The 576,716-nt window shown below is 44.2% G+C and overlaps 1 protein-coding gene and 1 long non-coding RNA gene across 2 annotated transcripts; one reads left to right on the top strand and one right to left on the bottom strand.

Annotated features, from left to right (window-relative positions):
• The first annotated feature begins 292,223 nt into the window (after nt 1-292,223).
• LOC141139239 (uncharacterized) lies at nt 292,224-552,258 on the top strand. Its single transcript, XR_012243738.1, has 3 exons — nt 292,224-293,159; nt 547,742-547,888; nt 548,645-552,258. It is a non-coding gene; the product is annotated as an uncharacterized lncRNA (long non-coding RNA).
• LOC141139238 (cysteine-rich secretory protein-like) lies at nt 449,457-497,782 on the bottom strand. The gene is made up of 5 exons (XM_073625175.1): nt 497,715-497,782; nt 489,295-489,440; nt 472,763-472,857; nt 464,709-464,794; nt 449,457-456,099 (listed from the first exon to the last, which is right to left on the bottom strand). Exons 1-5 carry the CDS (start codon nt 497,716-497,718, stop codon nt 455,978-455,980), a joined length of 453 nt encoding a protein of 150 aa, XP_073481276.1. The 5' UTR covers nt 497,719-497,782; the 3' UTR covers nt 449,457-455,977.
• Nucleotides 552,259-576,716: the final 24,458 nt, after the last annotated feature.

Here is a 576,716-nt window from a genome sequence, read left to right as displayed (position 1 = left end):
ACTTGGCTGTGACACACCTAATTCTACACCTTCATTCCTCTCAGTGCAGGTCTCAGAGAGGACTGAAGGTATAGTGGGGTTGGAAATCTCAGCTGATGAGGAGCAAGGAGAGGTCCTCTTTGTTCTTTGGTGTGGGTCTTTTAGATACGCTTGCCAACGAACTGCATGGCAGGTCAACATATGTCTGGTCAAGCATGTGGTACCCAAGCGGGAGATGTTTTGGCCACGCGAGATACGCTTGAGATATATGTTGCAAATAGCAACGGTGCGATCTGATGCACTCGTCTCAAAAAAGGCCCACACCAAAGAACTTTTTGAATAACGCGCAGAGACTGCAGCGCCCTGCACATGTGGAGCTTTGGGGTGTGATGCAGTCAATGTGCTGCCCTTAGGCTGGCCCCTGGAGGGCATCCTGCCTTGTTGGTGATGTGCCGCCTCCTCCTCCTCCTCCTCTCTCCTATCAGGCACCCACGTTGAGTCAGTGACCTCATCATCCCCTCCCTCCTCATCACTGGAGCAAACCTGGCAGTATGCTGCAGCAGGGGGAGCATGACTGCCAGATTGCTGTCCTTCTTGGGCACCCCCTCTGTCCGTGCTCATGTTACTGCCTTCATCGAGCTCAGTATCATCATCAGAGCCTTCCAAACGCTGGGCATCCTCCTGGAGCATGTACCCAACACTGTGGTCAAACAGTTCGAGGGACTCCTCAGGAGGACATGGTGGGGCTAGGGAAGGAGTCACTGATGACATTGAGCTGAGGGAAGAGGCCGCTGCTTTGCCAGACAAAGTACCCTGGGCATGGGTGAGGGAGGATGAGGAGGATGAGGACGGCTTGGTCATCCACTCGACCAAGTCTTCCGCATGTTGCGGCTCAACACGGCCAGCTGCCGAAAAAAAGGCCAAGCATGTCCCACGGCCACGTGCTGATGAGGATGCACCGTCTCCACGACCAGCACTAGACACAGAGCCTGCTTGCCCTCTCTTATTGGCTTGTGACTGTCTGCCTCTCCTTCTTGGCCTTCCAGACATACTAATGGCCTGTAGCTGTACTAAGCTGGGATATATATATGTACTGATACTGCAGCTAGCAAAATCAACTGCCTGCCTGTAGTATGAGAACACCACCAACCTTCTACAGGTAGCTTTAGCTGAACACTGTGAGGTGGACGCACCCCACTAACTTGTAGGTTTAGCTGAACACTGTGAACAGGACGCACCCCACTAACTTGTAGGTTTAGCTGAACACTGTGAACAGGACGCACCCCACTAACTTGTAGGTTTAGCTGAACACTGTGAGCAGGACGCACTGCACTAACTGTAAATAGTCTAGCTGCCTGACTGTGGTACTAATAGGATCAAAAGAACACCAGTAATTTTCTTCAGGTAGCTGTATATACTGTAACAAGACAAGCCTGCCTGTCAGTAAGAAGATAACAGGAACGGATCTAGCTGAACACTGTGAGCAGGACGCACTGCACTAACTTGTAGGTTTAGCTGAACACTGTGAGGTGGGCGCACCCGACTAACTTGTAGGTTTAGCTGAACACTGTGAACAGGACGCACCCCACTAACTTGTAGGTTTAGCTGAACACTGTGAGCAGGACGCACCCCACTAACTTGTAGATTTAGCTGAACACTGTGAGCAGGATGCACTGCACTAACTGTAAATAGTCTAGCTGCCTGACTGTGGTACTAATAGGATCAAAAGAACACCAGTAATTTTCTTCAGGTAGCCGTATATACTATAACAAGACAAGCCTGCCTGTCAGTAAGAAGATAACGGGAACGGATATAGCTGAACACTGTGAGCAGGACGCACTGCACTAAACTTGTAGGTTTAGCTGAACACTGTGAGCAGGATGCACCCCACTAACTTGTAGGTTTAGCTGAACACTGTGAGCAGGACGCACTGCACTAACTGTAAATAGTCTAGCTGCCTGACTGTGGTACTAATAGGATCAAAAGAACACCAGCAATTTTCTTCAGGTAGCTGTCTATACCGTAACAAGACAAGCCTGCCTGTCAGTAAGAAGATAACAGGAATGGATCTAGCTGAACACTGTGAGCAGGACACACTGCACTAACTGTAAATAGTCTAGCTGCCTGACTGGGGTACTAATAGGATCAAAAGAACACAAGCAATTTTCTTCAGGTAGCTGTATATACTGTAACAAGACAAGCCTGCCTGTCAGTAAGAAGATAGCAGGAACGGATCTAGCTGAACACTGTGAGCAGGACGCACTGCACTAACTGTAAATAGTCTAGCTGCCTGACTGTGGTACTAATAGGATCAAAAGAACACCAGTAATTTTCTTCAGGTAGCTGTAAATACTGTAACAAGACAAGCCTGCCTGTCAGTAGGAAGATAACAAGAACGGATCTAGCTAAACTGAATACAGTGTATATAAATATATATATATGCAACACCTGGGATGCATATATATATACACAATACACTGTAAGTGCAGCTACTGTAACTGACTGACTGTTCTGCCTAATCTAACTCAAATCAAATGTCACTGTCTGTCTCTCTCTCTCTCAATGAACGCCGGAACACACCCTACACAGGGCCGCTGTGCAGGCGGCCTTATATAGTGTGGGGCGTGTACTAAATCCCCTGAGCCATAATTGGCCAAAGCCTCCTTGGCTTTGGCCAATTACGGCTCTCTGTTCAGGCGGCGCTGTGATTGGCCAAGCATGCGGGTCATAGTGCATGCTTGGCCAATCATCAGCCAGCAATGCACTGCGATGCCGCAGTGAATTATGAGCCGTGACGCGCCACACGAATTTGGCACGAACGGCCCATATCGTTCGCAATTCGCCAAACGACCGAACAGCCGATGTTCGAGTCGAACATGGGTTTGACTCGAACACGAAGCTCATCCCTAATGACCACATGCATTTGGGGGGTCTCAGCATCTTGTGTTTACAACCACTGTTTCCTAGCAACGCTCATGTCCTGTTTATGCTTCACAAATACTGCTCAATACACAATACACAGGACCATGATAGCTGTAGTAACTGTGCAGTAATTCAAATGGCCGTATTTAAAAAACTATAAATCCTACAGGGAAGATCTTTATATTGTGAAAATCACAAGACCCAGACCTAGATTTTGACATAGTATGTCTCTGAAATAATAAAATTGAAGGCACGGTCGCAGTTTAGAAATTGCCCTTAAAATTTGAAGGGGCTAGAGTGTAGTTATAATGAGTTGCAAACAAATGGTCATATTGTGAAAACTATCAGGACTATGGCTTAGCCATGGACATGTTTAGTGGCAGCAGGGATAGCTGAACGTTTTGATATAAGATTTGTGTAGGTGGGCTTGAAAATGAGGGAGTGGCGGCAGTTTAGAAATCATGTTCTGAGTTTTTAGCTTTTGTGACCTCCCACTCTAGTTTCCCCATTCATTCCTATGGGACCAATTTTGCCGCAAAAATGACAATATTTCGTGAACCATTTGGCAAAACGTTCCACAAAGTAATAGCACACCATTCGGGAACAATCCGCACGTTTCGGTATATTACTTGTCTATGTAGTGTAAAAATTGTGGGAGGAGTTAGGGTGTGTAAATTTGGCTATAATAATAATAATATATATGTGAAATAACAGTAAGTGGTCTTGCTATGCAAGAACACTTAATAATATATATGTGAGATAACAGTAAATGGTCTTGCTATGCAAGAACACTTAATAATAATATATATGTGAGATAACAGTAAGTGGTCTTGCTATGCAAGAACACTTAAAAAGAGAAAGATAGAGATTGCGTACATTTCAGCCACACTCTTCTTTATCTTTATTACGGATGTTGAATTTAGGTGACGCATTTATGCATTAAGCAGTTTTTTTTTCTCACAGGTTGATTTATGTCTGTTTCCCAGAGATTGCATTTTAAAAAATGAATTACACCAAAGTGTTCTCAGCCAAGTGTGACCAAGTGTGTTACTCCTCAGGTGATCAGCTGAATCAGCCCTGCAATCCATTCCACAGAACTAAATATTAGCAATTGAACGTTACTTGTTTACATGTACATATTGTGCTTCTCTAAGGTCTCCAGTCTTCTATTCACAATTGCTGTTTTTTGTCAGTAAGTGAAATTTCTGGTAGGCATTTACTTAACATCCACCTTATGGTTAAGACAAAAGGGAAGAAGGGTGGGGATTTTTGAGGGTGCAAAAAATATCGTCACGTGTATTCAATAAAAAATATTATTTTATTTTTGTTTTAAAAGGTAAAACAAAAATTGTACATAAAACCAAAAGACACAGGCATGTACAGTGCAAATGACAAAGTGTTTAAGCAAGACAACCAAAATACACCCGACATGTTTTGCCCATAGTTCGGGCTTCTTCAGGGGAGGGCTTTCTTTACGGAGGTAAAAGCCTTCTGAAAAGGACAACACACAGACAACACAAAAAAGAAGGAAATAGATAAGTGTAAAACCAACAACTGGAAAAATGTATACATGTTGAGGACTTTTGATAGATAAGCCCTAAAGCAACCATATTCAAATAATTACAATACAAAGCGTGTAAATAAATATATGCACCTGTGTCTCCAGTCCCAGGGCAGTGCTATTATCCCAGTTTAACCAAGGCAATGGGGGCAGCAATCCCGTCACAGTCTTACCCACAGCTGACTGTGTAAGTCAAGACCTCAGGCGAAAGGGGGTCACAGAGGAGACAAAAGGACCAGCTAAAAACAATATATAAAGGGTCAAATAAGCCATAGCAAAATATTATATATCTACTAAATAGAGAGTTAAAGAAGTTTTTAGGTATAATACAATATAGAACAGTCTTAAATCCAAATAAATGAAAAAGGAAGGAGGCAAACTTACACTCTAGACCCTGGAAGAACTCAAAACCGAGGGACTTATTAGGACCACCTCACAGAACCAAAGGCAATAAATGGTCTAATACACAAAAAAAGGGGAAAGAGAAGGAGGGGATGGGAAGAAATTTTTTGGCGATAAGTAAATGATGATCCAGAAGAGGAAAACCGATACTTTAAGCAATGATGATGTATCAAAAGGAATCTTAAGAGGCCTGGGTAGTCTAAAACAGGACAACCCAGCATCGAAATAAAAGTATAAAGTAAATCTCAAACAACCAGAGATTCTCAGAGGGGTGGAAGAGAATACCTTTAGGTAGACAGTGGCACTTCTTGTCCCTGGGGGCTCCAGCAGCGTAGGAACGCCGGAGCAGCAGCGTTTTATCCCCTCCATCCAGTCCCGAAAGGCTGGAAGCGGATGTGATGCTGTGTCGCACCTGCGCAGTGCATCGTCACACAGCTCCGTCCGTCGCTGCCGGGTCCTAGGACTCGGAGATCAGGCAGAGCGGGACAGCTCCCTCCTGTGGTGGTCAAAGGAGGAGAGAGAATTCATCCCTGTGAATCAGAGCACATAGAGTGGCACAGAAAGGCGGGCGTACTGCTGTGAAACAGGAACGCCCCCGGGCATCCATGTGACCTCCAAAAGAGATGCCCAAAGGGTCAGACCGCAGTACAGCTGGGGGGCATGGACAAGAGCCATCACTCATTCCAAGGAAAACGGGGGGGACTGGAACAGATAAATATATGTGTGTGATTGGAGATATTCGTTTAAAATAAAGAACATATCTAAGGGGGGTATGTAAATCATAACATGGTATTACAAAATTTGTTTAAAAATAAAAAGTGGACAAAAGGGGCTAAGATCCTTGTCTAGGTATTCAGATATGTCCCTAGTTAGTAATGAATGGAATAATACTCAACTTATTAATGGTATCAAATAGCAATTATGGGGATAACGACCGAAGGTTAAGGGGGAGAAAAAGGGGGGGGAGGAGAGGAAAGGAAACGGGAGGGATGGAAGAAGGAAAGTAAAAAGAACGAATAGGGGAAGAAAAGGAAAAACGGAAGAGAAAAGGGTTTTTTTTGGGGGGGAGAGGGGAAGGAAAAGAGGAAAGAAGAGGGAGGGAAGGGAGGGGGAGAAGGAGGGAACGGAGAAAGAAAGGGGAGGGGGAAAGGGGGGGGGGGGGATAGGAAGGAGAAGGAAAGGAGAAAGGAAAGATCATATAGAGGGTAGTGAGGGAACTTTACAGGAAGGGCTTGAACTCAGCATCTCGTTTAAACCAGGGTGAACCGTGGATTTCAATAAATGAATCCAGCGGGATTTAAGTTGTAATAGTCTCTGATCATTACTACCTCCTCTGATGTCTAACGGAATATGTTCCAGTGCCATAAACTTAATGGTGTCCATTCTGAAGCCATGGTACAGTCCCACATGGTGACTGATTGGAGTTTCCATTTTCCGTTTTTTAATAAGTGATATGTGGTCATAAATTCTTTTGGAGAAGGGACGTTTTGTCTTCCCAACATAGAAACACTTGCAATTACATTGCATCAAATAGACAACACCAGGAGTTTGGCACGTGACTCTATATTTAATCCTATGAATTCAACCATTGGGCAGATGAATTTCTTGATGGTTTAACATAAAACGGCATTTGTCACATTTTTTACAAGGGAATGAACCCGGGGTAGGTGTGGATGTAATGATCCTCACTCATAACCCCCTACACTAAACAACACAGACAGGTGAGGAAAATTATAAATAAATACTGGCCTTTATTGCTGGCAGACCCAATAGCATGCAAATATGTTGGGAACCAACCCCAAATTACATACAAACGTGCCAGGTCTCTGCGAGACCGTCTTACTCATAGTTACTACCAAATGTCCTCTCTATCCACACCTACTCCGGGTTCATCCCCTTGTAAAAAATGTGACAAATGCCGTTTTATGTTAAACCATCAAGAAATTCATCTGCCCAATGGTCGAATTCATAGGATTAAATATAGAGTCACGTGCCAAACTCCTGGTGTTGTCTATTTGATGCAATGTAATTGTAAGTGTTTCTATGTTGGGAAGACAAAATGTCCCCTCCAAAAGAATTAATGACCATATATCACTTATTAGAAAACGGAAAATGGAAACTCCAATCAGTCGCCATGTGGGACTGTACCATGGCTTCAGATTGGACACCATTAAGTTTATGGAGCTGGAACATATTCCGTTAGACATCAGAGGAGGTAGTAATGACCAAAGACTATTACAACTTGAATCCTGCTGGATTCATTTATTGAAAGCCATGGTTCACCCTGGTTTAAACGAGATGCTGAGTTTCAAGCCCTTCCTGTAAAGTTCCCTCACTACCCTCTATATGATCTTTCCTTTCTCCTTTCCTTCTCCTTAATATGCCCCTTTCTCTCCCCCCCCTCCCCCCCCCCCCCTTCTTTCTCCATTCCCTCCTTCTTCCCCCCCTTCCCTCCTTCTTTCCTCTTTTCCTTCCCCTCTCCCCCCAAAAAAACCCCCTTTTCTCTTCCGTTTTTCCTTTTCTTCCCCTATTCGTTCTTTTTACTTTCCTTCTTCCATCCCTCCAGTTTCCTTTCCTCTCCCCCCCCCCCTTCCCCCCCCTTCCCCCCCCTTAGCCTTTGGCAGTTATCCTCGTAATTGCTATTTGATACCATTAATAAGTTGAGTATTATTCCATTCATTACTAACTAGGGACATATCTGAATACCTAGACAATGATCTTAGCCCCTTTTGCCCACTTTTTATTTTTAAAAAAATTTTGTAATACCATGTTATGATCTACATACCCCCCTTAGATACGTTCTTTATTTTAAACGAATATCTCCAATCACACACATATATTTATCTGTATAGTATAATGCTTTAAACATACTGCACATTGGTGTTCATTGATCATGTTAAAGCTTTATTGTTACTTGCATTACTATGTTTTTGTAAATGCACTTGTGTCTCTTTAAGCCCATGACATTGTTCCAGTCCCCCCGTTTTCCTTGGAATGAGTGAGGGCTCTTGTCCATGCCCCCCAGCTGTACTGTGGTCTGACCCTTTGGGCATCTCTTTTGGAGGTTACATGGACGCCTGGGGGCGTTCCTGTTTCACAGTAGGACGTCCACCTTTCCGTGCCACTCTATGTGCTCTGCATCGTATCTCCCTGATTCACATGAATGAATTCTCTCTCCTCCTTTGACCACCACAGGAGGGAGCTGTCCCGCTCTGCCTGATCTCCGAGTCCTAGGACCCGGCAGCGACGGACGGAGCTGTGTGACGATGCACTGCGCAGGTGCGACACAGCTTCACATCCGCTTCCGGCCCTTCGGGACCGGATTGAGGGGATAAAACACCGCTGCTCCGGCGTTCACGCGCTGCTGTAGCCCCCAGGGACAAGAAGTGCCACTGTCTACCTAAAGGTATTTTCTTCCACCCCTCTGAGAATCTCTGGTTGTTTGAGATTTACTTTATACTTATATTTCGATGCCGAGTTGTCCTGTTTTAGACTACCCAGGCCTCTAAAGATTCCTTTTGATACATCATCATTGCTTAAAGTATCGTTTTTCCTCTTCTGGATCATCATTTACTTATTGCCAAAAATTTTCTTCCCATCCCCTCCTTCTCTTTCCCCCTTTTTTTGTGTATTAGACCATTTATTGCCTTTGGTTCTGTGAGGTGGTCCTAATAAGTCCCTTGGTTTTGAGTTCTTCCAGGGTCTAGAGTGAAAGTTTACCTCCCTCCTTTTTCATTTATTTGGATATAAGACTGTTCTATATTGTATTATACATAAAAACTTCTTTAACTCTCTATTTAGTAGATATATAATATTTGCTATGGCTTATTTGACCCTTTATATATTGTTTTTAGCTGGTCCTTTTGTCCCCTCTGTGACCCCCTTTCGTCTGTGGTCTTGACCTACACAGTCGGCTCTGGGTGAGACTGACGGGATAGCTGCCCCCATTGCCTTGGTTAAACTGGGATAATAGCACTGCCCTGGGACTGGAGACACAGGTGCATATATTTATTTACACACTTTGTATTGTAATTATTTGAATATGGTTTTAGGGCTTATCTATCAAAAGTCCTCAACATGTATACATTTTTCCAGTTGGTTTGACACTTATCTATTTCCTTTTTTTGTGTTGTCTGTGTGTTGTCCTTTTCAGAAGGCTTGTACCTCCGTAAAGACAGCCCCCCCCCAGAAGAAGCCCGAACTATGGGCGAAACATGTCTGGTGTATTTTGGTTGTCTTGCTTAAACACTTTGTCATTTGCACTGTACATGCCTGTGTCTTTTGGTTTTATGTAGAATTTTTGTTTTACCTTTTAAAACAAAAATAAAATAATATTTTTAATTGAATACATATGATGATATTTTTTGCACCCTCAAAAATCCCCACACTTCTTCCCTTTTGTCTTTACGCTTAATTGGGGATTGGTGCTAAGTGCTGGCTGTGTCTTCCACGATCAACTATTCATCCACCTTATGGTTGTCATCTTGAGGTAAATGACTGAAATTGGGGCAGGCAATATTTAGTATAGTGGACAGACAGGATAATTCCGATGATAGGGTAGGGTGGAAGGAAAAAATGACATAGGACATTGAAAAAAAAATTGAACCTTCATATATGGAAAGGTTTCTTCACATTAAGAGCTGTGAAAATCTGAAATAGGTTTCTTTAAGAACTAGGTCTGGCCAGCTATATGGAATGTTGTAAAAAAAATAAAAACAGGATGCACTACTAAATGCACAAAATATAAGTGGATATTAACATTAATAGGTAATATCACCAGAGATTGTTGATCCAGGAATATTTGAATGCCTCCTGGAGAGGAAAATTTGACCATGTTACTGTTTTTTTGCCCTCCTGTGGATCACCTGTGGGTATAGGATTGTGTATGGAGTTTTTCTATTTCTTTATTGTTTTTTATTGACTAAACAAGATGGACTTGTGTCTTTTTTTTAAACCTAACTACTGTATGTAATTATGTCATTTGTAGATGCATTTCAAGCATCAAACCTCTATGAAGGACCTTCAGAAATAATTTTGGTCAGACGTGTTAGTCAGATTCTTCTTGTACCGGCATACCTAGTGTGGAAGTCCTTATTTCAGATGCTCTAGGACAAGAGCTATGTAGTGTTAATATTTCTTGTGGAATCTCAAGCCCGCAAGTATAATCAGCTGTTCCTGCCTGCTTAGGCAGCTGTTCCCGCCTGTTGGATTAGATATTTCAGAGCTCATAAGACCCCCATGATAGGGGTCCATCACATCTGGTAAGCGCCCCCCCCCCCCTTCTTTTTCCGCTGTTGGGAATGTGCAAACACCAGGGGAGTTGGAATGTTACTAGATGAAGCAAGGACCTACACGGATATACAGCGTCTGATTGTTTATAATTGGACATTACTTTGTATTTACTTTTCAGGACGCTATTTTGTCTCTTTTCACATTCACCCACCAGGATGTTAGCATGTTACATTATGATGTTTAGGTTGAAGATGTTTTTTTAAACACTCCTTCAAAACACTTTTTTTCTGACATTGGTAGCGCACCTTAAATTATTATTTTTATTTTCAGGGGATTAAGTACACGCCCCACACTATATAAGGCCACCTGCACATTGGCCGTGTGTAGTGTGTTCCAGTGTTCAGACAGAGAGAGTGTCATTTAATTTCATTTAGATAGATTGAGCAGACAGTTGATTCAGTTAGCTCCAGTATATATATATATATATATATATATATATATATATATTTATATTTATATTCCAGGCTGTGTATATTATATATATATATATATATATATATATATATATATATATATATATATATATATATACACATACATACACACACATACATACATACATACACATATATTGTATCCAGTTTAGCTAGATCTCACTGCAGACCGTTCCTGTTGTTCTGTTCCTAATATACTACAGGCAGGCAGTTCATTCAGTTAGCTGCAGTATATTCAGTACGGTATCCTGTGCAGCTAAATCTCGCTGCAGGCCGTTCCTGTTGTTCGCTTCCTAATATACTACAGGCAGGCAGTTCATTCAGTTAGCTGCAGTATATTCAGTACTGTATCCTGTGGAGCTAGATCTCACTGCAGACCGTTCCTGTTTTTTTGTTCCTAATATACTACAGGCAGGCAGTTCATTCAGTTAGCTGCAGTATATTCAGTACTATATCCTGTGCAGCTAGATCTCGTTGCAGACCATTCCTGTTGTTCTGTTCCTAATATACTACAGGCAGGCAGTTTGTTCAGTTAGCTGCAGTATATTCAGTACTGTATTCTGTGCAGCCAGATCTCGCTGTAGACTGCTTCTGTTGTTCTCTTCTTAATATATTACAGGCAGGCAGTTCATTCAGTTAGGTGCAGTATGTTCAGTACTGTATCCTGTGCAGCTAGATCTTGCTGCAGACCGTTCCTGTTGTTCTCTTCCTAATATAATACAGGCAGGCAGTTCATTCAGTTAGCTGCAGTATATTCAGTACTGTATTCTGTGCAGCTAGATCTCGCTGCAGACCGTTCCTGTTTTTTTGTTCCTAATATACTACAGGCAGGCAGTTCATTCAGTTAGCTGCAGTATATTCAGTACTATATCCTGTGCAGCTAGATCTCATTGCAGACCGTTCCTGTTGTTCTGTTCCTAATATACTACAGGCAGGCAGTTTGTTCATTTAGCTGCAGTATATTCAGTACTGTATCCTGTGTAGCTAGATGTCGCTCCAGACCGTTCCTGTTCTCTTCCTAATATACTACAGGCAGGCAGTTCATTCAGTTAGCTGCAATATATTCAGTACTGTATCCTGTGCAGCTAGATGTCGTTGCAGACCATTCCTTTTGTGCTCTTCCTAATATACTACAGGCAGGTAGTTCATTCAGTTAGCTGCAGTATATTCAGAATATATATATACATCCCAGCTTTGTGCAGCTACATCTCACTGCAGGCCATTCCTGGTGTACCTATTCAAATACATCAAATACAGTATGTCTGGAAAGCCAACAAGGAGAGGCAGATGCTCACAGGCTACTAAAAGGGCAAGCAGGCTCTGTGTCTACAGCCAACATTGCTGGTCGTGGACACGGTGCATCCTCAGCATGTGGCCGTGGGGCACGCTTGTCCTTTTTTTTCGGCAGCTGGCCGTGTTGAGCCACAACATGCAGAAGAGTTGGTAGAGTGGATGACCAAGCCATCCTCATCCTCCTCATCCTCTGTCACCCAGGCTTAGAGTAATTTGGCTGCCAATGCAGCTGCCAAAGCGGCCTCTTCCATCGGCTCAATGTCATCAATCACTCCTTCCCTAGCCCCACCATTATGCCCTGAGGAGTCCCCCAAACTGTTCGACCACAGTGTAGGGTACATGTTGCAGGAGGATGCGCAGCGTTTTGAAGGCTCTGATGATGGTACCCAGATTGAGGAAGGCAGTAACTTGAGCCCAGAGAGAGGGGGTGCCCAAGAAGGACAGCAAACTGGCAGTCATGTTCCCCCAGCTGCAGTTTACTGCCAGGTTTGCTCCAGTAATGAGGAGGGAGGGGATGATAAGGTCACTGACTCTACGTGGGTGCCTGATAGGAGAGAGGAGGAGGTGGAGGCACATCTCCAATGAGGCAGGATGCCCTCCAGGGGCCAGCTTAAGGGCAGCAAACCGACTACATCACACCGCAGAGCTCCGTATGTGCATGGCGCTGCTGAATCTGCGCATTTTTCCACAAGTTCTTTGCTGTGGGCCTTTTTTGAGACGTGTGCAGCAGATTGCACTGCTGCTGTTTGCAACATATGTCTGAAGCGTATCAAGCATGGCTAAAACAGCAGCCGCTTGGGCACCACATGCTTGACCAGACATATGTCGAACTCCCATTCAGCCCATTGGCAAGCGTACTTAAAAGACCCACACCAAAGAACAAGGCGGACCTCTCCTTGCTCCTCATCAGCTGGGATCTCCAACCCCACTATACCTTCAGTTCTCTCAGAAACCTGCACTGAGAGGAACGAAGGTGTAGAATTAGGTGTGCCAAGTACTTGCGGGCAATCTGCTATCGCTACACCAACATCCGATTGTAGCAGGCAAATTTCCCTACCCCAGTTGCTAAACCAGCGAAAGAAATTCGGTCCCAGCCATCCACATGCCCAGCAGCTGAATTCTAGCTTGGCTAAACTGCTAGCACTCCAACTGCTGCCTTTTCAGCTGGTAGACTCTGCCCCCTTTTGTGAATTTGTGGAATGTGCAGTACCTCAGTGGCAGGTTTCCAAACGCCACTTTTTTCCATAGACGGCCATTCTGGCTCTCTACCGGCATGTGGAAGGCAATGTCTTGGCCTCGCTGGACAGGGCGGTCAGCGGTAAGGTGCATATTACCGCTGACTCATGGTCCAGCAGGCATGGGCAAGGATGTTACCTATCTTTCACAGCGCACAGGTTGACCATGCTGGCAGCTGGGAAGGATGCAGGACAGGGTGCAGTATTGTTGGAGCTTGTTTCACCACCACGCCTCCAAAATGCTACTAGTGGTGATTCTGACACACCTCTCTCCTCCACCCCTTTTCTTCTTCTTCCTCCATGGCCTCTTCCTCTATAGATTTGTCCTCGGAACCAACAGTGCTCCGTAGGCATTCAAGGGGCTACGCAAGCACTCAGGCAAAAAGATGCCATGCGGTGCTTGAGCTGGTGTGCTTAGGGGACAGGAGCCACACTGGGGCAGAGATTCTGTCAGCTCTGAAGGGGCAGGCTCAGAGGTGGTTGATGCCACGCCAGCTTCAGGCAGGAATGGTGGTTTGCGACAATGAAACCAACCTCCTCTCCGCCCTCCGACAGGGACACTTGACCCATGTTCCCTGTTTGGCTCACGTCTTTAATTTGGTGGTGCAGCGGTTCTTGTGTAGGTACCTGGGCTTACAGGATCTCCTGAGGCAGGCTAGGAAAGTCTGTGTGCATTTCCGCCGGTCATATAATGCCAGTGCTCAGCTGGCTGACCTCCAAAAGGAATACAACCTGCCCAAGAACTGCCTAATCTGTGACATGCCCACCAGATGGAACTCAACTTTGGCCATGCTGCAGCGGCTGCACACGCAGCAGAGGGCCATCAATGAGTACCTGTGCGACTATGGCACCAGGACAGGGTCAGGGTAGCCTGGCTTTTTTGTTGCCACGCCAGTGGCTCATGATCAAGGATGCATGCACTATCCTGTCACCATTTGAGGAGGCCACAAGGATGGTGAGCAGTGACAGTGCATGTCCCTCTTGTTAACGTGTTGGAGCACACGCTGCATGGAATAATGGACAGGGCACTTGAGGCAGAACAGAGGGAGGAAGAGGAGGTCTTCCTTACCTCTCATTGCCCCCTTTATCCAGACAGTGTTCCTGCGGGCCCACTGAACACACAGGAAGAGGAGGAGGAGGATTGTGTCAGCATGGAGGTGGAGCCTAGCACTCAGCATCAGCAGCAGTCTTCAAGGGATTATTTACAGTTCCCATAAACCCATGGACTTATACGTGGCTGGGAGGAGGTGGCTGCGGATCAGGTCATCCTTAGTGACCCAGAGGACTCCGGACCAAATGCCTCAGCAAACCTACGCTGCATGGCCTCCCTAGTCCCGCAAAGCCTGCGAAAGGACCCTCGGATTCATGGTATCAAGGAGAGGGATCAGTATTGACTGGCAACCCTCCTTGATCCACGTTACAAGGGCAAGGTTGCGGAACTTATCCAGCCGTCGCAGAGGGAGCAGAGGATGAAACATCTTCGGGAGGCCTTGCAGAAAGGTTTGTGAAATGCGTTTCCAGAGCCTGGGAGGTTACAAATTCCTGGTCCTCCTGGACAACGTGTTGCTGAGGCTTCAGTCAGTCACAGAAGGAGCGGTGGAGAAGGTGGCCGTCTGACAGATGCATTCAGACAATTTTTTAGTTCGCAGCCCCAAGGTCTGATCGGTTCCAGCAACCATCGCCAGCATCTGATTTACATGGTGCAGGAATACCTAGGGGCAAGATCAGACTTGTAGACCTTTCCAACCGAAAATCCTCTGGGTTATTGGGTCTTGAGGATGGATCACTGGCCAGAGCTTGCACAGTATGCAATTGAGCTACTGGCCTGTCCTGCATCCAGCGTTCTTTCGGAACGCACATTCAGTGCTGCCGGAGGCTTTGTAACCAATCACAGTGTGCACCTGTCCACCGACTCGGTTGATCGGCTCACCTTCATAAAAATGAATCAGTCTTGGATCACCAGCTACCAAGCACCTGATGCTGAATGTGAGATTCCTTGAAGACTGCCTATGCTGATGCTGAGTGACTATCCTGTTATGCTTAGTGACTATCCTATTCCTCCTCAATGTTCATGTTGATATCTTGTAAGAACATTTTTGGTTCTGGACACCACCACCAGTGGCTAAGGCCCAATTTTTCCTCCCCTGTTTAACAGGGGTGTGTAATTAAATTTTTTGCTGTAATATTTTGCAGCAGGGCTTGTTCCTGTGCTAAACTAGAGTATCTGTGAGGGGTTGCAGTGTCATGGCACCAGCACCAGTGCCTAAAGCCCAATTTTTCTGCCCCTGTCCAACAGGGGCATGTAATTACAATTGTTGCTGTAATATTTTGCATCAGGGCTTGTTCCTGAGCTCAACTAGAGTATCTCTGAGGGGTTGCAGGGTTGTGGCACCACCACCAGTGCCTAAGGCGCAATTTTTCTGCCCCTGGGGGCATGTAATTACAATTCTTGATATAATATTTCACAGAAGGGCCTGTTCCAGCGCCCACCAAGAGTAACTGTGAGGGCTTACGGTGTTCTGGTACCACCAACACCTAAGGCCCACATTTCTGCAGAGTATATAGGACAGGCCCCTACTTTCAAACATCTGACTTACAAACGACTCCTACTTACAAACGGAGGGAGACATCAAAAAGTGAGAGGAAATCTACCCCTAGGACGGGAAATTCTCTCCTGTAAGAGTTAATATGGGAAATAGGTGTCCCCTCCACTGATGCTTTATCACCAATCCTTGTTTCCCTAAAAACCCCAAGTTTTCAAAATCCAATTGTCATTGGGACAGAAAGTGAGGTGAAATCTTCTGAATAGGGGCACAGACAGCAAAACAAATGTTACAGGGGTGATAAACCCTCCCTTTGTTTTCCAAAAAGCTTAAAAATAGATTTTTTGGCTGGAGCTACACTTACAAAATATACCTGTTCCAAATTACAAACAGATCCAACTTAAGAACAAACCTACAGTCCCTGTCTTTCTTGGGACCGCCTGTATATTGGTTTTTATAGGCCCCACACCTTTTCTTTTTTTAATTTGGGTGTGGGGTTCCCCTTAATATCCATACAAGACCCAAAGGGCCTGGTAATGGGCTGGGGGGTTACCCATGCCGTTTTTCAAAATAATTTTCATCCATATTGCCAGGACCCGACATTACATTACAGCCGCAAGCAGTTTTAAATGACTTTTATTCCCTTACAAATGTAATTTTGTGCAGGGACTGTTCTAAACATGGTAAACACACTCCACTTTACAAGCATACTATAGACACCCCCCAGGTACAATATTTAAAGGAATATTTCACTTTTATTTTTTCACTTTAAGCATCATTAAAATCACTGCTCCTGAAAAAACGGCCGTTTTTAAAACTGTTTTTTGCATTGATACATGTCCCCTGGGGCAGGACCCGGGTCCCCAAACCCATTTTAGGACAATAACTTGCATATTAGCCTTTAAAATTTGCACTTTTGATTTCTCATGTTCGAGTCCCATTGACCTTAGCAGTGTTCGAAAGTTTGCGCAAACTTTCGGTCCTTTTGCGTGTTCTGGATGTGAACCGAACCAGGGGGTGTTCGGCTCATCCCTACTTCCAAGGACAGCATCATTTTAGGTCAGGCATAATTTAGGGTCAACATCTACTTCCTGGATGCTAGCCCTAGTGCCTGTATAGAAGTCTATATGTTCTTGGCTGTGTGTTTAAATGTTACTCCTCATCTTGACAGCTGCCATAATGTTACAATGTGCAATCTGAGTAATCAATGGGGAACTTCTACCCTTTAATATGGAACTCCAGCCTAAATATGGCCATAGATGGATCTAAATGTGGCCAGTTCAGAAGGGACCAACCAAATTTTCATCCACCTATGGGCAGGTTGGTTGTACAGAAGTCAATCTTTTGATCAACTTAGGTACAACCAGCCTGTCAGGATTTTATTTTTTATTGTTTTGCTTGGCAACACTGACTATTCAATTCTGACAGTGAGGAACTCACCCCACTGTTAGAATACAATAGCTCAATGGGATGGATTCCCTCATCCAAACACAGAGTGTGTAGGTTGGGGAATCAAATCATTTTTTTGTTCAACGCACTGGTTACATCCTCTATGACCTGCCTAACATTAACCTTGCTTAAAAGTGTTTTCTTGTCTCCTCTGTGCCCGGTTCACACCACTGTTGTGGTGATATGCTGGCAGTGTGCCCTGAAAAAGGTATGGCAAGCCTTACTTCTTTTTAGAGCAGGTCAGTGTGAAGCAATCCACCGCTGCACACCACATGACAGCAAATAGAACTTTATGAAATATAACTCTCTGACATTTCAATACGATTTTTTTTTTTTAAGGTTGGTGGTTGGGGAGGTGATAAATGGGCAGGATCCCTGAGCAGACTGTTCTTTTCTCATCAGGAAGGGTTCTGGCACTCTTGGCACTAGGAGAAGGATCACTTAGACAAGGAACCACCATTTGGGCCTCAGTATTTGCTATGCTAAATGTCTGCAGAAGTCAGCTAAGAAAGGGATACTGCAAAAGGACATGGTTTCAGAGTCCAGGTCTGAAGGAGGACTTTGTCATTTCCTTCATTAAGGATCTACTGGTGGAGGTCAGGTGGCAGACACTTTCGGGGCTATTGTGAGCAAAGATCTTACTGGGGTCTGATAGTTGCACAGCGGTGAAACGAGAATCATTTTCTAATGATTGCCCTGTGATCTACAGCTGTGGGGCCTTAGATATACCAATACCCCTAGCTACCTCCAGAGAAGCTTCTATTGTGAGATTAGAGAGAAGCTTGTTCTTTTGCTGCTGTTTCTGATCCTTTTTGTAATAACTCATGACCCTAAATTATATCCTCCTGTTAAAATTCTTCAGCAATAAATCCTAAAAAGGCAACCCCTAGACTGAGTACTACTAGGGAGAACATGTCTGTTTCCAGTGGCCCCTTCAGGGTTGAGTGCTTCTTGTGGGGGCTCATCCTTGGAATATCCCTGTGGTGCCTGCTGCTGTTGCCAATAGAAACCGACAGAAGACTGGGCATTGGGGTGTTTCCATAGACTGTCTGCTGTGCATGCAACAGGAGAGGGTCATTGGGGTTTTTTTAATTGCTGTGAAGAACAAAGTTTGGCTGAGAAGATAACTCTCTGTATAGGGAAAACTTACCAAGCATGGGGAGAATAGAAAGATGGAGCTTTAATGCTGCACATTGTGGGAGCAAAGGTCAGTGCGGCAGTGAGACAGAGCTTCCATGTGGAGTACTGTGCTATAGTTGCGCTCTTTCAGTTCTTTGGATGATGGCACCAGTTAGTGTCATGCCCCCAGGGCAATTGGCCTGCCTAGCTGAGACCCAAGAGTGTTTGACTACAGTGTGTGGTTGGTGCACAGAGGCTGTTTTGCACTGGTGGGTGCAAAACAGCAATGAAGTACAATGAAGGGATCTATGCCTTGTATACACTGCCAAAAGTCAACAACAGCAGTAAAAGCCTGGATCCATTGTGGACATTGCAGAGAGCTGCTCCTAACGTTGACACCCAGCCATTTGCCACCCACCACCTACACACTAAACTGGAGTACGGGCTACTGAGCAGAGGTACTAGGATCCCCTTGACCGACAAGGCTATGGTATGACATTTTAGGCTTCTCAACCACTGTTAAGCAGGAAGGAGCCAGATCATCATCGCGGCCAGGACTGAAGAGGAGAGGCTGAGCTTGCAGTCATGGACAGAGACCTATTCTGAGAACATCGGAGCTACCTACGTCGGCCAGTGAGGCCAAGGCTGCAGTAGAGACAGAGATGCCGGATGCTGCTGTGATCCTTGCATCCTGCATTACAGAAGAGCCAGAGGTAACCACAGAAAAAGGTGAGCCAGTTAGGGAGGCGGATGAGAGACTGACCCAAAGTCACCCAAGTTTGATCCACAGCAGAGTGAGGAAAACATAGCAGAGTGGGTCAATGTTCATTTATAAGAAAGCCCCGACGCTAAGAGATAAACTAGTGAAAAATGTCAGAAACCCCCCAGATAGAAAAGGTTTTATCATTTTTTATTGGTAAAGGCTTTTATGCGTGTGGAAGATGCCATCGTTGCAGCAGAATAGTTGGAAATATGAGGCGTAGGGGTTCATTCATAAATGACCATACAGGAAAGGAATATACCATTAGGGATTTTATCTCATGTGACACCTAAGGGGTGGTGTATGCAATTAAATGTCCATGCAATTAAGAACGAAAAGGGCACTGAAAGATAGAATGAAAGAACACATATACAACATACATAAGGGCTATGTAAAACACCACCTTTCTAATCATTTCTGTAAGGTTCATAAGTAAGTAGGAAGGACAGGCACTTTTGTGGCATAGAAACACATAAAAGTCATTAGAGCGGTGGCAATAAAATTAGGGATCTGTGCTTCCTGGTGCCAAAAGGCCTCAACAAAGAATTTGATCTGACATGCTTTCTGAGTGATGTATAAATATACAGGTAGAGAGAATTATTCTTTGCTATCCACCTAATTATTAACAGAGAATATTCCCTAAAATGTAATCTCACCTATGGGGGAGTTATGTATTTAATTTTATATTAGATGCCTTTATTAATGTTGTAGAGGATTAGAGATTAGAACAAGGGGGGGGGGGGGGGGATTTTGTTTATATCAAGTAAATATACAGTATCTCACAAAAGTGAGTACACCCCTCACATTTTTGTAAATATTTTATTATATCTTTTCATGTGACAGCACTGAAGAAATTACACTTTGATACAATGTAAAGTAGTGAGTGTACAGCTTGTATACCAGTGTAAATTTGCTGTCCCCTCAAAATAACTCAACACACAGCCATTAATGTCTAAACTGCTGGCAACAAAAGTGAGTACACCCCTAAGTGAAAATGTCCAAATTGGGCCCAAAGTGTCAATATTTTGTGTGGCCACCATTATTTTCCAGCACTGCCTTAACCCTCCTGGGCATGGAGTTCACCAGAGCTTCAAGGTTGCCACTGGAGTCCTCCTCCACTCCTCCATGATGACATCACGGAGCTGGTGGATGTTAGAGACCTTGTGCTCCTCTACCTTCCATTTGAGGATGCCCCACAGATGCTCAAAAGGGTTTAGATCTGGAGACATGCTTGGTCAGTCTATAACATTTACCCTCAGCTTATTTAGCAAAGCTGTGGTCATCTTGGAGGTTTTTCTTTGGGGTTGTTATCATGTTGGAATACTGCCCTGCGGCCCAGTCTCCGAAAGGAGGGGATTATGCTCTGCTTCAGTATGTCATAGTACATGTGGGCATTCAATGTTCCCTCAATGAACTGTAGCTCTCCAGTGCCAGCAGCACTCATGCAGCCCCAGACCATGAAACTCCCACCACCATGCTTTACTGTAGGCAAGACACACTTGTCTTTGTACTCCTGACCTGGTTGCCGCCACACACGCTTGACACCATCTGAACCAAATACATTTATATTGGTCTCATCAGACCACAGGACATGGTTCCAGTAATCCATGTCCTTAGTCTGCTTGTGTTCAGTAAACTGTTTGTGGGCTTTCCTGTGCATCCACTTTAGAAGAGGCTTCCTTCTGGGATGAGAGCCATGCAGACCAATTTGATGCAGTGTGCGGTGTATGGTCTGAGCACTGGCAGACTGACCCCCCCACCGCTTCTACCTCTGCAGCAATGCTGGCAGCACTCATATGTCTATTTCCAAAGACAACCTCTGGATATGACGCTGAGCATGTGCACTCAACTTCTGAGTGGAACCTGTCCTGTTAAACCACTGTATGATCTTGACCACCATGCTGCAGCTCTGTTTTAGGGTCTTGGCAATCTTCTTATAGCCTATATAGTAACAAATACTAGTGCGCAAACCAAAAAGCACGGCACAAAATATAAACAAGGAAACTAAAAAAAACTAATGGGTGTAGCTGCCAACATAAGGGTGTTCACTCACCAATCAGAGAGAAGTAAGGAGTGATAAAATATGTGGCACTTACTAAAAGGTATAATAAATTAAACTGATAAACTCAACTGAAATTGTAAAGTAACCAAGTATATTCATAACGGAAAATCCAAATAATAATTGTGTCTTAATATTAATCTTCCATTACATTGTGTAACTAAAGGTTATGAACCATTGTTACATCAAAAAAATGAATACAAATTACCCCACTCCCAGACTGGCCACTAATGGAGCCTCGCAAAGAGTGATAAATAATATCCCAGAGAGGAAAGATAATCTTCCAATAATAAGTGAAAATAAATAATATTTTCTAAAATAAATAAGCTCAAACAGAGCACAGTAATAAAGTGCACACTAATAAATACATGAAATCAGTGTGCGAGTAAATCGGTGCAGCATCAATAAAAACAAATAACGATGGAGATTATTGACATACTAAAAATTTAATATAGGTATATAAAAAGTGCAAATATGCAATCTGTGCAGCATTTATATAATTTAATATGTAAAGAGCATTTAATAACATGCAAAGCTCTACAAAAGTGTAATGAAGGATGCATTAAGGTGAAAAAACACAAGGGTTTACAACCCCTTTAGACCCCTTTCACACTGGGGCGGTTTGCAGGCGGTATTGCGCTAAAAATACCGCCTGCAAACCACCCCTAGATGCAGACAAGCAAAGAAAGAGTTTCCACCGCTCAGGCTGACACTGACCCAGGTGTAAGTGGAAGTTTCAGAGCAGAAGAGCTCCAGGTGCTGGCTGAATGCTAGGCAAAGCAGGCTTGAATGGAGGAGAAGATTTGGATGCCGCACACTGGATGTAGTCAAAAAACTTCACTTTATTGAAAAAATGGGATCATCAAAACAACAAGACTGTCATGCAGAAAGTACAGGTAAGCTGACGCGTTTCGCACTCAGGACTGAGTGCTTACTCATAGCTAACAAATATTAAAAAGACAAACTCTTATATAGCTCAATGGGGTATCACATGATTGACCAATTAGATGGTCATTGAGTCTCAGCTGGAAGCCAATTTAATGAGGTCTCGGCATCTGCTGGCTATTTGGTGTGTTAACCACTTGCCGACCGCCTAACGTAGATATACGTCGGCAGAATGGCACGGGCAGGCAGAATCACGTATATATACGTGATCTGCCTCCCGCGGGCGGGGGGTCCGATCGGACCCCCCCCCGGTGCCATCGGCGGTCGGCATCTGACTGGGAGCGTCGGGAGGCGAGGGGGAGACCATCCGATCGTGGCCCCCCCCTCGCGATCGCTCCCAGCCAATAGGAATCCTCCCCTGCCTGTGTGTAGTTTCACACAGGCAGAGGATGTGATGTCATCTCTCCTCGGCTCGGCAGTTTCCGTCCAGCGCCGAGGAGAGAAGACATGTAAGTGCACACAACACACACACACACACAGTAGAACATGCCAGGCATACCTTACACCCCCGATCCCCCCCCAATCACCCCCCCCCCCCCTGTCACAAACTGACATTAGCAGTATTTTTTTTTTTTTTTTTTTTTCTGATTACTGCATAGTGTCAGTTTGTGACAGTTACAGTGTTAGGGCAGGTAGTATTACCCCCCTTTAGGTCTAGGATACCCCCCTAACCCCCCCTAATAAAGTTTTAACCCCTTGATCACCCCCTGTCACCAGTGTCACTAAGCGATCATTTTTCTGATCGCTGTATTAGTGTCGCTGGTGACGCTAGTTAGGAACGTAAATATTTAGGTTCGCCGTCAGCGTTTTATAGCGACAGGGACCCCCATATACTACCTAATAAATGTTTTAACCCCTTGATTGCCCCCTAGTTAACCCTTTCACCACTGATCACCGTATAACTGTTACGGTGACGCTGGTTAGTTTGTTTATTTTTTATAGTGTCAGGGCACCCGCCGTTTATTACCGAATAAAGGTTTAGCCCCCCCGGTCGCCCGGCGGTGATATGCGTCGCCCCAGGCAGCGTCAGATTAGCGCCAGTACCGCTAACACCCACGCACGCAGCATACGCCTCCCTTAGTGGTATAGTATCTGTACGGATCAATATCTGATCCAATCAGATCTATACTAGCGTCCCCAGCAGTTTAGGGTTCCCGAAAACGCAGTGTTAGCGGGATCAGCCCAGATACCCGCTAGCACCTGCGTTTTGCCCCTCTGCCCGGCCCACCCAAGTGCAGTATCGATCGATCACTGTCACTTACAAAACACTAAACGCATAACTGCAGCGTTCGCATAGTCAGGCCTGATCCCTGCGATCGCTAACAGTTTTTTTGGTAGCGTTTTGGTGAACTGGCAAGCACCAGCCCCAGGCAGCGTCAGATTAGCGCCAGTACCGCTAACACCCACGCACGCAGCATACGCCTCCCTTAGTGGTATAGTATCTGATCGGATCAATATCTGATCTGATCAGATCTATACTAGCGTCCCCAGCAGTTTAGGGTTCCCACAAACGCAGTGTTAGCGGGATCAGCCCAGATACCTGCTAGCACCTGCGTTTTGCCCCTCCACCCGGCCCAGCCCAGCCCACCCAAGTGCAGTATCGATCGATCACTGACACTTACAAAACACTAAACGCATAACTGCAGCGTTCGCAGAGTCAGGCCTGATCCTTGCGATCGCTAACAGTTTTTTTGGTAGCGTTTTGGTGAACTGGCAAGCCCCAGCGGCCTAGTACACCCCGGTTGTAGTCAAACCAGCACTGCAGTAACACTTGGTGACGTGGCGAGTCCCATAAGTGCAGTTCAAGCTGGTGAGGTGACAAGCACAAGTAGTGTCCCGCTGCCACCAAGAAGACAAACACAGGCCCGTCGTGCCCATAATGCCCTTCCTGCTGCATTCGCCAATCCTAATTGGGAACCCACCACTTCTGCAGCGCCCGTACTTCCCCCATTCACATCCCCAACCAAATGCAGTCGGCTGCATGAGAGGCATTTTCTTTATGTCCTCCCGAGTACCCCTACCCAACGAACCCCCCCAAAAAAGATGTTGTGTCTGCAGCAAGCGCAGATATAGGCGTGACACCCGCTATTATTGTCCCTCCTGTCCTGACAATCCTGGTCTTTGCATTGGTGAATGTTTTGAACACTACCATTCACTAGTTGAGTATTAGCGTAGGGTACAGCACTGCACAGACTAGACACACTTTCACAGGGTCTCCCAAGATGCCATCGCATTTTGAGAGACCCGAACCTGGAACCGGTTACAGTTATAAAAGTTAGTTACAAAAAAAAGTGTAAAAAAAAAAAAAAAAACACATACAAAAATATAAAATAAAAAAAAAAATAGTTGTCGTTTTATTGTTCTTTCTCTCTCTCTATTGTTCTGTTCTTTTTTACTGTATTCTATTCTGCAATGTTTTATTGTTGTTATGTTTTATCATGTTTGCTTTTCAGGTATGCAATTTTTTATACCTTACCGTTTACTGTGCTTTATTGTTAACCATTTTTTTGTCTTCAGGTACGCCATTCACGACTTTGAGTGGTTATACCAGAATGATGCCTGCAGGTTTAGGTATCATCTTGGTATCATTCTTTTCAGCCAGCGGTCGGCTTTCATGTAAAAGCAATCCTAGCGGCTAATTAGCCTCTAGACTGCTTTTACAAGCAGTGGGAGGGAATGCCCCTCCCCCCCCAACGTCTTCCGTGTTTTTCTCTGGCTCTCCTGTCTCAACAGGGAACCTGAAAATGCAGCCGGTGATTCAGCCAGCTGACCATAGAGCTGATCAGAGACCAGAGTGGCTCCAAACATCTCTATGGCCTAAGAAACCGGAAGCTACGAGCATTTTATGACTTAGATTTCGCCGGATGTAAACAGCGCCATTGGGAAATTGGGAAAGCATTTTATCACACCGATCTTGGTGTGGTCAGATGCTTTGAGGGCAGAGGAGAAATCTAGGGTCTAATAGACCCCAATTTTTGCAAAAAAGAGTACCTGTCACTACCTATTGCTATGATAGGGGATATTTACATTCCCTGAGATAACAATAAAAATGATTAAAAAAAAAAAAATGAAAGGAACAGTTTAAAAATAAGATAAAAAAATAATAATAATAAAGGAAAAAAAAAAAAAAAAAAAAAAAGCACCCCTGTCCCCCCTGCTCTCGCGCTAAGGCGAACGCAAGCGTCGGTCTGGCGTCAAATGTAAACAGCAATTGCACCATGCATGTGAGGTATCGCCGCGAAGGTCAGATCGAGGGCAGTATTTTTAGCAGTAGACCTCCTCTGTAAATCTAAAGTGGTAACCTGTAAAGGCTTTTAAAGGCTTTTAAAAATGTATTTAGTTTGTCGCCACTGCACGTTTGTGCGCAATTTTAAAGCATGTCATGTTTGGTATCCATGTACTCGGCCTAAGATCATCTTTTTTATTCCATCAAACATTTGGGCAATATAGTGTGTTTTAGTGCATTAAAATGTAAAAAAGTGTGTTTTTTCCCCAAAAAATGCGTTTGAAAAATCGCTGCGCAAATACTGTGTGAAAAAAAAAAATGAAACACCCACCATTTTAATCTGTAGGGCATTTGCTTTAAAAAAAATATATAATGTTTGGGGGTTCAAAGTAATTTTCTTGCAAAAAAAAATTATTTTTTTATGTAAACAATAAGTGTCAGAAAGGGCTTTGTCTTCAAGTGGTTAGAAGTGTGGGTGATGTGTGACATAAGCTTCTAGATGTTGTGCATAAAATGCCAGGACAGTTCAAAACCCCCCCAAATGACCCCATTTTGGAAAGTAGACACCCCAAGCTATTTGCTGAGAGTCATGTTGAGTCCATGGAATAATTTATATTGTGACACAAGTTGCGGGAAAGAGACAATTTTTTATTTTTTTAATTTTTTTTTGCGCAAAGTTGTCACTAAATGATATATTGCTCAAACATGCCATGGGAATATGTGAAATTACACCCCAAAATACATTCTGCTGCTTCTCCTGAGTACGGGGATACCACATGTGTGAGACTTTTTGGGAGCCTAGCCGCGTACGGGACCCCGAAAACCAATCACTGCCTTCAGGCTTTCTAAGGCCGTAAATTTTTGATTTCACTCTTCACTGCCTATCACAGTTTCGGAGGCCATGGAATGCCCAGGTGGCAAAAAAAACCCCCAAATGACCCCATTTTGGAAAGTAGACACCCCAAGCTATTTGATGAGAGGTATAGTGAGTATTTTGCAGACCTCACTTTTTGTCACAAAGTTTTGAAAATTGAAAAAAGAAAAAAAAAAAATGTTTTTTCTCGTCTTTCTTTATTTTCAAAAACAAATGAGAGCTGTAAAATACTCACCATGCCTCTCAGCAAATAGCTTGGGGTGTCTACTTTCCAAAATGGGGTCATTTGGGGGGGGTTTGTGCCACCTGGGCATTCCATGGCCTCCGAAACTGTGATAGGCAGTGAGGAGTAAAATTAAAAATGTACGCCCTTAGAAATCCTGAAGGCGGTGATTGGTTTTCGGGGCCCCGTACGCGGCTAGGCTCCCAAAAAGTCCCACACATGTGGTATCCCCGTACTCAGGAGAAGCAGCTAAATGTATTTTGGGGTGCAATTCCACATATGCCCATGGCCTGTGTGAGCAATATATCATTTAGTGACAACTTTGTGCAAAAAAAAAAAAAAAAAAAAAAAATTTGTCACTTTCCCGCAACTTGTGTCAAAATATAAAATATTCCATGGACTCAACATGCCTCAAAGCAAATAGCTTGGGGTGTCTACTTTCCAAAATGGGGTCATTTGGGGGGGTTTTATGTCATCTGGGCATTTTATGGCCTTCAAAACTGTGATAGGTAGTGAGGAGTAAAATCAAAAATGTACGCCCTTAGAAATCCTGAAGGCAGTGATTGGTTTTCGGGGCCCCGTACGCGGCTAGGCTCCCAAAAAGTCCCACACATGTGGTATCCCCATACTCAGGAGAAGCAGCTAAATGTATTTTGGGGTGCAATTCCACATATGCCCATGGCCTGTGTGAGCAATATATCATTTAGTGACAACTTTTTGTAATTTTTTTTTTTTTTTTTTTTTTTTGTCATTGTTCAATCACTTGGGACAAAAAAAATGAATATTCAATGGGCTCAACATGCCTCTCAGCAAATTCCTTGGGGTGTCTACTTTCCAAAATGGGGTCATTTGTGGGGGTTTTGTACTGCCCTGCCATTTTAGCACCTCAAGAAACGACATAGGCAGTCATAAATTAAAGGCTGTGTAAATTCCAGAAAATGTACCCTAGTTTGTAGACGCTATAACTTTTGCGCAAACCAATAAATATACACTTATTGACATTTTTTTTACCAAAGACATGTGGCCGAATACATTTTGGCCTAAATGTATGACTAAAATTGAGTTTATTGGATTTTTTTTAGAACAAAAAGTAGAAAATATCATTTTTTTTCAAAATTTTCGGTCTTTTTCCGTGTATAGCGCAAAAAATAAAAACGGCAGAGGTGATCAAATACTATCAAAAGAAAGCTCTATTTGTGGGAAGAAAAGGACGCAAATTTCGTTTGGGTACAGCATTGCATGACCGCGCAATTAGCAGTTAAAGCGACGCAGTGCCGAATTGTAAAAAGTGCTCTGGTCAGGAAGGGGGTAAATCCTTCCGGGGCTGAAGTGGTTAACTGATTGAGAAATGTTTTCAAAACCGTGACATGTAAATAGATGACAAAGAATGTGAAAAAAGATGTGTATATGTACATGTGTAGGCAAAAAAAAAAAAAAAAAAAAAATATATATTTATATATATATATATATATATATATATATATATATATATATATATATATATATATATATATATATATATATTAGTGAATCCTATCAATAAACGTGTATATAATAATGAATGTACTTCTATAACGTGTATATATGAAAGGTGATAAGTATAAAAAAAAAAGGGGTTACTATTAAGTGAAAGGAAAAAATGTGTAAAAAATATTTCTCATTAAAAAAAGAGAAAATATATTGATAAAAATATTCAGACAACGTGCAAAGTAAATGTGAAGAGTGAATGTAATGAAACCTTATGTGAACAAAATATATAAATATGATGAGACTCTCTATAATATGCCAGTGAAGTGGATGAAGCTCTCTATAATAAGCCGGAATAATACAGGTGAAATATAGAGCAATGTGACCTGAAATAATGCGTGATATGCCCGCGGTTGATAACAAGGTACATATAGGGCCCTATAATAATAAAAATAAACTGTGGGATTCAAAGACATAAAATCACGCTGATAAAGGTTGCCCTGATCTGGTCAAATGGCAGTGATATATGCAGGGTCCCAGTAGACTGACTTGTAACGTAATGATTCTAAATGATGAGCCTGGCCGAGAGCAGGGTGTGTGTAGAATTTCAAGAATGAAGCAGCGGTGTTCAAAGTAATAGAACGCCGCTAGTCTGTGTCACACTAAATGTCTAGATGGAATTATGGTGATGGTAATAAAGTTGGTAGAGGTCTCGGCCAGTCACCCAAGTTTAAGGGATCACAAAAAGGGACAAATGAAAAACAAGTAAGATACTATAGACTGGGATACGAAGACATAAAATCACGCTGATCAGGGTAGCCCTGATCTGGTCAAATGGCAGTGATATATGCAGGGTCCCAGTAGACTGACTTGTAGCGTAGTGATTCTAAATGTTAAAATATGTTAGTTTGTGATCCGTCTCGGGTGACTCATATAAAAGCATGTCTCAGTATATGTGTGTCAGCAAATGCCAAGACCTCCAAACAAAACATATTGGAATAATACATCTTATGAATCCACTAATACAATACTCATATATTAACACCGGCAAGTGAAACAGATGAAAACAGGCATATAATGATCGACGTGAATCCAATCTATGAAGACGATGAGAAGAAATGTTATAATGCTGCATTCTAAAGAGAAACAACTACATATTCATATTGCAACATTACACTCACAAAATAAGCACTAAACACAAACGATACAATGTATGTCAGTTTATGTACATATAAATAAGCTTAATATATCTGAATTATGATCCCAAGGTGTCCAAAAAAATATGTATATGGACAACAGGGTGTATCTCAATACCACCTCGACACCCATGGCAGAAACTTTGTACAGTAGAACTCTAAAGGCACCATCTGATAATCCATTGAGACAAACGTCACTGACACAAACACCTGGTGTGTCAGCTGACGATGGAGTACAGTTAATACGTCATTTCAGAAAACTGGAACATATTATGGCGAGAGAAATTAGAGCTTTTTGGGACATCAATTTTTTGAAGGACTATCTGTCCATAGCACACATACCACGGGGTTTACGGATAAAAAAATTTCCTACCTCAGAGCTGTCCAATGATGACCTCAAAAAAGAATGGACTGACACCTTAGACACCTGTTCATTCAAACTAATAAATATTCTCATTGCCTCTAAAACCAAAGAAATAGAGGTACTACAATCTGACATGTCCTTTATCCAGTATGAACTTGCCTCTTCACAAAACCTGGCAGCTTTTACAGACCTGGACAGCCGCTTGAGCAACAAATTAGACAAAATGGAAAAATCAGTGATCGCCAGTAAGAGAGGCAAAATGGCCCGGGATAAAAATGATTATGAGAACAATAAAGTTTACATTCGGAAAAGACCGGTGTTTTCCTACAATTGGTCACAGAGAATCTGCGGCAAACAGGTCAGCTTCTCTGACCAAGAGAGCGACCTAGCCGACAATTCCCTGGCACGCACTATGTCAGACTCTTCTCTAGACAGGTCTATAGGTTCTGTGGAAACAAACAGAAGCAACAACCACACCAACGCTGGAAACCCTTGCAGGTCGGGTTACACCAAGAGGAAAAAATCGTCCATAAAAAAACAAGAAGGGGCGGCAGGAGACACAAGAACTCCAAACAACTCACATTACAGCTTGAGAGGCAAAATGAAGAAATGAGTTTCACCGTATTTAATATCTCAAAGAGACTTTTAAATGAAGAGGAGATCAACCTTCAATCAAAAGGCCTTAATTTTAGCCCTAATAGACATTTTGATTTATCTCACACTATTTTGGACGTTAACAGGTTTTCTCGCTTATTAACACTTAAGAAACACTTTGGTGGTTCTAGAGAAGAGGACGTTCCAGGGAACCTTGGCGAATCAGGTGAGTCTCCCCCTTCACCTATCTCTTTTAATGAAGTGTGTGCACTGCTAGATTTAATAACACTGGCAGATGATTCGGATCCACCCCCCATGGATCCCACTGATTTACAGTAAAAACTAATAATCAGATTTAAATCTGATTTTTACCCAGTGGCATCCAGGGGCAAAGATCTTGATGTATTTCAGAGGTTGGTGGAGGGGGAATTAACTCGCTTGGCTCTTTCCTATACTGTTTGAACATGGTCATAACACCTACACTATCATGAGTCCTTATAAAGAACATTTCATGTTCATTTTTTACATTTCCACGTTTTGTCAGCCATTTTCTATTTCTTCTTGTTTTGTGTTCCGGTCAGATGGTGCCAAAATAGGAGTTTTTTCCATCTATTGACCATTGGGGCCTATGTACAAACATATCCAATCTTATACATGAATATATAATATTTACCACCTTGATTGGTATATATGCCCGACAAGTTCCCCTACTCTGCATACTCAGTATAGTAACTATGGCAGAGCAGGAATTCCCAGGGAACCATGGCCAACAATAGATGTATGCAAAAGGTCATATTAATAATAGCAATATACAATATCTTTTATTGTTTCGCGATATCCATCATGTTCGGGTGTTTTATATACCTGACCAAAGTACAAGTTAATTTTACTTGAGGATGCATATCGCGACAATATTGAGATAAATAGTTTTATTCTATTTCGTTTTCTACACATTTCTGTGTTATTATATCTACCTTTTTTATCGTTTTCTTTTGATAATTATTCATGATTTGTATCATGAGGTTCACAATTTTATTTCATTATTATTACTTTTATTCCAGCTCATTTTTCATTACATAGATATATATGGAAATCTTCATTGTCCTATACATCTTTCTAGTTGTGTAGGAAACACCTGATATATATATTAGGTTTTTACGCAATATGTTTTCACACTTTTTTACCTTATTTTATTCATTTATTTATTTTTATTTGTTCACATTTTGTACACCCTGTTGTCCATATACATATTTTTTTGGACACCTTGGGATCATAATTCAGATATATTAAGCTTATTTATATGTACATAAACTGACATACATTGTATCGTTTGTGTTTAGTGCTTATTTTGTGAGTGTAATGTTGCAATATGAATATGTAGTTGTTTCTCTTTAGAATGCAGCATTATAACATTTCTTCTCATCGTCTTCATAGATTGGATTCACGTCGATCATTATATGCCTGTTTTCATCTGTTTCACTTGCCGGTGTTAATATATGAGTATTGTATTAGTGGATTCATAAGATGTATTATTCCAATATGTTTTGTTTGGAGGTCTTGGCATTTGCTGACACACATATACTGAGACATGCTTTTATATGAGTCACCCGAGACGGATCACAAACTAACATATTTTAACATTTAGAATCACTACGCTACAAGTCAGTCTACTGGGACCCTGCATATATCACTGCCATTTGACCAGATCAGGGCTACCCTGATCAGCGTGATTTTATGTCTTCGTATCCCAGTCTATAGTATCTTACTTGTTTTTCATTTGTCCCTTTTTGTGATCCCTTAAACTTGGGTGACTGGCCGAGACCTCTACCATCTTTATTACCATCACCATAATTCCATCTAGACATTTAGTGTGACACAGACTAGCGGCGTTCTATTACTTTGAACACCGCTGCTTCATTCTTGAAATTCTACACACACCCTGCTCTCGGCCAGGCTCATCATTTAGAATCATTACGTTACAAGTCAGTCTACTGGGACCCTGCATATATCACTGCCATTTGACCAGATCAGGGCAACCTTTATCAGCATGATTTTATGTCTTTGAATCCCACAGTTTATTTTTATTATTATAGGGCCCTATATGTACCTTGTTATCAACCGTGGGCATATCACGCATTATTTCAGGTTACATTGCTCTATATTTCACCTGTATTATTCCGGCTTATTATAGAGAGCTTCATCCACTTCACTGGCATATTATAGAGAGTCTCATCATATTTATATATTTTGTTCACATATAGTTTCATTACATTCACTCTTCACATTTACTTTGCACGTTGTCTGAATATTTTTATCAATATATTTTCTCTTTTTTTAATGAGAAATATTTTTTACACATTTTTTCCTTTCACTTAATAGTAACCCCTTTTTTTGATACTTATCACCTTTCATATATACACGTTATAGAAGTACATTCATTATTATATACACGTTTATTGATAGGATTCACTATATATATATATATATATATATATATATATATATATATATACACACATATATATTTTTTGCCTACACATGTACATATACACATCTTTTTTCACATTCTTTGTCATCTATTTACATGTCACGGTTTTGAAAACATTTCTCAATCAGTTAACACACCAAATAGCCAGCAGATGCCGAGACCTCATTAAATTGGCTTCCAGCTGAGACTCAATGACCATCTAATTGGTCAATCATGTGATACCCCATTGAGCTATATAAGAGTTTGTCTTTTTAATATTTGTTAGCTATGAGTAAGCACTCAGTCCTGAGTGCGAAACGCGTCAGCTTACCTGTACTTTTTGCATGACAGTCTTGTTGTTTTGATGATCCCATTTTTTCAATAAAGTGAAGTTTTTTGACTACATCCAGTGTGCGGCATCCAAATCTTCTCCTCCATTCAAGCCTGCAAACCACCCCTAAACAGCCTCTGCTGTTTGTTCAGTGTGAAAGCCCGAGGGCTTTCACACTGAAGCGGTGCGCTGGCAGGACGGTGAAAAAAGTCCTGCAAACCGCTTCTTTGGAGCGGTGAAGGAGCGGTGTATTCACCGCTCCTAAACCGTTCCTGCCCATTGAAATCAATGGGACAGCGCTGCTATACCGCGGCAATACCTGCTATAGCCGCGCTGTACGAGTGATTTTAACCTTTTTTCGGCCGCCAGCGGGGGTTAAAACCGCACCGCTAGCGGCTGAATACAGCTGCAAGAACGACGGTACAGCAGCGCTAAAAATAGCGTTGTTGTACCGCCGACGCCCCCACCGCCCCAGTGTGAAAGGGGCCTTAAGGAAGCAGTTGTTTGGATATGTGAACAAACCTGTTTTTTTATGAACGATTAAGCATATGCAAGCAAATTCATACCAAAGGACACTTAATGGACTGATGCATTGTTTGTTTTGTTTTGTTTTGTTAATGTTACATACGGTTTAATATGATATGCTGATTTAGAAAATTGCTATGCAAGCAGATTTAAACACATTAACATTTGGGAGTGCGGCGCCATTTTTGAATATCATTTTGCCCATTGATACACGTTTAGAGAGTGTGGTGTATAGGTGTGAGCGATCCACTTAGTAAGTTTTATAGTCTTATAGCACTCAATAACAAAACATAGCAGAGTGCAAGCACACACATTTTTTATAGCGGAGTATAAATAGAGAATTATAGAGTGGGACACCCAGAAGGGTCGCAATCAGAGTGGTCGTTGGGAGACAGAGTGGAGTAGCATGAGGCAGCACATACTCCTGCACCAAAGTGGCAGAAAAGGAACATGCCAGCTAACCTTTGCAAATTGCCAAGCGGCTGCAACTAAGTGAGGCTTATCGAGAGCCCACAGCAGGTAGGTCCCCTTTTCGCACCTTTGCCGGAGCTAAAGCACAGGATAAAGCGCATAGGGAATGGATTAGGGGGCTGAGAATCCCTGTGTTCTTCCAGGAAGAGGGAATGTAGAGCACTTGCTCAGGTTCTCCAGACTATAAAAATAGTCTAGAGTCAGGTAGCATTGGAGAATGGGTATGAATACTGGTATTTTCCCTGCCAATTGATGGAAGAGATTGAGTAACATCATTAGGAATGATGTGACAAAGAGATCTGGGACTATCTCTGTGTCCCCAAGCCTTGCAGGAACCAGAACTCTCCTGCTTACTGATGGAAGTTTCTAAGTGTCAGAGGCAGCTGAAGCTTGGAGAGATTTATGTTCAAAGGAAAAGCTTGTTATTAAAAAAGCTGGCCACTGGGATCAGGAGTGGTCTGTCAATATTTGGGGCCCTGATGAGAGAATGGTGCAGGTCCCTGATACAGAACTTCATAGACAAAATGTTGCATACCCCAAAGGGCTTTGTTACAGTTTGCTGGCCGCCAGAAGGTTGGATTTAAGCATTGAAGTGTTGCCCAAGACAGGGGGTAACCTCCATCTGGACATGTGCTACTGGCCAAATTATTTTACTCATGTTGGATCCTGCAGAGGGATCTTCTGCCGTTCTTCCAGTTCTTTGAACTTGTCTACCAAAAGAGAAAAAAACAAAACCAACCCAATGGTTACAGGTTTTTTTGTTGTTTTTTTCATTGTTATGTTTTTATTAGGCCTACAGGACTTTTGCCTACTGAGTCATTATAAAGAAAAGAAGAAGGGGAGATACCTTTCTTTCTGTGCAATAAATTTGTGAACTATTATATTTATTTTCAAGGTAGCTATCTATTAGTTAGGAATGTTAGCTAGATAAGATGCATTTCTGTTTTCTTGTAGATCGGCAATGACTGTCCACAGATCAAGAGTTGTAGTGTTAAGCCTAATATGCTGCTTTATAAAAAACGTGTTGTTGTACTGCTTTTTTGGCCACTAGATGGCAATATGGTAGGGAAGCTAGCTTATGGACTCCAAACACTACACCTTAGGGTCATAGAGTTTTTCTTAAGCTATTGATTTGTTGGAGTATCATCTCTGTGGAGATGATGCTCTAACATTGGGTTGAGATGTCTATGTTGCGCTTTGATTCAGTTCTCTTGTAGGTGAGGAATAAGAGACAGTCTCATTGCCTAATGTGAATTAACTTTTCTGCCAAAGTGTAAAGTAGGATGGGCGAGCAGTTGGGGCTGAGTATAAGTTCAGCCCGAACATCGCCCGTTCAGGTATTTGCCGAACACCCAAATTTTCTGTGCGCTCGGTGGGATGTTCACCCACTGAGCACACAGTCAAAAAGTAGTTAAGGACCGAGAATCCGGTCGCCATGTCCTTAACAATGGATGATTAATCAGCTGTCAGTGGGCTTCCCAGCTGCAAGCTGCTGCAGGCAATAGCAAAAAAAAAAAAATTAAAAACAAAACGGCTGCCCCCCCATGCATACCAGGCCATTAGGTCTGGTATGGATTTTGAGGGGAACCTTCACACCAAAATTTAAAAAAATGGCATGGGGCCCCCAGACCCTTATCCGAGCATGCAACCTGGCAGGCCAGGAAAGGAGGTGAGCAAGTGCCCCCCTCCTAAACCATACCAGGCCACATGCCCTCAACATGGGGGGTACTTTGGGGTGGGGGGGCAGGGGCATGGGTGCTCCTGGGAATGTGAGCAGGCACTGTGGCCTAGACAGTGCCTGCTCACCATTGCTAGCTCCCTGTCAGCCTAGTGACTATCGGGGGTCACACTCATCATCACCGGTACAGTTACAGCAGAATCCCAGCTTTGCTAGTTACATGGCCAGACACCCTTCACTGGTTGCAGATTCTTCAAGAGCCTATTCTGGGACATCCTGTTCCCTATAACCTTGGTATCATCATGACTGGTTAGGGGATAGAAGCCCACCCTATGTACACCCTACAAAGACACTGCATGCAGACAACTTTATCCCATCTCTTTACATTAAAGCGTCAAAAAGGAAACACTTTGCACGTGCCATTTTCTATGGATGGTCGCTATTGTACAGCAATCCTTCTGGGCCCTTGTTGAGCTAGCTGAAGACACTGAACTTCTACATTACAAGGACTCCTCCACTCTCCTTTTCTCCGCCCACTTAAAGGACTCTGTGCAAAATATCTGCACACTTTAAAGGGGTACTCTATTCAGAGATTAAGTATTGCATTTCTTGTAACTTACTGTTTTATAACTGCCACAAAGTTTGTTGGGTCAGTGGCATTAGGATTTGAAGGGAGCAGTCTGAAATAAAAGGTCATTCTCTTCCCTTGTATACCTGGGGTCATTAGTTTTTCAAGACTAGGGATGAGCTTCGAGTTCGAGTCGAACTCATGTTCGACTCGAACATTGGCTGTTCGCAAGTTCGCCGAACAGCGAACAATTTGGGGTGTTCGCGGCAAATTCGAATGCCGCGGAACACCCTTTAAAAGTCTATGGGAGAAATCAAAAGTGCTAATTTTAAAGGCTAATATGCAAGTTATTGTCATAAAAAGTGTTTGGGGACCCGGGTCCTGCCCCAGGGGACATGGATCAATGCAAAAAAAAGTTTTAAAAACGGCCGTTTTTTCAGGAGCAGTGATTTTAATAATGCTTAAAGTCAAACAATAAAAGTGTAATATCCCTTTAAATTTCGTACCTGGGGGGTGTTTATAGTATGCCTGTAAAGGGGCGCATGTTTCCTGTGTTTAGAACAGTCTGACAGCAAAATGACATTTTGAAGGAAAAAACTCATTTAAAACTACCCGCGGCTATTGCATTGCCGACAATACACATAGAAGTTCATTGATAAAAACGGCATGGGAATTCCCCAAAGGGGAACCCCGAACCAAAATTAAAAAAAAAAAAAATGACGTGGGAGTCCCCCTAAATTCCATACCAGGCCCTTCAGGTCTGGTATGGATATTAAGGGGAACCCCGGCCAAAATTTAAAAAAAAAAAAAAATGATGTGGGGTTCCCCCTAAATTCCATACTAGACCCTTCAGGTCTGGTATGGATTTTAAGGGGAACCCCGCGCCAAAAAAAAAAAAAAAAACGGCGTGGGGTCCCCCCAAAAATCCATACCAGACCCTTTTCCGAGCACGCAACCTGGCAGGCCGCAGGAAAAGAGGGGGGGACGAGAGTGCGGCCCTCCTGAACCGTACCAGGCCACATGCCCTCAACATTGGGAGGGTGCTTTGGGGTAGCCCCCCAAAACACCTTGTCCCCATGTTGATGAGGACAAGGGCCTCATCCCCACAACCCTGGCCGGTGGTTGTGGGGGTCTGCGGGCGGGGGGCTTATCGGAATCTGGAAGCCCCCTTTAACAAGGGGACCCCCAGATCCCGGCCCCCCCCTGTGTGAAATGGTAAGGGGGTACAAAAGTACCCCTACCATTTCACTAAAAAACTGTCAAAAATGTTAAAAATGACAAGAGACAATTTTTGACAATTCCTTTATTTAAATACTTCTTCTTTCTTCTATCTTCCTTCATCTTCTGGTTCTTCTGGTTCTTCTGGCTCTTCCTCCGGCGTTCTCGTCCAGCATCTCCTCCGTGGCGTCTTCTATCTTCCTCTCCTCGGGCCGCTCCGCACCCATGGCATGGGGGGAGGCTCCCGCTCTTCTCTTCTTCTTCATCTTCTTCTCTTCTTCTCCGGGCCGCTCCTCACACATGCTAGCATGGCGGGAGGCTCCCGCTGTGTGACGGCGCTCCTCGTCTGACAGTTCTTAAATAACGGGGGGCGGGGCCACCCGGTGACCCCGCCCCCCTCTGACGCACGGTGACTTGACAGGACTTCCCTGTGACGTCACGGGGAATGCCACAGGGAAGTCCCGTCATGTCCCGTGCGTCAGAGGGGGCGGGGTCACCGGGTCGCCCCGCCCCCCGTTATTTAAGAACTGTCAGACGAGGAGCGCCGTCACACAGCGGGAGCCTCCCGCCATGCTAGCATGTGTGAGGAGCAGCCCGGAGAAGAAAATGAAGAAGAGAAGAAGAGAAGAAGATGAAGAAGAAGAGAAGAGCGGGAGCCTCCCCCCATGCCATGGGTGCGGAGCGGCCCGAGGAGAAGAAGATAGAAGACGCCGCGGAGGAGATGCTGGACGAGAACGCCGGAGGAAGAACCAGAAGAGCCAGAAGAACCAGAAGATGAAGGAAGAAGTATTTAAATAAAGGAATTGTCAAAAACTGTCTCTTGTCATTTTTAACAGTTTTTTAGTGAAATGGTAGGGGTACTTTTGTACCCCCTTACCATTTCACACAGGGGGGGGCCGGGATCTGGGGGTCCCCTTGTTAAAGGGGGCTTCCAGATTCCAATAAGCCCCCCGCCCGCAGACCCCCACAACCACCGGCCAGGGTTTGGGGGATGAGGCCCTTGTCCTCATCAACATGGGGACAAGGTGTTTTGGGGGGCTACCCCAAAGCACCCTCCCAATGTTGAGGGCATGTGGCCTGGTACGGTTCAGGAGGGGGGGGTGCACTCTCGTCCCCCCTCTTTTCCTGCGGCCTGCCAGGTTGCGTGCTCAGATAAGGGTCTGGTATGGATTTTTGGGGGGACCCCACGCCGTTTTTTTTTTTTTTTTTTTGGCGCGGGGTTCCCCTTTGGGGAATTCCCATGCCGTTTTTATCAATGAACTTCTATGTGTATTGTCGGCAATGCAATAGCCGCGGGTAGTTTTAAATGAGTTTTTTCCTTCAAAATGTAATTTTGCTGTCAGACTGTTCTAAACACAGGAAACATGCGCCCCTTTACAGGCATACTATAGACACCCCCCAGGTACGAAATTTAAAGGGATATTACACTTTTATTGTTTGACTTTAAGCATTATTAAAATCACTGCTCCTGAAAAAACGGCCGTTTTTAAAACTTTTTTTTGCATTGATCCATGTCCCCTGGGGCAGGACCCGGGTCCCCAAACACTTTTTATGACAATAACTTGCATATTAGCCTTTAAAATTAGCACTTTTGATTATTCATGTTCGTGTCCCATAGACTTTAACGGTGTTCGCGTGTTTGAACGAACTTTTTTCCTGTTCGCATGTTCTGGTGCGAACCGAACAGGGGGGTGTTCGGCTCATCCCTATTCAAGACCTACTGGTTACTACTGTTTGACTAGTGATTTTCTTTGCATTCCATACCCTTTGCATATTTATCAAGCATAAGAGTTTAAAAAGTGTCAAGTCATTCTTGTTCTTGTCTGCTTCAAAAACCTTAAGTACAATACGTGTTTACTTTTCTACAGTCTGGTGTTTGTGTAATTGCCTAGGCTCTGTTCCTGTTGGAGGTTTATTGAGCAATCTTCCACTTGCTTTTTGTATCTTGTTGCAGCAGCTGTCCAAAATATTTTTGTGGTATAAGTTTTTTTGTTTATGTAGCGCAGAAATCTGGATTTATCATATGTGTTATTGAAGGTTCTATCTGAGTGGGCTCTCTCTACATCTATCTATCTATCTATCTCTATATACATATATAGTGTGACATTGGGGGATGTCTAGCTCAGTGATAGATGTGTTTTAAGTGAGTTCACAGCCAATAGGAACTAAGGTTTAAGGGCGTGGTAGCCCACTTTTATTGAAAGTAACAAAAAGATGAAAGTTCACACACACGTTTGGTTTCCCACACAGGGGTTCTTCTCCCAAAAACAACTGAAAAATGCCAATCCACCTGGCTCTTAAGGCTTGCTCAGCCTTGGGCGCAGTTCCTTGCTGCACAGGCCTAATCTTGGCCTCTAGGAAGGGGCTCTCCTGACACTCCAGGCTTCCACACTCCTCCAAGACGCACGGTCCACTCTGGTCCCCAAGACTTTCTCTTCCAGTTGTCTCAGCTATGGTCTCCCCGACTCCCTCAGCTGGCCCATCTCTCTCAGTCCACTGACCTGGAACCTCTCCCACATGGAGTATCGTCTCAAGGATGTTGCCCGAGTTCTTAAACGGTAGCACACTTCCTTCCTGTCTCCACCCTATTAGATTGTAAGCTCTTCTGAGCAGGGCCCTCTTAATCCTATTGTATTGTATTGTATTGTATTATATTATAACTGTATTGTCTCCCTTTTATATTGTAAAGCGCTGCGTAAACTGTTGGCGCTATATAAATCCTGAATAATAATAATAATAATAATGTGGTGCAGTCCCTCCTTGTCCCCCCAGAGTAATGCCAGAGCGGTCCTGAACAACCTCCAGTTCCAACACAGGGTGATCCCTGGAGATTTCCACGGACAACCCTGCAGCTCTGCCTCTGGTGGTTATGGGAAACACCCTACTCCCATCCTTCTTAGTAAACACATTACCAACATTATTCTCAAATATAACATTTCCAGAAATAAATTTCTCAACCTTTAGAGGATCATCATGACACTTAGACATAGCTGTAGCTATTGTGGGTAGCCTCTTACTCACTTGAGCAGCTCCACAGCTGACCTGGGAAACCCTCTGCTCCAACGCTGTGGGCTCCTGGGAGGATTCCCTGGGCAACCCTGCAGCACCTGTCTCTGTCACTAGGGAACATGGTATACGGATTTCTTTGGTCACCCCTAGTACACCTCTTCCAGCACTCTGCTGGATTCCACCAGGGTGGACATACAGAGTCCCCATGTCCTTTTTAGCCTTTAGTCCTGCTGCCAGTTGGGCTTTACCCTGTGCCTCCCCTCTACTCCGGGTAGCACACTGCAGCAAGTCCACCTGTACTGCGGATTTCCCCACTGGACAGACTTCCACTTCATTGGGTTCTGTCCCACAAACTGCAACAGTCTTACCAATTCTTGTAGCCGGTGTCATAGCCTTCATTTGAGTGCGTTGTCTCTTATCTGTGGTGTCTACATAGGCTGACTCTTCCATGTGGTCATGGAGCAACACTGCAGCCTTTCCGGACCCACCGACACTCCCTGCATGTAACACAGGATCCCTGTTGCTAGGGGTAACAGCAGACCAGCATGCCAAAGTTGGTTGGCTATACCTCATGGAGGTTTAAGACTGTTGTGCCCTTCTTTCTGGGCTGACCACTTCACATAAGCGGCCATAACAGAAAACCTTGCGTTTCTCAGGATTTCCAAAACCTAGGTCTTCCGGGGACAGTTCTCCCATCCTGGAGCATTGCTGGCGGCCCATGATACGATGGAACTCTCCTCTAAGAGGGATTTCCTCTTTAAACTTACGGTAGTCATCCTGGTCCCCATCCATCAAATGGTAAACTGACCGGAACTCTATCCGTAATAAGGTTTGCAGCAATTTTGACCACCAGTCCCTAGGCCATTTTTTCTTTACAGCAACTTTTTCAAATCTTACAAGGAAGTCCCCAACCTCTTCTGTAGGCAGCATGGGTTGAATATAGTCAGAGGCCAAGATCTGAGCCCCTTGCACTGCGCCCCACTCTTTATTCTGGTTCCGCTTGAACCACTCATTCACGGTCTCATACACCACTGGCCCCTTTTGACTGGCCCTCCTAGGTGGAGACATCTTCTCAGGCCACGCTGAGCTCTCTTCCCCTTTAACTTTATTTAACATGAACTTCTTGTGTTTTGACTGCCTCATCATTGCAGTCACATGCACAGCAGCTTGTCACACAGTTCACAGCAGTAATAAAAAGAAAAAAAACTTCTCACAGGTGCACTACCTGCACACAATGCTCATTGCCTGGCTGCACTTCCATACACAGCCACTGACAGTTCCTTGACAAACTAACTGCTGGCGCAGAGACCCGGATTTCACCGTCTGTATGCCCGCATTCTCCACCACTTGTGACATTGGGGGATGTCTAGCTCAGTGATAGATGCGTTTTAAGTGAGTTCACAGCCAACAGGAACTAGGGTTTAAGAGTGTGGTAGCCCACTTTTATTGAAAGTAACAAAAAGATGAAAGTTCACACACACACACACACATTTGGTTTCCCACACAGGGGTTCTTCTCCCAAAAACAACTGAAAAATGCCAATCCACCTGGCTCTTAAGGCTCGCTCAGCCTTGGGCGAAGTTCCTTGCTGCACAGGTCCACTCCTGGCTTCTAGGAAGGGGCTCTCCTGACACTCCAGGCTTCCACACTCCTCCAGGACTCACGGTCCCCTATGGTCCCCAAGACTCTCTCTTCCAGTTGTCTCAGCTATGGTCTCCCCGACTCCCTCAGCTGGCCCAACTCTCTCAGCCTACTGACCTGGAACCTCTCCCACATGGAGTACTGTCTCAAGGATGTTGCCCGAGTTCTTAAACGGTAGCACACCTCCTTCCTGTCTGCAGCAACTGCTCCAACACCAACTCCTTTCCCACACACACTGAGTTATGCTCAGCTCTGCCTTATATCGGGTGTGTGCACCTGGACACACACACAACCTGCAGAGCTTCTGGAAAACCTGGACACATGACCACCAGTGCTCTTTGAAGTCTTCAAGTTTCCAGCCCCAATCCAGACTTACAAAATCCAGAGAAAACTTAAAGCATAGTTTTTTCTGCTAACCAATCTTTTGCTGGAACTTCTCAAATTGCTTCTTTGAGAGTCCTGTGTCCATTTTACATACATTTTCACTAAGACAGGGGCCCTCACTCTCACAATATATATATATATATATATATATATATATATATATATATATATATATATATAGTTTATTTGTAACAGTTTTAGTAATCTTACAATGCAGTAGAGTAAGGCATAAAAATATAGGGCATTACATATATGAGTGAGACATAACAAGAGCATGGTATAGTCAGATAATAAAGTTTTCCATCTTGGATCAACACATATTTACTATACCATACAAAATAATAAAGAAGTAAAACGACAAAAGTCTTAAAGACAACATAGCTAAAAGTTAGCACAAGAAGATCAGGAAACGCAAGTCTCACCAGTAGGGATGAGCTTCGAGTTCGAGTTGAACTCATGTTCGACTTGAACATCGGCTGTTTGCCAGTTCGCCAAACAGAGAACAATTTGGGGTGTTAGCGGCAAATTCGAATGCCGCGGAACACCCTTTAAAAGTCTATGGGAGAAATCAAAAGTGCTAAGTTTAAAGGCTTATATTCATGGTATTGTCATAAAAAGTTGGGGGACCTGGGTCCTGCCCCAGGGGACATGGATCAATGCAAAAAAAAGTTTTAAAAACGGCTGTTTTTTCGGGAGCAGTGATTTTAATAATGCTTAAAGTGAAACAATAAAAGTGTAATATCCCTTTAAATTTCGTACCTGGGGGGTGTCTATAGTATGCCTGTAAAGGGGCGCATGTTTCCCATGTTTAGAACAGTCTGACAGCAAAATGACATTTCAAAGGAAAAAAAGTCATTTAAACTACTCGCGGCTATTAATGAATTGCCGGTCCGACAATACACATAAAAGTTAATTGATAAAAACGGCATGGGAATTCCCCACAGGGGAACCCCGAACCAAAATTAAAAAAAAAAAAAAAAAATGACGTGGGGGGTCCCCTTAAATTCCATACCAGGCCCTTCAGGTCTGGTATGGATTTTAAGGGGAACCCCGGCCAAAAACGGCGTGGGGTCCCCCCAAAAATCCATACCAGACCCTTATATGAGCATGCAACCTGGCAGGCCGCAGGAAAAGAGGGGGGGATGAGAGAGTACCCCCCCCTCCTGAACCGTACCAGGCCACATGCCCTCAACATTGGGAGGGTGCTTTGGGGTAGGGGGCGGGCGGGGGGCTTATCGGAATCTAGAAGCCCCCTTTAACAAGGGGACCCCCAGGTCCCGACCCTCCCCCCTGTGTGAAATGTACCCCTACCATTTCACAAAAAAACTGTCAAAAATGTTAAAAATTACAAGAGACAGTTTTTGAGAATTCCTTTATTTAAATGCTTCTTCTTTCTTCTTTCTTCCTTCGGTTTCTTCCTCCATCTTCTTCTTCTGGTTCTTCTGGTTCTCCCTCCGGTGTTCTCATCCAGCATCTTCCCCCTGCGGCATCGGCGTCTTCTTCCCTTCTTTTCCTCGGCCGCTCCGCATCCATGATGGCATGGAGGGAGGCTCCCGCTGTGTGACGCTTCTCTCTTCATCTTCTTGTCTTCATCTTCTTTTCAGGCCGCTCCGCATCCATGATTGCATGGAGGGAGGCTCCCGCTGTATGACGCTTCTCCTCTTCTGACGGTTCTTAAATAACGGGGGACAGAGCCACCCGGTGATCCCGCCCCCCTCTGACGCACGGGAACTTGATGGGGACTTCCCTGTGGCATTCCCCGTGATGTCAGACGGGGGTGGGGTTATGTAACGGGTGACCCCGCCCCCCTCTGACATCACGGGGAATGGCACAGGGAAGTCCTGTCAAGTCCCCCATTATTTAAGAACCGTCAGAAGAGGAGAAGCGTCACACAGCAGGAGCCTCCCTCCATGCCATCATGGATGCGGAGCGGCCGAGGAAAAGAAGGGAAGAAGACGCCGACGCCGAGGAGGAAGATGACGGACGAGAACACTGGAGGAAGAACCAGAAGAAAATGGAGGAAGAAACCGAAGGAAGATAGAAGAAAGAAGAAGCATTTAAATAAAGGAATTGTCAAAAACTGTCTCTTGTCATTTTTAACAGTTTTTTTGTGAAATGGTAGGGGTACTTTTGTACCCCCTTACCATTTCACACAGGGGGGAGGGCCGGGATCTGGGGGTCCCCTTGTTAAAGGGGGCTTCCAGATTCCGATAAGCCCCCCGCCCGCAGACCCCCACAACCAACGGGCAAGGGTTGTAGGGATGAGGCCCTTGTCCTCATCAACATAGGGACAAGGTGTTTTGGGGGGCTACCCCAAAGCACCCTCCCAATGTTGAGGGCATGTGGCCTGGTACAGTTCAGGACAGGGGGGACGCTCTCTCGTCCCCCCCTCTTTTCCTGCAGCCTGCCAGGTTGCGTGCTCGGATAAGGGTCTGGTATGGATTTTTAGGGGGACCCCACGCCATTTTTTTATTTTTATTTTGGCGTGGGGTTCCCCTGTGGGGAATTCCCATGCTGATGATTTTATCAATGAACTTTTATGTGTATTTTCAGACTGGCAATTCATTTATAGCTGCTAATAGTTTTAAATGACTTTTTCCTTTGAAATGTCATTTTGCTGTCAGACTGTTCTAAACACGGGAAACATTTACCCCTTTACAGGCATACTATAGACACCCCCCAGGTACGAAATTTAAAAGGGATATTACACTTTTATTGTTTCACTTTAAGCATTATTAAAATCACTGCTCCCGAAAAAATGGCCGTTTTTAAAACTTTTTTTTGCATTGATCCATTTCCCCTGGGGCAGGACCCCGGTCCCCAAACACTTTTTATGACAATAACATATAAGCCTTTAAAATTAGCACTTTTGATTATTCATGTTCGTGTCCCATAGACTTTAACAGTGTTCGCGTATTCGAACAAATTTTTTGCCTGTTCGCAAGTTCTGTTCCCTACTCACCAGAAACATAACAGGTGGTGTAAGCGGGATAACGTATTCAAGATGCATTGTTTTCTAGGGAATACTCAGAATCATCCCAAATTTTCCATATCTTCTAAAAAGAGGGTAATGAGTCATCGATCATTGCAGTCAGATGTTCCATCCTATGGATATCAGCCATTATAGAAAGAAATTGATGGAATGTGGGGGGCGGAAGTGGACAACCAGTTTCTAGGTATAACTCGTTTTGCAGCTAGTAGAATGAAAGATGGTAGTGTTCTTGAGCCTTTAGAGATACCTGAAAAAGGGAGGCCTAATAGAAAGTATATGGGGTTTGGAGGTATGGAGGTGTTTAATAACTTCTGCAAGAGCTGTGGAATCTGAATCCAGAAAGGGCCAATAGAAGAACACTCCCAGAAGATGTAGAAGTGAGTGCCCATATCTCCAGCTTTGTCTAGGGGCCATTGGGTTGTGGGCGTGTAGTATGTCTAGAGTTCTATACCAGAAGAGCAAAATCTTAATTGCAGTTTCTCTCTGCACTACACAGTGTGAGATTTTGGACAAGGACTCACACATTTTTCCTCAATTAAAGATATAGGTCGCTGTAATATATGGGTCCATTTCTTCATATACTTATGAGTGGACTCCATTAAAGGGGGGGCTTAATGTAAGATTTTATATATGGATGAGATTAGTTTGTTTTCATATGGTCCATTGGCACATAAAAGTTAAAAGTTGGTGAGTTTCTCTAGAGATAATGAGTGGGATTTAGAGAGGAAAAAATGTTTAAATTGTATATATGAGTACAAAAGTGATGTAGGGAGCTGATGTTTCGCTTGGAGGTCTGCAAAAGACAGGAGTCTACGTGTCACTGGATGTACAATTTGTCACAATTGAAAGATTCCCGATTGAGTACATGGGAGCATCTGTACATAGGATAGACCATCAGGGATGTCCGGGTTAAAAAGTACATTCAAAAATGGAGGGCAGGAGGAGGAGAGGGAGAACCGCTCCGAGCATCTCTTCCAAATAGATAGGGTAAAGAGCATTGGAGCAACATCTTAGCACCAAGGATCTTGGTTGAGGCATGTGTTTGTTTAAGGAGGGCCATAACATGTAACATGGGTGTACCAGGACAGCAACCCCCATTTCAGTCTCAGCCCATCTATTTGGGGTCTTCCTAGATGTCTAGGAAGTCAATACTCGGAGATGAGATGCATAGTAATATTTAATGATGTCCGGAGCGGCCAACCCCCCCCCCCTATTTTTTAAGGCTACGATTACTGAGCTCGCGATCCTATTGGAGGCGTTATTCCATACAAAGTGGAGACATTTCCTTTGGAGATCCTTCAATTGCAACTTTGGAACTGAGACTGGGAAAGTCTCAAATAAGTATAGCAGTTTGGTAAGATTTGACATCTTCAGAATGTTAATTCTTCCAAGAAGAGATATAGGGAGAGGTCCATTTATGTAAAAGACAAGTTATTTCCGTGAACATAGGGGGAAAGTTGGCTAAAGTTGATATAGGGAGGAGTAAGAGGGTGTGATATGGATTTGGGTTCCACCCAAAAAAACAAAAATACATAAAAAATCCTAAAAAAAACCCCCAAAAAAAAATTTGGATATTTTTTTTTTTAAACTTACCTCTAAATGCCTGTTGCTAGGGGGTCCCTCGTAGTCTGCCCCTTCCAGTGCCTGGGCTGGTGACATCACTTCCCCTCGGCACAGGAAGGGCTCCGCTCTGCTCCCTCCTGTCAATCATCTGGGACCCATTACAGGTCCCAGGCGACTGAGCGGCCAATCAAGGCGCACGGCGCCGCTCGCGCATGCGCAGTGGGTGCCAGGCTGTGAAGCCACAGCCCGGCGCCCACAGTTGCAATGCCGACGCCGCTGAATGGAGGGGAAGACGAGCGGGGCTTCGATCCCCCGCATCGCTGGACCCTGGGACAGGTAAGTGTCCAATTAAAAGTCAGCAGCTGCAGTATTTAGTGTAGTGGAGCAGGTTGCGTCAGGGCCGGACTGGGGATAAAAACCAGCCCTGGAAATAATTTCATACCGGCCCCATAGCATTTTTATACCGGCCCAACCGCATAACGTCGTTATTTTCTTGTTCACAAAAGGGAAAACCATGCATTTTAAAGCACATTTGAAGAGTGTAAAATTATATAATATATATATATATATATATATATATATATATATATATATATATATATATATAAAATGAGACATGGAATTTACAAACAGCAGCAATTTTTTTCTGGCAAAAATCATGGCATTTACTGGCACATTTTTTATTTTTTATTGAAAGCACTAAAGTAAGGGGGTTTACTGATATAAGAGGTAAACCTTTATATCAGTGCCCCCTTACAATATTGTATTGACCCCCCCCTCTCAGACTGGCCTAGCGGTGCTGTAACTGACCTCCTCTCAGGTGCACCATGCAGGGCTCAGTCAGTCGGCTCCAGCTCGGTGGCTCTGGTTTTATCCCATAGTTTCCTCTCCACAGTCCATACATGTCTGACTTCTCCCATGACCCCCATCCCTGCAGCACTCCCACTCTTGACTCCACTCCAGACTGGAGATGTCATATAAGATAAGAGATAGTCAGAGGCTGCGGAGGGGACAGCAGGAGGGGTCAGAGGCTGCGGAGGGGACAGCAGGAGGGGACGACAGGAGGGGTCAGAGGCTGCAGGGGGGGGATGACAGGAGGGGTCAGAGGCTGCGGGGGAAATGACAGGAGGGGTCAGAGGCTGCGGGGGAAATGACAGGAGGGGTCAGAGGCTGCGGGGGAAATGACAGGAGGGGTCAGAGGCTGCGGGGGAAATGACAGGAGGGGTCAGAGGCTGCGGGGGAAATGACAGGAGGTCAGAGGCTGCGGGGGAAATGACAGGAGGTCAGAGGCTGCGGGGGAAATGACAGGAGGTCAGAGGCTGCGGGGGAAATGACAGGAGGTCAGAGGCTGCGGGGGAGATGACAGGAGGTCAGAGGCTGCGGGGAGATGACAGGAGGTCAGAGGCTGCGGGGGGGAACATAGGAAGAGGCCACCAGACGAGTACTCACTGCAGCGAGTGCTGTAACTGCTTTACTTTTAAAAATGGCGCCATATCACTGCGCATGCGCCCACATTTCCAAGAATTGCCGAGTGTGTACGGGCTTTCCCGAGCACGGCTATCTCGGGAAAGCCCGTACACACTTCCGAGAACAATCCGAGCCCGCATTTCCGAGAACAGTGCTGGTGCCTGCGCAGTTGCATGTCATCCCGGCGGCCCTGCAGCCATATTTCTTTCAGGCGCCGCTGCCTTCACAGCGGCCCCAGGGGCAGCCAGCCCACCGGGGGATTTCCCGGTATACTGGTAGGCCAGTACCGCCCTGGGTTGCGCCAGTGGATGCCGACGTTTCCTGGACCTTGAGCACACAAGAAGCTGGGATATTAGGTCACTTCCGGTTCGGACGGTGGACCAATAGGTGACGTGTTTACGGAGCATGCACTCCTTCAGGCCTAACGGGGGCCATATTGGATGAGGGCTTTTATGCTCTGATGCCAGAACTCCTGGGTCCTAGTGTACTATGGCTATGAAGCTAGCCCGTTGCGATCAGGCATCAAGTATGGGGGAGGGAGGCACATCAAACTTAACATTTAATACATTAAATATAAGGAGTAATAAGAAATGGCAATAAGAAATGGTAATAAAAGCTACCAACAAGGAACATAAAAACGCTCATATACAAATTGGCAAAAGACATTGGAGCAAAAGACAGGCATTGGTAGATATTGCTACAGGACTAGATTGTGACTCTCACATGTGTACACAGGTGAGTGTACTTTCTGGTTTATATTTAAACAGGGAAAACAGTGGCCAGTGGTGAGGATGAATTTTGCAATCGAGATGAAAAATGAGAAATTAAATAGAACGATGGTGATGACATGAAATGAAGATAAGAATAAAAATTAAAAATAATAGTGTGAGAATAAAAATAAAGATAATGGTGATAAGAGTAATAGTAGTGATGGGATGAAAAAGGATGATGCCGCGTACACACGAGCGGAATGTCCGACAGAAAAAGTCCGACAGAAGCTTTTCATCGTATATTCCAATCGTGTGTATACCTCATTGGACTTTTTTTTTTTCAAAATTCTGACGGGCCTAAAAATAGAACATGTTCTAAATATTTCCGACGGAACCAATTCCTATCGGGAAAAAACGCTCGTCTGTATGCTGTTCCGACAGACCAAAAACAATGCATGCTCTGAAGCAAGTACGAGACGGAAGCCATTGAACTTCCTTTTTCTAGTCCCGTTGTACGTGCTGTACGTCACCGCGTTCTTGACGATCGGACTTTGATGTGATCGTGTGTACGCAAGACAGTTTCAGCAGAACTCCGTCGGAAAAACCTTCAGAGTTTATTCCGTCAGGAAAACCGATCGTATGTACGCGGCAAAAGAAATTTCCCTGTTTGTACAGGACAGGTCGCAACAAGCTTTGTCGTTTGGATATAGAGGTAATGTTGCTATAGCTAATTATATCTAAGTAATTACTGTGGTTGCTGGAGACCTTAAGGGTCCGGGATAAGATATATGGACTGGAGGCTGGGGTGAGAAAGAGGGGGGACCTGAAAGGGAATAAATTGAAAAGAAATGAACAAAAAGTTAGAAAATTATTTGGAACAAGTATGGGGGAGGGAGGCACATATTCGGCGTATAACACGCACCCCAAGTTTAGGAGGGAAGTTTAAAGGAAAAAAAAAAAAAAACAACTTAAATTTTAAATGCCCATCAATGCAGCCTTGCACACTGTCCACCTGCAGCCTTCCCCAGTGTCCACCTGCAGCATATTTTTGTTTTAAATTTAGCACTGCCGCGACCTTCGGCTCCTCCTGCCGCCGACATAGACCAGGCCGAGCGTTCTTGGGTCCACTCGCAGTAACGCCCCCGTCCCGCCCCTTGGCACGGCTCCTATGATGGACACAACACCGGTCCAATGGCGGGGTGTAAAGGCTAGGAGGCGGGACTGGGCATGACTGTGAGCGAAGCCGAGTACACAGTACACTCGGCTCATTCAATGTTGGCGGCCCTCACAGACAGCGGAGATCGGCGCGTGTGTGTGTGTGTGTGTGTGTGTGTGTGTGTGTGTGTGTGTGTGTGTGTATGTGTATGTGTATGTGTATGTGTATGTGTATGTGTATGTGTATGTGTATGTGTATGTGTATATATATATATATATATATATATATATATATATATATATATATATATATATATATATATATATATATATATATATATATATATACACACACACACACACACACACAGCAATATCGGGGACCATTAGCTTTCGTGGTAGATTCGTTTGTCAGTGATTCAAGCCAGTCAGGGACTATATTTAAGGGTATGGTAGCCCATTTTTATTAAAAAGGCAAATAAAAGTCAGTAACATAAAGGGTTCCCACGCAGGGGTTCATCTCCAGCAAATAAACACAATAGAAAATGCTAGCCCACCTGGCTCTTTAGCAGTACCTCTGCTCTTTATCCTGGTCACACAGACCACAGGATTCCTCAATGTGGATAGCTTCACTTTAGCGCCCACAGCTCCGCTTTGGCCTCAGTCCTCAGGCCGTTCCACTGCCTCTTGCAGTCACACGTTCTGGCTGCCTCCTGCAGCCCCTCTGACTCCTGAAGACCTCCTGTCTCTCTGGGTGTGGAGCAACTGGGAGCCATGAGGTCTTCCCATACCCTCATAAGTGCTGTGCTCACCTGAGCACACACCCAGCTGGTAATCTACAAAGTCTGGACACAGGGTTGGAGATCCCGTCCCACCCAAGACACTATGGAATCTCCAAACTACAGAGCCCCATGACCGAATACCAAACCTGGAGAAAGCTGCAAAAGCAGTTTTGTCCAGTCCACATTTATGCTCTATAGCCTTGCACCAAGCAAATTTGCATACCCTGTGTCCCTCAAACTATCAATTTTACCTTGACAGTATCTCCTACTGTCACATATCCCCTCCCCTTGTTTCCAACCCGAAGGGGGCGGAACGCACCAGCCTGAATCCTTGATTGGGGCACCTCTGTGCCAGCTGTTCGCTGCGTAGGCCCAATCTTTTTTTCGGGTGCGTTTCCAGGCACGCCCTACCCTGGATCGCAATGGGGTCCTACAGTTCTGTACCCTCAGCCTACTCCCTCTGTCCTTGGGGTTCCTGAGCTCACATTTCTTTTCTGTTGGCCCCCTGCCTTTCCTGCTACTTCCTTCCAACTCAGTTTCCCGATTCTGTAGAGAACCTGCTCCAGACACTACGCCTGATGAGTAACCACCTTTTCCCTCACTGGTACCCGTTTGACCCATCACAATAGGTCTCTTGGGTTTACCAACTCTTTTGCCGTTACCAATATCTGTTTATCATGCTCATTTTCCAAGGAAAAATACATTTCCATATCCAAGCCACTATTTACATTAACATTCAGCAATAAGTCACCATTTCTCCAATTACCAATACCGTCAGTTCTTTCTTGCTCAGGGTTTGTTAGGGCCATCCCCTATGAGACCTTCACAAGGCTTCACTTCACCTGTTGTCCAAATCTCTGTGGGCAGTTGTCCTAACAACTGACATCGAACAACGCATGACCCATTTCTGGCAATACCAATCTTTGCCAGCTCACACTTTTCCACGTCACAATTTTTGTTCCTCTCCATACAATATTTGAGAGCGTCTCCGGGTACCCCGACTTGTACCTCTCTGCAGGTGACAGACAGAATCTCTGCTTTTGCCGTGTCCATATCTGGCCCTTCCTTCTTAGGAGGTCTAGCGGGTGAGGCAGTATCCGCGAAATTTACCAAACCCTGCTCAGCCGCACCTTGGACCGCTCTAGCAGAGATGTCCATCACCACAAAAGGCGGAGAGACCTCTGATGTCTCCAACAGCCCCCCAGAGCGCCTTCTGTACTGAACCGTATCCGGAAGCACCCTCACAGGGAACTGTGAGATCACTTGCCAGACTATTAATAAGCACCGTACCACCCAGTTCCACTGGTGATTAATGTTACCCAGCACAGCTTGCATTACCTGGCTCCACCCTTTGGTACCATGCAGCACTACCACATCTGACTGTAGTGGAGGCACCCAGGTATACAAGGAATGTGCTTTCACCAGTTCCACTAGCATATCTGTAATTTCTACACACTCCACATCAATATGCAAAACATTTCTGGGGACCTTTCCCTTATTAGAGACATGGAGGGGCTCATTCACTGCAGCTTGAGGGGCCACAACATTTAAGGGGGCCTCCACCTCACTGGAAGTACCCATCACAGCCTGACACTCCTCTGAACCACTGTCAGACGCATGTCTCCCACTCATGCCCTCTAACTCACCAATAAGCCTCTGCAAGTCAACATTCATTACATTGTCACCTTGACACTTGACATTCAGCTGCTGGGCTGTGAACACCACATCTGCCATGCATGCGCTCTGATCTGGTCCTTCAGACTGGAAGGAAACAACCCTTGCAGGGACCAACGCACCCTCAACCATCGGTCGCTCTGCAATCTCCCTGTCTGGCATAGCAGTTGTTGAACTCACACCCCTGTCACTCAACATAGCCTTGTCTAACATGGCTAGTAATTGTTTGGCCCAACTGTCCCAATCCATTGTGCTTCCATTATGAGGGCTCAGCAGTACCTCATAATGACGGGACTTCCCTGTGGCATTCCCCGTGACGTCACAGGGAAGTCCCGTCAAGTCACCCCCTTACCATTTCACACAGGGGGGGGCTGGGATCTGGGGGTCCCCTTGTTAAAGGGGGCTTCACACAGGGGGGGGGCCGGGATCTGGGGGTCACCTTGTTAAAGGGGGCTTCAGGATTCCGATAAGCCCCCCGCCCGCAGACCCCCACAACCACTGGCCAGGGTTGTGGGGATGAGGCCCTTGTCCTCATCAACATGGGGACAAGGTGTTTTGGGGGGCTACCCCAAAGCACCCTCCCAATGTTGAGGGCATGTGGCCTGGTACGGTTCAGGAGGGAGGGGGGGCCGCACTCTCGTCCCCCCCTCTTTTCCTGCGGCCTGCCAGGTTGCGTGCTCGGATAAGGGTCTGGTATGGATTTTTGGGGGGACCCCACGCCGTTTTTTTTTTTTTTTTTTTGGCGCGGGGTTCCCCTTAAAATCCATACCAGACCTGAAGGGTCTGGTATGGAATTTAGGGGGAACCCCACGTCATTTTTTTTTTAAAATTTTGGCCGGGGTTCCCCTTAATATCCATATCAGACCTGAAGGGCCTGGTATGGAATTTAGGGGGACTCCCACGTCATTTTTTTTTTTTTAATTTTGGTTCGGGGTTCCCCTTTGGGGAATTCCCATGCCGTTTTTATCAATGAACTTCTATGTGTATTGTCGGCAATGTAATAGCCGCAGGTAGTTTTAAATGAGTTTTTTCCTTCGAAATGTCATTTTGCTGTCAGATTGTTCTAAACACGGGAAACATGCGCCCCTTTACAGGCATACTATAGACACCCCCCAGGTACGAAATTTAAAGGGATATTACACTTTTATTGATTGACTTTAAGCATTATTAATATCACTGCTCCTGAAAAAACGGCCGTTTTTAAAACTTTTTTTTGCATTGATCCATGTCCCCTGGGGCAGGACCCAGGTCCCCAAACACTTTTTATGACAATAACTTGCATATTAGCCTTTAAAATTAGCACTTTTGATTTCTCCCATAGACTTTTAAAGGGTGTTCCGCGGCATTCGAATTTGCCGCGAACACCCCAAATTGTTCGCTGTTCGGCGAACTTGCGAACAGCCAATGTTCGAGTCGAACACGAGTTCGACTCGAACTCGAAGCTCATCCCTACCTGTCACTAGGGAGCCTGGCACACAAACTGTATTGGTCACCCCTAGGTTACCACTTCCAGCACTCTGGTGGATTACACCAGGCACATACAGAGTCCAGTCTTTTTGAGTTCTTAACCCTGCTGCAGGTTGAGCTTTAACCTGTGTGTCCCCACTACTCAGGGTAGCACACTGCAGCAAGTCCATTTTTACAACTTCTGCCGATCTCCCAGCTTGATATACTCCCACTTCACTGGAATCAGTCCCACAAACTGCAACAGTCTTACCATAATCTGTAGCAGGTAACTCTGGCTTCATTTGAGTACGTTGTCTATCCTTTATCGCACTTTTACTGGCCAACTCTCCCTGGAGGCCATGGGACCAAACTGCAGCAGCCACTTCTGACTCCTTAGCACCCCCTGCAGGCACAACAGACACTTCCTCACTGTTGCCAGAGGTGACTGAAAACATGTTTGCACAAAAATCTGGGCTTGCAGACAAAGACTAATGCCCAGTAACCATATCTCCAGGCATGTTCCATAACCTGGGACAAGAAAAAATTCCATGCCCCAGTTGACCACATTCCAGGCATGGTACATTTCTACACATGTCTTTAGTGGGATGCCGCTCCACATCTCCACTGTAGCTCCTCCTTCCGGTTAACACCCAATGTCTTGTTGCTAGGGGAGATGGCACTCTTCCACCTGTAGTTTGCTGACTCTCCCAAATGCAGCGACTTTGCGCTCCTTGAAGCATTGTTGCTTTCAACTTGCCACGATCCTCTGTTGGCAATAAGTTTTTCGCGTAGTCCGCAGACTTGACATCGCTGCCATTGCTACGGGCAACCACATACTTCTGATCAGCCTTTTGGACACTCCTGGGACTCAAATCAGGCTTCCCAAACATTGTTGCAGACCTTTGTCTGGCCATGTCACCTTGTATTGGAGACTGAGACAAAGGGCACTTGGAGACAACATGCCCCCACTCTCTGAACCGCAAACAGCGCTCTTGCTTCAGAGCCTTGACAGGGCTTCCCCAATTGCATCCTCTTGTAAGCTTGGGACTTTGCACATTAATAGCTGGCCTGCTTGCACCAGCGTTGCCAGGGGCAACAGCATGCACTTCCCCTTTAACTGGAGTTGGTGTAGTAAAAAACAGTCTGCAATATTCTCCGGCAGGCTCAAACTTTTGCTTCATCTTTGCAGTCACTCCACCACACTTTTGCGGCCTCCAGCAAAAAATGAAGCACTGTCACTTTAAAGCAAGTTGCTTTTCACTTCATGCAAGCTTTCATCACCTGCACAGTGCACACACAGATTGTGCTGTCTCATGCACACAAACACAGTTCATAGCAGAAAAAATAAGTTTGACTTTTCATTCACAGGTACACCACCTGCAACACGCAATGCCTTTTGCCTGGCTGCACTTCCACACACAGCCAATAGTTCCTGACTTGAACTCACTGTGGAGCAAGGACCCGGATTCCACCGTCTTGTGCCCGCATCCAACAACCACTTGTAATATCGGGGACCATTAGCTCTTGTGGCAGATGCGTTTGTCAGTGATTCAAGACAGTCAGGAACTATATTTAAGGGCACGGTAGCCCATTTTTAGTAAAAGGCAAATAAAAGTCCATAACATAAAGGGTTCCCACGCAGGGGTTTATCTCCAGCAAATAAACACAATAGAAAATGCTAGCCCACCTGGCTCTCTTTAGCAGTACCTCTGCTCTTTATCCTGGTCACACAGACCACAGGATTCCTCAATGTGGATGGTTTCACTTTAGCGCCCACAGCTCCGCTTTGGCCTTAGTCCTCAGGCCGTTCCACTGCCTCTTGCAGTCACACGTTCTGGCTGACTCCTGCAGCCCCTCTGACTCCTGAAGACCTCCTGTCTCTCTGGGTGTGGAGCAGTCTCCAACTGGGAGCCATGAGGTCTTCCCATACCCTCATTATAAGTGCTGTGCTCACCTGAGCACACACCCTGCTGGTAATCTACAAAGTTGGGGTTGGGGATCCCATCCCACCCAAGACACTATGGAATCTCCAAACTACAGAGCCCCATGACCGAATACCAAAACCTGGAGAAAGCTGCAAAAGCTGCAAAAGCAGTTTTCTCCAGTCTACATTTATGCTCTGTAGCCTTGCACCAAGCAAATGTGCATACCCTGTGTCCCTCAAACTATCAATTTTACCTTGACAGCATCTCCTACTGTCACAGTGTATATATATATATATATATATATAATAATATATAATATATATATGTGTGTGTAGCACTTACCCCCGAAGGAGCTGCTGGTTTTGATTGGGCTTACCGTTACCTCTTGTCCGTCACAGAGTTCGCAATGGTGAAGAAGAAAAAAGAGTATTAAATGATGTCTGCACCAAACACTTAGTTTCTTTCGTTGCAATTAATTTATTCTTTGAATCCAAAAGAACAAGGATGGAGGATTAAGGGACATTCAGGTACCTTAGATTGCAGGTCAGGGTATTTCTACTTATCCAGAGGACTAACGGTCTCTTCAACTGGCTATAGCAATCACTGGATAGGTCTCTCTCACTGACCTAGCAGCCAGGTGCAATGTTTGAACACAGTCTCTGCCACAGACTTAATGAAAAAAAAACAGAATATCATTACAGTCATACACTATCCTCTGCCACAGGATGGTGTAACCAAACTTTGATTAGATTTTAAGTTTAGTTGCACAGTACCAGATTCTTTCAGCCAACCCGGCGACACTGCGAGTTAGGTGATCCAGGTTGCATTCCCTGATTGGATTTCCAGGCTCCTCCTGAGATACCAGCATACTTGGCTCGGTCACCTCTAGAGAAGTCCTCCCTTGCTGTCCTCCAATTGATCGGCTTCTCCTGGCAGGTAAGACAGCACAGGACCAACCTCTGGATCAGTAGGCCCCAGAACTCCTGGGCCTACTTCTGTAGTAACAAAGCCTCGGGCCAGCCGGCCCCGAGACAGCAGAGCTGCCACGGCACACCCCGGGCCAGAAGGGCCTCCAGTTCGGGAATAATGAACCCCGGCCTATTGGCGCCTGTACCTTAAGTACCCTTACCCAGAATGCATGGCGAGTGAACCACTGCCACCGGGTTATTTCTGAGTAAAAGGGGTACCCAATACATCCAGCCTGTTGCATTTCCAACACTTGCCGGTGGCCACAGCGACACCCATGGCCAAGTGGAAATTGACATAACCCAGCTGAACTGATACAAATGGCAGGAAATTTACTATAATTAGTCTGAGCTAAACTACAGCGTCAGACAACTTAAATTTACATAGATAGCACCTGCCCATCAGGAGCAGGGCACTACATATATATAATATATATATTTTTTAAATCAGATCATTCTTTATTATTATTTTTTTTCATACAATATACAAAAACATCAGACAACATACACCTAACATACAACCCCGACACAAAATAAGATAGGGAGGAAAAACAAAACAAAACAAAACCCCTCATAAAAGCACTCCCCCCCTCCCTCCTGCCACATTATATATCCAAAATGTCCATTCATCTTCTCCATATCTTTTCAAAGTTCCCTGGGCAGCCTCTGTGTAAAAATATATACTTTTCCTTAACTAATGTTTCCCTTATTTGTATCTTCCATTCCGCTATTGTAGGTGGGCTTGATGATATCCACTTTTGCGCTATGAGCTTATGCGCCTGAAATAAGATCCTAGTTAATGAGATCCTGTATTCCCCCGGGATATCTTATTCGTCTAGGATACCCAAGAGGCAGCCTCCCGGTTCAGGAGACATCCTGGTCCCAAAAGCACTATTAATCATTAATCTCACTTCATGCCAATAGCAATGGAGCTTGGGGCATCTCCATAACATATGGATTAAGTTCGCCGGACTCCCTTTACATCTAGGGCATTGGGCTGTATCTCTACGTTTCATTTTAAATAATTTCTCTGGTGTATTATGAGCCCTGTGTAATATGAATATTTGTGCTAAATTCTGTGCTGGCGATAGAGATGACAGGAATGTTACGACAGTGCAGATGAGCATTGTTCATCTGAGATTGGCCCTATATCACATGACCACGCTGCTTTTGCTGGTATATCTACTGTTCCTTTAAATTTATCATATAGTATATTATAGATTTGTGAAATCAGACCCTTTTTTTTTTGTCTTTTCCAACAAGGCTATTACCTCTGAATTATTAAATTTCAATTCCGTCAGTCGGGCCTGTGCTTGTAATGCATGCCTAAACTGTAGGTATTGAAAAAATCTTTTGTTTGAGATGTTATATTAATTTCTTAGTTCAATAAAGGTTTTTATCACTTCGTCCTGGAAAACCTGTGTCAAATATCTTAGTCTCTTGAGCCTCCATATCTCAAACCCTTCCAGTTTCATCATTTCCGCATAGCTGCTATTATTCCATATAGGGGTATAAGCCATATAACCTTTTATTTCCGTGATTTTTTTTCATTTCCTGCCATACCTTGTCAAACAATTCTCCCGTAATAAAAGCCTTTGTTAAACCCTTGGTTTCTCGTCTCCAATAAAGAGATCAATGGGTAATCAGGATACACTGATAATAGCAGGCTCTGTATAGAATCAGAATTTGCCATTACTGTCCATCCAAAAAAGTGTTGTATTTGTGAAGCTAAAAAATAGCTTTTTGGTTGTGGAATTGCCAATCCACCTGCTCCTTTATTTAACATTAATGTTGTCAACTATATGCGTGGTGGTTTTTTCTTCCAAATAAGCTCTCTAAAGAGCGATTCTATTGTTGTAATCCATACGGGAGAATTATTAAACACCTAAAGCAATTGTGGGGACCAAATCATTTTAACAAGGTTTGCCCTGCCTATCACTGTGATTTATCCTTAAATTTTTCCAATAAAGGTTTAAGATTCAGTTTAATATAATCCTTTGCATTTCTTGAAAACTCACTATATGCTTAATTTGAATTTGAGATGCGTGACTAGTAAAGGGACTTTTAATTCGTCTAATAGTAATAGTTCAGACTTATCCCAATTAAGCTGGTACCACGAGATTCGCCCACATATGGAGATAAGGCTCATAAGTTCCGTTAATGAATGAATGAATGAATGGATGAATGATTTGTAAAGCGCTGAAAATGCGAACTGAATCTCAAGGCGCTGATGCGTTTGTGTTGTCAGCTTCATTGGAAGAGGTAAGTCTTGAGTTTATTACTGAAAATGTTAATGACTTTGAGGTATCCCCCAGGAAAATAAGAGCAGCATCTGCATAGAGAGCTACTTTGTCTTCTCTTCCTGCTCGTCGAAACCCAACTATTTTCACTGATTGTCTAATCGCAAGGGCAAGAGGTTCCAATGCTCTCGCAAACAATAGTGGGGACAGAGGGCATCCCTGCCTAGTCCCTCTAGACAGATTAAAGGGTCTGGATAATGTATTGTTAATTCTTACCCTTGCTTTTGGTTCCTTGTATAACATTTTGACCCATTTTAAAAATCCCGGGCCTATACCAAATGCCTCCAATACGGCCCAAAGGTATACCCATTCCACCATATCAAATGCTTTTTGGGCATCCAAGCACAATATTGCTCTGGATCCCGTATTTTCCATAGGGAGCTGCATGTTTAAAAAAAGTCTACGTATTTTAGTTGAAGTTGCTCTAGTTGGAATAAAACCTGTTTGGTCCTCATGAATCAAGGTGTTAATATAGCATGATAATCTGTTTGCAAGAACCCGGGCCAATATCTTAACATCTGAGGTGAGGAGGGCGAAAAGACTCATGCAGCATTGGGTCCTTACAATATAAAGGACAGTGTAGCGCTGGACTAGTAAGAAAAACGCATATATTAGAATATGCGATTAAACCAAAACCCACAAAATTATGAGTGAGTGATATAAAGCCGAAAATCCGTATGGCACTATTCCAGAGAAATCAGGTGCACATATATAGATGTGTAAATCATAATGACATTGATTAAAATAATCAAGTGTATGTATTTCAAAATGGTAAGTAATATAAAGCATTCAATAAAGAAAAAAAGGGGAATGCGAAACTGTGTGTATAGCTAAAGTAAATAGTGTAAACCAATATGTCAACACACAAATGAAAATAATAATTATATGTGATGGGGAACTATGTCAGCCAATATACCATTGATTAATCCTTAAACATAATCACCCTGTAAATATGAAAAAATTGTCCCAAAAATAATGATATGATGAAATAAAGTTCCAAAACGTGGTGGAATTCCAACAAAAATCCTGGTTCCGTTTTCCACCGCAAGTGTTGCCCACCACCAAAGGAATATAGCTGGAGGCTTACCGGACAGCCTGCGACCGCCCTTATTCAGGGGGGTCAAAACAGGCTCAGTAGAGATGTACAGTTCTTCTGGGTATCGACCAGGAAAGCTCTATAAAAATTCCACTGGTAGCGCAGAAGGATTTGCCTGTAGTTTCCAGATGTCCTCCGGGAACACACTTCTTATGGCAAGCCAGGGATGCTTACAAGCAAAGTGTAACAAAGATTGTCCATAGGTGCCCAAAAAGAAAAAAGGGGGACTCCAATAGTGCAGAACAATCTCACAAATTTATTTAAAACTTATACAAACAAATTAGACTTAAAAACGAAGCTTCTGACAGGGAGAAACAAAAAAATACTCCACCGCCGTTTAAAATGCAATCGCGCATGCGCGATACGTGCTCACGTTGTGACCCTACGGCCGTTTCGTCACAACTGACGTCATCAGGTCATCAGCATTGGGTCCTTACCTGGTTTTGGAATTACTATAATTATCGTTTCCTGCATTAACTCGGGGAGTCTGTTTCTAGAAGGCGTCATTTAGTACTTCTAATAGTTCTGGCAATAGAATCTTACCAAATTTTTTATAGACTTCCGTCGGTAGTCCGTCCATCCCGGGAGCTTTATTATTGTGTGTTTGCAAAACTGCTTTTAGTTCTTCCAGGAATATAGGGCTATCGAGAGAATCTTTCCTCTAATTTAAGTTCAGGAAAAGCCAATTTATCCATAAATTGTTTTACTTGATTCATTGACTTCTCCACCTTAGATTCATAAAGTAAGGTGTTGAAGTCAACGAATATATTCTGAATACTATCAGTATCATACCTCACTACTCCTTCTGCATCATTAACCGCTGCAACAGTTATCAGACCCTCTTGAGCCCCGAGCTATCGCAGCTAACATGCGCCCCACCTGTTCCCCCATCTCATAGTGTTTGTGATTTTGAAATAATCTACTATTTTCTGCTTTAGTTAGAAATAACGTTTTATGGATTTTGAGCTTCCTGCCAGGCTATGCATTTTTCTTCTATGGGATCAGTTATATAATCCTGCTCTGTTTGAATCACACTTTGCATTACCTCCTCCTCACGAATTCTAGATCTCTTAATTTTAGATATTTCTTTAATCATAACCGATGCATATATGCCTTCATAGTATCCCAAACTACTATTAAAGATGTTGAGTTTTTATTGTTTTTAAATAATTATATAATGTGTTGTTCTATCGTATCCTCCTCTGTCATTAATAGCAACCACTGTGGATTAACTTTCCAGGGTAGAGAGGCAACCTGTCCCTCTGTCTGTATAGTCAATATAAGTGGGGGATGATCAGAAAGCCCCATGGGGCCATATTGAATTGATTCTAGCCATGGGAGGAAATTATCATTCCCCAAAGCCAGATCTATTATTGACAGAGATCCATATGTACTTGAACAACACGAGTGTCCTCTCTTTGATGGATACCTAATTCTCCACACATCTACTAACCCCATTTCTTGTGTATGACCAGCAAATCTAGTTCTCCTCGTTTTTTTGTTTACTTTTTATGGTGCTATGTCTATCCTCATTCATTATGTTATTAAAGTCTCCCATGACTAAAGATGGCAAATTCGGCCACTTTACCATTTTCCTATACACGTTTGTAACACTTCATTATTGTATGGGGAAGGAACATAAATATTCACCAATAAAAAGTTTTTAATTTTTTTTTTTAATTGTTTATTTATTGAAAGTTTACAATGTTAGACAATGATATAGCAATATATATGCAAGTCAAATGAAATAACATAAGAGGGTCCATCTCATGGAATCCACATCATCCCACTCTATGAACAACATGGATAGAAATAAAGTAACAAGTGATTGACAGACAAAATATACACATCTTGGTGGAGGGGAGAAAATTTGGTTCAAAAAGAGATCAGCAAAAGTTTGTTCAAGGTATTGGTTAACTACGTGAGCATCATGTCTGTTTGGGTTTCTCCAAATTGTATTCAGAAGCATCCCAAGGTCCCCAAGTTTTATCAAAACTAGGAAGAGTTTCCTCAATAATAGCCGTAAGATGCTCCATCCTACGAATATCTGCTATGATATTTAGAAATTGTTCGAAAATAGGAGGGGCATTGGTCAACCAGCACTGAGGAATAGCCCGTTTAGCTGCTAGTAAAATGAAGGCCATCAATTTCCTGCGATGCTTGGACATTTTTTAGATTGGGAGGCCTAGCAGATGTATTGGTTGGAAAGGAATGGGAAGGTTTAAGATCTTCTCTAGTAATGTGTGAATCTGTGTCCAAAAGGGCAACAATATGGGGCAATCCCAAAATATATGATAATGAGTGCCTATGGACACACCACATCTCCAACATAAACTCGAAGTTGTCAATGTTTATGTTTCACCAAGAAATCTGGCGTCCTATACCAAAGCATACAGATTTTATAGGCAGTTTCTTTTTGGGTCACACATCTGGATACTTTAGAAGTAGCGTCCCAGATCTCTCTCCATTCTTGTAGAGCAATAGGCCGATTTAAGATGTGGGACCATTTACGCATGCATGGGTGGAGGTGTTCCTTGATAGGAGGGGTTTCTTGCAATATTTTATATATAGTGGAAATTAGACTGGGTTCATGAGGGTCTCTGAAGCACGTCAGTTCAAATTGTGTGGGTATGGATAGTGTCAGTTGTGGTCATTTTTGGAGAAAAAATGTTTAATTTGAAGAAATGAGTAAAAAAGATTCTTCGGGATTCCATGTTTAGATTGTAGTTCTGAGAAGGCATATAGTCTGTGTGTCACCAGTAGGGATGAGCCGAACACCCCCCGGTTCGGTTCGCACCAGAACCTGCGAACGGACCGAAAGTTCGCACGAACGTTAGAACCCCATTGACGTCTATGGGACTCGAACGTTCGAAATCAAAAGTGCTCATTTTAAAGGCTAATTTGCATGGTATTGTCCTAAAAAGGGTTTGGGGACCCGGGTCCTACCCCAGGGGACATGTATCAATGCAAAAAAAACTTTTAAAAACGGCCGTTTTTTCGGGAGCAGTGATTTTAATGATGCTTAAAGTAAAAAAAAAAAAGTGAAATATTCCTTTAAATATCGTACCTGAGGGGTGTCTATAGTATGCCTGTAAAGTGACGCGTGTTTCCCGTGTTTAGAACAGTCCCTGCACCAAATGTCATTTTTAAAGGAAAAAATCTCATTTAAAACTGCTTGCGGGTTTAATGTAATGTCGGGTCCTGGCAATATGGATGAAAATCAGTGAGACAAACGGCATGGGTACCCCCCAGTCCATTACCAGGCCCTTTGGGTCTTGTATGGATATTAAGGGGAACCCCGCACCCAAATTAAAATAAGGAAAGGTGTGGGGCCACCAGGCCCTATATACTCTGAACAGCAGTATACAGGCTGTAGGTTTGTTGTTAAGTAGAATCTCTTTGTAATTTTGAACGGGTACATTTTTAACGTGTTTAGCTCCAGCCAAAAAATCTTTTTTAAGCTTTTTGGAAAACATAGGAAAGGGTTATCACCCCTGTGACATTTGTTTTGCTGTCTTTCCTCCTCTTCAGAAGATTTCACCTCACTTTTTGTCCCAATGGATTGGAAAGCATCAGTGGAAAGGAGAAATGTTTTTCCCATATTAACTCTTACAGGAGAGAATTTCCCTTCCTAGGGGTAGATTTATTCTCACTTCCTGTTGTCTCCTTCCGTTTGCAAGTAGGAGTTGTTTGTAAGTTAGTTGTTTGAAAGTAGGGTCCTGCCCTATATACTCAGCAGAAATTTGGCCCTTAGGTGTTGCTGTGGCCACAACACTGTAAGCCCTCACAGGGCTCTGCTGTGAAATATTAGATCAAGAATTGTAATTACATGCCCCTGTTGAACAGGAGCTGAAAAATTAGGCCTTAGGCACTGGTGCTGGTGCCACAACAATGCAACCCCTCACAGACACTCTAGTTGGAATACAGGAACGAGACCTGCTGCAAAGTATTGCATCAAAAATTGTAATTACACGCCCCTGTTAAACAAGGGCTGAAAAATTGGGCCTTAGGCACTGGTGCTGGTGCCACAACACTGCAACCCCTCACAGACACTCTAGTTGGAATGCAGGAACGAGCCCTGCTGCAAAGTATTACATCAAAAATCGTAATTACACGCCCCTGTTAAACAGGGGCTGAAAAATTGTGCCTTAGGCACTGGTGGTGGCACCCAGAACCAAAAATGTTCTTACAAGCTATCAGCGTGATGATTGAGGAGGAAGAGGATAATTACTCAGGGATAGTCAAAAAACAAGTAAAAAGGCGCAAAGCAGGTATACCTCACATAACAGATCCTAAATAGTCCAATGGCAGGGTAGGTGACTGTAGGTGTATATAGACATATACACAAGAGGAAGTCTATCAGGGCTGCCACCAAAAAAAAGACCAGAAGCAGGGTCCAATAGGCTGAGGAAGATAAAAACAAGGAAGAGGGGCGCCTCTGAGTATAAATCAATAATCATTTATTACAACAAACAATATCCACTCACATGGAAAACTGTAGTATTGCGTTCAGGTGCATCTCTGAGTAGAGAAGAGGCTGGAGGACCACAAGTCTCAGCGAGTCCGTGCAGTGCTGGTCACACATCAAGTCCTGGCAGGGATGGATGGTGATGGCAGAACACGGTGGGAGTTCCCTCGGGTCTCCAGATAGCACTTCAGAGTGGGTAGTAGGTTAAATAACAAAGACCAACGGTCTGTGGGTTCCAGGGAGGGGATGGGGGGACGTCAACGCCGATCGCCGGGCGCGCTGCCGTCTAAGGCCCGTACGGCTCCGTGGAGAGAGATGGTGACGGCCGTACAGGGAGCCAGAACGAGGCCTGGAAAGCAAGCGCAGCGCGGCGCCGGGCCGTGACGTCGCAGCTCTGCGACGCGTTTCCGAGTCTGCGCGCTATAGATGACAGGAATAGCGGCACTCCTTTTTCAAGCATAGGGGGCAGATGTAATGGCAGTCCTTTTGTAGTCTTTGGGAGGGAGGGGGAAGGGGCGGGGCTGAGAATAATAAACAGTATCCGGATACAATGCAGCTGTTTGGCAATACTAGATATAATGCACATGGAAATGGGGCACAAGTTAATAAAATTTAAGCATGGAGTATCTGTACATACATATATAGGAGACATATGAGCATAGTTATACATAGAATTGGAAAATGAAAATTAAAAATTAAAATTGGAAATAAAAAATTATTTGATTAAAAACCAGTATACATACACCTGCAGAATAAAATCTGGTGCATATGCAACCAATATGGACCATATATAAGAACATGTAAGTGTATCAATTGAGAATTGGGATGGTACTAAAAATTAATAATAATAATATTAATGATCATGGACCAGTGCAAGATAAAAGATATAGATATATATAAAATAAGAAATTTATATATGTAAAATACACAAAAGATGGTGATTATATAAATATCAGTACACACTGTAAACATAATTAGCGATGTAACACAGTCCGCAAGGGAAAAACCAGGAGAAAGGAGCAAGGGGAGGAAAAAAAAAAAAAAAAGGGGGGAGGGAGGGGGGGGAAGGAAAAGCAAGAAAGGAAAGGAGGGGGGGGGGAGGGGGGGGGGGAAAGAAAGGAATGGAGAAAAAAGGGGGGGGGGGTAGGGGGGTAATGGGAAGGAACGAGGGCAGGGGAGGGGGCGGGGGATGGAATATACTTACTCGTGGACCCGCCACCCCCACAATAATAGATATGTTAGTGTGTATACAACCTGTGGTAAGGATGATAAAAATACAAGCAATGAATATACACATACCATATATAAGCAAATAAAAGCAATATATATCTATAATATAGTGGCAATCTCGATGCCCTCATTCAAGCCCCCAGGCAAGAGGACGTCGAGATTGTAAATCCAGAACGTTTCCCTTGCACAGAGCTTTTTGAAACGTTCGGCGGGAGTATATGACTTGGGGATTTGTTCAATTACCCATACAGTGAGGCCCGTGGTGGATTTTTGGTGAAAACTAGCAAAATGTCGTGGGACACTGTGCATGTCTTTGCCACCCTCTATCAGTCTCCGGTGTTGACCGAAACGCTGTCTGAGGGGGCAGATTGTTCTACCGACATAGATCAGTCCACAGGGGCACATGAGGCCGTAGACTACAAAATCGGAAGAACAATTGTAGAATTGGTCTATCTGGTACGTTTTACCTTTGGAAAGGAATGACTTTTGTCCATGTTTAACAAAGGCACAAGTTTTGCATAGGGTTTTTTTGCATCGATACATGCCAACCAAAGGTATAAGTGTGGTGGCATGGTCGTTGGTCACAGTGGTTTTGAATTTGCTTGGGGCAATTTTACTTTTCAAGTTAGGTGCTTTACGATAAGTGATTCGTGGTACTGTAGGGAGAAGAGTTTTGAGAAGGGGGTCCTGTAATAGAATCCCCCAATGTTTTTTCATGATGTTTTCCATTTTTTTATATTCGAAGTGAAAGGTCGTGATAAATCTGGTGGAGTGATCTGTTGGGCAAGTATTTGTTTTGGCTGGTTTACTCTTGGAATAGGATGCACAAGCTACATCAACCAATTCTTTAGGGTATTGTTTTTCAGCGAATTTGTTTTTTAATGGAATGCTGGAGGCTGCATAATCGCTATCGAGGGTACAGTTCTGTCTGAGACGGCAGAACTGTCCCTTTGGTATATTTTTCGTCCACTTCGGATAGTGGCAGCTGTGAAAATGTAAAAAGGAATTCCCAGCAGTTGGCTTGGTGTAATTTTTAGCAATGATTCTATCGTCCATGTGACCCAATTCCAAATCGAGATATGCTAAATGGGTGGTGTCGAAGGTGTGGGTGAAGGCAAGTCCATAGGGATTATGGTTACAGTGGTCCACAAATGATGTAATCTGATCTGGGGAGCCGTCCCAGATCACGATCAGATCATCTATATAGCGCCCAAAGAAAATGATGTTTGCTGAGTGTGGGTTATTTTGCCATATAAAGTTTTTCTCCCAGTAACCCATAGCCAGGTTGGCATAGGAGGGGGCGAAATTTGCTCCCATGGCGGTCCCCTGTGCTTGCAGGAAGAACTCACCATTAAAATCAAAGTAGTTATGGGTTAAAGAAAAATTGGTAGCCTCCATGATGAAAGCAGCTTGTCTGGGGTTTAAAAGAGGGTCCTGGGCAAGAAAGAATTCCAGAGCTAATAATCCAAATGAGTGGGGGATGGAGGTGTAGAGTGAAGTGACATCCAATGAAAGCCACAAGTAGGTGGATTCCCACTTGTACGGTGCTAGGAGTTCTAGGAGATGTGAACCATCTCTGATATATGACGGTAATTCCTTAACTAGTGGCTGTAAAAATTGATCAATATATTGGCTGAATCCCGTGGTGACACTGTCCATCGCCGCCACGATGGGTCTTCCCGGGGGAGTGGTTGTGTTCTTGTGGATTTTGGGCAAATAGTAGAAATAGGGAACCTGGTAGAAGCTTTTCAGAAAAAAGGAAGCTTCTGTTTTATTGATCACTCCATTGTTAAGGGCTGATTGGACCAAATTGCTCGCCTCCAGAGCAAATTCGCCAGTGGGGTCTTTTTTAAGTTTAATGTATGTGGTTTGGTCTGAGAGGAGTCTATGGGCCTCTTTGATGTAGTCTGCTCTGTCCAGTACCACTATACTTCCTCCTTTATCTGCTGTTTTGATGACTAGATTAGTGTTTTGAATGAGAGAATCTAATGCTCGAGTTTCGGCGACTGTAAGATTGTGTTTATGAATAGGGATGGTGGAGGATGATTGACAAAGCTTCACAAAGTCAGCGTATACCACTCTGTAGAAGCTTTCTAGGAAAGGGCCTTTAGATTGGGCAGGGAAAAAAACCGACTTCGGTTTAAAAGAGGAGTGAATGATGGGCGGGGAGGTGGCCATGTGTTGTGTGAAGAGATCAAGCAGGTCCTCTTCTTCCCTGATGGAATCTAGGATATCTATGACATCACCGTCATATTCGAAAACATTGGGGGGTGAAGTACATGTAGGTGGGTCTGGATCTTCTTTTACGGGTTTATTTTGTTTTGCATTAAAAAACCTTTTAAGGGTTAGATTACAGATATAGCGGTTGAGATCTTTAAACAAGAGGAAGGGGTTGGGCTTGTTGATGGGAGCGAAATTGAGTCCTCTGCATACCAGACTGGTGTCTGCAGTGGAGAGTTCTAAGGAAGACAGATTAAAAATCTTCATAGTTTGCGGAATTTGAGTAGGTTGCTTTTTGGACTTGGTTCGTCCTCCTCTACAACCTCTCCGGTGAATTTTCTTTTTCTCCGGTTGGTTGGAGGAGGACAATGAGCTAAAAAAGAAGGGTCAGTGGGTGAGAAGGGACCTGGGGCATGGGGTATGTGTGTAGATGGGATAGGGGAGGAAAGGGGAGGGATGTGGGAAAGGGGAAGTGTGGGGGAGAGCAAGTCTGTGGTGGAATGGCTGGGTGTGTCCCCAAGATTAGGTCTGGACACGTATGTAGTTATAGGAAGATCAGTGGTAATACCTAACTGTACTTCCATATGATCATCATTGGTAGTAGTGGGTACTTTGGAATGACGTGGGTCGGCAGCATTATTCGAGTGAGCTATCCCAGGTATAGCTCCTGGCTGATTGTCTGACGTCTGACGAGAAGTCGGTGTAGCAATTGTGGCAGCATTGGTGCTTTTTGTAGCACGTGATGGTCTGTTGTAAAAACTGTTGAGATCAGTTAATAGGTTACTGGTTTTATGTTTATTTTTAGTGGTAATGGGAGTTTTACGTACCGTACGATCATGGGTATTGGGCAACAGATGTACAGAGTTTTTGTAAGGGAAACGAATTCCCATTAGGGGAGGGGGGTGATTGGGAGGTTGGATAGGGGGTGGTGGATGTGGGTGAGAAACATGTGATGATATGTGGAGTGGGGGAGGGGAAGGGAAGCAGGGATGAGAAGGACACGACGATTTAATGTCGTGGGTGGACTGTGGCAATTTTTGTTTCCAATTGAAAATACGATCTAGATTAAAATCGTCAAGATCTCTCTTGAATTTACCTAGTTTGCCTTTTAACATAAAGTCCTCATCAGACTTGGTATTTTTCTTCAAAATCATGAACCAAGAGAGTGGGATAATGACTTTCTGGTCAATGATGGTCTTAGCTATGGCATTGGCTTCTAACCTGAGTTTTTCAAAAAGATGTAATCTATGTTCAACCAGGATTTCCATCCATTTTGAGGTACAAAATTCGGAAATATTTTCCCATTCTTTTTTACGAACAGTATCAAGAAAGGGGCAGTCCTTGGTGACTCTAAGACCTCTGGGCGAGATCTTAGTGGAGATATACCTTTCCAGAAAGAATTTATCCCACCATTGTAAGTTAATGTGTTTGATAATTCTTTCTAGATGTTTAAATTTGCCACACAGAGAATATCTAGTAGTGCCAGTTAGCTTGATGTCATTGGAGAACATATGGGAAGGTAGAATGGCATATAGTTCTTCCAATACCTTATACTTATGAGTTTCTATGTCATCTAGGAATTCCATGATAGATGACCAAAGCTAGGTTAAATGAGGGGGGGGGGGGGGGGGGGGGGGGGGGAAGGACAGACGGGGGGAGGAAGGGAGTGGAAAGCACTATGGAGGTTATTAGTATACGTATATGTCTATAGGGACACTACAAACAAATAACAGTGCAGATGCAATAGATTTAAATAAAAAATGATGTACAAGGAACCATTTGTAATGAATTCATAAGGCAAGTAATTACAGACATAGTGATGTTAAATATGAGTATACATGTGCATGCAGCACTAGGAGCTTCTATGTAGAACAAAAAACAAGTAAAAAGGCGCAAAGCAGGTATACCTCACATAACAGATCCTAAATAGTCCAATGGCAGGGTAGGTGACTGTAGGTGTATATAGACATATACACAAGAGGAAGTCTATCAGGGCTGCCACCAAAAAAAAGACCAGAAGCAGGGTCCAATAGGCTGAGGAAGATAAAAACAAGGAAGAGGGGCGCCCTGCTTCTGGTCTATTTAGGATCTGTTATGTGAGGTATACCTGCTTTGCGCCTTTTTACTTGTTTTTTGTTCTACATAGAAGCTCCTAGTGCTGCATGCACATGTATACTCATATTTAACATCACTATGTCTGTAATTACTTGCCTTATGAATTCATTACAAATGGTTCCTTGTACATCATTTTTTATTTAAATCTATTGCATCTGCACTGTTATTTGTTTGTAGTGTCCCTATAGACATATACGTATACTAATAACCTCCATAGTGCTTTCCACTCCCTTCCTCCCCCCGTCTGTCCTTTCCCCCCCCCCCCCCCTCATTTAACCTAGCTTTGGTCATCTATCATGGAATTCCTAGATGACATAGAAACTCATAAGTATAAGGTATTGGAAGAACTATATGCCATTCTACCTTCCCATATGTTCTCCAATGACATCAAGCTAACTGGCACTACTAGATATTCTCTGTGTGGCAAATTTAAACATCTAGAAAGAATTATCAAACACATTAACTTACAATGGTGGGATAAATTCTTTCTGGAAAGGTATATCTCCACTAAGATCTCGCCCAGAGGTCTTAGAGTCACCAAGGACTGCCCCTTTCTTGATACTGTTCGTAAAAAAGAATGGGAAAATATTTCCAAATTTTGTACCTCAAAATGGATGGAAATCCTGGTTGAACATAGATTACATCTTTTTGAAAAACTCAGGTTAGAAGCCAATGCCATAGCTAAGACCATCATTGACCAGAAAGTCATTATCCCACTCTCTTGGTTCATGAATTTGAAGAAAAATACCAAGTCCGATGAGGACTTTATGTTAAAAGGCAAACTAGGTAAATTCAAGAGAGATCTTGACGATTTTAATCTAGATCGTATTTTCAATTGGAAACAAAAATTGCCACAGTCCACCCACGACATTAAATCGTCGTGTCCTTCTCATCCCTGCTTCCCTTCCCCTCCCCCACTCCACATATCATCACATGTTTCTCACCCACATCCACCACCCCCTATCCAACCTCCCAATCACCCCCCTCCCCTAATGGGAATTCGTTTCCCTTACAAAAACTCTGTACATCTGTTGCCCAATACCCATGATCGTACGGTACGTAAAACTCCCATTACCACTAAAAATAAACATAAAACCAGTAACCTATTAACTGATCTCAACAGTTTTTACAACAGACCATCACGTGCTACAAAAAGCACCAATGCTGCCACAATTGCTACACCGACTTCTCGTCAGACGTCAGACAATCAGCCAGGAGCTATACCTGGGATAGCTCACTCGAATAATGCTGCCGACCCACGTCATTCCAAAGTACCCACTACTACCAATGATGATCATATGGAAGTACAGTTAGGTATTACCACTGATCTTCCTATAACTACATACGTGTCCAGACCTAATCTTGGGGACACACCCAGCCATTCCACCACAGACTTGCTCTCCCCCACACTTCCCCTTTCCCACATCCCTCCCCTTTCCTCCCCTATCCCATCTACACACATACCCCATGCCCCAGGTCCCTTCTCACCCACTGACCCTTCTTTTTTAGCTCATTGTCCTCCTCCAACCAACCGGAGAAAAAGAAAATTCACCGGAGAGGTTGTAGAGGAGGACGAACCAAGTCCAAAAAGCAACCTACTCAAATTCCGCAAACTATGAAGATTTTTAATCTGTCTTCCTTAGAACTCTCCACTGCAGACACCAGTCTGCTATGCAGAGGACTCAATTTCGCTCCCATCAACAAGCCCAACCCCTTCCTCTTGTCTAAAGATCTCAACCGCTATATCCGTAATCTAACCCTTAAAAGGTTTTTTAATGCAAAACAAAATAAACCCGTAAAAGAAGATCCAGACCCACCTACATGTACTTCACCCCCCAATGTTTTCGAATATGACGGTGATGTCATAGATATCCTAGATTCCATCAGGGAAGAAGAGGACCTGCTTGATCTCTTCACACAACACATGGCCACCTCCCCGCCCATCATTCACTCCTCTTTTAAACCGAAGTCGGTTTTTTTCCCTGCCCAATCTAAAGGCCCTTTCCTAGAAAGCTTCTACAGAGTGGTATACGCTGACTTTGTGAAGCTTTGTCAATCATCCTCCACCATCCCTATTCATAAACACAATCTTACAGTCGCCGAAACTCGAGCATTAGATTCTCTCATTCAAAACACTAATCTAGTCATCAAAACAGCAGATAAAGGAGGAAGTATAGTGGTACTGGACAGAGCAGACTACATCAAAGAGGCCCATAGACTCCTCTCAGACCAAACCACATACATTAAACTTAAAAAAGACCCCACTAGCGAATTTGCTCTGGAGGCGAGCAATTTGGTCCAATCAGCCCTTAACAATGGAGTGATCAATAAAACAGAAGCTTCCTTTTTTCTGAAAAGCTTCTACCAGGTTCCCTATTTCTACTATTTGCCCAAAATCCACAAGAACACAACCACTCCCCCGGGAAGACCCATCGTGGCGGCGATGGACAGTGTCACCACGGGATTCAGCCAATATATTGATCAATTTTTACAGCCACTAGTTAAGGAATTACCGTCATATATCAGAGATGGTTCACATCTCCTAGAACTCCTAGCACCGTACAAGTGGGAATCCACCTACTTGTGGCTTTCATTGGATGTCACTTCACTCTACACCTCCATCCCCCACTCATTTGGATTATTAGCTCTGGAATTCTTTCTTGCCCAGGACCCTCTTTTAAACCCCAGACAAGCTGCTTTCATCATGGAGGCTACCAATTTTTCTTTAACCCATAACTACTTTGATTTTAATGGTGAGTTCTTCCTGCAAGCACAGGGGACCGCCATGGGAGCAAATTTCGCCCCCTCCTATGCCAACCTGGCTATGGGTTACTGGGAGAAAAACTTTATATGGCAAAATAACCCACACTCAGCAAACATCATTTTCTTTGGGCGCTATATAGATGATCTGATCGTGATCTGGGACGGCTCCCCAGATCAGATTACATCATTTGTGGACCACTGTAACCATAATCCCTATGGACTTGCCTTCACCCACACCTTCGACACCACCCATTTAGCATATCTCGATTTGGAATTGGGTCACATGGACGATAGAATCATTGCTAAAAATTACACCAAGCCAACTGCTGGGAATTCCTTTTTACATTTTCACAGCTGCCACTATCCGAAGTGGACGAAAAATATACCAAAGGGACAGTTCTGCCGTCTCAGACAGAACTGTACCCTCGATAGCGATTATGCAGCCTCCAGCATTCCATTAAAAAACAAATTCGCTGAAAAACAATACCCTAAAGAATTGGTTGATGTAGCTTGTGCATCCTATTCCAAGGGTAAACCAGCCAAAACAAATACTTGCCCAACAGATCACTCCACCAGATTTATCACGACCTTTCACTTCGAATATAAAAAAATGGAAAACATCATGAAAAAACATTGGGGGATTCTATTACAGGACCCCCTTCTCAAAACTCTTCTCCCTACAGTACCACGAATCACTTATCGTAAAGCACCTAACTTGAAAAGTAAAATTGCCCCAAGCAAATTCAAAACCACTGTGACCAACGACCATGCCACCACACTTATACCTTTGGTTGGCATGTATCGATGCAAAAAAACCCTATGCAAAACTTGTGCCTTTGTTAAACATGGACAAAAGTCATTCCTTTCCAAAGGTAAAACGTACCAGATAGACCAATTCTACAATTGTTCTTCCGATTTTGTAGTCTACGGCCTCATGTGCCCCTGTGGACTGATCTATGTCGGTAGAACAATCTGCCCCCTCAGACAGCGTTTCGGTCAACACCGGAGACTGATAGAGGGTGGCAAAGACATGCACAGTGTCCCACGACATTTTGCTAGTTTTCACCAAAAATCCACCACGGGCCTCACTGTATGGGTAATTGAACAAATCCCCAAGTCATATACTCCCGCCGAACGTTTCAAAAAGCTCTGTGCAAGGGAAACGTTCTGGATTTACAATCTCGACGTCCTCTCGCCTGGGGGCTTGAATGAGGGCATCGAGATTGCCACTATATTATAGATATATATTGCTTTTATTTGCTTATATATGGTATGTGTATATTCATTGCTTGTATTTTTATCATCCTTACCACAGGTTGTATACACACTAACATATCTATTATTGTGGGGGTGGCGGGTCCACGAGTAAGTATATTCCATCCCCCGCCCCCTCCCCTGCCCTCGTTCCTTCCCATTACCCCCCTACCCCCCCCCTTTTTTCTCCATTCCTTTCTTCCCCCCCCCCCCTCCCCCCCCCCCCTCCTTTCCTTTCTTGCTTTTCCTTCCCCCCCCCCTCCCTCCCCCCTTTTTTTTTTTTTTTTTTTTTTTTTTTCCTCCCCTTGCTCCTTTCTCCTGGTTTTTCCCTTGCGGACTGTGTTACATCGCTAATTATGTTTACAGTGTGTACTGATATTTATATTTATATAATCACCATCTTTTGTGTATTTTACATATATAAATTTCTTATTTTATATATATCTATATCTTTTATCTTGCACTGGTCCATGATCATTAATATTATTATTATTAATTTTTAGTACCATCCCAATTCTCAATTGATACACTTACATGTTCTTATATATGGTCCATATTGGTTGCATATGCACCAGATTTTATTCTGCAGGTGTATGTATACTGTTTTTTAATCAAATAATTTTTTATTTCCAATTTTAATTTTTAATTTTCATTTTCCAATTCTATGTATAACTATGCTCATATGTCTCCTATATATGTATGTACAGATACTCCATGCTTAAATTTTATTAACTTGTGCCCCATTTCCATGTGCATTATATCTAGTATTGCCAAACAGCTGCATTGTATCCGGATACTGTTTATTATTCTCAGCCCCGCCCCTTCCCCCTCCCTCCCAAAGACTACAAAAGGACTGCCATTACATCTGCCCCCTATGCTTGAAAAAGGAGTGCCGCTATTCCTGTCATCTATAGCGCGCAGACTCGGAAACGCGTCGCAGAGCTGTGACGTCACGGCCCGGCGCCGCGCTGCGCTTGCTTTCCAGGCCTCGTTCTGGCTCCCTGTACGGCCGTCACCATCTCTCTCCACGGAGCCGTACGGGCCTTAGACGGCAGCGCGCCCGGCGATCGGCGTTGACGTCCCCCCATCCCCTCCCTGGAACCCACAGACCGTTGGTCTTTGTTATTTAACCTACTACCCACTCTGAAGTGCTATCTGGAGACCCGAGGGAACTCCCACCGTGTTCTGCCATCACCATCCATCCCTGCCAGGACTTGATGTGTGACCAGCACTGCACGGACTCGCTGAGACTTGTGGTCCTCCAGCCTCTTCTCTACTCAGAGATGCACCTGAACGCAATACTACAGTTTTCCATGTAAGTGGATATTGTTTGTTGTAATAAATGATTATTGATTTATACTCAGAGGCGCCCCTCTTCCTTGTTTTTATCTTACTCAGGGATAGTCACTCAGCATCAGCATAGGCAGTCTTTGAAGGGATCTGAGATTTCAAAAAAAATTATTCGGTTACATCAGCATCAGGTGCTTGGTAGCTGGTGGTAATCCAAGACTCATTCATTTTTATGAAGGTCAGTCGATCGACTGAGTCAGTGGACAGACGCACCCTGTGATCGGCTACCACGCCTCCAGCAGCACTGAATGTGCGTTCCGAAAGAACGCTGGATGCAGGACAGGCCAGTAGCTCAAATGCATACTGTGCAAGCTCTGGCCAGTGATCCATCCTCAAGACCCAGTAACCCAGAGGATTTTCGGTGGGAAAGGTGTCCAAGTCTGATCTTGCCCCTAGGTATTCCTGCACCATGTAAAACAGACGCTGGCGATGGTTGCTGGAACCGATCATACCTTGGGGCTGCGGACCAAAAAATTGTCTGAACGCATCGGTCAGACGGCCACCTTCTCCACCGCTCCTTCTTTGACTGACCGAAGCCTCAGCAACACGTTGTCCAGAAACAGGAGTTTGTAACCTCCCAGTCTCTGGGAACGCGTTGCACAGACCTTTCTGCAAGGCCTCCCGAAGATGTTTCATCCTCTGCTCCCTCTGCGATGGCAAGATAAGGTCCGCAACCTTACCCTTGTAACGTGGATCAAGGAGGGTTGCCAGCCAGTATTGGTCCTTCTCCTTGATACCACGAATACGAGGATCCTTACGCAGGCTTTGCAGGATCAGGGAGGCCATGCAGCGTAGGTTTGCTGAGGCATTCAGTCCGGAGTCCTCTGGGTCACTAAGGATGACATGGTCCGCAGCCACCTCCTCCCAGCCACGTACAAGTCCATGTGTTTCTTGGGACTGATCCCTTAAAGACTGCTGCTGATGCTGAGTGCCAGGCTCCACCTCCATACTGACACAATCTTCCTCCTCCTCCTCCTCCTCTTCCTCCTCGTCCTCTTCCTGTGTGATCGGCGGGCACGCAGGAACACTGTCTGGATAAAGGGGGCCTTGAGAGCTAAGGAAGTCCTCCTCTTCCTGCCTCTGTTCTGCCTCAAGTGCCCTGTCCATTATTCCACGCAGCGTGTGCTCCAACAGGTGGACAAGGGGGACAGTGTCACTGATGCATGCACTGTCACTGCTCACCATCCTCGTGGCCTCCTCAAATGGTGACAGGACAGTGCATGCATCCCTGATCATGGCCCACTGGCGTGGGGAAAAAAAACCAAGCTCCCCTGACCCTGTCCTGGTGCCATAGTCGCACAGGTACTCATTGATGGCCCTCTGCTGCGTGTGCAGCCGCTGCAGCATGGCCAACGTTGAGTTCCACCTGGTGGGCATGTCACAGATTAGGCGGTTCTTGGGCAGGTTAAACTCCTTTTGGAGGTCCGTCAGCCGAGCACTGGCATTATATGACCGGCGGAAATGCACACAGACTTTCCTGGCCTGCCTCAGGACATCCTGTAAGCCCGGGTACCTGCCCAAGAACCGCTGCACCACCAAGTTAAAGACGTGAGCCAAACAGGGCACATGGGTCATTTGTCCCTGTCGGAGGGCAGAGAGGAGGTTGGTGCCATTGTCGCAAACCACCATTCCTGCCTTAAGTTGGCGTGGCTTCAACCACCTCTGAACCTGCCCCTGCAGAGCTGACAGAACCTCTGCCCCAGTGTGGCTCCTGTCCCCCAAGCACACCAGCTCAAGCACCGCATGGCATCTTTTGGCCTGCGTACTTGCGTAGCCCCTTGAACGACTACGGAGTACCGCTGGTTCCGAGGAAGAGGCCATGGAGGAAGAAGAAGAGGAGGGGGTGGAGGAGAGAGGTGTGTAACAATCATTAGCATTTTGGAGGCGTGGTGGCGGAACAACCTCCAACACTACTGCACCTTGTCCTGCATCCTTCCCAGCTGCCAGCAGAGTCACCCAATGCGCCGTGAAACTTAGGTAACGTCCCTGTCCATGCCTGCTGGACCATGAGTCAGCGGTAATATGCACCTTACCGCTGACCGCCCTGTCCAGCGAGGCATGGACATTGCCTTCCACATGCTGGTAGAGAGCCGGAATCGCCTTCCGTGAGAAAAAGTGGCGTTTGGGTACCTGCCACTGAGGAACCGCACATTCCACAAACTCACGGAAGGGGGCAGAGTCTACCAACTGAAAAGGCAGCAGTTGAAGTGCTAGCAATTTTGCCAAGCTAGCATTCAACCGTTGGGCATGTGGATGGCTGGGAGCAAACTTCTTTCGGCGGTGCAGCAGCTGGGGCAGGGAAATTTGCCTGGTACAATCTGACGTCGGTGTACCAAAATCAGATTGCCCACAAGTACGTGGCTGTGACACACCTAATTCTACACCTTCATTCCTCTCAGTGCAGGTCTCAGAGAGGACTGAAGGTCTAGTGGGGTTGGAAATCTCAGCTGATGAGGAGCAAGCAGAGGTCCTCTTTGTTCTTTGGTGTGGGTCTTTTAGATACGCTTGCCAACGAACTGCATGGCAGGTCAACATATGTCTGGTCAAGCATGTGGTACCCAAGCGGGAGATGTTTTGGCCACGCGAGATACGCTTGAGACATATGTTGCAAATAGCAGCGGTGCGATCTGATGCACTCGTCTCAAAAAAGGCCCACACCAAAGAACTTTTTGAATAACGCGCAGAGACTGCAGCGCCCTGCACATGTGGAGCTTTGGGGTGTGATGCAGTCAATGTGCTGCCCTTAGGCTGGCCCCTGGAGGGCATTCTGCCTCGTTGGTGATGTGCCGCCTCCTCCTCCTCCTCCTCCTCTCTCCTATCAGGCACCCACGTTGAGTCAGTGACCTCATCATCCCCTCCCTCCTCATCACTGGAGCAAACCTGGCAGTATGCTGCAGCAGGGGGAGCATGACTGCCAGATTGCTGTCCTTCTTGGGCACCCCCTCTGTCCGTGCTCGTGTTACTGCCTTCATCGAGCTCAGTATCATCATCAGAGCCTTCCAAACGCTGGGCATCCTCCTGGAGCATGTACCCAACACTGTGGTCAAACAGTTCGAGGGACTCCTCAGGAGGACATGGTGGGGCTAGGGAAGGAGTCACTGATGACATTGAGCCGAGGGAAGAGGCCGCTGCTTTGCCAGACAAAGTACCCTGGGCATGGGTGAGAGAGGATGAGGAGGATGAGGACGGCTTGGTCATCCACTCGACCAAGTCTTCCGCATGTTGCGGCTCAACATGGCCAGCTGCCGAAAAAAAGGCCAAGCGTGTCCCATGGCCACGTGCTGATGAGGATGCACCGTCTCCACGACCAGCACTAGACACAGAGCCTGCTTGCCCTCTCTTATTGGCTTGTGACTGTCTGCCTCTCCTTCTTGGCCTTCCAGACATACTAATGGCCTGTAGCTGCACTAAGCTGGGATATATATATATATATATATATATATATATATATATATATATATATATATGTACTGATACTGCAGCTAGCAAAATCAACTGCCTGCCTGTAGTATGAGAACACCACCAACATCTACAGGTAGCTTTAGCTGAACACTGTGAGGTGGACGCACCCCACTAACTTGTAGGTTTAGCAGAACACTGTGAGCAGGACGCACTGCACTAACTGTAAATAGTCTAGCTGCCTGACTGTGGTACTAATAGGATCAAAAGAACACCAGCAATTTTCTTCAGGTAGCTGTATTTACTGTAACAAGACAAGCCTGCCTGTCAGTAAGAAGATAACAGGAACGGATCTAGCTGAACACTGTGAGCAGGACGCACCCCACTAGCTTGTAGGTTTAGCTGAACACTGTGAGGTGGACGCACCCCACTAACTTGTAGGTTTAGCTGAACACTGTGAGCAGGACGCACCCCACTAACTTGTAGGTTTAGCAGAACACTGTGAGCAGGATGCACTGCACTAACTGTAAATAGTCTAGCTGTCTGACTGTGGTACTAATAGGATCAAAAGAACATCAGTAATTTTCTTTAAAATACTGTAACAAGACAAGCCTGCCTGTCAGTAAGAAGATAACAGGAACGGATCTAGCTGAACACTGTGAGCAGGACGCACCCCACTAGCTTGTAGGTTTAGCTGAACACTGTGAGGTGGACGCACCCCACTAACTTGTAGGTTTAGCTGAACACTGTGAGCAGGACGCACCCCACTAACTTGTAGGTTTAGCAGAACACTGTGAGCAGGACGCACTGCACTAACTGTAAATAGTCTAGTTGTCTGACTGTGGTACTAATAGGATCAAAAGAACATCAGTAATTTTCTTTAAAATACTGTAACAAGACAAGCCTGCCTGTCAGTAAGAAGATAACAGGAACGGATCTAGCTGAACACTGTGAGCAGGACGCACCCCACTAGCTTGTAGGTTTAGCTGAACACTGTGAGGTGGACGCACCCCACTAACTTGTAGGTTTAGCTGAACACTGTGAGCAGGACGCACCCCACTAACTTGTAGGTTTAGCAGAACACTGTGAGCAGGACGCACTGCACTAACTGTAAATAGTCTAGCTGCCTGACTGTGGTACTAATAGGATCAAAAGAACACCAGCAATTTTCTTCAGGTAGCTGTATTTACTGTAACAAGACAAGCCTGCCTGTCAGTAAGAAGATAACAGGAACGGATCTAGCTGAACACTGTGAGCAGGACGCACCCCACTAGCTTGTAGGTTTAGCTGAACACTGTGAGGTGGACACACCCCACTAACTTGTAGGTTTAGCTGAACACTGTGAGCAGGACGCACCTCACTAACTTGTAGGTTTAGCAGAACACTGTGAGCAGGACGCACTGCACTAACTGTAAATAGTCTAGCTGCCTGACTGTGGTACTAATAGGATCAAAAGAACACCAGCAATTTTCTTCAGGTAGCTGTATTTACTGTAACAAGACAAGCCTGCCTGTCAGTAAGAAGATAACAGAAACGGATCTAGCTGAACACTGTGAGCAGGACGCACCCCACTAGCTTGTAGGTTTAGCTGAACACTGTGAGGTGGACGCACCCCACTAACTTGTAGGTTTAGCTGAACACTGTGAGCAGGACGCACCCCACTTACTTGTAGGTTTAGCAGAACACTGTGGGCAGGACGCACTGCACTAACTGTAAATAGTCTAGCTGCCTGACTGTGGTACTAATAGGATCAAAAGAACACCAGTAATTTTCTTTAAAATACTGTAACAAGACAAGCCTGCCTGTCAGTAAGAAGATAACAGATAGCTGAACACTGTGAGCAGGACGCACTGCACTAAATGTAAATAGTCTAGCTGCCTGACTGTGGTACTAATAGGATCAAAAGAACACCAGTAATTTTCTTCAAAATGCTGTAACAAGACAAGCCTGCCTGTCAGTAGGAATATAACAGGAACGGATCTAGCTGAACACTGTGAGCAGGACGCACTGCACTAAATGTAAATAGTCTAGAAGATAACAGGAATGGATCTAGCTAAACTGAATACAGTGTATATATATATATATATATATATATATATGCAACACCTGGGATGCATATATATACACAATACACTTTAAGTGCAGCTAACTGACTGTCCTGCCTAATCTAGCTAACTCAAATGAAATGACACTGTCTCTCTCTCTCTCTAAGCACACCGGAACACACTGCACAGGGCCGCCGTGCAGGCGGCCTTATATAGTGTGGGGCGTGTACTAAATCCCCTGAGCCATAATTGGCCAAAGCCTCCTTGGCTTTGGCCAATTATGGCTCTCTGTTAAGGCGGCGCTGTGTTCGCGCCAATCATCAGCAAGCAATGCACTGCGATGCCGCAGTGAATTATGGGCCGTGACGCGCCACACGAATTTGGCGCGAACGGCCCATATCGTTCGCAATTCGACGAACGATCGAACAGCCGATGAACACGAAGCTCATCCCTAGTCACCAGATGAACTATATGGCATAGCTGGAATATATCTGCTTTTGTCCAAGGTAACATGGCTTCAAAGGATAGACTATCAAGGATTTCTGGGTTAAAAGTGATATTTATTAAAGGAGAGCATGGGGATGTGAGTGAGAATTTACCCGAGCATTTTTTCCAAATTGAAAGTGTAAAGAGCATTGGATTTAGGCAGATCTTACGCAGTTGGGCAAAAGATTCATCAGTAGATGGCCATACCAAGCTACATGGATGAGCTGGGGTTGTAATGCTCATCTCAATTTCAGACCAGCAAATAGGGGCAAATCTAGACGTCCATGAGGCTATAGCCCTCAGGTGTGTAGCATAGTAGTATTTGATTATGTCCGGCGCTCCTAGGCCACCTCTAGCTGGGGTTGTAAGGAGAATTGATACTAGATTAGAAGTCCGCGCTTAGGAAAATATTTTAGAAGGGCCGCCGCCTCCCCTTAATTAATTCCTAATAGGAGTTAATTAGAAGTATTTAAAGGAGAGATCTGGGGAATTGGCGCTGCCCTGTTAACATTAGATGTTAATTAAAGATCACAAAAAAATATAAATAAATATATAAAAAGAAAAGAAAAGAAAAGGGCTATATGTGTATCCCTTAGGTGACTGTACCCCTACGCTTGTGCCAAAATTAATAAAATTAGTGAAAAAAATTGTTTTATATAATGTGCAATCCCTTAAAGTGAACATGCAATTCCTCTGTATTGCGTAAGTGAATATTACAATATATGGGTTTGGTTTAGACTTGTTCCACCTCCATTGCAAAACTTCACATTTACAACATATCAAATCATATCAAACCAAAACTTTTGAAAATTATTAAGTAGTCTCCTATAAAATTGTTGGGGTCCGTGACAAAACCCACCATTTGGGGGCTATCAGTATCCGTGTGAGGTTACCACATATCCCTAATATATATGGTGACTAAAGTGCACTGTGCATAAAGTGAAACCAAAGTGTGTTACACCTCTATGATACAGTCTCAAAATACATATATAATAAATTCATATATAAAAAATTCATAAAAATAGGAATCCAAACCATTAACACTCAAATAAAAAGTAACGAATATGGATACACAGCTATGAAAAAAGTCCCTGTGATGGACCCAGGCAGGGTTAGAATGTCTTAGTTTTTATAGACAAGAATATTAAGAACATCAGGATCGGTTAACATGCATTTAAAAATGCCCAAGGGGTGGTAAAAGGTGACTTCCGTGCATGTAGAAGCTGGTGACTCCAAGTGCTCCCCCCCCGTGCTCCCCCACTCACCAGAATCCGTCACCCCCTAGGGGGTATTGGGCAGAGGAGTGGGTGTCTCTGGATGACTGCCTGTGATGGATGTCCCTCTTAGGCTTTACTGCTCCGTGAGTTCCTTCTGTTACACTGGTGGTGAGGGTCCCCTTCTGCTGATCCAGGTCCGGGTACCTCCACTACTATCCACCTCCGTACTGCTAGATCATCCTCCCGCAAAGAAATAGACAGGGGGCTTGCAAGTACGTCCAGTTTATTCAGAGTTTAAAAGTTAAAAAGCATTACAACCACGGCTGGGTGCAAAGGATGGGATCGGGAAGCGAATCCGAGCGTGCGTCCCACCATGCGTTCCAGCCGGCTCTTCCGGGTATGACGTGTGAGCGTGACTCCGTCTTACGCGTTTCGTCATCAGACGTTGTCAAAGACGGTGTCGACGCTTCATGCTTCACACACAAATATAGTCCTCCCGGCTCCATCGAACCTCCCCTAATTATGTAAATAACGCTCGGGGGGTGTATGTAAATTAGCAGAGCCGCAGGTCTATATGGTCTATATACCAGCATACCACCTATTCATCATAGTTAATTACACATTACATACTTCTACAATAAACCAAATATCTGTCTGTGATATCTTTTGTTGTAATTGGGAGACAATAATGTCCAAACTTATTAGCTGTTTGTCTTTGTATTAAATAGTCATACACAATAGACTAAGATATTTGGTCGAATCATACAGAAAAGAAAAACGGAAATAAGCCAAATCGAAATAAGGATGTCAGAAGATATTGCTGTAATAAACCTTGGTACTATGAGCCTAGATGCAATAAACGTATAAAAAAATATATATAAAACAATATATATATATATAAAAATAATAATGCTCTTAGGTATCTAAAAAATACTTAATTAATTCTAGAACTTTAATCAGATAAAATATTAATTATAATTTTTTTTTTAATAATATATAAAAAATATAAAAAATATATATATATAAAAAATGTGTGAAAAAATTAATTAATTAGAACTGGGACTAGATCATCAATAATTGGTGTATATGATTTATAACACCTACGTTACATTATATGCAGAATGGAATAAGAACTAGAAATACCCAGAAAAAGATTATGCTGTAGAAAAAGGGGGGTAAAAAAGGGGGGTAAAAAAAGGGGGGTAAAAAAGCTCCCTAACACATGGGATACCCACTACTATGATATATATTTTTTATGTGCAGGCTCAGAGATTGGCCTTTCATTGGTCACAGATATATGAATTTAGCCATTGAGTTTATATATGGTGTTAGGAGGGTGCTTTGTACCCTCCTACCCCATGTATCAACCTGCCCCAAGGCCTGAGTCCCAACATAAATGGCATGCTATTCGGCCACAGGCTGAGCCACACTTACAATCAATTAGAGGTAGGCATGTCAGAATGGGGCCCTGAACCCAACCTTCTAAAAACAGAATGCAGTATATGCCATCTTCCATTAATTGTACAGATGGTACATTACAACGTGTAGATTCTATTGTATGCTACAGAAATCTGTATTCGAAAAGAAATTATTTAATAGAAGCTTAATCCCTTATCTCTGTATGTCAATGTTATAAAAGGATTTAGGGGTTGGCAATAAAGCAATTTAGGTCTATATCCAGGTTCAACCCTCTGGGGGCAAGAGATCCCAGCCGGTAAATCCAGCTGGTTTCATTTCTAGAGATTAAGATCTCTCTGTTGCCCCCCCGCCAATTTGCTTGCACTGTGTCAATTCCATAGAAAACAAGACCACTAGGATCTCTATGGTGGACCTCATCAAAGTGCCTAGACAGGCTATGGTTAGGGAACCCTTTTCTAATATTTTTGATGTGTTCTCTGATCCAAACAAAGAGGGGGCGGGTGGTTCTCCCCACATACTGGAGGTGGCAAGGGCATTCTATGATATATGTAACATGCGTGCTCCGACATGTAATTCGTTGATTAATGCGGTATTCCTTGTGATCGGTGCATGATCTAAACATAGTCTTCTTTCTGGGTTGCCACTTGGCCACTTTGCATGGTAGACACCTCTGACATCTGAAAAATCCTTTCAGGTCCGGGCATATTTTGATGGTTCGCAGGGGGTCTATGACATTTCTCACAAGATGGTTCCTTAGGTTGGGTGCTTTCCTGTATACGAACTTGGGTTTTGCAGGTAGGATTTTCGATAAAACAAGGTCCTCCTTAAGGATCGGCCAATACTTCCTTATTATTTTTTCTAGATCTCTGTATTGGCTGTTATATCCAGTGATGAAGGTGATATCAGCTCCCTTGTTGTCATTTTTGTTTTTATTACAGAAGAGGGAGGATCTGTCCATCTTCATAATGTCCATTTTCAGCTTAAGGAGTCTGTCTTTATCATAGCCTTTTTCTTGGAATCTTCTAATCAAGATATCTGCCTGGTTACTAAAATCCTCCAGTGTGTCACAATTGCGACGTATGCGCAATAATTGTCCTTTGGGGACATTAGATTTCCATCGTGGGTGATGGCAACTGGAGGTGGGGATATACCCATTCCGATCCATCGTTTTAAAAAATGTGCGGGTTGATAGCGAATCCCCTGTTTTAAAAATTTCCAGGTCCAGGTAATCGATTTGTTCGTTACTCCACTTTCCGGTAAAAGTGATACCATACTTATTGATATTTAGATTCTCAAGAAACTTAGTCAGGCTCTCTGGTGTTCCGTCCCATAAGATGATCAGGTCATCTATATACCGCCTATACATCTTGATCTGGAGTATGTTTTTACTATAAATATACTTGTCCTCCCACATATCCATGAACAGGTTAGCTACGCTAGGGGCGTAGCGAGCCCCCATTGCAACCCCCTTTGTCTGTACATAATATTTCTTATCATACCAGAAATAGTTACATTCCATGGCTAGCTTTAGGCCCTCTAGGATGTAACTAATCTGTTCTTGCTTCATGTTAGTGTTCTTGTGCATTGCTTTTTCTACTCCCCGCAATCCATCTTTTTGTTCAATGCTGGTGTAAAGCGAATTTACATCCACCGCCACCAATAGCCATTGTTCTGCTCCCTTCACATGTTGGAGTTCTTGTATCAATTGCATGCTGTCGCGTAAGTACGATCTACCTTCTTTTACCAGGGGTTTAAGAAATTTGTCTAGATATTCTCCTAATCTGGAGAATATAGAATTAATCCCGCTGACAATGGGCCTTCCTGGTGGTTTATCCAGTCTCTTGTGGATTTTGGGCGTGTAGTATATCACTGGTGTCTTTGTTGAATTTGATATCATATATTCAGCCTCTTTAGAATTCAAGATCCCCTTGGTTTTCCCTTTTTCCACATATGCTCTTAGCTTCTTCTCATATTTTCTCTTCGGGTTCCCTGTTAATTTTTTATAGGTGTTTTCTATATTCAGAAGATTGTTCATCTCCTCCTGGTAATCTTTTTTGTTTAGGATGACCAGGCCTCCCCCCTTATCTGCTGGCCTGATCACTACATCATGTTTGTTTCCTATGTCTTTGATGGTTTTCCAAATGTTCTTTGATCTCTTCTTACTATTTTTCATTGCCTTGATGTCTTCCTCTACCATTTTCCTAAACGCATTAATGCATTGGTTTCCTGGGGTTTTAGGATTAAATATGGAGTTATTTTTAAGTTCGGTGTGTGTATACTCCGAATGTTCTCTTGTTATTTCTCCTGGGTTCATGGCAAAATGTTATTTTATGTTTAGTTTCCTTAAGAACTTTTGAAGGTCAATATAGGCCTCAAACTTGTCCAAAGACTTATCGGGAGCATATTTGAGCCCCCATTCTAATACTTCTAGTTCTTCTTGTGTAAACTGTGTGTGACTGAGGTTAAAAATCCCTTGACCTAGTAATTTCTGGGTCTTTTTCTTCTTCCTGCCCCCTCGTCTTCCTCTTGTCTGCTTTCTCTTTCCATGTGCCTGTGTATGGGTCCCATTTCCTGTTGATGTTCCCTCCTGGTTCCATTTTGTGGGTTTGTTTCGTATCTCTGATACGTATTTAGACCCTCTGTTCTCCTCGGGCTCCAGTACCGGTCTCTTGGCCTTGGTCCTCCATAGGCATTTCGTCCCCTCCAACCGGGATTCCTGTAGGGAATACGGGGTCTCCATTTCCCAGGAGGTCTGTCCTGGTAGGTGACTTGGGGAAAATCCCTGCTGCCCTCGTATCCTCTTCTGTATCCTGGATGTTGGCCTCTGTAATCATCCCTTAATGGGGAATATCTATTACGTACGGGTATATTATATCTGTTGTTTGATGGAGTTCTATAGTTAGGGGGCCCTCTATGGTCATCTCTCCTGTTCTCTCTTCTTTCTGATATTATATTGGGAGTGATAAGTCTTGTTGGACTATAAGGTAAGTTATCCACTCTCCTAGGTGTACCTCCCATCATTCCCAAAGGTGGGAGTAGTATTGGTTCCTCTGATTCTTCCTCCATTGAGGGGTCATCTAGTTGTTCATCCTGACTATCTTCATGTATTTGCCATTTGTACACATTAGAATTTTTGTAGTCCATAACATCTCTTTTAATTTTTTTCAGTTTTTTAGCCTGTATGGTGGTGTCATATTTTTTGATGGATTCCTGTAGTTCTTTTTCTTTATCTTTATATTCTTTGAGATGGACAAAGGGTAATAGTAAGTTTTTTATTTCAGCTATACTTGTTTCAATCATTCTCATTTTGAACTGCCTCCTTTTGATGATATGCTGGAGTAATTCCCCTTCACATTTATTAAAAAGGGAATACCAGTCTTTCATGAGATCAGTGTTGTCAATCCCATCATTAGGGTGTACATCCCATCTTAACCTCCTGGGGTAATTTTCTCCGTGACATACATCTCCAGAGTGGAGATGTCCCACCATACCCTAAGTTGTTTTTCTAGGGTATGTTTTAATTGTTTAAGCAATCCATGCATATCTTTATTATTGGTAACTTGTTCCTGGCTAAAAATTGCCTCTATGTCTATATTCCTGGTATTAAGATACCCGAAGATATCCATAGCAGCAGACAAAAGACACCCAAGGGTGGTCTTGTAGAGATACTAGATTAGAAGTCCGCGCTTAGGAAAATATTTTAGAAGGGCCGCAGCCTCCCCTTAATTAATTCCTAATAGGAGTTAATTAGAAGTATTTAAAGGAGAGATCTGGGGAATTGGCGCTGCCCTGTTAACATTAGATGTTAATTAAAGATCACAAAAAAAATAAATAAATATATAAAAAGAAAAGAAAAGAAAAGGGCTATATGTGTATCCCTTAGGTGAATGTACCCCTACGCTTGTGCCAAAATTAATAAAATTAGTGAAAAAAATTGTTTTATATAATGTGCAATCCCTTAAAGTGAACATGCAATTCCTCTGTATTGCGTAAGTGAATATTACAATATATGGGTTTGGTTTAGACTTGTTCCACCTCCATTGCAAAACTTCACATTTACAACATATCAAATCATATCAAACCAAAACTTTTGAAAATTATTAAGTAGTCTCCTATAAAATTGTTGGGGTCCGTGACAAAACCCACTATTTGGGGGCTATCAGTATCCGTGTGAGGTTACCACATATCCCTAATATATATGGTGACTAAAGTGCACTGTGCATAAAGTGAAACCAAAGTGTGTTACACCTCTATGATACAGTCTCAAAATACATATATAATAAATTCATATATAAAAAATTCATAAAAATAGGAATCCAAACCATTAACACTCAAATAAAAAGTAACGAATATGGATACACATCTATGAAAAAAGTCCCTGTGATGGACCCAGGCAGGGTTAGAATGTCTTAGTTTTTATAGACAAGAATATTAAGAACGTCAGGATCGGTTAACATGCATTTAAAAATGCCCAAGGGGTGGTAAAAGGTGACTTCCGTTCATGTAGAAGCTGGTGACTCCAAGTGCTCCCCCCCGTGCTCCCCCACTCACCAGAATCCGTCACCCCCTAGGGGGCATTGGGCAGAGGAGTTGGGCATTTTTAAATGCATATTAACCGATCCTGACGTTCTTAATATTCTTGTCTATAAAAACTAAGACATTCTAACCCTGCCTGGGTCCATCACAGGGACTTTTTTCATAGATGTGTATCCATATTCGTTACTTTTTATTTGAGTGTTAATGGTTTGGATTCCTATTTTTATGAATTTTTTATATATGAATTTATTATATATGTATTTTGAGACTGTATCATAGAGGTGTAACACACTTTGGTTTCACTTTATGCACAGTGCACTTTAGTCACCACATATATTAGGGATATGTGGTAACCTCACACGGATACTGATAGCCCCCAAATAGTGGGTTTTGTCACGGACCCCAACAATTTTATAGGAGACTACTTAATAATTTTCAAAAGTTTTGGTTTGATATGATTTGATATGTTGTAAATGTGAAGTTTTGCAATGGAGGTGGAACAAGTCTAAACCAAACCCATATATTGTAATATTCACTTACGCAATACAGAGGAATTGCATGTTCACTTTAAGGGATTGCACATTATATAAAACAATTTTTTTCACTAATTTTATTAATTTTGGCACAAGCGTAGGGGTACATTCACCTAAGGGATACACATATAGCCCTTTTCTTTTCTTTTCTTTTTATATATTTATTTATATTTTTTTGTGATCTTTAATTAACATCTAATGTTAACAGGGCAGCGCCAATTCCCCAGATCTCTCCTTTAAATACTTCTAATTAACTCCTATTAGGAATTAATTAAGGGGAGGCTGCGGCCCTTCTAAAATATTTTCCTAAGCGCGGACTTCTAATCTAGTATCTCTACAAGACCACCCTTGGGTGTCTTTTGTCTGCTGCTATGGATATATTCGGGTATCTTAATACCAGGAATATAGACATAGAGGCAATTTTTAGCCAGGAACAAGTTACCAATAATAAAGATATGCATGGATTGCTTAAACAATTAAAACATACCCTAGAAAAACAACTCAGGGTATGGTGGGACATCTCCACTCTGGAGATGTATGTCACGGAGAAAATTACCCCCAGGAGGTTAAGATGGGATGTACACCCTAATGATGGGATTGACAACACTGATCTCATGAAAGACTGGTATTCCCTTTTTAATAAATGTGAAGGGGAATTACTCCAGCATATCATCAAAAGGAGGCAGTTCAAAATGAGAATGATTGAAACAAGTATAGCTGAAATAAAAAACTTACTATTACCCTTTGTCCATCTCAAAGAATATAAAGATAAAGAAAAAGAACTACAGGAATCCATCAAAAAATATGACACCACCATACAGGCTAAAAAACTGAAAAAATTTAAAAGAGATGTTATGGACTACAAAAATTCTAATGTGTACAAATGGCAAATACATGAAGATAGTCAGGATGAACAACTAGATAACCCCTCAATGGAGGAAGAATCAGAGGAACCAATACTACTCCCACCTTTGGGAATGATGGGAGGTACACCTAGGAGAGTGGATAACTTACCTTATAGTCCAACAAGACTTATCACTCCCAATATAATATCAGAAAGAAGAGAGAACAGGAGAGATGACCATAGAGGGCCCCCTAACTATAGAACTCCATCAAACAACAGATATAATATAACCGTAAGTAATAGATATTCCCCATTAAGGGATGATTACAGAGGCCAACATCCAGGATACAGAAGAGAATACGAGGGCAGCAGGGATTTTCCCCGAGTCACCTACCAGGACAGACCTCCTGGGAAATGGAGACCCCGTATTCCCTACAGGATAATTGAGTAAGGAGAATTGAGCTGGCTATTCTATGGGATTTATTATCCCATATAAAATTAAGAAAATTTCTCTGGAGGGTTTTGAGCTGAGACATCGGGACCATCACTGGCAAGGTTTCAAAGAGATATAAAAGTTTTGGAAGAATCAACATTTTTAGGACATTTACCCTACCTAGAAGGGAGAGAGGGAATTTCATTCAGGTTTTAAATAGATTGTTGATTTCAGTGAACATAGGAGAGAAGTTTGCTTGGAAAAGGGTAGAATACAAAGAAGTCAGATAGACTCCAAGGTATTTTAGTGACTGAGCACACCAGCGATAATTAAAATTGCCTTGTAGGATCAAAAGTGCATCTGCCGAAATATTAATAGGGAGTGCTTCTGTTTTGAATGAGTTAATTTTATAACCGGAAATATCTCCAAATAAGGCTAAGGTTGTGTGTAGCGAAGGAAGTGATATGTGTGGGTGAGTCAAAGTTAAGAGGATGTCGTCCGCGAAAAGTGATAATTTGTATTCCCGTTGTCTCAACTGAACTCCACTTATGTCTGGGTGGGATCTGATAGCCTCTGCCAGGGGTTCTAAGCTAAGGATAAAAAGTAGGGGAGAGAGGGGACAACCCTGGCGAGTACCATTAGTTAGAGTAAACGATGGGGTCATATGGGAAGCCATCTGCACTTGGGATGTGGGTGAGGAATAAAGTGCTTTCAACGCTTATACAAAGGGGCCAGAGAAGCCATATCTACATAAAATAGCAAACATAAATGACCAATTCAAGCGGTCAAACGCCTTCTGGGCGTCTAGGCTAAGAATCAAGGCAGGCTTCTAAGTTTTCGTCAGGAGATCAATAAGATCAACTGTTCTCCTAGTGTTGTCCCCTGCCTGTCTAGTGGGGACAAAAAAGTTTTTAAATTTAATGAGCACGGAAGTATGATATATCGACCTTCTAGGTCTTTAATATCCTCTCTGCATGAGAACCGTACCGAACGAGAGATCAGGATACTAACATCTCGAGAATAGGTAGAATATATCGCATGTGTTTGATAAGTAAGCCTGGTTTCACACATGTGCGGTGCGAATTGAAGCTCAGGTTTCATTGGGGAGATAACAATCTCCTGTTCAACGGATTCATTGCGTTTTTGCTCAGGATTAGAGAGCAGGGAGAGGGGGAGGGAGGGGGGGGGGAGAGGGGGAGGTGTAGTGAGGAGAAAGAGAAAATCCTTGTTCAGAACGCAATGCATCTGCGAATCAGATGCGTTCCCATAGGAGATAATAGGCTTGTAGTTCGCACCGCAATGCCCAAAAAACGCACACGTTTTTTGTGCAATGCGCAGTGCGAATGCAAAGCACATATGTGAACCAGATACATTCATATGAATGTATTTTAAAATGTCCTGCGAATTAGATGCGGTGTAAGCCGCATCTAATTCGCATAGGTGTGAACCCGGGCTAAATCTTGATTTTTCAAAAAGCATCGCATCCTCTTGCTCAAGATGGGTCTCCTGCAAGAATATTATTGCCGGTTTATAGAACTCTATTGCTTCATAGACTGCCTGTCTCTTTCCCCTCACAAGTCCCTCACATTCCATGACATCAACTTAATTTTTTCACTCATTATTTCATACACCAACTGGTAACCCACATAGTCCCCAGAATTAGATAATTCTCATTTATTTGAAATAACACATTGTTCACTATCAAAGATGGAACTGCCCAAAAAAAAGGGGAGAGAGCGCACAAAAAAACCCCACACCCCATCTTCATCTGGCCCCCTTCATGCTCAGGAAATCCCAAAATGCGTACATTATTGCGTCTTTGCCTATTTTCCAAATTATCCAATCTCTGTGCTTGTTCCATTGTTTGTACTTTCATTTGTTGGATATACTTTTTTATGGAAGGCAGGGCATCCTCTGATATACTAACCCTGCTCTCCAATTCGGTGGTGCATTCACAGATCTTTTGATTCTCTTATAACCGTGATATCCTTTTTTAGGTCATGCATTTGATTTGTTAAAGATAGTAAAGAACTATTACATGCTTGAATAGCAATAAAGACATCACTCAAAGTTGGTTCTTTTATTATGGTTTTAGTAGTATTGCTATCATGGTTTAAACCACCTGCAGTTTTATTCCCGCCTATACTCTGTTGATCCAGTTCCTCCGTATTCTGTTGGTCTCGATTTTGGATGTGTTCTTCATTAGGTTTAATACCCGGTATCATATCGGTTACGCATCTACCTTCCAGTCCCCAGGATACCAGCGGGATCCTCAAGATCTGTGATTTATTAAGATCTTCCTGTGTATTCTCCCTTGAGACCTGATCTTTTTCATTCCTAAATCCCTGCCAGGACATACTGCGTGTTTCAGGCATTAGTTTTGTCAGGTCTTCCACAGCACCTTTTTTAGGAATGTCCAACATCTGTATTTTAATATTTTTAGAATTATCTTGACTTTCTCCAACATATATATATATTTTTTTCTTCTTTCCTTTCCTCCCTCTTCCCTCTTTTAGTTGACATCTTTCCAGTTAATACCTCCCCCTCTCAACATCTCCCCTCCCTCCACCCCCCCCCCCCCTTTGCAGTTTCAAAAAACAAAAATCCCTGTTTATCTATTCTTTTCCTCCACGCTCTATATTATATTTAGCGTCCCAAAACTGGGACCATATGCAATAGTATATACTATAGTCTTTGGCCACACATACAGCTTGCATTATCAGCATATTTTTTCCTTTATAGATCTTCACTATGGGTTCACCTGGAATTTTTACCTGTATATATTTTCCATGAAGGTGTGGTTGGAAGTCTATCTCTTATGCTTAAATTACTTCTCCAAGAGTTTCCCTCTGACCTCCGGGTCTAAGATTCACCTCATCTCCCACACAAACGGGGGTACAAGGAGCCCCACTTTTGGCCCGAAAGCCAGGCTCCTCCCCCCTATCCAGCAAGCCTGCAGGTAGTCAAAGAGTATATAAGCAGATATGCACAAATTTGGGGTTTATAACAGGTATCTTGGGTGTCCCATTAGAGATATTACCACGCAAAGGACTGCTATGTTGAAATTTCTCTAAAGACTGTGTTCTAAGAGTGGCACTGGTTTATAGTTCAATCAGGATGCGTTAATTTGCGTTTGACACATATTTGACATTCTTTAACATACAAAGTTCAGTTTTGTTCCATACTCCTAAATAGCGCTATTTTAAAGCTCAGTCACACTTCTTCAGTGTGCTTAATATACTTTGTGCAGTGTGGTATGATACAAAGCGATATGTAATTTATCACACTCTGTATCAGTAACCTGCACTCCTTCAATCCAGTCCTCTGAGCTCCTGAAGTGCTGTTGGAGTCATTGCACAAACTGCAAGTTCACTAAAAAGTTCATGCTGACACATTGAGACACATTGACATGCTTTAACATACACAGTTCAGTTTTGTTCCATTTTCCTGAATAGCACTAATTTAAAATTCAGTCACACTGTTTCAGTGTGCTTATTGTATCTTAATATACCTTGTACAGTGTGATATGATATGATATAAAGCAATGTATCAGACTCTGTGTCACTGACCTGCACCCCTTCAATCCAATCCTCTGAGCTCTTCAGGCGCTGTTGGAGTCATTGCAAACACTGATGACATGTACACACAGTCAGAATTTCCGACAACAAATGTTCGATGTGAGCTTGTTGTCGGAAATTCTGACCGTGTGTATGCTCCATCGAACATTTGCTGTTGGAATTTCCGACAACAAATGTTTGAGAGCTGGTTCTCAAATTTTCCGACAATAAAACTTGTTGTTGGAAATTCCAAGCACGTGTACAAATTTCCGACGCACAAAAGTCCATGCATGCTCGGAATCAAGCAGAAGAGCCGCACTGGCTATTGAACTTAATTATTCTCGGCTCGTCGTACGTGTTGTACTTCACCACGTTCTTAGCGATCGGAATTTCTGATAACATTTGTGTGACCGTGTGTATGCAAGACAAGTTTGAGCCAACATCCTTCGCAAAAAAAATCCACGGTTTTGTTGTCGGAATGTCCGATCATCTGTACGCGGAATGAGAGTTCACTGAGAGTTCATACTGACACACTAACACGCTGATATTCACACTAGCCGTACTTCAGGAAGTCAGACTGGCAGTTTTGTCTCCTTCCTCTCCCCAGCCCCAGAGCCCAAGCTCTTTTCTTAGTCAAGGTCAAGGTACAAAACACACTGTGGGGGCATAGGGGGTCCGGAATACAGGAGGCATGAAAAGCACAGGAGAATAACAAATAGCCCAAGACACAAAGCGGCGGATCCAGCAGGAACGCAGCACATGGTAGATATCTCACTAGTACAATTTGTATATCACCAAGGTATATAGGGAGGTATCACTACAACCCCCCCTCCTCTGCTCTGGTCTCTCCATTTGTCTCTCTCCACACTGAGTGCTCCTGGAATACACCTCGCTCGTGTCCACTCCCATCCACAGCGCACCTGATCACTGATGTGCTTCAGCCCCTCCTGGTATAATACAGCTGCAGCTGGCCTGGCAATCAGTTAAGGCATGGAAGAAAAAATAAAGCTTGGAGCTAAACTAGCTTCATCCTCTCATGGCGGGAGATAACAGCACAGTGAGTGTGGACCTGCATAACATGTCCACTCACATTGTCTTCTGTCTCAGGCCACTTCCTCCAATATTTTTATTTTAACATTATTATTATTTTTTTTTATCTTCATTTCATGTCATCACCACCTTTCTATTTAATTTCTCATTTTTCATCTTGATTGCAATATTCATCCTCATCGTTGGCCTCTGTTTTCCCTGTTTAAATCTATACCAGGAAGTACACTCACCTGTGTACACATGTGATTGACAATCTAGTCCTGTAGCAATATCTACAAATACCTGTCTCCAATGTCTTTGCTAATTATCTGTATATGAGCGTGGGCAACATGGAGGAAGATAAATCGGCCCGACGCATTTTGACCAAAGGGTCTTCTACTGGGGCAACACCCCCTTTTTTATCTGCACTATGTGGAGGCATTTTTTCTTTCCACATACCATCTGAATGAGAGTGAGTGCTGACTCCAGTCTTATGAGGGATATTCTATCTTCTGGATCCACATTCTGGCCATCCACTGCGAGGACTTACCTGGTGACCCCCGGAGATCCACGCAGAGTCCAGCGATGGAGGGTTCAACTGCTGGGATATCCTACCTTACGCCCTGGGTGGCATACTGCTTTCTTGACTCCCGGTCGCTGACAAGGGAGTCCACAGGATCTGGTAAGAATTTATACATATCATTCTTCCCATGGTGTCCCTGTTTGGTTGATGTGTCTTTTCTTCACGGATCTACACAATCCTTTACCAACTCTTGGAATATCATCTTGCTTGTGGATTACATCCATATTTTTATGCAGTGGGACACTATATTTTTTACACTTATTCACATATTAATTTATTGACTTTATGATTATTTTTTCCATAAACGCGTCGCCTATTGGTCCACCGTCCCAACCGTAAGTAACGTCATCTCCTGCCTTACTGTGTGCTCGAGGTCAAGGAAACATTGGCATCCACCGGTGCAACCTGCTCCACTACACCAGCGTTTAGCCACTGATGGACTCCCTCCTGGACGGTTTCTCTCCCACAACTGACGTACTTGTTTTTCATCTACTTTGTGAGTACATATGCTATATTTGCTCATTAAACTTGATTAACATACCGCACTTAGAGTGGTGCCTCTGTGCTTCTTCCCTCTAGTCTCCAAGAGTTTGCTTTTCATTTCCACTGGGCTGCCTTCTAGTGCCATACCATAGACTATAATGGTCTTTCTACAGTCACTTATTTGTAATAATTTTTCCCAATAGTCCCCTTTACTTTTAGGTCAGGTGGATCATCACTGAGGCTGATGTAAGCACCAACTTTTTTCCCTATGTGTATCTGTGTGTTGTCAGAAGCCACAGTTGTGCTGCTGCATAGACATGTGCATTTCGTTTCGTTTCAAATCGAAATTCGGATGAATTTTTAATTATTCTGAAATTCGGATGCATGCGAATTTCCGAATTAGAAAAGTAAAGAATTTAAACGAATCCGAAAAAAAAATGAAAGAATTCGAAAACATATTTGAATCGAAATCGAAGACAAATTCGAATCAAATTGGAAAACATATTCGAATAGAATTCGAAGACAAATTCGAATCGAATTCGAAAACAAATTCGAATCGAATTAGAAAAAATAGAAAACATTTTTCTAAAAAAAACAATAAGATAGAATATAAAATAATAAAGCAATAGAATATATATATATATATATATTTCTTTTTTTTTATTATTCTCTTCTATTTTTTTTTTATGCTTTTCTTTTCTATTATTATTATAATAGTCTTTTCAATTCAAATTCATTCTATACGAAATTCTATATTCGAATTTCGGAACGTGGCTTCTGAAGTTTGAATTTCGTATAGAATGAATTTGAATTTGAATAGAAAAGATTAGAACAGAAAATAATAGAAAAGAATAGACTAGATAAACAATAGAACAGAATAGAATAAAATGTAATATATATATATATATTACGGTATATTTTCTTCTATTCTGTTCTATTGTTTTTCTAGTCTATTCTTTTCTATTATTTTCTATTCTATTCTAATCTTTTATATTCAAATTCGATTTCGGTCTATATGAAATTTGAATTTTGGAAGATGTTTTATATATATTTATATATATAAAACTTTTTCTATTCTGTTTTTATTGTTTTTCTATGCTATTCTTTTCTATTCTATGCTAAACTTTTCTATTCGAATTTGAATTCATTCTATACGAAATTCGAAATTCGAATTTCGGAAAATGGCTTCTGAAAGTGGAATTTCGTATAGAATAAATTCGTATTTGAATAGAAAAGATTAGAATAGAAAATAATAGACTAGACAAACAATAGAACAGAACAGAATAAAATATAATATATATATATTTTATTCTATTCTGTTCTATTGTTTTTCTAGTCTTTTCTCTTCTACTCTATTCTAATCTTTTCTATTCTAATTCAAATTCATTTTATAAGAAATTCAAATTTCGGAAGATGGTTTTATATATATATATATATATATATATATATATATATATATATATATATATATATATATATATATATATATATATATATATTTTTTTTTTTTTTATGCTGGTCTATTGTTCTTCTATTCTTTTCTATTTTATTCTAATCTTTTCTATTTGAATGCGAATTCATTCTATACGAAATTTGAATTTCTGAAAATGGTTATACAGAAACAGAATTAAATAGAATGAAATCGAATTCTAATAGAAAAGACTAGAACCGAAAAACAATAGAACAGAATACAAAAAAATATATATAAAAAATATATAAAACCATCTTCCGAAATTGGAATTTGGTACAGAATGAATTCAAATAGAAAAGATTAGAATAGAACAGAAAATAATATAAAAGAATAGCATAGAAAAACAATAGAACAGAATTGAAAAAAAAAAAATTCTATTCTAATCTTTTCCATTCAAATTCATTCTGTACCAAATTCCAATTTCAGAAGATGGTTCTATTTATATATATATATATATATATATATATATAATATTTCTCTCTATTCTGTTCTACTGTTCTGTTGTTTTTCTATTCTATTCTTTTCTATTAGAATTAGATTTCATTCTATTTCTATATAACCATTTTCTGAAATTCGAATTTCGTATAGGATGAATTTGAATTCCAATATAAAAGATTAGAATATAATAGAAAATAATAGAAAAACAGTAGAACAGAATAGAAAAAATATAATATGTATACGAATTTCGGAAGATGGCTTCTGAAAGTGGAATTTCGTATAGAATGAATTCGAATTTGAATAGAAAAGATTAGAATAGAAAATAATAGACTAGACAAACAATAAAACAGAAGAGAATAAAATATAATATATATATTTTATTCTCTTCTGTTTTATTGTTTTCTAGTCTTTTCTATTCTACTCTATTCTAATCTTTTCTATTCAAATTCGAATTCATTTTTTAAGAAATTCAAATTTCGGAAGATGTTTTATATATATATATATATATATATATATATATATATATATATATATATATATATATATATAATATTTCTATATAACCATTTTCCGAATTTCGAATTTCGTATAGAATGAATTTGAATTCAAATAGAAACGATTAGAATATAATAGAAAATAATAGAAAAACAATAGAACAGAATAGAATAAGATATAATAAATATATTATATTTTATTCTGTTCTGTTCTATTGTTTTTTCTAGTCTATTCTTTTCTATTATTTTCTATTCAAATTCGAATTCATTCTATACGAAATTCGAATTTCAGAAGCCATCTTCCGAAATTCGAATTTTGTATAGAATGAATTTAAATTCGAATAGAAAAGTTTAGAATAGAATAAAAAAGAATAGCCTAGAAAAACAATGAAACAGAATAGAAAAAAATATAATATATATATTATATTTTATTTTCTTCTGTTCTATTGTTTTTCTAGTCTATTCTATTTCTATTATTTTCTATTCTAATCTTTTCTATTCAAATTCGATTTCATTCTATACGAAAATCTAATTTTAGAAGCCATCTTCCGAAATTCGAATTTCGCATAGAATTAATTCAAATTCGAATAGAAAAGTTAAGAATAGAATAGAAAAGAATAGCATAGAAAAACAATGGAACAGAATAGAAAAAAAAATAATATATATATATAACCGGCATCTCGCAGAACCAGGCTTGAGTTTCCACTCATTCACCTCCCAGAGGCTCGCTGCTCTGGGTGTCTGACTCTTCACAGCATGGGATTTAAATCCCCCGGAGCAGCTTGCACCAGCGATCACACAATTTGATTTCGGTCCTTAATCATCTGAGAATCCTTCGAAGTGGTGGTTGCAGTGTATGGCTTGGCTGGTTTTGTTCTTGAAGGCTTAAATATTACCCAGTTTTGGTGAGTTTAACCCCCTGAGGAGAGTGTGTCATCACATGGTGGGATCTGTTTGACTGGTGGAAGGTGCACACTGAGAATCAGCAATACAAACACCTGGTTGACACTGTCTGAACTACACTCTGGATTTATCATCGCTTTTTAAAAAGGACTTCTTTGTCCATGTGTTGTTGGCCACATGCATGTCTATTTCTGTTCAACATTAGCGCTGTTTAGTGGGATATTATAGTCTGTATGTTTGATTATGCTATACCACTTTTAATATATATAACCATCTTCCGAAATTGGAATTTGGTACAGAATGAATTCGAATTCGAATAGAAAAGATTAGAATAGAATATATTATATTTTTTTCTATTCTGTTCTATTGTTTTTCTATGCTATTCTTTTATATTTTCTATTCTATCCTAATCTTTTCTATTGGAATTCGATTTAATTCTATACGAATTTAAAATTTCGCAAAATGATTATATATAGTTACTTTTTCAAATTCAGTTAATGTTTTTTTTGAATGCGGTAGAATTTTTTCGAATTTGATAGTTTTTTTCAAATGTGGTAGAATTTTTTCAAATTTGACAGTTTTTTTCGAATGTGGTGGAATTTTTTCGAATTTGATAGTTTTTTTTTAATGTGGTAGAATTTTTTCGAATTTGACAGTTTTTTTCGAATGTGGTAGAATTTTTTCGAATTTGATAGTTTTTTTCGAATGTGGTAGAATTTTTTCGAATTTGACAGTTTTTTTCGAATGTGGTAGAATTTTTTCGAATTTGATAGTTTTTTTCTAATGTGGTAGAATTTGTTCGAATTTGACAGTTTTTTTCAAATGTGGTAGAATTTTTTCGAATTTGATATTTTTTTTCGAATGTGGTAGAATTTTTTCGAATTTGACAGTTTTTTTCGAATGTGGTAGAATTTTTCGAATTTGATATTTTTTTTTTGAATGTGGTAGAATTTTTTCGAATTTGACAGTTTTTTTCGAATGTGGTAGAATTTTTTTGAATTTGACAGTTTTTTTCGAATGTGGTAGAATTTTTTTGAATTTGACAGTTTTTGTCGAATGTGGTAGAATTTTTTTGAATTTGATAGTTTTTTTCGAATGTGGTAGGATTTTTTCGAATTTGATAGTTTTTTTTCGAATGTGGTAGAATTTTTTCAAATTTGACAGTTTTTTTTCGAATGTGGTAGAATTTTTTCGAATTTGATAGTTTTTTTCGAATGCAGATGAATTTTTTCGAATGCGGTCCAATTTTTTCGAATTCGAATACGAAACGAATTCCGAAAACTAATGTAATGAATGCAACAAATTTAACTAAACGAATTTAGTTAAATAACTAATCGAAACTAAACTAATCTAAACTAATTTTTTCATCCTGCACATGTCTACGCTGCATCATTAATTGTCTGATCCTCACTGTTTTTACTTCCCTTTGGTCTTACTTTGTGATACAAGATTTTAAGGCTTTTTACATAACCCATATTGCTCCAACTATGTTTTAATACTGTTTTATTTTTCCTGACATTTATGGAGTTTTTACTTCCAGGCTTTGCTTGTACCATATTGCTATCCCATTGCATGTCCTGTGTGCATGGTTGCTCTATGCGCATGGTATCACACATTTTTCTTTTTTCCCCCCCTCCATTGTTTGATGGCATAACCTTTTCCCCTGCAGAACCCTACCTATTGGAAGTCCTTTCCCCATTTTTTGTTTCACATCAGAATGTCCTGAGCACTCTAACATTGCCCAATGTAAGCAAGATCCCAACGCACATGCACTTATAGATCATGGAGTGGCTACAGCAGTTAGAATTGGCCAAATATGCGACTTTGGATGAATTATATACACTATTTCCCACAGATTTATTTAAAGACCGCTTTACCATTCCTCAACACATTTTCAAAAACTGTTGTACACTTTTTAGGCATCTCGAACAGACTATCATTTCAGCTAACCACCAATGGTGGGATAAGTTCTTTTTAGAACAGTATATTTCCAAATCCATCTCCCCACGAGGCCTAAGGGTTCTCTTTTCAATATTTTTATTTAAGTTTTGCAATATAACAATGACAATCCATACAAAAAAAATCCCCTCGCTGGCCAAGCTAGCCAGGAAAGAAAAATACATTGAAACAAAAGAGACCTCAAGCATGGAGATTACATCATTAAGGCACTTACAAGTCTCCGAATGTAGTTCTATAGTCACATTTAAGACCTGCCTATTTTGTACCTTAGGAATTATAACTTGCAAGGGGGGACTATAACCAATGGCATAACATAACAAGAACAAAAGAAAACATTATATCACAGGGAAAACATTATATTGCAGGACATGATGGTCCCCAAAGACAGGCAACACTAGGCATGTATTTAATTGAGTAACTTAACATGGACTCCTTCTGGTAAATGTGGTTATTCTGATTGGGGTAAGACAAATTCTGTCCCCTCATGTCCGTTGCCTAGGTTGATGTGTTACCCAAGTATATCACTGCTGGTATTGGTCTACATGAGAAAAATTCAGCAGGGATGACTCCCTAAGCTAGTCCCCGAGATCATCACCCCACCCCTATGGGTACTAACTGTGGAGTGAGAGAGCTCCAGGACCTTGCCCGGCGGAGCCTCCTGTCTTTCGCTCCTCAGTCCCTCCCGGGAAATGCACTGCCGGGTGGCTCCCAGGACATCACATCCCCCAGGTTGGGCCGATGGGAATAATGTAATTATCTGTTCCTTGCGTTGGGTTATCCAGCGTATATATGAGGTCGATCCGTGAGGTGTCTACTGAATAGTTTACACCCTGTCAAGCTAGTATCTGATTGATAGATATCAAGAAAGAGAGGAAGAAGAAAGGAGAAGAGAATCAGTTGGGGAAGGAAGAGAGGGGAGTGGGATAGGATGCAGGATATAGGAGTGTGGTCTCGTTGGGAAATCCTTCATGTTTGTAAGTGCCCTGTGTAAAGCGGGATCTTGATATACGTGGCCCATGGTTCCCAGATCCCCTCAAAGCGCTGTACCGTATCCTGCAGTTTTGCCACTGTTTGTTCCTGTGTCATGATCCACGAAATTTTTCGTTTGGCAGCCAAGATTGACACAGTTGGAGTTTTCCAGGCTTTCGCTAATGTGATCTTGGTTTCCAATAGACATGTGCACAACAAAAAAATTTGTTTCGTTTAGTTTAGGCTCGTTTCCGTGGATTCGTAACAATTCGTAATTTCGTAATATGTGAGGGTTCATATTCGGACTCGGTCGTATTTTCGTGACAGTTGTATTTTCGTTAATAAGATATAATTAGTAATTCTGTTAGTCTAGCAATTTGTAATTTCGTAAGATGCGGTTCCATATTCAGACTCGTTCGAATTTTCGTTGATATTGAATGATTCGTAATTCTGTCTAATTTTCTTTGATTCGAAATTCGTAATTTTGTTAGATAATAATTTTTGTTTATTCGGTACACTTCTTGTAATTTAGTAATTGTTACTTTTGTGAGATTGCCTTTCCCGTTGATTCGTAGTTTCGTAACATTGTTTTGTTTTCGCTGATTCGTGTCTACTACCGTGCTTCGAATGGATTCGTACTTTCGTAAATACATCGCGGTCATTCGTAATGATTCGCAATCTCGTATTTTAGTTTCATTTTCAACACGCGGCTAGCCGGCTAGAGCCTCCACCCCTGTACGCCATTTTGAGAGGATGTACTGTACAGTGGTGTGGTGAGGTGAGGGAGGAGCAGAGAGTGAGATAGTGGTTTTTGTAGTTCTTTTTGTGTGGTTTGGTGGTTTTGTTGCAATTAGAATGTCTGGGAGTGAGAATGGACGTGTGAGTCTTGTGAGTGAGAATGTTGGTGTTAGTGAGTGTGTCGGTATGAGAGTTGTTGCTGTGACTGCGAGTGGAGGGGAGCAGTAGAGGAGTGGAGGAGGGGACCCAGGAGAGGGGAGCGGAGGAGTGGAGGAGGGGACTCATGAGAGAGGAGGAGAGGCGTGGAGGGGAGGCGTGGAGGTGAGGGGAGGCGAGGCGGGGAAGAGAGGCATGGAGGGGAGGAGAGAAGAGGGGGTGGGAGGCGTAGAGGGAAAAAGAGGCATGGAGGGGAGAGGCGTAGAGGGGAGGAGAGGCGTAGAGGGGAGAGGAGGTGTGGAGGGGAGAGTATTGTTGAGGGGAGGAGAGGCATGGAGGGGAGAGTATTGTTGGGGAGAGGAGGAGTGGAGGGGAGATGAGTGGAAGTGAACATGGGCGTGTAGTGGATCCAAGGCCTGGAAGGGAGTATGGAGGTGGAGTGGAGCGGAAGCATGGCCAAAAACGGAGACATGTGTCCCCCCCTACATCAGAGAGTGCTGACTCAGACATGCAGCAAACCCACCAAAGCAAGCGACAGAGATCAAGGGGGCCCGTATATACCCAAGAGGAGAATGCTGCATTGGTTGCTGCAGTTCTAATAGAAAAAGTGACTCTTCTGCCAAACCGGGCCAACATCCGAAAAGGCAGCAGGCTGGGGACGAGTCCGGGACTCCGTAAATGCGGTCTCCAAGTTTCGCAGGCCCACCACTGGCGTCAGACACAGGTAATTATTCCAATATTCTTTCACTCTTAGAACATACATTTGTAAAAAAATACACAGTGTAATAGTCAATAAAAGTAACAGTTCTACTTTACAAAACTATTTATTTGGCACAGCCACATACAGAAGAGAACATAATATATAAAACCATCACTGTGTGAAACGACGGGTTGTTTTTCAAAAAAAATCAGTTTGGTTTCTAATTTATGTAACTAATATTTTTTTTTTTCCATGTGCAGATTCTATGACTGTCGGTCGGCAGTCATCAAAAAGATGAAGAAGCGTCTACGGGGAGAGTATATTAGGGGAAAGCCTGAGTTCCGAGAGTGGAAGGCAAAGCTGAGAGATGGCCTTGGCCTTCTGGCAGAGGATGTCCCTGGAGTCAGCATCAAGGGTCCACACCAAAGAGCTGGTGGTGAGTAAAATGAAATATATCATTTTATATTGCAGTTATATGGTTGTTTCAAGCTCACTATTATTTTTTATGACTATGCATGTGAGACTTTCGTTTTTCTTTACATACATGTTTTCCAGATCGAGCAACATCATCTGTAGAGCGATCAGCTCCAAGTCCATCCCATCGACATTCTGGTGAGTACCTAACACAAAGACAAAGGATGTATAATGATAAACTTCTATTTAACATTTAAAGCAGGCATCACCAAATGGCGGTCTGTGGGCCAGATGTGGACCGAGTCACTGTGCCATCCGGAAAGCCACAGTCCAGCCATTTAGGTGCCGGTTCTGTCTGCCTCCCTCTGCCGCTGTCACTATCGCAGAGCTGCTGGAAATAACTTCACAAGTTAAACAGCAGGTGATTGGTTGCTATGCAGCCCTAGCAACCAATCAACTGCTGGTTAACTTCAGCACCTCCTGGGGGGCGTGGCTTGGCGCGCAGCAGAGATGGACGCTTAGTACAGGAGCTCCGGTGGAATAGCAGCCTGAGCCCGTCTCCTAGTGCCGATAGCACCTCATAATGAGCAGAAGGAATCTGGGAACACCTCGCACCAGATCTCGCCGTTCAGCGGCGGCTTACAAAGGAAGGAATATATCTGATTTACTTAGAAATCTCTCGGCGGAGCGGACCAGCAGGCCGGGATCCAAGATGGCGACGCCACATGCGGAGGAGGATTTCAGCGAGGACTCGCAATCCACGGCGGATGGCACTGTTAGGTGCACTCCTCACCCTGATCTGCCGCTCACTTACGCTGGCATGTCAGGATTTGCAGCCGACATTAAAGCCACTTTCTCTGCGGCTATCACTGACTTAAAGTCCAGCATGATTATATTAACAGACAAGATGGCCACGGCAGAAGCTGCAGGCAGAGGCAGAGACATAGCAATCCACCGTTTAGAGAAAGTAACCTCTACACAAGCCCAACATCTCATCGAGATAAACAAGCATTTAGAGGATTTGGATAACAGAGGGAGGAGGAACAATATAAGGGTGAGGGGGATCCCCGAATCGGTGGAAGCTGAACAAATACTCCCAGCTCTGCAAAGAGTCTTTAATAGCCTATTAGATAGGCCTGAGGACACAGCAATAGAATTTGTGAGAGCCCACAGAGCTCTCAGAGCAAGAGGCCCTGATACAATGCCACCCCGAGATATCATTTGCTGCTTACAAAGCTTTTCCTTAAAAGAAGATATAATGCGCAGAGCACGCAGAAACGATCAAATCATCTTTAATGGCGAGACTATTATGCTTTTCCATGACCTCTCCCAGATAACTTTAAAAAATCGCAGAGCTCTGCGACCACTTCTCGACAAACTTAGAGAAAAGGACATTCGCTACACATGGCGCTTTCCATTTGCACTTCTGGTGAACAACAATGGGAGACAACATACCCTAAGATCCCCGGAGGATCTACCAGATTTCTGCCATGCACTGCAAATAGATCTCATAGAATTACCAGAATGGTACCAGGAGTTCTTATTGCCTCCTCGGGAGAACACACAAGCAAGATCACCACTCACTTCTCCAGACAAGCGACTTTCAAAGAAAATGAAATCGTCTCGCCCAGGTGGCTCTCAAGCAAGTGCCCCAAACAACAGATCACATTCTTCCAGGGGAATGGAGGATGCTTGAGGATCTCTCTCCATCTTGGATTTATAACAGGGTGGTTCAGATGGGACAGACGCACCACTCACTCTGAACTCAATTCAACTTTGGATATGCCTTATAGACTTACTCAATGAAGATCAAAATAAGTCATCATAGAACGGTCTTCACAAAGACTTCCGAAATTGACTTGAGATAGGCTCACATACAAGGGAAGATCCAAAGAGTTGCTCAGTTTTAAAGATGATGACAGAAATGGGTAGTTCTAAGTTATTAAGGTTAAATAATTTGACAAACCCATATTAGGTTTATAAAGGTTGACACGGAAATTAAAACTGAGGCGGAGACATTAGCACCAACAATATCATGGAAATCCTCTCCTTACACGTTTGAACGTGGAAGGGATGGGAGACAAGCTCCATTTAAAGGAGACCCCACGATTTCCAAATAACAGGTTGTTCCTCCCCACAAAATGAGGTTAATAATATTATTATTACTATTAAAGTTAATTTCTATGTTCAAGTTTAACTCTACACAAGTAGAGACCACAGTTTCCTTCTTTAAAAAAGGGAAGGGGAGGGGGGAAGGAGGAAAGAGGGGGGGGAAAAAAAAAAAAAAAAAAAAAAAGTTTTCTCTCCTCTATTCTTCCCTTTTATTTATTTTTATTTCTTTTTTTTTTTAAGGCACTAGGTGACTAACACAACTATAGCTTACTTACACAGGCTGCTACCGGTTTTCAGCTCTGATATTCAGTGTTGTTTTATTGTCACATTTAATTTGTATCTCTAAAAAGCCGGGCAGTCATCCACTGCTCCCAACAAGTGCTCCCTAGTGGGGGGGATTCTTCTACTGGGTAGCACTAATTTAAATTACTTCCTTGGATCACTTTGGTATCCAGGGAGAAGACAGTATATCTCTTTTCTCTTTTCAACTTTTTCCTACTCTTACTCTCACTCTTCCTCTTTGATCATATCTTATCCACCTTCCCCCCTTTGTTTTTGTTTTTGTTTTCTCTCGTACCTTTCTATTTCTCCTTTTAATTTCTCCTTTTAATATTATTTTTTATTTATTTTTCTCATAATCTAAGATCCGAAAAGTGTATTAACTATTCACAATTTATAACTAAAATACTAACAGTCATTAAGCTTTGTTTCCAGATCTTGTACTGACGGCTCTCCTTGAGTCCACAAGATGACGTACTCATCTCTAGGACACTCTCCCACAGTGATTTCTCATAATTTGAATGGTCTAAACATTCCTGAAAAACGCTCCACTCTACTAAGAGAACTCAAAAAAGGTAGGCCCAAGTTTGTTTTTTTACAGGAGACTCATTTCCAGACTGATAAGACCCCCAAATTGACGGACTCCTTTTTCACACAAACCTATCACGCTACTAACAGCACGGCCAAATCTAGGGGAGTATCTATACTTATTAGTAGAGATGCTTCCTTCGAAGTCACAGATAAAATGGTGGACCCGGAAGGCAGGTTCCTGTTCCTTAAGGGAAATTGTTCAGGCACCCCCATGACTCTAGCTAACGTCTATTTTCCTAACACAGCACATGCAACATTCTGTAAACGCATTCATGACAAACTCCGAGATTTCAGTACAGGATGTCTTATTCTCGGAGGAGACTTTAACGTGCCGTTAAACCCTTTAACTGACACATCTACCGGAAAAACTTATATCACTTACAAGATCCTTAAAGGGATTAAAACACTACTCAACTCTTTACAACTAGTCGATTCCTGGAGATTTGTACATCCTAATGATAAAGATTATACTTTCTATTCATTCCCACACAGCAGATACTCCAGAATAGACTATATTTTTATTACACAAAAAGATCTTGACAAGATCTCGGAAGCAAAAATAGGAATCCAAACGGTATCAGATCACGCCCCTACATCGATATCCTTAAACTTATTTGACTCTACATCAAATCCCAACCAATGGAGACTGAACTCAGCTTTATTGACAGACCCAGTCTGGCTACCGCAAATAACTAAGGCACTGAAAGAGTACTTTACACACAACACCACACCTGAAGTAAACCCCTTGACAATTTGGGAGGCCCACAAATGTACAATCAGAGGCGATCTAATTCGAGCAGGCTCACAACGTAAAAGAGAAAGAGATAAACAAATTAAACAACTGACAGGGAAAATCCGAAGCCTAGAAACACTACACAAACAATCACTAACAGAACAATCAGCAACAGAACTATTAGAAACAAGGAAGGCACTACAACAGATTTATGACACTAGGTCTAAAAGATTTTTATTCTTCCGGAAAAAAATTTATTACGAACACGGTAACAAAACAGGCAAATTTTTAGCGAGAGCCCTGAAAGCCATCAGAACACAACACAATATCTCCGGTATTAGAACAAAAGAAGGAAAAATAGACATTACCACCAAACAAATCGCACGCAACTTTCACGACTATTACACGGCCCTCTATAATTTACCCACCTCACAAAAACCCATTGAGACGCAGGGATCAAGACAACAAAGTATTCAAAACTATCTTAGAGAATCCAAATTACCCATCCTGACAGCAGAAGAAATATCCCAATTAGAAAAACCCATCGAAGCTATAGAACTACAACAGACAATCAAAGACCTTAAACCAGGGAAAAGCCCAGGCCCAGACGGCTTCACAGCCATTTATTATAAAACGTTTCAGACCACTCTACTAGGACCACTACTAAGAGCATTGAACTATATGTCACAACCCAGAGAGATCCCACCAAACTTTCTGGCAGCTCACATCACAATTCTCCCCAAGCCACATAAAGATCCAGCAGAATGCGCTAGCTACAGGCCAATCTCACTTCTGAATTTAGATGTGAAATTGATGTCAAAAATTATAGCTAACAGGCTAAAACCTCTGCTACACAATCTGATAGGCGCCGAGCAGGCAGGATTCATGCCCGGCAGAGAAACCAGAGACAATGTCATCAAAACGCTCAACCTGATTGATGCAACTGGGAAAGAGAACATCGAGGGCCTTCTCCTGTCAACCGATGCGGAGAAGGCCTTCGATCGAGTGGCGTGGGATTTCATGCTGGAAACCTGCAGGTATATTGGCTTGGGAAGTCACATGATGACATGGATCTCCTCTCTCTATTACAATCCCACGGCTCAACTCAAAATAAATGGTTCGCTTTCAGAAACAGTTAAAATCAGAAATGGCACGAGACAAGGTTGCCCCCTCTCGCCAATTTTATTTATTCTAACATTAGAACCATTCATTAGACGGATTGTGGCAGAGAGAGCAATAAATGGTTTTAAAATAGCTGGAAGAGAGTTCAAAGTGGCAGCTTATGCGGATGACCTGTTATTTTTTATATCTAACCCCCATATTTCGCTCCCTACTTTATTAAAAGAATTCTCTTTATTTGGCCATCTCTCCAACCTAAAAATTAACTATTCCAAATCCGAAGCAATGAACATTAGCATACCCATGAATAAAATAGAAGCTATCAAATCCAACTGCCCCTTCAAATGGGAAAACTCAGCTCTAAAATATTTAGGAGTATGGCTGACCCCCCAAATTTCCCAAATTTATGAACGCAATTTCACCCCGCTATTAAAATCAATTTGCTCAGACCTTCAAACTTGGCACACGAAAGGTTTTTCGTGGTTTGGACGCATTGCTATATGCAAAATGACTATACTACCTAGAGTATTGTACTTATTTAGAAATCTGCCAATCAAAGTGCCCCAAAGTTTCTTTAAAGCCTTAAACACAATCCAAATGAAATTTATATGGGCCCACAAAAAACCTAGAATTCGCTGCGCAGTACTCACACAACCTAAGGAGAAAGGGGGGATGGGAATCCCAGACTTCCGTACGTATTACTTGGCAGCACACGTCACAAGGATAGTGGACTGGCACTGTCATCACAAAATTAAAGATTGGGTAGCTTTAGAAGAGGTAATGAGTCAGACCCCAATTAGGTTCTCACCATGGATCCCATGGACTAGCCTTTCGACCGCTATGAAATCTCACCCCCTCATAGGCACCACGCTTACAATCTTTCATAAACTAACCAACTTCACAAATTTCTCCTCCCACTTAAGCCCACTCACACCACTACAAGACAACCCTAACTTTATACCAGGCATTAAGAACAGCTTCCTCCGATCCACAAACACAAACAGACCACTACTAGCCATGGACTTCTTCTACAACCAAGATTTCAGAGACTATACTGATCTAAAAACGGTAAATAACACTCCAGATCTTCCTTTATGGACATACTTTCAGTGTCGAAGTTATTTAAACCAAAATAGGGAAAAAAATAACTTCAACAGACCAATGACAGACATAGAAGAGGCCTGCCAGAAAGGAGAACCGATCCATAAAACAACTTCTCTGACCTACAAATGGATACAAAATAGCATGGGAGAGATGGACCACGGATTCAGGGAGAGCTGGTCAAAAGCATTAAAGATCTCATTGTCAGAAGATCAATGGAGAAAGGCGTGCATCTTTGCCCATAAATGCTCATTGAGTACAAGCACCCAGGAAACAGCTTATAAGCTGCTTACCCAGTGGTATGCCACACCGGCGAAGCTGCACTCTTGGTTTCCAGATTATCCTGACACATGTTGGCGTTGCCATAATGAAAAAGGAACACTGCTACATATTTGGTGACAGTGTCCTATACTAGAACCCTTTTGGTCGGAAATTAGGGAAATTATTCTCCATATCACTGAGACGTCTTTAAAATTAGACGCAGCGGGGTGCCTCCTCCATGTCAACGATCTCCCCATAAAAAAATATAAACACTCACTCTCTAAACACTTGTTGAACGCTGCAAAAGCTTTGATTCCATTCCACTGGAAATCTACAAAGATACCAACTATTAAAGATTGGCTCAACAAGGTTACAGAGATTCGTGAGATGGAGGAGACTATTGCCCAGGCAGGAGAAAATGTTGAACGCTACCACAAAACATGGAATCCCTGGATAATATTCAGATATTCTCAAAAATACTCAAACTTAATGAACCAAGTTTAAAGCATCTAAACTTTAAAGTCAGATCAAACACAGACCATCTACTTCTAAAACAAATTATAACAGTGATTACTCGCTTTGTAAGACCGTTTGTTATAAATGAACCAAATATAGAAAAAGAATGTTCGGTATAGGATCTGAGGTCCTTTACCCATCTGATTGGGTCAATACTATAGACTGCTTCCTTTATTTCTACTTCTTACACTCTCTTTTCACTTCCTATTCTTATACACTGAATAACATTTGATAAAACTTTGAGACACTATTAAAAATGCACTTAATTAGAAGATACAAGTCTCTAAATTGAAAACAATTGAATGATTTAAGCTGACTGAATCAATGTTGAATTATAGATAATCTGTGCGCATATTTCTTTTTCTTTCTGTTTTATGTTGGAGCTGCGACTCCATAGTTGCACTAACTTGACTTCAATAAACTTTGATGTTAACTTCAGCACCTCCTGCACCCACCCGTTATTCAGTGCTGCCGTTTCTCCGGCTCTGTGTGCCCAAATAAGGTAGGATGGGGCAGAGCTGAGGGGAGGATGTGAAAGTGTCAAAGGTGCAGAGGCTGTGTAATGTGAAGGGGCCAGAGATGCAGGGGGCTGTGTAATGTGAAGGAAGCCAAAGATGCAGGGGGCTGTGTAATGTGAAGGGGGCCAGAGGTGCCGAGGCTGTGACTGAAGGAGGGTCGAGTTGCGGGGGGGGTTAGGATGCGAAGGGGGAGGGCAGAGGACACAGGTGTGCTCAGGTGCTATGAAGGTGGGGGAGAAGATACCATTGTGAAGGGGGTTCAGATCAGAACACTACTGTGAAGGGGAAACTAAAATAAGCATGGGATTGTGTAATAAAAGAGGGGGGTATAGTATAGTATATGTAAAAGGCTATTCACAAAAATGTTAATTGGTCAATTTGCCAAGAAATATATCATCTGTTTTAACACATCAGCAACTTCGGATTAGATTTTACAGTTCCAGTGCAAATTAAATTGGTAGTAAACCACGAAAGAAAAAAAAAGAAACCTGCAAGACAATGGCATAATGTGCTAGTATGCTTCGCATACTAGCACATTATGAAATACCTTAGAACGAGGCCCCAGCAGCCCGACCCGGCCAGCGCTATGGGGGCTCACACGTTGCCTCACCGTCTCTTCCGGGTGTCGGCGCTGTGAGTGGCTGTAGGCGCGATGAGGTCTCTCCCACGCATGTGTGTGGGAGTCCTGTTTCCAGCGAGGAGCTTTGATTTTTCTGAACCGTCCGCCGGATCTTCAGAGCGCATACACCGCCACTGACGTCAGCGGCTGCATCCGAGGTGGATATTTTCGAAACGGTACAGGTTTAGGGGATATATTCATATTACCTACAGGTAAGCCTTATTATAGGATTACCTGTAGGTAAAAAAATGGGGTATGCAATCCACTTTAATTCACCTCAGTGCACTTTTTTACGGTTTGATTATCAAATATATCTGTTTTAACACATTAGCAACTTTAGATTAGATTTTACAGTTCCAGTGCAAATTAAAGCGGTATTAAACCACGGAAGAAAAAAAAAGAAACCTGCAAGATAATGGCATAATGTGCTAGTATGCATAGCATACTAGCACATTATGAAATACCTTAGAACGAGGCCCCAGCAGCCCAACCCGGTCAGCACTGCGGGGGCTGACACGTTGCCTCGTCGTCTCTTCCGGGGTCATGGGCTCCGGCACTGTGAGTGACCGGAGCCACAATGAGGTCTCTCCAACGCATGCGCGTGGGAGTCCTTTTACTGGTGAGGAGCTTTGATTTTTCTACAGGGTCCGCCGGACCTTCAGAGTGCATGCACCGCCGCTGACGTCAGCGGCTGCATCTGAGGTGGATATCTCCTAAATGATATTCATTTTACCTACAGGTAAGCCTTATCACCTGTAGGGATAAAATGACAAAGTGGGATATACAATCCACTTTAATTCACCTCAGTGCACTTTTTTGAACAGAGAGTATTAGCTCAAAGCCCAAACAAAAAAAACCAGAGTAGTGCTAGCATGATTATGAGCACAGGGAAGCGGGGCAAGTCGGGATTAAAACATTGTCAGACAACATGGGGCTGCAGGGGATTGGGCAAACAGCATGGGGGAGGGACTGCAAAAAGCCAGGAGTGTGGGAGACAAGGTGAAACCAGACATCCTGGGAGTACATGAGGAGGAAAGCATTCCTGTCCACCCGCCCTCTCTCCCTACATCGGCTTGGTTCGTTCTATGCTTACTTTTTTGTTGTGTTGGTTGTTTTTTTTATTTTACAGGGTACGTTCGGTTGGGTCTTTGGAGGCATTTTAAAATAATGTGCTATGATCAGATGATTGGGACCCATCTAAGGTATGGGTCCCCGGTGGAATGCCAGTTATGATGGATTAACTGGTAGATACAATGGTGTATCTGCAGAATGTGGTTCGTCCCCGAGTCGGTGCAGAGCGGTAGGGAGGGACCATGGAAGTAGTTTACGCAGATACAAGGGAAACATTTTTGACACTTGGTGCCTCCAAGGATCGTCAACCAAAAGTTTTATGTATTTGTTTGTTAATATTGGTTTACATAATTGTTAATAAAGGGGCCGAAAACAGACATTTTACTTCGATCTTTGTGTCAGTATATTTTTGGGCAATTATAGTTGGGGCAATAAGATGGGGATACAGTAATTTATGACACAAGGAGTCAGGATACATCTGGGGTACTTTTTATTTATATTGCTTTGATGTTGTAGTACAACTTATAACAGGCAAAAATAAATAGCGCTGTTGACTTAACTTTATCTGGAACATTACCTTGACTCTTTTCTTCTGTCTTTAACAGAAAGCCTCAGCCGTATCCCTCCAGCGTCATCTGGCAGAAAACAGTGGCCAAATACTCCTCAGGGTAAGTACACAAGCTGCCAATATAAAGAAACAGGACACACCTTAATCATTTACACATTACACAAAGTCATTATTATAATGGTAAGATATTATCATCCATTTTCAAACTCATACGCACAACTCATACTTCAATCACTTCTCCATGAAATCATACAGTGAAGTGTTGTGTTTTAAAGTAGTAAACAATGAAGTGGATTTACACAAAATTACAGTGCAAAATCTGGTGCAGCTCTGCAGAGAAACCAATCAGCTTCCAGAATTTTTTGTGAAAGCTTAATTGAACAAGCTAAGTTAGAAGCTGATTGGTTTCTTCATAGCTTCACCAGAGTTAGCACTGTGTCTAGTGTTAGTAAATCAACCCTAATGTTTGTATGTGTAACCTAGAATTGTTTATGAATGCTATCGTCAACATTTGCTATCTTATCTATTTCAGATCAACAAGACCAGCCTGAGGGGGGAGCGCAGTGCAGCCCGCACTCGCCTGTCCTTATTTTGGAGGGTATAGAGCTGCAGAATGAGCCAGAACTGACCCCTGTAATGTCACAGACTCCTGCCTTCTCCCCATGGCCAGAGGAGGAGGTCAGGGGTCAAGGATCCGGCATGCTGCCACCATGTAATGCTGCCCCCAGTGTGCATGTACTGCAGTGGCCACCTCCTGCCCGGGTGCCACCTGCTGTACCGCCTGGCTTAACTGTGCAACTTGAGAGGCTCATTAGAGAGGTGAGGAGATTGTCAAGTAAAAATAGAAGGCAGTCATGGGACATGAGAAGGCGGACCATACATCTCATAGGCAGATAGCAAACTGACCATTCTGAATTAATGTTGAGGCGGGTAAACCAACAGCACAACCAGGAAATGGAGCAATTGAGGATTTCGTTACTTGAAGCTATATCCCGTCACAGTGCTCCATTGCCTGGGAGCTCCTCACCCTCAGCAACTGTAAGCAGCAGAGAACACTCTCCCTCTGAAAGCTGAAGGAAGGCTAGTCTAGATCTTACTCCACCCCAGGACCCAAGCCATTTCAGTTGACCTTTTCATGTCAACATCTGTAACGTGCATGTAAATGAATAACAATCCTTTATACATATGTGTTGTTTGGTATTTTTGAAAATTATTGTCACTGTAAATAAAAATATTTTTTGTGTAATACTTTGATAGTTTGTTTGGTTATTGTTATGTCTTATTTTTTTTTACATTACATCACATATCTGGTTAATAATTAACGCATTCACACACACACACACACACACACACACACACACACACACACACACACACACACACGGTAATCATTCAGAACATCACACAATAGTTAAAGGAACCCAGTTTCTACTTCCTTTAACTATTCATTTAGATTTTATGGTGCCCCACTGCTCTTATTGATCTTTTGAAATATGTCAATTGATTTTCCAAAATAATTTTTATAAGCGGGGTCCAATATATTGGACCAGTACTCCTGCAAGGGGCTGTTTATAGGGAGCTATCCAATAAACAGGACAATCTATAAACACTTAAACAGCCCCTTGCAGGAGTACTGGTCTAATATATTGGACCCCGCTGCGCTTTTCCATATCTACTCCCCCACACTGGCAACATGAGCCAGAGGGTGAAACAAATATATATATTTTTGTACTCCTGGTCATAATTACTTCAAATGTACATTAGAGGTGGACACTGGACACATGGCTTTTTATGAGAGTATGAATGTTGTTGCATAAATTGAATGGTAGCAATTTTTAACGATTGATTTTTTTTCTGTTTTGATACTAATAATAAACATATGAAATTTTCCAACGTAAACAGTGAGTTGACCGTTTTTATTGGGATAGTTGAGCAAAAACTTTTTTTATATTTGAGTTGATGCACTAATCAAACATATAAATAAACCAACAAAACGTTTTAAAGTATACTATATATGCAATTAAAGTAATACAATTTATAAACTTAATATAAACTTTATGAGGTTTCCTTTTAACGCACACCCCCTGACAAGAGGATACATGTTTTTTCAATCTTTGTGACAGCAGAGAGAGATCAGGAAAAAAAATCCTTCTGACCTGCTGTGCCTTGAGGGAGCCACCGTCCAACTTCCTGATTGGTTGGGAAGCCAGTTCCATGCTCCCACACAGCACTGCATGTCAGAGGGAGGATTTGAGATCTTACTGTTTTTCAGTGAGATCGGAAAAAATTTCCCTTTGACCAGCATAGTACCGGTTTTGGAGGGAGTACTTACAACTTGCCCAAGTGCTGACTAATTGGCACTGATACTAGCATTGGTATAGGTGCGCATATATATATATATATATATATATATATATATATTTATATATCCTAACAGTGGTGTGCACTGTTAAGACTTAACTGTAAAGTACTTGATGATGTATATATATGTACTTGATTGATATATAATCAATTCTGTCTCGCTCCTCATCCACATCAAGGACTAGTGGTATTAAATTGTTCACTAAACTGTGAAAGACAGAAGTAGATAAACAGAAATTAATGGGATGAAGTAAGGGGAATAAGGAAAAAAATGGATGAGCCACTCACTTGTTTGTGGGTGCAGTAGGGTAAATCTTTTCCATGCTTTAAATCCATAGTATGGGGAGAGGTCTGTGCCTTCCCCATCCCCAATTCCTAACGATTTTCTCGTAGATGGTAGCAGGTGCAGTCTTCATTTGCAACACAGTAGACAATAAGAGGAGAAAATACAAAGGAATGGAATACCACTTTTTGTGAGAGTATTGGTATCCATGGAGTTTTGGTTGTGGGAGAATTGGGACTCGGAGAAACAGAGTAAGTGCAGGATTTATTTTATTTTGTTTCTCTTAATTTAATACTAATACAAGAAGGAGCATTGAGTATTGTGTATATGCACTATGCATGCAATAGCAACTCCAAAAACTTAAACAAAAAAAATATATAAAAATGATAACAATTATCCAAAAAATGCAACTTGGGTTGAATCATAACAATCTTCCTTTTTTGTGTGGCAGACGGATGCATCTCAAGTGGTCCAAAATCAACTGCCTGACAATTTTACTTGGGATGTTTTCTCAATCCCATTCCACATAAAAGAAATGTGATGATGTAAAGGCCAAAAATAGACCATTCAATAATACCTTGAGGCTGATCCCAGCTTCCCAAGGTCTCTCAGCTCTCTCAGTCCCTAGTACTTTTTCACTGAGTGATAACTTTGATATGTTAATAAACAAACATATTCCTTTAATTTTGGATAGATATCATGACCTGTCCTACACCTATATTTGGTTTTGTTGAATTTTATATTTGGCATCAAATCTTGGAAGAGATTGAATTAAAGATAGACTTACGGCACATAGAATAGAGGTAGATGTTCAAGACAAACTAGCACAGTTAACTATCAAAGTTTAGGGCAGGGTATCCCAGTTTTGGTAGGGTTACTTTAAGAAATGCCATCTGCTCCATCAGCTGTGGAGCCAGTTGTGATCACTGTGGGGAGAGAATATTTCCAGTAATGGAAAACACCCACTCACTTTGGACTGAGGTTGGGGGGCAGGATATAAGCTCTTGGGCTACAATGGCGAGAGCAGGCCAAATCCCCCTCTTTTCATGCCAATATTGTAAAAGCTCAGTAGTAGCAGGCAAATGTGGCTCAGAAAGATAAGCTGAGACACTACTTTGTTTCCTGAGGGGCAGTCTCGTGGGTCCAATCAAATGATCTAATGTCTGTGCCCAAATCTCATCTGCTCTGGTTGTGTTCGCAGCAGTGGTACTGATAGGTATGGATGCCTAATTATGCCTAACATGCTTCGAATGGATTCAACATTCGTAACTTTTTTTTTTGTTCGTTGATTTGTAAATTTACATGTCTGACAATGGTGCTGCGGCTTAGCCTAATGGGCTTCAAAAGAATTCATACTTTTCTAATACATTGCGGTTTTTCGTAACGATTCAAAATCTCAATTTTTTTACTTTCGTTTTTGACATGTGGCTATAGCCTCCACCCCTGTGCGCCATTTTGAGAGGGTGTATAGTGGTGTGGTGAGGGAAAAGCAGAGAGCAGTGAGAGGCTGAGCAGAGAGTGTTATTGTTGGATTTGTGGTTGTTTTTGTGTGGTTTGGTGCTTTTGGTGAAATTAGAATGTCTGGGAGTGAGAATGGAGGTGTGAGTCTTGTGAGTGAGAATGTTGGTGAGAGTGGAGGGGAGCAGAGGAGGGGAGCGGAGGAGTGGAGGAGGGGATTCAGAGGAGAGGAGGAGTGTAGCGGAGGAGAGGCATGGAGGGAGCGGAGGAGTGTAGGGGAGGAGGGGCATGGAGGGGAGAGGAGGCGTGGAGGGGAGAGGAGTGGAGGGGAGAGGAGGAGTGGGGGGTTGAGGAGAGAAGAGGAGGGGAGAGGAGGGAAGAGGAGGTGTGGAGAGGAGAGAAGAGGAAGCGTGAAGGGGAGGAGAGGCATGGAGGAGAGGCGTGGAGGGGAGAGGAGAGGTGGAGGTGAACGGAGGCATGGAGTGGAGCCAAGGCATGGAAGAGAGCGTGCCCATGGAGGTGGAGTGGAGCGGGAGAATGGCCAAAAAAGGAGGCATGTGTCCCCCCCTACATCAGAAGAGATTGCTGACGCCGACCTGCACCAGTACCAGCGAACCAAGAGACAGAGAAGATCAAGGGGGCCTGTATTTTCCCCAGAGGAGAATTCTGCATTGGTTGCTGCAGTGAACAGAGACAAAGTAAGACTCTTCAGCCTAAATGTCTCAACCTCTGCGAAGAGAGCAGCCTGGGAACGAGTCCAGGACTCAGTGAATGCAGTCTCCAAGGTTCGCAGGGCCACCACTGGCGTCAGGTACAGGTAATTATTCAAATATTATATCACTCTTTTAACACACCACATATATGTGAAAAATACACAGTATAGAAGTCTAGTCAATAAACTGAGTTGAACGTAACAGAAATATTTATTTGGTACAGACACTCACAGAAAAGTAACATGTAAAATAAAAATAATATTGTTGTATTAACTATACTGTATGTTTTTGTTCATTTGCAGGTTTTATGATTGTTGGGCGTCGGTCAATAAAAAGATAGAGAGGCATCTCCTGGCCCAGTCTACTGGAGGAAAGGCTGTGGTCTTCAGACAGTGGGAGGCAGAGCTGAGAGATGGCCTGCTTGCAGATGAGGATGTCCCTGGAGTCAGCAGCAAGGGTCCAGCCAAGCATCAGAGAGCTGCTGAGTAAAATAAAATAAATCATTATATATTGCAGTTTTATGGTTGTTTCCAGCTCACTATTATTTTTTTTATGACTACGCATGTGAGACTTACGTTTTACTTTACATTCATGTTTTCCAGATCGAGCAACGTCATCTGTGAAGGGATCAGCTCCAAGTTCCTGCCCTCAATATTCTGGCAGTGGTGAGTACCTAACATAAACACAAAGCAAACATAATAATAAACATAATAACAACAAAGTCTATTTAACATTCAAAGCAGACATCACTAAACCCCTTTCACACTGGGTCGTTTGGCAGGCGCTATTGCGCTAAAAATAGCGTCTACAAACTGACCTGAAACAGCCGCTGCTGTGTCTCCAGTGTGAAAGCCCCGAGGGCTTTCACACTTGAGCGGTGCACTAGCAGAACGGTAAAAAAAGTCCTGCAAGCAGCATCTTTGGAGTGGTGAAGGAGCGGTGTGTATACCGCTCCTCCACATTGAAACCAATTGGGCACCGTGGCTATACCGTACCGTCTCGGCCACTAGCGGGGTGGAAAACTGCCCCACTAGCGGCCGAATACCGCCGCTAAAAATAGCGGTGCTTTACCGCCAATGCACCTCCCGCCCCAGTGTGAAAGGGGCCTAAATGGCGGACTGTGTGCTAAATGCAGACTGAGACACTGTACCATCAGGACCGCCACAGTCCAGCCATTTAGGTGCCGGTGCTGTCTCCCTGCTTCCGCTGCTGTCACTATCACATTGGAGCAGAGAGCAAGAGGCAGAACTGTTCTGCACACAGAGCCAGAGACACAGCAGGAGACACAGCAGCTCTGAATATTGGGCAAGAATGGAGCTTCTGAACATAACTTTCCAAGTTAACCAGCAGGTGATTGGTTGCTAGGCAGCCCTAGCAACCAATCAACTGCTGGTTAACTTCAGCACCTCCCGCTCCTGCACTCTATTCAGTGCTGCTGTGTCTCCCACCAGCTCTGTGAGCCCAAATAAGGTAGCAAGGGGCAGAGCTGTGAAGGTTGTATTCTGATGGGAGCAGAGCTGTGGAGGCTGTATTCTGATGGGGGCAGAGCTGTGGAGGCTGTATTCTGATGGGGGCAGAGCTGTGGAGGCTGTATTCTGACGGGGGCAGAGCTGTGGAGGCTGTATTCTGACGGGGGCAGAGCTGTGGAGGCTGTATTCTGATGGGAGCAGAGCTGTGGAGGCTGTATTCTGATGGGAGCAGGGCTGTGGAGGCTGTATTCTGATTGGAGCAGAGCTGTGGAGGCTGTATTCTGATGGGAGCAGAGCTGTGGAGGCTGTATTCTGATGGGAGCAGAGCTGTGGAGGCTGTATTCTGATGGGAGCAGAGCTGTGAAGGCTGTATTCTGAGGGGGGCAGAGCTGTGGAGGCTGTATTCTGATGGGAGCAGAGCTGTGAAGGCTGTATTCTGACGGGGGCAGAGCTGTGAAGGCTGTATTCTGACAGGGGCAGAGCTGTGGAGGCTGTATTCTGATGGGAGCAGAGCTGTGAAGGCTGTATTCTGATGGGGGCAGAGCTGTGAAGGCTGTATTCTGACAGGGGCAGAGCTGTGGAGGCTGTATTCTGATGGGAGCAGAACTGTGGAGGCTGTATTCTGATGGGAGCAGAGCTGTGGAGGCTGTATTCTGATGGGAGCAGAGCTGTGGAGGCTGTATTCTGATGGGAGCAGAGCTGTGGAGGCTGTATTCTGATGGGAGCAGAGCTGTGGAGGCTGTATTCTGATGGGAGCAGAGCTGTGGAGGCTGTATTCTGATGGGAGCAGAGCTGTGGAGGCTGTATTCTGACGGGGGCAGAGCTGTGGAGGCTGTATTCTGATGGGAGCAGAGCTGTGGAGGCTGTATTCTGACGGGGGCAGAGCTGTGGAGGCTGTATTCTGATGGGAGCAGAGCTGGGAGGTTAAGATTGGAAACTGACAGAGATGCAGGGTTCTGTATAATGTGAAGGGGCCCAGAGATGCGGGGGGCTGTGATGTGAAGGAGGGCAGAGGAGAAAGCTGTGGGGAGGTGCTGTGAAAGTGGGGGAGAAGATTAAGATACCATTGTGAACGGGGGTTCAGAACACAACTGTAGTGTAAACTGTGATGTGAAGGGGGATTGTGATATGCAGAGGGACTGAGGAAACTAATGTAAGAATGGGATTGAGAAATAAAAGAGGGGGGCTGTGAAAGCACAAACTGTTTAGCAACGATTTTTCCTCTTACCTGGGACTTGCTAGGATCCTTTTTTGTTATGAAGTCAGATTTACGACACATGGCTTCTGCTGTGCTGCCGAAGCCGGATAACAATCCTGCCTTCTCTGGCTGAGAGATTAGCTGATTGTTCTCAGCCAATAAATGGCACACTGCAAGAAAAAAATAAATATTAATTAAAGCTCAAATAAGTCCTGTAGCATACCACTTCTCGAAAAACAACATATCTGTACAGCACTTTGAGGAAGTGGTTGTACAGGGGTGATAAGCAGCTGCAGCCTTCACCCCGGTACCACTTTTTAGATCTGGTGATTGGCTAACAACTGATGTGGCTCAGAAACTGCTCAGCTGTCATCATAAGGAGTGGGAGGGGACACGACACCCCCCCCCCCGCCCGCCGCCTTCCACTGCTTCGCCCGGGTCTCCAGTCCCACCGGGAGACCAGAGCGACCAACCGGAACGTCCGCCAGCATGCCAGAGTCGCAAACAAAGCCGGAATCGGCTCCAATCAAGTCTTCAATGGTAGTAACTCGGAAGTTTCATACTCGTTTACTTGACTGCCAATGGCGCAGATATGAAAAAATCCACAGTATTCAAATATGCAGATTTTTGCTTTTTGAATACTTGTACGTGCAAAGGAGGGATTTGGGGATTGGTATTTTTTTTAAAGTACAATTGGAAAAAATGAACAAATAAGAACAAAAAAAATAATTTGAAAGTGCCCTGCATGCTCACTGAACAAAGAAAACACATACGCCTGCAAATTTAAACGGTCTTCAAATCGCACTTTATGAGGTATCGCCGCAATCCTCACAGCGAGAGAAATAATTACAGCAAAAGATCTCCTCTGTAACTCTAAACTGGTAATCGTAAAAAAAAAAAAATTCCATGCTCGTCTATAGTGATTCTTACGTACCGCAGTTTCTCGCCATTCCACGAGCGTTTGCAATTTTAAACCATAACATGTTCGGTATCTATTTACTTGGTGTAACATCGTCTTTCACAATATCCCAAAAAAATGGGCTAAATAAATTTACTGTAAATTTTTTTTTTTTTTTTTTTCTAGCAAAAAATAATCATTTTAAATTGTAAACAATAACTGTCAGAAATAGGCTTGGTCCAGAAGAGGTTACCTTAACTCTTTTATTCTATTCATTATTAAAAACATTAAAAGCTGCAGTATTTATTTAACAACCATCCATTTTTAAGTTCATACACACACACACCTCAAAGTAGGGGTCGACTGATTATTGGTGGTCGATATTCACTTTTTTTGTTATATATAGTGGTTACCTTAACTCTTTTATTCTATCTTTAACAGAAAGCCTGAGCCATATTCCGGACCCTCCAGCGTCAGCTTCTGTCAGGAAGCAGCGTCACATTACTCCTCAAGCTGCCAATATCAAGAAACAGGACACAAGGCACCATCATTATCCACACTTTACAAACACGCATTTTGAAACACATTAAAAGCTACAGTATTTAACAACCATCCATTTTTACGTTCATACACACATACCTCAAACTAGGGGTCAACCTATTATTGGTGTTCACCTTTTTGGAATAATTGTTATCGTTGACAAACTTACCAATATAGTGCTTCAAGGTGTTGTACTGGGGTGATGCTTGCAGCGGCAGACATCACCTGGTACGGTTTTTTAGAGCAGATGGTCAGCTTTCTTGTAATAACAACCGATGTGGCTAAGCAGCCGCTTCACTGTTATTACAAACAGCCAGAGGGGATGTCCCCCCCAGAAGTGCAGTCGCTGTAGATCTGAGGAGAAAATCTGAAATGAGGGTAAGCTGAAGATTTTATCATCCAATCATGTACAAGCAAACATTCTGTTTTTTTATTTTCCTTGCATGTCCCCCTCAGATCTACAGCGACTGCATTTCCTAGTGCACTTGTAGTGGAAAGTGGATTTGCTTTTAGTAAATATACCCCACTGTTTTATTAAATATACCCCACTGTTTGTAGTGTAACCTATAATTGTGTATTCTATTACTACAATATTTGGAAATGCATCTGATCTATAGTATCCTCCAAATCGTCCACCAGTAACTAGAGTGGAACTTAGAAAGAAGTAGCAAAAATAAAATATTTGCTATATAATGAAGAGAAGAACAAACAGATTTTTCTTTAAAGCGTTTGTTAACCTAAAAAAAACAAACCTGTTCCCTTAACCACTTTAAGACCGCCAGCCGCAGTTATATGTCGGATGTTTGAAGAGGACCACCATTGTTATGGCAGCAGATAGCTGCCATAACCTTGGTATCTTCTTTGGTATCTTCTTCATCTTCTTCTTTCAGATAAAAGTGGTCTCTGCGGCGGATTTGCCGCGAGTTCACTTTAATCGGGGGCGGGAGAGACGCACTGCGCTCCAGTCGCCTGTGCCGCATACCGGAACCATCGGTAGCGGTGGAGACGATCGGTTCCTCTTCCCTGACAGGCACTTCCGCCCTCCAATCTTAAAGGGGCTTTTTTTTTTGAGGGGGAAAAAAATATGACATTTTTATTAATTTTTATTGCATTTTAGTGTAAATATGAGATCTGAGGTCTTTTTGACGCCAGATTTCACATTAAAGAGGTCCTGTCATTTTTTTTTTTCTATTACAAGGGGTGTTTACATTCTTTGTAATAGGAATAAAAGAGACCCAAATTTATTTATTTTTTGAAGGACAGTGTAAAAATAAAAAGTAAAATAAATATTTTTATTCTAATCTCTAGAAATCCATTACTTTGAATGCTATCATCAACGTTGGCTATATCGTTTATTTCAGATCAACAAGACCAGACAGAGGGGAGAGCGCAGACAGCCTTCCTCGCTCACCTGTCCTTATTTGCGATGGCATTGAACTCCAGAATGAGCCAGAGCTGACATCTGTGATTCCCCAGACTCCTGCATTCTCCCCATGGCCAGAGGAGGAGGAGTTCACGGGCCATGTTTCCCGCATCCTACCACCATCTGATGCTGCCCCTGGTGTGCCTCTACAGGAGCAGCCACAGCTGTTGCCTCCTACCCGGATGCCACTGGCACCTACTGCTGTACCCCCTGGCCCAGCAACTGTCCACAACGCAGTGTCAGAGGGTCCTCACAGAAATTCAGAGGCTGGCAAGTGACAATAGAAGGTTGTTATGGGCCATCAGGAGGTTAACCTGGACCATTCTACTTGCAGCCAGGCAACAGACTGACCATATGGTGATTATGTTGGCTCGGGTAAACCAAAAGCAGAACCAGGCAATGGAGCATTTGAGACTCTCATTGATGGAAGCAATTTCCAGGCACAATGCTCCATTGCCTGGGAGCTCGTCTGTTAGTATTCAAAGCAGCAGAGAACCCTCTCCTTCGGAAAACTGAGGGTTATTTCTTCCTCTGCCCCAAGGCAGCTCAGTTCACCTTTTTGTTTATAGTTGTATATATGTGTATACATGTTAACATACATGTTTTTTTTTTTCTATGTTTGTGCAAATAAATACAAATAATTTTCGCCTAATAAAAGCATACTTTAGTGCTTATATATTGATTATTATGTGATATTTTACACTTTATTACATATCTGGTTGCTTATTGCTTAATAATAACACACATGCTATCACCCATGGTAATCATCAACTTAAACAGTTAAAAGAACATCCTTGCCAGTTGTCACCAACAACGTCATTTAGATTTAGCTAGGTATTATACTGGCATGCTGACCTTACTATTCTCTTTTTTTTTCGGCATCATTATATGTTGTAATTCAAAGTTGCAGTTACAGAAATGGAAATATTATTAGTCATGATGACTAATACTATTTCCATTTCTGTTACTGAAACTTTGGACTACAACATATAATGATCTGGAAAAGTGTATAAGTGTTCAGTATACAGCTGTCTTGATTTTATGTTTGAAATGAACATGCATCACTTGAGATTCCCTCTATGTAGGGATGCACTGATGCCGGTATTGGATACGAGTAATTTTTTATCTGTACTCGTCAATACCAAATGCCTGCCAATCAAGAATCTGGGAGGCCTGGCTTCCTAATAAGCTTTGAAGCCGGCATCACGCTCTCTAACAGCACCTGGATGCACCTGAATGGTCTTTGGTATTGAAGACGAGTACAGAGAAATAATTACTAGTATCCAATACCGCTATCGTGCATCCCTACATACAAGTTTGCCGTTATTCATACATCCTAAAAGATATGTATGGTTAATATGTACCTGTGAAGTCTTCAACTTGTATGTGTCTGTCATGATGAAGCCTCATCCACTCATTCCAGTGGTACTTACACTACATTGGCAAATAAAGCAAGAGTTACATAAATTAATGGAAATCAATGATGGATGGGGGAGTATGTGGGCAGTTGAGCAGGTACTCACCTATTTCTGACTCACGGCAACTCAATAACAGTCTTTCCTTCCTTGTCGTGGGTGATGACTTTCCAGAGTGCCAACTTACAAGTGCCATGTTGCCAACACTGTGGCCTGGAGATTACATGAATATCTTGATGGACTGGATATATTAGCAGCAAAAACTCTTTGCAACGATGTAGGTGCCATCAGAGGGTTGAGCAAAAAAACATTTTGGTGGTGGAGGTATAGGAGACTCGTAGTACCATTGTAGGCCTTCATTTTCCTGTGTCTGTATGTATATTAGCAGCAGACTCAGTATCACCACTATTTCCACCACCAGTGCTACAAGTATAGGAGTAAGCAAGCAAGCAGCCAGGTTGGCAAGCTGCATAACAAAACAACCAAAACAACAACAGATGCGTTTGTGTTCCAGTGTCCCAGGTATTCGAGATTTAAGAAGAAGGCGGGGGAGTGGAAATAGCAGGAGTCAGGACTATTGCAGCAAGTAAGTTTCACAAACTGAATGTTTTAAAGTTTTAATTTATATGTACAAATGATACAGGTGTCCCATTTATTTTTTATGCTACTAAATGACACAGTTGTCTCAAAAGGACAACTGTTTAAGCTATAATACCAGATCAGTAGCTAAAACCTTGGGCAGTAAAATAGCAGGGCAGGAGGTATGAGGTGGGACTTAGTAGGGGATCATTCCATGCCAAATCATCACAAACCAAATGGAACTTTGTTTTCAACATGACCATCTCAGTTGTTCATTAAATTTGATAGGATGGTATAGGGTCAGACATGGGGTAACTAACTACCATATTTAAGCACTCACGGAAATGGTCAGGATGGGATATGTGATGATTTCTGGCATGGAATGAGGACCTTAGGGGAGACGTGGGACTGGGTCAGGTGGAGAATTCAAAATTATGTTAACATGGATAAGTATTATTTTTTTATTCAGCATCAAAGTTAAGAGCAGAGAAATTAAGCTTTGGCACGTTGACTTTTAAAAAAGCCGTTTGCTCTAAGAGCTGGGGGAGCATTTGTGAGCGCTGAGGGCATAAAATATTTCCTGTTACAGAAAACACCCGCTCACTCTGGACTGTGGTTGAGGGACAGGAAAGAAGCTCCTGGGCTACCGGGGACAAAGCAGGCCACACACCCTTCTTGTCATCCCAAAAACTTAAGGGATCTGTACTGGGGGGCAAAGGAGGTTCCGCTAGGTAAGCCCTAACTATGTCACCAGTTTTTTCTTTTTAAGGGGGCTGTTTAGTAGGTCCCACAAAACTGTCAAGGATCTCAGCCCAAAAGGCTGATGCTCTGGTGGAGTGAGCACTGGCAGCAGTGCTGCTAGTATCAGCTAACAGAGTATCATCAGACATCTGCAGCTCATCTTCTTCTCCCTCATCTAACTGTATTCCCATTTTCCTTTCCCTCTCACGTACCCTCTCTATCAATCTATCCCTCCAGGTGGTGAGAGTATTTTTCCTGAGTGCTATCTTGCCTTTAATTCTGGGGTCACCAGTTGTGGCTAACATGAACTCGGGGCGAGAGTCGATGAGCTCTTTTATGTGCCAACTGAGTTGCTCCTTCAGTCTCCTCAGAAGGGCATCAACTTCAGCAAGTATATTGCCACAAGGCCATCGTTCCCTACTGGAAAAGAAGGAATCAATTTTATTTGAAAGGTGTGCAAGGAGGGGAACCACTTCTGCCAGGCTAGCACTCTTTGCTTAAATTGTCAGTGACATCCTCAAAAGGCCTGAGCACTGTGACAACTTGGTCAATCATGACCCAGTCCTCCCTGCTTAGTGGTCTGGCAATACCTCTCAGCCCTGCTAGTAGGGGATTTTGAACCAACAGTTTCCCTCTCTGACCTTTTCTGTTTGGAGGGTGACCTTAGCACAGCACTACTGCTAGTCAAAGTATCAGAGTTTGGCCTTTTGCAGCTGCTAGCTCTACCTGAAAGCTTTGGCTGAGGCACTGAAACAGGACAGGCAAGCTGCTCCTGCTGCTTCATTTGCCTCCCCTTTAAAAAGTCACTCCTGTGAGACCTAACAACACGACTACTGGAACGTTGTGTAGTACTGGTGGTGAAAGTACGACTGTCTGGGCCTGGCAATACAGATGCTGACATACATGACACAGGCAATGGTGATACAAACTCACAAGTGCTGGTAGTGGTTGTTGCTGTGTCACTGCTGCTGCTGGTAACAGGAGGTGGAACCTCATGTTGAGAGCTTGAATCCATCTTGACAAAAGACTGGACTCTCTTCTGCTGCTTCTCAAATGTCTCCCCTCCTCTGCTCAAACTCCCTTTCTTACTCAGTTACCAGGCAGGAATGCAATAAAGTTTTACCCTTAATCCAACCTCCAGCACAAAATAAAGCAGCTGATTGGACTGTAAATTACTCCATGCCAGTAATCCAACCCCCAAAGGAATCAACTTATTGGCTTAAAGAACTGTACGTCTTTAATATCCAGAATAACGAATGAATTCACACTGAAATTGAAATTCGTCTGAATTGTGCAACTTTCGGACATTCTGATGCATTCGTAAGCATTCAAATTCGTCTGTATTTTGCAACTTTCGGACATTTGGATGCATTTGAATTTCCATTCAAAGCAATTACGAATGCATTAGGCCGCATTAACGCATTAACGGATCATGCCGAAGGCATCCGCTATTTTTGGTATAATTTAGTTCGGATTCGGTTTTATTCGTAATTGCTTTGTTCGGATATTCGAATGCTTCGGAATGTACAAAAGTTGCTAAATTCGGACGAATTTTGATTTGTTACGAAACGAATTGCACAAGCCTAGTTCTCGCCACTTGATTGGATAGATCAATAGCAGTGCAGCCATTGGCTCCCACTGCTGTCAATCAAATCCAATGACGCAGGTGCTGGGGGGGCGGGGCCGAGTCATACATTCAGCGGCCAAATGCTGGACTCAGGAGCATGCCCACAAGGTAACCCCCCCGAGAGCGCTTCTCCTAGGGGGTTATCTGATGTGGGGAGGAGCCGCGAGTGCCACCGGGTGACCCCAGAAGTCGGAGTTCGGGGCCACTCTGTGCAAAACAAGCTGCACAGTGGAAGTAAGTATGACACGTTTGTTATTTAAAAAAAAAAATATTTGAAGCAATACAATCACTTTAAGGTGGGTACAGACAGGAATTCAGCAGGTTCAGCATGGATATTTCAAACTGTGTGTGGCCCTCTCTGTTTGACAAATGTCAACGTTTAAACGCTACACTGGACAACTTTCATCAATCAGCGCCTGAAGCCAATCAGCTGCAGCCGCTGATCAGGGTATTCTGGAAGCGGAGAGTCCCTGCTGTCAGAATACAATGTCAAAGTGAGGAGGATTCCTCCATCTACCTCACTTGTGTGAATGGGGATAATCTGTTCATTTTATTTTTCAACCATAGGGTGAATTAAAAAAAACTAACCATATATATCCAGCTTTAGAAACACTGGTTTATTATGATGGTGACTATCTCTGTTGATTCACAATCTCCAACTGCTTTATGGACACACTGCACTATGTTTGTTAACCACTTCAGCCCCGGAAGGATTTACACCCTTCCTGACCAGAGCATTTTTTGTGATTCGGCACTGCGTCGCTTTAGCTGACAATTGCGCGGTTGTGCGATGTTGTACCCAAACAAAATTGACGTCCTTTTCTTCCCAAAAATAGAGCTTTCTTTTGGTGGTATTTAATCACCTCTATTTTTTATTTTTTGTGCTATAAACAAAAAAAAAGACCGACACGTTTGAAAAAAAGCAATATTTTTTACTTTTTGCTATAATAAATATCCCCAAAAAAGTTCTAAAAAACAAATTTCTTCCACAGTTTAGGCCGATTTGTATTTTTCTACATATTTTTGGTTGGGGGATGAGAGCGGTTGGAGGAAGGGGCGTGACAGGATGCAGGAGAGAGCAAGAGTGAGCGTGTGAGATGAGCATGTGAGGTGCTTCTCCTACTAGGGATGAGCTCCGAGTCGAACCCATGTTCGTCGAATTGCGAACGATATGGGCCATTCGCGCCAAATTTGAGTGGTGCATCACGGCCCATAATTCACTGCGGCATCGCAGTGCATTGTTGGCTGATAATTGGCCAAGCATGCACTATGACCCGCATGCTTGGCCAATCACAGCGCCATCCGTACAGAGAGTCGTAATTGGCCAAAGCCAGGGTGGCTTTGGCCAATTATGGCTCAGGGGGTTTAGTACACGCCCCACACTATATAAGGCCGCCTGCACGTCGGCCCTGTGTAGTGTGTTCCGGCGTTGAGAGAGAGACGGTGTAATTTGATTTAAGTTAGATAGAGTAGGCAGATGAGTCTGTTAGCTGCACTTACAGTGTATTGTGTGTATATATATGCATCCTAGGTGTTGTGTGTGTATGTATATATATATATATATATATATATATATATATATATATATACACTGTATTCAGTTTAGCTAGATCCGTTCCTGTTATTCTCTTCCTACTGACAGGCAGGCAGGTGTCAGTATTTACAGCTACCTGAAGAAAATTGCTGGTGTTCTTCTGATCCTTTTAGTCCTAATAGCTACAGTATTTACAGTTAGTGTAGTGCATCCTCTGCACAGTGTGCACCTAAAGCTACCTGAACAAAATTGGTGGTGTTCTTCTGATCCTATTAGTACCGCAGGCAGCTGCAGTATTTACAAGTTAGTGTAGTGCGTCCTCTGCACAGTGTGCACCTAAAGCTACCTGAAGAAAATTGGTGGTGTTCTTCTGATCCTACTAGTCCTAATAGCTACAGTATTTACAGTTAGTGTAGTGCATCCTCTGCACAGTGTGCACCTAAAGCTACCTGAAGAGAATTGGTGGTGTTCTTCTGATCCTATTAGTACTGCAGGCAGCTGCAGTATTTACAAGTTAGTGTAGTGTGTCCTCTGCACAGTGTGCACCTAAAGCTACCTGAAGAAAATTGGTGGTGCTCTTCTGATCCTATTAGTACCGCAGACAGCTGCAGTATTTACAAGATAGTGTAGTGTGTCCTCTTCACAGTGTGCACCTAAAGCTACCTGAAGGGAATTGGTGGTGTTCTTCTGATCCTACTAGTACCGCAGGCAGCTGCAGTATTTAAAAGTTAGTGTAGTGCGTCCTCTTCACAGTGTGCACCTAAAGATACCTGAAGAAAATTGGTGGTGTTCTTCTGATCCTATTAGAACAGCAGGCAGCTGCAGTATTTAAAAGTTAGTGTAGTGTGTCCCCTGCACAGTGTGCACCTAAAGCTACCTGAAGAAAATTGGTGGTGTTTTTCTGATCCTATTAGTACCGCAGGCAGCTGCAGTATTTACAAGTTAGTGTAATGCGTCCTCTGCACAGTGTGCACCTAAAGCTACCTGAAGAAAATTGATGGTGTTCTGATCCTATTAGTACCGCAGGCAGCTGCAGTATTTACAAGTTAGTGTAGTGTGTCCTCTGCACAGTGTGCTCCTAAAGCTACCTGAAGAGAATTGGTGGTGTTCTTCTGATCCTATTAGTACCGCAGGCAGCTGCAGTATTTACAAGTTAGTGTAGTGTGTCCTCTGCACAGTGTGCACCTAAAGCTACCTGAAGAAAATTGGTGGTGCTCTTCTGATCCTATTAGTACCACAGACAGCTGCAGTATTTACAAGTTAGCATAGTGCGTCCTCTGCACAGTGTGCACCTAAAGCTACCTGAAGAAAATTGGTGGTGTTCTTCTGATCCTATTAGTACCGCAGGCAGCTGCAGTATTTACAAGTTAGTGTAGTGCATCCTCTGTACACTGTGCACCTAAAGCTACCTGAAGAAAATTGGTGGTGTTCTTCTGATCCTATTAGTACCGCAGGCAGCTGCAGTATTTACAAGTTAGTGTAGTGCGTCCTCTGCACAGTGTGCACCTAAAGCTACCTGAAGAAAATTGGTGGTGTTTTTCTGATCCTATTAGTACCGCAGGCAGCTGCAGTATTTACAAGTTAGTGTAATGCGTCCTCTGCACAGTGTGCACCTAAAGCTACCTGAAGAAAATTGATGGTGTTCTTCTGATCCTATTAGTACCACAGGCAGCTGCAGTATTTACAAGTTAGTGTAGTGCGTCCTCTGCACAGTGTGCTCCTAAACTACCTGAAGAAAATTGGTGTTGTTCTTCTGATCCTATTAGTACCGCAGGCAGCTGTAGTTTTTACAAGTTAGTGTAGTGCGTCTGTCAGGAAAGGTCTCCTCCGCTAGTAATATCGATCATTTGGCGTGCAGTTCTGAGGTCCACCAGCAGGTGTCTCCTGGCAGTTTGGAGCTGTCAGGAGATCTTTTTCCTGCTGGTATTCTGTCAACTTTTGGTCGCAGTACTGGCATGCACCAGCGGAGGAATCCTGGCAGTATGGAGCAGGTATTCCCCTCTGCAGACAGGTGTCACCTGACCTTAATTAGCAGAGCTGCAGTATAAATACCCGGCAAATGCACACTCATGTTGCCCTGGTATTTTCCTTGAGCCCTTTCCTTGATCCTGAAACCTGATTCCTGAACCTGAACCCTGAACCCTGATTCCTGGAACCTGCTGATCTTGTTTCCTGTCTGTTACCTGAACCCTGGACCCTGAGCCTTGTACCTGTCCCGTCCCTCCTGTGTTCCATTCTTCCTTCCTCTCTTGTCCTGTTTGTCTCCCTTCCCAGCTACTGATCTCCTGTTTATGACCCTAGCCTGGCTTGATTACTATTCTGGTACTCCCTTTTGCTACATATGCTGGTTGTGTATTATCACTGTTTGGTTGTTTGGTTTGTTCACTCTGTACTGGTGGTGTGTTCACATGTATATGCATTTACCTTAATAAACTTACTTTCACCTATTTATGTCTGGTTCACTCTGTTGCAGTCCACACAGTTCTGGTCTTATCTGGTACATGACAGTGTCCTCTGCACGGTGTGCACCTAAAGCTACCTGAAGAAAATTGGTGGTATTCTTCTGATCCTATTAGTACCACAGGCAGCTGCAGTATTTACAAGTTAGCATAGTGCGTCCTCTGCACAGTGTGCACCTAAAGCTACCTGAAGAAAATTGGTGGTGTTCTTCTGATCCTATTAGTACCGCAGGCAGCTGCAGTATTTACAAGTTAGTGTAGTGCATCCTCTGTACACTGTGCACCTAAAGCTACCTGAAGAAAATTGGTGGTGTTCTTCTGATCCTATTAGTACCGCAGGAAGCTGTAGTATTTACAAGTTAATATAGTGCGTCCTCTGCACAGTGTGCACTTAAAGCTACCTGAAGAAAATTGGTGGTGTTCTTCTGATCCTAATAGTACCACAGGCAGCTGCAGTATTTACAAGTTAGTGTGCACCTAAAGCTACCTGAAGAAAATTGGTGGTGTTCTTCTGATCCTATTAGTATCACAGGCAGCTGCAGTATTTGCAAGTTAGTGTAGTGCGTCCTCTGCACAGTGTGCACCTAAAGCTACCTGAAGAATATTGGTGGTGTTCTCCTGATCCTATTAGTACTGCAGGCTGCTGCAATATTTGCAAGTTAGTGTAGTGCGTCCTGTGTACAGTGTGTACCTAAAGCTACCTGAAGAAAATTGGTGGTGTTCTTCTGATCCTATTAGTACCGCAGGCAGCTGCAGTATTTACAAGTTAGTGTAGTGCGTCCTCTGCACAGTGTGCACCTAAAGCTACCTGAAGAAAATTGGTCGTGTTCTTCTGATCCTATTAGTACCGCAGGCAGCTGCAGTATTTACAAGTTAGTGTAGTGCGTCCTCTGCACAGTGTGCACCTAAAGCTACCTAAAGAAAATTGGTGGTGTTCTGCTGATCCTATTAGTACCGCAGGCAACTTCAGTATTTACAAGTTAGTGTAGTGCGTCCTCTGCACAGTGTGGACCTAAAGCTACCTGAAGAAAATTGGTGGTGTTCTTCTGAGCCTATTAGTACCACAGGCAGCTGTAGTATTTATAAGTTAGTGTAGTGCGTCCTCTGCACATTGTGCACCTAAAGCTACCTGAAGAAAATTGGTGGTGTTCTTCTGATCCTATTAGTACCGCAGGCAGCTGCAGTATTTACAAGTTAGTGTAGTGCGTCTTCTGCACAGTGTGCACCTAAACCTACCTGAAGAAAATTGGTGGTGTTCGTCTGATCCTATTAGTACCGCAGGCAGCTGGAGTATGTACAAGTTAGTGTAGTGTGTCCTCTGTACAGTGTGCACCTAAAGCTACCTGTAAAAAATTGGTGGTGTTCTTCTGATCCTATTAGCTATTTCAGTCTCTCTTGCCCGATTCCCCTCTTTCAGCCTTTTCCTGTGAGAGGATCCACAGGGCCCTGCACCCATCCCCTCCCCCGGAGAAGCCCCCTAGAGATATAGTCCTTTGCCTCAAGGACTTCCTAATTAAAGAGGACATCCTCAGGGCCTCAAGGAACACTCCTAACATTCGTACCCCCATTCAGATTTACCCGGATATCTCCCCCACTACCCTTTTTTTTTTTTTAATCAATAATTTTTATTAATTTTTCATAGTATACATTGTACAATTGAACATTGTACGTCGTGCATGACGTAAAAGTGGACAATGCATTGAAAACAGCTCCACATTGGGTAGAGTAAAACTTTGTCCATACACAATGAATTAATGCATTGAGTACATAATAACCAGTATCTCTAGTAACGGTATACTGTAGTCGTTGCTGATCCACTTCACTAGTGTGACACCCCAAGTGGGATCACTAGAGTCACAGGAGTGAAGTGGACCATCTGTGTTAGTGCATTCCAAAGAAAGAAGAAAGAAAATGTTCTGGAAGGTTGTTAGTTGAAAATATACATGTAAACATACTCTATTCATAGTATTGCTCGGTCAAGAGGAAGGGGTTTTAATGCAGTAACTTAGACGTGAATTGCGCAGCCTCTAGTCCAGGTGGTCCATGGCTGCCAGCTGGATTGTATTTTTTTATAATGGTTTGTGTCAGAAGCAGTGTCTGCCCATACAAAAGGATATTGTAGTTGTAGAAGATTTTTTATGGTGGCGTTTATATTTATGTCTAGGATGCAGGATTTGGATGTGTTCACCTTGTAGTAGGAGATCGAACTAAACCATTGGAGCATATGGTGTACCTCAGCCAGGGAAACAGTCGGGTCGGATTGGATAAGGATGATGTCATCCGCAAATAAGCTGATCTTATGGTGCGTAGTTCCAATGTGTAAGCCCGAGATGTTGGGATGAGAACGGATACTTTCTGCCAGGGGCTCCATGAGCATATTAAATATGAGGGGAGATAGAGGGCAGCCTTGACGGGTGCCATTGGTTATGGGGAATGGGCAGGAGAGCATGCCCTCTGTGTAAACCTGAGCTTCAGGGTTGGAGTATAGTGCCATGATGGCTCTAAGAATCAGACCCTGGAATCCAAACTTTTGGAGTACCTTTTCTAGATAGGTCCAGTGCACCCTATCGAACGCCTTCTCTGCATCCAAGGATAGGAGCAGAGAAGGCGTTCCGGTGGATTCAGCATGGTGGATCAGGTTTATCATCCGTCTGGTGGCGTCAGATGCTTGTCTACCTTTTGTGAACCCCGTCTGGTCATGGTGTATAAGGGTGGGCATAATTTTGATCAATCTTGTTGCTATGGTTTTTGCGTAAATTTTAAGGTCGAGATTAAGTAGAGAGATTGGGCGGAAATTTTGAGGTATATTCGACTGTTTCCCTGGCTTTGGCAATGTTATTACCAACGCGTTCAAGTATTCTTTAGAGAAAGCAGAAGAGGAGGCAACGTGGTTATATAATTCCGTTAAGTACGGGGTCAAGTGGGGTGAGAATTGCTTATAGTATTCCCCAGTTAAGCCGTCAGGGCCTGGGGCTTTGCCGCTAGGTAGTGAGGTAATAGTCTTCTTTATTTCTATTTCTGTGAAGGGGGCATTTAAGGTATTCAGTTGGTCTATCGTCAGTGTGGGTAGCTTGACTTTCCTGAGAAAGTGGTCAATGTCGTCTGGGGTGGGCTGGGGTGTGAGCGGGTCTTGTTTTAGATTATATAAGTCTTCATAGTAGGCGCTGAAGGCATTAGCTATGTCTTGGGGGTTGCTCAGCGGGGCTTTGGTATGAGGGTGGATAAGTTGAGATATTTTGGCTTTGGTTCGTCTGCCTTTTAGTCTTTGTGCTAGTTTCTTTCCTGCTTTGTTAGAGGTAGAATACGATGTAGCCTTAAATTTTTTCTGGAGGAATTCGTAAGAGTGAAGGAGTAGTGTTCTAAGTTCCTGTCTAAGGGTCAATAGGTGATTTGTCAGGTGGTCTCGGGTGTCAGATTTGTGTCTCGATTCTAGGGTTGCTATTTGGGTTGTCAGGTCGTTTATACGTTGCGTCCTCTTTTTCTTATGGTGGGAACTTAATTTAATTAACATGCCTCTCATGTATGCTTTGTGTGCACTCCACACCACGGCAGGGTCGGGCACCGAGCCTTTGTTTAGTGAAAAGAAATCAGTTATTTGTTCTGCAATAGATGGCGCATATTGATTGTGTTGAATGATGTGGTTGTTTACTCGCCATAGAAATGTAGTTTTTTGTACGTTAGAGTCTTGGATCGTGATAGAGATTGGGGCATGGTCCGACCATGTCGTGGTGTGGATTGTGGAGGCAGATACATTTTGTAGAATAAACTTATCGGTTAAGAACAGGTCTATTCTTGAATAGGAGCGATGCCTGGAAGAAAAAAAAGTATAGTCCCGTTCGGAGCCATGGTGACAGCGCCAAACGTCGTAGAGGTCTTGAGAGGAGATGAATCTTTTCAGAGGTGAGACTCTTCTGGTTGCCGATGATGTGGAGTCGATGGATATTTCAGGGACGAGATTAAAGTCTCCACATAATATCAGGTGACCTTTTTGGATGTGCTTGGCTTTACGCAGGACCTTGTGGAGGAATTTAGTTTGGCCAGAGTTCGGGGCATAAAGGTTAATTATGGTATAGGTCACTTTGTTGACTTTGCAAGCAATTATGATATAACGGCCTTCGGGGTCTTTTTCGATATCCAAAAGTAGGAAGTCCAGTGAGTCTCTGATTGCAATCATGACCCCTCTGGTTTTAGTTGAATGGGTGGCGTGGAACATCTGGGGAAAGCGGTTGTTCTTGCATAGGGGTGTATCATTGGTGAGCAGATGTGTTTCCTGGGCACAAAGGATGTCGCTGTGAAGATCTGTAGCGGATCTCCACAGTGAGTGTCTCTTGGCAGGATGATTGAGGCCGTTGGTATTTAATGACAGTATAGTGAATGACATTTTGTGTCCGTGGGGGTGTTGGGTGTTGAGTGCAACACTTACGGTTCGTTGCTGGAGGATGAGTCCGATGGCAGGTGGGGTCGGTTGCTTTTGATCCTGAGGCGGAAGTCCGAGTGCAGATGTGTTGAGGCACTGGTATAGGGATGTTGATGCTTCTGTTTGCAGGTGAGTCTAGGAGCTAGAGCGCAGTGGTGTTCCAGTGGCAATCCAAGGGTCTGAAATAAAGGTGGACTAGAGTGCTGCGGATAGAGCAATACGTCAGTAACCAGTAGAGAATTGCATTGACAGAGTACTGGTATAAAGAGTGGAAACTAGTGGAAAAGGAACTTGGGTTTTTGGTTCGCAGTTGTCGGATATGATATTGCTGTATTATTCAGCTAGCGCGAATATTAGAGGGGGTGTTTGACACCGTTAAATCCTCTACGTGGGGGTAATCAGAGTCAGTATCACCGGAGGGAAGGAGTTAAGGTGTCGGACTGTCAGAGCTCAGGGGATCTGTGGGATGAGTTGTCGGCCATTGTTGTGTAGATGCGAACATCCTCAGGTGAGAAGATGGTTTTGTTGTCTACGAGGAGGTAAGGCACCGTTGGTTAGTGCGGTAGGGGCAGCCATATCAGGGATTATGCTCCAGGAGTGGAGGAGCTTTAGGCCTTTATCTAGGTCTCCTATTGCATGCGTCTGACCATTGCGGATAACAAGGATGGTAGCTGGGTGGCGCCATTTGTATGGTACTTTGTGGTTCTGCAGACCTTTGGTTATCGGGTTCAGTTGCCGACGCAGTTGGAGGGTGTACTTGGACAGGTCAGGGAAAAGTTGTATCCCAGTATAGGGGCTGGGTAGTGGAGATTTTGCTCTAAGGCCCATAAGGAGCTTTTCTTTGGTTTGGTAGAAGTGGACCCTCATTAGTACATCTCTAGGGACCGAGGCTGCCAGGTGGGACGGTTTGGCAATTCTGTGTATTCTGTCAATAATGGCGTCTCTGGGGGAAGCTTCAGGTATCACTAGATGTATTAATTCTTTCGCGTAGCGTGGTAGGTCCACCGGGAGTATGGACTCCGGGACTCCCCTCAGTTTAATGTTGTTCCTGCGTGACCTGTCTTCTAAATCCGCCATTTTGGCGCGCATCCATGCCTGTTCCTCCTTGATATTGTCATAAGAATCAATCACTTCATTTACTGTGGAAGTACAGGCCTGTATACCCCTCTCAGCATTAGTCATTCTGTCATCTAGCTTGTGAATGTCAGCGGTGACTCTGTGGAACATGGATGAAAGATCATTCATGAGGGAGGATTGAAGGGACAGAAGCATGTCCTTCAGAGTTGTGTCCATGACTGGCTGCCCTGATGTGGGGAAGGAGGCCATGGAGGAATGCAGGGCCTGGTCTATGGAGAAGGGGATGGGAGCCTGGGCCTCAATTAGCTGGCGCTGTGTGTGCAGCGTCAGTGTATCTAGCCTCATCCGAGCTTTTGCTGGGCTGCTGGGGAGAGGGTCACTCTCTGGGGCTTGGTACTTGTCAGGAATCGTACCTGTGGAGTGCTGTGCGTCCTGGAGATCATCCGGGAGGTCCGTGTATGATTCGGACGGCGCGGCCTGGTCGGCGCCATCTTGGGAGTCCCAGCCCGCCGGCTTGTAGGCGAATTCTGTTAGTTTTTGGGGCTTGTGCTCCGTAAATCTTTTCCTGGATGGCTGCATCTTTGTCTCCTGGGTGCCTGGAGCGAGGATGGGTGCGGATGGAGTCGTGGTGTGGGCCGATTACGCTGGATTGTGTCCCCTGGCTGCTGAGCTATGCAGTTAAGCGTCCATCTTCAGCTCCAGTTGGCCACGCCCCCCTCCCCCCCTACCCTTGACAGGTGCAGGAAGATGAAAGAGATTACATCAGTTCTTCAGTCTGCAAGTATCCGTTACCGATGGGGATTCCCATTTAAGCTCCAGGTTCCTCACAATGGCACGACTTACATCGTTACCATGATTGCAGAAGGTAAGGAATTGCTGGTGAAGCTGGGCCTCCTAGACACGGCTACCCTACCCAGGCTGCCGTCCACTCCGCGTCATTCAGCTATTTGGGCCACCCCACCTCCCAGAAGAGACCGCCGAGATAATCATCGAGACTAACTGCTCCTCTCATTTTGCCTTTCTGTTTCCTCTATATGTTTTCTATCTTTTTTTTTTCTCAAGGTTATGAACTATGGATCACTCCCGCCATGCTTTGATGCACCTGGACTCTCCCGACTCATTGCGGAATTCCGGTTGCATCCACTTGATTGTCCCTACACTCTACACCACCTGGGGCCCGTCGGCCTCCCGCCTGTTTAGTGGTGTCCGTGCAGGTGGGCCCCTCACAGGTAAATACACACGATAAATTTGCATTTATGCAAAATCTACAGACCCGAGACTTTAGAGTGTTGGACCTTTTGGTCCAAATGGACATTTCTTTTTGGGTCTCAGGGGCGTTTTCCCCCTTGACCCCCCCAAGACTATGTATTGCCATCATTTGGTCCAGTTCTATGGTTACTATTTTTTTTTTTTTTTTGGTACCTATTTTATTTTTCTAATTCCTTTTGTGCCACTCATCTCAGGTGTTTCTATCAATGTGATACATGTGTCGCTATTCTTCCAGTTGTGTCAACTAGATATTGCTGATCTCCTTAACGGGTTATTTGCTTTAGTTGTATGTTCCCCCAGGGGTAATGTGTACTGCTGTTTGGGTGCCCCTTCTCGGCCTAGACTCCCCTTTGATCCTAAATTTTTCATCTTAAATATATCATGGGTCTTAAAGTAATCCACAATATAAAGGGGTTTAATTCCCCGCAAAAGAGAAGAAAAGCATTTAAAGCTTACAAATCTCTTGGAGCTGATATCCTCCTACTTCAGGAGACACATTTCTCCGCTGATAACCACCCATCCTATTTAGACAAAACTTTCAAACAATGTTACTTCTCCACCTATGGGTCCAGGTCTAGAGGGGCAGCTATCCTTATTAAAAATTTGGTGATGTTTCAGACTCAACAGGATATATAGAGATCCAAGCAGTCGCTTTGTCATAGTCAAAGGCTCCATTCAGGATAAACAATTAACCTTGGCCTCAGTTTATGTGCCTAACGCATCACAGGCTACATTTTTTAAAGAATTTTTTCAGATCTTGGATAGGTTGCACTCCCCTCACTTACTAATCGGGGGGGATTTTAACCTAGTAGCCCACTCAGTGATGGATAGAAGTCTAACATGCCCCACCTCTAAAGCTTTGCCTAAATCGCTTCAACACTACTTGAAGTCCAATCAACTAATAGATGTCTTTCTATTCTCACCCCCACAATAGTTACTCCCGCCTGGACTATATTTTCTGCACTCCTTCCCTGACTGTAAACTTTACCTCAGCTAATATACATATTTGCCCTTGGTCAGACCACCACATAGTTTCCACCCAAATTTCTTGTCTAGGCCTCCCCTATGCAGCTAGATCCTGGCGCCTTAATGACACGTTACTTACAGACCCTCTGGTTTTGACCCAGTTGTCGGAACGCCTCAAGGAATATTTTAGACACAATGATATAGAAGATATTTCCCCCACATCCTTTTGGGCAGCTCATAAAGCTTTGATGAGGGGCCACCTAATAGAAATCTCAACAACTAAGAAACGTCAAAAACAACATGACACTCAAAAACTCACCTCTGACCTTGAACAACTCTACCATAGACACACACAGACACCCTCACAGGAGTTGCTCCTCCAGATAAATGAAAAAAAGGGGCCCTGGATGACATTCTATCAGAACACACAGAAAAATCCCTTAGATGGTCCAAGGCCCGTTTCCTCCTTCACAGTAACTCAGCTTCCACAATGTTCGCGCGTAAGCTCAAACAGACCACTCAACCGACACACCTTTACAAGCTGAAAGACCATAATGGCAACCTTACCACCCATCCCAAACAAGTTCTGAGTATCTTCTCCTCCTTTTATCAGAAACTATTTTCAGGCCCAGACCCCTCCCTTCCTCCTCCCTCGCAAACCTGGTTAGATACCCTCTCGCTCCCCCAGCTATCAGAGGAGCAATTATTAATCCTTAATGCCCCCTGTACATAAGAGGAAGTAGCCTCTATCATTTCTTCCCTTAAACCCTCCAAAGCCCCTGGTCCAGATGGATTCTCAGCCATCTATTATAAAAAATTTGCAGAAACCTTAATCCCCACACTAACTAAACTCTATAACTACATCCTCAAAGGGAAACATTTCCCTGAAGAGATGCTACTGGCCAATATGTCTCTTATACCCAAACCAGGCAAAGACCATACCCTCCCCCAAAACTTCCGCCCCATTTCAGTTATAAACAATGACTTAAACATTTTTGGACGGATTTTAGCAGACCGCCTGGCCAAAGTTATTAAGACCTTGATATCCTCTGACCAAACAGGCTTTATACCATCCAGACAGATCACTGATAACATTCGTTTGGCCACCAATATACTCCAGGATGCTGATATGCACTCTAGGCAGGTATTATTTTTGAGTTTGGACATAAATAAGGCATTTGATAGTGTCCTATGGACACAGTGTTATTGAAATTTGGATTTAGTGGTGCATTCATACATGGATTTAAGGCCCTATACCACCACCCCCGAACTCATATTAAGCTCCCAGGGTGCAACTCTGATTACTTTTCTTTGAAGTGTGGAACTAGACAGGGGTGTCCCCTCTCCCCTCTTTTATTTGTCCTTGCTATGGAACCCCTGTCTAGATCCATCTCTAATAATCCCGACATCAAAGGATATAGAAAAGGCGATCAAGAGTTCAAACTTAGCCTCTATGCTGACGATGTCCTATTATTTATTTCTGAACCCCTGATCTCCCTTCCCAACCTCCTGTCCTCTCTAGACTCCTTTCATAACCTTACGGGCCTAGGAGTGAACCCTTCTAAATGTTCGGCTTTACCCATTCACCTCCCCCAACCTTTATTGACAACTCTTAAAGATAAATTCAAATTCTCCTGGAATCACGACTCACTGCAATATTTAGGCATAAAACTAGCCCCTTCTCTCAAACAGGTATATTCCTTAAACTACCCTCAAGCTTTCTCTAATGTTAAATGCCTTTTAAATCAATGGTCCTCATACCATATATCATTCTTAGGGAGAATTCAAACAGTTAAAATGAATATCCTCCCAAAACTCTTGTTCCTCTTTAGATCCTTACCTCTGTATGTCTCTCACTCTACACTACTAACAATCCAATCAGATCTGCTCAGATTTGTATGGCAAAACAAAAAACCCAGACTGGGTTGTCCATTGATATATAGAGCCCGTGTGAGGGGGGGCTTGGGATGCCCAGATCTATGGAAGTACTTCCTGGCATCCCCCCTTATTCAATTGGCGCAGTGGCATACCTCCCCTACTTCTATACCATGGCTGCAATTTGAACGGATCTCGGTGGCCCCATATTATCACCCGGGTATTCTCTGGTCACGCTCAATATCTCCAAAAGACATCACCCCACTTATTTAATATAGTAGACCAATCATTATACCTATGGTCCCTCTATTCGAGGAAGTTTAAACTAAAATCTGACACGCCACTCCTATCCTCCTTTTTGGGAGAACCTTCATTCCCTCCGGCCTTCACCTCAGGCACGCCAATCCTCAGTTGGTCTGCGAGGGGATTGGTGAACCTTGAATCTCTGTTGCAGGGTGCTTCCTTTTGTTCGTACACACACCTACAGCAAACATATGCCATGGGACGATTGGAGTTCCACCAATACTTGCATATAAGACACTTCTACTTGGCAACCATGGTTGGCGGAGTAGAATTGACAAAAACTCCATTTGAATTCCTGTGCGGGGAGGCCTCTAGGGATAGGGGGACTATCTTCATCTCTTTACCGATATCTTAACGATTACAATTCCCCTCCAAAATCTATAGCAATGGAGGTATGGGAAGCTGGGACGGCTCAGGAATTCCCAGTGGAGGACTGGCAAGACATGATTGACAACATGCACAAATGTACACGCTCTATATCCATAAAGGAAACGGTACTTAAACTACATACCCGTTGGTACTACACTCCAGATCGTCTTCACAGAATATACCTACTGGTTCCTGGCACATGCTTTAGAGGATGCCAGGACAGGGGTACGCTATTGCATACGTTCTGGAGTAGTAAAGCTTTAGATTCCATTTGGCAGAAAACAAACTCTCTCATAACACTTCTATCAGGAGTATCGATTACCTTGACTTATCAAATGTGTTTGCTGTTTGCAGAACTCCCAGCTGCCCCCCCCCCCCCACTACAGAAATTAGTTCACACTCTCTTTAGCGCTATTCAATGGGCAATAGCAATGAATTGGAAATGCTCCCATGTGTCTGGGTCGCAGGTGATTTTACGCATGGAGTCCATTAGGCTTATGGAAAGAGTACACCATACTGTCTTGGACTCCATGCACATTTTCGACCGCAAATGGAAAGCTTGGACGGTACACTTGCTTAGTAACAGACTCGAGGATCCCTCAGTCCCTGCCTCAGAAGCACAAAAGAACTAACAATTGTAAGTTTTGATATAATCTGCCTGGCAGGTACTTCTAATTCTAATGCTTATTTTTCTGTATTCTATATATTGACGAATATAGCATCCTGGTTGAACGATGGCATCTTCCTTGCGCTCGGGTTGCACACATATCAAAATCACGAGGTTTTTTTTTTGGTTTCTATTTATTTCCCCTAATTCTTTTCTTTTCCAATTAATGGGTTCATTGTGTATTATACTGAGAAATTTTAATGGCAACATGTGAGATGTATTGTTCAGCTGCCTTTGATTACTCTGTGACTGTACTTAATGTTCTCACGGTGCTTGTACACCCAGTCTTTATATTATACCTCAATAAAAATATTTGTAAACAAAAAAAAGAAGTTCCACTGGGTGTACAGTTCTTAGTAATATTCCAGGTGATAATTCCAGGTGATAGTTATTCAACCCTCTATTTAGTAATGACATGCAACCACAGCACCAAGGAGGATGTGATAAAGTGCTACAGGAAAGTTCCTCCACCAATAGTAATACTGCCACTTGCCAGCTTGTTAGATCTCTTGTTTAAGGAGATCGCAAGTGCCTTTGGCTATTAACCCCAGCCCCGGGTCTTTGTGCTTGGATAGCTAGGTGCTCTCGGACTCTCTGCTCAGGGTATCCCTCAGGGGATTCTGATGGCTTCAATGAAGTCAGAGCATACAGACAACAGCAGAATAATACAGCAGCATATTGTGTGCCCACAGCAAGAACACGGCATTCTGTGTGCAAGGACATATTGCTGATGTTTGTTAGTGGACGCCATCAACATTACATCACATCACTTGCCTGCTCCAGCTATCTAACATAATCCTTTATGTCCTTCTATGGGGAATGAGTGAACAGTAATTGTACAGAGGATACCCTGAGCAGAGAGTCCACGATCACCTAGCTATCCAAGCACAAAGACCCGGGGCTAGGGTTAATAGCCACAGGCACTTGCAATCTCCTTAAACAAGAGATCTAACAAGCTGGTAAGCGGCAGTATTATTATTGGTGTAGGAACTTTCCTGTCGCACTTTATCACATCCTCTTTGGTGCTGTGGTCGCATGTCATTACTAAATAGGGGGTTAAATAACTATCACCTGGAATTATCACCTGGAATATTATTTGCAACATATGTCTCAAGCGTATCTCGCATGGCCAAAACATCACCCGTTTGGGCACCACATGCTTAACCAGACATATGTCGACCTGCCATGCAGTTCATTGGCAAGCGTACCTAAAAGACCCACACCAAAGAACAAAGTGGACCTCTCCTTGCTCCTCATCAGCTGGGATCTCCAACCTCACTATACCTTCAGTCCTCTCTGAAACCTGCACTGAGAGGAATGAAGGTGTAGAATTAGGTGTGTCACAGCCAAGTACTTGCGGGCAATCTGTATTCAGTTTAGCTAGATCCATTCCTGTTATTATCTTCCTACTGACAGGCAGGCAGGTGTTTTTACAGTATTTACAGCTACCTGAAGAAAATTGCTGGTGTTCTTCTGATCCTATTAGTCCTATTAGCTACAGTATTTACAGTTAGTGTAGTGCGTCCTCTGCACAGTGTGCACCTAAAGCTACCTGAAGAAAATTGATGGTGTTCTTCTGATCCTATTAGTACCGCAGGCACCTGCAGTATTTACTAGTTAGCGTAGTGCATCCTCTGCACAGTGTGCACCTAAAGCTACCTGAAGAAAATTGGTGGTGTTCTTCTGATCCTATTAGTACCGCAGGCAGCTGCAGTATTTACAAGTTAGTGTAGTGCGTCCTCTGCACAGTGTGCACCTAAAGCTACCTGAAGAAAATTGATGGTGTTCTTCTGATCCTATTAGTACCGCAGGCAGCTGCAGTATTTACAAGTTAGTGTAGTGCGTCCTCTGCACAGTGTGCACTCAAAGCTACCTGAAGAAAATTGGTGGTGTTCTTCTGATCCTATTAGTACTGCAGGCAACTGCAGTATTTACAAGTTAGTGTAGTGCGTCCTCTGCACAGTGTGCACCTAAAGCTACCTGAAGAAAATTGGTGGTGTTCTTCTGATCCTATTAGTACCGTAGGCAGCTGCAGTATTTACAAGTTAGTGTAGTGCGTCCTCTGCACAGTGTGCACCTAAAGCTACCTGAAGAAAATTGGTGGTGTTCTTCTGATCCTATTAGTACCGCAGGCAGCTGCAGTATTTATAAGTTAGTGTAGTGTATCCTCTGCACAGTGTGCACCTAAAGCTACCTGAAGAAAATTGGTGGTGTTCTTCTGATCCTATTAGTACCGCAGGCAGCTGCAGTATTTACAAGTTAGTGTAGTGCGTCCATTGCACAGTGTACACCTAAAGCTACCTGAAGAAAATCGATGGTGTTCTTCTGATCCTATTAGTACCGCAGGCAGCTGCAGTATTTACAAGTTAGCGTAGTGCATCCTCTGCACAGTGTGCACCTAAAGCTACCTGAGGAAAATTGGTGTTCTTCTGATCCTATTAGTACCGCAAGCAGCTGCAGTATTTACAAGTTAGTGTAGTGCGTCCTCTGCACAGTGTACACCTAAAGCTACCTGAAGAAAATTGATGGTGTTCTTCTGATCCTATTAGTACTGCAGGCTGCTGCAGTATTTGCAAGTTAGTGTAGTGCGTCCTGTGTACAGTGTGCACCTAAAGCTACCTGAAGAAAATTGGTGGTGTTCTTCTGATCCTATTAGTACCGCAGGCAGCTGCAGTATTTACAAGTTAGCGTAGTGTGTCCTCTGCACAGTGTGCACATAAAGCTACCTGAAAAAAATTGGTGGTGTTCTTCTGATTCTATTAGTACCACAGGCAGCTGCAGTATTTACAAGTTAGCGTAGTGCGTCCTCTGCACAGTGTACACCTAAAGCTACCTGAAGAAAATTGATGGTGTTCTTCTGATCCTATTAGTACCGCTGGCAGCTGCAGTATTTACAAGTTAGCGTAGTGCGTCCTCTGCACAGTGTGCACCTAAAGCTACCTGAAGAATATTGGTGGTGTTCTTCTGATCCTATTAGTACCGCAGGCAGCTGCAGTATTTGCAAGTCAGTGTAGTGGGTCCTCTGCACAGTGTGCACCTAAAGCTACCTGAAGAAAATTGGTGGTGTTCTTATGAACCTATTAGTACCACAGGCAGGCAGCTGCAGTATTTACAGTTAGTGTACTGCGTCCTCTGCACAGTGTGCACCTAAAGCTACCTGAACACAATTGCTGTTGTTCTGATCCTATTAATACCACAGGCAGGCAGCTACAGTATTTATAGTTAGTGTACTGCATCCTCTGCACAGTGTGTACCTAAATCTACCTGAAGATAATTGCTGTTGTTCTGCTCCTATTAATACCACAGGCAGGCAGCTGCAGTATTTACAGTTAGTGTACTGTGTCCTCTGCACAGTATGCACCTAAAGCTACTTGAAGAAAATTGGTGGTGTTCTTCTGATCCTTTTAGTACCACAGGCAGGCAGTTGATTCTGCTAGCTGCAGTATCAGTATATATATACATCCCAGCTTTGTGCAGCTACATCTCACTGCAGGCCATTAGTATGTCTGGAAGGCCAACAAGGAGAGGCAGACAGTCACAAGCCAATAAAAGAGGGTAAGCAGACTCTGTGTCTAGAGGCAACAGTGCTGGTCGTGGAGATGGTGCATCCTCATCAGCACGTGGCCGTGGGACAAGCTTGTTCTTTTTTTTCGGCAGCTGGCCGTGTTGAGCCGCAACACGCGGAAGACTTGGTAGAGTGGATGACCAAGCCATCCTCATCCTCCTCATCCTCTCTCACCCAGGCTCAGGGTACTTTGTCTGGCAAAGCAGCTGCCAACGTGGCCTCTTCCCTTGGCTCAATGGCATCAGTCACTCCTTCCCTAGCCCCACCATGTCCTCCTGAGGAGTCCCCTTTTTGACCACAGTGTTGGGTACATGCTCCAGGAAGATGCCCAGCGCTTTGAAGACTCTGATGATGGTACCCAGCTAGAGGAAGGCAGTAACATGAGCCCAGAGAGAGGGGGTGCCCAAGAAGGACAGCAATCTGGCAGTCATGTATCTGGCAGTCATGTTCCCCCAGCTGAAGTATACTGCCAGCTTTGCTCCAGTGATGAGGAGGGAGGGGATGCTGAGGTCACTGCAATCCAAACTCAGAGAGGCTGGAGCTTCCATCCACCATCCGGATACACCGCTATTGTAATGGATGTGATTATGAGTATTATGGTGAAATGCCTATTTCAAATATAACCATATAGATATATATATATATATATTATCTCTTTCTGCTATCCGCCTTAACTACATTCAATTAGATGTCTGCCAGCTTACCCTCTCCCTTCATGTGTAACACAACTGCAAAGAGTAAAGAACAAGTTAAAAAGAAGATTGCACCTGTTTTCAGGACTATGAGACTACACCCAAGAGAAAACAGGAACTGAAAACAAGACACCCTATTCAGTTAGTATAGTTTGCTATTCCCTTATATAGATATAACCCAGCTAAAAGCTTAAACTTTGTCACAATAATGAATATGTATATCTTGTGGTCCGAATACGCTTGTCTTATTTGATATTTGATAACAAAATATCCGGCTCACGGTATATTAGCCAGAGTCCAGGAAGTAAAAAAAGCAGGAATATCAAGCTACCGAACTGTCTCTGTGTCAGTAATTTGCTTCAAGTGTGCACACTTTTACATTGAAGGTTAATTTGGCCAGGGGGACAGAAACAAAAGTACTGAACGGTTCTGGTTCAGTCCAAAACACTATTATGCGCTGACTTTGAGGAAAGACTGAGGAGGCCTCTTCCACCGTGAACCCCATAGCTGTATCCCCTGGACAGGTGAGAAGACTATAGACCATATACATTACACTGCTAGGAGGGACTGAGTTACTGAGACAAGGATACCAAGTACACCCAGCTATACCGCATCATCACAGACTTATAGGGCGTACACACGGCCGGACTTTGTTCGGACATTCCGACAACAAAATCCTAGGATTTTTTCCGATGGATGTTGGCTCAAACTTGTTTTGCCTACACACGGTCGCACAAAGTTGTCGGAATTTCCGATCGACAACCACGCGGTCACGTACACCACGTACGACGAGACTAGAAAAGGCCGGTTCAGAACCAAGCGCGGCACCCTTTGGGCTCCTTTTGCTAATCTCGTGTTAGTAAAAGTTTGGTGAGAGACGATTCGCGCTTTTTCAGACTCGTGGCTTTCAGATCGTTTTCTGCTGTTCAGTTTGTGCTTGTGGGTTTGTATCTGCTCTTCAGTGCGTGCAGTCAGTTCGTATTGGAGTTTTCTGTGTGATCTTGCATGCTCGTTGCTGTTTTTCAGGTCGCTCTTCACAGGCCTTGCTGTTCTTCAGTGCGTTCTGTTACTTTGTTCTGAGCAGCCGACCGTTTTCTAGCCATGTTTCGTATGCATACTCCTCGTAGAGTTCGTGCTGTGTGGGGGCTTGGTGTTGGGGTCCTGACCTTGACACAAGTCCAGTCCATGAACAGGGTGGGGAGGAGTTCATGGACCAAGAATTGGTTGCTTCAGTGTGACCAGTTCTGTCATATGCCTTTGCTCCGTGAGATCCGTGAGAATAATCCTGATGATTTCAGGAACTTTCTCAGGATGACGGACCCCGTGTTTCACCATCTGTTGGCTTCGCTGACCCCCTATATCAGCAGGCAGGATACCTGCATGAGGCAAGCCATCACTCCGGAGCAGAGGTTGGTCGCTACCTTGCGGTATTTGGCCACAGGGAGAAGCCTGCAGGACCTCAAGTTCTCGACAGGCATCTCCCCCCAGGCTCTGGGTATCATTATCCCAGAGACCTGTTCTGCCATCATCCAGGTCCTGCAGAAGGAGTATATGAAGGTAAGATTTTTAACCTTTAATATCACATTTTATTGTATTGAATGTTTGATAATATATTGTATTTCTTTCCTCATTCCCTAATTACCATGATTGTAATATGCTGTGAATGTCTCCTCATGCATGCTGGATTTTTATGTAATTATTATTTTATGTCCTTCATACATATTTGCCCTTCAATAACCTCCCCAGCATGGTGTCTCCTGCCCTATATTCACCTCATGTAGTCACTTAACAATGTATTTTGTCAGCTCCATAGTAGTGCTTTACCCCAAACACCCCCTAAAATGTTTGGAAATGTTATTTTTGATTTAAATTCAGGCAGAGTGCCAGAGGCTTTTTTTGTGGTGTCCCCATAATTTTTAGTAACCCTCCCTCCCCCAACTGCTAAGTCAGCTGATCCCAATTCTCTATCTATCCTCAATCATCTATCTGCTGGCTTTGCCAAACCCATACACACTATACCCACCTCTTTACTGGTCAGATGTATGGATGAATTCCACAAAGCATGTAGTGCAAGGGCCTGCCTGTATACTTTCCAATGGTAATGTTTAAAGTTTTTGTATCCTATTATTATCTTGATAGGTACTAGCAGAATGTCCAAATGTCCTCAAATGTGTACAATGTGTATTTATATCTTTGTATTCTGACACTTCTTACCTGTCCAGTGGTCTGCCAATAGTGTAACTAAGGAGGGGCTGTTCCAAGTAATACCCATTATTTAGGCATTCATCTCTCAATGAAGTGAAGAGGGTTACCTGTCCAAGATTTCCACACACCCCTTAATGTTAGAAATGGCCCATGAGAGGGGGGGAGGGGGAATATGATAGGTGTACCTTATACTTTGGCCTTCCCCTTCCCCTTAATAAATGCTATCTGGAGGTTGCCCCATAATGTTTGTGTCTAATCTGCTTGCCATGTTTCAGAGTAAAAATAGTAATGTTTATTGTTTTTTCCTCAACAGTTTCCTTCCACGCCACAGGAATGGCAGACTGTGGCCTCCCACTTTGCCCAGCGGTGGGACTTTCCTAACTGCGGAGGGGCAAAAGATGGGAATTATGTCCACATCGTCCCACCACCCAACTCGGGGTCATACTATTATAATTACAAGGGGTTTAATAGTTTAGTGATGTTGGCGGTGGTGTCGGCTAATTACGACTTCTTGTATGTGGACGTGGGGAAGAATGGCCGGATGTCCGATGGTGGAGTCATCGCCCAGACGGAGTTCTACAGGCGTCTCCAGAATGGCAGCTTGGACTTGCCAGCTCCAGAGGACAATGTGGAAGGACTCCCATTTGTGTTCGTTGCTGATGAAGCATTTGCGCTGGGGGACCACCTGATGCGGCCATTCCCGATGAGGACCCTCACCCCGGAACAGAGGGTTTTTAATTACTGGCTGGCCAGAGCCCGAAGAGTGGTGGAGAACACATTTGGAATCCTGGCCAGCCGGTTCCGCCTATTTCTGACACCTATCCATATGGCGGAGTATAAACGGAACCATATAATACTTGCGTGCTGTGTTCTCCATAATTTTTTACGGAAACATTTGGCCAACTATGCTGGCTCAGTTGGGCCTGAGGCCGGAATCCTACATCAATCCACACTGACGGCGCTTGAAAGTGGCCGTCCTGGCTTGCCCTCCCTGAGTGCCCGTGATGTCCGGTTACGCTACCTGGAGTTCTTTGCGGGTAGGGGGGCTATCAATATGCCAGACAATATGTGAAGCCTTTTTCAAATAAAAAAAAAAGAAAATCTTTGTGGGCATTTACTGCTTGTGTTTGTTTTAGCTGACCCTGACAGAAATGTTTGGAGTTGAGAAAATGTCGTGATTCGGTAACCTTATGCATAGCACTGTTGGCTGTTATTTCCTAAATGCAAAAACACATTTCACTACAAGTGCACTTGCAACTGCACTGAAACTGCACTTGTAGTGCAAAGAGGATTTGCCCTTAGGAAATAACCCCCACTTTTGCAACAAACAGCTATTACATCACCCCAAAAGTGTTGTAGTGTTGAAACAATAATCCACACATTCTTGAGTAAGCCACTTTTTAATACCTGCACAATCACATGTGCATTTACCAAAGGTTTTTAAAACAAACCAACATGTTTGTTGTATAACAATTTTTGCAGTAGCATTAGCAAAATTCGAAATGTACATTTCAGATAAAACAGGCCTGTGTAAAACCAACAAGAAAGCCAAAAAACTTGAACTTACAAAGTTCACATTAGGTAAAACCTGAAGGCTATATCAGACATCAGTATTTAGGAACTGGTTTTGATATAGCGTTCAGATGGGGGGAAATCACCCCTGGAAAAGCCAAATTTGGAAGATGCACACAAATTTCCCAATGTCAACATGTGCTATCTGCCATCAGGGGGGATCAAGGGACGTGTTTTGGGGGAGCAAGCCCTTCCTCAACGCTACTTTATAATTGAGGAAGGGGTTGCACCCCCAAAACGCATCCATTGATCTCCCGTGATGGCAGATAGCACATGTTGGCACACTGTGTGCATCCTCCAAATTTGGCTTTTCAAAACATTGCCAAAAAATATAAAAGATTGGACCACAATACAAAAAGTGATTTTGTGGGGTTTAAATTCGCCCCAAAACATCAATGATGTTATTATTTTTTTTAATAACATCATGGATTTTTTGCTGGATGTTTTGCAGTTCGGCATTACACCCCATGATCTCCCCGATCAGGATCTGGGCACTTTCAGAAGTAAAGCGTTCGGGATCCACAACCTCACGATCACCTAAAAAGAGATAAATAAATAAAAAAAGGTCTCAAAAATCTGCCAGCATCCATCTCTTACCTGAGCCTGTGGTCGCAGACACTCACCTGTTGTGGTGCCAATCTCCACCACATCTTCTTCTTCCTCCTGCTCAGCTTCGTTTGAGGGTATTTCACCTTCTTCAATAGGTGGGGGGTCTGTGGTCTCCTCGGATGAGGGGTGTCCTCTGAGTCTTTTCTCCCCTATGTAAAACAAAAATGGTATAATTAGCACACAGATATTTGATGGCAGAACTAGAAATAGGAAACATTGCTTGGAAGTAGGGTACAATTGTCTATTTTAGCCGAGTTCCAAGATGTATTTTTTTTATTGCCCTTTGTCAAGCTGCAATACTTTACCTGTTTGGTACTAGCTTCACAGATGTAGCCCCCCCTATAGTATACACTGGAGCACCGGTGTGCCCCCCCTAATAAAAAGGGTGTTCTTGTGTCCCACACTAGTGCTCCAGTGTCCAGATGTGAAAACAGCTGCTCAGTGTCCTCTCCTTACACACAATCTAGATGGCATTTCATTCTAGTAACAAACCCATCTACACAAACAAATATTTGGCATCCAAGTAGGCCCCAAAAAAATGTGGGAAAATGCATATGGCCTAAACAATGGTGTTCTAGAGGCCGAAAGAAAAATGTTTGATACGAACGAATAATGGGCCCATGAACATTAAAGTTGCCCTTTTAAACGTTACAATTAATAAAAGCATATGGAGCAGCACGAACGTAATAAAGACAGAAAGAATAGGAACACAGCACAACTACTTACTTTTTTGCAGCACTCTCCGGATCTTTCGGTACTGCTCTGGCTCTCTCAACTTCAGGTCCGACCACCGCTTCCTGAGCTGATCTTTAGATCTTCGTACCCCGAAATTCCTGTGAAGGCTTTTGACCACTTTAGCAATGATTTTGGCCTTTCTAATGTTGGGGTGGGGGTAAGGCCCATACTTTCCGTCATAGTCGGACTTCCTCATGATGTCGACCATCTCCAACATCTCCCCAAAGGACATATTTGTGGCCTTAAAACGTCTCCTTCTGGATCGGGACGTGCCTGGATCCGGGCTTTCCTCCTCCTCCTCCTCGTTGCTAGAATTAGCATGCACCTGCTGTAACTCCGCCATGTGCTCTTCACCCACTGCGCCGAACGAAAAGGGGCGGGGAATAGACTAGAAAGAACGTCAGGGGCGGGCGGAGTTACACGCATGCGCAGTGTGTATAAAACGTAACACGCGTGCGTATTACGTACGATCTGTGAGCGGAGGAAGGAGCATTGGACGCGCCGATCGTAAGAACGAAGGTAAGAGACAAACTTGTGCCTATACTGCTTCTAGATTGAGGCCTATATTGTAACAAGATTAGGAGAGTTTTGTCTGACATTAGGCTTTGTCTTGTGTTGTGTCTTGCAGTGAACATGGATATGCTACTCAAAGATAATGACTTCATGTCAGTATTCCTAGATATGTTACGGGAGCTGCCCTGTCTGTGGGAGATTAAACACCCCCATTTCAAGAACCAAGCAAAGAGGAAGGCAGCACTGGTGCAATTGTGTGAAATTGTGACGCAGGTGATCCCCACGGCAGATATCACCTATTTAAAGATATTAATTGGTTGCCTGAGGAGCACATATCTAAGGGAGCGCAAGAAGGTCCTGGATTCACAGAGATCCGGAGCAGCAGATGACATCTATGTCCCCAGGATGTTGTACTACGACAGGCTTCACTTTCTGGCAGGCCAGACTGAACCCAGGCCATCCCTCTCCAGTCTTCCTTCCACGCTTCCTTCCCCCCGGCTGAGGCTTCTGACGCCCAACCTGGGCCTTCCAGGCCACATGTGGAGGAGCCCAGATTGAGCCAGGTATAGCATTCCTCTAAATATTTCTGCTTGTCCAATCAATGATGTTAACTAGATGTTAGTTGGGAGTACTAATTTAGGATTGTGATTGATGATGCAAAAACTAAAACCATGTCCCTTTTTCATACACAGGGAAGTCTCAGCCAGGAGGTGGCCGGGCCAAGCAGGCTGGCTGATCTGAAGGTCCCTCCACCCCCCCGAAAAGAGAAAGTGGCAGTAGGAGGAGTGCCCTAGAGGAGGCTGCTATAGGATTCTTTTGGAGGGCTACAGAGGTCCTGGGAGCACCCCACACCATGGAGGAGAACATTGCTGCCTTCATTGCATATAAAATGCAGAGGATGGAGGAGGGCCAACAAGTCTTGTGTGAGGCCCTCATATTGGAGGCTCTTGAGAAAGGTATGAGGGGCCAAATGACACCTCAGACACACCTTTGTGATGGTCCTCCTCCTCCTCCTGCAGGTCCTACTCCTCCTCCTCCCTCTCCTCCAGGTCCCCCCAGTCCTCCTCCAGGTCCTCCCAGTCCTCCTCCAGGTCCTACTCCTCCTCCTGCCACATCTCCAACTGCACAGCCACAGCCCGGAAGGAAGCATAGAAGGAAGACCAGACAGTGATTGCCCTGGGTTCAGTCTGGTCGGCCAAAAGATGCAGCCTCTTGTGGTACCACAGCCTGGGGACACAGATGTCATCTGCTGCTATCCGTATCTCTGCAAATTCTGGACCAGACTGCCCTCCCTTACATATGGACTCCTCAGGCCACCAATTTTGATGTTGAAGAATTGATGTCTGCCCTGGGGGTCACAGGCTTCGCTAATTTCTCATGTTGATCCAGTGTTGCCTTCCTCTTTGTTTGGTTCTGATCCCTTAATAAAGGATTTTTGTTTTGAATTATACTCTCCTATGTGTTTTACTTCAAAAAGGACAGTTTGTTTGTGAGGATTCAGGTACATTTCAAATATACAATGTGAAATGAACAAGGGACACCAACACCAAACAATCTCCTTGAGATTAAATAATAAAAGATATCAATGGTGTTGGGGTAACTTGACACACAAAACACACACAAAAGTAGCCTGGAGTAAAAATAAAAATAACATTGAACAAAGATCAGCCTTGGAAAAAATCAAAACATTAAAGAAAAAAAAAGACTGAAAATCCAAAAAAAAAAAAAAAATATAAAACTGTCAGATGTGACAACTAATAACAATATATTCAGGGAATCCCACTAAAAAAACACAAAGAAAAGTTTGTGAGAAGTGTGTGTGAATATGAGCAGCAAAACTACTTAATTCTTGTCACATTATAAAGAAGAAGATGCAGCGTGACGAAAGTGCTGTATCCATTGCGAACGCTAAGTTTACCAGAACGAGCTGACCCATCTCGGAATTTCTTCTGAGCATGCGTGGCACTTTGTGCGTCGGAACAGGCCACACACGGTCGGAATTGACGCGATCGGATTTTGTTGTCGGAAAATTTTATCTCCTGCTGTCCAACTTTGTGTGTCAGAAAATCCGATGGAAAATGTCCGATGGAGCCCACACACGGTCGGAATTTCCAACAACACGCTCCGATCGGACATTTTCCATCGGAAAATCCGACCGTGTGTACGGGGCATTATACTGCACCCCTACCAGTTCCATACCACTGCTATGCTGAACTGCCGCTACATCTGGCACACCTTTACGCTGGGTTCACACTATTGCGAATTGGATGCAGTTTCCCCGCATCCAATTCGCATGTCAGCAGATTAAGACCCGCCCTCTATGGAGGCGGTTTACACATCTCCGGAGCGGCTCTGGTACGAATTGCATAGGAGTCCTGTGCGTCTTCTGGTCTGTTTCAGTAGGTATGATAGAGACCTGCTTGAGGGCTTGAGTTATATGCTTCCCCTGTGAAATAAACAATTGAGTGGAGCCGGACTCCTGCTCAGGAGTCTGGCTTGGATAATATACCTAAAGGTAGTAATCCCTTCCTAAGTATAAACAGAAAAGTCAGTGCTACTACCCATACACCACATAGATAGCAGAGCTCCCAGGCGCTCGATCCACAGTCGCTGGATGAGTAGAGTAATGTAGAAAAATGATCCGCACTCCGGTTGTTGCTCTTAAAATGTCTTAATTTTATTGAATAGCCACAGTGAACAGATTAAGTCAGTTGATGCGTTTCAGCCTATAAGGCCTTAGTCATAACATGCCCATAGCTTGCCAAAACAACTGTTATTGGGTGACACTTACACACTTTTCTATTTTATTTGCATTTAAAATAAGCAGTGCAAAAAATCTTCAATAAAAATGTATCTGATTAAAAAAAAAGTGAAATAATTGAAACTATAGATGAATAGTGTGATAATGACAACTCTGGTAGTTGAATAGCACATTTATTTATTCTGATTTTTACACCAGGAGCTTAAAGAGGGACTTTTCAAGAGGAGTAATGTATTTGCAAACATCCCAACCTGCAAAAACTCATTTCAGGGAGGTGGCAAACTCATTTCAGGGAGATGGGCGTGGCTTAAGCCATACTACATATTGGGAGTGGCTTAAATGGGGTGTGGTTTAATAGAGTCTGAGATGACTTACATAGTGCAGAATGTAGTAATGTTAAATAGGGACATCCACATCCATGCCATATACAGTGCGGAGTGTATGGCAGTGGCTAGCATGTGCATGTGTGGGTAGCATGTGCATGTGTGGAGTGTACAGCGGTGAGTAGTATGTGCAGGATGGTGTCAGTAGGGCAGTGGATGGTGTCAGTAGTTCTTTATTTTTATTATTTTTTTCCAATTGTATTTTTTAAATCATTTTTTACAATTTACTTTCTTATTGTTTGTTTTTCACAATGATTAGGGGTTGGGGGGGGGGGGGGTAGTGGATTTTGTTGTTTATTATTTTCTTTAAATCATTTTTTTTAATATTTTTTTTCACAGTGCTTCTGGGGAAGGGGTGGAGAGTATGTGGCGGTGATGGTGATATTTTTACATATTGTCATTTTACAATTACATTTTTTTTTAATTTACAATGCATTTTGGAGGGAGGGGGTTGGGGCAGTGGACAGTGTTGGTAGGGCAGGGGGGTGGTGTCAGTAGTTTTTTATATTTTAATTTTTTATAATTTTTGTTTACAAGTTCATTTTTTTTAAATATTTTTTGCATTTTTTTTTTAAAATCAACCCTGTTAGGGGGCTTTGGTGAGATATCAGGGGTCTAAACAGACCCCTGACATCTCCTCTTTGAGGCAGGAAAAGGGATTGAGGACATTGATTCCCCAGTTCCTTTCTCAGCATTGAAGATGAATGGACAGAAGACTGTCCATTCATAAATTGAGCATAGTGACACAGAGGTTACTCTGCTCAGTTTTCACAGGACACAGGAGCGATCTTGCTCACTGTGTCCAATTCAGAAAAGGAAGGGGCCAGTAAATGACCGGTCTCTTCAACCGCTCTCCATCCTGACAGATCCCCACAGCCGGCAGGAGAGGAGAGAAGGGAAGCCGGCTGTGGGGGACGGGGGGGGAAGAGGAGGACAGGGAGCCAGAAAAGAAGGGGGTAGAAGAACACGGAAGGGGCTGGAGGAGGAGGATACAGGGAACAGTCAGGGATGATTGGTGCAGGAGGAGGGACAGCTGTGATTACGATCTCCCTGTATAGCTTTTTAGCCGTCAGCCACGGGAGGGACAAAAGGAGAAGCGGCTGTCAGCTATACATATTCACAGCTGTCCCTCCTACATCCAGGATCAGCCTCGCAGCCGAGATAGTGGGCAGCACTTGCGGGTGTCCGGGAGCCGCGTCCGAAACGTGGGAGGCTCTTGCACCTCGCGGAAGACTTGGGATGTCTGTATTTGTTTTTAAATGAAGGTCAGTTGGGAGCAGGGCTGTTGGACTATCCGGGAGTTATTGTGGTAAATACAGCTCAGGGCCTGCTCTGTAGTCCCCAACAAGGCTGCATTATTTTAGCTTCAGCAATTGTTCACAGGATCCCAAATTCGGTTTCTAGTAGTTTTTCATTTTGCGAATATTGTGACTAAAATTTGTAGTTTAAAGCAGATCTAAACTGCCAAAAAACAAAAATTGAATGTGTAAGTTCACTTTTCAGGAAGATTTTTAGAAAATCCCCTATGCAATTCTACATCTATATAAATAGCCCATACAGCAACATAGCTCCTATTGGAAATAGTGAAAGTACACTCATTCCAGATGTAGCCGTTTTGAGCCCCCTCCAAAAAAAAACCTTACCGTTCCATCCTGCAATCTGCAGGACTATATTGCATCCTTGTTTAAACTATGTGAGTAGGCAGTACATCCTCTCCTGGCTCCAGCTAATCTTTGTAGTGGCTGCTCTGGGTTGTCCAAGCTCCAAGTTAGCACAGTGCTCTCAGCTAATGAAGCAGACATGCATGGAGTTTGAACAGCGGGGAGCAGCCACTACTAAAGTTTACTGGATCCAGGAGAGAAAGCGCTGCTCACAAACTCAGTTTAAGCAGCCCAGAGTGGCCACTATTGGGGTGCAATATAGTGAAATTCAGCCCGTCCTGTAAGCGGTAGGACAAATCAGTATAGGGAGCCATTGCTTTTTCTGGAGAGAATCCAAAACAGCTGCATCTTGAAAGAGCGGACCTTAACAGTTTCCAACAGGAGGAGCTATGGTATCAATAATACTAGTTATGTACTATTCATGGGTAGCAGCCTCCTAGATAGGTGCTAGGTTAGGTAAATGTAGTTACTGGCTTGCTGTAATCAGTTTTGCTGCATGTGATTGTTTTGGTCTGATCTGTTCACTGACTGGAAGAGTTGACTGCTTCCCCTTGTCTGTCTGGAAAGGTTCTGGAATATAATGGGCTGGGAGAGTCAAATCAGCAGCTGAATGTTTATGCAATCCTGGTCAATCCCTGGGGAGAGGGACTCAGATGGTCTCTAGGAAGGAACATAAATACTCTGAGACCTGGAGCAGAGGGGTTCTCTTCCTGGGGGGGAAAAAGCAGGCTTGCCATATGTCTGCTGTTCATCGAGTTCCCAGGCAGGTTTGCCATATGTCTGCTGTTCATCAAGGTCCCAACTGGGCTAGCTGGGGGGGGGGCATTCTGCTGAAAGTAGCTGGAGCTGGCTGAAGGACTTTCATCTGGGGATTTGGCCTGGTATCACTGGAAAAAGGGTGTCTAGAAGATATTGTAAGGAGACATCCAACTATCCAAGGACATTAATGAGTACAGACTGGAGTGAGAGATCCCCGAGACTGTGTGCTGGTGCTATCCCTCCTAGTGCTAGGTGTCCTGCTATTGCTCAGTCCACTAATTGCTTGTGCAAAGACTCTGCTCTCAATATTAGGATGAAGATTTGTGTCCTCGAGTTGCTGATAAAGTTACTGGAGTATCCCACAGTTACCCTACTCTTACCCAAGTTCAAGTTCTGCAATAAAGAATTAGAAAATCATACTAGACTGTTCATTGAGCCAAAAAAGTGACTGCGACTGTGTGCGTGGCTGCGGGTGCAACTATGGGAAAAGACCCTAGAACCTTGAACCATAGGCTCCTGCCGGATTGAGCCCTACACATGTAGAATTTGCATAGGGGGATTTTCTAAAAATCTTCCTGAAAGGTGAACTTACGTTTTGATAGGTTGAGGCTTTGCAGCTCATAGACGAGGAGGCTGTACTAGTTTTATCCATTCCTTTATTTTCACCTAATAATTCTGCAAATATCAAACTTCCTGTCCCTGGGTGGCTACGCTCATTCCTTCGCTGTATTTATAGATTGAGCCATACTTGTCACCCAGGCTGGACTTCAACCATGTTTTACCTTAGTTTCTCTCCATTATACAGGGACAGAGACATCAATAATTTATAGAAGGATTGTTTTATGCTTCCATTTCAGCTCATAGGAAGTGACAAGGACACTGTCGTTTTGCTATGATCATCAGGTATCTTCTGTACTTGCTGAAAATGTTCTTATCTTGAAAAAAGAAAACTAATGGGGCCACCACATCTAAGGGCTAGCAAACTGCAATACATTACATTTGTGTTCTTTGGGTTCTGTCATTCTCTAAGCCTCTGTTGAAAATGTGCTTCTGTTGCACTTGTATCTATATCTATGTGTATATTTTCTTTCCAGCCAGATATACCCTAATAGCGACTACACAATTTCTGATTTACAGAAGCATGTTGCTCTACAGTACAAGTAAATAATTGGATTCTTGCATGGTTTCTTAAATTCGGCACAGTTGCTTAAATAATCCAGATGCAGGCATGGGCTATCTAAAAAAGAGAATAGCTAAAATTAGAAAATCCTTTTTCTCAGATAATGACCTGTTTTCAAATAGAATCTATATATAAATATGTTGCGCTTAAAAAAAAATATATATTTATAAATAGTTCAGTGAGTCCAGGTGTCACTATCGTGACACTATAATAGTTCATAGACAGTATACACGTGTACAGGTGTCTTGAATGCCACAATCACTAACAGGTTCCTCCACCACCAATCAATGGATGTGCTCTTACCAGAGAGCATTGACCACCTATTACGGGGGGGGCGGGGTCAAAAGAGGCTCTTGTAAGGAGATCACTCTACATGGGAGCCAATGGGAAAACCGACATTTCATCACCAAAAGGATTTCTTCTGGGGCGCCCCGAAGTCCTTTTGGTGACGAAATCGGTCGGGTTGAGGTGTTGATTCCTGTCATTGCGTTTGAAGGAGAGCTTACGATCATTGCTATGTCTATTAGGAGTTTACTATGCTGATTTTAACTTGCTGGCATGTAAGTGCATTACTTTTTAATAAAGCCCTATTGTAAAGGTTTTACACTATTTGGCGTCTTATCTCTTTGGTGGGGTACATCATTAGGTATTATGGTTGCAGACAAGAGGAATGTTGGTTTACCCACTGGCTATGTAGAGTGATTGCCTTCATATTCCGTATACTGGATACTGACCGTTAATGGAATATATGAGATACAAGAGCCTCTTTTAAAACCCACCCGCCATAATAGGTGGTCAACGCTCTCTGGTAAGAGCACATCCATTGATTGGTGGTGGTGTATTCTCAATACTGTCCATTAATTATTATTATATTAAAGTGACACCTGGACTTACAGAACAATTTTTTATTTTTTAAGCGCAACACATTTATATATATATTTTTGTTATGTGGTAATATCTCACGATAGTGGTGCAGCTATTAATGTTATATTGATAGTTTGATATCACAAGCACAGTTTATTTTTTTTTTTTCTTCAAACAGAATCTGCCATGATTGGGCTCATGCAAAAAATTAAATATTCAGTCCTAAAGTAGAACTAAGAGCAAAACTAGGTAGGAGCGGGTCATAACACCAGGCAGTTTTTTTTTTGTCCCATTGGGGAGATTTCCCTTTACTTCCTGTCCCACAGCCAAAACAGGAAGTGAGAGGAAATCTTTCCAAAGCGAGGGAATCCCTGATTACCACCAGGGTCACCAGAACTAGTGTCACCATTAGAGAATTCCCCCTGTATTCCCGTGCTGGGGACAACACAACTTTTTTTTTTTTACTTTCACTTTTAGTGATAGCAGCAAACAGGACAAATAGAGAGGGTACATCTCCGTAATTGGACACAGACAGCAAGGGAAACCAACAGGGGCTCCCTATCCCTCTCCACTCTATCCAAAGCTATAAAAAAAGTTTTGCTTTTAGCTAATAATGGGGACACTATTCCTCCCACTGACACCCAACAATGGAGCATCATTCCTCCCACTAACACCAGTGATGGGGCACTATTCCTCCCACTGTTGTCACTCCTACTGCCACAAGTGATGGGGCAATATTCTTCCCACTGACAAAAGATAGAGCACTGTTCCTCCCACTGACACCAATGATGGAGCACTATCCCCCCCCCCACTAATACTAATGATGGGACAATATTACAGACGCCTGGACATTTTTTACTCCTACTGGTCACAGTGCGGTCCCTCCAAAGTCTGAAGGATAATAAACCAGCCGTTTGTTTAGAAAGTTTGGGGACCCCTGCTTTAAACTATTATTATTGCTCCTGCTATGCTTGCGCCTGTACTCACATATATGTAAAGTCATTATGGAACAAAACAGTCTCTTGCAGGCAGGAAAAAAAAATGCAGCATTTTTTTCGTTTTATTATAGATGCATTGTTGTCTATAGGACAATGCACAAAGCTGTGTAGAGATTTGTAATGCAGAGATATGTTTAAAAAAAAACAGCTCTGCATGGTAGCAAATCAGCTTTTAACTTCAGCTTGTTCAATTAATCTTTGACAATAAAACATGGAAGCTGATTGGTTTCTATGCAGAGCTGCACCAGATTCTGTGTGCACCAGTTTTAGTAAATCTCTCTCTATTTGTGAATGAGCCCTGACGGCCACATCCATTATAGTCTTTAGCCTGTAACTGGCTCTTGTTATGCACATTGATACTGAAAGCTAGTATTTTTAATAACTTACGTTAGCCACTAAAGGTATCAATTCAACTCCAAGCGTTCTGCATTATTCGATGGCTAAAACAGTAGAAGACTACACTACTGCTAGTTTAGGATTTGAAAATACTCTCCAACAGTGACCTCTAGTGTCTTATTTAAAATATACAGTTCTATACATAGATGTTGAAAAAGATGGATATAGAAAGGTAGGAAGAGAGAGTTATCAAACAAGAAACAAGCCATAGGCCGATCCTGCATAAGTTTACCCATTTCATCCTACACTATGTAATTCCAGCTAGCCAATGAAAGAAAACAGAATTCACATCCTTGATGCCTTCATGTTGTTCTCGGTCTTGATTGTTTGTGCATACCTGGGCAATGGAGCTGCCCGCACATACCTGCAGCAGCCCATTACATAGTTGCCAACATTGTAAAAAAAAAAATATGGGACACTTTTGTGGCTGTAGGCGGAGCCGTCCAATAATTAGGGGGCGGGCAATCGTTTGTAGGCGTGGTCTAGGAAAATACACAAGTGTGGCGCGCGAAGAATGGGCGTGGTTTATGCGACATAGGGGGTGTGGCTTAAATGGGCGTGGCTCAAGAGTGTGTGGTTAGCGTCTGAGATGAATGAGGGATGGAGAGGGAAAGGGGGAGGGGGAGAGAAATGACGGGACAGCAGCCACAGATCCTGCACAATAAAAATATGTGTATTCTAGAAAGTTTAACAATCAGCAGATAAAGATACTTCAAGCACCTGGTGTTAGCACTTCAATCATCCCGGCACCATGGTTGTTATGGTGTCAGGATGATTGAAGTGCATTATTTCTATTATTACATTGTAATATAAAATGAAATCATTCAACTCACCATAATGCAGAATCAGTGGGAGCCCTGAGCGTGTCACTAGCCACGTCGCCTGCCACCAGCCGTCCGTCCTTGCGTCAGATGTCCCAGCAGAGTCCGTCCTTGCATCAGGTGTCCCAGCAGAGTCTGTCCTTGCATCAGGTGTCCCAGCAGAGTCCGTCCTTGCATCAGGTGCCCCCAGCGGAGCCCCCCTCACATCAGATGTCCCCAGCAGAGCCCCCCTCACACCAGGAGTCCCCGGCGGAGCCCCCCCTCACATCAGGTGTCCCCGGCAGAGCCCCCCTCACATCAGGTGTCCCCAGCGGAGCTCCCCCTCACATCAGGTGTCCCCAGCGGAGCCCCCCTCACATCAGGTGTCCCCGGCAGAGCCCCCCCTCACAACAGGTGTCCCCGGCAGAGCCCCCCCTCACATCAGGTGTCCCCGGCAGAGCCCCCCCTCACATCAGGTGTCCCCGGCAGAGCCCCCCCTCACATCAGGTGTCCCCGGCAGAGCCCCCCCTCACATCAGGTGTCCCCAGCAGAGCCCCCCTCACATCAGGTGTCCCCGGCAGAGCCCCCCTCACATTAGGTGTCCCCAGTGGAGCCCCCCCTCACATTAGGTGTCCCCGTCAGTGAAGCCCCCCTCACATCAGGTGTCCCCGGCAGAGCCCCCCCTCACATCAGGTGTCCCCGGCAGAGCCCCCCTCACATTAGGTGTCCCCAGTGGAGCCCCCCCTCACATTAGGTGTCCCCAGTGGAGCCCCCCTTACATCAGGTGTCCCCAGTGGAGCCCCCCTTACATCAGATTCCCACAGTGGTGGTGCGCCCCCCCTACCTCAGAGGTGTCCTTGTGTCCGCCGGCCACATGGCTAGAACCCCGCCCCTTTCCATAACAGACTGGCTGGCAGCAAGGCGGGGTGGGGCAGGGCTGAGGGTGGGCGGCGACGCAAGAGCTCCATCTAGCCCCTCCAGCCGTCTTTCTGAACCTCTTAAGATGGTGGCCGGCGGAGACAATGTCTCCGCCGGCAGTGGACCTCTAGCGGCGGCGGCGGCTTCGAAAATCGAGAACCGGATTTCTCGGGACATTTCCCAGGACACCACAAATTCGGGAATGGAGTCCAACTCTCGGGAATGTCCCGGGAAATCCGGGACAGTTGGCAACTATGCCATTATAGTGGAATTCAGTAGGAATGGGTGGATGGGTAGTAGGTAGTTACAAGCTCTGAAATGAATTGGTAGTGTCAGATCCTTCCCTTTTTAGTATGGCTTGGAATTCAGCCATAACAGGAGGCTATTGTTGCAGGTATCTATACCTCTGGGTGCTTGCACTGTATACCTTCAACATTTTTTTCAGTAGAAGAGTATTTCAAATTCAGTATTTTCAGGTCTAGTACTGAATTACATTTTACATGTGTGCCCAGTGGCAGTGTCGGGGGTGTGTGAGTGTGCTAAATCACCTCCATAACACCCTCATCTGCTGGACCCCGAGTAATTGCAAAGGAAGGGGAGCATTGCCAGGGCAAGTTACAGCAAGTTATCAGCTAAAGACTTGGAGGAAGGAAGCAAAACAGTCATAGCAGCATACTAAGCTGGGTTGCCAATCACCAGTACATTTGCGGTTCAGACTATACCCAGCCCAGTATGAAAAGGCTATGCTTCTAAGGCTGTTTCTTCTCCTTCCTCCAAGTCCTCAGTCCATAATGCGCTGTAACTTGCTCCAGCGATGCTCTCACTTTCAGGGCCACTGATAAGCCAGTACAACCGGCCCTGTTGTACCAGGCCCGGCGCCCTCAGCTCTGCAGGGGGGCCCGAGCAATCTGAACAGAATACAGAGAAGCCTTTCTGAACTACGATCCGACCTGCACTCCCCTCCTACTAACTTAGCTTGTTTTTTTTATCCATTTTCTGGGCCCCTCTCTTCCTCTGTAATGTGATAGTGGGTGTACGGTGGGAGGGACTATTTGTTCTCAGGCGCATGTAAAATCTACGCCGCGCCCGCTCTGCATGTTGATCTTGGCACAATTCCCGGCCGCCTGCCTGCATATTGCCTTCCCTGGCGGAGTGATTTGTCTACCTCCGCTCACTGTGCCCAGCTCTGCTCCCCACTTGGCCTGAGACTGGAGAAGCTGTGAGATGAACGGTGGCGTCAGCAGAGGAGGCACCTCAGCTGACATTTGTCCAGGCAGCAGCTGGAACAGAGATAAAAACGGTTTGTGGAGCTGCCAGTGTCTGACAGAGGTGTGTCCTTACTTGGGATTCAGACAAGATCTAATGATTACACTGAGTCTGTCTCTGTCTGCAGCACATAACATACACATTATGTCATTGGCATGGTCTCTGCAGCACATACACATTATGGCATGGCATTGGCATTGTTGGAATGGTCTCTGCAGCACATGTACATTATGGTATGGCATTGCCATGGATGGCACAATCTCTGCAGCACATGCACATTATGGCATAGATGGCTCAGTCTCTGCAGCACATACACATTATGGCATGGCATTGGCATGGATGGCACAGTCTCTGCAGTACATGCACATTATGGCATGGCATTGCCATGGATGACACGGTCTCTCTCTGAAGCACATACACATATTGGCATGGATGGCACGGTCTCTGCAGCACGTACACATTATGGCATGTTATAACTTTTGTGCAAACTAATCAATATACGCTTATTGGGATTTTTTTCTAACAAACATATGTAGCAGAATACATATTGGCCTACATTGATTAAGAAATTCGATTTTTTACATTTTTATTGGATGTTTTATTGCAGAAAGTAAAAAATAATGTTTTTGTTTTTTTTTTCAAAATTCTCGGTCTTTTTTTGTTTATAGCAGGCTCTGGGGAGGGACCAGGGGTGGAGCTGAAGGAGGGGACAGGGGCGGGGTCAGGGGTGGGGCTGAAGGGGGCCCTGTGATTTCTATCAGCGGCCCTGCTCACATTTGACTAAGCTAAGCCAGTAAAAAAACGAGGAGTACTGGTGCCTGAAGCTGCGGATCCAGATCGCACAAGAAGAGGTGAACATGACACAGACAAAAATATCTCTTCGGCCTCTTTCTCCTTTGCTGCACAAAATCAGGCTGAGAGGCTTCTGGCAGTAGCTATGTAGGTGTGCACTCTCCATTTGGACTGGCTGCAAAATGTTAGTGCAAAGTGAAGGCACAGTGTAAAATGTTTTGGGTGTCGTTATTCTTTGCCTTCCCCCTACTGATTGCACCTTGGCTGTGACTGGCTGGTGCACAGTGCTTTTTTCCTTTGACTACTTGCATTACTGCTCCCCAGCCTAGAAGTCATGGCATCAATTTGGGTTATTGCTTGCCCTAACCTTTGCTGGAGGTTATTATTGTGCTGGGGTTATTACTTGTCTTGAAACTTGCTAGAGGTTATTGCTATGGGTTAGTTATTGGCCTGCAGGCAGTGAAGCCTATTTTCTCCACTGCAGGTGGTGCTCAAACACAGTGGCATTGCAGGGGAAGTGGAAGTCAAGAGGAACATGGCTCCTTTATGGTTTCCTGGGTCACTGAGGAAACTATTGAATTGTATGCTGCCGCATCATGTTGACTCTAGCAGCCATCTTGGGTCAGGCAGAGCCTATTTAAAGCCCTGGCTCCTAAGCTTGGCATGTATTTTGCATGTGGGTAGTGTAGGGACAGGTCTCCCATCTGACAGGGAAAGTGATTAGTGACAGGGAGAGGTTTCAGTCAAGTAGGGAAAGAATAGGGACAGGCCATACTTCTGGAGATCTCCCCATTTGGGCTTGGACTGGCCAGGCCGTGTTCCACCCCTCAAGATAGATGCTGTTGGCACAACTAGACCTGCTTTGCTACACATTGCTTATATTGCTGTGGGTGTCCCCAGTCGGGTGTCTTTCTTCTGGGTTTGTTGTTAGTTACTGTATTCTGCATTAATACAAGTTCTGTTCTCTACAATCGGACTCTGTGTGTTTGCTGCACCGCACCAGCAGCATCTACCCACAGGTCCTAATGCATGCTGGGTGTTATTGCTGGCCCTAGAAATTGCTGTCAGTTGTTGCTGGCCCTAACACTTACTGGGGGTTATTGCTGACCCTGACAACTGCTAGGACCATTGGGTGTTATTTTACACTCACAGTCTGTTCAGTGTACCTCTAGGTCCTATTTTGTCAAAATAAAAGGGGACATGTGGCATACTATAAGCCATACACTACAAGGCAACACCCACTTTTCGGCCATGCCCATTTTTATATGAACAAAGGCGCGCAAGAGGCAGTTCACTATGCACACCACATTAACCCCCCATGATGGTTTGAGAGTGTAGTTTCAAACGTTTCATTTTGGCATGGCCCATAAAGTATCCAACCCATATGTTTTACTTAAAAATATTACCTATATCTTTGTAAGCGTCCCTAAATATAGCCCTTGGCTGTATCTAAGGCCGAGACTTTCTCCCCCCCTTTGGCACTATGTCCTATCCTCTAATGGCCACTGAGGCATTTGGAAGTTCAATAATAAGGTGTGGGGCTTAGCATTATGAGGGGGCAGGTTTAAATCTGACTTTAATGTCCTGTACAAAGCCTGGGACTACATTCCAATCTGCCTTACAAGGCCATATAAAATTATCTGAAGACTAATACAGATACTTTCATATTAGCTGTACTTTTACCTTAAAAACATATGTAGGCCATGGCCGGTAAGACACAAGACAAATAAAGGGATAGAGCGCATGTAAGATAAGGGATCCTTTGTAACAAGACTGAATCACCCTTTCTGAAGATAAATTACAATTTTTGGCTTTTGGGTTGGGGTTCTGTCCTCAACAGAATATGGGTACAATCTGGACCATCAAAGATCTCCATCTGTTTGCACACAATTTTAATGTTGAAAGTTTTACATTCTAAGGGTACGTCAAAAAGTGAGGAAGTAGACCTAGCCAGGTTTTCTAGTCTCTCTGCCTCTGAATTTAGGGCCTTAAGGGACTTGTCACTCAGAGGGCGACACCACTGATTAGGTTGGTTAATTGGGTCTTAAAACAGGGACCTATTTCAAAAACTATCTGGGAATTTGTTAGGACCAAATTTTCAAAAGACTCTGGTGCTGTATGCTTTGCTCAAAGTACTTCAGGATCTCCATATTCCTCAGGGTAAGCCCATCATATCGGGTCGGGATTGATTTCTGAAAATCTTAGTTGATTAGTCAATTCTTAGGCCCTATGTCATAAGCCTTCCCCATATTCAAAACACTTTCTTAGGGTCAATGATGATTTGATTATTCCACAAGGAGCTCTGTTAGTCACCATTTTTGTGGAAGTGCTATACAGCAGCATCTCGCACCAACAGTGACTGAAGGTGGTGACAAAAACTTTGTACCAATCCAGCACTATGACTTGGGATTATGTAGACTATATTCTGCTTTTCTTGGAATTTTTACCAAAGTCTGCAATCCATAAGCAATTTCATATTAATAAATAGAGAAAAGGCACTCCAAAGCCTCGTCCGTAATATAGGGGAAAAAAAGGGGTAATACTGACGGTACTACCAAAATCGGACTTTATGGGCCTGGAAACAATGGAGAAAGGAATATTACAAATAAATCATCATATTTATTGAAAAATTACAAAATATACACAAAATTATTGTAAAGGTAAAAACAATCATACATATGCATTTTACAATTGTACAGTGAGCCCTTGTGCATCTACGCGTTTCGCCATTAGGCTTCTTCAGGACACGACCAAGGTTCAAAGGAGCAACAGATAAGAGAAAGAATCTCACTATCTTGAGTTGGAGTATACTGATATATATATATCTCAACAGCCTAGGGTAGGCGATGGGTATTCATAATTCAAAATAATCACTAAATTTGCATAGTGATTAGCAGGGGCAAGTAACGGCTTCACTGCAAGGATATGAGAGGCCAGCAGAGCAAAGATACACAGCGTTACATTGTTGTACAGTGCCAGGCTGTCTCCCAGGGGCACTGTCAGGAAATGTTCCATCCGCTGGTAATATCTGTAATTTGGCATGCAGTACTGAGGTCCACCAGCAGGTGTCTCCTGGCAGTTTGGAACTGTCAGGAGAGCTTTTCCCTGCTGATGTTATGTCATCTTTGGGCCGCAGTACTGGCGTCCACCAGCGGATGGATCCTGGCAGTGTGGAGCAGATAGTACCTCCTACAATCAGGTGTCACTTGAGGCCAATCACAGGCCTATAAATACCCGGCAAACACTCACATGTTTGCCTTGGTTTCTTCCTTGCGCCCTGACCTGCTAGCTTGTGATCTGATCCTGATTCTGAACCTGTGCCCTGAACCTGTGACCCGTGTATCTGATCCTGTCTCCCTGTCCTGATCCCTATCATGTCCCACCTGTTACCTTGCATTCTTGCAAGCAATCTGATCCATCCATCCTCTCCCTGTCCTGTATTCCTTACCCCATCTGCTGATCTCCCTGTGTATGACCTTGGCCTGGCTTACGTTTATGTTTCTGGAACATCCTCTGTCCATCTGCTGATCTGCTGTGTATGACCCTGGCCTGGCTATTGTTTATGATCCTGGTATTTCCCATTTATTGTACTTATCTGTCTGTTGTTATTTGTGGGTCTCTGTCTGTTGGTTGGTTATTGCACTGTGTCATATTGGAGGTGGTTGTACTTATATTATTTACTTACTTTAATAAATCATTTATATTTTCACTTACATATGTTTGGTGTTCCTCTGTAGCTAGCCACACAGTTCTGGTCACACCTGGTACATGACAGGCACGCTTCCTCAATATATGCTTCGTGCACAGCATGTCTTGTCAGTTTTTGCCAGCTTCAAGCAGCACTTATTCCTATTAAAGGTCCCCTTTTTTTGTGATATACACTGTGTATCTTTGCTCTGCTGGCCTCTTATATCCTTGCAGTGAAGCCGTTACTTGCCTCTGCCTATTACTATGCAAATTTAGTGATTATTTCGAATTATGAATACCCATCGCCTACCCTAGGCTGTTGAGATATATATATCAGTATACTCCAACTCAAGATAGTGATATTCTTTCTCTTATCTGTTGCGTCTTTGAACCTTGGTCGTGTCCTGAAGAAGCCTAACGGCGGAACGCGTAGACTCACAAGGGCTCACTGTACAATTGTAAAATGCATATGTATGATGGTTTTTACCTTTACAATGATTTTGTGTATATTTTGTAATTTTTCAATAAATATGATGATTTATTTGTAATATTCCTTTCTCCATTGTTTCCTGGCCCATAAAGTCCGATTTTGGTAGTACCGTCAGTATTACCCCCTTTTTTCCCCAATTTCATATTAACTTATTCAAAAATTAAAAAAGGTGTTGTTTTTACATGATGGGTCATTTTTGAACCTGTTTTGTCATTTGAATGTAATACCATATTTTGTTGTGAAAAAGCTATCCAAAATATTGTCTACTATTTGGGGACAATTCTGTATCTCAGTCTACTATGTTTACCTTTGTACCATGCATTTTTCTGATAAATAAAGGAATTAGAAAAAAAAGAAAAGAAATATTAAGAAGAAAGACATGGAAACATTTTACTTTTTGGCACTTATTAAATAATGAAATGTGTACAAAAGCACTGGATATGTCCTTAAATGTGTTGCACTTACTTGTTACTTCTCTTTCTTTAGCAGAACTGTGAACCCATAAAAAAATTTTGCCATGTTGATCAGCATTTCTTGCAGCTTCATTGTTCCATATCTAAAAAGAATATCATTCATCCAAGTAAAGTAAAAATCAGAAGACAACGTACATAATGTGAGATTATTATTTAGTATATAGCTCTCATTTCTGCATGGCATTGATTCCAAATGCCATAAATATTACTCTTTTTTTTGTTTTTTTCAACATTCGTTATGATGACAATTAGTAAATTCGTACATTCGTACATTTGTACATTCATTAATGCGTAAATTCGTACATTCGTAAAGTTGTAAATTCGTAATTTCGTACATTCGTAAATTCGTACATTCGTAAATTAGAAAATTCAGAAATTTGGAAATTCAAAATGCTGAAAAACCCGAAAATTTGAAATTCTGAAATAGTAACTAACTATTAAATTATAGGTATTGTAATTTCCTTTCATATTTGGCTGTTAGTGAACGTAACAAATACAAATTTATCCAAAGTTACGAATTATCCGAAATAACTAATGCCGCATATAAACAAATGGAACTGAACAAATTAATAATAAATAATAATAATAATAATAATACATTTTTATTATTATTATTGTTATTTATTATTATTAATTCATTATGTTCCATCCTTTTGGATACGGCATTTGTTATTTTGGATAATTCGTAACTTCGGATAAATTTGTATTTTTTACGTTCACTAACAGCCAAATATGAAAGGAAATTACAATACCTATAATTTAATAGTTAGTAATAGTTAAGTTATTATTAGTTAATTATTATTTCAGATTTCCGAATTTCTGAATTTACAAATTTACGGATTTACTAATTTACGAATGTACGAATTTACAAATGTACGAATTTAAGAATGTATGAATTTATGAATGTACGAATGTACAAATTTATGAATGTGCAAATGTACGAATTTACGAATGTATGAATTTACAAATATTCGAAGATTCGAATTTACAAATATTCAGAAAAATTTGTTAAACGGGTTTTCGTTAATTCGGATATTTTCGAATGAATTTGTTGACATTCGTTAAAAAACAAATTTGTAACGAAACGAATTGCACATGTCTATTGACCATCACACTAATGTAGCACCCCATAGCTGTGTTGCGAGAGTTTTTGTGTTAGTGTACAGTAGGTAAATTTTCAGGCTTGGCTGGCAGCCAAGTGTGTGTGTTTTTTTTTCTGGGTTAGGCAGAGATCCAGGGAGAGCTAGATGACTCACAGGCACCACCACTGAGACCCCCTCCCCATTTCTAAAATGTGCTGGAACCTTCTGTAAGAATGGGAGGGGAAGTAAGGTAGAGCTGCCTGGAGTTTTTCTCCAACAGAAGGGCAGACCCCCTCAAATACTCTGGGTCAGCCCAGCTGGGGCAGTGTGGAGTACGGTTAGAAGATGGAGTGTTAGGCTGTTGGGACCTTTGAGAGTAGCTCCCCAGTCTCGGGGCGGGGGGGAGAGTGGACTCAGGCCTATGCTTGAGTGTGGAAGGGACCCCTCTTCATGACACACAGAGGGATCCTGACCAGAAGGCATGGGAGCAAGGAGAGGACAACAGGAGAACACTACCAGGCAAATCTCCAGGGAGGAAGACAGCTACGTGGGCTGGTGAGTGATACAGTCAGAGGACTGAGAGGCATGCCTGAAGGGACTGGGTGCAAGCAGTCTGGGATGGATGCAGTGTCAGTCTGGGAGGACTGTGGAGAAGTAGCTGTCAGGAACCATGAATCAGACAGAGACAGAAAATGCAGTAAAAATCACACCTTTTAATATAATGGAATAGGAAGGAAGCCTGAGATCAGCATAATCGGAGGCAGCAGACATGATCAGGAACCAGAAGGGGCGACAGCCAGGCAAGTCTTCAACAGAAGCACAGCAGAGAGTGTCCAGATATGTTTGACCAAAGGCGAAAGCACCGAAGGAATGAACCAGGCAGTTTAAATAGCCAGAAGGGGCTGGCTGTAGGCTAGACAGACGAGCAGGAAATGATCACCAGGTGAGCTACTGTGGAATGATGAATACTGGCAATTAACCGACAGCTGAGCAACCTAAGCACTGAGAAGGGAGGGCTGAGAGCCCAACACTGACAGTAGCCAGGAGGGCTAGTGAAAGGGGCAGTTGCAGCCAGGCAGACTGACAGTGCCTTAAGAGGTGGTACTGGGAGCAGTAGCCACAGAGAAGTCCTTCTCTGTGGCTACTGCTCCCAGTACCACCTCTTAAGGCACTGTCAGTCTGCCTGGCTGCAACTGCTCCTTTCACTAGCCCTCCTGTGTCGTCACACAGTAGCTCAGAGGAGGAATGGGAGATAGGAGGCTCTCTAGTACAGGAAGAGATCCAGTCCAAGGTGTTAGATGTGCCAGATCTTGTTGTGGGAACTGGATGAGCTGCAGGAACCTCTGTTGGTGCAAAGAACTCTTCTACAACAGCTAGACCAGAGCAGATAAATTCAAGCAGTGGGTCAAGAGGTTCCCCAACGCTTGTGTCCTGCCAAGAAAAGGGAAGCCAAGAGAACTGCCCAGGTTTTCCAGGTTCCAGTGGGAAATTCAGTGCAGAACAGCGCTGGAGTGAGGTCTTTACTTTCCCTATGTCCCGCCCGACATCGGGGACATCATTGGGGACTCCTGGAGAGAGTAGGAGGATAACCTGCTGTGGGAGTACCTGCATATCCCTAAGCCTCAGTGGGTGCCAGATTGTGAAGAGACCTGGTGTCAAGGCTGGGCTCTGCCCTTCCTTCTAATGCCGCGTACACACGGTCGGACTTTTCGTCTACAAAAGTCCGACAGCCTGTCCGACAGACTTCCGACGTACCTTCGGCGGACTTGCGGCAGACTTTGTTACGAACGGACTTGCGCACACACGACCACACAAAAGTACGACAGCCTAGTACGCGGTGACGTACACCAAGTCCGACGAGACTATAAAACGGAAGTTCAATAGCCCGTACGACACCCTTTGGGCTCCTTCTGCTAATCTCGTGTTTATCTCGTGTTAGTAGAAGTTTGGTGAGAGACGATTCGCGCTTGTGAGACTCGTATTTTTCAGTTCGTTTTAACTGTTGTTCAGTCTGTGCTTGTGAGGTTTGTATCTGCTTTTCAGTGCGTTTGGTCAGTTGGCATTGAGAAATCTTTGTTTTATTGGCCGCTCGTTCCTGATTTTCAGGTCGTTCTTCACAGGCCTTGCTGTTCTTCAGTGCGTTCTGTTTAGTGCGTTCTGACCAGCCGACCGTTTTGAAGCCATGTTACCTGTACGTACTCGTCGTCGAGCTCGTGCATTGTATGTGCTTGGTGCTGTAGTTTATTCTTCAGCCCAAGACCAGTCCATGAACAGGGCGAGGAGGAGTTCATGGACCAAGAATTGGTTGCTTCAGCGTGACCAGTTCTGTCACATGCCTTTGCTCCGTGAGATCCGTGAGAATAATCCTGAGGATTTCAGGAACTTTCTCCGGATGACGGACCCCGTTTTTGACCGTTTGTTGGCTTTGCTGACCCCCTATATCAGCAGGCAGGATACCTGCATGAGGCAAGCCATCACTCCGGAGCAGAGGCTGGTCGCTACCTTGCGGTATTTGGCCACAGGGAGAAGCCTGCAGGACCTTAAGTTCTCGACAGGCATCTCCCCCCAGGCTCTGGGGATCATTATCCCAGAGACCTGTTCTGCCATCATACAGGTCCTGCAGAAGGACTATATTAAGGTAAGATATTTTTCTTTTATTAGCATCACATGTTCTTTTATGTAATCTTTGATAATATAATGTATTTCTTGCTTCAAACACTACTTACCATCATTCCAATATAGTGTGAATGTCCCCTTTTTATCCTCACACATGCTGGATTTTTTTCCTGTTATTTTTTGTCATGCATGTATATTTTCCTTCAATAACCTTCCCAGCATGAAGTGATGGGAACATATCCACCTAGTCTACTCATTTGGAATGTATTTTGTTTGAGTGTATTTAGTTTGCTGCTAATGAGCAATTATCTAGATTTCACAACCCCCCCCCCCCCCCACCTAAACTCACTCCAAATAGTTTGCTGCTAATGAGCAATTATCTAGATTTCACAACCCCCCCCCCCCCCCACCTAAACTCACTCCAAATAGTTTGCTGCTAATGAGCAATTATCTAGATTTCACAACCCCCCCACCCCCACCTAAACTCACTCCAAATAGTTTGCTGCTAATGAGCAATTATCTAGATTTCACAACCCCCCCCCCCCCCCACCTAAACTCACTCCAAATAGTTTGCTGCTAATGAGCAATTATCTAGATTTCACAACCCCCCCACCCCCACCTAAACTCACTCCAAATAGTTTGCTGCTAATGAGCAATTATCTAGATTTCACAACCCCCCCCCCCCCCCCACCTAAACTCACTCCAAATAGTTTGCTGCTAATGAGCAATTATCTAGATTTCACAACCCCCCCCCCCCCCCCCACCTAAACTCACTCCAAATAGTTTGCTGCTAATGAGCAATTATCTAGATTTCACAACCCCCCCCCCCCACCTAAACTCACTCCAAATAGTTTGCTGCTAATGAGCAATTATTTAGATTTCACAACCCCCCCCCCCCCACCTAAACTCACTCCAAATAGTTTGCTGCTAATGAGCAATTATCTAGATTTCACAACCCCCCCACCCCCACCCTCGTTAAAATTTGCTGGAATGTTCTGTGGTGTTGATTTGTCTAAAGCAAATATATGTGGCACTTTGCAAAATGCATGTGCACTCTACAAGTGCATTTGTTCCAGTGCTTTAGTAAATGAGCAGAAGCTCTGCTGATTTCCATCATCAAATCATATGCAAGCCTCAAAGTGTTTTCATTAATTGCCCTTGCATGTGATTGTGTACTCCTTGCAACATGAATGCCTTTTTACATTACCTCATTTACTGTAAGCTGGTTAGCAACTGCACCTGCAGAGTGCGACAACTGCAGTCTTGTAGCCTTTTTAGTCCCTAAATTCCTGCGTGTCCTCAAAGTAATTTTTTTTAGGGATTTCACAACCCCCTAAAATGTAATCAATGTTCCATCAGAGGGGGTGAGCAATCTGATAAGTGTGCCTTTCCATATTAGTTATTCCAGAACAATTAAATTTTTGAATGTTATACTGATGCTGGGGAATAATGTTTTTAATTGTCTAATTTTCTTGCAATGTTAGCTTACAAATTAATTGATTTTGGTTTTCTTTTTTGATTTCCCAGTTTCCTTCAACGCCACAGGAATGGCAGACTGTGGCATCCCATTTTGCCAGCCGTTGGGACTTTCCCAATTGTGGAGGGGCTATAGATGGGAAACATGTCCACATTGTGCCACCACCCCATTCGGGGTCATATTATTTTAATTATAAGGGGTTCCACAGTATTGTTTTAATGGCGGTGGTGTCGGCACACTATGATTTTTTATATGTGGACGTGGGGAAGAATGGCCGGATGTCGGATGGAGGAGTATTTGCCCAGACGGAGTTCTGCCAGCGTCTCCAGAGTGGTGGCCTGGGATTGCCACCTGATGAGGATAACGTGGAAGGACTCCCCTTTGTCTTCATTGCCGATGAAGCCTTCGCTCTCAGCAAGCACCTCATGAGGCCATTCCCCCAAAGAACACTCACCCCGGAGAGGAGGGTTTTTAATTACCGGCTGGCCAGAGCTAGAAGAGTGGTTGAGAATGCGTTTGGAATTCTGGCCAGCCGGTTCCGCCTGTTTCAAACAGCCATTAATTTGGCGGAATACAAACTTAATTTTATTGTTTTATCGTGCTGCATTCTGCACAACTTTTTAAATAAGCATGCTCCAAATTATATAGGCACAGTTGGGCCTGAGGCCGGACAAATAGAAGCCAACCTTCCAGGCCTGGATACTGTCCGTACTGGCTTGGCCCCCCAAAGTGCCCGTCAAGTTAGACAGCAATATGTTAATTATTTTATGGGTAGGGGGGCCATTGCAATGGGCCAGGATATATAATTTTTGACAATAAAAAAATTATTGATGAAATCTTGCATTATATTTATTGCTTGCCTTTCTTTTGGGCTGTCTCCTAGGTTATGGTCGAGCAGTTGTAGTGCCAACTGTATTGTAATTTTAAATGTCTAAATAAGCTCCATTGCCACTGTAAACAACTTTTTTACAATTATAACTAAAATGATACTGAGCCTTGAAATAACAAACCACACATTTATTTAATTCCTATAAGGAGATGTTTTTATTAATGGTTGTTATGCATTCAGTTCTGCATTTAGTATAAAATGTTCATTGACAAAAATAGAATGATATCTTAATAATGTAGCAAAATATAATTATATCTAAATATTTATACCTAAATCCACAAAAAAATATTTTTGGCTTTTTGATTTTCACAAACAGGCTTTTTTTTTGGTTTTGGGAAAATCAAGTTTTGTTTTGTGTTTTTTTTTTTTTTTTTGGTTTTTAAAGCAATTTTTGTGTTTATGTTTTTATTTTTTTAGCAAGTTATTTTTGTTTTTATTTTTTTTGAATAAAGTTTGTATATTTTTGTTTTTTTGGTTTTTTAAAATCAAGTGTTTTTTAATTTTTTTTTTTTTTTTAATCATGTTTTTTATTTTTTTTTGGTTTTTTAAAATCAATTTTTTTTTTTTTTTGGTTTTTTAAAATCTATTTTTTTATTTTTTTTTTTTTTAAAATCAATTTTTTTTTTTTTTTGGTTTTTTTAAAATCAATTTTTTTTTTTTTTTTGGTTTTTTAAAATCTATTTTTTTATTTTTTTTGGTTTTTTAAAATCAATTTTTTTTTTTTTTTTGGTTTATTTAAAATCAAGTTTTTTTTTTTTTTTGTTTTTTTAAAATCAAGTTTTTTCTTTTTTTTGGTTTTTTTAAATCAAGTTTTATTTTTTTTTTGGTTTTTTTAAATCAAGTTTTTTATTTTTTTGGGGTTTTTTAAAATCAAGTTTTTTATTTTTTTGATTTTTTGTGTTTTTTTGAAAATCAATTTTTATTTTTTTGTGGATTTGTGAGGTATTTACAAGAAACAGCCCTCCTTTTTTACATTAGCTTAAACAGCCATTTATGTTCTGGCCAAAACAAAAAAGAGAAGGCCCAGAATGGGGTCAGCAAAACAGGAAATGAAGGACATGATTGATGTTTTGGGGTTTAAAAAAGGGCATTTAGATTCGACCCAAAACATCAATCATGTCCTTCATTTCCTGCTGCATACGATCCAGCCGATTCCGCATTTGATCGATCTCCCCATTCCAGGCCATGATTTGAGCAATTAGCCGTTGGGCACTGTCTGGGGTAAAATAGTCAGTTGGACCTAAAGTGGAATGAAAAAAAAAATATGTTTAGAAATATGCACACATAAGTTTACCTTACCATAAAGCTGGTGTCTCAGACACTGACCTGGTGGGGTGCCCATGTCGCAAAGTTCATTAACATCCTCGGGGGTGGCGCTGTTGCTTGACTCCAGCACAACCAGATCACCTAAAATAGAGTAGAAAAATTACATAAAATAAAAGGCAGCCATGCATAGATTACCGTAAGCTGGTGTGTCAGACACTGACCTGGTGGGGTGCCCATGTCGCCCACCTCTCCTTCCTCCACATCCTCAATGGGACTTGGGCTTATTTCCCAATCATGTTTTGCTTTGGGTTGGCTGAGTGATTTTTCCCCTATGTGAAACAAAAAATTATTTTAATCTAATTAGCACACAGATATTTTAGTACATAGTAATTTTCCAACATTTGTAATGAAGTGGTTTGTGTAGAGTTCCTATTTTACCTCAATATTTAAAATTTGAAAGACATATCGGATAGATAGATATCAATATCTCAAAATATAGTTAATAATCTTTTGATCTCTCTCTATATCTGGAACAAAATCTCAAACTATCTAACTAAATGTAAAGCCAAAAAATTAAGATAACTTCAAATCTTCCAAAAGAATGTTTTAAATTTCTATATCTATCTATCTACCTATCTCTATATTTCTCTCTCTATATATATAGTTAGATATATATATATATATATTTATATATATATATAGTTAGATATATATATATTTATATATAGTTATATATATATGTATGTGTATATATATATATATATATATATATATATGTATGTGTATATATATATATATATATATGTATGTGTATATATATATATATATATGTATGTGTATATATATATATATATGTATATATATATATATATATATATATGTGTGTGTATATATATATATATGTGTATATATGTGTGTATATATATATATATATATATATATATGTTATATATATATATATATATATATATATATATATATATATATACACATATGTATATATATGTGTATATGTATATATCTATAGATATGTAACTAACGAGGTTTCTTAAAAGATCGTTTAAAACGATGAAAACAAAAATCGGATAGGAAGGAAAAGCACATGGAGCAATATACAAGGTAATAAACACAAGATAAAAACACGACAAGTACTTACTTTTTTTAAGAACTTTCCGGATACGTCGGTATTGATCCGGCTCCCTGAGTTTCAGGTCAGACCATCTTTTTCGCAGTTGGTCTTTGGAGCGCTGGACCCCAAAAGATGCCTGCAAAGTTTCCACCACCTTCGCCATTATTTTGGCCTTGCGCAAATTTGGCCGTGCGTACGGCCCATACTTCCCATCATAGTCGTCTTTGTGAAGAATGGCCACCATCTCCACCATCTCTTTAAAACTCATATTAGAGGCCTTAAATCTAGGCCTCACAGATTTTGTTGACGTTCCAGCCTCCGGGCTGTCTCCACTACCTGAGGTCGTCAACATTTCAGGTGTCTCCGCCATTCTTTAACTCCACTACGCGCCGTAACAAAAAATGGGCGGAGAACATGAGTTAAAATCGAACGTCAGGGGCGGGCGACGCAGGCGGAGTTTCACACATGCGTAGTGTATAAAGAGGGGCCTTGCGCACGTGTCGTACGTACGTTCTGTGCGTCGAATTAGGGGGCGGAGAACATGAGTTAATTTCGAACGTCAGGGGCGGGCGACGCAGGCGGAGTTTCACACATGCGTAGTGTATAAAGAGCCTTGCGCACGTGTCGTACGTACGTTCTGTGCGTCGAATTAGGGGGCGGAGAACATGAGTTAATTTCGAACGTCAGGGGCGGGCGACGCAGGCGGAGTTTCACACATGCGTAGTGTATAAAGAGGGGCCTTGCGCACGTGTCGTACGTACGTTCTGTGGTAGGTGATAGTGGACCTGGACGTTACAAAACGAAGGTAATTTTAGATATATTCTTTTTTTTTTTTTTTTTTTTTGGTTTTTATGGTCATGACTTTGTAGCAAGCGGCCTATATGGCTTGATAGATTGATGAGGCCTACATAGGGAGAAGATGATGAGGGGTTAGCCGAAACCTATAATAAAAGTGTTTTTTGTCTTGTGACTTCATCTTTTCCAGATATAATGAATCCCCTATTTAAGGATCCAGAGTTCCTTACATCTTTTATTTCCAAATATCGAGAGATGAGGAATTTGTGGGAGGTGAAACACCCTCAGTATTATGCTAAGCATGTGAGGAAGTCAACGCTGGAGAGACTTCTGGCCTTTGTCCAGGCGACCATCCCGGAAGCAACAATGGAGACATTGCTCAAGAAAATTGGGGGCTTGAGGAACATGTATAAGAGGGAGCATAAGAAGATCCAGGAATCAAGGAGATCAGGAGCATCAGCAGATGATGTTTATGTACCCAGGCTGTGGTACTACAATCAACTCCGTTTTCTGGATGACCAGAATGAAGCCAGGCCATCACTTTCAACCCTTCCCTCCACCCTTCCCTCCACCCTTCCCTCCACCCCAGCAGAGGCTGATGAGGAGCAAGCTGGGTCTTCCATCCTGGATGAACCAGATATGACCATCTGGAGTCAGGTAAATGATTTAAACAAATATTTACTGTACTAATATTAATGATGTTAACTGGATGTTATAATTGTCTAAAATAATTTGGCACTCAAAATTGTGTATACATATCAATTGACAGTAGTGGCTAAATATGTTTGGCACCTGCTTGAAATAATTATGGTGTCTGATTAGACTCTTTTATTAAAGAGAAGTATTCACATTGAATTTGCTATTCATGAGAAGCAAACTGTGTGTCATTGATGAAGCCAAAAAAATATACTCAAACTATTGTCCTTTTTTTATACACAGGATGAGTCCATCCAGGAGGAATGTGGGGAAAGTGGCAGGCAGGAGGAGACCAGGCCCATGGACAGCCTGGAGGAGGCCGGATTCACCATCATCCTGGAGGAGGCTGGGCCCAGTGTCAGGCAGGAGGTGGCTGCTCCCAGTGAGGTGGCTGCTCCCAGTGAGGTGGCTGCTCCCAGTGAGGTGGCTGGGCCAAGCGAGGTGGCTGGGCCCAGTAGAAGCCTGACCGAATCCCAAGTGCCTCCCCTCCACCTTCCCAAAAAAAGGGCCAGGAAGGGGATGGTCACACAGGACGCATCCCTGCGCCTCATGCAAGAGGCCACCCGTTTTTTAAAAAGCCCCCCCGAAGCGGAAGAATCCTATGGCTGCTACTTAGCCAGCAGGCTTCTTCAGATGGATTGGGAGCAGCGCCTCATTTGTGAGCGCCTATTTGGGGAAACAATCCATAAGGGGCTGCAGGGCACGCTAACACAAAACACCCAACTACATGAGGCAGCCCCCCCTCCTCCTCCTCCTCCTCCTCCTCCTCCTCCTCCTCCTCCTCCTCCTCCTCCTGCCACAACTGAAACACCAGAGCCACAGCCTCAAAAGAAGGCTACAGGGAAGGCTGCAGGGCAGCGTGGAGGAAAGGCTGCAGGGAAGAGAAGAAAATGATGACCTGGGTTCAGTCTGGTCTGACAGAAGACGCAGGCTGTTGTAGGACCACAGTCTGGGGACATCTAGATCATCTGCTGGTGCTGTTGATCTCTGGGATTCTTGGACCAGATTGTGCTCCCTCTTATATGGACTCCTCAAGATCCCAATTTTCTGGTACACCGACTTTTTCCAGCGTTGACTTCCTCTTTATTTTATTTTGACCATGAATAAATGGATATTTTTTGAGTTTAGCAAAAGACTTTATGTGTTTTCTTTGAAATCATTGATTTTACACACAATGTTAAATTAACAAGGGACAACAATCTCATTGAGTTTGAAAAAAAACACACCAAAAATACATTACTAATGTTAATAATGTTCAAGTGGTAAGTCTTGAAAATCCAAAAAATTACGTAACCAAAAACGGTGCTTTGGGTTAACTTTATCTAAAAACTAAAAAATAAACACTATAAAAAAAAAAAAAAATAATAATGGGTTCTTTGTGTTAACTTTACAAACCTAAAAAAAATAAAAAAAATAAAAAATAAAAAATAAAAAGGGGAAAAAGTATTATTAGTATGGAAACATTGTTTTAAAAAGGCATACTATATCATTCATGAGATCAAAGAGAAAAAGAATCCAGAAATCAGTTTGGGAGAACTCTGATTATGAACAGCAAAACACCTTCGTTCTTTAGAGCCTTCGTAAAGAAGAAATAAAATGCGCTGCATTGAACGATCACAGATTTTGCAGCGTGATGAATGTGCTACCTACAATACGAACACTAGTTTTACTAGACCGAGTGCTTCCGTTTAGTTTTTGCTTATGAGCATGCGTCGTTTTTTTGTCCGTCGGACTAGCATACAGACGAGCGGACTTCGGGGTCCGTCGTACTTACGACGTAAAGATTTGAAGCATGCTTCAAATCTAAAGTCCGTCGGATTTGAGGCTAAAAAAGTCCGTTGAAAGTCCGGAGAAGCCCACACACGATCGGATTACCAGCCACCTTTAGTCCGTCAGCGTCCGTTGGACTTTTGTAGACGAAAAGTCCGACCGTGTGTACGCGGCATAAGAGCTCTGTGCTCAGCTGTTGGTAAATTGCCAAAGACTCTTCATTTCACAATGACTCACCTGATATTCATTTTCTGCTGGTCAGCTAGAGCTGTTGGTTATATAAACTCCCTGGATCAGATCGCTGTGCCTTTGCCTTGGTCAACATATCCGGACTCTCTCTGCTGTGTTTTCCTGTGATAGACTTTTGCTTGACTGACTTTACATTGATCAGTGCATTTTTATAGCACCAATCAATGTAATAAAGTCACTGGTCCCCAAAAAGTGTAATTTGGGGTCAGATTTGTCTGCCGCAATGTCGCAGTCCCGCAAAAAATCTCAGATCACCGCCATTACCAGTAAAAACAATAAAAAAATAAAAGTCCCTAAATCGATCCCGTAGTTTGTAGACATGATAACTTTTGCGCAAACCAATCAATATACGCCTATTGCGATTTTTTTTACCATAAATATGTAGAAGAATATATATCGGCCTAAACTGATGAATAAATTCGTTTTTTTATATATATATATATATATATATATTTTTTTTTTTTTGGGATATGAATTATAGCAGAAAGTAAAAAAAAAAAGTTTTTTTTTTTCAAAATTGTATTTTTTTTTATAGCGCAAAAAATAAAAACTGCAGAAGTGATCAAATACTGCCAAATGAAAGTTCTATTTGAGGAAAAAAAAGGACATCAATTTTGTTTGGGTACAGCGTCTCACGAGTGCGCAATTGTCAGTTAAAGCGACGCAGTGCCGTATTGCAAAAAATACTCTGGTCATTAAGGGGGCAAATTCTTCCGGGGCTGAAGTGGTTAAAAATATATACTGTGTACTGTGTGTCTACTTCCAAATGGGGAGTGTTTTGTTCCCAAACACCAAATAGACTGATTATGTTTGCATGATTTTACCGCTCTTTGTCGAGCGACAATCGCGGCAAAATCGTGCCGTGATCGGGGGGCATTGGAAATGACAGGGCTCGCAAGGGTGTCCCACGATTTGCCGTGATTCGGGATCCCAGGCAGAATCACGGCGATTCCGCCCACGATCCGGGATGCCTAGATGTGAACTAAGCCACAAGGTTGCTTGTGATTCAGACTGGCTGGTTTAGAATAAATATCATAAGTATGAGAGGGGAGCCTGTTTAATTGCATGTTTAAGTGCCGGTTCCCACTAGCACGATGCGGGAACCAACGTGATTCCAGTGCCTGTTCCCGCATCCCATAGGACTTGCAGGCAGTTCACACTGCCCTATGCGAACAATAGAAAGTTAATGACACCCCCAGATCGGTTCGCATATCGCAGTGCAAACTGTCAAATGGTACAGGAATCCAGTGAGGCCCAAAAAAAAGGGTTCTGCACCATTTTGGTGTGAAAGCGATGCAAATTCAGGGATACAATCTGTATCGCTGAATTTGCATCGCATAGACATCGTATGTGATCTCCACAGCAGTGCGGTGTGCGAATCACATGTGTTGTGGAAATTTTATGTATTTTACGTATTTTAATATGTATTGTCATAAGTAGGGATGAGCCGAACACCCCCTTGTTCGGTTCGCACCAGAACTTGCGAACAGGCAAAAAATTTGTTCGAACTCGTGAACACCATTAAAGTCTATGGGACACGAACATGAATAATCAAAAGTGCTAATTTTAAAGGCTTATATGCAAGTTATTGTCATAAAAATAATAATAATACTTAAAGTGAAACAATAATGCCCCGTACACATGGTCAGATTTTCTGATGGAAAATGTCCGATCGGAGCGTTTTGTCGGACATTCAGACCATGTGTGGGCTCCATCAGACATTTTCCATCGGATTTTCCGACACACAAAGTTTGAGAGCAGGCTATAAAATTTTCCGACCGTGTGTAGCCTGTTCCGACGCACAAAGTGCCATGCATGCTCAGAAGAAATTCCGAGATGGAACAGCTCGGTCTGGTAAACTTAGCGTTCACAATGGATACAACACTTTCGTCACGGTGCAATGTTAAAAATGGTTTAATAGAGCGCACTCTCTTCTTCTTTATAATGTGAGAAGAAGAATGCTGCTCATATTCACACACACTTCTCACAAACTTATTTCTTTATTATTTTTCGGGATTCCCTTAATATATTTTGATTTGTCACATCTGACAAAAATATATATATATTTTTTTTTTAAAGGCAGATTTTTTTTTTAGTTTAGGTTTGTATTTTTGCCAAGGCTGATCTTTGTTTTATTTTATTTTTAGTTTTACTCCAGAATATTTTTGTGTGTGTTTTGTGTGTCAAGTTACCACAACACCATTATTATCTTGTATTATTTAATCTCCAGGAGATTGTTTGGTGTTGGTGTCCCTTGTTAATTTCACATTGTATTTTTGAAATGTACCTGAATTCTCACCAACAAACTGTACTTTTTGAAGGAAAACACACATAGGCAAGTATAATTGAAACCAAAAATCCTTTATTAAGGGATCAGAACCAAACAAAGAGGGAGGCAACGCTGGAGAAACAGCAGAAATTAGCGAAGCCTGGGACCCCCAGGGCAGACATCAATTCTTGAACATCAAAATTGGTGGCCTGAGGAGTCCATATGTAAGGGGGTGCAGTCTGGTCCAGAAGTCCCAGAGATCCGGAAAGCAGCAGATGACATCTGTGTCCCCAGGCTGTGGTACCACAAGAGGCTGCATCTTTTGCCAGACCAGGCTGGATCCAGGGTCATCACTTTCTGGTCTTCCTTCCATGCTTCCTTCCTGGCTGTGGCTCTGCTGTTGGAGATGTGGCAGGAGGAGGAGTAGGACCTGGAGGAGGAGGAGGACTAGTAGGACCTGGAGGAGGAGGAGGAGGAGTAGTAGGACCTGGAGGAGGAGGAGGAGGACCATGTGTGAGGTCACAAATGTGGGTCTCAGATGTTATTTGGGCCCTCAACCCCTTATTGAGAGCTTCCAACATTAATGACTCACACATGAGTTGTTGGCCCTCCTCCATCCGCTGCATTTTACAGGCAATTATGGCAGCAAAGTCCTCCTCCACAGTGTGTGGTGCTCCCAGGGCCTCTGTAGCCTTCCAAAAGAGGCCTATGGCAGCCTCCTCTAGGGTACTCCTCTTCCTGCCACTTTCTCTTTGCAGGTGTAGGGGAGGGACCTGCATATCAGGCAGCCTGCTCGGCCCGGCCACCTCCTGGCTGAGACTTCCCTGTGTATGAAAAAGGGAGATGGTTGTAATGTTTTGCATCATCAATCACAATCATAAATTAGTACTCCAAACTAACATCTAGTTAACATCATTGATTGGACAACCTGAAATATTTAGAGGAATGCTATACCTAGCTCAATCTGGGCTCCTCCACATGTTGCTGCCTGGAAGGCCCAGGTTGGGCGTCAGAAGCCTCAGCTGGGGGGGAAGGAAGTGTGGAAGGAAGACTGGAGAGTGATGACCTGGGTTCAGTCTGGCCTGCCAGAAAATGCAGCCTGTCATAGTACCACATCCTGGGGACATAGATGTCATCTGCTGCTCCGGATCTCTGCGAATCCTGGACTTTCTGGCGCTCCCTTACACATGTGCTCCTCAGGCCACCAATTAGGATCTTCAAATACCGTATTTATCGGCGTATAGCACGCACTTTTTTCCCCTTAAAATCAGGGGAAAATCGCAGGTGCGTGTTATACGCCGATCCCCTGCGATCCCGAGCTGTCACATCTTCAAAATCGCCGACCGCGATTTGAAAATGGCGCCGAAATACACAGAGCCGTTCCTCGGCTCTTCTCGGCGGCTCTCGTTCACTTTCGGCTCCACTCGTAGTCCCGAGCGGAGCTATCCGAACCTACTCGGCTAGGTTTGGATAGCTCCGCTCGGGACTACGAGTGGAGCCAAAAGTGAACGAGAGCCGCCGGGAAGAGCCGAGGACCGGCTCTGTGTATTTCGGCGCCGGTGGCGCCATTTTCAAATCGCGGCCGGCGATTTTGAAGCCCAGGATGGCAGGGATAGAGGATCGAAGGCTGCACTGGGGAAGGCTGCACTGACAAGGCTCCACTGGGGAAGGCTGCACTGACAAGGCTGCACTGGGGAAGGCTGCACTGACAAGGCTGCACTGACAAGGCTGCACTGACAAGGCTGCACTGGGGAAGGCTGCACTGGGGAAGGCTGCACTGACAAGGCTGCACTGGGGAAGGCTGCACTGACAAGGCTGCACTGGGGAAGGCTGCACTGACAAGGCTGCACTGGGGAAGGCTGCACTGACAAGGCTGCACTGGGGCAAGGCTGCACTGAGAAGGCTGCAATGATGGGCATTTAAATGTAAGTTTTTTTCCCTTCAACTTCCCTCCTAAAAGTTTTTTTTTTCCTTAAAATTCCTTCCTAAATTGGGGTGCGTGTTATACGCCGATAAATACGGTATGTGATGTCTGCCGTGGGGTTCACCTGCTTCACAATTTCCAACAATTGATCCAGCGCTGCCTTCCTCTTTGTTTGGTTCTTATAATGTGGGTGGTTGATCTCCCACAGACAAGGCAGCTCCCTGAACATGTCAATGAATATTGCCATGAAGTCGGTATCGTTCAAGATATCCATTTTCACTGCAAGACACAACACAAGACAAACCCTAATGTCAGCCAAAACTCTCCTAATCTTGTTACAATATAGGCCTCAATCTAGAAGCAGTATAGGCCCAAGTTTGTCTCTTACCTTCGTTCTTACGATCGGCGCCTCCGATGCTCCTTCCTCCGCTCACAGATCGTACGTAATACGCACGCGTGTTACGCTTTATACACACTGCACATGCGTGTAACTCCGCCCGCCCCTGACATTCTTTCTAGTCTATTCCCCGCCCCTTTTCATTCTGCGCAGTGGGGGAAGAGCACATGGCGGATACACAGCAGGTGTGTGCTAATTACAGGAACGAGGAGGAGGAAAGCCTGGATCCGGACACATCCCAATCCAGAAGGAGATTTAAGGCATCAAATATGTCCTTTGGGGAGATGTTGGACATCCTGAAGAAGGCCGACTATGATGGGAAGTATGGACCTTACCCCAACCCCAATGTCAGAAAGGCCAAGATCATGGCGAAAGTGGTCAGGAGTCTGCACCGGAATTTCGGGGTACGACGATCGAAAGATCAGCTCAGGAAACGGTGGTCGGACCTCAAATTACGAGAACATGAGCAGTACAGAAAGATCCGGAGAGTGCTGCAAAAAAGTAAGTAGTTGTGCTGTGTTCCTATTCTTTATGTTTATTACGTTCGTGCTGCTCCATGTGCTTTTCTTAAAAGTGTACATTTTAAAATGGCAACTTTCATGTTCATGGGCACATTATTCGTTCGTATCCAACATTTTTCTTTCGGCCTATTAAACACCATTGTTTTGGCCATATGCATTTGGCCACATTTTTTACGCCCTACTTGTATGAAACTAATTTGGTTGTGTAGATGGCTTTGTTACTAGAATGAAATGCAAACTAGATTCTGTGTAAGGAGAGGACACTGAGCAGCTGTTTTCACATCTGGACACTGGAGCACTAGTGTGGGACCCCAGAACACCCTTTTTATTAGGGGGGCTACACAGGTGCTCCAGTGTATACTATAGGGGGGTCTCCATCTGTAAAGCTTGTACCAAACAGGTAAAGTATTGCTGCTTGACAAAGGACACTGAAAATGCTACATTTTTGAACTCTGCCAAAATAGACAATTGTACCCCACTTCCGAACAATGTTTCCTATTTATAGTTCTGCCATCAAATATCTGTGTGCTAAGTATACCATTTTTGTTTTACACAGGGGAGAAAAGACTCGGAGGACACCCCTCATCCGAGGAGACCACAGATCCCCCACCTCTGGAAGAAGGGGAAATACCCCCAACCCAAGAAGAGTAGGAGGAAGAAGACGTGGTGGAAATTGTCACCACAACAGGTGAGTGTCTGCAACCACAGGCTCAGGTAAGAGATGGTTGCCGGCATATTTTTGATACCTGTTTTTGTTTGGTTTCTCTCTTTTTAGGTGATCGTGATGTTGTGGATCCAGATCCTTTCACATCAGAAAGTGCCCAGATCCTGATTGGGGAGATCATGGGGTGTAATTTACAATTGGAAAACCTCAAGAAAAACATCAATGATGTTATTCAAAAAAATAAAAACATCATTGATGTTTTGGGGCGAGTTTAAAACCCCTCCAAATCCCTTTGTTTTTTTGTGTGCTATAATGTTAAAAATGTTTTAGCGATTTTTCGAAAAGCAAAATTTGGAGGATGCGCACAGTGTGCCAACATGTGCTATCTGCCATCACGGGAGATCAATGAATGCGTTTTGGGGGTGAAACCCCTTCCTCAATAATAAAGTACCTGAGAGGAAGGGGTTTCTCCCCCAAAACACGTCCCTTGATCCCCCATGATGGCAGCTAGCACATGTTGACATTGGCAAATTTGTGTGCATCTTCCAAATTTGGCTTTTCCTGGGGTGACTTCACCCCATCTAAACGCAATATCAAACACAGTTCCTAAATACTCATATCTGATATTGCCTTCAAGTTCTACCAAATGTGAACTTTGTAGGTTCAAGATTTGTGTCTTTCTTGTTGGTTTTACACATGCCTGTTTTATCTTAAATGGACATTTCTATTTTTTATAATGCCACCCCAAAAATTGTTATACAACAAACATGTTGGTTTGTTTTAAAAACCTTTTCTAAATGCACATGTGATTGTGCAGGTATTAAAAAGATTGTTAATCAAGAATGTGTGGATTATTGTCTCAACGCTACAACACTTTTGTGGTGATGTAATTGCTGCTTTCTGTGAAAAATTTCCTAAGGGCAAATCCTCTTTGCACTACAAGTGCAGTTTCAGTGCAGTTTCAAGTAGTGCAAAGTGTCTTTGCCTTTAGTAAATAACACCCAACAGTGCTTTGTATAAGGTTACACAATCATGCCATTTTCTGGACTCACCACATTTCTGTCAGGGTCAGCTAAAACAAACACAAGCAGTAAATGTCAACAAAGATTAGCTTTTTTTTTTACTTTATTTGATAAAGGCTTCACAAATTGTCTGGCATATTGTGGCCCCCCTACCTGCAAAGAACTCAAGGTATCTTAACCGGACATCAGGGGCACTCAGGGAGGGCAAGCCAGGACGGCCACTTTCAAGCGCCGTCAGGGTTGTTTCATTTAGAATTCCGGCCTCAGGCCCAACTGAGCCAGCATAGTTGGCCGAATGTTGTCGTAAAAAGTTATGTAGAACACAGCACGCCAGGATTATATGATTAAGTTTATACTCCGCCATATGGATGGGTGTCAGAAATAGGCGGAACCGGCTGGCCAGGATTCCAAATGTGTTCTCCACCACTCTTCTGGCTCTGGCCATCCGGTAATTAAAAACCCTCTGTTCCGGGGTGAGGGTCCTCATCGGCAATGGCCGCATAAGGTGGTTCCCCAGGGCAAATGCTTCATCCGCAACGAATACGAATGGGAGTCCTTCCACATTCTCCTCTAGAGGTGGCAAGTCCAAGCTGCCATTCTGGAGACGCCTGTAAAACTCTGTCTGGGCGATGACTCCACCATCGGACATCCGGCCATTCTTCCCCACGTCCACATACAGGAAGTCGTAATTAGCCGACACCACCTCCAACATCACAATACTATTGAACCCCTTGTAATTATAATAGTACGACCCCGAGTTGGGTGGTGGGATGAAGTGGACGTGTTTCCCATCAATTGCCCCTCCGCAGTTAGGAAACTCCTACCGCTGGGCAAAGTGGGAAGCCACAGTCTGCCATTCCTGTGGCGTGGAAGGAAACTGTTGAGGAAAACAAAAAAATTTAGTATTTTTGCACATAAACATGGAAAGCAGATTAGACACAAACATTCTTGGCCAACATCCAGATAACATTTCTTAATGGGAATTTTACAACACCAAAGTATAAGGTACACCTATCATATTCCCCCTCCCCCCCCCCATGGGACATTTCTAATATTATAGGGGGGAATCTTGGACAGGTAACCCTCTTCACTTCATTGAGAGATGAATGCCTAAATACAGGGTATTACTTGGAACAGCCCCTCCTTAGTTACACTATTGGAAGCCCACTGGACAGGTAAGAAGTGTCATAATACAAAGATATAAATACACACTGTACACATTTGAGCACATTTGGACATTCTGCTATTACCTATCAAGATAATAATAGGATACAAAAACTTTAAACAGTACCATTTGAAAGCATACAGGCAGGCCCTTGCACTACATGCTTTGGGGAATTCATCCATACATCTGACCACAAAAGAGATGGGTATAGTGTGTATGAATTTGGCAAAGTCAGAAGATAGATGATTGAGGATAGATAGAGAATTGAGATCAGCTGACTTAGCAGTTGGGGGGAGAGAGGGTTAATAAAAATGATTTGGGGACACTACAAAAAAAGCCTTTGGCACTCTGCCTGAATTTAAAGCACAAATCACATTTCTAAACATTTTAGGGGGTGTTTGGGGTAAAGCACTACTATGGAGCTGATAAAATACATTGTTAAATGACTACATGAGGTGAATATAGGGGCAGGAGAGCATGCTGGGGAGGTAAGTGAAGGCAAATATGTATGAAGGACAAAAAAAAATTACATAAAATTCCAGCATGAATGAGGACAAAGGGGACATTCACAGCATATTACAATCATGGTAATTAGGGAATGAGGAAAAAAATACAATATATTAACAAACATTATATACAATAAAATGTGATATTAAAGGATAAAAATCTTACCGTCATATACTCCTTCTGCAGGACCTGGATGATGGCAGAACAGGTCTCTGGGATAATGATCCCCAGAGCCTGGGGGGAGATGCCTGTCCAGAACTTCAAGTCCTGCAGGCTTCTCCCTGTCGCCAAGTACCGCAGGGTAGCGACGAGCCTCTGATCCGGAGTGATGGCTTGCCTCATGCAGGTATCCTGCCTGCTGATATAGGGGGTCAGCGAAGCCAACAAACGGTGAAATACGGGGTCCGTCATCCTGAGAAAGTTCCTGAAATCATCAGGATTATTCTCACGGATCTCAAGGAGCAAAGGCATATGAGAGAACTGGTCATGCTGAAGCAACCAATTCTTGGTCCATGAACTCCTCCCCACCCTGTTCATGGACTGGACTTGTGTCAAGGTCAGGACCCCAACACCAAGCCCCCCGCACAGCACGAACTCTATGAGGAGTATGTATACGCAACATGGCTAGAAAACGGTCGGCTGCTCAGAACGAAGTAACAGAACGCACTGAAGAACAGCAAGGCCTGTGAAGAGCGACCTAAAAAAAAACAACGAGTGGACAAGATTGCACAGAAAACTCCAATACGAACTGACTGCACGCACTGAAGAGCAGATACAAACCCTCAAGCACAAACTGAACTGCAGAAAACAATCTGAAAGCCACGAGTCTGAAAAAGCGCGAATCGTCTCTCACCAAACTTTTACTAACACCAGATTAGCAAAAGTAGCCCAAAGGGTGCCGCTCTTGGTTCTGAACTGGCCTTTTCTAGTCTCGTCGTACGTGGTGTACGTGACCGCGTGGTTGGCGATCGGAAATTCCGACAACTTTGTGCGACCGTGTGTACGCAAAACAAGTTTGAGCCAACATCCATCAGAAAAAATCTGAGGATTTTGTTGTCGGAATGTCTAATCAATGTCCGACCATGTGTACGGGGCATAAAAGTGTACTATCCCTTTAAATTTCATACCTGGGGGTGTCTATAGTATGCCTGTAAAGGGGCGCATGTTTCCCGTGTTTAGAACAGTCTGACAGCAAAATGACATTTCAAAGGAAAAAAAGTCATTTAAAACTACTCGCGGCTATAATGAATTTCCGGTCCGACAATACACATAAAAGTTCATTGATAAAACGGCATGGGAATTCCCCACAGGGGAACCCAGAACCAAAAAAAAAAATGACATGGGGGGGTCCCCCTAAATTCCATAACAGGCCCTTCAGGTCTGGTATGGATATTAAGGGGAACCCCGGCCAAAATGTAAAAAAAAAAATGGCGTGGAGTCCCCCTCAAAATCTATACCAGACCCTTCAGGTCTGGTATGGATTTTAAGAGGAACCCCGCGCCAAATTTTTTTTTTTAAATGGCGTGGGGTCCCCCCAAAAATCCATACCAGACTCTTATCCGAGCATGCAACCTGGCAGGCCGCAGGAAAAGAGGGGGGACAAGAGAGCGCGCCCCCCCTCCTGAACCGTACCAGGCCACATGCCCTCAACATTGGGAGGGTGCTTTGGGGTAGCCCCCCAAAACACCTTGTCCCCATGTTGATGGGAACAAGGGCCTCATCCCCACAACCCTTGCCCGGTGGTTGTGGGGGTCTGAGGGCGGGGGGCTTATCGGAATCTTGAAGCCCCCTTTAACAAGGGGACCCCCAGATCCCGGCCCTCCCCCCTGTGTGAAATGGTAAGGGGGTACGAAAGTACCCCTACCATTTCACAAAAAAACTCAAAAATGTTAAAAATGACAAGAGACAGTTTTTGACAATTCCTTTATTTAAATGCTTCTTCTTTCTTCTATCTTCCTTCATTTTCTTCCTCCATCTTCTTCTGCTGGTTCTTCTGGTTCTTCCTCCGGTGTTCTCATCCGGTATCTTCCTTCGCGGCGTCGGCATCTTCTTTCCTTCTCCTCGGGCCGCTCCGCATCCATAATGGCATGGAGGGAGGCTCCCACTGTGTGACGCTTCTCCTCTTCTGACGGTTCTTAAATTACGGGGGGTGACCCCGCCCCCTCTGACGCACGGGGACTTCCCTGTGGCATTCCCTGTGACGTCAGAAGGGGGCGGGGTTACGTAATGGGTGACCCCGCCCCCCTCTGACATCACGGGGAATGCCACAGGGAAGTCCCCGTCAAGTCCCCGTGCGTCAGAGGGGAGCGGAGTCACCGGGTGGCCCTGCTCCTCATTATTTAAGAACCGTCAGAAGAGGAGAAGCGTCACACAGCGGGAGCCTCCCTCCATGCCATCATGAATGCGGAGCAGCCCGAGGAGAAGAAGGAAAGAAGACGCCGATGCCACGGAGGAAGATGCCGGATGAGAACACCGGAGGAAGAACCAGAAGAACTAGAAGAAGAAGAAGATGGAGGAAGAAACCGAAGGAAGATAGAAGATAGAAGAAAGAAAATAGAAGAAAGAAGAAGCATTTAAATAAAGGAATTGTCAAAAACTGTCTCTTGTCATTTTTAAGATCTTTGACAGTTTTTTTGTGAAATGGTAGCCATTTCACACAGGGGGGAGGGCCGGGATCTGGGGGTCCCCTTGTTAAAGGGGGCTTCCAGATTCCGATAAGCCCCCCGCCCGCAGACCCCTACACCCACCGGGCAAGGGTTGTGGGGATGAGGCCCTTGTCCCCATCAACATGGGGACAGGGTGTTTTGGGGGGCTACCCCAAAGCACCCTCCCAATGTTGAGGGCATGTGGCCTGGTACGGCTCAAGAGGGGGGGCACTCTCTCGTCCCCCCTCTTTTCCTGCGGCCTGCCAGGTTGTGTGCTTGGATAAGGGTCTGGTATGGATTTTTGGGGGGACCCCACACCGTTTTTTTTTTTTTTTTATTTTGGCGTGGGGTTCCCCTTTAAATCCATTCCAGACCTGAAGGGTCTGCTATAGATTTTGAGGGGGACCCCACGCAATGTATTTTTTTTAATTTTGGCCGGGGTTCCCCTTAATATCCATACCAGACATGAAGGGCCTGGTATGGAATTTAGGGGGACCCCCCACCTTTTTTTTTTTTAATTTTGGTTCGGGGTTCCCCTGTGGGGAATTCCCATGCCGTTTTTATCAATGAACTTTTATGTGTATTGCCGGAGTAGTTTTAAATGACTTTTTTTCCTTTGAAATGTCATTTTGCTGTCAGACTGTTCTAAACACGGGAAACATGCGCCCCTTTACAGGCATACTATAGACACCCCCCCCAGGTACGAAATTAAAGGGATATTACAGTTTTATTGTTTCACTTTAAGCATTATTAAAATCAATGCTCCCGAAAAAACGGGCGTTTTTAAAACTTTCTTTTGCATTGATCCTTGTTCCCTGGGGCAGGACCCAGGTCCCCAAACACTTTTTATGACAATGCCATGCATATAAGCCTTTTAAAATTAGCACTTTTGATTTCTCCCATTCTCGAATTTGCCGCGAACACCCCAAATTGTTCGCTGTTCGGCGAACTGGCGAACAGCCGATGTTCGAGTCGAACATGAGTTTGACTCGAACGCGAAGCTCATCCCTGACTGACGCTGGTTGAGATCCGTTTGGTAGTGAAAAGCTCCTTGGGGATGTTGATAAGTGTTTGCGGAGTGGGGACATGTCCGCCAGCTAAGGGCCCCTGTGTGATGCACAGAACGATCGTCGGGTGGGGGTGTGTTCGCTCTGCAAGGACATTATTGGTTTAAGGAGTGTGCGCTCGTATTGCCCCTGTATGCCTAATGAACATATTTGTGCCCCATGAGCATACACCTGCAGATAATCTCTCGTCCACAAAGACAGTAGTATAGTCTGGGTATGCCTTGTTGTCTAAACAGCGCAGAATAAGGATCCTTCTGGGTCCTTGTTGAGCTAGCTGAAGACACTGAACATCTACATCACAAGGACTCCTCCACTCTTCTCCCCCCCCCCCCCCCACTTAAAGGACTCTATGCAGACTATTTTCACACTTTAAGGGTAAATCTACTCAGGGATTAAGTATTGCATTTCTTGTAACCTGTTGTTTTATAATTGTGCCAGTAAAGATTGCTGGGCCCATGGTATCAGTCTGACAGGTTCATTCAGGACCTACTGGTTAATACTGTTTGACTTATGATGATTTTCTTTGCATTGCATACCCTTTGCATATTTACCAAGAGTAAGAGTTTTACACTGAAAGATATCTGCCTAAGTCATTCTTGTTCTTATCTGCTTCAAGAATCTTATTAAGTAAAATACTTGTTTACTTTGCTACAGTCTGGTGTCTGTGTAAGTGCATTATCACTTTGAAATATGTCCGAACCCAGGGTGTCAGAGGTGGCGGGAGGCTTGCAAGGTCAGGGCAACCTCTGGGGTCAGACATCTTCCAGTGGCCCTCATAGGGGTGGCGCTACAGGTATGTAGTATGAGCAGCATAAAGAGACAGACTCCAACTCCTCTCCTCCACTTTGGTCCAATACCACCCTCTGTGTTCCTCAGCTCAGGACTGGCATCAAAACATAAATATCTCCATAATGTAGTATGTAATAAATACATTTATATAGCATCATATAGAATTCAACTCACAGGGCAAAAAAAAACAACTTAAATAAACAACCCTTATTGCTGCCAGTTTCTCCATACCTAACAAATAACTCATTTAAACATTAACTACTGTATATGCGGTAATAACATCTTTATTTTTTTTCTAATTTGCATAGCCCCCTGTTTAAATCATCTCCATCCTTAATTCTCTTCAATTTGAGGTCTCGAATGTCAGAACCAACTATCTGCTTAAACATCTGTATATGGTGATTTGAATTGATTTGAGAGCTTAAAATATAATCATTCTTTAGTCCAGTCTAATCTGCATATTGCTGCCTATGCTATTAGCTGTCAATGTTGGGCCTGGTGCAGTAGCATAATACTTTATTATGTTCAACTTCCTAACATACTTATTCAGATCTATATATGCCTTAAAATTATTTAGATTATTTTGTTTTTGAAAGGTAAATTTGAGACCAAGGTCGAAAGCCTTCTTTTCACTTTATTACTGCTGAGCTCAGATTAAAAATACCCTCGCCTTCCAATGCCTTCTTCTTTTGGCTCTTCCACCCCTACATCCTCCACTCTTTCCCCTATATTTAGGTTTTGATATTTTAGGGGTTTTTAGTGGAGGTTTATATGTATTGGGACAAATATGGATTTCTAATACGCATGAGTCTGGTCATGTATTAAGATGTAATAGTATTTGACCACTAGATTGGGTGGATAGTTTTTGACCTCCTGAGTTATTTGTTTGTAGAGTAGAAGTGACATCACACGCATGTGCACCCGGAAGTGATTTGCTTAGTTTGTATGTGAGTATATTTTATGGAATAATGTGCTTTTTGGTTTTAAAATGGGTCACACTATGGAAGTATTTTTGCCTGAATGCTGGTCCTCCTAAGCTGAGGAAGAATCAATGGGTGAATTTAGGAGAAAAACTGAAGACTGGAGGGAAGCAGTGGACGGTGGTGGAGACAGGAATGACCTGGATATCCTGCTGATCGTTGTTACCTCATGAGAATCTGGTGAGCATTTCATTCATCGAAAGTGCTTGGGATCTATATACTTAAAAGAGTGGTTATATACAGTATATGTTGTAATGTGAATATAATACATTACGTCTTTATGCTCTATATTTAAAATCTTGGTACACTTTGGAATTGTTTGTGTTTTAATGGAGGTCCTGAGTGGATGAGGAGTGAAGGAAAGATGTTGGAGGTTGCTATGGTCCTGTATGTATGTGGAAAATCTCGGTGGAGAGAGGAATAGCCTGGATGTCCTGCTGACCATACTTACAGTATCTCACAAAAGTGAGTAAACCCCTCACATGTTTGTAAATATTATATTTTATCTTTTCATGTGACAACACTGAAGAAATGACGCTTTGCTACAATGTAAAGTAGTGAGTGTACAGCTTGTATAACAGTGTAAATTTGCTGTCCCCTCAAAATAACCCAGCACACAGCCATTAATGTCAAAACCACTAGCAACAAAAGTGAGTACGACCCCAAACACACCTCCAAGATGACCACTGCCTTGCTAAAGAAGCTGGGGTTGAAGGTGATGGACTGGTCAAGCATGTCTTCAGACCTAAACCCTATTGAGCATGTGTGGGGCATCCTCAAATGGAAGGTGGAGGAGCACAAGGTCTCTAACATCCACCAGCTCTGTGATGTCGTCATGGAGGAGTGGAAGAGGACTCCAGTGGCAACCTGTGAAGCTCTGGTGAACTCCATGCCCAATAGGATTAAGGCAGTGCTGGAAAATAATAGTGGTCACACAAAAAATTGACACTTTTTGCCCAATTTGGGCATTTTCACTTAGGTACTCATTTTTGTTGCCAGCGATTTAACATTAATGGCTGTGTGTTGAGTTATTTTGAGGCAAAATTTATTTTGACAGCAAATTTACACTGTTATATAAGCTGTACACTCACTACTTTACATTGTAGCAAATTGTAATTTCTTCAGTGTTGTCACATGAAAAAAATATAATAAAATATTTACAAAAATGTGAGGGGTGTACTCACTTTTGTGAGATACTATATATGCAGAGTGCACTCTCGAGGGTTGCTTATACATAGTGAGTCATAAAAACCTGGTGAGCCTTTCATCTACCTACAGCACCGGGATCATAATATTTAAAGAGGCTTATTTTTCTGTGAGTAGAATACTGTATGAGGTTTTATATCTTTAATCATTACATTGCTAGATGGCAAATGGAGTTTAACATTGGTAAATGTAAGGTAATGCACTTGGGGTAAAAATATATAAATATATAAAAATATACAAGTTACTCATTGTAGGGAATTCTGGGCATGTGTCAAGCTGCAGCTACCAAAGCTGGCAGAATATTAGCATGTACTATAAAGGGAATTTACTCCAGTGATAAAACGATAATCCTGCCACTTTATAAAACTCTGGTTCGGTCGCATCTGGAGTATTCTGTTCAGTTCTGGTTAGCAATCCTCAGCTCTAGAGAGTCCAGAGAAGGACAACTAAATTAATAAGGGGACTGGAGGACCTCAATTATGAGGAACGACTACAAGCGCTAAATTTATTCTCATTGGAGAAGAGACGCTTAAGAGGAGATATGGTAGTGATATACAAATATCTCAGCGGTGATCCCAGCGTAAGTATGGAACGTTTCGGTCCCAGGAAGTGTAATGCCCTGTGCACACGGTCGGATTTTCCGACGGAAAATGTGTGATAGGACCTTGTTGTCGGAAATTCCGACCGTGTGTGGGCTCCATCACACATTTTCCATCGGAATTTCCGACACACAAAGTTTGAGAGCTTGCTATAAAATTTTCCGACAACAAAATCCGTTGTCGGAAATTCTGATAGTGTGTGTACAAATCCGACGCACAAAGTGGCACGCATGCTCAGAATAAATTAAGAGACGAAAGCTATTGGCTACTGCCCCGTTTATAGTCCCGACGTACGTGTTTTACGTCACCGCGTTTAGAACGATCGGATTTTCCGACAACTTTGTGTGACCGTGTGTATGCAAGACAAGTTTGAGCCAACATCCGTCGGAAAAAATTCATGGATTTTGTTGTCGGAATGTCCGATCAATGTCCGACCCTGTGTACGGGGCATAAGAGGACACAAGGCCACACGATGAGACTGTAAAAGTTGCGGTTTAACCTTAAGCTGCATAAGGGGTTTTTCACTGTCAGGGCGGTAAGGATATGGAACTCTCTTCCACAATCTGTGGTGTTGGCAGGAAGTATTGATAGTTTTAAAAGACTCTTGGATGCACATCTTAAAGAAAACAATAAACGGAGATATGGGAAATGATTTTCTACACGCACACACACACCAACACAGATTGAACTGGATGGACTATTGTCTTTATTCAACCTTAACAACTATGTAACTCTAGTACTCTATGGAGATATTTATGTTTTGATGCAGGTCCAGAGCTGAGCAACATTGAGTGTGGTGTTGTATCACAGCGTGAGAATTGAAGGAGAGGAGTTGCAGTCTAAAAAGGGAAAAAAAAAGAAATGGAATCTGGAAAGGGGAAAGGCTCCCCACAAGACTCCAATATATAGAGAGTTTATTGGCACACCACGAGACAACAATGAATACTTTTCATGTGTTAATTACACCTCATTAAAATGTAACATCAGATAAAGAAGTAAAAGAACCTTTGGTGGAGTCTGGCAGGAAGATGCTGGTGTACGCATTATGGCCAAGTTGGATATTTGGGAAAGTGCTTCATGACTCACTTGTTTATAAAGGGTCATGACAATCTGGTAAGCCTTTTACCTATGTAGAAAGGACAAAGCAAAGGTGGAAACACAGCTGCAACTTTTATAAAGTCAAATACCGGCTGTGTTTTTTTTGTGTTGAGGACAATGTATCACTGGCTGTACTGGACTCACAGTACTTTTTTATTGTACTTTTATTTAAATGGGCTGCCCTAACACTTTTAACACTCACTGTAACACAACACATGTCAATGTATAGGCGTGTTATTGGGCCCTTAGAATTTCTGTAAGATATACAAGGCCAGCAGGCAATTACACATGGCAGTGTCCATCTACCGAAATAAAAAAAAACAAAAAAAACTCTTTTCGATGGATTCTGCCTTTTACCAGGCACAATATAACTGCCTAATAGAATCCATACATACCTGTACAGTAGTAAACACGATCAAGGAAAGGAATGTGATCAGCTTCATTTTTCCCTGAAATATACTGTATATTTTAATGAATGAAATTACACAAGACACATTTTCTTTATACATATACTAATGAACATTAAAGCCGAACTCCAGGCAGAGATTAAAGCAAAAACAAAAACATTAGGTACCTATTTAAAAAAACCTTAATATATATTTCAAAGGCAACAGCTATAAATTCCTGAGTTACACTTGATTTCAGGCTCCTTCAATCCCCCTCTCCCCAAAGCAGCATTAGACTGGGAGAGGGAGGGGCACCACTAGGAGCCAATCAGGTGTGCTTTGTGCTCCGTTTTCTTACTTGCTTGAAGTTTTCCTTCATTTACCTTCCCAGTTTCCAGTGCCTCTTTGAGCATGTTGTTCAGGATTTTTTTTCGCTGTCTGTGTTCCTGAGAGAGCAATTTACCCCTGTCGTTTGTCGTGGTGACCGAAAGTGAAAATCGGTAAATGTTACAGTTGTCAATGAAACAGGAGATGAAAGCAAATCTTCCAATGAGCACACCTGTTTCAGTGACTGTCTAAGAAGGGTTGTCCCTAAGCCCCGGTTCACACAGGGGCGACTTTCCAGGCGACCTAGCCGTCTGACAAGTCGCGTCTCGTTCTGTTCTACAGAACCGTTCTAATAGGAGCAACGCAAGTCGCTCCGACTTAGAAAAAGGTTCCTGTAGTATTTTTGGGGCGACTTCAGGTGACTTGCATTGACTTCTATACAGAAGTAATTTTGCAAGTCGCCGCTGAAGTCGTGTGCAGGTCGCCTCGGTGAGTCGACCTGCAAGTCGTGCCACCCCTGTATGAACCGGGCACTTACTCTGAATAAATTTCTGATTTGTTCCTAGTGTGTCTCTAGGACAGGAAATTAGGGGAATTAGGGGAATTCTTCCCAACAGGACAGACAACGAAACAAAACCAACCCCCTCTCTACTCATTTCAAAACTGATAAACAATGAATGTTTATTTATAAATTTTAAGTAATTTTAATAATGGTATAAACAATATGTTCAACCTCAAAAAGTGGCACATTTCATTCTCTAAAGATCCCTTCTTATATGAAGGGACCAAGGAAGGGGAAAATGGCTTTATATAATTATACTCAAACTGAATTATTCCTTACACTTTAGTACAGGCAATTAAGAAAAAGGCAAAACATAAGTAAAGCGGCTGATGTCTATTACAGTATATATTTAAAGGGTAAGTGAACCCCAAGCTGATATTTCAGTTGCTGTGGTGAGCTATCCAGTGCCTTACTATTTCTTTTGGAGACACTAGCCATAACATACCCTTTCATAGTTCTCGGCTCCATTCTTATTCATTTTAGAGTTTTGGGACCACCCCATAATGACCATAGCAGGTCAGGCCCTGGAACTCAAGAGCAGATTTCTCACCACCAAAGTGCTTGAGTGATGCAAGGAGCCATTGGAGAGGTTTATTCTCTAGCAGTTACCAAAATAGCATAGGCAAGTTTTGGGTGGAATGAAAATGCGAATGATAAAAAAGTCTTGGTATATAGCCACACAGCAAGTCCACAGATGGGCAGCAGAACTGGTGCAAGACTTGAAGGGTAAAACATTTCAGGAGAGAATAGAAGAACTTAATATGTACAAAGTTGAAAAAAGAAAAGAAACAGGAAACATCATTTAGTCACTTAAATACACGAAGGCTGAATTCACACTTCCCCATTCCTGTGAGTTGCGTTAACACGCATTGCGTCACATCTTAATGAGCATGGAAAGGAAGAAAGGTAACAGCGCTCTCTGCAGGGACAACTCAATCCATACACCAGGTCTACTCACAGGTGCCGAGGCTCGATGTGTCCCAACACACTCCAATGCAACAGTAATAAGGAGAGCCAGCAAAACTGTAATCCTTGAAGTGTCGTTGATTGGTACATCAGAGTAACAATAAAACAATAAAGCTGACGCGTTTCGGCAATAGCCTTAGTTGTAGCTATTTTGAAACAGCCTTAATCTTGAATTCTCTTATGTGAGCAATAAGATCATGATTGATTTTCTAGATATCACACTCAGGGGTGACCCCAACACTGGTCTTATAAATACTGGAACCTTCCGCAAACCTACTGCCGGAAATTCCTTACTTCTGGCCTCCAGCTGCCATCCACCCCATACTATTCGTTCCATCCCGGTGGGTGAGTTTATTAGAGCTAAGCGCAACTGCTCTACCCCTGAAAAGTTTTCAGCTAGAATGCTCTGACATCTCAAAACGATTAAGCGTTAGAGGCTATCAGAAGTGGCATGTTAATAGAGCCATTTCCATAGCCTCAGAGAAGGACAGGTACAATCTATTGCACAACAGAGAGGAATCCCCTTGCTCTTCAAAATATACACAACATAAAACTCAAAAGAGCAAGGACAAGAGTTCCCTTACCTTTTTCACCACTTTCTCCAGAGAGTTTAATCAGATCAGATTGTTAATAAACATCTTCCAATTCTTTATGGTGACAAGGACCTAATAGATGTGCTTTCTAAAGGGTGTAATTTCTCTTGTCGTCGTGCCCCAACTTTAGGTAACTCCTTGTCGCCCAGTCTACACCAAACCACCACTATTTTCAAAACATGGCTCAGTACTAATGGCTCGTATAGTTGTGGTTTAAATACTTGTAGGTATTGTCAGTGGCGTAGCGTGGGGGGTGCGAGGGGGGCGTAGGCCCCGGGCGCAACATTTGGGGGGGGCGACATCCTGCTCCAGTATGTGTCATCCTCTCTCCATACAGCTAAATTCTGTTCTGTGACCCCGCGCTCCGGCCGCCATGATAATTCTCAGGCCGGCCCCTGGCGCCCTGTGATTGGGCGAAAGGGGTCATGTGCGGCAGGTGGGGCTGGCCTGTACTCAATCGCGGGGGGGAGCGGGGCTGGCCTTTGTTGTGGCCGCCGTCTTCTCCTGCTCCTCCTCTCCAGCCCACCAATCATGACGGCCGTTGCGGAAGGCAGTCTGTGGCCGCCGTCTTCTCCTCCTCTCCTCCTCCTCCTCCTCTCCGGCCCGGGTCACTGAACATCATGACCCTGTCGGCCGCCGCTGTCTTCTCCTCCTCTCCTCCTCTCTGGCCCGGGTCACTGATCATCATGTCCCCGCCGGGGCAGGCAGTGTGACAGTCGGCGGGGCAGAGGCAGAGCAGATGGAAGAAAAAAAGGTAAGAGACTCACTCGGCCCGGGGGGGGAGTAGATATGGTCTGAGGAGAGTGAGCAGCCAGAAAGTTAGCGTATAGTGTAATGTATAGTGTTGTAGGTAGTGTATAATGTATTGTGTGTAGTGTATTGGTCTGTGGGTAGAGTGTTGTGTAGCAGTCAGTATGTAGTGTATTGAGTAGTAGTGGTCTGTGTCTAGTGTATTGTGTAGTGGTCAGTGTGTAGTGTAGTGGTCAGTGTGTAGTGTAGTGGTGTGTAGTGGTCAGTGTGGTGTGTGGTTGGTGTGTAGTGTAGTGTAGTGGTCAGTGTGTAGTGTAGTGGTGTGTGGTTGGTGTGTAGTGTAGTGGTCAGTGTGTAGTGTAGTGGTCAGTGTGGTGTGTAGTGTAGTGGTCAGTGTGGTGTGTAGTGTAGTGGTCAGTGTGGTGTGTAGTGGTTAGTGGTGGTCAGTGTGGTGTGTTGTGTGTAGTGGTCAGTAGTGGTCAGTGTGTAGTGGTCAGTGTGTAGTGGTTAGTGGTCAGTGTGTAGTGTAGTGGTCAGTGTGTAGTGTAGTGGTCAGGGTGTAGTGTAGTGGTCAGTGTGGTGTGTGGTCAGCGTGTAGTGGTCAGTGTGTAGTGTAGTAGTCAGTGTGGTGTGTAGTGTGTAGTGGTCAGTGTGTAGTGGTCAGTGTGTAGTGTGGTCAGTGTGTAGTGGTCAGTGTGTAGTGGTTAGTGGTGTGTAGTGGTCAGTGTGTAGTGGTTAGTGGTGTGTAGTGGTCAGTGTGTAGTGGTTAGTGGTCAGTGTGTAGTGGTTAGTGGTGTGTAGTGGTCAGTGGTGTGTAGTGGTCAGTGTGTAGTGGTTAGTGGTGTGTAGTGGTCAGTGTTTAGTGGTGTGTAGTGTAGTGGATAGTGTAGTGTATTGTGTAGTAGTATAGTGTAGTGGTCAGTATAGGAATCAGGTAGGTCAGTGTGTGGTGTTTAGTGTAGTGGTTAGTGTGGTGTGTATTGTGTAGTGGGTAGTGTAGTAGTATAGTGTAGTGGTCAGTATAGGAATCAGGTAGGTTGGTGTGGTGTGTAGTGTAGTGGTCAGTGTATAGTCGATTGTGTACTGGATTGTATAGTGTAGTGGTCAGTGTGTAGTGTAGTGGTCGATGTAGGAATCGTGTAGGTTGGTGGGGTGTGTAGTGGTCAGTATAGGAATCAGGTAGGTCAGTGTGTAGTGTAGTGGTCCTTGTAGGAATCGGGTAGGTCAGTGTAAGGGTCAGTATAGGAATGAGATAGGTCAGTGTATTGTATAGTGTAGTAGTATAGTGTAGTGGTCAGTATAGGAATCATATTAGTGGTCAGGTAGGTCAGTATTATTGTAGGAAGGGAAGGGACTCAGGGAGTGCGAATTGTCCGCAGGTTAGGGGGCGCAAATTACTTGCCTTGCCCCGGGTGCTGGCAATCCACGCTACGCCACTGGGTATTGTAACAAACATAACAAGAATCATAAGTCTATCACCTCCTACCATAATAATAAGGTATTTCCTATCAGTGGCGTAGCGTGGGGGGTGCGAGGGGGGCGTAGGCCCCGGGCGCAACATTTGGGGGGGGCGACATCCTGCTCCAGTATGTGTCATCCTCTCTCCATACAGCTAAATTCTGTTCTGTGACCCCGCGCTCCGGCCGCCATGATAATTCTCAGGCCGGCCCCTGGCGCCCTGTGATTGGGCGAAAGGGGTCATGTGCGGCAGGTGGGGCTGGCCTGTACTCAATCGCGGGGGGGAGCGGGGCTGGCCTTTGTTGTGGCCGCCGTCTTCTCCTGCTCCTCCTCTCCAGCCCACCAATCATGACGGCCGTTGCGGAAGGCAGTCTGTGGCCGCCGTCTTCTCCTCCTCTCCTCCTCCTCCTCCTCTCCGGCCCGGGTCACTGAACATCATGACCCTGTCGGCCGCCGCTGTCTTCTCCTCCTCTCCTCCTCTCTGGCCCGGGTCACTGATCATCATGTCCCCGCCGGGGCAGGCAGTGTGACAGTCGGCGGGGCAGAGGCAGAGCAGATGGAAGAAAAAAAGGTAAGAGACTCACTCGGCCCGGGGGGGGAGTAGATATGGTCTGAGGAGAGTGAGCAGCCAGAAAGTTAGCGTATAGTGTAATGTATAGTGTTGTAGGTAGTGTATAATGTATTGTGTGTAGTGTATTGGTCTGTGGGTAGAGTGTTGTGTAGCAGTCAGTATGTAGTGTATTGAGTAGTAGTGGTCTGTGTCTAGTGTATTGTGTAGTGGTCAGTGTGTAGTGTAGTGGTCAGTGTGTAGTGTAGTGGTGTGTAGTGGTCAGTGTGGTGTGTGGTTGGTGTGTAGTGTAGTGTAGTGGTCAGTGTGTAGTGTAGTGGTGTGTGGTTGGTGTGTAGTGTAGTGGTCAGTGTGTAGTGTAGTGGTCAGTGTGGTGTGTAGTGTAGTGGTCAGTGTGGTGTGTAGTGTAGTGGTCAGTGTGGTGTGTAGTGGTTAGTGGTGGTCAGTGTGGTGTGTTGTGTGTAGTGGTCAGTAGTGGTCAGTGTGTAGTGGTCAGTGTGTAGTGGTTAGTGGTCAGTGTGTAGTGTAGTGGTCAGTGTGTAGTGTAGTGGTCAGGGTGTAGTGTAGTGGTCAGTGTGGTGTGTGGTCAGCGTGTAGTGGTCAGTGTGTAGTGTAGTAGTCAGTGTGGTGTGTAGTGTGTAGTGGTCAGTGTGTAGTGGTCAGTGTGTAGTGTGGTCAGTGTGTAGTGGTCAGTGTGTAGTGGTTAGTGGTGTGTAGTGGTCAGTGTGTAGTGGTTAGTGGTGTGTAGTGGTCAGTGTGTAGTGGTTAGTGGTCAGTGTGTAGTGGTTAGTGGTGTGTAGTGGTCAGTGGTGTGTAGTGGTCAGTGTGTAGTGGTTAGTGGTGTGTAGTGGTCAGTGTTTAGTGGTGTGTAGTGTAGTGGATAGTGTAGTGTATTGTGTAGTAGTATAGTGTAGTGGTCAGTATAGGAATCAGGTAGGTCAGTGTGTGGTGTTTAGTGTAGTGGTTAGTGTGGTGTGTATTGTGTAGTGGGTAGTGTAGTAGTATAGTGTAGTGGTCAGTATAGGAATCAGGTAGGTTGGTGTGGTGTGTAGTGTAGTGGTCAGTGTATAGTCGATTGTGTACTGGATTGTATAGTGTAGTGGTCAGTGTGTAGTGTAGTGGTCGATGTAGGAATCGTGTAGGTTGGTGGGGTGTGTAGTGGTCAGTATAGGAATCAGGTAGGTCAGTGTGTAGTGTAGTGGTCCTTGTAGGAATCGGGTAGGTCAGTGTAAGGGTCAGTATAGGAATGAGATAGGTCAGTGTATTGTATAGTGTAGTAGTATAGTGTAGTGGTCAGTATAGGAATCATATTAGTGGTCAGGTAGGTCAGTATTATTGTAGGAAGGGAAGGGACTCAGGGAGTGCGAATTGTCCGCAGGTTAGGGGGCGCAAATTACTTGCCTTGCCCCGGGTGCTGGCAATCCACGCTACGCCACTGTTTCCTATTAAGGATTTTATGAATTGTAGCACTCAATATGTAGTCTACGTGATAGAATGTGATGTTTGTAAACTACAATATGTAGGATGCACCACTAGGCCCCTTCGCACAAGGATTAGTGAACATTATAACGGAGCAGCATATAGTAATGAGAGAAGGTTGTCCAATGTATCTAAACACTTTAAATTTATACATGATGGTAACATGGATTCCTTCTCTTTCTCTGCAGTTCAAAAAATCAAAATATCAGTACGTGGAGGAGACAAGCACAGAAGGCTACTGGAACAGGAAGTTAAGTGGATTTTCCTGTTGGGGACACGCATCCCCACAGGCATGAACCACAGATGGGATGTGGATCTATTTCTCAAATGACATCATCCTCTTCAGTTTTATTGTCACCTGCTTCAGTATTTGTCTTTTTGTCCCAGTATGTTCCTTCTGTGCTTGTTTTCTGCCCTCAAATTTTTTTTTTTCTCCTTCCCAACAAAGGGAAAGAAAAGGGAGAGAATGGGAAAGGAAAAGGAGAGGGAAAGGGAAAGAGGAGGGAGAAAGGTGGGAAGAAAGGAAAAAAGGAAAATTACATTTTTTTTGTTTTGTTTTTTTTCTTTTGATCCTGCCATAAATTGCATCCCTCTTTTTTCATTTATTGTACCTTTTTTCTTTGTTCCTGCTATAAACTGAATCCCTCTCTTTTGATCCTGTTATAAATTCAATCCCCCTTTTTTGCGATTCTGCCATAAATTTAATCCCCCTCTTCGTTGATCCTGCCATTAATTGCATCCCTCTTCCTTAATCCTGCCATAAATTCCATCCCTCTTTTTTCATCAACTGTATTTTTTTTTTTTTGATCCTGCCATAGATTACATCCCCTTTTTTTGATCCTGCCATAAATTGTATCCTTTTTTGATCCCGCCATAATTTTTTTTTTCTTCTTTTGATCCTGCCATTAATCTTGACTTTAGATTTTGTTGCTACCACAAAGTATTTTATTTAAACATTTTGAACATTTTCCCTTCTTTTAAGGAATATATTTCTCCCTTGGAGTAATGAGGTCCTAATATCTCATGTAGCATTTTTTCTACACACTTCTTTTTGGCTCAACAAAATAACTTTTATATATTGCCTTTCTTTCCTCTCCCTCTTCTCATGCTGGCTAAAAACAGGTGTAGTCACTAACCACTTGAATAATTGGTGGTATCAATCAAATATGTTAATTTTCTGTGACACTAACTTGATAGGCCCATTTTTGTAGAGATGGAGTTTGCCTGTGTGTATGTGAGTATATATATATTTTGCCATATCTGTTTCAAACTAGCTACAACTAAGGCTATTGCTGAAATGCGTCAGCTTTATTGTTTTATTGTCACGCTGATGTACCAATAAATGACACTTCAAGGATTACAGTTTTGCCGTCTCTCATTACTGTTGCATTGGAGTGTGTTGGGACTAGGGATGAGCTTCGAGTTCGAGTCAAACTCATGTTTGACTCGAACATTGGCTGTTCGCAAGTTCGCCGAACAGCGAACAATTTGGGGTGTTCGTGGCAAATTCGAATGCCGCGGAACACCCTTTAAAAGTCTATGGGAGAAATCAAAAGTGCTAATTTTAAAGGCTAATATGCAAGTTATTGTCATAAAAAGTGTTTGGGGACCCAGGTCCTGCCCCAGGGGACATGGATCAATGCAAAAAAAAGTTTTAAAAACGGCCGTTTTTTCAGGAGCAGTGATTTTATTAATGCTTAAAGTCAAACAACAAAAGTGTAATATCCCTTTAAATTTCGTACCTGGGGGGTGTCTATAGTATGCCTGTAAAGGGGCGCATGTTTCCTGTGTTTAGAACAGTCTGACAGCAAAATGACATTTTGAAGGAAAAAACTCATTTAAAACTGCCCGCGGCTATTGCATTGCCGACAATACACATAGAAGTTCATTGATAAAAACGGCATGGGAATTCCCCAAAGGGGAACCCCGAACCAAAATTAAAAAAAAAAAATGACGTGGGAGTCCCCCTAAATTCCATACCAGGCCCTTCAGGTCTGGTATGGATATTAAGGGGAACCCCGACCAAAATTTAAAAAAAAAAATGACGTGGGGTTCCCCCTAAATTCCATACCAGACCCTTCAGGTCTGGTAATGATTTTAAGGGGAACCCCGCACCAAAAAAAAAAAAAAAAAACGGCGTGGGGTCCCCCCAAAAATCCATACCAGACCCTTATCCGAGCACGCAACCTGGCAGGCCGCAGGAAAAGAGGGGGGGACGAGAGTGCGGCCCCCCCCCTCCTGAACCGTACCAGGCCACATGCCCTCAACATTGGGAGGGTGCTTTGGGGTTGCCCCCCAAAACACCTTGTCCCCATGTTGATGAGGACAAGGGCCTCATCCCCACAACCCTGGCCGGTGGTTGTGGGGGTCTGCGGGCGGGGGGCTTATCGGAATCTGGAAGCCCCCTTTAACAAGGGGACCCCCAGATCCCGGCCCCCCCCTGTGTGAAATGGTAAGGGGGTACAAAAGTACCCCTACCATTTCACTAAAAAACTGTCAAAAATGTTACAAATGACAAGAGACAGTTTTTGACAATTCCTTTATTTAAATACTTCTTCTTTCTTCTATCTTCCTTCATCTTCTGGTTCTTCTGGTTCTTCCTCCGGCGTTCTCGTCCAGCATCTCCTCCGCGGCGTCTTCTATCTTCTTCTCCTCGGGCCGCTCCGCACCCATGGCATGGGGGGAGGCTCCCGCTCTTCTCTTCTTCTTCATCTTCTTCTCTTCTTCTTTTCTTCTCTTCTTCATTTTCTTCTCCGGGCCGCTCCTCACACATGCTAGCATGGCGGGAGGCTCCCGCTGTGTGACGGCGCTCCTCGTCTGACAGTTCTTAAATAACGGGGGGCGGGGCCACCCGGTGACCCCGCCCCCCTCTGACGCACGGTGACTTGACGGGACTTCCCTGTGACGTCATGGGGAATGCCACAGGGAAGTCCCGTCATGTCCCGTGCGTCAGAGGGGGGCGGGGTCACCGGGTGGCCTCGCCCCCCGTTATTTAAGAACTGTCAGACGAGGAGCGCCGTCACACAGCGGGAGCCTCCCTTCATGCCAGCATGGATGCGGAGCGGCCCGGAGAAGAAAATGAAGAAGAGAAGAAGAGAAGAAGAGAAGAAGATGAAGAAGAAGAGAAGAGCGGGAGCCTCCCCCCGTGCCATGGGTGCGGAGCGGCCCGAGGAGAAGAAGATAGAAGACGCCGCGGAGGAGATGCTGGACGAGAACGCCGGAGGAAGAACCAGAAGAGCCAGAAGAACCAGAAGAACCAGAAGATGAAGGAAGATAGAAGAAAGAAGAAGTATTTAAATAAAGGAATTGTCAAAAACTGTCTCTTGTCATTTTTAACATTTTTGACAGTTTTTTAGTGAAATGGTAGGTACCCCCTTACCATTTCACACAGGGGGGGGGCCGGGATCTGGGGGTCCCCTTGTTAAAGGGGGCTTCCAGATTCCGATAAGCCCCCCGCCCGCAGACCCCCACAACCACCGGCCAGGGTTGTGGGGATGAGGCCCTTGTCCTCATCAACATGGGGACAAGGTGTTTTGGAGGTCTACCCCAAAGCACCCTCCCAATGTTGAGGGCATGTGGCCTGGTACGGTTCAGGAGGGGGGGGGCCGCACTCTCATCCCCTCCTCTTTTCCTGCGGCCTGCCAGGTTGCGTGCTCGGATAAGGGTCTGGTATGGATTTTTGGGGGGACCCCACGCCGTTTTTTTTTTTTTTTTTTGGCGCGGGGTTCCCCTTAAAATCCATACCAGACCTGAAGGGTCTGGTATGGAATTTAGGGGGAACCCCACGTCATTTTTTTTTTTTAATTTTGGCCGGGGTTCCCCTTAATATCCATACCAGACCTGAAGGGCCTGGTATGGAATTTAGGGGGACTCCCACGTCATTTTTTTTTTTATAATTTTGGTTCAGGGTTCCCCTTTGGGGAATTCCCATGCCGTTTTTATCAATGAACTTCTATGTGTATTGTCGGCAATGCAATAGCCGCGGGTAGTTTTAAATGAGTTTTTTCCTTAAAAATGTCATTTTGCTGTCAGACTGTTCTAAACACAGGAAACATGCGCCCCTTTACAGGCATACTATAGACACCCCCCAGGTACGAAATTTAAAGGGATATTACACTTTTATTGTTTGACTTTAAGCATTATTAAAATCACTGCTCCTTAAAAAAACGTCCGTTTTTAAAACTTTTTTTTGCATTGATCCATGTCCCCTGGGGCAGGACCCAGGTCCCCAAACACTTTTTATGACAATAACTTGCATATTAGCCTTTAAAATTAGCACTTTTGATTATTCATGTTCGTGTCCCATAGACTTTAACGGTGTTCGCGTGTTCGAACGAACTTTTTTCCTGTTCGCATGTTCTGGTGCGAATCGAACAGGGGGGTGTTCGGCTCATCCCTAGTTGGGTCGGCACCTGTGAGTAGACCTGGTGTATGGATTGAGTTGTCCCTGCAGAGAGCGCTGTTAACTTTCTTCCTTTCCATGCTGGATTATCCTTCTACAGGTGCCCCAGAGACTTCTACACCACCATTGCTATAAGCTACTGAGATCCATTCATCCCTCCTCCTTATTTTTGGAATACAACCATCAGAGTGACATTGGAACACACAGATATGGATCCCTTGTTGAGCCAACACAGTGTGTATGAAAGACCTGACAGACTATCTAAGATTTCACAGGTATATTCTGAAGACATTACGCCTTTGTCCCCAGATACTATGTGTGCTGCTACCTTTGACAAACTAAAGACACTATCCAGCAAGGAAATCAGGATCTGGTGGGATCTTACTGGTTTACAACAATACATCAATGCAGTGCTGTGTTTTGGCCTAGGCCAACAAGGCCCAGGCCTAGGGCGGCACTTTGTGGGGGGCGGCAAAAAGCCGCCCCCCCCCAAAACGGCACCCGCTCTCCTCCCGCACAGCAGGGCACATCAAGAGAGTACAGCTTGGGAGTGCAGCGGCTGCAGATGGGGCCAGGAAGCAGTTAAATCAGGAGCTGTCAAGCCGCCCCTGTAAAGCTGTGATTCTCTCTCTCTGATGTGGCCAATCATGGGGAGGGAAACAGCAGGGAGGAAGCTGGGCGGCGGCACGGCAAAATCAATTAGAGCCGCTCTCTCTCTCTTCTCTGTTCAGCTGACAGAAAGGGGAGGGGGGGCGAGCGGGGGAGTTCTCTGGTAAATGGAGCAGCTGTGACAGGGAGAGGAGAGATGCGGGCTGTCTGTGTATCTCCCCCGCTCGCCCCCCCTCCTCTTTCTGTCAGCCGAAGAGAGAAGAGAGAGAGAGCGGCTCTAATTGGTTTCCCTGTGCCGCTGCCCAGCTTCCTGACTGCTGTTTCTCACCCCATAATTGGCCACAGCAGAGGGCCAATCAGAAGACTCTGGGGGGCATCATGGGAAGAGTAATCCCTGAAGAATGGCAGCCCTGTGTGTCCACAGACATCATGCTACAGCCTCCAGCATGAATGCACTCTGCTGGGGGGGGGTTACAGGAGGAGAAAAAGAGAGTACTGTGCTGGGGGAAGCCAGATAGGGAGCCACGCTGTACCCGCACCACCAGAGCCACGCTGTACCCGCACCACCAGAAAGCCACGCTGTACCCGCACCACCAGAAAGCCACGCTGTACCCGCACCACCAGAAAGCCACGCTGTACCCGCACCACCAGAAAGCCACGCTGTACCCGCACCACCAGAGCCACGCTGTACCCGCACCACCAGAAAGCCACGCTGTACCCGCACCACCAGAAAGCCACGCTGTACCCGCACCACCAGAAAGCCACGCTGTACCCGCACCACCAGAGCCACGCTGTACCCGCACCACCAGAGCCACGCTGTACCCGCACTACCAGAAAGCCACGCTGTACCCGCACCACCAGAAAGCCACGCTGTACCCGCACCACCAGAGCCACGCTGTACCCGCACCACCAGAGCCACGCTGTACCCGCACCACCAGAAAGCCACGCTGTACCCGCACCACCAGAAAGCCACGCTGTACCCGCACCACCAGAAAGCCACGCTGTACCCGCACCACCAGAGCCACGCTGTACCCGCACCACCAGAGCCACGCTGTACCCGCACTACCAGAAAGCCACGCTGTACCCGCACCACCAGAAAGCCACGCTGTACCCGCACCACCAGAAAGCCACGCTGTACCCGCACCACCAGAGCCACGCTGTACCTGCACCACCAGAGCCACGCTGTACCCGCACCACCAGAAAGCCACGCTGTACCCGCACCACCAGAAAGCCACGCTGTACCCGCACCACCAGAGCCACGCTGTACCCGCACCACCAGAGCCACACTGTACCTGCACCACCAGAGCCACACTGTACCTGCACCACCAGAGCCACACTGTACCCGCACCACCAGAGAGCCACGCTGTACCCGCACCACCAGACAGAGAGCCACGTTGTTCCCGCACCACCAGAGAGACGTTGTTCCCACAACCCCAGAGCCATGCTGTACCCGCACCACCAGAGAGCCATGCTGTACCCGCACCACCAGAGAGCCATGCTGTACCCGCACCACCAGAGAGCCATGCTGTACCCGCACCACCAGAGAGCCATGCTGTACCCGCACCACCAGAGAGCCACGCTGTACCCGCACCACCAGAGAGCCACGCTGTACCCGCACCACCAGAGAGCCACGCTGTACCCGCACCACCAGAGAGCCACGCTGTACCCGCACCACCAGAGAGCCACGCTGTACCCGCACCACCAGAGAGCCATGCTGTACCCACACCACCAGAGAGCCACGCTGTACCTGCACCACCAGAGAGCCACGCTGTACCCGCACCACCAGAGAGCCACGCTGTACCTGCACCAACAGAGGGGGAGAAAGATGAAGCCACTGCCAGGGTAGAGATGCTACACTACTTACTAGAGTTGGCCTGGGCAACCCAGAGTGAGTGAACGTCCAGCCGGAGGAATCACTGTTGCAGTTTCACCAGATCTGGGAAGAGAGCCTGTTGGCCATTATACATTACTGTTCCCAGGAACTGAGCCATTAGGAAGTACCTAATCTGATATCCTCTAGGCCAACCCTAGTGACACCACTGTCCCAGAGCCCAAAACAAGTTACGGCACTGAGTTTCGGTAACTGGCCAGACAGGGATGCGCCAGCGTGGACACCCAGGACATCTGCCGCCCGGAGTCCCACAAGCGTCGATGGGCTTTCAGTAGCAGCCCACACCTCTCTCCCCACTGTCAGCCACACACACTCAGTACACAGCCAGGAGGAGGAGGAGCCACAGAGGAGGGACACGACTTCAGTGCAAGAACCTCCCAAAGCACCCAGCACATATCCCCTTACCCCCAAATGAAAAGATGCTGTATCGCTCACTGTCCTCCTCCCGCGGCGTCCCTTTGTCCTCTTCCCGTGGCGTCCCTCTGTCCTCCCATGAAGATGACAGGGCGGATCTTAAAAAGGAAGGGGTGGGTCATAGTTAAATTAGGGGGGTGCGCGAGCTTAGTCAGGCCTAGGGCAGCACAAAACCTAAATACACCACTGCATCAATGAATTAATGATTCCCAGAGGGTTGAGATTTAAAAAAAATCCCCTCCACACTATATTCAGAATCTTTTCTCACAGAGTGGAACATGATACTTTCCAAATGCTCACTTAAGCTAATGAGTCTAATTGTCTCACATGAGGAGGCACTGCTCAGAACCATCTCCACTGAAATTCAGTCTTTGAAGGAATCCCTTCTTCCAATACAACAATTGAGCTCTTATGCTACTTTATTAGAAGACCTTACGGCCCATACAGATCAATTGGAAGATGAAATCATGGACACCAAGAGACATTAATATCCCTGTGATTTACAAGACTATGAGCAGGGGGAAGTCTACACTTACAAGAAAGCTGAGAGGCCGCACTTCATTTTGAAAAACAGACGGAGATGCAAACGTAACACTCACAGACATGTGAGCTTCAACTCTCTGGATCACTCTGATTCATCATTAGAACTGTCAGATGTGGCTGGTGTTGGCTCTTCACTTTCATCACGTGCCTCCGTGTCATCTGTTTTTTCCAAAGAAGATTCTAGTATCGTCCCATCAAAAAACTCCTCTGTGACCCAGGATTCCAGAGACAGAAAAGGAAAACAAGGAGGGGGACCCGTGGTTCCAAAGACAAACAGAACAAGTTACCCACGGAAAGCACGGAACAAGTAATACAAGGAAAGGTAGATAATGAGACAACTTGCAATGTCATTAACCCCTTCCCGCCGACCGTACGCAGATGTGCGTACTCGGCTTTCCGGGGTTATACAGCAGCTGCAGGCATCATCCCGTTACCGTTGTTTAGAGCCGGCGATCGGCTATCCGAGTATAACAACCGATGCGGCTAAAAGCCACTCTGCTGTTATACCGGAGGAACAGGAGGGGACGCCCCCGCCTCCCGCCACTCTTACCGGGCCTCCCGTGCGATCGGGAGGCCCGGTGTCCAATCGGCTGCCTTCGGCGGCTGGGGGTGGGCTTGAACGAAGCTGTGGGTGGCTTCGTTCCAGCCTTCTCATTGTAAACGCGGAAGCGACATCATGACGTCACTTCCCATTTACTCAGCTGCCAATGGCGCCGGTTTTAAAAAAATACACAGTATTCAGAATCGCTGTTTTCGGCGATCTGAATACTGTGAAGTGCAAAGAAGGGATCGGGGGTCTTTTAGACCCCCGATCCCTCCATAAAGAGTACCTGTTACCATCTATTACTGTCACAAGGAATGTTTACATTCTTTGTGACAGCAATAAAAGTCAATTTTTTTTTCTTTTTTTTTAAACACAATTTATAAGTATAAAAATAAATAAAAAAATTTTTTCTTAAAGCGCCCCCGTCCCCGCGAGCTCGTGAAGGAAATGCATACGGAAGTCGCGCCCGCATATGTAAATGGTGTTCAAATCACACATGTGAGGTATCGCCACGATCGGTAGAGCGAGAGCAATAATTCTAGCCCTAGACCTCCTCTGTAACTCAAACCTGGTAACTGTAAAAAAAATTTAAAGCGTCGCCTATGGAAATTCATAGGTACCATAGTTTGTCGCCATTACACGAGTGCGTGCAATTATAAAGCGTGACATGTTTGGTATCTATTTACTCGGCGTAACATCATCTTTCACATTATACAAAAAAATTGGGGTAATTTTGCTGTTTGGATTTTTTTAAATTCATGAAAGTGTCCCTTTTCCAAAAATTTACGTTTAAAACACAGCTGCACAAATACAGTGTGATATAAAATATTGCAACAATCTCCATTTTATTCTGTAGATTGTCTGCTAAAAAATATATATAATGTTTGGGGGTTCTAAGTAATTTTCTAGCAAAAAATATGGATTTTAACTTGTAAACACCAAATTTCAAAAATAGGCTTAGTCATGAAAGGGTTAATGTTGTTAATTTATCGGACAGTCCACTTACCCCCTCTGAGGTTTCTAAAGGACTTTCTTTTGCCCCCACTTTTCATTTTGATGTCTTTTCTACCATTTTAGACGTTAACAGGTTTGTTCGCAATATTTTGTTAAAAAAACACTCTTCCTCCACCACTGATACACCTGTGCCTGCCCCCCTTGAGGTTCATGATGGCATAGACTCTGGCCAATTTTGATTTTCAAAATCTCAAGGCTAAATATATACTAGAGAGCCTGCAGTCTGAATCCTCTGGGGGGCATGTACGGCATATCCAAAGATACTACCTATACTGGTGATAAGTTTTTTTTATCTTGTACATTCCAGAGGGAATGCAGTAGACATCTTTCAACAGGTTGTGGAGAAGGAACTCCTGTCTTTGAAAGAAACGATTGACAGTACTGCATCTCGAACGTTTAACAACATCAGTACGTCTGAAAGACAGGCTCTTGCGGATCTTAAAAATCACAAAGATATTATATAATTCGAGAGGCAGACAAAGGGGGTGCTATAGTGGTACTTAATGACAGGGATTACATAATTGAAGCCTTGCGGCAACTTAATGATTCTTCAACGTACCGCCCCCTTAAATCTGATCCCACTCCAGTTTTCAAGAGTAAACTCAAACATCTCTTGGACACAGGTGTGGAAATGGGAGTGCTGACAAAAAATGTTGCAGAGCACCTTTTAGTTGAACATCCAGTTGTCCCTGTGTTCCGTCATCTCCCCAAGATACACAAACCTGAGAGACCTGTAAAAGGTCGTCCAATAGTAGCAGGCATCGGTTCACTCCTAGAGAGATTAGGTGAATGGGTAGACCAGTATTTGCAACCTTTAGTGACAAGACTACTGGGCTATATAAAAGACACAGCGTCAATCCTAAAGTTTATAAATGAAGTACAATGGGCAGAGCATTTTTTGTGGGTTACTTTAGATGTTAAGTCTCTCTATTCATGCATACCACACCATCTTGCTCTAGATGCACTACAATATCACTTGTCCAAATATAGCTTTTATGATCCTCAGCTCAAAGAATTCATCATTATGGCTGTTACCTTTTTATTACAACATAATTACTTCTTCTATCACGATTCCTTCTATCCTGTTTCCCCTGAAAATAAGACCTAGCGTGATTGTCAGTGATGGCTGCAATATAAGCCCTACCCCCCAAATAAGCCCTACCCTGTTTCCACAAAAATAAGCCCTACCCTGAAAATAAGACCTACAAGGACTTAAACTAGGGCTTATTTGGGGGGTAGGGCTTATATTGCAGCCATCACCGACAATCATGCTAGGTCTTATTTTCGGGGAAACAGGGTATGTACAATGCTGTGGAGCCTGCATGGGAGCAAAATTTTCTCCATCATTAGTTAATTTATACATGGGATGGTGGGAAGAATGTTTTCTTCTTTTTTCACATCTCAATATCTATGCACCGCACATCCATTGGTATGGGCGATACATAGATGATCTGATCTTAATTTGGAACCACACTGATTCCTCTAAATTCTTTTGTTTCATACCTCAACAATAACAGCCTTAATCTTGAATTCTTTTATATGAGCAATAAGATCATGATTGATTTTCTAGATATCACACTCAGGGGTGACCCCAGCACTGGTCTTATAAATACTGGAACTTTCTGTAAACCTACTGCCGAAAATTCCTTACTTCTGGCCTCCAGCTGCCATCCACCCTATACTATTCGTTCCATCCCGGTGGGTGAGTTTATTAGAGCTAAGCGCAACTGCTCTACCCCGGAAAGTTTTCAGCTAGAATGCTTTAACATCTCAAAACAATTAAGCGCTAGAGGCTATCAGAAGTGGCATATTAACTGGTTCCCGACCGGCTCTTGTGGATATACGTCGGCAGAATGGCACGGCTGCGCAAAGTAACGTACCTGTACGTTACTTTGAATTTACCCCCGTGTGCGCACACGCGTGCCTGCCGCAATCTCTGCGAGTCGGGCCGTGGGTCCCGCTGACTCGATCGCCGCGGGCATACGCCTCACGGAGAGGACGAACGGGGAGATGACATTGTAAACAGCATCTCCCCGTTCTGCCATCGGAGCAGAGATCAGTGTACCGACACACACAGCCCATCCCCCATACAGTTAGAATCACTCCCCTAGGACATACTTAACCCCTCCCCGCCCCCTAGTGGTTAACCCCTTCTCTGCCAGTGTCATTTACACAGGAATCAATGCATTTTTATAGCACTGATTGCTGTATAAATGACAATGGTCCCAAAAATGTGTCAAAAATGTTCCAATGTGTCCGCCATAATGTCGCAGTCCCGATAAAAATCGCTGATCGCCCCCATTACTAGTAAAAAAAAAAAAAAATTATTAATAAAAATGCCATAAAACTATCCCCTATTTTGTAAACGCTAAAACGTTTGCGCAAACCAATCAATAAACGATTATTGCGTTTTTTTTTTTTTTTTACCAAAAATATGTAGCAGAATACATATCGGACTAAACTGAGGGAAAAAAAAAGTTTTTTTATATATTTTTGGGGGATATTTATTATAGCAAAAAGTAAAAAATAATGCGTTTTTTTACAAAATTGCCGCTCTTATTTTGTTTATAGCGCAAAAAATTAAAATCGTAGAGGTGATCAAATACCACCAAAAGAAAGCTCTATTTGTGGGGAAAAAAAGGACGTCAATTTTGTTTCGGGAAGGGAAGGGGGTAAATCCTTCCGGGGCTGAAGTGTTTAATAGAGCCATTTCCATAGCCTCAGAGAAGGACAGGTACAATCAATTGCACAACAGAGAGGAATCCCCTTGCTCCTCAAAATATACACAACATAAAACTCAAAAGAACAAGGACAAGAGTTCCCTTACCTTTGTCACCACTTTCTCCGGACGTCGTATGACGTCCTGGTCTTTGAGCAGGTATATCTGAATGATGCCTGTAGTTACAGACATCATTCAGATATTGCCGGTTTCAGCTGGCAAATCTCTACACCATAGGAACGATCATAGCGGCCGTTCCGCCGCTTGATCGTTCCTATGGGAGGCGAGAGGGGACATCCCCCCCTCCCGCCGCCCTCCGGTGCTTGCTCCGACTCACCGTTACGATCGGTGAGGCGGAGAGTGGATCCACCGGTGCCGGATGTAGATCATAGAGATTTCCGGCAGACCAGATGGTCCCCGGAGTCTCTATGATCGTCGGAGGCCGGGCGCGATGTTATGACGTCACGCCTGGCCTCTCCATTCAAAAAAACGGCGCCGCTTCGGCTAGGAAGCAGCGATCGTCTTATTTTTTTTTTTTTTATTTCAGGCTTCCCAGCCTAGTGGTGATATATGGGGTCTTATTGACCCCATATCTCACTATTAAGAGCACCTGACATGTCATATTGCTATTACAAGGGATGTTTACATTCCTTGTAATAGGAATAAAAGTGATCAATTTTTTTTTTCAAAAAAGTGTCAAAATAAAAAAAAATAAAATATAATTAACAATAAAAAAAAAAAAAAAATTTAAAGCGCCGCTGTCCCCGTGTGCTCGCACGCAGAATAAAACGCATACGTAAGTCCCGCCCACATATGAAAACGGTGTTCAAACCATACATGTGAGGTATCGCCACGAACGTTGGAGCGAGAGCAATAATTTTGGCCCTAGACCTCCTCTGTAACTCAAAACATGTAACCAGTAAAAAAATTTCAAGCGTCGCCTATGGGGATTTTTAAGTACCGAACATTGGCGCCATTCCACGAGCGTGTGCAATTTTGAAGCGTGACATGTTAGGTATCTATTTACTCGGCGTAACTTCTTTCACAAAATGCAAAAACATTGGGCTAACTTTACTGTTTTTTTTTTGTTTTTTTTAAACACAAAACAGTTTTTTTCCCAAAAAAAATGCGTTCAAAAAATTCCTGCGCAAATACTGTGTGAGATAAAAAGTTGCAACAACCGCCATTGTATTCTCTAGGGTCTTTGCTAAAAAAACATATATAATGTTTGGGGGTTCTATGTAATTTTCTAGCAAAAAAATGATGATTTTTACATGTAGGAGAAAAGTGTCAGAATTGGCCCGGTATTGAAGCGGTTAATCAGATCAGATTGTTAATAAACATCTTCCCATTCTTTATGGTGACAAGGACCTAACAGATGTGCTTTCGAAAGGGTGTAATTTCTCTTGTCGTCGTGCCCCAACTTTAGGTAACTCCTTGTCGCCCAGTCTACACCAAACCACCACTATTTCCAAAACGTGGCTCAGTACTAATGGCTCGTATAGTTGTGGTTTAAATACTTGTAGGTATTGTAACAAACATAACAAGAATCATGTCTATCACCTCGTACCATAATAATAAGGTATTTCCTATTAAGGATTTTATGAATTGTAGCACTCAATATGTAGTCTACGTGATATGTAGGATGCACCACTAGGCCCCTTCGCACAAGGATTAGCGAACATTATAACGGAGCAGCATATAGTAATGAGAGAAGGTTATCCAATGTATCTAAACATTTTAAATTCATACATGATGGTAACATGGATTCCTTCTCTTTCTCTGCAGTCCAAAAAATCTAAATATCGGTACGTGGAGGAGACAAGCACAGAAGGCTACTGGAACAGGAAGTTAAGTGGATTTTCCTGTTGGGGACACGCATCCCCATAGGCATGAACCACAGATGGAATGTGGATCTATTTCTCAAATGACATCATCCTCTTCAGTTTTATTGTCACCTGCTTCAGTATTCAGGGGAAAGAAAAAGGAGAGGGAAAGGGAGAGAGGAGGGAGAAAGGAGGGAAGAAAGGAAAAAAGGAAAATTATTTTTTTTTTCTTTTGATCCTGCCATAAATTGCATCCCTCTTTTTTCATTTATTGTACCTTTTTTTTCTTTGTTCCTGCTATAAACTCAGTCCCTCTCTTTTGATCCTGTTATAAATTCAATCCCCCGTTTTTGCGATTCTGTCATAAATTTAATCCCCCTCTTCTTTGATCCTGCCATTAATTGCATCTCTCTTCCTTAATCCTGCCATAAATTCCATCCCTCTTTTTTCATTAACTGTATTTTTTTTTTTTGATCCTGCCATAGATTCCATCCCCCTTTTTTTTTTTTTTTTTTATCCTGCCATAAATTGTATCCTTTTTTGATCCCGCCATAATTTTTTTTTTTCCTTCTTTTGATCCTACCATTAATCTTGACTTTAGATTTTGTTGCTACCACAAAGTATTTTATTTGAACATTTTCCCTTCATTTAAGGAATATATTTCTCCCCTGGAGTAATGAGGTCCTAATATCTCATGTAGCATTTTTTCTACACACTTCTTTTTGGCTCAACAAAATAACTTTTATATAATGCCTTTCTTTCCTCTCCCTCTTCTCATGCTGGCTAAAAACAGGTGTAGTCACTAACCACTTGAATAATTGGTGGTATCAATCAAATATGTTAATTTTCTGTGACACTAACCTGATAGGCCCATTTTTGTAAAGATGGAGTTTGCCTGTGTGTATATATATATATCTTTTGCCATATCTGTTTCAAACTAGCTACGACTAAGGCTACTGCTGAAACGCGTCAGCTTTATTGTTTTGTCACTCTGATGTACCAATAAACGACACTTCAAGGATTACAGTTTTGCCGGCTCTCCTTATTAAAGTTACATCTTAACGAGCATCGCATTAAGACAGCCAATTCATTTTGAGTGGCCTTCCAATGCACAGAAATGGGCAAAAAGATGGACATTTGGCATTTTTCCAACACATGCATCAGAGCTTCGTTGCCTTAATGTTTTGGAGGCCAGCAATGTCATTATGTACATAATGGGGCTGATTTATGAAAGCTGTGCACCATCAGTAGAGGCGCACGCCGAGGCGCAATGCACATTTTCATATTTACGAAACGTTGCGCCGGGAACAGAACGCGAATCCCCCATTTACTATAGGGATCTCGGCGCATGAGAGAATGCAATCTGTGTGCCACTATGGACATGGCGCATGGCATCTTCAATTCAATATTAACAGAAGATGAAGGTACCAATATTATGTGATGTGAGGAAGTTTAGTAACAACTGACCTAGTAACAAATATGCCCAAAATAGAATAAGTAAGTAACTTTTTCAGAGCAAGCCTGCTGTGCCTGCAAATACGTTTAGAACTGCGCAAGATCAATGTAAGCACTGCGCATGCGCAATCGGCTCTTGCGCTCATTCATATGCGTTCACTGCGTGGCCAAAATCTTAAATGTAAATGTCTAGCAACGTAAATGCAATTACGTGGGTTGAATGGACGCACCTCTAAACTTAACATTTTTTTACACTGGTTCACCTTTATGTATTTTTTTTAAGGATATTTGCATACAGGTCATGTTGGCGTGTTACATTGACATGCACCTTGTTAAAATTATGTAAAAAGACTCTCACTCCTCTACCTCCTTCTAAAAGGGCATTTAACCTTCCCCCTCTAATGCATATGATTTCCTTGGGCTAGCTTTTGTTTTTAAAGGGGAATCCACACTCTATTTTACAATGCCCTTGTCTCCCCCTTCTAATGCGTATGATTTCCTTGGGCTAGCTTTTGCTTTTAAAGGGGAACTCCACACTCCATTCTCCAGTGCTCTTGTCTCCCCTCTCTAACCCCTTTGATTTCCATGGACTAACTTTTGCTTTTAAAGGGGAACTCCACACTCCATTCCATTCCATTCTCCAAAGTGATCTGCCTTCACCAATCCAAACCACATCCTTTTTCAGAGCATACAACAGGGCCAGCTAGGAAAGGGGCGAGAAGAGAGATCGCCCAACCCCCTCCTGAACCATACAAGGCCACATGCACCCAACATAGCTCGCTGCCTTTGGGGCATGTTGGGCTCAGCCCAATACCAACCACAAAGCACCTTGTACCCACTAGTTTAAAGGGGCTTTCCACATTCCATAAAGCCCCTTGTCTGCAGCCCCCCACAACCTCAGCCTAGGGTTTTGTGGAAGAGGCCTTTGTCCCCCTGAATATGGGAACAAGGTGGTTGACTTTTGGGGTGCCCAAGCCCCTCCTGCCCCCAAGCATCCATCCCCTTTCATGGGCTGGCTTGCTGTGTGTTTGGCTAAGGGTTTGTTAGTGTTTGGGAGGGGCACAATATTTTTTTCGTTTGGGGTGGGATTTTTCACGTAGGGGTTCTCATTTTAAGCCTTAACAGACCCAAATGACCTTGTATGTATTGGTGGGGCAGGCTATTTTTTTGGTGTTAAAATCTTGCAGCTGAAATGTGGATTTGTAACTTTTCTCTAAAGCCGTATATCTTTGAAGCAGCATTTTGGATACATGCTACAGATGCACCACTTTACAGGCAGAGTAAGCCCCCCCAAGTTTCTAGCTTATCAGCAATTTTGCATTTTTAAAGGCACTACTCCTTGTTTTGTTTTTGGGGTTGTCCAAATTGGTGACATTGATATATGTCCCTTAGGGTGGGCCCTGAGCCCCCATACCCATTTTATGGCCAATAACTAGAAGATAAGCCAGCCAAGTGTGGACTAGCAAAATTAACAAGTCAGTTAATAGACTGCAATGGTATTTGTTGTATAACTTTTTCCTGTGTTAGGCTCTCTGTGTGCCCCTCTGGACCAGGGGGTGTTTGTCCCATCTGTAATTTTGTAGCATGCTGGATGATGTGCTTAATTTTGGACAGGGGGGTGGCTTATTTTGTGCTAGCTGCATTTGGGTTGGTCTGGGCATGCTCAGGGACTTTGATTTTTTCCTGTGCCTTTTGGTGTATGAAATACATTTGGATTGGTCTGGGCATGCTCAGGGACTTTGCTTTTCTTTTTATTCTTTGTGTGTGAACAACACTTGGATGTTTCTGGGCATGCTCAGAGAGTGTGTTTTTTGGGTTAGTAATTTAAGGACATTCTTAACAGGTGTACCCACTTTGAAGTTCTGTCTCTACATTGGGTGAACTTGCATTTTGTGTGTTTTATGGACTGTGCATGTGTTTTCAATTGCCTCATTAGCACGAAAACCCATGTTATATAAAGCTTGCAGATAGTATTCTTTACTTTACACAGCAAAGAGGCAAGATTGTATGTATGGGGCCGGCAAGAGAGTACATTTGGGTGTCCTTATAAAGTTTGGAACACGTGTATTGTCTTTGTATTTTGTTTGTTATGTCTTTGCAAAACAGATGTGTTTTAGAGCAAGTTATTTTTTTTTTTTTTATATCAAACAAAGTTTTATTAATCAACTGGTGCATACATGTGATATTTACTGTAACATACAAACGTGGCAACTAGTACATGGATTGTTCCAAAATCTGTACATATGCTGGATAATACATTATGTTCATTCTGTGAGAATATTCTGTATTCATATATGTAACATTTAGAAACTATACAACAAGGTGTACATTCAAGAAAACATTCCATACTAAATTGGTTTCATTATACACAGGTATCAGATTCTTGGAGCCAACGATCCCATATCTTATTGTACTTGGTAGGGCAGCTTCTATTAATATATATACATTTCTTATACGGCAAAGTGTTATTCACTTCGACCTTCCATTCCACTACTTTAGGAGACGCCTGTCTCATCCATTTTTTGCCTATGACCTTTCTTGCTGCAAAAAGTGTTTCATGTTTTTGTGTATTTGTCAATTGTATCTGGAATTATACCCAAAAGGCATTGTTTTGGATCTAGTGCTAGGGGTGAGCCCATTGTATCATGTAGGAATGTCACAATTTGTTCCCACGGACCCTGAATTTAGGACATGTCCATATCAAATGGAAAAAGGTGCCAGTCTCTTTCCCACACATCAGGCATGTGGTGGATTGTGTGCGTTTATATCTTGCCACTCTAAGGGGTGTGAGGTATGCCCTATGAAGAATGAAAAGCTGTGACAGGCGATCTGATAATTTGGGGGGGACAGCCCTGCAAGACTCCAGTGCCTCTCCCCACTCCTCATCCTCTATTGGTCCCACTTCTCTTTCCCATCTTGGTTTAAGATCATATGCTATTCTAGTAGACACGGGGGTTAAGAGCATGTTATAAAAAGCTGAGATCAATTTATGGGGGTCTGTGTTCTTAATTACTGCCATTAGGACATTAGGTGTAGGGTTTGGGAGGGAATCAGGAAACTGTGATTTCGCCGCATGACGGATTTGTAAAAATCTAAAGAACATTTGATTCTGAATTGTGAATTCTGCTTTAAGTGAATCAAAAGTTTTTAGATGCCCGTCTTTTTTAATAAGTGATACAGATAAAATATTCCCTGTATGGACCATAGAAATGTGTCTTGTATTTTGTTAAATCTCAGGAAGATTCTTGTTGTGCCATACCGGCGTGTAATCATTGAACTGTGGGATTTCGAGTTTAGAAGTAGCTAAGTCCCATATTTTCCTGTAGTGATATAACATAGAATATCTATTGTCCCCTAGTTCCATCCCTCCGAGCCTGATGCTATAGCATATATCGAGTCCTTGGTGTGTTGTGCCCACCTCGGACATAGGAGCGTGAGAAACCTCTCGCTATCCGTTTTACCCAAGTGAAAAAGTTGTGACAACTGTGATGCAATGTAATATAGGTTAAAGTCCAGAAGAGCTGTGCCACCAAGGTCAGTCGGGTTTTTAAGAGTTTGCCATGCCAGTTTATGCCTGTTGGTGCCCCACACAAATGGCTTAAGAAGGGACTCTAGAGATTTAAAATGCTTCAGGGGTAAGTAAACCGGAGAGTGCCAGAGAACATAGAGAATTTTATAGAGTAAGATAATTTTAATTAAATTTATGCGGCCCCAGGTCCCAAGTGGGAGTTTGGACCAAACCCGTATTTTATTTTTAACCATGGAAATGAGAGGGTCTATGTTTAGGGATACGTAATCTGCAGGGGATCTAGATATATGGATCCCTAGATATTTAATAACATCAACTCTCTGAAGCGGCAGTCTGGCTTGGGATTCTGGAGGTGGGAAGCTATCAATTGGTAGAATTTGGGACTTATCCCAATTGATTTTCAGTCCCGAAAATATTCCAAATTGTTCGATCGTATGGAGTGCAGTACATAGAGATGGGCCTGAGTCCGCTAGATAAAACAGCGTGTCGTCGGCATACATGCTGATTTTTTCAATTAAAGAGCCCAGTCTTAGGCCTTTAATCTCCGGGTTCATTCGAATGGATATCGCCAGGGGTTCTGCCGCAAGGGCATACAATAGTGGGGACAAGGGGCAGCCCTGTCTCGTGCTTCTGCTGAGGTCAACATCTGAGATGACCACCCATTAGCCACCACCCTGGCCCTTGGTGCCTGGTATAGTAATTGAACCCATTTAATGAATTTCGGACCGAAGCCATAGCCCTCCAGACATCTCCAGAGATACCTCCACTCCACCGAGTCGAAGGCTTTTGCTGTGTCCAAAGTCACCACCACTCGTGAGTCAACCTCTTCGTGTGTAGCCTGTAAGTTCATATAAAGTTTTCTAAGATTAAACGAGGTGTTGCGGCCAGGCATAAAACCTGTCTCATCTGTATGTATTAGTGATAAGATAACCTGATTAAGCCTAATAGATAGTACTTTGGCCAATATTTTGATATCAACCTGTAGAAGGGATATTGGACAATAGGATTCCGGGTATCCCGGGTCCTTTCCTGGTTTGGGGATGAGGACTATTGTTGCCTCTGTCATAGATGGGGGTAAAGTCCCAGTCTCAAAGAGATGATTGTATAAGGTTAACAGTTTAGGGGTTAATATTTCGCTGAATTGCGAATAAGACTCAATTGGGAGTCCGTCTGATCCTGTGGATTTAGACCTAGCAAAACTGGCAATGGCAATTGTGATTTCGTCTGTAGTGAGCGGTGCCTCTAGTAGGTCTATCTGTTCTTCTGTCAACTGTGGGAAAATAACGTTCTCAAGAAAGATGGACATTGATTGTGTTTCAGTAGGAGCTGTCGTTTTATACAAGTCAGTAAAGAAATCTCTGAAGATAGATGTTACACTAGATGGGTCTGTTATTTGTCTCCCTCCAGGGCCATGAAGTGTGATCACCACAGGGGACCTATCTTCACTGTGCACTAAGTAGGCCAATAACTTGCCCACTTTTTCCCCATACTCAAACATTTTTTGTCTGGAGAAAAAAGTTTTTGTCTGGCTTTCTGGTATTGTAACTGGGTAACAACTCTGGTTTGTAATTTTAGCAGGTCCGCATTTACGGGGGTTGGGGTGGTAGCAAAGTCTCTTTCAGCAGAGGATAGGTCCTCCAGCACCTTACCGAGGGCACTGGAGGAAGTTGTCTTGATTTTATTGATAGCAATAATTAACGTGGAGTGAGCAAATAGTTTAAAGGAGTCCCATACTATACAAATAAAAGAAACGGACATGGGACTTTAGATGAGGTCTGTCTCTGTAATAAGGAATAATGTAGCTAAATATATTGTTACATAGATAAACACTTTTGGTAATACCAATCCCCAGTGGGTAGTCCCTATCATGGATATCCCAAACAAATATTACGTGTGTACAATATAGGCACGATATAACCATATTCAATGCGCAATAGTCACATATTTATTCAAGTATAAACAAAGGAACATGATTGGTATTAAAAACAATAGTGAATAAAAAATCTGATACATAGTTATAATAATCATAAACAATACATGATAGAGTATAAAGTTAAACAGAATATACTGAGATGAATTCATCATAATATAAGCCATAAACCTGGCATCCTTGAGTATGGACTCAACGCGTTTCATGGCGTTTAAAGCCAATCGTCAGGAGTAGGATGCTATAAAGATGAACAAAATAAGGAAAAAATAAGTAAATGGACCTAGGTACAACGTACAGATACCTACAACTCTATTGAGGGGGTAAATTATTGATGGTACTTAACCTGTAGTGTATCTCCAAAAACACATGAGCCTGCAGTAGCTAAACATAGCCAAGAGTAGTATGTCTCCTCCGGGGTTGAGGCGGGAGAACCCAGACCAATGACAGTCCCTCACCGCAATGCCCGATGGGTCGGGCACAACGAGTGGGGGATCACGAGGCCAAACAACCGGGGGCAGGGGCGGACGACCACCAAACAGGAAGCAGAGTAAAGGTCTAAAAGCCCAAGGTGTGTTGATATGCCTGAGTAATGGGTCCATCCGAGGAAGGAATGTCCATATGGTGACCCTACAAAATATATATAGCAAGCACACTAAGTATAAGGTAATATATTGGGTATATATGAATAGAAATTGCTAAGAAAAGGTATAAATGAATAAGTGTATGAAGGTAAGTAATTGTATGTGTTGGTATGTAAAGGTATAATGTATCAGTAAGTGTATGTAAAGAAATATATGTGTATGGATCTATGGTCCTAGGGAAAAACCTTATTTACCTGGAGATCTGGTAAAGTTGAGTATAACTCGTCCCAAATGGAGAGAGCAAACTGAAGGCAGCCATCGGCTCCCTCACGGCTGAAGTACCCGTGCAAAGGGGGTGGGACCCCGCCAACGTCATGCGTCAACGCAAACGGCAAGGAGGAGCTCCACAGTAGCCGTAGCGTGAGAGGTGAAGTACACGCACTACCCCGGGCAGCGCCTATGAAGACGCTGTACGGGAAAGTGCGGAGGCATGGCGCCGAGGTGCAGAGGTTAACGCCCACTCCCGTCATAGGGTGAGACGGGAGAGGGAGAGAAGCTAGGCACCTCGCAACCCCGGAGTGAGAACAAGACACTAATGGCTAAGATGCAGGAGCTGGAATATCTCTAAGGCTGTTACATGGAGAAGGAATAGCATTCAGCTGGTATAATGAGCCATTAATAAGGGACTACACTCGTTGTAAATGTGTGATCAAAGAGGTATATACCTAGATCTGGTTAATCTGCCTATGCAGACTCAAATAAAAAATGTAAATAGAGATAAATATAAACTGCACTAGAACTTAATTCTATGGATATTTGTGAATAATGAATAGATACAATTGTGTGTAAGGTGGGGTAAATGGAGTCACAGATTATGCTGGGTGTCTTCCACCCTGAATTCCATTAGGACAAACAATACATAATAAAACAAAAAGTGACCCTGAACTCCCCTGATATAACAGAGACATACCTCCATCCCTGGACAATATATACAAATAAAAGAAACGGACATGGGACTTTAGATGAGGTCTGTCTCTGTAATAAGGAATAATGTAGCTAAATATATTGTTACATAGATAAACACTTTTGGTAATACCAATCCCCAGTGGGTAGTCCCTATCATGGATATCCCAAACAAATATTACGTGTGTACAATATAGGCACGATATAACCATATTCAATGCGCAATAGTCACATATTTATTCAAGTATAAACAAAGGAACATGATTGGTATTAAAAACAATAGTGAATAAAAAATCTGATACATAGTTATAATAATCATAAACAATACATGATAGAGTATAAAGTTAAACAGAATATACTGAGATGAATTCATCATAATATAAGCCATAAACCTGGCATCCTTGAGTATGGACTCAACGCGTTTCATGGCGTTTAAAGCCAATCGTCAGGAGTAGGATGCTATAAAGATGAACAAAATAAGGAAAAAATAAGTAAATGGACCTAGGTACAACGTACAGATACCTACAACTCTATTGAGGGGGTAAATTATTGATGGTACTTAACCTGTAGTGTATCTCCAAAAACACATGAGCCTGCAGTAGCTAAACATAGCCAAGAGTAGTATGTCTCCTCCGGGGTTGAGGCGGGAGAACCCAGACCAATGACAGTCCCTCACCGCAATGCCCGATGGGTCGGGCACAACGAGTGGGGGATCACGAGGCCAAACAACCGGGGGCAGGGGCGGACGACCACCAAACAGGAAGCAGAGTAAAGGTCTAAAAGCCCAAGGTGTGTTGATATGCCTGAGTAATGGGTCCATCCGAGGAAGGAATGTCCATATGGTGACCCTACAAAATATATATAGCAAGCACACTAAGTATAAGGTAATATATTGGGTATATATGAATAGAAATTGCTAAGAAAAGGTATAAATGAATAAGTGTATGAAGGTAAGTAATTGTATGTGTTGGTATGTAAAGGTATAATGTATCAGTAAGTGTATGTAAAGAAATATATGTGTATGGATCTATGGTCCTAGGGAAAAACCTTATTTACCTGGAGATCTGGTAAAGTTGAGTATAACTCGTCCCAAATGGAGAGAGCAAACTGAAGGCAGCCATCGGCTCCCTCACGGCTGAAGTACCCGTGCAAAGGGGGTGGGACCCCGCCAACGTCATGCGTCAACGCAAACGGCAAGGAGGAGCTCCACAGTAGCCGTAGCGTGAGAGGTGAAGTACACGCACTACCCCGGGCAGCGCCTATGAAGACGCTGTACGGGAAAGTGCGGAGGCATGGCGCCGAGGTGCAGAGGTTAACGCCCACTCCCGTCATAGGGTGAGACGGGAGAGGGAGAGAAGCTAGGCACCTCGCAACCCCGGAGTGAGAACAAGACACTAATGGCTAAGATGCAGGAGCTGGAATATCTCTAAGGCTGTTACATGGAGAAGGAATAGCATTCAGCTGGTATAATGAGCCATTAATAAGGGACTACACTCGTTGTAAATGTGTGATCAAAGAGGTATATACCTAGATCTGGTTAATCTGCCTATGCAGACTCAAATAAAAAATGTAAATAGAGATAAATATAAACTGCACTAGAACTTAATTCTATGGATATTTGTGAATAATGAATAGATACAATTGTGTGTAAGGTGGGGTAAATGGAGTCACAGATTATGCTGGGTGTCTTCCACCCTGAATTCCATTAGGACAAACAATACATAATAAAACAAAAAGTGACCCTGAACTCCCCTGATATAACAGAGACATACCTCCATCCCTGGACAATATATACAAATAAAAGAAACGGACATGGGACTTTAGATGAGGTCTGTCTCTGTAATAAGGAATAATGTAGCTAAATATATTGTTACATAGATAAACACTTTTGGTAATACCAATCCCCAGTGGGTAGTCCCTATCATGGATATCCCAAACAAATATTACGTGTGTACAATATAGGCACGATATAACCATATTCAATGCGCAATAGTCACATATTTATTCAAGTATAAACAAAGGAACATGATTGGTATTAAAAACAATAGTGAATAAAAAATCTGATACATAGTTATAATAATCATAAACAATACATGATAGAGTATAAAGTTAAACAGAATATACTGAGATGAATTCATCATAATATAAGCCATAAACCTGGCATCCTTGAGTATGGACTCAACGCGTTTCATGGCGTTTAAAGCCAATCGTCAGGAGTAGGATGCTATAAAGATGAACAAAATAAGGAAAAAATAAGTAAATGGACCTAGGTACAACGTACAGATACCTACAACTCTATTGAGGGGGTAAATTATTGATGGTACTTAACCTGTAGTGTATCTCCAAAAACACATGAGCCTGCAGTAGCTAAACATAGCCAAGAGTAGTATGTCTCCTCCGGGGTTGAGGCGGGAGAACCCAGACCAATGACAGTCCCTCACCGCAATGCCCGATGGGTCGGGCACAACGAGTGGGGGATCACGAGGCCAAACAACCGGGGGCAGGGGCGGACGACCACCAAACAGGAAGCAGAGTAAAGGTCTAAAAGCCCAAGGTGTGTTGATATGCCTGAGTAATGGGTCCATCCGAGGAAGGAATGTCCATATGGTGACCCTACAAAATATATATAGCAAGCACACTAAGTATAAGGTAATATATTGGGTATATATGAATAGAAATTGCTAAGAAAAGGTATAAATGAATAAGTGTATGAAGGTAAGTAATTGTATGTGTTGGTATGTAAAGGTATAATGTATCAGTAAGTGTATGTAAAGAAATATATGTGTATGGATCTATGGTCCTAGGGAAAAACCTTATTTACCTGGAGATCTGGTAAAGTTGAGTATAACTCGTCCCAAATGGAGAGAGCAAACTGAAGGCAGCCATCGGCTCCCTCACGGCTGAAGTACCCGTGCAAAGGGGGTGGGACCCCGTCAACGTCATGCGTCAACGCAAACGGCAAGGAGGAGCTCCACAGTAGCCGTAGCGTGAGAGGTGAAGTACACGCACTACCCCGGGCAGCGCCTATGAAGACGCTGTACGGGAAAGTGCGGAGGCATGGCGCCGAGGTGCAGAGGTTAACGCCCACTCCCGTCATAGGGTGAGACGGGAGAGGGAGAGAAGCTAGGCACCTTGCAACCCCGGAGTGAGAACAAGACACTAATGGCTAAGATGCAGGAGCTGGAATATCTCTAAGGCTGTTACATGGAGAAGGAATAGCATTCAGCTGGTATAATGAGCCATTAATAAGGGACTACACTCGTTGTAAATGTGTGATCAAAGAGGTATATACCTAGATCTGGTTAATCTGCCTATGCAGACTCAAATAAAAAATGTAAATAGAGATAAATATAAACTGCACTAGAACTTAATTCTATGGATATTTGTGAATAATGAATAGATACAATTGTGTGTAAGGTGGGGTAAATGGAGTCACAGATTATGCTGGGTGTCTTCCACCCTGAATTCCATTAGGACAAACAATACATAATAAAACAAAAAGTGACCCTGAACTCCCCTGATATAACAGAGACATACCTCCATCCCTGGACAATATATACAAATAAAAGAAACGGACATGGGACTTTAGATGAGGTCTGTCTCTGTAATAAGGAATAATGTAGCTAAATATATTGTTACATAGATAAACACTTTTGGTAATACCAATCCCCAGTGGGTAGTCCCTATCATGGATATCCCAAACAAATATTACGTGTGTACAATATAGGCACGATATAACCATATTCAATGCGCAATAGTCACATATTTATTCAAGTATAAACAAAGGAACATGATTGGTATTAAAAACAATAGTGAATAAAAAATCTGATACATAGTTATAATAATCATAAACAATACATGATAGAGTATAAAGTTAAACAGAATATACTGAGATGAATTCATCATAATATAAGCCATAAACCTGGCATCCTTGAGTATGGACTCAACGCGTTTCATGGCGTTTAAAGCCAATCGTCAGGAGTAGGATGCTATAAAGATGAACAAAATAAGGAAAAAATAAGTAAATGGACCTAGGTACAACGTACAGATACCTACAACTCTATTGAGGGGGTAAATTATTGATGGTACTTAACCTGTAGTGTATCTCCAAAAACACATGAGCCTGCAGTAGCTAAACATAGCCAAGAGTAGTATGTCTCCTCCGGGGTTGAGGCGGGAGAACCCAGACCAATGACAGTCCCTCACCGCAATGCCCGATGGGTCGGGCACAACGAGTGGGGGATCACGAGGCCAAACAACCGGGGGCAGGGGCGGACGACCACCAAACAGGAAGCAGAGTAAAGGTCTAAAAGCCCAAGGTGTGTTGATATGCCTGAGTAATGGGTCCATCCGAGGAAGGAATGTCCATATGGTGACCCTACAAAATATATATAGCAAGCACACTAAGTATAAGGTAATATATTGGGTATATATGAATAGAAATTGCTAAGAAAAGGTATAAATGAATAAGTGTATGAAGGTAAGTAATTGTATGTGTTGGTATGTAAAGGTATAATGTATCAGTAAGTGTATGTAAAGAAATATATGTGTATGGATCTATGGTCCTAGGGAAAAACCTTATTTACCTGGAGATCTGGTAAAGTTGAGTATAACTCGTCCCAAATGGAGAGAGCAAACTGAAGGCAGCCATCGGCTCCCTCACGGCTGAAGTACCCGTGCAAAGGGGGTGGGACCCCGCCAACGTCATGCGTCAACGCAAACGGCAAGGAGGAGCTCCACAGTAGCCGTAGCGTGAGAGGTGAAGTACACGCACTACCCCGGGCAGCGCCTATGAAGACGCTGTACGGGAAAGTGCGGAGGCATGGCGCCGAGGTGCAGAGGTTAACGCCCACTCCCGTCATAGGGTGAGACGGGAGAGGGAGAGAAGCTAGGCACCTCGCAACCCCGGAGTGAGAACAAGACACTAATGGCTAAGATGCAGGAGCTGGAATATCTCTAAGGCTGTTACATGGAGAAGGAATAGCATTCAGCTGGTATAATGAGCCATTAATAAGGGACTACACTCGTTGTAAATGTGTGATCAAAGAGGTATATACCTAGATCTGGTTAATCTGCCTATGCAGACTCAAATAAAAAATGTAAATAGAGATAAATATAAACTGCACTAGAACTTAATTCTATGGAGTCCCATACTGCGGAGGGCGATGCTGACTTGTCATTCTCTATAAAGTACAGTCTCCACTTATCCGTGAGCTCATCATCCTCCGGTAGAAGAGAGAGCCAAAATGGGTTCAAACGCCAAGACTGTGTTGGTTTTTCTTTAGGGATGCTTAACGTAATCCAATAAGTGTCAGAGAGGTTACCTGGTTGGGCGCCGGTGCGCGCCGGGGCGCGTTGGTGCCCGTGTCTCCGTGCGTGCTAGGGCGCGCATTCCGGGGGGCTCTGGCGTGTCTGGTCTGACCAGCCGTGGCGTGCAGGGTGGCGTCCGGGTGGATGTGCGTACGCGCTAGCGCGCGTTAGCCTATGGGTGTTACCGCAGGCATGCCCGGTGGCATTGGCGTGCACGCCGGCGTCGGGAGCGCGCTCGGGCGTGTGCGGGGGCGCGCGGCGTTTTGGCGAATCAGCGTACGCACGTGCGCGGCGTTTTGGCGCCAATCAGCCTATTTAAGTCTGCCTCTGTCTCTGATTCGGTGCTGCCTGATCAAACAGCTCCGTGTCTTGTTCCGTGATCATCTTGTGTTCCTGTATCTCCGTAGTGACTACCCGTTGTGACCCGGCTTGCCTTTGGACCTCTCTTGATTGCTGCCTGAACCCGACCCCAGCTTGTCTGACCTTGTTTCTGCCTTCTCCCTTGTACCGTTGCTGCCAGCCCGTTGCCGACCTCTGCCTGTGTGTGACCAGCCTGATTAGCTCCTGCTCAGCATCTGCTCTACCCAGCCCTGAAGCTCTACCGGTTGCTTGCCAGACCATCTTGCTCCAGGACCCTAGCTCCAGGCCCTCATACCATTCCGCACTCGTGGGCCTCCTGTCTACTCTACCAGGGGCCCCGAATCGGATACGTAAGGGAGCCTACCCTCTGCCCAAGCAGGACTCATCTGTCTGGTAAGTGTGGGACCTGACTGTATCAGGCAGCCATGACTGAGTCCGGGCAGGGGGCCTCCCCCATGGATGAACTGTGCAGACATCTAGCAGGTCTTACCCAAGCTGTCAAAAGCCTACAGGAGGGCTATACCAGACTGGAAGGACAGGTCCAGGCCCTCTCAGCCTCTCCTCCGGGAGCAGTATCTGCTAATCCTGCCTCAGCACCTTCTGTAGTCATGCTTCCACCAGAGCCCCGGGTGCCTACACCCGAAAAGTTTTCCGGAGATTGTAGCAAGTTCCGGGCGTTCCGTAACGCATGTGAACTATATTTTGCATTACAACCCCGTACGTTCTCCTTGGAGGCTACCAAAGTGGGGTTCGTCATATCCTTGTTAACCGGCGAACCTCAGACCTGGGCCCACCATCTGCTGGAGCAAAAGGCCCAATCTCTAGATTCTCTGAGTGACTTTTTCTTAGCCATGTCTCAGCTGTATGAGGACCCTCAGCTAACAGCCACGGCAGAAGCCGCTTTGCATTCCCTTCAGCAAGGCCGCAGAGCGGCCGAAGATTATGCTGTGGAATTTAGGCGTTGGAGCTCCGACACGGAGTGGAATGACGCAGCCTTGCGTCACCAATATCGGCTGGGGCTGTCGGATTCCCTAAAGGACGAATTAGCACGGGTGGGGGTACCTCAGACACTTGAAGAACTAATCAACTTGTCAATCCAGATTGACCGCCGCCTCAGAGAGAGAAGCTCTGAGAGATCTGCTGGCCACCCACGCCTCACCTGGATGTTGCCCAGGGCCCCTAGTGCCCCGAACCAAGCTCCGCTTGTTTCGTCTACTCCAACCCAGGAAACCCTTGAGCCCATGCAGTTGGGACTGCTCCGTCCCTCTCTGACCCCAGAGGAGAAGACACGCAGACGCACACTCAATCTGTGCCTGTACTGTGGGGAGCCTGGACACTTTGCAAAAGCATGCCCCAATAAAAGACGTAAGTGCCTGCCATCCTCCTCATTGTGTGCACCTGTTTTACCCAGTGTCGGTAACCACCTAACATTTTCCATTGTATTACAGTTACCTGGAAGAAGCATCCCAGTACCGGTCATCATTGATTCGGGAGCATGTAGTGGATTCATTGACCGGACCTTCGTCGAAAACCATCACATCCCTACTCAAACTAAAGCCCAGGGATTGGCAGTTTTCTTAGCGGACGGCTCCACCCTCCGCTCCGGACCTGTTACCCAAGAAACAGTTCCCCTATTGGCCACCATTGGCCCGGAACATCAGGAACTCTTACGCCTAGATGTCATCTCCTCTCCCCTCTTCCCAATTATCCTAGGAATACCCTGGCTACAGGCCCACAATCCTAGTATCAACTGGTCTACGGGCAAGATCCAGTTCTCTTCTGAATATTGCAAACAACATTGCTTACGAGGGACTCCTTTAACTTCCTCTCAATGCCTGTGCATGGACTCGGAAACTAAGTCCAACCAAGATCTTCCCGAACCTTACCGGGATTTCCTGGATGTGTTTAGTAAAAAGGGGGCAGAAACCCTTCAGTACATAGACCCTATGATTGCCCAATAGAACTGTTACCGGGTACTGAAGTCCCTTTCGGGAGGATTTTCCCTCAAACTGAGCAGGAGCTGGGCACCTTGAAAACCTACATAGATGAAAACCTGAAGAAAGGGTTCATCCGTCCTTCCACATCACCAGCTGGGGCAGGCATCTTTTTCGTGGAAAAAAAGGATCACTCTTTACGTCCCTGCATTGATTACCGGGAGCTTAACAAGATCACTATAAAGAACAGATATCCACTACCCTTGGTTCCCGAATTATTTCAGAGATTAGGATCTGCTACCATCTTCACTAAGCTAGACCTCCGTGGAGCCTATAATTTGATACGCATAAGAGAGGGGGATGAATGGAAGACGGCTTTTCGTACTCGATTCGGACATTACGAGTACCTCGTCATGCCCTTTGGTCTGTGCAACGCACCGGCTACATTCCAGCATTTTGTCAACGATATCTTTCATGACCTCCTGGACTTATACGTCATCGTTTACCTGGACGATATCCTGGTTTTCTCTGCTTCTCTGATGGAACACCGCCAACACGTACGAAATGTACTCACCCGGCTTAGACAACATGGGCTTTACGCCAAACTTGAAAAATGCGAGTTTGAGCTCCAATCTATCCAGTTCCTAGGCTTGATCATTTCCCCTGACGGTATTAAAATGGATCCACAAAAAGTATCCGCTATCCTGGACTGGCCTGCACCTATAGACAAGAAGGGAGTACAGCGTTTTATTGGCTTTGCCAATTTCTATAGGAAATTTATTAAGGGATTCTCTTCGATCATAACTCCCATTACAGAACTTATTAAACAAGGAAGCCGGTTCTGCTGGACCCCTAAGGCACAAGAGGCCTTTGAAAAACTCAAAGCGCTGTTCACGTCAGCCACTATTCTCAAGCATCCCAACCCTGCCTTGCCCTTTGTTCTGGAAGTGGATGCTTCCGAAGTTGCAGTTGGAGCTGTGCTCTCACAGAGACAAGGCGCAAAAGCACTCCTGTACCCTGTGGGATTCTTCTCACGTAAACTCTCCTCTTCTGAGAAATATTACGACGTGGGAGATCGGGAACTTCTAGCCATTAAAGCAGCCCTGGAGGAATGGCGTTATCTCCTGGAAGGTGCAGCGCACCCCATTTTGATCTACACAGATCACAAAAACTTAGAATATCTAAGAACGGCCAAGAGATTGAAACCACGGCAGGCCAGATGGGCACTTTTTTTTTCCCGATTTATCTTCCACATCACGTATAGACCCGGATCCAAGAATGTCAAATCCGACGCCCTTTCCCGAATGTTTCCCGATTCTGAGAAGACTCTGTCTCCAGACACCATCTTGTCCTCTGGAAATTTCCTAATCTTACAGGAAGATCTAATCTCCCAAATCAGACGAGCCTCTTTGGGGATGTCTTCACCGGCTGAAGCTTGTGCCAAAGATGGGCTGTTCTGGTTCAAGAATAAGATTGTGGTCCCTGAGGAGCTAAGAGTACGGGTGTTAAACTTGTGCCATGATCACAAACTTGCTGGTCACTTTGGCACATGGAAGACAACTGACCTTGTTCAACGCACCTTTTGGTGGCCTCACCTTACTAAGGACTGCAAGGAATATGTGGAGTCTTATAACACGTGTGCCAGAAACAAGACTAGCCGGACAAGAGCATGGGGTCTGTTGAGACCATTACCAGTCCCAGAGAGACCATGGGCCATGATTTCAATGGACTTTATCGTTGAACTCCCCCCATCAGAAGGCTTTTCATCCATTTTTGTTGTAGTAGACAGACTGTCGAAAATGGCCCATTTTCTCCCCATGAAGGGCACCCCTTCGGCCATGGAGACCGCTTCCATCTTTATTAAGGAGATCGTCAGACTGCATGGGGTTCCGACCAATATAGTCTCAGACAGAGGTGTCCAATTCACCTCCAGATTCTGGAGGGCCCTTTGTGGCGCCCTTGAAATCGAATTGTCCTTTTCCTCGGCCTACCACCCTCAGTCAAATGGACAAACCGAGAGGACGAATCAAACCCTGGAGCAATACATCCGCTGTTTTTCTGCATTCTCCCAGGATGACTGGGCTTCCCTGCTTCCCATCGCAGAGTTCGCCTACAATAACTCACTACACTCAGCTACTAATCAGTCTCCGTTTTATGCCAATTATGGTTTCCACCCATCCTTCTTGCCTGGACCATCTCCCGAGTGCCCTGTTCCTGCGGTATCCGAAACTTTGGATTTTTTTTCAAACAACAACAAATTGCTGCAGGAAACCATGACCAAGGCTCAGGAAGACTACAAAAAAATCTTTGATAGGAAACGACGGGGAGAACTTGTCCTGGAACCCGGCAATTCTGTCTGGTTGTCTACCGCTAACCTCAAGTTGGCCTGCCCGTCCAGAAAACTGGGCCCCAAATACCTGGGTCCGTTCTTGATCAAAAGGAAAATGAACAATGTGGCATACGAACTTGACCTTCCTAACTCCCTGAGGATACACCCAGTCTTCCACGTGTCCCTCTTGAAGCCGGTTACCCCCAACTCTTTTTCTGGCCGTAGTATTGGGCCACCCAAACCTATCTTAGTTAACGGCGAGGAGGAGTTCGAGGTGGAGGCAATTTTAGATTGCAGAAGAAGACGCAATCAGATTCAATACCTGGTAAAATGGAGGGGCTATGGACCCGAAGACAATTCGTGGGAGCCAGAAAGTAACCTGCATGCCAGAGAACTTCTTCAGTCCTTTAAAACTTCTCATGCCGCAAAGATGGCCCAGCTGGGCATCCGGAGTCTGCCCTTGAGGAGGGGGCACTGTCAGAGAGGTTACCTGGTTGGGCGCCGGTGCGCGCCGGGGCGTGTTGGTGCCCGTGTCTCCGTGCGTGCTAGGGCGCGCGTTCCGGGGGGCGCCAGCGTGTCTGGTCTGACCAGCCGTGGCGTGCAGGGTGGCGTCCGGGCGGATGTGCGTTCGCGCTAACGCGCGTTAGCCTATGGGTGTTACCGCAGGCGTGCCCGGTGGCGTTGGCGTGCACGCCGGTGTCGGGACCGCGCGCTCGGGCGTGTGCGGGGGCGCGCGGCGCTTTGGCGAATTGGCGTACGCACGTGCGCGGCGTTTTGGTGCCAATCAGCCTATTTAAGTCTGCCTCTGTCTCTGATTCGGTGCTGCCTGATCAAACAGCTCCGTGTCTTGTTCCGTGATCATCTTGTGTTCCTGTATCTCCGTAGTGACTACCCGTTGTGACCCGGCTTGCCTTTGGACCTCCATTGATTGCTGCCTGAACCCGACCCCAGCTTGTCTGACCTTGTTTCTGCCTTCTCCCTTGTACCGTTGCTGCCAGCCCGTTGCCGACCTCTGCCTGTGTGTGACCAGCCTGATTAGCTCCTGCTCAGCATCTGCTCTACCCAGCCCTGAAGCTCTACCGGTTGCTTGCCAGACCATCTTGCTCCAGGACCCTAGCTCCAGGCCCTCATACCATTCCGCACTCGTGGGCCTCCTGTCTACTCTACCAGGGGCCCCGAATCGGATACGTAAGGGAGCCTACCCTCTGCCCAAGCAGGACTCATCTGTCTGGTAAGTGTGGGACCTGACAATAAGGACTATGATCCGAGAGTGTTCTGGGGCAGAATGCAGCCTCTGACAGTCTTGGTATTAATCTGTGGGAGATGAGTATGAAGTCTATGCGGGACATAGAATTGTGAGAAGATGAGAAACACGAGTACGATTTAGTCTGTGGGAACTTGTGGTGCCATGTATCTGTTTAAGTGGAAGGTGGAAACAAGCTTAGAGAACTTAGTTTCATTGGGAGTATTAGGGGTAAGCGGAGCAAGTTGTAGCCTAAGGTCAGATTTAGTGTAGTATTAAAATCGCCTAGCCAAACTGCAGATATATCAGAGTGGCGGACCATAAATGAAAATCCTTCTTTAATTATGGAAATGTTAAATGGGGGTGGTAAAACCAATATAAGTAGGGGTTCTCAATATAATTTAGCTAGGATAAATACGTAACGTCCCTGTGGATCAGTGGACAATTCACACAACTCAAAGTGTACCGATTTAGCTATCAAGACTGAGACTCCCCTGGAATGGGATGTGTGGGTAGAATGATACGCCCACCCAACCCATGGTCGGCGGAGTGCCATCTGGATGCTTCCCTCGACATGCGTCTCTACCAAGACTGTCACATCAACACGCTGTTTCTTAAGGAATGTGAAGACTGCTGCACGCTTAAATTTCTCGCGCATGCCCCTCACATTCCACGTAAGAAATTTTAGGGATGCCATAAATATAACCTTTTGAAATCTAAGGAAACAGTTATGTTAAGCAATTTGCTCTTTATGTATGAAACATATATAGATTACTAGTATGTAAACCTTGGTGTATCAAGCCTGTAACACATAATACACATGAACACTCACATGAGCATAGCATTCGAAACGTTACCTGTTGTCTGCGGTTAGTATGCACAATCAAATTTAACCAAACTATAAACAAATGAACTCCCACCCCCCTCCCTGCCCTACACTGTCCCAAACTGGTGCGGGCATATTCCCTCAACTTGTGTCCAACTGGGAAACATTCCAACTTCCAGGTTACATAGAAAATGCAGAACATCTGGCTAAGTCTCCGGGGTTGGAGTAGAATAAGAGATATCATCCATAGCAATAGTGCTAGATATGGTACGGTTTCTCGATCCCCTTGTTTCCAATTAAATGCATCTAATATCTTCCAGAAAAAATTCCAGTGATCATGGTACTGCTTCCCAGTGGTGTGTGGGGTAAAGTCTTGCTGCACGATGCATGTTGTTGGCTCTACTGGAGCCCCGGAGAGTAAGTGGACTCTTATACTGTAAAGATCCAGAATTTTTACTTTATATACGCGCTGGTTCGTAGATGATTCCATGTCGTATTCAAAACTTTTTTGTGGGTAGTAAGGAACAGTTCACATTCCCAAGTGGGCGGCATCAGAAAGGGTTCCATACAACAGCAGGGAACAATGCAGTCATGCAACTCTGATCATTCAGCTCTTTCAGCAATAGCGCGACGTTCCAACCAGGAAATCACTTCTTCAGGATCTTCAAAAAAGACCGCGCGTCCGTCATGTTCTATACAGAGGCGTGCTGGAAAGAGCATGGAATATTTGTATTGTAAATTCCTCAGCCTGCACTTGGCCTCTGTAAAACTCTGCCGACGGCGTTGTACCTCCGCTGAAAAATCTGGAAAAATAGCAACTTTGACATTCCCTACTGGGATGTTGCCTTTCTCCCTCGCCATCCTCAGGGCTGTATCCCAATCTTTGTAATTGAGGAGTTTAGCTATGAAAGTGCGAGGAGGGGCTCCCTGCGGGGGGGGTCTGGCTGGAATACGGTGTGCCCGCTCCACCGCAAACATAGGGGAAAAGGCTTCTCTCCCATAGGCGTTGATTAGTAGTTGTTCCAAGAAAGTAGTTGTGTCCTTGCCCTCAGTCCCCTCTGGCAGACCGATCAAGCGTATATTACATCTTCTCAGCCTATTCTCCATATCATCTTGTTTAGTAAGGAGTTGGTGTATTTGTCTTTGTACGCGGTCTGAGGATGTTTGTAGGGGTGGAATGGCATCCTCGACCATGCTCAGCCTGTTCTCAGCTTCCTTCACTCTATCTCTGAGCTTTTGAAAGTCTTGCCTAATAAGGGAGATATCCATCCTGACTTCCTCAATTTGTGCTGTGAGGGAAGTTCTGCAGAAGGTGATTGCTTCAAGCAGTTTGTCAGTATCACTCGCCGTTCGTTCACCCCCCGCTGCTTTCTCAGAGGTGCCATCTTCCTCCATGTCTTCTTTGTCTTGTCGGCGGTATTGATCAAGTCTCGCCGCCGCTGCCTTCTGTGATTTGGTTGGTGACATGCTGGGGGGGTCCGGGGTGTCACTAAGCGGGTCCCCAGTCTTGTTTTGGCAAATTTAGTAGCCTATGAGAGAGGAGACAGTGCTGGCTAGGGTCTCAAAGCCACCAAGGTGTCCGGGAATAAAGTCCGCCCCTGTGTGGCAAGTGCGTACTTGGTTGCGGCTCCGTTTGGGGTGCTAGTAATCTGGAGATGCGGTGGGGAGTTTGAGAGGTCCCCAAAAGGAAGAAATAACCTCATCTCAAAAAACCCGACCAAGTATGATTAGTTAAGGGGAGACAGGCACCAGATGGTACGAAAAGAATGGTAAACCTGATTAACCAGATAGACAATGACCGAACGCCTTCCCTTTTCTTAGCTGTTGATGCTGAGAAGGCATTTGACAGAATGCACTGGGAATTTATTTCTAAATCACTAACAAAATTTGGATTTAATGGATTTATACACTCAGCTATCATGTCACTCTATACACAACCCTCAGCCAGAGTATTTACCTCAGGCACAATCTCAAGAAGATTCAATTTAACTAATGGGACTAGACAAGGATGCCCTTTATCCCCCCTTATTTTTTCATTGCCAATAAAATGTCATGGGTATGCAGTAATGTTTGCTTGTCAGCTTACCTCTTCATGTGTTCTGCTTAAGAGGCCAGCCACTCTCACCTGGCTGCTTAAGTAATCTATCCTCAAAGCATGGCTCCACCCCAGCCCCTACCCCAGCCCCTATCAGGGAACTCTATATTAACCTGTGCACTGCAAGCTAGCTCTGCTGATCAATATTGTGTGTTTAGCTTTCGTGTGTGACTTGCTGTGTCTTCTACGTCCGATTCCAGTTACTGATCTTGGCTTGTTCTTGACTATCCTTACCTGCTTGTTACTCCAACCTTTGGCTCCTGACTATCCTTACTTGCTTACAAAAAAATATGCTGCACTAAGGTGAATATATAAATCTGGAGAATATTCAACTACTAAATATTAATGCATGTATGGTTTGCTGAAGATACCATATAAATGGCCTTTCCAGCCACAGTATAAAGGCACAATAAAGAGAAATGCATAAAACAATGTGTCTAAAGTGCAATGTGTGAATGGTATGCTGGATGTATAACATCCAAATAGGAGTAACAATTACTCAGCCGGTGCCAGTATATATAATGAATAAAAAATCATTTATATTGCATGAGAAATACCGTGTAAAATAATATATCACAGTGACATATGATAAGTGCAAAATACAAAAAAGTGCCAAGTGCCACACGATAAGTGTAAATATTAAATCTAAAATAAATATAGCACGTGATTAATAGGTCCAATATATAAAAATGTATGTAGAGTCCATAAAAACAGTTCATAAAGAAGAATCCAACGTGTGTGCAATAATCTTAGTGCTTAGTAATAATAAGCATAAAACATACATGTCACACAAAAAAAATAGAACAAAGCTGTGCTGTGATAAACTTGTGCAGATCCACTGCAAACTATTTGCTCGGACTTCAGTGTACCATCACCAAAACAGAGCACATACCATCTGCTTACCAAACAAAATTGACTCCTTAAACTTATGAGGTCAAATGCACTTGTCATCTGCTGGATATTTACAACCACTTCACTCAAACAACACCACTGCAGGTAGAGTAGCTTGGTCCGGTACCAAAAACGGGGAACCCTGAAAATGCAAAGAATAAAGCAACACCAGGACAATTAAACAATGTGTTGCTTTATCCTAGTAAAGTTTGCTGTAAGCAGCGCAGTATGTCCTGGTAATGCATAGAGTATACTTTATTCTTTGCATACACAGGGTTGCTGTGGTTGGTACCTGACCAGGCAGAGTGGTGAAAGGCTGCTCCTGGGAGAATGCTACTATAAATGCGTTGTCACTTTTTGAGTGAAGTGGCTGTAAATATCCCGCGGATGACAAGTGCATGTAACTTCATATATTTAAGGAATCAATTTTTTTGGTAAGCAAATGGTATGTGCTTTGTCTTGGTGATAGTACACCGAAGTCTGTGCAAACAGCTTGCAGTGGATCTGCACAAGATTATCACAGCACAATTAAAGTGTGTGTGTGTGTATATATATATATATATATATATGTGTGTGTGTGTGTATGTATGTGTATATATATATATATATATATATATATATATATATATATATAAATGCATCTGTCACCTGTTCTCAGGGGACCTGACAGTTTTATCAGCCATGGACCCGGCTGACATGCCGCTTCCCGCAGATGATCCATTGCAGTGCATAGTCTGCAGACTTGAGACCCAGGAATTGAATCAGACTGATGCGATTTCTCCTGGATCTGGCTTCCCGCTTCGAGCAGTTCCAGGCCTCCTTGGGAACCCTGAGTCAGCAACCTCAAGTACAATCAGCGGCTGCACCTATTCTGGTCGCAGTTGCAGCCACACATTCACTACAACTGCCAGCTCCATCCCATTTCTCTGGGGACTCCAAGGCCTGGGGGGGTTCCTCAGCCAATGCACTATTCATTTTGAGCTACAGCCTCAAAACTTCCTGTCAGATCGGGCAAAGGTAGTCTATATAATTTCCCTTCTATCCGGTGAATCTTTAGCCTGGGCGGTTGCCCCAATGGTAGAAGAACGATCCGGTGGTTTCCAGTTTTTCTGACTTCTTGAAGCTCTTTTGTAACATCTTTTAGGAGCCGGCTCGTGTTTCTTCAGTGGCTAGTGCCCTTTTACGTCTTTGCCAAGAATCTTGTTCAGTGGGACAATATGCTCTTCAGTTCCGTATCCTCACAGCTGAATTGAGCTGGAACAATGAGGCCCTGGTTGCAACCTTTTTAAATGGCCTCTCTGACCGAGTAAATTTTGCAATCAGATCAACATTCGTTTTCAGGATAGGTCCCTAGAAAAAAGACACCAGCACTCCCTGCGCCCTAGCCAGTCTAAACTCTCCTCCCTTCGTCCCGTGGAGCATCTTCTGCCTCCTGAGGAACCCATGCAGCTGGGCCAGACCAGACTCGCCCCCAAAGAAAATGCTAGGTGCAGAACTCTGGGCTTGTGTCTCTATTGTGGGAGCAAGGATCATTTTTGTGACTCCTGCTCACTTGATCTGGGAAACGCTCGGGTCTAATACATCTGGAGGGTGGAGTATTGGACCCAGAAACATCACCTTCTCGTCTTCTGCTTCCGGTGTTCCTTCATGTAGGCACTTCTCCTCAATCGATATTTGCATATCTGGATTCTGGGGCTGCCGGAAATTTTATGGACTGGAGAACTGCTTCTTCCATGAAGCTTGCCTTTTCATACCTCACTACGCCACTGGTAGCCTTGGCAATTGATGGCACTGTTCTCCCAGGGGGCCCTATCCGTTTCCAGACTCTACCTATTAGGATGTCTGTAGGGATACTCCACCATGAGTGGATATCCTTCCTCATTCTACCCAAGGCCTCTACCCCCATTGTATTGGGCCTTCCTTGGCTACAGCTCCACTCTCCATATGTGGACTGGGTCTCTGGGCAGATCCTGGCTTAGGGGTCCCTCATGTTTCTCGTCCTGCCTTCTCAAGGTGGCCCCCAAGGAGAGACTTCCAGTTGCTACCACATCTGTATGTTCTGATCTTCCTGCTGCATACAGCAATTACTGGGATGTGTTCTGTAAGAAATCAGCTGAGCTGCTTCCTCCCCACAGGTCTTTTGACTGTGCTATTGACCTTGTCCCTGGAGCAACTCTGCCCAGGGGTCGTACCTATTCTCTGTCCATCCCAGGCCATGTCAGAGTATGTTGCCGAGAATCTAGAGAGAGGCTCCATCTGGAAATTATCATCGCCAGCAGGAGCAGGGTTCTTTTTTGTTGCCAAAAAGGATGGTACCTTGAGACCCTGCATCGACTATCGAGGTTTAAATGCGGTGACTATCAAAAATCGATACCCCTTACCCTTAATATCTGAGTTATTCAACAGGTTGAAGAGTGCCTCCATTTTTACCAAGTTGGATCTCAGAGGGGCATACAATCTGATTCAGATACGGGAAGGTGACAAATGGAAAACCGCATTTAACACCAGAGACGGGCATTACAAATACCTGGTTATGCCTTTTGGTTTGTGTAATGCCCCAGCTATGTTACAAAATGTTGTCAATGAAATCTTCAGGGATCTGCTGTACCAGTTTGTTGTCATCTATCTGGATGACATTCTCATGATTTCGGAAAATCTGCTTGTCCACAAAAACCATGTCCGCACTGTACTTCAGCGCCTTAGTGAGAATAATCTGTATGCCAAGCTGGAGAAATGTTCTTTTGAATGTTCTGAGGTCCTGTTTCTGGGATGCTTTGTCTCGAGTTTGGGTCTTCGTATGGATCCTGGAAAGGTCTTAGCCATTACCAACTGGCCTCTTCCTGCTAGCCTCAAGGTCACACAGCGCTTTCTTGGGTTCACAAATTATTATATGCAGTTTATAAGTAATTACTCTTCCATTGCTGTACCTATTATCGCTTTGACCAAGAAGGGTGCAAATGCCAAGGACTGGCCTCCTGAAGCTGTCTCTGCATTTCACGACCTGAAACAGGCCTTTGTATCTGGACCTCTCTTGAGGAGATCGAATCCTGGGGATCCATTTTTTATTGAAGTGGACGCTGTGCTTCTTCAGTCCTTTGAGAAGAGACGTCAACCATATGCATTCTTCTCCAAAAAAATTCTGAGGCAGAGAGAAATTATGCTCTCGCTAATCGGGAACATCTTGCAATTAAAGTAGCATTAGAGGAGTGGCATCATCTCTTGGAGAGTTCCCCTCACTCCATAACGATTTTTACTGATCACAAGAATCTACAGTACCTACAGAATGCTAAACGTCTAAAACCCAGACAGGCCAGGTGGAGTCTTTTCTTTTCCCGTTTTAATTTCATGATTATGTACAAACTTGGTTCCTGCAATGGTCGGGCTGATGCACTCTCTAGGACATTTGACACTTTGGACGAGGAGTCCACCTCCTGAACCTGAGCCGATCATTCCGACCTCATGCATTGTTGCCCATTCTACCACCCTGGAGTCAAAAATTCCTCCTGGCAAGATCTTCGTCCCCACTGAGCTAAGAGATAAGATCCTTCGTTGGGGAAATGATTCCAAGGTGGCAAGTCATGCTGGGTTCCTCAGATCCTTCCTGCTCATCAGTAGTCACTACTGGTGGCCTAATCTCCACTCGGAAGTCAAAGACGACATTAAGGCTTATCATGTCTGTTCTCAGTCTAAATCCTCCACACAAGCCCCTGGTGGTCTTCTCATGCCCTTGCCCATTCCTAAGGAGCCATGTTCTCACATAGACATGTACATTTCATTTCATTCCGTATCACAATGCAGACAAATTCTTCATTATTCGAAAATTATGCATCCGAATATCCGAATTACAAAAGTAACGAATTTAAACAAATCCGAAAAAAGCAAACAAATTTTGAAATCAAATTTGAATCGAATTTGAAAAAAAATAGAAATCGATTTCCTAAAAAATACAATAAAATAGAATATTAAATAATAAAGCAATATATATATATATATATATATATATATATATACACACACACACACACACACACACACACACACACACACACACACACACACACATATATATATATATATATATATATATATATATATATATTTTTAGTCTGTTCTATTGTTTTTCTAGCCTTGTCTTTTTTATTCAAATTCATTCTATAGGAAATTCAAATTTCAGAACATGGCTTCTGAAATTCGAATTTCGTATAGAATGAATTTGAATAGAAAAGAAAAGAATAACATAGAAAACATTAAAACAGAATAGAAAAATATATAATATATATATATTATTCGAATTTCAAATTTCGTAATAGAGTATGTAAAGAATAAACTAGAAAAACATAACTTGTATTTTATTCTATTCTGTTCTGTTTTTCTATTCTGTTCTTTTCTATTATTTTCTATTCTATTCTAATCTTTTCTATTCAAATTCAAAATCATTCTATACGAAATTTTAATTTCATATAGAATGAAATCGAATTAGAATAGAATAGAAAGTGATACAAAAGAATAGCATAGAAAAACAATAAAACAGAATAGAAAAAAAATATAATATATATTATAATTTTTTTTTCTATTCTGTCCTATTGCTTTTCTATGCTATTCTTTTCTATCATGTTTTTTATATATATATATATATATATATATATATATATTTATAAATTTTCCCCCTCCATGGGGTTCCTTCCTTCGCATATTGTTTCCAACAGGGGCTTTCAATTTACGTCTCGTTTTTGGAGAGCCTTTTGCAAATCCCTCAATATTGTCTTGGATTTTTCCTCTTCTTGCCACGCTCAATCCAATGGACAGACTGAGAGGGTTAATCAGGAGTTAGAGGTCTTCCTTCTCACACTCCCGTGGGCAGAATTCTCTCACAACGACCATGTAAATACCAGTTCTCAGAAAACACCCTTTTTCGCAGTTTATGGAAAACACCCTCAACTCCCTCTTCCCATGACCTGTTCTCCAGATATTCCAGCTTTGGCTATGGCTCAGGGGTCTTTCAATTCCATTTGGGCTGACGTTCATGATTCCCTCCGGGCAGCTGCTGACAAATTCAAAAGCTTTGCCGACTGCCACAGGTGTAAACCGCCTTCTCTACAGCCAGGGGACAAAGTCTGTCTCTCCACCAGGAACATCAAGCTCCGAGTTCCTTCTCTGAAGTTTGCCCCAAGATTCATTGGTCAGTACACTATAATCTCTAAACTGAATCTGGTTTGTTTCAGATTCCTAAAAGCCTAAAAATCTCTAACTCCTTCCATGTTGCCCTTCTGAAGCCTTTAGTCCTCAATAATTTCTCTCATCCTCTCCCTACCACAGCCCCAGTCTCAGAGGATAATCAGGAGTACGAGGTTAATCAAATTCTGGATTCTCGCCTCTGAAGAGGCATTCTTCAGTACCTTGTGCATTGGAAAGGGTTTGGTCCTGAGGAGAGGTCTTGGATCACTGCATCTGAGGTCTTTGCGCCTCGTCTGTTGAGGAGGTTTCATCTAAAGTTTCCCTCTAAGCCTGGGCCCAGACGGGGGAGGGGGAGGCCTCCTAAGCGGGGGGTACTGTCATGGGTATGCAGTAATGTTTATCAGCTTACCTCTGCATGTGTTCTGTTTAAGAGGCCAGCCACTCTCACCTGGCTGCTTAAGTAATCTCTCCTCAAAGCATGGCTCCACCCCAGCCCCTATCAGGAAACTCTATATTAACCTGTGCTCTGCAAGCCAGCTCTGCTGATCAATATTGTGTATAGTTTTCATGTGAGACTTGCTGTGTCTTCTATGTCTGTTTCCAGTTACCGATCTTGGCTTGTTCTTGACTATCCTTACCTGCTTGTTACCCCGACCTTTGGCTATCTCCTGACTGTCCTTACCTGCTTGTTGCCCCGACCTTTGGCTATCTCCTGACTATCCTTTGTTGTTGCTGTCTGCCACTTCCACTCTACCTCCCTGTAGTCTACCGTGAGCATGAGCTGGGAGGCCCTAGGGGTTGCAACCTGGAGCCAGACTGCAGCTAAATCCATCCCCACCACTATGGGCTTCTGGTGAACACCCGCTGGCTCTTATACTCCGCGCCCTGGCAAATCTCATGCTCTAGCTCCCAGTATCATCCGTGTAGTTACTAGTTACGTGTAGCTCTCCTGTATATCCTAGAGCTCCATCCGCAGCAGTCAGCCGTAGGGTCCATTACCTTGCGGTACACTCCAGACCCCAACGGGGTGCATCTGTCACCTGGACTCAGGTGACCTGACATAGAACCATTAGCGGAATCCATACGTATTAGTAATTACTTTTAGGAATAAACCTTGACACCTACCCTTTAATATTTAGAACGATAGTAGCCCTAGATAATTACAATATCTAGTTTATGGAAATCCTCTGATGTTCTGAAATTATCCAATGTTATTATTTGACTGAATATTCAAGCACAATATGAGCTGATGTTGACATGCAAAATTACTCTACGTTTAACTTTAAAAAAAATGGCAAGCTTGGATGGACCACCCTAGAGCTTCTAACTATCTAAAAAACTGTAACTTGTCGTTTTATAGTTAATTACCTCAAATTAAAGTTTAAGAAGAATTTATATCTTCCATTTTTGAATATAGTAGCGTGATAACTGATCTACGCTTACAGCTTTAACCCAATTGGGGTAGGCGAGACCTGTTATCTTGAGCTTGATATCATCTTGTTAACTTGTTACCTTTTATACCTTTTGGATATATGTATTTCTATAACGTATGCTAATAAGGAACTATGCTGATGTCATGAGTAGGGATGGGCCGAACGGACCCCTGTTCAGTTCGGACCAAAACTTCCGAACACCAGGAATGTTCGGACACGAACACCGAACCTCATTAAAGTCAATGGGACCCGAACGTCAAATATCAAAGCTGCTCATTTTAAAGGCTTACATGCAAGTAATTAGGCATACAATTGTTATAGGGGTCCGGGTCCTGCCCTGGGGGACATGGATCAATAAAAAAAAGTTTGTGAAAAACGTCATTTTAAAATGAGCAGTGATTTTTTTGATTTTTAAAGTGAAACCTAAAAATGTCAAAAATTCCTTCCAATATAGTGCCAGGGGGGTCCCCTTAGTCTAACTGTAAAGTGGCAGATCTGTACCATGTCTAGAATCTGCTGCAGCAATAATTGAATTTATAAAGCCAAAAAAATGACATTTTTCCTGCAAGCTGCCTTTATTTTGCTCAGCAACAGCTGGGGAGCCAGTGTGTATGATGAGGCCACAATGTGATGCACTGGGAACAAGATTAGAGATTTTTTTAATACATTCTGGTGTCACTTTGACTTTGGATAGAAGTAATGGGTGCATTAAAATTGGTCTTTGGGTGTCGCCTTCCCACCGTAACCCTATAGAGATAATCTTGATGAAAGCAAGAATTTGCCTTGCTGTAAAAAATTGCAATGATATGTACCTGTCAAACAGGTGCAGAAAAATTGGTCTTTGGGTATTAATTGTGCCCATGAAACCTATACCAAAAACATTCTTCCAGATGAAATGATTGAACACCCTCAAAGCTAGGCAGCCTTGAAGTCCTGCAGAGATTCTACATCCCAAAAAGACTTAATCAGTGACATCGGCATCAGGGGCTTCATAGCTGGTAATCCAGGACTGATTCATTTTTATAAAAGTCAAACGGTCCACAGAGTCTGCGGACAGATGCGTTCTATGATCAGTAACGAAACCTCCTGCGGCACTGGATGCCCATCCTGAAAGCACACTGGATGCAGGGCAGCCCAACAACTCAATAGCATACTGGGCAAGTTCTGGCCAGTGGTCTATTCTCATGACCCAGTAAACCAGTGGATTGTCAGCCGGAAAGCTCTCCATCTCTGTTTTGGCCCCAAGGTAATCGTCCACCATGTGATGCAGACGCTGCCCATGGGATTTGGAAGCTGATAGCCCTGGGCGGCGAGGACTAAAAAAATTCCGAAATGCCTCACTTAGGCGGATGCCTTCCCCAACGCTCCTTTCTTGACCAATGAAAGACTCAAAAGGACATTTTCCACCACACTGTAACCTACTAGAGTCAGGAAAAACGTTCAATAAAATCCTCTTTAATGTGTCCTCAAGAGATTTTATCCTCTGCACTCTCTGTGGGGACGGGATGAGTTCAGAGACCTTCCCCTTATAACGGTGGTCAAGGAGGGCTGCCAACCAGTAATCATCCTTCTCCTTTATGCCACGTATTCTTGGGTCCTTTCGCAGGCTTTGAAGCATGAGGTTGCCCATGCGCCTCAAACTTGCAGAGGCTTGAGAAGCAGACTCCTCGGGATCACTCAGGATGACAGCATCTAGAACTTCCTCCTCCAAGCCACGTACTACTCCCAAGGGTCCTGGGGTTGGAAAGCCACCACTTGACACATGTCTTCCTCTTCTTCAAAGCCTATGAAAGTTCCAGAATCCTCCTCCTCATCCTCCTCCCCTCTCTCCTCCTGTGTGTTCTGTGACATAGGAATGATGGTGTCTGCATAAAGTGGGCCTTGAGAGGAAAGGAAGTCCTCCTCTTCCTCCTGCTGCTCTGCCTCCAGTGCCCTATCCATAATGCCATGCAGAGTCTGCTCCAGCAGGAACACAACAGGGATTGTGTCACTGATGCATGCACTGTCACTGCTCACCATCCCTGTGGCCTCCTCAAATGGTTACAATACAGTGCATGCATCCTTAATAATCAGCCATTGGCATGGGAAAAAAAGCCGAGGTGGCCTGAGCCTGTCGTCATGCCGTACTGACACAAGTACTCGTTGACGGCCCTCTGCTGCATGTATAACCGCTGCAGCATTCCCAAAGTTGAGTTCCACCTGGTGGGCATGTCACAAATCAGGCGGTTTACAAGCAGGTGGAATTCCCGCTGAATTTCAGCCAACCGAGCACTGGCTGTGTATGACCGCCTGAAATGGCTACATACTCTTCTGGCCTGCTTTAGTATATCTTGCAACCCTGGGTACGTACTTAGGAAACGCTGCACCACCAAATTGAGGACATGTGCCAGGCATGGCACATGTGTCAACTTTCCCTGTCTAAGGGCAGACAGGAAGTTTGAGCCATTATCGGACACCACCATTCCTGGCTCCAGCTAGCATGGTGTGAACCACCTCTGGGCCTGTCCTTGCAGAGCTACAAGAATCTCTGCTCCGGTGTGGTTCCTGTCCTCTAAACACACCGGCTGAAACGCTGCATGGTACCTTTTAGCCTGACTCTGGGAAAAGCTCTTTGAAAGCTTAGGGGGTACCTGATGTTCATAGGACAATTCTGCAGAGGAGGGCATGGAGGTGGCGGAGGAGGAGGGGGTAGAGCTCACAGGTCTGGCATCATCGCCACTAGCTGTATGGAGACGTGGGGGCACAACAAGCTGCAGCACTGAGCCCTGTCCTGCATCCTTTCGTGTTGCAAGCAGCATTTCCCAGTGTGCGGTGAATGAAATATATCGTCCCTGCCCATGCTTGCTGGACCACGTGTCAGCAGTAAGATGAATTTTATGACAGACTGCCTTGCCCAGCAATGCGAGAACATTCCCTTCCAGGTGATGGTAGAGAGATGGAACGGCCTTACGTGAAAAGTAGTATCGACTGGGAACCTGCCATTGTGGTACAGCACATTGTGCAAATTTACAGAAGGGGGCAGAATCCACCAGGCTGAAAGGCAGAAGTTGGAGAGCCAACATCATAAACTATATGGTGTTAAACTGGCAGTAACGCATGCAATACGATATGGCGTTAAACTTGCAGTAACGCAATCAAATAGACGGTGTTCAACCATCACTACACTGAAGTTATCTGAACTGTCCCTACTCTAGCTATATACTAATGTCAAGATTACTGACACAGTTACACTACACTGAAACTATCTGAGCTGTGCCTACTCTAGCTGCACACTATGAAAAGCTGAATGATGGTGCTCCTCACTACACTCACACTATCCCTAGACTGACACTAAACTAATATTCTCCACTGACAATTGAAGCAAAATAGCACAGTATAGCACACTAACTAACTGACAGCACTGAACAGAGCCCTGTTCTATCTCTCTCCACGCCAAAATCACACTGAAAATGGCTGCCATTGAAAGAATACTTTTATACTGTGGGGCGGGAATGAGCCATGATTGGCTAAAGTCATGATGACAGCGTCCAATCATGACTCTGACAGTGCTCTGTGCCCTGATTGGCTGAAGCTTTCACTGCTTCAGCCAATCACGGCTTGCAATGCACTGTTCAGTTCCGCAATGCCTTGTGGTCAGTTCAGGGGTGCCGAAGGAACGGTCGAACGACCCACAGCGAAAGTTCGGCCCAAACTTATGCTCGTGCTGAACCGTTCGCCCATCCCTAGTCATGAGCAGATGCTCTTGTTGTTGAAGAAATATATAAATAAAAAAGTAAAAAGAAGTAAAGTAAAAGTTAAAAAAAATCCTCAATAGATGTCTGTTTGTGGGCGCACTCCTGTTAATTTCCTTTTCAAAATGGTCAGACCTCAAAACCATATTCTGTTAGTGTCTCAAATTAACATACATGTGTTTTTGCTTTCCTTGTTCTTTTCCAAGTCCTGTTTTGTTGACCAATAAAATTTATAGCAATTTTTTATGTTTTATGTGTTTTGTTAATTTTCAGGCAACAGATTTCCCAGCTGCAGCTTAACTAGGCTGATTGGCATGGCAAAACTAAAAAATGTTTGATTTGTCTACAAGCTACTTTCCTGGTGCCTTCGTGGTAGCATATTCATGGATTGTGCGTATGCTGCCATGGGTAGTCACCAGGAAAGGTAAATTACAGAGCGGTAATTTTACATTTTAGTACAGTGGTTCTCAGCCTCAGTCCTCAAGCACCCCTGACAGGACATGTTTTGGGAATTTTCTTAACTAAAATAGCTGTCCAAAATACAAAACCATTGACTGTCATTTAAATCACCTGGGCAAGATGAAGGAAAATCTGCAATTATGGCTTGTTGGGGGTACTTGAGGACAGGGTTGAGAACCACTGATTTAGAGCACTGAGCTAAAATTGAGCTCCAGATAATACTATTCTAATTGTGGGCATTTGAGGGAAAGCAAGTGAGTGTTAGAACCCCTGCTTTCTTTTTTAGGTTGGGCTTTGTGTCCCTTTTCTTAAAATTGGCTTCACTTCCTGTCACATAGCCAAACAGGAAGTGAGGGTAAAACCCTACCAATGTCTTTCCTTGGGGACACACAGGTCAATCTAACTAGTGTCCCCATTAGGAAAATTGTACTCTAGCACTTTGTTGTGTACACCCCACATTATTAGGTATTTTGGGGTTTAGTAAAGGCAAATCCACTCTGCAATACAAGTGTACTCGCTGTAAATCTGAGGGCAAGCACTGGTGATTTTATCATCCAATCATGTAGAAGCAAAGATGCCGATTTTGTTTTGTCTTTTTTTGTTTTTTTTTCCCTTGCATGTCCCCCTCGGATCTCCAGCAAGTGCACTTGTAGTGCAAAGTGGATTTGCCTTTAGGAAAGAAACCCCAAAGTCCAAGATACCTAATAATTTGGAGTGTACACAGCAAAATGCTAGAGTGCAATTTACCTAATGTGCAAACTATTTAGACTGACCTGTGTGTCCCCAAGGAAAGACATTGGTAGGGTTTTACCCTCACTTCCTGTTTGGCTATGTGACAGGAAGTGAATAAATTTGAAGGAGAAAGTGGCAAAATTTAGGAGATGTCTTCACCCTATCAGGAGTGCAGACATTCCCAAAAACTGACAAGATTTCTAATCCCTCTGCACTCTGTCTCTAAGCAAAAATAAGAAAGGATTTCATTTAGTTTAACTTTGCAAAGACACATTTCTAAGTTCAACTGTGATGCATGTCAATGGCCCATTCAGACCTTGTTTAATAGAAAACAACAGTTGCCTTTCACTAGAAACATTTTGTTATTTTTGTTTGTCTGCGATACTATTAGTTTCCATAAAATTTGAGTTCCTGCAGCTAGATGCATCTAAATGCACGACCGCTGTGTATGTGAGATGCGCAACTGCTGTGTTCGCGGAGGTATGTACCTGTGGCACATATCTGGTTCCCAGAAGTGGTGGCCAGCACACAGGAATGACATCACACCCCTACTGGAAGTTACTTGTACTGCTGCTAATTTCTTCCCTCCACTATGCCCCGCTCACTGTTCTCTGAGGAATAGATGATCCTTATTTGAAAATTAATAAAATTATTATTTTTTTTTTAACATGGGGGGTGTTTGTGTGGGTCCCTAACACACATTCATACTTACTAGGGCCAATTTAGACAGGATCCGATTTACCTACCAGCATCTTTTTAGAGTGTGGGAGGAAACCAGAGTACCTGGAGGAAACCCACACAGGCACAGGGAGAACATGCAAACTCCAGGCAGATGGTGCCGCGGGCAGAATTCGAACCAGCAACCCTTTTTGCTACTAGGTGAAAATGCTAACCACTACACCACAGTGTTGCCCAAACATATATCTATAGATGTAGGTTCTTGTGTCCACCAGCAGAGAGAAGTTGGGTAGATGCCAAGCTCCCAATTCTGGAGGCATAATAATGGTCTAGCACAGGGGTCTTCAAATTACAGCCCTCCAGTTGTTCAGGAACTACGACTCCCATCATGCCTAGTCATGTCTGTGAATGTCAGAGTTTTACAATGCCTCAAGGGATGTGTAGTTCCGCAACAACTGGAGAGCCGTAGTTTGAAGATTCCTGATTACTCTAGCATGTCTTGAAAAAAGGTGTGTTCTCATGTGCCTTGTATAATGCCCAAGAAATCTCATTAGGAAAATACAAGTGGGTCATGGCACATCTACATTCCAAATTTGGCACTTAAGATGGTCATGCACTAGGCAATCTGATTGGCCAATCTCTGTACTTGATATTTTGGCAAAATAGGTAATAGGAAGACGCACTTAAACAATTAATTCAAATTATAGGAAATCAAACAGGCTCTTGCACTAAATCTATTTTTTTTTAAGATCTAACTGATTGCAGTGTATGGTCACATTTAACCACTTCAGCCCCGGGAGGATTTACCCCCTTCCCGACCAGAGCACTTTTTACAATTTGGCACTGCATTGCTTTAACTGCTTATTGCGCGGTCATGCAATGCTGTACCCAAACAAAATTTGCGTCCTTTTCTTCCCACAAATAGAGCTTTCTTTTGGCGACAAACTAAATAAATTTTTAAAAGCCTTTAAAAGACTTTACAGGTTACCACTTTAGATTTACAGAGGAGATCTACTGCTAAAATTACTGCCCTCGATCTGACCTTCGCGGTGATACCTCACATGCATGGTGCAATTGCTGTTTACATTTGACGCCAGACCGACGCTTGCGTTTGTTTTAGCACGAGAGCAGGGGGGGACAGGGGTGCTTTTTTCTTTTTTTTTTTTTTTTTCTTTATACTTTTTTTGCTTTTTTATCTTATTTTTAAACTGTTCCTTTCATTTTTTTTTGTAAACATTTTTATTGTTATCTCAGGGAATGTAAATATCCCCTATGATAGCAATAGGTAGTGACAGGCACTCTTTTTTTGAAAAAATTGGGGTCTATTAGACTCTAGATCTCTCCTCTGCCCTCAAAGCATCTGACGACACCAAGATCGGTGTGATAAAATGCTTTCCCAATTTCCCAATGGCGCTGTTTACATCCGGCAAAATCTAAGTCATGAAATGCTCGTAGCTTCCGGTTTCTTAGGCCATAGAGATGTTTGGAGCCATTCTGGTCTCTGATCAGCTCTACGGTCAGCTGGCTGAATCACCGGCTGCATTCTCAGGTTCCCTGTTGAGACAGGAGAGCCAGAGAAAAACACGGAAGATGGTGGGGGGGACATTCCCTCCCACTGCTTGTAAAAACAGTCTAAAGGCTAATTAGCCGCTAGGATTGCTTTTACATGAAAGCCGACCGCTGGCTGAAAAGAATGATACCAAGATGATACCTAAACCTGCAGGCATCATTCTGGTATAACCACTCAAATTCGTGAATGGCGTACCTGAAGACATAAAAATGGTTAACAATAAAACACAGTAAACGGTAAAGTATAAAAAATTGCATACCTGAAAAGCAAACATGATAAAACATAATAACAATAAAACATTGCAGAATAGAATACAGTAAAAAAGAGCAGAACAATAGAGAGAAAATAGAGAGAGAGAGAACAATAAAACGACAACTATTTTTTTTATTTTATACATTTTTTTTGTGGTTTTTTTTTTTTTTTTTACACTTTTTTTGTAACTGTAACTTTTATAACTGTAACTTTTATAACTGTAACCGGTTCCAGGTTCGGGTCTCTCAAAATGTGATGGCATCTTGGGAGACCCGGTGAAAGTGTGCCCAGTCTGTGCAATGCTGTACGCTACGCTAATACTCAACTAGTGAATGGTAGCGTTCAAAACATTCATCAATGCAAAGACCAGGATTGTCAGGACAGGAGGGAAAATAATAGCGGGTGTCACGCCTATATCTGCACCTGCGGGGGTTAGTTGGGTAGGGGTACTCGGGAGGACATAAAGAAAATGCCTCTCATGCAGCCGACTGCATTTGGTTGGGGATGTGAATGGGGGAAGTACGGGCGCTGCAGAAGTGGTGGGTTCCCAATTATTAGGATTGGCGAATGCAGCAGGAAGGGCATTATGGGCATGACGGGCCTGTGTTTGTCTTCTTCTTGGTGGCAGCGAGACACTTGTGCTTGCCACCTCACCAGCTCGAACTGCACTTATGGGACTCGGCACGTCACCAAGTGTTACTGCAGTGCTGGTTGGACTATGACCGGGGTGTACTAGGCCGCTGGTGCTTGCCAGTTCCCCAAAACGCTACCAAAAAAACTGTTAGCGATCGCAGGGATCAGGCCTAACTCTGCGAACGCTGCAGTTATGTGTTTAGTGTTTTGTAAGTGACAGTGGTCGATCGATACTGCACTTGGGTGGGCTGGACTCGGCCGGGCGGAGGGGCAAAATGCAGGTGTTAGCAGGTATCTGGGCTGATCCCGCTAACACTGCGTTTTTGGGAACCCTAAACTGCTGGGGATGTTAGTATAGATCTGATCGGATCAGATATTGATCCATTCAGATACTATACCACTAAGGGAGGTGTACGGTGCGTGCGTGGGTGATAGCGGTACTGGCGCTAACCTGATGCTGCTTGGGGCTGGTTCTTGCCAGTTCACCAAAACGCTACAAAAAAAACTGTTAGCGTTCGCAGGGATCAGGCCTGACTCTGCGAACGCTGCAGTTATGCGTTTAGTGTTTTGTAAATGACAGTGATCGATCGATAGTGCACTTGGGTGGGCTGGGCTGGGCAGAGGGGCAAAACGCAGGTGCTAGCAGGTTTCTGGGCTGATCCTGCTAACACTGCGTTTTTGGGAACACTAAACTGCTGGGGACGCTAGTATAGATCTGATTGGATCAGATATTGATCCATTCAGATACTATACCACTAAGGGAGGTGTACGGTGCATGCGTGGCTGTTAACGGTACTGGCGCTAACCTGATGCTGCCTGGGGCAATGCATATCACCGCTGGGCGATCAGGGGGCTAAACCTTTATTCGGTAATAAATGGCGGGTGCTCTGACACTATAAAAAATGAACTAACTAACCAGCATCACCCGTAACAGTTATACGGTGATCACTGGTGAAAGGGTTAACTAGGGGGCAATCAAGGGGTTAAAACCTTTATTAAGTAGTATATGGGGGTCCCTGACGCTATAAAACGCTGACGGCTAACCTATATATTTACCTCCCTAACTAGCGTCACCAGTGACACTAATACAGCGATCAGAAAAATGATCGCTTAGTGACACTGGTGACGGGGGGTGATCAAGGGGTTAAAACTTTATTAGGAGGGTTAGGGGGGTACCCTAGACCTAAAGGGGGCTAACACTAACTGCCCTACCACACTAACTGTCACAAACTGACACCAATGCAGTAATCAGAAAAAAAAAAAACTGCTTGTTGTCAGTGTGACGGGGGGGGGGTGATTAGGGGGTGATGGGGGGTGTAATGTGTGCCTGGAATGTTCTACTGTGTGTGTGTTGTGCACTCACTCGGCGCCGGAACGGAAAATACCGAGCCGAGGAGAGATGACATAATTTCCTCTGCTGCTGTTTACTATACAGCAGCAGAGGAATGATTCCATTGGCCGGGAGTAATCGGGAGGGGGTGGCCACGAATGAATGGCCTCCCACTCACCTCCGATCGCCGGGGGAGAAATGCCGACCGCCTCGGGCACCAGGGGGGGTCCAGTCTGACCCCCCGCCCGCGGTAGGCAGATCACGTACAGGTACGTGATTCTGCCTGCCCGTGCCATTCTGCTGACGTATATCGTCGTGAGGCGGTCGGCAACTGGTTCAAGATCTGAAAATTTTTAATTATTGGGTTTAGAAACACTTTTCTGTTCTTTGTAATGTATTGAAAGATTTGGGTAAAAATAGAAAAAAACACATTTCAAAGATATATTAGAATTAATAGGAATGAGAATAGCATCAAAAGGGTTAATTAACTGAGAACACCTACTAATTAAACAAGACACATCCAATGAGATGAAATTAACCAATTGTATTGGGTGTGCGCTATTATCAATGAGAAAACCACAGTTACCCTAGCACCAGTTTCAGTTTACATATTTATTATAGTGTTGCGTGTCTGCTTGCACCGGTTCGCACGTTCAATCAATGATTATTCCAGTGCACCAATTAAGCTGTGAATCGGCGCAGCACATTCATCTTAGTAAATCACCCCAATGTGTGTTTTTGTGTGCTGCAGTAATGAATGTCTATCTGCAACCCTAATGCCCTGTACACACGATAGGATTTTCCAACAACAAATGTTCGATGGGAGTTTGTTGTCGGAAATTCCGACCCTGTGTAGGCTCCATTGGACATTTTCCGTCGGAATTTCCAACAAACAAAATTTGATATCTGGGTCTCAAATTTTCCATCAACAAAATCCGTTGTCGGAAATTCTGATCATGTGTACACAATTCCCCCGGCGGCACGCAGCGCAGCAATCGGAGGTGCTGTGTGTCATTCTGACACGCCACATCTCCAATCGTGATAAGAAGCCTCTGACAGAGGCTTCTTACCAGGTGATTAGCTGTGACCAATCACAGCTGATCATCGCATGAACCAGGAAGTGACAGTAAACGGCATTCCTTGATTCGCACTGACAGGGAGAGCCAATCGCTCTCCCTGTCAGAGGGGGGGTCTGTGCTGATAATCAGCACACTAATTATCAGCACATCCCCCATTAAATGTACCAATAAGCTGCCAATCGGTGCCTAGTCAGTGCCCTATCATAACCCCCTGCCAGTGCCCAATAAAGTGCCAATTAGTGCCCACCACAGTGCAAATCAGTGGCCACCATAGTGCCAATCAGTGTCCATCACAGTGCCAATCAGTGCCCAGCATTACCACCTGTCAGTACCTGCCCAATTAGTGCTGCCCATCAGTGCCATCTATTAGTGTCCATCAATGCCATCTGTCAGTGCCAATCAATGCCACCTATCAGTGCCCATCAGTGCCGCCGGTCCGTGCCCATCAGTGCCACCAGTCAGTGCCGCCTGTCAGTGCACATCAGTGCTGCATATCAGTGCCACCTATCGGTGCCCATCAGTGCTGCATATCAGTGCCGCCTATCAGTGCCCATCAATTCTACATATCAGAGTCTCCTCATCAGTGCCCATCAGTGCCACCTTATCAGTGCCAACTCATCAGTGCCCATCAGTGCCAACTCATCAGTGCCTGTCAGTGAAGGAGAAAACAAAATTTTATAACAGAAACAAAGAAAATTTTTTCTTTTTTCAAAAATGTCGGTCTTTTTCAGTTTGTTTAGCAAAAAATAAAAACCGCAGAGGTGATCAAATACCACCAAAAGAAAGCTCTATTTCTAGGAAGAAAATTATAAAAATTTAGTTTGGGTACAGTGTTGTATGACCGCGCAATCGACATTCAAAGTGCGACAGCGCTGAAAGCTCAAAATTGTCCTGGGCAGGAAGGGGCGAAAGTGCCTGGTATTGAAGTGGTTAAAAAGTATTAATTTAGAGAAAGAGAACTGAAGTGCTTGAAAAAGACAAAAGAAAAAAAAGGCAAACTAAATTGACCTCTTGGACTTTCTTTGCTGTCAACCTTCAAAAACTAAAGAGGACAGAAAAATAAAAAAGGAGGCTGAAATGAAGAGAGTATTGTATCGTCTATTCCAGCATTTCTCAACCATGGAAACCTAGGGTTCCTCCAGGAATCCATCACGGGTGCCTACCTCGGCTTGCCTCCGCATACGATCAACACTGAAGAAATGGCTGAACTCCAAAACCCATCAAAATTCTTGTTTAATAAACGAACATCCCAAGTGTTACAAACAGTTCAAATGGTAGACGCGTTTCACACACTAACAGGTGCACTTATTCTAAGCGCATCTGTTAGTGTGTGAGACGCGTCTACCACTTGGGATGTTCGTATATTAAACAAGCATTTTGATGGATCTTGGAGTGCAGCCATTTCTTCAGTGTTGATCGTATGCAGAGGCGAGCCGAGGTAGGCACCAGTGATATCATTAGGCTTCCTGTCTCACCTGGAGCAGCGAGTTCTTTTGTTTGGATCTTTAGATAAATGCTACTGACACCAATGATTGTTTTAGATATCTGTAAGAGGGGAATTCTTCCCAATGGCCACAAACGTAAGAAGTGACCATCACACTATTGTACTGTGAGCTATGGATTTAGTAATTATTAGCAGGGGTTGTGTGAGCCCAAAAAGTTATTTCAAGGGCTCCTCCTTGTTAAAAAGGTTGAGTAAGGTTGGCCTATTGTACATAAAGATCATTTTTTTTAAATAGTAAATTTAATAGATGAGTATGAGTTATCCTTAGTTACCTTTTAATTACTATAATGTATAAAGAAAAAAACAGAGAAATAATAATAAAAAAAAAAAGAGAAAGATAGAGATTGCGTACATTTCAGCCACACTCTTCTTTATCTTTATTACGGATATTGAATTTAGGTGACGCATTTATGCATTAAGCAGTTTTTTTTTCTCACAGGTTGATTTATGTCTGTTTCCCGGAGATTGCATTTTAAAAAATGAATTACACCAAAGTGTTCTCAGCCAAGTGTGACCCTTGTGACAAAACTGTCTTCATCATTTAACAGCTTTCTATTGTTATTTGTGCACTGCCTAAATATCAATTAAAGTCAAGAACTTGGCAGCAAAATCTAAAAACATGTGGTGTGTAGGGTGGGGTGGTTTGGAGAGATTTTACTCCTCAGGTGATCAGCTGAATCAGCCCTGCAATCCATTCCACAGAACTAAATATTAGCAATTGAATGTTACTTGTTTACATGTGCATATTGTGCTTCTCTAAGGTCTCCAGTCTTCTATTCACAATTGCTGTTTTTTTGTCAGTAAGTGAAATTTCTGGTAGGCATTTACTTAACATCCACCTTATGGTTAAGACAAAAGGGAAGAAGGGCGGGGATTTTTGAGGGTGCAAAAAATATCGTCACATGTATTCAATAAAAAATATTATTTTATTTTTGTTTTAAAAGGTAAAACAAATTGCACATAAAACCAAAAGACACGGGCATGTACAGTGCAAATGACAAAGTGTTTAAGCAAGACAACCAAAATACACCCGACATGTTTTGCCCATAGTTCGGGCTTCTTCTTTACGGAGGTACAAGCCTTCTGAAAAGGACAACACACAGACAACACAAAAAAGAAGGAAATAGATAAGTGTAAAACCAACAACTGGAAAAATGTATACATGTTGAGGACTTTTGATAGATAAGCCCTAAAGCAACCATATTCAAATAATTACAATACAAAGTGTGTAAATAAATATATGCACCTGTGTCTCCAGTCCCAGAGCAGTGCTATTATCCCAGTTTAACCAAGGCAATGGGGGCAGCAATCCCGTCACAGTCTCACCCACAGCCGACTGTGTAGGTCAAGACTGCAGGCGAAAAGGGGGTCACAGAGGGGGCAAAAGGACCAGCTAAAAACAATATATAAGGGGTCAAATAAGCCATAGCAAATATTATATATCTACTAAATAGAGAGTTAAAGAAGTTTTTATGTATAATACAATATAGAACAGTCTTATATCCAAATAAATGAAAAGGGAGGGAGGTAAACTTACACTCTAGACCCTGGAAGAACTCAAAACCGAGGGACTTATTAGGACCACCTCACAGAACCAAAGGCAATAAATGGTCTAATACACAAAAAAAGGGGGAAAGAGAAGGAGGGGATGGGAAGAAATTTTTTTGGCAATAAGTAAATGATGATCCAGAAGAGGAAAACTGATACTTTAAGCAATGATGATGTATCAAAAGGAATCTTTAGAGGCCTGGGTAGTCTAAAACAGGACAACCTGGCATCGAAATATAAGTATAAAGTAAATCTCAAACAACCAGAGATTCTCAGAAGGGGGCTCCAGCAGCGCGTGAATGCTGGAGCAGCGGCGTTTTATCCCCTCCATCCGGTCCCGAAGGGCCGGAAGCGGATGTAAAGCTGTGTCGCACCTGCGCAGTGCATCGTCACGCAGCTCCATCCGTCGCTGCCGGGTCCTAGGACTCGGAGATCAGGCGGAGTGGGACAGCTCCCTCCTGTGGTGGTCGAAGGAGGAGAGAGAATTCACCCCTGTGAATCAGAGCACATAGAGCGGCACAGAAAGGCAGGTGTCCTGCTGTGAAACAGGAACATCCCCGGGCGTCCATGTGACCTCCAAAAGAGATGCCCAAATGGTCAGACCGCAGTACAGCTGGGGGGCATGGACAAGAGCCATCACTCATTCCAAGGAAAACGGGGGACTGGAACAATGTCATGGGCTTAAAGTGGGAGTCCAACTATCTATCGTTTTTTTTTTTTTTTTTTAGTTCATTCACGAACTTTTCTTCTCAGCATTACATACTCACATATTGTGTGTAATATGTCCGCCTGTGTCAGATTTTGTCAGAAAGAATAACTTATATTTTTTTTTTTTTTTTATCATTTAAAGTTTATTGAAATAAAGAAAAAAAACATAGAAATGCACTGTACAATGCAAGTTTCGCATGTGCAACTGCGTACTTTTCGCCAGTTACATATTAAACTGTTAGTGTAAAACTAGTACAAAGGTCTCAATTGCTATCAGACTCTGAGAATCTTAAGTTATTTCCACTGAGGTATCTTTGTGTCTATAAGAGTTATATGATTTCTATAAACACTGTGTTATCCATTGTGTCAGAAACATCTTTCCAAGGGTTCTGAACGCTTAATATTGATAACGTGTATAAGTGATGTTTCTGTATCTCTCTAAAGCAATCTTTCTCATGCATAAGAGAGAAGTACATGTAAAATAGATATAGTCCAGTGAAGAAGAGAGGTTGAAGGTCAGCAAGAAGGTAACAAGGAGGAAAATGAAAAAAAAAGAGAGTATGTTAGGAAAGTGGGATGTAGAAGCAGAAGAAGATAAGGAAAATATAGGTAAAGGAGACATATAAGGGTAAAGGAGGAAGGCACCCACTCAAGGCTCCATCACCTTCCCCACGCATAATTCAGGTAGGGAAATCTGCGGAGTATTTAAAAGTTAGCCATGGTTGCCACATTTTATGGAAGCGTTCAATGTGGCCTTTGTCTTGGGCCAATGTGTCTTCCATTTCATGGATTTCACTAACTTTCGACACCCAATCCTTAACAGAGGGGGTAGAGGTAGACAACCAATGTAGAGGGATTTGAGATTTAGCTGCATTGAGGAGATGAATCGTCAATGAGCGTTTGTAGCGTTTAAAAGAGGAATTGGACAAGTGTAAGAGACAGCTTAGACTCTAGTCTCTGTAATTTTTTTGATTAAAGTCTTTACTTCATTCCAGTAGGGTTCAATTTTGGAACAGTACCACCATATGTGAGCTAGTGTGCCCTTCTCTGAGAGGCATCTCCAGCATGTGTCCGATTTTTGTATGTCCCATTTGTGCAATTTGTCAGGTGTATTATACCAATGGGTCAGTAGTTTGTAATTTGTCTCTTGCAGTTTTGTGCTTATAGAACATTTATGCGCTAGTATAGCAACGTACCTCCATTGTTTGTCTGTAATCTCCATTTCAAGTTCCTCCGACCATCTCCTCCTGTGTCCGCCTGATTTATCCGCTCCCGAGCGACTCAACCACGCATATGTAACAGAGGTAGCCTTGTCAATTGGATTCCCCTCCCGACAGACTGACTCCAAGGCCGTCAGGGGCCTAAGCAATTTTTGAGGTTCCTTAATGTCACCCAAGTAACTTCTTATTTGGAAGTATGTCCATTGCTTCAATTGAGGCAGGTTTTTTTCTGTCTTAAGGGACAGCCAGTCTCTAAATTTGTTCTCAGTATAGCAGTCTCCTGCTAGTAGGGGATCACCCCGTCGGGGTCGTTTTGAGGGTCGGATTATGTAGACCTGGGATGAAGTCAGGGTTGTCTGTCAAGGGCGTTAAGGGGCTAGGTATTGTGGTCAACTCTCTATGTTTGGCTAACAGATTAATGATCTTCAACGTCCTGCCAGTGATCGGGTGTGTCCGGATGGCATGAGGTAGTCTTTTAAAGGAGGACCAAGGTAAGTATTTAAGCGGATGCGTGGCCAACGCTGTCTCCAGTGTGACCCAGTCTTTTACCGAATCGTGGCAGTGCCAATCTATGATTCTGGTTATGTGTGAGGCCTGATAATAACGGTGAAAATTCGGGAAATGAATTCCTCCTAGGTCTTTGGGTTTGACCAGAGTGGCTAGTTTGATTCTGGATATTTTATGTTGCCAGAGAAATCTCGTGACCAATGAATTAAGTTCTTTGAAAAATTTCTGAGGAATCTCGATCGGTAATGAGTGGGTTAGGTACAGGAATTTGGGCAATATAACCATTTTTACTATGGCCGCTCTACAGAACCAAGAGAAGAACTTCTCATTCCACTTTATCAGGTCTTTCGAGTAATTTTTAAGGAAGGTCACGAAATTTCTCTCAAAGGCCGATTTTAAAGATGGTGTAAGCCAGATCCCGAGGTATTTCAATTTGGTCTTATCCCACTTAAACGTCGAGTTAGCCTGTGTCAAAGTGAGTAGTCTGTCTGGTAGAGAGAGGTTTAGAGCCTCTGACTTTGTGTAATTAATTTTCAAGTTGGATACATATCCATAATGTGCGAATTCTTGTAACAGGTTAGGAAGCGTTGTGATCGGTTTTGTTAAGAAAAACAATAAATCGTCCGCGTATGCAGCTATTTTGTACTCTCTATCTTTAATCTGAAAACCCTGTATTGCGGTGTTATTTTGTACTGTTCTGATAAAGGGTTCTAGCGAAAGAATAAACAATAGGGGCGATAAGGGACAGCCCTGTCTAGTCCCATTTTTAATATGTACTTTTTCTGAGAGGATGCCATTTATTTTTAGTTCTGCTGTCAGGTCTTGGTAAAGAGCCGAGATCCAATTCAGCATGTTCCGGCCTAGACCCACCCTCCCACAGACCGCCAACATGAAGTCCCATGCTACACGATCGAAGGCCTTCTCCGCATCTGTCGAGAGGAGAAAGCCCTCGATCTTCCGCTGTCTGACTGCATGTGTCAGCAAAAGTGCCTTGGTTACGTTCTCTCTGGCCTCTCTGTTTGGCATAAAGCCCACCTGTTCCAAACCAATTAGTTTTGTAAGTAACGGTCCCATCCTCAGCGCTATAATCTTTGTGAACAATTTGACATCAAGGTTCAGCAAAGAGATGGGGCGGTAGCTAACACACTCCTCGGGGTTCTTGCCATCTTTCGGTATTACCGTGATATGTGCTGAGAGAAAACCCGGGGTAACACTTCTTGGTTTGGATAAGGAGTTCAGGGCGTCTTTCAAGGGTTCAGTTAGAACATCTATAAAGGACTTGTAATAGGTAGCTGAATACCCGTCAGGTCCCGGGCTCTTACCTGTTTTTAGTAATTTGATGGCCTGTTTACTTTCCGCTGATGTGATTGGGGCTTCTAGTAGATCTGCATCTACATTAGACAAAGCTGGGAGTCCACTTTTTGATATATAATCTTGTATGATTTGCGCTCTGTCCCCTGTCGTTTGTGGGTGTTTATGTTGTGGTGGCAAGTTATAGAGCTTCGTCTAGAAAGCATGGAACTGTTTTGCTATCGCCTCTGAAGCTACTTCTAACTTCCCCTCTTTAGTTCTGATTCCAGCGATCTTATTAATTGAATTTTGTTCTCTCAGGGCCCTTGCCAAGAATCTACAGGCTTTATCGCCTGACTCATAATAGAGCCGTCTTTTAAAGAAAAGCATCCGTTTGGCCTTAGCGTTAAGTAGATGCTGTAATTCTTTCCTAGCCTCCAGGAGACTCTTGGCTAAGGCCTCTGAGAGAGATTGTTTATGCAGTAGTTCCAGTGACTCAATTTGGGTGAGTAATTTTTTAACCTGAGCGTCTCTTTCCTTTTTACGTCTAGACCCCATTTCTATCAGAACTCCTCGTATGGTACATTTATGCGCTTCCCACAGTATTAGGGGGTCTACCCCAGGAATGTTATTGTGTTTGAAAAAATCAGTGAGGTTACTCGTAAGAACGGGTAGGAGTGTCTGGTCCGTCAGCAAAGACGGGTTTAGTCTCCATGTCGATTGTTGTCTAGTTGTGTTCTGTAGGTCCAGAGTTAGTGAAATAGGTGCACGGTCCGATATTGTTTGGACACCTATTCTCGCAGCAGAGATTTTCGACAGATCTCTCTGAAAGACAAATATGCAGTCCAAACGAGCATATCTGTTGTGCGGTACCGAAAAATGTGTGTAATCTCTACCTTCAGGGTTGAGGAAGCGCCAGGAGTCCACCAGCTGCAGCTGCTGCAGGAGTGATTTGATTTTTTTCAGAATTTTATAGGTGATGCAGGTCCTACCGTTGGATGTGTCCAATAGTGGATTAAGGGGGATGTTAAAATCTCCCCCTACTATAAGGCAGCCTCTGGCGAACTCCTGTAGCTTCCCCACAATGTGTTGGCAGAAAGTGGTGTGAGACTTATTAGGAAAGTACACGTTGGCAAAGGTTATTGGTAAATCATTGTATGAGCCCTTCAGGAACACGAATCTTCCCTCAGCATTACACAATTGTTCAATCAATTTAAATGGAGTGTCCCTGCCCACCAATATCGTGACCCCTTTCGACTTAGAGTCAGCTGTTGTGGCATGGAAAGCTCTCGGGAACTGCGGGGTTATCAATTTGGGAATGTTATTTGTCTTAAAATGGGTCTCTTGTAGAAACACAAACTGAGGTTTACCTTTTTTAAGTTCTCTCAAAAGGGTAGAGCGTCGTTCGGGAATGTTCAAGCCTCTGATATTATGTGAAATCACAAGGGGATGATTCCCCAATGATGAGTATACCATGGTAGCGGCAAAAGAGGAGACAGCCGGAGTTGAGATCTGTAAAGACAAAACTGTTATTTGAGGTTTGAAGCTGGTATTCCGCTCAGGGGTTAAACCTCTCTAATTATCTGAGTGGGTGCCCTCCCACTGTTGAACAGATAGGTATCTTAGTGAAAGGTAAAAGAGACAGGAAAGAAAAAAGAAAAAAGAATGAGAAGAAAGTTTAGCAGGAGGTTATTACAATGGAGGGTCACTCTCCAAAAGCAACTAGAACGCCCCCAAAGGAGAGGAGCCCCCAGACGTAATGTAAATGTCTTCCCTTTCTCCCGGAGAAGTCAGGAAAGTTTGTGGGGTCGATGGGAGGCGACCACGGCTAGATGTAAGCTAAGCCCCAAGTAGTTGGAGAACTGTGATAACTAAATTAGAACAATCTCACCGGAGCACACATGGTGGTTCAATCAGATACAAGTAGTATTAGTATATTGTTCACACCCGACCAGGATGTGTCATGTATAAATTCGGGTCTAATTGTGAAAACATGAACTCTATGATTCACACAGGTATGACTATAACAAATGTGATATCTAACTGTTATCTTAAGTAGTAAACATTAATTGTCATCCATAGGTGTACCTCCATACTAAATGCACAGCCATTTCAAAGCCGAGCAGTCTGGATTGGTTCAGAACAGCACAAGCAAAAAAAAAACCAACCCCAGCCCACCCCCCCTAACCCCCCCCTCTCCTGCATAGTTGTGCAAACTTTTGTGCTTCTCAACTGAAGTCTCGAAGAGTCATGGGGAGGACGCTAGAGTAACAGTGAGCCACGTCCAGGGCATATCTTCTTTCACATCTGGAATCATTGCCACTCCATCAATCAAACAAGGAGTGCGGCTCGAGATTGGCTAATCTTCTCCAAGACTTGTGCCAGTACCCAACTCCTGAACAAGTTAGCTGTGCAGTAGGCAGTAGGATATTGTCAGAACTGCCACCTAGGTTGATTCTTTCAAGAGTGTTCATCCCTCTTGGGGTAGGTAAACTATTGGTGAAGGCACGTGTGGTGAAAGTACCTGTGTGTCAAAAATTATATTGCAAACATCGATTGTGCTAAGGGCGAAGCCGTAGTGGTATAAGGCATCTATTCACATTCCTGGGCTCTGGATGGACCGGCCATTCTCCTCTGAGTATCCGCACGAGAGCTGTTGCCCCTGTTCTGTTTGTATCTCTTCGGTAGCCTTTTGTCTGGTGAGGAGAGCGGAGATGAGGGAGGACTCCTGACCAGCGGTGGTTGCAAAAATTCCTCGTACCATTCTGGTAATTCCAATGGGTCCAAATCCAATGACTCGCAGAACTCCGGTAGGTCAGCCGGCGTGCATAGTATAGCTTGATGGCCATTGTATGTGACTGTGAGGGCGAAGGGAAATCTCCAGGCATATTTCAAGTCCTTTGCTCTTAGTTTCTCCAGTAGGGGTCGCAGTGCACGCCTATTCTTCAGAGTGATCTGTGATAGATCCTGAAACAACATAATCGTGGCGCCATTAAATATAATTTGGTAATTTCGTCTCGCTTTCCGCATGATCTCCTCTTTGGTGGCAAAGCTCTGTAAGCAGCAGATTATGTCACGAGGCGGTGCGGTATCAGATCCTCTGGGCCTGAGAGCTCTATGAGCTCTCACAAATTCAATTTCTGTGTCTTCCTGTCTTTCGAGCAGGCTGTTGAAGACTCTCCGGAGTGCTGGGGTAATCTGATCATGATCCACTGATTCCGGTATCCCCCTGACCCTGATGTTGCATCTCTTCCCCCTATTATCGAGGTCTTCAATGTGTCTGTTCATATTAATAAAGTGCTGCATGTGGTTTGATGTTACTATCTCCGGCTTATGAATTGCCTTGTCCCTCTGTCTGCCTGCACTTTCGGCCGCTGCCATCTTTTCATTTATCACCATCATGCTCGTTTTCAGGTCTGTTATGGCAGCTGAAAACGTGGCTTTGATGTCAGCTGCAAACACTGACATGTCTGCGAACGTGAGCGGGTGGTCCAGTCTGGACTTACCCCTGCTTGTGTCTTCAGTAGCTGACATAGAGTCCTCGCTCTCCCCTTCCTCCTGAGGCGTCGGCACCATCTTGCCTCTTGTGGTCCCGCTACGAGCTGCTGAGTTGTACCTGAAGATTTCAACTATGTTAGCGTTGGCTGAAGCCGAGTTTTGGCGGGTCCTGGATCGGGGGGTCCAATGGAGCTTTCTGCCCGGCATTTGTATGTTGTAGGTCGGGTGTTAGGCTTAGAACCTCCGCGTGTGCCTCAGAGCTCTCTCAATGCGCCGCCATCTCCGCCGCTCGCCAAGCCACGCCCCTCAGAATAACTTATATTATTCACTGCAGGCCGTTTCCATCTTCATTGTGGACATTTGAAGCCCACAAGCATTTATTTCCTGGATGCGGTGAATGCTGTGCTCCCAGCATTCACCGCTCGTTCCCGCACATGCTCAGTGGCATCCTGGGAAGCCTGAGACTAGCTCCCAGGAGACTGTGTGGAGTCTGGGAGAGGCTAGAAACACGCCTACTCCCACGGGAGGAGAACCAGGAAGTGCAAAGAAGAATAGAAAAATAAAAGGTAATTACGGCGATTTAAATTTTTTTAAACGGCATGTCAGCATCTAGGCAAGGAAGAGAATATATACAGATATTGGTCAAAATTTGGGTGGAACCCCGCTTTAAAGAGACACAAGTGCATTTACAAAAACATAGTAATGCAAGTAACAATAAAGCTTTAACATGATCAATGAACACCAATGTGCAGTATGTTTAAAGTATTATACTATACAGATAAATATATGTGTGTGATTGGAGATATTTGTTTAAAATAAAGAACGTATCTAAGGGGGGTATGTAAATCATAACATGGTATTACAAAAAATGTTTAAAAATAAAAAGTGGGCAAAAGGGGCTAAGATCATTGTCTAGGTATTCAGATGTGTTCCTAGTTAGTAATGAATGGAATAATACTCAACTTATTAATGGTATCAAATAGCAATTACGGGGATAACGGCCAAAGGCTAAGGGGGAGAAAAAGGGGGGGGGGGAGAGGAAAGGAAACTGGTGGGATAGAAGAAGGAAAGTAAAAAGAACGAATAGGGGAAGAAAAGGAAAAACGGAAGAGAAAAGGGTTTTTTTGGGGGGGGGAGGGGAAGGAAAAGAGGAAAGAAGAGGGAGGGAAGGGGGGGAAAGAAGGAGGGAATGGAGAAAGAAAGGGGGGGAGGGGGGAGGGGGGGGTTGGGGAGAAAGGGGATAGGAAGGAGAAGGAAAGGAGAAAGTAAAGATCATATAGAGGGTAGTGGGGGAACTTTACAGGAAGGGCTTGAACTCAGCATCTCGTTTAAACCAGGGTGAACCGTGGCTTTCAATAAATGAATCCAGCGGGATTCAAGTTGTAATAGTCTCTGGTCATTACTACCTCCTCTGATGTCTAACGGAATATGTTCCAGCGCCATAAACTTAATGGTGTCCAATCTGAAGCCATGGTACAGTCCCACATAGCGACTGATTGGAGTTTCCATTTTCCGTTTTTTAATAAGTGATATATGGTCATTAATTCTTTTGGAGAAGGGATGTTTTGTCTTCCCAACATAGAAACACTTGCAATTACATTGCATCAAATAGACAACACCAGGACTCTATATTTAATCCTATGAATTCGACCATTGGGCAGATGAATTTCTTGATGGTTTAACATAAAATGGCATTTGTCACATTTTATGTTAAACCACCAGTGAGAGCTGGAGGGGCAGAGCAGAGAGCTGGTAACTGACAGTCATGGCTCTTTGTTCAGAGTGGAGGGGGAGAACTGAGCGATCAGTCGGGTTTGAGCGCTCAGTTCTCACTGCAGAGCCGGCAGGGAAACGGATGCATCATCAGATCGTTGCTGCACCCACCTAGGTGATTCTAATTTTTTTTTATGTCCATGCTTTTCTTTTAAGTGTACCACTATTCAGAGGTATTTAATACCCCAAAAAAGCATTAATTTTATTCTTCCAAGTAGGGATGAGTTTCGAGTCGACGAATGAGCATGAGTTCGACTCGAACATCGGCTGTTCGATCATTCGATGAAGATCAAACATTATGGGCCGTTCGCGCCAAATTCGAGCGGCACATCATGGCCCATAATGCACTGCATCTTCGCAGTGGTTTGCTGGCTGATGATTGGCCAAGCATGCACTATGACCCGCATGGCCAATCACAGCGCCGTAAGCAAACAGAGCCATAGTTGGCCAAAGGCAGGGTGCCTTTGACAATTATGGCTCAGGGGATTAAGTGGACCGGAAGCAATCTGCGCTAACCCCAAAACCCCACAATAATAATTAATCCAATTAATAAATACAAATCCAAATGATCATATTATAATGATGACCAAAACACTGGCAAAAGGTGCTGCACCCCAAAAAAACCTGAATATCCAGTTCCAACAGTAAATAAAAATAATAATTTAAGGTGCGCTACCAATGTCAGAAAAAAAGTGTTTTGAAGGAGTGTTTAAAAAAAATCTTCAACCTAAACATCATAATGTAACATGCTAACATCCTGGTGGGTGAATGTGAAAAGAGACAAAATAGCATCCTGAAAAGTAAATACAAAGTAATGTCCAATTAAAAAACAATCGGACTCTGTATATCCATGTAGGTCCTTGCTTCATCTAGTAACATTCCATCTCCCCTGGTGTTTGCAGAGCCACGGACGGAGCCACGAACCTGACGTCACCACACATCAGCCAGCTAGCTTTATCGCGGCTGAGCTGTCTGTTTCTTTGGAACTTTCTGTTTTACATTTGATGTCAGCAATCCATCATTTTAATAAAGAATTTTTAAGTACTACACCATGGAGGATCCTCTGTCTATCTGATTTCTCCCTACATGTCATGAGCGATCTCAGAGGCACAGATCCTATGGTAATCCCAGTGCTCGGGAAGGACTGAAGTGGAATCTCAAGCCCGCAAGTATAATCAGCTGTTCCTGCCTGCTGAAGCAGCTGTTCCCACCTGTTGGATTCGATATCTCAGAGCTCGTAAGACCCCCGTGATAGGGGTCCATCACATCTGGTAAGTGCCCCCCCCCTTCTTTTTCCGCTGTTGGGCGTGTGCAAACACCAGGGGAGATGGAATGTTACTAGATGAAGCAATGACCTACACGGATATACAGAGTCTGATTGTTTATAATTGGACATTACTTTGTATTTACTTTTCAGGATGCTATTTTGTCTCTTTTCACATTCACCCACCAGGATGTTAGCATGTTACATTATGATGTTTAGGTTGAAGATGTTTTTTTAAACACTCATTCAAAACACTTTTTTTCTGACATTGGTAGCGCACCTTAAATTATTATTTTTATTTTCAGGGGATTAAGTACACGCCCCACACTATATAAGGCTGCCTGCACGTTGGCCGTGTGTAGTGTGTTCCAGTGTTCAGACAGAGAGAGAGTGTCATTTAATTTCATTTAGATAGATTGAGCAGACAGTTGATTCAGTTAGCTCCAGTATATTTAATATATATATATATATATATATATATATATATATATATATATATATATATATATATATATACATACATTCCAGGCTGTGTGTGTGTGTGTGTGTGTGTATATATATATATATATATATATATATATACCGTATTTATCGGTGTATAACACGCACAGGCGTATAACACGCACATTCATTTTAAGAGGGAAGTTTCAGGAAAAAAAACTTAAATTTTTAATAAGGAACTTTGAAGCAAAATAAGGGTCAGTGCCCATCTGCAGCCTCACCATTGCCATCAATGCCCATCTGCAGCCTCACAAGTGCCATTAATGCAGCAGCCTCACCACTGCCATCAGTGGTCCAATGGCGGCCCAGGAGACGGGACTTTCTATTACAGAGGCCGCTAAGTAAACAGGAGATTCTCACTGTATTTAATCTGACGGCGCTCATTCCGCCCCCCTCCCTGTCCCCTCAGAGGCAGCTAAAATTGAAGTATTGGCGTATAACACGCACGCGCTATTTGCACCCGATTTTCATGTTATACGCCAATAAATACAGTATATATATATATATATATACACATATACTGTATCCAGTTTAGCTAAATCTCGCTGCAGATCGTTCCTGTTGTTCGCTTCCTAATATACTAGAGGCAGGCAGATCATTCAGCTAGCTGCAGTATATTCAGTACTATATCCTGTGCAGCTAGATCTCGCTGCAGACCGTTCCTGTTGTTCTCTTCCTATTATACTGCAGGCAGTTCATTCAGTTAGCTGCAGTATATTCAGTACTGTATCCTGTGCAGCTAGATCTCGCTGCAGACCGTTCCTGATTTTTTGTTCCTAATATACTACAGGCAGGCAGTTCATTCAGTTAGCTGCAGTATATTCAGTACTGTATCCTGTGCAACTAGATCTCGCTGCAGACCGTTCCTGTTCTCTTCCTAATATACTACAGTCAGGCAGTTCATTCAGTTAGCTGCAGTATATTCAATACTGTATCCTGTGCAGCTAGATCTCGCTGCAGACCGTTCCTGTTGTTCTCTTCCTAATATACTACAGGCAGGCAGTTCATTCAGTTAGCTACAGTATATTCAGTAGTGTATCCTGTGGAGCTAGATCTCACTTCAGACCATTTCTGTTCTCTTCTTAATATATTACAGGCAGGCAGTTCATTCAGTTAGCTGCAGTATATTCAGTACTGTATCCTGTGCAGCTAGATCTCACTGCAGACTGTCCCTGTTCTTCTCTTCCTAATATACTACAGGCAGGCAGTTCATTCAGTTAGCTGCAGTATATTCAGTACTGTATCCTGTGCAGCTAGATCTCGCTGCAGACCGTTCTTGTTGTTCTCTTCCTAATATACTACAGGCAGGCAGTTCATTCAGTTAGCTCCAGTATATTCAGTACGGTATCCTGTGCAGCTAAATCTCGCTGCAGACCGTTCCTGTTGTTTGCTTCCTAATATACTACAGGCAGGCAGATCATTCAGTTAGCTGCAGTATATTCAGTACTATATCCTGTGCAGCTAGATGTCGCTGCAGACCGTTCCTGTTGTTCTCTTCCTATTATACTGCAGGCAGTTCATTCAGTTAGCTGCAGTATATTCAGTACTGTATCCTGTGCAGCTAGATCTCGCTGCAGACCGTTCCTGATTTTTTGTTCCTAATATACTACAGGCAGGCAGTTCATTCAGTTAGTTGCAGTATATTCAGTACTATATCCTGTGCAGCTAGATCTCGCTGCAGACCGTTCCTGTTGTTCTGTTCCCAATATACTACAGGCAGGCAGTTCATTCAGTTAGCTGCAGAATATTCAGTACTGTATCCTGTGCAACTAGATCTCACTGCAGACCGTTCCTGTTCTCTTCCTAATATACTACAGTCAGGCAGTTCATTCAGTTAGCTGCAGTATATTCAATACTGTATCCTGTGCAGCTAGATCTCGCTGCAGACCGTTCCTGTTGTTCTCTTCCTAATATACTACAGGCAGGCAGTTCATTCAGTTAGCTACAGTATATTCAGTAGTGTAGCCTGTGGAGCTAGATCTCACTTCAGACCATTTCTGTTGTTCTCTTCTTAATATATTACAGGCAGACAGTTCATTCAGTTAGCTGCAGTATATTCAGTACTGTATCCTGTGCAGCTAGATCTTGCTGCAGACCGTTCCTTTTGTGCTCTTCCTAATATACTACAGGCAGGTAGTTCATTCAGTTAGCTGCAGTATATTCAGTACTATATCCTGTGCAGATAGAACTTGCTGCAGACCGTTCTTGTTGTTCTCTTCCTAATATACTACAGGCAGGCAGTTCATTCAGTTAGCTGCAGTATATTCAGTACTGTATCCTGTGCAGCTAGATCTCGCTGCAGACTGTCCCTGTTCTGCTCTTCCTAATATACTACAGGCAGGCAGTTCATTCAGTTAGCTCCAGTATATTCAGTACGGTATCCTGTGCAGCTAGATCTCACTGCAGACCGTTCCTGTTCTCTTCCTAATATACTACAGACAGGCAGTTCATTCAGTTAGCTGCAGTATATTCAGTACTGTATCCTGTGGAGCTAGATCTCACTGCAGACGGTTTCTGTTGTTCTGTTCCTAATATACTACAGGCAGGCAGTTCATTCAGTTAGTTGCAGTATATTCAGTACTGTATCCTGTGCAGCTAGATCTCACTGCAGACCGTTCCTGTTCTCTTCCTAATATACTACAGACAGGCAGTTCATTCAGTTAGCTGCAGTATATTCAGTACTCTATCCTGTGCAGCTAGATCTCGCTGCAGGCCGTTCCTGTTGTTCTCTTCCTAATATACTACAGGCAGGCAGTTGATTCAGTTAGCTGCAGTATATTCAGAATATATATACATCCCAGCTTTGTGCAGCTACATCTCACTGCAGGCCATTCCTGGTGTACCTATTCAAATACATTACAAATACATCAAATACAGTATGTCTGGAAGGCCAACAAGGAGAGGCAGATGCTCACAGGCCACTAAAAAGGCAAGCAGTCTCTGTGTCTACAGCCAACATTGCTGGTCGTGGACACGGTGCATCCTCCGTATGTGGCCAAGGGGCACGCTTGTCCTTTTTTTCGGCAGTTGGCCGTGTTGAGCCACAACATGCAGAAGAGTTGGTAGAGTGGATTACCAAACCATCCTTATCCTCCTCATCCTCTGTCACCCAGGCTCAGAGTAATTTGGCTGCCAATGCAGCTGCCAAAGCGGCCTCTTTTATTGGCTCAATGTCATCAATCACTCCTTCCCTAGCCCCACCATTATGCCCTGAAGAGTCCCCCAAACTGTTCGACCACAGTGTAGGGTACATGCTGCAGGAGGATGCGCAGCATTTTGAAGGCTCCGATGATGGTACCCAAAATGAGGAAGGCAGTAACTTGAGCCCAGAGAGAGGAGGTGCCCAAGAAGGACAGCAAACTGGCAGTCATGTTCCCCAAGCTGCAGTATACTGCCAGGTTTGCTCCAGTAATGAGGAGGGAGGGGATGATAAGGTCACTGACTCTACGTGGGTGCCTGATAGGAGAGAGGAGGTGGTGGAGGCATATCTCCAACGAGGCAGGATGCCCTCCATGGGCCAGCTTAAGGGCAGCAAACCGACTACATCACAACACAGAGCTCCGTATGTGCAGGGCGCTGCTGACTACGCGCGTTTTTCCACAAGTTCTTTAGTGTGGGTCTTTTTTGAGATGTGTGCAGCAGATCGCACTGTTGCTGTTTGCAACATATGTCTGAAGCGTATCAAGCATGGGCTAAAACAGCAGCCGCTTGGGCACCACATGCTTTACCAGACATATGTCGAACTCCCATGCAGCCCATTGGCAAGCATACTTAAAAGACCCACACCAAAGAACAAGGCGGACCTCTACTTGCTCCTCATCAGCTGGGATCTCCAACCCCACTATACCTTCAGTTCCCTCAGAAACCTGCACTGAGAGGAACGAAGGTGTAGAATTAGGTGTGCCAAGTACTTGTGGGCAATCTGCTATCGCTATACCAACATCCGATTGTAGCAGGCAAATTTCCCTACCCCAGTTGCTAAACCAGCGAAAGAAATTCGGTCCCAGCCATCCACATGCCCAGCTGCTGAATTCTAGCTTGGCTAAACTTCTAGCACTCCAACTGCTGCCTTTTCAGCTGGTAGACTCTGCCCCCTTTTGTGAATTTGTGGAATGTGCGGTACCTCAGTGGCAGGTTCCCAAACGCCACTTTTTTCCATAGACGGCAATTCCGGCTCTCTACCGGCTTGTGGAAGGCAATGTCTTGGCCTCGCTGGACAGGGCGGTCAGTGGTAAGGTGCATATTACCGCTGACTCATGGTCCAGCAGGCATGGACAGGGACGTTATCTATCTTTCACAGCGCACAGGGTGACCCTGCTGGCAGCTGGGAAGGATGCAGGACAGGGTGCAGTATTGTTGGAGCTTGTTCCGCCACCACGCCTCCAAATTGCTACTAGTGGTGATTCTGACACACCTCTCTCCTCCACCCCTCCACCCCTTCTCTTCTTCTTCCTCCATGGCCTCTTCCTCTATAGATTTGTCCTCTGAACCAACAGTGCTCCGTAGGCGTTCAAGGGGCTATGCAAGCACTCAGGAAAAAAGATGCCATGCGGTACTTGAGCTGGTGTGCTTAGGGGACAGGAGCCACACTGGGGCAAAGATTCTGTCAGCTCTGAAGGGACAGGCTCAGAGGTGGTTGATGCCACGCCAGCTTCAGGCAGGAATGGTGGTTTGCGACAATGAAACCAACCTCCTCTCCGCCCTCCGACAGGGACACTTGACCCATGTTCCCTGTTTGGCTCACGTCCTTAATTTGGTGGTGCAGCGGTTCTTGTGCAGGATCTCCTGAGGCAGGCCAGGAAAGTCTGTGTGCATTTCCGCCGGTCATATAATGCCAGTGCTCGGCTGGCTGACCTCCAAAAGGAATACAACCTCCCCAAGAACTGCCTAATCTGTGACATGCCCACCAGATGGAACTCAACGTTGGCCATGCTGCAGTGGCTGCACATGCAGCAGAGGGCCATCAATGAGTACCTGTGCGACTATGACACCAGGATAGGGTCAGGGGAGCTTGGCTTTTTTTCGCCAGGCCAGTGGCTCATGATCAAGGATGCATCAATGAGTATCTGTGCGACTATGGCACCAGGATAGGGTCAGGGGAGCTTGGCTTTTTTTCGCCAGGCCAGTGGCTCATGATCAAGGATGCATGCACTGTCCTGTCACCATTTGAGGAGGCCACAAGGATGGTGAGCAGTGACAGTGCATGCATCAGTGTCCCTCTTGTCTACCTGTTGGAGCACACGCTGCGTGGATACATGGACAGGGCACTTGAGGCAGAACAGAGGGAGGAAGAGGAGGACTTCCTTACCTCTCATTGCCCCCTTTATCCAGACAGTGTTCCTGCGGGCCCACTGAACACACAGGAAGAGGAGGAGGATTGTGTCTGCATGGAGGTGGAGCCTAGCACTCAGCATCAGCAGCAGTCTTCAAGGGATCATTTACAGTCCCCAGAAACCCATGGACTTATACGTGGCTGGGAGGAGGTGGCTGCGGACCAGGTCGTCCTTAGTGACCCAGAGGACTCCGGACCGAATGCCTCAGCAAACCTACGCTGCATGGCCTCCCTGGTCCTGCAAAGCCTGCGAAAGGACCCTCGGATTTGTGGTATCAAGGAGAGGGATCAGTATTGACTGGCAACCCTCCTTGATCCACGTTACAAGGGCAAGGTTGCGGAACTTATCCAGCCGTCGCAGAGGGAGCAGAGGATGAAACAACTTCGGGAGGCCTTGCAGAAAGGTTTGTGCAACGCATTTCCAGAGCCTGGGAGGTTACAAATTCCTGGTCCTCCTGGACAACGTGTTGCTGAGGCTTCAGTCAGTCACAGAAGGAGCGGTGGAGAAGGTGGCTGTCTGACAGATGCGTTCAGACAATTTTTTAGTTTGCAGCCCCAAGGTCTGATCGATTCCAGCAACCAACACCAGCATCTGATTTACATGGTGCAGGAATACCTAGGGGCAAGGATTACCAGCTACCAAGCACCTGATGCTGAATGTGAGTTCCCTTGAAGACTGCCTATGCTGATGCTGAGTGACTATCCTGTTATGCTTAGTAACTATCCTATTCCTCCTCAATGTTCATGTTGATAGCTTGTAAGAACATTTTTGGTTCTGGACACCACCACCAGTGGCTAAGGCCCAATTTTTCTTCCCCTGTTTAACAGGGGCATGTAATTACATTTTTTGCTGTAATATTTTGCAGCAGGGCTTGTTCCTGTGCTAAACTAGAGTATCTGTGAGGGGTTGCAATGTCGTGGCACCAGCACCAGTGCCTAAAGCCCAATTTTTCTGCCCCTGTCCAACAGGGGCATATAATTACAATTTTTGCTGTAATATTTTGCATCAGGGCTTGTTCCTGAGCTCAACTAGAGTATCTCTGAGGGGTTGCAGTGTTGTGGCACCACCACAAGTGCCTAAGGCCCAATTTTTAGGCCCCTGGGGGCATGTAATTACAATTCTTGATATAATATTTCACAGCAGGGCCCGTTCCAGTGCCCACCAAGAGTAACCGTGAGGGCTTACGGTGTTCTGGTACCACCAACACCTAAGGCCCACATTTCTGCAGAGTATATAGGACAGGCCCCTACTTTCAAACATCTGACTTACAAACGACTCCTACTTACAAATGGAGGGAGACAACAAAAAGTGAGAAGAAATCTACCCCTAGGACGGGAAATTCTCTCCTGTAAGAGTTAATATGGGAAAAAGGTGTCCCCTCCACTGATGCTTTATCACCAATCCTTATTTCCCTAAAAACCCCAAGTTTTCAAAATCCAATTGTCATTGGGACAGAAAGTGAGGTGAAATCTTCTAAATAGGGGCACAGACAGCAAAACAAATGTTACAGGGGTGATAACCCCTCCCTATGTTTTCCAAAAAGCTTAAAAATAGATTTTTTGGCTGGAGCTACACTTACAAAATGTACCTGTTCCAAATTACAAACAGATTCAACTTAAGAACAAACCTACAGTCCCTGTCTTTCTTGGGATCACCTGTATACTGGTGTTTAGAGTATATAGGGCCTGGGGGCCCCACACCTTTTCTTTTTTTAATTTGGGTGCAGGGTTCCCCTTAATATCCATACAAGACCCAAAGGGCCTGGTAATGGGCTGGGGGGGTTACTCATGCCGTTTTTCTCAATAATTTTCATCCATATTGCCAGGACCCGACATTACAGCAGCAAGCAGTTTTAAATGACTTTTATTCCCTTAGAAATGTCATTTTGTGCAGGGACTGTTCTAAATACGGGAAACACGCTCCACTTTACAAGCATACTATAGACACCCCCCAGGTACGATATTTAAAGGAATATTTCACTTTTATTTTTTCACTTTAAGCATCATTAAAATTACTGCTCCCGAAAAAACGGCTGTTTTTAAAACTGTTTTTTGCATTGATACATGTCCCCTGGGGCAGGACCCGGGTCCCCAAACCCATTTTAGGACAATAACTTGCATATTAGCCTTTAACCACTTCAGCCCCGGAAGGATTTACCCCCTTCCTGACCAGAGCACTTTTTACAATTTGGCACTGCGTCGCTTTAACTGCTAATTGCGCGGTCATGCAATGCTGTAACCAAACGAAATTTGCGTCCTTTTCTTCCCACAAATAGAGCTTTCTTTTGATGGTATTTGATCACCTCTGCTGTTTTTATTTTTTGCGCTATAAACGGAAAAAGACCGAAAATTTTGAAAAAAAATGATATTTTCTACTTTTTGTTATAAAAAAAATCCAATAAACTCAATTTTAGTCATACATTTAGGCCAAAATGTATTCGGCCACATGTCTTTGGTAAAAAAAATGTCAATAAGCGTATATTTATTGGTTTGCGCAAAAGTTATAGCGTCTACAAACTAGGGTACATTTTCTGGAATTTACACAGCTTTTAGTTTATGACTGCCTATGTCATTTCATGAGGTGCTAAAATGGCAGGGCAGTACAAACCCCCCCCAAATGACCCCATTTTGGAAAGTAGACACCCCAAGGAAATTGCTGAGAGGCATGTTGAACTCATTGAATATTTATTTTTTTTGTCCCAAGTGATTGAATAATGACAAAAAAATAAAAAATAAATAAAAAAAAAAATTACAAAAAGTTGTCACTAAATGATATATTGCTCACACAAGCCATGGGCATATGTGGAATTGCACCCCAAAATACATTCAGCTGCTTCTCCTGAGTATGGGGATACCACATATGTGGGACTTTTTGGGAGTCTAGCCGCGTACGGGGCCCCGAAAACCAAGAACCGCCTTCGGGATTTCAAAGGGCATAAATTTTTGATTTCACTCCTCACTACCTATCACAGTTTTGAAGGCCATAAAATGCCAAGATGGCACAACCCCCCCCCCCAAATGACCCCATTTTGGAAAGTAGACACCCCAAGCTATTTGCTGAGAGGCATGTTGAGTCCATGGAATATTTTATTTTTTGACACAAGTTGCGGGAAAGTGACAATTTTTTTTTTTTTTTGCACAAAGTTGTCACTAAATGATATATTGCTCAAACATGCCATGGGCATATGTGGAATTACACCCCAAAATACATTCTGCTGCTTCTCCTGAGTACGGGGATACCACATGTGTGGGACTTTTTGGGAGCCTAGCCGCGTACGGGGCCCCGAAAACCAAGCACCGCCTTCAGGATTTCTAAGGGCATAAATTTTTGATTTCACTCCTCACTACCTATCACAGTTTTGAAGGCCATAAAATGCCAAGATGGCACAAAACCCCCCCAAATGACCCCATTTTGGAAAGCAGACACCCCAAGCTATTTGCTAAGAGGCATGTTGAGTCCATGGAATATTTTATATTTTGACACAAGTTGCGGGAAAGTGACAATTTTTTTTTTTTTTTTTTGCACAAAGTTGTCACTAAATGATATATTGCTCAAACATGCCATGGGCATATGTGGAATTACACCCCAAAATACATTCTGCTGCTTCTCCTGAGTACGGGGATACCACACGTGTGGGACTTTTTGGGAGCCTAGCCGCGTACGGGGCCCCGAAAACCAAGCACCGCCTTCAGGATTTCTAAGGGCATAAATTTTTGATTTCACTCCTCACTACCTATCACAGTTTTGAAGGCCATAAAATGCCAAGATGGCACAAACCCCCCCCAAATGACCCCATTTTGGAAAGTAGACACCCCAAGCTATTTGCTGAGAGGCATGTTGAGTCCATGGAATATTTTATATTTTGACACAAGTTGCGGGAAAGTGACAATTTTTTTTTTTTTTTTTGCACAAAGTTGTCACTAAATGATATATTGCTCACACAGGCCATGGGCATATGTGGAATTACACCCCAAAATACATTCTGCTGCTTCTCCTGAGTATGGGGATACCACATGAGTGGCACTTTTTGGGAGCCTAGCTTCATACGGGGCCCCGAAATCCAATCACCGCCTTCAGGATTTCTAAGGGCGTTAATTTTTGATTTCACTTCTCACTACCCATCACAGTTTCGAAGGCCATAAAATGCCAAGATAGCACAAAACCCCCCAAAATGACCCCATTTTGGAAAGTAGACACCCCAAGCTATTTGCTGAGAGGCATGGCGAGTATTTTGCAGCTCTCATTTGTTTTTGAAAATGAAGAAAGACAAGAAAAACGTATTTTTTTTTTCTTTTTTCAATTTTCAAAAGTTTGTGACAAAAAGTGAGGTCTGCAAAATACTCACTATACCTCTCAGCAAATAGCTTTGGGTGTCTATTTTCCAAAATGGGGTCATTTGGGGGGGGTTTGTGCCATCTGGGCATTCCATGGCCTCCGAAACTGTGATAGGCAGTGAAGAGTGAAATCAAAAATTTACGCCCTTAGAAAGCCTGAAGGCGGTGCTTGGTTTTCGGGGTCCCGTACGCGGCTAGGCTCCCAAAAAGTCTCACACATGGGGTATCCCCGTATTCAGGAGAAGCAATAGAATGTATTTTGGGGTGTAATTTCACATATTCCCATGGCATGTTTGAGCAATATATCATTTAGTGACAACTTTGTGAAAAAAAAAAAAAAAAAAAAAAAGTTTGTCTTTTTCCCGCAACTTGTGTCACAATATAAAATATTCCATGGACTCGACATGCCTCTCAGCAAATAGCTTGGGGTGTCTACTTTCCAAAATGGGGTCATTTGGGGGGGTTTTGAACTGTCCTGGCATTTTATGCACAACATTTAGAAGCTTATGTCACACATCATCCACTCTTCTAACCACTTGAAGACAAAGTCCTTTCTGACACTTTTTGTTTACATGAAAAAATTATTTTTTTTTGCAAGAAAATTACTTTGAACCCCCAAACATTATATATTTTTTTAAAGCAAATGCCCTACAGATTAAAATGGTGGGTGTTTCATTTTTTTTTTTCACACAGTATTTGCGCAGCGATTTTTCAAACGCATTTTTTGGGGAAAAAACACACTTTTTAAAATTTTAATGCACTAAAACACACTATATTGCCCAAATGTTTGATGAAATAAAAAAGATGATCTTAGGCCGAGTACATGGATACCAAACATGACATGCTTTAAAATTGCGCACAAACGTGCAGTGGCGACAAACTAAATACATTTTTAAAAGTCTTTAAAAGCCTTTACAGGTTACCACTTTATATTTACAGAGGAGGTCTACTGCTAAAATTATTGCCCTCGATCTGACCTTCGCGGTGATACCTCACATGCATGGTGCAATTGCTGTTTACATTTGATGCCAGACCGACGCTTGCGTTCGCCTTTGTGCGAGAGCAGGGGGGGCAGGGGTGATTTTTTTTTTTTTTTCCTTACTATTTTTTTGCTTTTTTATCTTATTTTTAAACTGTTCCTTTCATTTTTTTTTTTTAATCATTTTTATTGTTATCTCAGGGAATGTAAATATCCCCTATGATAGCAATAGGTAGTGACAGGTACTCTTTTTTGAAAAAATTGGGGTCTATTAGACCCTAGATCTCTCCTCTGCCCTCAAAGCATCTGACCACACCAAGATCGGTGTGATAAAATGCTTTCCCAATTTCCCAATGGCGCTGTTTACATCCGGCGAAATCTAAGTCATGAAATGCTCGTAGCTTCCGGTTTCTTAGGCCATAGAGATGTTTGGAGCCATTCTGGTCTCTGATCAGTTCTATGGTCAGCTGGCTGAATCACCGGCTGCATTCTCAGGTTCCCTGTTGGGACAGGAGAGCCAGAGAAAAACATGGAAGACGGTGGGGGGGGCATTCCCTCCCACTGCTTGTAAAAGCAGTCTAGAGGCTAATTAGCCGCTAGGATTGCTTTTACATGAAAGCCGACCGCTGGCTGAAAAGAATGATACCAAGATGATACCTAAACCTGCAGGCATCATTCTGGTATAACCACTCAAACTCCAGCAACATACCAGTACATTGCTGGTCCTTGTTGGGCATACATTGTAAACTTTTTTTTCATGCAGCCTGTGGGCTGAACGAAAAAAAGATCTTGATCGGTGGGTATGCCCACCATTAGAATACCTCCCTTCATCCACCCACTTCTAATGATGGGCATACATGCACCGTTTTATATATGCCGAAGCATGGAGGCATCCTCCCACAAAAGGCAGGAGCAAATCGCTCCTCCACCCACTGCTGCCCCCACGCTTCGGCATATATGCTGAAGTATGTAACTGTGGTGGTGAAATCACCTCCGACAGCGCTGGAGTCACGGCTTTATGTATCGTGGGAGCAAACGCTGTTGCTGTCAAGATAAATAAATCCGCGCTGCAACTGAATGGCGTACCTGCTAAGCAAATGATGGTAAACAAAGTAACATTACAGTATAACAGTAATACTTACCATACCTGCAAAGCAAATACAAAAAAAAACATAGTAAAAAATAAAACATTTAACGCAACCTGTGCCTACCTAAAATATATATATGCCGAAGCATGGGGGCATCCTCCCACAAAAGGCAGGAGCAAATCGCTCCTCCACCCACTGCTGCCCCCACGCTTCGGCATATATGCTGAAGTATGTAACTGTGGTGGTGAAATCACCTCCGACAGCGCTGGAGTCACGGCTTTATGTATCGTGGGAGCAAACGCTGTTGCTGTCAAGATAAATATATCCGCGCTGCAGCTGAATGGCGTACCTGAAAACAAAAAAATGGTTAAAACACATTAAACTATAAAAAAATTACATACCTGAAAAGCAAACATGATAAAACATAACAATAAAACATTGCAGAATAGAATACAGTAAAAAAGAGCAGAACAATAGAGAGAAAATAGAGAGAGAGAGAACAATAAAACGACAACTATTTTTGGTTTTTTTATTTTATATTTTTTTTGTGTATTTTTTTTTTTTTTTTACTTTTTTTTTTTTTTTTTTACATTTTTTTTTTTATAACTGTAACTTTTAAAACTGTAACGGTTCCAGGTTTGGGTCTCTCAAAATGCGATGGCATCTTGGGAGACCCTGTGAAAGTGTGCCCTAGTCTGTGCAGTGCTGTACCCTACGCTAAAACTCAACTAGTGTATGGTAGCGTTCAAAACATTCACCAATGCAAAGACCAGGATTGCCAGGACAGGAGGGACAATAATACCGGGTGTCATGCCTAAATCCGCGCTTGCTGCAGACACAACATTTTCTTTGGGGGGCTCGTTGGGTAGGGGTACTCGGGATGGCATAAGGAAAATGCCTCTCATGCAGCCGGCCTACTGCATTTGGTTGGGGAAGGTGAGGTGGAGCACCGTCTGGAAACAGAAGGGCTCTGACGATCTCTTCCTGGAATTTAAGGAAGGATCCAGTCCGTCCTGAAGCTCTGTATAGCACATGAGCGTTCAGCAAAGCCAATTGAAATAAGTATACAGACACTTTTTTGTACCAGCGTCTGGCCTTACGGGCAATTAGGTACGGCGCCAACAACTGGTCGTTGAGGTCCACCCCTCCCATATTTTGGTTATATTCGTGGACACAGAGGGGTTTCTCCACAACACCAGTCGCCGTAGTAATTTGGGTCGTGGTGTCTGCATGAAGGGAGGTAAGAACGAAAACATTCTTATTGTCCCTCCACTTCATAGCGAGCAAGTTATTACACTGCAAGCAGGCTCTCTCCCCCAGCCTAAGACGGGAATCTACAAGCCGCTGAGGAAAGCCCCGGCGATTAGGTCGCACGGTGCCACATGCTCCAATCTGATGATCAAACAAGTGACTAAAAAGTGGCACGCTCGTGTAATAATTGTCCACGTACAAGTGGTACCCCTTTCCGAATAAGGGTGACACCAAGTCCCACACTATCTTGCCAGCACTTCCTATGTAGTCAGGGCAGTTTGTCGGCTCTACGTGACTATCTTTGCCCTCGTAAACCATAAATCTACATGTATAGCCTGTGGCCCTGTCACAGAGCTTATACATCTTGACCCCGTATCTGGCACGCTTGCTGGGAAGGTACTGTTTGAATGACAAGCGGCCAGAAAATTTAATCAGGGACTCATCAACGCAGACAACTTGATGGGGAGTAAACAAGTCTGCAAAACGTTGGTTGAAGTGGTTTACGAGGGGCCGAATTTTGTAGAGCCGATCGTATTCAGGGTCTCCACGAGGACGACAGAGTTCATTGTCGTTGAAGTGCATGAACCGCAAAATCTGCTCGTATCGTGCCCTGGTCATGGAGGCAGAGAACACGGGCATATGGTGAATTGGGTCAGTGGACCAATATGACCGCAACTCACTCTTTTTGGTTATGCCCATGTTGAGGGAAAGGCCCAGAAAGATCTTAAATTCGGAGACCGTAATTGGTCTCCAATCTCTGGCAAGGGAGGACTGGGGAATAGTGGCGATGTGTTGACCAGTGTATAAATTGCTTTGGTCCACAATAGATCTATAGAGATCTTCGGTGAAAAACAGTGAATAAAAATCCAGTGGCGTAAAATCAACTGTTTCCACCTGAATTCCGGGTTGGCCAGTGAATGGGGGCAATACGGGTGCTGCAGAAGTGGTGGGTACCCAATTCGGATTGGCGAATGCAGCAGGAAGGGCACTATGGGCACGACGGGCCTGTGTTCGTCTTCTTGGTGGCAGCGGGACCCTACTAGTGCTTGCCACCTCACCAGCTTGAACTGCACTTATGGGACTCACCACGTCACCACGTGATACTGCAGTGCTGGATGTACGACCAGGGTGTACTAGGCTGCTGGTGCTTGCCAGTTCACCAGAAGGAATAGCGGCACTAGTACTGCTCTGCTCCATACGAGGGACCTGCGGTTCTTGCACTTCAAGGACAGAAGAAGAAGTTCGGGGTCTGGTACGCCTGACCCTAGCAGGGACCACAACTCCGTCGTCAGAGCTATCTGTCATGGAGCCGCTGTCCTCTACAGGATCGTATTCTGAGCCTGAACTTGACAGATGAGTGACTTCCTCTTCACTATCTGTCATGCTCAGAAACGTGTAGGCCTCTTCACTAGTGTACCTTCGATTTGCCATTTTGGGCTCTAAATTTAGGGGTACACTAGTGAGACTCACAGGCAAAAAAGCTCCTGACTGTCAGCGACTGATTCAAAACGCTACCAAAAAACTGTTAGCGATCGCAGGGATCAGGCCTGACTCTGCGAACGCTGCAGTTATGTGTGCTTAGTGTTTTGTGACAGTTATCGATCGATACTGCACTTGGGTGGGCTGGGCTGGGCCGAGGAGCAAAACGCAGGTGCTAGCAGGTATCTGGGCTGATCCCGCTAACACTGCGTTTTTTTGGGGGACCCTAAACTGCTGGGGAGTATAGATCTGATCGGATCAGATATCGATCCGTTCAGATACTATAGCACTAAGGGAGGTGTATGCTGCGTGCGTGGGTGTTAGCGGTACTGGCGCTAACCTGACGCTGCCTGGGGCGACGCAGACCTTATATGACCCTAAAAACTTAACTTATATCACCGCCGGGCAATTAGGGGGTTAAACCTTTATAAGGTAATAAACGGCGGGTGCCCTAAAACTATAATAAACTATAAAAAACTACAAAAAACAAACCAACTAACCAGCGTCACCCGTAACAATTATATGGTGATCACTGGTGAAAGGGTTAACTAGGGGGCAATCAAGGGGTTAAAACCTTTAGAAGGTAGTATATGGGGGTCCCTGTCGCTATAAAAAACACTGACGGCGAACCTATATACTTACCTCCCTAACTAGCGTCACCTGTGTCACTAATACAGCGATCAGAAAAACGATCGCTTAGTGACACTGGCGACGGGGGGTGATCACGGGGTTAAAACTTTATTAGGGGGGTTAGGGGGGTACCCTGGACCTAAGGGGGGGTACCCTAGACCTAAAGGGGGCTAACCTAACTGCCCTAACACTTGTAACTGACACAAACTGACACCAATGCAATAATCAGAAAAAAAAAAACCTGCTATTGGTGTCAGTATGTGTGGGGGTACAGGGGGGTGATCAGGGGGTGACTGGGGGTGACAGGGGGGTGACAAGTGTGCCTGCGTGTTCTACTGTTAGTGTAGTGTTGGTGCACTTACTTGGATGTCTTCTCTCCTCGGCGCCGGATCAAAAAGACCGGCTCGAGGAGAGATTACATCACTTCCTCCGCTTCTGTTTACATTCACAGAAGCCGAGGAAGCTCGTCATTGGCCAGGAGCGATCGCGAGGGGGGAGCCACGAATGAGTGGCCTCCCCCTCACCTTCAATCGACCCTGACCTCGATCCGACCGCCGCTGGCACCGGGGGGGGTCCGATCGGACCCCCCACCCGCGGGCAGGCAAGGACGTACCTGTAAGTCCTTTTGCCTGCCCGTGCCATTCTGCCGATGTATATAGTCGTGCGGCGGTCGGCAAGTGGTTAAAATTTGCACTTTTGATTTCTCATGTTCGAGTCCCATTGACCTTAACGGTGTTCGAAATTTCGCGCACACTTTCGGTCCTTTCGCATGTTCTGGACGTGAACTGAACCAGGGGGTGTTCGGCTCATCCCTACTTCCAAGGACAGCATCATTTTAGGTCAGACATTACTTAGGGTCAACATCTACTTCCTGGATGCTAGCCCTGGTGCCTGTATAGAAGTCTATATGTTCTTGGCTGTGTGTTTAAATGTTACTCCTCATCTTGACAGCTGCCATAATGTTACAATGTGCAATCTGAGTAATCAATGGGGAACTTCTACCCTTTAATATGGAACTCCAGCCTAAATATGGAAATAGATGGATCTAAATGTGGCCAGTTCAGAAGGGACCAATTTTATCCATCTATGGGCAGGTTGGTTGTACAGAAGTCAATCTTTTGACCAACTTAGGTACAACCAGCCTGTCAGGATTTTATTTTTTATTGTTTTGCTTGGCAGCAACACTGACTATTCTATTCTGACAGTGAGGAACTTACCCCACTGTTAGAATACAATAGCTCAGTGGGATGGATTCCCTCATCCAAACACAGAGTGTGTAGGTTGGGGAATCAAATATTTTTTTTGTTCAACGCACTGGTTGCATCCTCTATGACCTGCCTAACATTAACCTTGCTTAAAAGTGTTTCCTTGTCTCCTCTGTGCCCGGTTCACACCACTGTGTTGCAGTGATATGCTGGCAGTGTGCCCTGAAAAAGGTATGGCAAGCCTTACTTCTTTTTAGAGCAGGTCAGTGTGAAGCAATCCACCGCTGCACACCACATGACAGCAAATAGAACTTTATGAGATATAACTCTCTGACATTTCAATATGATTTTTTTTTTTGTCTGCGGAAGTCAGCTAAGAAAGGGATACTGCTGAAGGACACGGTTTCAGAGTCCAGGTCTGAAGGAGGACTTTGTCATTTCCCTCATTAAGGATCTACCAGCGGAGGTCAGGCGGCAGACAGTTTCGGGGCTATAGTGAGCAAAGATCTTACTGGGGTCTGATAGTTGCACAGAGGTGAAACGAGAATCATTTTCTAATGATTGCCCTGTGATCTACAGCTGTGGGGCCTTAGATATACCAACACCCTTAGCTACCTTCAGAGAAGCTTCTATTGTGAGATTAGAGAGAAGCTTGTTCTTTTGCTGCTATTTCTGATCCTTTTTGTAGTAACTCATGACCCTAAATTATGTCCTCCTGTTAAAATTCTTCAGCAATAAATCCTAAAAAAGGCAACCCCTGGACTGAGTACTACTAGGGAGAACATGTCTGTTTCCAGTGGCCCCTTCAGGGTTGAGTGCTTCTTGTGGGGGCTCATCTTTGGAATATCCCTGTGGTGCCTGCTGCTGTTGCCAATAGAAACCGACAGAAGACTGGGCATTGGGGTGTTTCCATAGACTGTCTGCTGTGCATGCAACAGGAGAGGGTCATTGGGGGTTTTTTAATTGCTGTGAAGAACAAAGTTTGGCTGAGAAGATAAGTTAACTGAGAAGTTAACTCTCTGTATAGGGAAAACTTACCAAGCATGGGGAGAATAGAAAGATGGAGCTTTAGTGCTGCACATTGTGGGAGCAAAAGTCAGTGCGGCAGTGAGCCAGAGCTTCCACGTGGAGTACTGTGCTATAGTTGAGCTCTTTCAGTTCTTTGGATGATGGCACCAGTTAGTGTCATGCCCCCAGGGCAATTATCCTGCCTGGCTGAGACCCAAGAGTGTTTGACTACAGTGTGTGGTTGGTGCACAGAGGCTCTTTTGCACTGAGTACAATGAAGGGATCTATGCCTTGTATACACTGCCAAAAGTCAACAACAGCAGTAAAAGCCTGGATCCATTGTGGACATTGCAGAGAGCTGCTCCTAATGTTGACACCCAGCCATTTGCCACTCACCACCTACACACTAAACTGTAGTACGGGCTACTGAGCAGAGGTACTAGGATCACGTCGACAGACAAGGCTATGGTATGACATTTTAGGCTCCTCAACCACTGTTAAGCAGGAAGGAGCCAAGACTGAAGAGGAGAGGCTGAGCTTGCAGTTATGGACAGAGACTTATTCTGAGAACATTGGAGCTACCTACATCTGCCAGTGAGGCCAAGGCTGCAGTAGAAACAGAAATGCCGGCTGCTGCTGTGATCCTTGTGTCCTGCGTTAAAGAAGAGCCAGAGGTAACCACAGAAAAAGGTGAGCCAGTTAAGGAGGCGGGTGACAGAGACTGACCCAAAGTCACCCAAGTTTGATCCACAGCAGAGTGAGGGGAACATAGCAGAGTGGGTCAATGTTCATTTATAAGAAAGCCCCGACGCTAAGAGATAAACTAGTGAAAAATGTCAGAAACCCCCCAGATAGAAAAGGTTTTATCATTTTTTATTGGTAAAGGCTTTTATGCGTGTGGAAGATGCTATAGTTACAGCAGAATTGTTGGAAATATGAGGCGTAGGGGTTCATTCATAAATGACCATACAGGAAAGGAATATACCATTAGGGATTTTATCTCATGTGACACCCAAGGGGTGGTGTATGCAATTAAATGTCCATGCAATTTATTATAAATAGGAAGAACGAAAAGGGCATTGAAGATAAAATGAAAGAACACATATACAACATACATAAGGGCTATGTAAAACACCACCTTTCTAATCATTTCTGTAAGGTTCATAACAAAAGTAGGAAGGACAGGCACTTTTGTGGCATAGAAACACATAAAAGTCATTAGAGGGGTGGCAATAAAATTAGGGAGCTGTGCAAAAAAGAATCAAAGTAGATTCATGAGCTGAGCTTCCTGGCGCCAAAAGGTCTCAACAAAGAATTTGATCTGACATGCTTTCTGAGTGATGTATAAATATACAGGTAGAGAGAATTATTCTTTGCTATCCACCTAATTATTAACAGAGAATATTCCCTAAAATGTAATCTCACCTATGGGGGATTTATGTATTTAATTGTATATTAGATGCCTTTATTAATGTTGTAGAGGATCAGAGATTAGAACAAGGGGGGGGGGGGGGATTTTGTTTATATCAAGTAAATATACAGAATCTCACAAAAGTGAGTACACCCCTCACATTTTTGTAAATATTTTATTATATCTTTTATGTGACAACACTGAAGAAATAACACTTTGCTACAATGTAAAGTAGTGAGTGTACAGCTTGTATACCAGTGTAAATTTGCTCTCCCCTCAAAATAACTCAACACACAGCCATTAATGTCTAAACCGCTGGCAACAAAAGTGAGTACACCCCTAAGTCTAAATGTCCAAATTGGGCCCAAAGTGTCAATATTTTGTGTGGCCACCATTATTTTCCAGCACTGCCTTAACCCTCTTGGGCATGGAGTTCACCAGAGCTTCAAGGTTGCCACTGGAGTCCTCTTCCACTCCTCCATGATGACATCACGGAGCTGGTGGATGTTAGAGACCTTGTGCTCCTCTACCTTCCGTTTGAGGATGCCTCACAGATGCTCAAAAGGGTTTAGGTCTGGAGACATGCTTGGCCAGTCTAACATTTACCCTCAGCTTCTTTAGCAAAGCTATGGTCATCTTGGAGGTGTTTGGGGTTGTTATCGTGTTGGAATACTGCCCTGCGGCCCAGTCTCCGAAAGGAGGGGATCATGCTCTGCTTCAGTATGTCATAGTACATGTGGGCATTCATCGTTCCCTCAATGAACTGTAGCTCTCCAGTGCCAGCAGCACTCATGCAGCCCCAGACCATGAAACTCCTACCACCATGCTTGACTGTAGGCAAGACACACTTGTCTTTGTACTCCTCACCTGGTTGCCGCCACACACGCTTGACACCATCTGAACCAAATACATTTAACTTGGTCTCATCAGACCACAGGACATGGTTCCAGTAATCCATGTCCTTAGTCTGCTTGTCTTCAGCAAACTGTTTGTGGGCTTTCCTGTGCATCAACTTTAGAAGAGGCTTCCTTCTGGGATGACAGCCATGCAGACCAATTTGATGCAGTGTGCGGTGTATGGTCTGAGCACTGGCAGACTGACCCCCACCCTTTCTACCTCTGCAGCAATGCTGGCAGCACTCATATGTCTATTTCCAAAGACAACCTCTGGATATGACGCTGAGCATGTGCACTCAACTTCTTTGGTCGACCATGGCGAGGCCTTTTCTGAGTGCAACCTGTCCTGTTAAACTGCTGTATGATCTTGACCACCATGCTGCAGCTCTCTTTTAGGGTCTTGGCAATCTTCTTATAGCCTATATAGTAACAAATACTAGTGCGCAAACCAAAAAGCACGGCACAAAATATAAACAAGGAAACTAAAAAAGCTAATGGGTGTAGCTGCCAACATAAGGGTGTTCACACACCAATCAGAGAGAAGTAAGGAGTGATAAAATATGTGGCGCTTACTAAAAGGTATAATAAATTAAACCGATAAACTCAACTGAAATTGTAAAGTAACCAAGTATATTCATAACGGAAAATCCAAATAATAATTGTGTCTTAATATTAATCTTCCATTACATTGTGTAACTAAAGGTTATGATGAACCATTGTTACATCAAAAAAATGAATACAAATTACCCCACTCCCAGACTGGCCACTAATGGAGCCTCGCAAAGAGTGATAAATAATATCCCAGAGAGGAAAGATAATCTTCCAATAATAAGTGAAAATAAATAATATTTTCTAAAAATAAATAAGCTCAAACAGAGCACAGTAATAAAGTGCACACTAATAAATACATGAAACCAGTGTGCGAGTAAATAGTTGCAGCATCAATAAATACAAATAACGATGGAGATTATTGACATACTAAAAATTTAATATAGGTATATAAAAAGTGCAAATATGCAATCTGTGCAGCATTAATATAAATTAATATGTAAAGAGCATTTAATAACATGCAAAGCTCCACAAAAGTGTAATGAAGGATGCATTAAGGTGAAAAAACACAAGGGTTTACAACCCCTTTAAGGAAGCAGTTGTTTGGATATGGGAACATAAACCTTTTTTTATGAAGGATTAAGCATATGCAAGCAAATGCATACCAAAGGACACTTAATGGACTTATGCATTGTTTGTTTTGTTTTGTTAATGTTACATATGGTTTAATATAATATGCTGATTTAGAAAATTGCTATGCAAGCAGATTTAAAGGGATACTAACACATTAACATTTGGGAGTGCGGTGCTATTTTTGAACATCATTTTGCCCATTGATACATGTTTAGAGAGTGTGTATAGGTGTGAGCGATCCACTTAGTAAGTTTTATAGTATTATAGCACTCAATAACAAAACATAGCAGAGTGCAAGCACACACATTTTTTATAGCAGAGTGGGACACCCAGAAGGGTCGCAATCAGAGTGGTCGTTGGGAGACAGAGTGGAGTAGCATGAGGCAGCACATACTCCTACACCTGCCCTAAAGTGGCAGAAAAGGAACATGCCAGCCAACCTATGCCAATTGCCAAGCGGCTGCAACTAAGTGAGGCTTATCGAGAGCCCACAGCAGGTAGGTCCCCTTTTCACACCTTTGCCGGAGCTAAAGCACAGGATAAAGCGCATAGGGAATGGATTAGGGGGCTGAGAATCCCTGTGTTCTTCCAGGAAGAGGGAATGTAGAGCACTTGCTCAGGTTCTCCAGACTATAAAAATAGTCTAGAGTCAGGTAGCATTGGAGAATGGGTATGAATACTGGTATGTTCCCAGCCAATTGATGGAAGAGATTGAGTAACATCATTAGGAATGATGTGACAAAGAGATCTGGGACTACTTCTGTGTCCCCAAGTCTTGCAGGAACCAGAACTCTCCTGCTTTCTGATGGAAGTTTCTAAGTGTCAGAGACAGCTGAAGCTTGGAGAGATTTATGTTCAAGGAAAAGCTTGTTATTAAAAAAGCTGGCCACTGGGATCAGGAGTGGTCTGTCAATATTTGGGGCCTTGATGAGAGAATGGTGCAGGTCCCTGATACAGAACTTCATAGACAAAATGTTGCATACCCCAAAGGGGTTTGTTACAGTTTGCTGGCCACCAGAAGGTTGGATTTAAGGACTGAAGTGTTGCCCAAGACAGGGGGTAACTTCCATTTGGACATGTGCTACTGGCCAAATTATTTTACTCATGTTGGATCCTGCAGAGGGGATCCTCTGCCTTTCTAACAGTTCTTTGAACTTGTCTACCAAAAGAGAAAAAACAAAACCAACCCTACTGAGTCATTATAAAGAAAAGAAGAAGGGGAGATACCTTTCTTTCTGTGCAATACATTTGTGAATTATTATATTTATTTTCAAGATAGCTATCTATTAGTTAGGAATGTTAGCCAGATAAGATGTGTTTCTGCTTTCTTGTAGATCGGCAATTTCTTTCCACAGATCAAGAGTTGAAGTGTTAAACCTAATATGCTGCTTTATAACAAACGTGTTGTTGCACTGCTTTTTTGGCCACTAGATGGCAATATGGTAGGGAAGCTAGCTTATGGACTCTAAACACTACACCTTAGGGTCATAGAGTTTTTCTTAAAAAACAAGAGAAGGAAAGCGCCTCTGAGTGCAAGCATTTAATGTAAAATAATAGGCATGTATACACACTTACAGTGAGGTAAATGAAGTACAGTTCCAGTGAGAGGTCATTCTAGGTCAATCCTGCGTCCATTAGCCGAATTCTGTGATGGTGCTCCGAGGGGATAGCCGCGGACCTCCACTCGGAGTGATGGGCTGCTAGGCTGCTGAGCTGAATGGAAGCTTCCGTATTCCGGCAAGGCGCTTGGGAGCGTGTGACATCACCAGGATGACTGTGATGGACGGGAACACATGACGCGTTTCAGAGCATGCGCGAAGCTCACAATGGGCATGCGCGCTCTTTTTTCACACTATAACTATTAGATAATCACCTGAATGACCGCAACATACAGGGATATACAATGTAATACTGACACATAATCACACACATAGGTTGGACTTGGTGGATTTGTGTCTTTTTTTCAACCTCACCTACTATGTAAGCTATTGATTTGTTGGAGTATCATCTCTGTGGAGATGATGCTCTAACATTGGGTTGAGATGTCTATGTTGCGCTTTGATTCAGTTCTCTTGTAGGTGAGGAATAAGAGACAATCTCATTGCCTAATGTGAATTAACTTTTCTGCCAAAGTGTAAAAGTAGGATGGGCGAACGGTTGGGGCTGAGCATAAGTTCAGCCCGAACATCGCCCGTTCAGGTATTTGCCGAACAACCAAATTTTCTGTGCGCTCGGTGGGATGTTCACCCACTGAGCACACAGTCAAAAGGTAGTTAAGGACTAAGAATCCGGTCGCCATCTCCTTAACAACGGATGAGTCATCAGCTGTCAGTGGGCTTCCCAGCTGCAAGCTGCTGCTGACAATAGCAAAAAAAAATTAAAAACAAAACGGCTTGCCCCCCCCATGCACACCAGGCCATTAGGTCTGGTATGGATTTTGAGGGGAACCTTCACACCAAAATTTTAAAAAATGGCATGGGGCCCCCAGACCCTTATCCGAGCATGCAACCTGGCAGGCCAGGAAAGGGGGTGAGCAAGCGCCCCCCTCCTAAACTGTACCAGGCCACATGGGGGGTGCTTTGGGGTGGGGGGGCAGGGGCACGGGCGCTCCTGGGAATGTGAGCAGGCACTGTGGCCTAGACAGTGCCTGCTCACCATTGCCAGCTCCCCGGCCTAGTGACTATTGGGGTCACACTCATAATCATCACCGGTACAGTTACAGCAGAATCCCAGCGTCGCTAGTTACATGGCCAGGCACCCTTCACTGGTTGCAGATTCTTCAAGAGCCTATTCTGGGACATCCTGTTCCCTTGAGCCTTGGTATCATCATGACTGGTTAGAGGGTAGAAGCCCACCCTATGTACACCCTACAAAGACACTGCATGCAGACAACTTTATCCCATCTCTTTACATTAAAGCGTCAAAAAGGAAACACTTTGCACATGCTATTTTCTATGGATGGTCGCCATTGTGCAGCAATCCTTCTGGGCCCTTGTTGAGCTAGCTGAAGACACTGAACTTCTACATTACAAGGACTCCTCCACTCTCCTCTTCTCCGCCCACTTAAAGGACTCTGTGCAAAATATCTACACACTTTAAGGGGAACTCTATTCAGAGATTAGGTATTGCATTTCTTGTAACTTACTGGTTTATAATTGTGCCACAAAGTTTGTTGGGTCAGTGGCATTAGGATTTGAAGGGAGCAGTCTGAAATAAAAGGTCATTCTCTTCCCTTTTATACCTGGGGTCATTAGTTTTTCAAGACCTAGTGGTTACTACTGTTTGACTAGTGATTTTCTTTGCATTCCATACCCTTTGCATATTTATCAAGCGTAAGAGCAGGGGCGGACTGACCATTCGGTCACTCGGTCGCCGACCGAGGGCCCGACGTCAGGAGGGGCCCCATGAGCGGCTCAGTCAGTAGTGGAAAAAAGCCGCCCGCTGCACCGCACGAAAACCCCGTCCTCCTGCATTATTTCAGCTCCCAGCACCGCAGCCAGCCCGCTGCCGAGCAGACCTCGGCTTAGGCTGAGAGAGGCTCTGTCAGCAGGGAGGGGCGGGGCAGGGAGCTCCACTGACGCTCTGACCCTGCCCTGCCCCGCCCCTCCTCATGTAGTCTGAGTGTGTTCCTAATTAGAGCGTCTCTCCTGCACTTGTGAGAGTTCCGCTCTGGACCACAAAGATCACCGCCCCTACCGACGAAAGCCCCGCCCCCTACCGACGAAAGCCCCGCCCCCTACCGACAAAACTCCGCCCCCTACCGACGAAAGCTCCGCCCCTGGACCTCTGAGAGCGGGAGGTGAGACCGACTGGTCAGGTAGGTCCTTCTGCCTACATTATATACACGGCCTGTAGACCCCTTTTTTTCCCTAAACCATCCCTGGAAATGTTGTTTACCCCCCTGTATAGCTGTGCATTGCTGAAAGTTTAAATTTTAAAACTGGCTACCTGGTCATCTCCTGTAGTCGCATCCCCAGTCTCTGGTCATTTCTTGTAGTCGCATCCCCAGTCTCTGGTCATCTCCTGTAGTCACATTCGCAATCTGGTTATCTCCTGTAGTCGCATCCCCAGTCCCTGGTCATCTCCTGTAGTCGCATTCGCAGTCTGGTCATTTCCTGTAGTCGCATTCGCAGTCTCTGGTTATCTCCTGTAGTCGCATTCGCAGTCTGGTCATTTTCTGTAGTCGCATTCGCAGTCTGGTCATTTCCTGTAGTTGCATTCGCAGTCTCTGGTTATCTCCTGTAGTCGCATCCCCACTCTCTGGTCATTTCCTGTAGTTGCATTCGCAGTCTCTGGTTATCTCCTGTAGTCGCATCCCCAGTCTCTGGTTATTTCCTGTAGTCGCATTCGCAGTCTGGTTATTTCCTGTAGTCGCATCCCCAGTCTCTGGTTATTTCCTGTAGTCGCATTCGCAGTCTCTGGTTATCTCCTGTAGTCGCATCCCCAGTCTCGCGGTTATTTCCTGTAGTCGCATTCGCAGTCTTTGGTTATTTCCTGTTGTCGCATCCCCAGTCTCTGGTTATTTCCTGTAGTCGCATCCCCAGTCTCTGGTTATTTCCTGTAGTCGCATTCGCAGTCTTTGGTTATTTCCTGTTGTCGCATCCCCAGTCTCTGGTTATTTCCTGTAGTCGCATTCGCAGTCTGGTTATTTCCTGTAGTCACATTCGCAGTCTGGTTATTTCCTGTAGTCGCATTTGCAGTCTCTGGTCATCTCCTGTAGTCGCATCCCCAGTCTCTGGTCATCTCCTGCAGTCGCATTCGCAGTCTGGTTATTTCCTGTAGTCGCATTCGCAGTCTGGTTATCTCCTGTAGTCGCATCCCCAGTCTCTGGTTATTTCCTGTAGTCGCATTCGCAGTCTCTGGTTATTTCCTGTAGTCGCATCCCCAGTCTCTGGTCATTTCTTGTAGTCGCATCTCCAGTCTCTGGTCATCTCCTGTAGTCACATTCGCAATCTGGTTATCTCCTGTAGTCGCATCCCCAGTCTCTGGTCATCTCCTGTAGTCGCATTCGCAGTCTGGTCATTTCCTGTAGTCGCATTCGCAGTCTCTGGTTATCTCCTGTAGTCGCATTCGCAGTCTGGTCATTTCCTGTAGTCGCATTCGCAGTCTGGTCATTTCCTGTAGTTGCATTCGCAGTCTCTGGTTATCTCCTGTAGTCGCATCCCCAGTCTCTGGTCATTTCCTGTAGTCGCATTCGCAGTCTGGTTATTTCCTGTAGTTGCATTCGCAGTCTCTGGTTATCTCCTGTAGTCGCATCCCCAGTCTCTGGTTATTTCCTGTATTCACATTCGCAGTCTGGTTATTTCCTGTAGTCGCATTCGCAGTCTCTGGTTATCTCCTGTAGTCGCATCCCCAGTCTCGCGGTTATTTCCTGTAGTCGCATTCGCAGTCTTTGGTTATTTCCTGTTGTCGCATCCCCAGTCTCTGGTTATTTCCTGTAGTCGCATCCCCAGTCTCTGGTTATTTCCTGTAGTCGCATTTGCAGTCTTTGGTTATTTCCTGTTGTCGCATCCCCAGTCTCTGGTTATTTCCTGTAGTCGCATTCGCAGTCTGGTTATTTCCTGTAGTCACATTCGCAGTCTGGTTATTTCCTGTAGTCGCATTTGCAGTCTCTGGTCATCTCCTGTAGTCGCATCCCCAGTCTCTGGTCATCTCCTGCAGTCGCATTCGCAGTCTGGTTATTTCCTGTAGTCGCATTCGCAGTCTCTGGTTATCTCCTGTAGTCGCATCCCCAGTCTCTGGTTATTTCCTGTAGTCGCATTCGCAGTCTTTGGTTATTTCCTGTTGTCGCATCCCCAGTCTCTGGTTATTTCCTGTAGTCGCATCCCCAGTCTCTGGTTATTTCCTGTAGTCGCATTCGCAGTCTTTGGTTATTTCCTGTTGTCGCATCCCCAGTCTCTGGTTATTTCCTGTAGTCGCATTCGCAGTCTGGTTATCTCCTGTAGTCGCATCCCCAGTCTCTGGTCATCTCCTGTAGTCGCATTTGCAGTCTCTGGTTATCTCCTGTAGTCGCATTCGCAGTCTCTGGTTATCTCCTGTAGTCGCATCCCCAGTCTCTGGTTATTTCCTGTAGTCGCATTCGCAGTCTGGTTATTTCCTGTAGTCGCATTCGCAGTCTCTGGTTATCTCCTGTAGTCGCATCCCCAGTCTCTGGTTATTTCCTGTAGTCACATTCGCAGTCTGGTTATTTCCTGTAGTCGCATTCGCAGTCTCTGGTTATCTCCTGTAGTCGCATCCCCAGTCTCTGGTTATTTCCTGTAGTCGCATTCGCAGTCTGGTTATTTCCTATAGTCGCATTCACAGTCTCTGGTTATTTCCTGTAGTCGCATCCCCAGTCTCTGGTCATCTCCTGCAGTCGCATTCGCAGTCTCTGGTTATTTCCTGTAGTCGCATTCGCAGTCTCTGGTTATCTCCTGCAGTCGCATCCCCAGTCTCTGGTTATTTCCTGTAGTCGCATTCGCAGTCTTTGGTTATTTCCTGTTGTCGCATCCCCAGTCTCTGGTTATTTCCTGTAGTCGCATTCGCAGTCTGGTTATCTCCTGTAGTCGCATCCCCAGTCTCTGGTCATCTCCTGTAGTCGCATTTGCAGTCTCTGGTTATCTCCTGTAGTTGCATTCGCAGTCTCTGGTTATCTCCTGTAGTCGCATCCCCAGTCTCTGGTTATTTCCTGTAGTCGCATTCGCAGTCTGGTTATTTCCTGTAGTCGCATTCGCAGTCTCTGGTTATTTCCTGTAGTCGCATCCCCAGTCTCTGGTCATCTCCTGTAGTCGCATTCGCAGTCTCTGGTTATCTCCTGTAGTCGCATTCGCAGTCTCTGGTTATCTCCTGTAGTCGCATCCCCAGTCTCTGGTTATTTCCTGTAGTCGCATTCGCAGTCTGGTTATTTCCTGTAGTCACATTCCCAGTCTCTGGTTATTTCCTGTAGTCGCATCCCCAGTCTCTGGTTATTTCCTGTAGTCGCATTCGCAGTCTCTGGTTATCTCCTGTAGTCGCATTCGCAGTCTCTGGTTATCTCCTGTAGTCGCATTCGCAGTCTCTGGTTATCTCCTGTAGTCGCATCCCCAGTCTCTGGTTATTTCCTGTAGTCGCATTCGCAGTCTCTGGTTATTTCCTGTAGTCGCATTCGCAGTCTGGTTATTTCCGGTAGTCGCATTCGTAGTCTCTGGTTGTCTCCTGTAGTCGCATCCCCAGTCTCTGGTTATTTCCTGTAGTCCCATTTGCAGTCTTTGGTCATCTCCTGTAGTTGCATCCGTAGTCTCTGGTTATCTCCTGTAGTCATTTATGATATCTATGACTATGCATATTTCTTGAATCCATATTGAGCACTATATTTGATTGGCTGTTTGCTTCTGCTTAGGCCTGGCAAACACGCACAATCGCATATGATGCTGACTCCATCATCATGTGCGTGATTGTGATTGTGCGTGTGTGCCAAGCAGAAGCAGCCAATCAAATATAGTGCTCAATATGGATTAAATAAATAGTGGGAAGATTGTTCCTTCCATTGGTGGTCAGTGGGAAGAATGTTCCTTACATTGGTGGTCAGTGAGAAGAATGTTCCTTACATTGGTGGTCAGTGAGAAGAATGTTCCTTACATTGGTGATCAGTGAGAAGTATGTTCCTTACATTGGTGGTCAGTGAGAAGAATGTTCCTTACATTGGTGATCAGTGAGAAGATTGTTCCTTACATTGGTGGTCAGTGAGAAGTAAGTTCCTTACATTGGTGGTCAGTGAAAAGAATGTTCCTTACATTGGTGATCAGTGAGAAGAATGTTCCTTACATTGGTGGTCAGTGAGAAGTATGTTCCTTACATTGGTAGTCAGTGGGAAGAATGTTCCTTCCATTGGTGGTCAGTGAGAAGAATGTTCCTTACATTGGTGGTCAGTGAGAAGAATGTTCCTTACATTGGTGGTCAGTGGGAAGAATGTTTCTATACATTGGTGGTCAGTGAGAAGAATGTTCCTTACATTGGTGGTCAGTGAGAAGAATGTTCCTTACATTGGTGGTCAGTGAGAAGAATGTTCCTTACATTGGTGATCAGTGAAAAGAATGTTCCTTCCATTGGTGGTCAGTGAGAAGAATGTTCCTTACATTGGTGGTCAGTGAGAAGAATGTTCCTTACATTGGTGATCAGTGAGAAGTATGTTCCTTACATTGGTGGTCAGTGGGAAGAATGTTCCTTACATTGGTGATCAGTGAGAAGAATGTTCCTTCCATTGGTGGTCAGTGAGAAGTATGTTCCTTACATTGGTGGTCAGTGAGAAGAATGTTCCTTCCATTGGTGGTCAGTGAGAAGAATGTTCCTTACATTGGTGGTCAGTGAGAAGAATGTTCCTTACATTGGTGATCAGTGAGAAGTATGTTCCTTACATTGGTGGTCAGTGAGAAGAATGTTCCTTCCATTGGTGGTCAGTGAGAAGTATGTTCCTTACATTGGTGGTCAGTGAGAAGAATGTTCCTTACATTGGTGGTCAGTGAGAAGAATGCTCCTTACATTGGTGGTCAGCGAGAAGAATGTTCCTTACATTGGTGGTCAGTGGGAAGAATGTTCCTTACATTGGTTATCAGTGGGAAGAATGTTCCTTACATTGGTGATCAGTGGGAAGAATGTTCCTTACATTGGTGATCAGTGAGAAGAATGTTCCTTACATTGGTGGTCAGTGGGAAGAATGTTCCTTACATTGGTGGTCAGTGGGAAGAATGTTCCTTACATTGGTGGTCAGTGGGAAGAATGTTCCTTACATTGGTGATCAGTGAAAATTATATAAAGTTAAGAAAAATAATTAAAAAAAAATGTAAAGCACCCCCATGATCCCAGCACATGCTCTATATGAAAAGCTTTATGTAGGATGAGCACATGTATGTAAACATGTGTCTATAGACGCAAATGCTGGACACGGGAGCCCACCTGCAAGGTAACCCCCCCCCCCGGGAGAGCGCTACTCCTAGGGAGTTATCTGATGTGGGGAGGAGCCGCGAGAGCCACCCCCAGATGTCGAGGTTCGGGGCCACTCTGTGCGAAACGAGCTGCACAGTGAAGGTAAGTATGATATGTTTGTTATTTAAAAAAACCAAAAAAAAAAACGAGCCTTTACAATCACTTTAATTTTGGTAAGGTACCGTTGTTGCACTTTCTTTAATGTAATTCTGTGACGAACGCATGTAGTGTGGGCAGTGCAAAATGTAGGTGCGGATTTGTGTGGGTGTGGCTTGAGTGTGGGTGGGAACACATGAGCGGGGACAGGGGGCCCCAGGATCTCCTATTGCCCGGGGGCCCCATGAGTTGTCAGTCCGCCCCTGCGTAAGAGTTTAAAAAGTGTCAAGTCATTCTTGTTTTATTGAGCAATCTTCCACTTGCTTTTTGTATCTTGTTGCAGCAGCTGTCCAAAATATTTTTGTGGTATAAGTTTTTTTGTTTATGTAGCGCAGAAATCTGGATTTATCATATGTGTTATTGAAGGTTCTATCTAAGTGGGCTCTCTCTCTCTAATATATATATATATATATATATATATATATATATATATATATATATATATATATATATAGTGTGTGACATTGGGGGATGTCTAGCTCAGTGATAAATGTGTTTTAAGTGAGTTCACAGCCAATAGGAACTAAGGTTTAAGGGCGTGGTAGCCCACTTTTACTGAAAGTTCACACACACGTTTGGTTTCCCACACAGGGGTTCTTCTCCCAAAAATAACTGAAAAATGCCAATCCACCTGGCTCTTAAGGCTCGCTCAGCCTTGGGCGCAGTTCCTTGCTGCACAGGCCCACTCCTGGCCTCTAGGAAGGGGCTCTCCTGACACTGCAGGCTTCCACACTCCTCCAAGACTCACGGTCCCCAAGACTCTCTCTTCCAGTTGTCTCAGCTATGGTCTCCCTGACTCCCTCAGCTGGCCCAACTCTCTCAGTCCACTGACCTGGAACCTCTCCCACATGGAGTACTGTCTCAAGGATGTTGCCTGAGTTCTTAAACGGTAGCACACCTCCTTCCTGTCTGCAGCAACTGCTCCAACACCAACTCCTTTCCCACACACACCGAGCTATGCTCAGCTCTGCCTTATATCGGGTGTGTGCACCTGGACACACACACAACCTGCAGAACTTCTGGAAAACCTGGACACATGACTGAAGACTCCATCCCTCCCAATGCTCTTTGAAGTCTTCAAGTTTCCAGCCCCAATCCAGACTTACAAAATCCAGAGAAAACTTAAAGCATAGTTTTCTCTGCTCACCGATCTTTTCCTGGAACTTCATATATATATATATATATATATATATATATATATATATATATATATATATATATATATATATATATATATATATATATATATATATATATTTTTTTTTTTATGTTTATTTGTAACAGTTTTAGTAATCTTACAATGCAGTAGAGTAAGGCATTTCAACATATAAAAATATAGGGCATTACATATGCAAGTGAGTGAGACATAACAAGAGCTTGGTATAGTCAGATAATAAAGTTTTCCATCTTGGATCAACACATTTACTATACCATACAAAATAATAAAAGGAAGTTAAACGACAAAAGTCTTAAAGACAACATAGCTAAAAGTTAGCACCAAGAAGATCAGGAAATGCAAGTCTCACTAGTAGGGATGAGCTTCGAGTTTGAGTTGAACTCATGTTCGACTTGAACAATGGCTGTTTGCCAGTTCGCCGAACAGCGAACAATTTGGGGTGTTCGCAGCAAATTCAAATGCCGCGGAACACCCTTTAAAAGTCTATAGGAGAAATCAAAAGTGCTAATTTTAAAGGCTTATATTCATGGTATTGTCATAAAAAGTGTTTGGGGACCTGGGTCCTGCCCCAGGGGACATGGATCAGTGCAAAAAAAAGTTTTAAAAACGGCTGCTTTTTCGGGAGCAGTGATTTTAATAATGCTTATAGTGAAACAATAAAAGTGTAATATCCCTTTAAATTTCGTACCTGGGGGGTGTCTATAGTATGCCTGTAAAGGGATAAATGTTTCCCGTGTTTAGAACAGTCTGACAGCAAAATGACATTTCAAAGCAAAAAAAGTCATTTAAGCTACTCGTGGCTATTAATGAATTGCCGGTCCGACAATACACATAAAAGTTCATTGATAAAAACGGCATGGGAATTCCCCACAGGGGAACCCCAAACCAAAATTAAAAAAAGATGTGGGGTCCCCCTAAATTCCGTACCAGGCCCTTCAGGTCTGGTATGGATATTAAGGGGAACCCCGGCTAAACTTGAAAAAAAAAGGCGTGGGGTCCCCCCCAAAATCTATACCAGACCCTTTAGGTTTGGTATGGATTTTAAGGGGAACCCCGTGCCAAAATTTTTAAGAAAAACGGCATGGGGTCCCCCCAAAAATCCATACTTTACCCTTATCTGGCAGGCCACAGGAAAAGAGGGGGGACGAGAGAGCACTCCCCCTCCTGAACCGTACCAGGCCACATGCCCTCAACATTGGGAGGGTGCTTTGGGGTAGCCCCCCAAAACACCTTGTCCCCATGTTGATGGGGACAAGGGCCTCATCCCCACAACCCTTGCCGGTGGTTGTGGGGGTCTGCGGGCGGTGGGCTTATCGGAATCTGGAAGCCCCCTTTAACAAGGGGACCCCCAGGTCCCAGCCCTCCCCCCTGTGTGAAATGGTAAGGGCCTACCATTTCACAAAAAAACTGTCAAAAATGTTAAAAATGACAAGAGACAGTTTTTGACAATTCCTTTATTTAAATGCTTCTTCTTTCTTCTATCTTCTATCTTCCTTCGGTTTCTTCCTCCATCTTCTTCTTCTTCTGGTTCTTCTGGTTCTCCCTCCGGTGTTCTCGTCCGGCATCTTCCTCTGCGGCGTCGGCATCTTCTTCCCTTCTTCTCCTCGGCCCGCTCCGTATCCATGATGGCATGGAGGGAGGCTCCCGCTATGTGACGCTTCTCTCTTCATCTTCTTCTCTTCATCTTCTTGTCTTCATCTTCTTTTTGGCCCGCTCCGCATCCAAGATTGCATGGAGGGAGGCTACCGCTGTGTGACGCTTCTCCTCTTCTGACGGTTCCTAAATAACGGGGGGGGCAGAGCCACCCGGTGACCCCGCCCCCTTTGACGCATGGGGACTTGACGGGGACTTCCCTGTGGCATTCCCCGTGATGTCAGAAGGGGGTGGGGTTACATAACGGGTGACCCTGCCCCCCTCTGACATCACAGGGAATGCCACAGGGAAGTCTCGTCAAGTCCCCGTGCGTCAGAGGGGGCGAGGGGGTGTCAGAGGGGGGCGGGGTCACCGGGTGGCCCCGCCCCCATTATTTAAAAACCGTCAGAAGAGGAGAAGCGTCACACAACGGGAGCCTCCCTCCATGCCATCATGGATGCAGAGCGGCCCGAGGAGAAGAAGGGAAGAAGACGCCGACGCCGAGGAGGAAGATGCCGGACGAGAACACCAGAGGAAGAACCAGAAGAACCAGAAGAAGATGGAGGAAGAAACCGAAGGAAGATAGAAGATAGAAGAAAGAAGAAGCATTTAAATAAAGGAATTGTCAAAAGCTGTCTCTTGTCATTTTTAACATTTTTGACAGTTTTTTTGTGAAATGGTAGGGGTACTTTTGTACCCCCTTACCATTTCACACAGGGGGGAGGGCCGGGATCTGGGGGTCCCCTTGTTAAAGGGGGCTTCCAGATTCCGATAAGCCCCCCATCCGCAGACCCCCACAACCAACGGGCAAGGTTGTGGAGATGAGGCCCTTGTCCTCATCAACATGGGGACAAGGTGTTTTGGGGGGCTACCCCAAAGCACCCTCCCAATGTTGAGGGCATGTGGCCTGGTACGGTTCAGGGGGGGATGCTCTCTCGTCCCCCCCTCTTGTCCTGCGGCCTGCCAGGTTGCGTGCTCTGATAAGGGTCTGATATGGATTTTTAAGGGGAGCCTACGCCATTTTTTTTTTATTTTGGCGTGGGGTTCACCTTAAAATCCATTCCAGACCTGAAGGGTCTGGTATAGATTTTGAGAGGGACCCCACGCCATTTTTTTTTTGTATTTTGTCCGGGGTTCCCTTTAATATCCATACCAGACCTGACTGGTATGGAATTTAGGGGGACCCCCCACATCTTTTTTTTTTAATTTTGGTTCGGGGTTCCCCTGTGGGGAATTCCCATGCCGTTTTTATAAATGAACTTTTATGTGTATTGTCGGACTGGCAATTCATTAATAGCCGCGAGTAGTTTTAAATTACTTTTTTTCCTTTGAAATGTCATTTTGCTGTCAGACTGTTCTAAAAATGGGAAACATGCACCCCTTTACAGGCATACTATAGACACCCCCAGATACGAAATTTAAAAGGATATTACACTTTTATTGTTTCACTTTAAGCATTATTAAAATTACTGCTCCCGAAAAAATGGCCGTTTTTAAAACTTTTTTTTGCATTGATCCATTTCCCCTGGGGCAGGACCCAGGTCCCCAAACACTTTTTATGACAATAAATTGCATATAAGCTTTTAAAATTAGCACTTTTGATTATTCATGTTCGTGTCCCATAGACTTTAACAGTGATAGCACAAATTTTTTGCCTGTTCGCAAGTTCTGGTGGGAACTGAACAGGGGGGTGTTCGGCTCATCCCTACTCACCAGAAACATAACAGGTGGTGTAAGCGGAATAATGTATTCAAGATGCATTGTTTTCTAGGGAATACTCAGAATCATCCCAAATTTTCCATATCTTCTAAAAAGACGGTAATGAGTCATCGATCATTGCAGTCAGATGTTTCAACCTATGGATATCAGCCATTATAGAAAGAAATTGATGTAATGTGGGGGGCGGAAGTGGACAACCAGTTTTTAGGTATAACTCGTTTTGCAGCTAGTAGAATGAAAGATGCTAGTGTTCTTGAGCCTTTAGAGATACCTGAAAAAGGGAGGCCTAATAGAAAGTGTATGGGGTTTGGAGGTATGGAGGTGTTTAATAACTTCTGCAAGAGCTCTGGAATCTGAATCCAGAAAGGGCCAATAGAAGAACACTCCCAGAAGATGTAGAAGTGAGCGCCCATATCTCCAGCTTTGTCTAGGGGCCGTTGGGTTGCGGGCGTGTAGTATGTCTGGAGTTCTATACCAGAAGAGCAAAATCTTAATTGCAGTTTCTCTCTGCACTACACAGTGTGAGATTTTGGACAAGGACTCACACATTTTTCCTCAACCTATTAAAGATATAGGTCGCTGTAATATATGGGTCCATTTCTTCATATAGTTATATAATTTAATATTATAATAATATTTAAATAAAGGAATTGTCAAAAGCTGTCTCTTGTCATTTTTAACATTTTTGACAGTTTTTTTGTGAAATGGTAGGGGTACTTTTGTACCCCCTTACCATTTCACACAGGGGGGAGGGCCGGGATCTGGGGGTCCCCTTGTTAAAGGGGGCTTCCAGATTCCGATAAGCCCCCCATCCGCAGACCCCCACAACCAACGGGCAAGGTTGTGGAGATGAGGCCCTTGTCCTCATCAACATGGGGACAAGGTGTTTTGGGGGGCTACCCCAAAGCACCCTCCCAATGTTGAGGGCATGTGGCCTGGTACAGTTCAGGGGGGGATGCTCTCTCGTCCCCCCCTCTTGTCCTGCGGCCTGCCAGGTTGCATGCTCTGATAAGGGTCTGATATGGATTTTTAAGGGGAGCCTACGCCATTTTTTTTTTATTTTGGCGTGGGGTTCCCCTTAAAATCCACTCCAGACCTGAAGGGTCTGGTATAGATTTTGAGAGGGACCCCACGCCATTTTTTTTTGTATTTTGTCCAGGGTTCCCTTTAATATCCATACCAGACCTGACTGGTATGGAATTTAGGGGGACCCCCCACATCTTTTTTTTTTAATTTTGGTTCGGGGTTCCCCTGTGGGGAATTCCCATGCCGTTTTTATAAATGAACTTTTATGTGTATTGTCGGACTGGCAATTCATTAATAGCCGCGAGTAGTTTTAAATTACTTTTTTTCCTTTGAAATGTCATTTTGCTGTCAGACTGTTCTAAAAATGGGAAAAATGCACCCCTTTACAGGCATACTATAGACACCCCCAGATACGAAATTTAAAAGGATATTACACTTTTATTGTTTCACTTTAAGCATTATTAAAATTACTGCTCCCGAAAAAATGGCCGTTTTTAAAACTTTTTTTTGCATTGATCCATTTCCCCTGGGGCAGGACCCAGGTCCCCAAACACTTTTTATGACAATAAATTGCATATAAGCTTTTAAAATTAGCACTTTTGATTATTCATGTTCGTGTCCCATAGACTTTAACAGTGATAGCACAAATTTTTTGCCTGTTCGCAAGTTCTGGTGGGAACTGAACAAGGGGGTGTTCGGCTCATCCCTACTCACCAGAAACATAACAGGTGGTGTAAGCGGGATAATGTATTCAAGATGCATTGTTTTCTAGGGAATACTCAGAATCATCCCAAATTTTCCATATCTTCTAAAAAGACGGTAATGAGTCATCGATCATTGCAGTCAGATGTTTCAACCTATGGATATCAGCCATTATAGAAAGAAATTGATGTAATGTGGGGGGCGGAAGTGGACAACCAGTTTTTAGGTATAACTCGTTTTGCAGCTAGTAGAATGAAAGATGCTAGTGTTCTTGAGCCTTTAGAGATACCTGAAAAAGGGAGGCCTAATAGAAAGTGTATGGGGTTTGGAGGTATGGAGGTGTTTAATAACTTCTGCAAGAGCTCTGGAATCTGAATCCAGAAAGGGCCAATAGAAGAACACTCCCAGAAGATGTAGAAGTGAGCGCCCATATCTCCAGCTTTGTCTAGGGGCCGTTGGGTTGCGGGCGTGTAGTATGTCTGGAGTTCTATACCAGAAGAGCAAAATCTTAATTGCAGTTTCTCTCTGCACTACACAGTGTGAGATTTTGGACAAGGACTCACACATTTTTCCTCAATCTATTAAAGATATAGGTCGCTGTAATATATGGGTCCATTTCTTCATATAGTTATGAGTGGACTCCATTAAAGGGGGGGCTTCATGTAAGATTTTATATATGGATGAGATTAGTTTGGTTTATATGGTCCATTGGCACATAAAAGTTCAAAGTTGGTGAGTTTCTCTAGAGATAATGAGCGGGATTTAGAGAGGAAAAAATGTTTAAAATTGTATATATGAGTACAAAAGTGATGTAGGGAGCTGATGTTTCACTTGGAGGTCTGCAAAAGACAGGAGTCTACGTGTCACTGGATGTACAATTTGTCGCAATTGAAAGATTCCCACTTGAGTCCATGGGAGCATCCGTACATAGGATAGACCATCAGGGATGTCCAGGTTAGAAAGTACATTCAAAAATGGAGGGCAGGAGGAGGAGAGGGAGAACCGCTCCGAGCATCTCTTCCAAATAGATATGGTAAAGAGCATTGGAGCAACATCTTAACACCAAGGATCTTAGTTGAGGCATGTGTTCCATAACATGTAACATGGGTGTACCAGGACAGTAACCCCCATTTCAGTCTCAGCCCATCTATTTGGGGTCTTCCTAGATGTCTAGGAAGTCAATACTTGGAGATGAGATGCATAGTAATATTTAACCACTTCCCGTCCGGCCCATAGCAGATGACGGCCGAGCGGTGGTTCAGTTATCCTGACTGGGCGTCATATGACATCCAGCAGGATAACATGCCACCGTGCATCGCGGCGATCAGTGGATCGGTGTGTCAGTCTGACACACCGCTACACAGATCTTGGTAAAGAGCCTCCGGCAGAGGCTCTTTACCACGTGATCAGCCGTGTCCAATCAAGGCTGATCACAATGTCAATAGGAAGAGCCGTTGATTGGCTCTTCCTCACTCGCGTCTGACAGACGCGAGTAGAGGAGAGCCGATCGGCGGCTCTCCTGGCAGGGGGGGTCTGTGCTGATTGTTTATCAGCACAGCCCCCCCTCAGATCACCACACTGGACCACCAGGGATTGCCACTAGGACCACCAGGGAAGGGCAACATTTGGATGGCCAGGTATGTACCCCATGGCCATCCACATGTGCCCAGTGTGCCCAGTCAGTGGCCAATCTGCCAATCAGTGCCCACAAATGGGCACTGATTGGCACCATTATGTTGCAGTGATGCCCAGCAATGCCACCCTTAGGGGCATCAGTGCAAACAATCAGTGTCATCAGTGCCACCCAGTGTCCATTGGTGCCACCTGTCAGTGCCCATCCATGCCCATCAGTGCCCACCTATCGGTGCCACCCATAAGTACCCAGCAATGCCACCTACGAGTGCCCATCAATGCCACCTACGAGTGCAAATCAGTGCCGCCTATGAGTGCCCATCGGTGCCACCTATGAGTTCCCATCAGTGCCGCATACCAGTGCCACCTATCAGTGCCCATCAGTGCCACCTCAGTGCCCATCAGTGCCGCTTATCAGTGCCCATCGTCAGTGCCACCTCATCGGTGCCCATCAGTGCCGCCGTATCAGTGCCTGTCAGTGCAGCCATATCAGTGCCCGTCATTGAAGAAGAAAACGTACTTATTTACGAAAATTTTTAACAGAAACAAAAAAAAACTTTTTTTTTTTTCAAAATTTTCGGTCTTTTTTTATTTGTTGCGCAAAAAATAAGAACCGCAGAGCTGATCAAATACCACCAAAAGAAAGCTCTATTTGGGCAGTAATTGGCTGAAATCATTGAAGCACAGTTTCATTTATGCTGTACACTTGACACAAAACTAAACTCTCTCAATCAACTACCAACTACTCAATATTAACTATTTGTAATCCTTATGCGGCTAGCATTAGAAAATAAGATAAGTATTATATTTACTTGCTTTAACCCTTTTTTTCCCCCTTTTAGATTTCTTCACTTGCTTCCTGTTTACTGGCCTAGGCCAAAATGATGTCATACACCCTTGGAGTCTTCATGGGCATTTTTGTCTTTCATTTGGAGGGGGGAGGAGGGACTTTCTAAGCTAAACACACCCTCTTGCCTGCATGCCAGTTACGGGCAGGAAGTAAATGCCAGGAAGGTTTGAAACTCCATAATGCCCAATCTTTGTGCATGGCCAATCTCTGGCCAGTCACAGTGAGCAGCGCGGCTCGCTCATGTGCAGTGCGTGCCCAGCTGTGAAGCCACAGTGACAATGCCGGTGCCACAGAGGAGGGGGAGAGGAGCGGGGCTTCATTCGTCCACATTGCTGGACCGTGGGGCAGATGAGTGTCCGGTTAATAAAAGTCAGCAGCTACGCTTTTTGTAGCTGCTGACTTTTTATATGGGTGGAATTCCACTTTAATTACCTGCAGCACCCTCTAGTGTACATAGTTGGTAGGAAAATTTAGTTGACTCACAGTAGCTTAAGTTAGTCTGTGCAATTGCTGTGGATTCAGATTTAGGACCATTGGCAGACTTTGCAGGCTGAGAATCTAGTACCTACCCCGGCTTCTGGAAGCTTCTGGAAAGTTTCAGAACTTGGTGAGATGGTGTGTAGAGTGGAAAGTCTGAATATTCAAGGGATCTCTGCCAATCCCTGGGCAAGGACGGCTCAGAAGGTGGGGGGGGGGGGGTGGCCCTTAAATATTGAAGAGCCTGGCCAGTGTGTTTTTTTTTTTTTTATAATCTTTATTTATCAAAACATTTTTACAAAATTTTATAATTACATTCTACATATAAAATCCGACCTTTATCAATGATATGGTATTATCATTCATTTGTTCAAAACTATGGGTCCCACTTCAATCATAAACCCCTATAATTTGTCCTTTTAATAATATCCGACTATCATTCCTTGTATATGCCACATTTTATCTTTTTTATGTTTTTCTTCTTTCTCCCCTTTTCCTTTTCCCTCAGTTCTTATTTTTTCTAATTTAAAGTAGAACACTTGACCACCCATTAATAAAAGGTCCTATCATCTAATCATTCATACCTCACATACTTACATACACCCACACACAACCCCCCCCGCAAGGGGGGGGGGGCTTCATTTCCCTTCTCCTTCCCCAGTTTGCTCATGATGTCAATGAGGCTCTATACTCTCCCCAAACCTGCCAAGAAGTTATAATCTGCTTTTTTAGCCCAGTTTCCAATACCATCCTCTCTTCTAATGAACGCATTTCACCCAGCTCACGCTCCCATTCCCCTATAGAAGGTTCTATACTACTTTTCCATTTCCTGGCTATAATTGTGCGTGCTGCTGTTAAAAAATGTTTAAGAATACCCTTTATGCTTTTCACCGAACCTGGGATCATTGAAAGTACTGTTATAAATATATCAGGCTGTAAATTGATTCCTGTTACTGCCCTATATACTTCAAAAATGTTACTCCAAAAAGTTTGGACCCCGGTCAAAAATACCATATATGCGACATTGTTCCCTGTGCCCCCTGACATCTCCAACAGATGTCTTCGTTATCTGATTTTATCTTATGCATGTCCACAGGGCATCTATACCATCTTGCTAGAATCTTAAAATTTCTCTCTTGATGTCTATAGGAGATCGATAGCTTATGTGTTAGCTTAATTGCCTTTTCCCATTTTACTTTGGGGATAGTTATCCCCAGTTCTGCCTCCCATTTTTTGACATATGTTACCTCATGTATCTTATTATTTGAAATTAAATATCTATAAATCATGGAGAGTGTATGCGATGGCTTTTGTTCTTGTAGAAGCAATTTTTCCAAATCTGTAAGTGGTCTATCCAATATCGCCTCTTTCGCCAAAGAGAAGATGTACATCTGAAGCTGTCGATACTGCATCCGATTTGTTCTATATTCCATACCCAAAGCCTCTATCGGAAGAAGTTTATTCCCTTCCATTTTCTCTACTATCCTGGTGTCCTCATTTCTTTGCCATTTAAGATAATTCCTAATGTCCCTTGCTGAAGGGAATTCAGGATTATCAAATAAGGGGGTCATTGGACCTCTATAGGTAGACCCTATTCCCAGTTTCAGTATTCCATCCCACACTTTCAGTGTTGAAGCGACCAAGAAGGGTAGCTCCCCTTCAGGAGTTTGCCTTTCCTTTACTATCCATGGTAATGATTTCAGTTTAATAGCTGCAACTTCTTCCTCCAACCTCACCCATTGCTTACTATCAGCATTATGAAACCAATCCATAATCCTGGTAATAAATACTGATTTAGGATAAGTTGATAAGTCTGGGAGGGCCAACCCTCCATATTGTTTTAATTTAATTAATACTTCTCTACTAATTCTAGCAGTTTTACCTGCCCAAATGAAGCTCCCAATGGCTCTCCGTAGTTGGATCAGGATTTTTGTTGAAGGGAATATTGGGATAGTTTGAAATATATAAAATATCTTAGGCAAAATATCCATTTTCATAATACTTATCCTACCCATCCAAGAAATTATTCCTTTGTTATATTGTTGAAGTAATTTTATATTTTTTTTCACTAATGGGAGGTAGTTATATTCCTGGATCTTACACATATCCCTAGGGATGTGTGTTTCGAGGTATTTAAGCGCATTTGCTTGCCATTTAAACTACGTTGTTTTTTTTTTGTTTTTTTTTTAAGTAATTCCACAGTATCACTTGGTAGAGTGATACTGAGCGCTTCTGACTTATCGAAGTTCACTTTGAAGTTACTCACCTCCCCAAAGCGCTTGAATTCGCTAATTCGATTTGGTACAGTCACCAATGGGTTTGTGATATAAAGTAGCAGATCGTCAGCATAAACTGACATTTTATATTCGATGTTTCCTATTTTTATACCTAGTATATCCCTATTATTCCGAATAGCTATAGCTAAGTGCTCCATAGCTAATACGTATAGCAAAGGGGACAACGGACATCCCTGTCTGGTACCGTTCACTATGGTGATTGTATCAGATACATCCCCATTCGTTCGTATTTTAGCAGTTGGATTATGATATAACACCATTATTTTTTCTAGAAGCACCGGACCCAACCCCCACTGTCTTAAAGTCTCCCGGAGAAAACACCATCCCACCCCATCAAACGCCTTCTCGGCATCTATTGCCAGGAGGCAGGATGGGATGGTGTGTCTCCAGACCTATTCCACCAGTGTCAAAGTCTTTAAGGTGTTATCTCTTGCCTCTCGTCCTTTTATAAATCCCATTTGATCTAAGTTTATATACGTCGGTATTATCTGAGTAATTCTATTTGCAATGATTTTAGAATATATTCTAAGGTCAATATTTGTCAATGAGATAGGTCGATAATTACCGCATATAGTATGGTGCTTTTCGGGTTTAGGTATCAATGAGATAAAAGCCTGCATACCCTGAGAAACAAAAGGCTGCAAGGCAGATACAGAATTAAATGTCCGCTTCATAATAGGGACTAATAAATCTTTAAAAAGTTTTATAGAATCGCGGGGTAAAGCCATCGGGTCCAGGGCTTTTACCTGGCACCAATGAATCTATTACACTCCTGTATTTCCGTCTCAGAGAACTCCTGTTCTAGCTGTTCTATTTCTGTTACCGATAAAGTTGGTAAAGCCGTATCTTTTATATATTGATATATTCTCTGCTGGGTCTTGCTCTGCTAGTTGATTTGGAATATTATATAATCTAGTGTAAAAAGTATGGAATGCATTCAGGATCCCCTTTGGGTCATATGCTACGTCGCCTGTTTCTGATTTAATCTTTACGATGGATGATGTATTGACCCGTTGGCGCAGTGCCCTAGCTAATAATTTGCCTGGTTTATTGCCCTGTTGATAATACAGTGTCCAGTTTTTATCTCTAACCCGCAGTGCTTGTTCATTTAACAAGGTTCGCAGCTCTGCTCTCTTTTGTATTCCTCACATTTTCCCGATAGTGGTAATTCCTTATGCAGCGAATCCAATCTCGAAATTTCCTTAAGGAGTTCAGCTGTTCTGCTCTCTTTAACTTTTTTTAATCTAGATATGTGTTTTATAAATAGACCCCGCACTACAAATTTCAAGGCCTCCCACTGAATAGGTGAGGAGGTAGTGTCCCTTATATGATCTTTTATAAAATTCATTATTGCTTCTTTAATCTCAACTACACAGGCCTCATCAAATAATAAGTTATCATATAACTTCCAAAAATCTCTGTTCCCATTGGATTCTGCTATCACCAAAAATATAGGCATGTGATCCGACCAAATCGCACTGCCTATATCCGAGGAAGAGGTTGCTGACGTTGCCAACTGATTAGTCAAAAAGTAATCAAGTCTATGATAAGTATCATGAACTTTTGAATGGAACGTATATTCCCGCTCCAATGGATGAAAAGCCCACCATATATCGACCAACTGATGCTTCTCCATCATATCCTTAAATTTCTTTTTATCCCTACTCTTCTGCGACCTTAAAAGGTGTAGTAGTATCCATATCCTGATCAAAGAGAAAACTAAAGTCACCGCCTATTATTGTTAGCCCTTCTGCTCTCTCCATAAGATCTGTGAACAGGTGTGTTGCTATTTTAATTTGTTCACAATTAGGAAGATAGACGTTAATTAAGAGTGTATTTTTTACCATATATAACAAGTTTTACTAATAATGCTCTCCCGTCTCTATTCCTCCAACTTACCACTACCTGATGAGGAATTATGTATTGCTATGGAGACTCCCCTAGATTTTGAGTATAAAAAGGAATCATGATACCAAGTTGTATAGAATCTATTTTGTAAAGTAGGTATGTGGTCTGTTCGAAAATGTGTCTCCTGAAATAAGGCAATACCCACTTTTTGCTTATGGAGAGAGTGTAGAATTTGTGATCTTTTGATTGCAGAATTTAAACCTCTAACATTATAAGAGCAAAGTTTTAGTGTCCCCATGAGGGAGAGAGAGGAAAAAATAAAAAACCCACTCAACAATCACACACACCACACCCACCAATTCTCTCACTACCTACTTGATTCCTTAGAATCAATCTTACATAGTAAGTTCCCTAATCAGGGAGATAAAGGGGTTTACCCTAGAAAAGACGTATCCCACCCAGGCATATTATTGTATTAAAGACCTTTTATTCCCAACTAACCCAAAACGAAAAATTGAGCAAACAGGAAGGGGAAGAAGGGAGGGGGAAGGGCACAAGGGGAAGGAAAAAGTAGAAGAGAGAAATGTGAGGGGGAAACCCCCCCACCCTCACTCCCCACAACTCGATCTAACTATAGATCCAGTATTATCAGCAACATTGCACAAATAAATTCCCCAACATGGCTAGTGAAGTGACAATATCCCCTAAAATATAATGCATACAACATCTAGTGCTGTCTAAAACAATAAACAATAATGTGATCTTATTCACTAGGGATGAGCTTTGAGTTCGAGTCGAACTCATGTTTGACTCGAAAATTAAAGTTAGCTGAACAGCGAACAATTTGTGGTGTTCACGGCAAATTCGAATGCCGCGGAACACCCTTTAAAAGTCTATGGGAGAAATCAAAAGTGCTAATTTTAAAGGCTTATATTCATGGTATTGTCATAAAAAGTGTTTGGGGACCTGGGTCCTGCCCCAGGGGACAAGGATCAATGCAAAAAAAAGTTTTATAAAACGGCCGTTGTTTTGGGAGCAGTGATTTTAATAATGCTTAAAGTGAAACAATAAAAGTGTAATATCCCTTTAAATTTCGTAACTAGGGGGTGTCTATAGTATGCCTGTAAAGGGGCGCATGTTTCCCGTGTTTAGAACAGTCTGACAGCAAAATGACATTTCAAAGGAAAAAAAAGTCATTTAAAACTACTTGCGGCTATTAATGAATTGCCGGTCTGACAATACACATAAAAGTTCATTGATAAAGACGGCATGGTAATTCCCCACAGGGGAACCCCGAACCAAAATTAAAAAAAAAAAAAAAAAAAAAAAAAAGACGTGGGGGTCCCCCTAAATTCCATACCAGGCCCTTATCCGAGCACACAACCTGGCAGGCTGCAGGAAAAGTGGGGGGGGGGACGAGAGAGCGCCCCCCCTCCTGAACCGTACCAGGCCACATGCCCTCAACATTGGGAGGGTGCTTTGGGGTAGCCCCCCAAAACACCTTGTCCCCATGTTGATGAGGACAAGGGCCTCATCCCCACAACCCTGGCCGGTGGTTGTGGGGGTCTGCGGGCGGAGGGCTTATAGGAATCTGGAAGCCCCCTTTAACAAGGGGACCCCCAGATCCTGGCCCTCCCCCCTGTGTGAAATGGTCTGGTATGGATATTAAGGGGAACCCCGGCCAAAATTCTGAAAAAAATGGCGTGGGGTCCCCCCAAAAATCCATACCAGACCCTTATCCGAGCACACAACCTGGCAGGCTGCAGGAAAAGTGGGGGGGGGACGAGAGAGCGCCCCCCTCCTGAACCGTACCAGGCCACATGCCCTCAACATTGGGAGGGTGCTTTGGGGTAGCCCCCCAAAACACCTTGTCCCCATGTTGATGAGGACAAGGGCCTCATCCCCACAACCCTGGCCGGTGGTTGTGGGGGTCTGCGGGCGGAGGGCTTATAGGAATCTGGAAGCCCCCTTTAACAAGGGGACCCCCAGATCCCGGCCCTCCCCCCTGTGTGAAATGGTAAGGGGGTACAAAAGTACCCCTACCATTTCACTAAAAAACTGTCAAAAATGTTAAAAATTACAAGAGACAGTTTTTGACAATTCCTTTATTTAAATGCTTCTTCTTTCTTTTATCTTCTATCTTCCTTCAATTTCTTCCTCCATCATCTTCTTCTTTTGGTTCTTCCTCCGGTGTTCTCGTCCGGCATCTCCTGCGTGGCGTCGGCGTCTTCTTCCCTTCTCCTCGGGCCGCTCCGCATCCATGAAGGCATGGAGGGAGGCTCCCGCTTTTCTCCATCTTCTTGTCTTCATCTTCTGCTCTTCATCTTCTTTTCGGGCCGCTCCGCATCCATGGTAGCATGGAGGGAGGCTCCCGCTGTGTGATGCTTCTCCTCTTCTGACGGTTCTTAAATAACGGGGGGGCCACCCGGTGACCCCGCCCCCTCTGACGCACGGTGACTTGACGGGACTTCCCTATGGCATTCCCCGTGAAGCCATAGGGAAGTCCCTTCAAATCACCGTGCGTCAGAGGGGGGCGGTGTCACCGGGAGCCCCCCCCCCGTTATTTAAGAACCGTCAGAAGAGGAGAAGGAAAGAAGATGCCGATGCCGCGGAGGAGATGCCGGACGAGAACACCGGAGGAAGAACCAGAAGAAGAAGATGGAGGAAGAAACCGGAGGAAGAAAGAAGAAAGAAGAAACATTTAAATAAAGGAATTGTCAAAAACTGTCTCTTGTCATTTTTAACATTTTTGACAGTTTTTTTGTGAAATGGTAGGGGTACATTTGTACCCCCCTACCATTTCACACGGGGGGGGAGGGCCGGGATCTGGGGGTCCCCTTGTTAAAGGGGGCTTCCAGATTCCGATAAGCCCCCCGCCTGCGGACCCCCACAACCACCGGCCAGGGTTGTTGGGATGAGGCCCTTGTCCTCATCAACATGGGGACAAGGTGTTTTGGGGGGCTACCCCAAAGCACCCTCCCAATGTTGAGGGCATGTGGCCTGGTACGGTTCAGGAGGGGGGGCTGCTCTCTTGTCCCCCCTCTTTTCCTGCGGCCTGCCAGGTTGCGTGCTCGGATAAGGGTCTGGTATGGATTTTTAGGGGGACCCCACGCCGTTTTTTTTTTTAAATTTTGGCCGGGGTTCCACTTAATATCCATACCAGACCTGAAGGGCCTGGTACAGAATTTAAGGGGGCCCCCACGTCATTTTTTTTTAAATTTTGGTTCGGGGTTCCCCTGTGGGGAATTCCCATGCCGTTTTTATCAATGAACTTCTATGTGTATTGTCAGACCGGCAATGCATTAATAGCCGCAAGTAGTTTTAAATGACTTTTTTTCCTTTACAGGCATACTATAGACACCCCCAGGTACGAAATTTAAAGGAATATTACACTTTTAATTGTTTCACTTTAAGCATTATTAAATCACTGCTCCCGAAAAAACGTTCATTTTTAAAACTTTTTTTGCATTGATCCATGTCCCCTGGGGCAGGACCCAGGTCCCCAAACACTTTTTATGACAATAACTTGCATATAAGCCTTTAAAATTAGCACTTTTGATTATTCATGTTCGTGTCCCATAGACTTTAACGGTGTTCTATCAAATTTTTTGCCTGTTCGCATGTTCTGGTGCGAACCGAACAGGGGGGTGTTCGGCTCATCCCTATTATTCACCTATAAAATTATATACATTGTGTAATTAACCCCATAATACTTTTTCTTCATTAGACAACCAATCCTTTCACAAACTATTGTGAGGAGAAAAAAAAAAAAAAAACACCCCCCCACCCTTATTCCACCCAACCCGTCTACCTATAGACCAAGCATTATCAGCAACAATGCGCAAGTGAATTCCCCGACATGGTAAATATAATAACAATATCTCCTATATAGTGTAATACATGCAACAACTAGTGCTTACAAAACCAATAAACAATACATAATAATATGATAACATGTTCCCCTTTGAGATTAAGAAAATTATATAATTAACCTCCTAGCACCTTTACCTCAGTGAACAACCTATCCGTATGAACTATTATGAGGTTGGAGGGGGAAAAAAAAAAATTATATTTTTATCGATGTCCTCGCGATCTATTTTTCATTATAGAACATCCAAACTTTACATTAACATTATACAGCTAACAATGCATAATCCTAATTACTCCAGACCCACAGAAAGAAGAGAAAAAAAATAATGATATTTTGATGTTGGAAACCCCCCCTTATCCACCACCCTACCAACCTCTGGTAAACTAAATGCCACCAGCAATATAACCCATATCCTGATCCTACCCCAAATTAATAATAAGTTATCAATAGCCTCGTGATAAATTTTTCATCATGAAACATCTAGTCCTTTCATAAATGTTATACCAATAACAGTGTTTAAACTCATTTGCGCAAAAAAAAAAAAAAAATTAAAAAAAATTTTGATGTTGAAAAACCCCCACCCTACCACTCTCTGGTAAACCAAGTGCCACCAGCAATATAACCCATATCCCAATCCCACCCCAAATTAATAATAGGCTGTCCATTACCTTGTGATACATTTTTCATCATGAAACATCTGGTCCTTTCATAAATGTTATACCATTAACAGAGTTTAAACTTAATTGCAAAAAAAAAAAAAAAAAAGGAATCCTGTTTTAAACATAAATCCCTCTCATTTCTCCCCACCCAACCTCCCTCCTCTCGACCTCGCTCAGCCATCAATCTATCCCCTGTATTGTCCTCCTGAGTTACCATAATATTTCTAAGACCATGCAGGCAAATCAACTAAAGGGAGTTGAAGATTTTTCAAAAAATTGGGAAGGCCCCCCCCATGTCCCGGAAAGAAATATGAAAAATTAACCTTAATTTGAAAAGGAAATACCCATCTATAAGATATCTCCTTCTGTCGCAGAATATCCAGTAGGTGTTTTTTTTTTCCTCAAAAAGTTTTATTGGTAGTAGGGTGGAACATACACGTATGTTGTGATACAAAAACATATAGTACGGAGTATGGTGTCTAACATGACATTTCAAATAGTTGCAATTTTAGAACATTAAACAACTTGGTGTGATCCAGTGACGAGATGTATAGGGTAAGGGTTGGCTCAAGTACGTCAGGAAATACTTAGCGTCTAGGAGTCTCAAGTTTTAAGAAAAAGGCATTGGGGGAAAGTATCCAGGGGATGCACTTGAGCCCGTATTCGGGTCATGTAGATTTATGTCTGCGTGTGTTTAAAAGGCTTAGGGGATGAGTCACCGGTTGTAGGAGAGTGGTCAATGAGAGAGGCGTAACTTTGGTTGGGGTATCCTGTTAGGGGCTTGTCTAATGTGGGCAGTACCTATCTCTGTGCGGTAGCGGGTTTCTGTATGCTGGTGAGTATTACTAGGTTCCTCAAGTGGGAAAAGGGGATTGGAGTAGGGGGTGGGTGTTAGAGGTGGGAAAGGGGGAGGGGGCAGGAGAAGGGGTTAAGCAGGGAGAGGAGTAGGAAAAGGAAGGCTAGTGGGTGTAGCAGCGGTTTTAGAGGGGTGTGCCATTGAAGTGGAGGGGGTGGGTATCCATCTCTCTCTCCCTCCAATCCAGTAGAGGTTTTACTGCCTTCCTCTTCATCATTGTATAACTGGACAGATCCTGTAAAAGCATAAGCTGGGCACCCTCATATTCTATGGTACGTTGTATCCGGGCCGCTGCTGTAATACTGTCTTTAACAAAAAAGAAATGGATTCTGCATATAACATTTCTTGGTATTCTTGTTTCTCTGTCTCAGGGGCCCATTACCCTATGTGCTCTGTCGATCTCAAGATCTGCTATCTTTGGCCATTTTAATAAGTCATTAAATATGCCTTGAAGTGCCACTTTCAGGCCATCCATTCCCACCAATTCTGGCAGGCCTCTTATTCTTATATTATTACGCCTGCTTCTATTGTCCAAATCATCAGACATCAATTAAATGCTTTAATCGTCGATCGACTTTATTATTCTTTTCCTCCAGCAGTAATATTTTATGATCGATAATGTCCAGTCTAGAATCTGTGGCTACTATCTTGTTTTGCACATCAACTAAAGAAGACCTCAGTGTATGCATTTCCTCCTTATATGAAGCTTCCAGTCTATAGACATATTTGTCCATATCCTCCCTAGTTGGTAAGGACTTTATGTATGCCTGCATATCCCAAGTAAGATTTTGTTCCAATCTCTTTTGGTCCATCGTAAATTGTGGTGTATAGGCCTCTGAGCTGATGTTGGGTCTAGGCTCTGTATCCCTTGCAGGAGACAGAGTTCAATTTAGCTATTATAGAGCCTTCTAGTTGATCCTGAGACTGTTGAAAAAAACCCTTGATGTCTGTTTTTGGAGTAGATGGAGGTTTCGGGGGGATTTTAGTTGTTCCTCCATTGGATCCTCTTTTGGCTTTCTGAGAATGTGCACTTTTTGGAGGCATATTATAATCAGATCTCAATAAGATAAGGAGTATTGCAGAAATAGCAAACCCTCAATACTTTTGCACACCTGTGCCTTTAAATAATAACTTTATTGTATCCGCTTATTGATACCGTATTTAATTTAGCATGGATCAATGAGGGGATCTGGTGATGCCAGCTCCATTATATGGCCCAACTCCAGGACTTTCAAACATCAAGTTATCTCTTCCTTAAGGGTTAGTAACCCCTGATCCTCCTTCAATTACAATAGGAATGAATAAATATTTCTCCAGCCCCACTTTAGGCTTTTGCTTTCACCAAGATCCAAGTCCTCTCCCAGCATTAAAGTAGATTCTCTGTAGCCTTTCCACCTCTAAATACCGAATATTCAATAGACAGCAAAACTCGCCTGATCCAAATGCGATATACTACAGCTCTCCTCATATGTCCACAGTCACCGTCAATGGACTAAGCATTACCCACAGACGGGAGCACCTGATTCCACAGTGGACAGAGGGGCTTGGATCGGCTTGTCTCTGTTCATGAATCTTCGATAGAGTATAGTCAGTTCGGAAGGACTCGTGTACCTTCGACCTGCTCTGTTCCGCTCGTGTGTTCTCTATCCAAGAGGGAGAGCCTTCACCGAGCCTCCTGGGCAAAAAGACAGGTACGTCCACAGCTCCCCCAGGAGAGCTTAGAGGAAATTCAGTTCGCTCGTCGCTGATCACAACTTCCCTGTGGATGTACCCCAATCAGCAGGACTCACACCCCACGGCAGGAATCACTGAGATGCACCTCCGTTCCTCTGCTGTCAGTGGGAATGGCCGTCAAATCCAGCCGGTGACTCTCTCATTTCCAAGCATATGCTCTCAGCGGGGATACTTGTCAGACCCAGCAGGTAGATCAGGTCACCTCCAAGCATATTGTGGTTTTCTGCACGCTGCAAGGAGGGAGGACCAGGAGGAGTCCATAATCATCTGGGAGTTAATACAGCTGATGCTTGGGTGAGTAGGAGCGGGAGTTAAAGGGACACTGTGAGTACCTCTACCTATCACCCCAAAAAGCCAACAAAGGGAGAAGGCAGCCAGATGCAATACTCAGTTAGCCAAAAATATGCTGCAAATGTTATATTTAATTGCCTCCATTATCTATAGTGAAAAAAAAGGACTTACTGCATAAACCTTCCTCTGTTCCTCTGTACAGCGACATGACGCTGACAATAACAATCTGTGTCTATCGAACCTGAATTATTTAGCAATTAAGCATAAGCACAGCAGCAGAACAATAGTGAAGCAAGCTACAGTTCAACTTAACTTTTTCATAATAATCTGCTGCTATTGTGTTAGTGTTGTGAACTTGATAGTGATACTAGTGTTGCTAGGGTTGTGATAGCCCCAGAGGCTGCCCGTGTTGTGGGGGGGGATTTATTATAAATTCTATATTATAATGCCATATCAATATCTGACACAACGTCGGATGCCGCGCCCGCCATTGCACTTGGAGATTGAGAAATGAATGTGAAAGTTGGCTGACTGTTGAGGTAGAGTAGACAATTCAATATGAACGACGAAGATTCGACAAAGCAACGAAAAACATACAAATGTCGAATCTTTGGCTTATGGTGTCTGTCGAAAGTTCTAAGAAGATTTGATGGAGCAGCTAAACTGTACGACGCTGAAATCGTGCATTTCCGGTCAAATGCATCCGCCCATAGGCTATAGAAAAATTCTAATGTTGGTTGACTAGTAAAATAATTAATAAATATAATTATTACTAGTCATACAACATTAGAATTCCACTACAGCTAGCTTGTAGGCGGAAAATTCGACCGGAAATGTACGATTGCGGCGTTGTACAGTTTAGCTGCTCCGTCGAATCTTCTTTGAACATTCGACAGACACCATAAGCCTTCAATGACAGATTCGACCTTAATTAATTTGGATTTTCAGATAAATGCAATTTTTAACGAAAAACGAAATAAATAAAAACGAATTTCGGAAGTAACTAAATTTATTTTTTGGATGAAAACGAAATTCCGAAACAAAATATTTCAGTATGCACATGTCTACTAGACACTGGCAAAAGCTTTTGCTGGGTCTTCCCCATAGTGTATCCCAGTAGTGTATTTAGGTTTTGTGCTGCCCTAGGCCTGACTAAACTCGTCATCCCCTAATTTAAATATGACCCACCCCTTCTTGTCAAGGCCACACCCCTTGCTGTTTAAGACCCACCCTGGAATTTTTGAGTGGGGACACTAGTTCTGAGGGCCTGGGGGGGCAAAGGATTCCCTTAATTTGCATAGATTTCCTCCACTTCCTGTTTGGCTATGGGGCAGGAAGTGAAGGGAAATTATAACCCTCCCTTACTCTATCCAAAATGAAAAAAAAAGTTTTGCCTATAGTTCTACTTTAAGAACAAATTTCTGATAATTTTATGGAGAGAACTAAGAAGATATAACCATGCCAATGGTGCAGCAGAAAACATATAGTACAGTGAGGAAAGTTTGTGGTCCAGGATGAGAGGACAGTCAAAATTAGAAGCGGCGCCCCCCCCCCACAGTTGCGGAATGCCAGCCACCCGCATACCAGAAGCAGTGCGGCCACTTTATGGGGGCGCTAGACTAATTTGCCTCCCAGCCCAGTCTGCCCCATAAGACTGGTACTACACTAACAGTGTAGCGCAAGCTGGCGAGGACTCTTTCCGTGCTGCCCCCTGCAAAGTGCTGCCCTAGGCCTGGGCCTTGTCGGCCTAGGCCAGCATACAGCGTTGGTGTATCCATTAAAACAATTCCAACAACACGAAGCTTCTGTTTTTTGCAAGTGTCCTTAGGTGATGGACCACTTCTCCGTTTGCAGAAAAGTTATTACTATATTTCACCAGATTTCTTTTACCATACTTTGACTGATACTTCTATCAAATTAGAACTGCTTATGGCTTTATGGCTCACTAGCAGTTTCCTGATTGGTTAACCTTGAGTATACTTTGAAAACCATACCCAAAACTCTCAATAGGTTATATTTTACAGTATGTGTCCTACTGATGAGATTGCTCTTTGCTTCCTGTCCTGGCAAAGCAACGAGATATGAAAGGATATCTCCCCAGAGTAAGGAATTTCCATCCTAGAAAGTTATGACCAGAGCATTTACATCCATTGGAAGATGTCCCCTTACCATGTGTTCTGATGATGACAATTTAAAGTTTCGGATTTCCCTTCACTTTCTGTCTCACTGACAATGGTCACCAGAACAAATAGAGAAGTCAATCTCCCCAGCAGGAAAACAGAAAGCAAAAAGAGGATTCAAATTTTGCCTGTTCTATCCAAAATGTATTTAAAAAGTTTTGCCTCTACATACACCCCCTATTCCTACCTATCCTCCTACCCTGTGTAAGAAAGATCTGTATACTTACCTTCTTTTTTTGTTCCATCTGGACATGTGATCTGGCTCCACTGTTTTATTGAACATGCAAAAACAGCTGAGAATTCCAGGAGCCGTGACATCACCCATAGGCTCCATGTCTCAACTGTTGTTGGCGCCTCCATCCTTTCCCCTGCATCAGCCACCTGACACAGGGTATCCAGAGCTGTGGGATCACGTGACTGGACCAGAACAGACTAAAAAGAAGATAAATATATAGCTCTTTTTTTTTTTTTTTTTTTTAGTTAGGCAGGATAGTTAGCAGGAGAATATGGGGAACATTTTTAGGCACAGTTAGTGTTAGGCTTGAATTTCACTTTAATATACCGTACAATGTATTAAAAGACTCTAACCCATAAAAGCATTTAAAGTGGCTGTAAACTTTTTTTTTTTTTTTTTTGCACAGAGCAGCCCCAGTCCTCTTCTTCTGGGGTCCCCTGCTGGTGCTCCTGGCCCCTCCTATTCATCGGGTGCCCCCACTGAAAGGTACCATGGGGGTACCTGTGCGGGCTCACTCCGAGTCCCACTGCTGCATCCATTGACACAGACAGCGGGACTTGGCCTCAACCTCCGCTCTGTCACAGGATTTGATTGACAGCAGCCAATGGCTCCCGCTGCTATCAATCTATCCATTGAAGAGAGAGACAGTGGCTGGATCCAATCTGGCTCAAGTAAAAAAAAGGGGGGGTTGGGGGGAGTTTACTCCCACTTTAATGCATAGAATGCATTAAGGTGAAAAATCCTAAGGCTTTACAACCACTTTAAACAACCCGCAACATATCCACAAAGGATAAAAAATGATCAGAAATAACCCACAGAGTGAATATAAATGTTTACTAGTGTGGACAAGACCCAGGTCAAAATTACAAATACATCACTTAATATATCATAGAGAACATTATTAAGGATGCAATCCCAAAACCTTAAAGGTGTTGTAAAGTCTCATGTTTTTTTCACCTTAATGCATTCTATGCATTAAGGTGAAAAACCTTCTGTGCTTCAGCTGCCCCCCCAGACCCCCCCCCCTTTTCCTACCTGAAATTGATCGTTCCAGCAATGAGCATGAGCCCAGAGGCTCCAGCCACTGTCTAGGGTCCTCATTTGATAGATTGATAGCAGCGGGAGCCATTGGCTCCCGCTGCTGTCAATCAAATCCAATGACACGGGAGCCGGGGGCAGAGCTGAGTCCTGCTGTCTGTGTTAATGGATGCAGCAGTGGGATTCATGAGTGCACCCGCACGGATGCCACCATGGAAAGCGGTTCTCCATGGGGGCACCTGATGAGGAGGAGGAGGAGCCAGGAGCACCAATGGGGCACCCCAAAAAAGGAGGATCGGGGCTGCTCTGTGCAAAATCATTATGCAAAATAAGTATAACATGTTTGTAAAGGTTGTTTTTTTTTTTTCAACTTACTTTAAAGTTATATATTCAATGTAGTGTAAACCATGAATGTGACACAGAAAACAAGCTCAAGCAATCATACAGAATACAGTGTAAAGGAGAGAGTGCATGCTGGCCCAAATAAATTATTGTACAAATACATGGAAAAAAGATGAAACAGGAGAGCTCCAAAACTAGTGGACATCAAACCATCACACGTATATGAACGTGTTGGATGTCCCATTCCAAAACCATTGGCATTAATATAAAGTTGGCCTCTACTCTTCTGGGAAGGCTTTCCATCAGATTCTGGAGAATATCTGTGGAAATATGTGCCCATTAAAGTGGTTGTAAAGGCACAAGGTTTTTTACCTTCATGCATCCTATGCATGAAGGTGAAAAACCTTTGTGTGCAGAAGCCCACCCAGCCCCCACTAATACTTACCTGAGCCCCCTCTCGATTGAGCGTTGTCCATAATAACCTTGGCTCTCTGGGGATTCGCACTCCTAATTGGCTTTTGGCAGCAGGGAGAGCCATTGGCTCCCGCTGCTGTCAATCACTGCCAGTGAGCCAATCAGGAGACAGAGGGGACGGGGTCGAGCCATGGCTTCATGTGGGGTTGGACACATGGAGCTGTGGCTCGGGAGCGCGCATACTTGGGGGCCCCCACAGCAAGCAGCACCCGGTAGGAGGGAGGGGCCAAGAGCATGTGGAACCCGAGAAGAGGAGGATCTGGGCTGCTCTGTACAAAACCACTGCACTGAGCCGGTAAATATAACATGTTTGTTATTGTAATGTAAAAAAAAATGAGGGTTTAGTAACACTTTTTAAGCCGAAAGAACATTTGTGAGATCAAGCACTAATGTGGAATAAGAAGATCTGATTCACATTCGGTGCTCCAATTCATCCCTATAGTGTTCCGTAGATGTGAGGTCAGGGCTCTATATAGGCAACTCGTGTTCCTCCTGGCTAAGCTGGTCATACAAAGTCTTTATGGAGCTGGCTTTGTGCACAGTGACAGTCATGTTGTAACAGAAAAAGGCCCTCCCCAAACTGGTGCAACAAGTTTGAAAACAAACAATAGTCTAAACTGTCTTTGTACTCTGTAACATTATCATTCCCCTTCACTTGAACTCTATAATTTGGAGTGGTGTCCACATACTTTTCATGATATAGTAGGTGTAATTGTCAGGTATCCTTATCTATCTGCTTACTAAGGTCCTGGAGTGGCCTAGCCAGTCTCCAGACCTTAATCCCATAGAAATATGTGGAGGGATCTGAAGGTTCGAGTTACCAAACGTCAGCCTTGAAACCTTAATGACTTGGAGACGATCTGCAAAGAGGAGAGGGACAAAATCCTTCCTAAGATGTGTGCTACAAGAAACTTCTGACCTCTGTGATTGCCAACAAGAGCTTTGCCAACAAGTACTAAGTCATGTTTTGCGAAGGGGGTCAAATACTTATTTTACTCATTAAAATGCAAATCAATTTATAACTTTTTTGAAATGCATTTTTCTGGATTTTGTTGTTGCTATTCTGTCTCTCACTGTTAAAATAAACCTACCATTAAAATTATAGACTGATAATTTCTTTTCAGTGGGCAAATGTACAAAATCAGCAGGGGATCAAATGCTTTATCTATCTATCTATCTATCTATCTATCTATCTATCTATCTATCTATCTATCTATCTATCTATCTATCTATCTATCTATCTATCTATCTATCTATCTATCTATCTATCTATCTATCTATCATCTTGGACACCTTATTTTCCCATAATAGCCAATCTGCTTCTCCCTTTAACATAGGGAAAAAAGTTTGCGTGTACATCAGCCTCAGTGACAATCCACCTGACCTAAAAGTATAGGGGACTATTAGAAAAAACAATTACAAATAAGTGACTGTAGAAAGTCCATAATAGTCCATAGTATGGCACTAGAAGGCAGCCCAGTGGAAATGAGAAGCAAACTCTTGGAGGCTAGAGGAAAGAAGCATAGAGCAAATACAGCATATGTACTCACAAGAGTAGATTAAAAACAAGCACGTCAGTTGTGGGAGAGAAACAGTCCAGGAGGGAGTCAATCAGTGGCTAAACGCTGGTGTATTGGAGCAGGTTGCGTCAGTGGATGCCGACGTTTCCTGGACCTCGAGCACACAGGAAGCTGGGAGATGACATCCCTTCCGGTTGGGACGGTAGACCAATAGGTGACGTGTTTACGGAGCATGCACTCCTGCAGGCCTAACGGGGGCCATATTGGATGAGAACTTTTATGCTCTGATGCCAGAACTCCTGGGTCCTAATGTACTATGGCTATGAAGCTAGCCCGTTGCGATCAGGCATCAAGTATGGGGCAGGGAGGCACATCAAATTTAACATTCAATACATTAAATATAAGGAGCAATAAGAAATGGCAATAAGAAATGGTAATAAAAGCTAGCAACAACAAGGAACATAAAAATGCTCATATATAGATAATTGGCAAAGACATTGGAGCAAAAGACAGGCATTGGTAGATATTGCTACAGGACTAGATCGTGACTCTCACATGTGTACACAGGTGAGTGTACTTTATATTTAAACAGGGAAAACAGTGGCCAGCGATGAGGATGAATTTTGCAATCGAGATGAAAAATGAGAAATTAAGTAGAATGATGGTGATGACATGAAATGAAGATAAGAATAACAATAATAATAATGTGAGAATAAAAATAAAGATAATGGTGATAAGAGTAATAGTAGTGATGGGATGAAAAAGGATGATGCCGCGTACACACGAGCGGAATGTCCAACAGAAAAAGTCCAACGGAAGCTTTTCATCGTATATTCCAATCATGTGTATACCTTATTGGACTTTTTTTTCCGAAAATTCTGATGGGCCTAAAAATAGAACATGTTCTAAATATTTCTGACGGAACCAATTCCTATCGGGAAAAAACGCTCGTCTGTATGCTGTTCCGACGGACCAAAAACAATGCATGCTCTGAAGCAAGTACGAGACGGAAGCTATTGGCTACTGGCTATTGAACTTCCTTTTTCTAGTCCCGTCGTACGTGCTGTACGTCACCGCGTTCTTGACGATCGGACTTTGATGTGATCGTGTGTACGCAAGACAGTTTCAGCAGAACTCCGTCGGAAAAACCTTCAGAGTTTATGCCAACGGGAAAACCGATCGTATGTACGCTGCAAAAGAAATTCCCCTGTTTGTACCTTATTCAGGACAGGTCGCAACAAGCTTTGTCGTTTGGATAATGAGGTAATGTTGCTATAGCTAATTATATCTAAGTAATTACTGTGGTTGCTGGAGACCTTAAGGGTCCGGGATAAGATATATGGACTGGAGGCTGGGGTGAGAAAGAGGGGGGACCTGAAAGGGAATAAATTGAAAAGAAATGAACAAAAAATTAGAAAATGATTTGGACATGATTAGTATTCGGTGTATAACATGCACCCCAAGTTTAGGAGGGAAGTTTAAGGAAAAAACTTTTAGGAAGGAAGTTTAAGGAAAAAAATGTTAAATGCCCATCAATGCAGCCTTGCACACTGTCCACCTGCAGCCTTCCCCAGTGTCCATCTGCAGCCTTCCCCAGTGTCCATCTGTAGCCTTCCACTGTCCATCTGCCGCCTTCCAGTGCCATCTGCAGCCTTCCAGTGTCCATCTGCAGCCTTCCAGTTTCCGTCTGCAGCATATTTTTGTTTTAAATTTAGCGCCGCTGCCCCCGCCGCCGTGACCTTTGGCTCCTCCCGCCGCCGACATAGACCAGGCCGAGCCGAGTGTACTCGGCTCCGCTCGCAGTAATGCCCCCGTCCCGCCCCTTGGCCCGGCTCCTATGATGGACACAACACCGGTCCAATGGCGGCGCATAAAGTCTAGGAGGTGGGACTGGGCGTGACTGTGAGCGGAGCCGAGTACACAGTTCACTTGGCAAGTTCAATGTCGGCGGCCCTCACAGACGGCGGAGATCGGCGGGAATCGGCGTATAACACGCACCCACGATTTTCCCCTGATTTTCAGGGGAAAAAAGTGCGTGTTATACACCGATAAATACGGTGTGTGTGTGTGTGTGTGTGTGTGTATATATACAGTCAGGTCCATAAATATTGGGACATCGACACAATTCTAATCTTTTTGGCTCTATACACCACCACAATGGATTTGCAATGAAACAAACAAGATTTGCTTTAACTGCAGACTTTCAGCTTTAATTTGAGGGTATTTACATCCAAATCAGGTGAATGGTGTAGGAATTACAACAGTTTGTATATGTGCCTCCCACTTTTTAAGGGACCAAAAGTAATGGGACAGAGTAACACTCATCCAACAAACTTTCACTTTTTAATACTTGGTTGCAAATCCTTTGCAGTCAATTACAGCCTGAAGTCTGGAATGCATAGACATCACCAGACGCTGGGTTTCATCCCTGGTGATGCTCTGCCAGGCCTCTACTGCAACTGTCTTCAGTTCCTGCTTGTTCTTGGGGCATTTTCCCTTCAGTTTTGTCTTCAGCAAGTGAAATGCATGCTCAGTCGGATTCAGGTCAGGTGATTGACTTGGCCATTGCATAACATTCCACTTCTTTCCCTTAAAAAACTCTTTGGTTGATTTTGCAATATGCTTCGGGTCATTGTCCATCTGCACTGTGAAGCGCCTTCCAATGAGTTCTGAAGCATTTTGCTGAATATGAGCAGATAATATTGCCCGAAACACTTCAGAATTCATCCTACTGCTTTTGTCAGCAGTCACATCATCAATAAATACAAGAGAACCAGTTCCATTGGCAGCCATACATGCCCATGCCATGACACTACCACCACCATGCTTCACTGATGAGGTGGTATGCTTTGGATCATGAGCAGTTCCTTTCCTTCTCCATACTCTTCTCTTCCCATCACTCTGGTACAAGTTGATCTTGGTCTCATCTGTCCATAGGATGTTGTTCCAGAACTGTGAAGGCTTTTTTAGATGTTGTTTGGCAAACTCTAATCTGGCCTTCCTGTTTTTGAGGCTCACCAATGGTTTACATCTTGTGGTGAACCCTCTGTATTCACTCTGGTGAAGTCTTCTCTTGATTGTTGACTTTGACTCACATACACCTACCTCCTGGAGAGTGTTCTTGATCTGGCCAACTGTTGTGAAGGGTGTTTTCTTCACCAGGGAAAGAATTCTTCGGTCATCCACCACAGTTGTTTTCCATGGTCTTCCGGGTCTTTTGGTGTTGCTGAGCTCACCGGTGCATTCTTTCTTTTTAAGGATGTTCCAAACAGTTGATTTGGCCACACCTAATGTTTTTGCTATCTCTCTGATGGATTTGTTTTGTTTTTTCAGACTAATGATGGCTTGCTTCACTGATAGTGACAGCTCTTTGGATCTCATTTTGAGAGTTGACAGCAACAGGTTCCAAATGCAAATAGCACACTTGAAATTAACTCTGGACCTTTTATCTGCTCCTTGTAAATGGGATAATGGGGGAATAACACACACCTGGCCATGGAACAGCTGAGCAGCCAATTGTCCCATTACTTTTGGTCCCTTAAAAAGTGGGAGGCACGTATACAAACTGTTGTAATTCCTACACCGTTCACCTGATTTGGATGTAAATACCTTCAAATTAAATCTGAAAGTCTGCAATTAAAGCACGTCTTGTTTGTTTCATTTCAAATCCATTGTGGTGGTGTATAGAGCCAAAAAGATTAGAATTGTGTCGATGTCCCAATATTTATGGACCTGACTGTATATATATATATATATATATAATATGTGTGTGTAGCACTTACCCCCGGAGGAGCTGCTGGTTTTGATTGGGCTTACCGTTACCTCTTGTCCGTCACAGAGGTCGCAATGGTGAAGAGGAAAAAAGAGTATTAAATACTGTAATGTCTGCACCAAACACCAAACACTTAGTTTCTTTCGTTGCAATTCTTTTGTTCTTTGAATCCAAAAGAACAAGGATGGAGGATTAAGGGAGATTCAGGTACCTTAGAATGCAGGTCAGGGTATTTCTACTTATCCAGAGGACTAACGGTCTACTCAACTGGCTATAGCAATCACTGGATAGGTCTCTCTCACTGACCTAGCAGCTCTCTTGCTGGTATATCTACTGTTCCTTTAAATTTATCATATAGTATATTATAGATTTGTAAAATCAGACCCCTTTTTTTTTTTGTCTTTTCCAACAAGGCTATTACCTCTGAATTATTAAATTTCAATTCCGTCAGTCGGGCCTGTGCTTGTAATGCATGCCTAAACTGTAGGTATTGAAAAAATCTTTTGTTTGAGATGTTATATTAATTTCTTAGTTCAATAAAGGTTTTTATCACTTCGTCCTGGAAAACCTGTGTCAAATATCTTAGTCTCTTGAGCCTCCATATCTCAAACCCTTCCAGTTTCATCAGTTCCGCATAGCTGCTTTTATTCCATATAGGGGTATAAGTCGTATAACCTTTTATTTCCGTTATTTTTTTAAATTTCCTGCCATACCTTGTCAAACAATTCTCCTATAATAAAAGCCTTTGTTAGACCCTAGGTTTCTCGTCTCCAATAAAGAGATCAATGGGTAATCAGGATATACTGATAATAGCAGGCTCTGTATAGAATCAGAATTTGCCATTACTGTCCATCCAAAAAAGTGTTGTATTTATGAAGCTAAAAAATAGCTTTTTGGTTGTGGAATTGCCAATCCACCTGCTCCTTTATTTAACATTAATGTTGTCAACTTTATGCGTGGTGGTTTTTTCTTCCAAATAAGCTCTCTAAAGAGCGATTCTATTGTTGTAATCCATACGGGAGAATTATTAAACACCTAAAGCAATTGTGGGGACCAAATCATTTTAACAAGGTTTGCCCTGCCTATCACTGTAAGTGGTAATTTACACCAACTTCGGCATTTATCCTTACATTTTTCCAATAAAGGTTTAAGATTCAGTTTAATATAATCCTTTGCATTTCTTGAAATCTCAATCCCCAGGTATCTCACTACATGCTTAATTTGAATTTGAGACCCGTGATTTAATAAAGGGACTTTTAATTTGTCTAATAGTAGTAGTTTAGACTTATCCCAATTAATCTGGTACCCTGAGATTCGCCCACATATGGAGATAAGGTTCATAAGTTCCGTTAATGACTTTGAGGTATCCCCCAGGAAAATAAGAGCATCATCTGCATAGAGAGCTACTTTGTCCCCTCTTGCTGCTCGTCGAAACCCAACTATTTTCACTGATTGTCTAATCGCAAGGACAAGAGGCTCCTATGATATCACAAACAATAGTGGGGACAGAGGGCATCCCTGCCTAGTCCCTCTAGACAGATTAAAGGGTCTGGATAATGTATTGTTAATTCTTACCCTTGCTTTTGTTTCCCTGTATAACATTTTGACCCATTTTAAAAATCTCAGGCCTATAACAAAAGCCTCCAATATGGCCCAAAGGTATTCCCATTCCACCATATCAAATGCTTTTTGGGCACCCAGGCACAATATTGCTCTGGATACCGTATTTTCCATAGGGAGCTGCATGTTTAAAAAAAGTCTACGTATATTAGTTGAAGCTGCTCTAGTTGGAGTAAAACCTGTTTGGTCCTCATGAATCAAGGTGTTAATATAGCATGATAATCTGTTTGCAAGAACCCAGACCAATATCTTAACATCTGAGGTGAGGAGGGAGATAGGGCGATAAGACTCAGGCAGCATTGGGTCCTTACCCGGTTTGGGAATTACTATAATTATCGTTTCCTGCATTGACTCAGGGAGTCTTTGTTTCTGGAAGGCGTCATTTAGTACTTCTAATGCCCTGTACACACGGTCGGATTTTATGACTGAAAATGTGCGATCAGAGCTTGTTGTCGGAAATTTCGACCGTGTGTGGGCTCCATCGGACATTTTCCATCAGATTTTCCGACACACAAAGTTTGAGAGCAGGCTATAAAATTTTTCCGACAACAAAATCCGATCACGTCAATTCCGACCGTGTGTGGACAATTCCGACGCACAAAGTGCCACGCATGCTCAGAAGAAATTCCGAGACGGAACAGCTCGGTGTTTTTTTTTTTTTTTTTCTCCAGAATATTTTTGTGTGTGTTTTGTGTGTCAAGTTACCACAACACCATTATTATCTTGTATTATTTAATCTCCAGGAGATTGTTTGGTGTTGGTGTCCCTTGTTCATTTCACATTGTATATTTGAAATGTACCTGAATCCTCATAAACTGTCCTTTTTGAAGGAAAACACACATAGGCAAGTATAATTGAACCAAAAATTCCTTTATTAAGGGCTCAGAACCAAACAAAAAGAGGGAGGCAATGCTGGATAAACATCATAAATTGGCGAAGTCTTTGACCCCCAAGGCAGACATCAATTATTTTACAGCAAAATTGGTGGCCTGAGGAGTCCATATCTAAGAGAGTGCAGTCTGGTCCAGAAGTCCCAGAGATCCTGAAAGCAACAGATGACATGTATGTCCCCAGGCTGTGGTACTACAAGAGGCTGCATATTTTGTCAGACCAGACTGAACCCAGGGTCATCACTCTCTGGTCTTCCTTCCACGCTTCCTTCCCAGCTGTGGCTCTGGTGTTGGAGGTGTGGGAGGAGGAGGAGGAGGAGTAGGACCTGGAGGAGGAGGAGGACTATGGGTGAGGTGACAAATGTGGGTTGCACATGTGATTTGGCCCCTCAACCCCTTATTTAGAGCTTCCAAAATTAAAAACTCACATAGGAGTTGTTGGCCCTCCTCCATCTGCATCATTTTGCATGCAGTTATCCCAGCAAAGTCCTCCTCCACACTGTGGGGTGTTCTGAGGGCCTCAGCAGCCTTCCAAAATAGGCCTATGGCAGCCTCCTCCAGGTTACTCCTCTTCCTACCACTTTGTCTTTGAAGGTGGAGGTGAGGGACCTGGGTATCGGGCAGCCTACTTGGCCCGGCCACCTCCTGGCTGAGACTTCCCTGTGTATGAAAAAGGGACATGGTTTTAGTTTTTGGTTCATCAATCACATTCAGAAATTAGTACTCCAAACTAACATCTATTTAACATCATTGATTTGACAACCAGAAATATTTAGAAGAATGCTATACCTGGCTCAAGCTGGGCTCCTCCACATGTTGCTGCCTGGAAGGCCCAGGTTGGACGTCAGAAGCCTCAGCTGAGAGGGAAGGAAGAGTGGAAGGAAGAGTGGAGAGTGCTGGCCTGGGTTCAGTCTGATCTGCCAGAAAATGCAGCCTGTCATATAGTACCACAGCCTGGGGAGATAAATGTCATCTGCAGCTCCTGATCTCTGGGAATCCTGGACCTTCTTGCGCTCCCTTAGATAAGTGCTCCTCAGGCCACCAATTACGGCCTTCAAATAGGTGATGTCTGCTGTGGGGATCACCGGCTTCACAAATTGCAGTAAATTATCCAGCGCTGCCTTCCTCTTTGTTTGGTTCTTATAATCAGGGTGGTTTATCTGCCACAGACAGGGCAGCTCCCTGAACATATCTATGAAGATTGGCATAAAGTCAGCAGCAAGGATGGGAAGTGTTATCATAATGGGGGATTTTAATTATCCAGACATAGACTGGGCGGAGGGAATCGCGCATTCATTTAAGCCTCGCCAGTTCCTTAATGTATTGCAGGACAATTTTACGGGTCAGATGGTAGACGCACCAACTAGAAATAAAACATTACTGGATCTACTGATTACCAACAATACAGACCTGATCACAGATGTGGAAATATGGGGCAATTTAGGTAACAGCGATCACAGGTCAATTAGTTTCAGTATAAATCACACAAATAGGAAACATGAAGGGAACACAAAGACACTGAATTTCAAAAGAGCCAACTTCCCTAAACTACAAACCTTGCTAAAAGGCATAACTTGGGATAAAATATTAGGAACAAAGAATACGGAGGAGAGATGGGTTTGCTTTAAGAGCATATTAAATAAGGGCATTAGCCAATGTATCCCATTGGGTAATAAATTTAAAAGAGCGAACAAAAATCCTGGATGGCTTAACTCCAATGTAAAAATGCATATAAAAGCAAAGGAGAAGGCCTTCAAAAAATACAAGGTGGAGGGATCATCCTCAGCATTCAGACTTTATAAAGAATGCAATAAGAAATGTAAGGATGCAATTAGGACGGCTAAGATAGAACATGAAAGACACATAAGCGGAGGAGAGCAAAAAAAATCCCAAGAAATTCTTTAAGTATGTAAACAGTAAAAAAGGGAGGACAGACCATATTGGCCCCATAAAGAATGAGGAAGGACATCTGGTTACAAAGGATGGGGAGATGGCAAAGGTATTGAATTTATTCTTCTCCTCAGTATTCACGAGTGAATCGGGGGGGGGGGGCTTCAGTAACCAAATCTGCAGTGTTTATCCTCATGACACAACACAGGAAGCAGAGTTAACAGAGGACGGAATTAAAATTAGACTTGAGAAACTTAACATTAATAAATCACCGGGACCAGATGGCTTGCATCCGAGGGTACTTAGGGAACTCAGTCAGGTGATTGCCAGACCGTTGTTCCTAATTTTTACAGACAGTCTATTGACTGGAATGGTACCAGCTGATTGGAGAAAAGCCAATGTTGCACCAATATTTAAAAAGGGCCCAAAAAACATCCCTGGGAATTACAGACCAGTTAGCCTAACATCAATAGTATGTAAACTCTTGGAGGGGATGATAAGGGACTATATACAAGATTTTAGTAATAAGAATGATATCATTAGCAGTAATCAGCATGGATTCATGAAGAATCGTTCTTGCCAAACCAATCTATTAACCTTCTATGAGGAGGTGAGTTGCCATCTAGATAAAGGAAGGCCCGTAGACGTGGTGTATCTGGATTTTGCAAAAGCATTTGACACAGTTCCCCATAAACGTTTACTGTACAAAATAAGGTCCGTTGGCATGGACCATAGGGTGAGTACATGGATTGAAAACTGGCTACAAGGGCGTGTTCAGAGGGTGGTGATAAATGGGGAGTACTCAGAATGGTCAGGGGTAAGTAGTGGGGTTCCCCAGGGTTCTGTGCTGGGACCAATCCTATTTAATTTGTTTATAAACGATCTGGAGGATGGGATAAACAGTTCAATCTCTGTATTTGCAGACGATACTAAGCTAAGCAGTGCGATAACTTCTCCGCAGGATGTGGAAACCTTGCAAAAAGACCTGAACAAATTAATGGGGTGGGCAACTACATGGCAAATGAGGTTCAATGTAGAAAAATGTAAAATAATGCATTTGGGTGGCAAAAATATGAATGCAATCTATACACTGGGGGGAGAACCTCTGGGGGAATCTAGGATGGAAAAGGACCTGGGGGTCCTAGTAGATGATAGGCTCAGCAATGGCATGCAATGCCAAGCTGCTGCTAATAAAGCAAACAGAATATTGGCATGCATTAAAAAGGGGATCAACTCCAGAGATAAAACGATAATTCTCCCGCTCTACAAGACTCAGGTCCGGCCGCACCTGGAGTATGCTGTCCAGTTCTGGGCACCAGTCCTCAGGAGGGATGTACTGGAAATGGAGCGAGTACAAAGAAGGGCAACAAAGCTAATAAAGGGTCTGGAGGATCTTAGTTATGAGGAAAGGTTGCGAGCACTGAACTTATTCTCTCTGGAGAAGAGACGCTTGAGAGGGGATATGATTTCAATTTACAAATACTGTACTGGTGACCCCACAATAGGGATAAAACTTTTTCGCAGAAGAGAGTTTAATAAGACTCGTGGCTACTCATTACAATTAGAAGAAAAGAGGTTTAACCTTAAACTACGTAGAGGGTTCTTTACTGTAAGAGCGGCAAGGATGTGGAATTCCCTTCCACAGGTGGTGGTCTCAGCGGGGAGCATTGAAAGCTTCAAGAAACTATTAGATAATCACCTGAATGACCGCAACATACAGGGATATGTAATGAAATACTGACACATAATCACACACATAGGTTGGACTTGATGGACTTGTGTCTTTTTTCAACCTCACCTACTATGTAACTATGTAACTATATGTCATGATCCTTCAAGATATCCATTTTAACTGCAAGACACAACACAAGACAAACCCTAATGTTAGCCTAAAGTCTTCTAAACTTGTAAAAAACAATGTAGAAGCAGTATAGGCCCAATGTTAAATCTTAATTTCGTTATCACAATCGGCGCCTCCGTTACTCCTTCCTCCGCTCACAGATCGTACGTACTACGCACGCGTGTTACGCTTTATAGACACTGCGCATGCGTGAAACTCCTCCCGCCCCTGATGTTCTTTCTAGTCTATTCCCCGCCCCTTCTCGTTCGTCGCAGTGGGGGAAGAGCACATGGCGGAGACAGAGCAGGTGTCTGATAATTACACCAACGAGAAGGAGGAAAGCCCAGAGCCTGAAACGTCCCAATCCCAGAAAAGACGATTTAAGGCATCAAATATGTCCTTTGGGGAGATGTTGGAGATGGTGGATATCCTGAAGAAGGCCGACTATGACGGGAAGTATGGATCTTATCCCAACCCCAATGTCAGAAAGGCCAAGATCATGCCGAAAGTGGTCAAGAGTCTGCACCGGAATTTTGGGGTACGACGATCCAAGGATCAGCTCAGGAAGCAGTGGTCGGACCTGAAATTAAGGGAGCACGACCAGTATAGAAGGATCAGGAGAGTGCTGCAAAAAAGTAAGTAGTTGTGCTGTGTTCCTGTTCTTTATGTTTATTACGTTTGTGCTGCTCCATGTGCTTTTCTTAACTGTTGTACAGTTTAAAATGGCAACTTTCATGTTCATGGACACATTATTCGTTCGTATGAAACATTGTTCGTTCGGCCTAGAAAACAGCATTGTTTTGGCCATATGCATTTGAATACATTTTTTATGGCCTACTTCTCTTAAAATAATTTGGTTGTGTAGATGGGTTTGTAACTAGAATGAAATGCAAACTAGATTCTGTGTAAGGAGAGGACACTCAGCAGCAGTTTTCCCATCTGGACTCTGGAGCATTAGTGTGGGACACAAGAACACCCTTTTATTAGGGGGGCCCACACAGGTGCTCCAGTGCATACTATAGGGGTGTCTCCATCTGTGAAGCTTGTACAAAACAGGTAAGTATTCAAGCTTGACAAAGGACAAAAATATTTCTTCATCTTGGAACTCTGACCAAACAAACAATTGTACCCCACTTCCAAGCAATATTTCATATTTCTATTTCTGCCAGGAAATATCTGTGTGCTAAGTATACCTATTTTTTTTAACATAGGGGATAAAAGACTCGGAGGACACCCCTCATCCGAGGAGACCACAGAGCCTCCACCTCTGGAAGGGGAAATACCACAAAGTCAACAGGAGGAGGAGGAGGAAGGAGACGTGGTGTAAATAGTCACCACAACAGGTGAGTGTCTGCGACCACAGGCTCAGGTAAGAGATGGATGCCGGCATATTTATAATACATGGTGTATTTTTGTTTCTATCTTTTTAGTTGATCGTGATGTTGTGGATCCAGATCATTTCACCTCTGAAAGTGCACAGATCCTGATCGGGGAGATCATGGGGTGTAATAGGGACTTGGAAAACATCCAGAAAATCATCAATGATGTTCAAAAAAAAAATGAAGAACATCATTGATGTTTTAGGGAGAGTTTAAAACCCCTCCAAATCCCTTCCTTTTTTGTGCTTTTTGTGATCTAAAAATTTCAAACATTTTTTGACATATTCGAGAAAAGCCAAATTTTGAAGATGCACACAGTGTGTCAACATGTGCTATCTGCCATCACGGGAGATCAATGGATGCGTTTTGGGGGTGCAACCCCTTCCTCAATAATAAAGTAGATGGGAGGAAGGGGTTGCACCCCCAAAACAAATGCCTTGATCCCCCGTGATGGCAGGTAGCACATGTTGAAATTCGGCAATTTGTGTGCATCTTCAAAATTTGGCTTTTCCAGGGGTGACTTCACCCCATCTGAACGTAATATCAAACAAAGTTTGTAAATACTCATGTTTGATATTGCCTTCAATTTCTTTTAAAAGTTGAACTTTGTAAGTTCAAGATTTGTGTCTTTCTTGTTGGTTTTAAACATGCCTGTTTTATCTTAAATGGACATTTCTACATTTTGTAATGTGACCCAAAAAATTGTTATACAACAAACATGTTGGTTTGTTTTTTTTAAAACCTTTTACAAATGCACATGTGATTGTGCTGGTATTAAAAAGATTGATAATCAAGAATGTGTGGATTATTGTTTCAATGCTCCAAAACTTTTGTTGTGCTCAAATTGGTGTTTTCTGTGACAATGGGTTATTTCCTAAGGGAAAATCCACTTTGCACTACAAGTGCAGTTTCAAGTGCACTTGTAGTGCAAAGTGTCTTTGTCTTTAGTAAATAACACCCAACACTGCTTTGTAATGTTACCCAATCACGCCATTTTCAGGACTCACCACATAGTCAAACAAGAAAAAAAAAATTAATCATTTTGCACATAAACAGGGAAAGCAGATTAGACACAAACATTCTTGGCCAACATCAGTATAACATTTATTTTAGGGAGTTTTGAAAGACCAAGGTATAAAGGTCCACCTATCAGATTCCTCCCCCCCCCCCGTATGGGCCATTTCTAACATTTTGGGGGGGGGGACTCTTGGACAGGTAACCCTCTCCACTTCATTGAGAGATGAATGCCTAAATAATGTGTATTACTTTGGCCAGCCCCTCCTTACTTACACTATTGACAGCCCACTGGACAGGTAAGAAGTGTCATAATACAAAGATATAAATACACACTGTACACATTTTAGTACATTTGGAAATTCTGCTATTACCTATCAAGACAAACAGTACCATTTGAAAGTATTCAGGCAGGCCCTTGCACTACATGCTTTGGGGAATTCATCCATAAATCTGACCACAAAAGAGATGGGTATAGTGTGTATGGCTTTGGCAAAGTCAGCAGATAGATGATTGAGGATAGAGAATTGGGATCAGCTGACTTAGCAGTTGGGGGAGGGAGGGTTCCAACTGATTTGGGGACCCAAAAAAAAAAGCCTCTGGCACTCTGCCTGAATTTAAAGCACACATCACATTTTTTAACATTTTAGGGGGTATTTAGGGTAAAGCACTACTATGGAGCTGATAAAATACATTGTTAAGTGACTACATGAGGTGAATATAGGGCCAGGAGACCATGCTGGGGAGGTACGTGAAGGCAAATATGTAAGAAGGACAAAAAAATAATTACATAAAAATACAGCATGCATGAGAACAAAGGGGACATTCACAGCATATTACAATCATGGTAATTAGGGAATGAGGAAAGAAATACAATATATTATCAAACATTAAATACAATAAAATGTGATATTAAAGGATAAATCTTACCTTAATATACTCCTTCTGTAGGACCTGGATGATGGCAGAACAGGTCTCTGGGATAATGATCCCCAGAGCCTTCCTCTTGTCATTTATCCTTTTTTTTTTTTGTTTGCAAAACAAGCAGTTTTGCAAATACACAATAATAAAGCTCCCGGGATGGACGGACTACCAACGGAAGTCTATAAAAAAAGTCTATAAAAAATTTGGTAAGATTCTATTGCCAGGACTATTATGCCCCATGCACACGATCAGACATTGATCGGACATTCCGACAACAAAATCCATGGATTTTTTCCGACGGATGTTGGCTCAAACTTGTTTTGCATACACACGGTCGCACAAAGTTGTCGGAATTTCCGATCGCCAAGAACGTGGTCACGTACACCATGTACGACGAGACTAGAAAAGGGCAGTTCAGAACCAAGCGCGGCACCCTTTGGGTTCCTTTTGCTAATCTCATGTTAGTAAAAGTTTGGTGAGAGACGATTCACACTTTTTCAGACTCGTGGTTTTCAGATCGTTTTCTGCTGTTCAGTTTGTGCTTGTGGGTTTGTATCTACTCTTCAGTGCGTACAGTCAGTTCGCATTGGAATTTTCTGTGCGATCTGGTCCACTCGCACAGAGTGCAAGACAAGTTTGAGCCAACATCCGTCGGAAAAAATCCACGGTTTTGTTGTCGGAATGTCTGATCTGTTTTCCCTGTTTAAATATATACCAGAAAGTACACATGTGAGTCACAATCTAGTCCTGTAGCAATATCTACCAATGCCTGTCTTTTGCTCCAATGTCTTTGCTAATCATCTGTATATGAGCGTTTTTATGCTTCTTGTTGTTGCTAGCTTTTATTACCATTTCTTATTGCTCCTTATATTTAATGTATTGAATGTTAAGTTTGATATGCCTCCCTCCCCCATACTTGATGCCTGATCACAACGGGCTAGCTTCATAGCCATAGTTCACTAGGACCCAGGAGTTCTGGCATCAGAGCATAAAAGCCCTCATCCAATATGGCCCCCGTTAGGCCTGAAGAAGGAGCGCATTCTCTGTAAACGTGTCGCCTATTGGTCCACTGCCCCAACCGTAAGTGACGTCATCTCCCAGCTTCCTGTGTGCTCGAGGTCCAGGAAACGTTGGCATCCACCGGTGCAACCTGCTCCACTACACCACCGTTTAGCCACTGATTGACTACCTCCTGGACGGTTTCTCTCCCACAACTGATGTGCTTGTTTTTAATCTACTCTTGTGAGTACATATGCTATATTTGCTCATTAAACTTGATCAACATACCACACTTATGCCCTGTACACACTATCAGACATTGATCAGACATTCCGACAACAAAATCCATGGATTTTTTCCGACGGATGTTTGCTCAAACTTGTTTTGCGTACACACGGTCGCACAAAGTTGACGGAATTTCCAATCGCCAAGAATGCGGTGACATACACCACTTACGACGAGACTAGAAAAGGGCAGTTCAGAACAAAGTGCGGCACCCTTTGGGTTCCTTTTGCTAATCTCGTGTTAGTAAAAGTTTGGTGAGAGACGATTCGCGCTTTTTCAGATTCGTGGTTTTCAGATCGTTTTCTGCTGTTCAGTTTGTGCTTGTGAGTTTGTATCTGCTCTTCAGTGCATGCAGCAAGCTACGCGTGACTTTGTCATTGTGTTCTTGTTCACTCGTTACTGTTTTTCAGGTCGCTCTTCACAGGCCTTGCTGTTCTTCAGTGCGTTCTGTTACTTCGTTCTGAGCAGCCGACCGTTTTCTAGCCATGTTGCGTATACGTACTCCTCGGGGGGGCTTGGTGTTGGGGTCCTTACCTTGACACAAGTCCAGTCCATGAACAGGGTGGGGAGGAGTTCATGGACCAAGAAGTGGTTGCTCCAGCGTGACCAGTTCTGTCACATGCCTTTGCTCTGCGAGATCCGTGAGAATAATCCTGATGATTTCAGGAACTTTCTCCGGATGATGGACCCCGTATTTCACCGTTTGTTGGCTTTGCTGACCCCCTATATCAGCAGGCAGGATACCTGCATGAGGCAAGCCATCACTCCGGAGCAGAGGCTCGACACCACCCTGCGGTACTTGGCGACGGGGAGAAGCCTGCAGGACCTCAAGTTCTCGACAGGCATCTCCCCCCAGGCTCTGGGGATCATTATCCCAGAGACCTGTTCTGCCATCATCCAGGTCCTGCAGAAGGAGTATATTAAGGTAAGATTATTTATCCTTTAACATCACATTTTATTGTATATAATGTTTGATAATATATTGTATTTCTTTCCTCATTCCCTAATTACCATGATTGTAATATGCTGTGAATGTCCCCTTTGTCCTCATGCATGGTGGATTTTTATGTAATTATTTTTTTCTCCTTCATACATATTTGCCTTCACTTACCTCCCCAGCATGGTCTCCTGCCCCTATATTCACCTCATGTAGTCACTTAACAATGTATTTTATCAACTCCATAGTAGTGCTTTACCCTAAATACCCCCTAAATGGTTTATAAATGTGATTTGTGCTTTAAATTCAGGCAGAGTGCCAGAGGCTTTTTTTGGGTGTCCCCAAATCATTTTTAACTCTCCCCCCAACTGCTAAGTCAGCTGATGCCAATTCTCTATCTATCCTCAATCATCTATCTGCTGACTTTGCCAAACCCATACACGCTATACCCATCTCATTTGTGGTCATATTTATGGTTGAATTCACCAAAGCATGTAGTGCAAGGGCCTGCCTGTATACTTTCAAATGTTACTGTTTCAAGTTTTTGTATCCTATCATTATCTTGATAGGTAATAGCAGAATGTCCAAATGTGCTCAAATGTGTACAGTGTGTATTTATATCTTTGTATTATGACACTTCTTACCTGTCCAGTGGGATGCCAATAGTGTAACTAAGGAGGAGCTATTCAAAGTAATACCCATTATTTGGGCATTCATCTCTCAATGAAGTGGAGAGGGTTACCTGTCCAAGAGCCCCTCCCACCTATAATGTTAGAAATGGCCCATGAGGGGGGGGGGAATCTGATAGGTGTGCCTTATACTTTGGTCTTTAAAAACTCCCTCAAATAAATGTTATTTTGATGTTGGCCAAGAATGTTTGTGCCTAATCTGCTTTCCCTGTTTATGTGCAAAATGAATAATTGTTTTTTTTTTGGTTTGACGCCACAGTTTCCTTCCACGCCACAGGAATGGCAGACTGTGGCCTCCCACTTTGCCCAGCGGTGGGACTTTCCTAACTGCGGAGGGGCAATTGATGGGAAACACGTCCACATCATCCCACCACCCAACTCGGGGTCATACTATTATAATTATAAGGGGTTCAATAGTATTGTGATGTTGGCGGTGGTGTCGGCTACTTATGAGTTCCTGTATGTGGACGTGGGGAAGAATGGCCGGATCTCTGATGGTGGAGTCATCGCCCAGACGGAGTTCTACAGGCATCTCCAGAATGGCAGCTTGGACTTGCTACCTTCAGAAGACAATGTGGAAGGACTCCCATTCGTCTTCTTTGCGGATGAAGCATTTGCACTGGGGGACCATCTTATGCGGCCATTCCCGATGAGGACCCTCACCCCGGACCAGAGGGTTTTTAATTACCGGCTGGCCAGAGCCAGAAGAGTGGTGGAGAACATGTTTGGAATCATGGCCAGCTGGTTCTGCCTATTTATTACACCCATACACATGGCAGAGTACAAACTTAATCATATTATCCTGGCGTGCTGTGTTCTACACAACTTTTTACGGCAACATTCTGCCAACTATGCTGGCTCAGTTGGGCCTGAGGCTGGAATTCCAAATGAACCAACCCTGATGGCGCTTGAAAGTGGCCGTCATGGTTTGCCCCCCCTCAGTGATGTCCGGCTAAGATACCTTGAATTCTTTGCGGGTAGGGGGGCTATTAATATGCCAGACAATGTCTAAAACCTTTTTCAAATAAAGAAAAAACTACTCAAATCTTTGGTGACATTTACTGCTTGTGTTTGTTTTAGCTGACCCTGACAGAAATGTGGTGAGTCTTGAAAATGGCGTGATTGTGTAACCTTACAAAGCACTGTTGGGTGTTATTTACTAAGGGCAAAGACACTTTGCACTACAAGTGCACTTGAAACTGCACTGAAACTGCACTTGTAGTGCAAAGTGGATTTACCCTTAGGAAATAATACCCATTGTCACAGAAAACACCAATTAGAGCACCACAAAAGTGTTGTAGCGTTGAGACAATAATCCACACATTCTTGATTAACAATCTTTTTAATACCAGCACAATCACATGTGCATTTAGAAAAGGTTTTTATTTAATTATTTTTTGGTTTAATTATAGATAACATTATTTCAGGTTACATAAAACGTTTGATACACGCTGTCAGATGAAAATTAATAGTGCATGCGCAGCGTGCATGCGCAGCGCGCTCGCGATCGTGCGCATGCGCCATGCACAATGGGGTGGACCTATCTGTGATCGGCCGTGACTTCATCACGGCCTATCACGTGGTAAACAGCCATGTCCAATGGCTGTTCACCCCCCTCGGTGGTGAGCGGTGTCTCCGTGACACGCTGCCACCGAAGGAACAGGGATGCGCGCACACGATCACGCGCAATCCCTGTTTAAATGAGAGGCCGTCATATGATGTCCTCCTGCAACGAGAGCCGCGCCGCCTGGCCGTCAATTGACAGCCGGTGGTCAGCAAACGGTTAAAATGCCCATCAATGCAGCCTTATCGTGTCCATCTGCAGCCTTTTCAGTGTCAGTGCAGCCTTGCCCCAGTGTCTATTGCAGCCTTGTCAGTGCAGCTTTGCCCCAGTGCAGAATTGTCAGTGCAGCTTTGCCCCAGTGCAGCCTTGTCAGTGCAGCTTTGCCCCAGTGCAGCCTTGTCAGTGCAGCTTTGCCCCAGTGCAGCCTTGCCCCAGTGGTCAGTGCAGCCTTGCCCCAGTGGTCAGTGCAGCCTTGCCCCCAGTGTCCATTACATCCTTGGACAGATCGCCGCCGACATACACAAAGCGTGTCGTTTTAAATATGGCGCCGCGGAGTTCGGAGGGACTCGGCAGAGCTGAATGAGCACCGCCGAGATCACAGTGACTGGGCAGAGCCGAGATACACATAGTCGAGTGTATGGGGGGATCGGCGTATAATACGCACCCACAATTTTCCCTTGATTTTAAGGGGAAAAAAGTGCGTGTTATACGCCAATAAATACGGTATATATTGGTCACAGGAATTGGTAAATCTTGTCTACCCTGGTCTGCCCCTTTCAGTTTCAAAATAGTCGTGATGCAAAACAAAGCCATGAATTAATCACTCAGTTCGGCATGTGAATGGGCGGAAGACTCCCGGATCCACACATTCCAGCCTCAGCCTATGCATTCAAAAGTACAGTTAAATTTGATGGAAGAAAGAGAGGCAATATCAATACTCGGTCAACTAGCTCCTGTATCTAGTGTACCAGTGGTGGTACACTAGTTATGAAGGAGAAGGAAAAGAAGTGAGAGGGAAAGGGAATATAAGAAAAAGAAAAGTTAGCAAAGAAAAAAGAATAGTGACATTAGGAGGAAAGGGAAGGAAGGTCACCTAGAGTATGTTGGAATATTCGGGGGTATCTGCTAAACCGGATGTATTGGAACCCCTATGTATGTAGCCCAGGGTTCCCAAATTAAATCAAATTTATTATTATTATTATTCAGGATTTATATAGCGCCAACAGTTTACGCAGCGCTTTACAATATAAAAGGGAGACAATACAGTTATAATACAATACTATACAATAGGATTAAGAGGGCCCTGCTCAGAAGAGCTTACAATCTAATAGGGTGGGGCAGGTGGTACAAAAGGTTGTAACTGTGGGGAATGAGCTGGTGGAAGTGGTGGGAGATTAGTTGGAGACGTGATAGGCTTTCCTGAAGAGATGAGTTTTCAGGGATTGCCTGAAGGTAGCAAGAGTAGGGGATAGCCGGTTAGATGGAGGTAGCGAGTTCCAGAGGATGGGAGAGGCTCTGGAGAAATCCTGGAGACAAGCATGGGAGGAGGAGATGAGAGAGCTTGAAAGCAGGAGGTCTTGAGAAGAGCGGAGAGGTCGATTTGGGTGATATTTGGAGACAAGATTAGTGATGTAGCTTGGGGCAGAGTTGTGAATGGCTTTGTATGTTGTGGTTAGAATTTTGAATTTAATTCGCTGGGTGATTGGGAGCCAGTGTAGGGATTGAAGTAGAGGGTTGGCAGACACTGAGCGTTTGGTAAGGTGGATAAGTCTGGCAGCAGCATTCATGATAAACTGAAGAGGGGATAGCCTATGGAGAGGTAGGCCAATGAGAAGGGAGTTGCAATAGTCAAGGCGAGAGATAACAAGGGAGTGAATGAGGAGCTTGGTGGTTTCATTTGTTAAAAAAGGGCGAATTTTAGAGATGTTACGGAGGTGAATTCTACAAACTTTTGACAGCGATTGGATTTGAGGCTGAAATGACAAGTCAGAGTCTAGGATTATACCTAGTACCCTGGCGTGAGGGGAGGAACTGATGGTTGCATTGTTGATTTTGATGAAAAAGTCATGGAGGGGGGCACGGGCGGGGGGAATATTAATAGCTCAGTTTTAGAGAGATTTAGTTTAAGGAAGTGGTTCGACATCCATGCTGATAGGTCAGTTAGTAAGTTAGTAATGCGAGAGGAGACTGAAGGAGTGAGTTGAGGAGTAGACAGATAGATTTGGGTGTCATCAGCGTATAAGTGGTATTGGAAGCAGTGGGCAGTTATTAAGTGACCAAGGGAGGAGGTGTAGATAGAGAAGAGAAGGGGTCCAAGAACCGAGCCTTGGGGGACCCCCACAGAAAGGGGCCATGGAGAGGAGGAGACAGAGTTGTAGGTGACACTGAAGGAGTGCTGTGATAAATAGCCAGAGAACCAGGATAGAGCAGAATCTCGGAGGCCAGGGGAATGTAGTTTATTGAGAAGGAGTGGGTGGTCAACAGTATCAAAGGCCGCAGAGAGGTCAAGTAGTAGGAGTATGGAGTACTAGCTGTTGGTTTTAGCAGTTAGTAAATTATTAGTGAGTTTTAGTAAGGTAGTTTCCGTGGAGTGCTGCGAGCGAAAGCCAGACTGTAAGGGGTCAAGAAGGTTATTTTCATTGAGGTAGGAGCTAAGACGGTTGTAGACTAAGCGTTCTAGAAGTTTAGAGGTGAATGGGAGTAATGAGATGGGTCTTAAATTGTTCAGGTCGGTAGGGTCCAGTGAGGGCTTTTTAAGAATGGGAGTGATCTGTGCATGTTTTAGAGGGGAGGGGAAAATGCCACTAGAAAGGGAGAGATTGAAGATGTGGGTGAGGGAGCATAGGATAGAAGAAGAGGGTGACCGTAGTAGTTATGAGAGAACAGGATCCAAGGGACAATTGGTTAGGTGGGCATCCGAGAAAATTTTTGTAACCTCTTCCGTAGTAGCCAATTCAAAAGAGGAGAGTGTTGAATGTGCTGCTGGGCAAGGTATGATGTGTGGGGAAGACATACGCACAGTGGAGATGTCCTCATGAATTGCATCGATCTTGTCTTTGAAGTGATTGGCAATCTCTTGGGCAGTGAGTGAGTTAGTGGGTAGAGGGGGTGGTGGACGAAGCAGAGAGTTAAAGGTTGAGAAGAGCCGACGGGGACTGGATGACAAGGAATTAATAAGAGAGACAAAGTAGGCTTGTTTGGCAGCATGGAGGCATGAATTGTATTTTAGAAGGGCAGATTTATATAGGGTGAAGTCTTGCAGGCATTTGGTTTTACGCCACAGTCGTTCAAGAGCACGGCAATGTCTCTTGATATTTCTAGTGTTGTCAGTTTGCCAGGGTTGTAATGGTCGGGGCCTAATTCTGCATGTGGTTAGAGGAGCAAGTGCATCTAGTGATGATGAGAGTGAACTGTTGTAGACAGAAGTGGCCAAGTCAGGACAGGACAGGGGAGAGATTATGTCATATAGGTGGTCAGTAGCAGAATAGAGAAGAGAAGGGTTAAAGTGGCGAAGGTTTCTACAAGTAATTGTTTGCTGCTTGGAGGGATGGGTGGTTGGAGGCAAGGATACAGTGAAAGTAATGAGGTTGTGATCAGATAGAGGAAAGGGGGTGTTGGTGAGGTTGCCAGGGTTGCAGAGATGGGAGAATACAAGGTCAAGGGTATTACCATTGGAGTGAGTGGAAGTATGTGTCCATTGGGTTAGGTCAAAAGATGAGGTTAAGTTGAGAAGTTTAGCTGTAGTTGGGCTGTTAACATTGACAGGAATGCTAAAGTCACCAAGAATAATGGTGGGTATTTCAGAGGAGAGAAAGTAGGGTAGCCAGGCAGCAAAGTCATCAAGAAAGCGCGATACTGGTCCTGGAGGCCTATAAATTGCTGCAATCCTCAGAGAAATGGGAGAAAACAGACAAATACAGAGCATCTCGAAAGAAGAGAGGGATAGAGAGGGAGGGACAGGAAGGACTTGGAAGGTGCTTTGTGGGGACAGAAGGAAGCCAACTCCACCTCCTTTCTGTCTGTTGGGTCTGGAGGAGTGAGTCCAATGGAGACCACCATGGGAGAGGGCAGCAGGAGAAGCTGAGTCAAAATTTTGAAGCCAGGTTTCTGTTATGGCGAGTATGTTCAAGCCATGAGAGATGAAGAGGTCATGTACAGATGTTAGCTTGTTACAGATGGAGCGGGCGTTCCAAAGGGCACATGAGATTGGTGGGCTGCTTTAAGGAAGCAGGGGGATAGAAATGAACTGAGTGGATTGCGGTGGTTGCCAGAGGGGGAGGGGTATTGGATATGTGGCTTGCATTTGGAAAATGACGGACCAGGATTAGGAGAAATGTCACCTGAGACTAGGAGAAGGAGGAGGGTGAGGAAGGCAAGGTGGGAGTGGGATGTGCATGAGCGCACGTGTCTAGTGGACCTGGTGTTTATGTCAGCATGTGGGTGCAGCAACTGCAGGAGATGATGGGTGCCATAGTAGGGAAAGGGTAGGAGTGAGGGTGATATGTGCATGCTGCAGGTTAGAGAGGAGGGGTAGAGTAAAGATAATTTGAGGATAGAAGACACCAATGTGAGAAGGAAGAGAATAAGGAGCATGTTAGTGGATAGAGAGTGGGAAACCAACCTAATATAAAATAAATTTCAAAGGTGGTTTGCTTGTCGTCTTGCAGAGTTCTTGTTGTTCATGCAGCTTTAGTTATCCTGCTTTCGTTAAACTGCGTCGGTGAAACTGCGCATCACTTGTGACAGAGCCACTCAGGACAGAGCCATGATGTCTGCGCCTTGCCCCTGTCTGCGCCACCCCATAAGCTGCCATAAATTTATAGAGAGACTAAGCTGGGATGCATTTCTCAGTTGGTCATTATTGGGTCTGATGTGGGACACCTGAATATGGGGAGGAGATGGCCAGGGCCAGGCCAGCTACAGACACAGGCTAGGGTCGTAAAGCTAATTACCTCACTTGATCACTCAAGCCACATGGAGTTGAGAATCAATCACCAGTAATATTGCTATTGCAGTGTGTTTGTTATAGAGCTAGCAGTAAATATGGAAGTTTAAAGATATGGCAGCAGGAGACATTTACCAAAAATATTAACAGCAGACTCAGCAAAGTCAGTTCAGTAGGGATGTACAGTTGGATAGGAGATAGGAGACAATTACCAAAAATATTAATAGCAGACTCAGCAAACTCAGTTCAGTAGGGATGTACAGTTGGATAGGAGAAGATCAGAATTGATAACTGCGTCGGTGAAACTGCGCATCACTCGTGACAGAGCCACTCAGGACAGAGCCATGATGTCTGCGCCTTGCCCCTGTCTGCGCCACCCCATAAGCTGCCATAAATTTATAGAGAGACTAAGCTGGGATGCATTTCTCAGTTGGTCATTATTGTGGATTTTGTCAAGAAATTTGCCAACAATCTTCTCCTGGGCCATGATCCAGGATATCTTATGTTTCATTGCGATTATTGGCACCGAGTGTCTCTTCCAATGTCTGGCAATAGTAATTTTGGCACCCAAGAGCATATAAAAGATCAAGGATTGTTTGTGTCTGGGAATTTTATCTACTTGGGCATTGAGAAGTGCTATTTCTGGAGTCTGTGGAATATCCATTCCCGTGATTTTCCGTGCTATGTGAAAAAAATTGTTCCAGAAGCTCCGGAGTCGTGGGCACGTCTACCAAACATGGAACAATGATCCCTCATGACCGCATCCTCTAAAACATAATGGGGATGAATCTGGAAATATTTTGGCCAGGGTGGTAGGCACTCGGTACCAACGCGTGATAATTTTAATACTAGCTTCCATAAGAGAGATGTTCAGGATGCCCTTGAATGATCTGTGAAAGTTTTGATACCAGTCCTTAAATTCCCACTCAATTGCCAGGTCTTGTTCCCACCTTAGGGCGTAGGGAGGTTTACAAATACTACTGGCAAGCGAGGTGTAGATAACGGAGATACCTCCCCTCTGATCCTTTATGTCGGAACACCATGTCTCATAGGCAGTTAGGGTAAGGGGTTCAGAGGTATCGGCCCATTTGGAACGAAGGAAGTGGGTAATTTGTAACAATCTATATCTTTCTGGGTCAGGCATTTCTAATTTATTTTTGCAAAATCCGATATTTAGGGGCTCATTGGCATTTACAAAGTGTCCAATTCGGTATAGGCCTTTATCAAGCTACCACTTGAAAGCAAGTATGTTTTGGCCCAGGGGAAATTCTGGGTTGTTAAATAGGTGGGTGAGAGGGCGAATGTGTGATGTTAGGGAAGCGTTCTTTTGCAACCTGTCCCACAAGGACATCGAGTGAGAGAGTGTTGGGGCTAATATTGCAGGTCTAAGGCAGGAAGGAGCCCAGAGCAAAAAATCTATTGTGTGTCTTGGGGTTGCTTGCCTTTCCATCCGTAACCAGTCTGGTTTTGGGCCCTTGGACTATGTTATGGAAATTTGGGCGATTTGTGCTGCCTGGTAATACCACCAAACGTTAGGAAGAGCAAGTCCACCATGGGTTTTTAGTCTATAAAGTGTTTCCTTGGAGCATATTCTGACTTTGGAGCCCCAGACGTATTTCAGGATGGAGGATTGGAATCGCAGGAGCTGCACTTTTTTTAGTGGGATAGGAAGGGAACAAAAGAGCTACAGAAGACGAGGAAGCAGGGTCATTTTTATGGAGTTCACTCTGCCCAGCCAGGATAGATCATGTTTTGACCACACGGACATGTCTGCCTCCAGTTTTTTGAACATCGGAGGGTAATTGGCAACGAATAAGGTTTCGTATGAGGAAGTCAGGTTGATGCCTAAGTAAGGAATATGTGAAGAACACCAAGTGAAAGGAAAATGCATCTGTAGGCGTTTAAGGAGGTCTGGGGGTATTGAGATGTTTAGGGCAGCGGATTTGGAGACGTTGACACGGAGACCCGAGGCATTCCCAAACTGTTCTAGGAGCTTAATAATATTAGGGATGGAAATAAGGGGTGATGTGATGAAGAGGAGAAGATCATCAGCGAACAAAGCACATTTATGTTCTGGCGGACCGCAATATACTCCTCTGATATCTGGATGGGCACGTATGGCGATTGCTAGGGATTCTATTGCAACTGCAAAAATCAGGGGTGATAACGGGCATCCCTGCCTTGTTTCTTTTTCTATTGGGAATGTGTCCGAATATCTGCCCTGCAATTTCACCTGGGTGCTTGGGGTAGAGTAGAGGGAGTGTAGAGTACCTAGGAAGATAGGGCCAAAACCCCATCTCTCCAGTACCCCAAAAATATATGGCCATGTGACTGTGTCAAATGCTTTTTGTAGATCAACGGAAAGCAAAAGACCCTCCTGAGGGGGACCTTTGTCCCACTGTGACCTTAAAAGCGACACTACATCAATTGCCCTTCTCACCTGGTCAGGGCCTTGTCTCCCTGGAATAAATCCCACTTGGTCTTGGTGAACATACTGGGCTTTGAATGAGGACAGACGGTTTGCTAAAATTTTTGTTAGTAATTTGAGATCATTATTAATCAGAGAGATTGGACAATAGTTGCTAGGAAGAGAGGGGTCTTTTCCTGGTTTGGGTATAACTGAAATGTATGCTAGGTTCAGGGATTTATCCAGGGGAGAACCTTTTTGAAGGAAATTAAAGAATCTGGCCAGGTAAGGGGACAGGATGTCAGAGAATTTCTTGTAATATCCCACCGAGAATCCATCCGGACCCGGGGCGGATCCCTGTTTAAGATATTTGATGGTGCTTCTCAGCCTCCGTAGTGAGGGCCAGGTTGAGCCTTAACCTATCTGCTTCTAGTTTTTGTTGAGAGGACTGAGTGTGTTCACATTTGTTACGCTTACAAGACTCCCGATATTCTTTCGTAAGATTCTCGATCTCGGCTCTGTGTTCTTTTTTAATGCGGGAAGAAAGCTGAATGAGTTTGCCCCGCATTACTGTTTTGTGGGCAGCTCAAAGAATAGCCGGGGAAATCATCTCTGTGTTATTCGCGTAAAAGTAATCCTTGAGTTCCTTTGCTAGTATGGTGCAGTGTACCGGGTTACTTAAAGAGGAGGGCCACTAAAAAAAAAAAAAAAAATTAAAAGTCAGCAGCTTGTAGCTGCAGCTGCTGACTTTTAATTGGACACTTACCTGTCCCTGGGTCCAGCGATGTGGGGGATCGAAGCCCCACTCGTCTCCCCCTCCGTTAGGCGGCGCCGGCATTGCAACTGTGGGCGGCGGGCTGTGGCTTCACAGCCTGGCACCCGCTGTGCATGCGCGAGCGGCGCCGAGCACCGTGATTGGCCGCTCAGTCACCTGGGACCTGTAATGGGTCCCAGATGATTGACAAGAGGGAGGGAGCAGAGCTGAGCCCTTCCTGTGCCGAGACAGAAGTGATGTCACCAGCCCAGGCACTGAAAGAGGCAGACTACGAGGGACCCCCTAGCAACAGGCATTTAGAGGTGAGTAAAAAAAAAAATATCCAAATTTTTTTTGTATTTTTTTTTTTTTTAGGATTTTTCATGTAGTTTTTTTTTTTGGGTGGAACACCACTTTAATAACGATTAATTAAGCCGCCACTTGAATTCCTTTTGGGTGTTATTGGCTTGGCGTATTGTGAGAATTACCATGGAGTGGTCCGAGATAGGGATTCTTTGATTAAGGATTTTACCACTAGAGGAATGTGTGTCGCTTGTAGGAAAACATGATCTATCCTGGCATAGGTCTGGTGCGGGGCAGAGAAGTGCGTATAGTCTTTGGTGCTTGGGTTGAATTCCCTCCAGATATCAACTAGTCCTGAGTCAAAGAGGAGTTTGGCAATTTTTAGACTATGTTTGGGGGGGCGTTTAGAATGGGGTCGACCAGATCCTGATTTGTCTAGAGCCTGATCGAACGCTATATTCGAGTCTCCTCCCAGAATGATGATTCCCTCTAGTTGAGAAGAAAGGGACTGCATCATTGAGGCAAAGAATTTGTCTTGCGCCTTATTCGATGAGTAGTACGAGACAAAAGAATATAGCGTTCCATCGATGGTGCCTTTACCCAGAATGTATCTGCCTGATGGGTCCCTGAATACATATGACATAGCGAAATTTAAGTGTTTGGAGAAACAAATGGCCACCCCTTTTGTTTTGTTCTCCGCATTGGAGAGGAAAAATAGGGGAAAGTGTTGGTGGAGAAAAGAGGGGTTATAGGTTCTAGGGAAGTGGGTCTCCTGGAGCAAAAGAATATCGGAGTTTTGGGATTGATATAGTTTAAAGAGTTTTCTTCTTTTTATAGGGGAATTAATGCCTTGAACATTATGTGATACTATACGTATTAGAGGAGGTTTCGTATCATTTACGTGCATGGATCAGAGAGGAGGTATGTACCATAATTGAGTGGGACTTACCTTGTGGTGAGCACCCGAACATCTTCGATCTGGTAGAAAATGGACTTCTAGGTGACCTTCGAGGGAAGAGAGGAGAAAGGACGAAGAATGAAGAAGAAGATGAGGACCATCTAAGAAGAAGCAAGAAGTAGAAAACATGTTAACAATACATAACCAATGGGATAAAATTACCTGAACTCCAGTAGCATGTGAGAACCCATTCCCACACTCCATCATTCGTTCGTCTTAAGCAAAAACAAATAAAGAAAAATAACCCCCCCTAAAAACCAGGGGGGAAAACAGTCACCGCCTGAGAAGAGAGATAAATACTCTTCCCGGTCAGAGACAAGCGGAGGTGTATGACATCCGCTCCGGCCGCCCTCCAGCACCTAAACATTGTAGTGTATGTGGGCAGGGCCCCTAGTACTGTATTTGTGGTGATCAAACCACCCGAGCTGCCGAGCCATCCGCGTCATTTCGGGAAGACCCAGGAGCTCGGGGGGGGGGGGGTTCACCACAGTCTTGAAGGGAACAAAAATAATTTAAGCAAACTGTGTGGGGGAAAAAATACTGTCCTAGATTATGGACTACTCTTATATGGTTAAGCTGACTATGTAAAGGATGCCGAGCACAATATTGTGTCGTCCATTTATGTAGGTGTCTATAAATGTTGCAACAGAAGAAAAAAAAACTATTTAACTAATCATTTTCAGAACGCAACCAGAATCAGAACAGTTCTGTGGTTAAAAATCAATGAGTCAGCAAGAGAAGAAGAAATAACAAAAATTTTTGTAATCAGGAGCAAACGTTGTAAAGGAAAAACCTCCTGACTATGTAGTCCGGCAAAGGGGTGCTACGTCTAGCACAGCCATCAGGTCACGGAGAAAATGAGTTCCTCAGAGGGTCTGGATGGATCAGGTAAGATGGAAAACAGGCCCAAAAGGAGCCCTGTCCTTAAACTGTTGTTAGGGAGGCCTGGATTCCTTGGATGTCTCAGATTCCTTGGATTTCTTAGACAGGCGCTGCTGCCATATAGGAGCGATGGGGCTGGACGGTGGTGGTCTCTTTGTAGAAGAATTAGGTCCTCCACCTGAAGGTGCGGATTCTGGTTCTTGGGAGATGAGACCCAGCTGGAACAAGAGCTTTTCCCCCTCCAGAAACGATGAGAAGCCGCATGATTTGTTGTTGAAAGTGAATGATAAGCAAAAAGGAAATGACCATCTGTAAGTGATCGCTTTCTGATTAAGCACCAATAGGAGCAGTTTGAGTAATCTTCTTTTTTGTATGGTAAGTGGTGATAAGTCCGCAAAAACTTGTATGGGATGGCCTTGGAACATTAGTGCCCCTTCAGCCCGTGAGTGTTGCATCACCTCCTCCTTCACTTTGTAAAAATTAGGTTTTACTATGATGTCTCTCGGGAGGCCATCTTGGCGAGGAGGTTGTAGAGCTCTGTGAGCGCAGTCCATTTCAAGGCAGTGGTCTGGGATGTTGGGGATCAGTTCCTTGATAAATGATAGCACAATGTGGTCAGTGTCTTTAAGGGATTCAGGGACTCCTCTAAGGCGGAAATTTAGTCAATTTTAGAAATCGCGATCTCGAGTTGGTCTTGTAAATCTTGAATTCTGGCCGTGTTCTGGTTCATCCTAGTCACAGTTTGGTCTGCTTTGGCTTCTATGGTTTCGATTTGTGCCCCTAATTGCTGTAAGTCAGCATGGATGGCTTTAGTGATTTGGTTGGCAGTTTGTGTAAGACCTCTGGATAGCATGGTAGCAAACATGGTCATCATTTCAGAAAAGTCCTGTGGTGAGGATGGGAGGCCCTGTGTGAATGCTGTGCCTGCCTCTGGGGCGGCCATGAAATCTTCCAAGGAGGAAAGGGGCATATCATCCAGGGTCCTGCCGATCAGGGACTCAGTGAAGGTGGGAGAGAGATATCCACGACAGTGTGCACTTACTGTGGGGCCCGCTGGCCCTGCAGAGCTGTCTTCCATGGCTGAACAGGAGTCCCTCCCTTCCTCCTGATCTCCACCTCGTGCAGTCACGGCCAGCACCATCTTGGCTGAGGCCGCGGGTCCCGGGCCGGAGGATAAAGCCACGGACAGGTCTCTCCTGGCCGAACTCCCCGCCATCCTGGGGTTCCCTGATGTATCCCCTTGCCATAGGGGTAGAAAGGAGTTGGGGTTCTGCGCTGTGTGTGGCGCCGGAGGGTGTCTTGGGGCCGGAGCGGTGCGGAGCTCTCGGATTAAGCATCCATCCGACGAGCTGCCACGCATGCGCCTTAGAAAAGGTTTTTAAAACAAACCAACATGTTTGTTGTATAACAATTTTTGGGGTCACATTAGAAAAAGTAGAAATGTCCATTTAAGATAAAACAGGCATGTTTAAAACCAACAAGAAAGACACAAATCTTGGGGGCGTGGCCAAGCGATGGAAGAGTGAGGACGCACACCTCGGAGCTCTGTGTGGGGAAGCCCTGAGAATGGCCAGATAAGCTGACAGAGAGAGCCGGAATCCATGCCAGGGGATCGCAAACACCCGCTGGACTTGGGGGCACAGAAGGGTTCGGAAATTACCCATTATTTCCTCAGGCAACACGCTGTTTCCTCCCCCGCTGCCTCATCCAAGATGGCGCCGCCTCGAGTCCCTCCGACGAGCGCCGCCGCCGAAGAGCACTCAGTCGGGAACTACTGCTGGCGGCGATCGATCCGCTTAAGATGACAGGTCATCCTCTCCCATACTATCCCCTATAATCCCAAGCTCGGACACACAACCTAGCTGCGGTCATGCAGGGGAGACAGGCAGCAATGCTGAGGGCTCCTTCAGAGACATTGTGGCTGGTCTGCCCACCAGGCAAGATTTGCAGGAAATGGCGGCATCCATAGTTAATGCACTCTCCAGGGAACTACATGACCTGCGCCAGCAAGTGGATACAGTGGAAGAGAGGGTCACTGTATTGGAATCCTCCACCTCCACTACCGACGCCCGCATCGCCTCTATCAAGAAGGAGCAATGTGGCTTCCGCCGCCATCTTGTGGAGGTACAATTAAAGCTAGATGATGGCGAGAACAGGAGTAGACGCAACAACTTGCGCCTCCGCGGCATCCCTGAAGCTACCATGGGCTCAGACCTGTGCACAACGGTGGTAGCCATCCTGAACCAGGTTCTCGGAAAACCGCCGGCTTCAGAGCTGGAGCTGGATAGGGTCCACCGTATCCCAGGACCCAGAGCGCCCTCCGCAGCATCCCAGGATCCTGCTGCTGTAGACCTCCCATGAGATGTCCTGTGCAGGGTGCATTTTTTGACCATAAAGGAAGAGATCCTGCTCCTGGCCTGGGAACGTGGACCAATTGACTTTGATGGTGCGCTGATCCGGATCTACCCTGACATCTCCAGACAAACAAGAGCCATGCATGGTCTTCTAAGACCCCTTCTGGAGGTAATTCATGAGGCAGAGGCGACTTACCGCTGGGGTCACCCCTTTCATCTAATTGTGCGGAGGCGGGGAGCAGAGTTTTACCTTCGCTCACCGGACCAACTCTCAGACCTGTTCAGTTTCTTAGCCAAGCCTGCTGTGAGTGTCCCCAATTGGTTTGATTACCTGTTGTCCCCGAAAGGTCTTGGACCACCTTTGCCCAGGCCGCAACGAGTCCGCCGACCCCGCTCATGCGCTACAAGTCGGGAGACTGTTAGACCTCATCCGAGGTCCTCCAAAGCCTAACTCTTTACCTTACCCCGAGGACTGGTAAGACATGATGAACGCTCATATCCCATCAGCTTCCGGGGTACCCTAAACATCCAAATCCCACCTACCAGACGTTCTTGGAACTGCCTTGATGAGCAACCTCTTTGGGCCTCATTGATCACTTTATACAGTATGCCCTAAGGATTTCTGGCCTCCGGGGGGAACCTTTAAATTTCATCTGGGGAATATAGGTTGTCAACTGATATGTTTGCCTGCTATGTGGGGTGCTAGGCCATGACAGATACTGAACTGCCCCGTCTTGTACTCCACCTCTCTCCTGCGAACTCACTACTAGTGACTGATGGGGGAGACGGGTGCAGCGGGGAAATCTGCAGACAGGTAATAGGCCCCCACACCCTAGGCTACCCTCACCTAATCATCAAATATCCACTGACTATGTCGATTCCCTAATATCAGATAGGCGCCCTGGGGGGCCCTGTTTCTTTGTTTCTTTCTTATTTAAAGTTTATATTACCTGTCCCTCGGGCTAAATTTAAGACCTCTTACCCTCTCTAGTTCTTCCTAATATCCATGCAAGTGGCTACTTACTTGGAAGGGGGAGGGGACGGTGGCATGGTGGTTGGCAATTACAGGGTTGTGGCAGTCATGGGTGGTATGTTATGTTATGTTATGCTATTTTATGTCATTTTATTTTGTCGTTTTTCATCTGCATTGTTTACATTGGTTTCACCTTCCACAGCATGCTTCGGTACCCTTCATTGCGAATGTAAAGACCCTCGGTCCTGGTGCTATGGGCTACGCTATGGGGTGTCGGCGTGGGTCCTGCCAAATATTATCTGCTTTGGCGCTGGGACTTTTCCTGACATTCTTGAGCTTCCCAGGGACACCACCACTGTATGGTCGCGGTGGAGGGTGCTCTGCTGCTCTGCCTTAGGTACTAATTGCTAAGTTAATGTTAAGTTATGTTGGCTCTCCTATTAGAAACATTATGATTCTCTGGGGCTCCATCCCACACATCTCCATTCATATCATATATTCCGATAACTGCCTTAATTCTACTCAATCTTGAGTAGACCTTAACACTCCCTTCACCCCCTCATTAGGGCGGACCCCTGTGTGGGCACCCCAAGTGCACAACAGGGGCCCATAGTAAGTCTACGTCAGAAACCGTTCATTCCCCTACCCCAACCCTCCCTACCTCCCCCCCTCCCGCTTCCCCCTTTCTGTCTTTTCTCTCTCCCCCCTTCTTCTATTGTTCCCATCCTTCTCCCCACACACATTCTTTGCTAGTGCTTGTACTCTTCTTCCCGTTTATCCTCCCCCTCTTGTTTCTTTTTTCTCTCTCCCCCGGTCTATTTCCTCTTATCACTGGCCTCTGCCTAGGGGGTGCTCTGTGTCTGGGAGTCTCCCGCGCGTCTGTTGACATCCATTTCCCCGCCAGACGATATAATGGGTCTCCTTAAGATCACCTCTCTCAATGTGCGCGGCCTCAATATACCGGAGAAGCGATCGCAGCTTTTAACTGACCTGCGCAGGGGCAAAACTCATGTTCCTTTCCTACAGGAGACGCACTTCCGTGCAGATACCATTCCTAGGTTGACCAATGGGGCCTTCCCTCTGGCATATCACAGCGTCTCTCCGATCTCCAAATCGAAAGGGGTCAGCATCATACTAGCCAGGTCGGTCCCATGGGTGTTCGAGGCACAGCGGGCAGACGCGCAGGGTCATTTTCTTCTCCTAAAGGGAAGGGTGTCTGATGTGCGGTTCACTTTCGCAAATGTCTACTTCCCTAATGTGGACCATCCACAGTTCCTGCGTAAGCTCCTCTCTGAGCTCTTGGAGTTTTCAGAGGGGATGCTTATCTTTGGCGGAGACCTCAATTTTGCCATGGACCCGGCCCTTGACGTCTCACGTGGAGCCTCACACCTGTCATACTCTCGTTTGAAACGTCTTCAGGCAGATCTTCATACCCTACACTTAGTGGACCCATGGCGGTTGCTCCATAACCAAGATCGGGACTATACATTTTATTCCCAGGTGCATCACACCTACTCGCGGTTAGACTATCTGCTGTTGTCACATAAAGATCTAAACAAAGTGGTTTCTACGTCCATAGATGTCATATCTCTACCTTAGAGCACATAGGCCTTCGTTCATCCATGCTGCAGTGGATACTGTCTTTATATACCTGCCCCACTGCAGCGGTTAAGGTTAACGAGACGAGGTCGGACTTCTTTGGCATCCAGAATGGCACACGTCAGGGCTGCCCCCTATCCCCCCTAATCTTTATCTTGTCACTAAAACCCCTTTTGTGCATGATAAGAGCGAACTCAGGCATTTTAGGCTACCCCAAACCCTCGGGATCCCACAAGGTGGCCGTCTTTGCGGATGACCTTATCTTCTTTTTAACAGAACCACTTACTTCTCTCCCTAACCTACTCCGATCCCTTCAAGAATATGGTACTCTTTCCTTTTTTCAGATCAACCTAACCAAATCCTCCATCCTTAACATAACGGTAGACAGGAGTCTTGTCCAACAGTTACAATCGGCCTTTCCATTGAGATGGGCGACCAAGCTTATACGATACCTAGGAGTCGATATTACTTCGGATCCAGCCGAATTATACTTGGCAAATTTTGCCCCGCTAATCCTTCGTCTCAAGACAGACCTCCTGCATTGGCGCACTCTGACACTGACTTGGTTCGGCAGATGTAGTGCCCTCAAGATGACCCTGCTGCCAAGGGTTTTGTACCTGATGCAGGCACTTCCCATCCGTTTACCTCCAGCTTTTTTCAAACGAATCGACTCCATGTTCCGGGCTTTCGTCTGGTCCCATCGCAAACCGCGAATTAAACTCCAACTCCTTTACCTGGTGAAAAGCAGGGGTGGGGTTGGCCTACCAGACATGAAAGATTACTACAGGGCAGTCCACCTCACTAGGCTGGTGGACTGGCATTGCCATGTAGAGGCAAAGCACTGGGTGGCTATGGAAGTAGAGGACTCCGGGGATACGGCCAAGAGCTGGCCCTGGATCACTGCACCACTGTCTAGGGACCTCATGGAGCACCCTACATTGGGCAGCACCCTGTCGGTGGTCAGAGATGCTTTCCGGTGCTCCCCGGTGTCCCCGCAGCCTTCCCCCATGGTGCAGATTCTGGGCAATCCGGAATTCCCACCTGGTGTTCAGAGTCCTCACTTTAAGCGACTGGCAATGGGCACCAGACTTCGCCTATATGATTTCTTGGGGCCCAATGGCCAGCTTTCTTCAGAAGCTGGGACATCAGTGACGGACCCTCCCTTAGATTTTAGGAGGGGCTTACAGCTGCGCAATTACCTACGCAGCTGCTTGAGGAAACCAGGCATTACCCGCCAACTCACTGAACTGGAGCTCATTTGCCATCGCGGGGAGCCAATACGACATTGTCTCTCGCTGCTCTACTCTTCCCTAACTCAGCCAGAGGAAGGGTATGTACTTGTAATGGAAATTTGTAAGTTCTGTATATAATTGTATTGTATTTTGTATGTATTGCACATTGCCCTCACTGTGCAACAGCACTAATAATGTTTTCAGTAAATGTTTACATTCTTTCGAGTCCTGATTAGAATTAGCCTGCCTATGTAACGCCCCTTGTTACCATAAACGTACAGTTGTAATATTAATGTGATACCTACGTAATCATGTGCATAAAAACCTTCAATTGCGTCATAATAAAGCAGAACAGTAATTTGGAAAGGTGCTGAGCGTATCTTTTGTGTCTGTTCCCTACTGCAGTAGTTATTATTAATTTGGAACCACTAATCAATATGAGGATAGGAGTTGCCTATCATCAATTTAACCGAGTCAGTACTCCTGTTTCTCACCAAATGGGAGGCGGAACTCGGAACCCAATTCACTGATGTGCAGAGGCAAAAAATTCTTTACTTTGCCCAGAAATCCTATATAGCCACTAGGATACAAGAAACCTGTTACAAAATTATGACTCGTTGGTACAGGGTTCCTACCGTTCTGCATCGCTTCTTTCCCCAGCCTTTGTTGGTGCTGTGGCACTGATGAGGGGACAATGTTACATATCTTCTGGACATGCACCAAACTCACCCCATTCTGGCTTGAGGTTACCCGCACAATCAGACACCTGACTGGTGTCTCCCTGGAGGGGAATCCTGCAGCCTATTTGCTCCATCTATCAGAACGACCTATTAAGAAATACAAGACCTCCCTCACCATTCAGTTACTGAATGCCGCCAAGGCTTGTATTCCCCTTTGCTGGAGATTGGAGAGACTGCCGGCGAAGTCCTTATGGTTTACTAAAGTGAACAAACTAAGGGATATGGAGGATCTTACTTCTACCTTGCACAATCGAGAGGAGACCTTTCGAGAGACCTGGAGACCCTGGCAACATTTTATCTACACAGAAGCCTATCTCCGGGAAATGGCACAATCTAACTGATCTAATGGGCTAGTATCGTCTCCTAGGCAGAGGGCACCACACCCCACTATATCACATTATCACACTTTAGTCTACCCTTTTCTACTACCTCCTGTATCCAGTCTTTGCCTCCTTCTCTGTCGTCCCCCCCTTCCTTGTCCTCCCCCCCCTTTATCCTGGTCACATTCTTTTCTTACCCCTGGGGATACCAGTTCCCGTATTAAGTCTCCTCATTCATGGGCTTCCTGATCAGATACAGAGAAGATCCTAAAATTTATTACATCTCCACATGTCCCATGTCTGGGCTACTTAGCTTTTCAGATCCCCATACTCCCCAATTATCTAAAAAATATCTCATATCACTGAGTGACACAGCTTGACATACTCACAAGGTTCCATACACAGTCAGTATTGTTATACCGGGGTACCACCCCCATAAGCCTTGAATATGGTGGAAATCAAGGAAACTTGATTCGCTGACCTTGTTTTTTGTAATCCTGTTTACATTTTTTCTTCGTGTTTGACTTTGACATTGTACTAATACTGGATGTGTTATATGTTGTACACACTTAGTATGGAAAATAAAGAATTTAAAAAGAAAGACACAAATCTTGAACTTACAAAGTTCACTTTTGGTAGAACTTGAAGACAGTATCAGACATGAGTATTTACAAACTATGTTTGATATTGCGTTCAGATGGGGTGAAGTCACCCCAGGAAAAGCCAAATTTTGAAGATGCACACAAATTTACGAATGTCAACATGTGCTACCTGCCATCACGGGGGATCAAGGGACGTGTTTGGGGGTGCAACCCCTTCCTTACAGCTACTTTATTATTGAGGAAGGGGTTGCACCTCCAAAACGTGTCCATTGATCTCCCGTGATGGCAGATAGCACATGTTGACACACTGTGTGCCTCTTCAAAATTTGTCTTTTCTCAACTTTGTCAAAAAATTTCAAAAATTTGTAGCACACAAAAAAACAAAGGTATTTGGAGGGGTTTTAAACTCTCCCTAAAACATCAATGATGTTCTTCATTTTTTGAAGAACATCATTGATGTTTTTCTTGATGTTTTCCAAGTCCCTATTACACCCCATGATCTCCCCGATCAGGATCTTTCCAAGGTGAAAGGATCTGGATCCACAACATCACGATCACCTAAAAAGATAGAGACCAAAAAACACCATGTATTATAAATATGTCGGCATCCATCTCTTACCTGAGCCTGTGGTCGCAGACACTCACCTGTTGTGGTGCCAATTTCCACCACGTCTTCCTCCTCCTGCTCTGCTTGTCTTGGGTGGATTTGCCCTTCTTCCAGAGGTGGGGGGTCTGTGGTCTCCTCGGATGAGGGGTGTCCTCTGAGTCTTTTCTCCCCTATGTAAAAAAAAATTAGTATACTTAGCACACAGATATTTGATGGCAGAACTATAAAAATAAAACATTGCTTGGAAGTGGGGTACAATTGTCTATTTTGGCAGAGTTCCAAGATGTAGAATTTTTAGTGTCCTTTGTCAAGCTTCAATACTTTACCTGTTTTGTACAAACTTCACAGATGGAGACACCCCTATAGTATACACTGGAGCACCTGTGTGGGCCCCCTAATAAAAAGGGTGTTCTTGTGTCCCACACTAGTGCTCAAGCGTCCAGATGTGTAACCAGCTGCTGAGTGTCCTCTCCTTACACAGAATCTAGTTTGAATTTCATTCTAGTAACAAACACATCTACACACCAAATTAGTTTCAGACAAGTAGGCCATAAAACATGTGGGCAAATGCATATGGCCAAAATAATGGTGTTTTCTAGGCTGAACGAACAATGTTTTATACGAACGAATAATGTGCCCATGAACATGAAAGTTGCCTTTGAAACTGGATAACAGTAAAGAAAAGCACATGGAGCAGCACAAACATAATAAACATAAAGAATAGGAACACAGGACAACTACTTACATTTTTGCAGCACTCTCCGGATCTTTCGGTACTGCTAATGCTCTCTTAATTTGAGGTCTGACCACCGCTTCCTGAGCTGATCTTTTGATCGTCGTACCCCGAAATTCCAGTGCAGACTCCTGACTAGGGATGAGCTTCGACTCGAACATCGGCTGTTCAATCGTTCTCCGAATTGCGAATGTTATGGGCCTTTCGCGCCAAATTCGTGTGGCGCGTCACGGCCCATAATTCACTGCGGCATCGCAGTGCATTGCTGGCTGATGATTGGCCAAGCATGCACTATGACCCGCATGCTTGGCCAATCACAGCGCCGTCGGTAGAGAGAGCTGCAATTGGCCAAAGCCAGGGTGGCTTTGGCCAATTATGGCTCAGGGGTTTTAGAACACGCCCCACACTATATAAGGCCGCCTGCACGGCAGCCCTGTGTAGTGTGTTCCGGCGTGCTTAGATAGAGAGAGAGAGACAGTTTCATTTCATTTGAGTTAGCTAGATTAGGCAGGACAGTCAGTGAGTTAGCTGCACTTATAGTGTATTGTATATATATATGCATCCCAGGTGTTGTGTGTGTGTGTGTGTATATATATATATATATATATATATATATATATGCTATATTCAGTTTAGCTAGATCTGTTCCTGTTATCTTCCTACTGACAGGCAGGCTTGTGTTGTTACAGTATTTACAGCTACCTGAAGAAAATTTGCTGGAGTTCTTTTGATCCTATTAGTACCACAGTCAGGCAGCTAGACTATTTGCAGTTAGTGTAGTGCGTCCTCCTCACAGTGTTCAGTTAAAGCTACAAGTTAGTTTAGTGTGACCTCTGCACAGTGTTCAGCTAAAACTACAAGATAGTGTAGTGCAGTGTTCAGCTAAAGCTACAAGTTAGGGTAGTGCGTCCTCCTTACAGTGTTCAGCTAAAGCTACAAGTAAGTTTAATGTGACCTCTGCACAGTGTTCAGCTAAAGCTACAAGTTAGGGTAGTGCGTCCTCCTCACAGTGTTCAGCTAAAACTACAAGTTGGTGTAGTGCGACCTCTGCACAGTGTTCAACTAAAGCTACAAGTTAGTGTAGTGAGACCTCTGCACAGTGTTCAGCTAAAGCTACAAGTTAGTGTAGTACATCCTGCTCACAGTGTTCAGCTAAAACTACAAGTTAGTGTAGTGAGACCTCTGCACAGTGTTCAGCTAAAGCTACAAGTTAGTGTAGTGCGTCCTCCTCACAGTGTTCAGCTAAAACTAAAGTTATTTTTTTGCGAGCTCTGCACAGTGTTCAGCTAAAGCTACCTGTAGAAGTTGGTGGTGTTTTCCTGATCCTATCACTACTGCAGGCAGCTAAATAAGCTACAAGTTAGTGTAGTGCGAGCTCTGCACAGTGTTTACCTAAAGCTACCTGTAGAAGGTTGGTGGTGTTTTCCTGATTCTATCACTACCGCAGGCAGCTAAATAAGCTACAAGTTATTTTTTGGCGAGCTCTGCACAGTGTTCACCTAAAGCTACCTGTAGAAGATTGGTGGTGTTTTCCTGATCCTATCACTACCGCAGGCAGCTAAATAAGATACAAGTTCGTTTTTTGCGAGCTCTGCACAGTGTTCAGCTAAAGCTACCTGTAGAAGGTTGGTGGTGTTCTCATACTACAGGCAGGCAGTTGATTTTGCTAGCTGCAGTATCAGTACATATATATATATATATATATATATATATATATATATCCCAGCTTAGTGCAGCTACAGGCCATTAGTATGTCTGGAAGGCCAACAAGGAGAGGCAGACAGTCACAAGCCAATAAAAGAGGGCAAGCAGGCTCTGTGTCTAGAGGCAACAGTGCTGGTCGTGAACACAGTGCATCCTCATCAGCACGTGGCCATGGAACACGCTTGGCCTTTTTTTCGGCTGCTGGCCGTGTTGAGCCACAACATGTGGAAGACTTGGTCGAGTGGATGAACAAGCTCAGGGTACTTTGTCTGGCAAAGCAGCGGCCTCTTCCCTCGGCTCAATGTCATCAGTGACTCCTTCCTTAGCCCCACCATGTCCTCCTGAGGAGTTCCTTTGAACTGTTTGACCACAGTGTTGGGTACATGCTCCCGGAGGATGCCCAGCGTTTGGAAGGCTCTTATGATGATACTGAGCTAGATGAAGGCAGTAACATGAGCATGGACAGAGGGGGTGCCCAAGAAGGACAGCAATCTGGTAGTCATGCTCCCCCTGCTGCAGCATACTGCCAGGTTTGCTCCAGTGTTGAGGAGGGAGGGGATGATGAGGTCACTGACTCAATGTGGGTGCCTGATAGGAGAAAGGAGGAGGAGGAGGAGGAGGAGGCGGCACATCACCAACGAGGCAGGATGCCCTCCAGGGGCCAGCCTAAGGGCAGCACACTGACTACATCACACCACAAAGCTCCACATGTGCAGGGCGCTGCAGTCTCTGCGTGTTATTCAAAAAGTTCTTTGGTGTGGGACTTTTTTGAGACGAGTGAATCAGATCGCACCACTGCTATTTGCAACATATGTCTCAAGCGTATCTCGCGTGGACATCTCCCGCTTGGGCACCACATGCTTGACCAGACATTTGTTGACCTGCCATGCAGTTCGTTGGCAAGCGTATTTAAAAGATCCACACCAAAGAACAAAGAGGACCTCTCCTTGCTCCTCATCAGCTGAGATCTCCAACCCCACTATACCTTCAGTCCTCTCTGAGACCTGCACTGAGAGGAATGAAGGTGTAGAGTTAGGTGTGTCACAGCCAAGTACTTGTGGGCAATCTGCTTTCGGTACACCAACGTCAGATTGTACCAGGCAAATTTCCCTGCCCCAGCTGCTGCACTGCCGAAAGAAGTTCGCTCCCAGCCATCCACATGCCCAGCGGTTGAATTCTAGCTTGGCAAAATTGCTAGCACTTCAACTGCTGCCTTCTCAGTTGGTACACTCTGTCCCCTTCCGTGAGTTTGTGGAATGTGGGGTTCCTCAGTGGCAGGTACCCAAATGCCACTTTTTTTCACGGAAGGCGATTCCGGCTCTCTACCGGCATGTAGAAGGCAATGTCTTGGCCTCGCTGGACAGGGCGGTCAGCGGTAAGGTGCATATTACCGCTGACTCATGGTCCAGCAGGCATGGACAGGGACGTTACCTAAGTTTCACCGCGCATTGGGTGACTCTGCTGGCAGCTGGGAAGGATGCAGGACAAGGTGCAGTAGTGTTGGAGGTTGTTTTGCCACCACGCCTCCAAAATGCCACTAATGATTGTGACACACCTCTCTCCTCCACCCCCTCCTCTTCTTCCTCCATGGCCTCTTCCTGTGCTTTGTCCTCGGAACCAGCGGTCCTCCGTAGCCGTTCAAGGGGCTATGCAAGTATGCAGGCCAAAAGATGCAATGCGGTGCTTGAGCTGGTGTGCTTGGGGGACAGGAGCCACACTGGGGCAGAGGTTCTGTCAGCTCTGCAGGGGCAGGTTCAGAGGTGGTTGACGCCACGCCAAATTAAGGCAGGAATGGTGATTTGCGACAATGGCACCAACCTCCTCTCTGCCCTCCGACAGCGACAAATGACCCATGTGCCCTGTTTGGCTCACGTCCTTAACTTGGTGGTGCAGCGCTTCTTGGGCAGGTACCCGGGCTTACAGGATGTCCTGAGGCAGGCCAGGAAAGTCTGTGTGCATTTCCGCCGGTCATATAATGGCAGTGTTCGGCTGGCAGACCTGCAAAAGGAGTTTAACCTGCCCAAGAACCGCCTAATCTGTGACATGCCCACCAGGTGGAACTCAACGTTGGCCATGCTGCAGCAGCTGCACACACAGCAGAGGGCCATCAATGAGTACCTGTGCGACTATGGCACCAGGACAGGGTCAGGGGAGCTTGGTTTTTTCCCCACGCCAGTGGGCCATGATCAGGGATGCATGCACTGTCCTGTCACCATTTGAGGAGGCCACGAGGATGGTGAGCAGTGACAGTGCATGCATCAGTGACACCCCCTGCCCACCTGTTGGAGCACCGCGCTGCGTGGAATAATGGACAGGGCACTTGAGGCAAAACAGAGGCAGGAAGAGGAGGACTTCCTTAGCTCTCAAGGCCCCCTTTATCCAGACAGTGTTCCTGCGTGCCCACCGATCACACAGGAAGAGGACGAGGATGAGGAGGAGGAGGAGGATTGTGTCAGTATGGAGGTGGAGCCTGGCACTCAGCATTAGCAGCAGTCTTTAAGGGATCAGTCCCAAGAAACACATGGACTTGTATGTGGCTGGGAGGAGGTGGCTGCGGACCATGTCATCCTTAGTGACCCAGAGGACTCCGGACCGAATGCCTCAGCAAACTTACGCTGCATGGCCTCCCTGATCCTGCAAAGCCTGCGTAAGGATCCTCGTATTCGTGGTATCAAGGAGAAGGACCAATACTGGCTGGCAACCCTCCTTGATCCACATTACAAGGGTAAGGTTGCGGACCTTATCTTACCATTGCAGAGGGAGCAGAGGATGAAACATCTTCGGGAGGCCTTGCAGAAAGGTCTGTGCAACGCGTTCCCAGAGACTGGGAGGTTACAAACTCCTGTTTCTGGACAACGTGTTGCTGAGGCTTCGGTCAGTCAAAGCAGGAGCGTGGAGAAGGTGGCCATCTGACCGATGCGTTTAGACAATTTTTTGGTCCGCAGCCCCAAGGTATGATCGGTTCCAGCAACCATCGCCAGCGTCTGTTTTACATGGTGCAGGAATACCTAGGGGCAAGATCTGACTTGGACACGTTTCCCACCGAAAATCCTCTGGGTTACTGGGTCTTGAGGATGGATCACTGGCCAGAGCTTGCACAGTATGCAATTGAGCTACTGGCCTGTCCTGCATCCAGCGTTCTTTCGGAACGCACATTCAGTGCTGCTGGAGGCTTTGTAACCGATCACAGGGTGCGTCTGTCCACCGACTCGGTCGATCGACTGACCTTCATAAAAATGAATCAGTCTTGGATCACCACCAGCTACCAAGCACCTGATGCTGATGTAACTGAATAATTTTTTTTTTAAATCTCAGATCCCTTCAAAGACTGCTTATGCTGATGCTGAGTGACTATCCTGAGTAATTATCCTCTTCCTCCTCAATGATCACGCTGATAGCTTGTAAGAACATTTTTGGTTCTGGGCGCCACCACCAGTGCCTAAGGCCCAATTTTTCAGCCCGTTTAACAGGGGTGTGTAATTACAATTTTTGATGCAATACTTTGCAGCAGGGCTCGTTTCTGCGTTCCAACTAGAGTATCTGTGACGGGTTGCAGTGTTGTGGCACCAGCACCAGTGCCAAAGGCCCAATTTTTCAGCCCCTGTTCAACTGGGGCATGTAATTACAATTCTTGATCTAATATTTCACAGCAGGGCCCTGTGAGGGCTTACAGTGTTGTGGCCACAACAACACCTAAGGCCCAAATTTCTGAGTATATAGGGCAGGCCCCTACTTTCAAACATCCAACTTACAAACGACTCCTACTTACAAATGGAAGGAGACAACAGGAAGTGAGATGAAATCTACCCCTAGGAAGGGAAATTCTCTCCTGTAAGAGTTAATATGGGAAAAATGTTTCTCCTTTTCACTGATGCTTTATCACCAATCCTTGTTTCACAAAAAAAACCAAATTTTCAAAAAACATTTGTCATTGGGACAAAAAATGAGGTGAAATCTTCTGAAGAGGAGCACAGACAGCAAAACAAATGTCACAGGGGTGATAACCCTTCCCTATGTTTTCCAAAAAGCTTAAAATAGATTTTTTGGCTGGAGCTAAACACGTTAAAAATGTACCAGTTCAAAATTACAAACAGATTCTACTTAACAACAAACCTACAGTCCCTGTCTTGTTTGCACCGCCTGTATACTGCTGTTCAGAGTATATAGGGCCTGGTGGCCCCACGCCTTTCCTTTTTTTAATTTAGGTGCGGGGTTCTCCTTAATATCCATACAAGACAAAGGGCCTGGTAATGGACTGGGGGGTACCCATGCTGTTTGTCTCACTGATTTTCATCCATATTGCCAGGACCTGACATTACATTAAAGCCGAAAGCAGTTTTAAATGACTTTTTTTCCTTTAAAAATGACATTTTGTGCAGGAACTGTTCTAAGCACGGAAACACGCGCCACTTTACAGGCATACTATAGACACCCCCCAGGTACGATATTTAAAGGAATATTTCACTTTTTTTTAAAACTTTAAGCATCATTAAAATCACTGCTCCCGAAAAAACGGCCGTTTTTAAAAGTTTTTTTTGCATTGATACATGTCCCCTGGGGCAGGACCTGGGTCCCCAAACCCTTTTTAGGACAGTACCATGTAAATTAGCCTTTAAAATGAGCACTTTTGATTTCAAACGTTCGAGTCCCATAGACGTCAATGGGGTTCTAACGTTCGTGCGAATTTTCGGTCCGTTCGCAGGTTCTGGTGCAAACCGAACCGGGGGGTGTTCGGCTCATCCCTACTCTTGACCACTTTCGCCATGATCTTGGCCTTTCTGACATTGGAGTTGGGGTAAGGTCCATACTTCCCATCATAGTCGGCCTTCTTCAGGATGTCGACCATCTCCAACATCTCCCCAAAGGACATATTCGATGCCTTCAATCTTCTCCTTCTGGATTCAGACGTTTCAGGCTCCGGGCTTTCCTCCTCCTCCTCCTCATTGCTGTAATTAGCATGCACCTGCTGTGTCTCCGCCATGTGCTCTTCCCCCACTGCGCCGAATGAAAAGGGGCGGGGAATAGACTAGAAAGAACGTCATGGGCGGGCAGAGTTACACGCATGCGCAGTGTGTATAAAGTGTAACACGCGTGCGTAGTACTACGATCTGTGAGTGGAGAAAGGAGTATCGGAGGCGCCGATCGTGATAACGAAGGTAAGATCTAAACTTGGGCCCATACTGCTTCTAAATTGAGGCCTATATTGTAACAAGATTAGGAGAGTTTTGCCTGACATTAGGGTTTGTCTTGTGTTGTGTCTTGCAGATAAAATGGATGGCTTCAATGACCACAACTTCCTCCCCCTGTTAATAGACAAGTACAGGGAGCTGCCCTGTCTGTGGCAGGTGAAACATCCACATTATAATCATAAACAAAAGAGGCAGACAGCACTGGAGAAACTGCTGGAGTTGGTGAAGCCGGTGGTCCCCACAGCAACCATCCCCTATTTAAAAGACAAAATTGGTGGCCTGAGGAGCACTTATCTAAGGGAGCGCAAGAAGGTCACGGATTCCCAGAGATCCGGAGCCGCAGCAGATGACTTTTTCTGTCCCCAAGCTGTGGTACTATGAGAGACTGCGATTTCTGTCAGACCAGACTGGAGTCAGGGAATCCCACTCAACCCTTCCTTCCACTCTTCCTTCCACCCCAGCTGAGGCTTCCGATGTCCAACCTGGGACTTCCAGCCAGGAAGAAGTGGAGGAGCCCAGATGGAGCCAGGTATAGCATTCTTCTACAGATTTCTAGTCAATAAATAAATGATGTTTACTAGATGGTATTATTGATCACTAATTGCTGATTTAATACAGTTTTTTTACATATCAATAGACAGTAGTGGGCAAAAATAATTGGGACAAGAATGAAAAATGCTGGGCTCAGAAGGATAGTCTGTTATATTTGTTAACATTGCAACAGTCGTGAGGTGAAAATTGTGTGTGATTGATGACTAAAAAACTAAAACTATGTCCCTTTTTCATACACAGGAAGACCTCAGCCAGGATGAGGCTCAGGAATGTGGCACACAGGAGGAGGCTGTGGAATGTGGCAGCCAGGAGGAGGCGGGGGGTAATGGCAGCCAGGAGGAGGCGGGGCTAAGTGGCAACCAGGAGAAGCCTGGGACCAGTAGGAGCCTGACCGAATCTCAGGTTCCTCCCCTCCGCCTTCCAAACAAAAGACCCAGGAAGGGGAGTCACGTGCAGGATTCAACTCTCAGGCTCATTCAGGAGGCTTCTGCATCCCTCAGAGCCTTACCCACTCCTGAAGAGGCCTTTGCCTGCATGGCTGCCACCAAACTGAAGGGCATGCAGGAGGGTCAACGCCTCATGTGTGAGAAACTTCTTTATAAGGGGGTGAGTGGCGAAATCACACCCAATACCGACGTGATTGAGTTGGACCATCCTCCTCCTCCTCCTGCCACAACTACACCACCACAGCCACAGCGTGGAAGAAAGACCAGAGAGTGATGGTCCTGGGTTCAGTCTGGTGTGACAAAAGATGCAGGCTCTTGTATGACCACAGCCTGGGGACACAGATGTCATCTGCTGCTTTCAGGATCTCTGGGACTTCTGGACCAGACTGCACTCCCTTAGATATGGATTCCTCAGGCCACCAATTTTGCTGGAAAAGAATTGATGTGTGCCCTGGGGGCCAAAGGCTTTGACAATTTCTGCTGTTTCTCCAGCGTTGTCTCCGTCTTTGTTTGGTTCTGAGCCCTTAATAAAGGAATTTTCGTTTCAATTATACTTGCCTATGTGTGTTTTCCTTCAAAAAGGACAGTTTGTGAGGAGGCAGGTACATTTCAAAAATACAATGTGAAATTAACAAGGAACACCAACACCAAGCAACCTCCTTGAGATTAAATAATACAAGATAATAATGGTGTTGTGGTAACTTGACACACAAAACACACACAAAGATATTATGGAGTAAAACCACAAAAAATATAAAAAAATAATCAGCCTTGAAAAAAATACAAAACAAAAATAAAACAACAAAAAAGAAATTTGGTCAGATGTGACAAATCAAAATATATTGAGGGAATCACGATAAATAATAAAGAAAGAAGTTTGTGAGAAGTCTGTGTGAATATGAGCAGCAAAACTACTTCATTCTTCTCACATTATAAAGAAGAAGAGAGTGCACTGTATTAAACAATTTAAAACATTGCAGCGTGACGAAAGTGCTGTATCCATTCCGAATGCTAATTTTACCAGACCGAGCTGTTCCGTCTCAGAATTTCTTCTGAGCATGCGTGGCACTTTGCGCGTCGGAATTGGCCACACACGATCGGAATTGACGCGATCGGATTTTGTTGTCGGAAAATTTTATAGCCTGCTCTCAAACTTTGTGTGTCAGAAAATCCGATGGAAAATGTCCGATGGAGCCCACACACAGTCGGAATTTCCGACAACACGCTCCGATCGCACATTTTCCGTCGGAAAATCCGACCGTGTGTACGGGGCATTAGAGTGGCGTCTCTGTGCTTCTTCCGTCCAGCCTCCAAGAGTTTGCTTCTGATTTCCACTGGGCTGCCTTCTAGTGTCATACAATGGACTATTACGGTGTTTCTACAGTCACTTATTTGTAATTGTTTTTCCCAATAGTCCCCTTTACTTTTAGGTCAGGTGGATCATCACTGAGGCTGATGTAAGTGCCAACTTTTTTCCCTATGTGTATCTGTGTGTTGTCAAGAAGCCACAGTTGTGCTGCTGTATCATTAATTGTTTGATCCTCACTGTTTTTACTTCCCTGAGATCTGACTTTTACCCCATTAACTCCACAGGAAAGGATATGGACACATATCAGAAATTGGTAGAGAAGGATCTGGTACATCTTGCAAATAGCATTTCTTGTAACAAATCTGGGAACCTCACTGCTGAGGAGATAAAATCCCTTAATAGCTTACACAAAGATCCCTCGATTGTAATAAGAAATGCAGATAAAGGGGGGGCTGTGGTGATCTTAAATGCCTCCTCGTATAGAGAAGAAGCCCTAGGCCAGCTGTCAGACTCCTCTACCTACAGCAAACTAAAAGGTGACCCTACCGACCTTTTAAAAAAGAGTTGATATCTCTTATGGACAGAGCGGTCTCTATAGGTATTTTTACCCCTAAAGAGAAAGATGTTTATCCCTGCATTAACAGTCATGCCCATTTTCCACCATCTCCCTAAGCTGCATAAGGGCCTTTCACCACTTACAGGAAGACCGATTGTAGCCGGCATAGACTCTCTGAATGAACGTTTAGGTCAATGGGTTGACCAACAGCTACAGCCCTTCGTGATTAACCTTCCTGGATACTTACGTGACACTAAACAGCTTTTGTCCAAACTGAAAGAGATGTCCTGGGAGAAGAATTTTCCCTGGATTACTTGTGATGTTTCCAGCCTGTACGCTTCCATCCCACACAATCTGGGCCTTCGGGCCATGGTCTTTTTTTTGGAAAGATCTGGTCTTTTTTCTCTGGACGTGCAAAAATTTATCATCATGTGTTTAGAATATTTACTCACACATAATTTCTTTATGTTTGACGGGGAGTACTACCTCCAGAAGTGCGGTGCCTCTATGGGTGCAAAGTTCTCACCATCCCTGGCCATCCTTTGCATGGGGTGGTGGGAAAGGCTCCGCATTTTTGGGGTTGATAGTTCCCGCCGATTAGACACGGTGTTCTACTGCAGGTATATCGATGACCTGCTGTTCATTGTGTCTGATCCACTGGTTGAAATTGAAAAATGGCTTCTTTACTTGAATGACAATAATCTGAATCTAAAATTCACGGGTAAAATGGATCCGTTATCTATTGAGTTTCTAGATGTTCATTTTACAGCGGATGGTCCTCAGGTCACTTCTAGCCTATATAGAAAACCTAGAGCGGGCAACACACTCCTTAGGGCTGATTCTAATCATCCTGCACATACCATTAGGAACATCCCACTTGGACAGTTCCTAAGACTGAGGAGAATCTGCAGTAAGGAGAGTGACTTTGATAGGGAGGCTATCTCCATGTCCTCTAGGTTCATGGACAGAGGATATTCTCCAGCTACCATTAATAAAGGTCTGTCTATAGCCAGAAAAACACCCCGCCACCAACTCCTTGTGGACAAGATTAAGGACAGGGAGAATCCCAGGTCCCACAAGGGACTACTTTTTACTCCCACCTTTTCCACACCTTACAGTGTGGAATTCCATAAGATACAAAAAATTGTCACCAAGTATCTCCTGGTCCTGTCTAATGATTCCATTTATTCTAAAGTTTTAGCTAAGGGTATCCGTAGTGTTTCTAGAAAAGCACCATCCCTTGGTAACCTCCTGTCACCTAGCCTTTTTTCCAGCAAAAATAAATTGAACAACTGGTTAATCATTCCAGGGCACATTTAAATGTGGTGCTCGCAACTGCAATTATTGTTCATTCATTAAGAATGGAAACATGATAACATCAATGTCCATGGGAAAGTCCCATAAAATTAATTCGTTTGTCAACTGCAATTCACGTTATGTCATATACGTTATCACATGTACTACATGTTCCATCCAATATGTAGGGAGAACTACACGCAGGCTGAAAGACTGGTTGTATGACCATCTCTATGACATTGACAAAAACCATGCCACAAACGTTGCACGTCACTGGAACGAAGTCCATCAAAAGAACACGTCTTGCCTTGTCATACAAGGCATAGACAAAATTAGGACACCACCGAGGGGGGGTGACAAATTTAGAATCCTATGCAGGCGTGAAGTCCAATGGATTTTCTCTCTCAACACCAGACGACCCCTCGGGCTTAATTTTGAGTGGGATGTGTCACACTTTTATGAATGATCCTACACGTGTTCTGTGGTTCCATTCATAAAAAAGTCTTTACCTGTAGTTTCTGTCATTCACATCCTCAGCAGTCTTCTACCTGGGATTTAAAAAAAATATAAACCAGTTTTCCTAAAGAAAATCTTTTTACCATTAAGAAGATGTATTAGCTTATTTATGTCTACCCATAATTTACAATGTTACAGATATTTGCACTACCATATACTATATACATATATTTTTTCACCATTGGTAGTCTAGCAATCTAACCCTTAAATACAAATATATTTTCACTACTGTTAGATTAGAGATCCAATTCCCTAATCCAGATTTTTTAAGCCCAAGCCTCATGTCAAGTAGCAGTATTTTTCAGCAGTTTGAGGGAGACTCTTTTGTCTCCTGGTGCACGGCAGAAAGCCATGTGGTTCCTTTTCAATCCTCTCTGTGTTCCTGCTTTTCTGCTAGATATATTTAGCTAAAGTCTCATCTTTTTCACAGTAGACCGTGATATGCTGCAGCATTTTAAGCGGGACTCTTTCAGTTCCTGAAAGCGTGGTATAATGCAGTTAAGCTGCTTTACAGACCATTCTGTGTTTTTCGCCTCTAGGCTTTGTTTTTGTTAGTCCTACTTTAGTTTTATTGAATGTTTACAGGGAGCTGTGGCGTTCTGCAGCACACTGAGTGAGACTCTTGGAGTAGCAGTATTCTTCAGCAGCTTGAGTGAGACTCCCCTGCCTCCTGGTGTATGACAGAGAGATATGAGGTTGCTTCCTTTCTAATCTTCTCTGTGTTTTTGCTTTTTTGCTAGACATATTAGGCTATAGTCTCATTTTTTTCTATAGTAAACCGTGACCTACTGGAGCATTTTTAGTGAGACTTTTTGAATCCCTGAACACATGGTATAACACAGCTAAGCTGTTTTATAGACTACTTTGTTCCCTGCGCCTCTCGGTTTTACTTTTGTTAATCCCATTTTGGTTTAGTCTTATGGAATTTTTATAGCGAACCGTGGAGTTCTGCAGCACGAGAAGTGAGACTCTGGGAGTCTCTAATCATATGGTGTTATTGAATCCTTTGGTGTAGGATGTAGATCTAGACTATGTTTGATTCAGATTTTACAGTTACCCCACTACATTCGTGTGTGCCTGATACTATTATTTTTCTTTGCGCTTTTTGCTTTACTCAATTTATTTCAGTATATGAAGTGAGACTTACGGTCTCCGCATACTTGTTGCTGCAACATAGTCTGCCATCATGCCAATCTATGTGGAAACTGTATCCGTCTAGTATTTCTTTTCTGGTTTCTCGCTCTTAAGTCTCTGGTTGGGGTTTTTTCATGTTTCCTGTGCGATTGATCAAATATTTTTTCATGATTGGCCCCACGGCTAACATCATATTGTTATGAGAGTTTAACATCAACAACAATGGATATTTATACACATTTTTTCGTGGTTTACATGGTGTCTAATCCATTTCCATGTTTCTGTTTGTTTTTTACTGTTTTTTCCTTTCAGGAAACAAAGATTCATTTGACACCAGTGTTTTGGATGTGATGCTACATCTTTTGATACATTTGTAACCACGTCTTTGAGTAGTTGGCGACCCATTTCAGATTCATAATTTTTATTGCACATTTTTTTGTCAACTCTTTTGTCTATATGATACAAGTTGTTGGATATGATCGGAGAAGTTGTTTAATGTGCATATATATATATACTTCTTTATTTTATGTTTAATGTATATACGCTTTGAACTAGTATTCAGTATACATATTCTTTGATCCTATATAGTAATTTATATTCAATCCATTTAACTGTTTATGTATATTGTCTTCTTTTTGGGTTGCGTGCTCTGGAGTGCCTATTGTATACTATGTCGGGTCGCGCTGTCACACATTTATGTATATTTTGCTCAGGTCTATATATATATATATATATATATATATATATATATATATATATATATATATATATATATATATATATATATATGTCTTGTATATTTTTGAATTTTGGTTCTGTACATGTGTGAGCGAGGTACTCTGCAGCTACATGGCTTTCTGGTTCAATACTCTTTGGCACTCCCCACTACTCTAATATTGTTCCATTGTTGCGGCTCCACCTGCTGTGAGGGATTTTGGCATCCAATGCTAGCCGTGCTGATTTATATTGGCATGTGAGTTTTGTTTACACATTTTCTTTTTATATACTTGTTTGGCTATTATTGGATGCTTCTTCCTTCCTCATTTTGCAGGTGTGGGTTTTTATAATGGGATCATTATCTTTTTAATTACACCAAGAGGGTGGGTCTACTATGCAGTGCGGTGATTAGTTGTTCCACCGGCATGCATACTCCACCCTCCCTCTTTTCCTTTTTTACTTTTCTATTTATATCACACTATTACTACCCCTCTTTAGCTACGAATAAGCATCCAAATGATGTGAAACGCGTTAGAGGTTCACCACCCTGTACTTCTCTGCATTTGCCTGTATTGTTGGATTTTACTTCAATAAAGATGTCCTTATTCCGGAGTGCGGCTATACAGGATTTTTTCTTGTCTCATTGCAACTCAGCAAAGCCAGCACCTGGAACCGTTTCTCACTAGGGCGGTGTCATTCCAGAACAAGAGTGTTTGTGAGCTGCATCTCTCTCTTTTCCTGTTTTTACTTCCCTTTGGTCTTTGTGATACAAGATTTTAAGGATTTTTACATAACCCATATTGCTCCAACTATGTTTTAATACTGTTTTATTTTTCCTGACATTTATGGAGTTTTTATTTCCAGGCGTTGTTTGTACCATATTGCTATCCCACTGGTGTTGAATGCATGTCCTGTGTGCATGGTTGCTCTATGCACATGGTATCATACATTTTTCTCCCCCCCTCCGTTATTTGATTGTATAACCTTTTCCCCTACCTCATCATCTCCGGGAACAACATGACCCTGTCCTGACAACTACGGATTCTTTCTTCTCAGCCATGGCTCAGCTTTACGCAGACCCCTTCTACCAGCAGACTGCCGAATTCATGCTTGGGAAATTACAGCAAGGTCCAAGGCCTGCTGAGGAATATGTAACTGACTTCCGTGTATGGAGTGCAGATACCCAATGGAATCATTCCGCACTTCGCCACCAGTTTTGACTAGGACTGTCTGACACCTTAAAGGATGAGCTTGCCAGAGTGGGAGTTCCAGCATTCCTGGAAGACCTGATCGATCCAACCATTCAGATCGATCGGCGATTACGTGAAAGGCAATCCGAAAGGTCCAAAAGAACCCTTTCTGTGGCTTCAAGGTCTGACATTCCTGCATCCTCATCCGTTGCATCCCCCAGAAGGAAGGAACTGCATAAGACTCCTCATAGAAGTTTTCGAAGACCACCCCTTTCTCCTGATGAACGCCTTCATCGATTAAAGGACAATCTGTGTCTCTATTTCGGGGAGGCGGGTCACTTTATACAGACTTGCCCGGCAAAGACCCGCAGGTCTTTCTCCCATCAGCCTCACATGATGCATCTATCAGGGAGGTACCAGTCTCATGTCTCTCTTTCCATTGTGCTCCAGTTTTCTGAAAAGACTGTTCCTGTACTTGCAATCATAGACTCTGGGGCCTGTAGTTGTTTTATGGACTCTGCATTTGCTTCTCTCCACCAGCTGCCTGTATGTGCCAAGAAACAGGAATTCCATGTTCATCTGGCTGACAGTTCCGGCATTAAATCAGGCCCAGTTACCCAAGAGACTTTACCTATTTCCTGCCGTACTTCTTCTGGCCACCATGAATTCCTCCATTTGGATATCATAGCTTCTCCCATGTTCCCGGTCATCCTTGGCATTCCGTGGTTGAAGGCACATAATCCTCACATTAACTGGCTTACCGGAGACATCTCCTTCTCCTCTGACTACTGCCAAATTCACTGCCTACCTGAAAAGACTTTCAATACCACACCCCTCCTGGGTATCCTCCCTGACCATGAAACCTCTAATCTGGTCCCTGCTGCCTACCACGAGTATCTGGATGTATTTAACAAGAAAGGAGCGGACACTCTTCCTCCCCATAGAACATATGATTGTCCTATTGAACTTTTACTAGGGGCCGAGATCCCATTTGGGCGAATTTATCCTCTCTCTGAGCCTGAACTAGAAGCCCTGCAGATTTATATAGATGAAAGCCTTGAAAAACAGTTAATCCAGCCCTCCACTTCACCAGCAGGGGCCGGTATTTTCTTTGTGGAAAAGAAAGACCATACCCTTAGGCCCTGTGTGGACTATCGTGACCTTAACAGGGTCACTGTTAAAAACCGGTACCCTCTGCCTCTGATCCCTGAACTTTTTCAAAGGCTGCGTGGGGCACGAGTGTTCTCCAAATTGGATCTGAGAGGTGCTTATAATCTTGTCAGAATCAGGGAGGGAGATGAATGGAAGACGGCCTTCCGAACACGCTTCGGCATTTTGAATATCAAGTCATGCCATTCGGACTCTGCAACGCCCCTGCCACATTCCAGCATCTGGTTAATGACGTTTTTCGGGACTTCCTTGATTTATTTGTCATCGTGTATCTGGATGACATTCTTATATTCTCTGAAACTCTAGAATCGCATAGGACTATTGTAAAGAAAGTACTGGGTCGGCTGAGGGAACACCGCCTTTATGCAAAGGCTGAGAAATGTGACTTTGAAAAACCAACCATACATTTCCTGGGAATTGTCATCTCTGCTGACGGTATCTCCATGGACCCACAGAAAGTCACTTCCGTCCTGGAATGGCCTGCCCCTGTCGACAGGAAAGCTGTTCAGAGATTTGTGGGATTCGCCAACTTTTACAGAAAATTTATCAAGAACTTTTCTGGCATCATCACTCCCATCACTCAGTTAACAAAGCAGCATGTTCCTTTCTGATGGACCCCTGAAGCTCAAACAGCTTTTGAACAGTTAAAAACTTTATTCACGTCAGCTCCTATCTTGAAACATCCTGATCCATCCTTAGCCTACGTTTTGGAGGTGGATGCCTCTGAGAGTGCACTGGGCGCTATTTTGTCTCAACGCCAAGGTCCCAAATCTTTGCTCCATCCTGTGGCCTTTTTCTCTAAGAAATTAAATCCTTCTGAAAGGAACTATGATGTTGGAGACCGAGAATTGCTGGCTATCAAGGCTGCGCCTGAAAAATGGCACTAGCTCCTGGAAGGAGCAGCTCACCCCATCCTCATCTTCACGGACCATAAAAATCTCGAATACTTGAGGACGGCTAGACGACTAAGACCCCGGCAGGCAAGGTGGGCACTTTTCTTCTCTTGTTTTATGTTCCATATAACTTATCGTCCTGGCTCAAAGAATGGTAAAGCGGATGCCTTGTCCCGTATGTTCAGCGACCCAGTGATATCCTCAGAACCTGATACTATTCTACCAGCCAAAAATTTTTTGCTTCTTCAGGCGGATTTGATGTCTCAGATAAAAGCAGATGTGATAAATCAACCACCTTCCAAAGATCTGGCTCTTCAATTGAGGGATGGTCTGTACCTTCATAAGGAGCAAATCTTTATCCCTGAGCAATTCAGAGTTGCTGTCCTGAGGCGATGTCATGACCACCCATTAGCGGGCCACTTTGGAATTCGCAAAACAGCCGATCTGATCTCTCGTACATTCTGGTGGCCAGACTTGATGCAAGACTGCAAAAGATATGTTAACTCTTGTGTGACATGCCTTCGGAATAATACGGACAGAGCCAAAACTTGGGGCCTACTTGAGCCACTCCCTGTACCTGAGAAACCACGGAGCATGATCTCCATGGATTTCATTGTGGAACTCCCCCCATCCGAAAACTTCACCACCGTCTTTGTTGTGGTGGATCGCCTTACCAAGATGGCCCATTTTGTACCCTTACAAGGAACTCCTTCGGCTACAGAGACCGCCTCAGCTTTCATCAAGGAGATTGTAAGATTACATGGTGTCCCTGATAGCATCATCTCTGATCGTGGGGTGCAGTTTACGTCTAGATTTTGGAGGGCATTATGCCAAGCACTGAACATTGAACTCCGCCTCTCCACAGTCTACCATCCACAAACTAATGGACAAACTGAAAGAACCAATCAAACCCTCGAGCAGGTGTTTTTCCTCTTTTGCACAAGATGACTGGCTATCACTTCTCCCACTGGCAGAATTTTCATACAATAATTCCATCCACTCTGCAACCAAGCAATCACCCTTTTTTGCCAATTATGGGTACCACCCCTCTTTCTTACCTGAGCTGGCCATTGAATCATCTGTACCTGCTGTACAAAACAGATTAAACTTCCTCAGTACTAATAACCAATTACTGCAAGATACAATCTCCAAGACTCAAGCAAGCAATAAAAAGTTCTTCGACAAGAAGAAGAGAGGTAATCTGAACCTTAAACCTGGAGACAAGGTCTGGCTTTCCACAACAAACTTGAAACTGAGCTGTCCTTCAAGAAAACTTGGCCCAAAATTTTTGGGACCCTTCCCAGTCAAGAGGAAAATTAATGCAGTAGCATTCGAGTTAGTGTTACCCAAGAATCTAAAGATCCACCCTGTATTCCATGTCTCTTTGTTGAAACCAGCTGTACCAAATCCATTCCCAGATCAGGTTTCTGAATTTCCTCCTCCGCTGCTCATCGAAGGGAATGACGAATTTGAGGTGGAAGCCGTGTTGGACTGTAGAAGAAGGCATAACCAAACACAGTTCCTCATTAAATGGAAAGGCTATGGGTCGGAAGAAAATTCCTGGGAACCAGCTTCAGATGTGCATGCTCCCAAACTAGTGCAAGCCTTTTTTCAACGCCACCCAGAGAAAAGACACTTGAAGGGCATCCGGAGGCTGCCCTTAAGGGGGGGCAATGTAAGAGAACTGTCAGGATGCGCCCGGCACGCACACGTGCGCATGCGCGCATTCACGGGAATCGGCAGATTTCCTTGCGCAGGAACACACATCTGACCACAATTGGCACCTGACAGCCTATTTAAGGGTTGCTCTGATTTCTGACAGATGCTGCTTGATCTTCAGATGTGTCCTGAGATTCTGAAACCCTGTTTGTTTGACTTGACTTCCTGTTGCTGAAACCCTGGCCTTCCTGACCCTGTTTCTGGACTCTGATTACTCTGATTACTGGTTCATGATCCTGGCTTCCTGTTTGACCTTGCTCCTGTTTATACCTTGGTACCTTGCTGCCCGCCCGTTACTGAACCCGGCTTACCTGATGACCTCGCTCCTGTCTCCTGTTTGGCTCCACGCTGTTTCCGAGTACCTCTGCTGGCCGTCCATCCTCTCAGCTGTGCTGGTTCCAGCTCTTCACCAGAAACCCTGCCTGCACTTCCCAGTCAAGAGGAAAATTAATGCAGTAGCATTCGAGTTAGTGTTATCCAAGAATCTAAAGATCCACCCTGTATTCCATGTCTCTTTGTTGAAACCAGCTGTACCAAATCCATTCCCAGATCAGGTTTCTGAATTTCCTCCTCCGCTGCTCATCGAAGGGAATGAGGAATTTGAGGTGGAAGCCGTGTTGGACTGTAGAAGAAGGCATAACCAAACACAGTTCCTCATTAAATGGAAAGGCTATGGGTCGGAAGAAAATTCCTGGGAACCAGCTTCAGATGTGCATGCTCCCAAACTAGTGCAAGCCTTTTTTCAAAGCCACACAGAGAAAAGACACTTGAAGGGCATCCGGAGGCTGCCCTTAAGGGGGGGCAATGTAAGAGAACTGTCAGGATGCGCCCGGCACGCACACGTGCGCATGCGCGCATTCACGGGAATCGGCAGATTTCCTTGCGCAGGAACACACATCTGACCACAATTGGCACCTGACAGCCTATTTAAGGGTTGCTCTGATTTCTGACAGATGCTGCTTGATCTTCAGCTGTGTCCTGAGATTCTGAAACCCTGTTTGTTTGACTTGACTTCCTGTTGCTGAAACCCTGGCCTTCCTGACCCTGTTTCTGGACTCTGATTACTCTGATTACTGGTTCATGATCCTGGCTTCCTGTTTGACCTTGCTCCTGTTTATACCTTGGTACCTTGCTGCCCGCCCGTTACTGAATCCGGCTTACCTGATGACCTCGCTCCTGTCTCCTGTTTGGCTCCACGCTGTTTCCGAGTACCTCTGCTGGCCGTCCATCCTCTCAGCTGTGCTGGTTCCAGCTCTTCACCAGAAACCCTGCCTGCACTTCCCAGTCTGCAACACTTCGGGCAAGTTCTGCACGCAGCATTCACAGGCACTCGTGTTCCTCCTGATCCTTGCCACCATCTGTTCCATCTCCAGTGGGGCTTGGATTGGAGATACAAGAGAGGCTGACCTCGTCATTTCAGACTTCTACCAGGTACGTGACACTGTGCAGCGTACACAGTAAAGTAGCTGGAAATACTTCAATGAGCCTACACAAGCACCTGGCTGCAGGTTGCTATACTGTAGGTGAGACTGTGCAGGGTACATAGTAAAGTAGCTGGAAATACTTCAATGAGCCTACACAAGCACCTGGCTGCAGGTTGCTATACTGTAGGTCAGACTGTGCAGAGTACACAGTACAGTAGCTGAAAATACTTCAATGAGCCTACACAAGCACCTGGCTGCAGGTTGCTATACTGTAGGTCAGACTGTGCAGGGTACCCAGTACAGTAGCTGGAAATACTGTAAAAACACCTGCCTGCCTGTCAGTATATTAGGAAGAGAAGAACAGGATCTAGCTAAACTGAATACAGTGTGTGTGTGTATATATATATATATATATATATATATATATATATATATATATATACACCTGCGATGCATATATATACACAATGCACTGTAGCTAACTGACTCGACCTGCCTGCTCTATCTAACTTAAATCAAATGACACTGTCTGTCTCTCTCTCTCTCTCTATCTCTGAACGCCAGAACACACTACACAGGGCCACCGTGCAGGCGGCCTTATATAGTGTGGGGTGTGTACTAAACCCCCTGAGCCATAATTGGCCAAAGCCACCTTGGCTTTGGCAAATTACAGCTCTCTGTACACACAGCGCTGTGATTGGCCAAGTATGCGGGTCATAGTGCATGGTTGGCCAATCATTAGCCAGCAATGCACTGCCTTATGGGCCTGGGGGGCCTTATGGGCCTGTGACGTGTCACTTGAATTTGGCGCGAACGGACCATATCGTTCGTAATTCGGTGAACGACCGAACACACAATGGGTTCGACTCGAACATGAAGCTCATCCCTAGTAGTGAGAAGCAGAGGGGAGGAGAAGCACCTCACACGCTCATCTCACACACTCACTCTCGCTCTCTCCTGCATCCGGTCACGCAACGCATTGCATTGTGGGTATGGGTGTAAATTTAAATCAACTCGAAATTTTGTTGAACCGCAAAACTGAGAGATTAATTTTGAAACCATGGTGGCTCTGAACCCAAACTTCATCTCCAATGGTTACTTACCAATAGTTCTCCGAAACTTTTGTTTGCTATGGCCAGTAGGACATGCTGTAGCCCAACCCAAGGGTACATTATTGTTAGCATGCTGTTCATACAGACAATAGTGGAACAACCATTCTCATATTTTATACTGCAATTGGTAATTCTACCTAGGTGTGTGATGTAATGCAATTTCATGTCTCTGTGCTCCTCTTGTTTTCCATTAAAACAAGAGCTCAGCCATATGTTCAGAGACATCTTGACTGTTAGGAGTCATATTCTCCAAGAACAACCTCAGCCCCTCTGACACACCTGGTTGAGTTGAAAGTTAATGCAAGCACCTATAGGAATACAAGTGTGGATACCTTTACTGTGAATTAGTATCAGGAAATAGACACAAGACCATTTAGTGGTAAATTATCTCAATGTATTAATATGGGTTAGAATAAATGGTAGAGCATAAATGAGCATACAGAAGGTAGGTTCAGACATAGTGTGCTAGACAGTATAATACCAAAGTGACTTAGAATAGAGTTCTGTACCACTCGACTGGAATCAACACATGAATCAGCAAAGTCAGCAATAAACACTGCATGTAAGCATTACCTGCAATGTGAATAATAATACCATAACTAGTTTAGAGTGCACTCTAGGAGAATGGCTGGGATAGGGTGCAATGTCCTCTGAGCGGTACCTCTTAACATAAGCAATAGGTGAAGGTCTCTGGGTAAAAGCTGTAAAGGGATCGTCATTAACCACTTCCTGACCAGCTGCTGCAGTATTATGATGTAGCTGTACAGCTCTACGGCAGCCACGACGATCGGATTTGTTTCAGAACTGATCAGTCTCCAGGCCCAGGCCAATGATGGCCTGGACCTGCTAATCGTTCCTGATGAATTAAATGCTTCCCCTGTCTGTATTTCTTTTCCATTCCAGATAGAGGAGAGAGGACATCCACACGTTGCACCAACACTACACTGACACAGTAAACATAGGCAACATTTCACCCCTGGATCACCCTGATCGCCCCCCCTGTTAACCACTTCACATCCTGTCAATGTGTCGCCCAGTGCAGTGTTCATATTTTTCTTTGATCGCTGTACTGGTGTCATTTGTGACACTAATCAGCATTAGGGCAGTTAGTGGTAAGCCCAGGTAGCTTTAAGGTACCTCCCAAACCGCCCTAATAAAGATTTAACCCCTTGATCACCCCCTGTCACCAGTGATCACCGTATTAGTGTCACAGGTGATGCTGGTTAGTTATTTTTTATAGCGTCAGGGCACCCGCCGTACATTACCTAGTAAAAGGTTTAACCCCCGATCACCCGGCGGGTGATATCAGTTAGGTTTTAGCGTGAGTTAGGGTCTGCGTCGCCCCAGGCAGCATCAGATTAGGGCCAGTAGCACTAACACCCACGCACGCAACATACACCTCCCTTAGTAGTATAGTGCCCGAACGGATCGATATCTTTGATCTGATCAGAACTATATTAATGTCCCCAAAAGTTCAAGGTTCCCAAAAACGCAGCGTTAGCGGGATCAGCCAAGATACCTGCTAGCACCTGTTTTTAGCCCCTCCGCCTAGCCCAGTCCACCCAAGTGCAGTATCAATCAATCACTGTCACAAAACACTAAACACATAACTGCAGCATTTGTAGAGTCAGGCCTGATCCCTGCGAACGCTAACAGTTTTTTTGGTAGCGTTTGAAGCAGTCACTGACGGTCAGGGGCATGACAGATGAGAGTGAAGAGGAAGTCACCCATCTGTCAGATTCAGGCTCAGAATACAAACCTGTAGACAGCAGCGACACCCTGACAGAGAGCTCTGATGATGGAGTAGTGGTCCTTGCCAAGGTCAGGCATACCCGACCCCGTTCTTCTGCTGTTGTTGAGGTGCAAGAACCACAAGGCTCTTGTATAGAGCAAACAGCCAGTACTAGTGTGGCTCATCCTTCTGGTGAACTGGCAAGCACCAGCGGCCTAGTACATGTTGGTCGTACATCCAGCACTGCAGTAACACTTGGTGACGTGGAGAGTCCCATAAGTGCAGTTCAAGCTGGTAAGGTGGCTAGCACAACTAGTGTCCCGCAACCACCAAGACAAAGAAAGGCCCGTTGAGCCCATAGTACCCTTCCTGCTGCATTTGCCAATCCAAATTGTGAGCCCACACACTTCTGCAGCACCCATACTTCCCCCATTCATTGGCCAACCTGGAATTCAGGTAGAAACAGTTGATTTTACGTCACAAGATTTTTACTGGCTGTTTTTCACGAAAGATCTCTATAGATCTATTGTGGACCAAAGCAATTTGTATGCTGGTCAATTCATCTCTGCTAATCCTCAGTTGACCCTTGCCAGAGATTGGAGACTTATTACGGTCTTCAAATTTAAGACCTTCCTGGGCCTATCCCTCCTCAAGGGGCATAACTAAAAAAAGTGAGTTGCGGTTAGGGATGAGCCGAACACCCCCCAGTTTGGTTTGCACCAGAACCTGCGAACGGACCGAAAATTTGCACGAACTTTAAAACCCCATTGAAGTCTATGGGACTCGAACGTACAAAATCAAAAGTGCTCATTTTAAAGGCTAATTTGCATGGTATTGTACTAAAAAGGGTTTGGGGACCCGGGCCCTGCCCCAAGGGACATGTATCAATGCAAAAAACGTTTTAAAAACGGCCGTTTTTTCAGGAGAAGTGATTTTAATGATGCTTAAAGTGAAAAAAAAAAGTGAAATATTCCTTTAAATATTGTACCTGGGGGGTGTTTATAGTATGCCTGTAAAGTGGCATGTGTTTCCCGTGCTTAGAACAGTCCCTGCACAAAATGACATTTTTAAAGGAATAAAAGTCATTTAAAACTCCTTGCGGCTTTAATGTTATGTCAGGTCCCGGCAATATGGATGAAAATCAGTGAGACAAACGGCATGGGTACCCCCCCCAGTCCATTACCAGGCCCTTTGGGTCTTGTATGGATATTAAGGGGAACCCCGCACCCAAATTAAAAAAAGGAAAGGCGTGGGGCCCCCAGGCCCTATATACTCTGAACAGCAGTATACAGGCGGTGCAAACAAGACTGGGACTGTAGGTTTGTTTTTAAGTAGAATCTGTTTGTAATTTTGAACTGGTACATTTTTAAAGTGTAGCTCCAGCCAAAAAAATCTATTTTTAAGCTTTTTGGAAAACATAGGGAAGGGTTATCACCCCTGTAACATTTGTTTTGCTGTCTGTGCACCTCTTCAGAAGATTTCACCTCACTTTCTGTCCCAATGACAAATGTTTTTTGAAGATTTTGGGTTTTTAGTGAAACAAGGATTGGTGATAAAATATCAGTGAAGAGTAGACACATTTTTTCCATATTAACTCTTACAGGAGAGAATTTCCCTTCCTAGGGGTAGATTTCATCTCACTTCCTGTTGTCTCCTTCTGTTTGCAAGTAGGAGTCGTTTGTAAGTTGGATGTTTGAAAGTAGGGGCCTGCCCTATATACTCTGCAGAAATTGGGGCCTTAGGTGTTGGTGTTGCCACAACACTGTAAGCCCTCACAGTTACTCTTGGTGGGCGCAGGAACATGCCCTGCTGTGAAATATTAGATCAAGAATTGTAATTACATGCCATTGTTGAACAGTGGTAGAAAAATTGGGCCTTTGGTGGGGGTGGTGATGCTGGTGTCACAACACTTTAAGTCCTCACAGTTACTCTTGGTGGGCGCTGGAACGGGCCCTGCTGTGAAATATTATATCAAGGATTGTAATTACATGCACCTGTTGAACAGGGGCAGAAAAATTGGGCCTTTGGTGGTGGTGATGTTGCCACAACACTGCAAGCCCTCACAGTTACTCTTGGTGGGCGCAGGAATGGGCCCTGCTGTGAAATATTAGATCATGAATTGTAATTACATGTCCCTGTTGAACAGGGGCAGAAAAATTGGGCCTTAGGCACTGGTGCCACAACACTGCAACCCCTCACAGATGTTATAGTTGGAGCGCAGGAATGAGCCCTGCTGCAAAGTATTGCATCAACAATTGTAATTATGCGCCCCTGTTAAACAGGGGCTGAAAAATTGGGCCTTGGGCACTGGTGCTGGTGCCACAACACTGCAACCCCTCACAGATACTCTAGTTGGAGCACAGGAATGAGCCCTGCTGCAAAGTATTGCATCAAAAATTGTAATTACACGCCCCTGATAAACAGGGGCAGAAAAATTGCCACAACACTGCAACCCCTCACAGATACTATAGTTGGAGCGCAGGAATGAGCCCTGCTGCAAAGTATTGCATCAAAAATTGTAATTATACACCCCTGTTAAACAGGGGCTGAAAAATTGGGACTTGGCCACTGGTGGCGGCGCCCAGAACCAAAAATGTTCTTACAAGCTATCAGCTAACGCCATTTTTTTTTTTATTTTGGCAATGGTTCCCCTTAATATCCATACCAGACCATACCATACCAGCCTGGTATTGAATTTAGGGGGACCTCCACGTCATTTTTTTTTTTTAATTTTGGTTCGGGGTTCCCCTGTGAGGAATTCCCATGCCATTTTTATCAATGAACTCTTATGTGTATTGTCGGACCGGCAATTCATTAATAGCCGCGAGTAGTTTTAAATGACTTTTTTTCCTTTGAAATGTCATTTTGCTGTCAGACTGTTCTAAACACGGGAAACATGTGCCCCTTTACAGGCATACTATAGACACCCCCCAGGTACGAAATTTAAAGGAATATTACACTTTTATTGTTTCACTTTAAGCATTATTAAAATCACTGCTCCTGAAAAAATGGCCATTTTTAAAACTTTTTTTGCATTGATCCATGTCCCCTGGGGCAGGACCCAGGTCCCCAAACACTTTTTATGACAATAACTTGCATATAAGCCTTTAAAATTAGCAATTTTGATTTCTCCTATAGACTTTTAAAGGGTGTTCCGCAGCTTTCGAATTTGCCGCGAACACCCCAAATTGTTCGCTGTTCAGCGAACTGGCGAATAGCCGATATTCGAGTTGAACATGAGTTCGACTCAAACTCGAAGCTCATCCCTACTCAGGACCCAGTAACCCAGAGGATTTTTGGTGGGAAAGGTGTCCAAGTCTGATCTTGCCCCTAGGTAATCCTGAACCATGTGAATCAGATGCTGACGATGGTTGCTGGAACCGATCAGACCTTGGGGCTGCGAACTGAAAAATTGTCTGAACGCATCGGTCAGACGGCCACCTTCTCCACTGCTCCTTCTGTGACTGACCGAAGCCTCAGCAACACGTTGTCCAGGAGGACCAGGAAATTGTAACCTCCCAGGCTCTGGAAACGCGTTGCACAAACCTTTCTGCAAGGCCTCCCGAAGATGTTTTATCCTCTGCTCCCTCTGTGACGGGAAGATGAGGTCCGAAACCTTATCCTTGTAACGTGGATCAAGGAGGGCTGCCAGCCAGTAATCATCCCTCCCCTTGATACCACAAATACGAGTATCCTTCTGCAGGCTTTGCAGAATCGGGGAGGCCATGCAGCGTAGGTTTGCTGAGGCATTCGGTCCAGAGTCCTCTGGGTCACTAAGGACGACATGATCCGCGGCCACCTCCTCCCAGCCACGTACAAGTCCATGGGTTTCTTTGGACTGTAAACGATCCCTTGAAGACTGCTGCTGATGGTGAGTGCCAGGCTCCACCTCCATGCTGACACAATCCTCCTCCTCCTCCTCCTCGTCCTCTTCCTGTGTGATCGGCGGACTCGCAGGAACATTGTCTGGATAAAGGGGGCCTTGAGAGGTAAGGAAGTCCTCCTCTTCCTCCCTCTGCTCTGCCTCAAGTGCCCTGTCCATTATTCCACGCAGCGTGTGCTCCAACAGGTGGACAAGAGAGACAGTGTCACTGATGCATGCACTGTCACTGCTCACCATCCTCGTGGCCTCCTCAAATGGTGACTAGACAGTACATGCATGCCCTGATCATAGCCCACTGGTGTGGGGAAAAAAAAAACAAGGTCCCCTGACCCTGTTCTGGTGCCATAGTTGCATAGGTACTCATTGATGGCCCTCTGCTGCATGTGCAGCTGCTGCAGCATGGCCAACTTTGAGTTTCACCTGGTGGGCATGTCACAGATTAGGCAGTTCTTGGGCAGGTTAAATTCCTTTTGGAGGTCAGCCAGCCAAGCACTGGCATTATATGACCTGCATAAATGCACACAGACTTTCCTGGCATGCCTCAGGACATCCTGTAAGCCCAGGTACCTGCCCAAGAAGCGCTGCACCACCAAGTTAAGGACATGAGCCACACAGGGCACATGGGTCAGTTGTCCCTGTCGGAGGGCAGAGAGGAGGTTGATGCCATTGTCGCAAACCACCATACTTGTCTTAAGCTGGCGTGGCGTCAACCACATCTTAACCTGCCCCTGCAGAGCTGACAGAATCTTTGCCCCAGTGTGGCTCCTGTCCCCCAAGCACACCAGCTCAAGCACCGCATGGCATCTTTTTGTCTGTGTGCTTGCGTAGCCCCTTGAACACCTACAGAGCACCGCTGGTTCCGAGGACAAATCAGCACAGGAAGAGGCCATGGAGGAAGAAGAAGAGGAGGGGGTGGAGGAGGGAGATGTGGCAGAATTACCACTAGTAGAATTTTGGAGGCGTGGTGGCGGAACAACCTCCAAAACTACTGCACCCTGTCCTGCATCCTTCCCAGCTGCCAGAAGAGTCACCCAGTGTGCGGTGAAAGATAGATAATGTCCCTGCCCATGCCTGCTGGACCATGAGTCAGCAGTATTATGCACCTTACCGCTGACCGCCCTGTCCAGCGAGGCCAAGACATTGCCTTCCACATGCCGGTAGAGAGCCAAAATCGCCTTCCGTGAGAAAAAGTGGCGTTTGGGAGCCTGCCACTGAGGAACTGCACATTCCACAAACTCACGGAAGGGGGAAGACTCTACCAACTGAAAAGGCAGCAGTTGAAGTGCCAGCAATTTAGCCAAGCTAGCATTGGATGGTTGGGAGTGAACTTCTTTCAGCGGTGCAACAGCTGGGGCAGGGAAATTTTCCTGGTACAATCTGACATTGGTGTACCGATAGCCGATTGCCTGCAAGTACTTGGCTGTGACACACCTAATTCTACACCTTCATTCCTCTCAGTGCAGGTTTCAGAGAGGACTGAAGGTATAGTGGGGTTGGAGATCCCAGCTGATGAGGAGCAAGGAGAGGTCCTCTTTGTTCTTTGGTGTAGGTCTTTTAGGTACGCTTGCCAACGAACTGCACGACAGGTCAACATATGTCTGGTCAAGTATGTGGTGCCCAAGCGGGTGATGTTTTGGCCACACGAGATACGCTTGAGACATATGTTGCAAATAGCAGTGGTGGGATCTGATGCACTCTTCTAAAAAAAGGCCCACACCAAAGAACTTTTGGAATAACGTGCAGAGATAGCAGCGCCCTGCACATGCGGAGCTCTGCGGTGTGATGCAGTCGGTGTGCTGCCCTTAAGCTGGCCCCTAGAGGGCATCCTGCCTCATTGGAGATGTGGCTACTCCTCCTCCTCTCTCCTATCAGGCACCCATGTGGAGTCAGTGACCTCAGCATCCCCTCCCTCCTCTATTTGGGTACCATCATCGGAGCCTTCAAATTGCTGGGCATCCTCCTGGAGCATGTACCCAACACTGTGGTCAAAGAGTTCGGGGACTCCTCAGCAGGACATGGTGGGGCTAGGGAAGGAGTGACTGATGCTATTGAGATGAGGGAAGAGGCCGCGTTGGCAGCTGCTTTGCCAGACAAAGTACCCTGAGCCTGGGTAAGAGAGGATGAGGAGGATGAGGACGGCTTGGTCATCCACTCTACCAAGTCTTCCGCATGTTGCGGCTCAACACGGCCAGCTGCCAAAAAAAAGGACAAGCATGTCCCACGGCCATGTGCTGATGAGGATGCACCGTCTCCACGACCAGCACTGTTGCCTCTAGACACAGAGCCTGCTTGCCCTCTTTTATTAGGCTTGTGACTGCCTGCCTCTCCTTGTTGGCCTTCCAGATATACTAATGGCCTGCAGTGAGATGTATAAATATACTGATACTGTAGCTAGCAGAATCAACTGCCTGCCTGTGGTACTAATAGGATCAGAAGAACACCACCAATTTTCTTCAGGTAGCTTTAGGTGCACACTGTGCAGGGGCCGCAATACACTAACTGTAAATACTGCAGCTGCCTGCCTGTGGTACTAATAGAATCAGAAGAACATCACCAATTTTCTTCAGGTAACTTTAGGTGCACACTGTGCAGAGGACACAGTACACTAACTGTAAATACTGCAGCTGCCTGCCTGTTGAATTAATAGGATCAGAACAACAGCAATTGTCTTCAGGTAGCTTTAGGTGCACACTGTGCAGAGGACGCACTACACTAGCCGTAAATACTGCAGCTGCCTGCGGTACTAATAGGATCAGAAGAACACCACCAATTTTCTTCAGGTAGCTTTAGGTGCACACTGTGCAGAGGACGCACTACACTAATTTATAAATACTGCAGCTGCCTGCGGTACTAATAGGATCAGAAGAACACCACCAATTTTCTTCAGGTAGCTTTAGGTGCACACTGTGCAGAGGATGCACTACACTAACTTGTAAATACTGCAGCTGCCTTCGGTACTCATAGGATCAGAAGAACACCACCAATTTTCTTCAGGTAGCTTTAGGTGCACACTGTGCAGAGGATGCACTACACTAACTTGTAAATACTGCAGCTGCCTGCGGTGCTAATAGGATCAGAAGAACACCACCAATTTTCTTCAGGTAGCTTTAGCTGCACACTGTGCAGAGGACGCACTACACTAACTGTAAATACTGTAGCTAATAGGACTAATAGGATCAGAAGAACACCAGCAATTTTCTTCAGGTAGCTGTAAATACTGTAAAAACACCTGCCTGCCTGTCAGTAGGAAGAGAAAAACAGGAACGGATTTAGCTAAACTGAATACTACAACACATATATGTACAGCATATATATATACACAATACACTGTAAGTGGAGCTAACTGACTCGCCTGCCTACCCTATCTAACTTAAATCAAATGACACTGTCTCTCTCTCTATCTCTCTCTCAACACAGGAACACACTACACAGGACCGACTTGCAGGTGGCCTTATATAGTGTGGGGCGTGTACTAAACCCCCTGAGCCATAATTAGCCAAAGCCACCCTGGCTTTGGCCAATTATGGCTCTCTGTACAGACGGCGCTGTGATTGGCCAAGCATGAGGGTCATAGTGCATGCTTGGCCAATCACCAGCCAGCAATGCACTGGGATGCGCAGTGAATTATGGGCCATGACGCGCCACTCGAATTTGGAACACGAACGGCCCATATCATTCGCTATTCAACGAATGGTCGAACATGCGATGTTCGAGTCGAACATGGGTTCGACTCGAACTCGAAGCTCATCCCTAGTAGTGAGAAGCGGAGCGGAGGAGAAGCACCTCACATGCTCATCTCACACGCTCACTCTCGCTCTCTCCTGCATCCAATCACGCCCCCTCCTCCAACCGTTCTCATCCCCAAATCAAAAATATGTAGAAGAATAAAATCGGCCTAAACTGTGGAAGAAATTAGTTTTTTTAGATATTTTTTGGGGATATTTATTATAGCAAAAAGTAAAAAATATTGCTTTTTTTCAAAACTGTCGGTCTTTTTTTTGTTTATAGCACAAAAAATAAAGAACACAGAGGTGATCAAATACCACCAAAAGAAAGCTCTATTTTTGGGAAGAAAAGGACGTCAATTTTGTTTGGGTACAACGTCGCACAACCGCGCAATTGTCAGCTAAAGCGACGCAGTGCCGAATCACAAAAAATACTCTGGTCAGGAAGGGGGTAAATCCTTCCGGGGCTGATTAACAAACATAGTGCAGTGTTTCCATAAAGCAGTTGGAGATTGTGAATCAACAGAGATAGTCACCATCATAATAAACCATTGTTTCTAAAGCTGGATATATATGGTTAGTTGTTTTTTTTTTAATTCACCCTATGGGTGAAAAATAAAATGAACAGATTATCCCCATCATACAAGTGAGGTAGATGGAGGAATCCTCCTCACTTTGACATTGTAATTTGACAGCAGGGACTCTCTGCTTCCAGAATACCCTGATCAGCAGCTGCAGCTGATTGGCTTCAGGTGCTGATTGATGAAAGTTGTCCAGTGTAGCATTTAAACATTGACATTTGTCGAACAGGGAGGGCCACACACAGTTTGAAATATCCATGCTGAACCTGCTGAATTCCTGTCTGTACCCACCTTTAAGTGATTGTAACGCTTCAAATATATATATATTTTTTTAAATAACAAACATGTCATACGTACCTCCATTGTGCAGCTTGTTAGGCACAGAGTGGCTCCGAACTCTGACTTCTGGGGTCCCCCGGTGGCTTTGCGGCTCCTCCCCGCATCAGATAACCCCCTAGGAGAAGCTCTCTCCCGGGGGGTTACCTTGCAGGCATGCTCCCGAGTAGAGTTGCCACCTCATCCCTTTAAAACCGAACACATATTAATTACACAGGTTCTGAGGCAGATTAAGGTGTTAATTAAACTCACTTATCTGCATCAAACTAGCCTCAGAACCTGTGTAATTAATATGTGTTCGGGTTTAAAGGGATGAGGTGGCAACTCAACTCCCGAGTCCAGCAATTGGTGTCCATAGCCGCCTAATGTATGACTCGGCCCCGCCCCCCAGCGCCCGCGTCATTGGATTTGATTGACAGCAGTGGGAGCCAATGGCTACACTGCTATCGATCTATCCAATCAAGTGGCAAGAAACCCAGTCAGAGGGACAGCGCATCCTCGCCGTTGGAAATTCCAGGACTCAGGTAAGTGAAACGGGGGGCTGGGAGGCCGGTCACTGCCAGGTATTTTTTCACCTTAATGCAAAGGATGCATTAAGGTGAAAAAACACGAGGGTTTACAACCCCTTTAACCACTTCCGGACCGCCCGCCGTCGTTATACGTCGGTACTTTGAAAGAGGATATCGTTGTTATGGCAGCACCTATCTGCCATAACCCCGGTATCCTCTTCTTCAGCCGTTTCCGAGAAGAGTTGTCTCTGTGGCGTATTCACCGCGAGATCACTTTTATTAGTGGCGGGAGAGGGCCCCCCCCTCCCGCCGTGATCCGGTGCCCTCCGCCGCTTACCGGAGCCGTCGGCAGTGGTGGAGGCGATCACGTCTGTCCTCTGCCAGGGTAAGGAGACGAGTGAGGGGAAGATGGCCTGCACCCGTCTCTATATCACTGCAGGGCGGAAGCGACGTCATGACGTCACTTCCACCCATAGCTCTTAAAGGGCCATTTTTTTTTCATTTTTTTGAATGACACATTTTTATATATTTATTTTTTTATTGCATTTTAATGTAAATATGAGATCTGAGGTCTTTTTGACCCCAGATCTCATATTTAAGAGGTCCTGTCATGCTTTTTTCTATTACAAGGGATGTTTACATTCCTTGTAATAGGAATAAAAGTAAAACAATTTTTTTTTTTTTTAAAACGGTGTAAAGATGTAAAAAAAAAAGTTAAAATAAATAAGAAAAAAACATTTTTTTAAACACACCCCGTCCCGACGAGCTCACATGCAGAAGCTAACGTATACATGACTAGCGCCCGCATATGAAAATGGTGTTCAAACCACACATGTGAGGTATTGCCGCAATCGGTAGAGTGAGAGCGATAATTCTAGCCCTAGACCTCTTCTGTAACTTAATACATGCAACCTGTAGAATTTTTTAAACGTCGCTTATGGAGATTTTTAAGGGTAAAAGTTTGTCGCCATTCCATGAGCGGGTGCAATTTTGGGCTAACTTTACTGTTGTCTTATTTTTTAATTTAAAAAGTGCGCTTGTAAGACCACTGCGCAAATATGGTGTGACAAAGTATTGCAACGACCACCATTTTATTCTCTAGGGCAGGGATATGCAATTAGCGGACCTCCAGCTGTTGCAAAACTACAAGTCCCATCATGCCTCTGCCTCTGGGTGTCATGCTTGTGGTTGTCAGAGTCTTGCTATGCCTCATGGGACTTGTAGTTCTGCATCAGCTGGAGGTCCGCTAATTGAATATCCCTGCTCTAGGGTGTTAGAAAAAAAAATGTATAATATTGGGGGGTAATTTTTTAGCAAAAAATAAAATAAATCTCAGAAAGAGCCTCGGTCCTTAAGTGGTTAAGCTAAGCAAGCCGACATCTGTCTAATCTGGCAATTTAAGGAACCTTTAGTCAAAGAGGCTGAGACCGAGGCAGCTCTGTCTTGAAGAGGAAGTAGACAGAGCTGTAAGTCCAAATAGCCGTGAGGCTGAAGAACATCCGTGTTCATTGTTTTGTAATGTTTTGTTTTGCTATTTGTTTTGGTTTCTTTGTATGTTTATATGGGTTGTTACCAACACATGGTGAAAATTTCATATCAATAACACCTTTAGAATATATATATCTAGAAAAATGGTGATGTGTTCAATACTTATTTTACCCGCTGTATATACTGTATATGATCGGAGGCAAAATGTGCTTTAGGGTTTTTTGCCCACTATTATTTATTCAAACGTCATTGTAACATGGGGGGTTATTTACAAAAGGCGAATCCACTTTGTACTACAAGTGCACTGAATGTGCAGTCGCTTTAGATCTGAGGGGTAGATCTGAAATGAGGGGAAGCTCTGCTGATTTTATCATCCAATTATGTGCAAGCTAAAATGCTGTTTTTTATTTTCCTTGCATATCCTCCTCGGATCTACAGTGACCGAACTACCAAGTGCACTGTAATGCAAAGTGGATTTGCCTTTCGTAAATAACCCCCCATGTTACAATCACATTTGAATAAATAATAGTGGGCAAAAAGCCCTAAAACACATTTTGCCTCCAATCATAAACAGTATATACAGCGGGTAAAATAAGTATTGAACACATCACCATTTTTCTAGATATATATATTCTAATGCCCCGTACACACGGTCGGACTTTGTTCGGACATTCCGACAACAAAATCCTAGGATTTTTTCCGACGGATGTTGGCTCAAACTTGTTTTGCTTACACACGGTCGCACAAAGTTGTCGGAATTTCCGATCGACAACCACGCGGTCACGTACACCACGTACGACGAGACTAGAAAAGGCCGGTTCAGAACCTAGCGCGGCACCCTTTGGGCTCCTTTTGCTAATCTCGTGTTAGTAAAAGTTTGGTGAGAGACGATTCGCGCTTTTTCAGACTCGTGGCTTTCAGATCGTTTTCTGCTGTTCAGTTTGTGCTTGTGGGTTTGTATCTGCTCTTCAGTGTGTGCAGTCAGTTCGTATCGGAGTTTTCTGTGTGATCTTGCCTGCTCGTTGCTGTTTTTCAGGTCGCTCTTCACAGGCCTTGCTGTTCTTCAGTGCGTTCTGTTACTTCGTTCTGAGCAGCCGACCGTTTTCTAGCCATGTTTCGTATGCATACTCCTCGTAGAGTTCGTTCTGTGCGGGGGCTTGGTGTTGGGGTCCTGACCTTGACACAAGTCCAGTCCATGAACAGGGTGGGGAGGAGTTCATGGACCAAGAATTGGTTGCTCCAGCGTGACCAGTTCTCTCATATGCCTTTGCTCCGTGAGATGCGTGAGAATAATCCTGATGATTTCAGGAACTTTCTCAGGATGACGGACCCCGTGTTTCACCGTTTGTTGGCTTTGCTGACCCCTTATATTAGCAGGCAGGATACCTGCATGAGGCAAGCCATCACTCCGGAGCAGAGGTTGGTCGCTACCTTGCGGTATTTGGCCACAGGGAGAAGCCTGCAGGACCTCAAGTTCTCGACAGGCATCTCCACCCAGGCTCTTCTTTGTGGACATTTACTGCTTGTGTTTGTTTGAGCTGACCCTGACAGAAATGTGTGGAGTGCAGAAAATGTTGTGATTGTGTAACCTTATACAAAGCACTGTTGGCTGTTATTTACTAAATGCAAAGACACTTTTCACTACAAGTGCACTTGCAACTGCACTGAAACTGCACTTGTAGTGCAAAGTGGATTTCCCCTTAGGAAATAACCCCCATTTTCTCATAAAACAACAATTACATCACCCCAAAAGTGTTGTAGCGTGAGACAATAATCCACACATTCTTGATGAACAATCTTTTTAATACCTGCACAATCACATGTGCATTTACCCAAGGTTTTTCTGACAAACCAACATGTTTGTTGTATAACAATTTTTGTGGTGTCATTATCCAAAATCAAAATGTGCATTTTATAGAAAACAGGCCTGTGTAAAACCCACAAGAAAGACACAAATCTTGATCTTACAAAGTTCACATTTGGTAGAACTGGAAGGCAATATCAGACATGAGTATTTAGGAACTGTGTTTGATATTGCGTTCAGATGGGGGGAAATCACCCCTGGAAAGCCAAATTTGGAAGATGCACACAAATTTCCCAATGTCAACATGTGCTAGCTGCCATCACAGGGGATCAAGGGATGTGTTTTGGGGGAGAAAGCCCTTCCTCTCCGCTACTTTATTATTGAGGAAGGGGTTGCACCCCCAAAACGCGTCCATTGATCTCCCGTGATGGCAGATAGCACATGTTGACACACTGTGTGCATCCTCCAAATTTGGCTTTGGGAAAAATCACAAAAACATTTAGCACATTGTAGCACACAAAAGAAGAAAGTGATTTGGAGGGGTTTTAAACTCGCCCCAAAACATCAATGATGTTTTTATATTTTGGAATAACATCATTGATGTTTTGCTTGATGTTTTCCAATTGTAAATTACACCCCATGATCTCCCCGATCACGATCTGGGCACTTTCGGATGTGAAAGGATCTGGATCCACAACCTCACGATCACCTAAAAAGAGAGGAAACCCAAAATAAATTAGGTCTAAAAAATATGCCGCCATCCATCTCTTATCTGAGCCTGTGGTTGCAGACACTCACCTGTTGTGGTGACTACTTCCACCACGTCTTCTTCCTCCTGCTCAGCTTGTGTTGGGTGGATTTCCCCTTCTTCCAGAGGGGGGGGGGGGGTGTCCTCCGAGTCTTTTCTCCCCTATGTAAAACAAAAATGGTATAATTAGCACACAGATATTTGATGTCAGAACTATAAAGATGAAACATTGCTTGGAAGTGGGGTACAATTGTCTATTTTAGCAGAGTTCCAAGATGTAGCTTTTTTAGTGCCCTTTGTCAAGCTGCAATACTTTACCTGTTTGGTAAAAGCTTCACAGATGTAGCCCCCCCTATAGTATACACTGGGGCACCTGTGTGGCCTCCCTAATAAAAATGGTGTTCTTGTGTCCCACACTAGTGCTCCAGTGTCCAGATGTGAAAACAGCTGCTGAGTGTCCTCTCCTTACACACAATCTAGTTTGCATTTCATTCCAGTAACAAAGCCATCTACACAACCCAATTCTTTGAAGACAAGTATAGGGCGTCAAAATGGTGGCCAAATGCATATGGCCTAAACAATGGTATTTTATCGTCCGAAATAACAATGTGTGATCCGAACGAATAATGTGCCCATGAACATGAAAGTTGCCATTTTAAACTGTACAACAGTTCCTAAAAGCACATGGAGCAGCACGAACGTAATAAACATAAAGAATAGGAACACAGCACAACTACTTACTTTTTTGCAGCAATCTCTGGATCTTTCTGTACTGCTCGTGTTCTCGTAATTTCAGGTCCGACCACCGCTTCCTGAGCTGATCTTTCGATCGCCGTACCCCGAATTTCCGGTGCAGACTCCTGACCACTTTTGCCACGATCTTGGCCTATATGACATTGGGGTTGGGGTAAGGCCCATACTTTCCATCATAGTCAGCCTTCTTCAGGATGTCCACCATCTCCAACATCTCCCCAAAGGACATATTTGAGTCCTTTAATCTCCTTCTGGATCGGGACGTTTCAGGCTCCAGCCCTTCCTCCTCCTCCTCCTCGTTGCTACAATTAGCACGATCCTGCTGTCTATCCGCCATGTGCTCTTCCCCCACTGCGCCGAACGAAAAGGGGCGGGGAATAGACTAGAAAGAACGTCAGGGGCGGGCGGAGTTATACGCATGCGCAGTGTGTATAAATCGTAACGCGCGCGTCTTACGTACGATCTGTGAGCGGAGGAAGGAGCATCGGAGACGCCGATCGTGCTAACGAAGGTAGGATCTAAACTTGGGCCTATACTGCTTCGAAATGGAAGCCTATATTGTAACAAGATTAGGGGAGTTTGGCCTGACATTAGGCTTTGTCTTGTGTTGTGTCTTACAGAGAAAATGGATGGGTTCAACGACCACAATTTCCTGCCCCTGTTCATAGACAAGTACAGGGAGCTGCCCTGTCTGTGGCAAGTGAGACACCCCCACTATAATCACAAACAGAAGAGGCAGGCAGCGCTGGAGAAACTGCTGGAGTTGGTGAAGCCGGTGGTCCCCACAGCAACCATCCCTTATTTGAAAGCTAAAATTGGTGGCCTGAGGAGCACTTATCTTAGGGAGCGCAAGAAGGTCACAGATTCCCAGAGGTCCGGAGCTGCAGCAGATGACGTTTATGTCCCCAGGCTGTGGTACTATGAGAGACTGCGATTTCTGTCAGACCACACTGAAGCATGTTCTCCCTGTGCCTGCGTGGGTTTCCTCCGGGTACTCCGGTTTCCTCCCACACTCCAAAGACATGCTGGTAGGTTAATTGGATCCTGTCAAAATTGTCCCTAGTATGTATAAATGTGAGTTAGGGACCTTAGATTGTAAGCCCCTTGAGGGTAGGGACTGATGTGAATGTACAATGTATATGTAAAGTGCTGCGTAAATTGATGGCACTATATAAGTACCTGAAATAAAGTCAGGGAATCCCTCTCTACTCTTCTTTCCACGCTTCCTTCCACCCCAGCTGAGGCTTCCGATGTCCAACCTGGGCCTTCCAGCCAGGAAGAAATGGAGGAGCCCAGCTGGAGTCAGGTATAGCATTCTTCTACAGATTTCTGGGCAATAAAGAAATTATGTTTACTAGATGTTATTATTGATCACTAATTGCTGATTGAAAGTGTTTTACATATCAATAGACAGTAGTGGGCACCCAAAATTGGGAAAAGAATGAAAACTGCTGGGCTCAGAAGGATAGTCTGTTATATTTGTTAACATTCAATTTGCAGCAGTCAGGAGGTGAAAATTGTGTTTGATTGATGAATAAAAAACTAAAACTATGTCCCTTTTTCATACACAGGAAGACCTCAGCCAGGAGGAGGCTGTGGAATGTGGCAGTCAGGAGGAGGCGGGGATTATTAGTGTCAGCCAGGGGGAGGCGGGGATTAGTGGCAGCCAGGAGGAGGCGGGGCTAAGTGGCAGCCAAGAGAAGCCTGGGACAAGTCGCAGCCTGACTGAGTCTCAGGTCCCTCCCCTCCGCCTGCCATATAAACGAGCCAGGAAGGCCACTCTGAGTCCCGTGCAGGATTCAGCGTACAGGCTGATCCAGGAGGCTTCTGCGTCCCTCAGAGCCTTCCCCAGTCCTGAAGAGGCCTTTGCCTGCATGGCTGCCACAAAATTGCAGGGCATGCAGGAGGGTCAACGCAAGATATCTGAGGACCTGATTTATAAAGTCCTTCGTAAGGGGGAGAGTGGGGAACTGACACACAAGACGGATGTCATTGAGAGGGACAATCCTCCTCCTCCTCCTCCTCCTGCTGCCACAACTCCACCACCACAGCCAAAGCCTGTAAGGAAACGTGGAAGGAAGACCAAAGAGTGATTGCCCTGGGTTCAGTCTGGTCTGACAGAAGATGCAGTCTCTCGTATGACCACAGCCTGGGGACACAGATGTCATCTGCTGCTTTCCGGATCTCTGGGACTTCTGGACCAGACTGCCCTCCCTTATGATATGGACTCCTCAGGCCACCAATTTTGCTTTTAAATAATTGATGTCTGCCCTGGGGGTCCCAGGCTTCGCCCACTTCTGCAGTTTCTCCAGCGTTGCCTCCCTCTTTGTTTAGTTGTGAGCCCTTACTAAAATTTTTTTGGGTAAATTCTACTCTCCTGTGTGTGTTTTCATCCAAAAAGGACAGTTTGTTGGTGACGATTCAGGTACATTTCTAAAGTACAATGTGAAATTAACAAGGGACAACAACACCAAACAATCTCCTACAGATTAAATAGAACAACATATCAATGGTGTTGTGGGAACTTGTCACCAAAAACACACACAAACATTTTCGGGAATACAAATCAAAATCACCAAAAAAAATAAAAAAGAGAAACACAAAAAAAGAATCTACATTAAAGTCCAAAAAAAAACAAAAAATGTTGTTGTCAGATGTGAGAAATCAAAATATATTGAGGGAATCCCGATAAATAGTAACGAAATAAGTTTGTGAGAAGTGTGTGTGAATATGAGCAGCAAAACTACTTAATTCTTGTCACATTATAAAGAAGAAGAGAGTGCGCTGTATTAAACCATTTTGAACATTGCAGCGTGACGAAAGTGCTGTATCCATTCCGAACGCTACGTTTACCAGAACGAGCTGTCCCGTGTCGGAATTTCTTCTGAGCATGCGTGGCACTTTGTGCGTCGGAACAGGCCACACACGGTCGGAATTGACGCGATCGGATTTTGTTGTCGGAAAATTTTATCTCCTGCTGTCCAACTTTGTGTGTCGGAAAATCGGATGGAAAATGTCTGATGGCGCCCACACACGGTCGGAATTTCCGACAACACGCTCCGATCGGACATTGTCCATCGGAAAATCCGACCGTGTGTACGGGGCATAAAGGTGTTATTTACATGAAATGTTCACCATGTGTTGGTAACAACCCATGTAATCCATACATACAAAGAAACAAAAACAAATACGTTTAGAAATTAAAGGGTAAGTTCACCTTTGTACACTTTTTTTTTTTTTTTATAAATTCCAGCTCCCCTATGCACCAATAAAGCATTCATGTACTTTTTTTGCAAGAATATCAAAGCTTTTCATGAAATCTAAAGTCACTTATTTTTCTTGTGTTAATCCATGTATCCCGACGTTTCCAATAATAAAGACATGTACGCAGTCACAATTGCGAATGTAAGCGCAGGACATACATGACAGGGTGTAAGTAGCTTACAGAGAGGAAATGGTTAAGAAAGGGGAGAGTGTTGAAGAAAGTGCTTGTCTTACCAGATTGGAGGACAGGATGAGTGGGGGAGGAGTTGTAGGTAAAGTCCAGGAGGGGGGAGATCAGAGGTCAGCAGTCTGGGGGAAGAAGTGTGGTGAAAAGTTCCCTCCCTCCCGCCCTAATAAAAAGGTTTACTGGTATTGGAGTGGTCTGTAAAAAGGTGCGTGGCGTTTGGGTTCTTGACGATAGGTATAAAAAACATGAGGTATTGAGAAAATGGTGGGACCCATCTCAGGTATCGAGTCCTCCCGGTTCATCTGGTTTAAGTTTAGACTACCGGGTAATAAGTTGGTGGGGGTCTGTGGTCAGTTAGTGGTCCCCGAGGCAATTCTGGTGGCTGGAGACAGATGCTAGCTAAAAGGTATTACAGACCAAAAAAGTTGAAGATGGGGTCGTCAGGGACCTGCAATCAAGTATTTGGATTGGAGCTAGAATATTTTTGAATAATGATTAGAGTTTATTTGGTTTTGTTAATAAAAGGCCGAACAGGCCATTTACATTCAGCAGGTATCAGTGTCATAATTTATTAATAATTTTAAGCCTGCATGCATGTGTGGTTCGGGTTAGTAAGTTATCTGACTGCCCTAGTCATGTCTTTCTTCCTTACAGACTTTAGGTCATGACACAGGAAGGAGTTGACCAGCTGATCTCATTAGCACACACCCTGCATCATCTACCCACCCATTCCCAGGCGTCCATTTTTTAAATGAAATGCAATCAATCAGTGATCACCCGTCTCACTAAATACTAGAGCGCATCTTCACTGGTCTCACAATTCGATTACGGTTATCTGGTCAACGATTCGATTCCGCGATGCATCACGATGCATCACGATTACCGACGAGCTCCCACTTCCGCTTGGGCCACCTAGGCGGCCCTTCCACCCTACAATCTTCTGGGACACATCACAGTTCCCAAAAGATTGCCCGGCTATGCAGTAAAGCGCAGTGAGACATGCGCACCCGGCTGTGAAGCTGCAAGCTGTCAAAGCCGGATGCCCACAGTAGTATTGCCAGCGCTGTGGACAGGCGGGGGAGAGAATGAAGGGTTTGGGTGGCCATGTCGCTGGATTGTGGGACAGGTGAGTGTCTATTTATTAAAAGTCAGAAGATGCACTTTTTTTGTAGCTGCTGACTTCGAATAAACAAAAAATTGACTGGAACTCCGCTTTGAATTAAAAATAACCTCACTCCCTTAAAAAGTGCACTAATCCGGTGCACTACAAGGTACAGACATTCACACACACGGCTGCTGGGAGGTCAGAAGGGATAGAATCCACAGATGACAAACATCCCTGTGAAGTTCCCTGTACTGTCTCTGTGCTGATAAGTGGCAGCTGGTGCTCAAAATTTTTTTGTGGGGGCGCAAACAAACTGAAAAATACTGAACCTCCCCCATCAAACGCAGCCACTGTGCCCATCAATCGCAGCCACTGTGCCCATCAAACGCAGCCATCTGTGCCCGTCAAATGCAGCCACTTGTGCCTATCAAACGCAGCCACCTGTGCACAAACGCAGCCACCTGTGCCTGTCAAACGCAGCCACCTGTGCCTGTCAAACGCAGCCACCTGTGCCTGTCAAACGCAGCCACTTGTGCCCGTCAAATGCAGCCACCTGTGCCCGTCAAACGCAGCCACCTGTGCCCAAACTCAGCCACCTGTGCCCAAACTCAGCCACTTGTGCCTGTCAAACGCAGCCACCTGTGCCTGTCAAATGCAGCCACCTGTGCTCAAACTCAGCCACCTGTGCCCAAACGCAGCCACCTGTGCCCAAACGCAGCCACCTGTGCCCGTCAAACGCAGCCACCTGTGCCCAAACGTAGCCATCTGTGCCCAAATGCAGCCACCTGTGCCCATTAAATGCAGCCATCACTAACCCCCCACAATTACTTTCTTTTAATAAATGTATTACAATGGATGCTGTGCCCCCGATGTATGTGCTTTTAAAAAACAATGTCACTTCATACCAAATTTCGCCGGTATACGATCATGTGACTCCCGGCTTGTCCCGCCCCTCTCCGCTCTCACGTGTCTCCTGAGTCCTGACGTCAGCGGGGAATTCTCAGTCCCGCCCGCTGACTATAGTTATCGTATCAGAAGAGAGGCGGGCGGGACTGAGAATTGCCCGCTGACGTCAGGACTCAGGAGATGGAAGAGGAGAGCGGAGAGGGGCGGGACGGGCCGGGAGTCACATGATCGTATACCAACGAAATTCGGTATGAAGTGACATTGTTTTTTAAAAAGCACATACAGCGGATGCACAGCATCCATTGTAATACATTTATTAAAAGAAAGTCATTTTAAAAATACGCTCGGAACGCTTTCCCAGGAGGGGCAGGGCTAGTAATAATGACATCACCGGACATCGATTTTCCGGTCCTTATGCATCGATGCCGCATCGGGGACACCCAAATCGAGATGCAACGATTAATTTCAGCACCCCTAGTGCCCGTCAAACTCAGCCACCTGTGCCCAAACGCAGCCACCTGTGCCCAAACTCAGCCACCTGTGCCCAAACTCAGCCACCTGTGCCCGTCAAACGCAGCCATCTGTGCCCAAACGCAGCCATCTGTGCCCAAACGCGGCCATCTGTGCCCAAACGCAGCCACCTGTGCCCATTATATGCAGCCATCACTAACCCCCCACAATTACTTTCTTTTAATAAATGTATTACAATGGATGCTGTGCCCCCGCTGTATGTGCTTTTAAAAAACGATGTCACTTCATACCAAATTTCGCCGGTATACGATCATGTGACTCCCGGCTCGTCCCACCCCTCTCCGCTCACGTGTCTCCTGAGTCCTGACGTCAGCGGGGAATTCTCAGTCCCGCCCGCTGACTATAGTTATCGTATCAGAACAGAGGCGGGCGGGACTGAGAATTCCCCGCTGACATCAGGACTCAGGAGATGGAAGAGGAGAGCGGAGAGGGGTGGGACGGGCCGGGAGTCACATGATCGTATACCGGCGAAAATCGGTATGAAGTGACATTGTTTTTTAAAAAGCACATACAGCGGGGGCACAGCATCCATTGTAATACATTTATTAAAAGAAAGCCATTTTAATAATACACTCGGAGCGCTTTCCCGGGAGGGGCGGGGCTAGTAATAATGATGTCACCGGACATCGATTTTCCGGTTCTTATGCATTGATGCCGCATTGGGGACACCTGAATCGCAATGCATCGATGCAACGATTAAATTCAGCACCCCTAGTGGAAAGGCTGCCCTATGTGTGATGAGTGAAAATGCTCCAAAACGCCACCCCCCCTCCCCTCACTAAAAAAAAAAAAAATGCATGTGGGAATATGAGAGTTCCCGCTATGCAGAGATGTGAAAGGGACTTGACAGCTGAGTGTTTCTATCCACTCCCTCCTATGTACTTGTATAATCTGCTAAACTATGCAATCTGATTGTGTATTTAGCGACAAGGGTGATCACTGATTGATTTTATTTCATTTAAAAAACCTATAGCTGGGAATGGGATTGTGGATGATGCAAGGTGTGTGCTAATGAGGTCAGCTGGTCAACTCCTTCCTGTGTCATGATCTCTAGTCTGTAAGGAAGAAGACATTACAATTGGAAACTTCTGGAAACGTGGATTAGTACAAGAAAAGTACAATGGGAAAAAGACACATATGGAAGAGACAAAGAGAGCTGCACACCCCGGAAATATATATTATATTTTTTGAAAAGATTTTTCCGCAGTGGGGCTTTAAAACAGCAATATGCAAAATCGAGGAAAGTAGTCTAATAAATGTAGGCGAATATTTTATTGGAAACCAATGTCCAATGACATGGCTTAATTAATTACATTGGGTACAATACTGGATCTGATCCAATAACACAATTCATATTCCACAGTACAATAAAAACACAAGTACACAGCATTACATTTCATCAACATTCCACAATAGAAAACACATGGTACACATCATTACATTCCATCATGTTATAAAATATACGAGCCCCGATGCGTTTCGACCTAGATACGGTCTCTTCAGGGGGACAAATAGATCTAAAAAATATATTGCATTTGTTCAGAATTGAAGAAATATAGCATCCTTCATCACATTAAATGAACTATGATGGCATGTTTTTACCGCTTAAGAGTGGAATAGATGTTGTGTAGTCCAGGATAGGAGAAACCGTTCGAAAAGCCGGAGGGCCTGAGGGCCGCCACCAACTACCCGTGGAGGAGGAGCTGATCCCAAGGGGCTTGCAAAGAGCTGTACGCGCCCCCCCATGGGGCGGAGGAGCATGCACCTGCAATGAACATCCATAATAGCCATCGTCAATTAGAAGAAATTAATCAATAGTATTATTGTAAGTATTTCTAAATGTATATGTTGGGACTGGCAAAGGATATGTTGTCTTTATATAAATATATCACGGTAATGCGTCCTATGAAAATTACTAACCAAATTTGGATAATAATGTAATAAAGCATTATAGTGGTATATAAAAGGAAAGAAGTGTTAATGGTTCGTTAATCGTGACATAAACTGGTATACTGCAACTCATTGGATGTAGTGCTAGGGAACTGCAAAGTGTATATGTGAAAGACTGACAGTTAACACAGTCAAAAACGTGGACTGAGTGCAGGGTGTAGCTTAAGTGATGCATTAAGTGATTGAAAAAATGCGTGGTGTGTGCCAACTAGCGCAGACACTGAGTAAAAAATGTATAATAGTAGCAACAACTAAAAAGTGAAAAAAGATAAAAATAAACAATTAAATCTTGAAACAACCAAAATGTGTGAGTGTGTGTATTAGAATGTGATGTGATGGGGAATAATGCGATTCATTAAAAAATGGTGTAATTTACCTTATACAATGTTGTAGTTCGTGTGGGCTGTAAGATATATTAGGCTTGTAAGGCTTATTAGATGTTAAGAACCTGACTGCAATTGTGCAGGAAAGGCGAGGACTCAATACCGAAGAAAAAAGTAAGTGCAGCACCCCCATGGGGGGTGCGTACAGTGTGGCTCTTTGCAAGCCCCTTGGGGTCAGCTCCTCTTCCACGGGGAGGTGGATGGCGGCCATCAGGCCCTTCGGTTTTTCTAACGGTTCCTCCTATCCTGGACTACACAACATCCTTTCCACTCTTAAGCGGTAAAAACATGCCATCATAGTTCATTTAATGTGATGAAGGATGATATATTTCTTCAATTCTGAACATATGCAATATATTTTTTAGATCTATTTGTTCCCCTGAAGAGACCGTATCTAGGTCCAAACGCGTCGGGGCTCATATATTTTATTACATGATGGAATGTAATGATGTGTACCATGTGTTTTTTTATTGTGGAATGTTGATGAAATGTAATTATGTGTACTTGTGTTTTTATTGTACTGTGGAATATAAATTGTGTTATTGGATCAGATCCGGTATTGTACTCAATGTAATTAATTAAGCCATGTCATTGGACATTGGTTTCCAATAAAATATTCACCTACATTTATTAGACTACTTTCCTAGATTTTGCATATTGCTGTTTTAAAGCCCCACTGGGGAAAAATCTTTCCAAAAAAAGTACATAGATGCTATATTGGTGCATAGGGGAGCTGGAATTTAGAAAATAAAGTGTACAAAGGTGGACTTACCCTTTAAGTAATGTGTAATAAAACTGAATAATAGTAGGAAAAAGTATTTAACACGCTAACTGTATGTAGCGCTAACCCCGTAGGAGCCGCTTAAGTATGTTTGGTTCCGTACTCTGCCTCCCAACCAAAAGAAACAGTCCCAGCCCCCCTGGTACAACTAATAAGCAGTATTAGCGCAAAACAGAGCAGTACAAAAGAAATACAACTGTGGAAAATCAGAAGGTATGTTTACTAATAAGTTAAAAGCATTTGTAGGTGAGCAACACGAACTCATATGCCCCGTACACACGGTCGTTTTTTTCGATGGAAAATGTGCGATCGGAGCTTGTTGTCGGAAATTCCGACCGTGTGTAGGCTCCATTGGACTTTTTCCATCGGAATTTCCGACACACAAAATTTGAGATCTAGATCTCAAATTTTCCGACAACAAAATCCGTTAAATAATCCGGTATTATTTACTAAAGGAAAATCCATTTTGCACTGCAAGTGCACTTGAAAGTGCACTGAAAGTGCCATTGGAAGTAAAGTCACTGTAGATCCGAGGGGGACATGCAAGGAAAATAAAACCTTCCACTCATTTCAGATCTACCCCTTAGATTTAGAGCGACTGCACTTCCAAGTGCACTTTCAGTGCAAAGTGGATTTGCCTTTCGTAAATAACCCCCAGAGTTCTCACAAACTGATTTCTTTATTTTTTCTTGTGATCTCCTGAATCATATTATTTATTTTTTTCATCAGATCTCCATTATAATGTTTCTAATTTTTGTTTATATAATTTTTTTTTATCAAGATCTACTATTTTTTTTTATAGTGATCTCCCTAATATTGTTTTTCGTTTTGTGTGTCAAGTTACCACAACACTACTATGATCTTGTATTTTTTAATCTCAAGGAGGTTTGTTGGTGTTGGTGTCCCTTGTTAATTTGTTATTGTATTTTTGAAATGTACCAGCCTACTCACAAACAAACTGTCCTTTTTGAAAAAAAAACACAGCCAAGTATTTCAGAAAAAAATATATACTTTTATTAGGGGGTCATAACAAAATAAAGAGGAAGGCAATGGTGGAGAAACTGCTGAAATTTGCAAAGCCTTTGTACCCAAGGGCGCACATCAATAATTTGCCAGCTAAAATTGGTGGCCTGAGGAGTCCATATAATAGTGAGGACAATCCGGTCCAGGACTCTAAGAGATCAGGAACAGCAGCAGATGACATCTATGTCCCCAGGCTGTGGTAATACAGCCTGCATCTTTTGCAAGACCAGACTGAACCTAGGCCATCACACTCTTGTCTTCCTTCCGCGCTTGCTTCCAGGCTGTGGCTGTGGTGTTGGAGAAGGAGGAGGAGGAGGATGGTCGAACTCACACGGGTGGGTTTTGGTTGTGAGTTGTCCCCTCAACCCCTAATTTAATGTGAGATAAATGATTTCCTCACACAAGAGGCGTTGGCCCTCCTCAGTGTCCTGCATTTTGCAGGCTGCCATGGAGACAAAGGCCTCTTGAGGATTGAGGGGGGTTCTGAGGGCAGCATTAGCCTCCCTAATCAGTCTGAGCGCTGCCTCCTCCACATTACTCCCCTTCCTGGCCCTTTTTTTGTGGAAGGCGGAGGGGAGGGACCTGAGATTGTGTCAGGCTACTGGGCCCCGCCACCTCCTGGCTGACACTTACCCCCGCCACCTCCTGGCTGCCACATTCCCCAGCCACCGCCTGGCTGCCACATTCCACAGCCTCCTCCTGGCCGAGGCTTTTCCTGTGTATAAAAAAGGGACATAGTTTTAGTATTTTGGTCCTCAATCACACACAGTTTTCAGCTCATGACTATTGCAAATTGAATGTTAACCACTTGCCGACCGCCTCACGACGATATACGTCAGCAGAATGGCACGGGCAGGCAGAATCACGTACCTGTACGTGATCTGCCTCCCGCGGGCAGGGGGTCCGATCGGACCCCCCCGGTGCCCGAGGCGGTCGGCGTTTGTCCCCCCGGTGATTAGAGGTGAGGGGGAGGCCATCCATTCGTGCCCCCCCCTCACGATCGCTCCCGGCCAATCAGATCATTCCTCTGCTGCTGTATGCTAAACAACAGCAGAGGAAATCATGTCATCTCTCCTCGGCTCGGTATTTTCCGTTCCGGCGCCAAGGAGAGAAGACTTTAATGTGAGTGCACAACACAACACATCACAGTAGAACATGCCAGGCACACACTGCACCCCCCTTTACCCCCCGATCACCCCCGATCACCCCCTAATCACCCCTCCCCCCCCCCTGTCACACTGACACCAAGCAGTTTTTTTTTTCTGATTACTGCATTGGTGTCAGTTTGTGACAGTTAGTGTGGTAGGGCAGTTAGTGTTAGCCCCCTTTAGGTCTAGGATACCCCCCTAACCCCCCCTAATAAAGTTTTAACCCCTTGATCACCCCCGTCGCCAGTGTCACTAAGCGATCATTTTTCTGATCGCTGTATTAGTGTCACTGGTGACGCTAGTTAGGGAGGTAAATATTTAGGTTCGCCATCAGCATTTTATAGCGTCAGGGACCCCCATATACTGCCTAATAAAGATTTTAACCCCTTGATTGCCCCCTAGTTAACCCTTTCACCAGTGATCACCGTATAACTGTTACCGGTGACTCTGGTTAGTTAGTTTATTTTTTATATTGTCAGGGCACCTGCCTTTATTTACCGAATAAAGATTTAGCCCCCTGATCGCCCGGCAGTGATATGCGTCACCCCAGGCAGCATCAGGTTAGCGCCAGTACCGCTAACACCCACGCACGCAGCATACGCTCCCTTAGTGGTATAGTATCTGAACGGATCAATATCTGATCCGATCTATACTAACGTCCCCAGCAGTTTAGGGTTCCCAAAAATGCAGTGTTAGCGGGATCAGCCCAGATACCTGCTAGCACCTGCTTTTTGTCCCTCCGCCCGGCCCAGCCCAGCCCACCCAAGTGCAGTATCGATCAATCACTGTCCCTTACAAAACACCAAACGCATAACTGCAGCGTTCACAGAGTCAGGCCTGATCCCTGCGATCGCTAACAGTTTTTTTGGTAGCGTTTTGGTGAACTGGCAAGCACCAGCGGCCTAGTACACCCGGTCATAGCTAACCAGCGCTGCAGTAACACTTGGTGACGTGGCGAGTCCCATAAGTGCAGTTCAAGCTGGTGAGGTGGCAAGCACAAGTAGTGTCCCCCTGCCACCAAGAAGAAGACAAACAGGCCCGTCGTGCCCATAGTGCCCTTCCTGCTGCATTTGCCAATCCTAATTGGGAACCCACCACTTATGCAGCACCCATACTTCCCCTATTCACATCCCCAACCAAATGCAGTCGGCTGCATGAGAGGCATTTTCTTTATGTCCTCCCGAGTACCCCTACCCAATGAACCCCCCCAAAAAAGATTTTGTGTCTGCAGCAAGCGCGGATATAGGCGTGACACCCTGTCAAGTCTGTAGTGTGAGGCCGGGTTGCTGAGAGGGCGCCCCTTGCGGCTGAGTGCAGCGCGTCCCTGGATTTGGGTACAGGGAATACGATGCACAGAGGTGCACGGGTTGCCAGGGATACTGCAAGCTGGCTGTAAGTAGCTAGCGTGCGTAGTGGCAGCCGTGCGGAGAGAAGTCTTGAACGGTAACAGCAGGGTAAACCAGGAACAGGGTCCACAGCTAGGCCAGGGGTCAGATACCAAAAGACAGTCCGAGAGAGGTACAGGAACAAGCTGGGTCATACACAGAGGGCAGAAGATCGGAGAGTAGTCAGCCAAGCTGGGGTCAGAGCGATAAGATAAACAGGAACACAGGTCAAGCCGAGCAGAGGTCAAGCAGGGGTCTTCAGAGAATACAAGGCACAAGAGCTGTTTGATAATCCAGCAAACTGTAAGTGTCAGTGGCAGGTTTAAATAGGCCGGGGGGGGGGGCCTACAAGATCAGGGCATGCTCACTAGACTCGCCTGCCACCATGACGGTTACTGGCGGAATTGCCCACAACACGGCCATTTCCCTGACACACCCGCTATTATTGTCCCTCCTGTCCTGACAATCCTGGTCTTTGCATTGGTGAATGTTTTGAACGCTACCATTCACTAGTTGAGTATTAGTGTAGGGTACAGCACTGCACAGACTAGGCACACTTTCACAGGGTCTCCCAAGATGCCATCGCATTTTGAGAGACCCAAACAGCAATTGCACCATGCATGTGATGTATCACTGCGAAGGTCAGATCGAGGGCAGTAATTTTAGCAGTAGACCTCCGATGTAAATCTAAAGTGGTAACTTGTAAAGGCTTTTAAAGGCTTTTAAAAATGTATTTATTTTGTTGCCACTGCACGTTTGTGCGCAATTTTAAAGCATGTCATATTTGGTATCCATGTACTCAACCTAAGATCATCTTTTTTATTTCATCAAACATTTGGGCAATATAGTGTGTTTTAGTGCATTAAAATTTAAAAAAGTGTGTTTTTTCCCCAAAAAATGCGTTTGAAAAATCGCTGCGCAAATACTGTGTGAAAAAAAAAAATGAAACACCCACCATTTTAATCTGTAGGGCATTTGTTTTAAAAAAATATATAATGTTTGGGGGTTCAAAGTAATTTTCTTGCAAAAAAAAAAATTTTTTTTCATGTAAACAAAAAGTGTCAGAAAGGGCTTTGTCTTCAAGTGGTTAGAAGAGTGGGTAATGTGTGACATAAGCTTCTAAATGTTGTGCATAAAATGCCAGGACAGTTCAAAACCCCCCCAAATTTTTTTTTTTTTTTGCACAAAGTTGTCACTAAATGATATATTGCTCAAACATGCCTTGGGAATATGTGAAATTACACCCCAAAATACATTCTGTTGCTTTTCCTGAGTACGGGGATACCACATGTGTGAGACTTTTTGGGAGCCTAGCCGTGTACGGGACCCCGAAAACCAAGCACCGCCTTCAGGCTTTCTAAGGGCGTACATTTTTTATTTCACTCTTCACTGCCTATCACAGTTTCGGAGGCCATGGAATGCCCAGGTGGCACAAACCCCCCCCCCAAATTACCCTATTTTGGAAAGTAGACACCCCAAGCTATTTGCTGAGAGGTATAGTGAGTATTTTGCAGACCTGACTTTTTGTCACAAAGTTTTGAAAATTGAAAAAAGAAAAAAAAAAGTTTTTTTCTTGTCTTTCTTCATTTTCAAAAACAAATGAGAGCTGCAAAATACTCACCATGCCTCTCAGCAAATAGCTTGGGATGTCTACTTTCCAAAATGGGGTCATTTAGGGGGGGTTTGTGCCACCTGGGCATTCCATGGCCTCGGCGGTGATTGGTTTTCGGGGCCCCGTACGCGGCTAGGCTCCCACAAAGTCCCACACATGTGGTATTCCCATACTCAGGAGAAGCAGCTAAATGTATTTTGGGGTGCAATTCCACATATGCCCATGGCCTGTGTGAGCAATATATCATTTAGTGACAACTTTGTGCAAAAAAAAAAAAAAAAATTGTCACTTTCCCGCAACTTCTGTCAAAATATAAAATATTCCATGGACTCAACATGCCTCTCAGCAAATAGCTTGGGGTGTCTACTTTCCAAAATGGGGTCATTTGGGGGGGGGGGTTGTGCCATCTGGGCATTTTATGGCCTTCAAAACTGTGATAGGTAGTGAGGAGTGAAATAAAAAATTTACGCCCTTAGAAATCCTGAAGGCGGTGATTGGTTTTCGGGGCCCCGTACGTGGCTAGGCTCCCAAAAAGTCCCACACATGTGGTATCCCTGTACTCAGGAGAAGCAGCTGAATGTATTTTGGGGTGCAATTCCACATATGCCCATGGCCGGTGTGAGCAATATATCATTTAGTGACAACTTTTTGTAATTTTTTTTTTTTTTTTGTTATTATTCAATCACTTGGGACAAAAAAAAATAATATTCAATGGGCTCAACATGCCTCTTAGCAATTTCCTTGGGGTGTCTACTTTCCAAAATGGGGTCACTTGGGGGGGTTTGTACTGCCCTGCCATTTTAGCACCTCAAGAAATGACATAGGCAGTCATAAACTAAAAGCTGTGTAAATTCCAGAAAATGTACCCTAAATTGTAGACGCTATAACTTTTGCGCAAACCAATACAGTAAATATACGCTTATTGACATTTTTTTTACCAAAGACATGTGGCCGAATACATTTTGGCCTAAATGTATGACTAAAATTGAGTTTATTGGATTTTTTTTATAACAAAAATTAGAAAATATCATTTTTTTTCAAAATTTTCAGTCTTTTTCCGTTTATAGCGCAAAAAATAAAAAACGCAAAGGTGATCAAATAACATCAAAAGAAAGCTCTATTTGTGGGAAGAAAAGGACGCAAATTTCGTTTGGGTACAGCATTGCATGACCGCGCAATTAGCAGTTAAAAAAGACGCAGTGCCAAATTGTAAAAAGTGCTCTGGTCAGGAAGGGGGTAAATCCTTCCGGGGCTGAAGTGGTTAACAAATAGAAAAGACTATCATTCTGACATCAGCATCAGGGCCGGTACAAGGCAGGGGCGGAGAGGGCACGTGCCCTGGGCGGTACCATTTGGTATAGGGGGGGGGGGGCGCAGCTGTGCGCTCCTGCATGATCCTCCCTTCCCTTCCCTCAGCACACAACTACACTGTTTACTCCCCTACGGAGGAGTCCCGTAGTCTCTGCCAGCGCCGTGACACGGCTGGAGGCGAGGTGGGAGGACGCAGAGAGGAGCGCAGGGAGGCGGGAGGCGGGAGCTGAGAGCTGAGCGCTGAGCTGTGCTGTGTCGGCGCGCTGTCTGTTATCTCAAGCGGAGCCGAGCTGAGGAGCTGCTGCCTGGCTGGCTGGCTCAGGCTGGATTCAATCTGCAAGGTAGAAGAGCGCAGTGCCAGTGTTCTGACTCAGATATTTAGCAGTGGTGGTCACTGGTCATTAACCTCGCCTCAGCCTCCTCCCCTCCCCCCAATCCAGACATTTATTAATCTGTTTTTTAGTGTTTACTTACACAAGTTCAGACTCATAACTTCTGAATACCCCACAATACTGTGCAATACTCTGCAATACCCCACAATACTGTGCAATGCTCTGCAATACTCTGCAATACCCCGCAATACTGTGCAATACTCTGCAATACCCCACAATACTCTGCAATACCCCGCAGTACTTTGCAATACTCTGCAATAGCCCCCAATACTCTGCAATACCCCGCAACACTGTGCAATACTCTGCAATACCCCACAATACTGTTCAATACACTGCAATACTCTGCAATACCCCACAATACTGTGCAATACTCTGCAATATCCCGCAACACTGTGCAATACTCTGCAATACCCCACAATACTCTGCAATAGCCTGCAATACTGTGCAATAGCCTGCAATACTCTGCAATACCCCGCAACACTGTGCAATACTCTGCAATACCCCACAATACTCTGCAATAGCCTGCAATACTCTGCAATACCCCACAATACTGTGCAATAGCCTGCAATACTCTGCACTACCCCGCAATACTCTGCAATACCCCGCAATACTTTGCAATACTCTGCAATAGCCCCCAATACTCTGCAATACCCCAATATTTGGTATAAAAATAAAAATACATATTAAAATGTGTGAGTGAACTCTGTTTCTATCGCATTAAACATAATTGAACTTGTATTGTTTTAAGTATATTCTTGTTTTGAAACGACATTGATTCTTTATTAAAACCGGGGGGGGGCGCAGTTTGCCATCTTCGCCCTGGGCACCAAATGGCCTTGTCCCAGCACTGATCAGCATTATTCATTCTTGTCACAAACCTTTTTGGCTACTATTGTCTATTGATGTATAAAACACTTTATTAAAACAGCAATTAGTGATCAATAATAACATCTATTTCACATCATTTATTTTACGACAAGAAATATGTTGAACAATGTGTAGCGCTGGTAGATTTTCTAATCTACCGCTTATAGGTAAATTTAATGGTCACCTGTACTATACATAGTTCAGATTCAGTTTATTGTCAGATTAGCCTCTGTTCCAGCTTGGCTGTGTTGCGTGCAGTTCCACAAATTCTGCCTGTGGGTGTCGTTGTCGCCATGGGTCGGTGTTGGAAAGCAACAAGCTAAAGTATATGAGTGCTCTTCTGTCCCGTAGACAACTCGGCGGAGGTGCTCCCCTGGGTTGCATTCTGGGAGAGAGTATTTATGGGACAGACGCCATGTTTCAGGGAGTTTTACCTCGTGGCCTTCCTGGCCTAGAGGTATGTGTTAGTGAGTTTTACCTCGCGGCCCTCCAGGCTGGAGGGTTGCGTCACTGCAGCCGCGTGGGTGGGCCCAGAAGCCTGTCTGGGGCCTGCTATGGCTGGGATGGTCCTGTGCTGTCTGTCCTGTGGGAAGAAGCCGGACAATCGGGAAGATCCAGGGGAGGACCCATCTTGGAAGGGACCATGCAAGGCTGGTCTTAAGAAGGGCCTGGTGACTCGATTGGAGGAAGCATCTTAAATTAATCTACCACACAAGTACTGCCGTGTTGGCTTAAAGGTTCTGGTACTGTGTTTTGCTGTTCATCGAAAACTATTACATCCTGTGGCAGAGGATCGTGCAGTTTTATTCTACCCAAGTCTGTGGCAGAGACTTTTGTTCGTGCTACGTTCCGGCTGCTAGGTTAGTGAGAGAGACCTATCCGGGTGGGCAAAGATTTAATCCTGAGCTGAGGATATATTCATCCCAAAGATTTCAATTCCTTAGTGCTACGCCAAGAAAGGGTATTTGAACTTCCCTGCAACTCTTCTTCTACCTCTTTCCTGCTACTTCTTCCAGTTATCTCCCATTAAAGCATTGGAAAAGTACTCAAGTGACTGGTGCCTACATTGTCTGATAATAAGCTCAACAGAACCCTAGACCCGGTACTGGTGAAATTACAGGTAAAAAAGGTGACAGTAACAGCTCGCTAAAAATCAGTAGCTCCACCGTGAGTTAGTGCTACATGTAGGGGCATCATCCAGGATTGTTTGCCATTGCCCTAAGCAGCCCTTAGAAGTATTTCACCAAGAGTTTATGTTAAAAGAAGTTTCTGGACTTTGTCACTTTTGCCAGGAAAAGAAGGGGTTAAATTGCAGGATTACATTTCTGACTGCATAGGCTGCGGGTGAGAAGTAAAAGCCTGGGAGATACGTGATCAGAAGAACAAGTGGGAGGAGCCACATCTACTTGTTACCGCGTGGGACGCGTGTGTGTGTGTTTGGCGCCAAAGGAGAAGAGAGGCCTCGTGATCGTGCTGAGAGGATCAGAGTGCAGCCATGTCATCTTTTCCATTGGTACCGTCAACTATGGGGTCCAAGATGTTCCCTACGAGTACCGCTGCAGGTGCTATGCTGACTGGAACCCTGCTGACAGATACCGGTATTCGTTTAAAGCCGCAGGGGTGGTTTGTACTATACACTGTTGGAGATATTGAAGGGCTGGGCATGCTTTGCCACAAGTGTGAAGGACTGGCCATACATCTCCGTCCATTTGTCCGATGTTTGCAGTGCGGAGAATATTTGTTCACAGTGGAACAACCTACCATGTCGCCCGATGCTTACCGTGTGGATTGGGCTAAAGGAATTGCCACAGTGGAAACTACTGCCATTGCTATTGGAGAGCAACAGGCCGTGATCTCTTCTGCTACCGAGAACACTTCTGAGGGAGATGTCGCTGCTACCGCTTCCTCAGTGGACATCACCTTTATTTCTACGTCTACTACACCTATCCCTGTTCCACCTGTTCCAAGGAAGGTGGGATATGTGAAGGCTTCCCGCGGCCGTGGTCGAGGCCTACCCCAGAGACTACCGGAGCCGGAGAAATACATGGATCCGGAGAAGTCAACGTCAGGAACGGGTGAGAGATCAAAGGGGAACATATCTGGGACTCTTTGTAAATATTTGCCAGCGGAAGAGTTCAGAGACTCAGAGATAGATTCTATGTCAAATCTCTCTGGCGATGATGATTTGTTTGAAACAATGTCACAGGAACTATTGTGGGCCCAGGGTGAGGATGTTGCTTCTGCCCTTACTTTTTCAGAATGGATAGCCATGGATTCTAGGAAGACATCACCTTGTGTGGAGCCGCACAGTACTACCAAAGAGACATTGTCTAAAGTTGCTAGTTTGCTTGAGTTTGAGCCAATGCCTGTCGGATCTATGGTGCGCAAATCAACAAATTCTTGTTTTCCTCCTGATTTGGGAAAAAACAGAACTTTGCCTAGACATGCCCATTTACAGAGAGTGCTCACCAAATGAGTTGCCACAGAATATGGTCTGGAATTTCCCTACGTTACTCAGAACATTATGCAGGAAATTGAGGCCAACCGAGAACAGTGGTATCGTGAAGCTATTTGGGACTATCTGTCTGTGCCAAAACCTTTCCGGAGAGCTGGATGTTCTGCTGCTATGGATGAACGTTTCAATGGATGTTTGCTGCATTGGAACTATGGTCGGCACCTCTATGCTGATAAAGTGGTCATTTGCAGACCTGGAAAGGATGACATTGTTTACTTTATCACCACTGTGGATAAACAGGGGAAGAAACTGACATTGCCAGATCCCCGGTTTTATTGGTGATTATGCAAAGGGACTGATGCCTTTTGTTTGCTAAAAGAGAAGAGAACTTTGGGGTATATAGCTAGATAGTGTTAGTGTTTAGCGATCTCTGTGGTCAAGGGGTTTCGTTTGCTTCAGCTCTTCTATACCTAAAAGACTTTTTGCTACCTGGATTTCCTTTATCGAAAGGATATAATGTGTTCCGAGATAGGGATGGACTTTTCAAGTTACTTTAGTTCATTTTCATTAGAAGGAAAATATGTGGGGAAGAGAGTGTCATTCTTATGTGGAATGAGGCTTTGCTCCTAAGTCGTTAGTGATGCTATTGTACATTTTTGTGTGTGTGTTTAACTTTGTTTCTTGCAGGAACAACCATATCTCCTATCAAGCTGTTAGGCTTTTCAGCTAAGTAGATAGTGGGGTTTTGTGACATGATTAATGTGATTTCTTTTGCTGATGTGAATATGTTGATGTATAAATGTTGAAACTAACATTTCTATACTGTCTCTTCTTCTTTCTCATCCAAGTTTTTCAAGTTCAAATACCTATTCTTTGGCTTGAGAGTCATATTTTGCCAGACGTTGAGGACAACGTCTATTGTAGTGGGGGGAGTATGTAGCGCTGGTAGATTTTCTAATCTACCGCTTATAGGTAAATTTAATGCTCACCTGTACTGTACATAGTTCAGATTCAGTTTATTGTCAGATTAGCCTCTGTTCCAGCTTGGCTGTGTTGCGTGCAGTTCCTCATTCTGCCTGTGGGTGTCGTTGTCGCCATGGGTCAGTGTTGGAAAGCAACAAGCTAAAGTATAGGAGTGCTCTTCTGTCCCGTAGACAACTCGGCGGAGGTGCTCCTCCGGGTTGCATTCTGGGAGAGAGTATTTATGGGACAGACCCCATGTTTAAGGGAGTTTTACCTCGTGGCCCTCCTGGCCTAGAGGTATGTGTTAGTGAGTTTTACCTCGCAGCCCTCCAGGCTGGAGGGTTACGTCGCTGCAGCCGCGTGGGTGGGCCCAGAAGCCTGTCTGGGGCCTGCTATGGCTGGGATGGTCCTGTGCTGTCTTTCCTGTGGGAAGAAGCCGGACAATTGGGAAGATCCAGGGGAGGACCCATCTTGGAAGGGACCATGCAAGGCTGGTCTTAAGAAGGGCCTGGTGACTCGATTGGAGGACGCATCTTAAATTAATCTACCGCACAAGTACTGCCATGTCTGCTTAAAGGTTCTGTACTGTGTTTTGCTGTTCATCGAAAACTACTACATCCTGTGGCAGCAGATCGTGCAGTTTTATTCTACCCAAGTCTGTGGCAGAGACTTTTGTTCATGCTACATTCCGGCTGCTAGGTTAGTGATAGAGACCTATCTGGGCGGGCAAAGATTTAATCCTGAGCTGAGGATATATTCATCCCAAAGATTTCAATTCCTTAGTGCCACGACAAGAAAAGGTATTTGGACTTCCCTGCAACTCTTCTTCTACCTCTTTCCTGCTACTTCTTCCAGTTATCTCCCATTAAAGCATTGGAAAAGTACTCAAGTGACTGGTGCCTACATTGTCTGATAATAAGCTCAACGGGACCCTAGACCCGGTACTGGTGAAATTACAGGTAAAAAAGGTGAAGGTAACAGCTGGCTAAAAATCAGCAGCTCCACCGTGAGTTAGTGCTACAAATGCTATACCTGGCTCAAGCTGGGCTGCTCCACATCTTCCTGGCTGGAAGGCCCAGGGTGGGCGACGGAAGCATCAGCTGGGGTGGAAGGAAGTGTGAAAGGAAGAGTTGAGAGGGATTCCCTGACTTCAGTCTGGCCTGCCAGAAAATGCAGCCTGTCATAGTACCACAGCCTGGGTACATAAATGTCATCTGCTGCTGCTAGTGATCTCATGTATTTCTGGACCTTAGTACACTCACGATTATATGTGCTCCTCAGGCCACCAATTTTTTTTGTAAATAGTTGATGTCTGCCGTGGGGACCTGTGGCTTCACCAACTCTAGCAGTTTCTCCAGCACTGCCTGACTCTTTATTTTGTTATTATAATGGTGGTGTTTGACCTGCCACAGACAGGGCAGCTCCCTGTACTTGTCTATGAAAATTGGGAGAAAGCTGGTCTTTGAACCCATCCATTTTCTCTGCAAGACACAACACAAGACAAACCCTAATGTCAGGTGAAACTCTCCTAATCTTGACCCAATATAGGCCTCAATCTAGAAACAGTATAGGCCACTGATTCACCAAGTTCAAATTGTACCTTTGTTATAACGATCGTCGCTTCCGATACTCCGTCCTCCGCTCACAGATCGTATGTACGACGCACGGGTGTTACACTTTATATACACTGCGCATGCGTGAAACTCCACCCACCCCTGATGTTCATTCTAGCGTATTCCCCCTGCTCTTTCAGCACAGTGGGTAGAGAACATGGTGGAGACACAGCAGGTGCATGCAGAGGAGAGCAGCCATGAGGAAAGCCCAAAACCACGAACGTCCCGATCCCAGAGGAGTTTTAAGGCCTCAAATATGTCCTTTGTAGAGATGGTGGAGATGGTGGACATCTTGAAGAGGGCCGACTATGATGGGAAGTATGGACCTTACCCAAACCCAAATGTCAGAAAGGCCAAGATCATGACTAAAGTTGTGAAGAGTCTGCACATGAATTTTGGGGTACGACGATCCAAGGATCAACTGAGAAAACGATGGTCAGATCTCAAATTGAGACAGCAGGATCAGTACAAAAAGATCAAGAGAGTTCTTCAAAAAAAGTAAGTACTTGTCGTGTGTTCCTATTATTATTATTACTTGCATGCTGCTCCATGTGCTTTTTTTTACTGTTGTACAGTTTAAAATGGCAACTTTCATGTTTCATGGGCACAGTAATCGGTCGTAGAAAACATTGTTCGTTCGCCCACTTATAAGATGTTTTGTGCAGATGCAGGTTAACTACATTTGTTCAGGCCTATTTGTATTAAAAGAAGTTTGTTGTCTAGATGGGTTTGTAACTAGAATGAAATGGAAAATTGATTCAGTGTAAGGAGAGGACACTCAGCAGCTGTTTACACATCTGGACGCAGGAGCACTAGTGTGGGACACCAGAACAAACTTTTTAGGGTGTCCCACACAAGTTCTCCAGTGGATACTAGGGGTGTCTCCATGTGTGAAACTTGTACAAAAAAGGCAAGTATTCCAGCTTTAGAAAGGAAATAAAAATGTCTTCAGATTGGAACTCTGCCAAAACACACAATTGTACACTTACAAGCAATGTTTCATATTACTATTTCTGGCCTCAAATATTTGTGTGCTAAGTATACCTATTTTTAATTCACATAGGGGAGAAAAGACTCGGGACATCTGAGGAGACCAGGAACCCACAACCTCCTAAAGAAGGGTGAAGTCACCAAAACACAACCTGAGGATGAGGAGGAAGAAGACGTTTATGAAGTGGGCGAAATTGTCACCACAACAGGTGAGTGTCTGAGACCACAGCTTCAGGTAATAGATGGATGCCTGCATATTTATAATACATTGCGGTATTTTTATTTTTAGGTGATGTGGATGTTGTGGAAGAAGAATCTCATTTCACAAGTGAAAGTGCCCAGATCCTCATCGGGGAGATAATGGGGTGCAATAGGGATTTAGAAAATATAATCGAAAACATAAATGATGTTAAACAAAAAATGAAGAACATCATTGATGTTTTAGGGAGAATCTAAAATACACAAAAATTTAACATTTTTATTGTATATTTTTGCTTTTAAAATTTTTTTTTTAAAGTTTTGTAAAAGCCAAATTTTGAAGATGCACATGGTGTGTCAACATGTGCTATCTGCCATCACGGGATATCAATGTACGTGTTTGTGGGTGCAACCCCTTCCTCGCAACTGAAGTAGCTGAGAGGAAGGGTTTGCACTCCCGAAACACATCCATTGATCCCCCATGATGGGAGCTAGCACATGTTGACATTAGGCATGGGATCAGGAGGGAAATCCCCATTTTGAATCCCAATTTGTGTGCATCTTCAAAATTTGGCTTTTACAGGGGTGAGATCACCCCATCTGATGAAGGCAAAATCAACACAGTTTGGACATATTAATATTTGATATTGCCTTCAATTTCTCAATGTTGAACGTTGTAAGTTCCTAAGTTGTGTATGTTATGTTTTGAAATAACCAAAAAAAGGCTATTTCTAATGTGAAAAAAAAAATGTTATACACCAAAGATGTTTGTTCAAAAACCCTTTTCTAACACACGTGAATGTGCACAGAGTAGAATGTTTTCTACTCAACAATGTGTGGCTTCTTCTTTCAATGCTCAATAGCAGTTTCTGGAGTAAGTTTGTGTTTACAGTAAAAATGGGGGTTATTTACTACAAGTGCACTTTCAGTGCAGTTTCAAGTGCACTTGTAGTGCAAAGTGGATTTTCCTTTTGTAAATAACACCCACAGTGCTTTATAATTTGCAACAATCACGCCATTTTCGTGACTCCCAAAAAATTACTTCATAGTGCTTACAATTAAAAATATTTTTATCATTAATGCATTACATACATTAACAACAAAAACAAGGTGTGTGTGTAGCAGACCAACAACATAATAGTTAGATGAAGAAGAGATTGTCACCTCATGTATCAAAGAAATTACGTTTGCACTATTGAAGAAAATGGCCAAAAAGAAAAGCCCATTGGAGAATCTAGGAGACAGCTAAAAGAAACACAAGCAGTAAATCAAATTAAATATTAGTTCAGATTCTCAAAAATATTTATTTAAAAACTATCTCAGACATTTGCTGGCATATCAATGCCCCCCCTACCCACAAAGTATTCCAGATATTTTTGACGAACTTTGCGGGCGCTTTGGGGGGGCAAGCCAGAACGGCCAGCTTCAAGAGCCGTCAGATTGTTTGTATCTGGTAATAAGCCGGCCTCAGTCCCAACTGAGGCCACATAGTTGGATGCATTTTTTCGTACAAAGTTGTGCAATATGCAAGAACGATGTGATTGAGTTTATATTCCGCCATTTTGATTGCCGTAAGGAATAGGCGTAACCGTCTGGCCATTATCCCGAAAGCATTCTCCACCACTCTTCTGGCTCTGGCCAGCCAGTAATTAAAAACCCTCTGGTCTGGTGTGAGGGTCCTCATGGGGAACGGCCGCATCAAGTGATCACCCAAGCCACCACTCTGGAGGTGCCTCTAGAACTCCGTGTGGGCGATGACTCCACCATCTGACATCTGGCCATACTTCTCCGCATCCACATAGAGGAACTCATATGTCGCTGACACCACCGCCAACATCACAACACTATTAAACCCCTTATAGTTGTAATAGTATGATCCCAAGTTGGGGGTGGGACTATGTGGACGTGTTTCCCATCATTTGCCCCTCCACAGTTGGGAAAGTCCCAACGATCGGCAAAGTGGGATGCCACAGTCTGCCATTCCTGTGACGTTGAAGGAAACTGTGGAGTCAAACAAGAAAAAACAAATTAGTAATTTTGCACATAACATTGCAAGCAGATTAGACACAAACATTCTTGGCCAACATCAGTATAACATTTATTTTAAGGAGTATTTAAAGACAAAAGTATAATGTCCACTTATGAGATTCCTCACCCCCTCTGATGGCCCATTGTAAAAATTTTAGGGGGTGGGGGGGTGGGTAGATGTTGAGAGCTGAATGCATACATAATGTGTGTTACTTTGGCCAGCCCCTCATTACTTACACTATTGATAGCCCACTGAGGTAACAAGTGTCATAATCAAAATATATGAATACACACTGTCCAAATTGAAGCACATTCTTTCATTCTGCAATTAGCTATCAAGACAATAGGAGAACAAAACTTTAAACAGTTCCATTTGAAAGTATTCAGGCAGGCCTTTTCACTACATGATTTGGTAAATTCATCCATAAATATGACCACAAAAGAGGTAGGTATAGTGTATATGGGTTTGGCAAAGTCAGCAGATAGAGGATTGGTATCGGTTGACTTAGCGGTTGGGGGGAGTTAGGGTTCCAAATGATTTTGAGCATCCAAAAAAAAGGCCTCTGGCACTCTGCCTGAATTTAAGGACACAAATAACATTTAAACACATTTTAGGGGGTGTTTAGGGTAAAGCAGTACTATGGAGCTGGCAAAATACATTGTTAAGTGACTAGGCTAGGTGTGTATGGGCCCAGGATAGCATGGGGAGGTTAGTGAAGGCAAATATGCATGAAGGACAAAAAAGGAAGTTTAAAAAATTCCAGTATGCATGAGGATAAAGGGGACATTCACAGCATATTACAATCATGGTAATTATGGAATGATGAAAGAAATACAATACATTAGCAAACATTAAATACATAGAATGTGATGTTAAAGGAGAAAACTTACTTTAATATAGTCCTTCTGCAGGACCTGAATGATGGCAGAACAGGTCTCTGGAATAATGATCCCCAGAGCCTGGGGGGAGATGCCTGTCGAGAACTTGATGTCCTGCAGACTTCTCCCAGTCGCCAAATACCGTAACGTGGCGAGAAGCCTCTGCTCGGGAGTGATGGCTTGCCGCATGCAGGTGTCCTGCCTGCTAATATAAGGGGACAGCAAAGCCAACAAACGGTGAAAAACGGGTTCCGTCATCCAGAGATAATTCCTGAAATTATCAGGGTTATTCTCACGGATCTCCTGCAGCAAAGGCATATGAGAGAATTGGTCACGCTGGAGCAACCCATTTTTGGTCCATGAACTCCTGGTCCATGAACTCCCTGTTCATGGACTGGGCTTGGGTCAAAGTAAGAACCCCAACACCAAGCCCCTGCACAGCACGAACTCTACGACGAGTACGTAACCACAACATGGCTTAAAAACGGTCAGCTGGTCAGAACGAACTAACAGAAAGCATTGAAAAACAGAAAGGCCTGAGAAGAGCGAGCTAAAAATCAGAAATGAGCAGACAAGAACACACTGATAATCAAATAGGTGCTATAATAATAGGGATGAGCCGAACACCCCCTGGTTCAGTTCCCACCTGAACCTGCGAACGGACCGAAAATTCGCACGAACGTTAGAACCCCATTGATGTCTATGAGACTCGAACGTTCGAAATCAAAAGTGCTCATTTTAAAGGCTAATTTGCATGTTATTGTCCTAAAAAGGGTTTGGGGACCCGGGTCCTGCCCCAGGGGACATGTATCAATGCAAAAAAACTTTTAAAAACGGCCGTTTTTTCGGGAGCAGTGATTTTAATGATGCTTAAAGTAAAAAAAAATAAAAAATGAAATATTCCTTTAAATATCATACCTGGGGGGTGTCTATAGTAAGCCTGTAAAGTGGCGCGTGTTTCCCGTGCTTAGAACAGTCCCTGCACAAAATGTCATTTTTAAAGGAAAAAAAGTCATTTAAAACTGCTTGCGGCTTTAATGTAATGTTGGGTCCTGGCAATATGGATGAAAATCAGTGAGACAAATGGCAAGGCCCTTTGGGTCTTGTATGGATATTAAGGGGAACCCCGCACCCAAATTAAAATAAGGAAAGGTATGGGGCCACCAGGCCCTATATACTCTGAACAGCAGTATACAGGCGGTGCAAACAAGACAGGGACTGTAGGTTTGTTGTTAAGTAGAATCTGTTTGTAATTTTGAACGGGTACATTTTTAACGTGTTTAGCTCCAGCCAAAAAAATCTTTTTTTAAGCTTTTTGGAAAACATAGGGAAGGGTTATCACCCCTGTGACATTTGTTTTGCTGTCTGTCCTCCTCTTCAGAAGATTTCACCTCACTTTTTGTCCCAATGACAAATGTTTTTTGAAAATTTTGGGTTTTTTGTGGAACAAGGATTGGAAAGCATCAGTGGAAAGGAGAAATGTTTTTCCCATATTAACTCTTACAGGAGAGAATTTCCCTTCCTAGGGGTAGATTTCATCTCACTTCCTGTTGTCTCCTTCCGTTTGCAAGTAGGAGTCGTTTGTAAATTAGATGTTTGAAAGCAGGGGCCTGCCCTATATACTCAGCATAAATTTGGGCCTTAGATGTTGTTGTGGCCACAACACTGTAAGCCCTCACAGGGCCCTGCTGTGAAATATTAGATCAAGAATTGTAATTACATGCCCCTGTTGAACAGGGGCTGAAAAATTAGGCCTTAGACACTGGTGCTGGTGACACAACACTGCAACCCCTCACAGATACTCTAGTTGGAACCCAGGAACGACCCCTGCTGCAAAGTATTGCATCAAAAATTGTAATTACATGCCCCTGTTAAACAGGGGCTGACAAATTAGGCCTTAGGCACTGGTGCTGGTGCCACAACACTGCAACCCCTCACAGATACTCTAGTTGTAACACAGGAACGAGCCCTGCTGCAAAGTATTGCATCAAAAATTGTAATTACACGCCCCTGTTAAACAGGGGCTGAATAATTGGGCCTTAGGCACTGGTGGTGGCGCCCAGAACCAAAAATGTTCTTACAAGCTATCAGCGTGACCATTGAGGAGGAAGAGGATAATTACTCAGGATAATCACTCAGCATCAGCATAGGCAGTCTTTGAAGGGATCTGAGATTTCAAAAAAAATTATTCGGTTACATCAGCATCAGGTGCTTGGTAGCTGGTGGTGATCCAAGACTGATTCATTTTTATGAAGGTCAGTCGATCGACCGAGTCGGTGGACAGACGCACCCTGTGATCGGTTACAAAGCCTCCAGCAGCACTGAATGTGCGTTCCGAAAGAACGCTGGATGCAGGACAGGCCAGTAGCTCAATTGCATACTGTGCAAGCTCTGGCCAGTGATCCATCCTCAAGACCCAGTAACCCAGAGAATTTTCGGTGTGAAAGGTGTCCAAGTCAGATCTTGCCCCTAGGTATTCCTGCACCATGTAAAACAGACGCTGGCGATGGTTGCTGGAACCGATCATACCTTGGGGCTGCGGACCAAAAAATTGTCTGAACGCATTGGTCAGACGGGTACCTTCTCCACCGCTCCTTCTTTGACTGACCGAAGCGTCAGCAACACGTTGTCCAGAAACAGGAGTTTGTAACCTCCCAGTCTCTGGGAACGCGTTGCACAGACCTTTCTGCAAGGCCTCCCAAAGATGTTTCATCCTCTGCTCCCTCTGCGATGGCAAGATAAGGTCCGCAACCTTACCCTTGTAACGTGGATCAAGGAGGGTTGCCAGCCAGTATTGGTCCTTCTCCTTGATACCACGAATACGAGGATCCTTACGCAGGCTTTGCAGGTTCAGGGAGGCCATGCAGCGTAGGTTTGCTGAGGCATTCGGTCCGGAGTCCTCTAGGTCACTAAGGACGACATGGTCCGCAGTCACCTCCTCCCAGCCACCTACAAGTCCATGTGTTTCTTGGGACTGATCCCTTAAAGACTGCTGCTGATGCTGAGTGTCAGGCTCCACCTCCATACTGACACAATCTTCCTCTTCCTCCTCCTCCTCGTCCTCTTCCTGTGTGATCGGTGGGCACGCAGGAACACTGTCTGGATAAAGGGGGCCTTGAGAGCGAAGGAAGTCCTCCTCTTCCTGCCTCTGTTCTGCCTCAAGTGCCCTGTCCATTATTCCACGCAGCGTGTGCTCCAACAGGTGGACAAGGGGGACAGTGTCACTGATGCATGCACTGTCACTGCTCACCATCCTCGTGGCCTCCTCAAATGGTGACAGGACAGTGCATGCATCCCTGATCGTGGGAAAAAAAAAACAAGCTCCCCTGACCCTGTCCTGGTGCCATAGTCGCACAGGTACTCATTGATGGCCCTCTGCTGCATGTGCAGCCGCTGCAGCATGGCCAATGTTGAGTTCCACCTGGTGGGCATGTCACAGATTAGGCGGTTCTTGGGCAGGTTAAACTCCTTTTGGAGGTCCGCCAGCCGAGCACTGGCATTATATGACCGGCGGAAATGCACACAGACTTTCCTGGCCTGCCTCAGGACATCCTGTAAGCCCGGGTACCTGCCCAAGAACCGCTGCACCACCAAGTTAAGGACGTGAGCCAAACAGGGCACATGGGTCATTTGTCCCTGTCGGAGGGCAGAGAGGAGGTTGGTGCCATTGTGGCAAACCACCATTCCTGCCTTAAGTTGGCGTGGTGTCAACCACCTCTGAACCTGCCCCTGCAGAGCTGACAGAACCTCTGTCCCAGTGTGGCTCCTGTCCCCCAAGCACACCAGCTCAAGCACCGCATGGCATCTTTTGGCCTGCGTACTTGCGTAGCCCCTTGAACGGCTATGGAGCACTGCTGGTTCCGAGGACAAAGCACAGGAAGAGGCCATGGAGGAAGAAGAAGAGGAGAGGGTAGAGGAGAGAGGTGTGTCACAATCATTAGTAGTGGCATTTTGGAGGCATGGTGGCGGAACAACCTCCAACACTACTGCACCTTGTCCTGCATCCTTCCCAGCTGCCAGCAGAGTCACCCAATGCGCCGTGAAACTTAGGTAACGTCCCTGTCCATGCCTGCTGGGCCATGAGTCAGCGGTAATATGCACCTTACCGCTGACCGCCCTGTCCAGCGAGGCATGGACATTGCCTTCCACATGCCAGTAGAGAGTCGAAATCGCCTTCCGTGAGAAAAAGTGGTGTTTGGGTACCTGCCACTGAGGAACCGCACATTCCACAAACTCACGGAAGGGGGCAGAGTCTACTAACTGAAAAGGCAGCAGTTGAAGTGCTAGCAATTTTGCCAAGCTAGCATTCAACCGCTGGGCATGTGGATGGCTGGGAGCCAGAACTTCTTTCGGCGGTGCAGCAGCTGGGGCAGGGAAATTTGCCTGGTACAATCTGACGTTGGTGTACCGAAAGCAGATTGCCCACAAGTATTTCGCTGTGACACACCTAATTCTACACCTTCATTCCTCTCAGTGCAGGTCTCAGAGAGGACTGAAGGTATAGTGGGATTGGAGATCTCAGCTGATGAGGAGCAAGGAGAGGTCCTCTTTGTTCTTTGGTGTGGGTCTTTTAGATACGCTTGCCAACGAACTGCATGGCAGGTCAACATATGTCTGGTCAAGCATGTGGTACCCAAGCGGCAGATGTTTTGGCCACGCGAGATACGCTTGAGACATATGTTGCAAATAGCAGCGGTGCGATCTGATGCACTCCTCTCAAAAAAGGCCCACACCAAAGAACTTTTTGAATAACGCGCAGAGACTGCAGCGCCCTGCACATGTGGAGCTTTGGGGTGTGATGCAGTCAGTGTGCTGCTCTTAGGCTGGCCCCTGGGGGGCATCCTGCCTCGTTGGTGATGTGCCGCCTCCTCCTCCTCCTCCTCTCTCCTATCAGGCACCCACGTTGAGTCAGTGACCTCATCATCCCCTCCCTCCTCATCACTGGAGCAAACATGGCAGTATGCTGCAGCAGGGGGAGCATGACTGCCAGATTGCTGTCCTTCTTGGGCACCCCCTCTGTCCGTGCTCATGTTACTGCCTTCATCGAGCTCAGTATCATCATCAGAGCCTTCCAAACGCTGGGCATCCTCCTGGAGCATGTACCCAACACTGTGGTCAAACAGTTCGAGGGACTACTTTTATTGGCTTGTGACAATAAAAGCTTTTATTGGCTTGTGACTGTCTGCCTCTCCTTCTTGGCCTTCCAGACATACTAATGGCCTGTAGCTGCACTAAGCTGGGATATATATATTGTGATATTGGGGTGTTTAGCTCAAGTGATAAATGCGTTTTTAGTGCAGTGAGCCCACATCAGACAGGCGTTATAGTTAAGGGTCTGGTAGCCCACGTTTATTAAACAGAAAAACAAAAGCAAAAAGGTCCATTCAGGATTCCCACGCAGGGGTTTAAGTTCATTAAGCACTCCAAAAATAAGGAAACATACCGAGCCACCTAGCTCTCTTGTCAGCAGTTCCTCTGCTTGCTCTCAACAGATTTGGCAATTCTTTACAGCCTCCTGGACTCACTGGCTTCCTCAGTCTCCCCGACTCTCAAGGCTGGCCAGCCTTTCCCAGTCCCTGGGCAAAGAATCCCCTTTACATAGGCTGCAGACTCCCACAGGGCAGACCACTCTCCAGACACAGGTCTTTCTTCACACAGCAGTAGCAACAAGCTGCACACACTCCACCTTCCTCCTCTCTCTGCTCTCTCTAGCCCCTCGTTATATGGGCCGTGTGCACCTGGGCACACAACCTGCTGGCTCTCCATAAGGCCTGGACACAGGGTTAGAGATCCCATCCCACCCAAGTCTCTGCGGGATCTCCAAACTACAGAGCCCCATTGGAACATAGCAAAACCTGGAGAAAGCTGCCAACACAGTTTTCTCCCTTTCAAAGCTATGCTCTGTAGCACTGCAGTCTGCCGACATGCAGACTCTGTGTCCATTTTCCATCCCTTTTCACGGTAACAGGGACGCTCAATATTACAATATATATATGTACTGATACTGCAGCTAACAAAATCAACTGCCTGCCTGTAGTATGAGAACACCACCAACCTTCTACAGGTAGCTTTAGCTGAACACTGTGCAGAGCTCGCAAAAAAATAACTTGTAGGTTTAGCTGAACACTGTGAGGAGGACGCACCATACTAACTTGTAGTTTTAGCTGAACACTGTGAGCAGGACGCACTACACTAACTTGTAGCTTTAGATGAACACTGTGCAGAGCTCGCAAAAAAATAACTTGTAGGTTTAGCTGAACACTGTGAGGAGGACGCACCACACTAACTTGTAGTTTTAGCTGAACACTGTGAGCAGGACGCACTACACTAACTTGTAGCTTTAGATGAACACGGTGCAGAGCTCGCAAAAAAATAACTTGTAGGTTTAGCTGAACACTGTGAGGAGGACGCACCACACTAACTTGTAGTTTTAGCTGAACACTGTGAGCAGGACGCACTACACTAACTTGTAGCTTTAGATGAACACGGTGAAGAGGTCCCACTACACTAACTTGTAGTTTTAGCTGAACACTGTGAGCAGGACGCACTACACTAACTTGTAGCTTTAGATGAACACTGTGCAGAGGTCTCACTACACTAACTTGTAGTTTTAGCTGAACACTGTGAGCAGGATGCACTACACTAACTTGTAGCTTTAGATGAACACGGTGCAGAGGTCTCACTACACTAACTTGTAGTTTTAGCTGAACACTGTGAGCAGGACGCACTACACTAACTTGTAGCTTTAGATGAACACTGTGCAGAGGTCTCACTACACTAACTTGTAGTTTTAGCTGAACACTGTGAGCAGGACGCACTACACTAACTTGTAGCTTTAGATGAACACTGTGCAGAGCTCGCAAAAAAATAACTTGTAGGTTTAGCTGAACACTGTGAGGAGGACGCACCACACTAACTTGTAGCTTTAGCTGAACACTGTGCAGAGGTCTCACTACACTAACTTGTAGTTTTAGCTGAACACTGTGAGCAGGATGCACTACACTAACTTGTAGCTTTAGATGAACACTGTGCAGAGGTCTCACTACACTAACTTGTAGTTTTTGCTAAACACTGTGAGCAGGACGAACTACACTAACTGTAAATAGTCTAGCTGCCTGACTGTGGTACTAATAGGATCAAAAGAACACCAGCAATTTTCTTCAGGTAGCTGTAAATACTGTAACAAGACAAGCTTGCCTGTCAGTAGGAAGATAACAGGAACGGATCTAGCTAAACTGAATACAGTGTATATATATATATGCAACACCTGGGATGCATATATATACACAATACACTGTAAGTGCAGATAACTCACTGATTGTCCTGCCTAATCTAGCTAACTCAAATGAAATGACACTGTCTCTCTGTCTATCTATGTATCTCAACGCCGGAACACACACTACACAGGGCCGCTGTGCAGGCGGCCTTATATAGTGTGGGGCGTGTTCTAAACCCCCTGAGCCATAATTGGCCAAAGCCACCCTGGCTTTGGCCAATTACAGCTCTCTCTACCGACGACGCTGTGATTGGCCAAACATGCGGGTCATAGTGCATGCTTGGCCAATCATCAGCCAGCAATGCACTGTGATGCCGCAGTGAATTATGGGCCGTGACGCGTCACACGAATTTGACGCGAACGGCCCATCAGAACTGGGGTGAACATCATCCGCCCTGAGGCACCTACTCTGTCGCTCGGTACCCCTGCAGGGGTGATTAATTCTGGTGAGTGGGGAAGCACTGGGGGGCGAGCACTTCAAGTCACCATTTGAATAAAACGCACAAAAGTCACTGGTGTGTGCCCTCAAGGGTGTAACAAACAGTATTTACTTTTGAACTCTGCTTTTCCATCTGGTTAAACACACTCTTTTTTACATGGACTATATATAAAAAACTTTTTAGAAGTTAATCATCATCTGCTATAAACACAAGAAACTGGAATTAATCGTTTATGCATGTTATCTTTATATATTTTTTGTATTTAATGCTTAGGGAGCGGTATATTCTGATTTTTATTTTTTGTCACACATAAGGACACTTCACGGAATATAAGCGCCATACTGTCCCAATATTTTTGAACATTGGGGTCAATCACAACCCTACTTAATTTTTTGTATATACATATGGTAGGGGTAACACGGGTAACACACTGACACCACTACGCACATTCTCACTATACTATTATTTTTTTTTCTCTGGCGCCATCTTGTCCCAAAACTTTTGAACTTTGGTGTAAAATTTTCTACTTTTTATTTTAATTAATTGCATTGTTCACCACATTATTTTTTCACTTATTTACTATACATTTTACCTTGGCAGACATCTTCATCCCACTGGGGGGACATTTTTAATTCAGCAGTTTCTATATTACTGGTGTTTTTGAATTTTTTGGTTGTCTCCAAATATATGGTCTTCTTTGGTCTAGACCGCATTATGATAGCTATTGATGGAGTTCTCATACACCATAGTCATCTGGATCTAGTTTGTAGTTTATGATATTCGTACCCATTACTTACTAACTTAGAAGGCAGCGCCTTTTTTATTCCCATTATTCTTATCTAATAATCAAATGGCCATTACATATCAAATATTGGACATTTAGCAGTAAGAACTATAACCTTGGTACACAGCAAGGCACACACAATGCCTATGTGAGCAGGTTACAGGAGGGCAGAGGAATGGCTCCTATGAGTGTCAGACCCCTCTCTAATGCTCCTCCACACATAAATGGGAAAAACAGCAGATAAAAAAGTACAACTTTAGCAAACAGGAACTGTAATACAATTCAACCTGTTCTTACAGACAGTTATTGGTGAACTGCAGCTTTACAAGCTTCAGCAAAACAATTCCCTGAAGTGGGGAGGGAGGTGAAAGTAGTCCAGTGTTGCTGTGTGGCAACCCAGTTAATCTTCAGCTAGCTCTCAGGTGGTTAATTGCATGCAAGGAATATTGAATGGTAAAGCAAAATAGCTGATCCAGTAGATGGGGTATAACCAGCAGACAATATTCATGTGCAGTTTGAAACTGTAATTGAATTCACAGTGATCACTGGCTTAAAGATGTTAAATTCTGTGGAACTACAAGTAACAGTAGAACAATGGACAGCATAGATGTCTGTGTATAGTGTCTATAATATGCTGGAACAGATCCTTGAACTAAAGATGGTAATGGAAAAGAGCAAAATCCCCTTGTGGTGGACTTTAAAGGCACAAGATCTTTTGGAAAATGTATTTCAAGTTTGAGCCAACATCCGTCGGAAAAAAACATGGATTTTGTTGTCGGAATGTCCGATTGTGTGTGGCATTACAGTTTAGAATGGTATCTCTTATAAGAACGTAATCAATAATTAAAAGGCCATCACATATGAAATATTGGACATTTAGCAGTAAGAACTATAACCTCGGTACACAGCAAGGTCCATACAATGCCTATGTGAACAGGTTACAGGAGGGCAGAGGAATGTCTCTTATGAGTGTCAGACCCCTCTCTACTGCTCTTCCACACATAAATGGGAAAAAAACAGCAGATAAACAAGTACAACTTTAGCAAACAGGAACTGTAATACAATTCAACCTGTTCTTACAGACAGTTATTGGTGAACTGCAGCTTTAAAAGGTTAAGCAAAACAGCTCCATGAAGTGGGGAGGGAGGTGAAAGTAGTCCAGTGTTGCTGTGTGGCAACCCAGTTAATCTTCAGCTAGCTCTCAGGTGGTTAATTGCATGCAAGGAATATTGAATGGTAAAGCAAAATAGCTGATCCAGTAGATGGGTTATAACCAGCAGACAATATTCATGTGCAGTTTGAAACTGTAATTGAATTCACAGTGATCACTGGCTTAAAGATGTTAAATTCTGTGTAACTACAAGCAACAGCAGAACAATGGACAGCATAGATGTCTGTGTATATTGTCTATAATATGCTGGAACAGATCCTTGAACTAAAGATGGTAATGGAAAAGAGCAAAATCCCCTTGTGGTGGACTTTAAAGGCACAAGATCTTTTGGAAATTGTATTTCAAGTTTAAAATTATTTATTGAATATAATATGTACAAAGTATATATAAAAAATATATAGCATATTTGAACATGTTTACAATGTTGTAACCATCGTAGCATAGTAGTACAAACTGTAAAATAATGATTCTTTCACCCGACGCGTACATGTGTACATGTGTATCTCCTTCTTCAGGGATGTATTTAAGTAAGAATACTTTGTTATGTACTAAGATGGCAACCCTTTCAATATGTTCTAATTAAAAACATATGAGTGCAAGATGTGCTCTCAATTTCTTAAGCCAGAAATCCGACAGAGGTAGCATGCCTCCGGGAAAGCGCCGGTATTGGGCCAAGCCCAAAATGCTGCCCCAGCCCCCCACAACACACACACCCCGGGAGGGTCGAACCAGAGGACCCACTGAGGCCAAAAAAGGAAAAAGACCCTGCAGATTGTACGTCATTTCACATGGATGTGTGGAGGGGTCTGTTGTGAAGAGCACACTCACCACAGCTGTTTGATTTTTGACCATTCGCTCCAGCATCAGCAATGAACTAACGTGGATTCATCATTATGTCACCGGGTGGCCCCACCCCCTCTGACGCTACGGGGAAGCCATAGGGATGTCCCCGTGCGTCAGGGGGGTGGGGTCACCCGGGGACATCACCGTTTGGCCCCCCTCTGTTATAAAAGAATGGTCACCTGAGAGGACAGTCATTACGGTGGGTGCCTCCCATGGCGGATTGGTGGCAGCGTGCGGTTTTTTTTTTTCGGTCCGTCAGAGCGAGAGAAGAAGATGAATGGACTTCTTGGGACATTTTTATTTTTTAATAAAGGACTTGTCCCAAGCCGTGTCATGTCATATTTACCATTTTCACACTTTTTTTGTGAAATGGTAGGGGTACCCCATTACCATTTCACACAGGGGGGAGGTCAGGATCTGGGGGTCCCCTTGTTAAAGGGGGCTTCTAGATTCTGATAAGCCCCCCGCCCACAGACCCCCACAACCACTGGGCAAGGGTTGTGGGGATGAGGCCCTTGTCCACATCAACATGGGGACAAGGTGCTTTAGGTGGCTACCCCAAAGCACCCTCCCCATGTTGAGGGCATGTGGCCTGGTATGGTTCAGGGGGGGCGCTCTCTCGTCTCCCCTCTTTTCCTGTGGCCTGCCAGGTTGCGTGCTCGGATAAGGGTCTGGTATGGATTTTTGGGGGGACCCCCACGCCATTTTTTAAAAAAATTTGGCACAGGGTTCCCCTTAAAATGGATTTTGAGGGGTACTCCCACGCATTTTTTTTTTTTTTTGGTTCGGGGTACCCCTTATATTTATACCAGACCCAAAGGGCCTGGTAATGGACTGGGGGGATCCCATGCCATTTTTTTCAATGACTTTTATGTGTATTGCCGGGACTGACAATTCATTATAGCCGTGACTTTTTCTTTAGAAATGTCATTTTGTGCAGGGACTGTTGTAAACATGGGAAACATGCGCCACTTTACAGGCATACTATAGACACCCCCAGGTATGAAATTTAAAGGAATATTTCACTTTTATTGTTTCACTTTAAGCATTATTAAAATCACTGCTCCTGAAAAATCGTCCGTTTTTAAAACTTTTTTTTGCATTGATACATGTCCCCTGGGGCAGGACCCAGGTCCCAAAAACTTTTTATGACAATACCATGCATATAAGCCTTTAAAATTAGCACTTTTGATTTCTCCCATGGGTTTTTAAAGGGTTTTCCTTGTCTTTCGAATTTGCCGCGAATACCCCAAATTGTTCACTATTCGGCGAACACCCGAACACCCGATGTTCGACTCGAACTTACGTTCGAGTTGAACCTCTGGCTCATCCCTACTTTACATAGATATTCTATTGGATTCAAGTCAGGTGATGAGCCATTCTAGCAGCTTTATTTTCTTTCTTTGAAATCAATTGAGAGTTTCCTTGGCTTTGTGGGATTTTGTTGTGTCTTGTTGAAATGTCCACCCCTCGTTTCATCTTCATCATCCTGGTAGATGACAGCAGATTTTTATCAAAAATGTCTTGGTACTTTTTTCCATTCGTCCTTCCTTCAATGATATGAAGTTTGCCAGTACCATAAGCTGAAAAACAGCCCCACACCATGATGTTCCCATCTCCAAACTTCACTGTTGGTATGAGGGTGTTTTTGGGATGATGTGCAGTGCCATTTGACTTCCAAACATGATATGTATTATGGCATCCAAAGAGTTACATTTTTGGTCTCATCTGACCACACTATATTTTCCTAGTATTTCACAGGCTTGTCTAAATGTTGTGCAGCAAACTTTAAACAAGCCTCGACATGCTTTTTCTTCAGCAATGGAGTCTTGCGTGGTGGCCGTGCACACAGGCCATGGAGGCTGAGTGCATTACTTATTGTTTTCTTTGAAAACAATAAGTAATTCCAGGTCTTTCTGAAGCTCTCAGCAAGTGGTCCTTGGCTCTTGGACAACTCTTCTGATAATTCTTTTCACTCCTCTGTCAGAAATCTTGCGAGAAGCACCTGGTCATGGCCGGTTTATGGTGAAATTATGTTATTTCCACTTCTGGATTATGGCCCCAACAGTTCTCACTGGAACATTCAGAAGTTTAGAAATGCTTCTGTAACTAATGCCATCAGTATGTTCTGCAACAATAAGGTTGTGTCAGGAAAGGTCCCCTCCGCTGGTAATATCGATGATTTGGGGTGCAGTACTGAGGTCCACCAGCACGTGTCTCCTGGCAGTTTGGAGCTGTCAGAAGAGCTTTTCCCTGCTGGTATTTTGTCACCTTTGGGCCGCAGTACTGGCGTCCACCAGCGGAGGGATCCCGGCAGTATGGAGCAGGTATTACCCTTTGCAGACAGGCATCACCTGAATTTAATTAGCAGCTGCAGTATAAATACCTGGCAGGTGCACACACATCTTGCCTTGGTATTGTCCTTGAGCTCTGACCTGCAGCCTGCATCCTGTTTACCTGATTCCTGAAACCTGATTCCTGTACCTGAGACCTGATTCCTGGAGCCTGTTATTCCTGTTCCCTGTCTGATTCCTTACTCTGGACCCTGAGCCTTGTATCTGACCCATCCCTCCTGTGATCCATCCATCCTCTCTTGTCCTGTTAGTTTCCCTTCCCCAGCTGCTGACCTTCCATTGATGACCATGGCCTGGCTCTGTTTATGATCTTGGTATTTCCCTTACTTGTATATATTTGTTCTGTTATTATTATTATTTGTGGGGTTCTGTTTTGTATTGGTTGTGGTGCACTGAGTGATATTGGAGGTGGTTGTGTTATATTTATTCATTTATCTTTAATAAATCATTTATATTTTCACTTATACACGTCTGGGTTTCCTCTGTTGCAGTCCACACAGTTCTGGTCTTATCTGGTACATGACAGGTTGCAAAAGTCTTTTTATAGACCATCAGTGGAGACTGAACCAGCTGATATTAATTTGCACTGACAAGGAGCAGGATTGTTTTCTAATTACTGATAGATTGCAGCTGGTGTCTTGGCTTTCCATGCCTTTTATTGGTTTTGGTTTCTTTATATGTATGGGTTGTTACTGACATGTGGTGAAAATTTCATGCCAATAGCACCTTTACAAATATATTTACCTCGAAAAATGGTGATGTGTTCAAAACATATTTTACCTGCTGTATGAAGTAACGTGCTCCTAACAGCTCCCTTGCACAGACTGACGGGAGGGGGTCAGTCTGTGCAAGGGGTCTGTTAGGAGCACGTTGCTCCATACTGTCCATTCTGTGACAGTGAAAGGCCGAGCATTAAGATAAAAAACCTTCTGCCTTCAAAAACCTTCAAAACCTTCATAAGACTAACATTCATACAGTTGTTGCCTGATTAAAAGCAGAACTCTATCAAACCCAACTGGATTCCCATCTGATCTTTATTAAAAAAAAATCTGGGGTGCCCAACCTGCGGCACATGGGCCGCATGAGGTCCAAGACAGCTATGACTGTGTTTCAAAAGAAAATCATGAACTTACCTAAAAATGTTGATTTTTTAAAAATTTGCTCATCTTTTTTTAAAAAAGTGCTAATTTTAAAGGCTTATATGCAAGTTATTGTCATAAAAAGTGTTTGGGGACCTGGGTCCCGTCCCCAGGGGACATGTATCAATGCAAATTGTTTTTTTAAATACGGACGTTTTTTCGGGAGCTGTGATTTTTTAATGTTTAAAGTGAAACAACAAAAATGAAATATTCCTTTAAATATCGTGTCTGGGGGGGGGGGTGTCCATATTATGCCTGTAAAGTGGAACATTTTTCCCATGTTTAGAACAGTACCACAGCAAAATTACATTTCTAAGGGTCCTTTCACACTGGGGCAGTTTGCAGGCACTATTGCGCTAACAATAGCGCCTGCAAACCGACCCAAAAGTGCCGCTGCTTTCATTCCAGTGTGAAAGCCCCGAGGGCTTTCACACTGGAGCGATGCGCTGGCAGGACGGTAAAATAAGTCCTGCTAGCAGCATCTTCGGAGCGGTGAAGGAGCTGAATGTATACCACTCCTTCACCGCTCCTGTCCATTGAAATCAATGGGACGGCGCGACTATACCGCCGGCAAAGCGCCTCAGCAGAGGTGCTTTGCGGTGTTTTTTAACCATTTCTCGGCCGCTAGCGGGGGGTAAAACCGCCCTGCTAGTGGCCGCATACTGACGGTAAAGCGCTGCTTACAATAGCGGCGCTGGGGTGGGTGCCGGGGTGGGCGCTGGGGTGGGCGCCGACGCCCACCTCAGTGTGAAAGGGCTCTAAAGGAAAAATTGTCACTTAAAATTGAAATGAATTGTTGGGCCTTGGCAATATAGATAAAAATCATTGAAAAAAAGAGCATGGGTCTCCCCCAGTCCATTACCAGGCCCTTTGGGACTGGTATGAATATTAAGGGGAACCCCGAACCAAAAATTTCTTAAAGAAATTGCGTGAGGGTCCCCTAAAAATCCATACCAGGCCCTTCAGGGCTGATATGGAAATTAAGGGGAACCGTGAGCCAAATTTAAAAAAAAAATGTCGTAGTGGTCCCCCCAAAATCCGTACCAGACCTTACATGTCTGGTATGGGTTTTAAGGGGAATTCTGCGCCAAAATAAAAAAAAAATGGTGAAGGGGTCCTCCCCAAAATCCATACCAGACCCTTATCCAAGCACACAACCTGGCAGACCGCAGGAAAAGAGAGGGGGACGAGAGAGCGCCCCCCTCCTGAACCATACCAGACCACATGCCCTCAACATGGGGAGGGTGCTTTGGGGTCCCCATTGGTGCTTTGTGTATGTGAGTTCTGATGGTGGACTGCATCTGCCCTGCTAATCTGAGCTCCTCTGTATGGGAACTGTACTACATGGGTTCGTAATGATAAAGACATCACCAATGACTGTGTAAAGGCGAAGTTCCCACACAGTTCACCCTGGGCCTCCTCCTGCGATCGACTGCTGACTAGTATTCCATTCTCCACTTCACCCGGCCAACAACTCCCCCCCAGTGGCATGTTACCTCAGTTTATATAGGAGGCCTGCCCCCTGCCAATTCCAGTTGAGGATTGGTCAGGGCTCCCACATGGCCTGCCTGCCACTCAAGTTCTAGGCCCTGCCCCTCTTCCAGAACATTCTCTCTGGAAGCAGGGGAGGCGCCTCGGAACTAGAGCACAGGTGGTCACCCCCACTGCTACACTAACCACTCCCAGCCCTCAGATCAAAACAGACAGGCCTAGCTTGCAGCATAGGCCTGCCTAAATTTACCTGCGCTGACAGTCTATTTAGTAAAAATCCTATTACTAGCACCTACCTATTGGTGCCCAGAAGGGGAAACAATATAAAGAAACATTTGTGGCAGTTGTTTGTCAGTAGCGTGTAGCACTCCTGCTCCTCATTCTAGCATCCTGGTTTTGGCTGTGGCATTCTCCTTGTCTGTCTGTCCACCTTTAAGGTGATTGATGTGACCAGTCTCTGGGTGGAAACCAAACCTGATTTAAGCCAGCCAAGCCTGCAGTCTCATGCTTGTGATATTGCATTTATAACATGTGGTGCAAGCTCCCTGTTTATTTTCTCTGCTGATTGGTTTTCCCTGTTTATGACCTTGAATTGGATATCAACTATTTACTAAAATCCGCCTACCTTTTGACTACAGATTGGACCCTGGCTACTCTGAACTGTGCCTGCCTTGTACCTGGACTATTGAATCACTCAGCCTTTCTGCCAACCACAAGTACCTGTTTGCTCTGCTCAGGTCATGCCTGCCCTGGCATGGGGTCATGGGGGCAACCGAGTACCAGTAGTTCTGCTTGCCTTATGAGAAAGAGGGCTGCTATAGGTGAAGAACACAGAAGCCAGCTGTAGTGTCTGACCACCTGTGTTAGGGGTAAGCGTGACATTGTTATGTAAATCTTAAAGCTCATCCTCTGAGTAAGTCATGTGATCTTTGATGTAGCACGTAGAATGGAGCCGGGTGATGGTGCTGTTTTTACTGTATGGAATCTTAACCAGAAGTGATGCTAGTGAGTGATCCTATCGAATACTCACGTGATTGTCTGATATGCTGACATAGTATCTTTGCTTGTGAGTGCATATATTTTAAATAAAGAGACAATTGCTTCTAAGGAAGTATTTCACTATTGGTGGCATTTTTGTTTTTTTTAAGTACTATATCCAGCCATCCATGAAGTACTAGATCCTTTAAAGGAAATCCACATCTGTGATGGACGGTCCTGTGTAAAGTACCCTGGGCCTATTGAGTACCCTAGATGGGGGACAAGCACACGAGACCTATACTGTATATAAGTCCAATACTTCAGGTGAGCATTTAATCAGCACGAAGGTGGAGCATTTTTATACATGCTTCATTTTGTAGTGAAACACTGGAGTGGCTCCATCATTGAGAAAGATTGGTTATGGATATATGGACTTTCCACTTATGTGTGTGTATAGTTCAGTTTGCAGCACTGGTATTTTGGCAACAATTACTTGAAATAGTTATTGTTTGTTTACACACACCATTTAAAGTATTAGCTGAAAGTATCAGAATCACATGGTTGGGTCGTTTTTTTTCCCATAGTTACACAGCCATATAGTAACATGGGGGTTGTGGTAAAACGTACCTCATTTTTAAAGTAGCTTGTTTACTTGTGTAATTTAGAGCAGCATTACACTGGTTTGTGATTTGGTTTATGCTATATGTGGGAATACATTTAACCACTTGACCACTGGACACTTAAACCCCCTTCCTAACCAGACCAATTTTCAGCTTTCGGTGCTCTCACATATTGAATGACAATTACTCAGTCATGCAACACTGTACCTATATGAAATTTTTGCCCTTTTTTTCACACAAATAGAGCTTTCTTTTGATGGTATTTAATCACTGCTGGGTTTTTTATTTTTTGCACTATAAAAGAAAAAAGACCGGAAATTCTGTAAAAAAAAAGCATTTTTCTTTGTTTCTGTTATAACATTTTGCAAATTAGTAATTTTTCTTCATATATTTTGGTCAAAATTTATACTGCTACATATCTTTGGTAAAAATAACACAAATTGGTGTATATTATTTGGTCTTTGTGAAAGTTATAGAGTCCACAAGCTATGGTTCCAATCTCCGAAAATTGATCACACCTGATACACTGATGGACTCATTTCTTGAGACCCTAACAAGCCAGGAAAGTACAAATACCCCCCAAATGACCCCTTTTTTGGAAATTAGACATTCCAAGGTATTTAGTAAGAGGCAACGTGATTTTTTATAAGTTGTATTTTTTTTCCCACAATTCTTTGCAAAATCAAGATTTTTTCTTTTTTTTTTTCACAAAATTGTTATATTAGCAGGTTATTTGTCACACACAGCATATGCATAGCACAAATTACACCCCAAAACACATTCTACTACTCTTTCTGAGTATGGCAATACTACATATGTGAGGCTTTTACACAGCGTGGCCACATACAGAGGCCCAACATGCCGGGAGCACCATCAGGCGTTCTAGGAGCATAAATCACACATATAATTTCTTGACTGCCTCTTACACTTTTGAAGCACCAGGACAATGGAAACGCCCCCAAAATTACCCCATTTTGGAAAAAAAACAACCCAACGTATAATCTATGAGGCATAATGAGTCTTTTGAACATGTCATTTTTTCTACAAGTTTTTGGAAAATGTGTAAAGAAAATGAAAACACATTTTTTTTTTACACGAAGTTGTCCATTTATTCAATATTTCTAACACATAGCATGTACATACCAAAAATTACACCCCAAAATAGATTCACCTACTCCTCCTGAGTACGGCGATATCACATGTGGGAGACTTTTACACAGCCTGGCCACATACAGAGGCCCAACATCCAAGTAGCACCATCAGGTGTTCTAAGGGCATACGTTTCAAATCTAATTTGACTACCTATTACACTTTTGAGAGACACTGTAAAGGCATGGATGTGGCATGGATGAGAACTGATGTGGCGTGGATGAGCATGAATGGGGATGGATGAGCCGTGGATGGGGATGGCTGAGTATGGATGGGATGACTGAGCATGAATGAGTATGGCTGAGTATGGCTGGGTACGACTGAGTATGGCTGGGTACGACTGAGTATGGCTGGGTACGACTGAGTACAGCTGAGTACGGCTGAGTATGGCTGAGTATGGATGGGATGGCTGGGTATGGCTGGGTATGGCTGAGTACGGCTGAGTACGGCTGGGTACGGCTGAGTATGGCTTAGTATTGCTGGGTATGGCTGAGTATGGCTGAGTATGGCTGAGTATGACTGGGTATGACTGAGTATGGATGGGGGTGAATGGGATGGCTGAGCACGGATGGATGGATGAGTATTGTTGAGTATTGATGGATGGATGGATGGATAATTATTGCTGAGTATGGATGGATGGATAAATATTGCTGAGGATGGATGGATGAGCATGGATGGATGGATGAGTATTGCTGAGTATGGATGGATGGCTGAGCATGGACTGATGGATGGCTGGATGAGGCTGCAATGGGCACAGATCAGCGCTGTGGGCACTACAGATCCAGCCCACAGCACTGCTGCACCCGATCTCTCCCCTCGCCGCTCACACTGTACCGATCGGTACAGAGAGGGGAGAGAGGAACGGACATGACACTGGTTTGTTTACAAGTGATCGCTCCGTCATTTGGTAAACGGCCATTGTCAGAAGACCCGGCGCATCACGGATATTCCCAGGGGGATTTTGGGAGGACGTCAATGTACGCTCTCCCAGCGTTATCGAGCCACGCTGTAGCCGTCATTCGGTTATGGCGCGGTCGTTAACCGATTAAAGTGTTAGCAGCAGCTCTCAGATTGTTAGGAGTTATTCCACTTATTTGTATTCATTTGGGTAGGTGGCAGTGTAGGAATACCTTTTAATATTAATCTTGAAGGTTGGTGCTGTCTCCACTAACCCAGCTGCATGCCTACCAACCTTTTGAGATGTGAAGGAGGGACACCTTTTCGAACAGAATATTTAGGCAAATGACACACCTTTGCGCCATCCCCCTGATCACCCTGACCATGGCAACTCAAGTGCAAGAATCCTTTAAACCCAATAGGGATTTTTTATTTTGCTGTCTTTTATAAGAAGGGGTAAAGTTAGTAGTTGCATTGTGCTGTGGTGGTGGGACCCCAGGAGGAGTGAAGGAGGATTTTTGCTGTACTACCCTGGAAAGTTCAGACTTTCACAGGATGCACAGGATCCAAAGGAGTGAAGACCTCTGTCCGTTTACTCTCTCCCATGATAAGGCCTGGCTGAAGAGGGGACCTGATCCTGCTATACTACAGTCAAGACACTGGTTGAAGTGCATCATCGGCCGCTCCAGTGGCACCTGCAATCCAAACCCAGAGAGGCTGGAGCTTCCATCCACTGTCCGGACACACCGCTATTATGCGCTGACTTTGAGGAAAGACTGAGGAGGCCTCTTCCACCGTGAAACCCCATAGCTGTATCCCGTGGACAGGTGAGAAGACTATAGACCATACACATTACACTGCTAGGAGGGACTGAGTTACTGAGACAAGGACACCAAGTACACCCAGCTTATACCGCATTCATCACAGACTTATACTGCACCCCTACCAGTTCCATACCACTGCTATTCTGAACTGCCACTATATCTGGCACACCTTTATGCTGGGTTCACACTATTGCAAAATGGATGCAGTTTCCCCGCATCCAATTCGCATGTCAGGAGATTAAGACCCGCCCTCTATGGAGCAGGTTTACACATCTCCGGAGCGGCTCTGGTGCAAATTTCATAGGAGTCCTGTGCCTCTTCTGCTCCGTTTCAGTAGGTGTGATGGAGACCTGCTTGAGGGCTTGAGTTATATGCTTCCCCTCTGAAATAAACAATTGAGTGGAGCCGGACTCCTGCTCAGGAGTCTGGCTTGGATAATATACCTAAAGGTAGTAATCCCTTCCTAAGTATAAACAGAAAAGTCAGTGCTACTACCCATACACCACATAGATAGCAGAGCTCCCAGGCGCTCGATCCACAGTCGCTGGCTGAGTAGAGTAATGTAGAAAAAATTATTCGCACTCTGGTTGTTGCTCTTAAAATGTCTTCATTTTATTGAATAGCCACAGTGAACAATGCAGATTAAGTCAGTTGACACATTTCAGCCTATAAGTCCTTAGTAATAACATGCCCATAGCTTGCCAAAACAACAACCTGTTATTGGGTGACACTTACACACTTTTCTATTTTATTTGCATTTAAAATAAGCAGTGAAAAAAATCTTCAATAAAAATGTATCTGATTAAAAAAAAAGTGCAATAATTGGAACTATAGATGAATAGTGTGATAATGACAGCTCTGGTAGTTGAATAGCACATTTATTTATTCAGATTTTTATACCAGGAGCTTAAAGAGGGACTTTTCAAGAGGAGTAATGTATTTGCAGACATCCCAACCTACAAAAACTCATTTCAGGGGGGTGGCAAACTCATTTCTGGGAGATGGGCGTGGCTTAAGCCATAGTACATATTGGCAGTGGTTTAAATGGGGTGTGGTTTAATAGAGTCTGAGATGACTTACATAGTGCAGAATGTAGTAATGTAGTAATGTTAAATAGGGACATCCACATCCATGCCATATACAGTGCGGAGTGTATGGCAGTGAGTAGTATGTGCATGTGTGGGGTGTACAGAGGTGAGTAGTATGTGCAGGATGGTGTCAGTAGGGCAGTCGACAGTGTCAGTAGCTTTTTATTTTTATTATTTTTTTCCAATTGTATTTTTTTAATCATTTTTTACAATTTACTTTCTTATTGTTTGTTTTTTACAATGATTAGGGGTTTGGGGGGGGGGGGGGGGGTAGTGGACAGTGTCAGTAGAGCAGTGTGTCAGTAGTTTTTTGTTTTTATTATTTTCTCTATTTTTTTAAATTTTGTTGTTTATTATTTTCTTTAAATCATTTTTTTGAATATTTTTTTCACAGTGCTTCTGGGGAAGGGGTGGAGAGTATGTGGTGGTGATGGTGATATTTTTACATATTTTACAATTATATTTTTTTTAATTTACAATGCATCTTGGGGGGAGGGGATTGGGGCAGTGGACAGTGTTGGTAGGGCAGGGGGGTGGTGTCAGTAGTTTTTTATAATTTAGTTTTTTTATAATTTTTGTTTACAAGTTCATTTTTAAAAAATATTTTTTGCATTTTTTTTTAAATCAACCCTGTTAGGGGGCTTTGGTGAGATATCAGGGATGTAAACAGACCCCTGACATCTCCTCTTTGAGGTAGGAAAAGGGATTGAGGACATTGATTCCCCAGTTCCTTTCTCAGCATTGAAGATGAATGGACAGAAGACAGCGGCTCCTGTCCATTCATAAATTGCGCATAGTAACACAGAGGTTACTCTGCTTAATTTTCTCAGGACACAGGAGCGATCTCGCTCACTGTGTCCAATTCAGAAAAGGAAGGGGCCAGTAAATGATCGGTCCCTTCCTCTGCTCTCCATCCTGACAGATCCCCACAGCCGGCGGTAGAGCAGAGAAGGGAAGCTGGCTGTGGGGGAGGAGGGGGGGGAGAGGAGGACAGGGAGCCGGAAAAGAAAGGGGTAGAAGAACACGGAGGGGGGCTGGAGGAGGAGGATACAGGGAACAGTCGGGTATAATCGGTGCAGGAGGAGGGACAGCTGTGATCACCGATCTCCCTGTATAGCTTTTTAGCCATCAGCCGCGGGAGGGACAGAAGGAGAAGCGGCTGTCAGCTATACAGGGAGATTGGTGTTCACAGCTGTCCCTCCTACTGCACCGATCATCCCCGACTGTGAACCAGGGGACAATCCAGGATCAGCCTCGCAGCCGAGATAATGGGCAGCACTTGCGGGTGTCCGGGAGCCGTGTCCGAAACGCGAGAGGCTCTCGCACCTCGCGGAAGACTTGGGATGTCTGTATTTGCTTTTACATGAAGGTCAGTTGGGAGCAGAGCTGTTGGGCTATCTGGGAGATATTGTGGTAAATACAGCTCAGGGCATGACATGTAGGCCCCAACAAGGCTGCATTATTTTAGCTTCAGCAATTGTTCACAGGATCCCAAATTCGGTTTCTAGTAGTTTTTCATTTTGCGAATATTGTGACTAAAATTTGTAGTTTAAAGCAGATCTAAACTCCCAAAAAACAAAAATTGAATGTGTAAGTTCACTTTTCAGGAAGATTTTTAGAAAATCCCCTATGCAATTCTACATCGATACAAATAGCCCATACAGCAACATAGCTCCTATTGGAAATAGTGAAAGTCCACTCATTCCAGATGTAGCCGTTTTGAGCCCCCTCCAGAAAAAAACCTTACCGTTCCATCCTGCAATCTGCAGGACTATATTGCATCCTTGTTTAAACTATGTGAGTAGGCAGTACATCCTCTCCTGGCTCCAGCTAATCTTTGTAGTGGCTGCTCTGGGTTGTTCAAGCTCCAAGTTAGCACAGTGCTCTCAGCTAATGAAGCAGACATGCATGGAGTTTGAACAGCGGGGAGCAGCCACTACTAAAGTTTACTGGATCCAGGAGAGAAAGCGCTGCTCACAAACTCAGTTTAAGCAGCCCAGAGTGGCCACTATTGGGGTGCAATATAGTGAAATTCAGCCCTTCCTGTAAGCGGTAGGACAAATCAGTATAGGGAGCCATTGCTTTTTTTGGAGAGGATCCAAAACAGCTGCATCTTGAAAGAGCGGACCTTAACAGTTTCCAACAGGAGGAGCTATGGTATCAATATTACTAGTTATGTACTATTCATGGGTAGCAGCCTCCTAGATAGGTGCTAGGTTAGGTAAATGTAGTTACTGGCTTGCTGTAATCAGTTTTGCTGCATGTGATTGTTTTGGTCTGTTCTGTTCACTGACTGGAAGAGTTGACTGCTTCCCCTTGTCTGTCTGGAAAGGTTCTGGAATATAATGGGCTGGGAGAGTCAAATCAGCAGCTGAATGTTTATGCAATCCTGGTTAATCCCTGGGGAGAGGGACTCAGATGGTCCCTAGGAAGGAACATAAATACTCTGAGACCTGGAGCAGAGGGGTTCTCTTCCTGAGGGGGAAAAAGCAGGCTTGCCATATGTCTGCTGTTCAGCGAGGTCCCAGGCAGGTTTGCCATATGTCTGCTGTTCATCAAGGTCCTAGCTGGGTTAGCTGGGGGGAGGCCATTCTGGTGAAAGTAGCTGGAGCTGGCTGAAGGTCTTTCATCTGGGGATTTGACCTGGTATCACTGGAAAAAGGTGTCTAGAAGATATTGTAAGGAGGCATCCAACTATTCAAGGACATTAATGAGTACAGAATGGAGTGAGAGATCCCCGAGACTGTGTGCTGGTGCTATCCCTCATAGTGCTAGGTGTCCTGCTATTGCTCAGTCCACTAATTGCTTGTGCAAAGACTCTGCTCACAATATTAGGAGAAGATTAGTGTCCTCAAATTGCTGATAACGTTACTTGAGTATCCCACAGTTACCCTACTCCTATCCAAGTTCAAGTTCTGCAATAAAGCATTAGAAAAGCATACCCCTAGACTGTTCATTGAGCCAAAAAAGTGACTGTGACTGTGTGCGTGGCTGCGGGTGCAACTATGGGAAAAGACCCTAGGAACTTTGAACCATAGGCTCCTGCCGGATTGAGCCCTACACATGTAGAATTTGCATGGGGGGATTTTCTAAAAATCTTCCTGAAAGGTGAACTTACGTTTTGATAGGTTGAGGCTTTGTAGCCCATAGACGAGGAGGCTGTACTAGTTTTATCTATTCCATTATTTTCACCTAATAATTCTGCAAATAACAAACTTCCTGTCCCTGGGTGGCTACGCTCATTTCTTTGCTGTATTTATAGAGGGAGCCATTCTTGTCACCCAGGCTGGACTTCAACCATGTTTACCTTAGTTTCTCTCCATTATATAGTGACAGAGACATCAATAATTTACAGAAGGATTGTTTTATGCTTCCATTTCAGCTCATAGGAAAGTGACAAGGACACGGTCGTTTTGCTATGATCATCAGGTATCTTCTGTACTTGCTGAAAATGTTCTTATCTTGAAAAAAGAAAACGAATGGGGCCACCACATCTGGGGGCTGGCAAACTGCAATATATTACATTTGTGTTCTTTGGTTCTGTCATTCTCTAGGCCCCTGTTGAAAATGTGCTTCTGTTGCACTTGTATCTATATCTATGTGTATATTTTCTTTCCAGCCAGACATACCCTAATAGTGACTACATAATTTCTGATTTACAGGAGCATGTTGCTGTACAGTGCTTGTAAATATCTGGATCCTGGCATTTTTCCTTAAATTCGGCACAATTGCTGAAAAAATCTGTATACGGGCATGGGCTCACTAAAAAAGAGAAGAATAGCTAAAATTAGAAAATCCTTTTTCTCAGATAATGCCCTGTTTTCAAACAGAATCTATATATAAAGGTGTTGCGCTTAAAAAAAAAAAAAAAAAATACAAATATATGTTCAGTGAGTCCAGGTGTCACTAATGTGACACTATAATAATAGTTCATTGACAGTATACACGTGTACAGGTGTCTTGAATGCCACAATCACTAATGGTTTCCTCCACCACCAATGGATGTGCTCTTAACAGAGAGCTTTGACCACCTATTATGGGGGGGTCAAAAGAGGCTCTTGTAAGGAGATCACTCTACATAGCCAGTGGAAAAACTGACATTTCGTCACCAAAAGGATTTCTTCTGGGGCGCCCCGGATGAAATCCTTTCGGTGATGAAAATGGTCAGGCTGAGATATCGATTCCTGTCATTGCTGTTGGAGGAGAGCTTACGATCGTTGCTATGTCTATTAGGAGTTTACTATGCTGATTATAACTTCCTGGCATGTGAGTACATTACTTTTTAATAAAGGTTTTACACTATTTGGCGTCTTATCTCTTTGGTGGGGTACGTCATCAGGTATTATGGTTGGAGACAAGAGGAATGTTAGTTTACCCACTGGCTGTGTAGTTCCATATACTGGATACTGACCGTTAATGGAATATATGAGAAACAAGAGCCTCTTTTAAAACCCACCAACCATAATAGGTGGTCAACGCTCTCTGGTAAGAGCACATCCATTGATTGGTGGTGGTGTATTCTCAATACTGTCCATTAACTATTATTATAGTGTCATGATAGTGACACCTGGACTCACGGAACTATTTTTTTATTGTTATTTTTTTAAGCGCAACACATTTATATATATATTTTTGTTATGTGGTAATATCTCACATTAGTGGTGCAGCTATTAATGTTATATTGATAGTTTGATATCACAAGCACAGTTTATTTTTTTTTTTTCTTCAAACAGAATCTGCCATGATTGGGCTCATGCAAAAAATTGAATATTCAGTCTTAAAGTAGAACTAAGAGGAAAACTTTTTTTCTCTTTTGGATAGAGTAGGAGTGGGTCATAACACCTGGCAGTTTTTTCTTTTTTGTTTGCCATCTGTGTCCCACTGGGGAGATTTCCCTTTACTTCCTGTCCCACAGCCAAAACAGGAAGTGAGAGGAAATCTTTCCAAAGCGAGGGAATCCCTGATTATCACCAAGGTCACCAAAACTAGTGTCCCCATGAGAGAATTCCCCCTGTATTCCCATGCTGCGGACAACACAACTTTTTACTTTTTACTTTCACTTTTAGTGATAGCAGCAAACAGGACAAATAGAGAGGGTAAATATCCGTAATTGGGCACAGGCAGCAAGGAAAATCAGCAGGGGCTCCCTATCCCTCTCCACTCTATCCAAAGCTACAAAAAAAGTTTTGCCTTTAGCTATACTTTAAACCAGAGGTCTCCAAACTGCGGCCTGGGGGCCAGATGCAGCTCTCTGCTTGCTTTCATCTGATATATTCTTCCCACTGACACCAACGATGGGGACACTATTCCTCCCACTGACACCAACAATGGGGACACTGTTCCTCCCACGGACACCAACAATGGGGCATCATTCCTCCCACTAGCACCAAAGATGGGGCACTATTCCTCCCACTGTTGCCAAAGATGGGGCACTATTCACTCCTACTGACACAAATGATGGGGCGATATTCTTCCCACTGACAAAAAATGGACCACTGTTCCTCCCACTGACACCAATGATGGAGCACTACCCCCCCCCCCCACTAATACTAATGATGGGACAATATTACCAATGCCTGAACATTTTTTACTCCTACTGGTCACAGTGCGGTCCCTCCAAAGTCTGAAGGATAATAAACCAGCCATTTGTTTAGAAAGTTTGGAGACCCCTGCTTTAAACGATTATTATTGCACCTGCTATGCTTGCGCCTGTACACGCATAAATGTGAAGTCATTGTGGAACAAAATAGTCTCTTGCAAGCAGCCGGAAAAGAAATTGCAGCATTTTTTTTTTTTTATAGATGCATTGTTGTCTATAGGACAATGCACAAAGCTGTGTAGTGATTTGTAATGCAGAGATATGTTAAAAAAAAAACAGCTCTGCATGGTAGCAAATCAGCTTCTAACTTCAGCTTGTTCAATTATTCTTTGACAATAAAACCTGGAAGCTGATTGGTTTCTATGCAGAGCTGCACCAGATTCTGTGTGCACCAGTTTTAGTAAATCTCCCTCTATTTGTGACTGAGCCCTGACGGCCACATCCATTATAGTCTTTAGCCTGTAACTGGCTCTTGTTATGCACATTGATACTGAAAGCTTGTATTTTTAATAACTTACGTTAGCCACTAAAGGGTATCAATTCAACTCCAAGCGTTCTGCATTAATCGATGGCTAAAACAGTAGAAGACTACACTACTGCTAGTTTAGGATTTGAAAATACTCTCCAACAGTGACCTCTAGTGTCTTATTTAAAATTTACAGTTCTATAGATAGATGTTGAAAAAGATGGATATAGAAGGATAGGAAGAGAGAGTTATCAAACAAGCCATAAGCTGATCCTGCATAAATTTACCCAATTATACTCCTACACCATGTAATTCCAGCTAGCCAATGAAAGAAAACAGAATTCACATCCTTAATGCCTTCATGTTGTTCTCGGTCTTGATCTGTTTGTGCATACCTGGGCAATAGAGCTGCCCACATATACCTGCAGCAGCCCATTATAGTGGAATTCAGTAGGAATGGGTGGATGGGTAGTAGGTAGTTACAAGCTCTTAAATGGATTGGTAGTGTCAGATCCTTCCCTTTTAGTACGGCTTGGAATTCAGCCATAACAAAAGGGTATTGTTGCAGGTATCTATACCTCTGGGTGCTTGCACTTTATACCATTTTTTTTTAGTAGAAGAGTATTTAAAATGCAGTATTTTCAGGTGTAGGTCTGAATTACATTTTACATGTGTGCCCAGTGGCAGTGTCGGGGGGGTGTGAGTGTGCTAAAGCACCTCCATAACACCCTCATCTGCTGGACCCTGAGTAATGACAAAGGAAGGGGAGCATTGCCAGGGCAAGTTACAGCAAGTTATCAGCTAAAGACTTGGAGGAAGGAGGCAAAACAGTCATAGCAGCATACTAAGCTGGGTTGCCAATCACCAGTACATTTGCGGTTGAGACTATACCCAGCCCAGTATGAAAAGGCTATGCTTCTAAGGCTGTTTCTTCTCCTTCCTCCAAGTCCTCGCTCACATTTGACTAAGCTAAGCCAGTAAAAAACCCAGGAGTACTGGTGCCTGAAGCTGCAGATCCAGATCGCACAAGAAGAGGTGGACATGACACAGACAAAAATGTCTCTTCTGTCTCTTTCTCCTTTGCCGCACAAAATCAGGCTGAGAGGCTTCTGGCAGTAGCCATGTAGGTGTGCACTCTCCATTTGGACTGGCTGCAAAATGTTAGCGTAAAGTGAAGGCACAGTGTAAAATGTTTTGGGTGTCGTTATTCCTTGCCTTCCCCTTACTGATTGCACCTTGGCTGTGACTGGCTGGTGCACAATGCTTTTTTCCTTTGACTACTTGCATTACTGCTCCCCACCCTAGAAGTCATGGCATCAATTTGGGCTATTGCTTGCCCTAACCCTTGCTGGAAGTTATTGTTGTGCTGGGGTTATTGCTTGTCTTGAAACTTGCTAGAGGTTATTGCTATGGGTTATAGTTATTGTCCTGTAGGCAGTGAAGCCTATTTTCTCCACTGCAGGTGGTGCTCAAAAACAGTGGAATTGCAGGTGAAGAGGAAGTCAAGAGGAACATGGCTCCTTTTGGTTTCCCGGTTCACTGAGGAAACTATTGAATTGAATGCTGCCGCCTCATGTGACTCTATCAGCCATCTTGGGTCAGGCAGAGCCCATTTAAAGCCCTGGCTCCTAGGCTCTGACAGTGATTAGCAACAGGGAGAGGTTCCAGTCAAGTAGGGAAAGTATAGGGACATGCCGTCCTTCTGGAGATCTCCCCATTTGGGCTTGGACTGGCCAGGCCGCATTTCAACCCTCAAGATAGATGCTGTTGGCACAACTAGACCTGCTATGCTACACATTGCTTATATTGCTGTGGGTGTCCCCGGTCGGGTGTCTTTCTGCCGGGTTTATTAGTTACTGGATTCTGCATTAATACAAGTTCTGTTCTCTACAATCGGACTCTGTGTGTTTGCCGCCGCACCAGCTGCATTTACCCACAGGCCCTAATGCATGCTGGGGGTTATTGCTTGCCCTAGAAATTGCTGTCAGTTATTGCTGGCCCTAGAAATTGCTGTCACTTATTGCTGGCCCTAACACCTGCTGGGGGTTATTGCTGGCCCTGACAATTGCTAGGACCATTGGCTGTTTTTTTACTCTCACAGTCTGTTCAATGTACCTCTAGGCGCGCTATTTTGTCAAAATAAAGGGGGACATGTGGCATACTATAAGCCATATACTGCAAGGCAACACCCACTTTTTGGCCATGCCCATTTTTATATGACCAAAGGCGCACGGAAGGCAGTACACTATGCACACCACATTAGCCCCCCCATGACGGTTTGAGAATGTACTTTCAAACTTTTCATCTTGGCACGGCCCATAAAGAATCCAACCCATATGTGTTACTTAAAAATATTATCTGTAGCTTTGTAAATGTCCCTAAATATAGCACTTTGTTGTATCTAAGGCCTAGACTCCCCCCCCCCCCCCCCCCTTTGGCACTATGCCCTATCCTCTAATGGCCACTGAGGCATTTGGAAGTTCAATAATAAGATGTGGGGCTTAGCATTATGAGGGGGCAGGTTTAAATCTGATTTCAATGTCCTGTACAAAGACTGGGACTACATTCCAATCTGCTCTACAAGGCCGTATAAAATTATTTGAAGACTAACACAGATACTTTCATATTAGCTGTATTTTTACCTTAAAAACATATGTAGGCCATGGCAGGTAAGACACAAGACAAAGAAAGGGATAGTGCGTATGTAAGATAAGGGATCCTATGTAACGAGACTGAATCACCCTCTTTCTGAAGATAAATTACAAGTTTTGGCTTTTGGGTTGGGGTTCTGTCCTCAACAGAATATTGGTACAATCTGGACCAACAGATCTATCTGTTTGCACACAATTTTAATGTTGAAAGTTTTACATTCTAAGGGTACGTCAAAAAGTGAGGAAGTAGACCTAGCCAGGTTTTTTAGTCTCTCTGCCTCTGAATTTAGGGCCTTAAGGGACTTGTCACTCAGAGGGCGACACCACTGATTTGATTGATCAAATAGATTTGGAGGAAATGTTGGCGATAAACAAGTGAGAGACATCCCACACAAAGTCACCCAAATTTCCCCCTTTTAATACTAATCAAAGTATTTCTACTTTTCTCAGTGTAGTAACTAGGGAAATTTAATGTCTTAGAATTTTTGGGAATGTATCTAACAACCTCACTGGGCCTCAATTGGTGGCGTTGGAGAAATTGAGAAAATATTGAACATTACTGTAAAACTATTCGATAAAGGTGGCAACATAGTTTTATTTATAATTCACAATGGATGTGCATGAGAATCTTGAGTAGTTTTAACCAGAAGTTCATTAGGTTGGTTAATTGGGTCTTTATACAGGGACCTATTTCAAAAACTATCTGGTAAATTGTTATGACCAAATTTACAAAAGACTCCAGTGCTGTATGCTTTACTCAAAGTACTTAAGGATCTCCATGTTCCTCATGGTAAGCCCATCATATTGGGTCAGGGATTGATTTCTGAAAATCTTGGTTGATTAGCCAATTCTTAAGCCCTATGTCATAAGCCTTCCCCATATTCAAGACACTTTCTTAGGGTCAATGATTATTTGATTATTCTACAGCAGCATCCCGCACCAACAGGGATTGAAGGCGTGACAAAAACTTTGTACCAATCCAGCACTATGACATGGGATTTTGTAGACTATATTCTGCTCTTCTTGGAATTTTTACTTACCCACAATGTTTTTTTTTTGTTTCACAGGCTCCCACTACCTCCAAGTACAGGGCATGGCAATAGCCTTTTGCTGTGCTCCATCCTACACGAACCTGTACCTGGGGGAGTGGGAGTGCCAGTTGAGCTATTGCTTCAATTCATAAGGTACTTAAAGTGGTTCTAAAGTCAGAAGGTTTGTTATCTTAATGCATTCTGTGAATTGAGATAAAAAACATTCAGTGTGCAGCAGCCCCCTGATTCCTACCTGAGCCCCCTCTCGATCCACCGATGTTGCACAAGAGACTCAGCTGTCCGGGACTCACCTCCTCATTGGCAGATGCAGCAGCATTGGCTGCTGTCAATCAAAGTCAGTGAGCCAATGAGGAGAGAGAGGGTGTGGGGCTGAACCATGACTCCTGTAAGCTGCTTGCTGTGGGGGCTCTTAGCAGGAGGGAGAAGCCAGGACTGCCAGCGAGGGACCCAAGAAGAGGGGGATCTGGGTTGCTCTGTGCAAAACCACTGCACAGAGCAGGTAAGTATATAATACGTTTGTTATTTAAAAAAAAAAAAAAAAAAAGAAAGTCTTTAGTATCACCTTAACTCTAATGCCGCGTACACACGGTCGGACTTTTCATCTACAAAAGTCCAACGGACGCCGACGGACTAAAGCTGGCTGGTAATCCGATCGTGTGTGGGCTTCTCCGGACTTTCAGCAGACTTTTTCAGCCTCAAATCCGACGGACTTTAGATTTGAAACATGCTTCAAATCTTTACGTCGTAACTACGACGGACCCCGAAATCCGCTCGTCTGTGTGCTAGTCCGACGGACAAAAACCCATGCTAGGGCAGCTATTGGCTACTGGCTATGAACTTCCTTATTTTAGTCCGGTGTACGTCATCACGTACGAATCCGTCGGACTTTTGTGTGGTCGTGTGTAGGCAAGTCCGTTCGTTAGAAAGTCTGCTGCAAGTCCGCCGAAAGTCCGCCGGAAGTCCGCCGGAAGTCTGTCGGACAGGCTGTCGGACTTTTGTAGACGAAAAGTCCGACCGTGTGTACGCGGCATAATGAAAAAAAAAGTTTTGCCTAAAGTTCTACTATAAGTTACAATCTTTTGTTGGAAGAAAACACCTGGCAATAATCTATTGCATGAGAGCCTTCATTGAAAAGCCTATTGCAAGAGTTTCTATCCTTATTCCCTGATCAAATCGATTCTGTATGGCCAATTTTTTGTATGGACTCCAATGCAATGCACTTGCTCAGAGGATAGTGATTTTCTCAAACTGGCTGACTTGTTGTGCCAGCATCTGCTGCCTCGAGCAGGCTTTCTGTAAAGCCAAAGGCACTCTAGAAATGAATTGTTATTTTGGGTGAAACCCAAACATACGGAACAGACAACTAAGATTATTCTGAGGTATTCAAGACAACACTCACAAGTGAGGAACACTTATTGGTCGAGCACTGGCATCTCCTCACCACTGACCCTGTGATGGGGAGATTTGTTCCAGACAAACCATCCATCATAAATCGTTGAGCCTCCATTAAAGATAGGTTGTTGCACAGTCATCACTGGGGGCCTAATAAAAAGGATGCATTCATAACGGTTGGCACCTTCCATTGTGGGGACTGTAATTTTTGTGAATTTGTGAACACCAATAGAAATTGTAGATTACCAAATGGTGACAAATATATTCAATGCCATTTTGTCAACTGCCACACAGAGGGTGTCATATACTTGTTATTTTGCAATATACTTGTTATTTTGCAAATGTGGAGGGTTCTATGTGGGAAAAACTAAGAGGCAATAGTGAAAAAGGATCCATGATCATGTTTATGCTATGAAAACTGGCAACCTACAATATATCTTCCACTGAGATGTGTGGCCCAGGGTCACCATTACCATTTTCAACGTATCTCTGTGATTGCTTTAGATTCGGGGCAGTTTGTTATACTGAGACGGTAAATGCCACTATCTCGCTACTTTATATTTGTGTGGCTTCCACCAGCACTTCCCTTGCTTTTATAAATAAGGGACCTCTCCAGCGGCAAGGCCTTTACTGCTTTCCTCCTTCCTTTGTTGAGCTTTTTATTTATTGTGTTCCCCCTGATCTTCCCCCCCCATGTTTTAATCAGTTTTTACAGGCTGTCTTCACACTAATTGTGTGTATTATTAATCCAACAATTTTGTAAGTGGTATTGCAAGCATGGCAATATTTAATGTTCATATGGCTCCCACAGACACAAAAGTCTTTTCCTGTGCACATAAAATCTTACTTTTCTGTTTGAATTCTATTTTTGTATGAAGGTCCAGTATGTTGCTGCTGAGGAAAACCAAGTCTTGAAGCGTGTCAGCATTCGGGCTTTATATATGAATACAGGAATGTTGGGATATTGCGTCACATATAGACATACAATTCCAGTGATGTGAGCAATATATGAAGTATAACATGTTTATGGCCTGTGCGTGACTTTTCTTTTGCATGTTTTTAGGGTGAGAACAATAAAGTCCCTTCTACCTGTGGTTTCTCTGTAGGTTCTCTTTAAATCAGCATTGTTTGATGGATGTTATCAAAAACCTCTTGTCTAAAACTGCTGTCTTTATATACTGTACGTGTGCATGTTTGTTAGAACAACTTACTGCATAGGTTATCTGAACAAGACTCTGTACAATCTTCACATGGCTGTCCACTTTTATATGGAAAATTCAAGGAGTTAACATTGCCCCTATGAAAGAGATAATATCAGCTGTTAGTAATGTTTTTTTCTTACATTATGCATTGCCCAAGTTTTAGAACCCTATAAATATTGGACCTCCGTCTTGCTTGTTTCAGAAATCTGGTTTGGAAGTTTACTTCCATCTATATGCAGTATTTTACTATTTATAAATGTTTAAAGCTGAACTCTATGCACTTCTTTTTAAATATACTCCTCAAAAACCTCAAATGATATAAATCTATGTTATGTTCATTAAATGCCTCTGCAAACCCAAATATTACCTTGGAAAAGTAGCAGTGACATCACCACTGTGCTGTACATAGCCAGTACAGGCAGAGGAGAGCAGTGGGAATGGGCCAGCAGACCAGCCCCCCCCCCAATTACAGGCTGCCTGCAGAAAACTACTGGAGGGGCAGAGACAAGACCAGTCATCCTGCACTTGCTTCAAGATACCTTGTATGTCTCTCCTAACCAAATGTTGAAGAATAGCAGTATGAGCAGAATCTACAAATTGGGGGTTGTGATGGGAAGTGTTGGAAGGACCAAGCCACAGCGAAGATGCAATCTGTGAGGCTCTACTGTATATCATGGACCTTTCCAATAAGGTGGAAACAAGGGAGGAATGTGCATGGCTGTTGAGACCACTCATTTTGCGTAGGCTGCTGGAATCTGGCAAACTCCAATAAAAGGCATAGGCTCCTCGACTTGGCTCTCCTCACACCTACGTTATAGTTATTATTTGTAACTTATGGATTGAGCACTCAACACTGGTGTAAATATGTATGTTAACTGCATTCAGTAAACAGTTAAAGGCTTCAATTATGTGGACTCTTCCTTCTCCTATCCACAAAATGGGAATGTTCTCTGGAAATGGACATGGGTGAGGTTGCTATTGGGGGTCCATTGTCCAAGGCCTGAAGCTAGTATGGGATGGCTATCTAGAGGGGTGCTGGCTAGGCCAGATCAGAGGAGCCTCTTAGAGTGTGCTCACGCATTGGAGGAGAAGGAAGATCCTGTGTCCATAGCACACTGGTAGGTCCAAGGAACCATACTGTGTCCAGACAGGAATGGGTTGAAGACTACACCACTTGGTTAGCTGTAATTGTGGAGGTCATGCAACCCAGCAAATGGTTCCCTTTAGATTACAGCAGTAATACTGCTCACATTTTTTGTTTTTTGATGGTAGTAATAGAAGTGTCAGCACTGTGGGACAATTACTTTGCATAATGTTTCAGGCATATAGGTTTGCAGGTAAAGGTATTTGGGTTTTTGTCCAGGCTTACCAATTAGAGCACAGGAAGGATCTTGCCGGTGTGTTGTTGTCTGCACATGTGCAAAAAGTGAGTTGGAGGTTCAGCTATGATACAGGAAGCTTCAGAACTGCCTGCTCTAAATAGTAGTGTCACTCAAAGACCCACGGGGGTGGGGGGTGGGAATAACAGTATTACAAATGCAGCCCTCTTTTGGGGAAAGTTATGAGAAATGGCCCTTCCTAAACAGGATATGCTTGTGGGTAAATAAGAGAACCAGAACCTTTGTAAGTGGAAGAGGGGGTTTGATAGTAAAGTTGGCAGAGCCTCCACCCAGGACAGGGCGTCTGTGAACAGAGGGGATTCCCTTCCTGGGAAGTTAATCAGTAATCTAATCAAAGTAATTGGAAGCAGGGGAACTACTGCAACCAATATATAACATTGACCATAAGTATATAGCTACGCACCAGTATGGAAATCAGAGGCGGCCCGTCCATTAGGGGCGCACGGGCGCCACCCCCTCTCTTCTCGCCACCCCCTATATAACTAATAATAGATTCATGTATAGCATGAATCTATCCACAGCTGCCGCTGCCACCCCCTATTCAGGCTTCTGGCCCCTTTCAGGACATTGGCTCCTGAATTACAGGGGCGGGGGTGTTTTTGTAAAGCACCTAGTTAGAGCCATAGGCGCTAATAATCTTCAAAATATGTGTGATCGTGGAGCAGAGCATTGCTCCATGAGCCCACCCAGGTGTTACAACAGCAAATGAATATTTGCTGTTGTAACACTGATCCTCAATCCGGCCAATCAGAAGCGGGTGTGAGACCCGTTTTTTGATTGGCCGAAAAGAGAAGACTCCCGATTGGCCACCAAGAAGGAAGGAGGGAACGAAAGCCAGTGCCATTGCCCGTGGAGAGCAGTAGAATGGGAGAGCCGCCGTGAGCCCGGGAAAAGCGCCACATTGTTGGGGTAAGTGCACCAGTCCCGTTGTCAGAAACCATGAAATCAGACCGAGAAGTAGTACAGTTAAGAAGAAGTACAGTTAAATCACACTTGTTTAATAATAAAAGTAAAAAGAACAAACGTAGTCAAAACATAGCCAAAGTTCAGTAACCAGAACGGATAGTCAGCCAAGCCAGAAGTCAGGGATCAAAGTAGTGGAACAGCAAGCAGGATCCGGAGCTAGAACGATTGTCAGCAAAGCCAGTCTTTAAACAGGAGCGCAGGAGATGTTTCTTGTGATGTTGACCAAGGCAAAGGCAGAGCTCCTCTGGAATGGACGGCTTAAGTAGGCAGGACTGAGGAGCAGGATATCAACAACAGCAGAGTAACTATGAAGAGAGATGGGAGCTGGCAATTAGCTGACAGCTGAGCTGCCAGCTCAGAGAAGGAAGGGCTGAGCCCAGCCCTGACAGTACCCCCTCCTCAACTACCCCTCCTCCTCGGAGAACCACCAGGCTTGAGGGGAAAACGTCCATGGAAATCATGGAGGAGGACAGGGGCATGTACGTCTGAGGATGAAACCCAAGAGCGTTCCTCCAAACTGTACCCTTTCCAATGAACCAGGTACTGTATGCGCCCACGAAACCTACGGGAGTCAACAATGGACTGTACTTCATACTCCTCATGGTTCTCAACCTTTACAGGTTGAGAACCATGAGGTGTATGAACACTGAGGTGGTAAAGTGGTTGCAGACCAAAGGTTTTAATAAGGAGACATGAAATACATTTGAAATATGCATATTAGAAGGAAGATCTAATGCGTAAGCCACTGGGTTAATCCTGCAAAGAATACGCAGGATTAAGGCCCAATAAACCAAGATGCGAACTTCAGTGAGGGAACACGAAGTCGGAGATTGCGAGATGACAGCCAGACCCTGTCCCCAACCTGGTAGGAAGGCGCAGGCAGGCGTCTGCGGTCAGCATGGAGTCTGTACCTATCATTAGCATGACGCAAAGCCTCCTGGACTTGTGCCCAAGTGAAACAAAGACCACAGAGATGCTCCTCTAACGCAGGAATACTCTTGCGGAACAAACGAGTCAGCCAACATGGACAGTTGGAAACCATAATTTGCCATAAATGGGGACAATCGGGAAGCAGAATTCAAGGCACTTGTGAGCAAACTCTACCCACGCTAATAGGTCTGACCAGTTGTTATGATGGTCATAAATATAGCAACGTAGGAATTGCTCCAAAGACTGTTTGGCTCGTTCTTCGGCGCCATTATACTGCGGGTGATACGCAGAGGAAAAAGCAAGCTGAATTCCCAACTGTGCACAAAAGGCTCGCCAAAACCGGGACACAAACTGACTACCCCTGTCCGAGACAATCACCTTGGGTAGCCCATGTAAGCGAAAGATCTCCCGAGCAAAAATGGAAGCCAGTTCCTTAGAAGTGGGCAACTTCTGAAGTGGAATACAATGACACATCTTTGAGAACCGTTCAACCACCATAAGGATTACTGTGTTGCCCTGGGAGTTGGGTAACTCCACAATGAAATCCATAGACAGGTGGGTCCAGGACCTCTCTCCATTGGGTATGGGTTGTAGGAGACCCCCTGGAAGGCGTTGTGGATCCTTACTCTGAGCACACACGGAACAGGCAGCTACGAAGGCAGTTACATCAGCACGGGCCACCAGAATTGTTGGGAAATGGCCCAAATGAGTTGATTCTTCCCAGGGTGGCCAGCAGCCTTGGGAGAATAGTAAGTCTGGAGCACGGCAGTACAGAGACTCTTTGAGAGAAAGCATCGGTCCCAAGGTTTCTCAAGAGGAGCATGGACCTGAGCAGCAAGAATTTTGTCATCCAAAGAAGAAGTGAGAGTGGTGAGAACTGTAACCAGAATACATGATCAGGAGGAATAACAGGAACTGGAACCGACTCCAACTTGGAAGTGGAGGAAAAATGTCATGACAAGGCGTCAGCCTTTACATTCTTAGTACCGGGTAAGAATGAGACAATATAATTGAATCTTGACAAGAAAAGAGCCCTTCTGGGAGAGAGGCATTTAGCCTCAGACAAGAATGTTAGATTCTTATGGTCAATAAGAATGAGAACCGGCACAGTGGTACCTTCGAGGAGATGTCTCCATTCTTTCAGGACTAAAAAGATCGCCAACAGCTCTCTGTCACCAATCTTGCAATTGCACTCCGCAGGTGACAAATTCTTGGAAAAGTAGCCACAAGGATGCATAGCGCTCTCAGAGGTAGGACGTTGGGACAGAAGGGCACCAACACTGGTCTCAGAAGCATCAACCTCAAGGATAAACAGTAACGTAGGATCAGTATGTGCCAACACAGGAGCAGAAACAAAGGCAGCCTTGAGACTCTCAAATGCCTTCATGGTCTCCAGAGACCAATCTGTGGGTTACCATCCTTTCTGGTCATATCAGTCAGGGGCTTGACCAGAGATGAGAAGTTATGAATAAACTTCCGATAATAGTTGGCAAAGCCCAGGAAATGCTGTAGAGGACGTAAACCCACAGGACGTAAACCCACAGCCACTGTAGGACTGACAAAAGTTTCTCTGGGTCCAGCAGTGGAAATAACATAGTCCAGGAATTTAACCTGTTCACGATGGAATTTGCACTTCTCCAGTTTACAATAGAGATTGTTCTCAGTTTCTGAAGCACACGACAGACATCTGTGTGGTGGCTCTCCAGGGACTTAGAAAATATGAGGATATCATCGAGATAAACCACACCACACATAACTGCAACAAATCTCTGAGGACATTGTTAATAAATTCCTGGAAAACTGCCAGGGCGTTACAAAGGCCAAAAGGCATTACGAGGTACTCATAATGGCCTGTTCTGGTATTAAACGCAGTTTTCCACTCGTCGCCCTCCTTAATCCTCACGAGATTGTATGCCTCTGTCAAATCAAGCTTCATGAAAACCATTGCTCCCTTGAGGCGATCAAATCAACGGAATTGGATATGCATTCTTAATCATGAAACGATGGAGACCCCTATAGTCAATACAAGGTCTCAGTTCACCACTCTTCTTCTTCACAAAGAAGAAACCAGCACCAGCAGGGTACGAGGATTTGTGGATGAAACCTCAAGAAAGTGCGTCTGCAACATACTCCTCCATGGCTTTATCCTCCAAGACAGACAAAGGGTATAATCAGCCACGAGGGGGTATGGCACCAGGTTGAAGGTCAATTGTGCAATCATACGGCCACTGTGGAGTCAAACTACCGGCTTGACCTTTGTCAAAGACATCGCTAAAATCATGGTACTCCTCTGGCAGGGAGGAGAGTGAAGTGGTGCACAGGACCTTGGCTACCTTCTGGGAGCATGTCTCACTGCATTGTGGTGACCAGGAGAGAACCTCAGCACAGAGCCAATCAAAAGAGGGGTTGTGCCTCTGTAACCAAGGATAACCAATAACCAGCGGAAACTTAGGTGAGGAAATAACTTGGAATTGGATTATCTCATGGTGAAGAGCCCCTATAGCCATGGACAATGGAACCGTCTCATGAGTCACATGGGCAGGCTGTAGAAGTCTACCATCAAGAGCCTCAATGGAAAGTGGAGTGTCATGCAGCTGCAGCGAAATTGAGTGCTTTGATACAAAGGCAGCATCAATGAACAGGCCTGCAGCACCAGAGTCGATTAGAGCCTGTATTTTGACGGATGGGTTCGGGGATTCCCTGGATGGGTAAGACAAGACTTAAAAAAGTGACCTGCCTGGCCACAACAAAGGCACAATCTCTCCCTCCTCCTAAAGGTTCTCTCATCTGCAGAGAGATGCCTAAAACCCAAGTGCATGGGTTCACCTTCACTGCCTGACTCGGTACCAGGAGGCATGGTAAGTGAGGGCGGCATGGGTGGGACTGCAAAGTTCGGAGACAAACGTACAGGAGGCTTCTGCAAGCGCTCCTTAAAAAAGAGTCTTTCTCTGAGTCTGGAGTCAATGAGGATGGCAAACATGATCAACTTCTCCAGCTCAGTGGGTATATCTCAGGCTGCTATCTCATCCTTGATGGTATCCGAGAGACCATGAGAAAAGGCAGCCACGAGGGCCTCATTGTTCCATGCAACCTCTGTTGCCAGAGTACGGAATTCAATGGCGTAGTCGACAACAGTTCTCATACTCTGTTTTTCGAAGCACATGAGGAACTTGGCAGCAGAAGAGGAGCATGTGGGAACGTCAAATACCCTTTTAAACGAAGCCACAAACTCAGGGTAACGCAAGCCAACAGGTTTTTGCGTCTCCCATAGAAGGTTTGCCCAGCCCGGCTCTCTCAGAAAGCAAAGATATCATGAAACCTACTTTGATTCTGTCCATGGGAAACGCCTGGGGCAGCATCTCAAAGTATATCTCAACCTGGTTGAAAAACCCTGCATTGCACTGGATCACCCCTAAATCGCTGGGGAAGCGGAGCAGAACCAGACATACCTCTTATAGAGGTGATACTTGAGGCGGGTGCCTGCACAGAGACTGAAGCAGTAGCAGGGTTGGCCTGCAAAATAGGTTGTATCGGGGCGGCCACAGTGTGGTATTCCAGGTGAGCTGTGCCACTCAGGAGCGTTTGTAACGCCATGGCGAACTGATCCAATATTGCCAACAAGTGGATTGACTACATCTTCTGAATTCATGGCCTTCGCTTACTGTCAGAAACCATGAAATCAGACCGAGACAGAAGTACAGTTAAATCACACTTGTTTAATAATAAAAGTAAAAAGAACAAACGTAGTCAAAACATAGCCAAAGTTCAGTAACCGGAACGGATAGTCAGCCATACCAGAAGTCAGGGATCAAAGTAGTGGAACAGCAAGCAGGATCCGGAGCCAGAAGGAAAGTCAGCAAAGCCAGTCTTTAAACAGGAACGCAGGAGATGTTTCTTGTGATGTTGACCAAGGTGAAGGCAGAGCTCCTCTGGACTGGACGGCTTAAGTAGGCAGGACTGATGAGTAGGATATCAACATCAGCTGAGTAACTGTGGAGAGAGATGGGAGCTGGCAATTAGCCGACAGCTGAGTGGTCAGCTCAGAGAAGGAAGGGCTGAGCCCAGCCCTGACACCCGCCCGCTGAAGGACCAACAGGGGTTGTTGCCCGCCACTGATGGAAATAATACAAGCTTTACATAACAAAAGATTAAGTACATAGATCCAATGAACAAACAACAAGGGCCCTGGTGGTACTGTGCACATATATCTGGGTATATATAGTTATTTATAGAGATAATTCCAGATGAATGTTGCAACAAAGTTCAGTTGTAGGAGGTTGATTGCGATGTAGTGTCTGGCTTTAGGGTTGATTTACCAAAACTGGAGAGTGCAAAATCTGGTGCAGTGCAGCTCTGCATAGAAACCAATCAGATTCCAGGTTTTATTGTCAAAGCTTAATTGAACAAGCTGAAGTTAGAAGTTGATTAGCTACCATGCACAGCTGCACCAGATTTTGCACTCTTTTATTAAATCTCCCCCTTTGTGTTGGAGACCCATATAACCCCTGATTCCGCAGCATCTTTTCCATGAACATGTGGTCTTAGTTCCTGTCTCTTCATTTCCTCCTTCTGGGGTTTTCAACCCAACAACCCAGAGACAGGAAGTGAATACATAATACTGTATGTTAACCATCCCAGGCATTTGCAAATACAGACAGTAGAGGGTAGCAAACATTTTGATAGCTCACGTGCATATTTCAACTGTGTATTTAATTTGTATAGTTTGATTTCTGTTTAATAAAATACAAATATTTTAAATGTACTTACGCTGGGCAGTACTGACACACATAGATGTACATAGGGGGATTGGAAGGACAATAGGCTATAGCGCACCCAAGAAAAAAGGATCTGTCCCATACAAGCTGGAAGCATAAGACGAAAAGCAGCAATTACACCTTACAATGAAGTGACGTTTTAGGAGTTTTTATTATTATTATTATTATATTATTATTATTATTATGATTGGTCCCTGAAAAAGACAACAGAGTCAGTATCATGCATAGTTTTCACCATATTAGCTTAAAAAAAACTGGCATATTTATACCAAAATGCTATGGAAGAACATTTAAAGCACTTTAAAGTAGAACATTAAGCAAAACGTTTTTTTTCCCCTTCACTTCCTGTCCCATAGCCAAAAAGGAAGTGAGAGGAAATCCCTCTAAAGTGAGGGAATCTCTGGTTGTCACCGGGGTCATTGGATCTAGTCCCCCCATGGAAGATTTGAGATTTTCTTTTACCTAAACTTTTGATGTTAAAGTTTTGCCTTTAATTTTAATTTAAAACTAGCTTAGTTTTATATATTTTTGAAATATGCTGTATTTATGTTAGCTTGATTGAAGGATAAAGCAAGACAATTCCAAAGATCTCAGATATTTCAGGACTGTGGAATCTTTGGTTTGGCTTGTTCCCACATCTACAAATGTTTGTGGTTTCTCTAGAATTGAACACTGCAATAACACTGTAATTTTGAAATACTTTGTAATAGCTGAAAATGATTTTCTTTTATTATTAACCACTTCAACACCAGGCCAATTCTGCCACTTCTCACATATATGTAAAAAATATAGATTTTTTTTGCTAGAAAATTACTTAGAACCCCCAAAGGTTTTATATTTTTTAAACAGAGAATAAAATGGCAGGTGTTGCAATTTTTTATTTTACACGGTATTTGCGCAGTGGTTTTCCAAATGCAATTCTTTTGGGGAAAAAATACACTTTACTGAATTTTAATACACAAAAACACAATATAATACCCAATTATTTGGTAAAATATAAAAAATAATGTACTTTAATTCCAATTAAATAGATAGCTAACATGTCACAATTGCGCACACTCATGGAACAGCTCCAAACTATGGTACTTAAAATTCTCCATAGGCAATGCTTTATGAGCCTTTATGGGTTACAAGTTTAGAGTTACACAGGGGTTCTGGTGCTAGAATTATTGCTCTCATTATAATGCTTGCGGTGATACCTCACATGTGTGATGCGAACACCATTTACATATGTGTGCGTGACCTATGGATATGTGTTCGCCTTTGCACACAAGCATGGGGGGGGGCACTTTCAAGTGGTTCAAATGGCTGAAAGTTTTTTTACCTTTATGCTTTCTGTGCATGAAGGCAAAAAATCCTCAGTGTGCAACTCCCCCCTCAGCCCCCCCAATACCTATGTTCAACTGATCTCGATCCAGTGATGTGCGCAAGAGCAGCAGCTCTTCCGGGTCTTTCCCTCCTCATTGGCTGAGATGCAGCAGCAGGAGCCATTGGTTCAATCACAGCCAGTGGGGGGCTGCGCCATGCTCTCCATGTCTTATGGAAACAGAGAGCGGAGTTGGGGAGCGAGCACGCATGAGTATCCCCATAGCAAGCAGCTTACTATGGGGGGCACTTAGCAGGGGAGGGCCCAGAGCACCAGAGAAGAGGAGGATCGGAGCCGCTCTGTGCAAAACCATTGCATAGAGGAGGTAAGTATAACATGTTTGTTATTAACTCCTTCCCGACCAGCCGTCGCAGTTGTACTGCGGAAGGTTGGCTCCCCTGGGCAAAACGACGTTGCCTTACTTCGCTTCGCCTTTTGGCCACTAGGGGGTGCACGCGCGCCGCTGGAGGCACGCACCTGTGATCGCTCGTGACAGAGCGAAAACTGGGATCTGTGTGTGTAAACACACAGATCCCGGTTCTCTCAGGGGAGAGGAGACATTACGTGTGTTCATACTATGTATGAACCCCGATCTCTGTCTCCTCCTAATCAGTCCCATCCCCTCACAGTTAGAACACACACATAGGGAACACAATAAACCCCTTGATCGCCCCCTAGTGTTAACCCCTTCCCTGCCAGTGACATTTATACAGTAATTAGTGCATTTTTATAGCACTGATCGCTGTTTAATTGTCTCTGGTCTCAAAAATGTGTCAAAAGTGTCCGATGTGTCCGCCGCAATATCGCAGATAAGAATCGCTGATCACTGCCATTACTAGTAAAAAAAAATTAAAATAATAATAAAAATGCCATAAATCTATCCCATATTTTGTAGACGCTATAACTTTTGCGCAAACCAATCAATACATACGCTTATTGCGTTTTTTTTTTTTTTTTACCATAAATATGTAGAAGAATACATATCAGATTAAACAGAAGAAAACATTTATTTATTTATTTTTTAAATTTGGGGTATTTATTATAGCAAAAAGTGAAAGATATTGTGTTTTTTTTCAAAATTGTCAGTCTTCTTTTGTTTATAGCGCAAAAAATAAAAACTGCAGAGGTAATCAAATACCACCAAAAGAAAGCTCTATTTATGGAAAAAAAGGACATCATTTTTGTTTGAGTACAGCGTCGCACGACCGCGCATTTGTCAGTTAAAGCAACACAGTGCCACATCGCAAAAAATGGCCTGGTCATTGAGCAACCAAATCTTCCGGGGCTGAAGTGGTTAAAGAAAAAAATTGCCTTTACAAACACTTTAATTTTTTTTATTATTATTTATTTTATTGAAAAATACACTTTCTTATTTTTTTATTTAAACTTTTTTATTGCTATCAGAATGGATGAACAACACCCCTTCTGTTAGCATGGGCCGAATTAGGTCCTCTTTATGGAGAGATCTGGGATCTATTAGACCCCAGATCATTCCTCTGTCCTCCAAAGCATCAGATCAAACCAAGAATGGTTTGATCAGATGACTGTTTAAGCCAGTAACAACTTGTTTACATGAGACCGAAACTGGAAGTGACAAAATCCTCGTTACTTCGGTTTCTGATGTCACACAGTGGGAGGAACAACACGAGTTCCTCTTGCTGGGGTTGATTTACTAAAACTGGAGAATGCAAAATCTGGTGGAGCTCTGCCTAGAAACCAATCAGCTTTCAGTTTTTTTTGTCCAACCTTAATTGAACAAGCTGAAGTTAGAAGCTGATTGGCTACCATGCACAGCTGCACCAGATTTTGCTCTTTACAGAGCTCCCAGATTCTAGCCGCTAGAATTACTTTTAGAGCTCATTTACACTTGCTTCGGCCTCAACAAGGCTTCGGACAGGCTTTGTTAAAGCTGTCTGAATGCTAGTCAAAGCTCCTGTCACTAAATAAAATGGTTAGCTTACACCTTGCTTTTGCTTTGCTTTGGCTTTGCTTTAAAAATTATACCCCATGTAGCTTTAGTGGTGCTCCAAAGCGTCTTGCTTGAAGCCCCACCAAAGCCTCATTGAAGCCCCACGAAGCCTCACTAAGCCCCACCGAAGCCCCATCGAAGCCCCATCGAAACTCCACCAAAGCCTCATCGAAACCCCACCGAAGCCTCATCGTAGCACCAAAAAAAAGTAGGTGTAAACAGGACTGTAAGCTAACCATTTTATTTAGTGACATGGGCTTTGACTGGCATTCAGAGAGCTTTAACAAAGCCTGTCCGAAGCCTTGTTTTGAAGCAAGTGTAACTAGCCCTTACATAGAAGGAAATCGGTGGCACTAACAAATGATCTCCATCATTCCTGCAGATGCAGCGATGACGCGACATCACCCTTTCAATCCAGCGACGTACCGGTACATTGCTGGACAGCAAGTGGTTAAAATGAAATTAAGGCCTTCCATTATAAAATTGTACAGCAGCAGTTAATAACAAGAGCACTTACAGCTTCCCACAGCCCCAGCAAAGTTTCACAGATACAGTTGGTCCTGCCACTAAAGTCCACCTCATGCAACTTCCTGTAATAAGGTGACAACATTGCTGCACTGTTCCTAAAATCAGAGCAGCATTGTTATCCTCATGTAGGCTGTGCCCACACTACAGTGGGATGAGAAGATGTTGCAGAGGGCATGGCCTTCAACATTGTCACTGCTGATACTTTGCCTGTAGCACACCCAGTCCTGTCCATTAAACATGTGCAATTTGCTTCGTTCTGAATTAGATTTTGACGAAATTCTACAAATTCGTTAATTCTGAAATATTCCAGTTAACACAAAAACGCATTTAACAAATTTTTCCAAAAATCCGAAAATTTGAAAATGAAAAAATATGAAAATTTAGAAAATTCGAAAATAAGAACAAAAATCTGAAAATTCAAAAGAATGAAAATCCAAAAATGAAGAACTAAAATTAGAAAACCTGAAAATTTGAAAATCTGAAATAATAACTAACTAATATTAACTATTACTAACTATTAAATTATAGGTATTGGAATTGCCTTTCAAATTTAGCTGTAATAAATGCAAATTTATCCAAAGTTACGAATTATCCGAAATAACGAATGCCGCATCTAAACGAATAAAACATAACTAATTAATAATATTATATAAAAATAATAATAATAAAAACGATTTATTAATTCATTACGTTCCATTAGTTTAGATGCCTCACTCGTTATTTCTGATAATTCGTAACTTCTGATAAAGTCGCATTCGTTACGTTCACTAACAGCCAGGTTTGAAAGGAAATTCCAATACCTATAATTTAATAGTTATTATTAGTTAGTTAGTTAATTAGTTATTATTTCGGATTTTCTTTCTTATTTTCGAATTTTAAAATTTTCAAATTTCCACGTTTCCAAATTTACGAATTTACGAATTTAGGGGGTCCAATGCATGGATGGGGAGGGTGGCGCCCATGCGCCCCTAATGAACAGCACACCACAAGTAAAAAATTTTTTTTTTTTTTTAAACACTTGTGACAAAAAATGAAATATTCAATTGGCTCAAAATGCCTCCCAGCAAATTCCTTGGGGTATCTACTTTCCAAAAAGGGGTAATTGGGGGGGGGGGGGGTTGTACTGCCCTGCCATTTAGCACCTAGAAACAAGATAAGCAGTCAGAAAGTAAAAGCTGTGTAAATTCCAATATATACAATAGTTTGTAGACACTAAAACTTTTCTGCAAACCAATCAATATACGCTTATTGAGATTTTTTTTTTTTTACCAAACACATGTATCTGAATACATGTTACATAAATGTATGACAAAAATGTTGTTTATTTTTTATAACAAAATTTTTTTTTTCATTTTTTTTCATGATTTTCTGTTTATATCACAAAAAAAAAAATCCCAGTGGTGATCAAATACCACAAACAGAAAGCGCTATTTGTGGGAAAAAAAGGACACACATTTTCTTTGGGTACAGCGTTGCATGACCGTTCAATAACCAGTTAAAGTAGCGCAGTGCCAAGTTGCAAAAAATGCCCTGGTCAGGAAGGGGTGGTTAATACATTTACTTAATTCATCTCCAAGTCGCTTGTGGTCTAATTTCTGTGCATTATCGTGGAGTGGTGGCTTGATAACGCTTAGGTCATACAGGTATGAATGACTTTTAGTCTACCACCAAGTGTATTAGAGGGGATCGAGCAGTTCAGAGAGTGGTGGTGGAACAGAAGACCCACCAAAGTGGCTGAATTCCTGGAGGTCAGCTTTAATCTGTTAGCAGCTTAGGGGACAATGCTTCAATCCTAGAGACAAGACACTTATGCCGTGTACACACAACCGGACTTTTCGTCGGACTGAACGCCAAAGGACTTTTCGACGGAGTTCCGACGGAATGAACTTGCCTACACACGATCAAACCAAAGTCCGATAGTTTCGAACGTGATGATGTACGACCGGACTAGAATAAGGAAGTTCATAGCCAGTAGCCAATAGCTGCCCTTGGGTCTTTTTTTGTCTGTCGGACTAGCATACAGACGAACGGATTTTTCGATCGGACTCGAGTCCGTCAGAAAGATTTGAAACATGTTCTATTTCTAAAGTCTGACAGATTTTTTGACAGAAAAGGTCTGATGAAGCCCACACACAATTGAATTGTCCGACGGATTCGTTCCGTCGGACCAGTTCGGTCAAAAAGTCCTGTCTTGTGTACACGGCATTAAAGTGCATCTAAATCGTCTTCTAAACTCCCTCTGATTCTGAAGTTCTCCAAGCAGTGAACATGTCTGGGAGGGGGATATGTGAGACATACATGGAGGAGGATTTGGCTCATTAAGAGGGGGTAAAGGAATTTTTTTTTTTTTTTTTTTTTTTACACCATAGAAATAGGATTTAGGATCTGTTTAGACTGCCACATATCCTTTACATGTAGTTTTGAATGGTTTTCTAATTGTCCCCTTGTTCATCATTATTTTGTCATAAAGTTTGACTTGCAATTGAACTATAAAACATTATTTAGAGAGGAAGACCCCGCCTCCTGATTTTTGCTCCGTGAATGGGTTTAAAATTAAGTTATTCTAAAGTGCAGGTGTTTTTACAGTAACACATTCCCTAAAATACACCAGATAAAGTAGATATTTGGTAGGTGATTGCACACAACCCTGCTCATATTTGGTGATAGGTAAGGATGAGCTTCGTGTTCGAGTCGAACCCATGTTCGAGTCGAACATCGTCTGTTCGGTCATTCGCCAAATTGCAAACGATATGGGCCGTTCGCGCCAAATTCGAGTGGCGCGTCACGGCCTATAATTCACTGCGACATCGCAGTGCATTGCTGGCTGATGATTGGCCAAGCATGCACTATGACCCGCATGCTTGGCCAATCACAGGGCCGTCTGTACAGAGAGCTGTAATTGGCCAAAGCCAGGGTGGCTTTGGCCAATTATGGCTCAGGGGGTTTAGTACATGCCCCACACTATATAAGGCCGCCTGCACGAGGGCCCTGTGTAGTGTGTTACGGCATTGAGAGACAGAGACAGAGAGACAGTGTAATTTGATTTAAGTTAGCTAGCTTAGGCAGGACAGTCAGTCAGTTAGCTGCACTTACAGTGTATTGTGTATATATATGCATCCCAGGTGTTGTGTGTGTATATATATATATATATATATATATATATATATATATATATATATATATATATATATATATATATATATATACTGTATTCAGTTTAGCTAGATCTGTTCTTGTTATTCTCTTCTTACTGACAGGCAGGCAGGTGTTGTTACAGTATTTACAGCTACCTGAAGAAAATTGCTGGTGTTCTTCTGATCCTATTAGTACCACAGTCAGGCAGCTACAGTATTTACAGTTAGTGTAGTGCGTCCTCTGCACAGTGTTCAGCTAAAGCTACTTGTAGAAGATTGGTGGTGTTTTTCTGATCCTATCACTACCACAGGCAGCTACATTATTTACAAGTTAGTGTAGTGCGACCTCTGCACAGTGTTCAGCTAAAGCTACAAGTTAGTGTAGTGCGACCTCTGCACAGTGTTCAGACAAAGCTACAAGTTAGTGTAGTGCGATCTCTGCACAGTGTTCAGCTAAAGCTACGAGTTAGTGTAGTGCGACCTCTGCACAGTGTTCAGCTAAAGCTACAAGTTAGTGTAGTGCGACCTCTGCACAGTGTTCAGCTAAAGCTACAAGTTAGTGTAGTGCGACCTCTGCACAGTGTTCAGCTAAAGCTACAAGTTAGTGTAGTGCGACCTCTGCACAGTGTTCAGCTAAAGCTACAAGTTAGTGTAGTGCGACCTCTGCACAGTGTTCAGCTAAAGCTACAAGTTAGTGTAGTGCGACCTCTGCACAGTGTTCAGCTAAAGCTACAAATTAGTGTAGTGCGACCTCTGCACAGTGTTCAGCTAAAGCTACAAGTTAGTGTAGTGCAACCTCTGCACAGTGTTCAGCTAAAGCTACGAGTTAGTGTAGTGCGACCTCTGCACAGTGTTCAGCTAAAGCTACAAGTTAGTGTAGTGCGACCTCTGCACAGTGTTCAGCTAAAGCTACCTGTAGAAGGTTGGTGGTGTTTTCCTGATCCCATCACTACCGCAGGCAGCTACATTATATAAACGTTAGTGTAGTGCATCCTCTGCACAGTGTTCAGCTAAAGCTACCTGTAGAAGGTTGGTGGTGTTTTCCTGATCCTATCACTACCGCAGGTAGCTACATTATTTAAACGTTAGTGTAGTGCGTCCTCTGCACAGTGTCCAGCTAAAGCTACAAGTTAGTGTAGTGCGACCTCTGCACAGTGTACAGCTAAAGCTACAAGTTAGTGTAATACGACCTCTGCACAGTGTTCAGCTAAAGCTACCTGTAGAAGATTGGTGGTGTTTTTCTGATCCTATCACTACCGCAGGCAGCTACATTATTTACACGTTAGTGTAGTGCGACCTCTGCACAGTGTTCAGCTGAAGCTACCTGTAGAAGGTTGGTGGTGTTTTCCTAATCCTATCACTACAGCAGGCAGCTACATTATTTAAACTTTAGTGTAGTGCGTCCTCTGCACAGTGTTCAGCTAAAGCTACCTGTAGAAGGTTAGTGGTGTTTTCCTGATCCTATCACTACCGCAGGCAGCTACATTATTTAAACGTTAGTGTAGTGCATCCTCTGCACAGTGTTCAGCTAAAGCTACCTGTAGAAGGTTGGTGGTGTTTTCCTGATCCTATCACTACCACAGGCAGCTACATTATATAAACGTTAGTGTAGTGAGTCCTCTGCACAGTGTTCAGCTAAAGCTACCTGTAGAAGGTTGGTGGTGTTTTCCTGATCCTATCACTACCGCAGGCAGCTACATTATTTAAACGTTAGTGTAGTGCGTCCTCTGCACAGTGTTCAGCTAAAGCTATGAGTTAGTATAGTGCGACCTCTGCACAATGTTCAGCTAAAGCTACCTGTAGAAGATTGGTGTTGTTCTCATACTAATAATACTACAGTATTTACAGTTAGTGTACTGTGTCCTCTGCACAGTGTGCACCTAAAGCTACCTGAAGAAAATTGGTGGTGTTCTTCTGATCCTATTAGTACCACAGGCAGGCAGTTGATTCTGCTAGCTGCAGTATCAGTATATATATACATCCCAGCTTTGTGCAGCTACATCTCACTGCAGGCCATTAGTATGTCTGAAAGGCCAACAAGGAGAGGCAGACAGTCACAAGCCAATAAAAGAGGGCAAGCAGGCTCTGTGTCTAGAGGCAACAGTGCTGGTCGTGGACACGGTGCATCCTCATCAGCACGTGGCCGTGGGACACGCTTGGCCTTTTTTTTGGCAGCTGGCCGTGTTGAGCAGCAACATGCGGAAGACTTGGTTGAGTGGATAACCAAGCCGTCCTCATCCTCCTCATCCTCTCTCACCCATGCTCAGGGTACTTTGTCTGGCAAAGCAGCTGCCAACCCGGCCTCTTCCCTGGGCTCAATGAAATCAGTCACTCCTTCTCTAGCCCCACCATGTCCTCCTGAGGAGTCCCCCGAACTGTTTGACCACAGTGTTGGGTACATGCTCCAGGAGGATGCCCAGCGTTTTGAAGGCTCCGATGATGGTACTCAGCTAGAGGAAGGCAGTAACGTGAGCCCAGAAAGAGGGGGTGCCCAAGAAGGACAGCAATCTGGTAGTCATGTTGCCCCTGCTGCAGCATACTGCCAGGTTTGCTCTAGTGATGAGGAGGGAGGGGATAATGAGGTCACTGACTCCACGTGGGTGCCTGATAGGAGAGAGGAGGAGGAGGAGGCACATCACCAATGAGGCAGGATGCCCTCCAGGGGCCAGCTTAAGGGCAGCACACTGACTGCATCACACCGCAAAGCTCCGCATGTGCAGGGCGCTGCTGTCTCTGCGCATTATTCCAAAAATTCTTTGGTGTCGGCCTTTTTTGAGACGAGTGCATCAGATCGCACCGCTGCTATTTGCAACATATGTCTCAAGCGTATCTCGCATGGCCATAACATCTCCCGCTTGGGCACCACATGCTTGACCAAACATATGTTGACCTGCCATGCAGTTCATTGGCAAGCGTACCTAAAAGACCCACACCAAAGAACAAAGACGACCTCTCCTTGCTCCTCATCAGCTGAGATCTCCAACCCCACTATACCTTCAGTCCTCTCTGAGACCTGCACTGAGAGGAATGAAGGTGTAGAATTAGGTGTGTCACAGCCAAGTACTTGTGGGCAACCTGCTATCGGTACACCGACGTCAGATTGTACCAGGCAAATTTCCCTGCCCCAGCTGCTGCACCGCCGAAAGAAGTTCACTCCCAGCCATCCACATACCCAGCGGTTAAATGCTAGCTTGGCAAAATTGCTAGCACTTCAACTGCTACCTTTTCAGTTGGCAGACTCTGCCCCCTTCCGTGAGCTTGTGGAATGTGCGGTTCCTCAGTGGCAGGTACCCAAATGCCACTTTTTCTCACGGAAGGCGATTCCGGCTCTTTACCGGCATGTGGAAGGCAATGTTCATGCCTCGCTGGACAGGGCGGTAAGCGGTAAGGTGCATATTACCGCTGACTCATGGTCCAGCAGGCATGGACAGGGACATTACCTAAGTTTCACGGCACATTGGGTGACTCTGCTGGCAGCTGGGAAGGATGCAGGACAAGGTGCAGTAGTGTTGGAGGATGTTCTGCCACCACACCTCCAAAATGCAACTACTGGTGATTCTGACACACCTCTCTCCTCCACCCCCTCCTCTTCTTCCTCCATGGCCTCTTCCTGTGCTTTGTCCTCGGAACCAGCGGTGCTCCGTAGGCGTTCAAGGGGCTATGCAAGTATGCAGGGCAAAAGATGCCATGTGATGCTTGAGCTGGTGTGCTTGGGGGACAGGAGCCACACTGGGGTTCTGTCAGCTCTGTCAGCTCTGCAGGGGCAGGTTCAGAGGTGGTTGACGCCATGCCAACTTAAGGCAGGAATGGTGTTTTGCGACAATGGCACCAACTTCCTCTCCGCCCTCTGACAGGGACAACTGACCCATGTGCCCTGTTTGGCTCATGTCCTTAACTTGGTGGTGCAGCGGTTCTTGGGCAGGTACCCGGGCTTACAGGATGTCCTGAGGCAGGCCAGGAAAGTCTGTGTGCATTTCCGCAGGTCATATAATGCCAGTGCTCGGCTGGCTGACCTCCAAAAGGAATTTAACCTGCCCAAGAACCGCCTAATCTGTGACATGCCCACCAGGTGGAACTCAACGTTGGCCATGCTGCAGCGGCTGCACATGCAGCAGAGGGCCATCAATGAGTACTTGTGTGACTATGGCAACAGGACAGGGTCAGGAGAGCTTGTTTTTTTTTCCCCACGCCAATGGGCCATGATCAGGGATGCATGCACTGTCCTGTCACCATTTGAGGAGGCCACGAGGATGGTGAGCAGTGACAGTGCATGCATCAGTGACACTGTCCCCCTTGTCCACCTGTTGGAACACACGCTGTATGGAATAATGGACAGGGCACTTGAAGCAGAACAGAGACAGGAAGAGGAGGACTTCATTAGCTCTCAAGGCCCCCTTTATCCAGACAGTGTTCCTGCGTGCCTGCTGATCACACAGGAGGAGGAGGAGGAGGAGGAAGAGGAGGAGGATTGTGTCAGCATGGGGGTGGAGCCTGGCACTCAGCATCAGCAGCAGTCTTTAAGGGATCATTTACAGCCCCAAGAAACCCATGGACTTGTACGTGGCTGGGAGGAGGTGGCTGCGGATCATGTCGTCCTTAGTGACCCAGAGGACTCCAGACTGAATGCCTCAGCAAACGCTGAGTGACTATCCTCTTCCTCCTCAATGATCATGCTGATAGCTTGTAAGAATATTTTTGGTTCTGGACGCCACCACCAGTGGCTAAGGCCCAATTTTTCAGCCCCTGTTTAACAGGGGCGTGTAATTACAATTTTTGATGCAATACTTTGCAGCAGGACTTGTTCCTGCGCTCCAACTAGAGTATCTGTGAGGGGTTGCAGTGTTTGGCACCAGCAGCAGTGCCTAAGGCCCAATTTTTCAGCCTCTGTTTAACAGGGGCGTGTAATTACAATTTTTGATGCAATACTTTGCAGCAGGGCTCGTTCCCGCACTCCAACTAGAGTATCTGTGAGGGGTTGCAGTGTTGTGGCACCAGCACCAGTGCCTAAGGCCCAATTTTTCAGCCCCTGTTTAGCAGGGGCGTGTAATTACAATTTTTGATGCAATATTTTACAGGAGGGCTCATTCCTGCGCTCCAACTAGAGTATCTGTGAGCGGTTGCAGTGTTGTGGCACCAGTGCCTAAAGCCCAATTATTCTGCCCCTGTTCAACAGGGACATGTAATTACAATTCTTGATCTAATATTTCACAGCAGAGCCCGTTCCTGTGCCCACCAAGAGTAACTGTGAGGACTTACAGTGTTGTGGCAACACCAACACCTAAGGCCCCAATTTCTGCAGAGTATATAGGGCAGGCCCCTACTTTCAAACATCCAACGTACAAACAACTCCTACTTGCAAACGGAAGGAGACAGCAGGAAGTGAGATGAAATCTACCCCTAGGAAGGGAAATTCTCTCCTGTGAGAGTTAATATGGGAAAAACGTGTCTCCTTTCCACTGATGCTTTATCACCAATCCTTGTTTCACTAAAAACCCCAAATTGTCAAAAAACATTTGTCATTGGGACAGAAAGTGAGGTAAAATCTTCTGAAGAGGTGCACAGACAGCAAAACAAATGTCACAGGGGTGATAACCCTTCCCTATGTTTTCCAAAAAGCTTAAAAATAGATTTTTTGGCTGGAGCTACACTTTAAAAATGTACCAGTTCAAAATTACAAACTGATTCTACTTAACAACAAACCTACAGTCCCTGTCTTGTTTGCACTGCCTGTATACTGCTGTTCAGAGGGCCTGGGGCTCCACGCCTTTCCTTTTTTTAATTTGGGTGCGGGGTTCCCCTTAATATCCATACAAGACCCAAAGGGCCTGGTAATGGATCGGGGGGGGGTACCCATGCCATTTGTCTCACTGATTTTCATCCATATTACCGGGACCGGACATTACATTAAAGCCGGAAGCAGTTTTAAATGACTTTTATTCCTTTAAAAATGTCATTTTGTGCAGGGACTGTTCTAAGCACGGGAAACACGCCCCACTTTACAGGCATACTATAGATACCCCACAGGTATGATATTTAAAGGAATATTTCTTTTTTTTTTCACTTTAAGCATCATTAAAATCACTGCTCCTGGAAAAACGGCCGTTTTTAAAACTTTTTTTTGCATTGATACATGTCCCCTGGGGCAGGACCCGGGTCCCCTAACCCTTTTTAGGACAATACCATGTAAATTAGCCTTTAAAATTAGCACTTTTGATTTCAAACGTTCGGGTCCCATAGACTTCAATGGGGTTCTAAAGTTTGCGCGAATTTTCGGTCCGTTCGCAGGTTCTGGTGCGAACCGAACCGGGAGGTGTTCGGCTCACCCCTAGTGATAAGTTACCCAGGAAGCTGACTTTGCATTTTGGGGGATAGAGATGTGCACAACAGAAAAATTTGATTAGTTTTGCATTGGCTCCGTTTGTTAAGTTAATAATTTGTTTCGTTATATTTGTTATGTTAGAATGATTTGTTATATATATTTATTATTTTCAAATCAATTCGAAATACGAATTTCGGAAGATGGCTATATTTGTTCTATTTTATTCTATTATATCTTAATCTATTATATATTTTTTCTATTCTATTCCATTTGATTATTTTCCATTAGTTTCTATTCTTTAATTGTTATTATATGCTATCATATTCTGTTTCATTCTATTCTATTCTTTTCTTTGCTATGCTATTATTTTGTATTCTATTATATTTGATTATATTCTTTTATTTATGTGTACAGGAGATGAGTGTGCAGGGTATGACAGTGGGTAGTATGCAAATGGGTCTATCTCAAGGTAGGGGTCTGGAGCTGCAGCTCCAATAGCCACTATGTTAATCCGGCCCTGGGGATGGCCCCCGCTAGAACACTCTGATCAGCGCTCTCAGCTACTGGCTCAGAGCGCTGATTGGGAGTAAGTCGGCAAGTTCCAGCATGCACATCCGACAGAAGCCGACCGAATGGCTGGCTTCTATCGGACAGACTGACTTACACATGGGCAGAATGTTGGCAGGTATTTTTTGTACCGGAAATTGTCTCCTGACATTCTGCCTGTGTGTACAGGGCTTTAGTGTCGTTTCTCTCTGGTGCTTCGTTTCTCTGTTGTCAGCATGAGTAACTTCTAAGAAGTTCACTGACACATGAGATAACATTAGCTAAAATTTGTGTCAGGGAGGGAGCTTAGAAGGTAAGCAGGGAGCTTGTCTATTCAGAATACAGCTCTGCATGTTCCTTCGTTCCTCTGCCTATGTGGGGGGGGGGGGTCCCTTTCCTCCAATCAACTCACACACAGTGTAAGTGCAGTCTCTCCACCCTTCACTATGTACTGATGGCAGACGAAGAAAGATTTTTAACATGATCTGCACTATGGGAAGGGTGTACAAAGGGGAAGGGGAAGACTGTAGATATAAAAGTAAAACTTATGTGGGATGATTTGTTTCATCTCCTTGTATCATCTGAGGCTGTTCACTTTACTGGGTATATGTGAGTGTTTACATCCACTTTAATTACTAATTACTGTATGACTAAATTTTTATTATTTGACCTCAACACCAAACGATATGTCTGGCGGAAATCCAATACATTTCACCATCGAAAAAACACTATTCCTATGGTAAAGCATGGAGGGGGTAATATCCTGTTATGGGGGCGTTCTCTGCAGCAGGGACTGGAACACGTGTCAGGATAGAAGGAAAATAGATGGGGCAAAATACCATCAAATTCTTTAGAAAAATCTGCTACCCTCTGTTAGAAAGTTGGCAATGGGAAGAAGTTTACCTTCAAACATGGCAATGACCCAAAGCACACAGCAAAAATGACCACACAGTGGATGAAGGAGAAAAAGGTGAATGTCCTTGTATGGCCTAGTCAGAGTCCAGACTTAAACCCACATTGAAAATCTGTAGAATGACATGAAGACTGCAGTCCACAAATGGTCCCCATCAAAGTTAACTGAACTTGAGCAGTTCTGCAGAAAAAGAGTGGGCAAATATTGCAAAGTCTAGATATCTCAACAGACTAAAGGCTGTAATTTAACCACTTAAGGACCAGCCTCGTTTTGGATTTTAGGTGTTTACATGTTTAAAACAATTTTTTTGCTAGAAAATTACTTAGAAACCCCAAACATTATATATTGTTTTTTTTCTAACACCCTAGAGAATAAAATGGCAGTCAAGGCAATACTTTTTTTTGCACCGTATTTGCACAGCAGTCTTATAAGCGCACTTTTTTTGGAAAAAATTCACTTTTTTGAATAAAAAATAAGACAACAGTAAAGTTAGCCCAATTTTTTTTTTATGTTGTGAAATATAATGTTATGCCAAGTAAATTGATACCCAACATGTCATGCTTCAAAATTGCGCCCGCTCGTGGAATGGCGTCAAACTTTTATCCTCAAAAATCTCCATAGGCGACGTTTAAAAAATTCTACAGGTTGCATGTTTTGCATTACAGAGGAAGTCTAGGGCTAGAATTATTGCTCTCGCTCTACCGGTCGCGGCAATATCTCACATGTGTGGTTTCACCACCGTTTTCACATATGTGTTCGCTTCTGCGCGCGAGCTCGTCGAGACGGGGTTTTTTTTTATTTAATTTTTTATTTTTATTATTTATTTTACATGATTTTATTTATTTTTACACTGTTTAAAAAAAAAAAAAAAATGATGTCACTTTTATTCCTATTACAAGGAATGTAACCATCCCTTGTAATAGAAAAAAGCATTACAGGACCTCTTAAATATGAGATCTGGGGTCAAAAAGACCTCAGGTCTCATATTTACACTAAAATGCAATAAAAAAAAAGAAAAAAGTCATTAAAAAAATGACATTGAAAAAAATGTGCCTTTAAGACGTATGGGCGGAAGGGACGTTTTGACGTTGCTTCCGCCCAGCAGTGTCATGGAGACGAGTGGGCGCCATCTTAGCCTCACTCGTCTCCAGGCACAGAAGGGAGACAGACGCGATCGCCTCCGCCGCTACCTACGGCTCCGGTAAGCGGCGGAGGGCACCGGATCGCGGCGGGAGGGGGGGCCCTCTCCCGCCACCGATAAAAGTGATCTTGCGGCGAATCCGCCGCAGAGACCACTTTTATCTGAAAGCCGACCGCCGCACAAAAACGGGGATACCGGGGTTATGGCAGCTAGCTGCTGCCATAACAACAATATCCGCCGCCAAACTTTGGACGTACATCGGAGTGCGGCAGTCGGCAAGTGGTTAAGAAAAAGGTGGTCCATCAAACTACTGACATAATAGGGGGTGATCCTTTTTTCAATTCAGTGATTCTATTTTTTTTTTTTTTTTATTTTATCTGACATGTTGGTGTAATATCTTTCACTTGGATGTTATAAGTTGCACTGAGTAAATACAGCTGAATAAAGCAGAAACTGTGTCTGTCTTCATTTCAGGCTGTAAAGCAACAAAATGTGATTATTGTAAAAGGGGGTGACTCTTTTCTATACCCACTGTGTGTTTTGTATATCAAATTTTAGCTTTGAAAGCATTATTCTACAGCAGCCAGTTAATGAAATGTAGACAATACCTGGGTATAATGACCAATCGGCTTGTCTGGAGATTTTGCTCCTTCGCCATATACAAAATTTTCCTTCTCAGAATCATAAATCCCAATAACTCTTTCCCAGTTCAACTGAATAGGCGCAATGAATATATTTTCTCCACATGTTAGATCTAAAAAAAAAAAAAAATAATGATGCAATGAATACATAAAAAATGCTTTTAAAGGCTCCACCAGGACTGGCAAAATCTGGTTGGAGGAAACACTAAGTTTCTGTAATATTCACCATATTTAAACAAGGTGAATGTTACTCTTGTCTGCATTTGCGTGCCAATTTCTATGAATCCCTATAGAGCAGGGGTCCTCAACTTTTTAGACAGGGGGCCAGTTCACGGTCCCTCAGACTGTTGGGGGGCCGCACTATAGTTTAAAAAAAAATGAACTAATTCCTAAATTCCTATGCACACATCTTTTTTGTAGTGCAAAAGAATAAAAGAATGAATAATAAATAATAATATATATAGGGGATGGACAGGGGGACAGAGGGATGGACAGGGGGACAGAGGGATGGACAGGGGGACAGTGGGATGGACAGAGGGGTGGACAGGGGGACAGGGGGACAGAGGGACAGAGGGGTGGACAGGGGGACAGTGGGGTGGACAGGGGGACAGAGGGATGGACAGGGGGACAGAGGGATGGACAGGGGGACAGAGGGATGAACAGGGGGACAGAGGGATGGACAGGGGGACAGTGGGGTGGACAGAGGGACAGAGGGGGGGGACAGTGGGGTGGACAGGGGGACAGTGGGGTGGACAGGGGGACAGTGGGGTGGACAGAGGGACAGAGGGGGAGACAGTGGGGTGGACAGGGGGACAGTGGGGTGGACAGAGGGGTGGACAGGGGGACAGTGGGATGGACAGGGGGACAGAGGGATGGACAGGGGGACAGAGGAGTGGACAGGGGGACAGAGGGGGGGCAGTGGGGTGGACAGAGGGATGGACAGGGGGACAGTGGGATGGACAGGGGAACAGAGGGGTGGACAGGGGGACAGTGGGGTGGACAGGGGGACAGTGGGGTGGACAGGGGGACAGAGGGGTGGACAGGGGGACAGAGGGGTGGACAGGGGGACAGTGGGGTGGACAGGGGGACAGAGGGGGGACAGGGGGACAGAGGGGGGGACAGTTGGGTGGACAGGGGGACAGTGGGATAGACAGGGGGACAGTGGGATAGACAGGGGGACAGTGGGATAGACAGGGGGACAGTGGGATAGACAGGGGGACAGTGGGATGGACAGGGGGACAGTGGGATGGACAGGGGGACAGTGGGATGGACAGGGGGACAGTGGGATGGACAGGGGGACAGAGGGGTGGACAGGGGGACAGTGGGGTGGACAGTGGGACAGAGGGGGGGACAGTGGGACAGAGGGGGGGACAGGGGGACAGTGGGGTGGACAGGGGGACAGTGGGGTGGACAGGGGGACAGTGGGGTGGACAGGGGGACAGTGGGGTGGACAGGGGGACAGAGGGGGAGACAGGGGGACAGAGGGGGGGACAGTGGGATGGACAGGGGGACAGTGGGATGGACAGGGGGACAGTGGGATGGACAGGGGGACAGTGGGATGGACAGGGGGACAGTGGGATGGACAGGGGGACAGAGGGGTGGACAGGGGGACAGTGGGGTGGACAGGGGGACAGTGGGGTGGACAGTGGGACAGAGGGGGGGACAGTGGGACAGTGGGGTGGACAGGGGGACAGTGGGGTGGACAGGGGGACAGAGGGGTGGACAGGGGGACAGTGGGGTGGACAGGGGGACAGTGGGATGGACAGGGGGACAGTGGGGTGGACAGAGGGACAGTGGGGTGGACAGGGGGACAGAGGGGGGGACAGTGGGGTGGACAGGGGGACAGTGGGGTGGACAGGGGGACAGTGGGGTGGACAGGGGGACAGTGGGATGGACAGGGGGACAGAGGGGTGAACAGGGGGACAGTGGGGTGGACAGAGGAGGGGACAGGGGGACAGTGGGGTGGACAGGAGGACAGAGGGGTGGACAGGGGGACACAGGGGTGGACAGGGGGACAGAGCGGGGGACAGGGGGACAGAGGGGTGGACAGGGGGACAGGGGGACAGAGGGGTGGACAGGGGGACAGGGGGACAGAGGGGTGGACAGGGGGACAGAGGGGTGGACAGGGGGACAGTGGGGTGGACAGAGGGGGGACAGGGGGACAGAGGGGGGACAGGGGGACAGTGGGGTGGACAGTGGGGTGGACAGGGGGACAGAAGGGTGGACAGAGGGGGGGACAGAGGGGTGGACAGAGGGGGGACAGGGGGACAGTGGGGTGGACAGGGGGACAGAGGGGTGGACGGGGGGGGACAGGGGGACAGAGGGATGGACAGGGGGACAGAGGGGTGGACAGAGGGGGGACAGGGGGACAGAGGGGGGACAGGGGGACAGTGGGGTGGACAGGGGGACAGTGGGGTGGACAGGGGGACAGTGGGGTGGACAGGGGGGCAGTGGGGTGGACAGGGGGGCAGTGGGGTGGACAGGGGGACAGTGGGATGGACAGGGGGACAGAGGGGTGGACAGAGGGGGGACGGGGGGACAGGGGGACAGTGGGGTGGACAGGGGGACAGAGGGGTGGACAGAGGGGGGGACAGGGGGACAGAGGAGTGGACAGAGGGACAGAGGGGTGGACAGGGGGACAGTGGGATGGACAGGGGGACAGTGGGGTGGACAGTGGGACAGAGGGGGGGACAGTGGGACAGTGGGGTGGACAGGGGGACAGTGGGGTGGACAGGGGGACAGAGGGGGGGACAGGGAGACAGTGGGGTGGACAGGGGGACAGAGGGGTGGACCGGGGGACAGAGGGGTGGACAGAGGGGGGGACAGGGGGACAGAGGGGTGGACAGGGGGACAGAGGGGTGGACAGGGGGACAGAGGGGTGGACAGGGGGACAGGGGGGTGGACAGAGGGGGGACAGGGGGGTGGACAGAGGGGGGGACAGGGGGACAGAGGGGGGACAGGGGGACAGTGGGGTGGACAGGGGGACAGTGGGGTGGACAGAGGGGGGACAGGGGGACAGAGGGGGGACAGGGGGACAGTGGGGTGGACAGGGGGACAGTGGGGTGGACAGTGGGGTGGACAGGGGGACAGAGCGGTGGACAGAGGGGGGGACAGAGGGGTGGACAGAGGGGGGGACAGGGGGACAGAGGGGTGGACAGGGGGACAGAGGGGTGGACAGAGGGGGGACAGGGGGACAGGGGGACAGTGGGGTGGACAGGGGGACAGTGGGGTGGACAGGGGGACAGAGGGGTGGACAGAGGGGGGACAGGGGGACAGAGGGGTGGACAGAGGGACAGTGGGGTGGACAGAGGGGGGGACAGGTTGACAGAGGGGTGGACAGAGGGACAGTGGGGTGGACAGAGGGGTGGACAGGGGGACAGAGGGGTGGACAGAGGGGGGACAGGGGGACAGAGGGGTGGACAGGGGGACAGTGGGGTGGACAGGGGGACAGTGGGGTGGACAGGGGGACAGTGGGGTGGACAGAGGGGGGGACAGGGGGACAGAGGGGTGGACAGGGGGACAGTGGGGTGGACAGGGGGACAGAGGGGGGGACAGTGGGGTGGACAGGGGGACAGTGGGATGGACAGGGGGACAGTGGGATGGACAAGGGGACAGAGGGGTGGACAGGGAGACAGTGGGGTGGACAGGGAGACAGTGGGGTGGACAGGGGGACAGAGGGGTGGACCGGGGGACAGAGGGGTGGACAGAGGGGGGGACAGGGGGACAGAGGGGTGGACAGGGGGACAGAGGGGTGGACAGGGGGACAGAGGGGTGGACAGGGGGACAGGGGGGTGGACAGAGGGGGGACAGGGGGACAGAGGGGGACAGGGGGACAGTGGGGTGGACAGGGGGACAGTGGGGTGGACAGAGGGGGGACAGGGGGACAGAGGGGGGACAGGGGGACAGTGGGGTGGACAGGGGGACAGTGGGGTGGACAGGGGGACAGTGGGGTGGACAGTGGGACAGAGCGGTGGACAGAGGGGGGGACAGAGGGGTGGACAGAGGGGGGGACAGGGGGACAGAGGGGTGGACAGGGGGACAGAGGGGTGGACAGAGGGGGGACAGGGGGACAGGGGGACAGTGGGGTGGACAGGGGGACAGTGGGGTGGACAGGGGGACAGAGGGGTGGACAGAGGGACAGTGGGGTGGACAGAGGGGGGGACAGGTTGACAGAGGGGTGGACAGGGGGACAGAGGGGTGGACAGAGGGGGGACAGGGGGACAGAGGGGTGGACAGGGGGACAGTGGGGTGGACAGGGGGACAGAGGGGTGGACAGAGGGGGGGACAGGGGGACAGAGGGGTGGACAGGGGGACAGTGGGGTGGACAGGGGGACAGAGGGGGGACAGTGGGGTGGACAGGGGGACAGTGGGATGGACAAGGGGACAGAGGGGTGGACAGGGGGACAGAGGGGTGGACAGGGGGACAGAGGGGTGGACAGAGGGGTGGACAGAGGGGGGGGACAGGGGGACAGAAGGGTGGACAGGGGGACAGAGGGGTGGACAGGGGGACAGAGGGGTGGACAGGGGGACAGTGGGGTGGACAGGGGGACAGAGGGGTGGACAGAGGGGGGGGACAGGGGGACAGAGGGGGGGACAGTGGGGTGGACAGGGGGACAGTGGGACAGTGGGATAGACAGGGGGACAGAGGGGTGGACAGGGGGACAGAGGGGTGGACAGGGGGACAGAGGGGGGACAGTGGGGTGGACAGGGGGACAGTGGGATGGACAGGGGGACAGAGGGGTGGACAGGGGGACAGAGGGGTGGACAGGGGGACAGTGGGGTGGACAGGGGGACAGAGGGGTGGACAGGGGGACAGAGGGGTGGACAGGGGGACAGAGGGGGGACAGTGGGGTGGACAGGGGGACAGTGGGATGGACAGGGGGACAGAGGGGTGGACAGGGGGACAGAGGGGTGGACAGGGGGACAGTGGGGTGGACAGGGGGACAGTGGGGTGGACAGGGGGACAGTGGGGTGGACAGGGGGACAGAGGGGTGGACAGGGGGACAGAGGGGTGGACAGTGGGACAGTGGGGTGGACAGGGGGACAGAGGGGTGGACAGTGGGACAGTGGGGTGGACAGGGGGACAGTGGGGTGGACAGGGGGACAGAGGGGTGGACAGAGGGGGGGACAGGGGGACAGAGGAGTGGACAGAGGGACAGAGGGGTGGACAGGGGGACAGTGGGATGGACAGGGGGACAGTGGGGTGGACAGTGGGACAGAGGGGGGGACAGTGGGACAGTGGGGTGGACAGGGGGACAGTGGGGTGGACAGGGGGACAGAGGGGGGGACAGTGGGGTGGACAGGGAGACAGTGGGGTGGACAGGGGGACAGAGGGGTGGACCGGGGGACAGAGGGGTGGACAGAGGGGGGGACAGGGGGACAGAGGGGTGGACAGGGGGACAGAGGGGTGGACAGGGGGACAGAGGGGTGGACAGGGGGACAGGGGGGTGGACAGAGGGGGGACAGGGGGGTGGACAGAGGGGGGACAGGGGGACAGAGGGGGGACAGGGGGACAGTGGGGTGGACAGGGGGACAGTGGGGTGGACAGAGGGGGGACAGGGGGACAGAGGGGGGACAGGGGGACAGTGGGGTGGACAGGGGGACAGTGGGGTGGACAGTGGGGTGGACAGGGGGACAGAGCGGTGGACAGAGGGGGGGACAGAGGGGTGGACAGAGGGGGGGACAGGGGGACAGAGGGGTGGACAGGGGGACAGAGGGGTGGACAGAGGGGGGACAGGGGGACAGGGGGACAGTGGGGTGGACAGGGGGACAGTGGGGTGGACAGGGGGACAGAGGGGTGGACAGAGGGGGGACAGGGGGACAGAGGGGTGGACAGAGGGACAGTGGGGTGGACAGAGGGGGGGACAGGTTGACAGAGGGGTGGACAGAGGGACAGTGGGGTGGACAGAGGGGTGGACAGGGGGACAGAGGGGTGGACAGAGGGGGGACAGGGGGACAGAGGGGTGGACAGGGGGACAGTGGGGTGGACAGGGGGACAGTGGGGTGGACATGGGGACAGTGGGGTGGACAGAGGGGGGGACAGGGGGACAGAGGGGTGGACAGGGGGACAGTGGGGTGGACAGGGGGACAGAGGGGGGGACAGTGGGGTGGACAGGGGGACAGTGGGATGGACAGGGGGACAGTGGGATGGACAAGGGGACAGAGGGGTGGACAGGGAGACAGTGGGGTGGACAGGGAGACAGTGGGGTGGACAGGGGGACAGAGGGGTGGACCGGGGGACAGAGGGGTGGACAGAGGGGGGGACAGGGGGACAGAGGGGTGGACAGGGGGACAGAGGGGTGGACAGGGGGACAGAGGGGTGGACAGGGGGACAGGGGGGTGGACAGAGGGGGGACAGGGGGACAGAGGGGGGACAGGGGGACAGTGGGGTGGACAGGGGGACAGTGGGGTGGACAGAGGGGGGGACAGGGGGACAGAGGGGGGACAGGGGGACAGTGGGGTGGACAGGGGGACAGTGGGGTGGACAGGGGGACAGTGGGGTGGACAGTGGGACAGAGCGGTGGACAGAGGGGGGGACAGAGGGGTGGACAGAGGGGGGGACAGGGGGACAGAGGGGTGGACAGGGGGACAGAGGGGTGGACAGAGGGGGGACAGGGGGACAGGGGGACAGTGGGGTGGACAGGGGGACAGTGGGGTGGACAGGGGGACAGAGGGGTGGACAGAGGGACAGTGGGGTGGACAGAGGGGGGGACAGGTTGACAGAGGGGTGGACAGAGGGACAGTGGGGTGGACAGAGGGGTGGACAGGGGGACAGAGGGGTGGACAGAGGGGGGACAGGGGGACAGAGGGGTGGACAGGGGGACAGTGGGGTGGACAGGGGGACAGAGGGGTGGACAGAGGGGGGGACAGGGGGACAGAGGGGTGGACAGGGGGACAGTGGGGTGGACAGGGGGACAGAGGGGGGACAGTGGGGTGGACAGGGGGACAGTGGGATGGACAGGGGGACAGTGGGATGGACAAGGGGACAGAGGGGTGGACAGGGGGACAGAGGGGTGGACAGGGGGACAGAGGGGTGGACAGAGGGGTGGACAGAGGGGGGGGGACAGGGGGACAGAAGGGTGGACAGGGGGACAGAGGGGTGGACAGGGGGACAGAGGGGTGGACAGGGGGACAGTGGGGTGGACAGGGGGACAGAGGGGTGGACAGAGGGGGGGGACAGGGGGACAGAGGGGGGGACAGTGGGGTGGACAGGGGGACAGTGGGACAGTGGGATAGACAGGGGGACAGAGGGGTGGACAGGGGGACAGAGGGGGGGGACAGGGGGACAGAGGGGGGGACAGTGGGGTGGACAGGGGGACAGTGGGACAGTGGGATAGACAGGGGGACAGAGGGGTGGACAGGGGGACAGAGGGGTGGACAGGGGGACAGAGGGGGGACAGTGGGGTGGACAGGGGGACAGTGGGATGGACAGGGGGACAGAGGGGTGGACAGGGGGACAGAGGGGTGGACAGGGGGACAGTGGGGTGGACAGGGGGACAGAGGGGTGGACAGGGGGACAGAGGGGTGGACAGGGGGACAGAGGGGGGACAGTGGGGTGGACAGGGGGACAGTGGGATGGACAGGGGGACAGTGGGGTGGACAGGGGGACAGTGGGGTGGACAGGGGGACAGTGGGGTGGACAGGGGGACAGTGGGGTGGACAGGGGGACAGAGGGGTGGACAGTGGGACAGTGGGGTGGACAGGGGGACAGAGGGGTGGACAGTGGGACAGTGGGGTGGACAGGGGGACAGTGGGACAGTGGGGTCCTCACTTGTTCGTAGGCTGTTGCTTGAAGCCTCCGCTCTCTCTGTCACTCTTCGCGCCTCCTGTCTCCGTGCGGGACTGTGCTGGGAACTACACTTCCCAGCATGCAGCGCGGCACACGGAGCCCTCCATTACTGGTGTGGGGGAGGCGGCTTGAGCGGATATGCTCCCTGCCGAAGCCGAGCCGACCTGGCCCCGGCCCGAGCCTGGATTGTCGGGAATCCGGCCCTGGGTGGATTGGGCCGGATAAATGTCCTCGGCGGGCCGCATGTGGCCCGCGGGCCGTAGTTTGAGGACCCATGCTATAGAGTCTACATTCGCTGCACATTTACCACATTGCAAATGAAAGCTGAATTGCAGGCAAATATAAAGAACACAAAGTATGTCAGCTCTATATTCATTAATAATTCATTAAAGCTGACCCCCACCACCACTTTCTCTAAAATTCACATCAGTATGTATCTCTGCAAATTGCCTAAGACTGCTTTCTAAACTTTTTTTTTTTTTTTTTTTTTTTACTTTACTGACCTTTTTCCCTCTAAAGGTAGTGGTAACAAATCCCCAGTCACACAGATACCCCCTTGAAAAACAACATCACAGTTGCTATAAGAGCATAATCTTACACATGCGCCATATGAAATGACACCCATTTGCTGGTAAGATCTTGGGGGAAGGGTTTTACTATTTTAACAGATGCGTGTAATGTCATATGGCACATGCACAAGATGAAACGCATGATGTCAGTAAACACCAAAAAAAGTCACTTGGATATACACTGTATTACCAAAAGTATTGGGACGCCTGCCTTTACACATATATGAACTTTATTGGCATCCCAGTCTTACTCTGTAGGGTTCAATATTGTGTTGGCCCACTCTTTGCAGCTATAACAGCTTCAACTCTTCTGGGAAGGCTGTCCAAAAGGTTTAGGAATGTGTCTATGGGAATGTTTGACCTTGCTTTGTGCACTGGTCCAAATCGTTTGGTGTAGGGGGGGTTATAGTGTGGAGTTGTTTTTCAGGGGTTGGGCTTGGCCCCTTAGTTCCAGTGAAGGGAACTCTTAAGGTGTCAGTATACCAAGACATTTTGGACAATTTCATGCTCTTAACTTTGTGGGAACAGTTTGGGGATGGACATTTCCTGTTCCAACATGAATGCGAGCCAGTGCACAAAGCAAGGTTCATAAAGAAATGGATGAGCAAGTTTGGGGTGGAGGAACTTGACTGGCCTGCACAGAGTCCTGACCTCAACCCGATAGAACACCTTTAGGATAAATTAGAGCGGAGATGGTGAGCCAGGCCTTCTCATCCACGTCATTGCCTTACCTCACAAATGTTCTTTTGGAAGAATGGTCAAACGTTCCCATAGACACACTCCTAAACCTTGTGGACAGCCTTTCTAGAAGACTGGGGTGCCATTAAAGTGCATGTGCATATAAAGGCAGGTGTCACAATACTTTTGGTAATATAGTGTAGGTAAATATACTTGTTTATTTTCCCTCTTTACACATTATTAGTGGTTTTATGGATGAGTGGGGAGATCTTCTTTAGGGGTTCACTTACTTTGTGCACATTAAAGAGGAGCGCCAGTCCCCCCCCAAAAAAATACAAAACAAAAGTCAGCAGCTACAAACTGTAGCTGCTGACTTTTAATATTTAAGGACACTTACCTGTCCAGGGATCCAGCGATGTCTGCATTCAAACCAATCCTTCAATCGACTTTGGTTGCAGGCGCCGGCATCTTAGGTAAGGGAAATCAGCAGTGAAAGTGAAGCTTTTCTACCTATTTTATGTATTTGTTATTGATATTCTTTATATTTTTGTATTTTTAATGATGCATTTAATATATCTCCTTAGCTGCTTAGTATACCAATCATTTAGGGGGTTAATCATTAGTACAGTGGGAATAAACAATAAAGATGTTGCTGTATGCCTTTAACCACTTCAGCCACAGAAGGATTTACCCCCTTCCTGACCAGCGTTTTTTGCGATTCGGCACCGAATGGCTTTAATTGACAATTGCGCGGTCGTGCGACGTGGCTCCAAAACAAAATTGACGTCCTTTTTTTCCCACAAATAGAGCATTCTTTTAGTGGTATTTGATCATCTCTGCGATTTTTATTTTTTGCGCCATAAACAAAATAAGAGCGACAATTTTGAAAAAAACGCATTATTTTTTACATTTTGCTATAATAATTATCCCCAAAAAATATATAAAAAAAAAACATTTTTTTTTCCTCAGTTTAGGCCGATACATATTCTTCTACATATTTTTGGTAAAAAAAAATCGCAATAAGCGTTTATTGATTTGCTTGCGCAAAAGTTATAGCGTTTACAAAATAGGGGATAGTTTTATGGCATTTTTATTAATAATTTTTTTTTTTTACTAGTAATGGCGGCGATCAGCGATTTTTATTGTGACTGCGAAGTTATGGCGGACATGTCGGACATTTTTTACACATTTTTACGACCATTGTCATTTATACAGCAATCAGTGCTATAAAAATGCATTAATTCCTGTATAAATGACACTGGTAGTGAAGGGGTTAACCACTAGGGGGCGGGGAGGGGTTAAGTATGTCCTAGGGGAGTGATTTCTAACTGTCAGGGGGATGGGCTGGTGTGTGACATCACTGATCTCTGCTCCAATGACAGGGAGCAGAGATTGAGTGACACTTGTCACTAGGCACAACGGGGAGATGCTGTTTACAACGCCATCTCCCCGTTCGTCCTCTCCGTGAGGGGATCGCGGGTATGCCCGCGGCGATCGAGTCCGCGGGACCCGCAACCCGACTCACGTAGATCGCAGGCTGGCGCGCGCTCACGGCGGCAATTTCAAAGTAACATACGGGCACGTTACTTTGCGCAGCCGTGCCATTCTGCCGACGCAAAAGTACAGGAGCCGGTCGGGAACCGGTTAAGCTATATGCCTTTGACATGGACATTCACTGTACTGTTCATTTAAGCACAAGAGACTCCATTTTGTTCTCACTGTTGAAATGTGTTCTGTAACCTTCACCTAACACACAGACACTTCTCCTACTAAACGCTCTCTACTCCCCCCTCCCTTTTCAAGGTTTTATTTTTGCAATTGTTCTATTCACTAGCTTTTAATAACATATTTCTATTTGTTAGTTTTTAATAACATCTCACACCACCCCTTTCTTATCTTATCTTATCTATGTATAAAATAACATGTAATAATACATTTTGACACTGAACGGACATTTTAAACACAGTGATTGAGTCTTGTGAATCTGTTCCTGCAGCTGCAGTATTAACTTTGTTTTAGAGTCCCAATCAGAAATCAGTCACAACACCTTTAAATGCACTTCCCCTATGTGATATCACATCCTGTAGTTTAACTTAAGTAGCCTTTTGCGCATGCTCCAGTTGAAGTCTCTTAAGATGAAACGCGTAGGGTTAATAAGCTGGTCTCGGCTACCTCACACTGCACTTTCTTATCTGTTCATTTTGAACTGTTTTTATTGTATAAATTCTTTTAGATATCCATTTTTTATCAATAAATCCCACCAAATGGATTTACACCATAAGGAGATTCCTTTTTTCTCTTATATGCCCTTATTACTACATATCTGACCCGTAGAAGAAGTTTTTAGTGAGCTGATAGCTGTTTGGCGTTGCAGTGTTCCATCCATCTTTAAACAACTGACGCCCTGGACATCCATCTGGCTATGGAGGAGGTTATCGTGTAGCTTACCTTGGGAGCTCGGCTTCAGGTCTCTGTTTCCATGCCTAATTGACCCACCACCATACGGTGAGCTGGGTCCACCACTCTTGGTAAGAGTACCTTTTTCTCCCCCTCCCCCTTGGATGGTGAAGGCACTCCCGGCTGTACATCCACCATTGAATACATTTGCTCCAGAGACTGTTCTATAAATGCAGCAGTTGCCTTTTTATATTATCACGGTTTATTGCTACCACTTCTGGGACTTATATTTATTGTTTATTTTGTGGCTTCGGCTGATATAGCATTGTCTTTTTAACTTATACTAGATTCTTCACGGCTTTTCATTTGTATGCTTAATGTAAGTTCACTTTACATGATGAAACTTTGTATTAAATTGTATTTTCATACACCGTTTTGCACTTTGGTCTGTATTATATCTTTTACTGATATCACTTGTGATACTATATATGCGTTTTCTTTGCGACTTTATGTCGCATGACGCTTCCTTTCACCTTCACAGTTGTGAATTACACATTATTTATTGATAAACGTTTTCATGTTTTCTAACATGAGATACTAGCTTTTCCAGATAGCCTCTTTACACACTCTCTATTTTCATGTCATTCCTAGCGCTACACTTTTGTTCACATTTTCTATGTGTTTCACTGGAACAATGAGACAAAATACATGCACTCACACTACTCTGGGTGTGAATGGGGCCTGAAAGTGAAATTGGTGCTTTTACACAAGAATATTGAGGCTCCATTCACATCTGTGTGTTTCCAAATGCATGGCAAATCGCACAGAAAATGCGCACTTTGCCATGTATTTCAGAAACACTGCAAATGTGCAACGTGTTTGTGTTGCCATCACATGTTAAAGGCTCCCTAAGTGTGGAAAATGCACCAAAAACTGCGGTAACCCACCATGCTTCGCTCCAAAAAGTTCTGGAGCTTCTCTGGGGCAATTGTCACATGTAGGGCATTCCATTCAAGTGAATAGGCCGCCCTATGCGTGACGAAAGGAAACGCTCCAAAACACACGCATGTAGGAATGTGAGTTTTCACTACGTGGAGATGTGAATGAGGTCTGACAACTGAGTGTTTTTGTCCACTCCCTCCTATGTACTTGTATAAAGATGGCCATATACTATGCATACTGATTGTACAATCTCTGTACAATTTCCTTTAGATTTACCAGAACTATGGAATAGTAGGACCCACCTGATAAATCCATTCAATTTGTATTAAATCAGAAAGGTCCTTGTGCTACATAGCTGATGGGAATTCTAAAGGAAATTGCACAATCAGATTGTATAGGGAGTAGGTGGGAGGTGGTATTGTAATGAGGGAGGTGTGGTCCAGAGTGGTGAAAACACCCTATCACGCACTCTTCTATGATGCAACAAAGAAGTGAAGCCTTCTGGGAGAGGATGAATAAATTGAAAAGATTCTAAATATCTTGTGGATGAGGTAAATGAGAGAAAAGCACATTGGGATGGCTGGGCCAGAAAAGAAAATTTTATTTATTATGAAAAGGAAATTTTGCCCAAAAAGGTGAACTTATCCTTTAAATAAACGTTTTACCTTTGGATCATTTGCATATATTATTGATTTGTGAGTTCACTCGTATTCGCCCTAATGCCTCACAGAAGACATCTATTTAGACAAAATGTACGTCAGGCAGGGCAGTAAATAGCGGTGACGTTGGGATGCTCGTGAGGGTGCAGGACGAATGTTACATTTCCAATGCCTGTTTTTCACAGATCTGTTGTTTAAATGGCTTCTGTGGACATCCTGAGAGCACTACCCCTAGATCCTTTGTAACAACAGTTTCCACGAGAAGGTAGGAAGAGCTGAGATGACTTGTACCTAATGTGAGAGGTAATTAAACTCACAGGTGGGAGCATAGACATTGAAAGGTCTTTGGATCTGGTAAGATAATCTTGCCTTACTAGTCTGAGCACTGGTTATTGCGCTGAGCTTGAAGGACTTTGCACAACTCATCACAAAATGGACTTTGGTGTTTTGGTGTCTCATTTATTATAAATTTCATAATTTTATATGACAGCAGAACACTTTTTCATATAGCGCTCTGGTTTGTGTGTTTTTTTAAACCAACAGTGAAGACTTCAGAGCCGGTCTCCTACAACATATGCATGAGCCGCCCTGCGCTTTGTGAATGGTTTTGCAGTCTTCTGGGACCTGTGTGTGTCCCAGAAGGCTGTGGGGGGAAGAAGGAGGGGGCTGAACATCCTTACAGATCACAGCAGCTCCTCAAAAAGTGCCAAATATGCCAGTGCAGTGGGGGAGGATGCAAACAAGTTGAAATTCCCCTTTTGGGTGAAGTCCCTCCTTAACATGTATTGCATTAATGCAGCCCATCCATTTATACGCATGTGCACGCCATTACACCTGTAATGGTAAACTGAGCCTAAATGTATTTGTTTTAATGCAAACAGTGCAAGTACTATAAGTTGGCTTGGTATCAGTTTCTTGCAATATGCTGTACAGCAGAGATCAGACAGGGAGAAAGGGGAAGCAATGCAGTCGGTTGTACCTCCGTGCAAAGAACTTGATGGTAGAAGAAGAGATCAGAGTGATACAGAAATAAGTTCATTGGCCAAGCGATTCTCCTTCACTGACCAGTCAAAGGCTGAGGTTGGCGGGGAGACCTATAACTATTACTGAGTTGCAGTAAATAAAAAAGTCAGGGTCCCTTCTGCAAGACAGGTCTTTTTTGTGTGGCAGAGCTGGATGGTCAGAAGTGTAAATAGTTTGACAGGTAAAATAGCTCCGATAAATGTATTTAACTACTTTGCATTTAGCTATGTGCCTGGGGCTCCTAATTGAGCTTCTGAATGCTGCAGCTTTATGCTCTTATGCAGCAATGCCCGGCTGTCAATTTTACAGCTGGGAATTGCTGGCAAAAATGGTAAGATGAGTGGAGCATCAGGGGTAGAGGGGCAAGACATGCTATGTATGACCTATGTCGTACCTATGGGTGTAACATGCCCAAAGTCTGCAATCCATAAGCAATTTCATATTAACTTATTCAAAAATGAAAAAAGGTGTTGTGTTTACATGATGGGTCATTTTTTAACCTGTTTTGTCATTTGAATGTAATACCATATTTTGTTGTGAAAAAGCTATCCAAGATATTGTCTCCGTTACCCCTTACTATTTGGGGACAATTCTCTCTCTCAGTCTACTATGTTTACCTTTGTACTGTGCATTTTTCTGATAAATAAAGGTATTAGAAAAAAAAAAAAGAAAGAAATATTAAGAAGAAAGACACGGAAACATTTTACTTTTTGGCTTCACATCCTAAATAATGAAATGTGTAAAAAAGCACTGGATATGTCCTTAAATGTGTTGCACTTACTTGTTACTTCTCGATCTTTAGCGGAACTGTGAACCCCTAAACATTTTTTGGCATGTCGATCAGCATTTCTTGCAGCTTCATTGTTCCATATCTAAAAAGAACACCATTCATCCAAATAGAGTAAAAATCAGAAGACAACGCACAAAATGTGATATTGATATTTGGTATCTAGCTCTCATTTCTGCATGGCATTGATTCCAAATGCCATAAATATTACTTTAGGGCAGCCATTCTCAACAAGGGTTCAGGGGAACCCTAGAATCCCTCCAGAGATTGCTAGGGATTCCTTGAGCAATGTGCAATTTCTGTCTCTCAGATAAGTTGCCACTGAAACAAATGATCTTTTAAGCTATCTGTAAGAGGCTAATTAATTCTACAAACCACAAATGTAAGGAGCATTCTTCTTGACCATCACACGAATGTAGCACCCCATAGATGTGTTGCTAGAGTGCTAGAGTTTTTGTGATAGTGTAGGTAAATTTCCAAGCTTGGCTAGCAGCCAAGTCTGTGTGTTTTTTTTCTGGGTTAGGCAGAGATCCAGAGAGAGCTGGATGACTTACAGGCACCAGCAGAAGGGTTGGCAGGGGGCAGACCCCCTCAAATACTCTGGGTCAGTGGGTTCAGTTAGAAGATGGAGATGGAGTGTTAGGCTGTTGGGGCCTTTGAGAGTAGCTCCCCAGTCTGGAGCGGGGGGGAAGGGATTCAGGCCTAGGCTTGGGTGCGGAAGGGATCCCTCTTCATGACATACAGAGGGATCCTGACCAGAAGGCACGGGAGCAAGGAGAGGACAGCAGAACACTACCAGGCAAATCTCCAGAGATGAAGACAGCTATGTGGGCTGGTGAGTGATACAGTTAGAGGACTGAGAGGCATGCCTGAAGGGACTGGGTTAAAGCAGTCTAGAATGGATAAAGTGTCAGTCTGGGAGGACTGTGGAGAAGTAGCTGTCAGGAACCATGAATCAGAGACAGAAAATTCAGTAAAAAATCACACCTTTTAATATGATGGAATAGGAAGGAAGCCTGAGATCAGCGTAATCGGAGGCAACAGACAGGATCAGGAACCAGAAGGGGCATCAGCCAGGCAAGTCTTCAACAGGAACACAGCAGAGAGTCTCCAGATATGTTTGACCAAGGGCGAAGGCACCGAAGGAATGAACCAGGCAGTTTAAATAGCCAGAAGGGGCTGGCTGTAGGCTGGGCGGACGAGCAGGAAATGATCACCAGGTGAGCCACTGTGGAACGATGAATACTGGCAATTAACCGACAGCTGAGCAACTTGAGCACTGAGAAGGGAGGGCTGAGAGCCCAGCCCTGACAGTAACCAGGAGGGCTAGTGAAAGGGGCAGTTGCTGCCAGGCAGACTGACAGTGCCTTAAGAGGTGGTACTGGGAGCAGTAGCCACAGAGAAGGACAGCTAGCATCAAAAACCTCTCTATTTTTGCTACACCAAAAGGGGTCCGCGGTCCCTGCCTGGAAAGGGCATTCCCAATGATATAACTGAATCTGTGTTAGATCAAACCAACTGTGCTAGCTGGTCCTGGGAGTAGTAGTTCTACAAGCAAGTGTGCTGGAGGTAGAAGAGGAGTGTGTATATACTGGATGTATATAGGTTGAGTACCTGAAGAGTTCTGCTGAACAAGTGGGCATCCTAGATTAACCCTTCCCCATCCAAGTTCAAATCGCCCTAATAAAAAACAAACAAAGCTTCAAGGATTGTTTCTGGACTCCAGAAAGTATGGAAAATTCATGTGCCTGGCTCTGCAGGGTGGGAGATAACCAACATTCACTAGAGGTTCCTATGGGGGGTAGAGCTATATTTGGGGTCTTGTCCAGGATATCTGCCCATGGTCCACCTGCTCCTAGTAACCAAAGTTTTTCATCAAGCCAGGGACCTGTCTGTGCCCTGTTCCAAAAGACCAACAGAGGGATTGAGCCAGGGAAGGATTTATGCGCTCTGCCTGTTTGTGACTGTCATTGCAAAATCCAAGCACCGTTGTCCATAGCAACCAGCAGGAGCTGCCTGCCAAATTATTGCTGCTCTGATTACCCTGTTGCCCCAACCATGACTGATATGAACACTTGTGCTTTAACCTGCTATTCAGTAACTTTTACTATGTAAAATAAAAATATGCAAAGACATCAAAATTCATCAAAACATAAGCGTACAAAATAATATTATATAGCAAAGTCCATAAGTCAGAAATCCAGAGAATCTTCTAGGGAGATAGGGAGAATCCCCTAATAGCTCTTCATAAAGAGCCAATGTGGAAAGGTAGGAAATGGAAACACCCCTTACAGTGATCCTCCACCACCTAAAATGCACGCTTACCAGATTGCAAGCACAACAGGCACATAGATAGACCAAAATCCGGGTATGCAGTTAGCAGTTAAGCATCCCTCTATACAGTGTGACGGATAGCAAGTAAACCGGGCACATAAGTGAACTCAGATCCGGATGTCCAGCCAGCAATGAGGCATCCCTCTATGCAGCGTGGCTCCTCTGCTGCCACTTCCACCAACGTCTCCTCTGGGCACTTGTGGGGCTGCATTGATGGGTACTGGTAAGGCTTCATTGCTGGGCATTGGTGAGGCTACATAGATGGGAACTCATAAGGCTGCATTGCTGAGCACTGATAAGGCTGCATTGATGGGCACTGGGAAGGCTGCATTGATGGACACTGGTAAGGCTGCATTGATGGACACTGGTAAGGTTTCATTGCTGGGCACTGGTGAGGCTGCATAGATGGGCACTGGTGAGACTGCATTGAGGGGCACTGGTGATGCTGCATTGCTGGGTACTGGTAAGGCTGCATTGGATGGGCACTGGTGAGACTGCATTGCTGGACACTGGTCAGGCTGCATTGCTGGGCACTGGTGAGGCTGCATAGATGGGCACAGATGAGGCTGTATTGCTGAGCACTGGGGAGGCTGCATAGATGGGCACTGCTAAGGCTGCATTGCTGGGCACTGGTGATGCTACATAGATGGGCACTCGTGAGGCTGCATTGCTGGGCACTGATAAAGCTGCATTGATGGGCACTGGGAAGGCTGCATTGATGGACACTGGTAAGGCTGCATTGCTGGACATTGGTGAGGTTTCATTGCTGGGCACTGGTGAGGCTGCATAGATGGGCACTGGTGAGACTGCATTGCGGGGCACTGGTGATGCTGCATTGCTGGGTACTGGTAAGGCTGAATTGGATGGGCACTGGTAAGGCTGCATTGCTGGGCACTGGTGAGGCTGCATAGATGGGCACATATGAGGCTATATTGCTGGGCACTGGGGAGGCTGCGTAGATGGGCACTGGTAAGGCTGCATTGCTGGGCACTGGTGATGCTACATAGATGAGCACTCGTGAGGCTGCATTGCTGGGCACTGGTAAGGCTGCATTGATGGCACTGGTGAGGCTGCATTGCTGGGCACTGGTGAGGCTATATAGATGGGCACTGATGAGGCTGTATTGCTGGGCACTGGTGAGGCTGCATTGCTGGGCACTGGTGAGACTGCATTGATGGGCACTGGTGAGGCTGCATTGCTGGGCACTGGTAAGGCTGCATTGCTGGGCAATGGTGAGGCTGCACTGTTGGTCACTGGTAAGGTTGTATTGCTGGGCACTGGTCAGGCTGTATTGCTGGGCACTGGTGAGGCTGCATTGATGGGCACTGGTGAGGCTGCATTGCTGGGCACTGGTGAGGCTGCGTTGCTGGGCACTGGTGAGGCTGCATTGCTGGGTACTGGTGAGGCTGCAATGCTAGGCACTGGTCAAGCTACACTGATGGGCACCGGTGAGGCTGCATAGATGAGCACAGCTGAGCCCTGCATTCTTTATGTAGCGCACTCCTGAGCCCTGCATTCTTTATCTAGTGCACTCCTGAGCCCTACATTCTTTATGTAGCGCGCACCTGAGCCCTGCATTCTTTATCTAGCGCACTCCTGAGCCCTGCATTCTTTATGTAGCGCACTTCTGAGCCCTGCACTCTGTTTTTTCTCTATCTTATATTCATAAAATTTGGTAGTCACATCTCAAAATATTAAGTATATTTTTTTATCTCATGGATGAAGTGTGAGAAATTACGTATATATCATACAGTCATTCCATAAAAACATACCACATACACTGCATATATAATTTGAGGAAGATATGCTTATAAAAATGTTTACCATTTGCCAATTAAAAAAAAGTCCCCGGATTTCATTTTAAAAATATGGTCACCTTATATAAAGTGCATGACAGATACATCAAAGTTGTGAACCAAACCTCCTATAGGGGAGACAATCTTTCCATTTGCAATATAATCCACATAATCATGCACTCGCTTGTGAAATGGTCTCTTTATTTTCCCCACATAGAACATGCCTCAGTCACATTTCATGAGGTAAACTACCCCGACAGCGGCGCAGTCTATCAGGTGTTTGGAAACAAAACACTCCCCATTTGGAAGTAGACACACAGTACTCTTTTTAATCACTTCAGCTCTGGAAGAATTTGCCCCCCTAATGACCAGAGCGTTTTTTGCGATACAGCACTGCGTCGCTTTAACTGACAATTGTGCAGTCGTGAGGCGCTGTACCCAAACAAAATTGGCGTTCTTTTTTTCCCCACAAATATAGCTTTCATTTGGTGGTAGTTGATCAGTTTTTATTTTTTGCGCTATAAACAAAAAAAGGACGACAATTTTGAAAAAAAAACATTTTTTTTTTACTTTCTGCTATGATACATATCCAAAAAAAATTATAAAAAAAAACTAATTTATTCATAAGTTTAGGCCGATATATATTCTTCTACATATTTTTGGTCAAAAAAAATTTGCAATAGGCGTATATTGGTTTGTCAAAAGTTATTGTGTCTACAAATTACAAAATCGATTTTGGGACTTTTATTTTTTTTTATTGTCTTTACTGGTAATTTCAGGTCTTAAACAGCAAGGGGTGTGGCCTTGACAGGAAGGGGTGGGTCATATTCAAATTAGGGGGTGCACAAGTTTAGTCAGGCCTAGAGCAGCACAAAACCTAAATACACTACTGATTACTGTTCCACATGGTCTTCTGTTGCCACTATCAGGAATTCTGCTCTAAGAACTGCCATATATTCATACAGAATAAGTGTTTATGCACTTTCACTTGGCAAATTATTATTCAATTTTTTTATAACTACACCGCCTAAGGCAGCCTTTCGCAAACTTTTTATTATGAGGGAAGCCCTGAAATAATGTTCTGGTCTTAAGGAACCCCTACTAAAATTACTGCATCTTACTGTACATTAGTGTAGCGCTACCCCCCTGTAGGAGCCGCTGGTGAATGTTGGTTATCTCCCACCCTGCACAGCCAGGCACATACATTTTCCATACTCTCTGGAGTCAAGAAACAGTTCTTGCAGCTTTGTTTGTATATTAGGGGGCTTTAAACTTGGATGGGGAAGGGTGAATCTAGGATGCCCACTTGGTCAGCAGAACTCTTCAGGGACTCAACCTATATACATCCGGTATATACACACTCCTCTTCTACCTCCAGCACACTTGCTTGTAGAACTACTACTCCCAGGACCAGCTAGCACAGTTGGTTTGATCTAACACAGACTCAGTTAGATCCTTGAGAATGCCCTTATCAGGCAGGGACCATGGGCCCCTTTTGGTGTAGCAGAAATAGAGGTCTTTGGTGCTAGCTGCCTTCTCTGTGGCTACTGCTCCCAGTACTACCACTTGGCTGCAACTGCCCCTTTCACTAGCCCTCCTGGTTACCGTCGGGGCTGAACTCTCAACCCTCCCTTCTCAGTGCTCAGGATGCTCAGCGGTCAGTTAATTGGCAGTACTTATCCTTGCTTCCGTGCCTCCTGGTCAGGATCCCTCTGTGTGTCATGAAGAAGGGTCCCTTCTCTACCCGAGCTCAGGCCGGAGTTCACTCCCCCTCCCAGACTAGGGAACTACTCTCAAAGGCCCTGACAACCTAACACTCCATCTTCATCTTCTAACCAAACTCCACATTGCCCCTACTGGGCTGACCCAGAGTATTTGAGGGGGCCTGCCCCCTACCAACCCTTCTGTTGGGCATTGGTCAGGGCCCTCAGAATACTCCAGGCAGCTCCACATTACTTCCCCTCCCATTCTTTTAGAAAGTTCCAATACATTATAGAAGTTGGGGGGAGGGTCTCAGTGATGCTGCCTGTGAGTCATCCAGCTCTCCCTGGATCTCTGCCCAACCCAAAAAAAAACACACAGACTTGGCTGGCAGCCAAGCCTTAAAATGTACCCACACTATCACAAAAACTCTAGCACTCTAGCAACACAGCTAGGGGGTCCTACACTACCCCCACCCCGATAACGTCCAGTCAGTCTCTTGGCTGGGAATTAGAAAAATAGCAAGGGCTTCCCATAAAAATAAATTTGGAAGGGGGGAAAGTGAACAAACTCTGGCAGGGCTATATTATAAATAAATTACTGTATCAAAAATATACACCATATCTATACGGTAAATATTTGCAGCATATGTACACCCTAGCTGTAAAGAACATAGCACATATCATGAGGGACTCCATTTTAATTCTAAGACACCATCTTATGTTTTACAGGAAAACTGAGAAAACTCAAATATGAGTTTCAACTGAAACCCACATCATCTTTAAGCTGTTATCTATAGAAAGCCTTCTCAGGGTTACATATAAATTTAAATATAGCTAGAATGTGGAGTTTGTCCTAGCTTATGTTTGTTCTTGTTAAGATAAATACTTCCCTCAACATCTGTTTAAGAATACATACATACTCTTATAGTGAAAATGATGCAAGATTTTGTCTTATAACACCAGCTAATAGGTAAATATTAACTGAACCTATTTTCATTTCAATGACATGTATAAGTTTAGTAAAACTCCTCCCATCCTCTCAAACGGCATAAATACTGTATCATTGACCATTTCTAATTAGATGTCTTTAAGTGGCTAAGCAAACCTGTCTCCTGTGTCACTTTATTGATATCTCCAGGCCTGGGGGTCTACGGAGGTCTCCCTGCATTACCTGAACCAATCTGGGTGGTCTTAGAAGCAGAAATTTCCTTACAGAACTGGGGGCTCGTCCTCTGGGATAAAAGCCAAAAATCATCTGAAAGGTAAGTCTTTATTTTGTCTTTATTGACGAAATATTTCTTGCCTCAGCTCTGATTAAAGCTTTTTAGACCCGTAAATTAGTAGGGGATAAGAACCACGCCAGAGGTTAATATTGGAGGGTTTTTGGGAAACCCACAAAGATAAGCAGTACTGCATACACATATATTAGAGACATTCCTTTTGGGAAGGGATATAAAGTGGTTAATGAGGAAATAGACTCCGGTGACCCCAAAATCTTTTGCTTTTTCTTATCTATCGCATTAGAAGTTATAAGATAATCTGTCGTGTGTGTGTGGATCAGAAGACTGGGTGGTAAGAACAGTCGGCTCCCACTGTCAATATGGGTCAGAAACAAGGTAAAGAAGATCCTCCCCCTCTTCCCAATCCAGGAGAAACGTGTAAGGATTTTGTAGCCAGAATTTGTGGTACTAATTATGAATTCATAGTCCTATGGGTTTCAAATTTAGCGGGATGGACCGAAGCCATACACAGTGTAGACCCTTTTCCCCGGGATGGCGCTAATGACGAATTTCACATAGATATGATAAAAGGATTGTGTTTAGGAGATAAGAGAGCTTTCCCTTGGTACCCCGGGGATCCTCAATGGGATTTGGATTATATGGAAAAGGGAGGAGAGAACTGGTTAAAATACGCCCCATATTGGTTTCAGAGGGATAATAAGAAACAGAAAAAGCCCACCAAATGTTTAAGTAAGGAAGATTATGACCAGAAACATAGAGAAGAAGCCAATAAAAAGAGATATGTCCCTGACCCAATAGCCCCACCCCTGCCAATAGTCAGTCATCCTCCACCCGCATATGTACATGTCTATCCAAGTTTAAGAAAGGAAGATATTGATCTTCTGGCTGGACATTATGCAACCAGACAACGGCAGGTCCCCCCCGCTCCACAACCACAACAGCAGATGCCTCCCGCTCCACAACAAGATAGACAGCACCCACAGAGGGCCCGAGTCGAGGTAGGTGAACCAGAAGAAGATCAGGGAGCTATAGGAGGGGTAGTTTCACCACCTGGCCAAGAGCAGGAGGAAGAAGACGTTAAAGGGGATAGAATATTTAGTCCCCCTAAAACAAAGGAACTGTATATAGTAACACTAACCTTCAAGCACCCTTCATGACCATTGGAAATGAATTATTAAAAAAGGTAAAAGACATTGAGGACATTGATAGGATAGTAAAACATTGCCCCAAACCCACCGCCTCTGCAGGAGGCACTTTAACTTACTTAAAAAAGGCCTGTAAGGGTAGAAATTACACACAGGAAGACATGCGTCTTATCATTGATGGTATCATAGGACACACCAGTTCCTGGAGCTGGGCAAATGTTCCAAGTATAAACACTATTGACACTGGAAACGCGGGAGCATATGGGCTAAACACAGTACCAGGTAGGAACACCATGTGGACAGAATTAGAGACTGAAATGATGAGAGTATTTAAAAATAAAAGTTCCCTCCCTACTGCCATAGCATGCAAACAAAAGTCAGGAGAAACTGTAGTTGAATTCTGGAAAAGGTTTCATGAAAATTGGACAACAGAAGCTGGATTAGCTACAACTACTGATGTGGGAGCTTTGTTTATTCAAACTTTTATGAATAATCTAAAACCCCAGTTCGCCTTGGTGGTGAAACAGATGATATCTGAATGGACCACACAGACGATTGACCAATTTCAGGAAACCTTAATACAGAAAGAAGCAGCAGGGTGTTTTGATGTAATAAAAGAGAAAGCAGTGAGTAGCCTTTATCAGGGTGGAGTGCAAACTCAGCCTCCCCAAGATAATGGTGGACAATGGGGCAGTGGAAACAGAGGCAGAGGAAGAGGAAAAACAAAAGGGAGAGGGCATGGTTTTTCCAGACCACCCCAGCAGTCCCGCACATGTTGTTTTAACTGTGGACAAGAGGGTCACTGGAGAAATCAATGTCCTTATGAATGGAATAACCCAAATACTCAAGATCAAGATCAAATGCATACACAGGGGCCCCAATCTAGCCAACCGAATCAAGTTGCCCCAAAGCAACAGGGTCCCCGATTCCCTATACAGTGGAATCAACAGCAACTGAAATGAAGCTGCCCGGAAGGTAGTATCCCAGCATTTCCTTTGATCTCACACTCTTACAATGAACAACCAATTGTGACCCTATATATCAAAAATAGGCCTGTTCCGTTTTTAACCGATTCAGGGGCAACTCGGAGTACCCTCAGTGAGGACTACTACAGAGGTGAGACTAAAATTGCTGAACCTTCTATGGGAATTAATGGGATACTTACCAAAACATACAAAACACCACCTTTACCAGTAAGTGATGTTGAAAGGGGAGGTGCAACAGTCTTGCATCATTGTTTCAGGATTATACCAAATTGTCCTGTGAATCTCTTGGGTAGAGATTTGATGGGAAAATTGGGTATAACACTGAAAATGACTACTGAAGGAGGGGTCTTCGTACACTCCAAGGTAATACCAATATATTACACTGAGGATAGTGATCTCCCTCCACCAGATGATCCGGTATGGTCAAAAAGCTCCTTGGATGTAGGTCTTATTTCTTGTACCCCATACAAGGCAGCTTTAAAATCATGGGCACAGCCGGTTTATCACAAACAATACCCCATTTCAAAAGAAAAAGAGGAAGGAGTGGCCCCAATGGTGGAAAGGTTCCTGCAGCTAGGAATTCTTAAAGAGACACTGTCACCCTACAACACCCCCATTAACCCAGTAATGAAGCTGGACGGCTCTTACAGGTTTGTACAAGACCTCAGAGCTATAAACAACCTAGTGATACCCAGCGCTCCCATAGTGCCTGACGTGCCATCACTCTTAACCTCCATACCATGCGATGCAGAGTATTTTTCGGTCATTGACCTTTGTAATGCATTTTTTTCAGTTTCTGTTGACGAAGAGACACAGCCTATCTTTGCATTCAATTTCAGAAATCGCCAAATGACGTGGTGTAGATTACCTCAGGGCTATGTAGACTCCCCTGTAGTATACACAGTGGCCCTCCAAGCAACCCTGCGGTCTTGGACACCCCGCCATGGTTCCGTCCTACTTCAATATGTTGATGATTTGTTGTTGTGTAGTCCAAGCCAGAAAGCATGTAAAAATGATGGTTTAGATCTGTTACATTGGTTAGCAGACAATGGTCACAAGGTTTCTAAGAAAAAGCTACAATGGTGTCAGGAAACTGTTGAATACCTTGGTTTTGTACTCTCCAAAGGAGAAAGGAAAATCAGTCACAAGAGAGCTGTGGCTCTCGTGGGTCTGCCCCGCCCACTTACTAAGAAGGACATGCTATCCTTTCTTGGAATGATTGGTTACTGCCGCCAATGGATACCTGATTGTTCCTACTATGATAATCTCCTGAGGCAAGCCACAGGTACTGACATGCCAGATTGTGTGAAATGGAATGATGAAATGTACAATGCTTTTGTGTATCTTAAAACTGCAATGGTCACATCTCCTGGACTTGGACTACCTGAATATGGTAAAATGTTTCACTTGTTTGCAAGGGACAACTGTAAAACGATGGCGGGGGTCCTGGCTCAGGAGCATGGGGGGAAACTCCGCCCTATTGCATTTTTTTCAAAAGTTGTGCCGATGCCAGTACAGGGCATGCCGGCGTGTCTCAGAGCTCTGGCATCCTGTGCGATGGTGGTGGAAATGGCTACATCATTCACTCTAGGACATGCCACCACACTACACACCACTCACAATGTATCCATTCTACTAAAGAATATCCATACCCAGCACATGTCAGCCCAGAGGCTGAGCGGTTATGAAGTAATTTTACTTTCTAACCCAAAACTTGAGATAAAATATGCCTCTCCCACTTCTGGCCCAGCTCCAATCCTGAATGCCTTGCTAGGCTTGAAAGGTGAAGAAGATGAGGTAGTGCCTCAACATGAATGCATGGACCTCATCCACCAAGACACATCCCCGAGACCAGACATGTCTTCAACTGCTCTCCCTGGAGCACAGAATGTCTTTGTGGATGGGTCTTGTTCAAGACCAAATGATAACACATACCATGCAGGGTATGCTGTTGTTCAGCTGCCTGATAAAATACTGGAAGCAAACCCTGTCCCATTCCAATCAGCACAAGCTGCAGAACTTATAGCCCTTACTCGAGCTTGTCAGCTTTTTGAAGGGCAGGATGTAAACATTTACACAGACTCCAAGTACGCGTACGGTGTTGCGCATGATTTTGGAGTCATATGGAAAAGGCGGGGCTATATAGCAGCAGACGGTAAATCCATCTCACATTCCACGCTTGTCACAAGTCTGTTAGAAGCTATACAATTACCAAGGTCCATAGCTATACTACACTGTAGGGCACATACAGGGCAACAGGATGACATAGCCAAAGGCAATGCCTTAGCTGACAAAGCAGCAAGAGAAGCAGCATCCACACAGCCTGCAAACATACAAATGCCATTACTCTCACCAGAAATTCCTCTTTTAGATCAAACATTGCGTGATCTCCAAGCATATGCCACAGACCAAGACATCCAGCAATGGAACTCAATAGGTGTGCAGACAAACCCAGAAACTGACCTTGTCTGCCAAGAGGGGAGACCATGTATCCCTGTAGCCAGTGCACCCATTTTTATTTCACAATACCATGGGATAGGTCACAGAGGGTGGAAAGTCACATGTGAACTTTTGGATAAGGATTTTTACATTCCAGGTCTTCCCTCTCTCGTTAAGGCATATGTTTCCAGATGCATCACATGCATTCGGAATAACCCTAGCAACCCTCACAAAGCAAAACACGAACATCTGATATATCCATCTACACCATTCACTCATCTGCAGATAGATTTTACACACGTGCCCAAACTAGGTAAAAAGACAGGAATATTTGCTAATAATAGTGGACATGTTCTCAAGATGGATAGAATTGTTTGTAACTACAAAGGAAGATGCACAAACAGTAGTGAGGATTCTGATACAAGAAATTATCCCAAGGTGGGGTTGCCCACTACAGATCAACTCTGACAATGGTCCTGCATTTGTGGCCAAAGTTTGTCAAGACCTGGTAAAAACACTGAAAATAGAATGGAAGTTTCATATTCCTTACCACCCCCAGAGTTCAGGTATAGTGGAAAGGATGAACAGAACCATTAAAGATAAGATCAGGAAGGCCACTGGAGGTACGTATGCAAATTGGAAGAAGGTCCTACCAGCTGTACTAGTCGAGGTAAGAATGACACCCTCTAAAAAGACAGGATACTCTCCTTTTGAAGTCTTAATGGGTAGGCCATTCCCCACCCCATGGGCCAGACAGCCACTTATGTTAGAAAGAGGGGACCTAGATCTTATTCAGGAAGAATATGTAAAAAAACTTATTGAAACTTTGGATAAAGTTGAAAGGAATGTTGCTCGCACCTCTCCTTCTTCACAGGAACCTACACACCCTTTCCAGGTGGGTGACACCGTGGTGGTCCAGAGATTGAACCGCACCAAGAAACAGGAGTATCCCTTCGGACCCCCAACCACAGTGATCGCAGTCACCCGCACAGCTATTTTGGTAGAAGGACAACAGGCCTGGATTCATGCAAGTCGCGTAAAGAAGGTCAATCAGGACCCTAAGAAGCAAGGCAAAGATAAAGCACAGAGAGGTGAAGCAAATGATATAAATCCTCGAACACTGAGTGAAGCAGGTGGACAAGACTCTGAACAAGATGACGTCGCTTATTTCACCACGGACTTCTGGGAAGGCCTTGTGCCTCCTATGCTGGGCTGCCCTGATTGTGTTCCTGCCAACTTGGCTGATAACTAACTGTATTTATCATTCTGAAGATTTGGGACTCATAAAGGGTATTTGTGGGGCCTCTAACACTCTACAACAGAATAATGCACATGACAGACACAAGAGAAATGAAAACTCAGAAAGTTTTACAGATAAAATGTTATTGTTGAAGTTTAAATATAGCTACGCCCAGAAATCTGGATTTGAAAAATGTTGGATATGTAGTAAACTCCATCCTAGCACTGCTAGAATCCCCTTAATGGCAGTACCTCTAAACTTCACCCCACTCCTTAATGGCACACCTCCTGTCGTCCTTTCAGAAGTCATAAGAACACTTTCAAATAATACCCTTACTTTCCAAATTACTGGTAGAAGTCATTCCCCAGACTGGTGTTTTAGGTTGGGAAACTCCACAAACGGAGCTGAAGTTTGCCAACAAGCTAATATTAACTTTTCAATGACTTCAATTGAAAGCCCTTTCTTTCATACTTCAGAACCTGCCCTAAACACCACTCTAATAAACTTTCTTAACTCCAGTTCCACTTCCACAGTAGGACAATTATTGTCGAGTTTAACTTTTTCCAGTTTTTCTGACGAAATGATGACAATATTCAACAAATGATCCTTAGCTCTAGGAAACAGTATTTATATTTGTTGTGGAAAAATCTGTCACCCTTGGATCCCCACTGAACCCCAAGGATGGTGTTATCTTGCATCCCTAGTCCCCATCATGGGCGTAGTAGGAGATAGCAAGGGAAGACACCTCCTTGAAGCTAGCATGCATCCTAGGTACCCCCTCAAACACCGCAATAAAAGGGAGTTATATCTTACCAAAGATATGGCATGGGCTTGGTTCCCCTCATGGTCTGGGTGGGGAATAGACTTAATGAAAAAGTTGAATAATTACACTGGAATCATTGATGAAATAATGGAAAAGAATTCTGATGATATTACTAAATTAAATATAGAAACTAGGGCAATTAGAAAACAATTAGAACTACACGAGTTAGCCATAGAAAGCATGAGTGCTGCTTTAACTGGGTTATGTGAAAACACAGAAGATTATGAGTGTTGTACCTGGTTTCATAACACAAGTATTGAGGTACCAGATTATTATGATATAATTGCACAACACCGGAAAGAAGTAAACAAATTACAAGATGAAGCTAGAAACATTGCTAAGACATGGGATCCTTTTGCAAACCTAAGTTCTGGGATAGGAATTTTGGCATGGATAAAAAGTGCTGCCATAACTATAATTATGATTATTCTTTTTGTTTTGTTCCTATATGCCTGTTATAAGCTTATAATGTGCATAATTGTTAAGGCATCCCGAACCCCTGATCCTGCTGCTGCGAATAGAATTTATCTGAGTATGTATTATGATAGAAGAAAAATTACATAACTGTGAAAGGTAGTGAGCCATATAATAATGTCTCAAAGAGGGGATTGTAAAGAACATAGCACATATCATGAGGGACTCCATTTTAATTCTAAGACACCATCTTATGTTTTACAGGAAAACTGAGAAAACTCAAATATGAGTTTCAACTGAAACCCACATCATCTTTAAGCTGTTATCTATAGAAAGCCTTCTCAGGGTTACATATAAATTTAAATATAGCTAGAATGTGGAGTTTGTCCTAGCTTATGTTTGTTCTTGATAAGATAAATACTTCCCTCAACACCTGTTTAAGAATACATACATACTCTTATAGTGAAAATGATGCAAGATTTTGTCTTATAACACCAGCTAATAGGTAAATATTAACTGAACCTATTTTCATTTCAATGACATGTATAAGTTTAGTAAAACTCCTCCCATCCTCTCAAACGGCATAAATACTGTATCATTGACCATTTCTAATTAGATGTCTTTAAGTGGCTAAGCAAACCTGTCTCCTGTGTCACTTTATTGATATCTCCAGGCCTGGTCTACGGAGGTCTTCCTGCATTACCTGAACCAATCTGGGTGGTCTTAGAAGCAGAAATTTCCTTACACTAGCTACAGGTCCCTGTAACTAACACAGCAATACCAACAAATTTACAATATCCATCTCCCCCCAATCCTCCGACAGCTGGAATTCTTGAATCCGCCTGGAGCAGGATGAACAGCTGTCTATACCTAAACCTGCAAACAGAAAGAAAAATAACACCATCTTACCACTACCAACTAACTGTACATATTTTCTGTCAGTAGGGGGACATGATCCCACTGGCAGAAAGGCAATAGTAAAGACACATTTTTTTTTCCATTCTGTCAACAGGGGGTTATGATCCTGCAGAAAAAAATAGAAAGTGTGTAGTGAACAGTTCTCTCTGGAGTCCCTGGTGGAAGGGGCCCCTCCCCGGATTATCAAGCTCCTTGAAAGAGTTAAAGGCAGGACTTAGGCCTCAGCCAAAGTTCAACAGTGGGAAGTGTTCATCCAGCTGGCACAGGTCAGGGTGGCAGGCCGACCTAGTCCTGAAAGTATACAGAAAAGCAAAGCACAGAATGCAATCTCCCAATTGTCCATGGAACAATTTCCACTGGTGAGCTGCACACTCAAGCAGGCGTAGAGCTTGGGATTTGGAAGCCTTCTCCTACCACCATTAGCTTTTCTGATAGAGACAGAGTGGCTCCTAGCAGGCTGTCCTGCTTTCACGACCACCACTCTGTCCTTGTGGATTGCTTTCCCCAGCCTCCATTCCTCCTGAATGTCCTTAAACCGGGCCCAGGTGTCAGGAACCATGAATTAGACTGGGACAGAAGTGCAGTAAAAATCACACTATTTAATAAAATGGTAAAATGGTATAAACAGAACAAACATAGTCAAAACATAGCCAGAGTTCGGTAACCAGGATGGGTAGTCAGAACAAGCCAGAGAACAGGGGTCCAGAGATAAGCGTAGTCGGGTGCAGCAAACAGGATCAGAAACCAGAAGGGAAGTCAGCCAAGCAAAAGTCCATCACAGGAAACACAACAGAAAGAGTCCAGATATGTTGACCAAGGCAAAGGCACAGACAATCTGATCCATGGAGTTTATATAACCAATAGCTCTAGCTGACCAGCAGAAAATGAAGACCAGGTAAGTCACTGTGAAATGAAGAGTCTTTGGCAATTAACTGACAGCTGAGCACAGAGCTCTGAGAAGGAAGCGCTGAGCCCAGCCCTGACACCAGGTCTCTTCACAATCTGGCACCCACTGAGGCTTAGGGATATGCAGGTACACAGCAGGTTATCCTCCCACTCTCTCTGGGAGTCCTCAATGATGTCCATAATGTCGGGTGGGACACACACCTCTTGACCCACTGCTTGAATTTAGCTGCTCTGGTCTGGGTGTTGGAGGGTCTGTTGTAGAAGAGTTTCCTTGCACTAACAGGGGTTCCTGCAGCTCCTCCAGTTCCCACAGCAAGATCTGGCACATCTAACACCTTGGACTGGATCTCTTCCTGGACCAGGGAGCCTCCTATCTCCCATTCCTCCTCCAAGCTACTGTGTGACGACCAATCCACTATCTCTTCCAGGGACCCCAATTCTACTTGCAGTCTGGGGGAACCCCAATCTATGGCCTTGTCTCCGCTTTCCCCTTCTGGCTCACCTGAGGGCACATCTCCCTCCGCATTGGCTCCTTCCAGGTGGGGTCAGCAGAGTATATAGAAGTCATTTCAGGGACATTATCTGGTTCCTGCTGAGCAGTACTTACAGTTACAAGGTTTCTGACCAGGCTGCAGGCCACGGCAGATCTCCACTCTTCTTCCCCAATGTCACTGACTTTTGCAGGGAAACCACCAGGCTTCGACTCGACCCCGCCTTTCTCGGATGATCCAAGGCCCGCTCCGGCCTTCTGGAATTACCGTGGCTGTAATTGGTACAGTCCTGTTTACAAGTCCACACCGTAGTACTGTGGCCCGTGCTGGCTGGATACTAGCTGTAAAGTGGATTATCGCAGTATCCTCACTGGATCCAGGCACTGACCACTGTGGTCGGTATCTGGCATTCTGGACACAGCAGGTACAATCGCTCCATCCCCTCGATTATCCTGGGGGGGCGAATCCCCTGTGAGGCTCCAACCGGACACCGGTGTCCATCAGCGTCCGCTCATGCAGGTCAGGCAACCAGGTCAGCGCTGGAAACAATATAACAAGTATAGGCGCAAAACAAGTCAGACATCATACACATTCTGATACAAATCTGGTAAAAAAAAAAAAAAAGGGAAGTAATGATAAAAATAGAGTCTGGTCAGTCCATAAAAATAATGGCTAAAAGAGTCTATTTAGGAATGGTGAAAATGGAAAAAAAGCATCCATAAAATGCAAACAGGGCTGCCATCATGTTAGGGTAGAAACCAATTCCTCAGCTGCAACAAAACGCAAGTAGAGATGTTCCTCTGAGTCCAGTATTTTAGAAATAACGCTTTTAATAATGGATGTAGACCAACTCACATTTTGTAGGAATAAACAGGCATGGTATTAATAATACAGTGACGCATCCCCGAGTCCTAAGCAGTGTGGATTCCTTGCTGACAACAGTGAAATCTTCCGGCAGATGGAGGACACCGGCTCCAGAGAGCGTCCTTAGAGCGAGGCGTGGAACACACAAGACAGCTTGCTGCGTACGGATGACATCATCAAAGCTGGACGCGTTTCGAGAGCGCACTTGGCGATGTAAGTAAGTCGCGCTCCTTTGTCAACAGATTCAAATAGAAATACCATGATTAGACTTTATAGAGGGCTGACATGGGAACGTGGGCGGAGTCATGTAACAAGCAACAAAAAAGGGGCATGTATATAAAACAAACAACACAATATGAAGCTAAAAACTAAACGGTTATAAAAAACAGGGTAGTTAAAAAACAATCAATCATATAAGCTATTCTGGACGAAGGTCATATGTAATATAATGTTATCATTGGAATGGAAAAAAATAAAAAATAAACACATGGCAGAGGTGATGTGAAAAAAAAAAAACATGGCTGAGGTGACGTAAAAAAAAAAAAAAGAAAAAAGAAATAAATAAATAAACACATGGCTGAGGTGGCGTGAAAAAAAAAACAAAAAAAAATCATATTTAAGAACAATGAGACTAGGTGTAGTAAATACTATTAAAAACAACTAATAGAAGCTAGAGATAATGCCAAAAAGTTAAAACTAATACAAAGGAATATAGTAAGTTATTTTTATTTTTTTATAAAATGGTAGAAATTTCGATTCCTTCGTTAATTCTGCCAGGCGAGAGAACGTCTAAATTATAAATCCAGAACGTTTCTCTCGCACACAGCTTTTTAAAACGTTCTGCTGCTGGAAGAGAGTTGGAGATTTGCTCAATCACCCAGACCTGCAGGCCAACCGTAGACTGTTGATGAGCTTGAAAAAAGTGTCTAGGGACACTATGCGGGTCGGTACCACCTTCAATCGCTCTCCTATGTTCTCCGAATCTAACCCTGAGGGCTTGAATAGTCCGACCTACGTAAACTAGGCAACATGGACAGCTGAGCCCATAAACAACAAAATCTGAAGAGCAATTGTAAAAGTCCTTTAATACAAATGTTTTCCCTTTTGTGGTAAAGGACTTTTGACCATGCTGAACGTATTTGCACTTTTGCATAGGGGCTTACGGCACTGAAACATCCCGACCAATGGGATAAGAACAGGCTTTTCAGAGGGGTTGCATCTAGATTTAAGTTTACTAGGAGCTATTTTTGTTTTCAGATTAGGTGCCCTACGGTATGTAACCCTTGGTCTCTCTGGAATAAACGGTTTCAATAATGGATCCTGCAATAGGATGCTCCAATGTCTGTTCTAAATGTTTATCATTTTTTTGAAGTTACAATGAAAGGTAGTGATAAACCGTGCAGTATAATTGTCTGGTTCATGGGACAGTTTAGGAGGTTTTCCTTTTAGATAGTATTAGAAGGCTTGATCAACATGAGCTTCAGGATAACCTGTATCATTAAACTTCTTTTTCAGTAACAAACTCTGATCAACATAGTCGCTCTCTCTAGTACAGTTCTGTCGCAACCGTCAGAACTGCCCCTTCGGAATATTGTTGATCCACTTAGGAAAATGACAACTGTTGTAATGCAGGTAAGAATTACCTGCAGTAGGTTTTATATAGTTTTTTGAGACTATGGTGGAGGTGACCTCATCCTGACCTAATTCAAGGTCAAGAAACGGTAGCGTAATGGGATTGGTGACAAACGTGAAAGACAGCCCGTATTGATTCTTATTACAGTAGTCCACAAAAAGGTAAATCGCATCGACAGAACCATCCAAGATTATAATTATATCGTCGATGTAACAACCGAAAAAAACGATATTTTGTGCAAAGGGTTATTTTGGAAAATATATAGATTCTCCCAAAAACCCATAGATAGGTTTGCATAAGAGGGCGCAAAATTAGCACCCATAGCAGTTCCTTGTATCTGCACAAAAAAATCACCGTCAAAATTGAAATAATTATGTGTCAGACAAAAAGACGTTAGCATCCAAAATGAAGGATGCCTGGCGGGGGTTAATGCAAGGATCTTTGACTAGGAAATGTTCCAAAGCCAATAGTTCGAAGGAGTGAGGAATGGATGTATATAATGAATTGACATCAAGTGAGAGCCAAACATGGTTTGGCTCCCACTTATATGCAGAAAAGAGTTCAAGTAAGTGGGTTCTGTCCCTAATATAAGATTGCAACTGATGGACAATGCGTTGAAGAAATTGATCGATATACAAACTTAAACCCATGGTGACACTATCCATAGCAGCTACAATTGGTCTGCCTGGAGGATTGTCAAGGTTTTTATGCACTTTGGGAAGATGGTAAATATAGGGAATTTGATAGAAGTCCTTAAGAAGAAAGGACTTCTCAGATTTATTCAAAATATTATTTTGGAAGGCCGTAGAGACCAGAATATTGATTTCTTTAGCAAATTCCAAAGTAGGGTCATTACTGATTTTTTTTGTATGTGGTGACATCAGAAAGTAACCTCCTAGCCTCTTCAATGTAATCCTTTTTATTTTGTATAACAATCCCCCCCCCCATTGTCAGCTGATTTTATAACAAGGTTTTCTGCTTCCATAAGAGATTTACGAGCAGCAATCTCCCGGGGGGACAGGTTATTGGTTTTAATGGTGCTGGAAGACTGACATAGTTGTTGGGAGTCAGCAAACACGACCCTATAAAAACTCTCTATATAGGGGCCTTTAGCATGGGAAGGGTTAAAAATAGACTTGGGCTTAAAGGAGGTTTGAATAACTGGAGGGGAAGTGGCAGCATGTTGTGTGAGGAGATGGATCAAATCAGCATCAGAGAGTTGTCCAAATCTTCAACAGAACTGGTATCAAATGAAAGATAAGGGGGGGGGGGGGGGTGAGGGGATGGTTGAAGCGGAAATGATGGTATTGGTCAACAGGTTCTTTTTTTCTTTGATATTAAAGTACCTCTGCAAGGTAAGGTTGCTTACATATCTGTTTAAATCCTTAAACAAAAAGGAAGGGATTCGGTTTGTTAAGTGGAGCAAAATTTAGGCCTCTACTGAGGAGTGAAATGTCAGCATCAGAGAGAGAATATGAAGACAGATTAAATATTTTTACAGTTTCCTTATTTTTGCAATGAGATTTTCTCTTGTTTCGTCCTCCTCTACAGCCTCTCCGATGTGTTTTCTTTTTTTGGGTGCTGTTTGAGGAGGACTGGACACTAAAAAAGACAGAACAGCATTTGGACAAGAGGGAGCAAGATTGTCTCTGGTAGTGATACAATCATTATAGGAAGCCCAGAGCAAAAGTAATAAAAAGCAATGGGCGCAGGGCGGGAATGACAGTGTTAACAGGGGGACCAGAGTAGGGAGATTTTATGTAAAAGATGCTGGGATTGGTTGGGGTTGAAGGAAAGGGTGGAGCAGAGTTAACTGAGCAGTGGGAGAGATCCCTCCCCAGCTCAGTTTGTTAGGAGGAACCAACTTGTAAGCATGGCAGTGGTGGAGCAGCTTTTTGCCAGACTGAAGGCCGAGGCAGCATCCAAGGGACCAGGATGGCTGGAGGACAGACTTGCAGCGGCGCTTGGTGAGCGTTCCTCAGCGGCCAATACAGCAGGGCTTGAGTCAGCGCGAGTCCTGCAGATCAAGCTGCCGGCTCGCTTCTCTCCTGGTCCCCCTCTCCCCCTCCCTCCCAGAGTGCAGAGAAAACACGTCCGTGTGGGTCGGTCGATACCAGCCGCCCGCGAAGCGCGCAACAGCACGGGAAGGAGCAGCAGATACAGACAGGCCGGGGAGCGAGGAGGGGGAGCGCCAGCAGTTCCAGGGCGGATGCTGGGCCTAGCAACATGCGGAGATTGAGCCCGGCCTCTGGCTGCAATGCGGCGGGGGCGGGGCTTGGACGGGGAAGAGATCATCGACGGCAGCTGGGCACCCCAGATCCACGGCCGGTGGCCCCATAATGACAGAAGGACAGAGGTCAGCTGATGGCAGAGGCCTGGCATGGCACTGCAGGAAGGAAGACAGTGGGCACAAAAAAGCACCACACAAATCGGTGGGTGGATCTGGCACTGAGAAGAGGGGTTTGGAGACCCGCGGATCCCTGGCATCCAGTGACACATCCGCTGAAGGGCTGTCGGCGAGTGAAGAGGAGATGACGGTGGACCGGTCTGAGGGTGAGCTGTCGCAGTCGGACGACGATGGGCAGCGAGGACGTCCGACGGCGGTGGAGACAGGACCGTCGGCTGGTGGGACCCCTTCCAGGCCTCCCGTTAAGTTGATATGTATTAATTCATGTGTTGGGGTACTGTTGTGGGGGGGAGAGTAATAGTGGAGGTCAGGTCACAGCGGGGGGGTCAGTTGCGACCGTGTCCTCCCCTCCGACCGCGCTGGTTGCAGACCACGCCACAGCGGATTCAGGGTTGCAGGCATTTTTAGCGGGTTTGAAGGAATTAGTACACAAGTTTGAGCCAGGGCCGAGTGTTATACAGTCACCTGCGGTGGCATGGTTGGCTCCTGGGGTCGGGGGGGCGACAAGCGGGGTGACAACGGGCACAAGGACTCGACCCGAGCCTGTTACGGAGACGGCGGCGCCCGTGACGGAGGTCGCAGTGGTGGAAGGTAAAGATGTGGCGCCTATGACGTCAGAGGGGGGGAACAGGGGAAGGGGCTAAAAAACAAAACTTAGTAAGGTTGGCGGATGCTGCAAAATGCAAATTTTATTTGTGTTTTGAGGGGCCCCTCGGAGCACGCTTAAAACCTGAGGTAAAAGAAAAAATTTGGAAGGGAGAATACGTGGAGATTTTTGCGCTCCTACCTCTGGAAAAGTTCAATCTGGATAGGGTGAAGCCAGAGGATAACAAAATAGAGGACGAAGAAAAGAGGAGGTATAGGCTCATCCCTAGGACTTCCACTAATTGGCTGCAGGCCTTTGCGATAATGGTGAGCGTTATTGGGGAAAGGAACCCTGAACACTGCCCGGCACTGTTTTGCTATCTGGACACCGTGGGAGAGGCACACAGTCTACAGGGAAACAGCATGGCTACATTACGACAAGCAATTTCAGCAGCGGAGGGCTGTACGCCCGTCCTTGAGGTGGGATCATAAGGACATCAGTTTATGGATGCGCCTTATGACGTTGGCTAGGCCGACGAGTCAGTTTTTCAAGGGGGGGCCGGTGACTCATCCAACCCCGGACAATCGGCCTCAAGAAAAAAAATTTTTTTTTGGCAATTTAATGAGGGTGTCTGCAGATTTGGGGGGTCGGGCAAATACAAGCACAAATGTTCAGGTTGTGGGGGTGGACACCCTGTGTCCCATTGTTTCAAACAGGGAAAAAAACATACCGGCGTATCTGTTAGTAAGGGGGACAACACCGGTGATGGTGGAAAAGATGCAACCTTTCCTCGATAGGTACTCGAATAGGGAGGCAGCGTGGTTGCTGGGCCTGGGGTTTTTGGAAGGGTTTAGAATTCCGTCAAGGCTGGTCGAATTCCGTCAGCCTTGCAACATGCGGACGTGCTTTCGGAGAAACTACAGAAAGAAATTTTGTTGGGTCGCATGGGTGGTCCTTTTCCTTTTTTGCCAATACCGGATCTAGTGTTGTCACCTCTTGGGGTCGTGCCGAAGAAAGAGCCTAACAAATTTAGGCTGATTCACCATCTATCATTCCCGAAAGGGACTTCGGTGAATGATGCCATCGGCCCTGAGGTATGCGTGATTTCATATACGTCTTTTGACGCAGCGGTGTTTTGGGTTAGGAGGTATGGGCAGGGGGCACTGCTGGCAAAAGCTGACATAGAGTCGGCTTTTCGCTTGCTCCCGGTTCACCCGGACAGTTTTCGTTTGTTGGGTTGTTATTGGCAGGAGGAGTACTATGTGGATCGCAGCCTGCCCACGGGGTGTTCTATATCCTGCGCATTGTTTGAACAGTTTAGTTCTTTCATTGAGTGGGGGGTGCGTGACGTTGCGGGAGTAAATTCCATCATTCACTACTTGGACGACTTCCTCTGCGTGGGCCCACGTACATCAGAAGTTTGCGCGGTCCTGTTGGCCACGCTGGAGCATGTTAGATATAACAAAAAGCACAGCGCTGGATATAAATGCAAAAATACAACAAAAATTGATATTACTATTAAAGCACCAACAACTTTCATATGTGGTAAAAGAAAAAAATAAAAATAAAAATAAACAATAACATGAATGCTTCACTATAGTGATATATATGCGTGAACAATAACATGGATGCTTTACTATAGTGATATATATACGTGACTATTCCCAGTTTTTTATCCACACATTTAGAAAAAGTCCAAAGATGCAAAAATTATGTCAAAACAAATGTCCAAAAAAGCAATTAAATGTGACTTTCTATGAATAATAAATCCGTGACTGTCACCGTGTTGAAATCCCGTCACCTGGTATAGATTGAAGGCTTACCAGATAGCCTCTGATCAGAGGCATAGAGCTAACAGCTTGGGGTTTGCCCTCCACAGCGGCTGGAACTTTAGCTGGGATGATGGATGTAGATCCACAAACGATCGCCACAGGCTTCCAGACAGCGGTACAATCAGGGAAGAGAGCTCTCACCGATATGGAAGTGTTTAAAAGAAAAGAGAAAACTCCAATGGTGTAGAACGTTTTATCTCTTGTTTATTAAAAGTCGCCTCACTGGCATCCATAAAAACACTTTTCCTTGCAAGGAACCAATACAGCTTTAAAACGAAACTTCTCGCATGTGCCGTCGGTACGAGCGTGTCAATCCTACGGCCGTTTCGTCAGAAATGACATCATCAGGGGCACGCCCGCACGTCTGCGCATGCGCCTTATATATCCGAGCGGCAAAACGAAAAAGTTCAGCCATTGGTAACACTAGGAAGGTGTTGAAGCTGCAAACAATTACCATTACAGGGGGATGGCAATTACACACACACCTGCTTTTTAACCTTTACAATTAAAACTCCATAGAGTCATCATGGTGCCATCTTGTGGACAAACTTGATATTACTTCAGAGTAATGGATTTTATTACATTACCCTTACTATTCAAAAACTTTATTAAAAAACATTAAAAGAGGTGGGGGGAAAAACCAATGACTAAAGATTCATTCGAATCACCCTTCAGCAACTGAAATCACATAAACCTCTATATCAATAAAAAATAATAATAAAGAGAGGAGGAATTTAAATATTTTTCAATCAAAATTTTCTATATATTCAGAAATATATTCTATATTCAGAAATCACAATCTGAATACTGTATCTCCATTCCGACCATATCATAGAATAGCGAAAACCCCATTATAAAAAAGGGGGGGACATTAACTTTAAGAGGAATTTAAGAAAAAAAAGGAAAAATTACACACACATCTGCTTTTTAACCTTTACAATTAAAACTCCATAGAGTCATCATGGTGCCATCTTGTGGACAAACTTGATATTACTTCAGAGTAGTGGATTTTATTACATTACCCTTACTATTCAAAAACTTTAAAAAAAACATTAAAAGAGGTGGGGGGAAAAACCAATGACTAAAGATTCATTCGAATCACCCTTCAGCAACTGAAATCACATAAACCTCTATATCAATAAAAAATAAAAAATAATAATAAAGAGAGGAGGAATTTAAATATATTTCAATCAAAATGTTCTATATATTCAGAAATATATTCTATATTCAGAAATCACAATCTGAATACTGTATCTCCATTCCGACCATATCATAGAATAGCGAAAACCCCATTATAAAAAAGGGGGGGACATTAACTTTAAGAGGAATTTAAGAAAAAAAGGAAAAATTACAACAAAAGAAGGAAGAAAAACAGGAGAGGGGACATCAACTGTTATTAATAAAACAGTTGATGTCCCACTCTACATTAAGGCCCATGGGTACATGACAGCCCAGACGGTATATCCAGTTAGTCTCACTCCTGGATATACAACGTCTACTGTTGCTCCCTCGCCAGTGTGATATATATTTCTCCAAGGCAAAAAATGTCGTGCCTGTGGGGTCCCTGTCATGCTTAAGGTCATAATGTTTTGAAACATTATGTTTGTCAAAACCCCTTCGTATATTGGCGATGTGTTCACCCAATCTGACTTGTAACTTCCTGGTAGTACGCCCTACATATTCTAACCCGCAAGGGCACCTCAAAAGATATACTACACATCTTGTGGTACAGGTGATAAAAGATCTAATCGGATATGTCATACCTGTCCCAGTTGATGTGAACTCAGTTAGTTTCCTACCCTTAAACTCATTAATTTTACAAACTTGACATTTTTTGCAAGGAAAAAAACCTTTTAGATCACCAAAAAAGGTGGGTCTTGTGGGTGGATCCGGGACGTTAGGTGCTATAAAGTGCCTAAGGTTTGAGGCTCCCCTGAATAATACGCAAGGCTTATCTGCCAGCAAAGGCCCCAAGACCCTATCATTTTTTATAATGGGCCAATGTCTCTTAATTATTCGTTTGATGGCCCAGTGTTGACTGGAGTAAGTAGTCAAAAAGGCCAAACCGAAATCCTCTCTGTTCTCTACTTGTGGTGGATTATCAACTAAAAGGGACTGGCGATCTCTATTTCCCACTTCTGCTATTATTAAATCTAGAGTCTGATTTTCATAGCCCTTGGTCAAAAATCTAGATTTAAGAACCAAGGCCTCTTTTTTGTAATCCTCTAGATTAGTGCACGCTGGAGCATGTTGCTGATAAGTTTGGCATCCAGTTGGCGCCGGAGAAGACAGAGGGTCCCAAGACGGTTTTGAGTTTCTTGGGCATCGTGTTAGACTCTGATGCCATGGAGTGCCAGCTACCGGAGGATAAGTTGGAGGCATTGAAAGCAGAGATTCGGGGGATCTTGGGACTTCGAAAAGTGCAACTGCAAACCCTACAATCATTACTAGGTAAGCTGAATTTTGCGTGTCGCATCCTGCCAATGGGGCGAGTATTTTGCAGGCGGCTGTCTGCAAGTACTTCAGGGGTTATGTCCCCCAAGCACTACGTGCACTTGGTAAAGGCTCATAGAGAGGACCTGACAGTATGGCACACGTTCCTGGCTAATTTCAATGGCAGGGCGCTGTGGATGTCGGGTCCAGTTAGCAACTTCGATCTGAAGCTGTACACAGATGCGGTGGGTTCTGTGGGTTTTGGAGCTTATTTCCAAGGTAAGTGGAATGCAGGGCCGTGGCCTCAGTCGTGGAAGGATGCAGGGCTTGTGAAGAATATGTTACTGTTGGAATTGTTCCCTGTGGTGTTAGCTGTGGAGTTGTGGGGGAATCTTTCAAGAATTGGAAAGTGAGGTTTCACAGAGACAACTTGGGGGTAGTACAGGTGATTAACAAGGTGTCAGCAGCTTCACCGCCGGGTATTACGTTGCCTACAGTTGAACGTGTTTATCTATGCTGTCCACCTCCCCGGAGTGGAAGATGTCATTGCTGATGCGTTATCTTGCTTTCAGTGGGACAGATTCCGGAAGCTGGCACCAAGGGTCCCTTGTCCGAATGGTAGAGGTGCAGCCTTACCAGTGCCCATCAATGCAGCCTTACCAGTGCTCAGCAATGCATCCTCATGAGTGCCCATCTATGCAGCCTCAACTGTGCCCAGCAATGCAGCCGCATCTGTGCCCATCTATGCAGCCTCACCATTGCCCAGCAATGCAGCCTCACCTGTGCCCAGCAATGCAGCCTCACCTGTGCCCATTCATGCAGCCTCACCATTGCCCAGCAATGCAGCCTTACCAGTGCCCAGCAATGCAGCCTCACCAGTGCCCAGCAATGCAGCCTCACCAGTGCTCAGCAATGCAGCCTCACCAGTGCTCAGCAATGCAGCCTCACCAGTGCTCAGCAATGCAGCCTCACCAGTGCCCATCAATGCAGCCTTACCAGTGCCCAGCAATGCAGCATCACGAGTGTCCAGCAATGCAGCCTTACCAGTGCCCAGCAATGCAGCCTTACCAGTGCTCAGCAATGCAGCCTTAATAATGCCCTTTAATGCAGCCTCACCAGTGTCCAGCAATGCAGCCTCACGAGTGCCCATGGAAAAGAGAGAGGAGACGAAGAGGAGAGCCAGCTGGATCATCAGACAGGCCAGTGTCGCCCGCTGTGGCAGCTTTAATTTGAAACACCAGGTGCCCGCCATCACACAAGCCCCGTCTCCTGGATCAGCTCTTACCTATGATAGACAGCACACGTCCCGGCATTGGACAAGTGTTCTGTCTATCGAACAAGGAGGCGGGACTTGTGTGATGGCAGGCACTTAGCGATTCAAATTAAAGCCGTCACAGAGAGTGACGCCGGCCTGACATCCCCCGTGTGTCGCACGGGGGGCGGACCGCCCCCCTCTGCCACAGCACAAGCCCAGGATCGGCCCTGCACCTGGCGTTGCCCCTGCAATCCAGGGACAACTGCGGGGACAGACTGGCTCCAGGGACAATGTCTTCAGTCCGGGGACTGTGCCTGGAAACCGGAGACGTTTGGTCACCGTAGCTTTATGGCACTCTATAAGGTGCATGAGGATCCAAGAGGGAGATGACTTTGATGTGAGACTCCTGCAGTGGCTACAAAATTTTAGGGTCACCGTACCACCAGGGCTAAATGATGTAACGAATTGTAAATCCTTTCTGTAAGTCTAGATTTGCATTACAGAGTTTGAGCAAAATTTAAATGAGTTGATGGTTGATTGTTTTGATGACCTATAATCTGCCATATTCTCATAAAAACTAAATAGTGTTCAACACGCATTAAATGCACAAATTTGCTGCAAAATGTACTTTATCATTTCCATTCTAGGTCAATTTCATTAGAAAACTGGTTATAAATTAGTGCATGTAAATAGTTAGGGCATTCTGGGCCAAATATTCTTACCGATTATGATTGTAAAGTGTTTTTCATGCTTTTATTTGTGATCCAGCTTTTGGTAGGGGTCCCTTGCAGCTACTGGATCCATGATAAGTGCCAGGGCACTTTATGTATAGATGAAGTAGTAAGGTGTGCCTTCTGCCTTGTGCATCTGTGGGCCAGAGGAATTGGTCTACCTCCCTGCCTCCCATGTGTTAATGGAAAGCATGGGCTTGTGGGTACCGAGCACACGCACCTTCAGCCCTTGGGCCACAATGACGTCAGATTTTGCATCATGACGTCATAAAGATGGCAATGGGAAAGCCTAGCTGCATGTGCTCAGGGGAACAGGAGAAGCGGGAACCACCATATTTAAGCGGAGTTCCACCCAAAAATGGAACTTCAGCTGTAAGTGAAGGTGACTCCCTGACATGCCACAGTTGGGCGACAGTTGTGATCGGGGGGCCATCAGAAGTGACGGGGCTCGCAAGGGTGTCCCGCCATTTGCCGTGATTCGGGATCGCAGGCAGAATCACAGCGATTCCGCCCGCGATCCGGGATGCCCAGATGTGAACTGAGCCACAAGGTTGCTTGTGATTCCGACTGGCTGGTTTGGCATGAATATCATAACTATGAGAGGGGAGCCTGTTTAATTGCATGTTTAAGTGCCGGTTCCCACTAGCGCGATGCGGGAACCAACGTGATTCCAGTGCCTGTTCCCGCATCGCATAGGACTTGCAGGTAGTTCACACTGCCCTATGCGAACCGTTGCGGGTGTCAATAGAAAGTTAATGACACCCCCAGATCAGTTCGCATATCGCAGTGCAAACTGTCAAATGGTGCAGGAATCTAGTGAGGACCAAAAAAAGGGTCCTGCACCATTTTGGTGTGAAAGCGATGCAAATTCAACCATACAATCTGTATAGCTGAATTTGCATCACATAGACATCGTATGTGATCTCCACAGCAGTGCGGTGCGAATCACATGTGATATCTAACATCACACCAGCTTTAAGCAAGGCAATATTAGGATACAGTGGTAATAAGGTTTATTTATCTCTTTACTGAGGGATAAATGTTAGATGAGTACTGTGAAATAGTAGCTGGCTCCTCGTTCAAGATACTAGATTTTTTTTTAGAAAAGCCATAATGGTTTTTGCTATAGTGGTTGATTCAATTAAGAGCGGGGCTAGGTGACTCTTCGGAGGGGTTTTATGCCAGTATACTATCAGGCAAGCTTATGGCTACCTGGTTGTGTGTGGTCAATGTGTTCCTAACTTGATGCTTTAAAAGACCCCTGCAGGTCACCAGTTTAGTGTTGTAGAGGTATAGTATTATTATGAATTTTATATATACAGTATCTCACAAAAGTGAGTACATCCCTCACATTTTTGTAAATATTTTATTATAGCTTTTCATGTGACACTGACAACACTGAAGAAATTACACTTTGCTACAATGTGAAGTAGTGAGTGCACAGCTTGTATAACAGTGTAAAAATAACTCAACCCCCAGCTATTAATGTCTAAACCGCTGGCAACAAAAGTGAGTACACCCCTAAGTGAAAATGTCCAAATTGGGTCAAAGTGTCAATATTTTGTGTGGCCACCATTATTTTCCAGCACTGCCTTCACCCTCTTGGGCATGGAGTTCACCAGAGCTTCACAGATTGCCACTGGTGTCCTCTTCCACTTCTCCATGATGACATCACGGAGCTGGTGGATATTAGAGACTTTGCGCTCCTCCACCTTCTGTTTGAGGATGCCCCACAGATGCTCAATAGGGTTTAGGTCTAGAGACATGCTTGGCCAGTCCATCACCTTTACTCTCAGCTTCTTTAGCAAGGCAGTGGTCGTCTTAGAGGTGTGTTTGGGGTCATTATCATGTTGGAATATTGCCCTGCAGCCCAGTCTCTTAAGGAAGGGGATCTGCTTCAGTATGTCACAGTACACGTTGGCATTCATGTTTCCCTTAATGAACTATAGCTCTCCAGTGCCAGCAGTCCTGATGCAGCCCCAGGCCATGACACTCCCACCACCATGCTTGACTGTAGGCAAGACACAATTGTCTTTGTACTCCTCACCTGGATGCCGACACACACGCTTGACACCATCTGAACCAAATAAGTTTATCGTGGTCTCATCAGACCACAGGTCATGGTTCCAGTAATCCATGTCCTTAGTCTGCATGTCTTCAGCAAACTGTTTGTGGGCTTTCTTGTGCATCATCTTTAGAAGAGGTTTCCTTCTGGGATGACAGCCATGCAGACCAATTTGATACAGTGTGCGGCGTATGATCTGAGCACTGACAGGCTGAACCCCCCACCCCTTCAACCTCTGCAGCAATGCTGGCAGTACTCATATCTCTAGTTCCCAAAGACAACCTCTGGATATGACGCTGAGCACGTGCACTCAACTTCTTTGGTTGACCATGGCGAGGCCTGTTCTGAGTGGAACCTGTCCTGTTAAACCGCTGTATGGTCTTGGCCACCGTGCTACAGCTCAGTTTTAGGGTCTTGGCAATCTTCCTATAGCGTAGGCCATCTTTATGTAGAGCAACAATGCTTTTTTTTCAAATCCTCAGAGAGTTCTTTGCCATGAGGTGCCATGTAGAACTTCCAGTGACCAGTATGAGAGAGTGAGAGCGATAACACCAAATTTAACACACCTGCTCCCCATTCACACCTGAGACCTTGTAACACTAATGAGTCCCATGACATCGGGGAGGGAGAATGGCTAATTGGGCCCAATTTGGACATTTTCACTTAAGGGTGTACTCACTTTTGTTGCCAGCGGTTTAAACATTAATGGCTGTGTGTTGAGTTGTTTTGAGGGTACAGCAAATTCACACTGTTATACAAGCTGTACACTCACTACTTTACATTGTAGCAAAGTGTAATTTCTTCAGTGTTGTCACAAGAAAAGATAATAATAAAATATTTACAAAAATGTGAGGGGTGTACCCACTTAACTTTTTTGATAACTTTTTGGTGATGGATTTCCTTTAATGAGACATCCGGGGTCTACAAGATCCTGGATGTCTCCCCTGTGCTCCAATGAATCCAATGCACTGCAATATATTCTTCCTTGGCCATGCTGGCCTGGAAAATTGACATGGGGACCTGGAAATTAGGTTTTGCATGTTGCTTCCGGGTCAGCAAAAGGAAGGGGAGTGGAGCGGAAGCATGCCTGTTCAATTCCCTCCTATCTACCCAGTGGCATTCTGCCATGCCGGTCCTGGGCCCGCAGATGGCCAAGCAGAGTCCGGGATACATGGCAAGGGAGTGTGCTTGGGGGTATAGAAGCAACCCGGTGCCTGTGGATGCTGGCATTTCTTTGAGGAAGCATGTCCTGCTGTGAGAAGATTCGCCCCCAGAGGCTGATATATGTGTGTTTACACTTACAGTACATACCAGTTATTACCATGTGTATTGTGTATGTTGCTAATTGTCTACTTAACCACTGGCCACCTGGCCACAGTACATTTACTGCGGCAAGGGGGCACCAGCAGGCAGGATCACATACATGTATGTGATCCTGCCTCTTCCGGGCTAGAGGCGTGCAGCATACTGCTCCACTGAACACAGCGGATTGCGGCTCCCAGTACCTGGCTATGCAATCACAACATCAACAAAGCTGTTCTGAATTAATTTCATTCACAACAGCTGTGATTCCTACAGTGATGTTGCAAAAGACCCACATCTATCACATGGTACCTGAGCCAATCACAGCACCCTGTACCATGTGATAGCTGTGGGCCAATCACAGCACAAAAGTGACATAAAGCCAGGTTCACACTTGTACGACAAATGCTCCGACATTGGGAGCTCATGTCACATGACGTGTGAAAATCAATGTTTCTCTATGAGAGCCATCTTAACTGGTCTGACACAAGTTGGTCCGATTTTGAAAATGCTCCAAGTCAGATCAAAGTTGGATCGCCGTCTTAACTGATCCGACTTTGGCATGCGACTTTGGCACGCCAAAGAAAAAAAAAACGGCATGGGTTTCCCCTCCAAGACCATACCAGGCCCTTAGGTCTGGTATTGATTTTAAGGGGAACCCCCACGCTGAAAAAACGGTGTGAGGGTCCCCCCAAAATCCATTCCAGACCCTTATCCGAGCACACAGCCAGGCAGGTCTGGAAAGGGGGTGGGGATGAGCGAGCCCCCCCTCCTGAACTGTACCAGGCTGCATGCCCTCAACTCGGGGGTTGCTTTGGGATGGGGGACCTGCGCCCTCCACGCCAAAGTACCTTGTCCCCATGTTTATGAGGACAAGGGCGTCATCCCGACAATCCTGGCCATTGGTTGTCGGGGTCTGCGGGCAGGGGGCTTTTTGGAATCTGGAAGTCCCCTTTAACAAGGGGGCCCCCAGATCCCGGCCCCCCATGTGAATGAGTAGGGGGTACATTGTACCGCCTACCCATTCAACCTAAAAAAAAGTGTCAAAAATAAAACGCAGTACGCAGGTTTTTAAAGTAATTTATTAAGGCAGTTCTGGCGTCGCTTCCGATTTCTTCCCCCTTCTCCGGCTCTTCTGCCTCCTTCGCTGATGTCTTCTGCCTCTGCTGGTTCTTCTCCCCTCTCCGGGTCTTCTCCACTGATGTCTTCTAGCTCTTTCCAGTTCCTCTCCCTCTGTCCGCTGTCTTCTGCCTCTACCGGCTCTTCTACACTGTCTTCTCGCTCTTTTACCATGTCTTCTCTGCTGTCTTCTCCCTCCGTCGTTCTTCCGATGTTGACTCGACGCTCTCTACCGCTCTAATGCTGGGTGCACGGTGTGCCAATACTTATATTGGCATGGGGTGGGGTCACCGAGTGATGTCATCCGGAGGCCCCGCCCCTTATGATGTCACCATCTGGGGCATGATGGAGTGGTGACGTCATAATGGCGGGGCCCCTGGATTACGTCACCTGTTGACCCCGCCCCATGCCAAAATTAGTAGTGGCACACTGCACACCCAGTATTAGAGCGGGAAAGAGCTTCGAGTCAACATCGGATGAATAAGAGAGCAAGAAGACAGCAGAGAAGACCTGGCAAAAAAGCGAGAAAACAGCGGAGAAGACACCAGAATGGTCAAACATTCCCAGAGACACACTGCTAAACCTTGTGGACAGCCTTCCCAGAAGAGTTGAAGCTGTTATAGCTGCAGAGGGTGGGCCAACTCAATAATGAACCCTACGGACTAAGACTGGGATTCCATTAAAGTTCATGTGGGTGTAAAGGCAGGCGTCCTAATACTTTTGGCAATATAGTGTTCCATAATTTGTAGACTTAATGTGTTTTTTGGGGGGTTTTTTTAGCATAGACTTTGAGCAGAATACATTTTGGCCTAAATATACTGTATGAAGAATATGGACAGAAGGTAAAAATATATATATTTTTTTCAAAGTTTATAGCGCAAACAAAACAAAAAACCCAGTGGTGATTAAATACCACCATAACAAAACTCTATTTGTGTGAAAAAAAGTATATATAAATTTCATTTGGTTACAGTATTACATGACCTTGCATTTGCCAGTTAAAGTTGTGCAGTGCTGAATAGCAAAAAATGTCTTGGTCATGAAGGGGGTAAAACCTCCTGGAGCTGAGGTGGTTAAAAAAATGGGCTGCATTTAGATCAGCAAAAAATCCCTTAAAGTCTTAAAATATGGCATTTAGGAGTCCATTTACAAGAGGCCTAGAAGACTCACTGGCAGGATCAAGTGATAAAATTATGCTACAAGGTTTACTGTTATGTTAATGCCTTTAAAACACAGCATTATATAAAGTATGTCATCTTTGATTTTGCCTATAGTTCCACTTTAAGATCACAGTATATTGCCTTACCATTTTAAACATATTGCTTGCAGTCGGTTGAACATTTCTTCTGCAATAATTGTGTCTGTCAACAATCAGTTTTTGGACTTCAACATTCTCAGTTGATAGTGATTTGAATGAATCTTGTTGATTGTTAGCCTGGGAGGGTGAAAATAATTAGGTTCATAATTGTTATCTTAATTGGACAAATATATCTAAGAAAAAGCTTTGTACCTTTTTTTAAACGCAAGTATATAAGGATGAGGCAAGGTTCCCACGTGACCATCGCATGATAGCAGGCTGCCGGTCCAATCAGCTGCAGCCATAGAGCTCCCTGCCTTTCAATCTCACATTTCAAAGTGATAGGAATGCTGATGTGCAGTTTGTTTTATTCCAAATCCAAAATTCGGATGAATTTTTGGTAATTCGGATGTATCCGAATTTTTGAATTACAATAGTAATAAATTTAAACTAATCCGAAATAGCGAGATGAAAATTTCATAAGAAATTCGGATAGTTTTGATGAGAATTTGGATAGTTTTCGAATAGAATTCGAATTGTTTTCAAATTTTACTCTATTATAGTCTATTAATTTATTTTCTATTCTATTATTTTCTATTATATTATAATCTTTTCTATTCTATTGCTTAATTTTTTAGTCTTTTTTTATCTATCTATCTATTTTTCTCTTCTGAAATTCAAATTTCAGAAGAGAAAAATAGATAGATAGATAAAATAGACTAAAAAATTAAGGAATGGAATAGAAAAGAATAGAATAGAATAGAATAGAATAGAATAGAATAGAAAATAATAGAATAGAAAATAAATAAATAGAATATAATAGAGTAAAACAGAACAGAATACAAAAAAAATGGAAAAAAAACTGAATAGAAAATAAAGGTAACAGAATAAAAAATAAAGGAATAGAATAAAAAATAAAAGAATAGAATAGAAGAGAACAGAAAAAATAGAATAAAAAAAACAATACAATAGAATATACTAAAATAGAAAGAATATAACCATCTTCCAGAATTTGAATTTCAAAAAGAATAACTTCAAATTCGAATAGAATAAAAAAGAATAGAATTGAAAATTAAATAATAGAATAGAAAAAAACAATAGAATAGAAAAAAATAGAAATATAGCCTTGCTTTGTGCACTGGTCCAAATCATTTGGTGGAGGGGGGATTATGGTGTGGGGTTATTTTTCAGGGGTTGGGCTTGGCCCCATAGTTCCAGTGAAGGGAACACTTGAGGTGTCAGCATACCAAGATAATTTGGGCAATTTCATGCTCTTAACTTTGTGGGAACAGTTTGGGGATGGACATTTCCTGTTCCAACATGAATGTGAGCCAGTGCACAATGCAAGGTTCATAAAGAAATAGATGAGCAAGTTTGGGGCGGAGGAACTTGACTGGCCTGCACAGAGTCCTGACCTCAACCCGATAGAACACCTTTAGGATGAATTAGAGTGGAGACTGCGAGCCAGCCAGTCAGTGCCTGACCTTGCAAATGCGCTTCTGGAAGAATGGTTAAACATTCCCATAGACACACTCCTAAACCTTGTGGACAGCCTTCCCAGAAGAGTTAAAGCGTTTATAGCTGCAAACCATGGACCAACTTTATATTGAACCCTACAAACTAAGACTGGGATGCCATTAAATTTTATGTGCGTGTAAAAGCAGGTGTCCCAGTACTTTTTTTTGTTTTTTTGTTTTTGAAAATATTTATTCAAGTTTAAATATTACAACAGCGTTCAGACAAAGAAAAGTAAACAATACATGCTTACAGATTTCCAGATTAGACAAAAAAGAAAAAGAAAAAAGAAAAAGGAGAGCAAAGACTTGGGGAGGTAAGGGTGGCTCTAAAATCGCTGTACATTAGTGCTGAACCTATGATTTTACATATTACATGGACTCATAGATATTAGATACCGTTACAGGATTACAAAAAGGAGTAGGGGATTGTAGAAAGCCCCTTAGGAGATGTAAGTAGGCATTCCTCTGTTGGGGTAAGGGGGTTCACTGCCCACTTAGGAGCTAGAGTCAGGTAGCTTTAGTTTGCCCAGAGAGTTAGTTAGATTTGCCTTGGCATACCAGGTGATGTATTGGAAGGTAGCATAGCATCCAGCTTTTCAAGGTACAGAAGTAATTTCAGATCTTTCTTCACCGTAGAGAGAGAAGGACTGTGAGTAGATGTCCAGGCTCGCGTGACGACTCTCCTAGCTGTCAAGAGACATAAGTGAATCCATGGTGTCAGGGGTATTGCTTTCCCTTTGTTTGGGGTGTCTGAAACCACATGTGAGGAGTGACTGAAAAGACAAATCAGCGGATCTTTAGGCAATTTTGTGGACGTAATACCATAAATATATTGAATTATTTGATCCCAAAAAGCCTGGATTGAAGTGCAGGACCAAATGCAATGTAGGAGTGTCGGCCTGCTAGCGTTGCACCAGGGACAAACTGCAAGAAATGGGTTTGCACAATCCATCAGGGCAGCTATAAACGCCCTGTGCATAATTTTAAATTGAGTCTCCCTCCATTGTTCATTGGTAATGATCTTGCGTACAGCCTTGTATCCTTCCAGTATTTGTGTAGTGTCCTCCAGTTCTGGAAGATCCTTAGACCAAGCTTTCCCAAAGGAGTGCCCTGTGGAAGACGTAGTGTGTTGCAGAATTTGGGAATATAGTATCGAGAGTAAGTTTTCTGTTGTACTGCCTTGTCAACCACTGGATGAAATAGGTTGGTTCTCGTCCGGCCCAGTTGTGATTTAACAAAAGCCGCCAGTTGAAGATAGTGGAAGTGATGGTGCCGGGAAGATTGTATTGTTTTGCGACCACCTGAAAAGGTTGGATGTTGCATGTGCCTGGGTAAAGTAGTGATGCTGCCCGGGTTAGGCCCAATGTAGACCATATTAGGAATGCTTCATGTGCCATTCCTGCGGGGAACAGTGGATTGCCTTGTATTGGGAGGTGATTTGAGATAGTATATGCCACCACTGTGTCTCTTGTCAAAGAGTTGCTTCTCAGACAAGGAGGCAAGGTCTTGAGAGGAGAGTGGAGTACTGCCAATAGGTATAGGAGGGAGACCAAGGCCGCCTTTAAGGCATGATTGGAATAGTTGAATCTATGTAATAACCAGTCCATACCCTGTCTAAGGAGACATGAAAGGTTGTACAGGCGGAGGTCAGGTAGCCCCACTCCTCCCTCGTGTTTCGAAAGATGTAATTTGTGTCTAGCAATGCGCGGTCTCTTGGATTGCCAAAGAAAAGTCATCAATACCTTGTTGAGGTTTTGGATGTCTTTGTGTTTAAGTAGCAGTGGAAGTGTTTGAAGGGGATATAGCAATCTGGCAAATGAGACCATTTTGTATAAATGGCATCTTCTGAAAAATGATAGCGGGAGAGTCCTCCAGGCCTCCAGCTCCCTTTTAATCCTATCAAAGATGGGTGGATAGTTAAGGTGGTAGAGAGAAGAGGGATCCCGGCCTATTTTAATACCTAGGTACGTTATGGAATGTTTTGCTACGTGTAATGGGGAGGATTGGGTCCAACGCTGGAAGTGTGTCAATTGTAGTGGAAGTACCTCACTCTTAGTGAAATTAATGCGTAGTCCCGAGCAGTGGCGAAAGTTAGAAAAAATATCTTGAATAATAGGGAGGTCAGTGGGCATGGCCGAGGAGAAAATTAAGATGTCGTCTGCAAAGAGTGCTGTTTTCATCTGAACGTCTCCAATTTGGATTCCTGAAATGGGTGGTCATTAAGTAATCAGGACAGTGGTTCTATGGCTAGATTGAATAGTAAGGGAGTAAGAGGACACCCCTGGCGCGTTCCCTTTGTCAAATGGATCGGGGCTGATATGTTACCTGACATCGCTAGACAGGCTGTGGGGGCAGAATACATTGTTTGTATAAAATTTGCTACTGGACCTATGATCCCAAACTTTCTCATTACCAAAAACAACCATTGAAAGCTGATATTATCAAAAGCTTTTTCGGCGTCAAGAGAAAGAATGCGCCGGGTGGAGTGGGGAGTATAGAGGCTAAGCGGGATGCAATGATTTTGGACAAAATTTTTGAGTCAACATTAATAAGGCAGATGGGGCGATACGATCCCGGGAAAGTCAGGTCTTTTACCTTTTTTGCCAGTAATTTTATGAATGCCATAGACCCCGTAGGGAGACATGGCCCACCCTCCCATATACCTGTAAAGATTTGTTGTAGCGTTTGTGATATGTATTCCCTGGTTAGTTTGTAAAACTCCGTTGAATACCCATCAGGGCCAGGTGCTTTGTTGTTTGATAAATGTTGGATGGTGGAGAGAATTTCAGTCAGGGAGATAGGAGCATTTAGGGAGTCTAGTTGGGCATCTGATAATGTAGACATTTTGACCGAGGCGAGGAGGGATTGTGCTTTGTTTAAGTCGATTGGGTCCTCAGCGTAAAGTTGTTGGTAAAATTCAGTCAGCAGGGCAGTTATCTTTGATTGGGAGGTCGTAAGGGTCCCTGCACTGTCCCTTAATGTTGTAATGTGGGTAGGGGTATATGCCTCACGGCAGAGATTATCAAGAAGTTTGCCTGCTTTATTGCCATATTTATGTAGATGGAGGGAACGGTAAGAGATCTTTATCTGTTCTTTTTGTTCTGCCCATAGGTCAAAACATCATTTAGCAGCTAGCCATGCCTGCCAATTCTCCAGAGAGTGGTGTAGGGTCAGATCCACTTGAGCTTTCCTTAGAGCAGTGTTTGCCTGGCAATATTGCTCTAAAGAGTGTTTTTTATATTGGGTAGTGTAGGAGATAATTACACCCCGTAAAATGGCTTTGCCTGTCTCCCAAAATAGGTTGGGGTTGGATATATGTTCAGCATTAGTGAGCACATAGTCATTCCATACCTCGTTAATTGCATGCCGAAAGTCCTCATTGTCTGCTAAATACGATGGGAACTGCCACGGGGGGGGGTATTGTGGGGTTTGAAATCGTCCAACACTACCACTATAGGGCTGTGATCGGAAATTACTATTTCCGAAATTGCGGAATCCTGTACCTTCGGAATTAGGGCAGAAGTGCAAAAGAAATAGACTATGCATGATAGAGTGTCATGAGGTGAAGAATAGAAAGTGTATTCCCTATCAGTAGGATGGTTTAGACGCCAAATATCAGACAGATGTAATAGGGACATTGTAGTGGCTAGTAATGTAGCGGGCTGATGGATAGATGATGAGGGGGTGCCTACTGATGGGCGTGGTGATGATTTGTCTTCATATTTGTTCATAACACTATTAAAATCCCCACCCACTAGGTGAAGTGTGTCTGAGGAATGAAGTACCCACGAGGAGAGGTCTTGGAAAGATGCAGTACCCGGGGAATTGACTGCATATATGTTAGATATGGCTAGATCTTTTGAGGCAATAGTTAGATGGATCGTTAGTTTGCGGCCTTCTTGGTCTTTGTCAACTGATCTAATAGAGTATGGCAGGTTTTTGTGTAGAACGATGATCACCCCTGCTTTGCGTCCTAATGCTGGGGAACCAAGGACCTCACCCACCCATAGTTTCTTGAGGCGTTGGAAATCTTGCTCACCAAAATGGGTCTCCTGAAGGAGGGTGATGTCTGCACGCATGCGTTTTAGATGACGAAGAATTTTCATCCGCTTGTTTGATGACCCTTAACATTCCACGACACTATCTGCATGCTGGATACTGAGACAATATACAGATTATACGGGGGATACCACCACCCTACAAGTGGAGAAAGAAAAAAGAAAAAGAAAAAAGAAAACAAAAAAAAGAAGAAAGGGACAGCACGTGAACCTTTCCTCAAGTTGTAATTAACCCTTGGTCAGTAGGGACATTCGATAGTTAGGGAGTGGATAGATCACCCTAGCGAACTTAGTTTGGTGACAGCAGAAATTGGGAATTATACTGCGTGAGCAGAAAGGGGGGATAAGTCAGTTAAGTGCTAACCAGGGGTATACAGAAAAAAAACAACAACCGACTGCAATTATTGACTTCACTTTTTTCCGTGTGAGAAAAAGAAATCTGAGGAGAAATCAAAAAACGTACACAGGAGAATCTAGCTTTCATGCCCCTATCAGATGGGTTTTGGTGTCATGCCAATATAGGGCTTGCTCTCAAAACAAAGTGAACTAGAGAGAAAGAAACCAAGGCATGATGGTAATTTTAGCCCTCGCCCCAGATTTCCCACCCGATCTGCATCTTGGTAGGGAAGCCGACACCTCCTGAGTACTAATACAAAAATGGTACAAAATTTCAAACATAGCTCTCCAGCTTGTAAACCTACAGGGAGGAGAGAATATCAAGTAAACAAATATACTAACACCACGAAATTAATGGGCACAATCCTGTCCCATGCGGCATAGAGTGGGGCAGTTCCTAGGTCAACGTATACCTGACCTTTGAGGGAGAGATGCATAGCGTTCCCGCTTAGATGGATAATAAACTGGGCTGCTTTGGTGCTTGGATAAGTTCAGAGCCAGAGAGGAAGGAGCAGAGGGTGTGTCGTCCATAATACTGGTGGAAGCCATGTCCTCCACCAGCAAAGATTCAAAATATTGCTGGGTGTCTGCTGGGGATGAGAAGGACATCTGGTCGCCTTGAGGGGATTGCAGGCACAGAACAGCTGGGTATGCCAGGGAAAATGTTAGATTGTGCTGGTGTAGCTGTGTGTAAATAGGAGCAAGAGCTTTTCGCTGTTTAGAGACCTCCACTGGGTAATCAGCAAATAGTAATAGCTTGTGGCCATCTATGGAAAGACCCTTAGCTTTGCGGTAGTACTGTAGAAGAGTATGTTTTTCTGCATAGTTCAAATATTGTACAATTACCGGTCGGGGCTTGGGCTGGTGGTCTTGCTTTGGGCCTATGCGATGAGCTCATTCCACTACGCAGGGGTAACGAAGACCCAGAGCTTTCGGTATGCGATGGCCGCACAGCTCCATCAGGCAGGTCGTCTTGTAGGACTCAGGAAGGCCTATTATATGCAGGTTGTTCCTGCGGGATCGATTCTCGAGGTCCTCGAGGTCCTCGAGCTTGCCCATCAGCAACTGGGGTACTCCTGCATGTGTGGATATAGATGCCGACACCTGATGTAGACGTTCCTCCACTGAGGCTATACGCTGCTCTGCCTCCTGCAGCCTGTGCGTCTGGCTATGTATGTCTTGTCTCAGCTGCTCCATGCCATGCTGGATAGCCTTGTCAACTGCCTCTGTTATCATGGGGGTGAGGAGCTGAGCTACCGCTAATGCTATCTTGGCATGTGTCGCCTCTGTGTCATCAGGGAGATGCAGAGCCTGTGAAGAGGGAGGCTGGGCTGAGATATTCTCGGCTGGGATAGCGGCCGCCATCTTAGCCGCTACGGCTGCTGCTGGCTCGGACATGCTGCAGGGAGCCTGTGTAAGGCGGGGAGCAGACCGCTCCACAAAATGGTCCATTCACCCCTCCGGATTGTAGTGGTGTCTGCCGCTCGCTAAGGCTATAGCTGTGGCAAGGTGTATGCGGGCAGATGAGCGGGGGGGGGTGCGGGAGCTGAGGCAGTTCACTCCATGCTCATGCGGTGCCGGAACCGGAAGTATCCCAGTACTTTTGGTAATATAGTGTATGTAGCCAGGTGCTGACTAACTTTGCCTGTGTCATTGTGGGACATTCTGCAACACCAGCTGCCATGAGCCTGTTTTCCTCTAGTGCTCAGCCTGGACACTGTCATCTTCTGAATGCAGAGCAAGCAGAGACCACAGCTGAGAGCAAGGGATTATGGGATATGTGGTCCGAGGAGCCAGGATTTGCATTGGAGCCAGACTGCTGCAAGCTTCAAGTTCCAGCCTGCTGGAAGAGAGAGAAGAAGTCTGGGTGAAGACATAAATAGCCTGGTCCAGGGAGGAGTCCTACTCTTGGGACCATGGCCTTCAGCTGAAAGCAGGGACCTGGCCGCTCCGGGGGTTGCCACGGCCTAGACAGCATGGAAAGTCTCCAGCGAATGAGCGAGCAGATCCACCATTGCCAGCTCCCTGTTGACCAAGTGACTGTCGGGGGTCACTCTCATCAGTATTGGTACAGTTACAGCAGAATCCCAGCGCCACTAGGAACATGGCCAGGCAACCTTCACTGGTTGCAGATTCTGGGACATCCTATTCCCATGAGCCTTGGTATCATCAGGATCATCAGGATTGGTGAGTGGGCAGAAGTCCACTCTGTGTACACCCTACAAAGACACTGCATACCGACACCTTTATCCCATCTCTTTACTTTAAAGCCTTAAAACGGAAACACTTTGCACGTGCTATTTTCTGTTGCTAGTCGCCATTGCACAGCAATCCTTCTGGGCCCTTGTTGAGCTAGCTGAAGACACTGAACATCTACACCACAAGGACTCCTCCACTCTTCTCCCCCCCCCCCCCCCCACTTAAATGACTCTGTGCACAATATCTTCACACTTTAAGGGTAAATCTACTCAGGGATTAAGTATTGCATTTCTTGTAACCTGTTGTTTTATAATTGTGCGATAAAGACTATTGGGCCCATGGTATCAGGATTTGAAGAGAGCAGTCTGACATGAAAGGTTATTCTCTTCCCTTTTATACCTGGGGTCAAAGGTTCATTCAGGACTTACTGGTTACTACTTTTGACTTATGGTAATTTACTTTGCAATGCATACACTTTGCATATTTACCAAGAGTAAGAGTTTTACACTTAAAGATATCTGCCTAAGTCATTCTTGTTCTTATCTGCTTGAAGAATCTTATTAAGTAAAATACGTGTTTACTTTGCTACAGTCTTGTGTAATTGCATTATCGCTTTGAAATATGTCCGAACCCAGGGTGTCAGAGGTGGCGGGCGGCTTGCAAGGTCAGGGCAACCTTTGGGGTCAGTCATCTTCCAGTGGCCCTCATAGGGGTGGAGCTACATGTATGTAGTATGAGCAGCACAAAGAGACAGACTCCAACTCCTCTCCTCCCCTTCTCTTGCTTTGGTCCAACACCACCCTCTGTGTTCCTCAGCTTAAGACTGGCATCAAAAAATAAATATCTCAATTGTGTAGTATGTAATAAATACATTTATATAGCTTCATACAGTATTCTACTCACAGGGCAATAGGTCCCTTTAAATATTTCAATCCTGGAGTTGAAGGATATGTAGTGCTACTCCCTAGAGGGCTGCTGGATTTTGGGTCCCCCTATTCCTGCACAGCCAGGTAATATGCATTTTCTAACTTCCACACAGTCAAAAAACAGTAACCAGTCCATGGACTTGATTTTGTTGTTTTATTGAGGGAGAACAACTTGGATAGGGATGAGGGAGTATAGGATGCTCAACTTGACACAGCAGAACAACTTAAGGACAAACTTCCTTCTCTATACAAAATTAGATCCTGGATTGTAATCCCTTCGGAGTGATATCAATCTCTAATGGATCACTAGCAAAATTTTCTCTATCAGGAGTCTCCTTGGTGAAACTCTCAAAAGTCCCAAACTTGCAGGAGCTCTATGTCTCCTTGATATCTTTTCATGTGTCAACACTGAAGAAATGACACTTTGCTACAATGTAAAGTAGTGAGTGTACAGCTTGTATAACAGTGTAAATTTGCTGTCCCGTCAAAATAACGCAACAATTCTTTTTTTCAGATCCTCAGAAAGTTCTTTGCCATGTGGTGCCATGTTGAACTTCCAGTGACCAGTATGAGAGAGTGAGTAGTGAGTAATAAAAACCTGGTGAGCCTTCCATCTACCTACAGCACTGGGATCGTAATATTTAAAGAGGCTTATTGTTCTGTGAGTAGAATACTGTATGAGGTTTTATATCTTTAATTAGTACATTGCTAGATGGCAAATGAAGATTAACATTGGTAAATGTAAGGTATTGCACTTGGGGTAAAAATATATACACAAGTTCCTTATTGTGGGGAGAACCTCTAGGGGACTCCAGGATGGAGAAGGATCTAGGGATCCTAGTAGAAGACTGAGTAACAGCATGCAGCGTCAAGCTGCAGCTACCAAAGCTGGCAGAATATTAGCATGCATTAAAAAAGGATTTACTCCAGGGATAAAATGATAATCCTGCCACTTTATAAAACTCTGGTTTGGCCCCATTTGGGGACCTCAATTATGATGAATGACTACAAGCGCTAAATTTATTCTCACTGGAGAAGAGACGCTTGAGAGGAGATATGATAGTGATATACAAATATCTCAACGGTGATCCCAGCGTAAGTATGAAATGTTTCAGTCCCAGGGAGTGTAAGAGGACACAGGGCCACACGATGAGACTGGAAAAGATGCGGTTTAACCTTAAGCTGCATAAGGGGTTTTTCACTGTCAGGGCGGTAAGGATATGGAATTCTCTTCCACAATCGGTGGTGTTGGCAGGAAGTATGGTTAGTTTTAAAAGACTCTTGAACGTGCATCTTGGCAAAAACAATATATGGGGATATGGGAAATCAGGTTGAACTGGATGGACTATTGTCTTTATTCAACCTTACCAACTATGTAACTATAGTACTCTATGGAGATATTTATGTTTTGATGCAGGTCCAGAGCTGGGGAACATTGAGTGTGGTGTTGAATCACAGCGTGAGAAGTGAAGGAGAGGAGTTGCAGTCTAAAAAGGGAAAAAAAGAAATGGAATCTGGAAACTGGAAAGGCTCCTCACCAGGCTCCAATTTATAGAGAGTTTATTGGCACACCACAAGACAACAATGAATACATTTCATGTGTTTATTACACCTCATTAAAATGTAACATCAGATAAAGAGGAAAAAGAACCTTTGGTGGAGTCTGGCAGGAAGATGCTGGTATACGCATTATGGCCAGGTTGGATATTTGGGAAAGTGTTTCATGACTCACTTGTTTATAAAGGGTCATGACAATCTGGTAAGCCTTTTACCTATTTAGAAAGGACAAAGCATGAAGGTGGAAACACAGCTGCAACTTTTATAAAGTCAAATACCGGCTGTGTTTTTTTTGTCTTGAGGACAACGTATCACTGGCTGTACTGGACTCACAGTACTTTTGTATTCTACTTTTATTTGAATGGGCTGCCCTAACACATTTAACACTTACTGTAACACAACACATGTCAATGTATGCATATAGGCGTGTTATTGGGCCTTTAGAATCTCTGTAAGATATACAAGGCCAGCAGGCAATTACACATGAAAGTGTCCATCTACTGAAATAAAAAAAAACCCTTTTTGATGGATTCTGCCTTTTACCAGGCACAATATAATTGCCGAATAGAATAAAAAAATCCATACATACCTGTAGAGTATTAAACACGATCAAGGAAAGGAATGTGATCAGCTTCATATTTCCCTGAAATATATATTTTAATGAATTAAATTACACAGGACACATTATCTGTATACATATACTAATGAACATTAAAGCCGAACTACAGGCAGGCAAAAATAAACGACTTAGGTACCTATATAAAAAATCATAACTTATATTTCAAAGGCAACAGCTATTAATACCTGAGTTACACTTGATTTTAGGCTCCTTCAATCCCCCTCTCCCCAAAGCAGCATTAGACTGGGAGAGGGAGGGGCACCACTAGGAGCCAATCAGGTGTGCTCTGTTCACATGTGCTTGCAAGGAACATGCTCATAGAAAGAGAGAGCAGAGAGATTACCTTTTTGGGCTGTTGCTGCTCTTTCACTGCCTAGCCACAGACTGGAGACAAAGAGATGAGAGGCAGAGAAAATCCAGGTCACCAGGCTGTGTGATAGTTCTGGGTAAATGTCAGGACTGGATGTACAGAAATACAGATCCTAAAGTGACAGCTGTTTAGTGTTTTAGTGTTTGTGACAAACAGCAGTGTTAACCACTGTTCCATGATACCATATCAGCTGTGAATAATCTTTATTACTTGTCAGTCAGTTAAGTAGTAGTACAGGTCGTTAAAGTTTTCATTATACTGAGGAGGAAAAAGCCAAATTGTTCTGGTAGCCATGTTTTTTGCTTGCATATGGTAGGTCCACAGTTGGGCCCCTTTCACACAGGTGGCTAGGGGGTGGCAAAAAAGTTGGCTGAGCCACAGTTTTATGTTCCCCCTCCCTCCCAGCTGCTCATCTAAAGGCTAAACAGCCAGCAGAGGCTGTTCGCATGGGATTGTGAGACTACAGCTAAATAGAGTATCCACATCCAATAGACCAATGGTATAATTCAAAATAACATAGTAAAGTAACTAAACCATTCAAACACAACTGACAGTGGGTACTACTGAGGCTGATACCATATAGGGAAGCATAGATGGAAGGACCCTTGAATCACGGTTCCAGGACTCATAAAGGAAAGAACAGCAGAAGCTCAAGGTATTGAATTTATTCTTCTCCTCAGTCTTCACAAGGGAATCGGGGGGCTTCAGTAACCAAAACTGCAATGTTTATCCTCATAACATGTCACAGGAAGCACCCTCATGGCTAACAGCGGACAGAATTAGAAATAGACTTGAAAAACTCAACATTAATAAGTCACCAGGACCAGATGGCTTGGACACGAAGGTCCTTAGGGAACTCAGTCAAGTAATTGCCAGACCAGTGTTCCTAATTTTTATGAACAGTCTACTGACTGGAATGGTACCTGCTGATTGGAGAAAAGCCAACGTAGCACCAATATTTTAAAACGGGCCAAGATACATCACTGGGAATTACAGACCAGTTAGCCTAACATCAATTGTGTGCAAGCTCTTTGAGGGGATCATAAGGGACTATATACAAGATTTTAGTAATGAGAACGCTATCATTAGCAGTAATCAGCATGGATTCATGAAGAATCGTTCTTGTCAAACCCATCTATTACCTTCTTTGAGGAGGAGAGCTGCCATCTAGATAAAGGAAGGCCCATAGATGGGGTGTATCTGGATTTTGCAAAAGCATTTGATACAGATCCCCATAAACATTTACTGTACAAAGTAAGGTCCATTGGCATGGACCATGGGGTGAGTACATGGATTGAAAACTGGCTACAGGGGCGAGTTCAAAGGATAGTGATAAGTGGGGAGTACTTGGAATGGTCCGGGGTGGAAAGTGGGGTCCCCCAGGGTTCCGTCCTGGGACCAATCCTATTTAATTTATTCATAAACGACCTGTATGATGGGATAAACAGTTCAATCTCTGTATTTGCGGACAATACTAAGCTAAGCAGACCAATAACTTCTCCGCAGGATGTGGAAACCTTGCAAGAAGATCTGAACAATCTATTGGGGTGGGCAACTACATGGCAAATGAGGTTTAATGTAGAAAAATGTAAAATAATGCATTTGGGTGGCAAAAATATGAATGCAATCTACTCACTAGGGGTAAAACCTCTGGGGGAATCTAGGATGGAAAAGGACCTGGGGGTCCCAGTAGATGACAGGCTCAGCAATGGCATGCAATGCCAAGCTGCTGCTGCAAGCAAAGCAAACAGAATATTGGCATGCAGTAAAAAAGGTATTAACTCCATAGATAAAGCAATAATTCTCCCACTCTACAAGACTCTGGTCTGGCTGCACCTGGAGTATGTTGTCCATTTCTGGGCACCAGTCATCAGGAAGGATGTGCTGGAACTGGAGAAAGCCAAGGGCAACAAAACTAATAAAGGGACTGGAAGATCTTAGTTATGAGGAAAGGTTACGAGCACTGAACTTGTTCTCTCTGGAGAGGAGACGCTTGAGAGGGGATATGATTTCCATGTACAAATACCGTACTGGTGACCCTACAATAGGGATAAAGCTTTTCCGCGAAAGGGAATTCAATAAGACACGTGGCCATTCACTAAAATTAGAAGAAAAGCGATTTAACCTTAAACTGCCCAGAGGTTTCTTTACTGTAAGAGTTGTTAGGATGTAGAATTCTCTTCCACAGGCAGTGGTTTCAGCGGGGAGCATCGATAATTTCAAGAAACTATTAGATAGACACCTGAACGACCACAACATACAGGGATATACATATAAATAAAATATATAAAATCACACACATAGGTTGGACTTGATGGACTTTTTTCAACCTCACCTACTATGTAACTATGTAAGGTGCCCCACAAAGTTTTGACTCAAATCTGGTACAAGGAGACTCAGCTGTAATAAAGGTTGGAGCTTATAATCTGCCATTTTTAATGATGAAGAGGGAGTGTTTTTGCCCCTGAAATGCATTTGTTTACCAACAATTAAACATATTTTTGACTTTTTTATGTGGGTTTGGTCTGGTGGTCCTTTCTCTAGTTCTACTGTTTGAGCTATCATTGGGTGCTTAGCTATTGAGCTTGCTTTAAGTTTTCCTTCATTTAACTTCCCAGTTTTCAGTGCCTCTTTGACCATGTTGTTCAGGATTTTTTTCACTGTCTGTGTTCCTGAGAGAGCAATTTACCCCTATCATTTGTCGTAGTGACCGAAAGTGAAATCAGTAAATGTTACAGTTGTCAATGGAACAGGAGATGAAAGCAAATCTTCCAATGAGCACACCTGTTTCAGTGACTGTCTAAGAGGGGGTGTCCCTCATTCTGAAGAGATTTCTGATTTGTTCCTAGTGTGTCTCTAGGACAGGAAATGAGGGGAATTCTCCCCAACAGGACAGACAACGAAACAAAACCAACCCCCTCTCCACTCTTTTCAAAACTGATAAACAATGTTTATTGATACATTTTAAATAATGGTATAAACAATATGTTCAACCTCAAAAAGTGGCACATTTCATTCTCTAAAGATCCCTTCTTATAGGAAGGGACCAAGAAAGGGGAAAAATGGCTTTATATAATCATACTCAAACTAAATTATTCCTTACACTTTAGTACAGGCAATTAGGAAAAAGGCAAAACATAAGTAAAGCAGCTGATGTCTATTACAGTATATATTTAAAGGGTAAGTGCACCCCCAAGCTGTTATTTCAGTTGCTGTGGCAAGCTATCCAGTACCTTTTTATTTATTTTGGGGACACTAGCCATAACATACCCTTTCATAGTTCTTGACTCTGTTCCTTTTGATTTTAGAATTTTGGGACCTCCCCATAATAACCATGGCAGGTCAGGCCCTGGAACTCAAGAGCAGATTTCTCACCATCAAAGTGCTTGGGTGATGCAAGGAGCCATTGGAGGGGTTTATTTTCTAGCAGTTACCAAAATATCATAGGCAAGTTTTGGGTGGAATGAAAATGTGAATGATAAAAAAAAGTCTTGGTATAAAGTCATAGAGCAAATCCACAGATGGACAGCAGAATTGGTGCAAGACTTGACGGATAAAACATTTCAGGGGGCGTGGTTTGCCTTGAGGGAAGATGGCTGCTTGATCCTCTGGCTCCCGCTCACCACAGCCTAAAATCCGCTCTTAACGGGGTTTACCGATACCATCCACCCTTCAATAATGGGAACCTCCTCCCGTGGAGCATCACAGAGTAGATCCCGATCCCCGAGAGAAATCGCTGGCCGTACGAGCCAAATGATACCGGAGGTCTTCCGGACACAGCGGACAACAATGGCGACTTCTCTTCCCGCCACATCCTCCTCTCCAACTCATACACAGCCTCACTCCGCTAGAGCCCACTATGCCCTCTCACCGTCAGCCAAGCCAAGCTTACAAGACCTGCAGGCGGTGGCGGCAGACATCAAGGAAACACTGTTCTCGGCCATTACAGATCTGCGTCATGAACTGCAGGCCATCACAGGACGCATACAGTGCGTGGAGGACAACGCAGCAAAGCAACAGTCAACAGTGAAGAACATCCACCACAAGGTTGACTATCATACAATGCAGTTAAGAGATCTTCAACACCATGTTGAAGATCTCGATAACAGGGGTCGTAGACATAATCTACGGGTAAGGGGTATACCCGAATCAGTGGATCAGGACAGGATTCTCCCGGTTGTGGCAGGCCTCTTTAATCATCTCCTGGACTGCCCTGAACAGACACCGATTACTATGGAACGCATACACAGGGCCCTTCGCCCCAGAGGGAGAGACACAGACCCCCCACGGGACATTATATGCCATGTTAACGACTTCTCCATCAAAGAAGAACTTCTTCAAAAAGCCCGTGACAAATCACTCCTGGAATACGATGGCTACCCCATCCACATATATCAAGACCTCTCAGCCATTACATTGCGACATCGCAAGGACTTACGCCCATTACTGGATGTCCTGAGAACAAGAGGAATCCGTTATCGATGGAAGTTCCCCTTCGGCCTCTCTGCATCGTATCAGGGCCGCTCAGCGCTCCTAAGAGTCCTGGAGGACCTTGACACTTTCTGCCGTACTTTGGACATACCATACACTGCAGTCCCAAACTGGTATGCAGAATTCAACTTATCTTCTCCCAATCGATGTCCGCAAGTGGAAGAACCGATGGACGCACACAATTCTAGCTAGGAGACGATCACCATCCACCGCTAGACCCGGTTCTTCTCCGGGTTCGCGCTACCTGCCATCCAGCCCCATGACAGCGCCCCTTCCTCTCCGGGCCCGCCGAGATCGCTAACAATCCAGGTCTCCACAAGTGATGTCTGCATGGATCAGTCAATCTTCTCCCTCCTGGTCTCCCCCTACGTATCTCTTTTTTCTGTTGAATGCCAGAGATTCCCACCGGACCCTCACTAAACACAAAGATAACCTGCAAAAGTAACATACATTCAACACCCACCCCTAACAGCCGCTCCCTGATGCCCTTGCGTGCCACGACCGTAAACCGATCCGTTTGACTCACTATCTTCACACTTTATCCCCAATGCCATGATCACAATACCCCACGTTGTACCATCGAACATTTACATTCTGTTTGTTTGCCTGCTCTACGACGACAAAGCATTGAAAATGGAGAACACCGAACCGCAGACTGTCAGGCTGGAACAATACATTCCCCCCAGCCGTTACACCGATGGACATTGGCTAAACGCTCCTCAACTTAGGTCAGTATCCTTTACCTCCACAGACACAAGACAGGCTAGATCTGCTACTGCTATGAACAACCTACAGAGATATAGGTAGTATACGATGTGCCTAATGACCTGCTCTGTTCTTTATGCCGTTATACCTCCCACTAAGGGAAGACAATTAGACCTCGTACCACACACTGAGTTCATATACGAGGGTTTTCCTCTTGCTTTACTCTCGAGATCTCTGCCCGACGATCCCACCAGCCTAACACACTGTCACATCACAGCACCCTCCACGGGCAGCTGGGATTAGAGGCATAGATGTTCTATTGTGCTCATACATTGCTCACATCACAGCACCCTCCACGGACAGCTGGGATTAGAGCCATAGATGTTCTATTGTGCTTATACATTGCTCACATCACAGCACCCTCCACGGGCAGCTGGGATTAGAGGCATAAATATCCTATTGTGCTAATACATTGCTCACATCACAGCACCCTCCACGGGCAGCTGGAATTAGAGACATAGATATTCTATGGTGCTAATACATTACTCACATCACAGCACCCTCTACTGGCCGCTGGGATGTAGGACATAGATATCTCAAGAGAATATCACATTACTTCCCATATACACACACACTTCTAGATTTTCATACTCATGTCTCAGGACCAGAGATATTACGAAACCACCCAATGTTTGTGCCCTAGGATTACGTTAGATTTCCTAACATGCATCGATTGTACACATGATTACCAGTGCAAATGTTAAGGATCCCACTATACTCCTTCCAAGACATCTTCGATGCTGATCAGATACCCATACACATTCCTGTTATGTTACTTTTAGTTTTAATAATATTATTTCATTTTGGATTGCCTGTAGTCCTGTTGTTAAAGAATGTTGAAAGCATACTACCGTCCCGTGTGCTAAGTTGAAAATGCATATTTGATACAGGCCTGACACATAGTCGTTGTCTCAGTTATTGTCACTAATGGCAGAAGTTGACTGTTATTCTTCATGAATATGTTCTTTTCATTACCCTCCTAACTGGCTTACCTATCCACCGTCATCCCACACAGGGATTCACCCCCTACTATCATTGCTGACAATGACTGCAAAATGCATCACCCCACTGCACCCTTCTTGCCCATCTTATACACACATCCCACCAAAATCTTTGAAATTGTTCTCTCCACACCTACGTTCTCAAAACTTATTATCCCACACACACCCCCAGCTCTACGATCTAAGGCTGCTGGTGAGACAGACCTCAATGGTCATTCCTTTTTTTTTTCTTCATATCCCCATATCTCTCAATTGACAAACCAACCCCCACACAGTGGCTAAGCATACTTCAATTTACCCTTAAACATTACTGTAAGATAAAAACCACTGAATTTTACCGGCAAATATAATTCTGTGGCTCGGAACACCGATTTAGGTGACCAGAACGCCACATGTGCTGGTACCTTTTACTCTTCCCCTTCGGTAACTTCTCCTTACCCCACTGCCCATACCGAACCCCCCCTATTATCCTACCCTGCACCCTGCCACAGCTCATACCACCTTACCAGGTACTTACAAATAATTTTAACATGGTGCCGAAATCAAGAGTCACAAATAAACCCATGCTTAAAATAGTTTCACTTAATGTAAAAGGCCTCAATACGCCAGAAAAACGTTCTAAACTCCTCCTTACCATGCACAGACTTAATGCTAGCATTATATTTCTACAGGAAACACACTTCAGTTCTGACAGTATCCCGAAACTACTCAATGCCCACTACCCAACCGTGCTACATGCCACCAACCCCCTGCCAAAAGAAACAGGGAAAAGAGGAAGCAACACTCAGACTTGATAGAAAAGATCCGTAGACTTGAAGGGGTACATAAACAATTCCGAGCACTCATCACTTTAAATGACCTGATACGGGCTAGAAAAGATTTGTTAGACTTATTGGATAAACAGATACAACGCAAATATATCCTTTCTAAAAAAATTTTTACAAATTTTTACAAATTTGGCAATAAAGCAAGTAAAATGCTAGCCAGAGCTCTACAAGTGTCTCAATCCAACAAGACGATACACTATATCACTAATCCCTCAGGACATAAAATAAACAAGACCCCAGACATTGCTCAACACTTTATCCAGTATTATAGTAAACTGTATAACCTATCCACCCCGACTCCCTCCACAGACAGCAACACTCGCACTCAAATGATATCTGACTTCTTAAAACAATATAGCCCAACTCCTATATCAGAATCAATAGCCCACGAGTTAAGTGCCCCACTTACACGCACTGAAGTTGACACTGCTCTAAAACAAATGAAAGCAGGCAAAAGCCCCGGACCCGACGGCCTGACCGCCGGATACTACAAAACTTACGCAGGACTACTCACCCCTTCTTTTTTGACAGCCTTCAACTCTTTTGCACAACCAACCAACCCCCCACGAGATCTCCTCAACTATAGACCTATCTCACTACTCAATGTTGACCTTAAATGGTATGCAAAAACATTGGCAAACAGACTCCTACCCTTGATTGCCCATCTTGTTGGCCTTGACCAGGTGGGCTTTGTTCCCGGAGGGAAGCGAGAGATAATACTCTCAAGGCTATTAATATCCACCATTGGCTCACGTCCACCAAGAACAAGGGATTTATGCTTTCCCTCGACGCGGAGAAGGCATTCGACAGGGTGGCATGGGACTACATGATGGAAACCCTTAAAGCTATAGGCCTCCCCCAAACGATGCTAAACTTCATATCAGCACTATACTCTAGTGCCACTGCAAAAGTCCAAGTAAACGGCCACCTGTCGGATGCCTTCTCCGTGTTGAATGGAACTCGCCAAGGATGCCCACTCTCCCCTTTAATTTTTCTTGTCAAAAGAAGTTTATTGAGTATACAATGTTATAAAGATGCATAAAGTAAGTTTACAAGGATCTATAAAGTAAGCTCATTGTTTTACAGTAGGGTTTATATAGGTAAATATCATGAAATTTCAAATATTAAACATTGGGTTCACGTAAACCTAAATTAAAGATATATATCATTTCCTTAGTTACTTTTGTAGGTATTTAAATGATTTATACCTACTATACATATTGTTTACAAGTAGAGTGTATATAGGTCAAATAAATTCTGATAATGAGCTTTAATCGTAAGGTGGAGAAAAGGAAAGAGAAAGAAGAAAAAGGGTTGAAAGGTAGAGGTATGGTCCACAAGGTTGTCCCGCTGGTCAGTTTATTATTCTTTTTAGTTCTCTTTGAAGCCTTAGAATGGGTGTCTCTGTAAGTCATTTAATCTGTTACCATGGTAACAGGACAGAGTCATTGAAGTTTGACAGGAACTGTTGTTTTATCCAAGGATGCCAAAGTTTTTCAAATTTTGGAATTTGATTTTGATCGCTGGCTACCATCTTAGCATGGGACATTGTATTATTCATTCTGTGAATTGTTTCTGCTAGTACCAATGTAGGAGATTTCCATGCCTTGGCCACTGTTTGTTTTGCAGCCGTTATTAGTTGGATCATAAGTTTGAATTGAGAGAGTGTTAACCATTCCGGTTTTAGATTAAGTAAAGTTAAATATGGATCTGGTTGTATTATTTTTTAAAATATTTTAGATGCAATCACGAAGACTTCCTTCCAGAAGGTTTGGATTACTGGGCAGGTCCACCATATGTGTAAATATGTGCCTATTTCTGGGCATCCTCGAAAACAAAGAGTTGAGGTATTAGGTGAATATCTTGCCACTCTAGCGGGTACAAGGTACCAGCGAGTTAGGACTTTATAATTTGTCTCCAGTGCTAAGATGTTGGGTGAAGATGACTTAGATGTGAGCCATATGTTAGACCAGTCCGTGTCTTCTAAAGTTCATCCCAGGTCCTCCTCCCACCTCTGAACGTAAGAGGGTCTATTAAGATTTGCTACTCCATATAATTGATTATAAAGTGATGAAATTGTACCTTTAGCAAATGGATCTTTTGTACAGATTGATTCAAAAATGGATAATTGGGATAATGGTGTTTCCCCGTTTAGGAATGGTGTATAGAAATTTTTGATTTGGAGATATCTAAATATCTCAGAGTTTGGTAGATCATATTTTTCTCTAAGCGATGGGAATGAAAGGAATGATTTAGATGCTATGAAGTCATTTAGTGTCTGAATGCCTGATGTTGTCCATGCTTTAAAAGAATTTGGGTAGATCCATGCCGGATAAAAGGCCGGATTTCTGATAAAAGAAAGGAGAGGATTGTGTGGAGATTGTAACTGATATTTGGTTTTTAGTTTATCCCAGAGAGATAAGAAGTGTTTAGTTATGGGATTATGAATTTTAAAGCGGTCTTTAGGATCAAGCCATAATAAATTTGATATTAATAGAGGGTCATTTTCTGAAGCTTCTATAAATACCCATAATGGGATTTCCTGTTTTGCATGGTATTTGGACAGACTGGCCAAATGTGCTGCTCTGTAGTAGTTAGTAAAATTAGGGTATCCCAGGCCTCCTTTATTTTTGGGAAGATGTAGTGTGTGTATAGGTATACGTGGTTTAGAAGAGCCCCATATAAACGAAGTTGCTCTTTTTTGTACTATTCTCAAAAAATAGGAAGGAATTGGAATAGGGAGGACTCTGAATAGATAAAGCAATTTGGGTAGAATAGTCATTTTGATTGCATTAATCTTCCCTATCCAGGATAAAGGAAGTTGCGACCATTGTTTTATTAGATTTGTGATCTGTCTTAATACAGGAGGATAATTGGTTGAGAATAAGTCAGAATGAGATGCTGTTAAATGAATTCCAAGATATGGGATTGATTTTTCTGCCCATGTGAATGGGAGTGCAGCCCTAACCGGGATCAATTCCATGTTTGTGAGTGAAATATTAAGCACTAGGCATTTCTTAGGATTAATCATAAGGCCGGATAGGGCTGCAAATCCATCAAGAGCTGGTATTAAGTTAGGACCAGAGACCTGTGGTGATGATAGAAAAAGTAATATATCGTCTGCAAATATACATAATTTGTGTGTAATACCTCCTACTTCAATGCCAGTTATAGTTTGGTTTGTTCTGATGTATTGGGCCATGGGTTCGAGTATAAGGGCAAATAATAAGGGAGATAATTGGCAACCCTGTCGGGTACCTCTTTCGATATTAAAGGCTTCAGATTTGTATCCAGCATATTTTATATAGGCTTTGGGTTTATTATATAATGCTTTGATCCATGTTAAAAAGTGGGGTCCAAAACCCCATTTTTGTAATGAATATTGCATATATTGCCAGGATACTGTGTCAAATGCCCTCTTAATATCGAGAGATAGAAAACATAAAGGGATTTTCCGTTTTTTAGCAATATGTGCCAATAACACGGCCCTGCGTATATTATCGCCTGCCTGTCTATTTGGCATGAAGCCTACTTGATCTCTATGTATTAATTTTCCTATAATGCTATTGAGGTGTTTTGCTATTATTTTTGCTAATAATTTAATATCGAGGTTTAACAGAGAGATAGGCAGATAATTCACACAGGAAGTATCATCAGAAAGGGGTTTTGGGATCATACAAACAATTGCCATTAGTGTTTCTTGCCAAAAAGAATGTCCATCTAGAAGTTTGTTAAAAGTTTCAGTGAGAATGGGAGAGAGTATTTCTGAGAATGTTTTATAGTATAAAGCCGAGTAGCCGTCTGGGCCTGGTCTTTTGTTAAGTTTTAGGTCTTTTATGGCGTTAGCAACTTCATCTATAGTTATAGGCTCATCCAAACTGCTTTTTTGATTCTGAGATAACTCAGGTAAGGTTATTTTTGAGAAGAAGGATTCAGCTTCTGTAGGATTAAATTCATTGTTTGTCTTGTATAAAGTTGTGAGATGTGAGTGAAATTTATGGACTATTTTAACTGGATTACAAGTGTAAACATTTTTTGATAATTTCAAACGTATTGGTTTGAAAGATTTGTTAGCTGAATTTAATGCCCGAGCCAAATATGTACCTGGTTTGTTTGTATTCATGTAGAAATTGTGTTTGGAGCGTTTGAGGGATTTATCAACTGACTCAGTGAGAAATAGATCGTATTCCAATCTAGATTTTTCCAGATGAGATTTTGTACTCTGAGATGGATTATCTTGAAATGATATGTAGGCTGCATTAAAATTGAGTTCTAGTTTTTTTGCTAGATTTTTGCATTCCCGTTTAAATAGTGCCATTTGTCTTTGTATTGTACCACGCAAGACAGGCTTATGAGCTTCCCACAGTGTTATTGGGGAGGTGTCTGTTGTATTATTAATTGATATGTATTCCTTTAAAGCTTGTTCAATGGCCATCTGATGTAGTGGGTGTTTGAGCATTATGTCCGGTAAGTACCACGTTGGGTCATGCGCTTTTGGTTTGGCTGAGGCTATAGTAGTGTATACTGCATTATGGTCAGACCACGGAATCGGAATTATATCTGATGCAATAATTTCTGGTATCATTCCTATTGTTAGAAAAATATGATCTATTCTGGTGAAGGTTTGATGAGGGTGCGAGAAATAAGTGAATTTCTTTTTCATTGGGTTACTTTCTCTCCATGAATCTACCAGATTGTATTTGGAAAGAAGTTGAGAAAAAGGTAATCTAGAGGTTATTTTGGATGGTGTAAAAGGTGATTTATCTAGAAATGGGAGGAGGACCTGGTTCGAATCCCAACACATTATCACTGTTCCTATTTTGTGTGTATTAATCACTTGTAATATATGTGAGAGGAATGGTGTAGGTTGTTTGTTAGGAGCGTAGTAGGAAATCACCGTGATTGCTGTATCCATTATATAACCCATGAGTATCAGGTATCTACCTTCTGGGTCTTTAATTTCTGATGATAAGGTGAATGGTGTGGATCGGTGAAATGCAATTAGAGTTCCCCTTTGCTTGGTACAGGCAGAAGCCGTGTAAATTTGTTGATAAAAAGGAGATATATATTTTGGAGTAGAATCTTTGGTGAAGTGTGTTTCTTGGAGGCATACTATGTGAGCCTTCTTGTTATGGAAAGTACGGAAGGCTTTGGTCCTTTTTTGAGGGACATTTATTCCCTGAACATTCAGGGAAAGTATATTCAGTGGTGCCATGGCAATAGATCAAATAGTTTTGACTTACTTTTTGTTATGCAGAGCTGACTGCGCAGATCAACCTGTGTGGACTGAAGAGATGAATAGATAGAAAAGAAACCAGTGAATTCTGGAGTAAAGAGTAAACAAAAAACATATGAGATTACATGATACATTGTATAAATTATTTTTTGCAAGTAATCACAATTTACCCGTGAAAGAGAATAAATATCTCTCTCAGGGGAATAAGTGCCTTCGTCACACTCCCACATAATATGGTTGGGAGAATGAGGAGGGCTAATGGGGGTACACGGATCTTCCGCTTACAGGAGAGAAGAGCTATGTCAAAAGACATCAAAATGATGTTTCATTAATTGGAGTGCAGAATATAGTTTTTGTTGAAATTATTTATTCCAGGGTGGTTGTATATGGTTAGTCTTGCCCTAGGCTAAATAATTCAGTTAGAAAGGTACTGTTAATAACTTTGGTATTGATGAAGATAGTTTGAATTATTTTGGGATTTTAACCCTTTTAGAGTAAACAATTACATATTTTATTCATATGTAACTGTTTAGATATGTTAACTCATAAAATTGAGGTTGTATTGCTTCAGATTAGAATAAACAAAAACATAATTCTAGGAACTAGTTAGGTAATAATATATTTGTTTTAAGAAAAGAAAGAAAAAGCTTCCATTACTTCTGGATTATTGAACATATTTGTCCTAAAAAGTAATAAATCTATTGTTATTACCTGATAATATATAACTGAACAAGAATTTCCATATTTCACTTATATATTCTAAGGCTATATGAATCAGAAGTAATAAGAAATATAACTGGAATGTAACATGATCCCACACAGTGTGTGACTATCAGAATGCAGTTACATTCAGTTATAAATATAGGTTTTTTATAGAGAACCATCTCTTAGTATAATAAATGAAGAGATATCAGAAATTAGGATGTCAGTCCATTGAATCTTCTTGGTCCATGGATGATGTGGCATAACGGCCTCTTTTGTGAGAATGATGATTCCCATTTTGTTCTGAAATTTTCTGGGTGCTTCCTGAAGGTGAAGATGACGCCATTCTTCTGCGTGTGGGAGTGTTGCTGCTTGTGGGTTCTGTCAGATTTAGTTTTAAAAGGGTTTGTTGTAGTTCATCTGCTGATCTGCTTCTGTAAATTGTACCTTGGTAGTTAAATCTGACTGAAAAGGGGAAGCCCCATTGATACATAATGTTGTGGCGTTGCAGTTCCATTAGTTGGGGTTTCATGGATCGTCTTTTAGTAATAGTAAGTTGGGATAGGTCAGCAAAAATTTGATAATTGTGTCCTTGAAAATTAAGTTCCTTTTTTTCTCTTGCAGCAATTAGTATTTGTTCTTTCGTTCTGTAATAATGAAATTTTGTGATTATATCACGTGGGGGTCCATCTTTCTTTTTGGCTGTGAGGGCTCTGTGTACTCTGTCCAGTTCTAAACGTTCAATAGGGATATCTGGCTTTAGTTCTTGTAATAGAGCAGTAATAGTAGATTGCAGGTCTGTCACAGTTTCAGGTATTCCCCTTATGCGCAAGTTTGAACGTCTGGCTCTATTTTCGTAATCTTCGAGCTTAGTTTGAAGTATTAAATTCTCTTTTTTTAATTGTTCCAATTCTGTTATATTTTCTTGGGTTGTAATTTCAATTTCATCCATTTTTATTTCTAACGCTGCGGTGCGGTTTCCCAGCTCTCTTATTTCTTTGGTTAGGCTTTTTGTTATTTGGTCTGAGGTTTGTTTTAAAGCCTTATGAAGCATCTTTTCAAATTGTAATAATATTACTGGGGATACTGAGGAGGCTTGTGGAGAAGTTTGTGAGAGGATTTGTTCTGTATCTGACTCAAATGGAGAGTCTTGCTGTGACATTTTCTGTCTGTGAGAGCGCCCTGATGCTGTATATTGTGAGGTGACTGGAGCTGCTTCAGCTGCAGTGAGTGCCTGTGAGCTCTTTGTGAGGTGATTTTTATTTCTGCCACGGTTTCCTCCCAGTACCATATTTCCTGCCCAAACTTTCACAGTTTGTTCCCTGGGGCAAAAAGGTTCAAATGGATACCTTTTGAGCCTGCAGGCTCCGCTTTGTCCTTCTCTTCTCTCCTCAGCGGTGTGGAGCTCTAACAATGCATGTCTGCTCCGCTAGGCTCCGCCTGCACCACCTCCCCTTTAATTTTTATTCTTTCTCTTGAACCTTTCCTAACAAATCCAGACATTAAAGGTATACAAATAAAACATCGCACGTATAAATTAGCAGCATTCGCGGACGACATTCTCCTCTTTCTCACAGACCCACTTACCACAATTCTGAACCTACTTAAAGACTTCCAAACTTTTCATACCCTTTCAAACCTTCAAATCAAATTTTCGAAATCAACAGCCCTTAACATCTCCCTATCCCCGGAAATCTGTCAACAATGCCAACTTAACTTTCCATTCGCCTGGAATAATCGTGCAATTCCGTATTTAGGCATTCATGTGCCAACTTCCCTCGCTGATCTATACTCCCTAAACCATGCCACACTCCTACAAAAAATACAAGCAGACTTAAAGAAATGGTCCTCAGAACAATTCTCTTGGTTCGGCAGGGCCGCAATCATCAAAATGAACATTCTACCCAGAATTTTATATCTTTTACAAACTATCCCAATTAAATTACCACCTAAATTCTTTTCTACGTACCAAAAAGCATGCACGACCTTTATATGGGGTAAAACACGTCCGAGACTAAGCTTCATGAGATTGACAACCCCCAAACTCTTGGGAGGCATAGGACTTCCCGATATACGTAAATACCAACAAGCTTGCCACCTTGCTAGGATCATCGATTGAAACGCACATTCTGAGCATAAAGACTGGGTCCAATTAGAACAATCATTGTCAAATGTGCCCATTCAACACCTCCCATGGGTCAATTCCCTCTTTCTCCCCTCTGAATATAAACATCACCCACTTATCAACCCTACACTACTCTCATTCCGCAATACTTGTAACAAACATAACATCTCGTCAGTTAAAGGCCCGATGACACCATTACGATTAAACCCCGAATTTACTCCAGGAATGCACACATCCTTTTTAACAGATCTCTGGCCCCACCCGACTGTTAGAGCCGAACATTTCTTTGAGAGAGGTCACCTTTTATCTCAATCCGCTTTGGCATCAAGACTGAAAATAGACACCTTCCCCTTTTGGACATATGTCCAAATACGAAATTTCTTCAACAAACCCAAACCTAGACCGGACTGGTCCAGAACCACGACCCCCTTTGAAAACTTGTGTTTAAGTGAAGTAACACTAACACACCTGATTTTGCAAACCTACAACCTCTTATTTAACGATCAAGCCTTGGCTAACCACTGGACCAACTGACAGTGGGAACGAGATCTCTCCATACAGTTGAGTAACCCAGAATGGGCTAACATCTACACTTTGATCCATAAAGGTTCGATGAACGTGCAAGTTCAAGAAAACGCTTTTAAATTATTCTCCAGATGGTACAGGACACCGCTTCTGCTACATCATTTCAACCCAACAATTCCCCAAACCTGCTGGAGATGTAAAACAGACACAAGCTCTCTATTACATGTCTGGTGGTCTTGCACTAAAATCCAACCTTTCTGGAAAGAAGTTCACGCACTGATCACACAAATCACCACATATTCCCTGGATTTTGATCCCACAATGTTTCTGCTACATCACTCTTCTACACAAATACCAGCCTACCATCATTCTTTAGCCATGCATTTGGTGAACGCAGCTAGAATGTGTATACCTCCCAAATGGCGCTCCCCTGATCCTCCTACTATAAAGGACTGGTTTCATCACATTCATGAGACAAAGGTCATGGAAGACCTCATTCATCAGTCCAAAGACACACCGGCTAAGTTCACCAAAACATGGACATGTTGGATACACTTCACCACAACTGACGACTACAAAAAATACATGGTCTGACTGACGTACCTGAGCTGTGGCAGGAAATAGGTGATTCCTTGTCTCCCTGTCCCACAATATTCCCTGACTTCTCCCCCCTTACTTTCATTTTTTCTTTTACCTTAATTTTGCTTTTCTTTCCCAACAATATATATCAGATACTTCCAATCATATGCCTAGCTACATAACCACACGCTATTTTATTGGTCTACCATATTGACTTTGCCCCCCCTGCATACCTCTCTTGCTTCTCATCTACAACCTCCCCTTTTTATCCTTATCCCTCCGTACTTGACACCATATCTATCTATGCTATAGACAGATCTGAAAATATCCTACTCTAAACACGTTACTCTTCCACGCAAGGTAATAAGATTTAACTAATACTTATGACTCTAAGTAGATCTACAACTACAAATTATAAGATTATATATTCACTTCTCCAAATTAAATGTAACAGAAGTTGTACCATTTCTATGCTTCTCTATACAACCACTTCTATATAACTTTATTCCTTGAATTTTACAATCAATGCGGCTGCGCCCGCATTACGGCATTTACATGTGATTCCTTCAATTTCTTTCTGTACATGTTAATTTTTGTTTGAAAATCTCAATAAAAATTTGATTTAAAAAAAAAAAAAAAACATTTCAGGAGAGAATAGAAAAACTTAATGTGTACAAACTTGAAAAATGAAAAGAAACAGGAAACATCATTTAGTCAGTTGAATACACAACGTGTGTTAACTCTTCCCCATTCCTGTGTGTTGCGTTAATGCGCGTTGCCTCACATCTTAACGAGCATCGCCTTAAGATGCAATGCACAGAAATGGGCCAAAAGATGGACATTTGGTATTTTTCCTACACATGCATGAGAGCTTTGTTGCCCTAATGTTTTGGAGGCCAGCAACGTTCTTTTGTACATAATGTGTGTTTTTGTGTGCTGCAGTAGTGAACGCCTATCTGCAACCCTAAGGCTGTGAGGAATTTATGTTAAAACATTTGACGTGGCTCCATTTACGTGAATGGGTCACATTCGGAGGCGGTAATGCCTGCCAAACTCTCCATTAGCTGCGTTCGGTTAAAGCAGACCTTCTCCCTAACCTAGGAGTCATATTGCCCCCTCCTCCTCACAGTTGGATATACTTTTTTTTAAAAAATAAAAAATTATTTGAGACATTTTTTGGTGCTGCAAAGGAAGGTAGTATTTTTAATATGAGATCAAGAACATTGGGGCTTGACCTGAAACTAGCCATAGTACATTTCAAAATATCATTAAAAAGTATTATTTTAGAGAAAGAGAACTGAAGTGCTTGGAACATACAAAAGAAAAACAAAAAAGGGAAAACTAAGTTGACTACTTGGACTTTTTTTGCTGTCAACCTTCAAAAACTAAAGAGAACAGAAAAATAAAAAAGGAGGCTCAAAGAAAGACAGTATTGTATAGTGTATTCTAGTTTGCTAGAGGTTCCTTGAGCAATGAACAACTTCCACCCTTTAGACAAATGCTACTGACACCAATGATTGTTTTAGATATCTGTAAGAGGGGAATTCTTCCCAATGGCCACAAACGTAAGACGTGTTCTTAGTGACCATCACACTAATGAACTGTGAGCTATGGATTTAGCGATTATAAACAGGGGTTGTGTGAGCCCAAAAAGTTATTTCAAGGGTTCCTCCTTGTTAAAAAGGTTGAGTAAGGTTGGCCTATTGTACATAAAAATATATATTTTTTTAAATGGTAATTTTAATAGATGTATGAGTTATCCTTAGTTACTTTTTTAATTACTGTAGGTGACCCTACAATAGGGATAAAACTTTTCCGCGAAAGGGAATTCAATAAGACACGCGGCCATTCACTAAAATTATAAGAAAAGTGGTTTAACCTTAAACTGCCTAGAGGGTTCTTTACTGTAAGAGCTGTTAGGATGTAGAATTCTCTTCCACAGGCAGTGGTTTCAGTGGGGAGCATCGATAATTTCAAAAAACTATTAGATAGACACCTGAACGACCACAACATACAGGGATATACAATGTAAAATCACACACATAGGTTGTACTTGATGGACTTTTTTCAACCTCACCTACTATGTAACTATGTAAGGTGCCCCACAAAGTTTTGACTCAAATCTGGTACAAGGAGACTCAGCTGTAATAAAGAAGGTTGTAGCTTATAATCTGCCATTTTTAATGATGAAGAGGGAGTGTTTTTGCCCCTGAAATGCATTTGTTTACCAACAATTAAACATATTTTTGACTTTTTTATGTGGGTTTGGTCTGGTGGTCCTTTCTCTATTTCTACTGTTTGAGCTATCATTGGGTGCTTAGCTATTGAACTTGCTTTAAGTTTTCCTTCATTTGACTTCCCAGTTTCCAGTGCCTCTTTGACCATGTTGTTCAGGATTTTTTTCACTATCTGTGTTCCTGAGAGAGCAATTTACCCCTATCATTTGTCGTAGTGACCGAAAGTGAAATCAGTAAATGTTACAGTTGTTAATGGAACAGGAGATGAAAGCAAATCTTCCAATGAGCACACCTGTTTCAGTGACTGTCTAAGAGGGGGTGTCCCTCACTCTGAAGAGATTTCTGATTTGTTCCTAGTGTGTCTCTAGGACAGGAAATGAGGGGAATTCTCCCCAACAGGACAGACAACGAAACAAAACCAACCCCCTCTCTACTCTTTTCAAAACTGATAAACAATGTTTATTGATACATTTTAAATAATGGTATAAACAATATGTTCAACCTCAAAAAGTGGCACATTTCATTCTCTATAGATCCCTTCTTATAGGAAGGGACCAAGAAAGGGGAAAATGGCTTTATATAATCATACTCAAACTGAATTATTCCTTACACTTTAGTACAGGCAATTAGGAAAAAGGCAAAACATAAGTAAAGCAGCTGATGTCTATTACAGTATATATTTAAAGGTTAAGTGCACCCCCAAGCTGTTATTTCAGTTGCTGTGGCAAGCTATCCAGTGCCTTTTTTATTTATTTTGGGGACACTAGCCATAACATACCCTTTCATAGTTCTCGACTCTGTTCCTTTTGATTTTAGAGTTTTAGGGCTTCCCCATAATAACCATGGCAGGTCAGGCCCTGGAACTCAGGAGCAGATTTCTCACCATCAAAGTGCTTGGGTGATGCAAGGAGCCATTGGAGGGGTTTATTCTCTAGCAGTTACCAAAATATCATAGGCAAGTTTTGGGTGGAATGAAAATGTGAATGATAAAAAAAGTCTTGGTATAAAGTCATAGAGCAAATCCACAGATGGACAGCAGAATTGGTGCAAGACTTGAAGGATAAAACATTTCAGGAGAGAATAGAAGAACTTAATATGTACAAACTTGAAAAATGAAAAGAAACAGGAAACATCATTTAGTCAGTTAAATACACAATGCGTGTTAACTGTTCCCCATTCCTGTGTGTTGCGTTAACGCGCGTTGCCTCACATCTTAACGAGCATCGCCTTAAGATGCAATGCACAGAAATGGGCCAAAAGATGGACATTTGGTATTTTTCCAACACATGAATGAGAGCTTTGTTGCTCTAATGTTTTGGAAGCCAGCAACGTTCTTATGTACATAATGTGTGTTTTTGTGTACTGCAGTAATGAACGTCTATCTGCAACCCTAAGGCTGTGAGGAATTTATGTTAAAACATTTGACGTCAATAAATAATAAAGTGGTCAGTTGCGCTTATATTAACCTCATCTGCCCATTAAAATAGTGAAAGGAGAAAATAAACTACTAAAAAACACCTCCCAATAATCTTAATCTACAAATTCTATCAAAACTGATTTAAAATAAATACATAAATATATAAATGAATAGATTAATCAATCTAATCCCATCATACTGCATATAAAAACTGCCACATGACTTTTTCAAGGTGGCAGTGACGTAACATGTAGGAGGAACCCTTGGAAGTCCCTAGTATTTGCAGTGTGTGAGATAGCAGCAGCAGTGAATGAAGCATCTCACCGCTGTGCTTCGGTTTTTGCAGCTGATCAATAAAAGCGATCCCTACGAGGAGGTTATGTGAGTGGAACAACCCTATCTGTTAGATAGCATTTAATCAGTGGTTGTTCTCTGAGCAATGGATGTTTAATTTTTCTTTTTACATGCCCGCAATCTGAGTGGAGGAGCGATTTAAGAAGAAGTGAAAAAAGGAAAGTAACACATTTGTTTTCACTTAGTTTATATATTTTGTTTCAATTTCACAGTATAATTGACACTGAGGTGTTTGGTTACATAATACTGTTGTATTGTCCACAGTTCACAGGAAGGATTTTTTTAGTTAAAAGAAAGATTTCTTGCACAATTTTTGGCACACTTATATTTTATTTATTTTATTCTTGGAAGTTCAAGCAGCACGGTTTAATATATTTAATCAGACATACGCCATGTATTTAATATGAATAGTAGATATGTTGAAGAGCACATGCACATTTGAGCAGTCTTATCATTCCAGTTCACAGGAAGGATTTTTTTAGTTAAAAGAAAGATTTCTTGCACAATTTTTGGCACACTTATATTTTATTTATTTTATTCTTGGAAGTTCAAGCAGCACGGTTTAATATATTTAATCAGACATATGCCATGTATTTAATATGAATAGTAGATATGTTGAAGAGCACATGAACATTTGAGCAGTTTTATCATGAATGCATTTTTTATATGCAGTATGATGGGATTAGATTGATTCATCTATTAATTTATATATTTATGTATTTATTTTAAATCAGTTTTGATAGAATTTGTAGATTAAGATTATTGGGAGGTGTTTTTTAGTAGTTTATTTTCTCCTTTCACTATTTTAATGGGCAGATGAGGTTAATATAAGCGCAACTGACCACTTTATTATTTATTGATTTATCACTCATTTAGTTGCAGCTATATTATTTGATCATCTCATCTTAACCATTCGGTTTCCATATCAGTATTTTAGTAGTAACTTTTAACTACGTCAGCGCTTGAGCCTTTTTATATAATTAAAACATTTGACGTGGCTCCATTTACTTGAATGGGTCACATTCGGAGGCGGTAATGCCTGCCAAACTCTCCATTAGCTGTGTTCGGTTAAAGCAGACCTTCTCCCGAACCTAGGAGTCATATTGCCCCCTCCTCCTCACAGTTGGATATACTTTTTTAAAAAAAATAAAAAATTATTTGAGACATTTTTTGGTGCTGCAAAGGAAGGTAGTATTTTTAATATGAGATCAAGAACATTGGGGCTTGACCTGAAACTAGCCATAGTACATTTCAAAATATCATTAAAAAGTATTATTTTAGAGAAAGAGAACTGAAGTGCTTGGAACATACAAAAGAAAAACAAAAAAGGGAAAACTAAGTTGACTACTTGGACTTTTTTTGCTGTCAACCTTCAAAAACTAAAGAGAACAGAAAAATAAAAAAGGAGGCTCAAAGGAAGACAGTATTGTATAGTGTATTCTAGTTTGCTAGAGGTTCCTTGAGCAATGAGCAACTTCCACCCTTTAGACAAATGCTACTGACACCAATGATTGTTTTAGATATCTGTAAAAGGGGAATTCTTCCCAATGGCCACAAACATAAGAAGTGTTCTAAGTGACCATCACACTAATGAACTGTGAGCTATGGATTTAGCGATTATAAACAGGGGTTGTGTGAGCCCAAAAAGTTATTTCAAGGGTTCCTCCTTGTTAAAAAGGTTGAGTAAAGTTGGCCTATTGTACATAAAAATATATATATTTTTAAATGGTAAATTTAATAGATGTATGAGTTATCCTTAGTTACTTTTTTAAATTACTATAGTGTATAAAGAAAAAAAACAGAGAAATAATAATTTAAAAAAAAGAGAAAGATAGAGATTGCTTACCTTTCAGCCACGCTCTTCTTTTATCTTTATTACGGATGTTGAATTCAGGCGAAGCATTTATGCTTTAAGCAGTTTTTTTTTCTTACAGGTTGATTTATGTCTGTTTCCCGGAGATTGCATTTTAAAAAACGAATTACACCAATGTGTTCCCAGCCAAGTGTGACCCTTGTGACAAAACTTTCTTCATCAATTACCAGCTTTCTATTGTTATTTGTGTCCTGCCTAAATATCAATTAAAACTAAAAAGTCACCATGAACTTAGTTTTCACATAGAACTTGGCAGCAAAATCTAAAAACATGTGGCGTGTAGGGTGGGGTGGTTTGGAGAGATTTTACTCCTCAGGTGATCAGCTGAATCAGCCCTGCTAGCCATTCCACAGAACTAAATGTTAGCAAATCTGCCTGTTTGAACGTTACTTGTTTACGTGTACATACTGTGCTTCTCTAAGGTCTCCGGTCTTCTATTCACAATTGCTAATTTTTTTGTCAGTAAGTGAAATTTCTGGTAGGCATTTACTTAACATCCACCTTATGGTTGTCGTCTTGAGGTAGATGATTGAAATTGGGGCAGGCAATATTTAGTATAGTGGACAGACAGAAGAATTCTGATGATAGGGTAGGGTGGAAGGAAAGAATGACATATGACATTGAAAAAAAGATTTAACCATCATATATGGAAAGGCACTAAGATCTGTGGAAATCTGAAATAGGTTCCTTTAAGAACTAGGTCTGGCCAGCTATATGGAATGTTGTAAAAAAAAAAAAACAGGATGCATTACTAAATGCACAAAATATAACTGGATATTAACATTAACATTAAACATTGCCCTCCTCTGGATCACCTGTGGGTATAGGATTGTGTATGGACTTTTTCTATTTCTTCATTGTTTCTATTGGCTAAATTTAATATTTAATACCCCCAAAAAATCACAATTGACAAAGCCTTAATTTTATTCTTCGAAGGACAGCATAATTTTAGGTTAGACATTATTTAGGGTCAACATCTACTTCCTGGATGCTAGCCCTGGTGCCTGTATAGAAGTCTCTATGTTCTTGGCTGTGTGTTTAAATGTTACCCCTCATCTTGACAGCTGCCATAATGTTACAATGTGCAATCTGAGTATTCAATGGGGAACTTCTACCACTGAAAGTGGAACTCCAGCCTATAGATAGCCATAAATGGATCGAAATGTGGACAGTTCAGAAGGGATCGACCAAATTTTGATCCATCTATGGGCAGGTTGATTTTACAGAAGTCAATCTTTTGTTCAACTTAGGTACAACCAGCCTGTCAGGATTTTATTTTTTTGCTTGGCAGCAACACTGACTATTCTATTCTGACAGTGAAAAACTCACCCCACTGTTAGAATACCATATCTCAGTGGGAGGGATTCCCCCATCCATCCATCCATTCACTGCCTTGCAGTGCAGAAACTGGTGTGAATTGACCCTTAGATGACTGGTCCTGTACCGTACAGCATAGGGAGAAAGATTCAAATGATCAGCTGAATATTTATCATGCCCTTTCCAATTCCTGTAAGGGGGTATCCAGAATGTGGTTGAGGAGGTAATAAATGGGCAGGATCCTTGAGCAGACTGTTCCTTTCTCATCAGGAAGGGTTCTGGCACTCCCGGCACTAGGAGAAGGATCACTAAGACAAGAAACCACCATTTGGGCCTCAGTATTGGCTGCTCTAAGGGTCTGCGGAAGACAGCTAAGAAGGGGATACTGTTGAAGGACACTGTTTTCCCTCATTAAGGACCTACCCGTGGAGGTTGGGCGGCAGACAGTTTCGGGGCTATTGTGAGCAAATATCTTACTGGGGTCTGATAGTTGCACAGAGGTGAAAAGAGAATCATTTTCTAATGATTGCTCTGCGATCTACAGCTGTGGGGTCTTAGATACCAACACCCCTAGCTACCTCCAGAGAAGCTTCTATTGGAAGATTAGAGAGAAGCTTGTTCTTTTGCTACTGTTTCTGATCCTTTTTGTAGTATCTCATGACCCTAAATTATGTCCTCCTGTTAAAATTCTTCAGCAATAAATCCTAAAAAGACAACCCCTAGACTGAGTTTTAATTGTCAGTATGCTGGTGTGGTTGGTGGCCTATGTACTACTTGGCCCAAGGTCACCCAAGTTTGATCCACAGCAGAGTGAGGGGAACATAGCAGAGTGGGCCCATGTTCATTTATAAGAAAGCCCCGACGCTAAGAGATAAACTAGTGAAAAATGTCAGAACCCCCCAGAAAGAATTTTTTTTATTGGAAAATGCTTTTATGTGTGTGGAAGATGCTATAGTTGCAGCAGAATAGTTGGAAATATGAGGCGTACGGGTTCATTCATAAACTACCATACAGGAAAGGAATTTACCATTAGGGATTTTATCTTATGTGACACCCAAGGGGTGGTGTATGCAAATAAATGTCCATGCAATTTATTATATATAGGAAGAACAAAAAGGGCACTGAAAGATAGAATGGAAGAACACATATACAACATACATAAGGGCTATGTAAAACACCACCTTTCTAATCATTTCTGTAAGGTTCATAACAAAAGTAGGAAGGGCAGGCACTTTTGTGGCATAGAAACACATAAAAGTCATTAGAGGGGTGGCAATAAAATTAGGGAGCTGTGCAAAAAAGAATCAAAGTAGATTCATCAGCTGAGCTTCCTGGCGCCAAAAGGCCTCAACAAAGAATTTGCTCTGACATGCCTTCTGAGTGATGTATACATGATGTATACAGGTAGAGAGAATTATTCATTGCTATCCACCTTATTAATAACACATTATATTCCCTAAAATGTAATCTCACCTATGGGGGTTTTATGTATTTAATTTTATATTAGTTGCCTCTATTTATCTTGTAGAGGATTAGAGATTTGAACAAGGGGGAGTTTTGTTTATAATATAGGTATCATTTGGGAATAGTTGTTTTTAATAATGAATAAGTTGTTTTTTAATAATAAAAAAATGCATTTTTTAAAAATCACATTAAAAAAATCACATTTAAAAAATTGCATAATATACTTATATATAAAAGTAGATTTTACTGGACTTATTATTTAAAAATATTTTATTATTCTATTGTTTGTGTTTTTGCATTTTACCAGCATAAGCAAAAGTGGTCGTATATAATAGCATGATTTCTATAACATCGAATGCTAACCACACATAGATAATCAAAAAATGGATGGAATATTGTTCATTGTATATTGTATGTCGTTTGTGGATTGACACAATGGCAGGGTATCTCTTGGGGACACATATTTGCAGCACAGACGAGATCATGATGGGATTGTATATCGGATCTCACCGTGTGTTGTGTATAGAGCAGTATATAGAGCTTTGGATCCATGGCAAAATGGTGCTAACTCTGACCACTAGAGGTCCGGGGACTAAGGCAAGATGGTGCCCTTATATTGTTGTGGAATAGGAGCTTTGGGAAAATGGCGCCCAATCAGGCTATATGTTTTATTTTTTAATTTTATTTCAGGTACCTAAATAGCCCTGTCAATTTACGCAGCGCTTTACTTATACATTGTTCATTCACATCAGTCCCTACCCTCAAGGAGCTTACAATCTAGGGTCCCTAACTAACACTCATAAAAGTTTGCCAGGTGTGATGCCAGGTGTATTCCCCTGAGGAAGCCACGTGACCCTGTGTCGTAACACGTAGGAGAGGGGGCCAATCTGTGATCACACTGAGGTGCACACTGTGAGCATACCTTGGAATACTGTCTTATACCCGCACTGTGAGGACTGAATACTTTCTACAGTTTGGTGCACTCTAAGCACCAGGAAAATGCAAGTGTATATAGTGTTTAATAAACCAGTTGTTTTAAAAGATACAGCACTATGTCCAGCTTTCTCTCTTTATGATTTGGGTGTATGGAGATAAGTGTAAGAAATGGATGATTCTAATCTCAGGATCGCCAGCAAAGGGGTGAAACAGCATAAAAGAGATCCCCAGAGAGGGACAAAAGCACATATAGACCATTGGTCGGTCTCCCCCCCCCAGGTGAGGGCGCATCGGATGAGGGGATTATCACTAATGTATTTGGAAGATTGGAGCACATAGTGGGGAACACTATTTAAGGAAGCAGTTGTTTGGATATGTGAACATAAGCCTGTTTTTATTGTTATATACGGTTTGATATGATATGCTGATTTTGAAAATTGCTATGCAAGCAGATTTAAAGGGACACATTAGCATTTGGGAGTGCGACACCACTTTTGAATAGCATTTTGCACATTGATACACGTTTAGAGAGTGTGTATAGGTATGAGCGATCCACTTAGTAAGTTTTATAGTCTTATAGCACTCAATAGCACAACATAGTAGAGCGCAAGGATTTAGGTGTGATGGACCCTCCACATAGAAAAAGTGAAGGCTTACCAGAGGGATTGAACTCATAAGAACATACGTTCAATGAGTCAATCTGGCTTGTATCACCAACAGGCAATCAAAAGGAAGGACCTCCCAACTGGATGGCGACAAAACTCCAAATGTATCCAGACTCCTGAGGGAACTATCTTTGAAATGGATGGCAAACCTTCCCATGGATCATCTCAGAGGGATAGCCTCCACTATGCAGGTCCCGTATGCTTCATTCAAAGCTCCTTACTGATCATAGACAGCAATTTGTGGGTTTTCACGGCATCTCAGCAGGCTGTCCCCGGGGTGGAGAAGGAGGAGGAGGAGGCCGGAGGAGCTCCCATCTGATATCACTACACGAAGTTCCCCATCCAGGAAGAGGCTCACAATGTCCCTCCGGCCAGCAGCACAGTAGCTGACGTTACGGAGTGACAGGCTGGCGACGTCACGACGTTGGC

The sequence above is a fragment of the Aquarana catesbeiana genome, linkage group LG04, assembly GCF_042186555.1.
Source record: "Aquarana catesbeiana isolate 2022-GZ linkage group LG04, ASM4218655v1, whole genome shotgun sequence".
In the NCBI taxonomy this organism is placed as follows: domain Eukaryota; kingdom Metazoa; phylum Chordata; class Amphibia; order Anura; family Ranidae; genus Aquarana; species Aquarana catesbeiana.
This window is presented reverse-complemented; position numbering and strand designations above follow the sequence as displayed.

Excerpts from the sequence above, each read along its gene's own strand:
- LOC141139238 (XM_073625175.1), bottom strand. Across the intron at positions 472,858-489,294 it reads CGATTGGTCATTATACCCAG|CTTGTATGGGACAGATCCTT; the intron begins GTATTGTCTACA and ends TTATGCTTCCAG. Across the intron at positions 464,795-472,762 it reads GTGTGTCAGTACTGCCCAGC|GGGCAATGTTAACTCCTTGA; the intron begins GTAAGTACATTT and ends TCTCTTTCATAG.